A 436,522-nucleotide genomic window follows, 5' to 3' on the forward strand; every position below is an offset into this window, starting at 1 on the left:
CACCAAGGGTACCTAGTCTCGAGGCATCAAAATTCATCTTATACACTGTACTCATTATGAAAAGGAGGTTTACGCCTTGAAGTTGGTTATAATTATTGTCATGCTTCATAACAATTGGTTTGAGAGCTATAATACTAGGTTTTTGCTGCTCCAAACAAGTCATCATGGAATTTTGAATATAATTTATTTCTAGTAAGATTCATGCCATGAAATTTTGCGTTGATTAAAAAGAGATATAAACATACATCTAATAAAAATTTCATATTATAGTTCACGATGTTTTTAGAGATATACCATATGGAAGTTAGGGTCTATGAAAGATCTTGAAATTAGTTTTAAATAAGGGATTTCGACATTCATGTAGTACCCATAATTTCATTAATTACAAATTGAAAAAACTTCTCAATTTCTATATATATCCAACACTAGAATTTGAAGTAATGATTGTAGATGGATATACCATAAATTATTCAAGGAAGTTCCACAATATTAATCTAAATATGGGGGAGTATTTATTGGATAGCTTGATGATTGCAATCCAAATGTGTGGTGTTCATGTTGTATTATGGGTCCAATGGTTACAATCATTGTGAAATTTAGCTCTTGATTTTCAGAATATTTTTACAAGATTTTCCTTAGAAGGCATGGAAATTGAGCTTAGAGGTATGCACGGGAAACCATTTAAAACGATAAGCTTTAATAATATGACAAAATTACTAAAAAGGGGACACCATGTTATAATTGCACAATTGTGTTGATTAAATGTTCAAACATCTACTCTCTACTCCATTGGATCTCCAAACAGTTATCAACATTCATTCCAAGGTATTTGGAGAGATGCTCAAGCGTCTTCCATCTGCACAAGATCATGATCATGCTATTCATATGCAACCTGGAAGTGTGTCACTTAACATTAGGCCTTATAGGCACCCATATGTACATAAGAGTGAGATTAAACATATGATTCTATAAATTTTAGAGGCTAGCATCATTCAGCCTAGCTAGAGTGTTTTCTCTTCACCAATGGTGATGGTTGTGAAAAAGGATGGTTCATGGCTTATGTGTCCATATTACAAACAACTCAACAAAATGATAGTCAAAGACAAGTTTCCTATTCATGTCATTAATGAATTATTGGATGAATTGCATGGAGCTATTTTATTAACTAAGTTGGATATTTGTTCTACATGTCATGAAATAAGAATGAGGCAAGAAAACATTACCAAAATGGCCTCTACAACACATGAAGGTCATTATGAGTTTTTGGTTATTCCATTTGGACTTACTAATGCACTGTCAACATTTGAAAGCTTAATGAATTCCATTTTCAAATTCCTTAGAAAATTTGTGTTGGTGTTTTTTGATGACCTACTAATCTACAACAAAGCTTGGAAAGAGTATGTACAACATGTTCACAATGTCTTAACACTATTGGAAGAGCAACAACTATATGCAAAGTCTTCCAAGTGTGCCTTTCAGGTTCAAGAAGTGGAATATTTAGGCCATATTGTATCTCATGAAGGTGTTAAAGTCGACCCTAACAAAATTAAAGTTATGGTGGAACGACCAGTTCCTAAAATCTTGAAGAAACTCAAAGGATTGTTAGGATTGACAAGATATTACCACAAGTTTTTCAAGAATTATGGATCAATAGTAGCACCTCTGAAAACATTATTGAATAAGGAAGCATTTTCTTGGACTCAAGAAGCAACTAAAACTTTTTAAAAAAAATCAAAGAGTCTATGTGTAGAGCTCCCATATTGACCACACCCAACTTCACAAAAACCTTTATTGTGTAGTGTGATGCTTCTAGCCATGGAATTGGTGCAGTGTTGATGTAAGCAAGAAGTCCCCTTACCTTTGATAGTAGCCAACTTAAAGGAAAGGGCTTACTCAAACCGAGACATGAAAAAAAAGAGTTAACCATACTACATGTATTTAAGAAATAATGTCCATACCTAATAGCGAGGCACATCAAAGTAAAAGTAGATCATGATACTCTAAAGTACTTCTTGGAATAAAATATTATCCCCATATGAGAAACAATATGGGTTAGAAAGATGCTAGGTTATCACTTTGAAATTATCTACAAAAATGGGAAACAAAATATTGTCGCAAGTGCACTCTCAAGGAAAGAGGAAGACACAAAGGGTTTACTATCTGTTATTTCCATTCCACAATCTAATTGTGTGGAATAACGAAGGATAGAATGGAAGCAAGAAGAAAATATGCATTCAATAACTACACAAGGACCTCGATGCAATAGGAAAATTTACATGGAAGAATGATTTTTCGTGGCATCAAGATTGTTTATGCTTATGTAAAAATTATCAACTCAAATAGAAGGTCCTTACGGAATTACACGCTTCTCCTTTAGGCGGACATTTATTGTTCTTAAAAACATACAAAAAAAATAAAAAAAATTGGGAAGGTCTTAAAGAAAATGTGCAAAGATTTGTGGTTGAATGTGTGGCATGCCAATAGAATAAGGGAGAGACAATTAAGACCCTAGGGCTCTTACAACCACTTCCCATACCAAGCCAACATTGGGAAGAAGTTTCAATGGATGTTATTACAATTCTACCCAAATTGGAAGAAAATAATGTCATTGTGGCAGTGTTATATCGACTAACAAAGCACACCCACTTTTTCTCTCTTTCTTGTCCTTTTAAACTAAGTACAATGGTAGAAAAATTCATGGAAACAATCCAAAAGCTACATGGAATCCCAGAGATTATTGTAAGCAATAGAGATCAAATTTTCATTGGATATTTTTGGACTGAATTGTTTTCTTGTTTGGGCACTTAATTGGCTCACATCTCATCTTATCATCCTCAATCCAACAGAGAAATTTACTTTGAGAATAAATGTTTAGAATGATATTATGTTTCTTTACATGTGATAAACAAACATAATGGCTCAACTGGTTTCCCTTATTAGAATAGTGGTACAACACTCTTCTATACTTCACAAAAATGTCCCCATTTATGGAACTTTATGGATATCATCCTCCATCCATGACATCACCCTTGAAAGGGACTGTAGAGTCTTAAGTACTAGAGGACCACATAGGGAACCAACAAGGAGCTCTCAAAATATTGAAGGACAACTTGGTTGTAGCACAAAATATGATGAGACAACAAGGAGATCAACATTGTGGTGAAAGGGAATTTGAAGTGGAGGATTGGGTATTTGTGAAACTAAAACCATTTAAACATATGGCCCTAAAGAAATAAAAGAAGGAAAATAAATTAATATCATCGTGTTATCACCCCTATAATGTATTATGGAGGATGGAAGTATGCCTTAAAAATTGGAGTTGCCTTCATCTTCACATGTAGACCTAGTCTTCCATGTTTCTTGCTTAAAGAAGGTAATTGATGACAATATCTCACTCCAAAATATTTTACTAGAGATTAATGAAGAAGGGAAAATCGCACTTGAACCAAAACTTGTCTTGGAAACAAGGATTAATTAGTTGAGAAATAGAACAATTACTAAGTACCTCATCAAGTGGAAGACCCTACCAATGGAAGAGGAATACATGGGAGGATGAGTTGCTCATGTATAAATCATTGAAATTAGTCAAGTATCGAGGACAACACTTGTTTAAAGGGGAAGGGCATGTTTAGCCATAGACAAACCCCATGTTAATCCAAAAGCCCCTTATTAAGCCCAATATTTCTACTTATTACATTTCTATTGTTATATTGGTATTGTCAATTATAACCTTTCACTGTAGCCTTTCATTATAATTGTAACCCTTTTCTCCTCTATATACACCAAATAAAACTAGTCTTAGGACATCACGTGTTGTCATATACACTGTGTTCATCGCAAAAGGAGGTTCCTCACTTGAAGTGGAATGTAATTATGGGCATGGTTCATAATAGTCTGTAAGGCTTGGGATTATATATGCCTTTCCCTATGTTTCTCTATATCAATAACGTCATTAGTTATTTTCTTGATCATCCATTAGAGATCTCCCAATTTGAGGATCTCCATATTTGCTTCTTTAGCTTTAGGTGGGACACTATTCATGCCAACTCACTTCTTGAAGGGGTCTCTTTTTAAGTGAATTTCCTTTCAACACATCATCTCTAACTCGATCTTGCTTGCTTCGATAATCATTTCTCACAGGGTTTCCTTGACATATCTCCTTAGCCACATGGATATGGGGGCAAGTAATGTGTTAGTAAATATTTATTTATGTAGGCCGGCTAAGGGTTGTTTACCTTATTTGAATCTATTCAACATGGACATGAATCTTTGAACAAAGCCTTTAACCTTTTTGGTAGGCTCCATGGCCAAGGAAAAAAAATACATATACATGAACCAAAAGCATAAATTATATGTTATATATTCGCTTGAAGTGTAATCAAGTAATTATCAAAAGAGTGTGTACACATATTTCAATTATTGGTGATGTAATTCAAAAAATGGTTGTAATTTGAATTCAAATTGGACACATGATCAAAGATTCCATTAATAATTAGTATACCAACAATTTTGCAACAGAGATGAGAAGTCTACTTATATGTAATAGAAAATTTAAATTCTTAAATATCATAGAGAGTAGAGAGTCAACTTCTCAAAGCCATTTGATTAGTTGTAAAAACAAGCCATCTTATCAACCCACACCAAGCTCCATTCCTTCGAGGGTATTGATAATTGTTGAAGGGTCCATTGTTTAAATTGGTGTTGAAATTAAATCGCTTTTGAAGTCACCTAAACATGTCTCATTCTTTATTCTTGAAGAGACAAAGAACAAATTAGATGATCCTTTAGTCAAATAGTCCTTTTGTATTGAAATAAAGTGAGCCCTTATGTACCAACAGTGCATAGAATAGTTGGTGAATGGGTATGCTATTAAGACACTCGCGTGAAGGTCAACAGTTCAAAACCCTTTGAGTAGTCCCATCACCTAGCCTTAAAAATAAAAGTAGGTGGGCCCTTATGTAAGTGAAAGCCTTTTTAGATGATAAAAGTTTATTGAAACGATTTAATGGAGAGTTGGACATTCATACTAATTTAAATAACAATGAGATATTGAAATGTAAAGCCCATCAATTTGTTTTCATGTCATAGATAAACAAATTCTACAATTAAAGTTTAGGGTGATTAATTAATTGAATTCAAGGCATTCCTTACCCATGTGGCCGATACATACTTTTGTTCATAACTTGCAATCATACTCCTATTTCCTTCTTTGAAATCCACATTGAAGAAAAGAATGAGCAACTGTGCAATATTTTTGGAGAACATGTAAATTAAAGCATGCTTAATAACAATGGCCTTTTGGAATGATGATAAAAGCTTCATAGGCTACGCGCTGATACAAAGAAGATCAAAGATTTGAATTTCTAAATACTAATTGGAACCGTAATAAGTTTGAAGTTTTAAGAATGAAATTTGAGGTAGATGTGGTGGATGAATTGTGGATAGATTGGGATTGACACCAATTAATGAATAGCAAGCCCGTATTTATATGGGTTTGAGTAAATATTTGATTTCTAACACTCATTTCTAGTCATGTTTTAAGAAATACAAGTTAAAATGAGAGAAAATTATTGATGTACATTAACAATATTTGATAGATTTATAGATTGTATTTTCTATCCATTCTCATAATTAATGGTGATGATTATGGTTAAGAACGCTCTACCTTTTAACTTGTAGTTATGACTAAGTTTCTCCTAATATGTCATCTACATCCAATTGGTGAAATTGACCACCTACTTCCACATAATCCACCTTTTGATATCCATTGTGTATAAGTGGAGGTATACCTACATGGGTTGAATGTGGAGGATTTGAAGTGGGAGAAATTGTGAGGTGTCATATTGTCTAAATTGCCTCGTGAAATGAAAGATTATTTATAAATAATAGAATAATTTGATAAAGAATCACATTTCTAAGTTTTTGAAGACATTGCATGCTTATTTGCTTGCCTAGTTATTATTTTATTATCATTAACCTAGAGCAATAGTAGTGCCTTATTTTTGTTTTTGGCCCAAGGAAAACCTTGTAGGGAAATCTAAAGGATGTTTTCCACATTTATGGATGGAATTCATAGTAACGTCATCATCTTAGACTAATGTGCCTAACCTAGCAGGATTCAAATTGGCCACCTATTGGCACAAAACTAGCCAAACACCTAAAAACATTAGTGACCATTAGTTGAGCTAACTCTTTGGACTATTGTACCCTTGATATATTAAGCATTGAGAGGAAGAAAAAAGTTGTAAACTTCTTTTTGCATAAAAAAACACATGATTAAGATAACCTTATGTTAGTCCATGTGAGTTGGGTCTAGCTTGGGTGGTTGTGAGCAAAATGTTATCCTTCCCACCCATGTTTGATACTCACAACTGACATCTTGAGCTCTTCTAGAGTATTTATTGTAACGACCTTGAGTCATATGTTGAAAAAGACTTAAGCTTGTATAAAATCCAATTTAACCTGGATACCATCCTCAAAATGAGGGGAAGTGATCAGTAACTTTGCCCGAGATGTGTATTTCACAGGCAAAAAATTATACTAGCTTAATTTTTTAATTATATTTTTTACATGATGCTAATTAAAATTTGTATTTTTATTCTTCATTTTGACATTTGTTTTTGTTTCATTATAGTTTTTTAATTCCACCCACCCAAAAGTATGACATATCTCTTCCATGTGAAATATAAAGTGCACCTCACTTCTCTGAATGCAATTGTAGCACCTCAGTTCCATCCAACCTATAACTATAATCATGACTCGATGTTGTTGTAAATCACAACATAGATATTTTTATGATCTTTTAATTATGACGGATAAACTATAAGTAATGTAAAAATATTTTGTTAATTAATGAAAAAGTGTAGGGGTGGCAGGTTTGTGGGAGGTCGAGGCAGGGTAAGGGGGTTGATTGATCTATATTTATGAAGGAACGAAATGAAATACAGATATAAACAAGAAAACAGAGATACAACGAAAACAAAACTTCAATTTATTAATAACAAAGTATTGAAAACTGTTTAGATGCAGAATGGAAATAAACTAGCTTAGGCGATGGTAGCTTATCTATGAGAAAAGATGTGGCGACTACATGTCTTTTGAATTGTGTTATAATGAGGCTCGAAGACCTATTTATTATTTAAAAACAATGGAAAACCCTAAACATCTAAAAACCTAACCCTAGGAGATGAAGCGCCAAAATTCTATGGGCCAAAAACTTCTCGTGTCTAGATAAACTAAAGAGGTCGGTGATCTGTGCCAATGATCGTCTCCTTCCCCAAAATGTAATGTTTCTATTGTCGGCACACATGTACGATGGAATACATCTATTTATCATAGGTGGGGTATTTCTGAATTGTATCGGAAAGTGTCTCATTGTGATAGGCCACCAGATGCCCTTGTTGGGTGAGAATTGCACCAATAACATAGTTGGAAGCGTTTATCTCCATTTCAAATGGTTGTTGTGGATCAAACAATGTGAGTACAAGTGCAGAGCAGAGGCAGTGCTTCAACTCAAAAACACACATTCTATTGTGACTCGATCCATAAAGAATTTTATTTTGCTCTGCCCTTGGTAACCTAACTCAGAGGACAAGTGATAGGAGAGAATCCCAACATGAACATCCAATAAAAATTGGGAAGGCCCAAAAAGATGTGAAGCTTTGTTAGAGTGGTAAGGGCTGGGAAATCCCGAGTCACTTGGATCTTAGCCGGATCCACAAGAATGCCTTACTCATCAATGACGTAGCCTAGATATTGGACTTGGCTAATGCCAAATGTGCGTTTCTCCAAGTTGGCACATAGTTTGTGTTGTCGCAGGGTTTGGAGATCTCCCAAATGTGTTGTAGGTGCTCTTCCCAACTCTTGTTAAAGATGAGGGTGTCATCCAGATATTCAACCAGGAACGAGTTGGTGAAGGGTCGTAAGATGTCATCTATCAGCCTCATAAAAGTTTTAGGGGCATTTGCCAACCTGAAAGGCATGACCAACCACTTGAAAAGGCCCTCCTTGGATTTGAAGGCATTCTTCCATACATCTGTAGGTTCTATTGACACCTGTTGATATCCAGAATTCAAATCAATCTTGCTAAAATACTTGACCCCTTTGAGTTGGTCAAGAAGGTCATTAATTTTTGGGATTGGATACCTATTCTTGAAAACGGTTTTGTTTAGTGCTCAATAATCAATGCAAAGTATCCAAGTTCCATTTTTCTTCTGTAGAAGTACAATTCGGCTCCCACAAGGTGAGGAACTAGGTTGGATGTGCCCTTTTTGTAGCAACTCCTAGATATGCTGCTTGATTTCTTCATTTTCCATAATGGTGCGATGATATATCAGTCCATTAGATAGAGGTGCTCTAGGAGTCAGATCAATCGAATGCTTAACCTTACATTGTAAAGGTACCCCAATGGGTGAGGAGAATATGTCCCTATATTCTTCCACGACCTTATCCACCTACTTCTGTTGCGCGGGGGAACCCCTCTTGGTGGCCATGGATGTGTCCACTATCTTCCCCTTGCTTTCAGAGCAAATCAGAAAGAAAAGAAAAGAAAAAACTTGGTCTAACAGATGATCTTACTGCATTGCTTAGCATAGAGCAAAGAGATAATGGTAGGTCGAGCTACCTCTGGTATCCTATATAAATTATTGCTCAAAGTAATAATAAAAATGTGAGGCCTAGACCCATACACTACATGATGATTACACAAGTATGGTTGTCCCAATAACACATCACAAACTTCAAGAGGAGCAATGTCACACAATACCTCATTCATGAAGGGTTTGATGTTGTAGGCATGGTGACACTGTTGGCTGATGCGGAGATCTCGTCCTTGGTGAAGACCCTGATGGTGTACCATTGCGAGTGTGTTGTGGTCGGTAAGCCCAATTTCTTCACAACCTCTGCTGAAATGAGGTTCTTTTGGCTCTCGATGTTGACAATGAACAACAACAGAGAACCTTTCACCCACATTTGTGAGTGGAAGAGATGCTCCCCCTCTTATAGATCTTCGGGCTCAATCTTTTGGACCTTTGTGCTGGAAATGGTGGCATTGGGTTCTATGTCAATAATATGCTCCCCCTTGTCACTCCGCTTGTCAGGTTCTAGCTCATAATCAAAATATGCATGAGATTCAAAAGCCTTCAAGTTGACCAGCAATGACTGCTTGTCGTGACACTCATTTGTGTTGTGAGTGGGGCTCTTGTGGAAATCACACCACTTTCATGTGTCATTCGTCTTTGTGATGTCATTCTTTTCTTATGGCTTTGATGGGTTATCCTAGGTCGCTTCACATTGGCTCTATCCTTTGACCAATAGTTTGGGGGTGCTCTTTCCCTACTTTTGATTTGTAGATCCAAAGTCACACTTATTTTATTTAATTTTTTTGTTCAATTCTGGCAGCATATCGGTATGTTGCACCAAGCGAGGAGATGTCAAGGGACTCCATCTCTTCCTAAATTTATTTCTATAGACAACCACGGTACTTGAGCACCAGATGTCACTTAGAGTCATTGATACCCAACTTTATGCGTAGGATATGAAAAATATTTGTGACCATTAAGTCCCACCATGGAAGGGACATATTGAACAATGCTCTAAATTTTGAGAAGCTGAGAATTTCCAGAGCTAGAAGTCGACAATAAAAGAAGACATCAAATCAATTAACTATTAATAGCTCCATGACCATTAAGTCCCACCATGGAAGGGACATAATGAACAGCGCTCTAAATTTTGAGAAGCTGAGAATTTCCAGAGCTAGAAGTCGACAATAAAAGAAGACATCAATTCAATTACCTATTAATAGCTCCATGACCATTAAGTCCCACCATGGAAGGGACATAATGAACAATGCTCTAAATTTTGAGAAGCTGAGAATTTCCAGAGCTAGAAGTCGACAATAAAAGAAGACATCAAATCAATTAAATATTAATAGCTCCATGACCATTAAGTCCCACCATGGAAGGGACATAATGAACAATGCTCTAAATTTTGAGAAGCTGAAAATTTCCAGAGCTAGAAGTCGACAATAAAAGAAGACATCAAATCAATTAACTATTAATAGCTCCATGATTTCAGGCTCTCTCTTCTCAAAATACAAATCACATTGCCCTGATGATGAACTCACTAAGTTAGTCTGAAATGTTGGTTTCAAAAACTGTTCACAGGTTTTTCCACAAATATAAAAATTCTACCAACCTGTATGGACTCTTTCTTTAACACCATTAAGTCCCACCATGGAAGGGACATAATGAACAATGCTCTAACTTTTGAGAAGCTGAGAATTTCCAAAGCTAGAAGTCGACAATAAAAGAAGACATCAAATCAATTAACTATTAATAGCTCCATGATTTCACTCTCTCTCTTCTCAAAATACAAATCACATTGCCCTGATGATGGAATCACTAAGTTAGTCCGAAACGTTGGTTTCAAAAACTATTCACAGGTTTTTCCACAAATATAAAAATCCTACCAACCTGTATGGACTCTCTCTTTAACACCATTAAGTCCCACCATGGAAGGGACATAATGAACAATGCTCTAACTTTTGAGAAGCTAAGAATTTCCAAAGCTAGAAGTCGACAATAAAAGAAGACATCAAATCAATTAACTATTAATAGCTCCATGATTTCATGCTCTCTCTTCTCAAAATAAAAATCACATTGCCCTGATGATGGAATCACTAAGTTAGTCCGAAACGTTGGTTTCAAAAACTGTTCACAGGTTTTTCCACAAATATAAAAATTGTATGTACTTGTCCTCATAGCTCCCCACAAGGTAATATTGTTCCTTTACAACATCTCGGAAAGAGTTCCAAGAGGGGGTGGCTGTAAACAGAGAGGGTTCCTCGACCCTTTTCTCATAGTAGGTTTCCTATTAGTCCTTGACCATGGCGGAAACCTTAAGCAATGTGTTGACGGTGCTGGAAATCCATCAACCAAGGGGATCTCCCTGATATGAAGTCACAATTAGACCTCACGCCATTTGGTGTAGGAGTCCCATCTGGTACAAAGGCTCGGTTGCCAAATCCTTAAATATTTGCCTTGTTTCTAGCTTCCAACACAGGACAGTGATGCAATGGTGTCTTCGAAAAACAAGGGAGGTGTGCCTGGTGAGTATGCAGTGTAACTGTGTTGAGGTTCCTCTATTGCAAAGGGGGGAGAGAAAAGTAAGCCTCTAAGTGAGAGGTAATAGTACCACCTAGGAAGAGACACACATGAACTAGAAGGACCTGTCTAACATCCAGCGGAATAGTCCGCAGCGGATGCGACAGTCGTTACAACCAACAAACAAGGAAAGATTCATCTAACATCCAACGGAATAATCACAACGATTGCGACGACCGTTATAACCAATAAACATGGAAATATCTATCTAGTATCATGCGAAATAGTCCACAAGGATGAGACAATGATAACAACCATTACAAGACATTCTCAATAAGATATGCACTAAAATAACTGAAATAATTCAATTATCTTAGTACATGTGAAAGCAAACATGAAATACAAACATCCACATAATAGTCTTAAAAACATTCATACTTCATGCATGAAGAACGTGCTAGCCTTAAAAGGCTTCTGTTATTAAGCAAAAGTTCCAAGATACATATTTACATTGTACATCGCTAGCCCCTATAATGGGACATTGGAGCCACTCCTTGCTCCTCAAAGAACTAGATGATCTCTCTAATGCCTTGCGGGAGGAGCCAAGGTGAAAAGTCCCTTGCTCATACAATGAGGGGGTATATATAACAAAGGGGTGATGCTTTCCCTTTATGACTCTTTGACTACCCTCATGACTGTTCAACTTCCTATGACTTTTCAACTTACATGACTCTCCATATTCATGTGTGTCCTTTGGACTTCCACTTTACATTTGAGTATAATATACATGGTCCACAATGATGATGTGACATTTGACAGCTCATGATAATACATGACATGGCATTGTTGATATGAACTACTTGGATGTTGTGGCAGTCTCAGGCCACTGTTACATCTGTTAGTGATGTCTTATTGAGAATGATTTTGTCTTCCACCTCTTCATGGCTTGATGACTGAAATCTTCAATGATCTCATGTCTTGAGTGGTGATCACGAGTTGGTGCCCCTTTGTCTTGCCTTGGAATATCGGCTTGCTTGCTCAGCTACAAGAGTGTCTTTTGCATGTATTCCTCCGTCATCTCCTTCTTCATCATCTTGCCATAGAAAAGTACATGTATATACAATTCACTCATGACAAGAAGACATCAACTTGAAAACCTCCTAGCCTAAGATGGTGCATTCAGCTTCAAAGACTGAGTTGGGTTTTAGTTGTAGGTCGAAGAGGGAGGCTTCATGACTGTGCATTGTGCAGTCCTAGTAGCCAGGGCTAAGGCGTGGGGCCTGGAACTGCACAATGCGCAATTCAGGCTGGGCTGAGGGATAGTCTCTGTGCATTTTTGAGAGACAGTGAGTTCGGTTGAAGGAGGGGCCAATGTTGAAGATTTTTGTATAGTTATGGAGAGGAGGACTAACTGAATTTTGCACAGTTCTGGGAGACAGTGGTTCAGGATGAGGGGAGGACCACTGAAGGCAACTTCTGCACAGTTTTGGAAGGGGAGGTTGACTAATTAGATTGCACAATTATGGAAGGGAAGGTTTAAGCTTAGGAATTATGCTATTCAGCAGTCCTGGGGGATAAGAATTGTGCAGATCTAGGGGTGAAGGTCACAGCCTGCTGACTAGAACTACACAATGCACAATCCAGGTAGGCTGGGTGAAGCCAAGTTGAGGGGCCAGGGAGCTTCTTCAGAAAAGGCTAAGTGTTGGACCAGTGAGAAGGACAAGTGAAGTGATGAAGCTTTGACTGTGTCCTAACACTTAGAATACCTGATGAATTAACCACATTGATCACCCATGACACATGAGCAACACTTCTGTTTGTGTGTGACCGCTTCATGAACAACTACGACAAGTGCGACAACCGAGATATACTTTATGACAACTGTGACGACACTTGTACGAAAATGCTCAAAACTTTGTGAATGAGTGTGCCAGATGTTCATATGGTTAAGAAAACTTGTAAACATAAATATGAGCCCTTGAAACCACCAAAATGAGCTTATGCATAAAGTATGACAACCAACATGCAAAAAGATGACATCTTGCCTATCTTGCGAAAGGGAGCGAAACACTTAGCAAAAACACATGGAATGACTTTCATTGTTGCAACCATACATGTCATTGAAGACATAATGATATAACAATGATAAAATTTCCTTCACACTACACTAAGAGGTGCATTTAAACTTCATGAAAGATGTGCTTTGTTTTTTGTACCTACCCTCCAAAGGGTTGTGGATCAGATGGAATTTTTCATGCAGTCCTGATCTCTGATCTTCTATCATACCTTAGGGTTCCTTGGTCTTCTTGTCCGATGATTGTCTTTTCTCCTCAACTCCTTAAGTGTCATCTAGCATGTGATCCTTCTTCATCATCTCGCCATAGTGTAACAAAGTACCTGCATCTTCAACTCACTCATGACGAGATAACATCAGTCTGAAAACCCCTAGCTTAAGATAAGCACTTGGATTCATGAAATAGGTTGGTACTGAGTGACGGGTTAGGGGAGAAGACCTAGTGGCTGCGCAATTGTGCAGTTCAAGCAACCAAGGGTCAAGCTTGATCACTGAGTCTATGCAGTGTGTAGCTTAAGCCAGACTGAGGGAAATTTCTGGACAATCCTCACTGAGGGGAAGATTTGCGCAGTGCCCACTGAGGGACAAAATTGTGTAGTTCAAGCAGGAAGTGGCCACTGTGGGATGGGGCCCTGGGAGGAAAAACTGTGCAATTTCAAGAGGCAAGGGGGACTGGTCAGCTGAGAGGCTTGAGGGACATAATTGTGCAGTTTCTGGAGGTAGTGAGCTTCGACTGAGGGAAGGACACTGGTGGAAGCATCTGCACAATTTCAAAGGCCAAAGAAGGCTGGTTTTTCTATGAATTATGCAGTTCCAACAGGAAAGGGGAAAGCTTGAAGGCTGAAGATGCAAAGTGTGTAGTTTAGGAAGGCTGGATGAGGCTAGGTCACTAAGAATCCTCCATAGTTTGGCTAAGTGTGGGATTAGTGGAACTAATCTGAACAATGATAGAAATTAATTGTGACCACGCACTTGGACACTTGGTGACACAACGTAGATCATCCAGAACATATGAAAACATACTTCGCTTAATGCAACAACCTTTGTGGAAAATTACAACAAGTGTGGCTTCGACGATAGACTTTGTGAGGATAATGATGACACTTGTGTAATAGTGCATGAAACTTTGGAAATGAGTGTGGAACATGTCGATATGACAAGAAAAACTCACTTTCACAAATATTTCCCCTCGAAGCCAACCAAAACTCCCCTTTGCATGATATGTGATAATTCCCATGCCCGAGGACGACACTTGCTATATAAAGATAAAAGTGTAAACAACTCTTGAGATCCAAGAAGGGAGCTTGAAATCATCAGTTGACCAATGAGTGACTAAGGAATGACCAATCAAAGTATCCACAATAAGATCCAAAATTTGAGTGTAGGCCAAAATTTTGGAGGGTGTTACAGCCGCTACAACACAGTGCAAAAGTAACCTTATCCCTATCGGATAAACTATGGACCGAAAAATAACCTTCCAACAAATTCAACAATTTATATACAACATATGCATCTATTTGACCTTCAAATATAGGTATATTTAATTTCACTTGTACCTTGAAGGGCACGACACCTTCAAAGTGACTGTTGGATGAAGATGCATCATCGGTGGGAATCCACCGAAGGATCTGGGCAAAGTTGTCCATCATCTTGTTCCTTTGTCGCTTGAGGGCTTCTTCGAGAAAAAGTTTGATAGGATCTCCTGTTCCCTCGAATTTCTTTTCTTCCACCATTGGAGGTCTTCGGTGTCAGTGCGGATAGTTTTGCAAAGGCTCAACTAGTTCAAGTCTCAACTCCTTATACCTCGACCTCGTTGGGGACATGCACAAAAAAATAGTTAAAGAGAAAACCACTTTGATACCATTGATCTAGATTTATGAAGGAATAAAATGAAATACATATATAAATGGACACACATAGATACAATGAAAACAAAACTTCAATCTATTAATAACAAAGTACTGAAAATTGTTTACATGCATAATGGAAATAAACTAGCTCAGGCGATGGTAGCTTATCTCTAGGAACAGATGCGGGGGATACATGCCTTCTAAACTGTGTTACAATGAGACTCAAACACCTCTTTATTATTGAGAAACAATGGAAAACCATAAACATCCAAAAACATAACCCTAGGAGTTGAAGAACCGAAATTTTATGGGCCTCGTTGGGGTAAATTGGTACATCAACATCCCGAGTCGTAACTTTGGCATATGATCTCCATTTGACACGTACAATACCTCATTAGAAATATATATCCGAGGACTACAACTTCGACTGCAAACCCATATCACGAGCTATTGGTTTTCCTGTTTTCCATAAGAAGAAAAAATGTCGTTTAGGGCCTCAAAACTACTTCAGAAGTTCATGACCTGTTAACGATGCTCGAAATCCATCAACCAAGTGAGTCTTCGCGATGTGAAGTCCCAATTAGGCCTCACACCATTTGGAATAGTAGCCCCATGCAGAGTATCGTCCCGGTTTCCATATATTCTTATAGATTTGCCTTGGCTTTAGCTGTCAGCAAAAGAGAGAAGCATGTATGTGCCTTTGTGAAAAGCGAGTGTGCCTGGTGAATGTTCAGTTGCAGGTGTATCAAGGTTCTTCTACTACATAGGGAGGAAAGGTGAGCCTCTAAGAGAGAGGTAATTGTACCACACTAATAGAGGCACACACAAGCAAAAGAGAATTGCCTAACATCAAGCAAAATTGTCCACATAGATGCGATGATTGTTACAACCATTACAACACATTTTCAATAGGATGAGCACTAAAATAACTGAAATAGTTCAACTAATCTAGTACAGGTGAAAGAAAACATGAATCATAAACATTCATAAAACAATCATACAAAGATTCACAATCCATGCATGAAAACAAGTTGGCCATCAGGCTTCAAGTATTAAGTAAAAATCCCAAGATACATGAATACAACGAACATCACTAGCTCCAATAGTGGAGCATTAGAGCCATGACTTGCTCCACAAAAGTACTAACTTTGTATCTTTGATGCCTTATGGGAGAAGTCAAGGTGAAAAGTCCTTTCACATGAGCTATGAGGGTGTATATATAAAAAATGGGCTGACCATTCATCTCCCCTATGACTCTTGGACGATCCTCATGATTGTTAGAATTCTCTATGACTTTTCAACTCTTACATGACTCTTCATATTTTGTACATGACTCTTGGACTTCCACTTTACAATACATTCTCCAATATAAATTTACATAATCCAAATAATGATGTGACACATAATGACTCATGACATGACACTGATGATGTGGATTGCATGATGACATGGAAATGTCAAGCCACTCTTTGTTGCTACTTTCTTTGATAAAATATGTATCCAATACTTCTTCTTCATAAGAGATATGTTTTGTTCTTCGTATCTACCCTCCAAAGGGTTGTGAATCATTATGGAGTCTTCATGTGTTCTTGATCTTTAGTCTTCTATTTTCATATGGTATTCCTTCGCCTTCTCGCTTGATGATCATCTTATCTCTTCAACTCCATAGGCATCTTCTAGCATGGTCTCCTCCTTTCCCTCCAGCTCCATCTTGTCATGATAAGATAGAGTACCTGCAACTAAAATCCATTCATGAAAAGACAATATCAGTGCAAAAATCATTAATCTAACATGTTTCATGAAATCACTTGTTAGAGCTGGAACTAGTGTCTAGTTGAGTGATTGATCAGGGATTGCACAGTTCCAGAGGCCAGGGTCCGAGACCAAGGCTAGAGACTGTGCAATGCGCAGCTCAGGATGGTTTGGGTTAAGTGATTGTGCAATTGAGGGGTTCAAGAGCTCAAGGTTGGGGCTTGAGAGTTGAGGCTTCCCAATGCGTAGTTTTGAGGGACAAATGCTAAGGGACTGTGTAATTGCATAGTTCAAGAGCTCAAGGTTGAGGCTTGGGACTGTATAATGCTCTGTTTAGGAAGGCCACAACTAAGTGAATGTGCAGTTAAGGGATTCAAGGAGCTAGGATGAGGGTATGAGCACTGAGTTTTCCCATTGCGTAGTGTTAGAAGGACATGGAGGCTAGGTGATTGTGCAATTACTCAGTTCAGAAGATCAAGGCTGAGGCTTGAGGATTGAGATTGCGTAATGTGCAGTTTAGGTCTGGATGGAGCGAAAGATTGCATAGTTTTGGAGCTCAAGGGCTAGGCTTAAGCACTGAGATTGTGTAGTGTGCAGGTTTTGGAGGCAAAAATTGCACATTACATAGTGCCAAGAGACAAGGCTGCTGCTTGAGGGCCGAGACTGCGCAATGTGCAGTTCAGGGCAGCTGAAAGAGGCTAAGTGGCTTGGTTAGAGAGTTTTCCCAATTTGAATAAGTGTTGGATCAATGAGAGGAAGATAAAAAAAAGCATGACTCTGAACATGCTCACTTGACGACACAGGGTGGAAAACTCATAACACATGAACAACATCCTTTCCTCAATGCAACAACTTTGCAATGACCTACACCAAGTGCGACACCAAAGATACACTTTGCAATGACTGTGACGAAACTTGTGCGACAGTGCTTGAAACTTTGAAAATGAGTGTGATACATGTTTACATGTTAAGTACAACTCATTAATACAAATATTATCCCTTGAAACATGCAAGAACCCCACTTTACATGATAAGTGACACTTCCCATGCCTAAAGATAACACTTGCTATATGAGAAGAGAAGTGTGAGCGAGATTCGCAATATGTGAACGACAATGAAATTAACACATACTAGAGTGAAGATAACATGAAAAAGGCACTAACTAAAGTGAAAGCAAGCGAAAGTGACAGTCTAAAACATGAAAGCAACACTCATGAAAGTGAAGGCACGTAAAAACGACAGTTTGAAAGGCTCACAGAAATAGAAGTACAACGACAACCAAAAGTGAGAGACCATCAATGAAAGCACACACTGACTGCCGACATAAGTTGATTATTGCATAGGCTATGTCTTGATGAATCGTGCTATGCTTATTCAAGCTTGCATAAAAGAATGTGCTCATGAACTTATTGCAGACTGAGCATGTTTGAGAAGGTGACTTCGACACTTATAATTCAAAAGGGAGATTAAGGACTTAACAAAACATTTACCGACCAAGAAGTGACCATGGAACAAATGTTCGTGAGATCCATAGTAGGATCCAAAATTTAAGTGTAGGAAAAATTTTGGAGGGTGTTTGTCGTAGTGACAACAAGACCCGAAAATTTGCCAAAAATAGTAAATTGTGCTACAATTAAGGAAAATGAAAAAACAATGATAGGGGTCTAAGTGGAATAGGCAGGTGGCCACTAATATCCACCTAGATCACTGATTTATCACCCTAGAGGAATAATAAACACAAACTTATCTTATAGTCTCAAACACACCTCCAACAATTAAGTGGAGGTCTAGGCCTTCCTCAAAGAATCTTTATAGTTATCTTACTTCACATGGGAAATCTAATTATAATAAGGGAATCCAAACACACCAAAAGGAATCTGCATTATGGAACTTCCCCCTTTGACCCTCAACTATGATCAATATTTCAACGTATACGATAAGGATTGGGATTCCTCCACAAGGTAAGTTAGTTTCTTGTTCTCCACTACAACAAATCCACAACATATGAATTAGATAGTAAGTAGTGGGGCACCCCACTAGAACCTTGTGAATCAACTCAAGAGTGTCATTTTGATTAGTTCCTTGGTGATCGATTAATAGACAAATTAGTAGCCACATTGGAAATTTTGATTGATCATAGACTTCAACTTTGATGCACTGAGGACAAATTGGGTTTCCTTTAGTTTTGTTAAATCTTATGCAAGTCCTATTTTGTTTCATTTTAGGGGTATTTTACAAGGTGTTTGCAATATCATTTCACTGATATGATATAGTTAAGCAAAGATATAAAATAAATGGTCTAAAATTAAAACATGATAACGTTTTGCCTAAAATTGAGGTAAAAGCACCAAGTTGATCTTTGTGTAGCTTTGTTGTGCCTTCATGCACATATTTTGAATATAATTTTCCAGTTAGATCAAAAAATTAATTAACAAATAATTTAAAAAAAATTGACTGAAGGGTAGAGCACTGATATTGGCCATGATAACACAACCAAGAACCAACGAGGGGGTTGGAAAAATCACATTTCCTACCAAGTAAACAATGATAGCCTTTTTTTTTTGCCAAAGTACCCAAAAAACAAATTTAAAATTATTTTCCCTCTTCCCCATTTTCCCAAAAATCACTTATTGAGAGAGCTAGGTAGTTGGGAAACTAATTACCCACATTTATGAAGGTATGGAGACACTGATTCGATAGCTGGAAATTGTCAAAGGAGGGCAGATCAAGTACCCATCTTGATTTCCTAACTTTGACCCACAAATTCTCTTGACATAGGCTAGAAAACTATGAATTCTCTTTGGCTAGAGAGAAGGAATGCACATGGGTGTCGAAGTAGCCATTCATTTAAGTGTGGGGAGAGTGTTGAATACCCCACTGAGTATAGAGAAAAAAATTTGAGAGAGAAAAGAGTAACCATGAGTAAAAAATGAGTTGATTTGTGAGTGGGTTTTCTATTGATATTTACAAAGAGATAAAACTTACTAGGACAACAAAAAATTGTGTCCAGTGTTGGAGAATCAAAATGGGGTCGAACAGAAAATTGTGAGTTCTCTTTGGCTAGAGAGAGGAATGCACGTAGGCGTTGAAGTAGCCATTCTTTTAAGTGTGGGGAGAGTGTTGAATACCCCACTAAGTATAGAAGAAGAGTTCTGAGAGAGAAAAGAGTAACCATGAGTAAAAAATGAGTTGATTTGTGAGTGGGTTTTCTATTGATATTTATAGACAGATAAAACTTACTAGGACGATAAAAAATTGTGCCCAATTTTGGAGAATCCAAATGGGGTCCATTATTGATTCTTTGGGCATGATAATTTTCAGATTTTTTTACAAATTTGAGACAAGAAAACCCAAGCCCAAATTAGGGATAAAGGGATGGTGAATCTGATGCTGATTGGGTTGGATAACATGCATTGAGAGGGGAGAGAGTTGAGGGATATGATGGACAATGAAGGGAATCCCTTGTGTAGCTACAATTAGCTAGGAAAGCATCTAGACAATTCATGGAAGTATTAGCTCTGTGGGTAGAGGTTTGTCGCCATAATATGCCCGTGAAAGATGGTGGCTTCATCTGTTCATTTGGTGATTTTCTTGAGAATCTAAGTTTTTCCTATGGTGGTAGCATAGCTTGGCCAGGGGGTGGCCAGTTGTAAAAAAAGATAGGAATAATTTAGCTTATGGCTGGGTGGAAAAGAGCATACCATTACTGAGTTGTAGACAATTCATTTTAGACAAGTCTCTACATTTGTTCTTAATTTGATGTTCTTTGGATTTAAATGTATATGATATATTCATTTATTTTGATGTTACTTGTTATGTTACATCTTGAGTATGAGTATGTATTAACTATTTTGCTCCTAACTAAGTGATCTAGAAAATAATTAATGGTGCTAATGATGTTACTCAAAGCCTAAAATCTAGCTTTGATGATAGACCTCACACGTGACATACTAAGATTTTATAACAAGGCTAAGTAGGTTATAGTCTCCATAAGATTTATGATATTCAAATTTAAACTAACCACTTAAAAACATGAGAACTTTGTGAAATTATGGTCGAGGGACGTTTTGGTCCTTGAGCATTGTTGAACTGTTACCTTAACCCTCAGGTTCAGGTTCACCCAAATATTCTTATAGGTTTTTCTCAAATACTACCTCGAGGTAGAACTTAGATTTTTGTGTTGCAAGGTTATGGCATTGCACCGTAGAGTGGCCAAGATATCAAAAGTATTGAACTCTATCTTATGGGGTCCCCATACCATGTCTTATTTGAATAATGAAGATTTATGTTCCTACTAGAGCGTAGAATCTAGATCCAGTCATCTAGCTACTTATGCTCAATTGGATAATACAAATCTATCTTATGTAAAGAAGGATTCAACATCCTCAAACACTCTTATTACTAACTATTATTTTAATGTTAATTATTTATATATGCAATATCACCAATTTAAAATAGTTTTACTGGATTTTAAATAAAAAATGTTGATTTCCCTTATTATTTTAAGTGGTTGGAAAAAAAATCAAATTCATATACATTCACATTATGGCATAATATAAATAAAATAGTTAATGGTGACTTTCAAGGTCGATAAAAGTGGGTAGCTATTACAGACCCCGCTAATGACATGCTCACATTATACAACCACACACAACAAGGATGGGAGCCTGTGTAAGTCCTAGACAATTGGTGGAATATATACATTGTACATAGATTTTAAGTTATATGTAATCACATTAAAAGGGCGCTAATGGTTTTGCAAATGCTAAAACTCAACATGTTAATCTCATCTCAATAATAGAAAACTAACTTCATACATATACATAAAACAACTAATATATATAATAAATACCATGGATTCGAGTGCCCTCTCGAATTACGATTCTTGTCAAATTTCCCCTACTAGTGCATTAATGGATGGGGTTGGGTGGTGATTCTCCTTGGTCAGCCTTATAAATCACATTTAATGATGAGGAGAAGGTGGAAGGACGAAACTGACTTGGAATTCATACCATGCTCGAGACATGGATTAAGAACTTATTCCTCCGAAGGGCATTCATTCCCACATTCAAACTGCTCTGTGGGTGGCTAGCCTCTGTTGCATTTGTAGAGCAACGAAGGTTGAGGAGCCTAGCACTGTTTTTCATACTTGACAGTTGTGGTCTGTGAATGAGGACAAACTAGGAGATAAGGGTGAGGAAGAGGCTACTAGCCTCCCCCTCCATGGTATGGACAAGGGCTGGAAAATTTTTATGAAGATTTTCCACGTCATATAAGACACTTGGTTAGAGACATGAAACTCCAAGAACTTAGGAACATTGGAAATGGTCATTGGGTAGTCAGGTACATGGTTGGTCGTCATATGAGGGATCAGGAAGAGGTCCTGCAGGTCTTGGAAAGTAGAATTAAGGACATAGATCTCCATCTTGTCTAGGATCGGTTGGATTTGGGGGTCTTGTTAGGCACACTGGTAATTCAATTCCCTCCTCCACCCCATCCTCCGACTTCCTTCAACTCACCAAACAATTCAAACAATGTAGATTCAATCCATCAAGGTACCGAGCCTCCCATCCCTGAACATCCAGGGTCTTAGAAAAAGAAGGAAAAGCAACCAACCAATCCTAACTCTTCGAGACATGAGGAGAAGTAGCAAACTTTTTCCAACAAGCCAGTTGTTGCAGACAATCCGAAAAGAGAAACCTCGCAATATGATGCAAACAACAACACAAGGGCACATGTTTGTTGAGTGGGAACGACCTCCATGGTTACCAAAAGGATACACTGATCCCTTCCAATATCTTACTCAATGTGACCAGGATCACTAATAATCTCCATAAATGGCTTTCTCAACCTTTGTTGCTTTATTGTTTTGCTTGTGGTCTATTGTTTTCACTGCTACTCTTGTTTTTGTTATCGTTATATGATTTCAAAAATTGGTCTCAAGACTCTCGGGGAGACAATATTGTTTCCCACTCAAGGGAAAATGGTCTCTCCCAACCATGCTTTAGGCTAGGAAGGTTTCTGTATCTAGAACGAACCCATTTCAGACACATTCCACTCATGTTTATTCATGCATGTACTTTGTGTATACTTTTGAAAATATAATGGAAATTTGCTTTATATATAATAAATTAAAACTTCTTTAAATTTTCTGAAAGCTTATTTTCCTCATACGTAAAGATACATGTTAACAACTTGAGATCAAAGGCATTTGGCAGAAGTGAAGTATGCCTCCTTATGAAGCACTAATGGGCTACTTTAGATGGATCAATTTTGTTTGCATGCGACAAGGCAATTGCACATAAAGGTATTAAGATTCTATCAATGAATATAATTCGATAATATTGAATATTGTAAAAGTTTCGTGTTTGGAAAAACAACCAATATATATATATATATATATATATATATATATATATATATATATATATAATGACGTTTTTGGATAATAACTGCATTAAATATTTTGGATATTAAAACGATGGTTTTTTTTCCAAGGTGTTGATCCACAAAACAAAACAAAAATGTGATAATAATTATAAAAAACTAATTGTTATTTTATGTAGATATAATCTATTATATCAGCTTGAGTGGATCTAGTGGTTAGGAACATGTGCTATCTCATAGGAGATTACAACTTGAAGTTCAAAGGAGGGCGCAAAGTATGTACACCTCCATAGACCTTAGTAGCTAAATCACTACATGGAGATGGGTCCCTTATCACACAAACAAGGGGGTCCCATACACCAATTTGGTTAAAATTAGGCTATTATTATTATTTATAGCTACATTGATAATAATGTATATTTTGGAATGAGGCTTCTAGAATTTTAGTTTAATTATCAAGAATTAATAGGTGGATGGTAGGGATTTAACCTTCATGGAATATTCTTAGTCACGGATAGAGGGTTGATATTTATCTCAAGCCCTAATATTTGTATTTATGCCATTTTTGCCTTTCAATTTAATTAAAAAGAATGTCATGTCCATAGGTGTTTGAGTCAGTTTCAATTTTAATGGGAGAATTCTTTCAAGAATATAGGTAAGGCACTCTTCCCATCCTCATAAAAAACAACGATATTGGAGAAAGTAAAATATGCAACCCATGCTTACGATGAAGTTGCAATACTAATGCGTGGGCCTCCTCATGCAAAGACTAATTTCACATACGATCCTAATGCCCCACCATCTAACAAGTCTTCTTTTCTTTTTGTATCACTCATTGCCAAGCTTCCTAAATGTTATTTATCTTCTCTTGATATTGAAAAGCAGCAGGGGTCTACCAACACACATTTCTTATTATGACATAAATATTTACATGTCTGAGATTCGACATAGAGAAGTTCAATCTCAGAATCTAGTGGAAGAGAGCAAGAAAATCGTTAGAATCCAAGTGAGTTATAGTTGTTAAACTTGGCAGTGGTAGTGATGGGGATCAATGACCTCCCCTAAAGCAGGAGGAATTGAGGCTGCCATTGCCATGAAGATGATAGAGAAGCTTCTTCATCCTACTTTTGTTGAATTTTATACTTAATTCATATAATTCGTAATATTACTAAAGAATGTTTCTTATTTATTATGTGACTATTTTTGTAGAAAACGATTTTGTTATTTGAAATCCTTTAGAATTCCAAATCACGACCAAAACATTTAAACATTTTATTTTTTCTTAGTAAATTCATTCACTCTACCTTCTAGTATTCACTTTTTTTTTTCTTTTTTCTTTTCACACAAGAAATTTACATTTGGATATATTTTCTCTCTTTCATCTTTATATGTGTTTGCATTTCTTTATGGATCTACTCTAGTTTATAACATTTATTTATTTTGATTTATAAATGTCATACATATACATTACACATCTCATCCATACCGGACTTTATAATCAACCTTGGAACCAAACTCACTGCTATAAAAACCCTCACCAAGAGTTGTCTTTACAGATTAATGTTTATCAATGCTTACTAGCTATTTATTTTATATGGATGTGTTGATTAATTGTTTATTGGAAATAAGTAGAATTATTAGTGGTTACTATTTGGAAATGTCGGTTGTTTGATCATCATTACTTATGGAAAACTACACCACTTAAAATTATCCATTGATAATATAAGCCCATACTTTTAGATAATATCTAATTTTAATATGGGGTGTTTTCTGAGGAAAAGGGGTGGGGATGGGGTTATCATTATCCTACTTGTCTAGGAGACTGAGTGATGTGCCAACACACCCTTGTCGAGAATGTTTAAGGCTTGAAAAATCACAATATGTCGACACATGTAGCTTGCAATCATGGCTCTTAACTCCCTACATACTACACACTCCTGGTTTGATTTCCATCCACACTTGTAGACTGTTTTCCAAGAACTCTCCTATGCGAAGTACCAACTAGAGTTAACATTGTTTATGGATGTCCATATTATAGTCCAAAATGCACATAGTTTCATCGATGTTAGTTCCTAAAGTCATAGGCATGCCTCATAGGCCTCGTCTCTCGTTAATTCCAATTTGGGTCCTTTGTCAGCCCACCCTATTGAGACATAGCCTCGTAATGACTTGCAATCTTCATCATGTTTCCACAATTAGAGAAAAGAAAGTCTTCCATGTTTTGATTGAAACTATAATGTCGACAACAATTATCACTTGGCTCAGAGGCTTGGGCTTGCCTTGTTGTCACCTTTTCGTTACAGGTTTGGCGAGTGTGTTGTAACATTTTCATTCAATTTTTTCTGCATGCAAAATAGCCAAACTTTTTGCCATTAGAAAATGCCTTTGGTAGTGGTGAATGTAGATTATTCTCATACGAACAACTTATCTCGGCTTCAAGTCTCTTCTTCTATTTCATGGTTCTCTTCTGGCCCTTCTCTGCTTTTCATTCTGCTTTAGTTCAATTGTCTTTGCAATTGGCTTGGTTCAGTGCCTAAGAGGCCTCTCAGTGGTCCAATTTTTTGGGCTGTTCTCCTCCCTCTGTCGCTCTCCCTTGTTAGCCACATATCACCCCCCTTACTATATACTTGGTTGGCTTCCCTTCCTTGTTCTCTGATAGTGTTTGTCTCTTTCTCTGGTCTTTTCCATCCTTAATGCTTTGTCACTCTTTCTAAATTTTCTTATGCGCGACCCACTTCCCGGCTTCTGAAGTTTGTGCCTCTCCTCACTTGCTCCTCTGCCCCCCTTTCCTTTTTGGCCTCTCCTCCATACCTCGTTGGCAAGGCCGTGTTCGCAAGGGAGCGACCTACTACCAGGAACAAGCCAATCGGGGAAATACACATACACACAACCGTTTGGAGGAAATCGTTGCCCAATTTCGTGAGCTTACCCTGAACCCCATCCAGGATGAACTTATCTGTGCTGAGAGAGAAGGAACCTCTCACACACATCAACTCTTAGACATGAAGGTTCTTATTGAGATGACAGATTCGGTGCCAGATATTGGGCATACACGTGGATGCTTCAATCAATACATATAAACAATGGATTTATATTGGGACATGAAATTCCTACTTGGATGAATCCTATTGGACAATTTCAAGCACTAGAGAGATCTCCTCCACTCTATGTAGCACTTATATCGTCACATGAAAGACATAAATCAAAGGTTGGAATGCATAGAGCAACACCCTGGCATCCCACCCGTAGTTCAAGGCATCATAGGAGACAACAAGGAACTCATCCAAGTTGTAGTTACAAATTCTAATCTCTCCTGATATGTCTTTGGTTTACTTGTTTCCTGTTTCTACTATATATTTTCAAGGCTAAATAGGTCCGCTTTTCAGTCCTTGTATAGTTAATTTTGGTTTCCCAAACACTTTAATATCCCTTGCCTCTTTATGGAAAGTAAACTTTTGGTTATGATTTAATCTTCCCAATGAATAATCAACTTAAAATTTCCATAATCTTCATGTACATTACTGTTTATAAAACAATACAACATTTACCCAACCAAAAAAATAAATAAAATAATCTTATATACATAACTAAAAACCATTCCTAAATACAATTTAAACTCTTATTCAAAAACAATATTATTGAATCATTACACCATATACTTAAATATAAGTTAAATAATATATGTAAAACAAATAACAACAAATCATTACATTAGGTAATTTTTATTATTATTTAAAAACATATGTAAAACCAGAATTGCATAACATACATTTTATAATATTAGTGGTTGCTTAAAGTATTCTCAAAGTAATTGTCAGAATAACATACGTACCTACATAAAACCAAAAGCATACATTATAGACTACATGGTTGTTGCTTGAAGTGTAATAAAGTAATTATTAAAAGAATATGCATGCATACTTTAACTTATTCATAGATGTAACCCACAAAGAGGTTATAATTTGATTTCAAACCTGACACACAGCAAAGATTCCTCTAATATCGGTTAGGCCAACACTTTTTGGAAGAGCAAGTGACAAGACTTTTCATATAAAATTAAATATTTAAATTCTTAGTTGTCATGGTGGTTGAGGAGTCAACTTCTTAAAACCATGAAAACTAACCATCATTAAGTTACAAATATAAACCAAGTCCCAAAACTTTGAGGGTCTCTTAGCCCCATTCCCTTGTTAATGTATTCTTGATTTTTAGTCTTCCCAATGAACATAAACCAAGTTTCATTCCTCCAAAATGTCTTTTAATGGTGATAGTTGTTATTGTATTTTTGTTCCTCTATTTTTTCATTGATTTAATTGAAATTAAATCAGTGTTTAAATCACTTGTTTATATGAAAATTTAATCATTGTTAAAGTTATTTGGATAGATTTCATTTTCCATGTGTGTGAGCTCTATTTCTTTGAGGATATTTGTAAAGGTAATATTGTTAACTTTATCTTATTTGTCAATGGTGATATTGTTAATTAATTTTTATTTTTTATTTTTTCAATGGTTTGTTATATTGAAAAAAATGAATTATTGTTAAAAATATTCCAATAGATTTTCATATTTTTAAAAATATATAGAAAAATAGTTAAAGATTTAAAATTATTTGTCAATAGTGATATTGTTAATTAATTTTTATTTTTTATTTTTTCAATGGTTTGTTATATTGGAAAAAATGAATTATTGTTAAAAATATTCCAATAGATTTTCATATTTTTAAAAATATATAGAAAAATAGTCAAAAGATTTAAAATAAAGTGAATCATCTTATAAGTAAGAGTTTTTTTAAATAATTCATTTACTAGAAAGTTATAAATTAATATAAATAGTTGTTAATAACAATGTGATAATTAAATGTAAGATTCATTAATTTGAATTCATTTTATTAATAATTTTTTTTTATAATTGAAAATAATTTTGGGTTAAATTTACAATATTTCTTAATTATATGGTAGATATATAATTTTTTTCATATATTGAAGTCTTACTCTTGTTATTTCACTTGAAATTTATGCTAAAGAAGATAATGAGTAATTATGCACTATTATTGGAGAACATATAATCTTGAACATGCTCAACGATAATGGGCTTTGGAATGATGAGAAAAGCTCCACATATTATACATTGACATAAAGAAGACCAAAGATTTAGACTTACGAGAATATCACAAATTTAAGTTTTTATTGGAAAATTTAAAGTAAAAGTGGTGGATAGATCGATTGATATCTATTAATGAATATCAACTTCACATTTATGTGGTATTTGATTTATAATGTTGATTGTTAGACATCATTTTCATAATACAAGATGGAAGGAGAGAAAATTATGAATGTGCATTGATGATATTTGTTAGATATATGGAGTATATTATTTATCTATTCGTCTAATTAATGGCAACAATCATGGCTAACTACACACTTCTCTTTTCCTTTTGATAGCTATTAATTAAGTTTCTCCAAGAACATAAACTTTAGAGTCAATTAGTGTATTGGACTTTATGCTTCTGCACGATCCACCTTTTGATGATTGTTGTGTGCAAGTGGTAGTCCACCTAGAAGGGTTGGATGTGAAGGATGTGTGGTGGGAGTAGTTAAAAATGCCACATTTCCTTAATTGTCTCATAAAATGAAAGTTTATTTATGAATGATGGAATCATTTGATAAATAACCACACATATAATTTTTTGGAGAAATTGCATGTTAATATGGTTGTTTTATTATTATCTTATTATTATCAACATAGAGTCATCTTAACCCCTTGTCTTCTTTGCCTAAGGAAAATCTTGTGGGGAAATCCAAGGGATGCTTCCCCAGATTTGTTGATGTCATTCGTAGTTACACCACTAGCTTAGACTAGTATCCCTAAACTAGGGAGTTAGAAGTAGGCACCTATTGGCACGAAACTAGCCAAATACTCAAGAACATTGATGACAACTAGTTGAGCTACATCTTTGGGCTAATATAACCCCCAATATTGTAAATATCAAGATGAATAAAAAAGTTGTAAACCTCTTGTTATATGAAATGTCTATGGTTATATAACATTATTTAGTCCATGTCAATTGGTCTAGCTTAGATGGTTATGACAATGAGCTATCCTCCCCACTTATATTCAATTCCCACAAATGACATCTTTAGGTCTTAAGGATTATATTGTTGCAACAACCTTGAGCCCTATGTTTACAGAGCCTCGTTCTTTTATAAAATTATATTATGATTTAGATATCCCTCCACTCGGTTTCAAATCCCACTGAGGGGTATCTTTTGCTCGATGTGACAAGGCTCAAGAAGTAGGCCCCCCCATTCTCATATAGTCTCAATTCTTGCTAAGTCATAAATTACTACTTTACCTGGCTTACGAGCTGTTAGATATACTATTGGTGTTATACCGACAACCACTAGATTTTATCTTAGGCCTCACCAAAATGCTCCAACAAGTTACTAATTCTCCATAAAATAAAATAAAATAAAATAAAAAAAAAATAAAAAAAATAAAAAAATAAAAAATAAAAAAATACAATCCTGAAATTGAAAAAAGTTTCACACACACGACTTTATACTAATTAGTTTTTTAACTATATGTATTCTAGTCTCAACCTTCTTTTAATCATTTATCTATTAATATCACCTACTCATAATGACCAAATATCTCTTTCATATAAATTATAAAATGTACTAGTTTAATGTGTGTTTTTATTTTACCATTAAATATTGAGAATAGGCATATTTTAATTTTTTTATTAAATATAAGAATATAGAAAATACTTTTAGTCTAATTAATAGATTTTATAGTATTTAGCCTCAAGTATGCCTTAAAATTGCTTTTGCTTGGTTAAGAGCTTGTGTTCATCAGACGTAAGGAAACAACTTAACGACCCAAGACCCAAAGGCATCTTAATAGGAGCGAAAGCCTACCCCCTTATGGACAACCAATAGGATATTCTAGGTGGCGCAATTTTCCTTAAATAAGGGTGATGAGTTGACCTACATTAGCCGATAACACCAAGTTATGGCTGTCCTCATTGTTGGTTTGACAACTAAGTTATGATTGATTTTCCCACTATGTAAAAAATAGATTTTAGGGCACTTATTTTGATCAACTTTGATTAAGATTTAGTAGAAATTTTAAAGAATTATAAGTTTAAATTGTTTAATCTACAAAATTCAATTGTCTAATAATTTCTTTTAGAGTACCAAACCTATTTATACATTTGATAATATATTTTAAATAATAAAAATTTACATTATATTACCGAATTCCAAAATACCATTTCACTGACATTAAACTAATCATTTTATTTATTAATTAAACTACTCCCATACACGTACAGAACATTTTAAAAAATTATAAAATAAATACCAAAAAGACCAACTCTACCATAGATACCTTCAATCGTACTACTATCGCTTTCAAAAAAAATTAAATTACAAAACATAAATATGATACGAAAAAACATACTAACTAACATCTTGACTTTAAAATAGTAATTCATACTAATTCAACAATGAAATTAAAAACTTACATTAAATAATAAAAAATACTAAATTATTTGTTAGAAAAAATTACTTACACAATTTGAAATACACTTTATAATAAAAATTTACGGTTAAAATTATTGATTTAAATAAAATTACATTTTATAACAAAATTTGGAATATTTTCATTATAAATAAAATGATATTTTAATGTTTATGAAATTAAAAATAGTTTATAAGATTATTAGTTTTTTGTTTTTGGCTTTTTGCAATTTTTTTTTTCAAATTGATGATGAATTGGTTCAATCTTCCAATATTTTTTTGCTGAAAAATAATATCAATAAACTGATGTTAACATATTCTCGTAACTTTCTCTGGTGTTTTGAATGTATCACATTCCAAAATGAAATAATTTAGGATTCCATTGCTTGAGACTTGCAAAATGTACACACCCGTTCTTCTCATGCTTCTTTAGGCTTTTTCCACCATCCCATTTCACACTACACACCCATTTTTCTCAAACTTCTTTAGGCTTTTTCCACCATCCCATGTCACACCGAAGTTGATGCGAGTTGGTTCTTAATTGAACAATAAGAACTTGCCCTCCACGAAATGCTAGCTCCAATGAACTCTTTTTGTTGTACATCACACTTAGGGTTCAATTAGTCAATGTAATACTTTTTCTTTCTACCCAACCCTTCTCGCGTTTACAAAACTTCTCCATAAAAAATTCTTTCTCTTTAGTATTTGTGGGACAAACATTGATGTAGATATTCCATTTTTGCACCCATGTGTAATTTTATTTCATATATATTTTCTTTCTTTCACTCATACTTTCATTGAAGATAACGTTGGACCGTCTACCTACTTCCATTATATTTATTTTATTTTTTATAAAAAATTTAAAACATAATTTTATTTTTACCACAAAATCTCATTATATTTATTTTATTTTTCATTAAAAAATTTAAAACTAGATTTTTTTTATTTTATTTTTCATTAAAAAAAATTAAAACCTTTTTTTTTTTACCACAAATTATAGATTCGGTGGAAAACAGGTGACTGGGAATATTCCTAAATAAAATTAATGTAGAATTAAAACTTGAACTGAAAAACTACATACATTTATTTCTTCAAACTACAACCCAACGGAGAAATTAATATGGTTGGAATGCGTCCTTCCCAAGACAGATTAAAATATTAATTGAATTGTAAGAGACAAATTAAAAAAAAAACAGAAAGATTAATTGAAACCCTGAATCCGTGACCACGAGTTCGAATAGGGCACCATTTTTTTTTGTTTGAAGGAATGATAAAAGTAAAATGGATGAAATGAAGCGAAATTAAGTGGAAACAAAATTCAAATGAAACGAAATGCAGATTAAATTTCTCAAAATGGAACGAAATTACATGTTTCAGAGGGAGAGCCAAAAGAAAACAAGTACAGTAAGAGCGAGCTCCGAGGGCAACGAAGTGGGGGAAGGGAAGGGAAAGGAAATGAAGCACTGAAGCACTGAGAGCTGTGAGAACAGAGAGATGAGGCAACACTCAATAGACAATGGGACCTACAGCTTTGCAGTCTTACCGACACTAGCGCAAAAATAATGGCGGAAAACCGTCGGCAAGTTGATGGGGATTTGTTTATTTTCTGAATACTGCAAGCAAAACCCTTTAAGTTTTTACTACGCTTCATGTTTGCCCCTTTTTCCTGCTTTTTAGCTGTCTGGCCCTCCGATTTGCGGTTACCTGAAGCAAAGAAATGGAAAAATGATGGTTCTATTCATGGTCACGACGTTTGAGGGTTTATTGTCATGGTACATGTGAAGAACAAGGGATTGGTGATATCTTCCCTCAATTTTCGTCACGAAAGATTTTTGCCTGGTTTTGTTAAAATGGGGAATGGCGTATTTAGGGCAAATGTAGGTGTTCTGGGCATGTTGTTCATGTCGATCGGAGGAAATTAAGAGCCGGTTTATAGTCATTGACGGGGTTGTTTGAACTGATTAGAACTGCGGGGCTGCTGGGGTTTGGATCCTGAGCAGATAATGTAGTTCTGTCACGTGGGGTGACTTTCAGTCTTTTTTCTCGGAAGCAACAGGTATGTATGTTGACTCTGCTTTTTTAGCTTCGTCCGTGTTAAAGCATCAAGTATGAGAATGAATTAATTACATTAACCACAATGCGAGCTGTCCTTGATAATTTCAGCAATGTGCACATGAAGTTGAGCAAAATGCATAGGTTGATTGATTATTTTGTTAGTTAATCAAGCATTGAGTTACATTTCAGCCACGAGCTTCTCCAGGTCAAAATCAAGTTTTTTTGTTCAAACCAAGTCGTTTTTTCTTTTGCTTCTTAGGTTGCCATGAAAAAAGCCATGGTGGAAAAAATCACAGCAGGTCTTAAAAGTGCCCAAGATGTCTTAGCTCTTGAAGTCCCATCAAAACCAGAGGCAATCGAAGTCCAAATTAAAGGTTTAAACGGCCAGTGCTCATGGTAACTGAAATACTAACAAAGAAATCCAGAGAAAAGACTATGCTGTAGCAGGTATCAGACCCGAGACGGGTGGATTATCCTTCTGACTGTTGCGCTGGCTTGCCCTTCGTTGTGCGGCTTTAGCTTCGGCACGGTAATCGCCCAGCCATCATTCTCTTATTATACCTCGTTCTCTGAAATTGCCATTGCAGCTGTAGTGAACTTATCATTCAGAAGCCTAGCTGCAGGACTATTAGGCCAGCTATGGCAGACCAGGTAATCTTAAGGGACGTGGGAAGAAAAGAAGGCAAAATTAGTTATAGCTGTAAAACAAGGCTTAATCCTATCAAAAACTCATTTAAGAGAAAGTGTTAGTGAAACGAGGCTATGAGCGGAAATGGTTAAGTGAAATGGCATTTAGGATAAAGCAAAAGAAGATAAAAAGAGAACTTTAAAAGCTGTGTTCGGCAAATTGTGTTGAACACCGTGCTGCAATAAGCTGTTTTAAGGGAAATACGTCTTGTTCCTAGAACGACTGGAGAAGGCAGAGTACTATTATTGACTTAACATGGATTCAATTGGGTATGGGGAATCCTCAATCTAGAAGCAAATCAATATGTGTTGGTATGATGTTGGATGTTGAATGTGTACCCCTGTATCGAAGTTGTCAGAATTGGAACCAGAACGTAACCAGAATATCATAAAATTGCAAACCAGAGCGGAACTGAAATACCACAAAATTAGCAATTTGATTGGGACTGAAATACCACAAAATTACAAATTGGACCGGAAGTGAATGCCCCTAAAATTATTAATAAACAGATTGCAGGTCAGAACCAGACCAAAACCAGATGAAAACAGGTATAAAAATCAGTCGAATAAACATTACTTAAAACATTGAAATTTAGTAAAAAAGTATATTCGTGTACATTAATATTAATCCTTACCATTAGATAGTAGAGACCAAATTTACAAACTTTTGTCACGCATATAACACGTAATGTTATTCTACTCTGTTAGCTCTATCAGTGTCAGAATGCATATAACATGTCTTGCATCATGTTCCTAGAACAATTGGAGATGGCAGGGTTCTGTTATTGACTCAACAGAGGTTCAATTGGGTATGGGGAATCTTCAATCTAGAAGCAAATCAATATGTGTTGGTATGATGTTGGATTTTGAATGTGTACCCCTGTATCGAAGTTATCAGAATTGGAACCAGAACGTAACCGCAATATCATAAAATTGCAAACCTAGCAACAGACAGTCTATTGACCTAGCATATTACAAACCTATTGAATGATTGCACAGGTAGGTTATTAACATTAATTAGCAGAAGCAAAAACATAACCAATCTCCCAAAAAATGACACAACAGATTTTACCCAATCAAATCAATTCATCATTATAGTTTTTCAGAACCTACTCGGGTTCTTGTCCTAGGATAATGGCCCAGCTGAGGAAATTACATGTACAACACTGGATCTGATCCAGCTGATCAAGTCCTCCTTGGCTGATCTGGATCTCCTTGCTGCCCCCTTCCTCGAATCCAACACACTGGAGTATCATGCTTCTCATTGAGATGCCTCTCTCAATCTTGTTATGCTGTATGATGTGTCTTCTCCTTCTCATTAACCTTGTTTTTGTAACATTTTCTTGAGCTAAATTCCTAACCCTAATCTTCAGATTATTGATGGTCGAGATTAGACCTCTCCTCACTTGAGATCAAGGGCTAAGATTAAAACATAATCATTAAAGTAAACACTTTACTTATTCCCAATGTTTCTATAACTTAATTAGCCAACATAATAATTATATGCTTTTCCTAAGTTAGACTTAGGCTAATTTACGAATGCAACTTGCTCACAATAGAGCAAGTGTTTAAGGAGATCTTGGGTGACGTTTGCACATCTAGACACTTAGGCTTGTGCAGAAGTACCTGCTCGAGCTAGAAAGATTAACACTCTCTCTTAGCGAGGGAGGTACTTTTGCCCATTGGAACTAACTTCGATCCTGGAAGTGCATCCGTTGCCATGTTGCTTCCTTTGAACTGGAAGCTTTCCCTGCCTAGAAACATTCTCGAAGTGCTGCTCCACTTGGGCTGGTTCCTAGAAGTCTGCTGCTCTTGAACATTCCGTAAGGTCATCTCATACCAAGAGACCTTCTTGAAATATTTGGAGGAATCTGTTCACTGCTCCTCCCCTCCTGAACCTAAAGGCTAACTCCCTTTGATCTACTCAACCTTCAAAACTATTTTCTCCTTATTCTCTATCATTTCTTTGCTTCTTGCTGTCACTGCTCCTCCCCTCCTGAACCTAAAGGCTAACTCCCTTTGATTTACTCAACCTTCAAAACAATTTTCTCCTTATTCTCTATCATTTCTTTGCTTCTTGCTGTTGCTCGAATAAGTTGGCCGTTTAGCCTGTACATGTTACTCTCTCTAACTCCAATGACGTGGCCTGAATAAGTTGGCCCTTTAGCCTGTATAGGGTTCCCTCTCTAACTCCAATGACGTCGCCTGTGTCAGAGCTAGATTCCTTGGGTCTGATCCATGCTTGCCCATTCTGGAAGGCTACGCAAAATCCCTTCTTCTCGATCATTAAGATGGAGGGAAAACTCCACCTGAGTTCTGGCACCCATATCATGTTCTTCACTTTCATCATGCCCCTGGCTCAAGTTGAAATGCCACTGTTCCAACCCCCTTTATTGCATGTTTGGCATCATCACCAAACTCCACATCTAGTTCCAAGTCCTAGTTGGTTAGGCTATTGAATTGTTCCCAAGCTTTTGTCATATTTTTTGTGGCTCCATTATCTAGTAGCCACACACCAACTGGTAAGGTGCTCTAAGAAAAATAGGAAACAAGTGACACCTTCGTTTCAAATTTTCTTGCAAACTCCTCCTGAGCTTCTGCTGACAAACTACATTGGCTGGCAACCGTTTCCTTTTTTCTTCCTCTCTAGATGTTATAAAGCATAATGTCCTATCTTATGTCAAGTCCTTCTTCTTTTTCAGTTGTGAGGCTGACTCGTGATCCCTCTTCGAACTCTTTCCTTTGCCTTTTTCTATTAGAGCCACGTTCTTGTAATGTCCCCAGTGGATTAACTGCCCCAAGGGACAAAGTGGCCTATCAATCCTCTTAGGCTATAGCCTTTGATAAAGGGGAAAATCCTATTTAGCCAGTTTTTGGGGAAACATGGGGTAAGTTTTGGGGCAGTTGGGGCAAAAAGTTCAAAGTTGAGGGTTGCCATGAACCCCTGTCAATTTATTAAGGATGAGAAACCCCCACAAGGAAATCTATAAATACAAAAGAGTAGAATCATTTTGATCATCATGAATTAGATTGATTTATCTTTATTTTTCTTTGAATTTGAGGCTCTGAGGGTTTGAGATACCTTCTCTTTGATTAGCTTCGGTGGAGGTGATCCCACCCTAATAATCATCTGTCTAGTTTCGATGGAGCTGATCCCACCCTATATAATCATCTGTCTAGTTTCAGTGGAGCTGATCCCACCCTACCTAGACACCTATTTTCTTGTTTTGGCACAACATAATTCTTAGAGCAGTTCTGGGATGATTTTGACACATTGTGACATCCTCTATTCAATTGGAAGACTCGGCCTGTTCTTGTTTTGAACATAAGAATTTGATTTGCGGTTTGGTTGAGGACAGTTTGAGGTTAGCGAAGGCATTTATGTGGAATATCGGGCCACTACAAATTTTCTAGTTAGCAAGATTTGCAGGGCCACAATCTTACGCTATAGGGCGCAGGGTTTACGGTCTCAGACCTTGATTCTGGCAGCGAATTTGGAACAACAGGTTGGGTACGCCGAAAAGGTTAAGTAGAAAGGCTCCCTATCTAAGGTTCACTTGAGGGTTTGATTCACACTACTATTGCAATAAGCTTAGGAGCACAAAAAAGTAACATAACATGCTTGGGTTGGTTAGTATATCATAATTACAGTTGAATGCTAGTTTATTTTGCCGATGTTGCAAATTAGGTGGATTAGTGCATCTATTCAATGTTCATTGGGTAGTTAGCCCTAACTTGTTGTGTGATTGAAGAATCATATTGTTGTGGAAGATATTTATTGCTGGTGGATTATTGAAATCATATTGTTATAATGCCTATTGTTAAATGAATGAGTGCAAAATGTTGTCTTATAATCCTTTGTGTTTTACTGCAAACCCTAGATAACCGTAAAAACCCTAAGGACAAAGTTACACTAGGTCAGTACAGTGGTATCAGAGCTGGAATCTTACCAGCTTGTGAGTGTATGAGCCTTGTATGCTTCCAAGGGATACAAGTAACATTACAATAAAAAAGAAAAGAAATAACCACAATATAGCCATGGGGGATAAGGAAGAACGAGGAGGACCATATCTCAGTGATCTCTTACGCATGTTAATTTATGGGCAGACAAAAATAACTAATTTATTAATACAAGGGCAGGAGTAGGGACAACAACAAATGACACAGTCACACAACTTCTATAGGCCATATGTTGAATTTTGTAGCTATGGTTGTTCTTCATAATTAATATTTTAGGCCTTGTAATATGTAATGAAAAATGTAAGACATGTTCTTCATGTCATTGTCAAAAGAAAAATATAAGACATGTTCTTCATGTCAATTTCAAAAGAGAAAGTTTTGAATTTTGAATTTTGAATTTTTGGCTCCAAGTTGGCCTTCCTTCAAGTCAAGTTGGCCCTAGTCAAAGAGACATCCATTGAGGCCAGCTAGAACACTATTTATACTCCACTGCTCCTCCTCCACAAGACACCATTCGATCACACACACACAAGAAGGTATATTTTGGGCATCCAAGTGAAGGAAGATGAAAGATAAGAAGGACGAAATCATTTCAAGCATATCTCTCTCTCTTTGGTTTCGCACATGCAAGTTTCTGGGCATATTCTTGATAGTAGGTCCGAAATTTTGGGCAACATATTCTGGGCAGCAGGTTCGAAATTCTAGGCAACATATTTTGGGCAGCATGGCCGAATTTGTGGGCATTTTTTGGGAGGCTGAATTTCAACCTAGACAAATCAGGCTGGGCCGAGTTTATTGGGTAGATTGGAGACTTGACAAGAGGGCAATTATACCAGGTTTGGCCTCTGTATTATTGTTTAGTTTGACCATCATATTTGTCTAGAAGAATTAGGTGTATCTCTTGTTGAATTGAATAATTTCTCTAAGGAAATTTTTGTTGGGTCTTTCCCCCAAGTGGGTTTTTCAGGGTAAATCTTGTGTCATCTTTGTGCATTGTGATCTCTATTGTCCTACTGCTTTTATGGTTGAATTTCTCAAGTGTAATTGCTTAATGATAAATTGGAAGTGCTAAAATAATATCTACATCATTGTAAGTAATTATCAACTTTAAAAAATTAGTGCTTGTATCTATTGCACTTGAAAAATCAACACCATAAACAATCTTGGTAAATATATGACTAATGGTTTGAATGTTGGTAACAGTACTAGTACTAAAGGGAGCAACAACCATAATCTTGCCCCCATCAATACTTTTGCACAGTCTAATGTCGGGGCAACCAATGGAAGTAACCATAGAACCTTCGTTAGTTTTTGGACAACCAACTAGTCGCCACCCAAGGAGCAACAAAACAGGGTGGACTCTTTAATGAGTGCTTTCGAGAGTATGCAACACTAGAAGAAAATATATGAGTAGCCATATCTTTTCGAGAATACAACATCAAACACCAAAATAGACCCAAGGAACAACGAAATTAGGACTTGATGTGCAAGGTAGGAAAGCTTCCCATCCCCTCTTTTGATGGGTCGTCAAAATGCTTAGCAAGGGCTTGGGTACAAAAGTTGGACACCTATTTCTAACTTAATCCCATGTAGGAAGCACATCAATGATGGTACCATGGACTATGTTGAAAAGTGTAACTAGGTTTGGTCTTCATAATGACATGTGTAATTGTGATTTTATGTAATTCATGAAAATAAGAAAAATAAAATTCTTATTGTAATGCTTGTCTCATGGGATTCATGAGCAAGGAATTTATTTTTTGGTGATGGCTCCCATTGAGAGCCTTTAGGATTTATCATCTAGTCATAAAAGTTAATTTTAGTCTATGTCATGTATGAAGGACCCTTCTTGGGCATATTACATTTTGTATGAGTCATTAGATAAGTATAAATAGCCCTCCAAGACCAAGCAAAGTCTCCTCCTCAAGTCGGCTTCAAGAAGGATAATTATATCTCCATCAAATGACATGTCAACCCAGCTTGCAGTCATGTCGGCTCATTATGAGGCTACAACAACTATATATAGGGCAGTTCGTCTCCATTTCAGGATAGAATTTCGGTGAAGGTCTGAAACAGGAAAAAGTGTGAAGTTTGTAAGGGAAGCCTATTATCAATCAAAGAAAAGAAGAATATAAACTGAGCTCCTTTTTCAAGTATGTAAGAGTTCGATTGCAACAAAAGGAACTGAGAAGAATTACAGTCCCCTTGAGTAGCCGAGTTGGTAGTAGGGCAAGGTTAAGGAAGCCGAGGGAAGCTAGAAGGAATCACCATGCAAAGAAGGCCTAATTCAAGGAGGTTGAAACTAGTAAAGGTCTGAAGCAGCCGAAGTTGAAGAGAAGCCGAGAAGAAGGAAAAAGTAGAAGGTTGACTATTGTTGACTCAAGGAAGAAGGACTTCATCAAGGGAGCTTTGTGTCTTGGTCTTGGAGTGGCAAATAGGTCAAGGGTCTTGGTCTTGGTATTCATCAATTGGAATCTCTATAAGAAGAAGAATTTGTTTGGGTTTTCCTCTCAAAGAGTGAGAGGTTTTGGCCCTGGTTGATAGCCTATATTCTGTGTCTCTTGTCTCTTTATGGTTTATGCATTGGTAGTTGTTTGATGAAGAAAAACACTAATAACCTAAGTAAAAGAAGATCATAATCTAAAGAAGTGAAAAGCACTCACAAGCAATTACTAATAGAAGAGAAATCACATAATTGCTATGCCCTAGATTTCTCAACGGACTGGTCACCTTGGGGCACTCCAACATAACATCTGATGTGGACTTCACCCGAAGGGTGATAGAGCGTTCTGATCGGAAGGATCCTGATAGGCATTTTAGAGAATTAGCGCAAATTAAACAAACAAGGACGCCAAACGAGTACATTGCAGATATCAAACAGACAACAATCATGGTAATAAACCTCTTGGAGCAGAGGTGGGTCATGCTCTTTGTAGAAGGTCTAGTTGAACCATTACACAGACGGGTCAAGTCCTTCAAACGTGCCACACTATAGGAGGCCATCACCAAGACTTGAGATATGGGTGGTGCAACACAAAAGTGAAGATTCCACCCATACCACAAATCCCTCCAAAAGATAAGGGCAAGAAAACATCTCTGAAAGACGAAACTAAGAAGGATTGATTGGATGAAGAAACACGAAACGAGCTTAGAAGAAAGAAGCTCTGTTTCACTTGTAAAGAGTCATGGGAATCTGGTCACTAATGTTTGGGAAAGGGAAAGGTTCACTATATTGAATTACTGCCCGATAGCGATAATGAGAGTGATACAACATAGACACCATGCAAGGCACCTAACATTTATGAAGAAGTACCATCCTTGAAAGAGGCTAAGAAGCCACGTTCGAGAATTGAAGGAGGTACTATCGTCACTCTCTCTGGAGTGCCTAAATATCACAACTTCAAAATCAAGGCTGTTATATGAGGGCAACGAATCATAGCATTGATTAATGGTGGAGCAACGTACAACTTCGTTGATGCAGTCGCAGTGACAAGGAGAGGTATCCTTGCCTAAGAGTTTGAAGGGTTCAAAGTGAGGGGAACTGATGGGTATCATATGACATGCACATAGGTATTTCCATAGTTGAGCCTCACACTAGGTAAGTATACACTTACTGATGATTTTAATGTGATAGAATTAGCAGATACTAGTGTGGTGCTGGGAGTACAATTGTTGTACTCTTTAGGAAGATTCTTAATGAACTACCAAGCGATGGAAATAGAATTTTGGGACCCAAATGGTAGGAATGTAGTACTAATAGGCATGACCAATGGAATCCTTGAGTTGTAACAACCAATCAAATGGAGGTTACACCCAAATAAGACGAAGTAATTTGCATGGCAACTTGTATAAGCACAATTAACAACTTATAATCTAATGAGTCCGGATATAAGGAGAATGCTGAGCATGACATATTCTTGAGAGATTGGAGAGCCCACCTCCCAGTAGAGTACTCCAAGAATAAGTTTGCTTGCGATTTATTAGATTTACTCATTCGTGATGACAGGTACAAGGTGGAAGACAAGATCATATTTTATGAAGATGGGATATATTTTTTCCTGAATCTACACTCAGGGGAAGCTCGTTAGAACTACACATGACAAACTTGTTGAAGTCACTCTGGAAACTCACCCTCAGTTCAAGGATTGCATGCCAGTTTATATGGAACAAATTGTTGGTGAAAACAGGGTCCACCGGGGAGAGCAGATTGTAGCAGCAGGTTCCTCCAAAAATGTAAAGGGAAGAAGCACCGTTTGTATTGATTATATAGAGTGCTTCAAGGGACGTGAAAAAAGATACGTAACATAAAAAATGGTATGCAATAGTGTTATAAAAAATGCAAAGTTTGTTGTTTTATGTAAAAGCCACTATTTGTCAGCAAAATCTACTGATTTTTTGGGAAGGCCTCGTGCCCTTGAACTATGTGCCAAGTTATGTTACAAAGCTTTTACCAAACCCAATTGCTCACGATGCTTTTGTAAAGCTTCTTTGGGTGACCAAAATTACAGAAAGGGAAGATTTGATATGTAGGAATCAGGCGATTTTTAATCAACCTCGAAGTTAGGAAGTTACTATGAAGGATGCCAAATCATTCTTATCAAGGACAAACAACTCCAAGATTGCAGGGGAATATATTTCCATTAAACTCTCACAGTTTGATGAGCCTTTCACCTACAAAGAGTTGAAGTTTTTCAATGGCTAGCCATTCTTAGGAGACAATACTCTAAAAGATGGAAATAGGTCACCATTAATGGAAGAGGAGACAACAACAAAGAATGGACAACTTGTGGACATTATTGTAAGGGTTTTACTACCAAAGTAGGGATCAACTATCTACAATTTTTTTCTAAAGATCGTTCCTATGCTAAGAAAGGAGCATCATCCGAAATGGGACTTAATTCAAGAACAACACATAGTTGTATCTTTTGCCTATAATTCACCTATGATGTTTCAAGTGGAAACAATAGCTGTGGCATGATGATGTTCCCTGCTAGTTTGTTAATTATCGGGTTGCAATATTCAAGGGAGGATGCTGTAAAAATTGAAGAGGAGTTTTTGGAACGACAGATTTTGCAACACCTAGATCTGTCATTGCTTGGGGACAAACAATGTGAGGAAGGGGGGATTATAATGCCCCCAATGGATTAATTGGCCCAAAGGACGAAGTAGTCTATCAATCCTCGTAGGCTATAGTCTTTGATAAAGGGGAAAACCCCAATTACCCAATGTTTAGGGCAACATGAGGTAAGTTTTGGGGCAGTTGGGGCAAAAAGCCCAAAGTTGGAGGTTGCCATGAACCCCTCAATTAACTAAGGAGGAGATACCCCCACAAGGAAATCTATAAATACAAAAGAGTATAATCATTTTGATCATCATGAATTGGATTGATTTGTCTTTGTTTTTCTTTGAGCCTAAGGCTCGAGGGTTTGAGACCCCTTCTCTTTGATTAGCTTCGGTGGAGGTGATCCCACCTTATCTAATCATTTGTCTAGTTTCGGTGAAGTTGATACCACCCTACCTAGACACCTATTTCCTTGTTTTGGCATAGCATAATTCTTGGAGCAGTTCTGGTATGATTTTGGCACATTGTGATGTCCTTTGTTCATTTGGAAGATTTGGCCTATACTTGTTTTGAACAATAGAATTTGATCTGTGGTTTGGTTGAGGACAATCTGAGGTTAGCAAAGGCATTTCTGTGAAATGTTGGAACACTACAAATTTTCTAGGCAACAGGATTTGCAGGGCCACAAACCCTGATTCTGGTAGCGAATTTGGATCAATAGGTTGGTTAAGCAGAAAGGTTCCTTGTTATGAAACCATCTCACAAAAAGATAGAAAAGATAGATCAACACCTTAGAAATAAGCCTCTTCGAGGGGGCAACCTCCTTTACATTACACAAATGAACAATTCTTAGATGATACAAATGACAAGACCTCCTTTCTATATATAGGAGTCTAAGGGGTCATAATATAATCAAAGCCGACATAACAATAATAATGTAAGGGCACAATAATAACAATAGTGTGTTCTATGGGGCACAATAATAACAATATGGGGACTACATGGGCACAACAATATAATAAGGGGATTGTACTAATAACAATAAGGGGTTACACTAGTAGTATAGGGACCTAACATGCCCCTCTCCTTCAAACAGTGTTGTCCTCAACGCTTGAGTAGTTCTTGACGCTTCTGTACAAAATTCTTGTCCTCCCATGTGGAATCTTCAGCAGGTAAGTTCTTCCACTTGATGAGATACTCTGAAATTGATCAATTTCGTAGCTATCAGGTTCTTGTTTTTGTGAATGCTCCATGTTCCAATATGATTTTTCCTTCCTCGTAAAGTTCTGGCAATATTGTTTGAACTGGTACCTTTTGCAACTTTTGAAGGGGTGGCCAGACTTCTTCATCCTTTTTCCATTCATCCCTTGCTTCGTGTATCCAATCTGGTTGGATAATAGAAATAACACAAAACAATGCTTCCACATCCTCATCCTTTTTTGAGAGTGCATTTGCAACAAAATATTGCTTCCCTTTTTTGTAGATGATTTCAGAGTCATAACCCAACATATTTGTGACCCATTTTTCTGTTCTTCTGAAGATAATCTTTGTTCTAAAAAGTATTTAAGACTATCATGATCCATTTTTACCTTGAAGTGTCTTCCCATTAGGTAAGGTCGCCATTTCTTAAGTGCATGTAATATTTCCAACATTTCCTTCTCATAAATTGCTTGCTTGAGATGTAGCTGTAAAAATACCCAATTGCCTACATCAAAACTTCTTTCACTTTGATGTTGATCTACCTGTTGTTTCATTCGATTCTGCACCGAAGTGGCATTATCCTTTAAAAGTTGGAGAACTTGTTGTTGATGCTCGATGTGATCTTTCACTACTTGAATATTTTTCTTCTTGATATGTCCTTCTATCTTGAGACTTTGAGGAGTGGTAATTTCTTCGAATGCATTACAAGATATGGTCAAATTCATTTCTTAATGCTTGATGTGATCTTTCACTTCTTGAACATTTTTCTTCTTGATATGTCTTCTATTTTGATAGTTTGAGGAGTGGTAATTCTGGCCAATGCATTACAAGATATGGTCAGATTCATTTCTTCTTTCTCGATGTGATCTTTCACTTCTTGAACCTTTTTCTTCTTGATGTGTTCTTCTATCTTGAGAGTCTGAGGAGTGGTAATTCTTGCCAATGCTTTACAAGATATGGTCGGATTCATTTCTTCTTTCTCCGGGGTGGGTTCCTGGTGTACATCCTCTTCTTTTGATGTTTCTTGATCCTTTTCTTCCTCCTCTTCATAATCTATGTAAAATAATTTCTTCTTAGCACACTTATGACCTTTAGTGTATTTTTTATCACAATTGTAACAAAGCCCTTTTGCTCTTTTTTCTTCCAATTGTTGTGGTGTCAACCTTGTAGGTTGTGGAAGGATAGGAGAAATAATACTTCCATCTTTATAGTTGTGAGGGGTAGACTTGCTTGTTGCCATAATTTTGCTTTTCACTTTTCTTTCCCTCTCTAATGAATCAGGTTTCCAATGACGAACCTCATGTTGAATGTTATCCTTTAAAGTCCCTATGGAGACTTCAATCCTCTGCTTCTCTGGAATATCATTTTCCCTTATATTCAATTTTTGAAGTCCTCAATGTTCTCTTCCATTGAACACTTTTGTTTGAGATTTATCAATAGGCTAAAGAAGGTGTTGCTCTTTGTATCCTCATAATGTGCTATCATTTCCTCTGTGAAAATTGACCATGTAACAAGTGGTTTACGAGAACAAAGCCCTTTATACCATAAAATTTGATTTGGTTCTAAATAATTAGATGCAATACGTACCTTTTGTAACAGTGGTACGCCATGTAGATCAAAATATTTCTCCATTTGTAGTATCCAATTTATCGGATCCTTGCCATCAAACTTCTTCATCTCGCTTTCTCTTGATTTTAGGAGCTTGAGCTTGAAACGATTGTAACTCTGTAATTTTAGATCTCCAAGTTTTGAAATTTCGTCCTGTAGTAGCCTTCTGAGTCCTCTTTCTAACCCCAAAATTCTGATCAAGATTGGATTCTGTAAGGAAGCGTTATGTCAAATCTCCCACGATGACACGATTATAGACTGGTTCAGTAGAGTGAACTTGTACGACGTTCCACGTGTCACTGTTTCAACCTTAGAACCTGAAACCGATACACAGAAAACTACAGTGCGTCCTCTTCCTGAAAATTCTTACAAAATTTCAATTTGATGCTCAGAGAGAAAGTTATGATGCTTTTCCCAAGGTCACTTGTTTAGGATGTAATTTGGGAGGCCTACAGAAACCCTAAATGTCTTAGATTATATCTCCTAAAATATAGCGAGACAAGGTCTGAAATTCAGATCCAAGCTTCACCAAGATTTCGATTCAAATGGGTTTTAATTTCAAAGTCTGAAGCTTTGTAGAACAAATATTATAGCGAAAATTCCACGATGACCTGTTTGAGATGAAATCCTGGAGCTTGCAAAAACCCTAACTTCCTCATATCATGTCTCTGAAAAGATAGCGATACAAGATCTCAAATTCCAAACGCGAGGTTCAGATTGATTTTTTCTCAAATGGGTTTTTTTTAGCTTCTGAAACTTCGTAGGAAAAAAGTTATAGCGAAAATGCCACGATGACCTGTTTGGAGCAGTGAAACCCTAGAATTCACAGCTCTGATACCAAATGTTATGAAACCAACTCACAAAAAGATAGAAAAGATAGATCAACGCTTTAGAAATAAGCCTCTTCAAGGGGGGCAACCTCCTTTACATTACACAAATGAACAATTCTTAGATGATACAAATGACACGACCTCCTTTCTATATATAGGAGTCTAAGAGGTCATAATATAATCAGAGCCGACATAACAATAATAATGTAAGGGCACAATAATAACAATAGTGGGCTTCTATGGGGCACAACAATAACAATATGGGGACTATATGGGCACAACAATATAATAAGGGGGTTGTACTAATAACAATAAGGGGTTACACTAGTAGTATAGGGACCTAACATTCCTTGTCTAAGGTTGACATGAGGGTTTGATTCAAACTCCTATTGTAGTAAGCCTAGAAACATGAAAAATTAATATAGCATGCTTGGGTTGGTTAGTATATCATAATTACAGTTGAATGTTGGTTTATTTTGCCGATATTGCAAATTAGGTGGATTATAGGATACATTCAATGCTTATTGGGCAGATAGACATAACTTGTTGTGTGACTGAAGAATCATATTGCTATGAAATATATTTATTGTTGTTGGATTATTGAAAATGATATTGTTATAATGCCTACTGTTGAATGAATGAATAAAAATTGCTGTGTTGTAATCATTTATGTTTTATTGCAAACCCTAGATAAATGTAAAATCCCTAAGGGCAGAATTACCTTAGTTCACTAAAGTTCTTGTCATCTTCCTACTTGCTGATCTTGACCTTTGACTGTAACCTAATTTCCTCTTCTGCTATGTAGTCATACCTTAGCATATGAAATGGGTTAGTTTATCTCGGTCACATACCCCTCTCATGAACGGATCCCATGCTTCTGAGAATCTATTCAATGTCATTTTTACTAGTTTTAATTCCTCCACCTTCTCTCATACTGTTGCAAACTGATCACGAATTTGCACAATTCTCATTAGATAACTCATCGCTGAGTCTGACTTGGTCATCTGCGTAGTCCGTAGCATATCTTTCAATATCATCTTCCTGTTTATGGTCTTGCTCTGGTATAATCCTACCAAGGCTTCGAACATTTCCATGGTTGTATGCGTTTCGGTAAGTGAGGGGTCAAATTATCCTTCACGACATCCAAGAGTACTCTTTGTGTATTTATCTCCTTTGCTAGGATGGCCTTATCTTGAGGATCTGATGCCTCTGGGATCTTGGTCTCAAGAATTTCCTAGAGATCGTTTTCTGAGAACCAAGGTGGCACTAACCTTCTAAGGTTGGAATTGAAGCTTTGTCTAGCCTATCTTCAAACTGAATACCTACTACAGTAATCTTGCCAGATCTCGCCAAAGAATTTATGAAATTTTTTCCGGTAGGTCCTTTAGGCACCCATGAATTAATTTACCGCAAACTTATGATTGGAACGATCTCACTCTCTCTCTCTAAGAGTTGACCTTTGCCAACCATGTTGGATGCACTAGCAAACTGTTATTTATGCACCTGTTTTCTTGATCTCATTGCACTGTACTCTTTGTTGTGTTGCGTTTCTCTAGCCCCTTCTGCTATGCCCAATTTAAGTTGACAAATTCTTCGCAAGCTTGTCCACACCTTTGTTGTTGTTTCTTCTCTTTGGCCAACTTGCTTGAGCTTCCACGATGAATGGAGGCCCTCATGCTCAACCATTGCCCAATTCACTACGTGGAGGCTAGCCTCCTTTATTATGACACCCCATGCTTACCTTCCTTTAATGGCCCGTCAGCCTTGTCGTGCTGCACCTGTCATTGGCCACAGGTTTTGTTGTGTTTTCTTGTGCTCGACCATTGATTGGATCCACTGCCACTCCATCGGCCTCTTGAGTTGTCTTTGCCTTCACTCGCAGATCTTCTTGGTGGCTGCCCACACAAAGCGGTTTGCCCACATGCTAATAGTTTGCTAGGTTACTTCGTGGTTAGTCGGACGACTTGAACTCCAATAGCTACATGTATTGGTTGCGACTGTGTCACGACCATACCTTAACATTATTTACCCAGTGCATTATTTACACCCTACCACAACCTTCTGCATTATTTGCTTTGTCGGCTTGGTGGTGCTACAGTGGCTGGGCATGAACTTTCACTTGTGTAGGGGGCTGGGTCTGATAGCCTTGTCATTGTTGCCACCATAGCCGTCAATGTGACCGTTACCACACTCCAAGCACAATTTTTATATTTACTTGCACAAAAAATTGAATTTGGGGCCCCTCCGCCAATAAATTATTTTGTTTATACCATTGTACAAATTTTGTACAATCAATTTTGACCTTTTTTTTGCTTTTACGATAGTAGTCAAACTTGGCGCTGGCTATCCTATATGAACTTGGCACTTTGAGATTAGTTCTCAAAGTTTATCGCTTTGATACCATGTTAATTCTCTTGCAAACCTAGCACCCGACAATCCATTGACTTATCAAATTATAGACCCACTGAATGAATGCATGACTAGGTTATTAACATTTATTAGTAGAAGCAAAAACATAACCAATCTCACAAAAAATGGCACAACAAATTCTGCCCAATCAAATCAATTCATCATTAAAATTATTTAGAACCTACTCGGGCTCTCGTCTTTTGATAATGGCCCAATTGAAGAAATTACATGTATTGGATCTGATCCAACTAATCGAGCCCTCCTTGGTTGATTTGGATATCCTTGTTGCCCCCTTCCTCGACGACAACACACTAGAGTATCACACTCCTCATTGAGATGCCTCTATCAAGTTTGTGATGTTGTATGGTGTATCTTCTCCTTCTCCTTAGCCTTGATTTGATAATTTTTTGTTGAGCTAAATCCCTAACTATATTCTCCAAAGTGTTTGATAGCTGAAATTAGATCTCGCCTCATTTGATATCAAGGGCTGAGATTAAAACATAATCATTAGATTAAATACTTTACTCTCTTTCCTAATGTTTCTCTAACTCAATTACCCAACATAATAATTATGTGCTTTTCCTAAGTTAGATTTAGGTTAAGTTACAAATGTAACTTGCTCACATTAGAGCAAAGTGTCTATGGAGATCTTGGGCGACTTCTGCATGCCTAGACACTTAGGCATGTGCAGAAGTGCTTGCTCAGGCTACAAACATCAACATTTGTTTGCCCAGTCACTATAGAATTAACATCATAATGTGGAAAGGAAATAACCACTAAAGCATGTTGTTCTACAAAGATGGTAAAATATTTTCTTAAGAATGGAGCTATTGAATCGAGTGCATCTAGAATCGACCAACTTCATAAAGAGGAAGATAGTCGAAAACCCTCTTAGAATCATCTATTACCCGAATCATTTGTAAGAGGTAGGTGGATAGACCTTGGTGGATTGTGAATAGGAACTTCATCAAGGATAACATCTTGTGCATCAATCACCTTGTGAGTGGATATGGATCATATAGACAATATGTTGGAAAATGGGTCCATGTACTTGGTTTAGAAATGTTGAAATACAACATTAATGGAGGCATAACTTGAACATTAGAGAGGAAGGGGTTTCTCCAGAGACATCCGCCAACCCTTTCTCCAAAGAATGGTAATTATTTAGTCTACCAAGCTACCATAATCAACACCTTTAAAATAGGGAAACATTCATAGTGAGTTCATAGGTTCAACAACCACAAAAAGAAGCCTTTGTAAAATCCTTAGAAATTTCACCTTTACAGACCCAAGCGATGGACAGTTACTGATTTCTTTTGAAAATCCTATGGCTTGCTTGGCTTGAAAAGGGTTTTAGACCTTGGGAAATCATAGGAAAGAGCTGTTGGGTTGGAATGTGGGTTTAACTTAAGAAATCCTAGAAATGAAGTGGTGGTCTTGAAGGAGGGTTTAAACTATTGGACATCCTACATAAAGATATGATCCAAACACCCTAGTTTCATAGTCACAAAGAAACCCTAAGAGATTGTACTAGCCAAAAATATTTGGATCAACTTATGAATTGAGCAAGGGAGGCCACTTGCTTAGATACTATGTTGAAATGTGTGTGTGTGAGAGAGAGAAGGGGGGGATCGAATGGAAACAACTAGCAAAACCATAATCATTCATTAAAGAGAATAAATCAAGAATTAGGGAAAAATACCTTTGGAAAGAGAAAATAAACCTAAGCATAAGTGTGCTAAAAAGAGAAATAACCCAAACATAAGTATGCTAGAGACAGAAATAAACCAAGCGTAAGAGAGTGCAAAACTTCGATGGTGCCCTTAAGCATAATAGTTTATTAATGGTGGAAAATAATCCACTTGAATGACTTTTATTATATATTATGTGTGTGTGTGTGTTTACCATGGTGAATCAGTACTTGAATGATATTACAAATGAGAGTTGGTGTTTTTTAAAGGGTAGGGTGCTTTCCCTAAGAGGTGCTATGAGCCTATGTTGACTAGGTCGATCTTAACCAATTCAAAATATAATAAATAGGGCTGGTTGTCATTGGAAGTGAAGCTTAAATCATTTTCAACATATAAACATCTTTTAACTTTTTACATGAATTTGAGTCAAATGGACGCTTTTGTGCGGCTTAAATCATTTTCAACATATAAACATCTTTAAACTTTTTACATAAATTTGAGTCAAATGGACTCCATGTTTTGAACAATAGTTCATGTACATAATATCCAACATACAGACAAAGAGTTGAAATCCATATAGAATAAATAATATATAGTTGTTAATTGAATGAATGAGATATACAACGAGCTTTGTGATGATATATGCATTTACTCTTGCTTTTTCCAAGTGCAATAGATACTAGCACAATATTTTTGAAAACTGATAATTACTTCTAATGATGTTGGTCTTCTTTTAATTTTTCCAATATATCATTAAGCAATTATACTTCAGAAATTCAACCATATAAAAGTAGTGGAACAATAGAGATCACAATGCACAAAGAGAGCACAAGGTTTACCTTGGGAAAATCCACAAAGGGGAAAGCCTAGCAACCTTTTCAATAGAGAAATTCTTTTGTTCAACAAGCGACACACCTAGACTTTTAGTCAACAACTAGGTCAAACTGACCTTCATCAAAACTATGGTCAAACTTGGTCAAACCCTCCAAGTCAAGCCTTCCATTTAAATTTAGCACTTCTCTCTACTAATCTGCCCTAGGCCGAATTTTGGCCTCCTAGAAACTACTAGAGTACCAGAATTTCGCCCCTTTGTAATAGAAATCGCCCAAAAAATATGCGAACTGGAGAGAGAACAAGTCCTTCCACACATGCGAGCCAGGAGAGAGAGAAAGAGACGATTTCGTTATTCTTCTTCGTCCTTCTTGTCCTTCGCTTGAATGCCAAGAAGATACTTGCTTGAGAGAAGTCAAATTGGTGCCTTGAGGAGGAGGTCGAGCTGCCTTTATATAGTGATCTGCTTGGGTCAAATGGGTGTGACTCTGCCTTGGGCTGACTTGACTAACTTTGGAACCAAAATTTCAAATTTCAAATTTTATTTTTTTTTCTTTTTAGAAGTCTGAAAGGACATGACTCAAAAAATATAATTTTATTTTGACTCTAGCACGAAGAACATGCTTTACAATAATCAATATAAATATAACAAGGCCAAAATTTACATTATGAAGACTGACCTTAGTTACAAAATTCAACATTTAGTAGTCACAAATTTGAAGGGTTGTGTCCCTTACATATTATTCATTAAATTATCTCTATTTTCAATGATGCCTTGTTGTTAACGGATAATCTAGAAAAAACTATGCCATTGTTCTTGCATTTAATTGTTTCGCTTGTTGCTTGGTTCGTAATGTTATCGTGATTGGACTATTGAAACAACATGATTTTCAAAGTGCTAAATAGAGCTTTTGTATTGTATATGGATCCCCATTGGGACTTTTTGTTGGTCAACTGTTTGGACGAAACTTCTCTTTATATGCTTCCAAGTAAGGTTTTGATTTTTGTCGTTGGCCACAATGGCTCTTGTGATTTGGATTTCGATAAGCCATCCTTTTATTTTTCCTTGATTTAAATGACAAAACATTCATCATTTGTCACTTTTGGTGATCTATTAGTTGTTTTCATTCCAACACTAGTGTCAGTGTGTTTTATTATACTGATTGGATTTCTATTGGTCCCTTTCTCCATGGTTTGGATTTTTACATCCAACAACTTTTTTTCAACTAGGTTGGTCCTTGTCTATTTGTTGATCAGTGATTCCTTGTTGGTAAGTTGTTCCAACTATTTTGTGGCTTCTTCTCATTCTTCAGTGTCTTGATTTGTGCAACGAAGCATTGATTATGGTTTTTTAAAGGAGAATTTATTTCATATTTCTTTGATAATTCCTTGTCAAATTTCTTATTGAGACCTTTAATTTTTTGTTGGGATACTTTATGATTTTGTTGATGTTTGGATACTTGACGATTTTTGTCGATCATCGCGAGGATGTCGAAGAGTTGGTCTTCCCACAGCTGTCCGAGTCTAAGTGATGTCTTGCATGGCTTACTCAAGCTTATTTTTATCTCACATGGGTACATGTGTGTTGAATTTTCTAAGTCTATCCGTTAGAAAATTAATCTATATTCTACTGGTTTATTTCTTCTACTTGTTTAGATTCGAACAAGTTATTTAATACATTTAAATACCAAAATAAACACAATACAGACACAACATCTACAGATCATCAACTGAAAGAAAACAAGCACATAAGTGACACCGTTATTTTGGACCAATGTCCCCGGAAAACCCAATGCAAGACAACCGGTGTAGCTATTCAGAGGGTTATATTATTATGCAGTCTATCTGAGTACAACTGGGTGCCTAACCACCTCACCCGACAGAGAAAAATATATGGCAGTAATACCTTTATATCCGGAAACAGGTATTCAGAAAACCTGTCCCACGAAACCCTCTCTGTCACAACTGAAGCTCAGCGCTGGCCCTTCTGGCCTCTGTGTTAGCCCTCTGAGGCACTGTGCAGCCTCTTGGAGCCTACACCTCACTCCCTCTGCCCTTTGCGTGGATGACGCAGTCTCTCTGGGCTCTGCGTAGCCTACATTGACTGCTGCTCTTGCTCTCTTTGCTTCTGTGCTGGTCTCCCAGTATTGTCCCTGCCTCTCTGCCTCTCACTCACTGCCCCTCGCTGCTGATCACTGATTCAACTTTGCTTAGCAACCCCGCTCTAGCAAAATGAATGACTGATCACTCTGGTGTATCTTCCAACTGACCCTCAAGCTTCCTCTTATACTTTTCCTGTTGGTCCTTCAATGGCTGAGATTAAATCTCTAGTCAACGACTAAAATTAGATTGGGCTTGATCCATGACTTTTGGAACCTTCTAACTCAATTTTATATTAATACCCATTAATATTATTTTTCCTAAGTTTAGACTTAGGAGCTCCATTAAAAATATTAATTATTTTAATATCTCCCAAACTGGGTACAATTTGTCCAAACATTTCCGAACCTTGGAGATCTCATGTGCTTTAGCCTCTCCACCAATTTTCATGGCTAGGGCACATCTGATGCTACCCCAAATCAACAATGTGGAGATTGTAATGTAACATGTTGTAAAAGTGAAAGACCAAGTGTCAATAGTAGAATGTAACAATCATGTAGGAGTTGAAGAGTCATGAGGGTAGGTGAAGAGTCACAAAGGATAATGTCAAGGGCCACCCCACCGTTTGCTAATTATAGAACCTCATAACTCATTGTAGAGGCTTTTGGGAGCCAAGCTTCCTATAGGTATAGCTTAGAGAAAGCTTGGAGTGTATTGTAACGAGCCTTGGCTTCTCCATAGTGCAGAGCTAGTACATCTCTTTGGAGGAGCAAGCGGCAGTGACTGTAACGTTCCGCTATAGGGACTAGTGGTTGGTCATGGCTATATGTATGATTGGATCTTTCACTTTCTTAATAAAACAAAGCCAACACGTTTCATGCATATGTTGTTATTGTAGTACGATTATTTTGGTTACTCTAATGATGTATGTAGCTGTTATTTACGCATGTATGTATGGACTATTCTGTATATGTTTGTATGAATCTTATCGAAATGTGCTGTTGATATAACCATCACTTTGGATCGTCGGCTATCCTACTTTCCAGCTTCTGATGTCTTTCTGCTCGTGTGTTCCCTTTCAAGTTGTGTGCTATCACAAGTTTCTAAGGGGCACACTCATCCCCCGTTCTGTGTGTTAGAGCCTTTCATGCACCTTCCTTGACTTGCTGCAAAGGTCACACCCTTGCTACCAACAAGGACATCTTACTTACCTCTGCGCGCAACTGCAGTCAAGGCGATACCGTACTACCCACTGCTGGGACTCCTACACCAAACGGTCTGAGATCTAGTTGGGACTTCTTACCGGGGAGATCCCTTGACATGTTGGCGGGTCCAACACCGTCAATAGAGATGCACCCTCAAAGTTTTTGTAAAGGATTTTACGAAAAATGTTTTACATATCATGGAGGAGCAAGGTTTCAAGATAAATTCAGGAATTTATGTCATGGCACATGTAGAAACCCTACTACATAAATACAACATGCAAAATTTAGAAAATATATGGTAAACTTATAAAATTTTCCTCAAGAATCACTTCAATCAATCCCAGGAAACCATCCTCAAGCAAAATACCATCTCCAAGACCAATTTGCATCGCAAAAGATCACATGTCAGTGAAATATACACAAGAGGACTAATGCATAGTCCTAAAGAGAGGAGAGTGTGATGAATGAATGATGATGGTAAAATGGTCTAACATGTCTTATTTCAACAATTATATGAACAAATCCCTAAAATAAGTTTGCTTAAGCGTTCAACAAGACTAAGGTCAAAAGTCAACCTCAATATAGCTCAAAAACAGAACATAAATGCCAAAAATAACCCACGTGTGGGAAGTAATGATCTCCACCATGACATCATCCTCCCTTAATGCTCAAGGTGCCTCAAGCAAGTGAGAAAATGGATCATGAGTGCTCCTTACTCTAAATAAATCTCAAAGTGCATGGATATGTCTCCATAAAGTGCTTCCTCAACCATGATGTCATCCAGATTATGCCCCGCGTGACCCTTTTAGGGTTGAGAGGAGTGATGTGGCATCATCATATGTAATGGTTGGGGTCAAAGGTGATATGCAAGTCCTACCAAGTCATCTTAGTGATAACCAACCATCATTTGGGTTCCAACAGAAACAACATCACTCAAATAGTGTCAAGGCCAGTTTGGGGGCATCCTGTGTCCATTTGGGCGCATTGTGAAGTAGTCCAATGTCCAATGTCTTTGGCTCAACGTTTCTGCATCTGAGGGTACATATGGGGATCAAGTACCATGTGAAACCATGTCATGGCCCAACACTTATTTTGCAAGGGCAACGCTGCATCATGAAGGTTAGAATGGCTCTCTGAATGGTGTACAACAATCTCTAGAGTGCTATTGAAAGGGATCAAGCCCATCTGTCAAGGAGTCTTTGTTGCTGTGATATCACCACCTGACAAAATATCTCAAGATCGAGTGAGATCAATAATCATTAAGGAAAATAACCATTAAAGCATCATAGTGGACCATATCTAATGCTAAAGGCACAAGGATACTACACACAAAACTCACCTTCAAATGCCTAAGTAGATAAAGACTTGTGAATAAGTTACCTCACTTATATTAGGGATGATCAGGTCAACAACATGATTAAGTGTTTCCAGCCCCCAAGGGGAGTGACATGTCCTAGGTTAGCCCATCAATCCATAGGTGTTTTTGATAATGATGGTTATGGAGTGGGAAAGACTTCAAGGCAAGTGACATAGCCATGTGACTAGCTAATGGGGGTCCAACATCCTGAGTGTATAGATGTAAGGAGGGAGCAATCGTGGAGGCATGAGTTAACTCTTAACTCGGCTTGCTTTTTCCACCCCCTCTAGTGTGCCTTTAAAGAGTTGTTTTTATTTGGTGCATAGCTTAGGAGCCCAAGCTTGTTTTTGCATTTTCCTATACCCCTTTAAGATGTAGTAGTTTCTCGCTTATTAGGGTTGGGGCGTTCAAGCATTCCTTTCTTTAGATGGAGCATCAAATTCTTGAGGAACTTGGTGATGGCTAATGAGTGGGGTAGAGCTCATGCTAGGCTTTTGTCCATGCGCTAAATAATGTCCCAACCATCTTTTGCATTTATCATTTCCTTTCGTTGTGGCTTTATATGCTTTTAATTTTCTTTTAGCTGCATCAACCTAGGAGACCAGGTTTTCGGACCTTGACTCAAGAATGTCGATGAAGGGTGCCAATTCCAATGGCCAATGACTACCAACTTGAAGAAAGGAGATGGATAATAGTTAGAGATGGAGAGTGATAAGTATGGATTATCTTGGGTATGCTATATCAATCAATGCTTCCCTAGTAGTGGCCTTCCTAAACCCTTAGGCATTAGAGGAGGTCCCACTGGACTAGAGTCAAAGACTGACCTCCTAGGTGAAATGTGGGAAAAGAGTACAATCGAGATCGGTTAATCATCCGTTTTGTCTTGTGATACATATGAGTATGCCCATAAGATTAAATGAAAGCGCATGATTGCAAAAATGTTTGGATTACCCGCTGATAGACGACCCGCCTTCCTTTAAGAGATTTGATTGGAGTAGTAGGTGGAGAATCCCTGCATAATGTTATGTGCCTGTCATCATAGGGCTGGTGGCTGGCTGGTTGTCCAAAGAGGAGGAAAATTTTCTTCTAGGGGGGTTACCCACTTTTTGGTGTTTAACAGTCCCAACTATGAGACATATCTCAAACTAGATCTTCTTGTTCTTCTAGATCAGGGGTTTCTTTTGTATGATCTAGGATGATAGAAGAGATAATATCAATGGATGTTGATTGCTCCCTGGATGAAATATCTCTTCCTGAGAGGTTTTTATGTTTTTGGTGTTTGACTTTCTGCAGTACTTGTATGTATCCACACTATTGCTTTGTTTCCTTGCTCTATGATTTTATGTTTTAGACATCGTTGATAACATAAGATAGTTTTGATTATATCATGATTTTCTAGGAGCGGTCTTTGTGCTTCCTCTTTGTATCTCATACTATGCTACTTAGTAGTGCCATTGACCTATTTGTGGCCTTTTGTTGTACTTTAATAAAATTATCTTGTCTTATCTCTCTAGGACACTAGTGTTATCTTATCTCTAGTGTATTTGAGGTTGGGTGGTTGTAGAATTTGGGTTTGTTTTTGTTTCATCGATTCCTTGGTTTGCCTTGTGAATCTGAACATGATGTCAGAGCGGATGTGAACATTACTCTTAATATTATAGTTGATTTTATAACTACTAACTAGTGGCATCATTCAAGTTCTCTTGTCACTGAAACTTGGGTTTTCTTAGATCATATCCTTTTTTGTTTTTTCTAGGATTTCTAGAAGTTTAAACCCTCTTTAAGACTAGCTCCAAGATATGTCATCTCGCTATGTCCAGGAGATTGAGACAGAGGAACACTTCATCTTCTGTTGCCCCATTTTTAACGGAGTAGATGACTGTTTTACTGCCCTTTTAAGAGGTCCCAAAACTCTCTAGAAATGATTCAAGTTGAGAGGCTTCATGTTCAATATCTAGTCAAATTTGTGTTTTGTGTCCTTGGTGAAACTAGAAGCAGTGTCTGTAGATAGTTATTTCTTGTACTCTTATGGTGGGGTAGGGGGAGGTGGTCCAGTGATGTTCCCCTTCAGATCACACGATAGTTTTGGTCGTTAGAGAAAGAGTAGCCAAATTATTAACATAAAATTGGGGAATAACTTACTAAGTATTTGTATTGGAGAATTTCTTGTGTGGAGCATTGGGTTATCATCTAATTCTTTTATTATAATATTTACCTGCTTGTACTGGAAATAAACTATTGCCATCTACAAACAAATATTTATGTCGTTACTTGGATATGGTCAGAGATACATATAGGGGGATAGACACTCATCTGTTGATTTTCAAGAAAATTTTGTATATGATATTGTTTTTTTGATGGATTTCTTCAAACATGAGGCTGTTCGTTTACATACATGTACTAGTATAAGCTAAGAAGTTGTAACATGAAAGGAGCTCTAGTTATAATGGGTGGATGTATGGCGTAGATCAAATATACTGTGACATTTATTCAGTTGTCTAGTTGTTGAAATTAATGAATGTTGATTTATATAATGTTTTTGTGTTATTATTTCTATGTAGTTTAAATTGAAGTTTCAGTTTTTTATTTACTTGCTACACAATTTTCAGGGATTTTGTTTTAACTTCAGTTTTAATAACGGATGGTTTTCTTTTCCTGATATTTAAATAGGCGATGGCAGATTTGTTATCCAGTGGCCAGCGCTTCAGGAGACTTTCCAGATCATCATTCACTGTTGACTCAGAACTTGATCCGTTGGTTTGTCTCCTTTGCTTTGTGTTGCACATCTTCCTTGCTTGTATGCACTTCAAATGTGCACATGCACACATTCCATAAAAAGACCATTTGCATAGATATGGATAGGTGTGTTTTGGAGGACCAGTAGTTGCTTTGGTGGTCTTTGTGTGGACAGTATCTAAAGTCAAGGCTATTGAGTCATTGAGCAACTTGGTTCTATGTATGCATATTCTAGTGTAGATGCTAGGTTTGTGAATAATTCATAATAGGTTAGTGTTGATGACCAGATATTGCTGTGTAGTAAGTGCAGCGGGAAGCACATAACAAGTATACAAGTGCTTAGTCGTATGCTACAAATCCTCACAAATTTAACCTCTATGTAGAAGCGAACTTATGGATGATGGTGTTTCCAAAATGCGAAGCTCTTATAAATATTTTGGAATCCCCATGAATTTTCGTAAATTGCATAGTTTTTTGAAGTATTTGAGGGAATGCAGATTTGACAAGTTTGTTTTAGTCCTTTAAAATCAAAAGGCATTATGACCTATATAAAGCTCAGATTGAATAGTTGATCTGTTGGCCACATTTTCTGTTGTGCATTCCAGTTGTACTGATGCTTGACAGTTCATTTTTTTGAAGAGCCTTTCCTGGCAGTAATTATCTGGTTATATATGTATTGCTATTAATTTTTTATTTTATTTTATATGTTATATGCTTTTAATGCACCCGTCTCTTCAAAATATGTATATTTCTGAATTTCTGAGCATCTGTGCTGCTTCCACCTTAATGAAATTTTCTACAATGATTGCTTTTGTTTTGTCCGATACATCATGTTATGCTGTCACTTTTTGTTTGTTCTGGTTGTTTACAAGGCATTGAAAACAACCAATTGGTGTTTATCTGCAAGTGCCAAATAAAAATGTGTTGTTCTGTTGCATGGTGCTATTTCGAACACCATCTTTTTCAAGTTGGATGAAACCAGCAATGCTTTTGTTGGACTATCAAGTTTCTGTTTATGTGTGGTAATGGTCAAAGCTAGTGGCTCACCAATGTCTTTCCATTAGTATTTGATACTGAAGTGAGGTGGAGCTTATTGAAAATATCTTTCACCTAATGAAGATATTAATCATTTTATTCTCTGTATCTCATTTTTGGCTGACTTGGCTGACAGCTAAGAGAAAATCTAGAGCAGTGGCCTCATTTGAATGAGTTGGTGCAATGCTACAAGGCTGACTGGGTGAAAGATGAAATCAAATATGGCCATTATGAGAGTATACCATCCATATCATTCCAAAGCCAAATTTTTGAAGGGCCAGATACTGATATAGAAACTGGTAAAAGAGCCAAGACTCAACATTACTTTACCAGAGGGATCTTTTTATCTTGTCCTTTTGTTATAATTTTATTTGAAAATTTTAATTTGTTACACCTTTGCCTGGGTTTGAAGTTCTGTTTTCAATTTTCTGTTAGAGCTACGTCTGGCTAATAACAGGCAGGGAAGGAATGGAGATGCTACTGATGATGATGATCCGAGTACATCAGGAAGGCATTCGTCTGACACCAGCTCATCAGATGGTACCTTTCAAAAGGTAGCTTTTTTATCGTTATGCTTTACTATCTTCCAGAGATTTTCTTGCAGGTAATTTGTTGTAGAGTTCATGCATAATCTAAATAAGTGTTTTCACTTGTAATTACTGTGCTTTCACATCTGGTATTATCCGTTGTAGTGTGCTTGCACGTTATATCACATTGTTATATGCATAGTTGACAGACATGGCATGGCAAAAGACTTGGTAAGGTGAAAGAGTCAAGTGTTTGACTTAGCTAGTATAAAATGTTCAGTTGTTCTATGCTTTTATAAATTGTCCATGTGTGTTTCCAGAATCCACAGGTGAATGAGTCAAAGTTATTGACCTGTCAATGTACAACATGACAGGGCCATGTTTGACTCACGAGTACTTGTGGGTCAAATGTGCCCAGGCTTCACCCATGAGGTTGGGTGAAACCTAGCGAGTCTGGTAACTATGATTATATGCTTCTCCATGATTATGCAGCCGACAAATCCAATTTTAGAGAACATTGTAATGTGATAGATTATAGACTAAATGGGATTTGGCAGGAATGCTTAAAACCCCTTGCCTCAAATGAGATCCAGACAGAAGAAATAGGAGAAACATCCTATTTCTTTTTTTAAACACAGGATAGGGCATTACATCTAGCAAAATCAAAATATCAGCAGTATCCTGCAACGAGTTGGGTTATAAAGCTCCATAGGCAGTATGTTTTTTCTCTTCAACAGTTTTGTTGGGTTTAGTTGTGGTTTAACACCGAGGACAGTGTTCCCCTAAGGGGGAGGGGTCTGTGACAGCCCTGGGTTAAAAGTTCATGTAATAAAAGTTAATAAAGGTTGGAAATAAATGAATTTGTTCTATGTAAACAAACTTAAATAAACAAAATGATATATATATATATATATATATATAGATATATATATATATACTTCCTAGGAGTGAATTTATATTTAAATTGGCGTTTATTTTTGTTCATATTTAAATCACCAAACATGCATTTATGTTCTTTATGGTTTTGTTTTCTATATCGTCATTCCTGTTGTTATTTAAGCAATATCTGTTTGTTTTCTGAAGTAGGCAGATTTACTATTTACTATTGATTGAGAGAGATATTTGCAATAGAATATGTATATTGAATAACTGAATAACGAATTGATGATTAAATTGCTCTCATGACATCATGCCTTTACAGGCATTGATTGGTCATGAGAGTGAATAGGTGTGTCATATGACTTTTCATTTAATGTTGATCAATTAATTATTGATTATATTTATTATGTTTGTAACATTGCCATGCCGTTAAAAATTGTTTTTTCCTCAAAACAATGTTAATGAGGGGTATTGTCAGTAAAAATTTCTGTTTCCCATGATGAATATTTTTTTGAAGGTTTTTCCATTTGATAAGATATTCTATAATGGTTCTGGAACGTGATGCCTTTTCTTTAGTGGCAAGAATACCTTCTGGCTTTAAAATAATTCTTCTTTTGTCATCGAATTCGGGAATTTGTGTTTGAACTGGTTGGGCTGTTAATTTGGCAGCTCAGGGATAAATTCAATGCTCCATGGGGACGCGTCCCCAAGGGTCGGGTGCACACACCTTTCGTACCCCACGCACCTAGGACGGGGGGACGTCTGGGGCTAAGTTGCACGATACGGGGAAACGAGTATGAGTTTCTGAAACGGGAACGGGTACGAAACGTCTTCCCCCCTTCCATGGGGAAACACAATATATAGGGACATTTAAGAAATATGTGCAATCATAAAGCATACATGATACATTCTAATTTATTACATTATGATTAAATTGTCAATTGTCAATGCATAAACTATAAGTCTCTAAATTGACATCACATTTGCTCATGAATGATCACATAATGAAAATAGCAATATCCAAAATCAGCGACGAGAAATATCTAATTTTTTGTCTCGTGCTTGATTGGGAGTCTCTTCCTACATAGTCGAACGACCTTAGTGCTCTTGATTAAATACAAGTTGCATACCCTAGTACCATAGGTGCTCTTGATTATTGGGAGTCTACCCTGCATAGAGGGCTTGGTTCTCTTGATTAAATACATGTTCCATACCCTAGTACATGACAAAATCCAATGGAAACATTGCAATCCCCCCAATCACGAAATCCTGAAAAACAAGTAAGTCTGCTAGATTTTGAGTGAGATCTAAAATTCTACTTTCTCCAAATGAAATCCAATGAGGGCGAAACCACTCTCAAACATCCAGAGTCATTTCGTGGTAATGTTAAAAATTTAAGTAGTGACCTTCTCCTTTATCTCTCATTTTCATCCTTTTACTTTAAGAATTTAACATTACCATGAACTACATATCAACATTAGGGCCATAGGCATGAACATTACGCTGCCCCACTAAAAAAATCCTCTTTTTTTATAACTTGAGAGAGGCATCTAGAAGCATCCAGAAGATATTTTAGTTGTCCAATAAAAATTAGAAGCGAAAAAATTAAAAAGAAGAAGAAGAAAACGTCAACTGTTAACTGGAAACTCCGCCGTACGGCCTGGAAACACGTTTCCAGCTGTACTGGCCACGTTTCCCCAGCGTGAAACGGGCTAGTACGACCGGAAATGAGTCTCCAGGTTGTACGGTACAAGTTTCCACGTTTCCGTTTCGTTTCCGTTTCGTTTCCAGCCGGAAATGAACCCCTGGGCAACATTTCCTGCAACTTAGGTTTGGGGAAACGTTTCCCCATGTCCCCCTTTTGCGGCGACGTGGGGAGACTCAGGGGGGACGTTTCCCTAGTGTGGGGGATTGCGACTCCTCAAAAGGGGGACGCTTGGGTGTCCCCCCACAAAAAAGCTAGGTTTCCCCCCTTAATTTTGCTTGTAACCAATGATTTATAACAAGGGAAGCCTAGTATTTGACCATATTGCCCTATTATTGCTATGTAATTCATGGGAATGTTAAATTCTTAAAGTAAAAGTGACATTCTCCTTTTACTTATATTTTTAACATTACCATGAAATGACTCAGGATGTTTGAGAGTGGTTCCAACCTCATTCGATTTCATATGGAGAAAGTAAAATTTTAGATCTTACTCAAAATCTAGCAGGCTTAACAGTTTTTCAGGAATTCAAGATTTGGGCGATTGTTATGTTTCCATTGGATTTTGTCATGTACAAGGGTATGGAATTAGTATTTAATCAAGAGCACCAAGTCCTCTGTGTACTTTAGAGTGACTCTTTGACTCGTCACTCTACTATTTTTGAGTTTTAGTTATATCAATTTACTATTCCAATGTTCAGATTTCAATATATACTATAGTCTATTTTGCTCAGTACTAATTAGATTCTAGAATGATGAATTGTAATTTTAAATCAATTTAGAATCTAGAATAATGAATAATGAATTTAATTTTTAAATCAATGTAGATTCTAGAATGGTGAATAATGAATGATGAATATAGATCAATGTATTTCATTATTTAATTCAATTATGTATGGATCAACGTATTTATGTTTTTATTATTGAACGTGAATTTGATATATATATATATATATATCTATATTCACTAAAAAAAATTATATACCCCAACGTCCCCTTGTCCCCATTAAATTTCCCTAAAATTTGAGGGTACTCCTTGTTGAAGAATTTCGATCTTCATAATTGTACTTGAGTCAAAATGAAATGTATTTGTCAAAAGAAAAGCAAAAATAATTTTTATTATTATTGAATTGACTTGTTAAAGCATGGGTTTCATGCTTGGGTCAATTGTCATAGGTCAAGCCTCCATTAAAGGCTTTAGGATTGTTAGCTTGAGTCAAAATCTATATTGTCATGTTAAAACTCCCCCTCCATCAAAGTCTCCTTGATGCCGGTCTGAAAGAGAATCCTCATCAAGTCGACTTCCCTCAGAAGAAGACATGTCGGCCCACACAGAGATACATCTCTTCATAATGATCATGTCGGCTCATTTATGATGGACAAACCACTATATATACAAACATAAAAACTTCTCTCTATGTACTAGACAAGAAGTTCAGATAAGAATTTCAAAGACAAGTTTCGGTATTACAGTGAAGAAGGTCAGATTAGTTTGGATCTCTGAAGTAAGTTTGGTACAATCACTGTAAGGCAATGCAGATTACAGTGGAAACCAAAAAGATAGTAATTCGGTGCTATCACAGTGAGAATATTTCGGTGCTATCACAATAAAATTCGGTGCTATCACAGTATGGATCTTTTGATGCTACTACAATGAATTCGGTGCTATCTCAATATGAATGTTTCGGTGCTATCACAGGAAATTCAGTGCTATCCAAGTGAAGTCCAATGCTCAGTGCTATTACAGAAATGCAAGTTTGGTGAAGCCACAAGGACCAAGGACTGAAGTGTGAAGAGGCCTAATTGCTACAGGAGCATGATCAGACTACCATAGAATTAAAAGTATGACATGACAAGGTTGACTTGATGGATGGAGGTAGTTTTGGGTCTAAGTTGTGAAGGGTCTTGGTCGTCTCATTTTGAATCTACTGAAGGAAGAATTTTGACTGGGTTCCCCCTAGACTGGGGTTTTGCCCTGGCAGTGTACCTACATCTTGTGTTCTCTTTTTATTTGTTGCTTGGCATTAGTCTTGTGATAAGAAAAGATAATCCGAAAGAACAAATAATAATAATGAAAAACATCACAAGTTAATGTCAATATAAGAGAAGTCGTTTAACTACCTCACTTTGGATTTCTCAACACTCCCACACGTCCCCCTTGTGCATCTTCCTGTCCCAAAGTATTGGTGGAACATTTGATAAGTTATCTCCATTGGTGAGTCTTCCTCATCTAGAGAAGCCCCTACTAGCCTTTGGAAGAATTTAATTCGGTCAAAGAAAAATATTATTTTTGATGCAAAACCCACGTGCACAAAAATATAAGTTGGCCTGGGCAAGCTAATTCAACCCCTTGAGACACATATAAATAGACCTCATTTCACTTAATTTTGGAGCATCATCATCCCACAACACATCTCTCTCGTCTTGATTGGTTCGCACAGGTTTGAAATAGGAGGTCCAAGCTCACATGTGCAAAGGGAAGAAGGAGGTTTTTGTTTTCTGCGTCGACTTTTTGATTTGGATAGTTTGACCAGTCTTTGACTTGGGTTGACTTGGATCATTTTGACTTGAAATTTCAGAATTTGTCTTTGTTTTGGAAGGCCAAATTCATTGGGCAGGAGGACAAATTTTTCCAAGTAGTTTGACCATCTTTGACCACAGTCCTGCACATAGGGTTTCTGTTAAATTATGGTATGTTCTATGCTTAGAGCAGTTTACTTGTTTTTCTTAATTATCCACAGATTAGCAATCACATGTACATTAAGTAAAGTGCAGATAGAACATTTAAACGATCAACAGAAAATAAGCCAAGACAAGAGACACAAGATGTGGCGACTAGCCAGGGACAAACCCCAATATGGGGAAACCCTTTGATCAAATCTTCTTTTATCTTCAATAATTCAGCGGAGAGAAATAGTACAAAAATTTGATTTATGTCAGCAGCAACAAACCCTAGATCAGCCCTAAACTAGGGCAGTCAATATTTGTCAAACCGGAGGTCAGATCACCTTGATTCCTGTGCCAAAAATTGCGGCCTTCCAAGGAGGATCAACCACACCAAACTCGCAGTCAAAGATGAGTCCACGTTGGTCAAATTTCCTTCCTGCAGCTTCAACCCTAGAAATCTGCGTCCTTTTCCCACACATGTGAGAGAGAGCCTTTGTGCGCATGAGAGAGAAGAGACTCTTTTCTGCGCAGGATAGAGAGAGATATATGATGAGAAGTGAGTGTCCAAATGAGGAGGAGGCTACTGTATTTATATCCAAATGTTGAAGATGAATAGATGTGTCTGTTGGGCATCTGAGCCTACATAAGTTGCTGGCCGACTTTGACAATTTGTCCATAATCAAAATAATTCATATCTCCATAAATATTTATTGGAATTGGATGATCTTTAGATCAATCCTACACCTCTCGACGAGAGGAATCTAGGAAAAATATTATCAGCCATGAATAAGGTGACCCACATGGAGTTTGGCCCTAGTTGCCAATTTTCACACTCCCTCTCAACTAGGGATAACTCCATCTGCAATTCGTCTGACCGTCGCTACTATTCATCCGTCAAATGCACTGCCTTGTACAACTTGACCCCTGCTCTGCTTTTCTCAGTTCTGCTTTGCTCGAACTATGAAGAAGAAGAAGTGATCGAGGATGTATCATACCATCCTCGACTGACCCGAAGTCAGTTTGGAGTGTGTACCACTTTCATTGGTCCCAGACCAGTCCTCTACTGACCCGAAGTCAGTTTCAGAGGGTGTACCACTCTCACTAGTCCTAGACCAGTATCATTGATCCCAGATCAATGGAGGTCATCCTAGCATAGGGAGTACGGTAGATACAATGATGCGTCCATAGATAGAACTACTATGCTCCCTATCCTCATTTCCCTGCTCATTGATTAGAGGAGAGGTAGTTCCCATGAGTCCTAGATTGCATGGGTAGGATGCCTCGACAGGAGAACTAATCATTCCTGTCCACAAGACAACGAATCATCCTGTCCAGTGGATGCCACAGAGAACTAATCATCCTGGCCTACAGGAGAATGAATCGTCTTGTTCCACAATCGCCATGGAGAAAGAATCATCCTGTTCCACAATCGCCATGGAGAAAGAATCATCCTGTTCCACAATCGCCATGGAGAACGAATCATCCTGTTCCACAATCGCCATGGAGAACGAATCATCCTGTTCCACAATTGCCATGGAGAACGAATCATCCTGGCCCACAGGAGAACTAATCATCCTGTTCCATAGTCGCCATGGGGTGTCAGGGGAAGGTTGAACCTTTTACCCTGTACAAAGTGCACCAAGAGGGGATGGTGAGTTACCCTGTGGTCATATGTTGTTCCAAGAAGTCCTCGTGCCCCTTAGGAGCTCCCAGAGCTTAGTACATCATACTTGACCCTCAAAAGAGGGTCTCTGAATGACTCCAAGTCGTTCTTAAAAAGTCAGGAATTTGACCTTTCCTAGGGGCTTTGTTAAAATGTCGGCGACCTGTTCATCTATACCGATATGTTGGAGCCTTATAGCTCCCCTCTATACCATATCTCGAATATAGTGGTACTTGATATCGATATGCTTGGAGCGATCATGGAATACAAGATTCTCTGATAAACGAATCCTGCTTTGGTTGTCACACAGGATCACGGTGGTATCCAATGTAAATCCAAACAGCTCACTGAAGAGCTTTCGTAACCACACTGCCTCACAGGAGGCCATGCTAACAGTAATGTTCTCTGCCTCGGCGGTGCTCAGAGCCACCGACTTCTACTTCCTGCTTATCCAGGATATCGAAGTAGATCCCAAGGAGAAATAGCACCCGGAAGTGCTCTTACAGTCCACCACACTGCCTGCCCAATCAACATCAGTATATCCAAGTAGTCGCACATTTCTGGCAGCGTATCTTAGCCCATAAGTAATTCTGCCACGAAGATATCTCAACAGATTCTTGGCACCAATCCAATGTATGTGGTGAGGTTCAACCATGTGTTGACTCAACGTGTTGACTGCAAACCATATATTTGGACAGGAGTTCACTAGGAACATCAATGCTCCGACGAGTTGACGATACTCGATGGTATTTCGTAAAACAGGTCTAGCAACACTACCGCTTAACTTCTTGAAGTCAAGCTCCATCGGGGTGGTTACGGGCTTGCAGTCCACCATGCCGAATCTCTCCAATATCTTCACCACATATTTTCCTTGAGATAGGAAAATCTCCCCTGGTTTCTGCCAGACTTCCAGTCCTAGGAAATAGTGCATAAGTCCTAGGTCTTTCATCTCGAACTCAGAAGCCAGCTCCCTCTTACATTCGTGAATGAGAGGGTCTGCACCTGTTAGAAAGAGGTCGTCAACATATAGCACCAGTATGAGAGGCTTGTCATCTATAACCTTAAAGTAAAGGTTAGGGTCGGTTTCACTTCTAGTGAATCCCAGCTTCATCATGTAGCTATCGATCCTCTCATACCATCCTCGAGGTGCTTGGTTTAGCCCATAGAGGGCCTTCTTCAACCTGCACACATGAGATTCTCGATCATAAATCTCAAATCCTTCGGGTTGCTCGACATAGACCTCTTCTTTGATCGAACCATGTAAGAACGCAGTCTTGACATCCATCTGATGTAGGTTCCATTTTTGTGAAGCAGCAAGGGCTATGATCGAGCGGATGGTGGTATATCGGGCAACAGGTGCAAATATCTCGTCATAGTCTATACCTTCCTTCTGGGAGAAGCCACGAGCGATAAAACGAGCCTTATACTTTTCTGCACTTCCATCAACTACATTCTTTATCTTGTAAAGCCATTTTGAAGTGACAACTGCCTTGTCTTGGGGTCTGGGGACTATATCCCAGACATCGTTCTTCATAATAGATTCATATTCTTCGGTCATAGCATCCTTCCATACTTGATGCTTGACGACATCTGTCAATGATGAAGGCTCATTTTGGATGATCGTGCTCATGATGGTCAGGTATCCTTGATACTTATTCGGTTTCTTACTTTCACGGAAGGTTCCTCGGGGTGTTGTGTGTCCTTCAGCATCGTCAAGTGTCCCCCTAAGCCATGAAGGCCTCTTCCTTGAAGAGGAAGGCTCAAGTGGAGGAGGATCAATAGGATCCAGGGGTTCTTCCACATCGGGCATTGTCTCATCTTCTTTTTCTTTCGGTTCCCTGGTGTTAGCTTCTTGAGAGCTCCTCAAAGTAGGAAGATTGTCCACCTTGCTAAGGGCCATATCTTTGTCAAAGGTGACATCATGACTAATCTCGACTTCCCTTTCACTAGTGACATAGATTCTATAGCCCTTAGTATTTTCACTATAACCCACAAAGATTCCTTTCTTTCCAAATGCACCTAATTTATTCCATTCCTCTTCCGGCACATGAAGATATACAGGGCTTCTGAAAATTCTAAAATGAGATACGTTAGGTTTCTTACCGGTGAACATTTCTTCAGGAGTTTTGGAACCCAATGCTTGATGAGGGCATCGGTTTTGTACATATATGGCGGTGCTTGCAGCTTCGGCCCATAGAAACTTCAGAAGTCTTTGATCATGGAGCATAGCACAGACAACTTCCACAATCGTACGGTTCTTCCTTTCCGCCACACCATTTTGCTCAGGAGTATATGGTGTAGTGGTCTCCCTCTTAATACCAGCCTCTTTGCAAAAGTCATGAAACTCATTGGATTCATATTCAGTCCCATTATCAGTGCTTAGGATCTTGATCTTCTTTTCGGTGATCTGGAGAGGGTTCTAGGGCAGATCAATTTATCCAGAGGCAACAGTGCGTACTTCCAGTCTGGCTGAGCAAATTTGCTAGGGAGTGCGAGTCGCCTAGTGAGGGCCAAATTGAGTTGGGGAGAGGGAAAACTAATTTTCCCAGCTGAGATATAATTGTTGGAGCAGAGCCAGGGAGGCTAGTAGTTGTAATTCTCAGATTTGCTGCATAATAAAATAAACCCTCATCTGCTGCACCGATTTTCCCTTAGATATTTTTCTGAGGACATTAGTCCAAAATAATTGTGTTAATTGTGTGCGTGAATTTCACAGTTCCAGTTTAATTTTTTGCGATGTATTTATTTTCATGTGAAAAATTGCATTGTGATTTATTTGATATTAATCAAAAAATTAATAATCTGCTAATCAGTTAGGAGAATAAATTCCGGTAGCCGCAATTCAAGGAATTTTCACATGCTTCAACATCTAGGAGTTCTACTAGAAGATCGGGGAGGGACAAGGATCTGTCGAAAGTTGAATGTTATAATTGTCACAAGTATGGTAACTATGCTCAAGACTGTCTGGAGAGGAGTAGAGCTCCAAGGTCCAACTACAATAACAACTGTGGCTACTACAACAACAGGTCCAATCAAGATTACTTGGGAGCAGGAGCAAGAGCGACATTTTCAGAAGCTTCCAGTTTGGGAGCGATTCCAGGGGCGCTTTATATATATATATATATATTTTTATATTTTGATGCATATATGTCAAAAATAGCATGTAGAATGATGAATTCGATATAAAAAACATAGATTGAACCATATAACTGTTGAAGAATCTAGGGCAAATAGAATTAAGATGATTCTTCTTATCATGATAACAATTTGTGAGGTATTTAAGCAATTTATATTAGCGTGATCTTTCATTCATTATTAGTGTGTGTTTTCACTTCATTAAACTGCTACAAAAAAAAGAAACAAGAACACAAATATTTGGCTTTCTGCCAGGGCCAAAACCTCTCCCTCTTGGAGAGGAAAACCCACGCAAAGTTGTTCTTATAGAGATTCCATTGACGAATACCAAGACCATGACTCTTGACACATTTTGCCTCTCCAAGACCAAGAAATCAATCCTCTTCCTTTAACATTGCTGAGATCATCATGATTGCTGCACCATTGAATTTGTCACTGAGATTTTTTAATATCTGCTCCATGACTGATCTTTGATATTGCCACCGAGGTGATCTCTGCACCATTCATCAAGATTATGATCTTTCATAACAAGATCATGACAACATCTAGAGTTGATGTGTCACATCATGAGATCATGAGACTGTTTATCCTTGTCATCATTGTCACAACTCCCTTCTTTATGACAAGGCTGTAACTATCATGGTTGCTTACTACTCCCTTTGAGTATATCGAGACTGCAGCGCTTGACTTGATTGTCACTGCTTAGATTGCAGTAGACACAGTCATCAATGAAATTCTCTTCAGCGTGATTATATGCCGAGACTGAGATAATACCTTCATGATCACTGTGATTTCTATTAGACCGTGACAGTAAGGACAACAAGGATTCTGAAGTTTACATTGATCGCTCATGAAGTAGATCCACCGAGATTTGCTTTCCATCTAGGCTGAGAATGCATGACGAGGCAGATTCATTCACATCATTGTTGTAGTCATCGCTATCATCTAATGCAAATCCCCATTGGCTATTAAGGCAAGTGCCACTGATATCAAGCTTGCTATCATATAGAAATTCACTGTAGGATGTAGAGTTAGCCAACAATCAAACTGTCACTGTTTTGCTGCCAAATCTATGTCAAGTCAAGACATACATGGAGGACTGTTTGTTGTTACGAATATAATTTATATAAAATAAAATAAATACAAAATAATAAATAATCAAAATAATGATTATTTTAATAGTTGTTAGTTTAATGGAAAGCCATGTCTAAAAGACATGCCTAGTGATGAAGGGACACCTGCCTAGGTAGATAAGCATGCCCTCATTGTAACATTCATCATCTTTGTAAATTTCATCTTATTAATAAAATATTATTTACAATACCTTTGTGTATTTTATATTTTAAAGCACAAACAACTCTAAATATTGTCGCTTCAGTGGTATCAGAGCCATTTGACCTCTTGGATGTTATTCGATGCACATTTTGCCATTAAAAGCTTAGGCCCTGAAATCATGGAATTAAGTGAGTATCTTAAATCTAAACTATTAAATGAAATTGGAGAAGCATTACCACAAATACAACAAATAAAAAATCATTTTCACAATCATTAAAACCTTTCAAAATACCATATTCAACACCTACAACGGAAGAGGACATTGACATGAAAGGGACTAACAATAATGACTAACAATAATGAATGGTCTAATAAGGAAATTGGTGTTGAACATGTTGAATTAGGATCTCTTCAGGGTGACTTAAATGAAACTGATAATCAAAGTGGATATATGACAACCAAAGATGAAGAAGCTAAAAATGAGGTTGGCAAGAATATTGTTGAAAAATATTATATTTCGAGCTTGCAAGTTTATAATGTGAAATAACGAAAATCTAAACCTATAGAAAAAGAGGATGTAGAACAAAATGATGAAAAGGAAGTTGATTCAACAACCTCTCTTGCTAATTCAAGCAGAACTCGCAAAAAAAAGGAAGCGACGTCCATAGATGTACCTAGGTCCTATATTGACTAGAAGTTTAACAAATTCAAGAGGCAAACAAGATAAAAAGACAACGAGAGCAACTAAAATAAAAAAGGACTTCAAAATTTCTATTTGGGAAGAAGAAGACAAGTTGAGGCTGTGAGGCATTGAGGCTGTGATTACTCCACCAAGTAAGCATCTGTTGGAAAATGGTAGAATATTTCATGTAGATGGCCATGAAAATATTGAAGAGCCAACCACAAAAGATAAGGGCAAAGTATTTGTTATCTCTGCTATGCAGCGCTGACTTTCTAATGTCAGAGAAAAGCTTGGTCCGTTTGGTAGTGTCTTCAAAAGGTTTCACATTGGTCACTTTCTCCTTTCTTCCTCCACTCTGCTTATTCTCCTCCATCTCTGTTTCCCTATTTGCCTCCTAAACCCGGCAAAGTAACCCCTTTGACTTTAAGCCCCGAGCGGAAAACCCTAAACCGACCATAAGACCCTACCATACATCTTCGCGCGTTCATAACTCATCGTGCCTCATCCCCACCGTTGATCACCCCGCCGATCCAACGGCTCCTGTCGCACTCGATAAAGGCAACCCACTCTACCACTCTCCAACGTCAGATCATCTCGGCCACGATCTGACGGCCTTCGCTCTCATCGCGCCAACAACTTAATCGAATGATAGCATGCGATGAGAGCGGTTTTTCTCTCTCATCTGCTGCTACGTGTCGATCGCTGAATGGAATCGCTTGGCCCCGGGCTTTTACCGCTTAACGCCCGAAAGTGGTGCAATAAAAAACCATTACCCTCCGACCAATCCATCCCGATTGTCCGTTTGCCCATGCATCCCACATCCTTGACCATTCTGTTTGTCCGAAGAAGGAAATGACTAGCTATGCCGATATCAGTCACTGTCACACCCCCAACAACCATATTTAACAGAAAGCATGGCCAAGGGAGAAAAGGACAAGCACGATCCTGTAACTAAATTTATCAGTCATGGACTCCACTGGTACGAGCACTCCAACTGCCTAAAAGGACAACACATCCCCTAAACAGATCAGATTCACTCACTGAAGCAAGCAAGCACGTTCAGAGACTCCATCAGGTGGTTAAACGCAGTTGGTGGTCAATTATGACCCCTCCATACCTAAACGGCCAAGTGCCCTTGTAATGTGAATCTATAAATATCCAGAAGCAAGATGTAATTAGGGTTGGCATTTGATGTGAGGTTCAACTTCTGGAGACTGTAGATATTTTGTCACTTGCAGTGTCTTGTCTTCATTTTTAGCTAATACAAGCTTCTTTTGCTGCTAACTGCTCACTTTTCATTTTCTTCTGTTTTAAGCTTGTGCCTGATATGTTGTGTTCTTGATCTTTTGAGGTTTAGCACTAGATAACTGTCATCTTATCTCTGTGTTAGATTATTGAATGTATCACTGAATAGGTTACTCAGGTTTCTTTCTATCTGATGCAAGAGAGCTGTCATCCTATCCTTGCATTAGTAGATTATATTTACAGGTTTCTTTACTAGTTGCAGCCGGCCATCACATGGTCTTGTGCATCCGCTGGTGTCGTTAGTATTCTCCATATTCACCCAATATCTAAAACTGTGAGCATTGGTGGTCTAAAGCCTTGTAGTCTGAGGGTGTTCACGCATGTCTGGAGTGAAACAAAGTAGAAGTGGTTATCTGGCTTGAACCAACTCATCATTCCTTCCATTAAACCTGCAACAATAGTTGAATTTATATGTTACCAGGCATCTCCGAGCTACAACCTAGGAGAGTTTCTTGGAATCCTAACATAATTGGCGTTGTTGCCGGGGAGAGGAGATTGAAGCTCAGCTTCCTTGGGAGAACGACATCTATCCAACTTTGATGATAGACAAAGTTTGGACACATTTTTGGTTGTAATCATCTATCTGACGACTCTATTGGAGGACCAACCTTTTGGCGACTCCACATCACAGTTCTGGTTCAGTTTGTGAGGCACACTCGGAGAAATCCTCAGAAATCACTAGTTGACCCAATACCTGACCCTGAGAAGATTGTCAAGCAAAGCAAGATATCACGAAAAGGAGCATCAGGATCAGGTAAGCCTAAACAATCTTATGTATCTCTGCAAGAAAGGCTTGTAGTTGGGCATGCACATGTTGAAAATATAGAGCCTAGTACTATTAGTGAAGAAATACTCTCAGAGATTCATAAAGCTCCTTTTTCAATAAGTTCCCCTTTGGATCTCAGTCCAAAGGAAACCTCGCTTCCAGTCCATCATATTCCTTTAGCCCTGTCAGTGATTTCTCAACTCCCTACGTCGTAGACTGCCAGTACTCTTCCATCTACTCTAGTCATGGCAGGTCCACAGGCACCCACCAAAATGGAAAGAATCATAGCCGCTAGGTATGGACCCGTGGTCCTGCCTATTCCTTTGAATGCCATGCCTGCAGGAGAATATCAAAAATACATGCATAAGTTCACTGGTACAGAGGGAGTGACAGCGGAAGAACACCTTTAGTCATTCTACAACTATTCGGATAACCTAGATATTAGTGAGGATGATGTGTGGATGAGGGTTTTTGTCCAAAGCCTATATGGAGAGGCAAGAAAATGGTTCAGAGAACTGACTCCTAGGTCTATAACAGACATTGAAGCTTTAGATGATGTGTTTTTAAAGCATTGGGGGGATAAGAAAGATCTGCTCTACTATCATACTGAGTTTGGGAACTTACAGAGAAAAAATGGTGAGCTGCTATCTGATTTCAATAAGAGATTTAACCGCATGTACAACAAGATACTAGCTGAAGTGAAACCCACCCCTACCACTGCTAAGCTCACCTATGCCAATGCCTTCAATTCTTATTTTTGTTTACTATTGGGGGAGAGAAGATGTGCTTATTTCGCTGATATGCAAGATGCAACCCTGGAAGTAGAATCAAACATCATGGTTGCAGAAAAGCTCAAAGGTAATGCTGATAGAAGAAGACAAAGGGGTGAGCCCTCATCATCTTCAGATCCCATGATCGATAAAATGGCCAAGATGATAGAGTCATTAGCCTCTGAAGTTTCCAAATTAAAGGTTGAGCAGCATTCTGGCAAAGCAAGGGTTCCTAATACCTTTGCTCTTCGAAATCCAAATCCATATAGAAGAGCAAATGAGTAGTTGCAGATTTTGCAAAGAAACAAAGTTGCCAATGAAGACAAAAGGGTGAAGACCCCGTTTCAAAATACAGTCATGGAAGAAGAGCTGTTTGAAGAAGAGGATGAGATTCACAGTATGAAAGATAAGGTTAGTGCCCCTTTTTTAACCAAAGCTGCCTATGATAAGTCATTATTCAAAGGCTAGATCAACCAAGAGTGGGACAGAGGAGTTGTTCTGCAAACTGAAGATCAGCAGAGATATAATTCGAGGTCTTTGATGGATAATGTCCAAGTAGCTCCTGCTCATAAATTTGTTGTCCCTGTAGAGCAACAAGCTAATAAGCAGAAGCAACCAGCAGCAGATCCCATCATCCTCAAAGCTCCAACCATAGAGGTAAGAGGCCTTGACAGGTCCCCTTCTTCTTTCAATTTTCAATCAGAAAGTCAGAAGCCAAGAATACCCATGCCTCTGATTGGACCAGTGAAGAATGAGTCCCTCAAGAAATCTATCCTTGAAGATCTTGAGCCTAAAGCCAACCAAGCTTCCAATGAACTGCAAATATGAAAATTGACCAACCAATTGTTATTCTCAGCCTAGTGATCAAAAAATGTGAAGTCAACTCCCCATCATCTTATGTTCCTTTGTCTGTTCAAGATAAAATCCCTCATAATTGCCCCCTAGGCACTGGAGCTAGCCATAATTCAATGCCCAAGGCTGACATGGTTAAGCTCAGTCTTGATATTAAGAAGCCTGCCCAGTTGGCGTCCATACAGCCTGAAAAGGTAGCTTGCCAGATCACAGAGGAAGAAGGCCCACAGATTTGGGACACCTTCTTTGATGGGGCTTGTTCTAAGAAAGCTACAGGAGCAGGTGAAGTCTTTGTGTCCCCCACACAAGAATACATTGATTCACCATTTATATTAATTGTTCAGGCCACAAATGACACAGCCGAGTACACAGCAGCCCTTATTATTCAGCAGGTGTACAAAAGCTTCCACGAAAAACATCCAAGGATGAGAGCATACAGAGAGGGGGTGAAATATAAACCATCTCTACTTGATAAGGTCAAATGCCCCAAACTTTTTGAGGTAGGTGATCAAATCAATAGGCTTTTGCAAGTCTTTGATGAATTCGCTGATGTGCACATTGAACAAGAGAAAAAAAACCTTTCATAGAAAGGTAAAAAGGGTCAATTCTCAGTACGGTGACTGTTTTCTCAAATGGGATGCACTAAAGGAAAGGAAAGGTAGGGAGATCTGGTAGATTCGATGCTCTATGGACAGGATCATTCGTCATCACTTAGGTCCAGGGGAACAATCCTTTCATGCTGCAGAGTTTGGAAGGAGAAACAATTTTTGATGGCCTAGTCAATGGGCGGTTTTTGAAAGTTTAGGTTCATTAAGGTCTTTAGGCCTCAACATTGTAAAATATGTTCTTTTTACAAGTTTTAGTATAGGCTTAATTAGACTCCATGCCCAATGGAACACTAGGAAATATTGCTGATCTTGTTTTTGTATGAAAGGCAGTGGTCTACGGTTCTTGAAACCTCACAAGGAGGCTTTCATCCCCAGAAGGAGCCAGTGTTAGCTCTGCTATGCAACGCTGACTTTCTAATGTCAGAGAAAAGCTTGGTCCGTCTAGTGGTGTCTTCAAAAGGTTTCACATTGGTCACTTTCTCCTTTCTTCCTCCACTCCGCTTATTCTCCTCCATCTCCGTTTCCCTATTTGCTTCCTAAACCCGGCAAAGTAACCCCTTTGACTTTAAGCCTCGAGCGCAAAACCCCAAACCTACAATAAGACCCTACCATATGTCTTCGCGCGTTCATAACTCATCGCGCCTCATCCCCACCGTTGATCACCCCGCCGATCCAATGTCAAGTCGACTCACATATGGAGACACATCCTTTCGATGGACATGTCGTCTCAAATATAGGGACAAACACCTATATAAAGGAGCCTATACCCTCACATTTACACAGTGAGATTTTCGTATACATCTCTGAAATTTCGGATGGCAAAATAGTGAGACACTTTGGATGGGTACAACAGAGAAAGTCTGGGGATGGGTGATAGAGATCAGGATTAAGATCTCTCTAAGGCTTTTGATGGTTGAGACAGTAAGGATCTCCGTTACCACAGTGATCACTATGCAGATTAGTTTGGATGACATTGCAGTGATTGACACGTACTCATTATAATACAGATGGACATATCACTATAGTATAGTTTGAATAAAGGTTTCGGTGATGTAAGATCTCAATAATATGAAGGTGCTGTGCTAGTTGAAGAGACAATTTGAATGAAGTCTTGGTGCTGTAAGATCTTAATGATTTCAAGGTGCTATGATTAGTGTTATAATGATCAGTGATGGGAGGTGCTATATGATGCAGCTAGGAGCTACGTGATGCATCTCGGATCCAGCGACAGTATGAAATCGAAGAATCAAGGAAGAAGGATGACTGTATCTTGGTTTGGAATGACATCATAGTTCAAGGGTCATGGTCTTGGCATTTGTCACTTGGAATCTCTATAAGAGGAAATTTGTGCTGGTTTTCCTCTCAAAGAGTGAGAAGTTTTGGCCCTGGCAGAAAGCCAACATCTTGTGTTCTTGTCTCTTTATTTTGGTAGCTATTTGATGAACTAAGAAGACACTCTAATAATATCAAGCAAAGATTGTGCTAATAAGGAAAAATTAAAAACTCCTCAGAAATAGTTATCACGGTGAGAATAATCTGATTAACCTTGATTGCCCTCAATTCTTCAACATGGTATCAGAGCTAAGGTGCTGAAGTCGAAGGAAAGGCAGCAAAAAGAGACATTCAAGGATCAATTTTCAAGAAGGGTATTAAAGCAAGTTGTAGGGCGTTGTGTTTCAAAACCTACATCAAGGATTGAAGGATCAGTCTACAACAACAATATACAATGGCAAGGGCTTTTGTCTATATAATCAAGGAGACAATCTACAACAACAAGACAATTTAGTCCCACAACAAGACTGATTTGGATCCTTATTTGAAATTCCAGGATCAAGAAATCTCAGTCAAAAGATGAAGCGTTCAGAACTTGGGTACATGGCAACAGTTTTGGTGTCTCCCACAGTTTCGGTCTATGTCATATAGTGATCTCAATAATAACATGATCTCATCATACCAGTGATAGTCACTACCTCAGATTAAATCATTTCTATAAAAATTACAGTCTTGACAACTCGGATTCCCTTAACCTGATGGCAGCGACATAGTACTCAAAAATAAGTCTCACTATACTACAGTCATAGATTGTATGGACAGTGCTTGATGTGGAATGAAGGGGTCCGTTGATGCAGTCACAGTAATATAAGTGATAGGTCTCTGTACTATAAGAAGATGATCATAGCAAGTGACCTCGATGCTCTATGGTTCTACATGATGTTGCAACTTCAATAGAATGTTACAAAGGTTCATAAGGATAGCAATATCAGTTTCATCTCAAGTTTATCAACAATTTGTTAATCATAAGGATCAGATGTATAAGTCAAGGTAACATGAAGGCAAGAAGGCAAGCTTCATATCATTACATCAAGAATCTCATCCGGAAGAAGCATCAATGCATCTGCTTCAACTACTTTCAACGTGATCAAGGTGGAAATTTCATCTTCACATGTCAAGTAAGTATTCTTAATTCTTTAATCAATTTGGAAAAATGACTTCATAATTGCAAGGAGATCTCTAGGTTGGATGGGTCATCAAAGGTCCTTGCACGGAATAAGGAGGATTGCCATAATCCTCATAGATAAGAGAAGTCAGTGAACATATCAAGGAAAAAGGTCTCCTTTGAATTCATCGGAGGGAACTCTTAAGGTCCTCTCATCCCTATGTAGCAAGAAAGGAGACATAAAAGAGATATATGAAATACTAGAAGATATACTCTTTGAAATGCAGTGAAGAAGGTCATATCACTTAGACTTGATTGAAGGTATCAAAGAATGAAGGAATATCTTCATGAGATCTCAATTGGCAGATCTCAGAGAGATGATAAGAAGATGATTATTATTGTTCTGAAATACACTAACTGATAAGCAAGGTAACAAATGACAAGAAAGTTACCTCATTCAACAACTTGTGGTCTCTATGTTAGATAGAAAAAGACAAGTTGAGGGCACAAGTGTCGAAGGTTAAAGGACTTAGACATGTGCAAAAAGGAAAGGGAAGTTTGGTCCTCAAACAAGACAAAATATTATAGCTAATATTCAATGCTATGGAAAGATTATGGAAAGAAGCTCATATCACCAAAAAGATGACGCTGAAGAAAAGGGCCAAGGAAAGAGGGAGTAACAGACCTCTACTATGATTGAGATGGCACCCCCTCACAAAAGGGTCCTGTCATAAGTTCCTAAATATTTTGTTATAGATATGACCATGATAATAAGATGCATCGTGGCATCATGGAAGCATTAGAAACAAGAGCTCGTAATGTCACCATGGGAATTATGAAGGACAAAATCCATGGCAGTCAAACATGAAGGATATAGCTCTTGGGAACCTCATTGGACATTGCAGGATAGGAAGAAGTGATCTAGGAAAAGGCTCATCATACATCAAGTTAAAAAGGAAACATTGGCTAGATGGGGATATGCAAGATCCTCAAGATTCTCTGAAGGAATCCTCATCAGAGGGTTCACTAATCTAGAGAGGAAGCAAGTGTTTCATCAGGAAATCCAACTTATGGAATTCATGAGATGATGGTATGATGACATGAGAAATGAAGCAGATCAAGGGATTGAAGATATTTTCAATCAAGGAAGCTGTTGAAAGAAGCCTAGATGACCTAAAGGTAAAATGAGGTATGTATGCTTGTATTTAATATTATAATGTCATGTCATATGGTTGCAAGTAACATGGATCATTATTTCTATCTTGAGAAGCATGATCAAGAGAAAAATGATCTCCTCCTCTGAAAGGATGCAGGAAGGCATAAGTCACACTAGATGAAATCAACATAATATGTCCTCATATGAAGTATGAGGTGGTTGACTACAATTAAGAAACTCTGATTGAAAGCTCTTGGGAATGGAATGTGTGAGGAACTAAGAGATCGTGAGATATGCAACCATGATAAAGGCAATCAACATCCGAAAGACCAAGAAGACTTGACTAGGAAATCTCCCAGCAAGATATGAGGACTGTGATGGAAAAGATGAAGACCCTTGGCAATGGATACCTTTGGGAGATGTGCCAATGTGCATGCAGGATGCTAATAACTAATTGAAGATGTCATGATGAATAACCTTCTCGAAAGCTACAATTTGACTTAATGTTATGTTTTGATTTCTTGAATAATATCTGGATGAGTTCATGTAGGGCTACTGGCACAAGAGTTGTAAGTACAAGTATAAATAGCTTTCATGTAGTGGATGGAAATCCTCGAAAGAAACATGATGAAGAAGTAGCCATATGACAAAGGTTCCAAATATGTATCAAGACGACCACTTTCCATGAAAGGAATGACATGACGAACCAAGAAGGAAAGTGATGGATGGTTGATGCCTTACAAGAAAGAAGCTCCACTAAATTTCATGACATTAAGGAAAGAAATTGATCAAGCAGTTGAAGGACCCACGAAGAAGAAGATGCTGATGAAAAAGAGTGTCCCTAGTAAAGAGTGAGCTTTGACAAGTCCGTTATTGAGAGGGGGCTTGGGGAAGTTCCTGGTAAGAGAGAATTTGAGTACATTCCTTTACAGGAATGGGCATATCTTCCTTAGTTGAGAGGGAGAGATAGACACAACATTCTTGTCTTCACCTGGGAAGAAAGAATGGAAGGATTGGGTAATCATCTGGCATTCAACGCTCTTTGAGGATGTGTAGGGCATCCAAGATAAGAGTTGGCAAGAGGACCGATATTCTTTGAGGGCTGGGAAGTCAAGATAAGAATAGTCCTAGAAGGTCATACTCAGTGAACACTCGGGTGGGTATGTACCTTGAGAGACATTGATGAAGGTGTCTATACTCATTGGTCTCGCCAACATTGTGCTCTGATTTGATGAGAGATAGAGCTGTCAGTCAATGTCTTGCTGTGGAAACAATGTTGGTTACTATGATGCTATATAGATGGGTTACCAATCTGATTCTTCTTATGAGAAATTCTTCAGATTGAGAATGACCAAGTACTATTATGAATACCTCCCTAGTTAAGAGGGAGTGTTGAAGAAAGTGTAACTAGGTTTGGTCTTCATAATGGCATGATCTTTGTAAATTATGATCTTTGCTGCATGGGTTTCATGAGCAAGAGGTTTATTTGTTAGTGGCTCCCATTGAGAACCTTAGGATTTATTAAATCAAAGAGTCAATGTCATATATGAAGGAGCTCTTCTTGAGCCTATGTGTAATGTATACAAGTGTATAGAAAAGTCTAGAAGCCCTCCAATAAACAAGAACAATCATCCTCTTCCTGATGTCGGCCTCAAAATGTATATAAATGTCAAGTCGGCTCACATATGGAGACACATCCTTTCGATGGACATGTCGGCTCAAATATAGGGACAAACAACTATATAAAGGAGCTTGTACCCTCACATTTACACAGTGAGATCTTTGCATACATCTTTGAAATTTCGGATGGCAAAACAGTGAGACACTTCGGATGGGTACAACAAAGAAAGTCTGAGATTTCAGATGGGTGACAGAGATCAGGATTCGGATCTCTCTAAGGCTTTTGGATGGTTGAGACAGTAAGGATCTCGGTTACCACAGTGATCACTATGCAGATTAGTTTGGATGACATTGCAGTGATATCTTCCTCATAGTCTTGGCACATACTCACTATAATACGGATGGACATATCACTATAGTATAGTTTGAATAAAGGTTCCAGTGTTGTAAGATCTCAATAATATGAAGGTGCTGTGCTAGTTGAACAGACAATTTGAATGAAGTTTCGGTGCTGTAAGATCTAAATGATTTCAAGGTGCTGTGATTAGTGCTATAATGATCAGTGATGGGAGGTGCTATATGATGCAACTGGAAGCTACATGATGCATCTCGGATCCAGTGATAGTATGAAATCGAAGAATCAAGACAGAAGGATGACTGTATCTTGGTTTGGGAATGGCATCATAGGTCAAGGGTCGTGGTCTTGGCATTTGTCAATTGGAATCTCTATAAGAAGAATTTTGTGCGGGTTTTCCTCTCAAAGAGTGAGAGGTTTTGGCCCTGGCAAAAAGCCAACATCTTGTGTTCTTGTCTCTTTATTTCGGTAGCTATTCGATGAACTAAGAAGACACACTCTAATAATAACAAGAAAATATTGTGCTAATAGGGAAAAAAATAAAACACCTCACAAATAGTGATCATGGCGAGAAGAATCTTATTAACCTTGATTGCCCTAGATTCTTCAATAGGTGGTCATCCTTAAACCATCACCTTATACCAACATTTTAGAGAGCACATTCAGCCGAGTGTTGCCATGCACTTTTGCACATTTTGTATTACAACTCTCTTCTTGGACTCGTACATACCCCTTCAGATTAAGGGCGGCAATGTTGGACACCTAATCCTCTAAGGGTTGGTGTGGAATGTGAGCAGTCAAAGGGAGTCCAAGAGACCTTGGAATATGGAATCCAATGGTCATGTAAAATGTATTATAAATGTACATCATGTGAATAATAATGGAACACACGATTATCTTTCACATCTGCTGTTCACATTCTATGTGTGTTCAACAAGCACATGATTGCAAGATGGTTAAAATACTTGCCAAACAATGATCCAACTTCCTTTAAGAAGAATGCTAGATTTCGAGAGGACTGATGCAAATGGTGGAGGATCTTGGCATAATGTCATGTATTGAGAAAGTTAGGTTTGCTTGCTGACTTGCTAACTAGAGAAGGCGAATCTCCTATGAGGCTACCGATATTTTGGTGGGTAACATTGATTTTTGACCACCAGTATTCAATGCATTGGGATTTGTGAACCGCCTTGGGAAATGTGAAATGTTGGAAAATGCTAGATTGCCAAGTTGAGAACTAAAAATGAATGGTATACCAAGGCAGGATAACACATACAGACTCTATAGCACATGGCTATGTGCGTTGAAGAGATGGGATGGGTTGGCTCTACAGATAGCAATCAGCCCTATAATACCTATGGCTCTTCTAAACCATGTGTCCAGGTAGGTCCATTTAAAGACCTCCAATCCTATACAGGACGAAAGGACCTAAGCTTGGAGCCTAGAGGATCTTGAATGACCAACCATAACAGGTCTAGGATACATTATAGTATTATACATAACAACACATTGCCTACAATGGTTTACCATGGTGTTGTCTATTACCCACCAAAATATTTTGCGGTAGGACTACCCAAAATGAAAAATGGCTATAGAAACCCCAGTTGAAATGAGGGGTAACATGTATCCAATGTTGTAGCCATTGAACTCCCAAGACAATGTCTACTCCTCCCAAGGGCATTGTGTAGAAACTAGATTCTGATTCATTGTGTTCTATTTAGTAATTTACATCTTGACTTTGTGACTTTTGGAATCCATCAATTATTTTTCTATCTACCACCATCACTCTTACATCTGCGGTTGGATATACTAATATATTTAAAATCTCTTTGCAACACACACACACATATATCTATGAATTGATGGGTTCTCCTTGTATATGTTAAGTATGGTAACATTGTATTTTTTTAATGTGCCCCCTTTGTTTCAATGTTTGCGTTTGTGCTATTATCTTGGGCATGACCTCGTCAAGAATTGTACTTGTAACATCATTTGTTTCCTTGCATTCTTCAACTGAGTTACTGTTGGATGTGCTTGATTCCTTCTACACATTGCAAGTATATAGTTTTTTTTTGTTGCATCTGTGCCCTGGTTATCATTTGTCTTCTTAATATGTATATTTGTTTCCCCATTTCATATTTGGGTTGTGGTACCTTTTTTCATCTTCCCTTAAAAGGGGTGGTACATATTTTTTAGGCATTTCAATAGAGTATGTAGTTGATCTTTCATTTGAATATTTGTTTGATCTCTCTTGACTTGTGAATGATGCCCTTTTGAACAATTTTTTTGTTCAATTAGTTTTGCCACATGTATTGCATCGTCAACAATTTTAGGGTTCCATATTTTATTTTACCATGGATGTTATGGATCGACAGATACACATTTTTAGCAATTGCTCATTTGTGAATCTGGTATGCCTTGTTGACATAATTTCCTATTATTACATTTATTTTCTGTTTAAGATGAACGGATTTGTTACATAGGTCATCATGTTCTTATTCATGGAACATTTTTAAGGAAATTGTGAAACTCTGGCAATGAAAGGAATGAGTATCACATTTTTTGGACCACCATAGAAACCAATCATAAGCATCTCCTTCTAAGTTGTTCGGGGCTCTCAGTATTTTTCCCATTCACCGAGCGGGGGATTTGATTGAAGGATACCGTCTATTTATGTTGACTCAGATAATGGCTCTTATGTTGTCCTTACCGTCATATTATGGTAACTCTTTTTAAATTTTTTGATAATCTTTATCTTGAAATGTTTAGTTATGCATACTTCCTGAAAAAATTGTTTCTGGTGCTTCTTGGTGTCTCTTATCACTTGTAGTTCGTGGTTTTTGACTTTCTGGTGGTCTTTGGTAGGCTAAGGGGTCTGCAAATAATATGTCTACCCAATCGGTCAATTAATCAATTCTTTCACTATGATCATTAAGTATTTTGGTTGTTTCATCCTTATCATCAGCCCCTCAGTTGTGCTTCCCATTTATTATTGGAGAATTTCATTAATCTATCAATTTTTTTCCCATGTTCTATCAGCGTGTCGATTTTGTTCTCCCTTTCCAATGATCTATCGGTTTTGTTATTCAACTATTTTTTCCCTTTTTGCATGTTGCCAGTCCGATGCGTTATGCTGTTGACTTCATCTTTACATCGGGTAACATGTGTGGAACTCATCGTTTCTATCCCTTTGGGCTTGGCCTTTTTCTTCACAGATCCCACTTGTAATTCACTTTATAACAGAGTTTAAACAGTTTATTGTATTTTCAAGGGAGATCATCCTCTCTCTCAGCCTGAGGGCGAGAGTGAGAGGCAATACAACAATATTCATAGGTACATAGTCATTACAACAATATTCATAGGCACATAGCCATTACAACAATATTTCTCATCATCATATCACTGGCAGGCAATTGAACCTGGGTGGGATAGATAACAACCATTCTGCCCAACCACCTGTGACCACCCCAATTGACAACTTAAAGTTTAATTTAGATTGCCTTTATGTATATTTTTTTTCCCCTTAAAGTAATATATATGACTTTTGAAAACGTTAAATTAAGGGTTGCGACCTTTAATATATCCCTTGAAAAAATTCACAGTTTATTTAAGCTTGAGCAGCAGCACCAAATTCGAATTAGTAGGGTCTTTATGATTGTATGGAATTCAAAGTGTTGACTGTTGAGTGCATGTGTGTACGAATGGTGTTTAGAAATGACAAGTGTATGGAACAGAATATGGAATATGATAAAGAGTTGCGGTGGTTCTGCAGCGACTGACAATGGGTACGGGCAGTAGAATATGGATGCAAGGGTACGGAATTGCAAGATGGCAACAACAAACATAATTGGGTATGGAACGTACAAACTGTGTGGAGATTGGCTGGCAGTGATTGTATGGAAGAGTGATTGCTTTAGCGAATATCATTCTTGGCCAGCTATGAAGCTCTGATTTGCAGGTTTTAATGCACATTGGCCAAGAGTTGGCTTTGATACCAATGAAGCAGTTTTGAAAACATTGGCATCGGCAAAAAATCATTGAGGGTCCAGAAAACAGCTTCTTGGGAACATTGGCGAAAAATCAGAAAACCGTGACAAACATTAAAAAAATACAAAATATATTCATCTTTTTCAAAATCTGAAAAAATCGGCAAAATCGGGAAGAAATCAGTTAAGGAAAAAAATCGTGACTTTTTCCTGCTGAAAAATTGGTTGGCCAGAAAAACTGCGATTTTTTGGTGCATCGCTGAAAACTATGTTATCAAAACTGCAATGAAGTAGGCAGATTTACTGTCTACTCTTCGTTGACAGATATTTGCAATAGAATATGTATATTGAATAATTGAAGAATGAATTGATGATTACATTGCTCTGATGATGGTATACCTTTATATGTATTGACTGGTCATGAGAGTGAACAGGTGTGATCTACGACTCTTTATTGAATGTTGATTAATTATTAATTATTAGCTATTAATTATGAATTACATTTATTATGTTTGTAACATTTTCATAGTATTGAAAGTTCAGAGATGTTTGTGATCATTCATCACTGTTTGATTTCTTTGAGATAAGGAACTATACCGTCGGTTATAATACTTCATGTTTATTCCTTGCAGCATTTTGGTGCCTCCCCCCTGCCTGCTTATGAACCAGTTTTTGATTGGGAGAATGAGAGGTCCTTCATCTTTGGACAAAGAACACCAGAAGTTCCACCAACTTTATGTGGCAGGTTTTATGTTTACTTGATGTAGTGGCATTCTTTTTGTGGACTTGGTTACTCTGGAATATGAACTTGTCTTCACTTTCATGTGAGGGCATTCTTATTTTTATATTTTAAACGGAACCACATGTCTTCTTGATGTTCATAACTAATATGTTTCATTTGCTATGCTGTTGCTGTTTCTCCCTGTATTTTTCATATAATGTATCTGGATGGTTCTCAGTGGACTCAAGATATACATCAAGGCTTTATCTCTGGCCTTTCAAGCAGGATTTGTTGGTGAGTTCGTTGAGTAAATTAGCCATCTGTCTCTTAGAAATTCATGAACTATGTAATGAAGCATGAAACGAAGAGATTGATTAGATTATATCATTCATTTGCAGCATACATGTTTTTCTATTTCAAGGCGAGATAATATCTTGAAAAATGGCATGCATGATAATGAAACTCTCATACTAGTACACACAGAATGTCTATATGTAATCATTTTGTTCAATTATTTGAGGGTATTTATAAGTTGAGGAATGAGTCTCTTTGTCACTTGAAATAAAGGTCATACTTCTGATATTTGGTTGTGCTATGGGAGATTTATTTTCTCAGATGATAAGGACTTTTATATTTGAAAACTGAATGAAGGTTTCTGCTTGTTTCCAGAGCCTTTTTATGGTACAATATGTTTATATCATAGAGAAAGAAGAGAAAAACTGTCAGAAGACTTCTATTTCCAGTTCTTACCCAATGAAATGCAAGATGTAAGTACCAGACAATTTTTCTTCTTATAGGAATGATTGAATTGATTACTTTTTATTTATTTAGATGCCTCATTTTGTTTCCTGTTCTCCTGGCATTATGCTTGAAAGTTCTTTTTAACCTGCATATCAGCTATGTTGACATTTTTGAAATAATATATCAATGTCACACAGAAAACTTTTTAGCAAGGTTTTATTTTAGAAGATTGACTAGTGAGAGGATGTTTATCATAATATGCCAGGGTATGGTGCCCTTGCAACGCCGTGCTATATTTTCCTTAGATTCCCCATCTTCATCTGTCTGCCTACTTATTCAGTTGGAAAAACCAGCGACTGAAGAAGGAGGAGTGACACCATCAGTATACTCCCGCAAAGAACCTGTAAGTACGTTTCAATCAAATGTTATCTTTTGAGTCGTTTCTCTGTTTAATGAATTTTACTATGATTACTGTGCTCAGTATTCAAATCTTCATTGTGGTTATTGGTAACACTGATTGTTGATCTTGAATTTTTTCGGATTTGCTTTTATTTGTGCCAGTATACTTTTGGATGTTTTGTTTAAATTGGAGCATGCCCTAAGTAAATGAAAGTTGTCTCTCTTTGAAATATCATATAGAGCTTATAATATGCCTGATGGATTATTTCACTGGTGTTCTAATGCGATTCCATTCGAGTGCCTCTTGCTTTAGAAACTGGTTGAGCAAACTTTATTTTTGTAGTTTTTAATATTGTGGTCTTGTTGAATTTTAAAATTCTCCAGTATGCAGTTTTTTGATCCCCATGAAAGGCCCTGGTTATAGTGAAAATTTCAGCTTCTTAGAGGAAAATGCTTATAAGGTCAATTTTTCTGATAATGATAAGAAACTGAATGAAGTAAATATTGCAGGTTCATTTGACAGAGCGGGAGAAGCAGAAACTGCAAGTATGGGCTAGAATAATGCCATACAGAGAGTCTTTTGCTTGGGCTGTTGTTCCTTTGTTTGAGAGCAACATTGGTGGAGCTGTTGGTGGGATTGCCTCTCCAAGTAGCCCACTTGCCCCTAGTATATCAGGGTCAAGTTCACAGGAAAGTAACATTGATCTCATTGGGAGAACAACATCAGATGGAAGGATGACCCATTACTCAAGCGGTTCTGCTGTAATTGTTGAGATACCCAACTTGAATAGAGTGAAAGAAAGCTATGTTGAGGAGTTGCTTTAGGTTTGATACAACTGTCGTTAAAACTGTTTATTTTGTTAGCCTTAGAGGTTTTTTAGGGTAATAAGATTACAGATCATTAAAGAAAAAGTTTGTTGCTGTTCTCAATGAGAACACAGCTACATAGATGAAACTGAAATATGTTTTGCTATTATAATTTTTGGAATATGCATGTATGCTTTTCATACAATTGGAAACTGGTAATAATAATGTTCTTTATTGTGAACAAGGCATTCATGTTGTTGAGCAGATTTTGTGATCTTGTTGACTAATAAATACACTTCAAACCTATGGGTCTTATGCATCTGTCACATAATCTGCATTAAAACCACAGAATGACCCATTACTATAATGAGCCTCCCAGTTGTATGTGATGAACACCATGCTCTTTTAGGTTCAAATTTTCATATTTGGTGAAAAGTCTATTGTGGTCGCTGTCCAGTCAAAATTTTAGCAACTTTATGGGATTGTTTGTTTAAGGATATTTATGGTACTATATACTTGATGAATAACTGCAAAGTTTTCATAGATTGTCGACATGCATCCTTTAACTGCTATTTTTTGAACAGACATTGTCAACATATATCTTTCCCCTGGAGGGTTACTTGTTAGATAGATAGTCAGATTCAACTGTTTTATCTTTTTGCTGACAACACAGTGGGTTATGTTATTCCTGAGAATGTAAGGATGCATGCATAATGATTGAAATTTACTCATAACATAGTTGATGCTTAACTTTTGAGTACTTGAGGTTCACTGTGTGATTAGAGATTCATTTCACCTTTTTTTGTTTTTGTGCTGCATCAATCGTTGGTGTTGGATAAACATTTCGAATACTTAAGACTGTAATCGAAATTGTGTGTTCTGGCTTGTTAATTCCTTTCTTTTAACAATTAGGCAGAATCTACTTATTATGTATAATTGTACCTACAGCTGTTATCTGTCTAGTAACTGCTTTATTCATTGTAGTGAGTAATGAAGTATTAGATTGTTCTCTGAAATATAATTCTGTTGTTTTTTGGATGTAGGATCCCAAAAGAAAGGTTCATAAACCAGTTAAAGGCAGTCTTAGGTTGGAAGTTGAAAAATTGCAGGGCATTCATCTTGACATAGACACTCTTTCTGAAACTGGTAGCCTCAACAATGATTCAAATGATGTTGCTGAAAGACTTGGAGAAACAGGGATGTTAAAAAGCACTGGAAATAGTACTTGCAGAACATCCAATGGTGGTTCAAAATGGAATATCCATGAAGCAAGGGAAGTTGGTGGTAGCCTTTCAAATATGATTCAAGGAGCAGTGCTGGAAAATGGCAATGACGACGTGAGTATCTCCTACCTTCCATTTCTTGGGAGCATGGAAGAGTGATTTACTTGATTCAGTGTTTACATTAATGTTTGATTGACATCAAAATGTGATTTTGAACTTGGTAAAACTAAAAAGCTAGTTGTTAGACATGGCTTCGAGGGTTGGTATCGATATTTGCTAGATTTACTGTGATTTATTGATTGGTATCTGAAAAATAATGTGTAAATTGCAAAAGAGCATTCTGTGTCTCAGGACTTGAGAAAATAAGTTATGTGATGTTCCACTTTTATAATTAGAGGAACTCTTAAAATTGTACATGCTCAAATATTTTGTAATTGTTGTCTGCCATCTGCAGTTTCGGGCTTTGGATTTTCGAGCATTGACAAAGAACGAGCCTTTTTCTCAGCTGCTTCACTGTCTATTTGTGTATCCTTTAACAGTTAACCTGAGTAGAAAGCGCAATCTGTTTATGAGGGTTGAGTTGCGGAAGGACGATGCGGATATCCGTAAACATGCACTAGAGGTTGGGAAACTGACTTCTGTTGTACTTTACCATATGCTTTAGTATCTTTCAATAGTATTTTTTTTCCTAATATCTCCTTTTCTGTATGGGTATATAATGAGCAGGTTATATATCCAAAAGATAGAGGTGTGTCATTTCAAAAGTGGGCTCACACACAGGTTGCTGTTTCTGCTCGAACAGCATGCTACCATGATGAGATTAAGCTTTCCCTTCCAGCTATTCTTACTGCCCAACATCATCTGCTCTTTACATTTTATCATATTGATCTTCAAACAAAGCTTGAAGCTCCAAAGCCGGTGAGTTTTTTGTGTGCTTGCCTCATATGGTAGTGTTATAATGGTGATGCTGAATGGATGCATGGGATATTCAAATGATTTAAGACAAGTATGCCTTGATAAAATAAATGTATGCCATAGTCTCTACAACTTGGCTTTTGGGTAAACTTGATATTGAGTGCTTTTCAAACTAGCTTTGAGGAAGTATTTGTTGATGTGAGTAGCATTGGAAGGTCTTCTACAATTGCTTGGTGTCTTATGATGCAGGAGCATTCAACCCAAGAGAAAATCATTGTAATTAAGTAGACATGGGGGGTCATGTATTTTTAGGAAGTTGGATTCCTAAGTGATGAATTAATTTAATATTAGGCTTTTGAGTGCATAGAATTGGAATTAAATTAGATAATGTGAGGATGTTATAAATGCTCTCAAATAAATGAGAACATGAGTGGATAATAAAGACCAAACAGTTAAAAGTCAATTAGGACTCTTAAAGTAGTTTCATGATTCGAGGAACGAGAGAGAGCTCTTAGGAATTAAATGGAGATTAGAAGTGGACATAGAGGACAGGGAGGATTTAGGAGTCGGTTCAATAGATTTAGGAATGGAACCAGAATTAGTTAAACCGAGCTTTCTGGTATAAATGTAAGCCTACGGGCAGAGTAGAGGAAGAGGCCACGATATTGAAGAACAAGCCTGTGCGAGACAGAGAAGTCTCGATTGTAATCAGTTGTTCATATTTATATATATAGAGGTTAATTCGAGAACTGTGTAAATGTGTGAAATAAGTATGTAATGATTGATTGATGCGTGAATTCGTAGGTTCTGTGACAGGGTTGCAGGCAGAGTTCTGAAGAACTACGTAGAGGAGAAGAGCGATTCAAAGGAGTCGTAATGGATCATTGAATCCACTTGAGGGATTAGGAAATGCTCTGAAGTGACATTGATCAAAGGAGCATGCGGAGTTAAGCTCAAGCGGGAATGAATTGAGCAGCAGAAGAGCGTAAGGCGGAACCTTTGGAAAACTCGGAAACCATAGAAACCTGAAGAAATGGCGTAAAACTTAAGTGAAGCAGAAGAGCGGAGAAGTGAAGTATGGTTGCACAACAGCCGTTGGATCTTTAAGATCAACGGCCAGGATTAACATCCCATTGACGAAACCATTGGAACGATATTGGAGGAGTAAGTGCCGAATGGGAAGCGAAAGAAATGGACCCGACGGAGTTATAGTGGCGGGTGTATAATATTTGAGATCCGGCCAAGGGTTCGTAGTGGGGTTTTCCCGTGTATCTTCCGTGTATTCCTTGTAATGTGGTAAAGTGTAAGGCTTAAGCGTTATTCAAATGCTTCCGATAGTCGCATATTGGAGGGGAACGGGTGATGAGGCATATATGTAGTGTTCCGCGGAGGAGTGATACCCCGATTGTGATAAAGGTGACTTTGGGAAGTGTGCTAAGGCCGTATAAACGCAAAAAGGTATGTTTGCGGGGTTTTTCTTTCGTAAATGGGTTTTTCCTTTGTAAATGGTTTGTAAAGGAAAAGAGTGCCGATAGAAGCTTTTATATGATAATTATATGTTAACCAAGGTTAGTAAAGGGAAAGGTTATATATATATATATATATATATATATGTGTGTGTGGGCTTAAAGGGTTGTATAAAGGTTACGAAGGGTTTTAACAGTCTCGATAAGGAAGATTGAGGAAGGCTTTAATAAAAGGGATAATGAAGGTTATGAGGAGGTAAATAGTCCCGATAGGAGGTTTAAGCGGGGTGATTGAGTTCTGATATAAAGGAACTGATAAAAGAGGGCCTTAACCATTTGTGGTTGATGATTTGACTCCTTAGAGAGTTAAAATTCCTGGGACAAGTGTGCTTATGCATTTTACATGCATACTGTGGGTGTAAGCGGGGGTAACCCTGCCATCATTAGTGGTATCAGAGCAGAATTGTAATCAGAGCGGGGAAAGATTTCCTATGAAAAGGAGTTTGCACACAGAAGAAGGTAATGTGCATAAGTTAATTGATGAATGATAGAGGCTACAACAGAAGATTGTAGGGGAACTTTTGGAGTTCTTGGGAGATTGTAGCAGTTCCAGTAGAGGCTTGGAGTAGACAGGAATAGAGGATTCCTTGAAGAAAAGTGAGAGCAAGATTGCTTAGTACAAGTTCTGAAGGAAAGAGGACTTGGAGACCAAACAGAGGACAATCCATTCAAGGTGCAGAAGAATGGGAGAAAAAGATCATACATAGATCTTGGAGGTAAGATAGTGTGTTTTGTTTCAAATTGAAATCGAAGATTGTGATTGCAGATGAAGCATCTCCGCAAAGGACACCAAGAGATGCTGTGAGAGGAGAACCAGATGTGTTCTTGAAGGCAGAGTAAGGAAAACACTCTGAAGAAGAAGTGGCAGTGAACCTGAAGAATCCAACAAGAGATTGGATAGAGAGGACAACTAATGTGTTCTCAAGAGAGAGTGAGAGATTGCAGAAGCCTAGGAGCAAAGGTGTTGCTCAAGAGGAGGTTCCAGACAGAGGACCCGTGCTTACCAAAAAATTGAGTGAGGAGAGCTTAGTGGGGTAAGATTGCAGCCAGGAGGACTCGCTGTTACAGAGGTTTGTTGCAGATGAGTGAGGAGCTCATGAAGAAAGAGGAGAAGAAGATGATTACTGATAGTCATAGCAGAGGTTCAGAGAGAAGCCACAACAGAGGATATGAGAAGAAGAATGCCAAAGCAGATGGTAAGAGACTGAGTCAAGAGGAAATTGATAAAGAGATTGCAGAGTTAAAATAACAACTCGATGCATTAAGGAGAATACTTGAGGAAAGCTAGAGACTAGGTTGGGTTTTGAGGAAGAAGCTAGTGGAATGGCATGAGATGCAAAGAAGGCTACAACAAAAGCAAGGTGGCTAATGGAAAAACTCAAAGAAGTTGAGTTGGAAATGGAAGAGTCCATTTGTGAACCAGAACAGGGAGAAATTCTGGGAGAAAGTGAAAACTACACTGAAGCTAAGGAATGGAGATCAAGTGAAGATCTCATGGACTATTGGGATAGTTCAAAACAACATGAGGAGATGCTGATTGAAGATGAAGAGCTGATGTATAAGGCCATCAAGCCTTGTGTTGTTGAACCTAATAGTTTTGGTGTGCTTGCAGGATGCATGCATAGGAGAGGATAGATAGTCTTGTGAAGCTGTGGAAAGCATGGAGGATAGAACTCTTAAACTGAAGTATGAGGAGCAATGTGTTTTAGGGGATAAAAGGTACTCTAGAGTAGCAGAGTATGATGAAGAAGACCTCTTAAAGGAGGAAAATATTGAGTTGTTACAACAGAAAGAACCCATTGACAATTTTATAATTGGAGCTCTTACAAGACAAGAACCATTCCTTTTGAAGGAAGGAGATGAAGTTGAGTCCGAGGCGCTGAATCACGTAGAAGACTCAGAGCAGCAAGGAAATGTGATGACTGAAGAGTCGAGTAAGACCACCAGGTCTTATGATTTTAAAATTAATAATTTGTGGATGATTGTAGGTACATCACAGGAGAATGAACAAACTTTAGAGTTTGTCAGAGAGAAGGAGCAGAATCTGAAATCTGTTTAGATCAAGACTGAGATGGCAAGATCTCAGAACCAGAAGGAGACAGAAGAATCACTTGGGAGTAGGCAGCAGAATGTTAGAGCTGTCATAGAGGAGAAAGATGGCAATCTTATTCCAATGAAGGCTGAAGAAATGTTGTCTCAAAGAAATGATCCAATGTATGTCATTGGGGAAGGACAAACATTGTTTGAAGATGATATGGAGGTTCTTAAAGAACAAGAGGGTAAGGATGAAAGGGAGGCAGTAAGAATCAAACAATTTCAAAGAAGAGTTAACCAGTAGTAGGCTAAGGAAGAAGAAGTTCACTACCATGAACAAAAGCAGAGAGATATCATTGAAACAGATGATGTGGAGGACAGGCTAATTGACAGTTTCTTGAATTCTTTTGAGAATTCGAAACAACATACTGATGTGCTGACAGAGGAGAAAGAAACAGAGCAACAAATTGAATTGTTGTCAAAGGAAAATAAGGCACTAAAGCCTTATGCTTTTGATTTTAACAAGTGTTTTGTGAGTGGAGGTTTTGTTGTAGATGTTGGAGCAAATTTGGCACAAGTGAGCAGACAAAGAAAAATGAAAGAAGAAGATTCTGTGGAAGTATTTAATCCATGGAACCGAAATGTTCAATCGTTGGAGAGAATGTTGGAAAGTCAGAATTCAATGCGGAAATTAGATGTTGCAGAGGGAGATATCCTTAAGGATATCCAGGAAGTTTGGGTGGAGGCAATGTCTGCAATGATAGCTAGAGCAAGAGTAATGTCTACAATGGTAGCAAGAGCAAAAGTAGAAGAAAATAAACAACAATTTGAAGAGTTAATGGGCAACAACAACAATCTAAAGCAGAGAGAAAGGGACAGAAGTAAGTGGCAAAGTATGGACCAGTCCAAGGATGTTCTGGAGATAGAGATTGAAGAAATGTGGCAGTTAATGAGGAAGCAGTCCATATGGAGGAAAATGATAGTAGCAGGAAGGATGATCAATCAAGACTTGAACCTGATTAACAAGGAAAGGAAGATGAAACAGAAGACAGCAGACATGCAGCAACAACAAAGGAGCAAAGCATTTGAGCAATTACAAAACAAAGTATGGGATCCAGGAAGGCAAAGATCAGAAGACGCATGATCAGGAGATCATGAATATTTTCTCCTTTGGGAGTCTGATGCAGGAGCATTCAACCCAAGAGAAAATCATTGTAATTAAGTGGACATAGGGGGTCATGTATTTTTAGGAAGTTGGATTCCTAAGTGATGAATTAATGTAATATTAGGCTTTTGAGTGCATAGAATAGGAATTAAATTAGATAATGTAAGGATGTTGTAAATGCTCTCAAATAAATGAGAACATGAGTGGATAATAAAGACAAAAGAGTTAAAAGTCAATTAGGACTCTTAAAGCAGTTTCATGATTCGAGGAACGAGAGAGAGCTCTTAGGAATTAAATGGAGATTAGAAGTGGACATAGAGGACAGAGAGGATTTAGGAGTCAGTTCAATAGATTTAGGAATGGAACCATAATTAGTTAAATCGATCTTTCTGGTATAAATGTAAGTCTACGGGCAGAGTAGAAGAAGAGGCCACGATATTGAAGAACATGCTTGTGAGAGACAGAGAAGTCTCGATTGTAATAAGTGGTTCATATTTATATATATAGAGGTTTATTCGGGAACTGTGTAAATGTGTGAAATAAGTATGTAATGATTGATTGATGCGCGAATTCGTAGGTTCTGTGACAGGGTTGCAGGCAGAGTCCTGAAGAACTACGTAGAGGAGAAGAGCGATTCGAAGGAGTCGTAATGGATCATTGAATCCACTTGAAGGATTAGGAAATGCTCTGAAGTGACATTGATCAAAGGAGCATGCGGAGTTAAGCTCAAGCGGGAATGAATTGAGCAGCAGAAGAGCGTAAGGCAGAACCTTTGGAAAACTCAGAAACCATAGAAACCTGAAGAAATGGAGTAAAACTTAAGTGAAGCAGAAGAGCGGAGAAGTGAATTATGGCTGCACAATAGCCGTTGAATCTTTAAGATCAACGACCAGGATTAACATCGCATCGACGAAACCATCGGAACGATATCAGAGGAGTAAGTGCCGAATGGGAAGCGAAAGAAACGGACCCGACGGAGTTATAGCGACGGGTGTATAATATTTGAGATCCGGCCAAGGGTTCGTAGTGGGGTTTTCCCGTGTATCTCCCGTGTATTCCTTGTAATGTGGTAAAGTGTTGTGCCGAGTCTTTTAAGGTTTAAGCGTTATTCAAACGCTTCTGATAGTCGCATATCAGAGGGGAAGGGGTGATGAGGCATATATGTAGTGTTCTGCGGAGGAGTGATACCCCGATTGCGATAAAGGTGACCTCAGGAAGTGTACTGAGGCCGTATAAAGGCAAAAAGGTATAATTGCGGGGTTTCTCCTTTGTAAATGGGTTTTTCCTTTGTAAATGGTTTGTAAAGGAAAAGAGCCCCAATAGAAGTGTTTTTACGATAATTATATATTAACCAAGGTTAGTAAAGGGAAAGGTTATATATATATGCGGACTTAAAGGGTTGTATAAAGGTTACAAAGGGTTTTAATAGTCCTGATAAGAAAGATTGAGGAAGGCTTTAATAAAAGGGATAATGAAGGTTATGAGGAGGTAAATAGTCCCGATAGGAGGTTTAAGCGGGGTGATTGAGTTCCGATATAAAGGAACTGATAAAAGAGGGACTTAACCATTTTTGGTTGATGATTTGACTCCTTAGAGAGTTAAAATTCTTGGGACAAGTGTGCTTATGCATTTTACATGCATACGGTGGGTGTAAGCGGGGGTAACCCTGGCATCATCGTAGCATGTGGAAGACATTATTTTCCTCTGCTAGTGATTTATGTCTTCTTTCCCAAGTTTAACTTGGGAAAAGTACAATAATAAAAGTGAATTAATTATTGTGGACTATTGGGTTATTTTCTAGGATAAATAATTTAATTATTTAGGTGACTTAGAAATAATCTGAACCATTGATTTTCAAGATGTTTATACGAGGAAGATTCAAGATGTGTCTAGAGGGGAGATTGGGCTTAGATATTTGGACTCAATGAAGATTCTAAATAGAGGCTAGCGATGGTGGTAAAGACACAACGAAGAGCACAAGTGTGCGATGAGTCATCACGACAAAGAGTGATTCTCCCTATAATGCTAGTGGCTCAGTGACTAGTGCGTAGAAGAGAACTGTGAGTGAGTTTTAGCGAATCTACGAGGGCTGAGCTGGAGGTGATTTCAAGGTCGAGTTACTAGAAGGAGATAAAGTTTTTCTGGAGGAGGTTGAGTTGCTGTAGTGGTATGTTTTTTGAGTGGGCATTAGTGGTAGGGTGTAGATCAAGTTGCTGGAGGGCACATATTTGATTGCTGGGGGCTGTTTTCTTCAGAGTGATTTCATTTGCAGGCAAATTTCCTTGAGGCCGATTTACCTGGGCCAAATTCATTTTGAGGGAGTTGAGTTGTAGGTTTGAGATTGTATTTTTCCTTTTGTATCTTTTTGGGTCGAAAAACTTTGATTTTCTAGATATTGAAATGACAAAGAATTGTTTGTGGTTAAGTAAATTTTACAATGTGTGATTGAACTCCTTGACTTATTTCCGCTACATATATTAATTCTAGAAGTTAAAGATACCATTGATTTTATTTTTCAGTGATTTAGTTATTATTTGGATAAATTAAATTGCCTTGAGAAAATAAGTCTGTCTGGTATTAGAAATTTAACAGTATTGGCCACATTGTTATTTTCATTTGTTTATCGATTCACTTTGATCACATTGTAAACTTCTTCGTGGACCTACCATCATGAGAGTATGGGTAATTTTCACTTAAAGCCACGTGCAAGTCCACTACTTTTTATATCAAGGGTTTTAATGACCCTACAAATGGGTGGGTTACCCATTTTATAATTTATGACCAGCTGAACCTAGTCATCTTCTTGGGGCTAGCGCCCCAACCCTAGGAGGATGTTTATAAATATACACACACTCCTCATTTGTAAGTGTGATAATGCCTAAGGGCACTTCTCTCTCTCTTCTCTCTCATATAATTTTGCTACTTTTGGAGTATTTTGTTTCTTGTTAAGTAATTGGCTCTTTTGCTCATGGTAACATATCTTCATAAATGCTGTGATAATTTGAATGTTTACTACTTGATTGAATTGAGTGTTTCCCAGCAGTGACAACAAGTCCAATGTGTGAAATTGCCACGAATGCAGTGATCGGAAATTTATCTCTTAATTTATGTAGTTTATTTGTCTTATGTAAATTAACTTGCAACAAATAACAATAAATTCACTACTGCAATTATTCACAAATAAAAACGTTGCGGAAAATAAAATGCAAGAACTGAGAAATAATCCACGCACATACAATAATTTTTACACTATTATTTTTGCACAATCGTCCTTGGAAAAACCCCGAAGGGAAAACCCATGCAGCAGATGAGGTTATTATTATTATTAATATTTCAGCAAAATAGAGAATACAACTACTTACCTATTCACCGGAAAAGCTTTCGACAAATTATCGCCACTGGTAAATTTATTGGAATCACAAAGATTTCTCCTTAGAATCAACTCGACCTCCTCCTAGCCACTCGCATTCTTGCCTGCAACTCTGCTGGAAATCTCGACCTCCCTTCCTCACACTGGAATGTTGGAAACCTCCTGAGAATTTCTTTGGAAATTCTCCCTGCTGAAAACCCATTGTTGGTGTCTCCCTTTGCTTCTATTGCGCCCTTGCTGAATCGCTGCAATCGGGTAAGTCAAATTGCTTGAACTTTATGTATCGCTTCTCTAAACCCCATCGATTTGCACTTATAATCTTCTGTTGGACTCTCAACAACCATGATCACATCTCAATCGATGGCTAAGATCAACTAGACTCCATCATTTCACTTTTGCGGAAGGCTCTAGAGCAAAGTCAATTTCGCTCAATTAATTAGATTTAATTAACCATTTTTCCTAAGTTAGACTCGGGAAATATTTAATTATTGGTCAGTTAATCTAATTGAGGTGTTTTTAAGACTTTTCTTGCGAAAACTTTTCTGGGTTTTGGAGATCTTGTGTTCCTAAGTCTCTTGGACACCATAGAGACTAGAACACTTGCCACCAAAAACTAACACCCACTCCCTCTTAGTGAGGAAAGTTCTCCACTAATTCCAACTTATCCCTGAAAAAGACAAACGTTGCCTTGCCTAAGGCCTTTGTGAGAATATCCACAACCTGCTAATTTGTGGGAACATGTTCTAGCTGAATTGATCTACACTGCTGGTGTCCACATCTATGATTGGAAAATATAACAACTGGTTATCGTAAATTAGCAAACGTCCAATAAATTTATTTCGTCACTTTTGCTAGATGATTTGACCTCCTAGAAGCTACTCAACCCCTCCAAATCAATTTGGCCCCCCTCTGAGACCTTGAATCGACCTCTGTCGTTCCGTACCGACAACTTACTGCGTCCTTTTTGGCAAACTTGCAATGTTGGAAATAACTCCGCCTCCACTGGAAATCAAACCATCAAACTGGGAACTGCTTCTCCTTTGCAAATTGATTTGACTAGTAAAGTACCTCGTTGCCCTGACAACTCGCTCTGCCTTAGTCAACTCGCACTGTTGGAGAGATTGCATCCTCCTTGGAGTAACTCACACCCCTATTCTGTAAATAAAATTGATCTCCCTCTGCCTTTGAGAAGCTAAAAATCTATGTGAAGAAAATCCTTCGGCAGTCACTGTCCACGATGCTATCATTGCAGTACTCTGATTCTCCCAATGCATGTTGTAGTTAAACCAATCTGTGCTACTTTGATCTCACACAGTTGATGCGCCTGCATTGCCTCTATGCTATTGCTATCACTGCAATAGTGAGTCTCAATTTCACTGCTTGTTTAAAACTGGGCTCCCATAGCATAGATGATAATCCAACTAAGGAATCACATACTCAACAAGTGGATTTGATCTACTAAGCAAGCCCTCCTTGTTTATGATCTATATCTCCTTGCTGCTCCTTCCTCAGACCCTACCCAATCTGTCATACTAGAGTGTCATGCTCCTCCTCCTCTTGATGATAATGCTATTACCAGTGCGAATTCATCCTCCAACTTGGAAGATAAATCCTTGATCTCTCTGATCTGTACCAACCTCGCTTTAATACCATGTGAAATTTCCAGGAATGCAGTAACCAAAAATTTATATTCTAACTTATGGAGTTTGTTTGTCTTCTATAAATTAACTTACGACAAATAATGATAAATTCACTACTGTAATTCTTCACAAATAAAAAACGCTAGAGAAAATAAAATGCAGGAATTGAGAAATAATCCATGCACACAATAATTTTGACACTGTTATATTTGGACAATTATACCTGGTAAAACCCCGGAGGAAAAACCAGTGCAACAGATGAGGGTTTTGTTATTATTAATTTTTCAGCAAAATAGAGAATACAATTGCTTGCCTATTCACTGGCAAAGCTTCCAACAAATTATCTCCATTGGTAAATTTACTGGAATCATAGATTCCTCCTCAGAATCAACTTGGCCTCCTCCTAGCCACTCGCACTCATGCCTGCAACTTGCACTGGCTAACTAGACTGTGCAGGTCTGCTGCTAGGGAACTTGCGCTGCCTTCGAAAACCCACTCTGGAATTCACACTGCCTATTGTTGCTCATTGAGACATCTTGCACTTCCTCCGGATCACCTCCCTGGACTTGAAATCGAACTGTTGCGTTTCAAACAATAGAAAATTAATGATCTGTACCCTTAACCCAATTTACAAGTTTGCATGTGTTTGTTTAAGCGCATCCGGTATGTTTTGTCACACTGATATAAATTTCATTATGCATTTATTGTTGAAATGTGTAACTAGGTTCAGTGTTCATAATGACATTTGTAATTGTGATTTTATGTAATTGATGAAAAGAAGACAAATAAAATTATTATTGTAATGCTTGTCTCATGGGTTTTATGAGCAAGGAATTTTATTTTTAGTGATGGCTCCCATTGTGAGCCTTTAGGATTTGTCATCTAGTCATAAAAGTCAATTTTAGTCTATATCATGTATGAAGGACGATTTGTGGGCACGTTTCTTTTTTGAATGAGTCATAAAAAGTATAAGAAGGCCCTCCAAAACCAAGACAAAGTCACCTCCTTCAAGTTGGCTTCAAAAGAATAATATAATCTCTCAAATGGACATGTCGGTTCATCCTTTGTCAAGTTGATTATTTAGCATGGGCAATAACTATAAATAGGGCGGTGCAGATTCCATTTCAGAACTGAATTTCAGAGAAGTATTTTCAGTGGTTTGCAATTCGGTCAATGTCTGAGGTAGAGAAAGGAGTGCGAAGATCTCATAAGAAGTGTCTCTATCTAAGCGAAGGAGGAAAACTAAAGGAAGATCTGTTTGGGACTGTTTTAAGGGCTGATCTCCACTCACACGTGCAAGGAAAGAAGAGGGTTACTGTTGCAGAAAAGGGCCGAAGATCTTCTTGCTGTGCTAAAGGCCTAATCAAGAAGTATTCAAGAAGTCGAGTTGAAGAAGAAAGCCTTCCAGTCCAAGCGAAGGAGATGAAGAGGTTAGATCACCATATGTGCTGCAACTAGGGCTGAAATAAAGTGCAGGTCTGAAGTAGGAGGAAGCCGAAGTTGAAGAATAGCCGAGAAGAAGGAAGAAGCAAGAGGGTTGACTATCGTTGACTCAGGGAAGAAGGACTTCATCAAAGAAGGTTTGTGTCTTGCTTTTGGAGCGGAAAATAGGTCAAGGGTCTTGGTCTTGGTCTTGGTATTTGTGAATTGGAATTTCTATAAGAAGAAGATTTTGTTCGGGTTTTCCTCTTAAGTGGGAGAGGTTTTGGCCCAGGCTGATAGCGTACACTCTGTGTGTCTTGTCTCTTTATGATTTATGCATTGGTAACTGTTTGATGAAGAATAACACTAATAATCTAAGTAAAAAAAGATCCTAATCTAAGATGTAAAAAGCACTCACAAGTAGTTACTAATAGAAGAGAAATCGCTCAATCCCGACGCCCAAGATTTCTCAACATTTATTGTAAACATTCAAAGAGTACTTCTACTATTTTTCACTTTCCTATCAGTTGAAAATTAACACATAATTTTGGCAAGCATTCACACATGTGAGACACTTATTTTTGGTCAAGGTGACACCAAGAAAACCCCACAACCTCTTGGGGAAAACCGGTCTTCAAAGGAGGATTTTATTGCTTGAGAAGCTTAGTCTAAGTACATAAAATAAATACAATACCCACTGTAATTTTCAGATTTCACAAATTCTCATGCCTATATTTTCAACATTTTTTTCACAACCCAACCCCTTGAAAAATGTGCCCAAAATTCTGCATTGAAATCCATGTTGAAGTTGCCGCAATTTTTACGTTGAAGGTGATTGCTGTGCCTTGAAGATTATGCCAGACAAACGCTGAACAATGCCTCGAGTTTTGCGCTGCCTCTAACAATTGCCTGAAAGGCGTGCCTCGAATTTTAGGCCTGATATATATTGTAATCTTCTCTAATTTTGTGCCTAGAAACCTTTGAAATTTGCGCTGCTGTCTCCTCAAAAATCATGTAGCCTGCTCAAAATTTGTGCCTCTGCCTCCAATTTTTTGCCTAATGTCGCTGCCTTCCTCTATTTTTTGGGCTGCTGTGGCTGCCTCCTCCTCCATGGAATTCGAGCCCTCCTCTGGCTCCAATCTTTCTCCTCCATGCAGTTTTCCTCTCCTCTCTTCTCCTCATCTCTTTCTTGCAAGTGTGAAGTGAAGAATAAGATCCCTTTTTCCTCTTTTGTCTCCTTGGAAAATATTGAATTCCTAAACCTAGGATTCAATGGTTGAGATTTAATCTCCAAATCTCAAGATGTGTGGTTGAGATTAACTCTCTCAATTGACCCCCTTCACACATTGGCCCCATTACTTCAAAGTCTCCTAGTATCTTTTTCAAATTTTGTACCTTTCTTTTATTTTTCTCATAAAGCGATTTTTCAACTCACTTTAATATTAGAAAAGTGCACTTAGTACTTTACACATAGTCACTTTATAAAGTACATGTGACTTTAATATTAGAAAAATTTCATGGTACGACATTTCTAAGTACCTTTTCCAACCATGACATTAATTTAACTTATAAATGTCATTGAGACAAAAGTAATTAATGTGTTCACTAGGCCAAAAGGGATAAATGTTAGTTTCTATGGCATCAAATTTGTTCTAGCCACAAGATTTGGTGGAGAGGCTAGAATACATGAGATCTCCAAATCCCAGAAATCGTTTCTAGAAATTCCATCTAGAAATGACTTAATTAGATTAACAACTAATTTTTTTAATGTTTCCTAAGTCCAAACTTAGGAAAACTCCTAAATTAATCAAAATTAATTAAGTCAAGGTGAGAATTCTCTAGAAACTCACATGGATCGATCCAGAAATGATCTGAGCCATCGATTAAGATTTAATGTTGGCCGTTGGAGTCCCAGCAGGAAGATATAAGAAGGGATCGATGTGGTGATGAAGAAGACACCAGAGTCACTTGGAGACTTCGATTTTCCAGAGTAGCAACAGTTAGCTGTCGGAGAGTTCCAGCTTTAGTGAGGAAGCAGAGATAGTGAGGGTCAAAGACAGTGATACAGAGGAAGTTTTCCAGTTCTAGAGATGCAGCAACAAGGAGGCCGAGTTATTCCTTGTGAGGAAGTGCAGAGGATTGCACAGTCGCTTTAGAAAGAGCAAATCGATTTGGCTGGAGGAAAAATCGATTCAGCTTCCAGAGGTCGGGAAAGTCTTCTAGAGGGTCGGAGAATCAATTTCCTCAGCAGAGGCAGGCAAAACAACTTCCTTCAAAGTCAGTTTTGGCCTTGACATCTAAGGGTCTGCGCATGCACTGCGCAGTGACTGGCGCAGAGTGTCTAGGAGGATGAATTTTCTGAAGGGAAGCTGTGTCGAGGTTGCTTGTGGAATAAGGGAAATCCCCCTAAATAATTTTGGCCAGATTTTCTTACTATTTGGATTTCCAGTTAGGCATCCATAGATTGTACTTAGAATTCACTGCCGCATAATAATAAAACCCTCATTTGCTGCACCAATTTTCCCAAGTTGGGTTTTTCCGGGTGCAATTGTCCAAAAATGATGGTGTCATTTTTATTGTGTGCGCTAGAATTTTCTGAGTTTCTAGCGCTATTATTTCTGCAATATTTTATTTGTGAAGGTTGCAGTGTGATTTATTCAGTATTTGTTGTAGCAAATAAATTGTTAAAATTAATTAACAATTAGAAGAATAATTTCTAGTTGTTGCAATAGGATTTCAATTTTGGAATTTTCTAAATAAATGCCTAGTAGCACCTCTTCTTGGTACTATTTCCAACACTCCCTCTTATCGAAGAAGATGTTTCTCACCACTCTCAACGACCATGATCACATCTCAATTGATGGCTAAGATCATATTGACTCCATCAATTCACTTTTCCGGAAGTCCCTTGAGAAAAATCGATTCCTTTAATTAATATGATTTAATTAACCAGTTTAGCTAAGTGAGACTTAGGAAATTTTTAATTATTCTAACTGAGGTGTTACGAGGCTTTTTTTGCCAAACCTTTTCTCGGTTTTAGAGATCTTGTGTTCCTTAGCATCTTAGATACCATAGACACTGGAACACTTGTCTGCTGCTACCAAAAGCTAACCGAAGGGGATCTTGGACTTGCTCCATTCAAATTTATGTGGGACCATGTCATTCGTGTCTCTTGGATGGTTCAACTATCACGTGACCTTCATAGATGACCATTCCAGGAAAACCTTGATCTGTTTTATGAAGACCAAGGACGAGGTATTTAGTCAATTCCAAGAGTTTAAAGCTCCGGTGGAGAACCAGATGGGTAGAAAGATCAAGGTTCTTAGATCCGACCATGGAGGCGGGTACAACTCGAATGCCACCAAGGAGTTTTGTGCAGATTTTGGAAATAAGGAGGAGTTGATAGTTCCATATAATCCACAACAAATGGAGTATCGAAGAGGAAGAATAGGGCCACTATTGGGGCAACCAAAATAATGTGGCATGATCAGGATCTACCTATGTTCTTATGGGAAAAAGCATGTAACATGACAATTTATTTGCAACGTAGGAGGCCACACAAGATGTTGGGGAGGATGACCCTAAAGAAGGCATTCACGGGGAAGAAACCAAAGGTTGGACATCTTCATATTTTTGGTTTCGTGGTTTCTTGTTGCTCTCCATCAAAGAAGACGACGAAGCTTGATCCTACTGCAGAGTAGGGTATCTTGATTGGATACAACGAGACCTCAAAGGTTTACAAAGTCTACATTCTTGCACTCAGGAAGACAATGGTCTGGAGGGATGTGAAATTTGAGGAGGCCAAGCCTTTTAGAAAGTCTTGTGGCTTAGTGCCAGCTGTAGCAGAGGTTCAGTAGCAGAAGCACGAAAGAAGGGAGATACCCAAACTTGTATGTAGGATGAACAACGTTAGCATGAGGAGGAGCAAGATTCTCCATTTACCCTGGTTGAGACTTCTAGGAAGAAGAGGCCGAAATGGGCAGAGCGTACCTTAAGAGAAGCTCAGGATTATGTGGATGTGCCTTGACTTCAGTTAGGGAGAGAAGACCACCACAAAGATTTTTGAGTTACACGACGCTTATTGTTTTTGTAGCATCAAACAGGTGTTCTAGTCTCGATTTGTGTCTAAGAGGCTAAGGAACATGAGATCTCCAAAACCCATAAAATGTTTCGCGAGATAAGCTTGCAAAACGCCTCAATTGAATTAATTGATCAATAATTAAAATTGTCGAAGTCTAACCTAGGAAAATTGATTAATTAATGGGAATTAATTGCGGATGATTGAGAATGCGCTAGTGTTAAAATTGGAAACTAGGGCCAAACTCCATGTGGGTCACCTCATTTATGGCAGCTGATATTTTTCCTAGATTCCTCTTATCGAGATGTGTAGGATTGATCTAAAGATCATCCGATTCCGACAAGTATTTACGGAGATATGATTTTATTTGTATTTACTTGACAAATTGTCAAGGTCAGCCAACAGTTAAATGTGTGGCACACATGCCCAGTGAATCATATAAATACAAGAGAGGTTGATTCATTTTCTCATCATCTCATCTCACTCATTCTTCTCTCTCTCTCCTTAGCTCTGGGTTATACGAGGAGCAACTCACACGTGGGGAGGAGGACACATTAAGGTAAGGAGGACGCAGAAGCTGTTGAAGGTCTCTTTGACCTGCGTTGACCAAGCATTGACTCATCAAGGGTGCGGTTTTGGTGTGGCTGCCTCTCCTAAGCATGCTACAGATTTTCGCACAAAAATCGAGGCAATCCGTCCATAGGTTTGACCACCGTTGACTGCCCTACTTTTGGGCAGCAGGTTAACTTCAGTCAACAACTGTTTGACTGTGTTTTTGGGTCAGTTCAAGGGCTGTTTCATCAGGCTGTGCGAGGGCTAGTTGATTGGAAATTGACCAAGCATATTGGAGGTCAATTTCAACTCGTTTGACCAAGTTTGACTTTGCTGATCTAGTGTTTGCTGCTGCTGATATAAAATTACAGAATTCTGATTTTGTACTATTTTCTCTCTACTAAACTATTGAAGATAAAAGAAGATTTGATCAAAGGGTTTCCCTGCATTGGGGTTTATCCCTGGCTAGCCGCCACATCTGTGTCTCTTGTCTTGGCTTGTTTGCTGTTGATCGTTTAGTGTTCTATCTGCACTTTACCTAATGTGTATGTGATTGCTAATATGTGGCTAATAAGAAGAAAAGAAGTAAACTACTCTAAGCATAGAACATACCATAACTTAACATGGTATCAAAGCTGAGGTGAAGACAAAGCCCAAGCAAGAGCAAGAGCAATCACTGAAGAGAAGGTTGGCAAGGCTATCCTAAAACTTCATGGGGTGCTAAACACTCTTCCCCGTTGAAGACAAGCTTCGTGAGAAGTCTGACTATCACGGATGGAAGATGTCTCTCGATTTGATTTTAGAAGATTAGGAAGTGTTGGACCATGTGAGAGGCAATGTTGTTGTGCCTCCATTAAATGCATCCGCTGTCGCCAAAAGCAAGTGGTCCAAGGGAGAAGTCAAAGCAAGGAAGATCATCCGGGACTCTATCGACAAGCGCCTGGTGGCCTATGTTTCCGAGCTGACAACCTCCAAGGAAATCTACGATAGACTAGTGAGTTTGTTTAAAGTTAATGATGCAAATCAAGTTTTGTTCCTTAGAAATAAGCTGAAGGAAATTAAGAAGGACAAAGATGAGAGTATGCAAGCATATTCCTTAAGGATCACTAAGATCAAGAATGATCTCCTATCTATTGGGGAAGTAGTTCCTGACAGGGAAATGACTATCACAACTCTTGGAGGATTGCCACCTGAATGGTATATATTTAGGACTACTCTTCTCAACAATAATGTCATCCCAGGATTTGAGGAATTGATGGCTAGATGTATTCAAGAAGAGACAAAGATGTAAGAGCAAGAAATGCCTGCACTTAAAGGCCATTCCTCTGCCTTTTCTTCTCATGCTAAAAGAAGAAACAATTCTGGGCTAATCCAAAGGAAAGGCTGGATCGAAGGGTGGAAGAAAAGGACGATGTTACAATTGCAATAAAATGGGCCACTATGCGAGGGAGTGCCTTGATGAAAGGGACTCACACGATGACGATGACCAAAATCACTCTCAAGGCAATCAAAGGAATGGCAGGTCCAATGGAAGACGTAAGAGAAATGTCGGAAATCAAGGAAGAGGACAACCCTTCAAGAAGGCAAGAAACTCCAGGTATGAATCTAACATTGTTAACAATAAGCAAGATGAATACTGTCTACCAGTGGCCCTCTCTACTATTTCTCCCCCAGACACACTGGGATTGGCTTATTGATAGTGGTGCCTCAAGGCACTTCACTGGTTTCAAAGAAGCTCTCTCTAATCTGATAGAGAAGGAGAGCAACTTGGAAATTATTCTTGGGGACAACGCAAAATATCCCGTGAAGGGTGTAGGGAATGTCACTCTTCAATTGAATCAGGGTAATACAATCCATTTGCAAGAAGTCCTATATGTATCTGATCTCAAAAAGAACTCGGTGTTCGTTTCGGCAATGGAAGACAAAGGCTACAAGGTAACCTTCATCGATGGCAAGGTACGTGTATGGAAAAAGAATTTTAAAGAAGCTTTCACTCTTAGGTTTCGAGTCGATTCATTATATCAAGTTGGAGGAAGTCCGCTGGGTGTCATGTCTTGTGACACATCACTTCAGTCCGAACTATGGCATCAGAGGTTTGCTCACCTTCATTATAAAGCTCTACCCAATGCAAGACAAATGGTGACATGGATGCTCGAGTACCGAGTACAGCAAGAAGGGGTATGTTGGGGATGTGTCGAAGGGAAGCTCAAAAGGGGACCATTCCCCTCAAGCCTAAGCAAGACCTCTGATATATTGCAGTTGGTTCATTCAAACATATCTGGTATGATGCCTGTGAACTCCTTGGGAGGATATTTATATTACCTCACTTTTACAGATGACTATTCTCGCAAGACCTGGATATACTGCTTGAAAAAGAAGGATGAAGTGTTCACTTGGTTTCGTCACTTCAAAGCCTTGATCGAGAATCAAATCGAAAAGAAAATCAAGATTTTAAGGACTAATAATGGGACTGAATATGAATCCAATGAGTTCCATGACTTTTGCAAAGAAGCTGGCATTAAGAGGGAGACTACAACACCATATACTCCTGAGCGTAATGGTGTGGCGCAAAGGAAGAATCGTATGATTGTGGAAGTTTTCTCTGCTATGCTTCACGATCAAAGACTTCCGAAGTTTCTATGGGCCTGCTATGCTTCACGATCAAAGACTTCCGAAGTTTCTATGGGCCGAAGCTACGAATACAACCTTATATGTGCAAAATCGATGCCCTCATCATGCATTGGGTTCCAAGACTCCCGAAGAGATGTTGACTGGTAAGAAACCTGAAGTATCTCATTTTAGAATTTTTGGAAGTCCGATATATATTCATGTGCCGAAGGAGAAGAGGAATAAATTGGGTGCATCTGGAAAGAAAGGAATCTTCGTGGGCTATAGCAAAAACACTAAGGGCTATAGAATCTATGTGGTTGGTCAAAGGGAAATCGAGATTAGCCATGATATCACCTTTGACGAAGATATGGATCTTTGCAAAGTTGACAATCTTCCTACTTAAAGGGGATCTAAAGAAGCTGACACCAGGGAACCAAAGGAAAAGGAAGATGGGACAATGTCCGATGTGGAAGAACCTATGGATCCTATTGATCCCCCTTCGCAAGAGCCTTCCTCTTCTAGGAAGAGGCCTTCATGGCTAAGGGGGACACTTGATGATGTTGAAGGGCACGTTGCACCCAGGGGAACCTTCCAGGAAAGTAAGAAGTCGACCAGGCATTAGGGATACTTGACCATCATGAGCACGATCATCCAAAATGAGCCTTCGTCATTCACAGAAGCTGTCAAGCATTAAGTATGGAAGGATGCTATGACTGAGGAATATGAGTCCATCATGAAAAACGATGTCTGGGATGTGGTCCCCAGACCCTAGGACAAAGCAATTGTCACTTCGAAATGGATATACAAGATAAAGCATGCAGTTGATGGAAGTGCGGAAAAGTATAAGGCTCGTTTTGTCGCTCGTGGCTTCTCTTAGAAGGAAGGTATAGACTATGACGAGATATTTTCACCTGTTGCCCGATATACCACCATCTGCTGGATCATAGCCCTTCCTACTTCGCAAGGATGGAACCTACATGAGATGGATGTCAAGACCGCGTTCTTGCGTGGTTCGATCAAAGAGGAGGTGTATGTTGAGCAACCTGAAGGATTTGAGATTCATGATCGAGAATCTCACGTGTGCAGATTGAAGAAAGCCCTCTATGGGCTAAAGCAGGCACCCTGAGCGTGGTATGAGAGGATCGATAGCTACCTGATAAAGCTGGGATTCACTAGGAGTGAATCGGACCCTAACCTTTACTTTAAGGTTGAAGATGACAAACCTCTCATACTGGTGCTGTACGTTTGACGACCTTTTTCTAACAGGTGCAGATCCTCTCATTCTCAAATGTAAGAGGGAGTTGGCTTCCGAGTTCGAGATGAAAGACCTAGGACCGATGCAGTATTTCCTAGGGCTGGAAGTCTGGCAGAAACCAGGGGAGATTTTCCTATCTCAGGGAAAATACGTGGTGAAAATATTGGAGAGATTTGGTATGGTGGACTGCAAGCCCGTGACTACCCCGATGGAGCTTGACTTTAAGAAGTTAAGTGGTAGTGTCGTCAGACCTGTTTTACGAAATGCTACTGAGTATCGCCAACTCGTCGGAGCATTGATGTTCTTGGTGATCTCCCGTCCGAATATATGCTTTGCAGTCAACACGTTGAGTCAACATATGGTTGAGCCTCACCACACACATTGGATTGCTGCCAAGAATCTGTTGAGATATCTTCGTGGTACAATCACTCATGGGTTGAGATACACTGCCGGAGATATGAGACTACTTGGATATACCAATGCTGATTGGGCAGGTAGTGTGGTGGACCGAAAGAACACTTCCGGGTGCTGTTTCTCTTTGGGATCTGCCTCGATATCCTGGATGAGCAGGAAGCAGAAGTCGGTGGCTTTGAGCACTACTGAGGCAGAGTACATTGCTGCTATTATGGTCTCCTGTGAGGCGGTCTGGTTGCGAAAGCTCTTCAGTGAGCTGTTTGGATTTACATTGGATACCACTGTGATCCTGTGTGACAACCAGAGCGAGATTCATTTATCAGAGGATCCTGTATTTCATGATTGCTCCAAGCATATCGATATCAGGTACCACTATATTTGGGATATGGTGCAGCGGGGAGCAATAAGGCTCCAACATATCGGTATAGATGAACAGGTCGCTGGCATTTTGATGAAGCCCTTGGGAAAGGTCAAATTCTTGACTTGCCGAGAACAACTTGGTGTCGTTTAGAGACCCTCTTATGAGGGTCAAGTATGATGTATTGAGGTCTGGGAGCTCCAGGGGGGTGCGAGATACTTCTTGGGGCGACATACAACCACAGGACGACTCACCATCCCTAGGTGGTGCACTATGTACAAGGTGAAAGGTTCAACCTTCCCTTGTGACACCCCGTGGCGACTGTAGGACAGGATGATTAGTTCTCCGTGGCGACTGTGGAACATGATGATTAGTTCTCTTGTGGGCCAGGATGATTAGTTCTCCTGTGGCGACTGTTGGATAGGATGACTCGATCTCTTATGGACATGATGATTAGTTCTCCTGTCGAGGCATCCTACCCATGTAGTGTGGGACTCTTGGAAAGTACCTCTCATCGGATCAATGAGTAGGGAAATGGGGTTAGGGACCATTAGTAGTACTATCGATGGACACATCGTTGTATCTACCGTACTCCCTATTCTAGTATGACCTCCACTGATCTGGGATCAGTGACAGTGGTATGACATACTCTGAGACTGACTTCGGGTCAGTGGAGGATGGTATGATACATCCTCGATCATTTCTTCTTCTTCATAGTTCGAGCAGAGTAGAGTTGAGCAAAGCAGGGCCAAGCAGTGCGGGGCAGTGCATTTGATCGCTGGGATAGTAGCGACGGTCAGACAGATTGCAGATGGAGTTCTCCCTAGTCGAGAGGGAGTGTTAAAATTGGCAACTAGGGGCAAACTCCATGTGGGTCACCTCATTTATGGCAGCTGATATTTTTCCTGGATTCCTCTTGTCGAGAGGTGTAGGATTGATCTAAAGATCATCAGATTCCGACAAGTATTTATGGAGATATGAATTTATTTGTATTTACTTGACAAATTGTTAAGGTCAGACAGCAATTAAATATGTGGCACACATGCCCAGTGAATGATATAAATACAAGAGAGGTTGATTCATTTTCTCATCATCTCATGTCACTCATTCTTCTCTCTCTCTCCTTAGCTTTGGGTTATACAAGGAGTAGCTCACATGTGGGAAGGAGGACACATTAGCACAAGGAGGATGCTGAAAGGAGGACACAGAAGCTGCTGAAGGTCTCTTTGACCTGCGTTGACCAAGCATTGATTCATCAAGGGTGCGGTTTTGGTGTGGCTACCTCTCCTAAGCAGGCCACATATTTTGACACAAAAATCGAGGCAATCTGTCCACAAGTTTGACCAATGTTGACTGCCCTACTTTTGGGCAGCAGGTTGACTTCAGTCAACAATAGTTTGACTGTGTTTTTTGGGCTGTTCAAGGGCTGTTTCTTCAGGCTGTTTGAGGGCTAGTTGATCGGAAATTGACGAAGCATATTGGAGGTCAATTTCAACTCATTTGACCAAGTCTGACTTTGCTGATCTAGGGTTTGTTGCTGCGGATATAAAATTACAGAATTCTGATTTTGTACTATTTTCTCTCTGCTGAACTATTGAAGGGAAAAGAAGATTTGATCAAAGGGTTTCCCCGCACTGGGGTTTGTCCCTAGCTAGCCGCCACATCTTGTGTCTCTTGTCTTGGCTTGTTTTTTGTTGATCGTTTAATGTTCTATCTGCACTTTACTTAATGTATATGTGATTGCTAATCTGTGGCTACCTCTCCTAGGCAGGGCACATATTTTGGCACAAAAATCAAGGCAATCCATCCACAGGTTTGACCAATGTTGACTGCCCTACTTTTGGGCAGCAGGTCGACTTCAATCAACAATAGTTTGACTGTGTTTTTGGGGCTGTTCAAGGGCTGTTTCTTCAGGTCGTTTGAGGGCTAGTTGACTGGAAATTGACCAAGCATATTGGAGCTCAATTTCAACTCGTTTGACTAATTTTGACTTTGCTGATCTAGGGTTTGCTGCTGCTGAAATAAAATTACAGAATTTTGAGTTTGTACTATTTTCTCTCTACTAAACTATTTAAGATAAAAGAAGATTTGATCAAAGGGTTTCCTCGCATTGGGGTTTGTCCCTAGCTAGCCGCCACATCTTGTGTCTCTTGTCTTGGCTTGTTTTTTGTTGATCGTTTAATGTTCTATCTGCACTTTACTTAATGTATATGTGATTGCTAATCTGTGGCTAATAAGAAGAAAAGATGTAAACTGCTCTAACTATAGAACATACCATAACTTAACATCTAGAAACTCACATGGATCGAGTCTAAGATGATCTTAGCAATTGATGAGGATCTAATCATGGCCGTTGAAGCTCCAATAATAAATTATAGGAGTAGATCGATGGGATGAGGGGAGACACAAGCAAGGGAGTGAATTATTCAGGCAATGCGAATTTCCCAGTGCGTAGTGATTCAGTGAGGGCAGTATTCAAGCTAGTGGAGGAGCATCAATGATTAAGGGAGCAATAGAGAGAGTTTCTAGAAGAATTCTCAAGAGGTTTTCCAGTTTCCACTGATGGGAAAGGAAGGTCGAATTTCCCTGCAGAGAGGTCGAGTTCTATAGTGAGAGTTTGTTAAAATTGGCAACTAGGGCTAAATTCCACTTTGGATAGCTCATTTGATGGAGATGATTATTGCATTGAATTCCTCTTTTCGAGAGGACCAAAATCGACCTAAAGATCATTAAATTTGGATAAGTAAAAATGTGTTTTTGAATTTTTGACTACACATTTGCAAATTATCATGGTCGGTCACATCATCGTGTAGGCTCATGAAGCCCAAGGGACATGTCATTTCACCCTCAAGAACTTGTATAAATATAAGTGACCTCCAACGTCAACTGACATCTCACTCACTCAAGTTTTCTTCTCTCTCCTGATCTAGTTGGTTCGTATAGCTATTGGGCAACAGGTCATCTCACACGTGTGGTTGGAAATGAGGATGAATTTTTGGGCATATTACAGGGCCGAAATTTCAGAGTTGTTGCAGGGTTTGACTAGCATTGACTAGGCACTTTGACTCATCCTTTGACTGTGATTCTTTTGGGAAAATTTCATTTTCGGCAGGACATACTCTTTGGCACAGAAATTGAGAATTTCTGGGCACTTTGACCTGTGTTGATTGTAGAGTTGATTTCAGGTTGACCAAGTTTGATTGTTGTTTGGATGATTGTTTTGGGTTGAATTTGGCGAGCTAAGGAGGCAGAGTTTGACTGCCTTTGACCGAGCTTCAAAGGGGATGTTTTGCTGCTGTAATGGTTGGAATGATGACATAAGCCCTTCCTTTGCCGCAGGGGACAATCCTTTGGATCCTAGAACATTTGCCAAGTGTATGGTACATTTGTGGAGCCGACTGGGCATAGTGAACTAGATGCATCGTCCTCATCCAAAAGGTGGAATAAGAGCAATCAACGAGGATTGCTGGGTATCCATGAAGTTATCTCGGCTATGGTGGAGGTCCATGGCTCTCAATGCTCACCCTACAATTGCCAATGTGGCCCTCTGGATGGCTAGGACCTTGTATAGGGAGACCAAGCCCCAAATGGGGATCCACCTGCAATCTTGCATAAGATCCAATGTGTCCCGTTGCCTTCCAATACAACAAATCATTAGAATAATCAAGTAAAAGAGCTTACAAGTCTTGAAACCAATGGGGCACTTCATGGTGGCATGCCCTTCCGTAGTGGGCTTTGGTATGCACAAGTGTCTCCAAGCTCAATAAGGCGTTAGCCAAGGACCCTATTAGGTGGTTACAACCTCTAGAGAGGGTGACATGTCCGTGATACATCCCTCAAATGGTAGGTGTAAAATGATATAATAATGGAGCAGAGTGGTGATCAAGGAAAATCATTTAGACCACATGCCATGGTTCATGGGTAGCTATAATAAGGGAAGCCCACACCTCGGTATATGAGTGTAGGAGGGAGCAAATCGTGGTACATGAGTTACCTCAACCTTTTTTTTCCACCCTTTTTCATATGCCTTTTGCCTTTTATTGATTTTTCTTCATAATTGCTCGGGGCTCCAGTGGATGGAGAACATGATGTGTGAGATGTAGCAGTAGTGAATAGCCCCTTAAGGTGGGGTGGTTCATCGCTCGCCAGGGGTTGGGACAATCATGGGTTCATTAATGATAGAGGGGCTCATCTAGGGCCCATAGGAACCAGGGTGATGGCCATGGGTAAGGGGTAGAGCTCATGTTTGGGTTTTGCCCATGTGTTAAATTTTATGTCTTGACCATCTTTTGCATTTTGTGGTACATTTCCTGTGGTACATTTTCCTTGCTGATCAACCTCCGGGGCATCGTTCCAGGCCCGACCCAAGGTGTACGCAAGGGTAGGGGGAGGCTAACCCTATGTAGACCCAGATTAGAAAAAAGATGAATGGGGCTAAAATGAGTGGATGGGGAGTGATGTAGGTGGTATGGGAAGCAGAACAACGTGACCAAAATCGAGATTTCGCATGTAATGCCAACCCAAAAGCCAAATGGTCATTAAAGGAGATCCCACGACACTAGGATACAAGGGTAACCACGAAATCGAGCAATGGAGACAAGAATACAAGCCTAACCCACTCTTTCTGTTGAATCCTCCCACCAATCCATATCCAAAAGTGCCCATGACAAGTGAGGAAAGTTACTCAACTATACTAATGAAAAGCCATACCTTTGGGGTCGGGAGGCCCACTTTCAAAACATACATTCATGACAAGTGGTCGAGGGACCACATGGCCAGCTCAGGTGTCAGAGATAATGGCACATTGAGCTATCTAGCGGTTTCAAGGGGTTGCTGGCTGCCAACTGAGGACCATCTAGGAGAAAAATGTTCTCCTATATACACTACCTACAAGTGGTGGGTAACAAAGCCAACAATTGTAATTCTCAGATTTTTGCATAATAAAATAAACCCTCATCTGCTACATCGGTTTTCCCTTTGTGGATTTTCCAGGGACATTAGTCCAAAATAACTGTATTAATTGTGTGCATGAATTGCTTAGTTCCAGTTTAATTTTCCGCAACGTATTTATTTTGCTGTGAAGGATTGCAGTGTGATTTATTCGATATTAATCAGGAAATTAATGAACAGCTAATCAGTTAGGAGAATAAATTCTAACAGTTGCAGTTCAAGGAATTTTCACACTTATGAGCAAGTTTATTGAGGCTGAGCCTTCCAGTTTTCAGGAGGAATCTGAGGAGCAGATGTGGAGGAATGCCATGGTGGAAGAGTACTCTTCCATCATGAAGAATGATTTATGGGATGTTGTGCCACGACTGGAAAGGAAATCAGTGGTGGGAACTAAGTGGATCTATAAGATCAAACACGCTGTAGATGGCAACGTTGAAAAGTTCAAATCCTGGTTTGTGGCTAGGGGGTTCTCGCAGAGAGAGGGAGTTGATTATGATGAGACATTCACCCCTGTGGCCAATTATTCCTCCATCATGGCCGTGGTTTCCTTTGCTGCAGAGATGGGTTGGAAGATCCATGAGATGAACGTTAGGACGACATTTCTCAATGGTGCAAATGAGGAAGAGGTCTATAGAGAGAAACCGTGGGGATTTGAAGTTGTTGGTTGAAGAAAGCTCTGTATGGATTGAAGTGAGCAACATGTGCATGGTATTCCAGGATATATAGCTATCTACTTGGAATGGGCTTGACCAAGAGTGATGCTGACTCAAACCTGCAGTAGAGCCACTCATTCTTGTGTTACATGCAGATGACTTGTTTCTTATAGGTTCAGGGAAGCTGATTGCAGATTGGGAGAGGGAGCTTGCTTTTGAGTTCAAGATGAAGTATATGGGGTTGATGCACTACTTCTTGGGGCTAGAGGCATGACAGAGAGATGGGCAAACATTCCTTGGACTAGGGAAGCACATTGTGAAAATCTTGAAGCGATTCAGGATGTAGGACTGCAAGCCTATGGCTATACCAATGGTGCCTAATTGGAAGAAAATTCATGTTTCCAAGTTAGAGGCAGTGAACTTGACTTTATACAGGTAATTGATTGACTCTCTTTTGTATTTGGTCAACACCAGACGAGATATATGTTTTTCTGTCAGTACACTCAGTGAATTTATGGTTGAGCGAAGTGTGCTGGGTGGTAGCGAAGCACATAAGTATTTGTGTGGTAAGGTGGAGTATGGGTTGAGTTATGTCTCAGGAGATGGAGTGAAGCTAGTGGTTTATTTAGATGATGATTGGGTAGGCAGTGCAGTTGATAGGAAAAGTACTTCAGGTTGCTGTTTCAACTTGGGGTCTGGAGCTGTTTCTTGGTTCAACAGGAAACAAAATTCAGTTGCACTGAGTTCTGCTAACGCTGATTACATGGCAACAAGTTTGGCATCATGTGAGGCCATTTGGCTTCAGAAGTTATTCATGGGGCTGTTTGATCAGGGGTTGGAGCCGATTGTGACACATTGTGACAATCAGAGCTACATCAAGCTGTCAGATAATCCAGTGTTTCATGACAGATCGAAACACGTAGAGATCAGGTAGCACTTCATCTAGAACTGTGTAGAAAGGTAAATTGAAGCTGCAATATGTACCTACAAATGAACAAGTTGTAGACATCCTCACAAAGGCCTTGATGAAAGGCAAGTTTGTATTCTTTTGGGACAAGTTGGGAGTGGCGTAGAACACCTTCTTTGCTAAGAGAGAGTGTTAAAATTATAGTTTGGATAGGTGTCTCTGGATAGGCCTGGTGTCAAAGCATGCAGAAGATATGTTGAAAATTTTACTTATTTCGCTGTTTTAATTCTTCCCAAGTCCAAACTTAGGAAAAACATGATAATTAATTTAATTAGTTATTATTGGCTTTGTAACTTAGATTTCTAAAGTTTCTAACTTTGGAAATTAATATTTCCATTTGACAAAATCAAAGAAAGTGATAAGATCAAATTTTGGCCTTTGATCTTTTCTTTGAAGATCTCAAGGAGGAAATAGGGTTATGAGAGAAATTATAAATTGCTGGAATGAGTGGGTGAAGCACACGTTAGAGATCGCACCAGGTGAGAGAGAAGGGGACCGATATGGGTGAGAAGTAGGAAGGTCGAGCAGAAGAGAGAAGGGGCCATCTTGTTCAGAGAAAGATGGGCCATAGCCTGGTCATATTGAGCAATGAGAGAGCGGCCGAACCTTAGGCCCGGTTGGCAGGAGAGAAAGGCGGAGTATCTGGGTTGAGTTTACTGCTGGAGGAGAGGCCGAACCTTGGGCTGAGATCTGCTGAGAAAAGGGGCTATACTCTACTGGAGAGAGGCTGTACTTCAGGCTGTACCATTGCAGGAGAGAGAGGGCTGATTTCTGTGGCCGTTCTTAGCTGTACATTCTCTGGATTTGCTGCTGTAATTATTTCCTGATTATTTTCTCTGAAGCTTAATAAAATCCATCTTTGCTTGTTTTTCCCCACACTGGGGCTTTTTAGGATAAAAGCTGTGTAAAAATTTATGTGCTCTGATTTCTTGTTTCTGCTGTGCATAATTTGTTAGAAGTTTAGCTGTGGTAAAACTTGATTGTGCGTAGATTTCATATTTGAGTTTTTTGGGTTTTCAGTAAAAATAAATTTTTGGGTATAAGAATTTACAGGCACTTTAATTGTTTGGCTGTGCTGAGAAAATCTAACAGACGAGAAGATCTTTGAAGGTTTAAACAAAATTGTCACATGTTGAAAGGGTCAATCTATCCTAAGTTGTTTTTTTCTTGTATTGTCTAATGATACATCTTCCAAATTGAACTTCTCTGGTTACTATTCTAAGTGGGTATTTGATAATAACTCCCAAGTTAAATTGGAATTCTGATTCTTTAGAATATGAGGAGAGTGACATATTTGTTCATAGTAATGTTGAGTTTGGTAGTTTGAGTGGTTCCTGTGATTGGGATGGGATTAAGGTAGCTTTGTAATTTGCTTCTTGATCTTGATTTTGGATACTCGATTCGCTATAATTTGTGTAGTCAAACCTTCATCATATACTTTGTTGTTTTATTGATCGATGGTATTTTGTGAATAGTGGCACTTGACTTTTAATTTTCATTGATTTCTTTAGTCTTTTCATCAATAGTTTTTACACATTTGACTTTTGAAAAATGGTTGATTCAATTCGGTTAGTGGACGCGCGTTTGTCGACTTTTTTAATTGATATTTCCTTGCACTCAAATTTTTTAACCTTAGTCAGCAGGGTTTGCCTATGACTTTTAGGACAAGCTATTTCCTTATCTGGTTTTGGTAAATCTTGGTCAAACTTTTGCATTTTTCTTCTTGAACTAGTTTTTTGCTTTTCCCATTGAGGCAATTACTCATCACATCAGATTGCAACATTTTGTAAAATTGGTGCTTGATCCATGGCTTGCAGGGTATTAACCGTTTTCTCGAGATTGTTAATCTCTTTCACTCGATCTTTGTTTATCTTCCAGCGATTACAGTTTCCTATCAGATGACCTCTTTGCTGAGAAATTGGTTGTCATCTTGTAGATAATGTATTTCCAGAGTTTACAAATTATGTTTGAAGTTCTTCCAATTCTTTCTGGAATGGCACACACTTATTTTTAAATAAGTGTTCCATGATTACTTTCTTCAAGTTCTGGTGTTCTTTGCAACTTGAAACAGACCCCTTCAAAACCAGGTTGGTACTGAGCTCAACCTCTTGAATTAAAAAATGTACTTTGTACCTTAAAAAGAGTTTTCTTCTATTTATCTTTTCTAATCTAACTATGATTTATAGACCTTTGTAATTGATATACCTATCTATTTATGTCATTGAAATAATAAACCCTTATGGATGCGGCTGATCTTCGAAGGATTTTCTTCTATTTATTTTTTCTATGATACATATAACCTAGCCATTATTTTATAGACCTTTGTAATTGATATATCTATCTCTTTATATCATTGAGTTAATAAACCCTTATGGATGCGGCTGATCTTCAAATGGTTTTCTTCTATTCATTTTTTCAATGATACATATAACCTAACCATTTTTTTATAGACCTTTGTAAGTGATATACGTATCTATTTATATCATTGAATTAATAAACCCTTGTGGATGTGTCTGATCTTCGCTTTTTAACTTCAAGAATTTTTTGAATGTTTAACCTTTCATGTTAGCTTTTACCTTAAGCACCGTTAAGATGTTAGGATGTGATATGCCGGTCAGAGCTTTACATGATTTGGGTGACAGATGGTGAGTTGTATCCAATGTTTTACAACTCGGACTCGGACTCCGACTCGGCCGAGGATCGACTCTGACTCCGACTCCGACTCGGTAATGACTCGGCCGGCTCGATTTCAATGACTCGGTCGTTGTAAAAAATACATTAAATATTTATTTTTTTTATAAAAAAACATAATTTTAAATATTTTAAACATAATTTTAAAGATTTTCATTCAAGTTTCCAAACACACAACATTATAATATACATGGAAGACAACATATGATCAAAGTAGGCTCATGAACCAATCCATTATATCAAAATGGTACCCAATGGCAATAGTAAATACATAGTCAACTGTAGTCTGTCATACATGATCAAAGACTCAAGAGTCAAAACAAAATACAAATAACCAAGGAGGCTAGTAGCTACTGCCAGAGGAGCCAAGATCATCTCGACCAATCTCTGGATCATCATCATCAGAGTCAGACAAGGGGCCCCATGGCTCCTCCTCATCATCATCGTCTCCAACTGCAACTGTAGAAGTGGTGCCAGTACCACTAGGCTGTGCAACAGATGCAAGCTGAGATAGAGTACAAATGCGGCTGCGCTTCTGTCGTGGCTGAGTAGAGGAAGGCGAAGCACCTACAACTGGAGTCCTATTAGCTGGCTGTGAGACTGAGGCTGGTGGATCGGGATCTGCATTCAACTGAACACGCTGCAGTGGATGTTCAACATCAAGTTGATCAATCTCAAGATCCTCATCAGGATCAAACTCTGGTAGACGACTCTCCACTACCCAATCTGATGTTGGATCAATGTCTTCCAACACAATGGGATCTGAATCAGGTCTTTTGTTCAGCAATTGGTTCCGTCTGAGCCGAAGGTTGTATTGGACAAAAACTAGATCATTCAACCGTTTTTGCTCCAAACGGTTTCTCTTCTTTGTGTGAATCCTCTCAAAGACAGACCAATTGCGCTCACACCCAGATGCACTGCAAGTTTGACTCAAAATACGAATTGCAAACCTTTGCAATTCAGGGCACTGGCCACCAAAGGCCTCCCACCATTGTGCTGCAAAAAACATAGGAGTGTAATGAATTATGAGTTAGATGAAGGCTGAAGCTCAACAAAATTACAAATTATATCTAACTTTCAAATTATAAATGATTTAACAAACTTTAATAAAAAAAGTAAAACCATTAAGAAATTGAAAATTGAAATTTTTGTTTACCTGGCTCATCTGCTTAACTTGCAATCTTTGCTAGGTTCTTCCCAAAGGTACCTGTTGCATTGCTGAAGGATGTGACCTGCTGATGTATCAGCAGCTGATCAGACTCCGATGGGACCATGCGCTCAATGCAATCAACCAGTCCATCTCTGACCTCCCCCCTCAAAGCTCCTGACTCCTTAGCTTTATAATGATACCGTGGGTTCAAAAAATACCCAGCTGCATGTATAGGGCGATGGAGTTGATTGTTCCATCTTTCATCAATGATTGCCCAAATGGGCCCATACTTTGCCACTCTATCCTTGTATGCTGTCTTTATTTGCTCCTTTGCTTGATCCATAGCCTCATAAATGAAGCCCATAGCCAACCTTTCCCCATCCACCAACCGCAACACCTTAACTAGTGGCTCAGCAAGCTTCACAATCTCTGCTGCCTTTCTCCAAAAAGTTTCATCATGGACTTTCCTTTTCAATTCTCTGCCTTCTGGTTTGTTAGACCAACTGCTTTGATTCCATTCATCACTGGAAAACATCTTTTGCAAGTTTCTATGTTGGGAAAGCATAGATTGCAATGTCAAAAAATGTGTAGCAAATCTAGTGATGGCAGGCCTAATAATATCCTTGCCTCCAGTGTGTTTCCTCATGAGACTCAAAACCAGTGTATGATTGTAGATAAATTTTGTTATGCTTTTGGCATTATCTACAGTGTTTCTGACCCAATCTAATTTTCCAATATCCTCAAGCATGAGGTCTATGCAATGTGCAACGCATGGGGTCCAAAAGATGGTCTTGTGTTTTTCCTCTAACAGTCTACCAGCAAGAACATAGTTAGAGGCATTGTCTGTGATGATTTGAACAACATTAGCCACCCCCACATCCTCAATAACCTCATCCAATAGCTGAAACAACAAGTGGCCATCTTTTACCTTATCAGATGCATCAACTGATTTTAAAAACATGGTTCCCTGTGGGCAGAAGACAAGAAAGTTTATGATGGTACGGTTTCTTTGATCAGTCCATCCATCTGACATGATGGTACACCCTGTTCTTGCCCATGATTCCTTGAAATCTTGCAAATACTCATTAATTGATTTAATTTCTTTCTGCAAACGAAACCCCCTTAGCTCTTGCATAGTAGGGCCTTTGAAGCCTTTGCCAGCAGCATGTATGGCCTCAAACATAGGCTCATAATATGGTGAACGAGCAGCATTAAAGGGGATATCAGCATCATACCACCATCTAGCTATGTAGTCACAAGCAGTCTCCCTCAATTCTTTCTTCCAATGGTCATCTAAAGTGGGCTGAGCAAGACCTTTACTAATACTAACTTCAGGACCATGTGCATCTGATGGAGAGGAGCCTGAGTGAGTGAAAAAACTTTTGATAGTCCCATCACCCTTCATTCTACCCTTTCCCTTATCTTGAACAGAAGCAAAAGAGGGAGGAACATAACGGAAAGGGTTTGATGCATCAGTTTGAGGGATAGAGGAAGAACCCTCAAACTCATAGTGGGGGTTGGCAGCCATCATTCTTTGTATCTCCCTCTTCCTCCCAATTTCAGCCTGTATCTCTTTTTGCCTAGTCTTTTCTTCTTTAAATTTTTCAAAGCTTTCCAACAAATTCTTTCTAATCTCCCCAATTTGATCAGAGGGACATGGAGTAATATTGCCTTTAATCCCTGCCAAGTGTTGTTTCAGCCTATGAATCCCCCCAGGACCTGACTTAATTTTCCTATGGCAAAACTTGCAACACATCTCACTATCAACCATTTCAACATATGCCCAAGCAGGATCTTTTGCTCTAGGTGCCATTTTTTGACTAGGAAAACAATCTGAAAATGAAAAAAAAAAAAAAAAATTGATTCAATGTTCATTTATTTGACTAAAAACACTCTCTAAGCTATCTTGATATGCACCTAAAATTTACTAAGTAAAAACAGATTTATAGAGGTGGAAAAAAATACCTCCAGGCACAAACTGCCTCCTCAAGCTTGCTCCAAGAATCAGCTCCTCAATGCTGCTCCAAATGGCTGCCCAAGAAGCTCCTCACTCCAGCTACAATGCTCCTCCAAGACTCCTCACTGCTGCTCCAAAACAAGCTCAAGAACTGCTCACTAACTCTCAAAGAAGACTCTCACTCAAATGCATAAGACTGCTGTGAGTGAAATGAGAGCATTTGGCTGTCTTAAATAGAGTTTGGGAGGGGGAAATGGACCCCAAAAGCATTTAACAATCTACCATTACCCTTTGGAATCCACAAACCCTACTTAACTTAAACAAAAAACAGCAAAAAAGTGAATTTAATTCATAAAATACGCTGCCCAGCCGTGCTTTTAATGACTCGGCCGAGTCAATACGGACCCGGCCGGGTTGACCGAGTCAGCTATGACTCGGTCGAGTCATTGGATGACTCGGCCGAGTCATAGCTGACTCGGTCAGCCGAGCCGGGTTGCTGGCCGGGTCATTGTGTTGGGGTTTGACTCGGTCCGAAACGGCCGTTTCGGTTTCAACTCGGCCGAGTTGTAAAACAGAGGTTGTATCATAAGTCTCCTGAAACATAAGCTCCACATGGCTATGATTTTCTCAATTAACTGTTTTGAATCTTGACGAGGTATGCCCCAGTTTGCTCAATGAATAGTTCTGGTTTGCCCAATGAATACACCTTATCTGCACTTAGAATTTTATATATCCCTATATTATTTAATGCACTTCTGTAATTTAATGCAGGCTCCCATTGTTTGACAGTTACGTGTTATCATAATTGGATCACAGTAGTGAATCATAGTTGGATGGTGGTAGTGATTTCAATTTGATCTATCTATCTATGTGTGTGTATGTGTGAGAGAGAATATGGTGATATTCCAATGTACCTTGCAAGCTGCATGTGTTAATTGATGCATTCTTCACAATAAAAACGTTGTGGAAATATAAAATATGGAATTGAGAAATAGATGCACACACACAAAGTTCACACCATTGTTTTTGACCAATTGTCTCTAGAAAAACCCCAAAGGGAAACCAATGCAGCAGATGAGGGTTTTATTATTATGCAACAATTTGAAAGAAATATTACAACTGGTTGCTTAACTTGGCAAACCTCCGGAAATCTATTGGCAAAATATCTGGAAGACACCCTTGTCTCCCTTTGCAATCAACTTGGCCTCTCTTCGCCTGCTCGCACCTCCTCCTGGCCACTCACATTACAACCCATAAATGCGCACTGCCTGGTTGGAGAGAATTGTGCAGCCTCGGAAATGCCTCCAGGTGAGACGTCTAGCCTCCCTCTTTCTCTGGAACCAACTCGCTCTCCCTCCAAGACTCTGATCCAGCGACTGACAACTGAAACAAGTCTCTTCCAACAACTCGCACTGGGGTTTCTGGCTAGTACGACCTCCTCTGCAGATAATTTGGCCTCACTCTTTCTTGTCTCCTGGACATTGTAAATACTGAGGATATCTTCCTCCAGAATCTCTGCTCCCAAATCTCTGCTGCAACCGTTGCTCTGATGCTTTCCCTAGCTTCAACTGCGCCCTTGCTGAATGCTACAAACTGGGTAAGTCGAATTGCTCAAACTCACTCAATCCCCCTTCTTCAAGTCCTTGACTTGCTCTTATAATCTTCTGTTGGGCAACCAATGGCCAATATCTAATCCCAATCAATGGCTTAGATCACTTTAACTACATCAATAGAATTCTGTAGAACAAAATCAAATTACCTTCATTAATTAACTTTAATTAACCAACTTTCCTAAGCTAGACTTAGGAAATAATTAAATTATTGGCTAATTAATTTAATTAAGGCGTTTCTGAGTCTTATCTCGCAAAACCTTTTCTGGGTTTTGGATATCTCGTGTTCCTTAGCCTCTTAGACATCATAGAGTCTAGAACACCTGTCCACTGCTACCATAAACTAACACTCCTCTTGTTCATGTGTGGATGCTTTCTGTAAGGGCTTCTTTCTTGGTTCGTACATATTACTGCATTTCCCTAACTGTGCACATATCAATCAGAAAATTATCTTTTCGGAAGCTCTGGTAATTTTATGCAGCATCAGGAAATGCTGAAAATTTACTTATAGCAGCTAGAATTCTAAGAATTGTAAGAGAAATTCATTTGAGAAAGTGTTAGGAAATCAAGAGATTGCATGTTTTACATTTCCATGAAACAGCTGTAAGAATGGTAGCTGACTCCATGAGAAAGATTTCTGCACTTCAAGTTCTGAAACCCTAAATAGCAGTTATTAATGAATTATTGGCTGGCCTAACGACTAAAAGTGGATTCCAAAGAACTCCTATCTCTGCTAAAGAGAAAATAAACATGGCACAGATCTTTGTTATCCCCAAGCATGTTGCTGATTGTAGTTTGTCATGAAGTTTATCTTGTCTGTTAGTGACTTATTTATGTTGTCTTCAAGATTATTATTTATTAAGTATATGATTACTTTATGAGTGGTGAGTTAAGTTGGAGGTCATTATTAAGAAGTTCTGATTGTGAAGTTTCCCTAGAACAGATGTTAATTATGACATTGCATTTTTTCAGTTGTGTACCGTAGTACTCAAATTAATTCAATACCGGCTTTTCATGTTTTGTGCTTCAGGTTATTGTTGGATATGCTGCCCTTCCACTGACTACTCATGTCCAGTAAGTTTTCTATTTTTTTTACTTCATTCCTTGTGGTGCTTTCTATTGTGACTTGCATTAATTAGAAAAAAAGGTGGAGAATGCATGTTACAAATATTTCTGAGAAGAGTTTTATTATGCATCATTATATGTTCTTCACACAAAGTATCTTAAATTTTTATGTTACGTTTCTCTGTAATAGTGGATGACCAGAATTTTATGGAACATACGAATTTTGCTTTATTGATTATGCTTTATGTTAAAGATGTAGCTTCCTGTCTTCTGTCGCTCATCTTTCTTGGGAATAATAAGAAATTTAAGGTTTGGTCAAATTGATGTTAATCTTTTCAGTAGTCAAGGTTTAAACTTTGAAGTTTGAACACCTATGTATTTCTCAGCTATCTGGTTAAACTCAGAAGTAGTTTTGTACAATTTCTGGGAAGTTGGTCTATTTTACTGAGCCATCTTATATTTTTAATGAAGTTCTGATTCATGGCGTCTTAGCACAGTGTTGCTGTTATGCATTCCAGCATTTTTTGAATCACTGTGACTTCTCTTATGAAAACCCTTGAACCAGAAATTTGCCAGGTCATAATTCCAGCAAAATGATTGAAACTGTTACGTTTTCGTATCAGTTAAACATGGTATCCAAAGTAAATCGGTCAAATCAGCATTTTATTAGAATGCAAAATGGAAGAAAATGTACAAAAAGGAGGAGACAAATCATGTTGATGACCTTTAATGACCAATATATGTCAATGGGCTTGAAAATACAGCAATAATAGTAGCAAAATAAAGAATGTCTACAACATCTTGAACATGTAAATAAGGAATTTGGATGGGAAATCATTTTCGAAGTGAAGATTATAACATCAGTTTTGCATGTCTATGTGGGAAGTATATGTTAGATGTATTTTGTTGCAGATATGCTTATTACTAACTTTGTCAATTGAGAGCTAACATCAATACCTGCTAGGTATAGAATGTGATCAAGCACATTGTATACATATGATTGATTCCTTTGCTTTTGGAAGGATTTGGAATTTTCACACTTGTTATAGATAGAAGACCACTGTAAAGACAATTTCCAATAGTGCGAAGTGGCACACACACACACGGAGGGTAGAAATGCTTGTAAGGGCTCATATTGCAATAATATTCCATTGAATATTAGTTGTAATTGAGCCAGTAAGCTTAGGCAGAACCCACATTCTTGCATAGAGAATTGCTTTATGTCAACAGAATTACAAGCAACAGTTTTGCAGGCCTGGTATGTACATTAAGATCCCATGCCAATTTCCATCTTTTAAATACTAATCTGGGACCAAACTGTTTATGACTTATAGCATGCCCTTTGGGATGTAAGCTATTTAAAGTTCTGCCTTTGGTTTTCATGGGAGTGACATTTGTGCTCTGAGTGTATTGATACTATAGTACTTAGCAGTCCCATTGACCTACTTGTGATTTGTTGGATGTTAATAATTGTATCTTATTTTACATATATTGCTCATTATTTTGATGCTAATTGTACACATCCATTTACGTTGGGGTCCCCTGTTCCTTTAGCTTACTGTGTGAAAACCCGAGAACTTATGGACATGAGATATTATATTTAATTTACTTGTGGAGCTTTGCTTGACATTAGCCATACAGAAATTAAAGAAAGATCACTTTTGAATGGGACTGGAGGATCTCTTTTAAGATAAATGAATGACTTTCTGTATGCAGAAAAGTTCTGCTAGAGAAATGGATGGTTTTTCAGGTACTGAATATTCCTAATTATATAAGTGGATATCTTCTAATGGAATGTGGCAATAATGATGTGCGATTTGTTGATGTTTTTGCAGCATCAGGCAGACATTCCCCCATGTGGTCATGCTGATTTGACTAGTGGGGCAATGGTACATTCACCTATGGGGCTATGCTGATTTGGCTAGGGGTGAATGGCCCAGGGGTAAAATTTCTCCCATGGGGTCATGCTGATTTAACTAGGGGAGATTGATACATTCACCCATGGGCCCATGCTGATTTAGCTAGGGGTGAATGGCCCACGATGCTCACTTTGTGCTTCAGGATGGAGTGATCTATTCTTTTATATAGCGGGTTTGATTTGTTTATTGATTGGGCTTCTTCACCCAACAGTAGGGTAAATGATTCTATTCTAATGTTGAGTTGTGATGTAGGCTTCATTAGTGAAGGGATTTCTGGTGTTGAGAAGCCACCTTGATAGGTCTTTACTGAACTTTAGAGCTCTATTTAAATAGACAACATGTGAGAGGCAAATAAAACATAGCAAGCTCATTGATCTTTTCAAGTGGAGGAGAAATTCAACAAAAGGAGAAATCTGTGGTCTTGGTTTATCTTCATTATTTTTCTATCTCTCTTGGAGGCGGCATGTGTGAGACAAGATTGACTTTTGAGCAGTCGAGTTTGACCAGCCATACAGCTGAGTTTGGCTAGCCATACAACTGAGTTTGATTAGGTCACACATGCGAGTTGACCTGGCTGATTGCAGGCTGCATGTGCAGATTCGGCTGCAAGACTGTCGATCATTGTCCATAGGGCTAAAGTTGACCAAGCCGAGTTGATTGCAGAGTTTGACTATAGTTGATGGAGCTGATTTGATTGGTTTGACCAGCGTTGACTTGTAGCTGTTTGACCAGGTTTGACTGGTATTTGGACTTGTATATTGGCATAGATTTCTAGACGATTTTTCTGATTTGTAAACCTTGCTGAAAGATAATTTCTTCTCAAGAAAAGATTGTTGGGTCTTCTCACAAGGTTTGGTTTCTTCGGGTAAAATTTTTGTGTCTATTGTGCATGGCTGCCTTTCTATGATTTTTGCTGTTTCCGTTGCATTTACTGTTGAGATTTTCTGTGTATAATCATTCAATGATATCAGTGGTTTGAAAAATGCTGGTTGAAAATCATTAGGAAGTGATTGTTAGAGCAGAAAATTGTATTCTACTGCACTTGCCATAGAATTTGAACATGGGATCAGAGCTTTGTTGAAAGATCAGCCATTGATTAGCCTCAAATCTCAATATTCAGGCAACTTGTACATGTTTCAGTTCTCTTTTCAAGATTGTGGTCTTCTCACAAGGTTCGGTTTCTTAGGGTAAAATTTTTGTGTCTATTGTGCATGGCTGCCTTTCTATGACTTTTACTGTTTCCGTTGCATTTACTGTTGAGATTTTCTGTGTATATAATCATTCAATGATATCAGTGGTTTGAAAAATGCTGGTTGAAAATCATTAGGAAGTGATTGTTAGAGCAGAAAATTGTATTCTACTGCACTTGCCATAGAATTTGAACATGGGATCAGAGCTTTGTTGAAAGATCAGTGATTGATTAGCCTCAAATCTCAATATTCAGGCAACTTGTACATGTTTCAGTTCTCTTTCCAAGATGGTGCCTAGCCTAAGAGTAGAAGACAGGTTGCATGGTGCTACAAATTTCAGATCTTGGAAGACTAGCATACTCCTTGCCTTGGAAGAAAATGATATTCAAAACTATGTGAAGGAAATTATCTCAGAACTAGCAGATTTTGAGGAGAAATCCAAGATAAAGAAGAATGAAGCAAAGGTTAAGGGGATCTTGATAGGTACCATCAAGGACCAGTTGGTTCCCCATGTTGCTGAGTTGAGGACTGCCAAAGAAATGTTTGATGCCTTGGTGGGATTATTCGAGAGTAAGAATACTAGCAGGAAGTTAGCCTTGAGGCATCAACTTTGTTGTATCATGATGTCCAGTTCAGATTTGGTTGCCCCTTATCTCATGAGAGGCTCCTAGTTGGAGGTACCATTGATGATGCAAAGCTTGTTATAGTGACTCTTAATATATTTTCCTTCTCAAGACGAATATAGTTGGAAGATCAACTCCAGTTCAAGAACAAAAGAAGGATTTTTCAAAGATCAAGGTCTTCAAATGTCATACCTTTGGTCACTATGCCTCCTAGTGTTGTCAGACGAAAAGGAAGGGAAAGCAACATGCATCAACAATTGATGTTGATGATGATCATGAGCATCTACCATAGAGGAAGACAAAATAATCTAAACTTGATGTGATTGCAGATGAACTTGAAAATGAATATTTTATCGTCTCCGCTGTTAAATGGACTATTACTGACAATAGTGATATTTGAATGGTGGACAATGTGTTAGAAAATCAGAAAGGCAGATTTTTTTTCTTTATATAGATAATTACTTGTGATATTCTTATGTTCCTCTTAATCTTTTAGTTCATCAAGTAATTACCAAAACAATAGCACAAGGATCACATACACCGGATGTAGGCAGATAGCTAGGACAAAACACCTGTATAGGGGAAAACCCAATCAACAACTCTTCCTTAATAATTTCATGAGTTGATCCAAGACTCTGACATAGACACAAACTTTCTCCACACCAAGTCATCCCTTTCTTCCTTCTGTAGATGATAACCCTTTCAACAATAAGTTCGACCTAGCAGCAACAACCTGTGGCAACAACAAAATTTCGATCTAGTGGAACTTTGACCCAACAATAGCCCAACAACAACTTTGACCCAGTAGTTAGCCCAACAACAACTTTGACCCAACAGTTAGCCCAACAACAACTTCGACCCAACCGTTAGCCCTGTTACCCACCATTTTGTGGGTGATATCCTTAGGATAATTTTTTTCTCCAAGATGGTCCTCAGCTGGTAGGCAACAACCCCTTGTAGCCACCAACTAGCTTATTGTGCCATTTCTCTGCCACCTGAGCCAGTGATGTGCTCCCTCTCCCATTTGTCATGATCGTATGTTTGAAGGTGGTCCTCTCGAACCTAAAGGTATGCCTTGTCATTTGGTAATTGAGTATTGTAGTTTGCTTATCATGGACACTTCTGGGCATGTATTAATGGGGGGATTCAATGGAAAGAATGGGCTAGGTCTGTGCTCTTGTCCGCTAGACCCCTTTTGGATGTTAACCTTGGATTCTAGTCCTATGGGAGCTCTTTTATTGACCATTTGGCTTTAGGGATGGTACTTCATGGGAAACCCTGATTTTGGCTGTGTGGCACTGCTCCCTCATCCACATATATTGCCCCCTTTCCACTCCTTATAACCCCATTCTTCATTTCTCCCACCTGCGTCCACATTCCTCCACTGGGTCGACATAGGGTTAGCCTTCCCCATCCCCTTGCCAACACCTTGGGTCGGGCCTGGAACGATACCCCAGAGGTTGATGTAGTTGAAAAGAAAAGTAAAAGCATAATTGGCTACATTCAACAGGAAAATGTACCACAAAATGCAAACGATGGCCGGGACAAACACATTTAGCACATGGATAAAAGCGAATACATGAGCTCTACCCCATCATTATGGCCATCACCCTGGTTCCTACAGGCCCCAAATGAACCTCCTTTATCATATAGGAACCCTTGATTGTCCCAACCCTTGATGGGAAATGAACCACCCTACTTTAAAAGGGGTATCCACTGCCATATCTCACACATCATACTCTTACCCCTTGAGCCCCGAGCAGTTAATTAAAGTAAAATTATAAGAAGGCATATAAAGAAGGGTGGAAAAATCAAGGCCAGGGCAGCTCATGTACCATGATTGCTCTGTCCTATACATTATATACCCAAGTGTGGGCTCCCCTTTTATTAGCTACCCTTGTACCCCAGTATGTGACCCAGGGCTGCCCCACCATCCCCTATTCCATTCATCTTTTTGTTACATGCCACCACCCTTTAAAGGATGTACCTTGGGCATATTATCCCCTTTAGAAGTAGAAACCACCTAATAGGATGCTTGGTTAACCCCATTTGGAGCTTGGAGACATTAGCACATGCCAAAGCCCACTACGGAAGGGCATGCCATTATGAAGTCCGCACTTGTTGTCCATGTGTAAGTTTTTTTACTCGATTTCTTTGATGACTTGTTGTATTGGAAGGCTAGGTGTAACGCCCTGCGGTCGTGCCCGGGCGCGCGCTCCCTCTCCTCGCAAAAATGACTAAGTGTTGGTCACCATCGCATAAGAGGCGCGCGAAGTAATATGAGTTATGGGCTTGCGATCATGTTAATATGCGATGGATGGGTGAGCGATGAGCGTAACCAAACTTAGAGCGAGCCGACGGTGGAGAAACTAAGTAAGGGGCGTTCATCGTTATGTTTGTAGCGTCGGCCAGGAGATAACGCACAAGGCAGTGTGCGTATATATTGGTGCGACCTGCGGTTCATTTGCATCAACTCACATCGCTCTTGCTTCGTCGCACAAGTGGAGTGCGCAGAAAAGGAGTGCGAGGGGGGGTAAAGTGACGAGCTGGTGGATGAGCCCGCCGAGTCGGGCAGCGTTCCGGGTGCGTAGAGTCGGGCAGCGTTCCGGGTGCGAGTCGGTTGTGTGTGTGTGCGGTCGGTCGCCACCACACGGTAATATAACTTGGTGTGTGTTGCGGTTCGGCGGTGGGTTCGTGCACGGGTGCGCCCGCCCGCCCAACGACACAAGGGTTGTATGTTGTATGTAGAGTTGTATTTTGGTGGAGTCTTGGCAGACCGCCGTGCCCTCTTGCACGGGCGGGCGCCCTCCCGTTTATGGAACGCCGGTTGAGCGCGGCTCCCGGTCATGTAAACTTTGCATATATAATAAAAGATTGATTATTATTATATTGTCGATTTGATTTTATCATTGTATATTGTTAATGGTTTCCGTACATTAATAATATGAATTCATGTTGATTATGAATTGTTAAGGCGTAGTTCGTAAAGTTTATTAATGATGCAACATCTTAATAACTTAGGCGGTGCCGCACCCGCTCAATTAAACGAAAAAAGAATTGGGGGCGTGACAGGTGGTATCAGAGCTGATTCAGGGTTGAAGAAGCTTGATGAAGATGAAATGGTGAAGCCTGATAGAGCAGGGTTGCTCATGACAGGTGAAGCTGATAAGGTTATGGAGAAATCGTGGATGAACAGTCAGGGTTTCGTGGACTTGATGGTTCATGGCAAGACCATTCAAGCTCTGGTGGACACGGGTGCCACACATAACTTTATGATGACACGGTTGGCAAAAGAGGCTGGGCTAACGATCACCCCATCGAATATGGAGGTCAAGGCAGTGAACTCTAGAGCTAAGGTGGCAGGTCTGGTACACGATGTACCTGTGCAGATAAAAGACTGGAAAGGTCAGTTGGACTTCACGGTGATGGAGATGAACGACTTTGATATGATACTCGGACAGGATTTCTTGAAGGGCAACAAGGCTATTGTTGTCCCCTTCTGTGATGAGGTGGTGCTGGTTGGACAGTCACAAACTTGGACTTTGCCCACTCATAGGCAAAGGAGGGAAGTCAAGGTGCAGCATGTTTCGACACTGAGTTTGGAGAAGGCTATGAAGGATTCAAATATGGAGACATATGCGGTGATGTTCAAGGATGTTGAAGGTGATGGAGTGGGGACGCCTGTTCCAGCTGAGATATCTGATGTGCTGACCAAGTATGCGGATTTGATGCCTGATGAGCTTCCGAAGAAACTTCCACCAAGGCGTGCAGTGGACCATAGCATTGAGCTTGAGCCAGGAAGGCAATCCCCGGCTAAAGCACCTTATCGATTGTCAGGGCCTGAGGTGGAGGAATTGAAACGCCAGTTAAAGGAGTTAACTGAGGCAGGTTTCATTAGACCTTCAAGCTCCCCTTATGGAGCTTCGGTATTGTTCCAGCGGAAGAAGGATTCGAATGAGCTACGGATGTGCTGTGATTACCGTGCATTGAACAAGCAGACGGTAAGGAACATGTATCCCTTGCCATTGGCTGCTGATTGCTTTGACAAGCTTGCGAAAGCCCGAGTGTTTTCCAAGCTGGACTTGAGGCATGGGTATTATCAGGTGCGGATAGCTGAAGGAGACGAGAAGAAGACCGCGATAGTAACAAGGTATGGTAGCTTTGAGTTCCTTGTTATGCCATTCGGTTTGTGCAATGCTCCTGCTACGTTTTGCACTTTGATGAACGATGTTCTACGACCATACTTGGATTCGTTCGTAGTAGTATACTTGGACGATATAGTGGTGTTCAGTGACAACATGGAGGATCATAAGAAACACTTGGCGATGGTATTCGAGGCACTGAGGGCAAATCAGTTGTTCTTGAAGAAGTCTAAGTGTGTGTTCGCTCAGACCGAGATTCCGTTCCTTGGGCATATTGTTGGTCAAGGGTACATACGGATGGAGCCGAGCAGAGTGAAGGCGATCGAGGACTGGGTTGAACTGAAGAATGTCCATGAGATGAGGGTGTTTTTGGGCATGACCAACTACCAACGAAAGTTTGTAGAGGGGTACTCCAAGGTGACATCGGCACTGACCGACTTATTGAAGAAAGACAAGAGGTGGAGTTGGACGAGCAAATGTCAAGAGGCATTTGATGACTTGAAGAAGAGGATGGTTACAACACCGATACTGAAGTTGCCTGACTTCGAGAGACCGTTTGAGGTACACACTGATGCTTCAGATTTTGCCATAGGAGGAGTTCTTATGCAGGATGGGCATCCGGTGGCGTATGAGAGTCAGAAGTTGCAGGATAGAGAACGAAGGTATCCGGTTCATGAGAAGGAGATGACTGCCATCATCCATTGTCTTCATGTGTGGAGGCATTACCTGATTGGGAAGCCGTTTGTTATCAAGACTGACAACGTTGCAGCAAGTTATTTTGCATCACAACCAAAGCTTTCTGCGAAGCAAGCTCGTTGGCAGTCCTTCTTGGCAGAATTCGGCATGACTATCGAGTATAGACCGGGTAGACACAATGCGGTAGCAGATGCCCTTAGCAGGAAGGGACAACTTGCAGCATTGGAGGAGGAAGAAGACCGGGCAGCAAGGAGTAGGAGTCGAGTTCAAATGTCAGAAGAGATGCAGAATAAGATCAAGGGAAGTGTTGAAACCGATACTTTGGCGCAGAATATAGTGAAGCAAATAAAGGAGGGGAAGACACGAAAGTTATTTCTACGGGACGGGTTCTTGTTCTTTGGAAACCGACTCTATGTTCCAAAGTCATCCGGACTCAGGAGGCACCTTTTGAAGGAATGCCACGATTCTCCGTGGGCTGGCCACCCAGGGCAGCGTCGTTCTTTGGCATTGTTGGAGAGAGGATTCTTTTGGGAGAAGATGAGAGAGGATGTGGAGGAGTATGTACACACGTGCATCATTTGTCAGCAGGACAAATCGGATACTCAGAGACAAGGAGGACTGTTGCAGCCTTTACCGATTCCAGCGAGGCCATGGATGAGTGTCTCGATGGACTTCATCACTCAGTTACCACAGGTTCAGGAGTATAATGGGATTATGGTCGTGGTTGATCGTTTTTCCAAGTATGCTGTCTTTGTTCCTACAAAGATACCTTGTGGAGCCGAGCGGACTGCGGAGTTGTTCTTTAAGAACATAGTGAAGTATTGGGGGATGCCGTTGAGTATTGTGTCAGATAGAGATCCGCGTTTTACAGGAGATTTTGGACCACATTGTTCAAGTTGGTCGGGACAGAGTTGTTGATGAGTTCGAGTTACCATCCCCAGACAGATGGGCAGACCGAGAGGATCAACGCATTGCTGGAGGACTACTTGCGACATTATGTGACGGCTGATCAGAAGAATTGGCCTGAACTCTTGGATATTGCTCAGTTTAGCTACAATATTCAAAAGAGTTCTGCGACAGGGTATAGTCCATTTGAGTTGGTAAATGGGCAGATGCCGGTTGCACCGCATACCGTAGTGACGGGATGCTTCTTGAGGAGTCCTCATGCGAGGAAGTTCATGAAGGCTTGGGAGGAGACCTTGGAGTTAGCACGGTTACGCTTGCACGATGCTGCAAGGAGGATGAAAAAGTATACTGATCGTGGAAGACGGGAGGCACACTTCGGTGTGGGAGATATGGTGTTTCTCAGGATTACCGGGGAGCAGTTTCAGCCAGCCAAGGGGACGACGAGCAAACTGACACGGAAGTATGAGGGACCATTCCGAGTAAAGAAGAGAGTGGGGGAAGTTGCTTACGAGCTGGAGCTTCCACGCCATATGAACATGAAACACCCATTTTTTTCATGTGAGTCAGTTGAAGAGATGTAGACTTGATTCAGACCATCCAGAGAGGGTTGAACCGACGAGAGGACCAGCTGGGATTGTGGACAGACCAGGACTAGAGTTGGAGAAGATTTTGAGTCTCAGAACTACAGGAGTTGGTTGCCACATGCGACGGGAATTTCTTTGCAGATGGAAGGATGCATCGGAGGAGGACAGCTGGGAGACGAAGGATTCACTTTGGAAATGGAAGGACAAGATCGCGAAGTACGACAGGAAGTTGAGAAGAAGAGCAGGAATTGTCGGGACGACAATGACTTCTGGTGGGGGAGGATGTAACGCCCTGCGGTCGTGCCCGGGCGCGCGCTCCCTCTCCTCGCAAAAATGACTAAGTGTTGGTCACCATCGCATAAGAGGCGCGCGGAGTAATATGAGTTATGGGCGTGCGATCATGTTTATATGCGATGGATGGGTGAGCGATGAGCGTAACCAAACTTAGAGCGAGCCGACGGTGGAGAAAGTAAGTAAGGGGAGTTCATCGTTATGTTTGTAGCGTCGGCCAGGAGATAACGCACAAGGCAGTGTGCGTATATATTGGTGCGACCTGCGGTTCATTTGCATCAACTCACATCGCTCTTGCTTCGTCGCACAAGTGGAGTGCGCAGAAAAGGAGTGCGAGGGGGGGTAAAGTGACGAGCTGGTGGATGAGCCCGCCGAGTCGGGCAACGTTTCGGGTGCGAGTCGATTGTGTGTGTGTGCGGTCGGTCGCCACCACACGGTAATATAACTTGGTGTGTGTTGCGGTTCGGCGGTGGGTTCGTGCACGGGTGCGCCCGCCCGCCCAACGACACAAGGGTTGTATGTTGTATGTAGAGTTGTATTTTGGTGGAGTCTTGGCAGACCGCCGTGCGTTCTTGCACGGGCGGGCGCCCTCCCGTTTATGGAACGCCGGTTGAGCGCGGCTCCCGGTCATGTAAACTTTGCATATATAATAAAAGATTGATTATTATTATATTGTCGAGTTGATTTTATCATTGTATATTGTTAATGGTTTCCGCACATTAATAATATGAATTCATGTTGATTATGAATTGTTAAGGCATAGTTCGTAAAGTTTATTAATGATGGAACATCTTAATAACTTGGGCGGTGCCGCACCCGCTCAATTAAACGAAAAAAGAATTGGGGGCGTGACACTAGGGGACGCATTGGATCTTATGCAGGATTGTAGGTGGTTTGGAGCTTGGGTTTGGTCTGCCTATGCGGGGTTCTAACCTTCCAGAGGGCTACATTGGGACATGTAGGGTGTGTGTTGAGAGCCATGGGCCTCCACAACAGTAGACAACACTCCATGGATCCCGAAAGATGTTCAAAAATTGCTCGAGATTCACCTATTGGACGAGGAAGATGCACCTGGTTCACCTTTGCCCAACCAGCCCCACAGTTGCACCATACACTTGGCAAATGACCCAGGACTTGTATGCTAATGTGGCATCACTTACACCATCATTCGAGCCCTTGCAGATGGTCTACAGGCTTCTTCGACTGACTTGGAGACCCGTGAGGTCACTTGTGTGCCCTCACAACCATTGGGAGCACCACAAGTTTATTATGTGGAAAACAAGGGGTCAACCCCTTGTCCATTACTTTTGGAAGTCCAAAGTCATCATTTTGGCACTTATGGACTTCATCAGGCCTCTTAGAGAGCCCATCGACATGCATTATTGACTATTCGACCTCTTGGGAGGCTTGTTATTTTGCACATTATTTTTGGTTGATGGGCTAATGTAGGCTCAAATTAGGGAATTCAAACTCCTAATGAGTGTATAAATAGGAGAGACATGAATTCACTTTGTATCGTCACTTGGATTGGATCATTCTCTCTCTTGAGAATTTCACATTTCTCTCTTGGAGGACGAATTGGAGCATGTACGAATTTTGATGTTTGGAGTGGATGTTCTTTTCCTGGAGCTTCTTTATTGGAAAATGTATTGATGGTTGGATATATTCTCTTACATGTAAGTATGATATTGTCGCTATTTTCTTTTGCTTTGTCACATACATCGATCATAGTGTTAGTGTCAGTCTTTACAGCCTTCCTCCAGTGATCAAATGTGCTCTTACATAGTGATTTTGAAGTGTCAAGGTCAAATTTTGTCATTTCAGTGAGTCTTCAAGCAAAATTTGGTCACTAGGCATTAGGTCTAGGGTTTGCCTAAATGTCAGTCCATGTCACTATTTAGCTGAGTCTATCATCATTCATATGGTTGTCATTATCATATCAGTGTCTAATGAGTCATTTTACACCTGGTCCATGCTTCAGTTGCCACCCAGGCAAGGTCATTTCCCACTCCTAGGGTTTTGAAGCCAATTTCTCTTGGATGGTCAAATCACCGGCAAAACTTGTTTCCTGATGTTCATACACCTTCCCCTATCCTTAAAGTACCTTATCAAACACTTCCCATCCCTTAGATCCGCCAAATTCCTCATTTTTGCACAAACCCTAGTTTCTAGCTACAATCTGGCAATTTTCTAGGTTTGGCCTGTGTTTTGCCCTTTTTGACCCCTTCCCCTCACTCAATCACTGAGATTCCACTTTCCCCTGTTTCCTAACATCCTTCCCCACTCCCAAAAATTTCCCCAAGAATTTAGATGCCCCCTATCCCCTTCATCTCGCTCCATTTTGACAAAATTCCTTGCTTCACACATCGGGACAAGTCGCACTCAAATGATGTTCCAGAGCAATCAAAGATGAATTTTGCAAAACTGAGAGAGGTTTTTGTCCACAACATGCCAAGGAAGAAAAGCCTCTTTCACTTTTTACACAGGTGTCATGGTTTGAGAGAAATGTCAAAAATACCGGCGAGAACAAAGGTGCTCCAAGGACGGTTGGCCAAAGCACAAAAACGAAGGAAAACGCCCGATCCACTCCAAACTTTGGCCAAAGCCTCTTTGAATCAGCATGGTACTTGATTGGGGACTCCCAGCCCAAATTTCAAGAAATTTGGAGAAAATTTTGTCATTTGTGAATTTTTTGTGCCAATTACAGGTTTTTCCCAAGAACTGGTCTCACCCCGGGTGAGACCAGTTTGAAGGGCTGCTCGGAATTTTGCAAACTTGGCATTTTTGGAAAGGGCATTCAAAAATAAAAATTACCAATACTTGGGAGAAGCCTGATTTTGAGTTTTGAGCCTCCAAAAGCTCAAAATACACCTAAAAAATGACTTTCTGCCCACTTTTTGAGTTGCAGAAAGTGACCTTGGGAGAAATGGTTTTTGAGGGGTCAAATCAACACCAAATTCAGAAATTCCACTTGGGATGGAAAGTAGACAGGCCAAGCTTTCCAATGAGCCATCTTGCACCTGATTTGGACCAGTGGAACCCACTCAAAAACAGCTATGAAGGGGCGCGACCAAAACTTCCAGGGGCGCGACCAGAACTTCCAGATTTGCCAGAATTCACATTTTTGGTCAAAAAACACTGTTTTGACTATGGTTGACTATTATTACTTGTAGATGATGGATAAATGTAATATTTTCATGGCACTTTGGTAGATTTTATCTTTCTTTACCCTTCTAGAAGCTTCCATGATGTAAAAAGTGAAAAATTAATGCATGGATGAGTTAGCTAAGTAATAGAGGCAAGTTGTTTGGCTGCCTATTTTCTAGTTCTTAGTTTAGAATTTGTTCAAACTGCTCCTAGAAAGCTGAGCTCGACCCCTAGAGGTGGGGAAAGGAGTTAGATGGTCTAGATGGTCTATATTATGCTCTCTCCTTCTCATTTTCATGGTTGGACTCTTGTGTAAGGAAGCTTTATTGTATATTGTGCATCTATTTCTGCAATTGAAGGCAAGGAAAGCCAGGGTTTTACAGACATCTTTGAGGATTCTTGTGGATCTGATTGTTGATGGTGTGTTATCTACATGTTCTTGTAAGTTTGTTTATGTGTTTCACATCTCTCTTATGCTTCTAAATTGGACAGATGAAGTGGTAAAGTTTGAATTCATGTTTTGACATGCTCAGCTTTTTAGTTTGTTCAATTTTAATGTTTTCTACTGTCTAGAGAGGATTCGAATTGTGTGTTTGCCCTCTTTAGCTTCTCCTCTATCATCTCTGATCATCCATCTCAGATTAAGGCATCAGCACTCATTCCTACCTTGCCCCTTAGATCCCCCTGTGAAAACTGTGCTCAATCCCCGCACCTTGAATTGCACTTCCACCAATTGCCACCAAAAACCCCAAAAATCATTAAATCAACCCCCTTATCAATTTACTAGCCTAAAATCTTTATTATTAATTGGTCAGCCTAATCATATTGAAAGATCTATCGAATCTGACCCGAGAGAGCCTTCTCATACCTCGTAGGGCTAGCTACGAGGTGAAATGGTTTGATGTAGCCTTGAAGATTTACTTTTCTCAGCCTAGGGTGAAATCTCAAGCGCTAACACATAGGATTTTCGCTATTTTAGGGTTAATTGCTAGATGCATTTACTATTGATTGTGGAATTATGTTTCTATATAGCATCTCTATGTATGGGCCATGTTTGTTAAACGAATTATCCTAGAGATCGAAGTTATCTTGATAAGCCATCTTCATTTGCAAGTGATGTATAAACGCTTTAAGGTCACTTTCTTTTTTGCGTTAACATTGGACGAAGTTGCCCTTAGAGACTTCTTGACCTAGAAACGAGATCCTTCTTCATAATTCTTCCTGACTCCATATCCCCAAAGGAATTAGGCATTGATCCACCATAAGGTGATCACCTTAAAACCTTTTTCTTCACCTTTTTCCCCTCTTTTCTAGGTCTAACCACGCTGGACCATCTAGGGCATCACTTTCCCGACAAAGTAGCCATAGAAAAAGTTCAATCTCCTAACCTCTATTGCATTGGTGAGTTCTCAAGGTCTCCTTCAAATTTGAAGAAATACCAACGATGGGATTGTGAGACACCCCATGCCCTAGCTCTGAGATCGAACTTTGCCCTGGTGTTCCCTAGGCTAGTACTTCATAGGATCAATTTGACACCTCTAAGTGAACGCTCTTGTTTTGATCCATTCCCCTGCTTTGTTTGGGTTAGGATCATCATTGGTTGCTAAACTCTCTCCCCTTGACCTAGGCCAGGTACACTTGGTCTTGTGTGGTCCCATTCCTTTCAAAGGTTAATTCTTTAAGAGCTAGTTGGGAAACCAAGTTCAATAAGGATTTTAGGGATTGGGAAACTCCTTTACAAGGCATATTCCTCAAACCTAAGCCTTGAATCTTCACCTCCTTCTCCTAGAAAGCTTAGTACCTTGCTTGAAGAGCAAGCAAGCTCCATTCTTAACCTCCTTCTAGGAAAAGGATCATTAAGATCACTTCACATCCATTTGTTGATTCATCCTTCACAAGTGACTTTCCCTATACCGAGTCTCTTCCCATTGGCGAAAGTCCGTAAAGAGTAGGGAGTCTTAGCTGAGGTGACAGTGGAGTAAGTCTCCATTGTTGCCCTTGATCTAACAATTGTCCCTTTAGGAGTCCCTTTTAGGCTCCTTGCTAGTTTGAGTGGTAACAAGCCCAACAACAATTTTGACCGAACAGTTAGCCCAACAACAACTTCGATCCAACAGTTAGTAGATTAGAAAATCTACACGTGTGAGAGAGAGATGACCCTAAAACTTCAATCTTGTCCTTTCTAGCAATTCTCCTCCTGGAATTTCACACTTTTTTTGCTCTTCTTCTTGGATATCGAACTTGTGTAAGTGAGTGTTGCAAATGAATTCAAATTGCTTTTATATATACCCTTTTGGTGAGGTTGAATTGCCCTGTTTGAGGCCGACTTGGTGTGGAGGTGACAAATGACTTATTTGACTCAATAATAAATCTTTTTACATGATTCAAAGGCCCAAGGAGGGTCTCTTTTAATGGATAATGACTCTAAAGTCTCTGAATAAATCCTAGAAGTCCTCAATGGGGCCTTTGACCTAAAACATCATACCCAAGCATGAAACCCATGCTTTAATAAATCATAATAATTAATAATAAAAATTTCTTTTTCATTATTTTGATAGATACATTTCATTGTAACTCAAGTACAATTTATGAAGACTGAACCTAGTTAGATTCTTCAACACAATGGTGCTTCTAGGCATATGACAGGCTCATGAGATTCTCTCACGGATTTGACAGATTGAGTTTCATCATTGCAGGTGGAACTTGGAGATAATGCCAACTATGCAGTGAAAGGAGTTGTGACAACTCAATTTCAGCTGGAATCCAGAGATTCCCTACACATGAGAGATGTATTTTTGTACCTGGATTGAAGAAGAACCTGCTCTCTATCTTAGCAATGGAGGATAAAGGTTACAAAATGGCATTTGTGGATGTTTAGGTTCTTGTATGGCCTAATAGCTTGAGCATAGACTTAGCAGGAGTGGTTGGTGTTTGAGAGGGATGACTTTACAGATTGTTAGGACATCCAACCTAGGCTTGGGTAGATGAGAAGACCAATTTATGTGAGTTATGGAATGGGAGATTTACTCACCTGCGTTATAGGGCTTTGCCAACATTGACGAAGCATGGTTACTGTTGATTTTTCCCTATCACTTCAGATTTAGATCTGTGTAAAACACATCACAAACACACTGAATACCACAACTCCAAGCACTTTGCACAACGAAAAATGTACAATAGTGAGTCAATAAAGTACACAAAAATTTGCAGACCCAAAAATTGTTTATATTACAACTCTAATACAACAAACATAGGGTTCCCGTACTAGGGATCGTGGCCCTTACAATTAGCCCCCGATACATGTAGAGCTAGGGCTTGAGGTCAGCGACTTTTGACTCTCAATCTTCCCAAGAACAAGAACAAACTTGATTTAGTTGTTGAAGAAGCTCTTTACCACAATTGTTTCAGTCCACTTCTCTTGAACACTTGGCAGGTGCTTTGCCACCTATAATCAATAGAGAATATGCTCCTTCAATACCTCTACACATCAATTGCTCACAAGGTGTTATGCTGCTTCAAAAGCCTTGCTCAGTTAGCTTCAACACATCTGCCTTCTTACGATAATGTTGCTCCAAAGGTCACTGAACATAGTCTCAAATGTTTGCCTTCTCACAGAGGTGTTTGCCTCTTCAAATCACTGTACATGGGTTTAAAAGAAAAGGTCTGCAACACATTGATTTATCCTCCACAAAATCACTATACATTAGGCCTCGACCAATCAAACAACTCACAATGGGTAGGCTGCTTCCAAACCATAGTATGACTGCCTTCTCCTTTGTGAACAATCTTAAGAATACCTTTTGTAATTAACCAACACATAACATGAGCTTCTTATACCTTGATTACACTTCATTCCATTCACTCCAAGACATTTTAAGGGTCTCGACCCTCCTTAAATGATTCTGCCTAGTGCTGAAGCCTTACTATGCACAACCAAGGCCCTTTCGACCCTCTCCTAGACTAGATTGAGGCCTATTTCGGCTTGTTGTTGAAAGCACATGGGTCTCGACCTCTTTTATAGGAGTTCAACCCTCCTGTCCTAAGCAAAACAGAGTCTTGACTGCCCTTTTTCACACTTGGTTACATAGAACCCAAAACAGAGATAACACGACAATCCTTCTTAGTTCGAATTACTGAGACATTAGAGAAGCTCGTCCTCCTTCCAACTCGACCTTCTTTAAGGGTCTGCGACTAGCTCTTGTTGACATAACGATGATTGCAATGTGTGTATGTCAATGAATGAGCTCAACTTTATTTCTATATATAGTGTTCATGGTGTGAAATTTCCATGATTGCAGCTACTGGGTATTATTCTTGTAACTTAGGAAGTTTATTTGTCTTTTGAAAATTTATTTATTGCAAATAACGAACAATCCACTATTGCAATCCTCACAAATAAAAATGCCAAGGAAAATAAATATTGGAGTTGAGAAAATAATGCACACACACAAAGTAAATCTGACACCAATATTTTTGGACAATCGTCCCTATAAAAACCACGGAGGGAAAACCAATGCAACAGATGAGGGTTTTATTATTATAAATCTTTAGCAAGTTAGGAGTACAATAATTTGCTTGCCTGACACTGGCAAAAGCTCTGGCTAATAATAATCTCCACTAGCTAAATAATCTAGAGACTCACAATCTCCCTCTGCAACTCGATCTAGCCTCTCCTAAACCACTCGCACTTCTCCTTGGCGTTCGTACATACTACAACCTGTTTGAAATTAAGACTGCAACTCTGGATAAATTCGCACAACGTTTGGGAACCCTTCCCTGCAAGTCGTTTTTCTTCCAACACTGCCCTTGGCCCACTCGCTCTGCCACCGTGTGATAAATCCAACTCTGGCTGACTAAATGAGCTCCTTTGCTACACACATTGTCGTACTGGCTACTCACACTAGATGTTTTCGGCCTCCTCTGTAGATGAATTCAATCTCCTGTTCGTATCACTGGAATTGAGGAAATCTTCACTAGAATCATGTTCCCAAATCCTTGCCAAACCCCTCAACTAGTGTCTCCCTCTGCTTCAACTGTGCCCTTGTTGAATCACTGCAACTGGGTAAGTCTAATTGCTCTTCTGTCTTCGATTTTCTCTCCAAACCTCATCGACTTTCTCTTATAACACATGTCTGTTGCTACCAAAAATTAACAGTCCCTCTTAGCGACAAAGGTGTTGTCCACTACTCCCATCTTATCCCTGAAGTAGAGAAACTTTGCCTTACCCAAGGCCTTCGTGCCTATTATTACTTGGAGAAAACCCTGGCTGTGGGGAAAAACTCTAAGGTAACCTCTAATTGCTTTTGAATTGAAAGCTAGTCTTTTCAATTCGAAGGGGGATCCCTTCTATAACTCAGTAAAATGGGACTGGTTATGTACCTAAAACAATGGCTAGGTATGCTGTACAAGGTTTCAAAAATGTGGTAGGGTTTGATAGAATTCCATTAGGCATGGAGTCAAATATTTAGCTTAACAAGGAGAGAAGACAAAACTCTTACAGAGGCAGGTTAATTAGGATACTTTGAGATCTTAAATTGATGAGATGGAAATGCAGAATATGAAGGCAATAGTATATTTATAGAAGCATTTCAAGATGAATTCTACAAAAGATAAGTCAGAAAGACATAGATGACTGAAAATATAAACAAAGCATAGTACTTATGAATTCTGTTTATTCACTCTTATCAGTGATAGAAGAGCATACATATGACAACGTTGAAAGGAAAACAAAAACAAGAGAACACATATCCAAAGTTTCCCAACACAAGAATCCCTGTTACAGAATCAAACTTTCTTCATTAAACTTTCAGAAATATACAGTGCACAATAAGTCTTCTAATAAAAAACCAACCCCTGTTCATTACAAAATGATAGTCTTTATAGACTATTTACAAACTGTTCAAGATCCAAAAGTAATGGATTTCAAACCTCTTCATCTATCTATAGCTTACTAAATCAAATAATGAGGGAGATAAGATCTGACCCCAAGTTGAATTGATGAGGTGGCTGGCCCACTGATTGAGCATTTTTTCTAAAAATAGAAAAAGTTCTGGTGAATTCCTGAAAAATAGGCTTCAAAGATCCATTCAAAACTCTTAAACTGTGATAGCTTTGTAAAAACTGAAAGAGGTTTTTGTTAATTGGTCCGTTCCCTCCAAAAATCTCTTTGGGTTTTCAAAAATTCATCCCCAGTTGTTCGGATATTGATTTTTAAAACAATGACTAAAACAGGAAAAAAACTGAATTGCAAAATCTGGAAAAATAAGCCTCAAAGATTCCTTCGAATCTCTCAAACTATGACACCTGTTTAAAAACCGAGAGAGATTTTTGTTAATGGGTCGAGTTTTTTGTTAATGGGTCCGTTGTCGACAAAAGCCTCTTTCAGATTTGAAAAATTCATTTCCAGATGTTCGGAAGTTGTGCCCAAAGTTACTGCCTTTTACAGGAAACAACAGAGTAAAACAAAGGTTTTTGCTGACATCTGCTTAGTGAATGCTCGTTTGATAGGTTATCGCTCCTTCGCTAATGTGTGCTCAATCAACGCTTTGCTTTGGAGAAAAAAATTTGAATTTTTGCATTTGGCGCTAATGCTCCTGCTGTCAGTGTTTAATTGATCATTTTTACAAATTTGCGCTGATAATTTGGTTGTTAGCACATTTTTATTTTCAAATCTTATAATAGCAATGGTATTCTATCTGTCAGCGCTTTTGCACTGTTTTTTACAAATCGACACTAGCGCTGAAACTATTAGCTCTTTAAAACTGTTTTTTACAAATCGTCGCTGACACTGAAACTGTCACCACTTTAAAACTTATTGACTAAAATTGTGATAACAGTGCCTTCGTGAGTATATTTGCAACTTGCTGATCTGTGGGAACATGCTGTAGCAGAACTGATCTTCACTGTCAGTGTCGAATACTGTGACTACAATTGGTTACCATGAATTAGCAAACCTCCGGTAAATTTATTCCTTCACTCCAGCTAGCAGATCTAACCTTTTGGAAGCTACTCGACCCCTCCAAATTGATTTAGCCTCTCTCTGAGATCTTGAATCGACCACTACAACTGCGCACCGATGATTTACTGCTTCCTCTTTGACAAACTCGCACTGCTGGGAAAATAACTTACCCTCTACTGGAAAATTGAACCAACAAACTGGGAATTGCTTCTCTTCTGCAAATCGATCTGACCAGCAAAGTATCTCGTTGGTTCGGCAACTTCCTTTGGCTTAGTCAACTCACATTCCTGGAGATATTGCATCCTCCTTGGAGTAACTCGCACTCCTCTTCTACAAATAATATCGATCTCCCTCTGCCAATGAGAAACTAGAAATCTGTGTGCAGAAAATCCTCCGACAATCACTGTCCACCATGTAGAAAATTTGCTTAAGCTGTAGCCCACCGAGTTTCAAGTTTTTGCATGGTTTAATGTCCAAAACCCATCATAAACATGTGATTGATATAACATGTAAATTTTGCATTTGACTTGAAACGAAAGTTACCCTACTCTTTTAACTTTTCAATAACTGGTACAAGAATTTTTGCAAGCACACACACTCAAAAAATAAAGACAATATTTTGGTCTAATGACGATGGAAAAACCCGCAAGTGGAAAACTAGTCTTCAAGGAAGATATTATTTGCTTGTTTAGAAATTTCTTACAACATTAAATATAACAAGAAATTCAACTTATCTCTTCCCTTGTAGAAGTATCTCTGAGGTACGTTTTCAATTGATTTCATGACCGATAATTTGGGCCTGTTATAACTCTTCCTGCTCTGTAAATCGAATCTTTGATCAGTCAACGGTTTTTTCTGAAGCATGAGTTTGCACAACAGCACATACTCACACCTGTAACTCGAATCTCCTCCTTGAACAATAAGCTGACATATCCTTAATGCCTACTTGTTGAATACAACCAAAACAGTGGCCTGAAAAACTCACTATACAGGCCTGCAAATATCGGGTTTCATGTGGCTGTCTAAAGTAGAGTTTCTTTGTTGTCCGAACGCTGAGTCTGACAAAGTTCAGACATGCAACAAGTTATTTAAACTGTGAACAAATGATATAAGACTGTCACCTTGAGATTCAAGCCCTTGGCCTCTAAGAGATCCAACTGTTGTGGTCTTATTTCTTGTTCTCTGTTGTAGAATTTCACACACAAATTCTCTTCCTGCTCTTGCTCTCCTCTCCTCAATAACTTGCCATGAGAATAATGAGAGGTTTTCTCCTTTTCCCTCTTTTGTCTCTCTAAAGTGTAGAGAACCCTAACCCTTAGATCTAATCGCTGTGATTAAGTCTCAACTCATTATATCAAGGGTGGAGATCACTCCCTCTCTTGACCCCCTCCCTCATGTGCTCCCCCTCATTTAATGAGCCTTCCTAGTACTTTTTAATATTTTAGTACCATGGTCACTTTTTCCCTCATAAAGTGACTTTTAAAATATAAAAGTCACTTTAATAACTTAAAGTACATAGTACAAGTCTCATAAAAAGTACTTTAGCTGCTTGATATTAATGAACTCATAATATCACTTAGACAAAAGATAATTAATGTGTCTCCCTAGGCCAAAATGATAAATGCTGAGGAAACACGTCCTTGTTACCCTTATTTTCAATACTCCCTCTTACCGAGGAAGGTGTTTCTCACCATTCCCATCTCGTCTCTTAAGAATACATGCTTACCTCTTGGCAATGACTTGGTGAGAATGTCTGCTACGTGTTCATCAATGGATATATACTCATGCTTCACAACTCCCCTCTGAACCCAATCTCTTATGAAGTGGTATCTAATCTTAATTTGCTTTGACCGGTCATGAAATACTGGATCCTCAGAGAGTTTAATACAACTATGATTATCACAATATATCGTATTTGGTCTCAGCGTCTAACTAAATAAACCAAATAGCCTCTTGCGAAGCCAAAGTTCCTCGCAACTTACTTGACTAGTTGCCATACACTCTGCCTTTGTGCTGCTCAATGCCACTGACCTCTATTTCCTGTTGAACCATGACACAATTGTTCAACCGAACGAGAAACAACATGCAAAAGTACTCTTCCTGTCACTAGCACTACTAGCCCAATCTAAGTTCGTGCAACGAATCAATCCGAGTCCATCTCCTCTAACATAGTCCAGACCATAGTCCAATGTGCCCTGTAGGTACATCAATACATGTTTCGCAGCCACCTAGTGCACTCTTCTTGGCTCCTTCAGAAAATGACTCAATATGTTTACTGTGAAACAAATATCTGGTCTATTGTTGACCAAATACGTCAAAGAACCAATCAACTAACGATACAAGGTGGGGTTCACCAAGTCAAAATCTGAAGCGTGCGACTTCTTCCAATTGGTGATCATAGGAGTAGCCATAGGCCTGCAACCCTCCATATGTAATCTCCTCAAGATATCACTTGCAGACTTGCCCTGGGCAATGAGGATATGCCCATCCTCCTGCCAAACCTCCAACCTCAAAAAGTAATTCATCAGTCCCATATCAGTCATATCATACTTTGAAGCGAGATCTCTCGTGTAGTTCTAGATGATTCTGTCCTCTCCTATAATAAACAAGTCATCCACATACAGAACCAGAATGAGTGGATTGTCACCAACCATCATGAAATAGAGGTTCAGATTTGCATCACTCTTCTGGAAACCTGTCTGCTAAGTAGGCATCTATCCTCTGGTACCATGCACTTAGCGCTTGCTTCAGTTCATATAAGGATTTATTGAGCCTACACACATGAGTCTCCGTCGCATTCACCTCAAAGTCCTGTGGATGCTCAATGTATACCTCCTCCTGAATAACTCCATTGAGAAAGGCAGTCTTCATGTCCATTTGGTGAATCCTCCAACTCGGCTCAGCTGCTATATAAATGACTGCTCTAATGGAACTTGGAAGTGTAATGAGCAACTGGTGCAAAGGTCTCCTCGTAGTCAACTCCCTCTACTCGTGAGAACCCTCGCGCCACAAACCGAGCTTTGAATTTCTCCACACTGCCATCCATAAGATGTTTGATCTTGTAGAGCCACTTGGAAATCACAATGAGCTTCCCCTTAGGTCTCGACACTACCTCCCAAACATCGTTCTTTATGATGAAGGCATACTCATCCACCATGGCATCCCTTCAGATTTGCTGACTGATTACCTGCTCATAACTAACTGGCTGTGTCTCCACATCTGCCACAAAGGTACCCAACCTCTTTGGTGGTCTGCTCTCCCTCACTAACCATTTGGGTTTCCCCATTGCGTCCAGGGCTTCCTTCAGGTTGTCATGAAACCATCTTGGCTTCCTCTTCCTTGTAGTAGCCTCCTATGTTGGTATGGAAAAATCCTCAACTGGAGCCTCTCCTCTTGATGAAGAAGACTCTACTATGGTCAATGGTCATCCTCGACTTTGAGATCCAACACTTGATGATCTAGCGCCATGTGATCTTGCGCTCGGTGATACTGGAGTCTTTGAACCTGTCACCCCTGAAGAAGGTGATACTCTTGATCCTGGTGTACCACCTGAAGATCTTGAAGCCTGTGGTGAGGCCCCGTGTTGAGGAGCTTGCCGCTCTACTTGATCAACCTCCCTAGACCTCCTTGAGGCCTTCTCCATCTCAGATCTCACATCCCGCTGGACAACTTTCCTCGGTGCAAGAATATATATGAGACAGGCCCTACTGGTCTCACTGTAACCGACAAGAATACGCTTCTTTGTAGTGGGTTCCAACTTCGTCCTCTTCTTCTTAGGGACATGTGAGTATGTAAGGCACCCAAAGATTCTGATGTACCAAACCTCCGACTTCTTGCTGGTAACACCTCCATAGGAGTCTTGCTCCCCAAGACTCTGTGTGGGTTCCTCTTCTGCAGATATACTGCAATGTTACACGCCTTTTCCCACAAGAGGAAAGGTAATCTCTGATCATGCAACATCGCTCTAGCTGCATGCACTCCAACCCTATTCTTCCTTGTTGCCACCCGATTATGTTGGGCATTATAAGGAGCTATGTACTCCCTCTTGATGCCCACACTCCTACAAAACTCCTTCATCTCTGTGGAGGTATACTCACCCCCATTATCTTATCTCAACACCTTGATCTTCTTCCTCGACTGGTTCTCCACAAGAGCCTTCAACTATTGGAACCTCTTGAAGACCTTATCCTTGGTCTTTAGAAAGAAAATCTAGGTCTTGCTGGAGTGGTCATAAATGAAGGTCACATAGTACTCACATCCACTCAATGGTACATGAGACTTAGGACCACAAACATCAGAGTGTACCAAGTCAAGGATACCTGCAACCTTGCTATCACTACTTGGGAAAGGTGTCTTGGCGTACTTTCCCAAGGCACACCGCTTGCATACATCATGATGCTCTTTGCTAAACTCAGGTAAACCTGTAACCATGTCCCTCAACATCCTGAAAGCTCGATTGTGCAAGTGGCCCATCCTCTTGTGCCAAATCTTGCATAATTAACTGCTGCTAGTCAGTGCCATCAAGTCTCCAATAGGCTGAAACATAAACCTGTATAGCCTCCCACTCTAGACTCCAATAGGTCTAGCATGCACAATACTAGATCCCTTGGGATCTAATAACACCTATCCTCTACGGAACACCACCTCATACTCGTTGTCCTCCAAGATGGAAATTGATATCAAGTTCTTATTTGACCCTGGAACATAAAGAACATCGGTCACTTGTAAAGGAGGTAATAATTCCCTTTGAAATGATATTGACCCCACTCCTACTACTCTGACCTTGTCGTTATCTCCAAACACAACCTCCAAGCCAATATGATCCTTTGAGCAAATCGTGAAGTGCTTTCTCACTCTAGTCATATGGTAGGATGCTCCACTGGCAAGAAACCATGCATGGGAAGATGTAACATGAGTGGCTAAACTCACCACCAAGGCCAACTCATCCACCTCTGTTGATAAGGAAAACTCAGTTGCAAATCTGGAAGTGAACTCGTCCACCTCTCCTGAAGCTGCAACTCCCTTCTTCTTCTTGTTCTTCTTGTTGGGACACTGAACAACATAGTGACACATCTTCCCACAAGCAAAGTATTTCACTTTGCTGATGTCCTTCTCCTTCGTCTTATGTTTCCTCTTCTCCTACTTTGCTCCACCAGAAAACCCCTTTTTGGCCTTCGTTGCAAGGGTGACATTCTCCTCCTCAGCTCCCCCACCACTCTGACTGCTAACCTTAGCACTGCTACTGATCTCCTCTAGGATGAAATCATCCCCCATCGTCCTGCAATCTGGAATGTGCTCTCTGGCCACAATGCCATGTATGAATCCATCCCATTTTTGGGCGAACCCATCTAATGCAATTTTGACCAATTGGTTCTCTTGGATAACCTCTCCCACGGTAGCCAACTCATGCTTCACTTGTGAGATCCTTGTGAGGTATGAGGTCACACTGTCGGTCTTGGTCATCTTGTTGTTTCTTAGCTTTTGCCTCAAGGCCATCTTCCTGTTCTCATTGGAACTCTGGTGTAGTGTGACTAGAGACTCCCACATCTCGTAGGCAAACCTCTTCCCGATCACATGAGGGAATAAAGGGTCTTTAATGGCATCTAGAAGGATCCTCTTAGACTTCATATTCTTCTTGTTGAAGTCCACTAACTGAGTTGGATCAGTAGGTGGTTTCACAAGAGCCTCAACTATGCCCCACACTGCAACTTCCTCTAGTAAAAGCATCATATTCTCCTTCCAGGGGCTAAAATTATCATCCCTACTCAATCTCTCCTCCACTCTCAAACCAATAACCATGACCCTCACAATCATCAAATAGGAGAAAAAATTGTTACTAGGCAATCTCCTCCCTCTCAACCAACACTTCCTTGGGTTTCTGGCTGTTGTTCACTGAGATGGTAGAAATTTTGCTTGCTGGTCTTTGTATCAGCTGATGAAGAAGAAGTTCAAGTATGACTGCTCTCAGGCACTGATATCATGTAGAAAATTTTCTCAAGTTATAGCCCACCCAGTTTCAAGTTTTTGCATGATTTAATGTCCAAAACCCATGACAAACATGTGACTGATATAACATGTAAATTTTGCATTTGACTTGAAACAAAGCTACTCTACTCTTTTAACTTTTCAATAACTGGTACAAGAATTTTTGCAAGCACACACACTCATAAAATAGAGACAATATTTTGTTCTAACGACCCTGGAAAAACCCACAAGGAGAAAACTAGTCTTCAAGGACGATTTTATTTGCTTGTTTAGAAATTTCTTACAACATTACAACAAGAAATTCAACTTATCTCTTCCCTCGAAGAAGTATCTCTGAGGTACTTTTTCAATTGATTTCATGACTGATAATTTTGGCTCACAGTCTACTCACTTCCAACGAAAAATTTGCAGCTCTTATAACTCCTACTGTTGGAATTAAATCTCTGATTAGTCAAGGGTCTGCTTTGAAACATGGGTTTGCATAGCAGAGAATATTCACACTTGTTACTCGAATCTCCTCCCTGAAAAATAAGCTGAAATATGCTTAGAGCCTGGCCTGAGATACTTGTTGAATACACTTAGAAAACTGGCCCGAAGAACTCGCTCTATAGGCTCGAAAATATCGGGTTTCGTGTGGCTGTCTGAAGGAGAGTGTCTTTACTGTCTGAATGTTGAATTTGACAAGGTTATTTAAACTATGAACAAATGATATTAGACTGCCAGCTTGATATTCAAGCTTCGTCCTTAGCTTGAACTAAGCCTCCAACAAATCCAACTGTTGTGGTCTTATTTCTTGTTCTTTGCTGTAGAATTTCACACACAAATTCTCTTCCTCCTCTTGCTCTCCTCTCCTCAATAGCTTCTCATGAGAAATTGTAGAGAACCCTAACCCTTAGATCTAATGGCTGAGATTAAATCTCAACTCATTAGATCAAGGGTGGAGATCATTCCTTATCTTGACCCCCTCCCTTCTGTGGTCCCCCTCATGTAATGACCCTTCCTAGTAGGTTTTAATGTTTTAGTACCATGGTCACTTTTTCTCTCATAAAGTGGCTTTTAAAAATATAAAAGTCACTTTAATAATATAAAGTGTGCTTAGTACTTTACACATAAAGTCACTTTTAGAAACACATGTGACTTTATTAGCTTAAAGTACATGGTACTGGTCTCATAAAGAGTACTTTAACTCTTTGATATTAATAAACTCATAATATTACTTAGACAAAAGATAATTAATGTGTCTTCCTAGGCCAAAAGGATAAATGCCTAGGAAACATCTCCTTGGTACTTGTTGTAGCAGCTACAACCACCCTCCAAAATTTTGCTTATGCTTCGTTTTGGAGCCTCCCTTCTAAAATTACAACATCTTATCTTGCATTGACCCAGGTACTTCTGATTTGATTGAGCTTATCTTTTGCTTACGACTTGTGTTTTCTAACTTGCTTTACTATCTAGCCCAGAAGTCGATCTCTTGACTTGGTTTCAACCCAGTTCTAGGCTTGCCTTAGTGAACTGTGCAATCCTTGAGGGCAACCATCCTTCAGTCCAGGAGTTGCGCAGCCTTCAACTCCAAAAATGCGCAAAGCTAGCTGACAGCTTGCCTTCAGCTGGGAAACTGCGCAAAGCATGAGGTAGCCGAGAGCCACTCAACCCAGAAATTGAATTGAACCTACTGTGCTCAGAAACTGCTGGAATTGCGTCTTGCTCTCTGCTACATTAATACTTGGGCTCTCATAGCATAGTTAATGGTCCAACCGAGGAATCACATACTTCAATAACTGGATCTGATCTAGTAATCAAGCCCTCCTTGGCTAGGATCCAGATTTCCTTGCTGCCCCTTCTTCGAACCTTGCCTGATCTGAGATACTGGAGTGTCATACTCCTCCTCCTAAGTCTAGTGTGACTATAAGAGCGAATTCATCCTCCAACCTGGAAGATATATCCTCGATATTTGCCGAAAGCTGCTGTATGTTTCCCCTTCTTGTCCTTCTTCCTCTTAGGACATTGGCTGACATGGTGATCAATTTCACTACAACCAAAACACTGGACCTTCGTCACGTCCTTATTATTCTCTGCTTTTGAGTCTTGTCCCTCTCTAGAGCCCTTCTTCGCTTTACCTTTCTTTGCAAGAGCGACATTCTTTTGTTCCTCCTTAATGTTTTGTGCCTTGCCACTGCAACTGGTAGTGCCTTCGCCCAAGATGAGCCTCAACTCCTACTGAGTGAAATCATTCCATATTTGCTCCCATCCTGGAAGTGTGTCTCACCCATAAATCGCCTGGAGGAATGTATGACATTCGTTGGTAAACCCATTGAGAGCTATACACCCTAGCTTGTCATTAGTTGACTTCTCTCCAACTATTGCAAGTTCATCTATGACAAACTGAATCTTGGTGAGATAGGTGGTTACATCTTTGGCCTTGTTCATCTTGACAATCCTCAATTTCTCCTTGAGGATCATTTTCTTGTTCTTTGATGGATCCTGGTACAACTTGACGATTGCGTCCCACATCTCCTTCACTGATCCCTTTTCTGTGATATGTGGAACGATGTGATCCCTGAGATCGTGAAGAATTATCCTCTTGGCTTTGGCGTTATCCCTTCCGTACTCATGAAACTAGATGGGATCTTTTGGTACAACTATAATTGCTGTAGCAAGCTCCTTCAGACCATGTTTGTCCAATAGAAACAACATCATGGCCTTCTAGATACCAAAGTTGGAGGCACCATCCAACCTGTGCTGATCTCTCAATCCTATTGCGACCAGTTCTGGAAAATTTGTGAACTCAATAAACTGGAGAAATTAATAAATTGGGTTATAAAACTCTCGTGCTTTCTCTTCTAGGCCCTGCAAAACCTTTTGTTGAAAATCCTCTGTTGTGCTAGATCTGCTCTATGCTAATCTAGCCCGAAAACTCTTTCTGGCAAACCCTCTGTGTTAGATCTATTCTTCAGTACACTGATCTATTTGATCTGCAATAACCTCTCGAACTTGGCTTGGATACCATGTGAATTTTCCATGATTGCAGCTACTGGGCATTATTTGCCTAACTTATGCAATGTAGTTTTGTTTAGTAAATTTATTTACGCCAAATAGTGGACAATCCAGTACTACAATCTTCACAAATAAAAACACTATGGAAAATAAAATATTGGAAGTGAGAGAATAATACACACAAACAATGAATCTGACACCAATATTTGGGTAGTCGTGCTTGGAAAAACCCTAAAGGGAAAACCAATGCAACTGATCAAGGTTTTATTATTATAAATTTTAACAATTTAGGAGTACAATAATCTACTTGCCTGATATTGGCAAAGCTTCGACTAATAATAATCTCCATTGGCCAAATAATCTCGAGACTCACAATCTCCGTCTGCAACTCGATCTCGCCTCTTGTAAGCCACTTGCATTTCTCCCTGGCACACACAGTCTGCCAGAAATGTGCACTGCAGCTTTAGATAAATTCACACAGTGTCTGGGAACCCTTCCCTGCAAGTTGTTCGACATCCAACATTGCCCTTGGCCCAATCTCTTTGCCTCCGGGTGATAGATCCGACTCAGGGTCACTAAAACGAGCTCCTATGCCACTTGCATTGTCAAACTAGCTACTCACACTAGTTGTTTTCGTCCTCCTTTGTAGATGAATTTGGCCTCCTCTTCCTATGACTGGAATTGAGAGCTCCTATGCCACTTGCACTGTCAAACTAGCTACTCGCACTAGCTGTTTTCGTCCTCCTTTGTAGATGAATTTGGCGTCCTCTTCCTATGACTGGAATTGAGGGAATCTTCACTGGAATCCTGTTCCAAAATCTCTGCTGAACCCCTTTGTCGGTGTCTCCCTCTGTTTCAACTATGCCCTTGCTGAATCACTGCAGTTGTGTAAGTTGAACTGCTCTTATGTCTTCAATTTCCTCTCTAAACCTCGTCGACTTGCTCTTATAATCTTCTGTTGGGCAATTAATGACTGTGATCACATTTCAATCGATGGCTAAGATCATCTTGACTCCATCAACTCACTTTTTTGGAAGTCTCTAGTGAAAAATCGATTTTGCTCAATTAATCTGATTTAATTATCAATTTTCCTAAGTTAGAGTTAGGAAATATTTAATTATTGGTTAATTAATCTAGTTGAGGTGTTTCTAAGGCTTTTCTTGTGAAACCTTTTCTGTGTTTTGGAGTCTCATGTTCCTTAGCCTCTTAGACACAATAGAGACTAGAACACCGATCTGCTGCTACCCAAAACTAACACTTGTTGAAGTCAATTTGACACCAAGGGTCATGTCCTTAGCCCAAGCTGACATGAGCCTACATGCTCAAACACAATTAACATAAGAAATAAAATTCTTTCCATTGACATAAGCCCTCACCATTGTAGCCTTACGCACCCTTTAGCCCATCTTAGGTGCCCCTCATTCAACTATTAGAATAAACAATGATTTATCCTTGGGTCTTTAGCCCACCAACATGTGTCCAAAGCTATCACTTGGGTACATTGCCCACAAAACCACTTATTTGTGGGTCAACTCCTCACAAACCCAACACCCCAGTGGTTGTGGGAGTAGCTCCCGAGTTACACATCTCAACAGTTACAGGCCTTCCAGAGCTCTGTGCAGAGCACGAGGGTGTTTGCAGTGCTTGTGCATTTGGAAAGAATGCCAAGGTATCTTTTCTAAGTAGTGATAGTAGGTCCAAGGGGTTCTTGGATCTAGTAGATTTAGATGTATGCGGATCGATGACAGTACCATCTTTGGGTGGTTTCTTGTAATATGTGACATTCATCGATGATTTCTCCCAGAAGACATGGATCTACTTCATGAAGACTAAGGATGAGGTCTTCAACAGGTTCCTAGAGTTTAGGGCTCAGGTGGAGAACTTGATAGGAAATAAGATCAGGGTTTTGAGGTCAAATAATAGAGGCGAGTATACTTCTGAGGACTTCAATGATTTTTGCAAGGAGGTAGGGATCAAGAGGGAGTGGAGAGTTCGTTACAACCCTCAACAAAACAATGTTGCAGAAAGGAAGAACATGTTCATTGTGGAGGCTGTCAAAGTGATGATTCATGATCATAATTTACCTGTGTTCTTATGGGTAGAAGCATGCAACATAATAGTTTACGTTCAGAACAAGAGTCCTCATCGGATATTGGAGGACAAGACTCACGGGGAAGCATTCACATGAATGAAGCCAAAGGTCAGTCATTTGAGGATCTTTGTTTTCCAGTATACATCCATGTGCCCAAGGAGAAGAGGAAGATGTTAGAACCTTTTGGGAAGAAGACTACTTTTGTGGGACACAACAAGACTTTGAAAGACTACAAGATATTAGTCAAGATGTTATTTTTGATGAGGAGGTAGCCTTCAGGAGGTCTAGAGAGTCGCATATGGAGATTGATAGTGAGGAGCAGGAGGCTCCGAAGGATGTAGGTAAAGATCCCTCTAGTCCATTTGTTCATTCTTAAGACTATCAAAAGGATTCAGTTGAGGTAACAGAGCTAGTGGACTAGTCTAGAGATGTTCCAGTGACCAGGAAGAGACTGACATGGCTTCGTGACACTTTGTAGGATGTGGAGAGGCATTCAACTCCTTGTAGTAGTTTAGGGAGAGTAGACGATCACAAAGGTTCTCGAGGTATATGACATTGATGAGCCATGTCATTGATTCCAAGTCTTCTAGTTATGAGGAGGCAGTAGGCCAGTAGGTTGGGTGATGCCATGGAGTATGAGTCCATCATGAAGGATGTTGTGATGGAGACGGTTTTGAGACTAGAGGGGAAGTCACTAGTGACTTACAAATGTCTCTATAAGATCAAGCATGCAACAAATGGCAGTATCGAGAAGTACACAATGTGGTTTGTGGCAAGAGGGTTCTTCGAGAAAGAGGGAAAAGACTATGAGGATATTTCTGCTCCAATCAACAGGTACACTTCTATCAAGACTATTGTTTCTCTTGCTTCAGTTATGGGTTGGAGGTTACATCAGATGGATGTAAAGACCGTGTTCTTCAATAGTGTGATTGAGGAGGATGTGTACATAGAGCACTCTCAAGGATTTGTGATACATGGGAAGGAGTCCCATGTTTGCAGGTTGAAGAAGGCTTTGTACAGGGTCAAACAAGAACTTAGTGTTGAGAAATCAATAGGGTTGATTCCTCTTAATTGATAATTACTTTTCAGTGTTTGTTGACTTTTATTACTTTATTATGTCTTTTTCATCAAGCAATTACCAAAAACATAAAGTGCATGAAGATCACAAGAGACAAATAACACAAGATGTAGGCTCCAAGCCAGGGCAAAACCCCAAAAGGGGGAAAACTCAAACAACTTCTCTTCTTATAGAATTAGATCAAAGCGAGACATCCAAGACCCAAGACCAAAACGAAGACCTCCACAAGTAACCATGTCAGCACTCCTTCAAATCTCCACCAACGCAACCAACCAAGCAAGTCAACAAGTATCAAAATTGGTCAAACCTCTTCAAGACAAAATCATGGACTTGCAACTTCGCAGAGTTGCCTCAACACCATCGAAGAGTTACCCCAGCACCTTCGCAAAAACAAAGTTGCCCCAACAAGTTCGCAGAAACACAATTTCGGTCTTGTAATTTGCAAAGTAACACCAACAACTTCGCACATCTGAACCAAGACGAGCAAAATTTCAATTTTCCTTCTTTCCTTCGATTCTTCTTCTCTCTCATTGTCCTTTGCTCTTCTTCTTCTAGTTTCTTGCGCAAAAATCAAATTGTGAGTGGGTCAACAATTGAGGTCAAAGTCTCTTCCTTTTATAGCCATCCAGGAGGTTGATTAGGGCCTCTTCAAGGCTGACTTGACAATGCAGTGCTGACTTGGTCTTGTGGGACAAAATGACTCTTTTTGAGTGGAAAAATAATTGTTACAGAATAGTGAAAATGGGACTTTGACACATGATAAATTTTCTTTTTGACTCAATAAACCCTAGAAGCATGGAGAACTGCTTTGACTAGAAAATAATAATAATACTGAAATTTCTTCTTATTTTTCCTTCTTTTTGATTTTTACATGAAATACATATTGATACAAGTACAAAGATAATTATGAAGACCGAACCTATGTACATTTTTCAACACCTAGGGCATGATATTACAAAATTAATGGATACCTGATGAGTTTGGGCTTCACCAAGAGTGATGCGAATGCTGACCTTTACTTTATGGTTGTTGTTGGTGATCCTTTGATCTTGGTGCTGTATGTTGATTATCTGTTCCTTACTGCGGCATAGAGCCTTATTGTCGAGTGAAAGAGGGAGTTGGCTTAAGAGTTCTAGATGAAGGATTTTGGCTTGATACATTATTTCTTGGGATTGGAGTTGTGGCAAAGACTTTGTGAGATCTTCCTAGGACAAGGGAAGTACATGTTGGAGAATGTAAATAGTTTCGGTCTTCATAATTTGTACCATTATGTATTTTTATGTAAAAGGCAAAAGAAAAGAAAAATAAAATCATTATTATTTTTCTAGATAAGCATGCTCTTCTTACTTCTAGGTTTTTGAGTCAAAGAGTCAAAGTCCTATTTTGGAGCTGTGGTCCTATTGTAAAAGGAAAGGAAAAAGAAAAATTTAAATCTAAATTTTGGGACAGAAACCCCTCTGGATGGTAAGTCGGCCTACATGTCAAGTAGGCTCCACCCCAATAGACGTGTCTATTCGCAGCCATTCTAAACTATATAAATAACGGGTAGATGGAGCTCATTTGGACACACACACTTGGATGTTTTTGGTCTGAATTATCATAGAGAAGATATAGAAGAGGAAGGTCGAAATTTGAAAGCAAGTGTTACTTCTTGGAGCTAGGGCTTGTGGTGGTTCTTCCTTTAATATATCTCTGGTTGCTAGTCTCTTGCTGATGAATCTGCTGGAAGGAATGAAGTTTTGGCTTGGCATCTAAGGGCATAATTTCTATGGTTATGTGTCTTGGATATCTCATTTGATCTGATCCTATAAGAAGAGATTTTCTGGGTTTTCCCCTTGGAGGGGTTTTGCCTCGGCTTGGAGCAAATATCTTGTGTTCTATTGCCTTTTGTGATCTTCATGTTTTTATGGTAATTGCTTGATAAAGAAATAAAACATAATAATAATAATGCTATCAAATTCACAAGTAATTATCTTGTAATGGAAATTTGATAATAAGTTAAAATGCTCCTTATTTCCAACATGGTATTAGAGCAAAGGTAGTTTGAAGGCGGATGTTGAAGATCACTATCTGTTGGCATAATTAATGAAGATTCGGTGGAAACCCTACTAAAAAGGATTTAATCTTGTGATTCATCTGATTCGTAATAAATCACTTATAATTGAAGGATTCCTGATATAATTTTGTAACCCTCACATTCTCAGTGGTTTACAAAACAATTTGTATGGCTCGTTAAACATATCTGTGAGTCTTTCTTTAAAATGGCTCATGGTTTAGATCTTATGACACCCATGGATTTGCTTCAGTAAATCACAGTCGCTGATATTAGTAGCTCAGATCAGTGACTTTGTTCATTGTTATGAATAATGCATATATCTGAACGAAAGCCCTGCTATTCTTTTCACTTGGCTCGAAGTATATACGATATGGTTCACTCTTTATAAACACTCTCTTTTGTACAATGACATCGCGTTGTTATATCAATGATTTGCGAACAATTTTGTGTATAATTGAATCATTGATACACATAACTATGGCTGTGATTCACACTCATCCTTGGATGACTTGCATCACTGTGTTATATGGTTTACACTATTCTATGTCACATACTGTGGCTACGTATTAAATGTCTAGAGGCATCACAACATCGTGATACAAAAGTTAGCATATTTTTCGTGTATATGGCTCGCTCAGGTGTATAACAATGTTATTGGTTCATTGACTGGGCCCACATTTTGTTCATTTTGGGTAGCATCGGATGTGCTCTAGCTTCGAAACCTTATGGAGGGGCTAGAATACATGAGATCTCCAAGACTCAAAAATCGTTTCGAGAAATTCCACCCGGACTGAGAGTTATTAAAATAATTAATATTTTTAATGGGTTCCTAAGTCCAAACTTAGGAAAATAAAAATATTAATGGGTATTAATAAGCATATGGGTGAGAAGCTTCTAAGAAACGAAGATCAAGTCTATTTTAATCTTAGCCGTTGATTAGAGACTTAATCTTGTTCGTTGATTTATCAACAAGAAAAGTATAAGAGAAGACTTGAGAGTCATTTGGAGATACACTGGGCAAATACTCAGTGTCCTGAGGGAAATCGATTCTCAAGGAGAAATATTTTGATTTCAGAGGGAGAGTTGCAGGGTGAAGGAAGAGGAGGGTTTCAGCATTAGTCGGGCACTGAGGAGGAGGTGACGCAGTGCCTCAGAGAGACAGTGCAGAGGGAGAGTTCTAACGCAGTGACATAGTAACGCAGTGGAGGCTAAGAGCTCTCAGTGACACAGTGATGTAGTGTCGCAGTGATGCTGTAACACAGTGGAGGCTAAGGGGTCTTAGTGATGTAGTGTCGCAATGATGCAGTAACGCAGTGACGCAGTGGAGGCTTAGGGGTCTTAGGGGTGTCAGAATCTCTCCTAGCTGAGGAGGAAAAATATCTCAGGTGTTTTCTTGAAGGTTTCTCTATGTAGTGCAGAATTATTCCTTGTAAAGAGATTGTTTCTGAAGAATAATAATAAACCCTCATCTGCTGCATCGATTTTCCCGCATTGGCTTTTTCCGGGGACAATTGTCCAAAAATAACTGTGTTGATGTGATTCATTCTTGTGCTTGTATGTCATTGTTATTTTTCTCTATGCTATTAAATTTGACTGCAACCCTAGAAGGACAACTTACCTATAATTGAGCAATCCTCTCGAGAATGACAAAGTCAAGTAACATCATTCTGTGAACAAAAGGACAAAGCACCTTTGTTGAAGAATGAGTGGCCCTTAACAATTAAAGTTAAATTGAATCCGTGCAAAGAAGTGAAGGACAAAGTGCTTTAAAGACAAAGGTACGTGGTATTTGATGTATATATACTTCGTTGACAATCGTTAGGGTTTTTGCAAGCATATGATAGAAATCTTGGGTTCATAAGTTTTTGGTATCTAAGGTTTGTAAACCCTAGATGGATTTTGGATTACGAAACTACAAAGAAGATGAAAACCCTAACCCTATTTTTGGTTATTTTCTCTATAAAAACCCTAGCCATTGAACTAAAACATCTAGGGTTTGCAGATAATCTAGGGTATATGGTAAACCATAGCAAGGGTTGAATTGGATAAATCCTAGGATGTGACATCAAAACCCTAGGGTTGATATTTCCGCTGAAAGTAAAAGTCTTATCAAGGATAAGATCAAGGAATTTAGGGTTTGTATTTAAAAACCCTAGGAGTTCACCCTTTGAGATACCATGGAAACCTTAGATTGACAAAATTGATATCATGCTCTCATATCTGTATATTGTGCTTGGTTTTAGTTGTCAGTGAACATTGCAAGTACATAATAATGGAAGCAAGACAAGAAGGATGGAAATGCAAAGCAATTTTTGTGCTTGTTATTGACTTCTTGAAAATGATGAGCATGATGGAGGGAGGGGATTATAAGGACCTTGATTGACATCATGAGTTCATTGGAACGCATTGATGATGGTAAATTAAAGAGTCTTTGTTGTTATGAAGCATGGCATCATAGAAAAAAAAGCACATGATAGTAGAATAATTAGAATCTACTTATTTGATTTACTTTGGGAAAGGTCATCTAGTTTACAGAGAACGAGAAAATTGGAACCATATTGCATATTATTGTTCATCCAACCATTTTCTAACATCATGTTAGAGAGTCATTTTGCAAGAAGGGATCATAAATATCCTATAAGAATCATCATCTTTGCAAGATTCTTGGTCGTAGCATTATGACTCGCATATATATTCCATTTAGTATGGAAACAATACTCTTGAAGGATGAGGGAATGTAGATGGTTAGAGTTCCAGGTATAAGAAACAAGCTCATTTAGAAGAGATGGCTAGATGATTGTATGAAAAGAAAAGGTATGCATATTGTAAGTAACTCTTCAAGAAAAGGTTCATATCTATAAGAATCTTGCAGAAAGAGTTGAATATAAAATGTGCTCGGTAAGCTTTCCCTATGGATGCATGATGTTCGAAAGAAGAAATGTGACATGCTTTGGTATGGAAAGAGATCAAGACTCTCTCACAAGATTGCATGGCATAAATATAACAATGTTGATCAACATCAAGTATAGTCTCCGAAAGAAAAAAAAGGAGTTAATAATGACAACTCCAAGGAAGATATTACAACTTGATAATCAAGCTTGATCCATGGGCACTCTGATTAAAATGAAAGATTCATGTGGAGATGGATCATGCGAAAGGATGTTGATCTCGAAGAACTCAAGAAAATTGATGCTTTGACGAGAAGGCCATCATGATAAGGTAAGTCTGATGTTAATATTTTTGTTACTGGTTATCTGGTTAACATATTGTTTTGCTACCTGGATGGATATTGACATTTGAGGCAAGTTCAACAAGATATGGTTTTGGCAATCATGTAGTCAAGATGTTTGCATCATCATCTTGGAATTGATGGGTAGCAATGTGAAGAGATAACCTAAAGTTCAAGTTCGTACACCAAAGATCACTTTCAGAGGGAGCTATGATTGGCTTGAAGTTTGATAAGGCTCAATATAATGCCTTCATTGATGATAAAGAAAGGAAAGTGATATGCAAGGTTGATGGCCCGAACCTTGTCACTAGATTGAAGGAAGAGATACCAAGGAAAGAAGGAACCATGCAACTATCTCCATGAAGAACTGGTAGTTGATACTCTTATGGGAACAAGCTAGAGAGCTTGTGGTTATGACTTCCCAATTGAAAGGAAGAAAGGATCTCCTCTTTGGTTGAGAGGGAGTGATGATAAACATCACATGTGCATTCTCTTCTTCATGTGTCATGCACTTGACCAGGACTAACAATCGTAAGTCTAAGTGAAGGCCATGAAGGGAGAATGGTGGAGGATTGGATAAAGCATCTGTGGTTTCCTTGAGTATAGAAAATCCAAGAAAGAAAAGGTACCGACACTCTTTGACGATAGGGCAGGTATCCAAGATAAGAGTGGTCGAAGAGGACCAATATTCTTTGGGGATTGAGGGTTAAAAATCCATGATGAGAATAGTCCTGCAAGGACATGCCCAGTCAACATCCGGATGGGGTATGTGCCTGAGAGCTAGTGTGGTATCTCACCTAAAGCCTCCCAACATAATGCTCTCGAATAGATTTGAGCTTGTCAAGTTATGCCTCAATGACAATGCTGGTCAAAATGTTGATGCTTACAGATGACTTATCAATTTGACTCTTCTTATAAGAATTTTTCGGTTTGAGAATATCCTTGTACCAGGTGTACAATTATGAATACCTCCCTAGTTTGTTGAATTTTATTTTAGATGGCTCCCATTGTGAGCCTTAGGATTTGTCATTAAGGTCAAAGAATTAATGTCATGTATGAAGAGCTCTACCTGAGCATGTGTAAAACGTATATGAGTCAATTAAGTGTCTAGAAAGCCGTCAAAAGAGAAGCACAATCCTCTTCACTTCATGTCGGCTTCATGTCACAACAACTAACTAGTGTCAGCTTCTTATTATGGAGAAACACCGTTCACTATCTCATGCCGGCTTATATATGACAGACATACCACTATAACTAGAAACCTCAGTCCAGTTCAAAAGACAGAATTTCGAAGATGCTTCTCTGAGTTTTTCGGATGTCTATGGTGGACGAAAAGATCTTTACATATCCTTGAATTTTCGAGAGAAGAAAAGGAGACACGGTTGACATCTATTTCAGTGAAGGCTACAAGGACGCACGCTATAGTTTTGTAAGGGAATTCAGATCCTTATTATCTAGAGATCGCAATAACAACGAATAGGAAGATTCAGTTTGTCTAAGGAGAAACTACAATTAGAATTTCGGTGGTTTCTCACTGTGATTTCGGAAGGAAAAGACAGTGAATAATTTGGATACTTCCAGGTGGCCTAGTGCAGAAGACAAGTTCATATTTCTGTTTAGGTAAAAAAGCCTCGGTGCTGCCACAAGGAGAAGGATCCAGTAGTTTGTAATGATTACAGTGCAATGATGAGGTTTTTAATTACAGTGATGGATTTCAGAGCTCTTTCATTGATATCACAGTGAAGGTCTCTAGTGATGTAGTCTCAATAGTGGAAGGGGAATCTAGAAGACAGAAGCAAAAGAGGACTCGTGTCTTGATCGTGGAGTGGCTAATAGGTCAGGGATCTTGGTCTTGGTATTTGTCAATTGGAATCTCTATAAGAAGAATTTGTGCGGGTTTTCCTCTCAAAGAGTGAAAGGCTTTTGCCTTGGCTCATAGCCTAAATGCTGTGTTTCGTCTGTTTATGTTCATGCGTTGGTCACTATTTGGTGAAGAAGAACACTAAGAATCTAACGTAAACAAGATCCTAATCTAGTTAAGTAAAAAGCAATCACAAGCAGTCACCAAAGAAGAGAAATCAACTAATTCTAATGCCCTAGATTTCTAAACATGGTATTAGAGCTAAGGTGCTGAAGTCAAAGGAAGGGCATCTAGTCAAAGAGACTTTCAAGGATCGAGTTTCAAGAAATACATCAAAGCAAGTTGAAGGTTATCAAAGCAAAAGATCAAGATCTACATTGAAGAATCAAACCCTAGATTGAAGAAGCTGTCTACAACAACAAGAGGTTTTGTTTCTATACTCATCATCAAAAGACTAGAAAGACCCTCATCAAGTTATCTACAATGCAAGGTAGCTCAAAGTACTTTAAATTTGATGAACATATCATCTGAGAGAAAGTCGAAACCCTAGTGGCAATGTTGATCTTGAAGTATCTTGAAAGCAAGAAGGCGTTATCATCATCTTCAAAGCTACGAGGCAAGTTCCCTCTCATTCAAGCAAGGTTCCTCTCCTTGCCCTTGAAGAAGATCATCCAAGGAAGCAACAAATACATCTTCTTCAACCATCATCAAAGTGATCAAGTAAGAAGATTTCATCTTCACTTGTATCAAAGTGATCAAGTAAGAAGATTTCATCTTCACTTGTCAAGTATCTTTCATTCTTTAATCAACTTGGTAGAATGACTTTATCTTTGCAAGGAGATCTATAAGTTGGATGGGTCATCGAAATTCCTTGCATAGAAAAGGATGATAGATATAGTCCTCGAAGAAAATGAAGTCATTGAACATATCAATGAAACGGTCTCCTTTGAATTCATGGAAAGGGATTCTTAGGAAAGGTCCCCTCATATAGCAATATTGAAGACGTCAAAGAGACGTATATGATAAACTCGTAAGAATATTATCTGAAGATGCCGTAATGAAGGTCACATGAATTAGACTTGATCTACACAAAAATTAAAGGTATCAAAGGATGAAGGGATATCTTCATAAGATCTCATCTACGAGATCTGGGAGAGATGATAGGAAGATAATCACCATTGATCTAAAATGCACTAATTGATGATCAAGGTAACAAATATCCATGGGGATAAGAAAGTTACCTCATTCGACAACTTGTGGTTTCTATGTAAGATAGAAGAAGACAAGTTGAGGGCAAAAGTGTTGAAGGTTAAAGGACTCAAACATTTACTGGAAGGAAAGGAAGCTTGGAAAATTCTGGTCCTCAAAAAAGATAGATTCAATGCTATGGAAGTAAAGACTATAATCTTGACAGGATAGATGGTCCTAAAGGGACAATATCAAAAGAAAGAAAAGAGGCCCGTATCACTATAGAAGTGGAGGAAGCTAAAGAAAGGAAGTCCAAGAAAAGAGGAAGTAAGGGATCTCGACTGAGATAGTCTTCCTCACAAAATTTCTTGTCACAAATCCTAAACCTTATAAGATATGGCTATAATAAATAATAAGATGCATCACATCATCATGGAAGCATTAGAAACAAGAGCTCGTGTTATCACCATAGGAAACATGAAGTATGTGTGGTAGTCAACTTTGAAAGATATAGCTCTTGGTGACCTCATTTAAAAATCAAAGGAAGAAGTCATCCAGGACAAGTCTTATCATACATTTGTTTAAAAGGGAGACATCTGTTGAATAAGGATATGCGAGATGGAATCCTCATTGGAGGATTCACTGATCTAGAGAGAAAGAAAGTGTTTCATCAGAAACTCCAATTTGTGGAGTTCATGGGATGATGGTATGATGACATGAGAGATGAAGCAAATCAAGGGTTGAAGATCTTATCAACCAAGGAAGTTGCTGAAAGAAACCTAGATGACCTAAAGGTAAATGAGGTATGTATGCTTGTATTTAATTTTATAATGTCATGTCGTATGGTTGCAGGTAACATGGATCATTACTTTTACCTTGAGAAGCATGATCAAGGTAAAAGGATCTCTTCCTTTGAAAAGATGCAGGAAGGCATAAATCACACTAAATGAAATCAACACAATATGTCCCAAATGAAGTATAAGGAGGTTGTATAAGGAAGGAAGAGATCGTGAGATGTGTAACCATGGTAAAGACAATCAACATCTGGAAGACCAAGAAGATCTGACTAGGTAATCTCTCGGAAAGATGTGAAGACTTTGATGGAAGTCGGAAAAAGATAGAGACCCTTGACAATGGATATCTGTGGGAGATGTGTCAATCTGCATGCAGGATGTTGATAACTACAAAAGCTGTCATGGTGAAAGATCATCAAAAAGATAATTTTGATTTAATGTGTTCATTAATTATTTTTGAACTAATATCTGGATGGGCTTATGCAGGACTACCAAAGGGAAATCTATGATGACTTCCAAATAGACCATAGAGAAGGCTGTAATGCCCCTCCGAAAAATATTGTACGAGAGCAGAATAACATGAAGCTACACCAGATGGAAAATCTGATGGATAACTTTTTGATGAGTTGAGGACATGACTAACTCATGGATAAAAGTGATGGATGATCTTTGCCCTATGTAGAAGTTCCCAAAAGATGAAGACTCCTTGACAAAGAAGAAATTCATGACATCGAAGGAAGGAGCTCTTCAGGCAACTGAGTGTTCGAGGATCTCCACATGAGGAGCTGCGATAGGTCCTTGGTTAAGAGGGAGCCTGAAAAGAAATTTCTTACTTGGAAGAAACTTGGAAATTCCTAAGCAGGGAGATTAGGTACATTCCGTTATGATAGGAATGAGTACATTCCCTTATTGGAATATGTCCTCTTGGTTTGAAAATGGAGAGATAGAGATGTTGCTATGGTCTTCACTTAGGAAGACAGAATGGAGTATTGTGTAATCATTTGTCATTTGATACTCCTTGAAGATGAGATAGGGCATCCAACAGTAAGAGTAGTTGTGGACGACTGATATTCTTTGTGGGATTGGTGAATCCAAAGAAGAATAGTCCTCATGGAGCATATCCTGAGAGAACCCGGGTGGGGTATGTTTCGAGAGAGACAATGATAAGTGTGTCTATAAATCATTGGTCTCGCCAACATTGAGCTCAGATCTTGTGCAGAGATGGAGTTGTTAGTCAAGGCCTTGCTATATAACAACGTTGGTTGATATGATGCTATAAAAATGAGTTACAAATCCATTTCTTCTTATGAGAAATGCTTCAGATTGAGAATGACCAAGTACCATTATGAATACCTCTCTAGTTAAGAGGGAGTGTTGAAAAGTATAACTAGGTTTGGTCTTCATAATGACATGTAATTGTGACTTTTGTAAATGATGTAATGAAGAAAATAAAATTATTTTTGTAAGCCTTGCTTCATGGGTTTCATGAGCAAGTGAATTTTATTTTAGATGGCTCCCACTGTGAGCCTTAGGATTTGTCATTAAGGTCAAGGAATTAATGTCATGTATGATGAACTCTACTTGAGCATGTGTAGAATGTATATGACTCAATTAAGTGTCTAGAAAGCCCTCAAAAGACAAGCACAGTCCTCTTCACTTCATGTCGGCTTCAAGTCACAACAACTAACTCGTGTCGGCTTCTTATTATGGAGACACACTGGTTCACTATCTCATTTCGGCTTATATACGACGAACAAACCACTATAAATAGATACCTCTACCCAGCTCAAAAGACATAATTTCGGAGATCCTTCTCTGAGTTTTTTATATGTCTATGGTGGAAGAAAAGATCTTCGCATATCTCTGACTTTTCAGGAGAAGAAAAGGAGACTCGGTTTACCTCTGTTTCAGCGAAGGCTACAAGGATGCATGCTACAATTCTGTAAGGGAATTCAGATCGCTCTTATCTAGAGATCACAGTAACAATGAAGAAGAACTTTCGATTTGTCTAAGGAGAAACTACAGTAATAATTTCGGTGGTCTCTCATTGTTATTTTGGAAGACAGATATAGTGAATAATTCAGATACTTCTAGGTGACCTAGTGTAGAAGACAAGATCATATTTCTATTTAGATAAAGAAGCCTCAGTGCTGCCACATAGAGAAGGATCTAATAGTTTGGAAATGATTATAGTACAATGATGAAGTCTTTAATTACAATGATGGATTTTAGAGCTCCTTCATTGATATCACAGTGAAGGTCTATAGTGATGTAGTTTCAACAGTGGAAGAGGAATCTAGAAGACAAAAGTAGAAGAGGACTCGTGTCTTGATCATGGAGTGGCTAATAGGTTAGGGGTCTTGGTCTTGGTGTTCGTCAATTGGAATCTCTATAAGAAGAATTTGTGTGGGTTTTCCTCTCAAAGAGAGAGATTTTGGCCCTGGCTCATAGCCTACATGATGTGTCTCTTGTCTATTTATGTTAATGCGTTGGTCACTGTTTGATGAAGAAGAACACCAAGAATCTAACGTAAAGAAGATCCTAATCTAATCAAGTAAAAAGCATTCACAAGCAGTCACCAAAGAAGAGAAATCATCTAATTCTAATGCCCTAGATTTCTCAAGCTCATTTGGACACACACACTTTGATGTTTTTGGTATGAAACATTGTAGATGAAGCTCGTTTGGACACACACACTTTGATGTTTTTGGTATGAAACATTGCAGAACAAGGTTCGTATACGCACCAGAGTAGGCTTCAAAATACTTGAAAGATATAAACATCCATAAAGTCTTCTAATGAGGACACTATCGATTTTGACTTCATTGTCATGTATCGAAATATGATTGTCTTTCCCTTATAATAAAACATCAATTTTTTTTTCTCTACGTTTAACATGAACACACCCAATTCCCTAAACCAAGGTTGACCAAGAATTATGTCAAGTTCTATCTCATACATTTTTACAACACGAAATTGGGATTTTTGAGACCAAAATATTTATTAGTAAGCTTCGGGACAAAGCATTTTGAAGAGGAACACAATGTTATGAATACAAATATATATAAAATAATACAAATAATGTAAAACAATAATAATAATAAATAATGATTAATTAGTAACTAGTTAATGAAATGGCATGCCCCTAAGTACATAACTGTTGGTGAAGAGGTACCTGCCTAGGGTATATAAGAAAGCCCTCACCCTCATTGTAATCATCTCATCAATTCTTTTATATAATCAATATACAATTACTTGTATTACAATGGATGTCGTTGTCTTCGAAGCATTCTGAAGATTACTTTGCTGCATATACGAACTTTGTTCGTTACATTGGTATCCGAACATTCCTTTGAGTATACGAACTTTGTTTTTTACACTACACCTATTCTGACCAATATGAACAAGGTGAGTGATTCCGCTTCAGATTTAGTTTTGGTGGAGACATGACAGTGTTGTGAAAAGCGCGATTAAATCGCGCTTTTTTAAAAAAATCGCGCTTTTTTCCCTAAGACGATTTAATCGCGCGTTTTATGCAAAAAAAGCGGCTAATTTTTTTTGCTGATTTTTTTCCGAAAAAAGCGCACTTTTTTCGAAAAAATCGCTCTTTTTTGGGAAAAACGCGCAGGGTGTCGGGGCAGCGGGTTTTATAATGCGATTTTTTGATTTTTTTTTGCTCATTTGGACTGTGGGCGCGCGTAGGAGGAGGAGGACGTCTTGGAGAGAGCAGCTGGAGGGTTTGTGAGCAAATCTAAGTGCTTGTAGGACAAATTCAAGAGGAGACCACCAATTTCTCCATAAAAACGGTATGTGGATTAATTTTTTTTTGTTTTCCTTGTTTAAAAACATTGTTTTTCATTGTTTTTGGTTGGGAAACTTCATATGGGCAGCGTTTTCCTTTTGTTTTCATTCTTTTTAAAGATTTTTTTGTATTTTTTCATTGATTTGGGATGGGTAAATTGGTATGACTATGGGAACCAATTTTTTTTTTTTTTAATTTTTTTTAAACATTGTTTATGTTTTTTCATTGTTTTTGGCATTTGCCATTTGGTTGGGTAACTTGGGTTTGGAACTTTGGATTCTGGAAATTTGTAACTTGTAATTTTGTAAATGCTGAATTGTAATCCTAAATTCCTATTTCCTAATCCTTATTTTCCCATAGGTTTGCAAATTTAAAATTCAAAAACAAACATGCCAAGGAAATTGGATCATTTCTAGGAATATGGTGAACTTAAAGCTCCGAATGATAGACAAAACTTGAATTGCAAGTTGTGTGGAAAGGAGATACGCGGGGGGGTGTACAGGTTGAAGTTTCACCTTGCACAAATCCCTGGACATGATGTGGGTCCTTGTATAAATACAAATCTTGAACTTATCCAAAGAGCCATGAGAGCATTGGGAGAATTAGAGCACACTAGAGAGGCCAAAGAAGAACTCAAAAGGCAAGTAAAAAGGTCAGCTGAAGGAAGTGGGCCAAGTGGCACTGGTTCTACTACAGCACCAGTCAATCCGGTAGTTGCATCATCATTTTTTGTTCCTCGAACCACACTTGGTTCACAACCATCTATCGGTTCAATGCTAAAAAGAACTGGAAAAGAACAAGCTGATAGGTTGATGGCAAAATTTCTCCTCTGGAGTGATATTCCTTTCAGCATTGTAAGGAATAATCCATTTTTCCAAGCCACTGTTGATGCTATTGCCAGTGTTGGCCCGGGGTACAAAATCCCTTCTTATCATGATTTCAGAGGCCGGATTCTTCAAGATGAAAAGCGTGACTGCACCCAAAGATTGGAGGATTTTAGGGCATCATGGGCACAAACAGGATGCACTGTTATGTCATATGGTTGGACTGACCAAAAGGGAGAACCCTTATAAACTTCTTGGTTAGTTGTCCCAAGGGGACTATGTTTATCAAATCTGTTGATGCATCTCATCAAATCAAAGATGCAAGAACTTTATGTGATTTGCTGGATGTGTTTATTTTGGAGGTGGGTGAACAACATGTTGTCCAAGTCATAACGGACAATGTTGCAAATTATGTTGCTGTTGGTAGAATGCTTATGGACAGGCATCTTACTTTATTTTGGACACCTTGTGCTGCCCATTGTATTGATTTGATGTTAGAGGACATAGGGAAAATTCCGTTTGTCAAAGATATTGTTGACTAATCAAAAAGCATCACAAAATTTATATATAATCATACATCTGTGCTTAGCTTGATGAGAAGATTCACCAACAACAAAGAGTTGGTGCGCCCCGCCATTACACGGTTTGCCACGAGTTTCATATCTCTTCAATTCCTTTTGAATTCTATGTGGGATGTGAAGAGAATGTTTCTTTCAGAGGAGTGGTGTGCTATGTCAATGAGCTGCAAACCAGAAGGAGAGGCCGTATGCAGACTAGTTTCATACCAGGAAGACTTCTGGGCGGGAGTGCAGGATGTGTGCGCCATTACTGAACCTTTGGTAAAGGTTCTTCGGTTGGTTGATGGTGAGAACCCAGAATGGGCTATTTGTATGAAGCCATGGACAGGGCCAAAGAAGCCATTCAGGCCTACTATGATGATAAGGGAGATGATGGGTTTCAGAAACAACTCCTTCTATGGGGAGTGATTGATGAGTGATGGAACAACACACTCCATCGTCCCATTCATGCTGCTGGGCTTTTCCTGAACCCTGCATTTTCTTATGCATGTGGGTTTGATTTTGATGCTGAGATCATGGATGGATTCTTATCCTGTGTCCAGAAGATGGTGCGATCTCCAGAACAACATATAGATATCTCTAAACAAATTGAGACATAAGATGGCAGGTGGCACATTTGGCTTTGAGATGGCTGTCACTGATAGGACGATTAAAATGCCAGGTATTTTTTAGTTTGTAACTTTGTTTCAAATTTCATTGTCTCTTCAGATTCCATTTTTTTCTTATGTTTATTTAAAATTTTATTTGTAATTTTGTTGTAGATGCATGGTGGAAGATGTATGGTGGCAAAGTACCCCTTTTGCAAAAGCTTGCCGTACGCATCCTCAGCCAAACATGCAGCTCCTCAGGATGTGAACGCAACTGGAGTGTATTTGAAAAAATACACAACAAGAAGCGCAACATGTTAACACTTAAATATTTAAAATATTGCAAATTTCCAAATAAATTTTTGAATTCATTAAACAATATTTTTTTTATAATATTAATTATTAATTATTATCTCATGATCTTTGTACAGGTCGGAGTCCCAACGACTTAATGACATGGTCTACGTCTACTACAATCTTCGATTGTGGGTGAGGCAACTTGAGAGGACACCTGATGTGGATGCCATCTCATTGGATGTGATCGACACCACTGCTGCATGGATGGTTGAGGCCGAGAGGCCTCTCATGGATTCCACTGATGATTGGTTAGTGCAGGATGTAGTGGAGGGGGAGGAGGAGCAGGAGGAGGAGAAGGTGGAGGAGGAGGAGGAGGAGGAGCAGGAGGAACAGGAGGAGGAGGTGACACTGCCTACCCGGGCTACCACTACCACCAGTAGAGGATGTGGTCTACCTCCTGTAGCTCCTACTTCTAGTTCTTCAGCTTCTAGAGCACATCAGACTCCACTGCCATTTCCACCAGCACATGCACCAACATCTACATCTAGAGGGAAAGGGAAAGTTGTGACATTTTCTCGCAAGAGGGGCGGAGGAAATCAATAGGATTAGACTTTCATTTTATTGTATACGAGTCTATGACATTATGACATGATGAGATACATTATCATATTTTTTGTTGATATTTTGAGGCTGAGCTGGGACTCAGGAGTCAGGACTTACTATTCAGGACATGATTCAATGTTATGTGTTATTTTAGCGCTAGAAATGATATTAAACATCTTATATATTAGTTTTTTTTATCATATTTATGTGTCAATGTATTTATTTTATGTTGTAGATGGTTTATATATTAAAAAAATTGAAAAAAATGAAAAAAAATGAATATTTTTGTACCAAACGCTTTTTCCCGCTAATTTCCGTTTTTTTCCCGATTTTTCCGATTTTTTCCGCTTCATTCCCGGCGCCGATTTAATCCTGAGCGCGCTTTTCACAACATTGAGCCATGATGTATAGATAGTTGATTGGATCCTTGATGTACTCGGTTAACGCTAGGCCTCATATTTGCTTTGCAGTGAATACCATGAGCTAGTTTATGGTCGAGCCGAGGCATGTAGATTGGGTTGCAGCAAAGCATGTGTTGAGGTACCTTCATGGTATAGTTGGATCAATGTTTTAAAACTCAGACTCAAACTCAAATCCGATCGAGGGTCAACTCTGATTCGGGCTCCGACACGGAATCGACTCAAAGGAGTTGATTCCAATGACTCGGTCTTTGTAAAAATTACATTAAATATTTAATTTCTAATGAAAAAAGATATTTTTAAGATTTTCATTCATGTTTCCAAACTCAAACCATTAGAGTAATAGAGAGAAGACAACATATGATCAAAGTATGCTCATGAATATATCTATTATATCAAAATGGCTCCAATTGCACTGTCCAATACATGAAATATATGGAGCTCAGAACAAAAACACATAACCAAGGAGGCTCTAAATTGACTCTACAACAAAACAATACAATTGCCAGACTACAAGTCACTAATACAAAATACTATCTCATTGATCAACATGATCAATGATCAATCATCAGTGATCACTATTGCTAGAAATGGCAACATCATCTGGTTTAGACTTTGAACCAGAGTCATACTGGGAAATCGATGGCTCCTCCTTCTCTTCATTAAGATCTCCAACTGCAACTGTAACATTTAGGAGTTTTCCTCAATGGCAAATGCTACTCCAAAATCTAACTCCTCAATGGAAAATGCTGCTTCAAAAACCAACTCCTCAATGTTGTTCCAAAGATCACCCAAGAACCTCCTCAAGGCTACTTCAAAAACCAACTCCAGCTGCTCACAAACTTCTCACAAATGCTCACACAAATGCAATGAGATAGCTGTGAGGAAATATGATAGGGTTGGGTTACCTTTATAGGCATGGGAGAGGGGTAGATGGGCCAGGGTTTTAGAAAAACAAAAGAAAGTCATTTTTGGGGTCCGTAGGCCCGTATTTTTTTCTACGGCCCGGTTGGTCCATTGCAATTTGATCTCGATCGGTCACACTGTTTCGATACCGAACTGACCGAGTTGGGGGTCCAACTCAGCCAGTTCTATACTAGATCGGTCCCTAGTCTGAGTTAAGGGTCAAGTCGACCCGAAAGGAGGTTCCAATTGTACCGTATCGGTCCCTGGTATGAGTCGGATTGGTAGGGTGTTTCCACTGGTTGAATTGGTCAACTCTATGTTGGACCAACCGATTTTAAAAACCTGGAGTTGGATGTGGTTTGAAATATGTCTTAGGTGGTGAAGTGGGGCTGTAAGGATATGCTGATTCTGATTGAGAGGAGAGCGTAGTGGACATAAAGAGCACCTTGGGGTGCTGCTTCAACTTGGGATAAGCTATAATATCTTGGTTTAGTAGGAAGTAGACTTCTGTCGCACTTGGCACAACCGAGACCATGTATATCACAACCAATGCTGCAAGTCAAGAAGCATTGTGGCTTTTGAAGCTTGCAGGGCTATTTGATCAGGGGGTAGAGACGACCTTGATATATTGTGCTAATCAAGGTTATGTCGCTTTTAGGGAATCTGGTATTTCATGATAGTTCAAAGCACATTGAGATCAAATATCACTTCTTCTGAGGCATGGTGTAGAAGGCAACAATGAGGCTTTAATACATATCCACAAATGAACAAATTGTGGACATTCTCGCCAAGCCTCTGTCTAGGGGGATGTTTGTATACTTTCTAGACAAGCTTGGTGTGATGATGAATGTCTCCCTTGCAAGGAGGGAGTGTTGATGTTTTTTGCAGCATCGAGCAAACATTCTCCCATGGGGTCATGTTGATTTGACTAGTGGCCATGCTGATTTGGTTAGGGGTGAATGGCGCAAGGGTAGACTTTCTCCCATGAGGTCATGCTGATTTGACTAGGGGAGATTGATACATTCACCCATGGGGCCATGCTGATTTGGCTAGGGCTGAATGGACCACGATGCTCACATTGTGTTGCTGGATGGAATGATCTATTTTGTTATAGGGTCGGTTTGAATTGTTTATTGATTGTGTTTTTCACCCAACAATGGGGTAAACAATCCTAGTCCAATTTTGAGTTGTGACGTAGGCTCTATTAGTGAAGGAGTTGCTTGTGATGAGAAGCCACCTTGATATTAACCAGTGTTGTTAAAAGCGCGATTTTATCCCTAAGCCGATTTAATCGCGCTTTTTATGGGAAAAAAGCACCTAAAAATTTTTTTGCCGCTTTTTTCGAAAAAAGCACGCTTTTTGAAAAAAGCGAGTTTTTTTCGTAAAAAGCGTGCTTTTTTGTAAAAAAGCTCGGGGGTCCCTGGCAGCGCGATTTATAATGAAAATTGAAAAAAAATGAAAAAAAATGAATATTTTTGTACCAAACGTTTTTTTCCCGCTTTTTTCCGCTTTTTTCCCGCTTTTTCCGATTTTTTCCGCTTCATTCCCGGCGCCGATTTAATCCCACTCGCGCTTTTAACAACATTGATATTAACGGCCAAAATTAGCTCGTGAAGTTAACTGAAGATAAGTGACTTTACTTTAGTTAACTTCCCTATCTGAAGCTTTCTTTACTTTAACTAAAATACAAGTCATAAATTTAGCTTGCTTTACATGCACATCTCATGCATGTCACATGCAACACATCCGCATGTGTGGAACTCACTTGTACACTTTGCATGTCGAAGGCAAGCTCCTAAATAGGCAAATCAAGGTCCTTCTAGTCAAGGCACAAGGCTAGAATTACCTTCTGAGTTACAAAACTCAACACTTCAAGCATTCACTGTTTCTTTTCGACCTGAACTGGCTGGTTGGATTCGTTTTGACCTGAACTGGCGAGTTTGTGCCTCAACTGTTTAAGTGCTAAACTGGTTCAAAAATGGTTGAGACAATTGGTTCAGACTGTTTTAGGCAAATAACGGGTTAGAACATTCTGGTTCAGACAAGACTGAGTGCTACAAGATTTTTAATCGAACTGTAGTAAAATCCATGCTACATTCAGCATATGGCTCAACAAAATTGATGGGTTTTCTTTGGATAATTAGTCTAATCATCAAACTTTGCTAATGGGCTTTCAACTAAGTGAAATATGAGTGCATCCCAGATCACCAGTATGTCAATTGTTTCAAAGATGGCCGGAACAGATCGCCTGTGCTATGGAGAGGATGTAGGAACCCGATAAGTGGAGAGTTATGTTTGAGCACTGAGTCACACCAGCTCAAAATAAAACAATGAAATGTTTGTGTTGTATAATGCTTTTTGCAAGTTCGAACATGCAACTGCTTTTGTGGTTTCTCTTAAATATTCAGCAAGTGACTGAAGTTTGTTCTTACACATTTGACAGGTTGCGATCAGATATAATGTTGCCGATAATGCGAGAGTTGGTACCTCATTATCTCCAAGAAAATGTCAAGGTATTGTCAAATATGTTATCTTCAATTCCTGAGATTTATGTTCTTGAAGGAAGTACACCATAAAAGAATTGTGATGAGCTATATATATTATATCAAAGCTATTTTTAATACTCTTATGTGATTAAATGTGCTTTTACAAATATGTTCTCCTTCAGCCACACTTTGATTTTTTGAAATATGCAAGGACAAGCGTAACTGTGTAGGATACAAGTTCCTTAATGCTAATGTCTAATATAGAATAATACTGTTGATGTGACATGGACTTTCTTGTTGCTGCTATCTGTGTAATTGTGAGATTGATCCTTCCAATTTTCTCAATTTCCCAATTTGTAGGAGAGGCTGGAGTATTTAGAAGATGGGAGACTTGTTTTCAAGCTGCGATTGAGGTTATCCTCATCCTTATATCCAATGAATGAGCGGATTAGAGATTTTTTCCTGGAATATGATAGACATATTCTTCGAACAAGTCCTCCTTGGGGTTCTGAGCTTCTGGAGGTAATTTTTTGACTAACTTTGGTCTAGGTTGACAATGATAAGAGCCAGGGGACTAATCTGGTCTTTCTGCTTACAATGGTGTACCGTGTGTTGCCTGATTGCAATATCTTTGTTGGGTTTATTATGTGCAACTCTACTGCTTAAATTGTGGTGGTGCTATTTTCATATTTGTGGGAAATTTTAATTTTAATTGTTTGGAAATATTAAATTGTACGACTGTTTCTTGTCAACTTTATCAAAAGTTGAATGTGAAAGTGATAAAGTAAATTGATAATTTTGGAATCTTCCATGAGATGTCTTAATCTGTTGGAACTTGGCAAACGGGCGGGTCTAAACTTTTAAAGTTTGTACATGGCAGATATCACTGATTGCCAGGAGGAAAGGGACATTTTCTTTGTTATGTTAGTAAAGACTTGAGATGTTGCTATATCTGTACGGCCTTCAACTTCAATATTATTCTTCTACAATGATACAAAAATTCATTGACAAATTTTTTTAATCTATAGCGTATTAAAGTTGCAAGTTATAATCTATGTTCATAAAGAAGCAAATGTTCAAATAAATGTGCTTTACTTTAGGTTTGACAGATGTGACTGAATCCTCATTAGAGGCATTGCTATTTTCTAGTGTGCTATGTTAGTTATTGAATGTTTCATGCCCCTATTTCTAGATGTGTGGTTTCATTCTGCAATGCCACTTGAAGATTCTGCTTCATTTTAATCCCTCATTCACCTTGAATATTATGGCCATTTTTTGGGTGGAAAATGCTTCATATATGACATTAAAACTCAAATGCATAAACATCAAGTGCAACATATCCAGGTACCATAGAGTGTTACACAGGGTCCCACATGCCTATATAGCTGAGGGGAGCTACCATATGAAACTAATTTTGATTATATGTAGCTTTGCAAGAAGTGTATTGCATTTCAAGAGTAAGTATGATGATTCTTAGCTGGGTTTGTTTTGGGCTTTGTGGATCTCTTGGGCTAGATATTAAATCTTGGATTCCTTTTCGTAAATAAAACTGATCCTTGAGAACGGGGCCATGATTATTAGGTATTTCCCTTATATATATTGTTTTTAGCCTTCATTTTTTCTCACCTGATTATTTTATGAAATTTATTATTCTGTTGCTTCAGTGTGTATCGGTAATTTGTATGTAGCTATGTTTTTGTATGGTTGCCATCTTTAAATTTAATAATTAGAAATAATAAAAAATTTGTTCTTTTGACACTTTGTTGATGTATGTGTAGAAGTGAGGACCAATTCTTGTAACTGATTAATTGTTTCATTATATGTCTTGTGAAAATGCATGACATATTGTGTTAAAATCAAATGCATATACATCAGGTGTAATGTGTACAGGCACCATAGAGCAGTTGCACTAGAGTCCCCTTGCCTTGCATACACAAGCAAGGATAGCTAGCATATGGAACTAATGTTGATTATATTTTGCTGGCATGAAGTGAATTGAATGCCATGAGTAAATATAATCATTCTCACCAGGATTTGCTTTCGAACATTGTAAATCTCTTTTTCTAGATATTAAATTTTAAATTCTTTGTGGCAATCGAGACTAATCCTTGAGAAAATGGTCATGGTTATTGGGTATCATCCTTTTGTCTATATTGTGTCTTCTCTTTTTATTTTTATTTTTATTTTATGAAATTGATTAGTCTACCATTTCCATGACTGTCAGTAACTTGCGATAGCTCTGTTTTTGTATGGTTGTTATTTTTATTTTTTATTTTATAGTATAAAAATAATACAAAATTCCTTGAGAAAATGGTCATGGTTATTGGGTATCATCCTTTAGTCTATATTGTGTCTTCTCTTTTTATTTTTATTTTATGAAATTGATTAGTCTACCATTTCCATGACTGTCAGTAACTTGCGATAGCTCTGTTTTTGTATGGTTGTTATTTTTATTTTTTATTTTATAGTATAAAAATAATACAAAATTCATTTTTCTGCCACTTTAATGATGTATGAAGTCAAAAACCTTGGAAGTGGTTGGATTTAAACTACATAAATAGTTGATGTCACTGAATTCCAGGAAGAAACATGCTCCTTGTTACTTTTGTTGAGATTCACGTGAGAGAGAGAGAGACAGAGAGTGAGATGAATGTAACCAAACCAGCAAAACCCCAAGTCTGCAATAAATAGAATAGACCATTACTAGGAAAAAGTAATGCTGGAAAGCGAAAATAGACCTAAACATAAATGTTCTATATAGACAAATAAGTCAAGCATATGTGTGTAGAGGAAAATAACCCAACACAACAGAGTGCAACACTTTAATGGTTCTCTCAGCAGAACACTTGTTGATGATGGAAAAAAGTCGGTTGAATGAATATAACAAATGGGAGAGATATATATACACAACTCAAAGGGTAAAGCGCCTACTCAAGGGGGGTTATGAGCCTACATTTACTAGTGTTGATGTTTGTAGCTCGGGTAAGTACTTTTGCACAGACTTAAGTGACTAGGTGTGTAGAAGTTGTTGATTGTTTGGTAGTATCAAATGTGCCCTAGCCATGAAAATTGGTGGAGAGGCCAAGGCACATGAGATCTCCAAGACCCAGAAATCGTTTGGAGAAATTCCACCCGGATGAAGAGATATTAAAATAATTAATATTTTTAATGGTGTTCCTAAGTCTAAACTTAGTCTAATTAAAATATTATTGTGTATTAATATAAAATGGGTGAGAAAGTTCTAAGAGACGAGGATCAAACCAGATCTAATCTTAGCCGTTGATTAGGGACTTAATCTTGGCCGTTGAATCGTCAACAGGAAACGTATAAGAGGGGGCTTGAGGCTCAGTTGGAGACACACCAAGAGAGATCAGTCAGTTCGATTTTCTGCGGCGAGGTTCGCTGAGGAAATCAAGCAAGTGATCAGTGGCAGTGATGGGCAGTTCGGCAGGAGGCCGAAGGATACATAGCAGAGAGGCAGCGCAGTGTCGACGAGACAACGCAGGCCCTCGGAGGGCTGACACAGAGGACACAGAAAGCTGCAGAGGCTGATGCAGAAGCCGTAAAGGCTACTGCATGCAGCGCAAAGGGCTGTAGACGCTGATGCTAGGCTGAAGAGGCTGTGGTGAGGAGGTTTTGTGGGGCAGACTGAGAGCAGATCAGCCGGGAGAGGGTGACGCAGTTCCTGAGTATTGCTTGGAGCAGCTTTTGTTGTCTAGCACAAGGAACAATCAGAGTCACAGTGGGATTGTTCATCCGGTTGTTGATTTGCCGTAATATCTGTCTCCATATAGAGGTACTACTGCCGAGGGTATTCTCTGAAGGGTGAGCCATTTTTGGCAGCCTAGTTGTATTTAGAAATCTACTTAATAATAAAACCCTCATATATGCTGCACCGGTTTTCCCGAATTGGGTATTTCCGAGGACGATTGTCCAAAAATAACGATGTCCCTTGTGTTGTCTCAGTTTATTTCAGTTGTTGATCTCTATATTTGTGAAGGGTGCAATTGTGTTTACTTTGATGTTTATGTTATTAAATAACTTGTTAATGTAAAGAACAAGTAGGAGATAGTAAACGAGATATTGCAGTAGGGGTTCCTTGGACTAGGAACTTCACATGTTCAGATCGATTGCAGATAAGAGGTGAGTAAAGTCACTAGCTGAGAAAACCTGAGAATTTGCAGCAGAGAAGCAACTATCCCGAGAGACCGTGTTGTTCTAGAGCCAGAGGCGCAGAAGGAGTGATGCAGTGCAGAGAAGGTGACGCAGAGGTTGACGCAGTGCTTGTGTCAACACTCTGAGCCAGGTAAAGGTGACGCAGTAACTAGGAGGAGCCCACGCAGTAGCTGCGTCAGCTATCCAGGCCAGTGCAGAGGTAGAGGGAGGGAAGATCAGGCCTACGCAGTGCCAAGTCATCTTTCTCAGCCAAGAAGGATTGATGCTGTGGCCAGGAAGGGTTGATCCAGTTCTGACTGTGACTATGATAATAATTTTTGACAATAATACTTAGCTACTTGTGTATTTACTGAATGTTCTTGCTTTTTTTTGCATGGAAAATCAGTGTAGGTCCAATTGAAGGGACCACACCCCCCAACCAAAATTATCTGAGCCTAACCCCAAGGGTGTCAAGGAGAATTGAACCCGTAACCTCGCAATGGCAAGGTACTTTAGCAACATGACCTCGACCAACTGAGCTAACCCTCAAGGCTTCTCAACATTCTTGTTACAAGAAAAATCTTATATTATCATACTAGTTGTCTTTTCCAAATAGAAGCTCTTTTAGAATAATGGTTTTACATATTTAGAAAGCATTGGGACATTTCTTGTTCTTTACTTCTTTGTCACCAATGTGAAGCGAACAAAGTTCCTTCTATAGATTAATTACTCCAGAAGACTCGGAATATAAAGTTATCCATGAGGATACAAATGTTATATATTAAATGTATGAATAAGAATGATTAATACAATGAGAACGAGAGGCTTGCTTATATTATCATACTAGTTGTCTTTGCCTAATAGAAACTCTTTTAGAATAATGTTTTTACGTATTCAGAAAGCATTGGGACATTTTTTGTTCTTTACTTGTTCTATGTCACCAATGTGAAGCGAACAAAGTTCCTTCTATAGATTAATTACTCTAGAAGAGTTGGAATATAAAGCTATCCATGAGGATACAAATGTTATATATTAAATGTATGAATAAGAATGATTAATACAATGAGAACGAGAGGCTTGCTTATATACCAAGCAGGTGTCTCTTCATGGGGAGTCATATCTCATTTAGACATGACTCTTCAACCTAATTACTAATTAACTAATAATTATTTATGGTTATTATCATTTACATTATTTCCTATATATTTATTCATAACATTGTCTTCCTCCTCAAAAAGCTTTGTCCTCCAAGCTTGTTAATGAAAAAGGCTTGATCTATTTTTCAGCTTCGAACGTCTTTCTGTCTTGGAACTGTCATCTTTGTCGATACATGTTGATATGATCTTCTACGTGACAAACGAAATTGTGGCATTGAAAAGGGATCAGACCATCCTAGATTAATCTTCTCTGTAATATTTTGATCACTGGAATTTTGTAACGACTTGTCATCATAGGTCTGGATTGAGGTTACATCACTCTTCTCTGGAATTTGTTGTTTTTATTCTGAATGGTCTCGATATGTAGCATGGTTGAATTGTCTACTCTTATCATTCGGATTTCGATCGGGAACTTTTTTGGTTTGACTTTCCCTTATTGGTCGTGTGGCAATTTTTTGATTTTCTTCTGGCAAAGATGTTGTTGAGTTGGTTAGAGAACATTCACTTGGGATGTTCATTGTCTGAACTGCAACATCTAAGTTTGTATTTTCTTCAACTTGCTTGTGTTCTTCATGAGTTGTGACATTCACTAGATCGGTATCTGTTGTTTTTTTGTCAACTTGAATTCCTACATTTGATGTTTCCTTCTCGATAAGTTGTTTTATTTTTTTTTCTAATGACTCCTTATCCTTCTTCAGTTTCTTAATTTGCGTCAATAATTTTTCACTATGGTTTTTAAGCCGAGAAACTTCTTCATTTTTGTTAGTAGTGATCTTGTCAACTTTTCCTTGCATATTTTGTAGAATTTTTTTACCACCTTGAAAAATTACTTTTGAAATATCTTGTATGTCATCTGGAGTTAGTGAATTTGGCTTCAATGTAACATCTTGAAATGCTATTTTTTTCTTTTTGTATGAAAACGTCAGAAAGTTCTTTTTCATATTCAGGATGAAGGAACCTAGGGTTTCCATCCATGGGGATCCTAGAATAATGTCACTTGGGTCAGTCAATAGGGATTGAACCGAGAATTGCGATATACATGTATAATCGCCAATGTTTAATTGTAAATCAGTTATTTCGCATTGTTTTTTTTAAATAGTCTAATTTTTCGATTATATTCGACTCCGGAACTACTAATTGGTTTGTGATTTTAGGCGTTATATAATTTTTATCTTCGGCGGCATAGATAGCAATAGTGACATTTTTTCCTGCTATAGTTCCTTTAATTTTAAATAGCATTTTAGCATAACCGATCGAGGTTTCTGAAAATCTTCCTTCTTTTATCTCAGACTTAAAATCCATTTTTCCTTTCGTCGACAAGTTTATTGAATGATACGAGGTAACTTTGAATAACCCTTGGATGCTTCCAAACCTCCTTATAATTTTATAACTAGGCACTTGGATGTATATATCGACTACTTAATAAAAGTTTTTAGTATATATTACCACCTTCCTTTTTTTTTAAATCAAAATATTTTTTTAAATTCTTGTCTTTATAAAGACCTTCAAAAACTTTTTTATTTTTACTTTACTCCTTGTAATTGAAATCTTTATTTTTTATGAACATTAATTTTTTAATGAATAATTTATTTTTCTAATAATATACCATGGATTTGTATATTCCCCTTTTAATGAACATTAATGAAATTTTAATGTTCACTATATATATATATATATATATATATTTATTTATTTATTTTTTGGTTTTGTTGATAAACACAACATACAAATTTGTGGTATCGTATGATTTAAAAATTAAAACGGTGCTATGGCTTTTCCTTGACAATCATGACCATTCAATTCCCACGGCACGAACAGACACATTAATTAATGTAGATCAGAGTGAATTATAGCAGCGACAAGAATGATATCAACGACAATGGAAAAATGACAAAAAACCCTTGCGGATGCAAGGCAAAAATGTCTGCGGATTCGACGACCACAAATTAGGGGTCAAGGTTGATAGGGATATGAACAGCGGATGACGGGAATAGGGTGAACGCCTGGGCAGAGGCAGCATGCTGGATGTTCGAAGAGAAGGCAGTGACGGTTTTGGCGTGGGAGCAAGCGGTGTGGTGAAGGCGGCTTGCTGCGACTTGTTTCATTGTGTCTCGCGGCTGAAAGGTAGATGATGAGGCATCCAGTAGTGGCAGACTGGTAAGGCAACTAAAACAATGTCGAGTGTAAGATGCGCAGCGGCCCAACAATGGTCGTATGTTGGGGTCAGTTGAATGTTCGCTCAGTCACGGTGCGCACATTAGAAATACCAGGTCTCTTGGCGTTCGTTTTGTGCAGTCGGGCGCTACTGCATATGACAGTTGCATGTAAAAAATATTATTTTCTTTCTTTTTGTTTTCTCTTTTTTTTTTTTTATATATATATTACTATGTTTTTTTTTCCTTGTTTTTCAATATATATATATATATATATTTTTTTTTAAGAAATGGCCAAGGGCCTTGACAAATCAATGACGGAGAAACTCCAAACGTGTAGCGAATGCTTCAGTCATGACGACAACAAGGTTGATGATTTTCGATGGTCAAAGACCTAGATAGGATAACGAGTTCTGTGCATCGGTGAAGCAATGAGAGGATCGACTGCTCTAATACCAAATGAAGCGAACAAAGTTCTTTCTACAGATTAATTACTTCAGAAGACTTGGAATATAAAGTTATCCATGAGGATACAAATATTACATATTAAATGTATGAATAAGAATGATTAATACAATGAGAACGAGAGGCTGGCTTATATACCAAGCAGGTGTCTCTTCATGGGGAGTCATGTCTCATTTAGACATGACTCTTCAACCTAATTATTAATTAACTAATAAATGAGACATGACTCTTGAACCTAATTACTAATTAACTAATAATTATTTATGGTTCTTATCATTTACATTATTTTACATTGTTTCCTATATATTTATTCATAATACAATGCTTGATCAATGTGCCCATCTAAATTCGCTTTCATTTAAATTTTTTGTGAAGGTGATATTGTTGGAAATATTTTGCTTATAAAATTAGGTGTCATATCTTTCAAATTGAGCAACATGTTAGTTTTTGGTAGCATCGGAAGTGCTCTAGCCTTGAAAATTGGTGGAGAGGCTAAGGCACATGAGTTTTAAAGAACCCAAAAACCGTTTGGTGAAATTCCACCCGAATTATATTTTATTAAAATAATTAATATTTTTAATGGGGTTCCTAAGTCTAAACTTAGGAAAATTAAAATATTAATGGGTATTAATCAAATATGGGTGAAAATGATCTAGAAGGCAGATCATGTCATGTTTTAATCTTAGTTGTTGATTAGAGACTTAATCTCGGTCGTTGAAGAGTTAACAGGAAAATTATAAAATGGAAGCTTGGGGTTCATTTGGAAACACCTATGGAGAGAACGAATTGATCAAGAATTTGATTCCTAGGGCAGGGTTTGGTAAGGATTTCGAATTAAGTGATCATTCTGCAGCAGAGGGGCAATGAGAATCCGGGAGAAGGACTTTTCGGAGAATACAGATAGAGAGGCGGAGAGAGCCAACAGAGCAGAAAAACTTCCTGTCACGCAAAAGATGGAACAGTTGGGAAAGCTGATGCAGAGGGCAGAAGCCGGAACTGTAGGAACAACCGGGAAGGATGACACAGAGGGTAGATGTTGGAACTGCTGGGAACAACCGAAACTGCCAAGAACTGCCGGAATAGGCAGGAGAGCTGACACAGAGGGCAAATAAGGTGACGTCCAACACAGAGATAGCCGGGGTTAGCCAGTCTTGTACCGGATCAGCGAGAATTTTGCCGAGTGAAGTGAGGTAAAACTCACTCAGATTTTCCGCCATTATTTTCTTTGTAAAGGATTGCTAAATGAACATCCTAAATCAACACTGTTGCACCGGTTTTCCTGCATTGGGTTTTTCTGGGGACTATCGTGTCCAAAATAAAGTGTCCTATGTATCTTGTTCTTTGCTCTATTTTCTGTTTCATTAGATCAAATATTTAATTAGTGTAGGTTGCATAAGTAATTTGCTTCAACATTCAGAAGAATAACTTGGTTAATGTATATTAAAAATCAAGTAGGTGAAGTAGATTCAGATTTGCTGCAGTAGGGGTTCCTTCAGATTGTGGGAATTTTCACACAACATTCCAAGTGGTAATTCTGCTGGATCCTCTTGATTGTAGGAGATATTAATGAACCAAAAGGTTCATTACTAGAATCAATGCAAAAAGTGGGACAAGAGCACATATAATGTACAAAAATTTAATTATATCTAAATTGACACGAAGAATGATGATTACAATCAAACAATATGATCTCTTTATTGAATGATGAAGATATGGTTCACAAGTCATAATACATGGTTGCAAGCTCAAGGGTCCTAATTAATGTACTTAATAATTATATATTATGTAACTAGGTTCTATTTTATTTTCTATTCTATAGTGTATTTTATTAGTAATATACTTTCGTATGGTACATACTCTTTGCCCTAAGAGATCCCTCAAAGCATGGGAAGAGGAAGCTTCTTGTCGATGGGAATCTTTGTCTTGTGCTAGTGGCTCTTCCACGTGATGATATATTCTTGATATAGTCTTGGATTGAGAAAAGAAGACAAAGAGATATTTGAAGCTTCAAACAATATTGTTGCATTTTAATGGGGTCAACCCATCCTGGATAGAATTTTTTTTTGTAACTGTATTGTAAGACACTTGACTGGGACTTATTTGATTGTGATTCCCAGTGTGTTTTTGAAAGTAAATTATGTTGAAGTTATGATATTTTAGAATGTGAATCAAATTTTGTTGAGTGTAATGTTGACATTGTAGGTTGATTGGTCCATACAATGTCTCTTGTGATTGGGATGACGATATGGTACTGTTGTAGCTTGCTTCTTCTTGATCACAATTTTGGATTGTTGATTCAGTTTGAGTATTGAAGTCATTGTCATATACATGTGTTGTTTTTCAGTTTATAAAATATGTTAGTAGCAGCACAGATTTTTAGGTTCCATTGAGCTTGTTATGGTCCCTTTATCTTTAGTTTGAACATTGGACTTCTGAATCTGAACGCATCCTTAACTCAATAGGGTCAGTAGTTGTTTGTTTATGAGCTTTTGGAATTGATATTTCCTTTCGTTGTAATCGTTTGATTTTAGTAACTGAAGTTTGATTTTGATTTGGTAGATGAGGAATGTCCTTATCTTTTTTTCGATAAACATTTGTCTCTGTCTTTAATTTTGGATTGTTCTTTTTAATTTAGTTTGTTGCATATTTTGATAGTTTGCTACTTTGTGTTTTAAATGATCAGCTTTCCTAGCAAGGGACCTACTTTCATTCTATAAATTGCATTTTTCTAGGTATTGCTTCAGATTTTTCGTTGTGAGTTCTCTCAGTCTTCTCTCAATCCTTTTATATTGATGATTGTTTCCTAAATTTTTTTGTCATCCATGGCATGGCTACTATTTTGACCATTGTTGGAACTTTTGCCTTTTATTGAAAATTACATTATTCTCTTAAATAAGCCTCTACCTTCCCATAAATACATTTTTTGTTTATTTGATAATATGAAATACCCTCTTCTCAATATTTTTTTCCCTAAAATTTTATTTTATTTTTAATTATACTTTCTAAGTAATTTCTATAACAGTTTTATTTGGTTGGAAAGGTTAATTCCTCTTTTAAAATTATTTCCCTTTTTATCAAGATTAATAGGGAACCGATACAAGTGACTGGCAACAATTAATCAAAAAATAGGAGAATGGATAAGGGAATGATGACAAGTGTTGGCATGAGTAACATGGGATGCTACCGCAATTAGGGCCTCGTATAGAAAGTGAAAGAAAAAGCTGAAGTATGGTCACACTGGACTAGAAGCAAATGATGACCACCAAGGTCAAATAAGGGAATAAGTATGCATCCCAAGCATCATGATCTATCATTCAATTTGAATCCATGATCCATACTAGAATGCCCAAAGACATTAAATGAAAGCACTTGCATGTAAAAATGGTTAATGTACCTCACAAATGATGATCCCACCTTCATCAAGTGAATAGGCTAGTCAAGTGGACAAGCTGATAACAATAGTGGGCATGAGGCATCTGAGGCTGATATCTGTGGATCATGGCAGTGCTGCTGGTTGGACAAATGCATCATAGGAGAAAAATTATCTCCTAGGTTTACCCATACATGTGGATTGGTAATAAGTTTGAGCCCTGTTATGGAGTAGGTAGTTCAAGTTGGTTAGATGGGGTCTGTGACCTCGATCTGGGCACAACTATTGCTTCTCCTACCTTCATACACACTGCAAGCAAACATCATAAGAAAAGAGACCCTTGTTGTGACACTCAAGTTTGGTCATCCTTTTTTTGTTTCCCTTAGGGCGACTCTTGTGTTGTGTTTGATCTGTCCAATCATTAAAAGGTGTCCAAAAGTAGACTAAAGTCCCTAAAAATATCCTCAAAAAAAGGTGTCCAATCATCAAGCAAAGGCTCACTGAATAAGACGTTATCATCAAATAAGCACAAGTTATCAATACAAGCCACATGAACGGGATGTCATGGAGTTAGGACATGGTGTCATTATGCAAAACAGTGTACCATCCTCTCTTGAGGAGTTTCAAGTCACCATCATCATCATCAAACTGTGCCAGAAATAGGGCAACACCCATAAAAAAAGGTGTAATGCCAGTGTAGGGGCGTCCTTCCATCAATGGGGAATATCAACTCTTTAAGTAATGCCATGGCTTAAATGTGCAAAATTTGAGGTTTTGGAGGGAGAGGAGAGTGTCATCAATAGTGTTGAATGTATCCCATGGTCAACACTCTTTAAATGGTGGTCAACTGGTTCTAGTGCCCAGTGGAGTCATCAAGTGTAGTTGGACATCCTCTTTGAAGTTCTGGGGAAGCATTATACATCCCATTCAAGGGATGGCAATTGTACTTGGGAGGAAACATCTAATGCAACTTACAAAATCAAGTGAGATCAACATCATGGGTGCACATACCAGAAGAGTATCAGAATGGGCCATATGAAATGTAAAATGCATCAAAGTACTTTACATGAGCATTGTCTTCAAATGTCTTCCTATATTATGATTTGCAGACAAGTTACAATGCTTAAATATCAGAGGGTTATCAAAAGGCCTTATTAGGTGCTTCCAACTCTAAGGGGAGCAACAACTCCTTGGTCGACCCATGAATCAATAGATGCAAGTGATAAATAACATGACATGGGGTTTACTTGATGGAGGATGCCACTATATCTTGCTAGCTATGAAATTTCGACATGCTTGAGCATTATGATATGAATAGGGAGCAATTGTGGGACTGAGTTACCCCTTTCCTTGGCCTATTTTTACCACCGCTCTTGTGCGCCTTTTTCTTCACTGATTTCATTTTTCTTTTTACAGGCATAGCCTGTGTTACAAGCTTTCATTGATCCTTAAAGATGAAGCGTTTCCTTGCTTACGGGGTTTGGGATATTCAAAATTCCTTTTATTTAGATAGCTTATGGATTAGCTAGGAACTGGGTGAGTGTTAATGACTGGGGCAGGGCTCTGTCTAGGATTTTGTCCGCACACTTTCATTTATTCTTGTCAATCTTTTGCATTTTAATATTATGGCTCATGCTTTTTCCTTTTATTCTACTGCATTAACCTCTTAGGGCAATGTTTCTAGGCCTCTACATGAGGATGAGGAAAATAGCGAACCAATACTAGTGACAGATAGCATTCAGCTTGAGGATGTGATGTGGAGACAAAGGAGAGATGGAAGGTGTTAACTATGGATTACCATGGATGCGCCCTATTAGTGCCCCTGCTTGCAAGTGAAAAAAAGTCCTCGTGGAAGGTCACACTACACTATGGGTAAATGATAGTCACCAAGGATGGGAACAAGTGTAGAACCAAATATGGTCTATCATCCAATTCAACATGTGATGCATGCTAGAATGCCCTTGAACATTAAATGAAAGCACTTGAGTACAAAAATGATTAATGTACCTCATATTTGATGACCCTCCTTCATTGGATGAGCAGGCTAGATGTAAGTAAAGCGCTGACTGAATCATCAATAAGAGGCATCTGAGGTCAGCTATCTGTGGGTCATGATAGGGCTGTTTGCTGGCAAGCTGAACACTAGGATAAAATATTTTTCCCTAGGGGTCACCCACATGGTTGGGTTACAAGACTTATGCTTGTGAGTTTTCTCTGTCAAAGTTTGTGACTGAGGACATGCTTGTTTGGTCTTGGGACTTATTTTTGGTGAGTATGATCCATGCTTGGTATAAAACACATCAAAAGTGCTCAGAAATTCACAGAGAATATTCATATATCTGTTGCTAGTGAATAAATGTTGTTGAGTGTGTCTGGAATGCTCCTGAAAATGTAGGATACTAAATCTTGATTAGTTTGCCCCTAACATGTTAAAATCGACTACATTACAGGGAATAAGCATTAATATTTTCTATTATTAGCATTCCAGGAGATATATTAAGAATGAAACAATAACTCAATCAAGGTAATAACAGTAGCAACCATGGAACACAACTGTCCATTGCTACTTAGTATTAAGTTGTTAACATGTCACATTCGAGAAACATAATAGAGAAGAAGAGATGATCACATCAGAAACACTCCAGTTTATTGTGGGAGACCTCAGTACCAGGTAGAAACCCCACTGTTAACGTCTTCAGTTTTCAAAGATACGGTACACTGGGACAGGTCGATGTTGCAACCACTTGGGTGGTGTCCATGTTGTTGACCGACGACCATAAATAGTATAACATAACATAAGTCTAATTATTGTCATCCTTTTATGGATGTCCATCTAATGTCTGGACGAACCCTATCCATTACCTAATCTTAGTCTAGACTCTAATCCCAATACTGTTACATCAAAACTAGGTTAAAATTGATCACTAGGCCAAAATCCCATTCAACACATGAGAATGTTCACTTCTGGGTCAACCAACAAATGTGCAATGGAAAGTATGCCGGCATTTAAGGTATCTGTTTTTCTAAGTACTTTGAATTTTTTTATTTGACTTTGGCTCTTGTTGGCTGTATATGTGGGGGTGTTGACTGTGCATGCACTTCTGTTGTTCAGCAAAAGGATTAGTCTGGCAGAGTTTATCTCAGTTATACTGCTACAGTGACTGGTTCAGATCATACAGTTTGTTTTAGTCACGAACTGCTAATTAAATGTACACTAGCAAAACCTTGTTAATTAATTGTAGGTTGCCTTTGAAAGCCTTCAGATACCTACAAGCAGCAGGATGAAACACCGAGTTAATATTTCTTCCTACCATTTCATGCATGTTCTGAACAATGGCAACCAGCTAAGGGAAAATAGCCACTGGCCAAGGAAGGTTTCTTATCACTAGCAACAGGAAATTTGGCTAGAAGGCCAGATAGTTTACTGCTACTGGCAGAGAGGGAAGTTTAGTGACAAGCCAGCAAGTCATGAGCTTGCTTAGATACACCCAAAGTGAATCAAACTGCTCACTATTAGAGTGATCACTGCACAATGAGACAAGAACCCACATAATCTGCAAGGATATAGTTATTATATATTATGAAGGGATGGGTCACGTTGAATGGTAGTGACCGGAAGAGACCTAACTAATAATATTTAATTTGGTTTATCATGATATTGATATATTATATTGATTTATAATTATTAATATACTTTGTATATTACATAAAGTGTAACCTGTTACTTAGAGGTACTATCCTTGGATACTGATTAATGACATTTGACATCTGTTATTGTTGAAGAAGGTAACTAGGCTTGGTCTTGATAAATTGTATTTGAGTCATAATTAAATGTATTTATCAAAAGAAAGAAAAAGGAAATTATTATTATTATTATTATGACTTATTAAAGCATGAGTTTCATGCTTGGGTCATCATGTTATAGGTCAAAGTCCCCATTGAGGACTTTTAGGTTTTGTCTTGAGTCATTAGAGACATTGTCCATTTTATGAGTCTCTTCTTGGGCTTTTGAATCATGTAAAAATATTTATTATTGAGTAAAATAAGTCATTTGTCACCTCAAAACCAAGTCGGCCCTCACCTAATCAAGTCGGCCTACATCAAGGTAAGTCGATGCACAAAAGAGGCTATAAATAAGCGTAGTTCGATACATTTGAAGGATCACTCACACAAGTTCGATATCCACGAGAAGGAAGTAGAAGAATACGAAATTGCAGAAGAATTAGAAGGAGATTTGCTGGAGAAGTAAATTGAAGTTTTTGGGTTGTCTCTCTCTCTCACGTATGAATTCACTAGGCTATTTGTTGGAAGGTTGAAGTGCTACATCAAGATTGAGTTTCTGTTGCTGCATCTAGATCTAAATTCTGTTGCTGCTTCTAGGTCGAAGTGCTACTGCTACTAGGACGAAGTTTTCGCTGCTGCTTCAAGATCGAAGTTCTTGGTCAAAGTCGTTGTTGAAGGGAAGACCTGACTTGATCATTGGAGGAAGTCTGTGTCTAGGTCAAGGATTCTTGGATCATCTCGTGAAACTATTAAAGGAAGAGTGGCTGACTGGGTTTTTCCCGTAGATAGGGGTTTTTCCCTGGCTGTGTGCCTACATCTGGTGTCTTTGATCTTCGTGTTATGATTTTGGTAATTACTTGATGAACTAAGATAAAGGAAGAACAGAAGAAAGCTAATAAGAACATAAGAATATCACAAGTAATTATCAACATAAAGAAAATCTTTCTGCCTCTTTGATTTTCCAGCATGGTATCAGAGCTAAGGTGAAGAAGAAGGAAAAAGGCAGCCTGAAGATCTATGAAAAGGAGTTTTAAGAAGTTTGAATAAGGGTCATCAAGGAAAAATATCATATAGTGAGTCAAGCCTACTATCTTCAAGAACCATGTCTAACTCATTGAAGGGAGAAATGCGATTAGAAGGAGCATCCAATTATAGGGCATGAAACAAGAGGATAGATCTCATCCTCAAGAATAATAAAGTCTTATATCTAGTCAAAGGAAAAGTAAAGAAGCCCACAAATGAATCAAGTGATGTAGAAAAGGAAAAGTATAGAGAATCAGAGATATTGGCCATGACCCTAATGGTGGATAGAATAAAGGATAACCCCATCCCATATATATCCAACATAGATTCTGCTCAAGGGATGTATGAGGCCTTATCCAAATTGTTCATAATGAAGAATCTTAGCCAAATGGCAAGTCTTAAGAATGAACTAAGGGCAATGAAGATGACAAAAGATGACATTGTGGCGTTCTTCTTTGTTAGAATAGCTAGAATTAGAGATTAACTCCAGGCAATAGATGAGATAGTACCTGAAAAGGAGCTTGTAATCACTATACTTCTAGGATTACCAACATCTTGTAGTGCCTTTTCATCAGGTATCAACAATTGGAAGGAAACTCCTACATTCGAACAATTATGGAATGCATGTAGTCAAGAAGAAGTCAAAATTTCATTAGTAAGCAACAAAGAGAATGAAGAGGATAAAATTTCAAATGCCTATTCCACACATCACAAGAATAAAGGAACCTTCAAGAAGTCTAAAGGACTAGGAAGCAAGGTAATACAATTGTCAGAAGATGGGTCACTAGAAAAATGATTGTCCTGACAAACCAAGGAACAAAAAGAGAAACATCGATCAAGCAAATGTTGCCGAAGAAGGATCTCCAAAGATGAACAAGTCCGAAGAATCGGAAATAAGGGACTTACAATACAAAGTCATTTATTCTAAAGTTTTGAATTATTTTCCTTGATGCTTTCATTTCTAGTACTTGTAGGTTTAACATGCTTTGGAAAAATATTTTTGAATTGTTTTGATAAAGTTATAGGCATCCCTCGAGATTGGATTGAGAGGGAGCCCTCACCATTTTTCAAAGATAAGTATCTTATTCCTAGTATCTTCGTTTTTATGTTTGGTTTCCTTCTCTTATCTAGATGAGTTTGTATTAGATGCTAATAACATTTCTTTTCATATTTTCCTTGTTTAGGAAAGGCTTGCTAAATGCTCAAGGGCTATGGAGAAAACCTCACAAGACTAAGCATGATAGAAGTTCAATTGGAATTGATGTACTATAAGGTTTGTCTAACTCAAAGGTATGTCTTAGACTACAAGCTTTGTTCTCTTCATGATAAAGGTATATTCATTCATTCTAATAAATTTGCTTTAGATTATTGACAAGTGTTATGTCTAGGACCTTTGAATCATAGAGATTCTTATTTGGGTGATTAATCATTAGATTGAATCTACTCTCATTAAAATGATCATGCTTTTGGAATCCTAATAGGTTCTCTGTGAAACCCTAATCTAAGGGTATGTCAATACTAATGTGAAAAACATTAGTCTACTTAGGGTTACTGATGAAATCTAGAAAAATTCTATTCTTTTAATGTTTGAGGTTTTGATGATAATGTCATGTTTAGTATTGTTATGGAAACCCTAGCCCTTTAGGGTTAGATGGTAATAGATTCCTATACCTTGACGCATTGGTAAATTAGGGTTTATGAAGAAAGCCCTTATAATATCTAGAGTAAGCGCTTAGGAATGAAACCCTAGGTGTATGTTTGTCTGATCAAAACCCTAGCCTAATCAAGATTGTTATATGTCTAACGTCAATATATTGATATTTGTGTCTTGGGTTTATCTAATATATGTTGTTATGATATGCTTGTGCATGATTATGAAATCCTAGATATGTATATGTGCTAACCTAATTGTTGATGTTCATAAGTTTTAGGGTTTGTAACTACGCCGTAGTCGAAGTTTGACATTCTAGGATATCATGTGATGATAAAATATAGGGTGTACAAAAAGGTTGGGTTGGTCATATTGTAGAAACCTTAGATTGTGCTGTGATTGGTTTTGATTGTTGACGCTTAGTGTCTCATGTATGGGATCTAGGGTTTGCATTAAATCCTAGTAGAAGTCTAACATATGAATTGTAAAGTTGTTGGATGCATTGTAGAACTATACTTGTTTGAATTGCTTCTAGGGTTTGTAGTATATTATAGTAGAGCCTGTCATATCTTTGAGAGAAATATTTAGGCCCTAGATATATTGAAACTGATATCTTGATAGTCACTGATGTGATCCAGGGCTTGTAACAAAACCCGAGCAAGAAGTTGAGTTTTAAAAGTATGTGTCTCTTGTTGATTATGAACCTAACTAAATTTAGGTATTTGATATATAAAGTCTAATACTTCCAATCATGCTTCTATATATGTATTTGGTTGTACTTGTTGTTTAAGTCGTGCGGGCACATAATCTTCAAGATGTTGAAGATATTCGTAAGTAAAGTTGATTTGGTTGATAAGCATGATAAAGGAAGTTATATGAATCAAGATGACTCTGATAAGAAGGAATGAAGCCATGAAGGATTCTTTGATGCTATGGGAAAGAAGTTGATCTCCCTAAGTTAAGAGGGAGCCTGGATAAAAGAAATATTGCAAGTTCAGACGGAGGGCATATTATGGTCATGATGGATACGTTGAAGAAGAAATTGGAGAATGTATATTGGGATGTTGCTGAAAGAAGGAGAGCAAGATCCGATTGTAGACTATGTTGCTCCATGTAAGGTAGGAAAGGAAGCTGTATGGTTGAGGAAACTTTTGTCAAATTCGTCTGGGAAGCCTTGTAGTCCTACTGTGATAAATTTTGAAGCAACATCAAGATGTTGGAAGACCCCGAAGGTTTGTGTTTACTAATGTATTTGAAAGTTTGTTACTGATTGAGGTTTTGTTTGTTCAGGCAAATCTCTCGAAGTTTTGGAAGCATGCTTGATGTTACCGATCTATTTGATTGGGAGATATTTGATATGTTGAGGCATTGTGTGTGATACATAATGCCTGGGAGGACATCTGGTCGGCCCATGAGTTGATGTCTAGTTCTCGAAGTAGGGAGGGTGGCATTGGTCATAGAGCTCTGACCTTGCATTACGCACCTAGTTCCCTGGGTTGATGGTTAGCAAGTAAGCCTGATAGTACATAGAGTGGCTGAAAGCTTTAGTCCATCTTAGTCCCACCTAGATATATTTCCTTGGTAAGGAATCTAGTCCATAGCACTGTGTGGGCTGAAACTCTTCATGGTTGATGTGTTTTGAGATCTTCCATGTACTTGTATATATATATGTGTAATTATTAATACCTGCTTAGTTAAGAGGGAGTGTTGAAGAATAAAGAATGTAACTAGGTTCGGTCTTCATAAATTGTATTTGAGTCATAATGAAATGTATTTATCAAAACAAAGAAAAATGAAATTTTATTATTATTATTATTATGACTTATTAAAGCATGGGTTTCATGCTTGGGTCATCATGTTATAGGTCAAAGTCCCCATTGAGTACTTCTAGGTTTTGTCTTGAGTCTGTAGAATCATTCTCGATTTTATGAGACCCTTCCTGAACTTTTGAATCATGTAAAAATAATTAATATTGAATAAAATAAGTCATTAGTCACCAAGTTTATGCTGCTGCTTCTAGGTCGAAGTGCTGCTGTTACTAGGTCGAAGTTTCTGCTGCTGCTTCAAGATTGAAGTTCTGTTGCTGCAAGATTGAAGTTCTGTTGCTGCAAGATTGAAGTTCTTGGTCGAGGTTGCTGCTGAAGGGAAGGGCTGACTTGGTGATTGGAGGATGTTTGTGTCTAGGTGAACGAGTCTTGGATCATCTCGTGAAACTATTAAAGGAAGAGTTGTTGACTGGGTTTTCCCCTAGATAGGGGTTTTTCTTTGGCTGTCCACCTACTTCTGGTGTCTTTGATCTTTGTGTTATGATTTTGGTAATTGCTTGATGAACTAAGATAAAAGAAGAACATGAGAAAGTTAACAAGGACATAAGAATATCACAAGTAATTATCAACATAAAGAAAATCTTTCTGCCTTTCTGATTTTCCAACAGTTATATTGTCTCTATAGTTAGGAAAATATACTTACTATGCTCTTACAAATAGGGTTGTTTCTTTATATATCTTATAGTTGATATTTTTTTTTAACAGGCCATTAACAGCTTGAAAAATGTGGATTCAACTGCATTACTGCAATTTTTACAACCAATCTTGAACATGCTTCTGCACCTGATTGGAGATGGTGGTGAAACCCTTCAGGTTTGTCAAGTTCTAGGTTGGCTATACAAATTTGTTTATTTTCCGCATAGTTCTGGTTCTGTATTCGTGCTATTTCTTCCTGAATGAAAAAAGTTGATGTATTGATTATCAAATCCCCCTGTGGTTTTATTTGATGAATGATGGGAGCAACCATTCTGAGGATTTATCTTGATGCATTTGGAGGTAGAAACATGTTATTAAGTTGTAACACGAACTTCTAATCTTTTTCACTGGATGAAGAGAGCCTTGCATTCATATCTCACTGCCACTCAAATGACACATCTCCTGAATTGAGATCAATGGAGGAAGACTGACACATGTTTTGCTTATAAATGAGGCTTGATTCATATCATTTTATAGGCAATACAGAAGATATTTGTGCAGTTTAGTTGTTCTCTAGGCTTCCTGGTTTTGTGTGATCACTGGCATGATGTTCACATATTTCTTGCTATATTGCATTCTTATGAAAGGCTTGCTGATCTCAGCAAGGTGGGATATTTCAAGAACACAACTTTTTATTATTATATAAAACTATTGATTCGAACAATAGATGATGACTATACTGAAGCACCCACAAGTAGAAGTCAACTATTCCTTAATACATTGGATGTTACTGACTCAGAATAATGGTAGCCTTCATAATATATATTTAGCATTTCTGTATTTTATTGTCTTTCTAAATGATTTTGTACTTCACAGGTAGCTGCCTTCCGTGCTATGGTTAACATTTTGACAAGGTATCATTCACTTTATTCTAAACTTTCACTCTTTAGTGTGAAGACATTTTCCAGTCTTTATGTCTCTGCTTTTAAATGTGCAAAATTCTCAAGGAAAGTGAAGTAGTTTCATTGCAGATACTGAAAGAAAATCATATGATTTTTGTTTAATTATAAAATATACTATCAATTTCTTTTGCATGCAGCAAATGTCAACAAGAAATGAAAGCTCAATTTCTGCTCTTAGAAAAGTAACCAAAGCTCATTTGACTTAATGTGAATGAGATCATGACTCTACTTTTTCATTTCGACTAGAATCTGATATTAGTGGTTGCATGGCACCAGCATTTTACTTGTACTTTTAGTATCAATGTTAGGCATTTCTGGATTGTCGTCAGTCTACTGCTCATGAAATCTTATCTATGAAGCTTTCCAGAAAGTGAAATGTGCACTGACATGTTTAGTTTTGCTGGTTGTTTAGTTTGTACTCTCTCCACTAAATGATGCTGACTTTAAATATAAGCTCTCAGTCTGCTATATGAGATATTCAGGCTTTGAGTTATGATTCCTACATATATTGTCAATTATTGCCAACTTTACATGATTAAATTATATAACATTGATGACTTAAATTGTAGAATGTGACTAGGTGGGATTTTGGTCTGACTGAAAAGTTTTCATTAGACATTAACATAATACAGGCTAAAAGAATGAAAGAAAGTTGTCATAATAGTTTGTGTAGTTTCCCAAAAGCGTTAGTGGTAGTGGTATCTGTAGACATGTCCAAGACATCAATGGGGAATTTGCAAGGCATCTATGGCCCTAATGTAACTTGTAGATAATGTAGATCATATTTGATGTCTGAAGGTGACAGATGAGTAGGTCAATGGGACTAGGGAATACAAGTTACATGGAAAATGTTGGAGTACCAAGGCTACTTGTGAAAGCTAAGGGATAAATAGATACAAGCAAAAGTAAGATGAGATAATATAAGATCATTTCACAAATGTCCAACAACTGACCACAAATGTAGGTCAATGGCACTGTTGCTGCACAAACTAGGAGGCCTATAGATAGGCTAAATCTAGAGGGCACAAAAACACACTGGGACAAAGGCCCACTGTCACCACAACCTGTGTCCCCTTCTCTTCTCGGATTTTCATTGACGGAAGGAGTCCCAATATCCGTCACTTCTGATTGGTGTTCTTAGGATACATTTTAAGTGAGGCAATGAGGCTCATTCAATAGAAAGGTTCAATGCAAATACGAGCTTTGGGAGAAGCTAGGAGGACCTTCCAAGAAAAACCCCTTGAAAGGAAGACCCCCCGAGGCCTAGGGTTGAGATATTTGACGAGATAGAAATTCATCCATGCTCCAAGTAGACAAGAGAAAAGGTTGTGAATGATATACTTCAATAAGTACTAAAGTATGAACCTTCAAGAAATCCCCAAGTTGAAGGGACACATCAAGGGTTCCCACTTAGTGTGATAGCTAGGGAATCAATTTTCTTGATATTCCACCGTCGAAATTTGTTCAAAACTTGCAGATGCCTAGAGGAGGCAATATGGGAAAGGCCTATCCATTAATAATTCAAAGCACACTCCTCTAGAGAATTTCGCACCAAGCCCTGGAGAGGCTTTCTTAGCCTTAAAGGGACGAAGAAAAGGAGCGATAAGGGGGAGATTAAAGAATGATTTCTCAAGTATGTGTGATCCCCAAGGATCTAAGAGCAGTGCCTAGCAATTGGGACGATTAGAGTAAAAAGTGATCTTGATTTGAGAACTTCACTCTTCAAGGAGAGCTAAAGGCAACTTCACTAGTCCTAATGGAGGCAACTTCATAGCTACTCTAGGAATTTATACTTTGTTGGCAAGAATAAATGGAGTTTCAAGGATGCAATATACAAAACAACCTCTAGAAACATTCATTCATTCATTATCCATGAGTAACACATGCAAAATTTCCAATAGCTTCAATGTTCTAACAAAATTAGGGCACATTAAAAACCATAGACAATATTCCATGCATTAGACATTTATTAGATCAAAATTATAGCATTAAACAACACTTACAAGATAATGAAGAATATATCCATCCATCAAATTGCCAAAGAGAAGCTCCAAGAGAGAACGAATTTTTCCAAATGTCAAAATGCATTAGATTCATCCAAATCACTCCACAAAGTTGCAGGCCAAAAATATCTAATGAGGCTAGCTGAAAATCCAAAGTGTGATGATCTCAAATGAGAGTGAGCCTCTCATATTTATACAAGACTCATAAGTTCGAATTTCTAATGAGGAAGCCCCTAAAGTGTTAAAACAAGGTAACAAACCCTTGGTTACAAGCCAACCAAGATAGCTTTAACATTAATTATTATTTTATTTCTCTTTTAGTCCATGTAATTAATGCAAAGTGCTGTAAAATGCTAGCGTTGAGGCCTCATATGCTGGGGATGAGAGTGACGACTTGAAAAATAATGGATGAGGGATGCCCTCTAAATGCTGTAAAATATCTCCAAACACCAATTTGGGCTCCGTGTCCTCCAAATGGGTCTCAAGATCAAATGGTCCAAGATCATGTCGATGCTCCATCAATGAGGGCTAGAAGATGACACATGCCTTCCCATGTCTCCCCGAGAGAGACAAAACCTCCTACAGGCCCTGGATCAACTGCCAAGAGTCAGGTGCATTGTGTGGCAGACAGAGGAACACGGTCCAAGTGCATCGTCATCTCTGTATAACTGAGGCATGAACAAGTAATGGGGTTGTGTTGAAGAAGCCCATGGTGAATCAATGCTCTGCATCGCTGGAGGCACATGGCTCTCAACGCTCACCATACAAGTGACATTATGACCCTGTAAAGGGCTTGGATCCCATATAGGGAGGCCAAGTACAAGATGAAGACCCACTTGCAATCCTTATAAGATCCAACGTGTCGCCTCACCTTCCAGTACAATATTTCATTAGTGCCATTGAGTAAATACACTTGCTAAACGAAGGGATAAGTGGACACTTCATGGTGGCATTCTCTTCCAAATGGGCTTTGAATATGTACTAATGTTACCTTCCTTGACAAGAGAGGTTAATAAATGACCGTATTAGGTGGTTTGAACCTCTAAGGGAATTATAGGTCCATGGTACATCCATCAAGTGATCACTGTGATGTGAAATAATGATGGAACAGAGTGGGAGTGCAATAGGGAAGGCTCCAAGCCACATGCCATGGTACAAGGGTAGCTATGATGAGGGAGGCCCACACCTTGGGTGTATGAATGTAGGAGGGAGAAATCGTGGTACATGAGTTACCCTGGCCTTTGTTTTTCCACCCTTCTTCATATGCCTTTTGCTTTTTATTGATTTTTCTTCATTTTACTACTCGGGGCTCAAGTAGATGAGAGCATGATGCGTAGTATATAGCAGTGAATACGCCTTCAAGGTGGGGAAGTTCATTGTCCACTAGGGGTTGGGACAATCATGGGTTCCTTAATAATGAAAGGGGCAGTCATAAGACCCCTAGGAACCAGGGTGATGGCCATAACGATAGGGGGTGGAGCTCATGTTGGATTTTTCCCACTCGCTAAATTTTATTGTCTTTGCCATATTTTGCATTTTATGGTACATTTTCTGTTTTATGTGGCCTTATTATGCTTTTATCTTTCTTTTTAGCTGCGTCAACCTTTAGGGCATCGTTCCAGGCCCGACCCAATGTGTGGACAAGTGGGAAGGGGAGGCTAACACCTTGTGAATCTAATGGACAAATGTGGACCCAGATGGGAAAATGTGTAAAGATCTTCTATTGAGCGGAGGGGAGTGAGATATATGGTATTAGGAAGTAGGACCGCACAACCAAAATTAGGGTTTCCCCTGTATTTCCACTCTTAAAACTAGTAGACAATAAAAGATATTCCACGAGTGTAGGATACAAGATTAACCACCAAGTTGAGGTAAGGGAACAAGAGTACGACCAAATCCCTTTCTTTCCGTCGAATCTCCCCAGTAATCCATGTCCAAAGGTGCCCAAGAAAAGCAACTGTAAACACTGAATTACATAATGAAAAGTCATACCTTCGGCTTGGATGGTCCACCTTCAAACATATGATCATGACAAATGAGTGAGGGCATATAATGGTTGGGTCAGGTGGTGGAGAATAGTAGCATATCAAGCTATCAGGTGGTTGCAAGGGGCTGTTGGCTGTCGGCTGAAGAAAAATCTAGTAGAAAATTCTCCTATAGTAGTCACCCAATGGTGGTGGGTAACAAAGCATCTCTAAAGGGGGTGGCAATGTTATGAATAAAATATTCATAAACATCAATTAGTAAATAAAAATTAAATAACCAATATATATACTAATGATTAATTAATTAAATTAATTAATGTCCCATTAATTATGAAGGGACATTGGTTCTTCTCAACATTTTGGTCATCTATTCATAATATCCATTATGAATGGACATTGGTTCTTCTAAACATGTCCCAGTCAACAATTCTTCCTTCAATAATTTCACAAGATGATCGACGACTCCTTGACCTAGACACAGACTTCCTCCAATCACCAAGTCAACCCTTCCCTTCTTCTGTAGATGATAGCATTCCAGCAACAACTTAGACCTAGATGTAGCCGCAAAACTTCGACCCAGAAACTTCGACCTAGTAACTTTGACCTAGAAACTTCGACCTAGTAGCAGCAACAAAGCTTCGACCCTAGTAGTAACCCAATAACTTCGTAGGAATGAGAGAGAGAGAGAGATCAATGTGGAAAAAGTCAAAGTCAGGATTAAATCAACAAGGTTCCAGAAATTGAAAAAGTCGTTAAAATCAGGAGGTTTTTGAAAAAGTCGGCAAGATTAAAAAAATACAAAAATATTCATTGTTTCTAACTTTTTTTAGCATCTATATTATCCACAACATCAAATAAATGCATTTCCACATAAACATGAAAAGAAAGCTAATATATAATATGTATATGAATTCTAGTGCTACATCACATATCAAAACAATGAATCAAGTGCTGAATCTTGAGTCTTGTGTTAGTGTCAACTCTCAAGTGTCAAAATATCAACAAAAAATATAATAAATGTATATCATGAGTCATTTACCTGTCATAAAGTAATCCGTCACTGAGCTCCTCTGCCCCTTTTATGGGAATAGGGAATGGCTTTACCTTTTCCTCTAAAGGAAGAAGGCCTTGCCCCTGGGGCTACAAATATACTCTGTCGTTCTCTAGAAGCCAATAAAAGAGGTGGCCTCTGTACTCTGCTGCTGCCCATCCTAGATGGTGTCACCTCCTCCTCCTCATCCTCGTCGTGCTCTGTCTCCTGACCCTGCTCCTACTCCGCCTCCTCTATTTCTGGCTCACCCTCCCCAACAACTGCTACCTACCCTGCCGCTAGTGCCTCTAGATCCACATCTAGCCAATCAGGGATTAAGTCCATGCCCGACCTCTTAGTCTTGACCCTCTAGGCAGTGGTATCAATATTGTCCAATGAGATGGCTTCCACATCAGGAGTTTTCTGAAGTTGTCTCACCCACAATCGAAGATTGTAGTAGATGTAGACCATGTCATTGAGGTGTTGGGACTCCAATCTGTATTAGGGTCATATATTGTAAATGAATACTTAGAAAATTTAAATATTAAAAAGTTAAAAGAAAAATGAGAAACATTAAAAAAGTTAAAACATTGAAACTCTAAACTTGAAGCAAATTATGAAATCTGAAAGTTGAAAGTTGAAACAAACTAAAGCTTACTTGGCATTTTGGTCATCCTATTCATAATTTCATAGTAGCCATGGTAAAGCCAAATGTGCCATCTGCCATTCTATATATCTCACAGTTTTAAAACTAGGTCGGTTCGACTCAAAATCAACCTGGTTGATTGAGCCATACCCCTTCCCGGACCAACTAGGTCAATTGTATGGTTTGGCGCCTAGTTTGTTACTGAACCGTTCGAGTTGGTCACCGATTCGTCGGGTTCGATAATCTACCGATCGAACTAACTAGACTGACCGAGACCGATTCAAATCGGTCGGTCTCGACGGCAGGAAAAAAGGCAGGTTGGGTAGACTTGAAATCATTTTTTTTTGTTTAAACAATTTCCTAGCCCCTCTACCCTTTCTACGATGCCTCTAAAGGTGACCCAACCCCCTCATATTGTTCGAAAATGTAACTAGGTTCGGTCTTCATTTAATGTATTTGAGTCTTCATGAAATGTACTTATCAAAAGAATAAAGAATAGAATTACTATTATTATTATTATTATTCTGACTTATTAAAGCATAGGTTTTATGGTTGGGTCACCATGTTTTAGGTAAAAGTCCCGATTGAGGACTTGTAGGATTTATTCTGAGTCAATAGAGTCGTTGTACTTTTAAAGAGACCCTTCTTGGGCTTTTGAATCATGTAAAAAGGTTAAGTATCAAGTAAAATATAATTTATGTATCCTCCACATCAAGTTGGCCTAGAAGAGATCAAGTCGGCCTAAGGACACTAATTCGATCTCACATGGAGTCTATAAATACAAGCAAATTGAATTCATTTGGAACATACTCTCTCACAAGAAGTTCGATATCTCTTGTAGCTGGGTGCGAAGTGTGAAGTCGGGAAGCCAGAAGAAGTGCGAGCTGGGTGGAGTCCAAGGAGAGGAGCAAAATCGAAATTTTGGTGCCTCTCTCTCTCTCTCTGTTTCATGCCCTAGATTGGGAGATCGAAGTCTTCGAAGTTTCACTATTGTCGGAAGCTAACTGATGTCGAAAGCTGCTGCCTAGTCGAAGTTGCTAGAAAGGGGTCAAAGATCTGGGAGGCTGACTTTGTGTGGAGGGAAGTTCTAGTCTTTGTCTAGGATGAAGAATCTCAAAGAATACTATTGAAAGGAAGAATTTCTTGACTGGGTTTTCATCTGGAGGGGGTTTTTCCCTAGCATAGTGTCTACATCTGGTGTCTATTATTTTATGTGCTACTCCTTTGTTAATTGCTTGATGAACTAAAATAAAGAAGATATAAAGAATCATAATAACAAGAAACATCACAAGTAATTATGAAGAATAAGAAAATCTTTTTGCCTTTTTGATTTTCTAACACATATTTCCTCAAAACTGTTTCACTACATTTATGTGAGCATTTGTGAGGAGTTTGTGAGCAGTTGGTGTTGGTTTCTGGAGCAACATTGAGGAGGTTATTTGGCAATCTTGGAGCAACATTGGGGAGTTGCTTTTTGGAGCAGCGTTGGTTATGTGTTTTTGTTCTGATCTCTATATGTTACATGTCTTGGACAGTGCACTTGGTGCCATTTTGATATAATAAATATATTCATGAGCATGCTTTGATCAAGTTTTGTCTTCTCTCTATTATTCTAATGCTTTGAGTTTGGGAACATGAATGAAAATCTTAAAAAATATGATTTTTCATTAAAATTAACTATTTAATGTACTTTTTATAAATACCGAGTCAGTGAAATCAACTAGTCCGAGTTGAGACTGTTTCAGAGTCCAAGTTGGAGTTGACCATTGACTGGTTTCGAGTCCAAGTTGGAGTTGACCATTGACTAGTTTTGAGTCCGAGTTCGAGTTTTAAAACTATGATATATCTCCATTTCTTTAGAAATATCTTCATGTTCTTGCTCAGATCCCACCATCCTCTCAACACAAGTGAGGAATCCATCCATCACCTCGGCATCAAATCTGAAACCACAGGAGTAAGAAAATGCGGGGTTGAGGTAGATATCTGCAGCATGAATGGGGCGATGGAGGGTATTGTTCCATCGCTCGTCAATCTCTCTCCATATGACTTGTTGTTTCTCTAAGCCCTCACCTCCCTTTCTTCATAATAAGCACGAATGGCTTCTTTGGCCTTATCCATGGCCTCATACAAGTAGACCATTGCGGGCTTGTCTCCATCAACGAACCGAAAAACCCTTACAAAAGGTTCTGAATCGACACACACCTCCTCTACTCCTACCCAAAAGCTCTGATCATATGAAACTAGTCTGCATATGCCCTCTCCCTCTCGTTTGCGGCTTATAGAATAAACAAGCCAATCTTGTGAAAGAAACATGTTCTTCACATCCCATATAGAATTCAACAGAGATTGAAGAGATATGGAAGTAGTGGCAAATCGTGTAATGGCGGGACGCACCAACTCTCTGTTGTTGGTGAATCTTTTCATCAAGCTAAGCACAAAGGCATGACTATATATAAATTTTGTTATGCTCCTGGATGATTCAACAATATCCCTCACAAGAGGAATCTTACCTATATCCTCCAACATCAAGTCAATAGAATGAGCAGCACAAGGTGTCCAAAACAAGTTAGGATACCTCTCGATAAGCAACCTGCCAGCAACAACCTAATTTGCAAAGTTGTCTGTTATGACTTGGACAACATTTTTTGGACCTACTTCCTTAATGAAGATGTCCAACAATTCACATAATAAACATGCATCTTCAATTTGTGCAGGTGCATCAACAAATTTCATAAACATTGTCCCCTTGGGACAACTAGCCAATAAGTTAAGAAGGGTGCTACCCTTCAGGTTAGTGCAACCATCTGACATGATTGTGCATCCAGTGTGTTCCCATGATGCCCTAAACTCCTCCAATATAGCAGTGCAATCAACCTTTTTAGCTTGAAGAAGAGGTCCTCTCAACTTTGCAAAGGTAGGGGCTTTGTACCCTAGGCAACGACAACAACAACATCGAGCATAGGTTGGTCGAATGGGTTTGTCTTGGCAATGTTGAAAGGAACATCACTCCATAGAAGACACTTACTGACCAACCTGTCAGCGTCCACCTTTTCCTGTTTTTTAAGTGCTGATTTGATGCTAGGTTGTGCACCGGGTGTGGTTCTAGGAACAAAAAAAGATGTGAAAGCTGAGGGGTTGGGACATGTGGGTGTGGAAGGTGATGCTGAAGAATCACTCTCAGTTACCCCCACTCTTGAGGCCCATACAAGTTGGTTTTTTATTGTTGCCTTGGTGTCTTTGCCCTCCTCTTTATCCATCAACGATTTAATGTCCTGCCAGATGATTTCTGGAGATGGATTTGGGAAAAGTTCTATATTTTGCCCCAAATAGAATTTTAATCTGTTGACATGACATATACTTGCCACACAACTTGCAAGTGAAATACATGTTATTGAGCCCCCTAGATTCAGGTATAGTATTATCAGGTTCACCATATTCCCACATATGGTCCAAAAGTCCTTGCATTTTGTTTGAAACTTTGGACTTGAATTTGGACTTGGGCACAAAAAAAAATTGAAAAAAAAAAAAATTCCCATCACATAAGAAACAAACATAAATGTAATTGTTGATTTTAAATTCTAAATGCCTCTTCTCACTCACTTGAACACACTCAAATTCACTAAACAAGGGTTTAAATTTTTGTCATTTGATTCTTGAAAGTTAAAAGTTGAAGTTTTGATTCAAATTTCTAAGCAAAAATAAGCTAAAAACAAACTAATAGAAAGATTTAAGAAGCCATTTGTGTAACAAAGACTAAGAGAGAAATTAAAATTCATACCTGGCAGCAGCAGATTGGCACCTTGAATCTCTGATGTTGAGCAGTGGACAAATCTCCAAATCCACACCAGAGAACTAGCAAATCTCCTCCTCTTGGGCAATGTCAAACACCTCCTCTCTCCACAGGGACGAATGGCAGCAAGCAGAGTGAAAAATGAGTGTTTTTTTGCCCTTTCCCTCACTTATCCGTGGCCTGGGCGGGCTCCATGACTTTTTGGATCGAATCTCGATTTAATCCTGACTTTTTCGATTTAATCTCGACATTTTCAACTAGGAAAAAATTTCCAAAAAGTCGGTTGATTAAATTGGCTAGTCCAAAAAATCAGACTTTGCCGATTTAATCACGACTTTTTGGCGACTTTTTCCACACTGGCATAGATAGCCCAAAACTTCGACTTTTATCCTTCTCCAACACTTCTCCTTCTTCCCTTGGAATTTTACAATTTTTATGCTTCTTCTGCTTGTATATCGAACTTGTGAGTGGAAACTCCAAATGAATCGAACTGCACTGTATATATACCCTTTTTTGTGGGTCGAATTGCCCTTATGTAGGCCAACTTGATCTGGTAAGGGCCAACTTGGTTTGGAGGTGACAAGTGACGTATTTTACTCAATAATAATTCTTTTTACATGATTCAAAAGCCCAAGATGGGCCTCATTAAATGTCTCTAAAGACTCAAGACAATACCTAGAAGTCCTCAATGGGGACTTTGACCAAAAACATGATGACCCAAGCCTGAAACCCATGCTTTAATAAGTCATAATAATAATAATAATAATAATAAAAATTTCTTTTTCTTTCTTTCGATTAACACATTTCATTATGACTCAAATACAATTATGAAGACCGAACCTAGTTACATTCTTCAACAAGAAATAGTGATGGACTTCATTGATGGGCTACCCAAGTCAAATGGGAAGAATAAAATCCTTGTGGTTGTAGACCAGCTCACTAAATAGGCACACTTCATGGGCATAAAAGGTCGAGATTCAACAAAACAAATTGCCAGAATATTTTGCAAAAATATGTACAAATTGGATGGTTTTCCAAAGATCATTGTTAGTGATCGAGATTCCAAATATAAGGGAAACTTTTGGAAAGAGTTCTTTAAACAAATTGGGAGATCCCACAACATAGTTCTCAGCCTACCACCCCCAGATAGATGGGCAAACTGAAATTGTCAATAAATGTTTGGAAGCATATCTTCGTTGTTTTATAACTGGCAAATAAAACAAATTGTCTGAATGGTTACATCTGGTGTAATGGTGGGGCAACTCCTCTTATCACACCTCAGCAAAAATGACACCATATCAGGCTCCCTACAGTTATGAATCTCCTAAATGGAAGGAGTTAACCATAAATGATATAAAAATTCCAGCAGTAAAAGATCAACTAGAGGAGAACCAAAATGTCCTTCAAATGCTAAAGGAGAATCTAAATATTGCAAGGAACCATATGAAGCAGCAAGTTGACCAACAGAGATCAGAAAGAGAATTTAGCGAAGGAGATTGGGTATCTGTCAAGCTCCAATCTTACAAACAGCTATCATTAAACCAAGAAGGAAAAAACGAGCGAGCTCCTAAGTACTATGGACCATATTAAATCATAAAGAAAATCAGTCAAGTAGCTTAAAGTTTGAAATTACTGGAAGCAAGCTGCTTCCATAATTTTTTCCATGTCTCATGTTTGAAAAAGATGTTGGGAAAACATCAGACAACAGAAACGAAACTTCCTACACTCAATAATGAAGGAGATGCTATAGTAGAACCAAAATCTATCATTGCCACAAGAGAGAAGTGATTACGTTCTCGAGTAATTAAAGAATATCTCATCAAGTGGAAGAGCCTACCGAAAGAAGATGCTTCTTGGGAAACAGAAGATTTTTGTCAACAACATCCCTCATTACCTATGCTTTGAGGAGAAAGCATTTTGTGAGGGGAAGACAATGTTATGTATAAAAATTAAATAAATATTAATTATGATTAAGTTAGGAGAAAATGGGCACGATCAAAAGATCATGACCCCTCATGTAAAGGAACTGAGGCTATTTATAAGCCAAGAGCCTCCATTGTAAAAAACATAATTTAATTCATCATATTATATAATAAAACATTTTATTTTACATTGTCAATTTCTCTGTAACATACTCAGTAACATTTAATGAATATAGTGGAAGCTTCTCAGCAGCTGTATATGTCACTGGTTGAAAGAATGACAAGATGCATTGTTCCCTGTTTACCCAGTGTCCCCTTTTAAAACATATACAAGCAGTTACGCTGAACTGTAACTTCATAAGAATTTACTGTTATTTCATTTCCATTGTACGGCCTGGAAGTTCTTTCAGAAAGGCAAAATTTACCTGGTGTATTCCAAGGATCTTGAGATTTTGTAAAGCTTCCCTGTTGGAATTTGTTTTTGCTCAGGAGTCTATGCTAATGTGACTGTTGGTACCACACTGTTTTGTGCTAGATTTGAAAAATTTGATGTTTCTCGGAGGATACCCTTTATGAGGCATTGCATTAAAAGAATGGGTGTCTGTGCAGTAGGGCCTTTGAGTGAAATTTGATGGAATTCTAAGAGTTCTTGTTATTTTCCTTCCCTGAATAGACTAGACATTGCTAGATTTGTATGAAATACATTAATATGTGTAAAATGGCATGAACTTATTTTTAGCACTTACGCGGGTATGAGTGATCAACTGATAGATTTATTCATTTCATAGTTCATATGTATTCTATCCACAGTGGACTGAAGTAGTTTGACATATTAACTCTACACAGTATGGTTCTTGCTTCTAGATGCATATGTTTGGGTAGGATTGTTTTTACATGCCTTACATATTGTAAAATTATAGAAATTTGGAAACGGTTGAGTGCAGGGTGCAGCACGAGTCGTCTGATGGAGCTGAACGAAATCGATTTCTTGTCCATTATGTGGACTATGCTTTTGATGACTTTGGTGGACGACAACCTCCAGTTTATCCGGGTCTATCGACTGTTTGGGGAAGCCTAGCTCGGAGCAAGGTAATTCTGTAGATCTAAGGAATTTCACATGAGTGTATACAAATTGGAAACCATTTATCGTACATATTTGATAGTTTAGGTTACAGATTTAGTTTAGCTGTAGGTGGATCTGGATTTATGGTCCCTTTGGAGTACTGTTTGAATATAGACGACTCTTGGAAACAGTCTCGTGGACAGGTATCATCATTGAGTCTTAAGATGCATTCTTAAAGATTTGAAGGGGAATCATCACAATCAGGGTTTTCTGCAGTGTTGCAAAAATCCCAATTTTATCATGAAGAAAATGCAAAAGCACGATTTTTAGGCCTTAGTCAATGTTGGCTGATTTTTACCTATGTTTTGGTGGTATCTTAGTTTTGCTGACGTTTTCTGATTTTTACCAATATTTTCTCGATAATTATGATTTTTTGGTTTTCGAGACCCTTGCTGATTTTATGCTGTTGGCGATGTTCGCGACATTGGTTTTTTGAGGTTAACTTTATCATGAACAAGGTTCACATAGGATATTTGTTTGTATTGTCTGAGAAAAGGAAAAGAAAAAGTCTATTAATATTTGAGAAGAGGAAAAGTAACTCGGCTGATGTTTATTGTTTGCCGTTGTTTATATAGTTCCCTCAACCATTTGATGGTACCTTTAGTTTTGTTGATACATGTGGATGCTGTGGGCCCTTGATGGCTTGATCTGCATACTTCCTCAAGTCTAATTGTTTAATGATCTTATTGCATCAATGGAATTTAAGTGTGTTTTGTGTTGAATTGTACATGCTCTTTTTATTTGGGAATGGTTCTTACGTAACCTGCTTAGATCCCATACAAAAGGAAGCAGCCTTTGCATGTTTTATTGGATATCAACTTTTTTCTGCAGAGAAATAAATTCAGATTGGAATTCACTGCATGCTATTGTAGCCATCAAATTGATATTTGTAACTTTGATGGTAAAGGCATGCAATGACTGAATATGAAACATTTCGGGCTGCCCAAAAATATTTTTAGTTCCATCTTCTTCATCAAGTGAGAGCTAGTGGAGGACGTAGGGTAGATGACAACTTGATATAGATTGTCTATGCTTGGAAAAACTTGTATCAGTCACCGGGAAAAAAAATCAGCATCTTCAGAGCTGATTTGTACTACCCAAGTTATAATGTCTTATTCGAGCAAGAAGAAAGATTATAAAAAAAGGTGATGCTCACGAATAATGACTTCTGTTTATTGGAAATCTTTGTTGTCATCTGTAAAATAGGCAATGATGCTGTATTATTTACTCTTGCAAAACCTTCATTTCTGCTCTATGTGAAATTTTGGGAAACATAAGGTTTGAGAGAGGAAATGGCGTATACCTGTGATAGCCATGAAAGAAGCAAATTTTGGTCACCAGCAAACGTACACTCCCTATTTAATCTAGATGAGAGTTTATGAGTCTCTGAGATTCTAAGAGAGGAAATTGGCCACCTATGTAACGTAGTCATGCGGTAAATAAATGTCATTTGAAAATGAGAAAACCTGGTTTCCAAAGAACAATCTTGGATACACAATAAGAATCCAGTTCCCTGTAGATGCTGATATGGAATTTTACAGGGAATGATTATTCAATGCAAATGAGAGGAATGGTGTGGTTATGGTCTCAACTCTCTTATTTGGTGAAATGGAGGATTATGACTATCAGTAAGATAAGATAAGATAATTTCATGTTTATTATCTGTTATATTGTAATAGAAGTTAAATGATCAGTGTAAAGCAAAAAATGATGTGATTAGTCAAGAGAGAGTCAGGATACCCAAGCAATATGATGATCATGGTAAGATTGTGTAATGGATGGAGACAGAAGTATTGTTTTTAAGCATGTATATTTCCACAGTCTATAAATTGTTGTTGATGAATGCTTCTGGAGAACTGTGTGTTGCTATGAAGGATTTGCTGTCAAGTATTGTTTCTATGATTTGACCCTGCATCAGTGGAAGTGATGGAGCAGAATGCAAGTGGTACAGCAAAGGGACCCAATATAGGAAGAGGTTGACTTTTGTGATAATTGCCGGGATAGACACGTTTTCTTTATTCTGATAATTCTTGCAACACGTGGATGTGTGGCAGGCATGGTTGTTATTTTCTCTCCCCTTCTCTCTTTTCAAAATTAGGATAAAAGAATCAATATACGCTTTCTGTTTTTGTATTCTGCAAGAGCTGTTCTCTGTGCTTCTATATGTAGCTGGTCTGTTCTGAATGTGGTTATATTTGAGTAATTGTAACCTAGTATAGTTGAGGCTGTAAGAAGGCTAAAGGGAAAAATACATGACCTCCTCAACAAGATGAGTCATCACTGTTTAGGGCAGTTTCGGTCTTTAGCTGCTGGCTGAAGATGAATGGCTAAAGTCTTCTACATTCTTTCCTGGTAGCTATAATTTTTAGTTTGCATTTGCAGATTCAAAAATTTCAAAGAGCGTAAATAATTTTTAAATCACGGCAGCAAAAATATTTAATTGGTGAGTACAATTCATATAACACTGTCGCCAAGCGCAATCTAGAAGATTCCCTCTGAGAATTTATTTTTAAATCACGGGAGCATAAAACTTTTTTTACTGGTGAGTACAATTCATATAACACTGGCGCCAAGACCAATCCAGAAGATCCTCGCCATGAGAATTTAATATGCTTATCATGCTATTTACTATCAATTCTAGTGGAGATGACTTTGTTATTCTTAACTACTGTGACTTATTTATAAAAATGTTTTTGCATCAGTTCTTTGTATTGCATATTCCATTGCAATTGTACATTATCAATGTAATAAACATAATGTGTTGTATAAAATCAGAATACAGACTAATTACGTTTTTTTCCGTCTTATTTCTTGGCTTCTTCACTTTTATGACACAACCTTGTATAATTTGAATCATCCGTGCTTTTTAGTATCCAAACATTCTAAAAAAACAAATACATGTCCCTGACCTCAGCTTTTTACTGGGTGATAAACCAAGATACGTTATTAAATATTTGAAGGGTTATCTCTGCAACTTTGCACTACATTTGGTTTGGAAATTCTGGTAAGGGCAGTGGAATTAAATTTGAAAATATTTTACTGTTTTTGCCTCATTCCTAAATGTTACCTGCTTTGAAGTATTTATTTGAACCTATTTGAAAGTAACGTATACAAGAATCTTTTTATCCTAATTAATCTGTCTTATTAGTAAGTGCAAGGTTCACTTAGTCAAGCACCATGAGGTTTTCAATACAGGCGGGTACATGAAAACATGCTGAGTGATAGTGAATTTGACCAAAGTTTTGACCAAGGAGTCAGCTCAGCTCTTTTTTGGATGGAGTTGAATTAACTTAGCCAGTGATAATGTTAAGTGCCAGTGATAATCTTAAGTGTTGTAACTCTGATATTGTCTACCTGACTGTTTAATGCTTTCTGTGTTTGTGACAATCCATTTAAAGTCATACCTGTGCTAAATTTTTTGTCATACTCCTTGAAAACAAGAGACTATTGGGTAGAGGTGATCTGCTGTGTTTCCATGATGTGCTAATTTGTATGTTTTGAAGATTATTTGTTCCTTATCTGTTAACAACTCCAGTGCATCTTTCCTGCAGGCAAAAGGTTATCGTGTTGGCCCTGTTTATGATGATGTGCTATCCATGGCATGGGTATTTTTAGAGCTTATTGTAAAATCTATGGCATTGGAGCAAGCACGGCTCTTCTATAACAGCCTTCCTGCAGGTAATTTTTGAATAATCTTGAAGTCCATCCAGCATTTTGCATCCAATCTTTATGTTATATGCGAGAGACAATTTCGAGACATGTCCCACATTTTGTGTGGAATAGCTCTGCCAATGGTTTCATATAGCCTCCTTGAAATGGACTTCCAATGCAGCATGATTAGAGTTACAGTTGGAATTAGTTTGTTCGCATCTATATGAATTTTATCTTTAAAGTATATTTTCTATCTATATTGTTTAATGCTAGTAATTGTGTAGTCACATAGTTGTTAATATATGTTGTTAGATTCCTTCTCAATTTCTGTGCTGGAAATATTTCAGCAACAAAAACTCCCAAGAAACATTCAAGGAGCTGCCTAAAACATTTCAACAGATAATTCTAGATTTGAAAACTTTTGCAGATGTTTCCATGCCATTTTGTAGTATTTCCTGGGAATCTGAGGATTCCAAGTCTGTATCTATATGGTTAACTAAACTGGTTGTCACCAATGTTGTTGGGAATCTGGCTAGTTTTGTGGCAGGTGATGTGCCTTCTTTGAATTTTCCCAGGTTAGCGTGTTAGCTTGTGCCCCAGGTTTACTGGGATTTCCAGTTTTGATGTGGGGAAGCATCCCTTGGGTTTCTTTGTATGGTTTCTCTAAGTGAGAGAAAGAGTGATGTAGGAGCATCAAAAGCATGGTAACGAGTAAGCCAAAAACTCAGGATAATGATGGTGCAGGGGATAACAGGTACATGTATGGAGACATGTGATAAGAAATGGTTGATGAGCTATGTACTAGATAAGGTTTCCTAGAGAATAACAGATGCGATGGCTGGAAACCCATGTACTGTTAGAAAATGTAACTAGGTTAGGTCTTCATAATTATCTTTGTACTTATGTCATTGTATATTTTTTGTAAAAGGCAAAAAGAGGAAAAAGAAAAAATTATTTTTCGGGCATGGGTTTCATGCTCAAGAAATTATTATTTCGTTAGTTAAGCATGTTCTTCATGCTTCTAGGATTTGATGAGTCAAAGTCAGTCCTATTTCGACCTATTTTAGAAAAAAAGGAAAAACAATTTTTATATATGCATTTTGGGTCAAAAACCCCTCTAGATTCCAAGTCGGCGCTACCTGTCAAGTTGGCCCTTCCCCAAAAAATGTGTATATTCGCACCCATGTGGACAGTATAAATAAAGCATGATTTGAGCTCATTTGGAGAGACACAATTCGCTTGATTGGTTCTGAAATTTCACTAAAGGAGGGCCGAAGTCTAAGATTGAAGATGGATTTTCTTGAAGTCTGATTTGTGAAAATTCTACCTTATTACATCTATTGTTGAAAATTTGTTTCTAGTCTCTTGCTGATGATTTTGGTGTATAGAAAGGAGGGTTTGACTTGGCATCTAAAGGGTCAATGTCTATTTATGGTCATGGGTCTTGGTTATCTTACTGTGAATTGATTCTATAAGGAGAGAATTTTTTCTGGGTTTTCCCCTTGGATGGGTTTTTCCCCCGCTTGGAGCCTATATCTTGTGTTCACTGTTTTTCTTGTGATCTTCATGTTTTGTACGTTTGATAATTGTTTGATGAAGAAGAACATAATTAAATTAATAAGAAGCCAACAGATTTCACAAGCAGTTATCAATGAAAGAGAAATCTAGTCTAAATCATAATCCTCTCGATTTTCTCAAAATGGTATCAGAGCTAAGGTTTGGCAAAGGAGGCATGGAGATCACATACTGTTGGCATTTGGGCTGATACATTCCTGAAGGGGTTCAAATCTCCCTCAATGAGGTCCAATGTATATATATTCTGTGGCTCGCTGTAGTCAAAAGAAGAAGAAGAAAAAGAAGAAGAAGAAGAAGAGAAGTAAAAAAGAAGAGGCCCGCTAAGCTATGCACCAATCTTTCTTATGATTCTAATGGATTCTTAGCAAAACGGTTTGTACAGTATTCTTCGTGGAGAATGTGTATGAAGGTTCGCAAGACATTCCTTATAGCTGTCGCAAATTTCAGTGGCTCCATATTTAAGTTCTGGGTTCGATCCATGAACAGTTTAATCACACTACAGTAACTTGTATATTGTATCTTTGAGTAGTTCGCATCATCCTTTGATTCGTAATGTTCGGATTTGCAAATTCACGATGGTCACATGTTAAAGTGGTTCATTTTGTCTCGCATACCTACACAATAGTTTGCCTACATAACAAAGGCTTTGGCTCCTTGGATCAAAGTTCGGTGGATCTTGGCTAGTGTTGACGAACTTTTGTATTGGCAAATTGTTGTGGAGCGAATGAGACTCTAGGCATTGTTACCCGCCACCAGTGGGTGACCCCTATAGGAGAAATTTTCTCTTAGATTTGTCTTCAACCGGCAGCCAATGACCCCTTGGAGCCAACTGATAGCTCGTTGTGCCACCATTCTCTGCCACCTAAGCTAGCCATTGTGCGCCCTCGCTCATCTGTTATGATCGTATGTTTGAAGCTGGGCCTTCCAACCCCGAAGTTATGACTTTTCATTAGGTAATTGGGTATTTATGCATGCTTTTCTTGGGTATATTGGGAAATGGACTAGTGGGGGGATTCGACGGAAAGAATGCGCTTAGACTGTACTCTTGTTCCCTTCTCTCAACTTGGGGGTTAATCTTGTATCCTAGTCTCGTAGGATCTCCTCTATTGGCGACTAGCTTTAGGAGTGGCACTACAGCGGAATCCTGATTTTGGTTGCGTGGTCTAGCTTCCTAATAGCATATATCTCACTCCCCTCCGCTCATTAGGAACACTTTCACATTGTTCCCTATCTTGGTCCATATTTGTCCATTGGGTACACAAGGTGTTAGCCTCCCCCTCCTCTTGCCCGCACTTTGGGTCGAGCTTGGAATGATGTCTCAAAGGTTGATGCAACTAAAAAGAAAGTTAAAAGCATAATTTGGCTGCCTACAACAAGAAATGTACCACAAAATGCAAAAGATAGTCCAAACATAAAAAAATTTAGCATGTGAGAAAAATCCAAACATGAGCTCTACCGCCTATCATTATGGCTATCACCCTGGTTCCTAGGGACCCTATGAGTGCTCCTTGCATCATTAAGGAACCCATGATTGTCCCAATCTGCGGTGGGCGATGAACTGCCCAACCTAAGGGGGTAATCATTGCTGCATCATATGCACCATGCTCTCATCCCCTAGGGCCCCAAGCAGTAAAAGGAAGAAAAATCAATAAGAGGCAAAAAGCATATGAAGAAATGTGGAAAAACAAAGGTCTGGGTAACTTATGTACCACGATTGCTCCCTCCTACATCGATACAACCAAGGTGTGGGCTTCCCTTATCATAGCTACTCTTGTACCATGACATGTGGCTTGGAGCCTTCCCTCTTGCCCCACTCCATTCCACCATTATTTCACATGGCACCTGTCATTTGATGGATATACCTTGGACCTGTCACTGCCTTGGAGGTTGAATCCACCTAATAGGGTCCTTCATTAACCCCTCTTGTCGAGCAAGGTAACACTTTTACATTTTTAAACCCATTTGGAAGGTCATGCCACTATGAAATGTCCACTTATGTGCTTGATTAGCAAGTTCATTTGCTCAATTGACCTAATGATTAATTGTTTTGGAAGGTGAGACGATGCAATTGATCTTATATATGATTGCAATGTTGGAAAATGGATAGTGGCAACTATTAATCTTATTTTCCTTAGCCATAATATGTGTTTGCTAACTTATTAGCCTTCTTGTGTTCTTTCAATTAGAAATATCAAGAATATAAACCGCAATAAAAGGAGGACACAGATATAAGCTCTCAGCCAGGGCGAAACCCCTCAAAGGGGAAAACCCATAAAACTCTTCTCTGCTTAGAATCTGCTTTAGATGAGATATAAAGACCCAAACCCTAGACCAGTACTTTTCCTAGTACCAAGTTAGGCCTTGCTCAAGTCCTTCCTTGATTCTACACCAAACTGCTACACACTGCAACTTCATTTTGCTAGCTACACTACCACAACTCGTCCTGCAACTTTGACCTTGCAATTTCGACCTTGCAGCTCTTTTGGAAACCCTATGACCTCCTCTTGAGACCCTCTTAGAGCAAGACAACTCTCCTAAGGCCAACAAGGTCAATATATGGGTTTTCTCCCTTATAGCTACAAGATTCTACACTTAGTCTTCCTGCAACTCAGATCTACAACTTCGACTTCTGCCTCCTGCCTGCAACTCAGATCTACAACTTCGACTTCTGTCTGTTGTCCTCCTGCTTGCACCTGAACCTGTAGAAGTTGATGTACCGTGTGAACTGTCCATCAATGGACTCCCTAGTGAACTGCTCTGTGGACTGTTCTGCATGCTTCCTGGAGCACCACCCCTATGGCTCGGCGAGCCACTACTCACTGACGGACTCACTGACGGACTTGACATCGTCATAGATGTACCTCCAGATCCTCCTGATCCCTGCCCATTGGATCCCTGCGACTGACTCAACTGCTGCTGAGGGTCTGGCTGATCCAGATACTCTAATTGCCGTGACCTCCTAAAGGCCCTGTCCTCCTCGAACTTCACATCCCGCCTGATAACAACTTTCCTCTGTGTAGGAATGTAAATCCGAAAGGCCTTTGAGGTCTCACTGTAGCCCACAAAGATACCCTTCTCTGCGGTGGGCTCTAGTTTGGTCCTCTTCTCCTTGGGTATGTAGGAGCATGTAATGCACCCAAAGATACGAAGATGACCAATATCAGGCTTCTTCCCAGAAAAAGCCTCCTCCGGAGTCATGTGCCCCAAGGCACGATGCAGACTTCTGTTCTACAAATAAACAGCTGTGTTGCAGGCCTCTGCCCATAAGAACAATGGCAATCCATGATCATGTAACATGGCTTTGGCAGCCCCTCCGATGGATCTGTTCTTCCTCTCCGCAACCTCGTTCTGCTGGGGGTTGTAAGGAATAGTGAACTCCCTCCTAATGCATGCCTCCGCACAATAGTCAACAAACTTTCCAAGGGTGTACTCTCCCCCATTGTCCGACCTCAGGGACTTGATCTTCCGACTTGTCTGTGTCTCCACAAGAGCTCTAAAGTCTTGAAACCGCTTGAAGACCTCACTCTTGGTCTTCAAGAAATAAATCCAGGTCCTCCTGGAGTGATCATCAATGAATAAAACATAGTACTCATATCCACTCAAGGAAACATGAGACATCCGACCGCTCACATCGGAATGAATCAAATCAAGTATCCTAGTCGCTCTGCCGTCACTGCTGGGAAAAGGGGATTTGGCAAACTTTCCCATCGCACATCCTCTGCAAGTATCAAAGTGATCAGTACTGAAATCTGGCACACCTGTAGTGATCTCCCGCAAGGTCCTCAAGGCTCCATGATACGTATGCCCCATCCTGCGGTGTCAAATCTCACACAGCTCAGAACTGCTAGCTCTGCTGTCGGTACTATTGCTCAATGCCAAAAGGGGCTGGAATGCAAACTTGTACACCTTTGCATGGCGTGCACCTATCACTCTAGCTGAATCAGCTGGAGTGCCCCTGGGATACATCAACACCTGTCCTCCCCTGAACAGTATCTCATATCCTCTGTCCTCCAAAGCTGAGACGGATATGAGGTTCTTCCTCATCCCTGGCACATAAAAAACATCTGACACCTTCAAGGGAGGTTTGGACTCCCTCTGAAATGTCAGTGTCCCCACACCGACTGCTCTAACAACTCTGTCATCACTGAGTACTACCTCTATATTAGTGCCACTCTCTGAAAGCTCTGAGAAGTACTCATGGACTCCTGTCATGTGACGTGAAGCCCCACTGTCCACATACCAGATACCCGAAGATGCTCCGCTAATCGAGGGAAAAGCATGCTCCCTCTGAACCTATGTGGCAGGTGATCTTGCACTAGAGGACTCACGCAGTGAACCCAAACTCCTGGTCAAAACAATCTGCAAAGTCCTCAACCTCTGCTGAAGCTGCCAAGTTCTGGTTCTTCCCATTCTTCTTCTTCTTCTCCGGACACACAACTGCATAGTGTCCCATCTTTTGACAATTCCAACACTTCACCTTGGAATAGTCCTTCTGTGTGTGCCTTTGTCCCCACCATTGCTTGTGGAAGCCTGCTTCTTCCCTTTGCCTTTCTTGCCTCCTGCCAACAGTGCTACATCCTCATCTTGCTCAACTGGCTTGGCTGCCCCAAGCTGACCTTTCCTGATCTCTTTCTGAATGCAATCATCCCAAAACCTCTCCCATGTGGGAAGGGTCTCACGTGCACAAACCTCATTAGCAAAGTTCATCCATGACCAGGGGAGGCCATTTACTGCAATCCGCACTAACTCAGTGGGTGGAATGACCTCTCCAACTGCTGCCAACTCATCTCTCACATTAGTAATCTTTGTGAGATATCCAGTTGCACTATCATTACCCATCTTAATGGTCTTCAGCTTCTCCTTCAGGACCATTTTCCGGTTCTCATTGGTATTCTGGTAGAGATTGGACAATGCTGTCCACATCTCATGGGCATTTCTCTTTCCTCTCACATGAGGAATGCAATGGTCTTTGACTCCGTCTAGAATCAGTCTCTTACCCTTGTTGTTCTTGTTATTATAAGCAGCCAACTGAGTAGCATCAGTAGGCACAACAACAGGGTTCTGTGTGGTATGCACCATAATGTCCCAGACTTCTGCCTCCTCAAAGATACTGTGCATTCTCTCCTTCGAAACATTGTAATTAGTATGCCCATCCAACCTATACTGCACCCTCAATCCCAATGACATCCTGCTGTCCTAAAACTGAAAAATAACACTGCTGTAGGAAAGATAAAACTGCTGTTTGTGAAAAATCAGCTCGCTGGAATTTTCTGAGTGAAAAATCAGCACGCTGTAATTTTCCTCCTTGCTGTCCGAAACTGCACTTCAACACTCAAGCTATGATACCATGTAGAAATTTCTCATTTCCCACCCCGGTTTTCAGTTTCACCTTATTTCTCCAAAATAGTTAAATGCCCTTTCCCATATCCATACATTCAAGAACTGGAAAATAAATTTTGCTGAAAACACAAATTCTGGAAATATTACAGAATGTTGGAAATGCAGAAATAAATATCAACACATACAAACAGCCATTCAACACATTTAAATACAGTGATTTTTGGTCAAGGTGACCCTGGAAAAACCCCCTACAACTCTTGGGGAAAACCAGTGCCAAAGCTCCTTATTTCTGGAAAATGCTTTTTACAGTGAGAGAAATATTCAACAAAAAATCAGCAAGCAAAATTTTACAACTTATCTCGTTTTCCGTGCCTCACAGCCAACTGGAAAAAACTTGCAAACAGCAAAACAGAACAGCAATAAATGCTGTACGGCCTCTTCGATTTTTGTGCCCAAATTTCAGCCTTAAATGTTGTTGTGCGGACTGCCTAGAAAAGCGTGCAAAGGTACAACCACTTGCTGTACGGTCTCCCTTGAAAAACGTGCTAGCAAACTTCAGATTTTCTCCTCCTCGATTTCTGTGCTAACTTGTTGTACGGCCTCCTTGGAATCTGAACCAAAACTGCTGTACGACCTTTCTAGAAAATCGTGCCCAAAATCTGCCTTTCACAGTGTGCTAACTCAGTGGTACGGACTTGCTGAAACGCTGCCTTGGAATGTGTGTCAAGTTACTGCCTCCTCCTCCTCACTGTCCAGAAATCTCCCTTGCTCTCTTGCTCTCCTTCTCTCAATCTGTTCATGAAAGAATTAATGACCTTTTCCTCCTTTCCCTCCTTAAATCTAACCCTAAGTGACTTTTGGGGAATCCCTAAATCCAGTGGCTGAAATAGATTGAGATGTAGGGCTGAGATTAAATGCTCATTTAAATATCACTTTCTATTTTTTAATTCACCCCACTTTAATAAAGACCCACTTAGTCATTTATGTCCAAAGTCACTTTTCCTTTCTAATTTTACATTGACTTTATTAAAGTCACTTTAAAATTAGACTTTTGTAACTTTATCACTTAAAGTCACTTTTAAATTAGATTTGACTTTATAAAAATTATAAAGTCACTTTAGGAGAAAAATTAAATTCTTTTGGACACTTTTCCCTAGGCCAAAGATCAAAGCCTTAGGGAACCACTTGTCCTCTGGTACCAAATTTCAACATTGCATTTTTGTATCCTTTGCTCCACACCTATAATGAATAGATCATCCACATATAGTAGAATAATGACTAGCTCATTATCCACATCCTTGATTTAGAGATTTTGATCAACAAAACTCTTCACGAACCCAATTCTTAGAAGGTATGTATCCATTCTTGAATACCATGCCCTAGGAGCTTGCTTCAAACCATATAGGGCCTTCTTGAGTCTATGGACATGAGTATCTTTGCTATTTAATTCAAATCCTTTAGGGTATTTAATGTATGATTTCTCATCGATGCTCGCATTTAGAAATGCTGTTTTCAGATCCATTTGATGGATATTCCATTCTAGTGCAACAACCAATGAAACTAAAGATCTAATGGTAGTATACCTTACAGTGGGTGCAAAGGTTTTTTCATAATCTATGCCTTCCTTTTGAGAGAAACCCCTTGCAACAAATCTAGCTTGGTATTTGTCTATACTTCCATCAACAACGTGCTTGATCTTGTACATCCATTTGGAGTTGACAACTGATTTTTAACTAGGTCTAGGAATGATTTCCTAAACCCCATTTTTCATGATGGATTGTATTCTTCCTGCATTGCCTTCTTCCATATTTCTTGATGAGAAACTTCTTCAAATTTAGTTTGTTCAACTTCAATTAGTTTTGTCATATATGCAACATATCCAGAATATCTTTTCGGCCTTTTACTTTCTCTAAAGTTTCCTTTCGTAGCTCCATGTCGTTCAACATCTTCAAGAGTAGCTTTTAACCAATTTGGCATCTTCCTCATTTTCGATATGATCACAGGTTGAATAGGCTCACTTGGTCCTTCTTCTTCTTCTTCTTGAATTCTAGATGGATTGTCGTGTTGTACTTCTTCTTCTTCGAATATAGGTTTATCTTCGTCATCAGAATCAATAGGAATGTCGTTGGATCTTTTGTAGGCATGATTTGTATCGAGTATAACGTCCCTTCTTACTTCGATATGTTTTCCTTCTTTGATGTAGATTCTATATGCCTTTGAGGAGAGATTATAGCCAACGAAGATCCCTTTGATGCTTGTAGAATCTAACTTATTTCGTTTGTCCTTTGGAATGTGGATATAGGTAGGACTCCCAAAGATTCGGAGATGGTCCACAGTGGGTTTTTCCCCTGTGAATGCTTGCTTAGGTGTCATATTCTCAAGAATTCTATGAGGACTTCTATTTTGAATATAGACTGTTGTCATTGTTGCTTCTCTCCATAGAAATTTGGGTAAGTCTTGATCAAGGAGCATTGTTTGTATACCTTCTTCAATTGTCCTTTTTGCTTCTTTTGGCGACATCATTTTGTTCGGGATAGTAGGGAATAATAAGCTCCCTCTTAATTCTTGCATTCTTTACAATATGGAATCAATTCTTTAGAAGTGTGTTCCCCACCATTGTCGGATTTCAAGGTCTTTGTTTTTCTTTTGGTTAGGGTTTACACTTCAGATCTAAGCTCCTTGAATTTTTCAATACTTCATCCTTTTTCTTGAGAAGGTAGAGCCATGTCTTTCTAGAGTGATCATCAATGAATGTTACGTAGTGAAGATGACCTCCAAGTGATTTGTCAGACATAGGCCTACACACATCAAAATGAATGAGGTCTAATATTTCTTTAGACTTTGTTTCACTATTTGAAAATGGTTTTCTTGTATGTTTACCCAAAGAACATCCCTTGCAAACTCCTTCACAATCTTATTTGATGTTGAGGATGCCATGAACTAGTTGATTAAGAGTGGGAATAACCTTGTTGTGAAAATGACCATATCTTCTATGCCATAGCTCAATGGGATTGATTTCCATATGAACTTGGGCTTGAGGAGGCGATGTAATGACTCTATGTAAGCTTCCTTCATGAACTCCAATAACTCTAGCTTTATTAATACTTGAATCTTTTCCCCAAATCAAGACCTTTCCATCAACAAAAGCAAGTCTATCCCCTTTAGCTTCTAAGCAAGAAATTGAAAGAAAATTCTTTTTCAAACCTGGAGCATATAGTATATTGTTGAGATGTAGTTTAGATCCATTCTCCAGCTTCAAAGATGTTGATCCCAGGCCTCTAACAACATAGCTTTTCTTGTCTCCCAATCCGCTGGATGAGAAGATGGTTGCTTTGATAGAGTTTGAAGTTGTTTACTTTCCCCTATCATATGCCTTGATGCTCCACTGTCAATGAGCAATGCATTATCATCATTAAGTTAACTTGCAAGTGCAGCTAAGAACCCTTGACTTTTGACCTTGTTGAATAAGTAGTAGAAGATCTTCTTGATCCAACTTTCTGCAATATTGAATCCCATTCTTATCACAGAGGGAGCAATCATTTCCTTCAAGCCAAAGAAGTGATCTTCTATCTTCTTTGACCTTAGCTCTGATACCATGTTGAAAAATCAATGCTACTAGAGTTAGGGTTAGATATATCTTTCTTGATAATTACTTGTGAATTTGTTATATTATCTTTCATCAAGCAATTACGAAATTATGTGTGAATGAAGATCACAAAAACAGAAGACACAAGATGTAGGCACTCTGCCAGGGCAAAACCTCTATCTTGGGGAACACCTAGTCAAAATCTTTTCCTTCAATAGCTTTCTCGAGACTCTTCAACCTAGACACAAACCTCCTCTAATCACCAAGTCAACCTCCTCTTCCACCAACTTCGACCTTGAAGAAGCAACACTTCGACCCAACAAATGGCAGCGACAGAAACAACAATAACTTCGACTAGACAAGAAAGACTTCGATGTCCCAGAGGAACCCACACGAGAGAGATATATATCCCAAAATTTCGATCTTGCTTTTTTCTCCTTCCTTCTTCAACTTCACACTTCTTTTAGCCTCCTTTCCTACTTCAAACTTTTCTAGCTCTTTCTTCTGGATATCGAACTTCTGTGAGAGTGAGTGAGAGCTCCAAATGAATTCGATTTGCTTGTTTGTGTAGGCTTGAGGTGAGGCAACGCCATGCGATCACTTCTTAAGGAAGGAGAACACTCCACAAGCCATATGCTTGCCAATACAATAATCCTTGACCTCTATCAATGGGGAGTCTCTAGCCTCTATATAGGATTCATACATACAATACCATGGGTCATTACCATGGTTCTCTCAATACCATATATCTAATACCATGGGCTTATCATATTATTGCTAACTACTTGTGGTCCTTTACATGGTGTGGGTTAACCACTTTATTTATTAACTATGGCCCGTCCCATTATTACATTATTCCCTTGGGTACCTCTCTCTGTACCCCATAATATCCCCCCTTGGTATACTACATCAGATATATTACAAGTGGTATCAAACCCTTGAGGTAGGTTAACACCATACAATCACTCTTTAAGGAAGGAGAACACTCCAATACAATACTCTTTGATCTCTATCAACGAGGAGTCTCTGGCCTCTAAATAGGATTGATATATACAATACCATGGGTCATTACCATGGTTCTCTCAATACCATATATCTAATACCATGGGCTTATCACATTATTGCTAACTACTTGTGGTCCCTTACATGATGCGGGTTAACCACTTTATTTATTAACTATGGCCAAGGGCAACAAATGGAGACTTAGCCCACTGTCACCTCACCTAAAGCTCCCTTCTATTTATGGACTTTCACCGATGGGAGGAGACTCGGTATATTAGTGGAGTCACCGATGAAGGACAAGTCAATGAAATGGTGTGGAGTGACCTTAATGATCCCTTTCTTGGAAGAGTTAGAAAGATAAGACTTGTTTTGTTTCTAAGCAAGGTACATTGTCTTCTAGGGAAAGGAAGGGAGGATTTAAGGGTTAGGTTTATGGGATATGACTTATGAAGGAACTTCCCAACCTCTAAAATCCTTATTGTGGGTAGTATCTCGGATGGTTCTTGAAGAATTGTCTTTTCAAAGGAACGAGACCACACAGGTCCAAGTGGACCTAGTATAGGATAGGAGGAATAAGTATGGCAACCAATGATGTTCTTACCTCAGATAAGGTGGGATAGGATCAAAGAAGGAATTTTCACTTGTAGACGTTGATTTGATGTTATGGGGCACTAACCTTGCGGATGCTATGGCAAAGTTTGATCCCGAAGCTAGGGCTTGACTTTACTCCCAACTCCACCATCGGAATGGCTTCAAAATTGGAGGATACGTTGAGGAAACACCAACACAGGAGACCCTAAGAGATCGAACTTTTTGGAGGGCTAGCTTCTCGAGACATTGATACCCTAGGTGCCCCAAGTTGGCTAGACTTGAATGAAAGTGAAAGGATGTGATTTTTGGTGACCACCTCTTGGTAGATCAGTGCCTTAGTCTTGGGAGAATGGAGTCTATGATGAAATATGAGTAGCATTCTTGATTCTTAGTCAAGGAGGCCTCAAAACCACTTTGCTAGCCTTCTAGGTCAAGGAGAAGAATCTTGCAACTTTTATACTTCGATGTGCATAGGAGATGGCTTATCAAGGTCAAATTCTTTGATAGAATTACCCCTAGGAGATTTTGTTCACATTACATGGCCCATACATTGAGAGATGCTATAATAGAGACAAAATTCCACAATTTCAAGCAGTAAATACATGCAACGATTAGCCCTAGAAATAACAAATATCTCGGTCCTATGTATATGACGAAGTAAAACAAGAGTAACATTAAAATCATGTACTTACATGTCCCAACCATCCACAATTGACAAAAGAGAAGCTTCAAGATTACATAGACCAATATCCACACATCAAAATTCATCCATAAAGCTCCAATTCATCCCCTAGAAAAAGTGTGAAATTCTCAAGAGGGAAGAGATCCAATCCCAAGTGATGATGAGTAAATGAGCTCATCTCACTTGTATCTATACAAAAATTAGGAGTTCGAATTAGCCTCCTAGGCCTACATAAGCCCCAAAAATAAAATTTTGTTCTAATAATTCAACTTTTGTTGACAAGGCCACCAAACTAGTTCATAAATGAAATAATAAGCCTCTCAAGAGGTCCAATAATAATCTATGCATGTTGTAGGGCCCTCTAAGAGGCCTATTGAGGTCGATGGTTGCCACAATGAAGAGTAGGACCCTCAAAAGCAGTGGACAAGGGGTTGGCCCCTTGTAATAACCTGTAGTGCTCGAAATGACATGTGGGGTACACAAGTGTCCTCATGGGTCTCCAAACAAATCGAAGATGCCTGTAGATCGCCTGCAAGGGCTAGGATGATGGTGTAGGTGATGCCACATCATCGTGCAAGTCCCAGATCATCTGCCAAGTTTGTGGTGCAAATATGGGGCCAACTGGGCATGATGTATCAGGTGCATCTTCCTCATCCAATAAGTGAACCACAAGCAATCTTTGAATGGCTGTGGGGATCCATGGAGTGCTGTCTACTGCTGTGGAGGCCCATGGCTCTCAACGCATACCCTACATGTGCCAATGTAGCCCTTTGGAGGATTAGGATCCCATATAAGCAGAGCAAACCCAAAATGGAGACCATCTACAATCCTGTATAAGATCCATTGCATCTGGGACTGGTACTCCTTTAGGATTGAGAATCCAAGATAGGAAGTAGTCGCATGGACTGACACTCTTTGCGGATCTGACAGAGTATCCAAGACAAGAGTGGTCAAAGAGGACCATTATTCTTTGAGGATTGGGAATCTGAGATAAGACTAGTATTGAAAAGAAATTGCTTGTGAACATACAAATGGGGTATGTGCCTTGAGAGGCTATGGTGGTGCCCATGTGTATGCTTCCGAACATTGTGCTCTAATCATGTGGAGAGTTAGAGCTTGTCATGTCAAGTCCTCGCTATGTTGTAATTCGACAATGTTGGTTATGATGTTGATGCTTAAAGATGACTTATCAATCCGACTTTTCTTATGAGAATATTTCAATTTGAGAAGTATCCTTGTACTGATTGCAGAATTATGAATACTTCCTTAGTTAAGAGGGAGTGTTAGAAAATGTATCTAGGTTCGGTCTTCATAATTATCTTTGTACTTATGTGATTGTTTATTTTATGTAAATAACAAAAAGAAGAAAAAGAAAAAAAATATTTTTCAAGCATGGGTTTCATGCTCAAGAAATCATTATTTCATTAGTTAAGCATGTTTCTCATACTTCTACGATTTGACGAGTCAAAAGGTCAAAGTCCTATTTGGACCTATTGTAAAGAAAAACGACAAATAATTTTTAAATATGTATTTTGGGTCAAAACCCCTCTAGATTCCAAGTCGGCCTTACCCAAGAAGACATGTCTATTCGCATCCCTTTGGACAATATAAATAGAGGATGATTTGAGTTCATTTGGTGACACACAATTCACTTGATTGGCCTTGAGATTTCCTAGAATGAGGAGTGCCAAAGTCTGAGATTGAAGAAGGGTTTTCTTGAAGTCTGATTTGTGGAAATTCATCCCTATTACATCTCTTGCTGAAAATTTGTTGCTGGTCTCTTGCTGATGATTTTCTGGTACAAAAAGGCGGGTGGTTTGACGTGGCATCTAGAGGGTAGATGTCTGTTTATGGTCATGGGTCTTGGTTATCTCACTTTGAACTGATTGTATATGAAGAGAATTTTTCCTGGGTTTTTCCCATGGAGGGGTTTCGCCCTAGCTTGGAGCGTATATCTTGTGTTCACTATTTTTGTTGTGATCTTCATGTTTTGTATGTTTGATAATTGTTTGATGAAGAAGATCATAATTAAATTAATAAGAAGCGAACAAATTTTACAAGCGGCTATCAATGAAAGTGAAGTCTAATCTAAATTGTAAGCCTCTCGATTTCTCAACATGTACTACGGTGGACGATAATCTTTTTTTTTGGATTTCCACAATGTTTATGTTTGTAGACACAAGTTGAATAAGATCAAAGAAGAAGAAGGATGAAGACTAAAGATTTTGGAAGACAAATGTAGTGAAGATGAAGAAAAATAAGATAAAAGACCTAGTTCAAAAAACGAGTGAGAAAGAGGATCACAAGTATTTTTCAAAAGGGGGTTGATGAGATAATTCCTACTTGTGATCATTTGATAAGTTATATGATGTTTTGTAATGAGGTAGACTAATTCTGAAAGTCTACGTGAAGGCAAGAGATGATGAGAAATGAGAGGAGTTAGCGATGGAGATATATTGAGAGATTCATGGAGATAGTGTGGAGAAAGTTGTGGAGATGGTTTGAACTAACCATTTAATTATGTAATAGTTATTATGGAGACCTAGCATTATATAAGGAACGCTTTGTACACTAAAATGGAGACAAGGTTGTTGATTTAATAGTAATTTCCCCTTCGGGGTTGGATCTATGAAATTTCCACGAATGTAGTAAATGGGTATTATTTTCCTAACTTATGTAGTTTATTTAGGGGTTTTTGAGGGCCCTATTTTTTCAACTTGCTGTTCATCTCTTATCTCTTCTTGGTTGGTGGTTGTTTCCTTATTCAATTGTGCTTGCTCTGAGACTTCTTCTTTGCCTTTTTGGTTCTGACTTGTGTATCTCTGATTTTCTTGTAGAGGAGCTTTCCTCATTAACCTTTGAGCCATAGTCTTCATTAAATGTTACATTGATGCTTTCAACTATTTGTTTAAGTCTTTGTTTGTAACATTTATAAGCTTCTCTTTTTTGTGAATAAGCAAGAAAGATACATTTGTCTACTCGAGAATGAAACTTTCTTGTATTATGATCTTCTCTTTTAATGTAGCATTTCCTTCCAAATACCCTAAAATATTTGACATTTGTTGCTCTTCCTTTCCAAAGTTTGTATGGAGTCATATCACAATTGTTTCTAAGCAAACTTCTTTCAAAATAAATACAGTTGTCTTAAATGCGTGAACCCAAAATTTTTCTTTTAATTTTGAATCATTTAGCATTGTTCAGGCCATTTCTTGTATAGTTCTATTCTTCCTTTCAACAACTCCATTTTATTGCGGAGTTCTGGCTGTTTAGATCTCAAACATTTAATCTTTAAATTAGTTTCATTCTCAACCATTTCCTTGTAGATCTTGAAACATTCGAATGCTCAGATATTTTCTTCAAGAAACTAACAACTGTCATGTTGGTATAATCATCTATCATTAGCATAAAATATAATTCACCATTCAATCCTTTAGTCGTCATTGGTCCACATAGATTAGTATGTATTAATTCCAATGGTTAAGATGTGAATTGTTCTTTTGTCTACTTGCCATGCCAACAATGTTAACATACAACGTTGGTTGGTTTTGAAATTAATGGCATCTCTCTCACAACTTCTTTTTTGCTAATTCTTATAAGGTTGTCAAAGTTTAGATGTCCCATTCGTCTACACCATAGCTAACTCCCATCTTCTTTTGCCAAGAAACATCCTTTAACGACCTCATCCAAGGTGTATATGTCATTTGGAGCTCTACTTGCAGTAGCCACAAATTGACTCGATATTTTGTTTCTTATTTCACATTTCTTTGAGTCGAATAATATTGTATGTCCTTGATCACACATTTGACCTACACTTAACAAATTGTGATTCATATTTTCAACAAGAAGCACATCTTTTGCTATAGCATCCTTGCTTCCAAGTTTGACAGTGCATGTTCCTATAACATTAAAGATCCATCATTTCCAAAAGATATTGTTTCATCTTTTCCTCCTTTTAAAGATATAAATTTATTCTTGTCTCTAGTCATATGTGTTGAACAACCGCTATCAACGTACCAAACATTTCTTTTACTTTGAGCTTTTAGGGCAAAAGCGCACCTTTCATCTTTCTTCTTCCAAACTTTTTCATTTCGATTATATTGTAAGTATTTAGGGGGAGCCACAAATTTGCAATCTTTAGTCAAATGTCCAAAAGTGTTGCAATTATGGCATTCTACTTCATTTCTTAGATAGTCAACTCTGTTGTAACTTTGCTTGCGAATTTCTGGAATAACCATTCCTAAAGGGTCTTCCAATGTTGCTTTTGGTCCAACCATAAGTACAATAATCTATGGCTTTATGTCCAAACTTTCTACGTCAGTAACAAAATCCATGAAAGACGGATTGACACTAGGAGAAAACCTTCTTTGTGGAATTGTTTTCCAAGGACTTTCTTGCACATCTTGACTTTTTGGTTCGACTAGGAAACTTCCTTGCTTGATAGATCCTTTAACAATTTCTGTATAGGTTTTCTACCAATTTACCTTTTCTGTCATAGAGGAGCTGGAACCCTTTTAAAATGTTTCTTTGTAGCCTAGACTAGTGTTATCACTATATGTCCTTTGGTTTGATGATGAGCTCATCCAAGGTCTTAGAGCTATTTGCAAATTTTTGCAAAACATTTCCACTTTTTGCTTCCTTTTGTAGAGAGACTATTTGGCCTTCTAGTTCTTCGCTTGCCTCGTGGCTTTCTTTTAACTCATTACTGAGTGATTCTTCAATTCTTTTGTCTTCTTCTAACTTTACTCTGAGGTTGATGATTTCTTCTTCATTCCTTTTGTTGAGATTCTTGGCATGTTCTTTTATCTCCTTCAATTTGGCTTCCAGAGAATTAACATTTTATCATTGCTTTGAGTTCTTTTATAACTCTGACAACTTCATTTTGAAATTCAATTTTAGTCATTTCTTCCTCTTCATTTTCTTCTTCGTCAGGTGCTTCCTTATTGTTATGCTTAGCCATAAATAATACTCTTTCCTTGTTTTTCCTTGTTTTCTTCATCATTGCCTCTTTCTTCTTCAGATGAGGACCTATCTTCCTTTGAGAGGAAGTTTTTCTTAACCATTTCATCGTACATTGCTTGTTGAAATTTATTTGACCCTTGTTTCCTTTCGTAAATGCTTCATTCTTATGAGGGCACCTAGCAGCAAAATGACTAATCTCACCACAGACAAAACATACTAATGGAAGTTTGCCTTTGTACTTGTTCCTCTTTTCATCTTCCTTGTAATGTACGGAAATTCTTCATCTGAAAGTTCTCCTTCTTCTACTTCTTCCTCTTTACAACAAATAGATCTAGGTTTGAATACTTGTTGGCCATTCTCGATCTTCTTGGATGCCATAAATGTTGTTTCTATATTAAATGAACCATTTTCCTCTTCAATCCTCAGTTCATATGTTGTAAGTATCCCATGTAGTTTGTCCAGACTCCATACTCAAGTTGCTTAAATCTGGTCTATCTTCTAAGACAAAAACCTTATGATTAAATCTCACTGGAAGAGTTCTGAGGACTTTTCGAACAATGACCTTTTTGTCAACCGGTTCTCCTAAACCTTCCAAGGCACTTTTTATTTCACTACACGTTGAAAGTAAGTTGCAATGTTCTCATCTTCTTTCATCCTTAGTTGTTGAAATTGAGCTCTGTAAATTTGAAATTTTGCTTCCTTGACCTTCAAGTCGCTTGCATATATGTTTTGAAGCTTGCCCCGTAGTTCTTTAACTATTTTACAACACAATACCATAACATAGACAGTTTGAGTAAGCCCACTTATAATAAGATCCTTTGCTTCGGCATTAATTTCGATATTTTTCTTACCTTGTTCATCATCGGTTGTTGCTTTGTAGCCCTGCTTGACAATTTCCCAAACTTCATATCCTTGTGCAGGTAAATGAACGTGCATCATACTGCTCCAAAGTGCGTAGTTATCTCCATTAAATTGAGGAACTCTATTCTTGATGTACTCGATGAGCTCCCTCCAGTTGTTAAACTGCTAGTGAAGGAACCAATCTCTGATACCAATTGTTGGAAATATTGAGAGGGGTGGTGAATCAATATTTCTTAGCAATTAGCATGTTATTAATATTTTTGAGAGCATTAGTTAACCTTCAGGTATTATTATTATTGTTCAGTAAGAGTAGTAAACAATAATGCAAAATTAGAGACAGTAGGCACAAGATTTTTAGGTGGAAAACCCTCTTTGGGTCAAAAACTGTTGAAGAATGTAACTAGGTTCGGTCTTCATACTTATATTTGAGTGAAAGAATGAAAAATAAATTATTATTGTTATTATTATTGACTTATTAAAGCATGGTTTTCATGCTTGGGTCATCATGTTTTAGGTCAAAGTCCCCATTGAGGACTTCTAGGATTTATTCTGAGTCATTAGAGTCATTGTCCATTTAAAGAGACCCTTCTTGGGCTTTTGAATCATGTAAAAAGGTTTATTATTGAGTCAAATAAGGTATTTGTCACCTCCACACCAAGTCGGCCTCAAGGAGATCAAGTTGGCCTCAAACTGGGTAATTCGACCTCACCTAAAGCCTATATATACAAGCAGTTCGAATTCATTTGGAGACATCAACTCAAGAAGTTCGATCTACATCAAGGAAGTGCAGAAAAGTGCGAAGTTCAAGGTGAAGAAGGACAAAATACAAGTCGAAGATTTTGGGCTATCTCTTTCTCTCTCTTATGCGAAGTTATTGGGCTAGTTTCTAGATCGAAGTTATACTGCTAGGAGGGTTGAAGTTATGAAAGTGTTGGGTCGAAGATTCTGTCGCTGGAAGGTTGAAATTCTGGATTTGTTGGGTCGAAGTGTTGCTGCTACAAGGTTGAAGATCTAGGTCAAAGTTGCTGGAAGGAGAGGTTGACTTGGTGGTTGGAGGAGGTTTGTGTCTAGGTTGAAGAGTCTTGGATTATCTCATCTTAACTACTGAAGGAAGAAGTTTGACTAGGTTTTCCCCTAGATAGGGGTTTTCCCCTTGCAGAGTGTCTACATCTTGTGCCTCTTGTTCTTGTGATCTTCATACACATATAACTTGGTAATTGCTTGATGAAAGATAAAAAAAGATATAAAAGAAGCCACTAGAATTCACAAGTAATTATCAAGAAAGATAAATCTAACCATAACTCTACTAGCATTAATTTCTCAACATGGTATCAGAGCTAAGGTCAGGGAAGATTGGAGATCACTCTATTGGCTTGAAAGAAAGGACTAGTCCTTCTATGATAAAATACTTGAAAATGGGATTCAACATTGTAGGATGTTGGATCAAATGGGTCATCTACAACTTATTCAACAATGTCAAAGACAAAGGGTTTTTCGCTGTACTCACAGGTTCACTCAATGATGACAATGCATGGATTATTGATAGTGGAGCATCAAGAGACATGACAGGAGATGCCAAACAACTTCATACTCTATCAAAGGAGCAATCTTCTCATGCAGTGGAATTGGGAGACAACAAAAGCTATGCTGTTAAAGGCCTGAGATCAACTTCTTTAAAGTTGGACAATGGAGCAAAGATACATCTCAAAAATATACTATATGTTCCAGGTTTGAAAAAGTATTTACTTTCAGTTTGTTGCTTAGAAGATAAAGGTGATAGAGTTGCCTTTGTAGATGGAACGGTTTTGGCTTGGCATAAAGCTAGAATCATTTGAATTCGTGAAGTTTACATAGAGTATTAACAACATCTCCTCAAGCCCTAGTTCACATGGAAATTAATCCCATTGAACTATGGCATAGAAGATAAGGTCATTTACATTACAAGGTTATTCCCTCTCTCAAGAAATTGGTAAATGGCATTCCCAATATTAAAGAAGATCGTGAAGGAATATGCAAGGGATGCGCCTTAGGAAAGAATACAAGAAAACCATTTACAAGTGGTGAAACAAGGTCTAAATACTGAAAATAAATACAAATGCAGCCTTAACTCATATACAAATCAACAACTAAAATACTAGACAAACACACAAGGGACACTGTTATTTTTGGACAATCGTCCTCGGCAAAACCCAATGCGGGAAAACCGGTGCAACAGTTCTAAGGGTTTTATTATAATGCAGATTTCTTGAGTACAACTAGGGTGCCAGAAATGGCTCACCCAACAGAGATTGTTACACAACAGTAATACCTCTTCTCGGAGACAGATATTCAGCCTCTCAGCTCTAGTCTGTCCACGAAAATCCTTCCGGTGCTTCCGCTTGGCCTTGCGTCAGCGCTGCTAGCTTTAGCTTAGCTCCTGAAGCCTCTGTGTCAACCTTGTGGCTCTTTGCGTAGACGCAGTGACATATCACTTGTCACTTCTAAATGGATCTACAAGATCAAACAGACTGTCGATGGAAGCATTGATTAAGTACAAAGCTAGATTTGTTGCTAGGGGTTTCTCTCAAAAGGAAGGCATAGGCTATGAAGAAACATTTGCACCTATCTCAAGATATACAATATAAGATCTTTTGTTTCGTTGGCTGCAACAATGAGATGGAATATGCATCAAATGGATGTAAAAACAACATTTCTGAATGGGAGCATAGATGAAGAAGTATATATTGAACAACGTGAAGGATTTGAAATAAATCGCAAAGGCTGTCATGTGTGTAGACTCAAGAAGGCCTTGATTGGTTTGAAGCAAGCTCCTAGGGCGTGATATGCAAGAATGGATGCATACCTTCTAAGAATCGGGTTTGTTAAAAGTTCTGCTGAACCAAATCTTTATATCAAGGTTATGGATAATGAGCCAATCATTATTTTACTATATGTGGATCATCTATTTATTATAGGTCTAGAACGAAGGATACAAGAATGCAAGAAAATGCTGGCAACCGAATTTGAGATGAAGGATCTGGGTATAATGCATTATTACCTAGGACTGGAAGTATGGTAGAAACCCGAGGATATTTATTTGGGGCAAGTAAAGTATATAATCAAGTTGTTGCAAAAATTTAGTATGATGGATTCCAAGCCCATGACTACTCCCATTATCACCAATCTCAGGAAGTTAAGAAGCTCTGACTCAAGTCTCGTAGATCCTATCTCCCATCTAAAGTTGGTGGGTTCTCTGATTTATCTTGTAAACACTAGATCGGATATATGTTTTGCTGTGAACATCCTTAGTCAATTTCAGTTGGAGCCTCATCATGATCATTAGATAGCTTCCAAACATATATTGAGATATCTACGAGGTACTATTCATCATTGCCTAAAGTATGATAGCAAGGAAATCAAGCTGATAGGTTTTATAGATTCTGATTGGGGTGGTAGTGAGATCGATGGAAGAAGCACTACTGGTGGATGTTTTAGTTTGGGGTTTGCAATTATTTTATGGATGAGTAGAAAACAAGATCCTGTTGTTTTAAGTGGTGCTAAAGTTGAGTATGTGGCTGCGTGTGAAGTGGGAAAGGAGGCTGTATGGTTAAGGAAGCTTTTGTCAGATTTGTTTGAAAATCCTCCAAGTCCTATGGTGATAAATGTGAAAATTTCTAAACAAAAATTCTATTGCCGCAGCAACTGATTTATTTTTCCTACTTATTTGTCAATAAGTTATTTATGAAATTCCTTTAGTAAATATAAAAATAAATTCTATTGCAGATATCACAACATTATACTGAAACAAATATATGCACAAGAATCAAACACATCAACACAGTTAGTTTTGGACAATTGTACCCGGAAAAACCCAATGTGGGAAAACCGGTGCAACAGAGGAGGGTTTTATTAATCTTCAACAACAATCTCTTTTATAGAAAATTTTTGCATAGACACTGGGAGAAAACACAAGAGACTTTTTTTCGAGACTTTCTGACACCCTGCAGGACTTCCTTTCCCTATTGTGTCAGCCCTGCGTCATTCTGCGTGGCTTTCCGCTGCTATGCCCTTCTCTGCGTCATCCACTGAGTCTCTATGAATTGCGTCTCCCTTTGCGCTGTCTCTCAGAGTCCTTGCGTCACCTCTTTTGAGCTCCTTGACTGCTGCTAATACCCCCTCTTCCTCCACCCTGGAACTCTCCCTTTGAAATCGATTTTACCTTCTATGAAAATCGATTTTCCTTGGGATACTGAGTATCTGTTGGTGTATCTCCAAATGACCCTCAATTCTTCTCTTATACTTTTCCTGTTGACGAAGCAATGACTGAGATTAAGTCTTTAATGAAAGGCTAAGATTAAAACATAATTGATCCTCGTCTCTTAGAAGCTTCTCATCCTTATCTCTATTAATACCCATTAATATTTTTATTTTCCTAAGTTTAGACTTAGGAACCCATTAAAAATATTAATTATTTTAATAACTCCTTATTCAGATGGAATTTCTCAAAACGATTTTTTGGTCTTGGAGATCTTATGTGCTTTAGCCTCTCCACCAATTTTCATGGCTAAAGGACATCCGATGCTACTCGAAATCAACAATAAATTGTGATAATAAAAACAACATTAAGATGTTTGAAGATCCCGGGTTCCATGCAAGGACGAAGCAAATCAACACTAAGTACCACTATATTAGAAGTTTGGTACAAGATGGGATCATGACACTATAGTATGTTTCGACTGACGAGCAGGTAGCTGATGTGTTGATAAAGTATCTTCCTAATAAGAAGTTTGAGTACTTGAGAAGCATGCTTGGTTTGGTTGATATTACTGATTTTGTTAACGAAAGATGTGTGGAAGAGACTTGAGGAGGCATCTTGTGTGATACAAAGTTCTTGGGAGGACTTCTGGCCGACATATGTATTGATGTCTAGATCCAAAAGAGGGAGGGTGGCGTTGATCATGGTGCTCTGACCTTAGATACACACCTAGATCCTTGGGTTGTGTTGAAATTTCTAAGTCCAACACGTCATAAATTATTCTTGCATTATCTGGGTTATTTCACCTACTTGTTTATTCCTTAACAAGTTATTTAACCATATAAATACTGAAAATAAACACAAATGCAGTCTCAACTCATCTATAGATCATCAATTAAAATAACAGACAAAAACACAAGGGACGCCGTTATTTTTGGACATTCGTCATTGGAAAAACCCAACTTGGGAAAACCAGTGCAGTAGTTTTGAGGGTTTTATTATTAAGCAGCGTTCTTGAGTACAAGTAGGGTGCCAAACTGGCTCACCCAACAGAGATATCTGTCTGGTAGTAATACCTCTCTTCGGAAGAAGATATTTAGGAAGTCTGGCCCATGAAAATCCTTAGAACGCTTCTCTGAGGCTCTGCGTTAGCCCTCCTAGCCTCGACGTAGCTCTGGAACAACTTGCGTCAGCGATCTGCTGCTCTGCACTGGCTCTTTGGCCTTCTGCATCACCCACGCAGGCACTGCTAGCCTCTGCGCAGTCTCTCTGGCCCTCTGCGTGGCTCCTGTTGGCTTTGCGTAGCCTCCTCAATGATTGTGTTGGCCTTCCGGCTCTATGTCTGCCTCTCTACTATGCATCCACTACCTCTCGCTACAACTCAGATCACTTGTTCAAATTTTCTCACCAAACCGCGCTCCAGAAAATCGAACTGAATGATCAATCTTGGTGTATCTCCAACTGACCCTCAAGCCTTCTCTTATACTTTTTCTGTTGAGTCTTCAACTGCCGGGATTGAATCTCTAATTAACGATAAGATTAGATTTGGCTTGATCCATGTCATTTAGAACATTCTCACCCAGTTTTATATTAATACCCATTAATATTTTAATTTCCTAAGTTTAGACTTAGGAACTCCATTAAAAATATCAATTATTTTAATATCTCTCTAACCAAGTGGAATTTCCCCAAACCATTTATGGGTCTTGGAGATCTCATGTGCTTTAGCCTCTCCACCAATTTTCATGGCTAGAGCACATTCGATGCTACCCCAAATCAAGAGGTTGATGGTTAGCAAGTAAGCCTGATGGTACCTAGACTTGCTGAAAGCTTTAGTCCATCTTAGTCCCACTCGGATAGATTGCCCTATTCAGGCATCTAGTCCGTGGCATCTTCTTTGCCGAAGTTCTTCGTGGTTCTTGTGTATTGAGATCTTCGTTGTACTTGTATATAGATGCGTAATTTATGGATACCTTCCTAGTTAAGAGGGAGTGTTGAAGAATGTAACTATGTTCGGTCTTCATATTTATATTTGAGTCGAAGAATGAAAAAGAAAATTTTATTATTATTATTATGACTTATTAAAGCACAAGTTTCATGCCTGGGTCATCCTATTTTAGGTCAAAGTCCTCATTGAGGACTTCTAAGATTTATTCTGATTCATTAGAGTCATTGCCCATTTAAAGAGACCCTTCTTGGGATTTTGAATCATGTAGAAAGGTTTATTATTGAGTCAAATAATGTGTTTGTCACCTCCACACGAAGTCGGTCTCGAGGAGATCAAGTCGGCCTCAAACTAGGTAATTCGATCTCACTTAAAGCTTATATATATAAGCAGTTCGAATTCATTTGGAGACATCAACTCAAGAAGTTCGATCTTCATCAAGGAAGTGCAGAAAAGTGTGAAGTTCAAGGTGAAGGACGAAATACAAGTTGAAGATTTTGGGTTATCTTTTTCTCTCTCTTATGCGAAGTTACTGGGCTAGTTTCCGGATCGAAGTTATACTGCTAGGAGGGTCGAAGTTCTGAAAGTGCTGGGTCGAAGATTCTGTCGCTGGAAGGTCGAAATTCTGGATTTGTTGGGTCGTAGTGTTCCTGTTGGGTCCCTATAATACTAGTGATTACCCCATTACTATTGTAGTTATACCCCTTATTTATATTGTTGTGCCCCTATTACCCCCATATTGTTATTTCTGTGCCCCTTAGAATCCCTCTATTGTTATTTTTGTGGCTTTATATTATTATTGTTAGGTCGGCTGGATTATATTGTGACTCCTTAGACTCCTATATATAGAAAGGAGGTTTTGTCATTTGTATCATCCAAGAATTGTTCATTTATGTAATGTAAAGGAGGTTGCCCCCTCGAAGAGGCTGAATTCTAAGGCGTTGATATTTCTTTTCTATCTTTTCTTGAGCTGGTTTCATAACATTTGGTATCAGAGCTTTGGATTCTAGGGTTTTGCTGCTCCAAACAGGTCATCGTGGCATTTTCGCTATAACTTTTTTCTGTGACGTTTCAGAAGTCGCAAAAAAACCCATTTGAGAAGACATCACGCTGAACCTTGGGTCCGAATTTCAGAGCATTTCGCGCGATATTTTCGGAGATATGATCTGAGGAAGTTGGTCTTTTTGCAGACTCCTGAATTACATTCAAAACAGGTGACCTGGGGAAAATCGTCATATCTTTCTTTTTGAGCATCGGATTGAAATTTCGTAAGAAGGTACAGAAAGAGGACGGACTGTAGTTTTCTTTTATATATTTTTCAGAGTCAAAGGTTGGAACAGTGACACGTGGCACTTCATACAAGTTCGTTCTACTGAACTAGTCTATAATCAGGTCACTGCGGGAGATTGTGCATAACTCTTTCTTGGAGGATCCAATTTGGATCAGACTAGTGGCATTGGAAAGAGGACATAGAAGGCTACTACAGGTCATAGTTTCAGAATTGGATGATTCGAAATTACACCCATTTGAGAAGACATCACGCTGAACCTTGGGTCCGAATTTCAGAGCATTTCGCGCGATATTTTCGGAGATATGATCTGAGGAAGTTGGTCTTTTTGCAGACTCCTGAATTACATTCAAAACAGGTGACCTGGGGAAAATCGTCATATCTTTCTTTTTGAGCATCGGATTGAAATTTCGTAAGAAGGTACAGAAAGAGGACGGACTGTAGTTTTCTTTTATATATTTTTCAGAGTCAAAGGTTGGAACAGTGACACGTGGCACTTCATACAAGTTCGTTCTACTGAACTAGTCTATAATCAGGTCACTGCGGGAGATTGTGCATAACTCTTTCTTGGAGGATCCAATTTGGATCAGACTAGTGGCATTGGAAAGAGGACATAGAAGGCTACTACAGGTCATAGTTTCAGAATTGGATGATTCGAAATTACAGAGATACATCAGATTCAATATCAGGCTTCTACAAAGTAAAAAAAAGGTGTGTAGTTTTTTTTTAATTTTTGCATAAGCTTGGTTTGAAGGAATTCAAAGGGCGTAGTAAAGCATTATTATCGGTAACTGATGCCCCGAGGAAAGAAAATGCAAACACCTAGTAAGGAACTTGAAAGCTCTAGCATGACTCATGAAGAAGAGGAAGAAATGCTACATGATATATCAAAATTGCAAGAACAAGTGCAACAAATGTCACGCTCACAAAAGCTAACAGATGCTAAGATAAATGGCGTGGAATCTAAGATAAATGGCGTGGAATCTAAGATAAAGGGCATGGAAGCTAAGATGGATGATCTGAAGACAAATTTGAGGACAGATTTGAAGACAGACATAGCAGATTTGAAGACAGATTTGACAAATTTTCTACAAGAAATACTTACTAATGGTGAAAAGGTTGTGTTAACGCTTGAAATTTCACCTCAGGCTGAGAAAGGTAAACCTCAAGGCAACATCAAACCATTTAGCCTCGTAGCTAGCCCTACGGGGCAGGAGAAGGCTCTCTCCGGTCTATCTCGGTAAAATCTTCAATAGATGAGATGACCAATAAGGTAACACTGATATTAGGCTAGTAAACTGATCAAAAGGGTTGATTTGGGGTTTTTTGGTGGCAGATTGAGGGGATGGCAATTTTGGGTGCGGGGATTGGACACAGTTTCTGCAGGGGGTTCTTTGGGGCGAGGTAGGAGACAGTATTGATGCTTTTGATTGAGGTGGATGGTCAGGAATGAAAGGTGAGGAGCTAAAGAGAGCAAACAATCACTTTGAATTCTCTTTAGACAGTAGAAAACATTGAAATTAAACAAACTTAAAAGCAGAGCATGGCAGGCATGAATTCTTACTTTAACACTTCATTTGTTTAATGTGCAGAAGTAAAAGAAAGGAAATGAGTCACATAACAAGCTTACAAGTACATTGAGAAACACACCATCGACACATGAGTCCATAAGAATCCCAAAGAGGACTGCAAAACCCTGGTCTTCCTTAAGCAAAAATTGCAGAGATACAGTGAATAATACAATGATAGCTTCTCCCTCCAGAGTCCAACCATGAAAATGAGCAAGAAAGTACATAATATAGATGATCTAACCTCTTTCCCTGCCTCCATGGGTCGAGCTCACTATCCTAGGAGTTGTTTCAACCACTTCTAAACCAAGCACTACAAACTAGGCAGTCAAAACAACTTTCCTCTATAAGCTAGGAAACCAATTCATTCATTTAATATTTACCCTTTTCGTGAATGAATCTTCTAGAAATGTTACATAAGAGTAAAAGTGTCTAAAAAGTACAATAATTACATCAAAGAGGATCATAATTCACCCCAAAAAGTCAAACTGGGTCAAACTGCGCTTTTCTGAGCTGTACAGTGCATTTTTGGAAAAATCTGCCTGACGGGTCGCGCGCCTTTGGAGCCACTTTTGGGGCACTTGCAGGTGGCCAAATTGAGCAAAAGTAGGCTTGTTGGAAAGGTCTGTGAGTCTACTTTCCAACCCAACTGGAGTTTTTGAATTTGGAGTTCATTTGCCCTGTCAAAAATCAAATCTCTCAAGACTGCTTTCTGCAGTTCAAAAAAGTGGCAGAAAGTCATTTTTTGCTTATTTTTTGACTTTCTGGAGGCCCAAAACTTCACCAAATCTCAAGTCCATCCATGAGCATGTGTAACTTTGCATGACAAATCTGGAAATGCTGAGTTTTTGTCAAATGGAGTTGCCATGATGAAGGGTCGTGCGGGGGGTGAGACCCGTTAATGGGAAAAACCTGCAAATTGCCTGAAAATGCCAAAATTCACCCAAAATTCTCAAAATTTCTTGGGATTTGTGCTGTGGCTAAGCTATTTAGTGCCTTGATCCTTGAGTGAAGCCTCAACCAAGATACGGAGGGGATTGGGCCTCTTTCTCCGTTTTAGTGCCTCGGTCAACCGCCTTTGAAACATTTTCATCTTTGCTTTACACACATGCATCCTTGCCCAGTAATGGTTCTTCATGTTCCTCAACAATTTCTTCTCTTGGTTGGCCTTAGCCAACAACCTCTGCAAGTGTGCATTTACCTGGATGAGCATGGACTCTCGGTCAGCGGGCAATGGATCACCGAGTCTTCTTCGGTTCAAGATTCGGTCACTAGGAATCGTCCACAGCTCATCAAGTGCTTTCTCATCCTCCAACTGTTTGTTGCGCTGCTCCAGGTATGAGATTGTCCATTGTGCACCTTCTAGTTTCTTTTGCAATACCTCATTTTCAGCTCTAAGGTGCTGAATGACCTCCTTTGCCTCTTGGCTCGGAGAAATGGCCTCAAGATCAACAAGCTCAATATCTGGAACTCCTGATGGCTCCTCATCAATCATGGGTTGTTTGCCTCTCCCTGGTACTTGTGCTGCTGAAGAGAGCGAGGCCCCTTCCACCTGATGTGGAGATAACACTCGCTGAGCTGATGATGAAGGCGAGACCCCTTCCACCTGCTGTGGAGATAGTACTCGCCGAGCTGCTGCAAATAAGGCCCTCGGGCCTTTCTGATAGGTAACCAAAGGTGAGGATCTGATATGTCTAGTGACAGAGATGTCATGCTGCTGGGATGGTCCTCCCTCCTCGTGAACAACCTCAGGATGTGGCGAGGGTGGTGCTATGAAAAACTCACGAGAGATGAACTCCTCCCATGAGATGCCCTGCTGAGCCAACTGATGCAATACTACTAGCTGAATCAAACCATAATGGTACAGGCTCCTGATGGCTCCTCATCAATCATGGGCTGTTTGCCTCTCCCAGGTACTTGTGCTGCTGAAGAGAGCGAGGCCCCTTCCACCTGATGTGGAGATAACACTCGCTGAGCTGATGATGAAGGCGAGACCCCTTCCACCTGATGTGGAGATGGAACTCCTGATGGCTCCTCATTAATCATGGGTTGTTTGCCTCTCCCTGGTACTTGTGCTGCTGAAGAGAGCGAGGCCCCTTCCACCTGATGTGGAGATAACACTCGCTGAGCTGATGATGAAGGCGAGACCCCTTCCACCTGCTGTGGAGATAGTACTCGCTGAGCTGCTGCAAATAAGGCCCTCGGGCCTTTCTGATAGGTAACCAAAGGTGAGGATCTGATATGTCTAGTGACAGAGATGTCATGCTGCTGGGATGGTCCTCCCTCCTCGTGAACAACCTCAGGATGTGGCGAGGGTGGTGCTGTGAAAAACTCACGAGAGATAAACTCCTCCCATGCGATGCCCTGCTGAGCCAACTGATGCAATACTACTAGCTGAATCAAACCATAATGGTACAGGCTCCTATACTGCTGTGCCGTGCTCTTCCTCTGCAACATGGGCACCATCCTCTGAATGTTCTGATAGAAGAAAACAGGGATGTTCATCATCCTCACTCGGGTGAAGTGCATTAAGAGGCGAATATGGTATGAATATACCTGTGAAAATCTGCCCTCACAGGTAAAATAGTGCATGATGAGCCTCATCATGGGAGCATACTCGCTCCTGAGAAACCTGAATGGAAACACACCTGCCAAATGTCTCATGAATGGTGGCCGGACAAAAGGCTCAAAGTGAACATTATCCAACACCTTGCGCTTATTCCATACCTCCCCTACATTAGGTATCCCTGTGGCATGTGAGATCACCTCGGGTGTCAAAGTGAAGTCCACCCCGGCAAGGTTGACATGTCCATCATGCAAGTGTAAAACAAAAAGGCGAGCCAACTCTCGGTGGTGCTGAATCTGAGAGATCCTCTCACAAAACTCATAGCAAGACATATACTGGAAACATGTGACTGCCATAGGACAAGCCTGTAACTCTGCTAAAGAGGTGGGCTCCTCTCGCTTATGATGTCCACCCTTACCACCCTTATGAGGCCTCCTCTGTACCTCAATCTCTGAAGCTGATGATTGGTCATCACTTTGCTCATAGGTTTCGGTTTCTGACATTGTTTAAAGAGCAAAGTGGACAAACTGTGCTGCTGTTTCTGCCTGTAAAAAGCTGATTTATATGCTGTTTCAAGGGGACAAGGAACATGAGGGAAATGTTAGGGGAGGGACATTTTTACAAGGAAAATGGGAATACATGTATACAACAGGGAATTTAGGGAAAAACACTGCAAATATCACTGCATATGCATCATTTAAATACATGTGTTTACATGGGTATTATGAGGGGTAGGGTTAGGGCTTGATTTTTTATTTTTTTTTAGGGAAAAGGGGTAGGGTTTATTTTCTTTACAAATTTAAGGGGAGATTTATATGGACATACAGGGAAAATGAAATGGGAATGAGGAAAAATGAGTACAAGGGAAAAAACCATTGAAACAGCAACAAACCCTAGCAATTTTTTACAAATTTAATATACAGCCATATGGAGCGTTTTCTCTTGCACAATTTGATCATTAAAAACACAATCATGATGTCCTTCAAGCATAACCAGCAATCATTTCCAAGTTTAGAGAACCTACCTCAAGCAATTTGATGATTTGGAGGGTGCTTGAACAAATTTGCAAAGGGTTTGGAAGGGAGGTCGCTGACGGGTCGCGCGCCTCACCCAACGGGTCGCGCGCGCCTGACGGGTCGCGCCCGTTATGAAATTACACTGCAGGAACCCCTCTGACGGGTCGCGCGCCTGTCTTGCTCCCCAATTTCGACCAGTTTCACTCAAAACCGCTTGGATGCTCGCCCAATCTCTCTTGCAAGTGTCTTTGGATGCACAATGAGAGTAAAAGGAGGGAGTTTGGGTCTTTATAGGTTTCATTTGAATAAATTTCATGCTCAAACCCACTTTTTAATGTTTCTCTTTGACACTTTATAAAACTGACTTTTTGGTTTCCTTTGTCTTGAAATTGACTCATTTAGTGCTTTGGCTTGATTCTTTTTGCAGGGAGATCATCTGAAGGATCTTGGCAAGGGAGCCAGGGTTACATGCTGTCCTTTGAAAACTTTTGAATTTTTACATTTTTTTTGCAAAATCATTTAAAAAATGACCTTGGCTTTAAAAACAGAGTTTTTAAATCCAAGGTGAAGATTAACTGTACAAAAGAGAAATTTGCGAAGAAACACCATTAAAACCATCCCTTTGGCTTGCTGAGCACTTACTGACCTTCAGAGACATGACCTTGTAAACAAATTTTGACCAAAACCCTAGACCTAGGAATTTGACCTCAAGACAAGACAAGATAAGCTTGAAAGTGACTAAGGACTGAAATGACCTGATCCAGCAATGCCAAGAGGGGGACAAAGACACCAGCTCCTCCATCAGGGTTATGGCATGCCTAATGGTATGCAAAAATTGACACTGATGGGACACCTACTTATGCAAATGCAAAGAGCTTTGATCGCTGATGGAGGGCTACAAGACCGACTCTAAAGGTTGTAAAGGAAACTCATGATGTGAACAAAATAAATGTTAATCATGATTCCATAGACTCTAATGTTGGATCGAAGACCCACCATATTCCAAAAATCGATATGAGGAAGTTTGATGGCAAGGATCCCGCCACATGGATATTACAGATGGAGCAGTTCTTCGATCTCAATAATGTGCAAAACACACAAAAGGTACGTATGACAACTTTATATTTGGAACCAAATCAGTTTGTATGGTATCAATGGCTTTGCTCTCGTAAACAATTTATCACTTGGGCAATTTTTACGGAAGAATTGATAGCACATTATGAGGATACAAAAAGCAACACTTTTTTTAGCCAATTGATAAGTCTCAAACAAAAGGGTTCAATAATGGAGCACATTGAGGAGTTCCAAAAATTGAACATAAGGGTAAAAGATATTCCAGAGGAGCATAGGATTGATGTGTTCATAGGGTCTTTAAAGGATAATATCCAACATGATGTGCGCCTTTGGGAACCTGATTCATTAGAGAAGGCATTCAGGTTAGCAAGAAAAATGGAAAGCAAAATTATGGCAACTAGGAAGCATACCATTCACAACTATAAAGACGGAAGTGTTGTTGCCCATAGTCTTCCACAACCTACAAGGTTGACACCACAACAATTGGAAGAAAAAAGAGCAAAAGGGCTTTGTTACAATTGTGATAGCAAATACACAAAAGGTCATAAGTGTGCTGAGAAGAAATTATTCTACATAGATTGTGAAGAGGAAGAAGAAAAGGAGCAAGAAAGTTCAAAAGAAGAGGATATATTCCAGGAACAAAGCCTAGATGAAGAACAAATAAATCCGACCATATCTTGTAATGCATTGGCGGGAATTACCACTCCTCAAACTATCAAGATAGAAGGACAAATCAAGAAGAAAAAGGTAATAGTGTTGATTGATTCAGGAAGCACCCACAATTTTATTCATTGTAGGGTAGCAAAAGAATTGAATTGCTTCCTATATCCAGCACCAGAGTGTCAAGTGATGATTGCAAATGGAGGAACAATAAATTGTTCTGGAAAGTGCCATAATATCAAGCTATCCATGGGAGAATATGTATTGACTAGCCCAATGCTTTCCATTCCAATGGGAGGTGCTGATGTTGTACTAGGAGTCCAATGGCTACAATCCTTGGGTACAATAGCTTTTAATTTTCAAGAACTTTTCATGAAATTTTCTGTGGAAGGAAAGGAAGTTGAATTAAGGGGTATTGCAGGGAAACCAGGAAAGATAATCAGCTCTAATGGCATGACAAAGCTTCTAAAAAAGGAGCAAAGAGGTGTAATTGCACAATTATGTTCGCTAGATGTTTCCACATTGGAATCATCTATTTCTCCAGATCTCCAAAAAGTCCTGGACAATCATTCCAAGGTATTTGAGACTCCCAAAGGTCTCCCACCTATGCGTGATCATGATCATGCTATTCATCTGATTCCAGGAAGTGTTCCTCCAAACATCAGGCCGTACAGATATCCATATGTCCAAAAAAGTGAAATTGAACGTATGGTTGCAGAAATGCTAGAGGCTGGTATAATTCAACCGAGTCAAAGTTCTTTCTCAGCTCCAGTAGTATTGGTGCACAAGAAGGATGGATCATGGCGAATGTGTCCAGATTATAGGGAGCTCAACAAGCTCACTATTAAAGATAAGTTCCCCATTCCTGTCATTGATGAATTACTGGATGAATTGCATGGATCAATTTACTTCACCAAGTTGGATCTTCGTTCGGGATATCATCAAATCAGAATGAAGATTGAAGACATTCCGAAAACGACATTTAGAACTCATGAGGGTCATTATGAATTTTTGGTCATGCCTTTTGGCCTTACCAATGCACCTTCAACATTTCAAGGTTTGATGAATTCAATTTTCAAACCATTCCTTAGAAAATTTGTGTTGGTATTTTTTGATGATATACTAATCTACAGCAAGTCTTGGAAGGATCATGTTGAACATGTTGACAAGGTGCTACAACTATTGGAGGAGAAACAATTATATGCAAAAAGATCCAAATGTTTCTTTGGAGTCCAGGAGGTGGAATATTTGGGTCATATTGTATCTCATGAAGGAGTTAAGGTAGACCCTAGCAAAATTAAAGCCATTAAGGAATGGAAAATCCCCACATCCATAAAGCATCTGCGAGGATTTCTTGGGTTGACAGGGTATTATCGCAAGTTTGTTAAGAATTATGGGAGAATAGCAGCACCTCTAACAACATTATTGAAGAAAGATTCATTTTCATGGACTCTGGAAGCAACAAAGGCCTTTAAACATCTTAAAGAGGCAATGTGCCAAGCACCGGTCTTAGCTACACCGGACTTCACAAAAACCTTTATTGTGGAATGTGATGCTTCAGGAAATGGAATTGGTGCTGTTCTAATGCAAGATGAAAGACCCATTGCTTTTGAAAGTCGTCCAATCAAGGGAAAGTTTTTAAGCAAAGCTATTTATGAGAAGGAAATGTTGGCAATACTCCATGCACTTAAGAAATGGCGACCCTACCTAATGGGAAGACACTTCAAGGTAAAAACGGATCATGATAGCCTTAAATACTTTTTAGAACAAAGATTATCCTCTGAAGAGCAACAAAAGTGGGTCACAAAGATGTTGGGTTATGACTTTGAAATCATCTACAAAAAAGGGAAGCAAAATGTGGTGGCAGATGCACTCTCAAGAAAGGATGAGGATATGGAAGCATTGTTGTGTGCCATTTCTATTATCCAACCAGATTGGATAAACGAAGCAAAGGAGGAATGGAAGAATGACGAAGAAGTGTGGGCACTTATTCGAAAGCTACAACAAGATTCCAGTACTTCTGATACATTTAGCTGGCAAAATGATTCGTTATGGTACAAAGATCGCTTATACCTCTGTAAGAATTCCCAGCTAAAACAAAAGATTCTTATGGAATTGCACACTTCTCCCTTAGGAGGGCACTCAGGATTTTTAAAAACTTACCACAGGGTTAAGAAGGAATTTTTTTGGGATGGCCTTAAATCAGATATTCAAAAGTTTGTGGCGGAATGTTTGGTTTGCCAACAAAATAAAGTTGAAACAATTAAGACACCGGGTCTATTACAACCTTTATCCATTCCAAGCCAACGTTGGGAGGAGGTTTCAATGGATTTTATCACAGGTTTACCCAAGTCTGAGGGAAAGAGTGTCATCATGGTGGTAGTTGACAGACTTACCAAGTATGCACACTTTTGTGCATTATCACATCCATTTAAAGCCAGTACAGTTTCTACTGCATTTATGGAAACAGTTCAAAAGCTACATGGAAACCCAAAGATTATTGTAAGTGACAGAGATCCCATTTTCACTGGAAATTTTTGGACAGAATTATTTTCTTGTCTTGGTACTCAGTTAGCTCATAGCTCATCTTATCATCCTCAATCTGATGGGCAAACTGAGATAGTAAACAAATGTTTGGAAGGATATCTTCGTTGCTTTGTATCTGATAAACAGACACAATGGGTCAAATGGTTGCCTCTGGCTGAATGGTGGTATAACACTTCCTTCCATACAACAACAAAAATGACCCCATTTATGGCACTTTATGGGTACCAACCACCATCAATCACATCATATTTAAGAGAAAATTCTAAGGTTCAGGCAGTGGAACATCACATCGAACATCAACAACAAGTCCTCCAACTCTTAAAGGATAACCTCGTGTTGGCACAAAATAGAATGAAACAACAGGCAGATCAACATCGCAGTGAAAGAAGTTTTGATGTAGGTGATTGGGTATTCCTACGGCTACAACCATATAAGCAAATGTCCCTAAAGCAAGCTAAGAAGGATAATAAATTATCACCAAAGTATTATGGTCCGTACAAGGTGTTGGAAAATATTGGTACTATGGCATACAAATTGGAGCTTCCTGCAGCTTCTCGATTGCACCCAGTTTTCCATGTTTCATGTTTAAAGAAGGTTATAGGCGACAAGCTCCCAGTTCAAACAATATTGCCAGAACTTGACGAGGAAGGAAAAATTATATTGGAACCGGAAGCAGTTAAGGAAACAAGAACTCGACAGCTACGAAATCGATCAATTTCAGAGTATCTTATCAAGTGGAAGAACTTATCCGTTGAAGATTCCACATGGGAGGATGAGAATTTTATGCAGAAGTATCCAGAACTACTCAAGCGTTGAGGACAACACTTTTTTGAAGGAGAGGGGCATGTTGGGTCCCTATAATACTAGTGATTACCCCATTACTATTGTAGTTATATCCCTTATTTATATTGTTGTGCCCCTATTACCCCCTTATTGTTATTTCTGTGCCCCTTAGAATCCCTCTATTGTTATTTTTGTGGCTTTATATTATTATTGTTAGGTCTGCTGGATTATATTGTGACTCCTTAGACTCCTATATATAGAAAGGAGGTTTTGTCATTTGTATTATCCAAGAATTGTTCATTTATGTAATGTAAAGGAGGTTGCCCCCTCGAAGAGGCTGAATTCTAAGGCGTTGATCTTTCTTTTCTATCTTTTCTTGAGCTGGTTTCATAACAGTTCCTGCTACAAGTTCGAAGATCTAGGTCGAAGTTGTTGGAAGGAGAGGCTGACTTGGTGGTTGGAAGAGGTATATTTCTTGGTTGAAGAGTCTTGGATTCTCATCTTAACCACTGAAGGAAGAAGTTTGACGGGGTTTTCCCGTAGATAGGGGTTTTGCCCTAGCAGAGTACCTACATCTTGTGTCTCTTGTTCTTGTGATCTTCAAACACATATAATTTGGTAATTGCTTGATGAAAGATAATATAACAAAGATTTAAAAGAAGCCAATACAACTCACAAGTAATTATCAAGAAAGAGAAATCTAACACTAACTCTACTAGCATTGATTTCTCAACAAGGATGACATCAAGGGTTTGAGAGCTTTGCATACCTCTATTGACCTGGCTCCATTCGTTCTTTAGAGAGACAACTTCGACTTGTAATTTTTTACAGATTTTGTCTTTTTTCTTTTGCTGTTCAAGGTTTCTTCTATCCTATTTGCTTCTTCTTTTTCTGTTTTGAGGGATATTGTCTTCTTTGTTAGATTTTCATTTTCCTCAATAGCATTATTCAACAAATCATCCACACTCCTTATTCAGGTTCATTATCGTTTGTGGATGCCATGAACAATACTTCACTACTTCTAGCATAGTCATCTTCTTCATCAGAATTATCACTATCTTGCTTGGAGAATAAATATTTTTATGTAGATATTTTCTTCTTGAATGACCTTTTCTTAGGTTTCTCTTCATTAGAATCATCACTTTCTTGTTTGGAGAAAAAGTCACTGTTGTTTGGTCCTTTCTTCTTGAATTTTCTTTTTGTAGCTTCACTTTCATTATCACTGTCATCTTTGAAGGGGCATTTTGCAACATAATGTTGTATTTTACCACATTTAAAACAAATGAGAGGGTACCTACCGTTGAGTTTTGATCTTTTCTTTAGCTTCTTCACAAATTGTACCAATTCTGTTTGAACATCAGAGCCATCACTGCTATAGCTACAATTCTTCCCTCTTCTTGATGCTTTTGATGCCTTAAATGTAGCTGCTTTGTGATTTGAGTTTCATGTTCTCATTTCACATGCAATGAGAATTCCATGAAAGTCATCCATTGATAAGGTGTCCAAGTCTTTCAACTTTTCTATGGCACTGACATGGCATCAAAATAGTGTGGGAGAGATCTTAGAACCATTTGCACAATGGTCCTCTCCTTAATGTATTCACCAAGCTCTCTGAGGGAGTTGACAACTTCATCTACTTGGTGAGAGTAAGTAGCAATGTCCTCTTCTTCATCCATTTTGAGTCCTGTAAACTCTTTTCTAAAGGTTTGGAGATTAGCTGCCTTAACTTCTTCATCTCCTTCATATATGTTAATGAGCTTGTCCCACATCCCATTCGCTGTTTTAATGCTTATGACCTTAGAGAAATTTGAATCTTATAGACCACTTGCAATAGCGTTTAGAGCCTTTGCATTTTCCATATATGCCTTTCTTCGATTTTGATTTGTTGGAGGAGGAGAGGGGATTGTGTATCTATCTATGATAGATTTCCAAACTTTTGCTCGAAGATGTGAAAATTACGAAAACTGAAATCCTATTGCAGCAACTGGAAATTATTCTCCTTATTGTTAATTTAATTTAACAATTTATTTACTGTTTGCTACAACAAATGTTGAATAAGTCACACTGCAACCTACACAAATAAAACTGCGAAAGAATAAACGTTGGAAGAAATGCTAGCACACACAGACAAAAATTACACAGTTATTTTTGGGCAAAAGTCCCCGGAAAAACCCAACCTGAGAAAACCGGTGTAGCATTTGAGGGTTTTGTTATTATGCAATAGCGAAATAATCTGAGTAGAACTTCGAAACTGGCAATGCTACAGAGAAATACTGACAAAAACCTAGAAAGGAATTTTCCTCACCCCACAGGCAATCTCTTGGCACATCTTGCCTTTAGAGTTTTGGCCCTCTTATCCTCTGCGCCAGCGTCTGCGCTACATTGCTTTGCGTAGCTGGCTGGAATATTGCCCCAGACTGGACTCTGATGAAGTCGTTCTATGTTCTACTTCTCTGACAGTCTGGGACCCTTCTTGACCTCTGGAACTGAAAACATCAATCTCTCCCAGCAAATTGACTTTGCTTCTAGAGGCTACTTCACTTCCCCAACATCAGCCTCTCTGTGGATCTCTTGCCTTTCTGCAAATGCACTCATCGAATCTGGAAACCTTTGTCCGACTTCACTGTCTCTGCCCCTCTCTCACTGCTTCGATCTTAGTATCTCTCTCTCCGGTAACTGACTGCTGCTACACTGGAAGTCGATCTGCTCATGAAATCGAACCTCACAAGTGTCTTCTCCATCACCACATTGATCTTCTCTTCTAATCCATTGTTGGAGCTCCAATGAACAAGATTAAAAGATAATAGATGGTTAGGATAATCTTGGAGTCGATCTGTGTGAGTTTCTAGATCATTCACGCCTTACTTAATTAATACTGATTAATTAACCATATTCCCTAAGTTTAGACTTAGGAAATATATTAAAACTGGTTAATAATCTAATTAAGTAATTTCTAGGCAGAATTTCCAGAAACGATTTTTGGTTTTTTGAAATCTCAGGTATTCTAGCCTCTCCACAAAAGGCTAGAACACATCCGATGCTACAAAAACTAACATTCCCTCTTAGCGAGGGATGTGTTTTAGACTCTAGTGCTACTGCACACCTTGTAGTAGCACCCTGTCTCTGCATCATCTCTTGTCATGTCGCTAATGTCTGGGCATGTGGTCCAACAACCACTACGCAACTCTAACATATGCTACATCTGTGCTGTTGCTGACTCTGCTGAACTGCTAGCAACACTGCAACTCCCTCTCCTCTGTTGTTGCTGCAACATCTACAACTGGAAAGCATCCAAAATACTGAATCAACTGTGATCAATATAAGGGACTTGTCACCCGAGTCTCTGACTGCTGCTACTATCAGCACTGTCACTGAAGAATCAACGCTACTACTCACTTTGCACTGTGACAACTGAATTGCTGCAGAGTTTTGCACTGCGCTCCCCAGCGTCTGACTGCTACTAGTCTCTGCAACTGTCTCTCTGGCATCTGACTGCATCAAATTTTCCTGATCCACCCTGTTACTGAAAATTGTGGGCCCCCGTAGCAAGTATTGATCCATGAGGTGGACTCCTCAAGGATCCTGCCCAATCTCTATAGCTCTTTGGGGCTACAAAATCAAATCTCCCGACCTCACTCCTGGAGGTATATCAACAAACATGGCGAAGTCTTCGTCCAGCTTGGAGGATAACTTATTGATCTCTGCTGAAGCTCCCTGTTGGTCCTGCTTCCGTATTTCTGAAAGGACTTTGGATACTGTAGTTACTGACCTCACCACACCTGAAGCACTTGACTTTCGACATGTCCTTCTTATTCTTCCTCTGCTCCCCGTGTCCCTGACTGGGACTGTTTGATGCGAGGGCCACATTCTCCTCCTCCTTCACTTGCTTCTGTCTGTTGCTGATGTCACTGATGGAACTCTTTAGAAGAGCTCACCTCAATTCCTCTTGCTGCAAGTCCGCCCACATCCTGTCCCAATCTGGTAGCTTGTCTCTGCCCAATATGCTTTGGACAAAGACTCGTCATTCCTCGGAGACACTGTTGAGTGCCAACTTGACAAGCTCCGTAGGTTGAGGGGTTGCCCGAACAACTGACAATTGGTCTCAACCCTCCTGAATCTTGGTGAGGAAGGGGTCTATGCCTTCCCCCTTCCGTATCTTGATGCATCTCAACTTCTCTTCTAAATACATCTGCCGCTGCTCGGAATTGCCCTGATATAGCATGGCGAGAGCATCCCACATCTCCTTGGCAGTATCCTTGCCAACTATTGTGAGACTATATGGTCCCGGACTCCATCTAGGATCAACCGCTTCCCCCGTGCCATCTCCTTTCTTTACTCCTTTAGCTGATCTGCATCCTGGGGAACTGCCACAACGCTGTCTATATAGAGTTTCAGGCCATATTTTGTTAGAAAATCAGAAAGGCAAATATATTTTCTTATACTTGATAATTACTTGTGATGTTCTTGACTTCTTATTAAGTTTGCTTTATATCTTCTTTTAGTTCATCAAGCAATTACCAAAGCGAAAATACATAAAGCAAAGGACACCAGATATAGGCACTATGCCAGGGAAAAGCCCCCCTCGAGGGGAAAACCTAGTCAAAATTCTCTTCCTTTCAATAATGTTCTTTGAGAGTCTTCACCCTAGAGAAAGACCCAAAACCTTCCCACCACATCAAGTCAGCCTCCTAATCTTCGACCTCTCTTCCAACAACTTCGACTATGTAGCAACTTCTGGCATCAACAAAACTTGGAAGACTTAGATCTCCCAAACTAGGGCACGAAACAAAGAGAGAGAGATACCAAAATTTCGTTTTTATTTCTTTTCCTTGGACTCCACCCAATTCACACTTCCTTCCCCTTCTTCTCCTACTTCGTAGTTCTTCCGGCTTCAAGAGATATCGGACTTTCTTGTGAGAGAGTGTGTTCCGAATGAATTCGAGTTGCTTCTATTTATAGGCTTCAAGGGAGGTCAACACAATACTTAAACTTTTTACATGATTCAAAAGCCCAAGAAGGGTCTCTTTAAAGTACAATGACTCTATTGACTAAGAATAAATCCTAGAAGTGCTCAATGGGGACTTTGACCTAAAACGTGGTGACCCAAGCATGAAACCCATGCTTTAATAAGTCACAATAATAATAATAATAATTCTTTTCTTTATTCTTTTGACAAGTACATTACAAGATGACTCAAATACATTTAATGAAGACCGAACCTGGTTACATTTTCCAACATATTCATCCAACAGGAAGGATATCCTGGCCTTCCATATGACATAGTTGGAGGAGCCATCCAACCTATCCTAATCTCTCAGCGCAACTATGGCCATCTCAACAAAATGTCAAAAATCTCTTCTTTCTTTTTGCTCAATTGCTGCTTAGCTATTCACAGTCCCTTCGGGAATGAGAAATTCTGCTCACAACGATTGCTGATCTGCAAAGAAAATCGAACTTCTTGAGACTAGAAGTTCCCTGAGGAAAATTTTCCCTCAGTGTGTACTCTTCTTCTTTCCACCCGACGTTGGCTCTGCTCTAGCAAACTGCTGCAAAAACCACTGCGTCGAGCTAGAGATCTACTTAACGAAAAATATGGGCTGCTCCCTCTGCCTCTGGAATTACTCGATCTGTTAGGATCGAAATTTTTTGCCCCACTCAAAAAATTCAAACCTCCACATGTAACTTATCCTCCTTGTAGAATGAATCCGCTGCCCTTGGGAATTTTGACCTGCTATGTTGAAATTTCTAAGTCTGACACATTAGAAATCCCTACGACATTATCTGGTTTATTTCAGCTACTTGTTCATTCCATTAACAAGTTATTTATACATATAAATATTGAAAATAAACACAAATGCAACCTTAACTCATATACAGATCAACAATTGAAATACTAGACAAACACACAAGGGACACCGTTATTTTTGCACAATCGTCTCCAGAAAAACCCAATGCAAGAAAACCGGTGCAACAGTTCTAAGGGTTTTATTATTATGCAGATTTCTTGAGTACAGCTAGGGTGCCAAACTCGCTCACACAACAAAGATTTTTGCACGGCAGTAATACCTCTTCTTGGAGACAGATATTCAACGTCTTAGCACTAGTCTGCCCCACGAAAATCCTTCTGGCGGTTCTCCAAGGCTCCGCGTCAGCCCTACTAGCCCCTGTGTAGCTCCTGAACCCTACGTCAACCTTCTGCCTCTTTGCATCAACTCTCTAGCCTTCTGCATCACCCACGCAGGCCCCTCAGCCTCTGCGCAACCTCTATCTGCTTCTGCGTGGCTCCTGCTGCCTCTACGTAGCTATCGCTGCCTCTGTGTCAGCCTCTTTAGTGACTACGCTGACCCTTAGGCACTATCTCTGCTGTGTACTCACTGCCCCTTGCTGCAATAGATCGCTTGTTCGAATTTTCTCAGCCAACCGCGGTCCAGAAAATCGAACTGATTGATTAATCTTGTTGTTTCTCCAATTGACCCTCAAGCCTCCTCTTATACTTTTCCTATTGAGACTTCAACGGCCGAGATTAAGTCTCTAATCAACGGCTAAGATTAGATTTGGCTTGATCCATGTCATTTAGAACGTTCTCACCCAGTTTTATATTAATACCCATTAATATTTTATTTTTCCTAAGTTTAGACTGAGGAACCCATTAAAAATATTAATTATTCTAATATCTCTCTACCTGCATGGAATTTCCCCAGACCGTTTCCGGGTCTTGGAGATCTCATGTGCTTTAGCCTCTCCACCAATTTTCATGGCTAGAGCACATCCGATGCTACCACAAATCAACACTACCTCTTAGCGAGTAATGTGCTCTAGTAATGCTCCACCACTGAACATCACACTGATCGTTCCGCACTGGTACCTGTGCTGATGCTTGCTTGCTGCCCAACATCCACTGCACTGTTGCTTCTTGTACTGCGGCCCATGGCTCTGCCACTGCCACTGCTACATCTGTAGTGCAACTCCCTCTCCATATGCTGCGCATGTTGCCCATAGCATTGCCATTGCTAACAGTTGCACTGGAATTCAGTTACCAAGAAGTAAGTAACTGATATACCCAATTGTGAAATCCTCGTCAATTCGGAAGCCTCCTGATGCTGAAGCTACCTTTATTGTTATCCTGTGCTCCCTCTGCTGTCTCTGCGCTACTGCAAACACCTCTGTGCCTCTCACACTGTTGCAACCTCCACTGTGCCTCTCGTACTTCTGCAAAAACCTATGTGCCTCTCGCACTGTTTCAACCCCCACTGCGCTGCTACAGACCTTTGCACTCTAGCACTTCCTTGTCGCTCCATCACATCTTGCTTCTTCTTGACGTCCGACATCCTGCCATTGTCATTTGGGGCTCCTGTAGCCGGATATCATCTTAGAGTTTGGGTACCTCAAGGATCTCGCTCGTCATCTTCTATAGTCCTCCTGACTATAGCTTGATTTCACCCCACCTATCCTCTGTAGGTGCATGAGCACTCATGGCACAATTGTCATCATTCTCGACTTCTTTCTCTGCCTAAGCTGGAGCTGCCTTGGAGTCAGAATCCTCTCCCTTATTCTTCTTCCTGGGACACTGGGTTGCGTAATGACCTTGCTCCCCACAAGGTGAAGCAGTTCACCTTGGAGATATCCTTCTTCCTCTTCCCCTGCTGTCCCGCAGATGCCAGAGCCGCATTCTCCTCCTCCTCTTTCTTGATTCGACCTCCCTTGTTGCTTCTTCCCGCCTTGGTCAGCCGTTTGATCTCTTCTTGCAGAAGAGTTGCTCACATCTCTTCCCATCATTGAAGAGTAGCTCTGCCCAAAATGCCTTGGACAAATGTCTCCCACTCCTCGGAGATTGCATTCAGTGCGGTCCTCACCATGAACTCCTGATTTGGCGTGGCCCCTATGGAAGTAAGTTGGTCCTCAATCTCCTGCGATTTGAGGAGGTATAGATCTATCTGCTCCTCCTTTTGCATGTGATACAACCACAATTGATTCTTCGATATCATCTTCCACTGCACGGAAGTGCCCCGATACGATGTCGTCAAACTATCCCACATCTCCTTTGCCGTGTTCTTTTCGACAATATGTGGTACGACATGATCCTTGACCCCATCAAGGATTATGCACTTTTCCCTGGCCATTGCATCCTCATACTTCTCATTATCAGCTTGGTCGACTGGGATAGTCACGGTTCTTAAGTCGAAGCCGTTGATGCGATGTTTATCCAACACTGACATGACCCTGGCCTTCTAGATGACAAGGTTGGAAGCCCTATCCAACCTGTGCTAATCCCTCAGCTGGTTCACTTCCATCTCCGTTCTACTTCTGGACTCCCTCTGAGATTCGACTTCCCTCCTGGAAATCTCCCTCTAAGTTCTGATTTCCCCGCTAGAAATCATCCTGCCAACTGTCGAACCGCTCCTCTCCAATCCTCTTTGCAACTGCAACTCAGATCTAGATTTCTTGGCTAGAAATCCGTCAAGGCAGTGATTCCCTATACCTTAGTTTTGTCCTATTAGGTACTGTTATGCTTTGAAAAAAACAACACCCCATGAGCTTCCCAATCCAGAATCTGCCCGCAACTCCCTAGGCCTTTGCAACTGAAGAAACTGAGCCCTCTTGCTCTGCGCAATCCCGACAAAGGTTGAATCACTCCTTTGACCAACTGCATCAAGCCTACCTGACTGAGTAGGATGACGTGGCTCTTCATGAGCCTCTTCTGCCTGTCTCTGCCTCTGCGCTAGCCCTCTCTCTAGCTCTAAATGATGACGCAAACCCTTTGTGTGACTCCTCCTCTGCGACCTGTTGCTTAGGAGTAGCTCTGTCTCCTGGGACGACTGCTACTGCTGCAAATTTTCGATATTGCTAGTGCCTTCAGTTTTCTTGTGATCTGCAATGCTTTGATACCATGTTGAAATTTCTAAGTCTGACACGTTAGAAATCCCTACTGCATTATTTAGTTTATTTCACCTACTTGTTCATTCCATTAACAAGTTATTTATAGATATAAATACTGAAAATAAACACAAATGCATCCTTAACTCATATACAGATCAACAATTGAAATACTAGACAAACACACAAGGGACATCGTTATTTTTGGACAATTGTCCTCGGAAAAACCTAATGTGTAAAAACTGTTGTAGAAGTTCTGAGGGTTTTATTATTATGCAGATTTCTTGAGTACTAGGGTGCCAAACTGGCACACCCAAAAAAGATTTTTACATGGCAGGAATAACTCTTCTCGAAGATAGATATTCAGCGTCTCAACACTAGTCTACCCCACGAAAATCCTTCCAGCGCTTCTCCAAGGCTTTGCGTCAGTGCTACTATCCTTTGTGTAGCTCCTGAACCCTCTACGTCAGCCTTTTGCTTCTCTGCGTCAGCTCTCTAGCCTTCTGCGTCACCGACGCAGTCCGCTCAGCCTCTGCGCAGTCTCTAGCTACCTCTGCGTGGCTCCTGCTGCCTCCGCGTAGCTATGGCTGCCTCTGCATCAACCTCTTCAGTCACCATGCTGACCCTTAGGCACTATCTCTGCTTCTCTGCTATGTACTTGCTGCCCATCGCTGCAATAGATCACTTGTTCGAATTTTCGTAGCAAACCCCGCTCCAGAAAATCGAATTGACTGATCAATCTTGGTGTTTCTCCAACTGACCCGCAAGCCTCTCTTTTCCTATTGAGTCTTCAACAGCTGAGATTATGTCTCTAATCAACGACTAAGATTAGATTTGGCTTGATCAATGTCATTTAGAACCTTCTCACCCAGTTTTATATTAATACCCTTTAATATTTTGATTTTCCTAATTTTAGACTTAAGAACTCCATTAAAAATATTAATTATTTTAATATCTCTGTAACTGGGTGGAATTTCCCCAAACCATTTTTGGGTCATGGAGATCTCATCTGCTTTAGCCTCTCCACCAATTTTCATGGCTAGATTACATCCGATGCTACCGCAGATCAACATGCTACCCACAATGAGCAGCGAAATTCCTTCTCACTTTGCCTCTGAGCTCTTCCACTGATTAACTGTGCTTTGATACCATGTGAAAATTCCGAGACCCTGAATCCTATTGCAGAATCTGAAATTTTTTCTCCGAATTGTTAATTTAATTTAATAGTTTACTTACTGTTTGCTACAGCAAATACTGAATATGAATGAATCACACTACAACCTACACAAATAAAACTGCGGAAGAATAAACGTTGGCAGAAATCCTAGAACAGACACATAAAAATTACACAGTTATTTTTGGACGAAAGTTCCTGGAAAAACCCAACTTGGGAACACTGGTGCAGCGACTGAGGGTTTTGTTATTATGCAGCAGTGAAATAATCTTAGTAGAATTGGATGTCGAAACTGACAATCGTACTGAGAAATACTGGCAAAAATCTGGAGAGGGATTTTCCTCATGCCACAAGCAATCTTTCAGCACAACTTGCCTTTAGAATTTCGGCCGTCTGGGCCTCTGCGTCAGCCTCTGTTCTGCTTTGTGTAGCTGTCTGGACGTCTAGCCTCGGATTGGACTTTGATGAAGTTGTTCTACCTTCTGTTGACCAGAAAGACGCTTCTTCGGCACTCTGGGACTCCTTCCTGGCCTCTGGAATTGAAAACATCAATTTCTCTCAGCAAATCGACTTTGCCTCTAGAGGCTATTGTGCTGCCCCAACGTCAACCTCTCTGCGGCTCTTTTGCCTCTCCAAATTCATTCACTGTATCTGGAAGCCTTCCTCCGACTTCACTACCTATTCCCCTTTCTCACTGCTTCGATCTTAGTGGCCCTCTCTTCGGCAATTGACTGCTGCTACTCTTGAAATCAATCTGCTCATGAAATCAAACCTCACAAGTGTCTTTTCCATCACCACATCGATCTCCTCTTATAATCGACCGTGGGAGCACCAACGACCAATATTAAAACATAATCAATGGCTAGGATCATCTTGGAGTCGATCCGTGTGAGTTTCTAGATCAGTCACGCCTTGACTTAATTAACCATATTCCCTAAGTTTAGACTTAGGAAATATTTGAAAACTGGTTAACAATCTAATTAATTCATTTCTAGGCAGAATTTCCAGAAATGATTTCGGAGTTTTCGAGATTGCATGTATTCTAGCCTCTCTACAAAATTTCAAGGCTAGAACACATCCGATGGTACGAAAACTAACACAAGAGACATTAAGTAAATTATATCCTAACTTTCCAGAAATCAAAATTTGTTTCATCAAATTGGGGGACCCTTCCTGCATCCTTATTGGCCATTGTGACTCAAAATTTTTCTTGCAGCTGTTAGGTTGATTACGAAAAATTTGGCTCTGATACCAATTGTTGGAAATACTGAGAGGGGGAGTGAATCAATATTTCTTTCAATTGTTATTAACTTATTTATGCAGTCAACATTTTTAACAAAATGAACCAGAAGTTAGGATAAAATAATTTTATTAACAAGAAATTGAGGACACAAATCCTCTTATATACAAAATAGTTTCAAGACTACAACCTTGAGGACTCCAATCCCTTAAATCAGTTCCAACTTATACAAAATAATTTCAAGGCTCCAACCTTGACCAAATTTCCCAAGACCCCAATCTTGGGTGAGGACACCTATCCTCTCAGTCAAGCACCAACTTGACAATAACTAGGACACCAATCTCATCAAGCTTCGATAATTATTCCAAATTCAAAGAGAGTTTCCTAACCAATATTGTCTACAAGATGTGACTGTGTGTGCTCTGCTCCAAAACTCTGCAATCTTCAGGGCTGGAATTTACTCTTCACAAGGCAACTATCACAAGTAGCAGAATCAGTTATACACTTCCGCAGATCGAAATATGTCTGTGCCACATATGCAAATTACAGGTCTGAAGAACCTCTGCTATGGGTGCCACAAATGCAAGTTACAGGTCTGAGGAAGTCTACAAAAAGGCTCACCAAGAAAATCCTTAACGAGCCACCTCAGGTCTGTGATAAAGACTCTATAGATCCAGAAGGGAAGAGCAACTGTTTGTCTGTGACAAGGTCTCTTTAGATCTGCAAGGTGTCCACCTCAGTTTTGTAATGAAATATCTCCATAGGTCTGCAAATAGGATCTTTAAAGGATCACAAATAAACAGATCTTCATTGGTCCACAAGCTTCATATGAATAAGTCTTTTGACCTCCTTCCTTGGTTCACGAGATGTGAACTGGTACCTGCTTCCTCACTGAATGCTCTGGACTTTGCTTGATGGTCAAATGGAGAGGCATTATTGCCAATATATAGTGATTTCCTTATATACGAATAGACATGTCTTTTGGAGAGTTATGTGAGCCGACTTATGTAAGCTCACCAATTTATTATTTTTGATGTATTTGACTTCAAAAAATTAATTCCTCTTAACGACAAGGATTTTCGGAGATAGTAAGTACTTGTTAGAAAGGTTTTGAGGTCCTCCATCTGCTGGTGTAAGAGGCATATCAGAATTTAATTTTTAATGTCACAAGTAAATTATATTTAATGATAATCCTTAGAATTCGTGACAGCCCATTGGAATTTATAATATGATAGAATTAGGGCATTAGATGATTATGGCATTAGATGATTAGAGCATTGGGATTAGAGCATCATTCAAGTATAGGCTTAGGTTATGCAAGCACTTCTAAATTAGGGCTAGGGATTTATCAAGAGCAAGGGCTAGGGATTTATTGACAAGAGCAAGATTAAGGGTTCTTAGGGTTGTCTTAAGAGGAGCTAGGGTTTCATCATCTCAAACAAAGGCTATTCTTGATATCATATTGTTGATTTGGGGTAGCATCGGATGTGCTCTAGCCACGAAATTTGGTGGAGAGGTTGGGGCACATGAGATCTCCAATACCCGGAAAGGGTTTGGGTAGATTCTAAACAGTTCAGGAGATATTAAAATAATTAATATTTTTAACGGAGTCCTTAAGTCTAAACTTAGGGAAAATAAAATATTAATGTGTATTAATATGAAACTGTGTTAGAGTGGTCCAAAGGACATGGATCAAGCCAGATCTAATCTTAGCCATTGATTAGGGACTTAATCTCGGCCGTTGATATGTCAACAGGAAAAGTATAAGTGGAGGCTTGAGGGTCACTTGGAGAATACACCAGAGTGATCAGTGATTCTATTCTCTAGAGCGGGGTTTGCTAAGAGAGATAGAATTAGTGATCGAGAGTTGCAATTGAGGGGCATTGAGTACAGAGAGACAGAGAGGCAGAGATAGTGTCGGGAGAGCAGCGCAGTAGCCGGGGAGAGTGACGTAGAGCCAGCCAGGGCTCATGCAGGGCCACGCAGAGGCAACCGAGAGTTGCGTAGAGCCTCAGAGAGGCCAGCATTGTTGACGCAGAGGGCCAGAGGGCTGACGCCGGGCCTCCCAAGGCTGACGCAGACCCATCCGGGGTGACGCAGGGCCAACGCTGGGAAGAGAGGGGCTGACGCAGTCCAGAAAAGGCTGATGCTGGGGTTTTTGGGGTAGATTGGTGGTGAGGAGCTGCCGAAAGGATTATCTGGGGTTTCAGCCAGGATATTTGTCTCAAACTGAGAGGTATTACTGCCAAGGAAATTCTCTGTTGAGTAGGCCTGTTTCGGCACCCAGATTGTACTCTGATATTGCTTAATAAGAAAACCCTCAGATAGCTGCACCAATTTTCCCACTTTGGGTTTTTTTGGGGATATTGGTCGAAAAATAACGATGTCATTTGGTGTGATTGTTACTGTTTCCTTCAGTCGCACTGGGAAACTGGCTACTCACACTAGTTGAATCGACCTCCTTTGCTGGAAATATCAGCCTCCTTTCCTGAGTCTGGAACACTGGAAACATTCTGAGAATTTCTCCAGAAGTTCTCACTGTTGAATACCTTGTTGTTGTTGTCTCCTTAGCTTCAGCTGTGCCCTTGCTAAATCACTGCAACTGGATAGTCAAATTGCACAACTCTGTTGTGTGTTTTCTCCAAACTCCATCGATTTTCCCTTATAATCTTCTGTTGGGCAAGCAACGACCATGATCACATCTCAATCGATGGCTAAGATCATCTTGACTTCATCAATTGACTTTTCTGGAAGTGTTTAGAGAAAAATCAATTTCCCTCAATTAATTTTATTTAATTAACCACTTTTCCTAAGTTAGACTTAGGAAATATTTAATTCTAGGCTAATTAATCTATTTGAGGTGTCTCTAAGGCTTTTCTTGCGAATCCTTTTTTGGGGTTTGGAGATCCTGTGTTTCTTAGCCTCTTAGACACCATAGAGACTAGAACACCTGTCCACTGCTACTAAAAACTAACAGGTTCTTGGTGTCCTTTGCTTTTCTATTTGTTTGGATGGGCAGTGTGTTTATGGTTTAGAGTTTGGTGGTTGCGTTAGACAGAGAGATTGAAATTGGAGATACTTGCAACACCTCTCTCTCTCTCTCTCTCGCTCTCTCTCTCTCTCTCGATCTCGCTCGCTCTCTCTCTCTCTCTCTCTCTTTCTCTCTCTCGCTCGCTCTCTCTCTCTCTCTCTCTCTCTCTCTCGTTTGTGTGTACAGGTTCCTAGTTTGAATTCCCTTGGGTTAGACACGAGCCTATGCTGATAGGATTAGTAGGGATGCCACTCATGAACGCGGGGATGTAGCGTTTGGGTTTCCCCAAGAAGTTTTCCTTGTATCGAGAGAGAGAGGTGCCACAAATATCTCTCTCTCTCTCTCTCTCTCGAGAGTTGTTAGGATATTCCGACACATAGGAAATAGTTAAGTACAACTTGGTCTAGTATAGAGTTAGGTAAAGTGTGTTTCTTTACTATTTACATTTTGTAACTTACAATCCGACGGTCACGATATGTAGTGATTCGATGGTTCATTCTCTCCTCGGTATTACCGACACTTGATCCGTGGCTTAACACCCGATTGGTCCATGATCTCTATTTAAAGAGCATGGAGGGTCATTTGTAGGTTAACTGTTCATGAGAGAAGCTTATGTAAATTTTCATTCTTTTATTAATAAATTGCCTGGAGTGGTCGCGTTGGCTCAGGCCGTGGACTGTTTCCCTCTTTGAGGGTTTTAACCAAGTCAAAAATACTGGTGTATTGATCTGCGATCTATTTGTGAGTGGTGTCCGTTGGTGTTCTGTCTGAGGAACTTACCCTGTAAATTCCTACATGGTATCAGAGCTATTTGAGGGCTGCGTTTGTTGGTGATCCAAATCTAAAGCTGGTAGAACTGCATCCGACAACTGTTTCCTAGATCTACTGTTTCTGACTGCTTTCGGGCCGAGAGGACTGCTCTGTTGTGTTGGGAGCATTTGTTCTAGTGAGGAACCCCTTTCGTTTCACGCGAAAAGGTTTCCGGTAGCCCTAGCTGCGTCATTTTTAAGATCTGAAGGTATACAGTGTTTATTTGCAGTTTACAGTCATTTTCTCTCTGTTTATTTCGGTTTCGGTTTATTTAGCTTTTTTTATTACCGGATCTATACTTTTCATTTCTGCGTATGCTCTTTGCCCTGCGACTCTGTGCGATCTGGGCAAATCAGAAACAGAAAGGAAGGATTTTTCTCATGCATATGCTCTTTTCCGCTGCGCCTTAGTGTGATCTCGGAAAATCAGAAACATTGAGGAAAATATTTAGTTTCCAGCTAAAGCTAACTTCGAGTCGCAAGGTTTGTTTTTTTTGTATGTCCATGTTGGGTTTTGTGTTTTTGTTTTGTAGGGAAAATGAGCTTTCTCAAAGCAAGCACGCAACCCAAAGCATCAACCCCCCTCTCTCTCTCTCTCAAACTTTTTGTATAGCTCACTTGGTGCAAAGCTAATTTATGAGAGTAGAGGTCTTGGGCTCAAGTCTCCATTTTGTGGGGGCGGATTTTTTCATTTCCGCACATTCCCGCACTTCGTCGGCGACTTGATCAATTTTTTTTTCAAAAAGCCGTAACTTCTTCATCAAGAAGCCATTTTCAGAACCGCTTTTTTGAAACGGCCTAATTTTTCGAGATCTTTCCATTGGTACACTTAGTTTCAACATCTACAGCTTCAGTTTCTGTTAAAAATGGAAAGTCCATGCCAAGTCATTCTTGAGAGCACTAACTACTTCCAATGGTGGTCCTACATTGTGGATTTACTTAGAAGTAAAGGTCTTTACAGAATAGCCACAGGCCAAGAGACCAATCCGAAAGATGTAGATAAGGCAGCTAAATGGGAAAATAGGCAAGACCAAGCACGTGGGTTGATAGGAATGTCTATTTCTCCAGATCTTAGATTCCATATTGCAAAACTTGATACTCCTGATGAAGTAATGAAACACATTACTAAAGTCTTTGGAATTAAAAATGAACTTAAAGCCCATCAACTTGAAAATGAATTGCTTACATTGGACCCCAATAATTTTTCTTGCATTGAAGATTTTTTGTCCAAGTTCAAGAGCCTTAGACTTCTCTTGGAAGGTGTTAAGGTTAAGAAAGAAGATAGTAGCCTTATCTACTCCATTCTTACTAAGTTGGGACCAGCCTATTCTGTGTTTGTTTCCACCTTCCATTCTATAAGAGAAGCCTTCATTTCTCAAGGACAAACCTACAAGTCCCCTTCCTTTGATTCCTTTTGTGATTCTTTAATAAGAGAACAAGAAAAACTCTTACACCGTGGTCTTCTTCATCTTGGAAACTCTTCTAAGAAGGCGTTAGCCGCCCAACAGCAACCAAATCCAAAGAATCCTAAGAAGTTGTATCCTAAAAAGAATGGTCCTAAACCATACAAGGGTCCTAAGGAATTTCAGCCTCAAAATGAAAAATCATTTCAACAAAATGATAAGACAAATAAAAACAAAGGGAAGAAGACTGATAGACATTGCAACTTTTGTAATTGAGATGGCCACTTAGAATCCAAATGATTTAATAAGATGGAAGCCTTGGAAGCAGCAATGAAGAAGCATAACATCCATTTGGAGCAATCTTCAACTTCAACTTCATCTTCAGGAATGGCACTTTCTGCATGTGGTTGTCAAGCATCTCGATCTCGCTATGCACTAAATGTATCTTCTTCTTCTCATTCTCATGAGTGGCTCATTGATTTTGGAGCTTCTTATCACATGGCCAAAAACAAAGCCATGTTTTATTCTTTAAATGATTGTAACACCAAAAATATATATGTTGGTGACGATAAATCTCTTAGTGTTGTAGGGACTGGAACTGTTCATCTAGACAATGGTCAGTTTAATGATGTATTATGTGTTCCAACCTTATCCTGCAACCTTCTCTCTGTATATCAGATAACCCATTCAGGTGAAGGTAAATCGTTGAATTTTCACCTCACGATGTTGTAATTAAGGACCTAAGAGATCCTAGACAGATTTTAGCTACTGGCATTGCTGATGATTCTACAAGGTTGTATAAGTTTCACAACTTTGGGTCATCAAATCTTCCCTCAGTGTTTGTTGCTCATAATGATGAAGTGAGCAAACTTTGGCATGAGCGACAGGTCTTCCCATGGTATCTTGCAGAGATGGTGTTTATTCCAGATGTGTACTCAGAAAACATCATCGGGACAATTTTGAAAAACGTGCCTCTTGGCACGCCTCAACCCCTTTACAGCTCGTGCATAGTGATTTATGTGGTCCACTTCCAGTTGCTTCATTCTTTGGCTACAAGTATTTCTTAACTTTCATTGATGATTTCTCCAGACGCACTTGGGTATACTTCTTAAAACTCAAGAGTGAAGTATTTAACATGTTCTTGGCCTTTAAGGCCTTTGTTGAAAAACAATCTGGACATCAAATTCTTAAGCTAAGATCTGATAATGGCGGAGAATATGTTAAAAACACATTCATCAACTTTTGCACTGAGAATGGAATTCAAATGCAACATACTGTTCCATATACTCCAAAACAAAATGGTGTAGCTGAAAGGAAGAATCGCACCTTAAAGGAAATGCCTAATTGTGTGCTTCAATCTAAAGGACAGTCTTAATTATTGGGCAGAAGCAATTAACTGTGCAAATTACGTAATAAATCGCACTCCTACTAAGGTTTTAAAGAATATCACTCCAAAAGAAGCATGGAGCTCAATCAAACCAGATGTAAGTCACTTTCGTGTTTTTGGAAGTGAAGCATGGGCCCATATTTCAGATGAGAAACATAAAGCTTTAGAACCTAAGAGTGAAAAATGTATTTTTGTTGGATATTCTGAAGATGTTAAAGGATATAGACTTATTCCACTTAAGTCCAAAAATGTTATCATTAGAAGAGATGTAAAGTTTGCTGAAAATATATCGGCCTGCGAGCCTAGTTCGGCGGATGTGCCACCTCTCCCTATCTCTTCTACTTTTGAAAATATTTCTTCTTTAGATGATGAAAGCGAGGATGAAAATCCTCCCCCGCCTTCTCAGGATCCTCCTTCAGCTCCCCAGCTTCCAAAATGGGTCCGTGCTACTCGGGATGCAGCAGGTGATCTTGCCGGGGATCCTACAGATTAGCGACGTACACGTTCTCAGTTCGAGAGAGCCTCTTCTTTATTGGCTCAAGCTTCAGTGAATTATGATCCTGACACCTTTGCAGAAGCTTCAGGCCATCCAGATTGGGAAGCAGCTATGAATGAAGAATATCATTCATTATTGGCAAATGATACATGGGATCTTGTTCCTCTACCAAAGGGACGAAAACTTGTTAGATGCAAATGGGTTTACAGAACCAAGTATGGACCAGATGGGAAAGTTGACAAACATAAAGCTCGTCTTGTTGCTAAGGGTTTTTCACAAGTTGAAGGCATTGACTATACTGAAACCTTCTCCCCTGTTGCCAAAATGAACTCTATCCGCCTTGTTCTTCCCCTTGCTGCCTCTTTTGAATGGGAAGTCCATCAGATGGATGTTAAATCTGCCTTCTTGCATGGGGACTTGCATGAAGTAATCTATATGGAACAACCTATTGGCTTTATACAAACAGACTCCAGCCTTGTATGTCGGCTTAAGAAATCCCTTTATGGTCTTAAGCAAGCTCCTCGAGCTTGGTATGCCAAAATGGATAACTTTCTTTTAGAAAATGGCTTTTTTAGGTGTCATTCTGACAATACTGTCCACACCAAGAAAGTGGGCAAGTCTCTTATCATTCTTGTTCTTTATGTTGATGATCTTATCTTGACTGGTAGTGATCCCAACCTTATAAACCATGTGAAGTCTAGCCTTAAAAGGAAGTTTGAAATGACAGACTTAGGACACTTACATTATTTTCTCGGTCTTCAAGTCTTGCAATCCAAGGAAGGTATTTCGCTTTCTCAGTCCAAGTATGCCTGTGATATTCTACGCCATTTTCACATGGAACACTGTAAGCCAGCCCCTTCCCTTTCAGTCTGGAGTCAAACTTTCAGTCACTTGTACTTCTCCTGAAGTTGATGCTACCTTATACCGTCAACTTGCACGAAAACTTTTGTATCTAACCCATACTCGTCCTGACCTTTCCTTTGCTGTTGGCGTTGTTGCTCGGTTTATGCAAAACCCACGTGAAAGTCATTGGAAAGCAGCTAAAAGAATACTTCGTTATGTTTGAGGTACAGTTCAGTTTGGGATTCATTACAGTGCCGAAGCATCTCCTCTATTGGTTGGTTTCACTGATTCCGATTGGGCTGGTGACCCTGATGATCAGAAGTCTACTGCAGGTTATGTGTTCACTCTTGGTTCAGGACCTATTACATGGGCTTGCAAGAGACAAGGTGCCATTTCACTTTCTTCAGCAGAAGCAGAGTATCGTGGTGCCGTAGAAGCTAGTAAGGAAGCCTTGTGGCTTCGTCAGATCCTGTCAGAGTTTGGCTTTCAGCAACAACATTCGACTACACTTTGGTGTGATAATCAAAGTGCCATTCAGCTATGCAAAGATCCAGTCCAACATCAGCGCAGCAAACACATTGAACTGCACATGCACTTCATCAGAAAGCTCATTCACGACCATGTTCTTGAAGTGCAATATTGTTCAACAGATGATCAAGTTGCAGACATCTTTACAAAGGCTCTCACAGAGGCGAAGTTCACTAAACTTCGATTTATGGTTGGAGTTCAGGAAGTTGTCACTAAGGGGGGATAGGCTCTAGTGCCTCCTTCCTTTTCCTATTGTGTCATATTTGTAAATCCTTCAATCCTATCCCAAGTTGTTCTTAAGGGGGGATGTTAGGATATTCTGATACATAGGAAATAGTTAAGTACAACTTGGTCTAGTATAGAGTTAGGTAAAGTGTGTTTCTTTACTATGTACATATTGTAACTTACAATCCGACCGTCACGATATGTAGTGATCTGACGATTCATTCTCTCCTCGGTATTACCGACACTTGATCCGTGGCTTAACACCCGATTGGTCCACGATCTCTATTTAAAGAGCATGGAGGGTCATTTGTAGGTTAACCGTTCATGAGAGAAGCTTATGTAAATTTTCATTCTTTTATTAATAAATTGCCTGAAGTGGCCGCGTTGGCTCAGGCCGTGGACTGTTTCCCTCTTTGAGGGTTTTAACCACGTCAAAAATACTGGTGTATTGATCTGCGATCTGTTTGTGAGCGGTGTCCTTTGGTGTTCTGTCTGAGGAACTTACCCTGTAAATTCATACAAGAGTTGCCGCAAATATCTCAAGAGAAAGATGTTGAAAATATCTCCATTTGAGCTTGATTTTTCTCGATTTTGACTTCTCTCTCGCTCTCTTGATGTGTTGCAGATATATATTGATGCAGGAGCATTGAGCTCAAGGAAAATCATTGTATTTTAGTAGACATAGGGGGTCTTGTGTTTTAAGGAAGTTGGTTTCCTAAGATTTGAATTAATGTAATTATTATGGGTTTTGAGTTATTTTAATGAGAATAGGATTTAATTGAATATTGTGAGGCATAATTGTAAATGTTCTCGAATGTAGGAGAGCATGAGAGATATAGGATAGTTGAGTGATGACAAGATTGAGAATTAATTGTAAATTTGAGATTAGGAGTTAGTTCATGAATTTATGGATTAGAGAAGAGTTTTAGGAATGAGGAAGAGATTTAGGAATTTTGTTAAGGAATTTATGGATCTAAAATAGAAATTGGTTTTAGAATCCCTTTGTACAAATGTAAGCCAAAAAGGCATGATCCGAGGTTAGAAAGTTAGATAGGTTAGAGAAAGTTAGACATTTTGGAGTGTGTCTATAAGCCTATGGGCAGATCAAGAAACAAAGGCCATTGTAAAGAAGAATCAGGCCAAAGAGATAGAGATTTCATTTTGTAATCGTTGTTTATGTTTATAGATATAGAGATTGATTCGAATTTGTATAAATGTGTATTTCGTGTGTTAGATGATGAATTATGTGTTATCAGAGATTTGCATAATACGAATATATGTAGGCAGAGTCGAGGCGAATACACAGAGGAGGAGAAGAGACAAAGGATCGTAAAGGGCGTAGAACCCAATTGGAGAACCCAAGTGATGCTATGGAATGATTGGGAGTAAGAATTCACAGAGTTAAGTTCAAGCGGAAGTGAATTGAGTAGTGGAAGAGCGAAAGGCCGAAACCTTTGAAGAAACCCGAGAACCACAACAAACACTGAAAACAACGTAAAATCTAAGTGAAGCGGAAGAGCGGAGAAGTGAAGAATCAGCGCACAGTAGTCGTTGGATCTTTATGATCAACAACTAGGATTAAATCGCATCGGCAGGATCCTTATGGAGATATCGGACTCGGGCCTTGGGTAGTTGCGATGAGTGATTGCCGATTGATCGAGGACCGTTGGATCGAAACCAGATCAACGGTCGCGATCTAATCGCAAATCGGAATTCGGCAAAGGGCGGGCGACAACAGACAAAAGAAATGCGATGTTGCAATGGCCGACACGTCGATCGTCGATGAAGTACTGATCGAGATTGGGGAAGGAGTGCGACATGCGATGAAGGCGGACCCGATAAGGGTATCAACACAGTTATATAGTATTTGAAATCCGATATTGCATTATCGCATATCCGATGCGATAGAACCTGTGTTAATGAAACCCGTGGAGGAGCAATTAGCGATAGCGATAAAGGGAGCCTCGGTATCTGTGTAGAGGCCGTATTAAAGCGGAAAGGTATGTTTTGTGGGAATTTCCTTTGTGAATGGTTTATAAAGAAAAATAGCGCCGATGGAAGGTTTTTTGTGTTAAATTATGTGTAAGTCCAACATTATCAAAGGATATAAGGGTTTCATGCAATAAGTGCTATGTAACTATTAAACACACACATGGCAGCAACAGAATATGAAAGATAAATAGGAGAGTACATTTATTATTAACAAATGATATACATTTATAGTACATGGTGTGACCCTTGGATTCATATTCCAAGTGGTCTCTTGGACTCCTTTTGGCTGTTCAGCTTCCACACCAACCCTTAGAGGATTAGGTGTCCAACATCCCCCCCCTTAATCCGAAGGGTTATGTATGAGTCCAAGAAGAGAGCTGTAATACAAAATGTGCAAAAAATGCATGGCAGCACTAGGCTGAATGTGCTCTCTGAAATGTTGGTATAAGGGCGGTGGTTTAAGGATGACCACCAACATTGGATCGCTTAGTGCAGTTCCCATAACTCTTCCAAGTCTGGCATGAAGCTCAGGTCTTCTGCTAGAGAAAGTGCTCCTGATGTTTTGAAGAGGGAAACCTTCAACCATGAAAGGGAGGTCTCACCCTGCATAAAAGGGAGAATCTCAACCTGAAAAGGGAGGTCTCAACCTGTGATGGTTTAAGGATTACCACTAACTCTGGAATGCTTAATGCAATTCCTAGAACTCTTCCAAAACTGGCAAGAAGCTGAAGCCTTCAGCTAGAGGAAGTGTCCCCAATTCTTTGAAGAGGTATCACTAGCTGAAGGCATGCTCAGGGGCATCTTTGTCTCTGGCTACAACTCTAAATCTGGTATGGTAGGTTGTGTCTCAGGCTCGCTTGATGTGGCTTTGAAGCTTGTAGATGACCATCACTTTCCCCCCTGTCAGATACAAGGTGAGATGATCGAGTGTTAAAATTGGCAACTAGGGCCAAACTCCACGTGGGTCAGCGTATTTATGGCAGCTGATATTTTTATTGGATCCCTCTCATCGAGAGGGATGAGAGGGGTAGGATTGATCTAAAGATCATCCAATTCCAATAATTATTTATGGAGATATGAATTTATTTTGATTATGGAATTATTATCAAGTCGACCTGAAAATTGAGTAGGCTCAGAAGCCCAATAGATGTGTCTATTCATCATCCACGTTTTAGTATAAATAAGTGTGGACATGAAGTCATTTATACACACATTCTCGAGGTGATCTCCTCCTCTCCACATCTTGGGTTTTTGGAGTAGGAGAGAGACACCATGAGAATATACGCTAGCCTATGATGCCCTAGTTCTTACGCACAACAATGAACGTTGGCAATGGAGCAACTACGCACAGCAATGAACTCGATACGCTGTCATCTATACACACAAAGTTTCATGCGCTGTAATGGGAAAGCAATACATATGCATCATACACTATAATGACAACAATATATGCACACAACATGGAGAATACGTTGTCATCATGAAGACAGTCAACGTGATGCCATCCGTTGTCATATGGAATCATGACATGCAGTTCATAAATAGTCAACGTGATGCCATAACCCTGGATCCGTTGTCATATGAGATCACTACATGCAGTTCATATATACATATACACACTGTTCAACGCTGTTCATCATATATATATATATATATATATATATATATATATATATATATATATATATATATATATACACGCTGTTCATGTTATGCACAGAGATATTCATACATAGTCATAACCGCTGTCAAGGTATGGAGCCGTTGTCAATTCCTGGAGCCGCAGTCAGGTTGTCAAAGCCGCAGTAATGAAGCCGCAGTAAGGATAACAATGTCATAACGCAGTCATGGAAAATTATGCATAACATATACGCTGTCTAACATATACACTGTCATATGCCATTCTCTATACATGATGTATGTGTAACGTACTGATATACGCATCAGTAGCATGGATACTATACATGATATATGCAGATATAAAGACCGTTGTCAAAGGTGAATAAGATGATGGACATGAACAACATGAAGTTGGATAAGATCATGGACATCAGCAGCATGATGATGATGCACATCTGTAAGGGCAACATAATGATGATGCACATCTGTAAGGGCAGCATAATGATGATGCACATTAGCAAGGGCAGCAGCATGATGATGATGCAGATGCATTTTAGCAAGGGCAGCAACATGATGATGATGCAGATGCATATTAGCAAGGGCAGCAACATAATGATGATGCACATCTGTAAGGGCAGCGTGATGATGGATAAGATCATGGACATGGGTAGTATGATGATAATCATGATTAGTGCAGCATGGTGCATTATGCAGTGGTGCAGCTAGAGGACCAGATTCAACACTCTGATAGGTGAAGGAGTCACCTTAGAGAATCAGTTGAAGCAATATGTCTTCAACTGATCTCATGCAGATATCAAAAGTCAAAGTGTTGACTTCTATTGTAAATGTACTCTCTCTCTCTCTCTCTTTCTCTGCTGAACTTTGAAGAACATAAAAGAAGAATTGATCAAGGGTTCCCCACATTGTGGGGTTTGTCCCTGGCTAGCGCCACATGTTGTGTCCTCTTGTCTTGGCTTGTCTTCTGCAATTTATATTTATGTTCTATCTATAGTTTACTTTATGCTGATGTGAATGCTAATCTGGAAAAGAAATTTAATTAAATTGCTCTACCATAGAACATACCTAAAATTAACATGGAGAAAACTCAACTGCAAGACTGTTCAATACTCTAGAACAAGTTCTGACATGTGACTGGAATATCTTCTTGGCTGTTGATGCCCATTGCCAAGAAGCGATCCATCCAAGATGAATCTTTGTTCTTGCAGGAGGTTTGTTTCTGAAGCATCTGTTTGAAGAATGACTGGTTTTATGACAATGCTTACATGGATGAAGATCAAAACAGTGATCTTTTAGATGGCTAACTCGGTCATAGTGTTGGCATTTCACAATCTGTTGTGGCTTCTGTGGAAGAGAACCAGGATCTGAAACAACTGAAGGTGAACTGTCATGAGGAGCAGGTGAAGATGAACCGTCCTGAAGAAATCCAGCAGCTTGAAATTGGATTGGTTTGGAGTAGTCTGGAATATGAAATGACAAGTCCTTGTCATATCCAAGACCAGTTTTGTGCTTGTTGTGGGAAAGCTCTTCCCAAGGTCTGGTGATGGGCTTGGGAAGTGCAAACTGAACTTCTGCATCTACATGTAACTCTGCGACTTTATTGGGTACTGGACCTGAATCAACTGTAACATTTTTGTCTTGCTGTTTATGGGAGTCTGTTTCAATCTTCTGAACAGAAATAGGTTCAGAATGTTGACTCCACTGTTGTAATTCTTCCTGTTGTAGTTGAGATTCAAGCTGTAAAAAATCAATTTGTTCTTGTGCATATTGTAGACAAGTCTGAATTTATGAGAGAGAGCCTTTGCTGATTTGGAATGTGTCATTTGAAGTAGATTGTATCAGAGTTTTCAAGAACTCTAATACTTCACCAATTTGGGTCATTTTCTCCAATGTCAAATTTACACTTTAAAATTTGTTTACAACTATGAACCAATGTCACTGCAAAATATTCTCTACAAATGTGCAACAAACAACCAGTGTGCAATATCCCTTTAAGGCAGACAATACTATTGATTTCTCAAGTCTATTTTATCCATAAAGACAACAACATTGGTGCAACCATATAGCTCAAAGTTTACCCATATAATTCAGCTCATCTTCAATGCAAAAATATAGACCAAGACACATGGTGAGCTCGATCAACATACAATATATTCGATGCTGAAATTAGGCACAAGCTTCAACGCAGAGAGTAATAATGCAGATATCATATATACTCACATTTGAACCAGCAATAGAGGCATATGAATGGACCAACACACATATGATAAGGTTTTAATCAACGCACAAAGAAGGAGATGAACCAAGCACTGTAATCAATATATTTTTAACGCACCTCCAGGAGTTCGACCCCAACACATTTATAACTTCAATGTTGCTCTAAAATCCATACTTCAGCGTTGTGTGCTGATTAAAATCCATACAAATCATTTGCAGCAAAAAGGAATGATGAAAACACAAATAGTGAATTGGATACCAATAAACATGTTCCTAAGGTTTCAAAGCACAAGTCACCATATGGGTCACGAGTTGGACATACCAGTCCCCAAGAGATTCTTTGAAATCATGGTTTTGTTTTTTGGAGTGAGGTTTCGGGACAAAAGTTTTGATCATCCCATGAAACTGGAAATCCTCACACAGTAGACTCTTAGACATGAATACATGTTGGGTAAACCAAATGCCTAATAATGTCTTGGGGAGTGAGAAACATCGTATGGATTGGGCCACTGAAGATTACAGGCTGGTTTGGCGTTGGCAGAGAGACCCTTACGCCTGACAGGAGATCATCAATGACAAGGCCCTCGAGATACTTTACAGTGTCTGGGGCATCCAAGCAAAGCACTCTGCGGATCTTGAGGCGGGAATGAAGAGCCCCTACTTACTCAAAGGAGTCGAGCCCACTGAAGAATCGTGGTTCTCTAAGCCTGGGGACGAATGGAAATTGCAGGCTGCAGTCTTCAATAAACCGATAACTTCACCAAATAGTTTTTCTAACCAACTTCCAAGTGAACGTTCATCAAACTGAATCCTCTTCCGGTGAAACACCTAATCCTTTTGCAGCCATATAAATATGGAACAGAGACAACATCAACAACTTATACTTGTAGAAGAAACGGGGAACCAATTTATGTTTCTTCAAAGCGAGGAAGAAATAGTCCAACGCTCATGTTAAGAATAGCTTTTGCTTTTATGTATAACTGGGAGTAATTGGAAAACTTGTCATACTCATGATCTGAACATTGCAAGTTCGAACCTTGCCCCTGCGAGATCCAAATTTCATGTCCTACTAGGTGTGGGGAAGGAACAAATTCTTCCTCTGTTCTTCGATAAATCACGTGGATTCATTTCGGTGTAGATTGTATCGCTCATCATATAAAGCTCATCATATAAATAGGGTCGGAAGAGGTCTGCAGCATAAAGTATGTCTCGTCAAATTTAGTATGCATTCAATTCCTTGGCGTGATGGTATTCCTTAATTCGGTCTTAGAAGGCAGAGAATCTATAATAAGGAAACCCTTAATCGAGATTGGGGACAGGAGATATGAGAAACGTAGGTTTACACATCCCACCAAAATAAGTAGCTCACACAAGATTGAGCGAAATAACAAGGTTTTGAATGCAGAGATTAGGCGTTATAATGCAAATAATGAGTTATCGTATTCCATGGCTGGAAAGAATGGAGCAATGGTGGGTGTTGGTTGACCAATGTATGGATAGAGGCCAACGTATGTAGGCATGGGTATGGAAATGATATGGGTAGGTATGGTGGAACAAAGAAATATGTGCCCGTTACGAGATTCTAGAGAGGGTCGGCAGCGAAACTTATTCGGATGTGTACAGAGGGCGGAGAAAGAAGGAGCACGTTTATGTAAATACTGTTATATACTCGAACTTTGTTGGTAATGAATTTAAAAGTGGTGATGGATCTGAATACGTAACATTGAGGGTGTTAGATCCTCTGATACTGGCAGCGCAAAGGTTGGCACGCAAAGAGGATTCTTTTTAACGACAATTTCAAGGAGTTCTGAGGAAGATAGATAAGGCAGGTGAGCGTTGCTAGCAAAAAGGTACACAGAGGAGAGGCAACGGATTTCTGACAGACAATAAATTAATGGAGCGTTACAGATAGTGGGCAGAAATGGGATGTAACGCACAGGTTGACGAGAGGGCAGATGGGTCAGGTTTCAAACCAGAGGAGTGCCCAAGTGGAGCATATTAACATCATTTCTATAGCTGGATGACTGACCAAATAGAGAAATGACAGACAAATTCTGGAAAATCTGAAAATGCCTAGGCCTAAACTTGGCTCACAGTAATTATGCAGGGCAGGAATACGCCTGCTGCTTTGATACCATGTTAAACACACACATGGCAGCAACAAAATATGAAAGATAAACAGGAGAGTACATTTATTATTAACAAATGATATACATTTATAGTACATGGTGTGACCCTTGGATTCATATTCCAAGTGGTCTCTTGGACTCCTTTTGGCTGTTCACCTTCCACACCAACCCTTAGAGGATTAGGTGTCCAACAATAACCAATGTTAAAGAGGGGAAAGTTATATATATGCAGTTAAAGGGATGATGAAGGTTTAGAAGTGTGAATAAGTCCCGATATTAACATTAATGAAGGTTATGAGGAGTTTTAAAGTCCCGATAGGAAGGATTTAATGAAAGGTTTTAATAAAGTCATAAATGAAGAATTGAGGGTTGTTTAAAGTCCCGATAATGGAATATTGTATAAGGGTTAGACTATGGTTGAGTGTTGATAAATCATTCGACATGAGATGTATAAAATGGGCCTTAAAGCTTAGATATGTGAAGATTTAACTCCGTAGAGAGTTAAAATTCCTGGGACAGACAGGCTATGTGCATAATCCATGCAAACTGTGGGTGTAAGCGGGGGTAACCCTGCGTCATATATATATATATATATATAGAGAGAGAGAGAGAGAGAGGTGCTGCAAATATTTCTGTTTTTATTGAGAACTTTGAGAGAGAGAGAGGGGTGCTGCAAATATTTCTGTTTTTATTAAGAACTTTGTGAGAGAGAGAGAGAGAGATGTTGCAAATATCTCCAATTTATCTTTTTTTTTTTCCTATTTTTTCAAGTTCTCTCTCTCTATCTCTCACACACACAGTTTCTCACTCTCATATAGTATCCATCTCTCTCTTTCTCTCTCAATGTTATGAATAATTTTGGGAATATATTGCCAAGGGTTCAGAAACTTATTGGAAATATGATAGGAGATATCAGAAACTATCAGAAGGCATATATACGTGGAGATGAAAACAATTGTGAACCTTTAAAGCTTGAAAAAAATTGTAGTATCTGGAGAAATTGGAGATTTTTGCAACACCTCTCTCTTTCTCTAAATTGGAGATAAAAGTGTTTTTTAAACATTCACCATGACACCGATGCTAATTTGGTAGATGTATATATATGCATGCAACTTCCTTCCCAATCAATCCCTGCTTTCCATGAGTCATGCTTGTCCTTTCTTGTTAGCATGGCAATGATATGGTTGGTGGGTCCTGTTGGCAATGATATGGCATTTTTTTTTTTGCATCCATTTAGCTCCTATATATATTTGCAATTAGCCGCTACAGGCATCAACGTGCATTTGTACAAAGCTGCCCCTGTTTTGTAACATCTTAAAAGCTTAAACCTTGAAATGTTTATGGAATTTCAGATGTTTGAGTTTCAAGTAAAGTTTCTATATATATGGGATACTTCTACATCCCGTAATTGACCATTTGAAATTACATGTTTTATTATTCTTGGTCATTTACAATGACAAAAGTCTTGCTTAAGTTATTTTTCCTGTTCCTGACAGTACACTGTTTTTATTGCAGGAGAAGATATTCCACCATTGCAATTGAAAGAAGGTGTTTTCAGATGTATAGGACAGCTTTATGACTGCTTACTTACAGAAGTACATGAGCGCTGCAAGAAAGGACTGAGCTTGGCCAAGCGACTAAATAGCAGTCTAGCTTTCTTTTGTTATGATCTGTTGTCAATCATAGAACCACGGCAAGTTTTTGAGTTGGTATGGATATTTTCTTTTGTTCTCTTTTTTACAAAAGGTATTTTGTACACGTTATGGAAACATTGTGTTGTTTTTTAAGATTCTAGTACATTATGTTACCTGCATTGTTAAAACGTAGCATACCAAAATATATATTAATAGATAATAGTATCTAGTTAGTAGGATATATATTAATTATTAAACCTAAATTAAGAAATTTGTTGTCAGGTATCTTTCCCTTGGGTCACAACTATGTTAACTTTTAATATCAGGTCTGATTTATTTTTGTGTCAATAATTGTTTTATACCCAGAAAAATATTTGCTCAACGAAATTCTGAACACTTTTGAAAACAAATTGTGGTATTTTTAATTTTCAGAAAATTGTGGCTGAAATAAAACAGGAAAATCAAACACCAGCAGAAAATTCTGTCCAAACAAATCTTCCTTCAGTTTATAAAATATGGAAAATTAGGGCCTTCATCCACAGAGAATACACAGAAAATAGAGCACAATTGTAACTTGTATTTTGGTCTGCTGATTTTCGGCCTATAGAGAAATTTGACATCTGGAAATTCAATCCTCTTGGAAAATGTTTGCCCCTGGAAAATCTTGGCTTCCACTTGTAAAACTCGGGCTCCACCTGTTCGGCCCCTGTGCATTGGTAAAAACTCGGCTGCCCTTCCTCCACACAGACCTGGCTGTAAACTCGGCCTCTCCTCACAGTTTTGGCCGGCATAGAAAACTCAGCCTCTCTCTCCCAAGTCTCGGCTTCTCTTTTCAAAAACTCGGCCTCGACATTTTTTTTTTTCCGGAAAAACTCTTGCTGCACAGCTTTCCCTTCTTCTCTTCAGTCGTTGAGCATTTCACTCCTTGAGATACCATCTCTATCACATTATGTCTTTCACCTCTCCGTTAGGTTTATTTTATAATTCCATGAAGCCAATCCCTAACTCTTATCTCCTAAGTGATCGATGGCTAGGATTAGATCCTAAGTGTCACTTGAGATCAATTGTAGAGATTATATCTAAGTTACTTGAATAATTTAATTATTTATATGTAGAAACTTGGTTTAATAGTCAACATTAATTAATTAAATTATTAATGTAGTTTTCCTAAGTTAATGTTAGGAAATAAATCATAATAATCACTTCTCTCAAGCAAGCACCTAATGAGGGAATCTGAAATCTTCCGCATGCTAGACATCGAGCCTATGCAGAAGCACCTGTTTGAGCTAATAATATCAGCACTCCCTCCTAGTGAGGAAGGTGATCTGCACCACCCCCAGCTTGCATGCTGGGCACCGAGCCTATTCGGAAGTACTTGTCCAAGCTAATAACATCAACAAACTATTCATTGTGACCGGGATGTTCGATGTTGTATCAAGAGATGCCATTCACTCATTGTAATCGTCACTTTCATATCAATTATAATATTTTGATACTCATGGATCATTTCTGGTTATCACTTTTATTATACTTGTAACTTTAGTGATGATTGGTCATGAGTACCACCAGGTATGCCATAAATGTTATCATAGCATTTCTTTCCAGTGGTCAGGTGCCACAATCTCTACCTGGAGGAAATAAAACTTTAGGGTGGGAGGCTATCCACTTCTACTTCAGTTTTGTTTCCACTTTTTTGCTGCCATCTATGCATGCTTTATCCCATTAATCCATTACCATTTTGATCTCGTCTATTCTACCCACTATGCAATAATTCTTCTGCTATACAATGTACTGAAATAAAAAATAAAAAAAGTCACCAGTGGTGTCACATTCAGAAATTCAGTAGGAGGAAAGATTTTGACTGTCACAGAAAGAGAGTCACCATGTAACCTTAATATCACTAGTAATATTTTATCCATCATGGATTACTGGGGCTTGCCCCTTTTATTATAATTTAAGGATGGTTTCTTGTGAGCACTGCTAGGTGGATTGGAAGTAGTAGCAAAGTAATGACACTAATTATTGTGTGGAGATTTAGGTCACTTATGCTGTGATGAAAAATTGCAGATAATCAAAGGTCATGATTGCCTTGTTGACATAGTAATTAGAGCTGCCTTTTCATTGCTACTGGTTAGGAAGTGTGAAGGTATTCAAAGATTCTGTCTTAATTGTTGATGTTAGTTTCAGGCAGTCACAACTATATATTATTGTGCTATATATAACATACGCTTATTATGTTGCTTGCTTACTATGTTTAACACATCAAATTCTAAAAGGTTCCACCTTTGTGATTTTTATTTACATTGATGGAGGCATGCTTTTTGTTCCTTGGAGCTGCTAGATTAGCTTGGGGAAATTCATCTTTATGGTGTCCCCTCACTTCCTGACATCATATCTTTTAATGGAGATCTTTGGTTGGGGGAGTCTCACATCTCCCTTGTTGGATGGTGATTGTGCTTGCTTCTTGGTGACCTTCTCATGTGTGTTTGCCTTGTTGATCATCCCATGGTAGCACTTTTGATGGATGTGGTCTTAGTATATATGCTGATCTTGGACATGGATAGTATTTCTAGCCACCCATTGTAATGTCCCAGGGTAATTTTTCTCTTAGGGTTCCACTGTGACTAGTTTTTTTTTTATTATTAATTAAATCAGAAAGACAGTAATGCACATACAAACAGCAGTGGACATTCTTTTATGTGTTCATGAATATAAAGATTTCCAGAGTAACATGATTCTTCAATCGGACCACAATAATTTTGGGATGACTGCCTAATGAAAAAATATTTGCATCCAATCAGTAATCCATATTTTTGCAATGTCACAACTCAGAAATTCAAGTCAGCTGTAACTACGCTATATGATCCAATCCAACTCATTGCTTTACTAATGCACTAACTCTTGTATGATTGAGAGCTCACTGCATCAAGTGGGGAGGGGGGTGGACGGAGGGAAGGGGTCATGTTGACACCTAATCATAGGGATTGGGTGAACAATTGTAATTAGTGTAAATAAATAATAGAGAAGATGAAGAGCCATCGGGAGATGAACTGAATAGTCTCTCCCTCTTGTATATAGTAATGAACAACCTGAATGAATAATATGATTTGATTTGAGGAGTTACCTCCTAGTCTGACATGGTATCAGAGCCAGCGCCATTTTTGGCTTCCCTCTTTGCCTTGTAACTCCCTTCTGCCATTTTTTTGCAGTCTCTCATTTCTACAGTCTTCCCCATTTATGCATTCTTCCTCCCAACTCAAAACACTATTGTTGCAGTTTGGCCAGTCCATATACCACGCCAGTGTTGAATGGTCCTCATACTCTCCTGTCATAATATATAACGCTTCCTACGCTGCTCCTGCTGCAAAGAACGCTTCCTACGCTGCTCCGTGGTATCGCTGCTCCTGCTGCAAAGAAAGCAAAGCCCGCGGTGAAGGCTCCTGCTGCAAGCAAGACCGCTGCTGCCAAGCCAGCCAAGGCTGCTAAACCAGCTGCCCCAGCAAGAAGCCAGCTGCAAAGAACGCTGTCCAGGTTATATACATTAACGCTGGTCCACGGTGAATGCTTCCAGGTTATATACATTAACGCTGGTCTGCTGCTCCCATACCACTCCACGGCCCTGCTCCAAACGCTGAATGATATTGCGGTGTATGGTATTACATTGTGTACAGTTATATGTATAACACCTTTGTTATATAACTCCGCCATATATCATATATTTCCCTCCTCCATACGCTGCGCCTGTCACCATTACAATACCACTCTCCCATCACGATATTGCTCTCCCATTACGTTGGCCCATTAATATCGCATCAATACCATTATCCCATTACTCCCCATTGCTATCTGGTAAATCTACTTCAGTTTTTGCGTTGTTGAATATAACCAAATATACCTTTGATATATACATATCAGAACTATATTTTACTACAGCGCAATTTTTTTCTTTTACACAGCAAGTGCAAATTGTTTTACCAGTAGAAGAGCGATTTTTTTCCACAGTACACAGATTTTACAATGCATTCAATCATATCTATTGTGGGAGTAGTTCTCACTGGCAAGGAGAACTATCCTGAGTGGTCCTGAAAGATAAAACACACCCTCATTTTCAATGAGTTGTGGAAAGGAGTGTGTGTTGGAGATGGAGACAAAGAGCCAGAACAACCTACCTCAGACAAGGAGTTCGCCATTTGGGAAAATAAGAACAACAAGGCCTATGCATTAATTGTAGCATCAGTAAATGAAGAGGTGAGTCGCCATATTTCGCCATTTTCAAATGCTTTCGAAGCCTTACAGAAATTGAAGGAACTCTATGACTCACACTCTGCACTTGAAGTTGTTCAATTCATGATTAAACTCTTCACCCTTGAATTACAAAATAATGATCCTCTTGCTCTTGCATCAGAAGTAAAATCTATAATGATCCTCTTCCTTTGATAGCTTTTCTCAAGGCACTTTATTCCACTTACTCAAATTATCTTGAGTCATTGCAAGCAAATGGAAACCTCAAAGATATTACCTTTGACTCATGAAAAAATTTGCTGAAAGAGAGAAAGCTTCTGGGAAGAAGACAACGCCTGAATCTTCTGAAGAGGCTATGTGACTTGCTCATAGAGAAAATAATCTTGCTCAAGATTCTTCCAGAGGAAGAGGTGGTTGAAGAGGAAGAGGAAGAAATTTCAGAGGCAGGGGGGTAGACACTCTCAAGGAGAAAAGTCAGATTTACATTGCATACGCTGCAAAAGAGATAGATCACATGATGCATTCACATGCAAGTTACCTTGGGACAGAATTGAGCAGGAAAGAAACCAACCCAAAGGTAAAACTAATGACAAAGACAAAGGTAAAGCACCTGAATCCGCTCACTATGTTGTGGCACATTGTATTATTGGAGTAAATGAAGACTTATTTAATGCTTCACTTGCTTCTTGGAAAAATGATTGGTTGCTTGATTCAGGAGCAACTTGCCACATGACTTTTAGAAGAGATTTTTTTGAAGAATTTACTGACAATGTTGATGGAGCAATATACTTTGTAAACAAATCAAAACTCAAGCCATCAAGGCTTGGCACAATCAAGTTTAAATTGCCTGGTCTTTCAGACTTTCTTCTACATCATGTTCTATATCTCCCACAGTTGAGGAGAAACTCGCAACTCGTTGTCCTCGGTCCACATCCGCCAGTAAGGACACTCCATTCATATGTTTGATGGCAAGCTTGATGTGAGAAAAGCTTCAGACCACTCACTTGTCATGATGGGGATAGAAGAAGAAAGGCTTCTCAAGCTGCAGGGTACCTCTACTCGTGCACAAAAATTCTCATACAATTCTCATTATGAAGAAGGTACATTTCCATCAAGTTTATTATGGCATGCTAGATTTGGACACTTGAACTATGACAACTTCCACTTGTTGAAGAAAAATGGTGTTACTGGTTTGCCTACAACTCCTAGGAAACTTAAGCAATGTGATGCTTGCATTCTAGGAAAGCATAGCAAACAGTCTTTTTATGATTCACATTCAAGAGCACATAGAAACCTTGAACTCATTCATTCAGATTTATGTGGTCCAATCCCTGTTCCTTCTGCAAATGGAAATAAATATATGATGACATTTATTGATGACTACACCAGAATGTGTTGGGTTTATTTATTGAAGAACAAATCTGATGCTTTTCAAACATTCAAGAACTTTCGTACATGGATTGAAAATGATGCACAATCTCATATTGGCTCTATTCGCACTGATAATGGAAAAGAATACACTTCAAATAAATTTGAAAACTATCTTCGCCAACATGGGATCAAACATCAAAGAATTGTGCCTTATAATCCCCAACAAAACGAAGTAGTTGAAAGAATGAATAGGACAAATCTTAAATATGGTGCGCTCCATGATGTTTTCAAAAATGTAAAATTGATGTTTTGGGCTGATGCAGTTCTATGTGTTGTATATGTAAAGAATAGATGTCCATCTAATGCTATTAGAAACAAGACTCCTTATGAAATGTGGTATGGGCACATTCCTTCGGTAAAGCATCTCAGGGTCTTTGGTTCCACATGTTATGCCTTGATACCATAGGTACATAGAAACAAACTTGGTGCAAGAAGTTGTAAGGGTATCTTCCTGGGGTATTCAAACACCTCCAAAGCATACCGTCTCTATGATGAAGTCAATAAAAAGTTTGTTGTATTTAGAGATGTAATCTTTCTTGAATCATCCAAAACTGACAATGTTGTTGAGCGGCAAGTTGATCGCTTGGATACATTCGCAAATGCAAAATCATTTCAAGAATTTGATAATCAGATTCCACATCTTGAAGGGGGGATTCCTATACTAGATCAACATGTGGAATCTTCTGCTGAAGCACTCTCTCCTCCTCATGAAACTCCAACAATAGATGATACTTTGAGTGATGTGATTGACAGAATTGGGAGACTCAATCTTGATTCAGTGCCAACTCAGTCAATGGAGCAACCTGGACCATCTGAGAAAGGTCTCCCAAAGTGGTTGACAAAGACACTTGAAAGTGTTCATCCTGATGACGTTGGAAAGATAGGAACTAGAAATTCAAACCGGCAAAATGGAGGTGATGTAGATGACTCTGATTCACCTACTGATATGGATGTTTCTTATGATTGTGAATTGAATTTGTCTACAGATTTTGAACCAACTTCCTTCAAAGAAGCTACTTCTCATGATGAATGGAAAGAAGCGAGATGCAAAAGGAGTATGATGCCCTGATAAAGAATGGCATTTGGAAGCTGGTTGATCCTCCATTGGGAACCAAACCAATTGGCTGCAAGTGGGTCTACAAGAACAAGTATAAAGTTGATGGCTCACTTGACAAGCACAAAGCCAGGTTTGTGGCAAAAGGTTTTGCACAAAAGGAAGGGGTTGATTATGAGGAGACTTTTGCCCCCACAGCAAAATGGGCTACCATCCGGACACTCTTTGCCCTAGCAGCCCAGAATGGTTGGAATGTCCATCAAATAGATGTAAAAACTGCTTTCTTGAATGAGATCTAAAAGAGAATGTTTTTATGTCCCAACTTGAAGGATTTGCTGTAAAAGGACATGAACATAAAGTATGCAAACTCGTGAAATCCTTGGATGGCCTCAAACAAGCACTGTGAGCCTGTTATGAAAAACTAACTGAGCATCTTCTGAAATTCAATTTCAAACATTATGATCTTGATGATGCAACTTTGTTTATCAAGAAGGTTGGTAAAACAGTTGTATATCTTGTTGTATATGTAGATGCTCTTTTGATGACAGGGAACAATGAGAGCTACATTGCATCCATAAGGAAGGAATTGAGGAAAGGTTTTGAAATGACTGATTTGGGCTATGTTCATTACTATCTTGGTATTGAAGTAACTCAACATCTGAAGTCCATATTCCTTTCTCAAAAGAAGTACATTGGAGATCTGTTGAACAGGTTTGGCATGACAGAATGCACTTATCTGACTACTCCAATGGAACAAAACTTAAAGCTCACATCCATTGAAGGAAAAGAATTTGAGGATGCAACAAAGTATAGACAGCTTGTAGGAAGTCTCAACTACCTAACTACTACCAGACCAAACATTTCGTTTGCTGTTGGAATCCTCTCCAGGTTTATGCAAAAGCCTTGTGAGGGACATTGGTCTGCTGCAAAAAGAGTTCTAAAGTACTTGAAGGGAACTCAAGACTTTGGAATCAAGTATACACTGGTGGGCGACTTCAGCTTGATTGGATATTCTGATTCAGACTTCGATGGAGACAAAGAAACTGGGGTATCTACTTCAGGTTATGCTATGAGTTTCGGATTAGGAGCTGTCTCTTGGAGATCACACAAATAATCAGTTCCAGTAGATTCCACAACAGAGGCAGAATATGTGGCAGCAGCTGAGGCAACACAAGAAATTGTGTGGCTTAGGAAAATTCTTGAAGATTTGCAGGAAAAACAAGTACAATCGACTCCACTCATGATTGACAATACCTCGGCAATAAAGTTGGCCAAGAACCCAAAGTTCCATGATCGAACGAAGCACATCAATACTAAATATGATTCGACATCATGTTGAGGCCAAAACAATCCATCTCCGCCATTGTTCCACTAATGAGCAAATTGCAGAAATCTTCACCAAAGCACTTGGAAGAGAAAAGCTTGAAAGATTCAAAACGATGCTTGGACTCAACAACATCCCTTCAGATTAAAGGGGAGAATGTTGACACCTAATCATAGGGATTGGGTGAACAACTGTACTTAGTGTAAATAAATAATAGAGAAGATGAAGAGTAATCAGGAGATGAACGGAACAGTCTCTCCCTCTTGTATATAATAATGAACAGCCTGAATGAATAATATGATTTGGTTTGAGGAGTTACCTCCTGGTCTGACAGGGCATGAGGTTGAGTCTTTCCCATGTGAGTAACCATAGAGAAGATTTTCACCCAGCCGCAGAGGCAACCTTTGACTTATGCAGGGAATGCTTGTGGAGGCCTCAACAGATAACTGAAGTAATAGATAGTTTCCAAATGATGAGCGGCTGGTTGTAGTGCAGGTGCTGCTTTGGAATTCTGAATGTCCTTGACTAGGGTTCGTGTTAAAATTGGCAGCTAGGGCCAAACTCCATGTGGGTCATCTTACTTATGGCAGCTGATATTTTTCTTGGATCCCTGTCATCGAGATGTGTAGGATTGATCTAAAGATCATCTGATTCCGATAAGTATTCATGGAGTTATGAATTTATTTGTGTTATAAGCCAATTCGTCAAGGTCGGCCAACAGCCAAATAAACCCACACACACTTCTATCTTGATTTCTCTCCACTTGTCTTGGGTTTTAGTGGAAGAGAAATCTAGGAGTGGAGGCCCTAGATGCTGGAAGAAAAGAGAATGCCCTAGTCGTAGTCAGGAAGAAGGAATACACTGCCCTAACCTAGAGGATGCAGTCATGAAAGAGAAGCCATAACGCTATCTAGAAGGAAGCGTCCAACCCTATATGCTGCTCCCTACCAAAACACAGTCAAGGAGGACATTACGATGCCCTCGCCACAACATTAGGAGGCTGCCCTAGATAGCGTGGAAGGGTTGTGTGGATAGTGTATTGAGCAGGAGTCTTAGCCACTGTTTGGAGGGGTCTGTATTTATTCATAACAGGGTTCGAAGTGTTGGAGAAGGGGCCGAGTTTCCTTGTTATCATGCCGCAACAATAAAGGACCATTGGAAGGGTAGCCGCATTGATAGGACTAATTTATGGGTAGTTTTAGTGACACATTTATAGGGCCGCAGTGAGGGACTGCTAACAACAATTGGGAGATGAAGTTTGGATGGCCGAGAGACCTAGAACAGACCTCCTAACCAGGCCGTAGTCACCTCTAAGGACAACAAGGCAAACAGGGATATTTTCCCTATACGTTAGGCTAGTTGGTGTGCCCTAACCAGACTAGTACATGCACAAAACCCTAGGCAGAAATCAACAGTAGCATGCAACAGAATTAAGGGTTGTTTGTGGATTGATGGATAGATGCTTGGGACAACAAAGGCAACTAGTACAACAATGCTAATCTATATGGGACAACTGGGCTACATGGTGCTGCCCAGAATGTTGGGACAATACAATGATGGGACAACAACTATGTTGGGACAACGCTATGACATAGGACAACAATGACATTGTGCAGTAGCTGCAAAGTGGGACAACAGCTTTGACATGACAACAGCAAGCATGGTGCAGTATGGCAAGCATGGACAACATGGCAGCATGGCAAGCATGACCAGCATGGCAAGCATGGTGCAGCATGGCAAGTGTGGACAACATAGATAGCTGTGTCAAGCATGGTGCAACATGGCAAGTGTGGACAATATGGATAGCTGTGTCAAGCATGGTGCTGTAAGCACATAAGACATGCTGTATGACAACATGGTTCAACAATGGCACATGGGACAACAGTGCAGCATAAGGTGTGGCAGTCATGAGGTCCAACAGTGTGATGATGGGTTCAACATGGTGCAGCACGGTGAGGTGCAGCATGATGACGAGATGCAACACGATGATAGGTGAAGGAGTCACCTTGGAGAATCAGTTGAAGCAGTATGTCTTCAACTGATCTCATGTATCATCTTCTTAGAGATGATCTATGGTCTTGTCTAGATAAGTCAATGTGTTGACTTCTGTTGTAAATGTATTATCTCTCTCTCTCTCTCTGCTGAACTATTGAAGAAATATAAGAAGAATTGATCAAGGGTTTCCCCACATTGGGATTTGTCCCTGGCTAGTGCCACATCTTGTGTCTTCTTGTCTTGGCTTGTCTTCTTCGATTTATGTTTATGTTCTATCTGTAGTTTACTTTAATGCTGATGTGATTGCTAATCTGGAAAAGATATTGAGCTAATTGTGAAAATTGAAATATATTGCTCTAAGCATAGAACATACCTAAACTTAACAGTTCGATTTTTCTGTGAGTTCGTTGCAACCCTATAAGGGATGAATACCAATCTGTTATCTTAAAATCAGCCACAGATAAATTCGTTATTATAAATATAATGTGGTGCAGCCTGAAACATTACATTATTCCAGCCAGAGCCTTTACTCGATCACTGGGAATTTCTTCTTATAGACATTCCAGTTAACGAATACTAAGACCAAGACCCTTGACCTAGATGCCACTCCAAGACCAAGAGACTTCTCTTGACTGTCCTCTGCTCCTTTCCTCTTCTCGACTCATCTTCCCTTTCAATCTTCTTAACAATAGCACCGAAGTTCGAACTGTGGTATCATTATACCCTTGTCCGATCTGTGTTCTTCTACTGTGACCCCAAGACTTTCCCTTTGAAATCTGAACTGCTGTTCATGTGGTTAGCCCTTAAACTTCTTCACTATTCCTTCATCACCTATCTGAACTTATCTCTGCACTTTGTCACCGAATTCAGAGAGATCCGAACTCCTCTTGACTGTGATCCTATTCGCACTTCAGAGAGATCCAGACTGCAGCCTTCACCAAATTGTGTGAGACCGAAATTTTCTCTTGAATTGGTCATTTGAATCTCAGAAGTAATCCGAACTGCTTCACTGTGATTGTCACCCGAAATCTCAGAGATATGTTTGAACTTCTGACTGTCATTGCCCACCCGAGATCTCAGAGACACCCGAACTTGTATTCCTGTGGAGATTCGAACTTGTTGACTGCCATTGTTCATTGAAACTTTAGAGAGATATCTGAAAATATGTCTTCTTGGAATAGGCCAAGGTGCCTATTTGTTGTAGTCTCCCACGAATATAAGCCGACCTGTACTTATGAAGGGTGGTGTCTCCAAAAATAAGGTCAGGCGACATGAGATCTATACTTCATCTTGAAGTTGACTTGAATAAGAGAATTTGTGCTTGTCTTTGGAGGGCTACTAGACTATTCTAGTGACTCATATATAATCCATACATGACATTAACTCTTTGACAATTCCTAAAGGCTTACAATGGGAGCCATCTAAAATAAATCCCTTGCTCATGAAACCCATGAAGCAAGTCTTCCAATAATAATTTTATTTTCCTTCTTTACATCATTTACAAAAGTTACAGTTACATGTCATTATGAAGACCGAACCTAGTTACACTTTTCAACAGAGGCGGGCGGGTGGGGGGGCGGGAAGAGCTGCTGCCCCGCAACCCTGGGAGAGACTATCATTGGATTGATGAAGTGATTCTCAATTGAATGGTGTATGTTTATTGCTATTTTTATTCTATTTTGCATGTAACTATAAATTAGGGTTTGTATCGTGACATATTCAAATGCGTATAATATGTCATAAAATCTTGTTTGTATATGATATGCAAAATTCGTCATTCAAGAATCGATCAAAGGAACTTGATGCATACATCCTTTGATCTTCAATCTCTTGCTAAAAAAAAGTCTGTAAGGTTTCTATGAAAAGCTATCTAGGCTTTGGCCCTCTATATTCGAGTCATCTTATCATTGACCCTGTCCTCTTTGATTCCATTGGCCAATTGAATGGAAGCAATAGTCTAGTTGAGGGATAATCTTTGAAATGTCTGTCTTTTCCCTATTTCTTGGCATCTAGGGTTAAGATTTGGTTTAACTTTGCATTTAATGGTATTCTTGTTGCTATATGTTATTGTCCTTTAGGTGCAAAGTGCATTTATTAATATTTGAAGAGCAAAAGATAACATTTATTGTATGTTTTCACCCGAAATTTAGGGCTGACGTTTAGGGTTTGTGTTGCTGTTCCATGCATTTTTAACCATTAAAAATCTAAAGTCGACGTATACCTTGCTTACCTCTTTGATAGCTTTCAATCCTTTGTTGATATCATCACTTATAGGCTATTTGTTTGCTGTATGTTTTTGCATGCTGTAAATTTACATAGTTTAAAAACTCTAGTTTATAACAACATTTCTGTAGTTTATTGGGGCTGTTGGAAAGTGTACTTGAACACTTGTAACTCTTATTTTGGCCTTCAAGGTTTTTGCGATACCTTCTCCTTTAACCATTAAACTCCCGTCATGTTTGCACCCTCCTTTATTGAAGATCTTTTATAGGTGATTTATCTGCAAGTTCTTTAGAGAGACATTTGGCTTTGAACCCTAGTCATCTAACCTATAGGCCTTGCCAGGGAAGCCTCCCTTGTGGGGATAACATCACACTGCAGAACAACAGGTGAGAGACAGCTGAAGTGACAGAGGTGGTTGATATCTTTGTTTCCATAAGACCTAGATTGCCTAGTGCGGCTTTGCACTAGGCCCACTAGATTTTGTGGTAACAAGTACTATCTATGATTTGACTTTTGGAAAGCTCCTGTGCATTATCCTTGTTCGTTTTAACGTTGTGTTATCCAATTTATGCGAGGCTATGCCTCTTCTAGAGACCTTTATTGTTTTACTCTGCAGTTGGACATTCCATCAATTCATTATTCATCTTGAAAAAAGGTTCATAGAATTGATAGCTTTTTGTTCCCTTCCAATTAGTTCACAAAACATAGACAAATGATCAAACAAATAGCTTTATGAACTTTCAGTCACATGCACCTCCACTGATTTCTGCGCCACAAAAATAGATGTTATCCTAGCTATCCAGACAGAGTTCTTTTGTTTCCATTTTGAAATCTGTTCAAAAAAACCACAAAAACTCTTTGTTTAGTGTTCCATAAATTATTTGACAATTCGAATGTTTACTTCAGTCCAGATCTTTCTTCCTTTTTATTTCTCCTCCAGTCTGGCTAAATATGAAGGGCATCCCATATTTGCAAAACAAGCATGAAAACTTCAAGTTCTTCATTTCATCACTATTTCTGTGCGATGCATGGAATGATTGCATTTATTATGCATTAGTGAAACGTTTTAGCATTAAGGATGGTTGTTTGGAGGAAGAAATTATTATATTATGTCATCTTCATAAGGTATCATTCTTGTCATTTTTAGTCATTTCCTTTCAGAAGTTATGCATATGAAGGAAACCTTACCCTGTTTTTGCTTGAAGTTAGAATGACTTATTACAGGAATTTTGACTGTGCTGATGTGCATGTTTTAGGCATTTGCCTGGCTTTGATAGCCAACTATCATTATTTAAGGGTGAGTTTGGAAAAGTGACCTTCAAGGTTCAGTTTCAGTCGAATTCTAGCTTTTCTGGTGATTTCCTACTGCCTATATGCAGCTCTAGGAGCTTTGGAATTCTCACTTGATTTTGGGACTTATACAACCATACAGACTAAATTTGGAACTTGAATAGGTAAGCTGCATATTTTTTGTTTCATAGTTAGCAAGACAGTAGCTCAAGAAACTATTCTCCATGAGTGGATAGGTACTCTGCAATCCACTTCATTATGCCTTAGGAACCGGCGACTCATTGAAATCTACTACACATCCTTTTGGTTGATTGTAATACCCCACAAATCTATGCCTACCCATTAACTCCAACTGCTAGCTCCCCTTGAATCAGGTTATGCCATGAGATTGTAAGGCAGCTTGTGACTTTTGGCATGACATGACTTGCTATTTTTCACCACAGGCTGGCTTACTCTGCCCCGTAATGAGTTGACTTAGCTATTCTCACCAGTCCTAGATACCGTGGGACATGAGATGAATACAGCCTGTGACCCTAGTTGCAGACTCATGACTGAATGTGCACATCCTCTTGCAGCTCGATCTGTTTTCCTTCCTACATGCCTGCATATCCCAGCAAGACTTGCTTCATTTAGACAATGTCTGTTTGTGGGATTAACATATGTTTTCTACAATTTTTTTCATTGATTTTTTTTGTATTGGTTTTGCTAATATCAGATTTTTTTCATCTATTGCTATTTTGCTTCTAATTTAAACTTTTGTTTAGACATGACAACAGTCATGGAATGCCTTTTTGGCTATTATAGTGTCATGCGTTGGGTTTTTTATAATGTAATATGCACTTTTCCTGTGCTTGTTTTCATTTGTTTTAAACTGGAATTATTTTATGCAGGTGGCCCTATACATGGACAAATTCACTGGGGTTTGCCAGGCAGTTTTGCATGACTGCAAACTAACTTTTCTACAAATTGTTTGTGATCATGATCTTTTTGTAGAGATGCCTGGACGGGATCCTTCTGAGAGGTCTGTATACTGGGTTGTGTTTGGGAGCTTAGCATGTTATGTTATTCATTGTTATCATGGTGTGCGTTTGCTTAATTAGAAAAATACTTGCCCAAGTGGTGTCAGCTCATCTGGTTGTCACCAATGTTGGGCCTTTGGCTATTTTCATGCTAGCAGGTGTCTGGTTTGAATACCCTGCTGTACTACAATAAAGTAGATGCCCTCATTTGCTAAATTTTAGTAGCCACAAACAGGCAATGGACACATAGGTTGCTAGTGGCATGTATATGTGCACACCAACCTTGAAATATGGCTAAACTGTCATCTGGACAAAATAAATTATTGCATATCTAAAGACAATCTTTCTTGTGTTTTGAAATAGTATGAATTTTCTGAATTCTTCTTTTTATGAAAACAATCAATCTCATTTTTTTTTTATATATTTGCAGGAATTATCTGTCGTCAGTTTTAATACAAGAGCTGTTCCTTACATGGGATCATGATGATGTAACACAACGTTCTAAAGTGAGAGCTAATTTTTACACATTAAAGGAAGTTATCGCTCTTTGTTTTTTTGGCTTGGTTTAGTTCAAGAATGGTCATGTGTAGATTATTGTATCCAAGTGAATTATCTTGCTGTCAACAGTTATTTTTTTCCGGATGGTGTGATCTGAGCTGCATAGATTAATAACTTGCTTAATTTTTTTTTTATTACAGAAGTAGTTTCATTCTAAAATGAACTCTCAATTGTGATTAGGTTATTAGATGACTTGAGATTCAATAGCTGTGCTAGATAAACTTATTTTTACTCTCTCTTGGTGATAATGAAAGGCGGCTCGAATCTTGGTGGTTCTCATGTGCAAGCATGAATTTGATGTGCGGTATCAGAAGCTTGAGGACAAACTATATATTGCACAGCTTTATTTCCCCCTGATTGGACTGGTATGAATTTTATTCTGGTTCTTTTCTCAGTTTGAGATATATTCACCTATGCAAATATGTCTGATTGGCTGGTTATGGAATTAGGATGACACATAGTGAAGCATATTTATTGCTGTTGTGACCTGTTTAGATTGTATTACATGAAATTTATAATGTGATAAATGTGGTCGGGAAAATCGTAAAATCGTTGTTCAGCCTTGGTTCTTTGTTCTAAAAGAGGGCATTAAAGGATGCTGATTGTTTCCTTCATTTAAACCTTTTCTATTGAATGGGATTGAATCAGTAAAATCTGAGGCTCAAAGATGGATTTATATGTTCTCGTTAGAAAAGCCAAGTGGCCTTATGTAATTCAAGTAAACTACATTGCAATAATAAAAAATATTATTATTATTATTATTATTAGTAGTAGTACTAGTAGTAGTAGTAGTAGTAAACACACTATGATACATAAATAACCGAAGATGAGGTCTATTCATGCTCACAACCAATCAATGTATATACATCCTAAAAGCAATTCGAATTTCATCATTCATAATATAATAATATATTTTTTTATTCTAAGTGGATTTTAACCCTATATCGTGTCTACATTGGATAATTTATTACAGTGTTCCACCAAGTTTTCAGGATAGGGGATGTGAGAATGGGGAGATGCACAAGGGGGACGTGTGGGAGCACCCCCAAATTTTAGGGAAATCCAGGGGGTATCGGGGGGACCATTCAAATTCAATAATGTAATACATTGGTTCATACACCATGATTGGTTCAGTGAAATAGAAATAGTAAAATAGTGTATACACTGATTTGTATTCATCATTCATTATTTTGGAATCTGATTAGTACTGAGAAAATAGTAGATATTAAAGTTTCAAGACTGGAATAGTGAGTTGAATTTACTAAAACTCAAAAATAGTGAAAAATGACAAGTCAAAGACTTGGTCTAAGGTCATCAGTATTTAGAGTCAAGACTCAAAAGTTAAAACTAGAAGTGAACAATGGATAATGAACCAATGTTATCAGAATCAAATTAGTGATCAAACTGATTGACCCCAAAATTGGGAACTGGAAAAAAACTGGACCAAAAAGCTGTTCGACCAAAGAATAGATATATATTCAAATTTTGGAAAAGAATATGTAAATATTCATGTGCATCCATATGAACCCAAAGCACTATACACATGAAACTTTCCTCATATATATAGCAAGGGTGTTAAAGAGTGCAACTAGGGACTATTTCCTCTTCCTAGAAGCGTTTTATGAATAATATATATATATATATATATATATATATATATATATATATATATATAATGAATAATTAACTAATAATTAGTGTTGAAGAGTCATGTCTCTAAGGACATGTCCATTCGTTGAAATTAGCTCATACTCACGTAAATAACATATTTACCATAAGTTACTACCCACCATAATTTAAGCAATTATTTGTGTAAAAGACGTGATAAGGAAAAATATGTAAATAAATATACCTACTAGGAGTTATTGCCTGCCATTATTTAGGGGTTCTTCAACACAACAAATATGGGTAAAAATGAAAATGTTCAAACTTATTGGAATTTAATTTAGAAAGATACATGATCCAATTTACAAAGAGACATGTCCCTTGGGTATCTTGAGTATAAAATTCACTTATCATTTCATTTCTTCTTGTTCTTATTGTTGATGTTCTATTTACAATTACTGTCATTGATGATCTAAAGTGAATGCTACTGAAGTTTTAATGTGATTTCTATTGGAATCTGAAGTAAAGTTATTGGGCTAGTAAGAGATTGAATTAATTGTTGCAAGAATAAAACATACCATAAAATTTAACATGTTATCAGAGCCTAGGTGAAGACAAGCCCAAAGAACAAGAGAAGCAATCACTGTTGAATAATTATTGTTTTTGAACAACGTCTATTGGAACAAGTCTCCATGGCTACTCACTCTTATTTCAAGATAGAGGATAAGCTCAATGAAAAATCAGATTATCATGCCTGGAAGATGACTCTTGATTTGACCTTGGAGGAACATGAAGTGTTGGATTATGTGCAAGGGAAAGTGGTGGAGCCTCCTTCAAATGCACCTGCTGCTGCTAGAACGAAATATAGAAAAGGTGAAGTTGAAGCCAAGAAAATCTTAGTTGACTCCATTCAAAAGCATTTAATCTCTTATATTTTTTATCTGGGAACTTCCAAGGAAATGTATGATAAGTTGATAGGGATGTTCAAAGTCAACAATGCAAATCAAATTCTCTTTCTCAAGAACAAGTTAAAGGATATCAAAATGGACAAAGGGGAGTCTATACAAGCATATTTCATGAGAATAACTCAAGTAAAGAATGATTTGCTATCCATTGGAGAAGTTATTGCTGACAGGGAACTCACCCTTATTGCACTTGGAGGTCTTACAAGGCCATGGGAAACATTTGTCACCACCATTCTCAACAATGACAGGATACTTGGTTTTGATGAGCTATTGGCTAGATGCACTCAAGAGGAAATAAGGATGATGGAGAGACATACGTCAGTTAATGGAAGTGAACCTATTGCTTTCTATTAACATACTCAAAGGAGAAATGATGCTGGTCCATCAAATTGAAGAAGCCAGGGTTTTGGGTCTAAGAAGGGATTCAAAGGAAAAGGCAAAGGAAGATGCCTCAATTGCAATAAGTTTGGCCACTATGCTAGAGAATGTCCTCACAAGAAGAATCCTCGAAGGGACACCAACAACGATCAAAGAAACAACAGGTCTAACTACAAAGGAAAATGGAATGCTCCTGTTGCTCGAGAAGAAAATAATCGACTTCCCAAGAGGTCAAGAAATACCAGGTATGATGAAAATAATGTTGTTGAAAAACAATATGAGTATTATCTCATTTCTGATTTATCTATTGCCTCTCCTTCGAACACCTTGGATCAATGGTGAATTGATAGTGGAGCCTCAAGGCCATTCCACTGGATATAAGGAGGTTCTCTCAAATTTAACTGAGAGGAAGACTGATCTAAATATTATTCTTGGAGATAATACCACCTACCTTGTGAAAGGAATAGGAACTATTACTCTTCACTTGAACTATGGTCAAACCATACATCTTCAAGATGTTTTGTATGTGCTCGATTTGACCAAGACATTGGTAACTATTTTTGCAATGGAGGACGAAAGCTTCAAGGTAGTTTTCACTGATGGAAAGGTACGTGCATGGAATAAGAACTTTAGAGATGCTTTTACTCTTGGATTTAGGGTTGATGGTCTTTATCACATTGGTGGATGTCCTTTGCAATCTTTGGCAAATGACACCTCTATTCAATGTGAGCTATGAAATCGGGGATTTGCTCATTTACATTACAAAACCTTACCGAGTGTGAGGAAGATGGTCATAGGGATGCCCAAATTTCATATGAATCATGATGGAGTTTGTCAAAGGTTGTGGACCAAGAAAATGTACAAAGGGACAATTCTCTTCTAGTGAGAGCAAGGCAACTAATATTCTTCAGTTGATCCATTCTGACGTGGCTGGTCCTTTGCTTGTGACTTTAGTGGGAGGATACTTATACTATGTGATATTTATAGATGACTTCTCTCATAAAACTTGGATTTATTTTTTGAAGAAGGATAAAGTATTTAGATGGTTTCGCTCTTTCAAAGCATTGGTGGAGAATCGTATAGGAAAGAAGTTTAAGACATTGAGAATTGATAATGGAACTGAATATGAATCTAATGAATTCATTGACTTTTGCAAAGAGGCGGGTATTAAAAGGGAGCTCACCATTCCATACAATCTACAACAAAAATGAACACAATGTTATGAATATAATTCATATAAAAATAATAAAATTAATGTAAACAATAATAATCATAATTAATGATTAGTTAACTAGTAATTAGTTCATGAAGAGGCATGTCCTAAGGACATGACCATTCAATGAAAGGGCACTTGCATATGTATATAAGCGGGCCCTCATTTGTAACAATCATATCTCATATCAACTATTTTGTATACCATCAATACATATATTTCTTATCCACAATGGATGTCTTCGTATACCAAGTGTTCTGAAGATTATTATAGAGTACGAACTTTGTTTGTAACACTAAGAGGGAAACCATAGGTGTTTATTGCCTCAACTTCGGGACTTCTTTGAGGGTGTATGAGCCTAGTACTTGGTGAAGTAAATAAGAAACCCTTTCTTCTACTTGCGTTGACCTTGGAAGTGCCCCTATCCACGATTATCTATAAAACCCTAGGTCTTGCGCAAGTCTTTTCTAGGTCTCTTAGAGGGAGCGAAGAACCTTTAAAAGTGTCATATCATCGCATAAAGCATCCCTTGAGAGGTCTTACCTTATCACCTAGCAACATAAAACCCTAGGTTTTGCGCAAGTCTTTTCTAGGTCTCTTAGAGGGAGTGAAGAACCTTTAAAAGTGTCATATCATCGTATAAAGCATCCCTTGAGAGGTCTTACCTTATCACCTAGCACTATAAAACCCTAGGTCTTGCGCAAGTCTTTTCTAGGTCTCTTAGAGGGAGCGAAGAACCTTTAAAAGTGTCATATCATCACATAAAACACCCCTTGAGAGGTCTTACCTTTTCACCTAGCACCATAAAACCTAGAATATCTATCAAAGGTGATTATCCATATTACAGGGATTCCTCCCATTGGTGAAAGTCTGTAAAGAGCAGGGGGCATTGGCTGTGGTGACAGTGGGCCATTGGCTCATTGTTATAACTTAGTGTAGTTCTTAGCCTTTTAGGGTTTCACTCCTCAAGGCCTGCTAGATTTTGTGGTAACAGATCTCATTGGTTCTGTTGTATATATGAAATGGGGAAAAGATGTATGAAATATTGAAAAGAAAAGAATGCAAGCACTATTTCCTGCAAGAATAAACAGTGGCACAACAGCTGTTAACAAACATGTGGTCTTATTCTATTGTAATTGGTCATGAGATTTGCATTTTGATTTTAGAAAATGCTGATAGTTAGACGGTCCATTCTCTTATTCTTATTGCTGAACGTGATGTGTGTGGTGATATGTTGATTGGTTTCCTAGTTGTGTCTAATGAGTGTGCCTTCTTAATTTGAGCAGATATTGGATGAGATGCCGGTTTTTTACAACCTCAGCACAGTGGAGAAGCGTGAAGTTCTAATCTGTATCATGCAGATAATCCGCAATTTGGATGACCCATCTCTTATTAAGGCATGGCAACAAAGTATTGCTAGAACAAGGCTCTTTTTCAAGCTTCTGGAAGAATGTCTTGTCCTTTTTGAGGTTTGTTTGTATTTGATACGACATACTCTACTACATTAAGTGAGGATAGAATCATAGATGTACTTAAATAAATTTACTTTAAGAGGAAGCTTCGTCTTATTATTTTGATAACAATTGTCTAAGTGATGGTTTGCTGTTTCTGTTGTTGATTCTGAATAAAGTCAAGAGTTGGAATGATCATGAACATGCCCGAGTCTTTTTTCTCTCTAGTTTTATATACTATTAAAACAAATTTTCAGGAAGGAACAGAAGGGAAAAAACTGATTTTGAATCTTGAATCTTGATCTTTCTATGGAATGTTGAGAAAACATTCTCTGTTTGCTAGCATATTATTGACATGTTTTTTCCATGTAGTGGATAAAATGAGATAGATATTTAAAAGATCATAGTTAAGCTACTGAAACTGGTTGGCGCAAGTGATAATTTATAAGAAAAAATGTCTCTGAGCCATTTTGAATTCTTTTCGTGTTGCAGCATAGAAAGTCAGCTGACTCTATGATCATTGGTAACTCTCGGAGTCCAGATGTGGAAGGGCCAGTTTCACCCAAGTACTCGGACAGACTCTCTCCAGCGATTAATAGTTATTTGACTGAAGCATCTCGACAAGAAACCCGAGTATGTTCCCTTTTCTATATCGCGTTATGATAGCATGTCAAGTTCATTGCCTTTGTTTTTCCTTTGGTGAAACAGTGGTTATTACATTGAATTATACGGCCGAAACTGGTTAATTTTCTAAAATACGGGTAATTTGCCATTATTCCATAACCTGTGTACACGTTCATTTGTTGCCTTTCTGTGAATTAGTTGGTTCTTGGTCTTCTGGTGTGCTGGTTGAAGTATTTGGTGTTTTCTATGATCTTCGGCATTTTCAGCTCGTGAAATTGGTTGGATATGCTTTATGTGCGGTCATGGGTTTTTCGTCTTTATTCAATATTCTGAGAATACTTTTTGTGTTTCAACATCTTTTGAATGTTGTCACTGCATGTGCTATGGAATGTAAACTGATGCTCAGCCATATCTGCTGTAGGGGCAATCAAGTTCATTTTACTGGTATTAATTTTGATTGCGTGGAAATATGAAATAAGGTTAAGTTTTGTCCCCTTTCTATACAGATTGCAACTCTGTTGCACGAACGCCCTAAACTGCCCATGTACCAGTATCGGAAACTCGTGGAAATACCGAAGTGTCCATGAGGGGTGTGAGGCCCATAGGAAGTTAAAAAAGCCTGGACACATATTTTAAGCCTGACCTGCTGGCCTGGTTGAGCTGATATGAAGTGCCCATCAGTATTTGTAGGTCAAACACAGACCTAAGTAGCACTTGTGGGCCATTGATGGGTCACTAGTTGACCATGCAGTAAACTCACCCAGGCATTCTATAAATGTCCAGAAATGAGTTCATTTTTCTCATTTTTAGCTCAGATATTTTCTGTGTGCTTGGTTGAGCTGTTATGAAGTGCCCATCAGTATTTGCAGGTCAAACGCAGACCTAAGTAGCACTTGTGGGCTATTGATGGGTCACTAGTTGACCATGCAGTAAACTCACCCAGGCATTCTATAAATACGGAGAAATGAGTTAATTTTCTCATTTTTAGCTCAGATTTTTTGCCTGTCTTACTCAGTTTTTAAACTAGGCAAGTGGTTCGTCAGATCTTTCCCAGTGGAGTTGAATTTTTGACTCTTTGCCTTGCCAAGTTGTTACCTGAGAAGAGTCAGGTAACTATGTTGATAATGTAATATACATGGCATTGAAATGGTTTGTCAGATTTTCCCCCAGCGAAGTTGAATTTTCGACTCTTTTCCTTGCCAAGTTTTTCTCTGAGAAGAGTCGTGTGACTATGTTGATTATGTAATATACATGGCATTTCGAGAAAAAATATGCAGCTTGTTGTTTCCTTTTCAAGATGAATGGATATATCATAAAATGATAAAAATAGAGTTTATTGTTTTGAATGCTTATCCATTCCAAAAGACTACATATACTCTCATAGTTTGAGATGACCTTTCAGTTCAGCTGCTTCACCTTTCACATTGTAACTTAACTTTTCAACTTTGTAGCTTGACACCTCATATGCATATACTTGTCAAGCACTACTACATTACATTTATTTATCTACAAAAACCCAAGATGGAAAAACCCCAAATGGGAGATGCATTACTGTGATAGCTCAGCTATTCTTTAACCAGATGGAAACTATGGTGACTAAAATCTAGAATTCATTGGATATAAGAAAATCACTTTTTATTTATTTTTATTGAAGATGACATTGATGATGTGGACACAATCAAGATTAACCTATAAAGTTGAATTCTGGACTCCCAACAATTACAATAGAAGAGACGTGAAACATTGCCACACACAATGATGAAACTTTAGTACCAAGTTCACAAATGCATGATGGTTACTGAAGGTTAAAAGCAATTAATTGAAGATCTTATATTATGATGAACATCATGATGAAAATAACCATTATGTTCCAGACAAATTATATGGTCTGTTGTCGACTTGTGGGTGAAGTTGATCTTTGACATCAGTGTGACATTTGTCCTTGTTACCCGCTAAAAGGCAGGTAACCCTTAGGAGAAAATTTTTCTCCTCCTTGCATGGTCAGCCAGCCAGCAGCCCTATATGATCAGCACATAACATGATGCCAGGTTCCTCCACTTCTTGCTACGATCAGATTTTTCTTTCCCATCTGACATTCCTTCTAGATGGAAGGTGGGTCATCCATGTTAGTTTTTGGTAGCATTGGAAGTGCTCTACCCTTTAAAATTGGTGGAGAGGCTAAGGCACATGAGTTCTAAAGAACCCAGAAACCGTTTGGTGAAATTTCACCTGGATTGTATTTTATTAAAATAATTAATATTTTTAATGGAGTTCCTAAGTCAAAACTTAGGGAAATTAAAATATTAATGGGTATCAATCAAAATATGGGTAAGAATGATCTAGAAGGCAGATCAAGTCATGTTTTAATCTTTAGCCATTAGGACTTAATCTCAGCCATCGAAGACTCAACAAGAAAATTATAAAATGGAGGCTTGGGGTTCATTTGGCAACACACAGAGAGATTGAGGAAATCGATTTTCTAAGGTGAGAAGTTCTCAGGAGGAAAATCGATTGGGGAGATCTTGCAGCTGAGGCGCAGAGAGAAGCCGAGAGGACTTTCTGGAAAATACAGAACAGAGAGGTAGAGAGAGTTTCAGAGAGGCAGCGCAGTAGTCGAGAGAGCTAACATAGAAAAACTCTCTATCACGCAGAATCCATAACTGCCAGAACAACCGAAATTGCAGGGAACTGCTGGAATTGCCGGGAGGGCTGATGCAGAGGCAGCGCAATAGTCGGGAGAGCTGACTCAGAAAAGCTACCTGTCTTCCAGAACTGTCGGAATAGCCGAAACTGCTAGGAACTGTCGGAACTGCTGGGAGAGCTGACATAGAGGACAGAGAAGGTGACGCAGGGTTGACGGAGAGCCTGAAAGGCTGACGCAGGGCCTACGTAGGGCCAACGCAGAAATAGCCGGGTTAGCTAGTCTTGTGCCGAATCAGCCGGAATTCTGTCGGGTGAAGTGAGGTAAAACTCACTTAGATTTTCCGCCAGTATTTTCTCTGTAAAGGATTGCTAGATGAGCATCCTCGATTTTATTCAGAGATTTACTTCCAATAATAAGAATCCTTAGATCTGCTGCGCCGATTTTCCCACATTGGGTTTTTCCACGGACAATTGTCCAAAAACAAGTGTGTCAATGTGATTGTTCATATGTTGATGTTTCTCTTGCTGTTTAATTTTCAGTTCTAGTTTGTCAAGTCTGCGATTGAATTTATTTAGGTATTTATGGAAGTATTGGTGAATAACTTATAATAAATAAGGAGGAGAAATAAATCAATTATTGTAGCAAATTTTCACAATCCATCCCTCAAATATTTTGGCAAGTGTATCTCACATAGAAATTCCAGTTCAGAATCATTTTATTGTACTCAAAATTTCTGCTACATAATAATAATAAAACCCTGATTCGCTTCACCGGTTTTCCCAAGTAGGGTTTTTTCGGGGACAATTGTCCAAAATTAAAGGTGTCAAAGATTTGTGTGTGTGCTAAAATTTCTCAGTTTCCCGCTTTCTATTTCGTCGTAGTATTTGTATGGTGAAAATTGTAGTTGTGATAATATTCATTGTTTGCAGTAGCAAATAAACTACACAATTAAATTTACAGTTAGAAGAATAATTTTGAGTTGCTGTAATAGATGAACTTTTCACATGGTATCAGAGCTTAAGTGATCAGCTGGGAAGCTTAGAAGCAAAGAAGGGGATTTTGCTATTCAAAGGGAGCAGGAGGGTGAAAATCTCAGACACTGCGTAGTACCCAAATTGGCAGTTCGAATCGCTGGGGCAGGAGTTTAATTTTTCAGTTGAAGGTTGGCAGAAAAGTGGATTTGCCCAGAATAGTGGTTCTAGCAATTAGAGGGAGCAGTAGTAGCTCATATTCTTGCTGACCAGATTCCTTGGTTGGACGAAGAGGGTTTTACAACAACAAAATCAATGTCGGGTGAAAGAGGAATAACACACAAAATTGTCTTTTCTATGACCATGGACAAAATTGACATTCAGAAGGCTTCAAATTTGTCTTCTAGGTTGGACAATGAATTTGCTTGCTTGTTAGGATCAACTTCACAAGGTGTTTGGTATATGGATGGTGGAGCGTCAGCTCACATGATAGGGGTTAGTGAATATTTGTCTAACTACAAGGAAGAGCAGATGGACTTCTAGATTATGATGGGAAACGGAACGAAGTGGATTCTAGTAGGAAGAGGTACCATCGATTTTCAAAGGGAGTCAGGAGCAAGCACCAACGCTATAGATGTATTGCATGTGCTAGGATTGGGTATGAACTTGATTTCAGTATCCTAGTTACAGGATAAGGGATATGATATCCACTTCATAGGGAAGAAAGTGTTTGTGAAACACTCAAGTTGGAAGAGGATAAGATTGGAGTTTGAAGCAAAAAATTGTATAGGTTGTAGCTCGACTCTCCAATGGCACTAATAGGCAGTGATAGTAGCACTGGAAAAGGAACAAAATGAGTTATGGCATAGGAGAATGGGACATCTACACCATGGAGCACTCAAGATGCTCAGGGAAACAATAACAGGGTTCCAGAACTTGGCACAGAACACGATGATGTGTGCAGAGGATGCGTACTTGGGAAGTATGCTAAGGCATCATTCCCAAGAAGTGACAACATAATAGATGGCATGTTAGGACTTATACACTCATATATATTTGGCTCGATGTCCACTAGAGATCTCAGTGGTGCAGAATACTTCAACAACTTTATTGATGACTCTTCTAGGAAAACGTGGATCTACTTCTTGAAGACCAAGGATGAGGTCTTCAATCGTTTAAGGGAGTTTGAGGCTCTCGTGGAGAATGTGACAGGAAAGAAGATTAGGGTGCTTCGCTCAGATAATGGTGGAGAGTATATTGATAAAGACTTAATAGATTTTTGTGCGAAGGAAGGCATTAGAAGAGAGGGGACAACTTTATATAATCCACAACAAATTGGGGTAGCAGGGCGGGAAAACAGAACCATAGTTGGGGCTGCAAAAGCAATGTTATATGACCAAGATTTGCTCAGGTTTCTATGGGTAGAAGAATGTAACACGACAATGTATATTCAAAACAAGACTCCTCATAAAGCATTGGGGAAGAAAACACCAGAAGGGGTCTTCATGGGGAAGAAGCCATAAGTTAGTCACTTCAGGATCTTTGGTAGTGTTGCTTATTGCCATGTCCCAGATGAGAAGCGCATCAAATTGGATTAGTCTGCAGCAGTGTTTTTAAAACCGTTTTTAAAAACAGGTTACCGGTTTAACCGGCCGGTTAGCAAGGCTGCCGGTCTAAATCGGCCAAAAAACCCGGTTTGAAAGGCAATTTCTCCAATTTTTTGCCCTAACCGGTGAAAACCAGCCGGTTTAGGATGGAACCGGCCGGTTCCATCCTAAACCGGCCGGTTTTAGGCATGCCCACCATAACTTGCAAAAAGCGGATTTCTAACTGTGGTTTTGGGGTTTTGGGGGGGAACTAAGGGTGTTTTCCCTCCAAGAACACCCTCTCCAAGCTATAAGAGGCCCCTCTCACTCTCATTTGTCTCACACAACTGATTTGGAGTGTTTGTGAGTGTTTGTGAGTTTGTTTGTGAGCTTGGAGAGTGTTGAGTTTTTGCTGAAGTAGTCATCTTGGAGTTGGAGTTGGAGCTATTTTGGAGATAGTGTGTAGCTGTCAGTGGAGTTGCCATTTTCAAGAGGAGGCTAAGGAAGCTAGTTTGCATTTCCAGGTAAGGATTTGCACTTGAAAATTCCTTATTTGACTGTTGTCCATGAATTAATTTTTTTATGTGTTATAAACTTCTCACTTCTATGATCTACCATCCAGGGAGTCATCATGCCTCCAAAAGTCAGAGATACTGCATGGGCTAATTGTGATATGATTGATGGCAAAATGATTTGCAAATATTGCGAAAAATCCATTCAAGGAGGGGGTATTAACAGGTTCAAGCAACACTTGGCTGGGATAGGAGGCCATGTAAAGCCATGTGGAGCACCAAATGAAATAATAGGGCATATTAGGGCAGAATACCTTCAGAAGTTTGAGACTCAAGTCACTGAACCAATAGAGAAGTTTGTGACTGCAAAGTTAGGGAGTCGAGACTCAACCAACTGAGTTTGATCATGATGACTGAGACTCATGAGAAGTTTCAACTTCAAGTGATAATGTTGATCACTATTATAGTATTTACTATTATCATATATGTAGAGTCTAGACTGAAGTCTTGTAGTAGGCCACTGGCCCCATAGTTTGTAGGCTTTGTTTTTGCACTCTAGAGGCCATTTAGAGCCTCATTGCTTATGTATTTTGTCGATGATATGTATTGCACTCGGTGCCATTTTGATATATTCACCTTTACATGGTATATAAATGAGCAATCTTTACATATTTTGTCTCTATTAGCTTGGAATCATGGTTTTAAATCTTAAAAATAGTTTTTTTCATTAAAAAATAATTATTTAACGTATTTTTCTAAAACTGGTTTGTTTAGACCAAACCAGTCCTGGTTAGACCGGTTTCGGTCGGTAAACCGGTTCATTAGGTGGACCGGTCCGGTCACCGGTTTCGGTTTTAAAAACATTGGTCTGCAGAGAAGGGGTTTCTCGTTGGGTATAGTGAGACCTCCAAGGCATACATGATCTACATTCCTAGCAATAGGAAGATTGTAGTGAGACAGGACGTAAAGTTCATGGAAGATCGAGCTTTCAAGAGATCTCGTGAGATGCCTACAGGTGATCAGAATCAGCGAGCTGAAGCTCCATAGGTCCAGTAGCAGGGCCAGCCAGCCAGTGGGACCACCAGTGGGATAGTCACAGGGATCCAATACAGTAACCAATACTAGTATTTCCTCAGGAGCAGGGAATCCAGTGAGATCTTAGGAGACGAAGCAGTAGAGGCAGGATGAGGAGGAGCTGGTTGAACCTCCCACTACTAGTGGTCGAGCCAGCAGAGAGGTTCGTGAGACATTGAGAGATGCAGAGGAGTTGATCGGAGCTCCTAGGACAAACAAGAGAGAGCGCAGACACCCTGACAGATATCAAGCATTGGTAGCTCAAGTTTTTTTAGGAAGCTGCAAAACATTAGGTGTGGGTAGATGCCATGGTAGAAGAATACAACTCTTATCATGACGAACGATGTTTGGGAGGTGGTGCCAAGGCCCGAGGACAAGTCAGTTGTTGGTTCTCAATGGATCAACAAGATCAAGTATGTTGTAGATGGCAACGTGGAGAAGTACAAGGCTAGGTTCGTGGCAAAGGGGTATGCATAAAAAGAATGGATAGATTATGAGGAGACCTTCGCCCCAGTTGCCAGATACACTTCTAGTCGGTCGGTTATATCCCTAGCAGCTCAGATGGGATGGCAGATTCACCAGATGGACCTCAAGTCAACATTCTTGAATGGGGTGATAGAGGAAGAGGTGTACATAGAACAGTCAAAGGGCTTCGAGACTCATGAGAGGCGCACTCATGTGTGCAAATTGAAGAAAGCTCTATACAGGCTTAAGCAGGCTCCTAGGGCATGGTATGGTTGGATTGACAACTACTTGCAGCAGATGGAATTCGTCATGAGTGACATAGATCCCAACCTTTACTATATGATGGTAGAGGATGAGCCACTCATTCTAATATTGTATGTGGATGATCTCTTTTTGACAGGATCATCAGGGCTCATAAAGGACTACAAGAGGAATCTGGCAGCAAAGTTTGATATGGAGGATTTGGTGTTGATGCACTATTTCCTAGGATTGGAAGTGTGGCAGAAGGACAGGGAGATCTTCCTTGGGCAGGGAAGATACGCTACAGATATTCTGAAGAGGTTCAAAATGCTGAATTGTAGACCCATGTCTATGCCCCATAATCATCAATTGGAAGAAGATAGGTGCATCAGAGGACAAGGATGTTGACCCCACCTTGTATAGACAGCTTATCGGTTCTCTCATGTATTTGGTCAACACTAGGAGAGGTATTTGCTTCACAGTCAACACCCTCAGTCAGTTTATGGTAGAACTGAAGAGGGTACGTTGGGCAGCAACGAGGCATATTTTGAGGTATAGGCGCGACACAGTTGAGTATGGGTTGAGATATACCCGAGGGGATGATGTCAAACTATGTGGGTTCACAAATGTAGATTGAGCAGGGAGTTTAATGGACAGGAAAAGTACGTTTGGGTACTACTTCAATGTTGGATTAGGGATGGTTTCTTGGTGTGGCAAGAAGCAGAAGTCAGTAGCACTGAGCTCTGTAGAAGCAGAGTATATGGTAGCAAGCATGACTAAGTGTGAAGCTATATGGCTTCAGAAGCTGCTAGTTGTTAATTTTTGAGTAGTTTAGGAGGTACTCCAAGCCCTAAGGTTTGGGTTTTGGAGGGTGAAGTGCCACAAAAGTCATTTGTGTGCTTGGAACCCAAGGTTGGGGTTTTGCACCCATCAATGTTTGGGCCAAACCATGGAACATTTTGGACATGTGATGGATGTAGATAATAGAGGATGGCGAGGGGAATCCAATGCTTCGAGAATCATCAAATCCGAAGTGTCTTTGATGGGATATGAATTTTTGAAGTTGACAATGAATTTTTGGGCATTCAAGTGATGTAGGCTTGAAGTGAAATGAGCCCAAAGTCATGTCCCTTGGGTAATTCGTTCAACCATCTTGTTTAGTATAAATAAGAGGTGATGAAATTCATTTTAACACATCCAAATGTGCATCTTTCTCATAGAAACACATCTGATGCAACCGAGCTCAAGGAGGAGGCTAGACAAATTGGTTTGGGATTGTTTTGTATAATTTATGTGTCTCTTACAGGGCTGAGGAGCTATAAAAGGTTGTTGTTGTTGTTAAGGGTGGGTTAGATGGTGTTTTGGGGCAGTATTGCATGGGTTTTCTCTCCTCAAGGAAGGTCACAACCCTTGTTGTGAGTTTCAGATAGGCCGCAGGCCTAATATAGCATGTACATGTGGGTTGTAAGGCTGTTGTTGATTGCACAGGAGGGTCGAGGCATAAATCCTACTACAAGTGTGGCAGGAGGCTTGTTTGAGTGCTATTGATATCCCAAATTTGCAGCAGAGAGTGGTTTGATTTATTTGGAGGGAAGGCACAACCTTGAAGGAGGCTTGAAAGTGAAGGAAAGGAGCTATAACAACTTGCCAACAACCCTAACCAGGTGCACTAGGTCTACAGTGAATACAGGTATGTATGTTAATGATGTGTTTTTGTTGAGTTCGATGCTAGTTGGGTGGTGCCCAAGTGTGGACAAGTTGCAACTTGTGGGAGCCATGTGTTAGGGTTGTCTTGGGTGATTAGAAACCCTAACTAAGAGCAAATTCTACAGTGATTGGATTGGGTGACAGTGGACTGGTGGAGGGTAGTGTGTTCGTAGCCCAAAGTAGCCCTTGACAAGCAGTCATAAAGTGAGCTTGATAGCCAAAGGTTGGGTGAAGATTGAAACCTAATGTGTAATACATTGATGGATTTGCAGATTGGAGCTCAGGTATTGGCCACCATAGAAGAGCAAATTGGATCAACTTGTGTTCATTGAAGCAAAAGTGACTTGCAACAATGATAGGTGGCAGCCTTCCTGGAGTCTCTATGTGTTGTCTCTTGATAGATTAAGGGGTAGCTAGAGAGCATATCAGAAACGAAGGACCGACAGGACGAGATACAACATAGAGGTTGTGATTGTGCACTAGAGCATCGAGATTATCATTGTATCTTGTATTCTTGTACTTGTGGATAATTAAGGGCCATTATCCCTTGTATGGGAGTCTTAGCCTGTTGTATTATATGTTGATAATATAACGAAGTTGGGTTACATATACTGTTGTTATTATTCTTATTGTGCACGTGATTGATTTACTGTGTTATATTGTTCCGTTGTGTAGCTTTGTTGAGATTCTTGGTTTGGTAGCGTCAGAGATTTTAAGATTCTATCCTAGATCGCAAGATCGTGGAAATTCAACATTAGTAAGTTTGTTCAAGCAGAAGATGGAGGCGACTTGTGTCTACTATGATAATCATAGTTGCATTAAGCTCTCTGAGAATCCAGTGTTTCATGACAGATCAAAACTCTTGTATTGTCCCAACCCTAATGAGTGATACATTGACTCATCTTAAAGCGATAATGGGAAATTTTAAAAGCAAGCTTGGGCTCTTGAGCTATGCACCCAAATCAAAGTAAATGATATAGAATTAAAAGGTGCACCAGTTCGGTGGAAAAAGCAAGTTGAGAAAGGGGTAACTCATCATAGTGGAGGAGGCCTTTCTCCCACACGTGGGCATTTTTGGTATTATTTGTTATGTTTTTGAGCTATGAGGTTGGCTTGTAACCTCACACTTATTGAACACTCAAAGTGAACTTGTAATTAGGAATTTTACTTGTATTATTGTAGAAAATGAGGGTGCTAAACCTCATATAAATAGAGACTCCCTCTCATTTAGTTTTCATCATCACACATTCTTCTCTCTACTCCCTAAAGATGGTGTGAATTAATCTTTTTGTGACATTGGGAAAGATGAAATATTTTATGGTGCAAATTTTTTGTGGAGATGATCTTTTGCATGGAGATGTTTTTCTGGGATTCAAAGAAGTGCTTCTTTGCAGAACTTTGTAAGTTTAATGCTTTATCTTTAATATTTTTCATATTGTATGTATGAAGTAGGGTTTCTATTATGCCATGATTAAATGTTGAATTTATGTTGCAATCTTGCTCCATTATTGCATGCAAAATTGTTGTCTTTGAATTCTATAAGGAAGCTATGAATGTGCATTCCTTATATTTAATTTCTCCGCTCATTAGAAAATCAGTTATGGTTTTAAAAGTGGATGCATTAGTCATGCCCCCTTCATCAAAGTTTTTTCCATGAAATTAAGCTGTGGAAGACTTCATTAAATCCTTGTAGGACAAGGCACTAATCTTTGTTGTGTTGATCTTTTTTTTTTTTCCGAAGAAATATCCAGGATGATCCATCCGAAGGGATCACGTCACACTGGCTTATTAGCAGAGCCTAACCCCGAGAGTGTCAAGGAGAAGTGACCCCGTGATGTCCCATTAGCGAGGCACTTTAGTGATGGGAACTCAACCAATTGAGCTAATCCTCATGGCTGATTTGTTGTGTTGATCATGCATAAAACCCTTTTATTTTCTTCCTCTTTTCCCTATTCCTAGATGTCTAGGTTTAGCCACTAGTGTTCTCAGGGAAATTATCTGCATAAAAGTGGATTTGTATTGGTTGTTTGTGGCGCATAATTTAGTAATTGCATCTATAAAACATATAAAACCAAAATCTAGCATTAAGCTTGGTTAATCCTTCCTTATCGGGGCTGATGTCACACGCGTTTCTTGTTTATGCATACATTTTAACCATAAATATCAACTTGCTAGCCATAATCCTAATGACTATTGTAAGGTCCTGTCTCTCTTTGTTGATTATCATTTGAAGGTCTGTTTTTTGGGCTGCTATATGACATTGTGCATATTATTATTGCATATCAATAAAATCCTAAGTTATAGTAGCCTTTTCTTTTGTCTAGGCATAGAGTATTTGAATCTTGGTATTGAACATCTATGCTTTTCTAGGCTTTGCTCAGTACTCTGAGCCATATTATAGACCTCTTACACATCACCTTAAGCCATAGCATTAGAATATCCTTTAGGTGATTTAGGGAAGCCTCCCTTGTGGTCAAATACCACTAAAGAGCAGGAGAAAGGTTGTTGAGGTGACAATGGAAACCCTTTCTCTTGTTGCCATAAGGTCTGGCCCTAACCAATGAGGCTTTGCACTAGGCCTGCTAGATTTTGCAGCAACAGTGCCCATTTATAATTGATTCGGATCTAGACTTTGACTCCAACAAATCTGATAGATCATTAAAAAAATTCTTTTACTAATTTTAAATCACAAAGTAAATGTTGATTTTATATAGGTCTTCTATACAAGTAATTACTTCTAATGAATTAATTGTTTACACATTTTATTAGTGTTCCACGAGAGCAACCCCCCTAGGGTGGGGGACGCGCTTCCTCGCTCCCCCACGCTCCTGAGACGGGGAAACTCGTGGGGAAACGTTTCTCGATGCCCCCTTTTTTGGGGAAACTCGGGGAAACTCTGGGGGGACTTTTTCCTGGTGACGAAAAGCGTCCCCTGCACCCCCGCAATTTTTTTTGGTAATAACAATTAAAACTAAAGGATAAATTAAAACTTTAAAACATAATCATTCACATTTCTCATTCATTTCTCATTAACCCTACAATTTTACCTTGCCACTCGACATTTTCCTTCTACTGTCACTCAACATTTTACCCTACTGCCCGAGATTTTCCTATCGCCACTACTCGACATTTTCCATCTGCAATTTGTTGTGATTCAGATTTACCATTAGTCGGGGGTTTGAGACATTTGGAGTTGTCGGATTGGAGTTGCAATTTTCATTTTGTGACTTGGAGCCACTAGATTGGAGTTGTGATTTATTATTTAGTACTTTTTGAGAAATTTACTAGTATTTCACTGCTTTCTATGTTTACTTTTAGTTTAGTATTCTATGGCTATTTTAGACTTCAGCATAATGTCATTGTCATATGATGAATTTACTTTCGATGTGCATTGTGTAATTTCAATTGTCAAATGATTAATTTAATTTAGATGTACCTTGCATAATATTAATGCCCATTGCCAAATGATGAATTTAGATGGAACATTGCATAATGTCAAATGATGGATTCAATTTAGTAATTTACTTTTAGATTTACAATTTTACATTGATGATTGCAGAAATGTCAAATGATAATTATGATTCATAATAGTCTAATATGAAATGATGATCATATTTAGATGTACATTTCATAATTATTAAGAATTATTATTTACTAACTTAGTTATTGACATATTGCTGGGATTTTTATTTTTTATTTTTATATATTGATTTTTTTATGATTTTATAATTTTTATGACTCTGACGTTCCCCTGTTTCCCTGAAATTTCCCTAAATTTTGGGGTTGCTTATATACGGCCCCCCTTGTGCGTATCCCCACTCTCGCATTTCCCCATCCTGGAAATTTGGTGGAACATTGCATTTTATCCATGATTTCATCATTAAGTAAATACACAAAAGACATCAACAATATAACATTTATAACATTAGGATCATGGAATGACAGCCAAAACAAAGAACACCAGATTTTACCTTGGGAAAACCCACATGGGGAAAAACCCAGCAACATTTTCAATAGAGAAATTCTACAAATCAACTGAGATACATCTTAGTCAATCACTAGGTCAAACCTGGTCCATCCTCCTAGTCAAGTCATCTTCCCACAGAAAAGGTTACGGCTTCTGCCTTCATCATAATTCAGTCTCGTTCAGCAGAGATTTTCTGCCTCAGGAAATTGGTCTTTTCCACAAAGAATTTGCGTCAGAACTAAGATCTTTCAACAGGAGTACTAATACAGAAGTTTGATCCGTCAATTTTTCCCTTCAACCCTCAGATTCGAATTTGCTTCTTGCATCAGATTATGCGAACTGCCTTCAACAGAGAGAGATCCGAATTTAGTGCCAAAAGTGGGAGGACGAGTGTCCTTATATAGCTTTTTTGTCTGGCCGAATGGGTGCCTTTATGGCTGGGCCGGCTTGAGCACTTGAAGGGGCCGACTTGACTTGGAGGAGGCCGAATTTACTAATTTGGAGCCACAAATATTCCAATTTAAATTTTGAAATTTCCTCTTTTGAAAAGAGCACGAAGAACATGCTTTACAAACACATTAAGGGCTCAAATATACATTATGAAGACCGGCCATAGTTACAGAAATTCAACTATAAATACCTTCTTTAAGTTCCTTTGCTTAACGAAGAATGATTCTTGTAGATTGTCTCACTGCTTCTCTTTTGCTGCATGCTCAGCTTAGCATCATTGGCTGCACCTCATTTTCTATGGAAAACTACCATGGCTTTCTTTAGGCTGCTAAGAACCATAGGAGCTCTAGTATCATCAGTATCTCTTTACCATAGCTATGATATTTTCACAATTTCTTAACCAAGTCTCTGATACCATGTTAAGAATTGGAGCACAAGGCGAGGAAAGAAAATTCTGGCAGAAAAGGCTTTATGCCATCTTCAACGTATTGTGTTAATCCTATGAATTTATATTACATGAGTTTCACCATTCTAAATCTAGATCTCACTGATAACTCATCAGTGGATCATGACAACACCTCGTCAAAGATATGATTTACAAATCATATCAATGTGGTCTTGAACTCTGTGATTGTTTAGGAACTCAGTCTAACAATAAAACAAAATATGTTGACCTTTACTTATAATGTTTCTTCTTCTCTTGCCCTTTCCCATAGAACATTGTTGCTGCAAGCTGGTCTCATTTTTCGTTAATTCCATTCAAGGTTTATTTTAGAATGATTCACTGACCTGGAAGCTGTCTCTTTCAAAAACTCTGCCTCTCATGCCATTTATTTTCTTTATTTTAATAGATGCTACTACTGTTACCTCAATTAGGACCTTGTATCCAGTATCGATATCAAGATTTTATCCTACATTTTCTAGCAGTTGGTTGATGCAACTTTTCTACTCCTATCTCATTTTCATATTTTGTTTGAACCTTTTGTACCCCTTGTGAAGAATTTTCCTCCATGTTGTTTAACCCAGCTTCCACAGTTTTTGCCCAATTTCACTTGCTTTGACTTGTAAAATTACTATCTACGAGATGTCACTCATTGGAGTCTGTCATCGGGAATGTTGTGCTCCTTGCAGGCTTTGTTTATATGTTTCTCTCCTGATTTCCTGTGTAGTCTTTTATAGTTGATGCCCTGTCCTTGTGTTCGTTTAAGATTTGCTTCTTGTGGTTCCATGTAAGTTAGTGTTTAGACCTAAAATTAAAACTCAAAGCTAGTAAGCATTCGACCTAGTGATATTCCGATGCCATTTCTACATCTCTCCTGTTCTTTATTTGTGATAACATCTTCCAATACTAACATATTTGAATATATGTATCATAAGTTCCTCTCACTGTACTTTGTAGGTTTTCCCTTCTGTTATTCGAGGTGATGCACTTTTAATATTCTGCTGGATAATTAGGGGCATTCCATTGATGTTGCACATTTAACATTTACAAGGAAACTCGACTTAAATATATTATATGAATACAGTAAAGTTAAACTTTTAAATATATATATGCAAACACAGAGACACATGTATATATGTATATGTATTGCATATCAGCTATGTTGCACGGGTGTCACTCCCATGGAGAGCTTGTATCCACTGCTTCCTTCCTCTTGGAAACTTTGGACTGAGTATGAAATGCTCCTAAATCGTATGGAGCCATACTGGGAGCATAAGGAGCTTTCTTGGAGTGATTGCATTGTTTGGCAGCCATTCCAAACCCCATGCCTGGGAGCTTCTACACATCTTTGGCTAAAAAATATTAAGATAATTGACAAATATTTTGGCTTGTTGCTGTGATGTGAGGCATGGTGGGTGTTGGAAAACTGGTTAGGGCAGCATTTCAAATTCGTCATTTACTTGTGACATTATATTCGTCTTCTTATATTTATGCTTATATTCTTATCAGCAAATAAATTCCAAACCATAAAGATCACAACCATAAAGAGAGACACCAGAAATAGACTCCAAGCCAGGGCAAAACCCCTCCAAGGGGACAACCCAAAAGAACTTTCTCTTCTTATAGAATCAATTCAAAGGAGACTTCCAAGACCAAACCCTAGACCAGGACTCCCACCAAGATCAAGTCAGCCAGCTTGCTTTTCCACACAAGGTCTTCAAAATAGTGAAGTAGAATCTCTCCAAAGCCTGTCCTTTCTTCCTGCAACTCGGATCTGAGGAAACCCTAGCAGAACCTAGGGACCTCGCATTAGTGAACAACAAATTGTCTAGATCAGACCTTTTTGGGCTCTTCTAGCCTCTTCGCATCCTTCATAAGCCACAAACCATATCAAGAGACATGTGTTTGTTATATGTGTTAGGAGGTCGAAGTACCTCCTTTATATATAGCCTTCCCAAAGGCTCTTTAAACCCTCTCTAAGTCGACATATGCTAGGCTAGCCGACTTATCTTTTGGAGTCCTCTAGACTCTTATAATTTACAAAATAACATTTCTTTCTTTGATACAGGTGCCCAATAGGTTCTTTTACAATGTAACAATGAACATGACTTGTGACAAAACCCTAGAAGCATACAATGGATGCTTTGACCTACTGACCAATGACCCAAGCATGAAACCCATGATTTATAAATAATTTTCTTTTACATTTTCCTTCTTCTTTTGATCAATACATAAGGATTACATCATGGCATGAGACAAATGACAATTATGAAGACCAAAACATAGTTACTTTCTCCAACACTCCCTCCTAACTAGGGAGGTATTAATAATTGTCAAGCTAGTACATGGACAATACTCCCTTTGAAAAGTTCTCATAAGAAGAGTCGAATTGATAAGCCAACTTTAAGCATCAACATTATGAGCAACCAACACTGTCTTTGAGGCCTAACTAGAGAAGCTCTACTTCATTCAAGAGCATTATGCTGGGAGGATTTACATGTGATACCGCACTACCTCTACAAGGCACATACCCCATCTAGATGTCCACAAAGTATGTCCTTTTAGGACTATTCTTATCTTGGATTCTTGGCCTTGAATCCTCAAAGAATATCGGTCCTCTTCGCCCACTCTTATCTTGGATACCTATCACATCCTCAAAGAGTGTCAATCCCTTTCCTTTCTTGGATGTTCTATCCTCAAGGAAACCACAAATGCTTATCCAATCCTCTACCATTCTCTCTCCAAGGCCTTCACTTAGACTTACGATTGTTAGTCCTGGTCAAGTGCTTGACACATGAAGCAAAGAATGTACATGTGATGTCCAACATCATTCCCTCTCAACCAGAGAGGATATCCCTATTCTCCTTATATCTTGAGAATAGATCCTGGGTCCTATTCAAGGAGACTGTTTCACTCTCTCTCAAATCTAGAGGAGATTCCTAACTTACTTTCTAATTGGGAAGTCATATCCACAAGCTTTCTAGCTTGTCTTTATAAGAGTATCAACTGTCAATTCTTCATAGCTGCCTGGCTCCCTCTTTTCTCTGCATCTCATCATATCGAGCCTGCTTTCTTTCGAGGTATCATGGATCCATCTTCTTCAATCTTGTGACAGGTTCTAGGTCATCCATCTTGCACATCACTTTTGTCTTGTCTTTATCAATGAAGGCATTCTATTGAGCCTTCCCAAAACTTCAAGTTGATCATAGCTTCCTTATGAAAGTGATCTTCCTTCTTGTAGTATGAATTTTGACCTTCAGGTTATCTTCTTGCACTACTACCTTCCAATCCCAATATGAGTACATCTTGTCTTTGTAGTTGCTAGGTACCACATGTTGAGCTTGCCCTCAACATTTTTCATATAGTTGGATTTGCCTCAACTGTCATTATGTACATCTGCAACATCCTTCCAGGTAGAAAAACAATATGTTATCCAGATAACCAACAATAACATTAGACTTACCTCATCGTGACTGGTTTCTTCTTATCAACATTTTCAAGGTCCATCTCCACATGAATTTTCCTTCATGCTTCAGAGTGCCCAAGGATCGAACTTGATTACCAAGTTACCATTTGCTTCCGGAGATTGTACTTGATGTTGATCATTAGTAAATATATTCTAGCGAGAAAGTCTTAGCATTCTATCCATTCTAGAGTAAGTCAAATTCATCTACTTAGATATAATCAAATGAAAGATTCATTGTGCATGTGACCAACCTTTCTTCTAGGATTTTATGAATCATGCCAAAAGGTTCCTTTTAAACATGCATTCCTAATCTTTCACACAATCATCTAGCTATATGTATTTCACAATGAGCCTTCAACTTGACCAATTGCATTCCTTCATCCTTTTTAGAGTATTGTTTCCATACAATATGGAATATATACTAGTCTTGTCATAATGCTTCTTTCAAGAGCCTTCCAAGATGATGACTCTTACAGGATCATGATGATACACCTTAGCAAATTGATTTCCTCTAACATAATATTAGAGAGTGTATGGATGAACACTTATGCAGAATGGTCCCAAAGCTTTTCATTCTTTAAAGGACTAGATGATTCCAAGCAATTCAAACAAGTAGACTTTAAATATGCTACTATCACATGCTTCTACCTATGATGCCATACTAGATCAAGATGCATGCTTACTCCTTTAGTCATTAGTTCCTCTAGGATCCTTTCAGTTCCCTCCCTCCATCATGCTTATCATTAACAAGCACAAGGACTGCTTTGCTAGTCCATCCTTCTCATTTTTCTTCCTTCATTATGTACCTGCAACATTCACCGACAAGTACGACCAAGAAAAATACAAGTACAAGAGCATGATAACGACCTAGGGTTTCATGGTTTTCATAGAGGGTATTCTCCTAGGATTCTTAGACACAAACCCTAAATTCCTTTGATATTTCTCATAGAAACATCATCCCTAGGGTTTTGATGTCATATCCTAGATTTCAATTCCACCCTCGCTCAAGATTACCATATACCCTAGATTATCTACAAACCCTAAAAGTCAAGAGTTAGGGTTTCTATGAGGGAACAATTAGATTAGGGTTAGGGTTTCCACATAATTAGGGTTTTTCTAATCCAAGCACCATCTAGGGTTTGCAATCCCTAGATACTAAAAACCTTCAACAAGATGAAGTCTACAAACTCTATAATCAAGACATACATCGAAAACCCTAATACATTTAATGCAAACTCTTTATTCTTCTATGCATAAAACAAATGCATGCACCTCATGACTACATACCTTGGTCAACCATGATCATTGGAAGCTCCTACACAGCCCTCTCCTTGATTTCATTGTCCAAGGTATTTTCACTTTCACTGCTGCAATGATCTTCCTACAGTTTTCAAGAGTGAAAACTCCAAAGATGCCAAAGCCAAATTTTGCCTTCCAATGATCTTGAGAGTGCCAAACAAGAATATTCTTTCTATGAGACAAATTGCTTCTTCTCACGATGACTAACATATGTTTCTCTTGACTTCGAATAAACGACTTCTATTGTCCTTTTAAAAATAGGTCTGGTACCTATCTCAAACTTTTGAAGGCTATACAGGAAATCACGAGAAACTTCTTGTTTTCTAGAACCCTCCAAACTTCTTTCAAAAAATTTACACTCTTACAATCTTGGTTTTGAACATAAGTACAAAGATAATTTGCTCTTTGGTTAGGACTTCAGGACTAATATTCCCTTTCAAAACAGTCCTAAACTTCCTCTAAACTACTGTGTAGGCCCTTAATCTAATGCGGCCTACACTCAATTACTTATTTGAGCCTCTGGCCTTCCAATAAAGGGAACTCAACCCTTCATTAAATGCCACATGACTACGACGATAAGGCTGCCTCAGGAGTGCTTTTTGGCCTTTCCAACACCTCTGCCTTCTAACACAGGTTTGCAGCCTAGATCCATTTACTAGGCATTCTTTTCACTTTCTGGGAAATTCCACTAGGCCACAGAAATTTCGTTCTTCATTGAGTATATGCACAAGACCCTTAGAATGCAGATCTGGTTTTATTTGACATTTGGCCTAATTCTTAGGGCTAGACTGTATCATATGCCTCCTTCAGACCTTTTCTCCATCACAGGGATATATTTTTTTTCAAACCACACTGTAGCCTTGACACAGAGCTTTGGTTCTGAGGCTCACGATGCCAAATTCAGACCTGATCCTGAGGAGAAGAAGGTGATGAAAAACAAGCCTGAACTAAGCCTTAACCAATCCAAAAATTTTGATGACCTTACCTCAGAGACTTTCGGCCCTCAAGGAGATTACAGGCCTTCAACTGACAGTGATCTTCTCGCTGCCAATGACACTGACCTAAGCTCTGATACCATGTTGGAAAACTGATTAGGGCAACATTTTAAGTTCTCTTTTCCATTACATGACATTTACTTGTGACATTATATTCTTCATCTTATATTTATGCTTATATTCTTATCCTCAAATAAATGCCAAATCATAAATATTAAAGATCACAACCATAAAGAGAGACACCAGAAATACGCTCCAAGCCAAGGCAAAACCCCTCCAAGGGGAAAACCCATAAGAACTTTCTCTCTTTTTATAGAATCAATTCAAAGGAGACTTTCAAGACCAAACCCTAGACCAGGACTCCCACCGAGATCAAGTCAGCCAACCTGCTTTTCCACACAAGGTATGGTAATTTTTGGGGTTTGTGGCTTGTATGGTTTTCGCTGGGATCAGTACCTACGGATTTTGACTCTGTTCTGCATACCTGAAGAATCATTCTGTGCCTAATACATATTCCGCTTGATTGAATATTTGTTGGGGATTCATTGGAGTTTTCTATTGCAGGTTCTAAAGGTCCTAGGAACAGCGAATTAGGGCATAAGAGTCTCCTATGACCTGCGTTTGGATATTAAGAAGAGGTTCAGAGCAATACAACCTATTTCTTGAACTCTCTGCAGCATGATTTGGGAAACCACAAATTTGTTCACTCAATTATTCTGAACATAAAGCTGTGGTACATCATCAAAAATATCAGCCCTATACCCTGCGGCATTGAAGATCAGTCGAAGGCTGATTTGGATTTATGATTTGGCTGTTGGGATTGGGTTTCGTGGGTCCTTGTATGTGCTTTTAGAGGCTATTATGAAGAAATTCATATATTGTGAACAAAAACCCTAGATCACTAACCTGGAATAGTACTTAATGGTAGCCTTTCTTATAACAGACCATGTTGCACCTGAAACAAAATTCTGACTTTGGTATTTCCCTTGCAGCAAACCAAGATTGTTTTGAGACCAACCGTGTTATCACTGAGATTTCGCTGATTAAAAAAGTTGTGAACTATTTTGGGCAGGGCTTATCTGGACAAAAATACTTCAGACCAAAATTGTATCGTTATTGGTGGCTTACTGGTTGCTTATCTCTGCTCACTAATTACTGAAGACCTGTGCTAAAGGTAGCATACCTACTCTGAAGTAATGAAGCTTACTACAGTCACATGAACTTGTCTTTGGTTGAGGCAATCCACATACCATTATTGCATGTCTCTGAGGCACTCTCCAAAGAAGTTGTGGTTTTATTTTTGAGTTTTGTTGAGCATGACTGGTGCAGCCTATTTTGTCATAATCTCAACCATCAGCTAAATTCCACTTAGCCTTTGAACAAACACCAATTCAAGATCGTTTGACAGAGGTTCAAAAGCCACTCTCTAACACTACAGTGTATCTCAAGGATCATAAAACTTCGGCTCAGATTCATAACCTATTCCTAGACTCTCTACAACATATATACCTGATCTCTTGATGATCTTTGAACAATATACAACTTGCATCTAGTTCTTGTTTAAAACGTGAATAATTTCTGAGGTTGGTATGACTAGAGATATGACTGTATGTTTTGATGATTATATCAGAATTCAATTTTATGTTTGAACAAAGGAAGACTGACAATCTCGACACCTGGTCTAAAGGAAAAGACAAAAACCCTAAATCTGTGATCTAATTATCACTTGGCACTTCTCAATTCGATCTTGACTTGAATCATCAATTGAAACAACAATAGACACATTCTAGATACATCAGTTTTTATTGAAGATTTCATGGTTAATTCTGTCATTGTCACCTGATTTCCAGTATCTGAAGTTACCTGACGTAAGCACATTGCAACAGTAAGGAACTTGGGTTGGCAGTATTATCTTCATTCAGTAGGAGTAAAGTTTTTGGTCTTCATCTGCAGAAGAAGATACTGGCGGAAGTATCAACATTCTCTTGACAGTGAAAAGTAGTTGAATATATTGCTACAGCTAGGGCCTTATTTTGAATCTTGTAGAAGTCTCGGTTGTATAACAGAATTTGATGTAGATGATTGACGAGCAGCTCTGTGGATATTGTATGTTGACATTGTAACAGGCCCATGAACACAACCCTGATGTATATTGTAACAGTGTTCTTGCATGGCAGTAACAGTGGCTCTCACCTGATTTGACAGTGCCACTTTGACAGTGATCCGATCTATATGGCAGTACATTGACACATAATCATGACTCTACATATGAGTGATCATGACAAGCGATATATATATGTGGCAGTGGGTGTTTGACAGTAATGCAACGTGACCTTTGACAATGATTTAGATAGATAGAAGTTGTATAAAGAGTAACTTGAATGGCATCAAAGAATCCTGTATATTGGTGTTTGAACCCAAAGGACAAAATGTGTAATGATGACCATTCCAGGGATGAGAAATAAACCAGGTGTTGATGTATTATTCAGGCATATCCAACAACAGTGAATTTGTTAAGGGACTGGTTCGCTAGTGGACAGTGAACTCCAGTGTAGTGACTGAGTTTGTTTGCAGAGACATTCATGATTGGGCTTTGTATGATGATGCTTTAGTAGCAGTTAAGGATAGTAGTGGCAGAGGACAGAAGTGGACAGAGGTCAGTAGTTGGAGTAGTTACAACAATGGACATCTGTAGTGGAGACAATGGTATCAACAACATTAGTAGCAGTTGAGAGGTGGATAGACGACAACAGTGAACATTGGCAACAATGGCAGTAGTAGCAGTGGCAGCAGTAGCAACAGGGGCAACAATAGATAGAAGCAGTGGACAATTGTATTGCAGCAGCAGCAGTGGCAGTTGAAGTAAACAGTGTCAGCAACAGCAGCAGGTGTTGGTTGGTTGTTTGTAAAGGAGGCTGAAGACTCCTGTAGACCTTGTCTGCAAACATCTTCAGGCCTTGGGGAGTCCTGTACTTCCTTCCAGCTTGGCTGGTAAATTGTTGTATGTAAACCATACATAGTGCAAAGCTTGTTGGATGACATAGTCCAAGCATTGTTCAATTGATGTGATGTTTATAATTTTTCCTTGATCAATGCTCTGAAGGTTTAAAGATTAACTAACCAATTGTGAAAAAGAAGGAAAACACTGATTCACCCCCCTCTCAGTGTTTCCAACAAAGAGGCCAAGTGACTCCTTTCTTCCCCATGTTTTGGAGTTGTTTTGTGAAGTTAAGTTAGCTTAGTAACATTGTCTTTTTCCTCATATATAATAAAAAAATTACTTTTTTAATCTATAACCTTTATGTATATATAATAAATACTTATGTTTTGTTGTGTAACATTTATAATTAAAATATGTTCCATCAAGACTCTAGTACAGGGAGACGGGTGGGAGTACCCTCAAATTTTAGGGAAATTTAAGGGGGGTGGAGGGGACGTTGGGGTGGGTGTGTGTGTGTGTGTGACTCTCTCTCTCTCTCTCTCTCTCTCTATATATATATATATATATCTATATATATATATATATATTCAATAATAAAAGCATAAATACATTAATCCATGCTCATCATTCATCCATACACCACGAGATTCAATAATGAAATACATTGATCCATATTCATCATTGTACAATCTACATTGATTTGAAAGTTAAATTCATTATTCATCATTCTAGATTCTTAATTGATTTAAAATTTAAATTCATCATTCATCATTTTATAATCTTATTAGTACTAAGCAAAATAGACTATTGAAATCTGAAGACTGGCATAGTAAATTGATATAACTCAAACTCAAAAATAGTAAAGAGTGATGAGTCAGAGAATCAGTCTAAGATCATCGATATTTAGAGTCAAGACTCGCAAGTTAAAATTGAAAATTAAAAATGGACATTGAGCATTGAAGGAGCTTTGTAGAGGAAGTGTATGACAATCAAAAAGGCATAAAGATTTTCTTTATCTTGATAATTACATGTGATATTTGTGTATTATTATTAACTTTCTTATGTTCTCTTTTATCTTTGGTCATCAAGCAATTACCAAAACCAAAACACAAAGATCAAGGGCACTAGATGTAGGCAATCAACCAGGGCTAAAACCCCTAAATAGGGGAAAATCTTGTCGAAGAACCCTTCCTTCAGTAATTCAAAATGAGATGGACCAAGACCTTGGACCAATAAACCTTCCTCCTCCACCAAGTCAGCCTTACAAAATGATTCAACAACCTTTAATAGTCTCTTCTTGTCCAACAACTTTAACCCAACAACAATCTAGAAATTCGATTCTCCAGCTTTAGAAATTCGACCCTCAGCAACAAAATTTCGGCCCAACAACAAAACAAAAGTTCGACCCTTCCAACAACTTAGCAACTTCACACGTGTGTGTGTGTGAGAGAGAGAATTTCGACTTCTTATGCTTGAGATGAACCTCCTCCTTAGCCTATTTCACCTTCTTCCTTGAATTTCACACTTTTTATTGCCCCAACAGTTGCATATCAAACTTGGTGAGTGAGTGCTCCAAATACGGTCAAGTTGCTACCATTATATAGTAGTTTCTGCCCCTCAGTTTAGCCTGACTTGGTGGAGGAGGCCTAAAAGACCTAATTTACATGGAAATAAATTTCTTTCTTGACAAATAAATCCCAAGAAGGGTTCTTTACATTATGACATGGACAAGGACACTTGACATGTACCCTAGAAGCCTGCAATGGAGGCTTTGACCTATAACCAATTGACCCAAGCATGAAACCCATGCTTTAATAAGTCAATTTCTCTTTCTTTCTTTTGATAAATGCATTACATCATGACTCAAGTACAATTATGAAGATTGAGGTCCGACACTAGTTACATTCCTCAACACTCTCGATTAACTAGGGAGGTATTCATAATTACAAATATATAGAGGTACATGGAAGATCTCCAAAATGAACTATGAAGAGTTCTAGCACACTCAATGTTGCAGACTAGAACCATGACCATGATATTCTATCCTGGTGGGACTGAGATGGACTCAAGCTTTTAACCAGTCTAGGTACCATCATGCTTACTTGTTAACCATCAACCCAAGGGTCTAGGTGTGTATCCAAGGTCGGAGCTCCATGACCAATGCCACCCTCCCTCTTCGGGATCTAGACATCAACACATAGGTCGTCGAGATATCCTCCCAAGCATCTGCCATTACATGCTTCAACTCTCCCTATCAAACTAGATATATCCATTTGTCCAAGCATGTTTCTAGAGTGTTCAATCTTCTTGTGGAGAGATTTACCTGTACAAACACAAACCCCAATCAATAATAAACTTTCAAATGTACAAGTAAACACAAACCTTCGGGGTCTTCAATCATCTTGATGCCACTTAGTTATTTATATTCAAATATTTAGAAGCTTTTCTTCTTTCATTTCTTCAGCATCACCAAGACATCTTGAATACATTGCAGATCTATTCATTCTCCGATTTTTACAAGCTATCCATCATGACTATCATAATAGGGAGATCAACAATTTTCTTCTTCTATACATTGGAGAAGCTTCAACTTTTCATGACTTCATCAAGGTCATCTTGATTATCATCATCCTTATAGTTTACTTCATCATGCTCATCATTATTTTTCAATTATGAATATCTCCAACATCTTGAAGATTATGTACCTACAAAACTTTAATAGCAAGTACAACCAAATACATATAGAAGCATGAGGTTATGTCAAATTCTTATAATGGAAGCATTGGAGCATTCAGACTTTAGACATCAAATAACTAAATCTAGTTAGGTTCATAAACAACAAGAGACACATACTAGACTTCAACCTCTTGCTAGGGTTTAGTCATGAACCCTAGACTCTATCTTTGAGACACAAAGCCTTAGATATCATCAATTCAATAGCAATCCAATCATAATACTATACATCTAGGACTTTTAATATTACTTTTAGAATTGTTTGATAGATTCTACTATCGTTTGTTACCAACCCTAGTTTTGATTATCAAAACTAAATCATATCGGAAAACAATATCATTATACCCTATAATATCAATCTCTACCAGGGCTTTGGTACAAACACTATAAAATATCAACAATTAGGTTAACGTACTAGCATTTACAAATCTAGGATTAACATCTCATATCAATATCCATTGGGTAAACCTAATAAACAAACATTAATACATCAAAGTTAGATATATAATAATTTCATTCAGGCTAGGGTTTTGATCAAACATACGAACGTACACATAGGGCTTCATTCCTAGGATCTTACTATAGTCATTACAGTGGTTTTACCAAACCCTAAAGTTCTAGGGTTTCAATACATAGTTTAGACATTAACAGCAAACCCTAAAGGGCTATGGTTTCTATAAAACCCTAAATATCAAAAGAATAATAGTTCTAGATTTCATTAACAACCCTATTTAGACTAGGGTTTCATAATCAATATTGATACACCCTTAGCAACAAGAGGCTAGTGTTTTATAATGAACCTTAAGAGTTAGGGTTATACAAGAATGATCAAATAATATCATAAGAGTAGATTCAATCTAATGATTAATCACCCTTAACAAGAATCTTTAAGATTCAAAACCTTAGGCATAACGATGTCAGTAATGTAAAACAAGTTTTAAAAGAAGAATGATCGTACCTTTTACATGAAGAGAACTTTATAACAAAGTTTATAGTCTAAGACATACCTTGAGTTGTTTCTTAACAAACATTGTAGGACATCAATTCTTTGAAGGGCTTCCTTTGCAACATAACTTTTTTCATGCTTTATGTCTATCCCTTGAGGTCTCCTCCATAACCTTGAGCATTTAGTAAGCTTTCCTAACCAAGGAAAATATAAATAAAAGGTTATTAGCATATAATATAAACAAATGTTAATATGAAAGGGAAACCAAACATAAGGGGGAGACAAAGAAGAAGATACTTATCTTTTGGCGAAATGGTGAGGGCTCCCTCTTAATCCAATCTTGAAGGATACCTATAACTCATCAAAATAATTCAAAAATGTTTTGACGAGACATGTTAGACTTGCAAAACTCTAGGAATCAAGACATAAAGGAAAACAATGCAAAACTTAAAATAGAAGGATATGTGAGGGATAGTATTGCCTGTTGAAAAGTGTAACTAGGTTCGGTCTTCATAATGACATGTAAGTATGATTTTATGTAATGAGATGTAATGAAGAAAAATAAAATTATTATATTTCTTGCTTCATGGGTTTCATGAGCAAGAGATTTTATTTTTGAGTCAAGACTCCCATTGAGAGTCTTTAGGAATTATTTGTTATCTAGTCATAAAATATTAGAGTCATTGTCATGTAATGAAGTCATGTTACACTTTGTAATGTAAAGTATCCTCCAAGACCTTGTCACTTATCCTCTTCAAGTCGGCCTACAATGATGGAAGAACTTGCTAGAAGAAGTCTGCCTAACCACTAGTGATCATGTCGGCCTAAAGGAAATGCGTTAAGGTGTATATATAGCCACACTCAGTCTCACTTAGAGGCAAGCAACTTGACAAGCATTCGGTCAAGCAAAAGTACGAAGAAGAGCTCAAGTAAAAGTGCGAAGAAGAGGTTCCAAGCAGAAGTGCGAAAAAAGGATAACAAAGGAAGGATTCTTCTTGGCATAATGGAGGAGAGATTCTTCTGGGTGAGCAAAGGAGAGATTCTTCTGGGTTAGCGAAGGAAAGTTTCTTATGGAGTCAGTGAAGGAGAAGTTTATTTTGGAGATAGCGAGAGAAGGGTTCTTCTAGGGTAGTTGTTCTGGGTGACCGAGCTAGAGACTAGAGATCAAGATTCTCTAGGGGAAGCCGAGAAGAAGTAGTGTGAAGGATAGAGACCAAGTTTCTCTAGAGGAAGCCAAGGAGAGTAGTTTAAGATCAAGAAGAAAATCGAGGAAGGGAAGAGGCAAAGCATAAAGGTTAGTGACAAGGTTCTTGGGAGGATACTAGAGTCAAGGGTCTTTGTAATGGTCTTGGTACTCATCAATTGAAGATTTAGAAGAACAATTTTGATCGGGTTTTCCTCTCAAGAGGTGAGAGGTTTTGGCCCTGGCTAACAAGCCTCCATACTGTGTCACCTGTCTTTTATTTTGCATATCAGTAATTGTCTTGATGAAAAGAACACGATAATAATATAACGATCAAAAGACTATAAGCTAAGAAGTAAAAGTATATCACAAGCAATTATCAAACAGAGAAATCTTTTAACTATTCATACCCTAGATTTCTCAACATTCCCAAACTCTCCTTGACAAATAAATCTTTGATCTCAGATTCTTCAGTCTTGTTTCTCTTAGGTGGAGCTTCATCAACAACATGCGCATGTTCCCTTCCTCACGTCTTATTACTTGGATTCTCAAGACAATGACTTTTATAATGAGCATTCAATCTTTGATAGGTCAACTTTCTTCTTTGGTCCCTTGAAGTTCTTGAAGGTTCCCTTCTCCTTTTGATGAGCAGAATAGGCATTAGAGATGTTTTCTTCTTCATCCTCCTCCTTGTTGTTTACTAACGATACTCGAGCTTCTTCTTGACTGCATGCATTCCACATTTGTTCAAATGTTGGTGTATCCTTCCAACTGTTAAGTCTTGATGCCAAGGCACTCCAAGATTTTGGTAGTCTTAGAAGAGCACTAATTACGAGCTCCTTTTCTCGGACAACTTCATCTATTGCTTAGAGTTCATTTCTGATTCTAGATAGCCTTATAAAGTAGGATGATAGAGTGTCGTATTATGTCATATTAATAGTCCTTAATTCATTCTTGAGACTTGCTATTTGACCAATGTTCTTTTTGGTGAATAGTTTGGAGTGAGCCTCGTTCATTTCTTGAGTGGAATCTATGTTGGATATGTATGGGATGAGGTTGTCCTTTACTCCATCCACTATTAGGTTCATGGCCAAGATTTTAGTTTCTCTGAACTTTGCTTTTTTTTTGCTTCACTTGATTCATCTGTGGGCTTCTTGATTTTTCCTTGAACAAGAATCAAAACTTTACTCTTTTTGAAAATGAGAGCTATCCTCTTTTTCTAGCGCTTGTAGTTGGAGGCTCCTTCTAGTTTGTTTTCTCCCTTCATTTACTTTGACATAGTTCCTGTAGATAGTAGACTTATCTCCATATATGATCCTTTTTCCTTAATGACTTTCCTTTGATATCCTTTTCCTCAATAGATTTTCAGCGCGCCTTTTTATTTTTTCTTCACCTTAGCTCTGATATCATGTTAGAAAATCGGAAAGGTAGAAAGATTTTCTTTATGTTGATAATTACTTGTGATGTTTGTATATTCTTATTAACTTTCTTATGTTCTCCTTTATCTTTATTCATCAAGGAATTACCAAAACGAAAACACAAAGATCAAGGACATCCAATGTAAGCAATCATCTAGGGCTAAAACCCCTATATAGGGGAAAATCTAGTCAAAGAACTCTTCCTCTAGTAGTTCAAAATGAGATGGAACAAGACCTTAGATCAATAAACCTTCCTCCTCCACCAAGTCAACCTTCCAAAATGATTCAACAACCCTCAATATGTTGATTTGGGGTAGCATCGGATGTGCTTTAGCCATGAAAATGGGTGGAGAGGCTAAAGCACATGAGATCTCCAAGACCCAGAAATGGTTTGGGCAGATTCTACCTGGTTTAGGAGATTTTAAAATAATTAATATTTTTAATGGAGTTCCTAAGTCTGAGTTAGAAGGTACTAAATGACATGGATCAAGTCAAATCTAATCTTAGCCGTTGATTAGAGATGTAATCTCAGCCGTTGAAGGACCAACAGGAAAAGTATAAGAGGAGGCTTGAGGGTCAGTTGGAGAATACACCAGAGTGATTAGTGCTAAGAAAAGTCGAATCATTGATCAGTTTGCAGCAAGGGGCAGTGAGTACTAGACAAAGAGGTAGAGATAGTGCCGAGAAACGAGCACAAAGGTAGAGAGGCAGACGCAGAAGCTAGAGCAGGCCACGTAGAGGCTAGCTGAGACAACATAGAGGCCAAAAGGGCCTGCGTCATCCACGCAGAGGGCAGCAGGAGTGACGCAGAAGGCTGTAGAGTCTACGCAATGCCTCAGAGGGCTGACGCATATGATTTTGTGGCTAACGCAGTGCTTCAGTTGTGCTGGAGAGGGTTTCGTGGGGCAGATTTTCTGAATATCTGCGTCCAAATAGAGAGGTATTACTGTCGATTATTTTTGTTTGTCGGGTGAGCCAGTTTGGCACCCAGTTATACTCAAGGATACACTGCATAATAAATAACCCTCAGAATTGTTGCACCATTTTTCCCAAGTTGGGTTTTTCCGGGGATGAGTTGTCCAAAAATAATGGTGTCACTTGTGTGTTTGCTATTTCTTTCAGTTGTTGATCTGTAGATGGTTGAGACTGTATTGTGTTTATTTCGAATGTTTATATGTTTAAATAACTTGTTTGTAATTAACAAGTAGGAGAAATAAACCAGAAGAATACAGATAAAATTTCTAACGGTTAGACTTAGAAATTTCAACATTGTATTAGAGCGTGGTTGTAGATCATAGGAAAGCTGAAGGCATCAGCTGAAGCAGAGCATTTGTAGCAGAAACAACTGTCTTGAGTGACAGAGGATGTTCCTTGCAGAAAGCGATAGAAGAAAGGTTGACGCAGAGGGACTGCATCATCAGTCTGGGCCAGAGAGAGGTTAGCACAGAGGCAGAGGAGGGCAGAAAAGGCTCACGCAAAGCCACGTAGAAACCAGGAGGGTTGACACAGTTGGCTAGGGGAGCATTTCGGCTAGTGCTGGGATTGCGCAGAGCCTAGAGGCTCAGTCCTTCAGTTACTGGGGCATAGTGAGCTGTGGGCAGATTAAGAGGAGTGAGGCTGGTGGGGGGGTGTTGCTGCCGAGACAGAACAATACCTAACAGGGAAAAACCAAGGTAGAGGGAGTCGCTACCGAGGCAGATTTCTAGCCAAGGAATCCAGACCAGTGTTGCAGGTGCACAGTAGATCGGAGAGGTGCAACTCGACGGTTGGCAGGCGGATTTCTAGGAGGGAAATCGAGACTCAGAGGGAGTCTAGCAGAGAATTTCTAGACGGGAAGTAGAGACTTAGGGGGAGTCAAAGAGAGAACTTCTAGAGGGAAGTAGAGACTCGGAGGAGTCGAAGAGAGGAGCGAGATGGCCGTGAGTGACGATTGTGCCATGAGTGCTCATCTACCTCTAGAGAAGAGGTGTGGAGATATCGAGTTGTAGTCAGGAAGACTACAGGCGATGAGGGGTAGGATCCTTGAGTTACCCAACCTCTTGAATTATACCTTGCTACGGGAGCCCCGAAGAAAGAGTAGTAGGACTGGCGGATGTCGATAGAAACTGATGCAAATGAAGCGGCAGAGAGTGCTACAGTGTAGTAGTCTCAGGCAGCGCAGAGCTAGTAGGCTACAACAGTGCGAGAGGCACAAAGGAGGTTGCAACAGTGCATGATGCCACAGAGAGGTTTGCAACGGTGTGAGAGGCATTGAGTTGTTGCAACAACGCAAAGGCAGTAGAGGGAGCACTTGATAGCGACAGAGAGAGCTTCAGCATTGGGAGTGTTTCTAGCCTGACAGGGATGTCAGTAGTTGGGTGGATTAGTTACTTACTTCTCAATAACTGAGTTGCAGTGCAGTAGCAGTTAGCAGTACCACGATGCAGCGTGATGAGAGGGGGTTGCAGTGCAGATGTAGTGTTGGGGGAAAGGACCAGCAGTAGCATGGATGCAGACGGAGCTGTCGTACGAATGTAGCAGTGGCAGTGGCAGTGGCAGAGCCATGAACAACAGTACAGGAAACAGCAGTATAGGATGCAGCAGTGCAAAGGATGTTGGGCGGGGGGGCCTAGCATCATCACAGCTACCAGTGCCATATAATCAGAGTGATGCTCAGTTGGAGTATTACTAGAGCACAATCCTCGCTAAAAGGGAGTGTTGATTTCGGGTAGCATCAGATGTGCTCTAGCCATGAAAATTGGCGAAAAGGCTAAAGCACATGAGATATCCAAGACCCAAAAATGGTTTGGGCAGATTCTACCCGGTGTAGGAGATATTAAAATAATTAATATTTTTAATGGAGTTCCTAAGTCCAAACTTAGGAAGAATAAAATATTAATGGGTATTAATATAAAACTAGGTTAGGAGGTTTTAAATGACACAGATCAAGCCAAATCTAATCTTAACCGTTGATTAGAGATGTAATCTCGGCCGTTGAAGGACCAACAAGAAAAGTATAAGAGGAGGCTTGAGGGCGAGTTGGAGAATACACTAGAGTGACTAGTCATTCGATTTTCTATAGCAGGCTTTGCTAAGAAAAGTCGAATCAGTGATCAATTTGCAGCGAGGAGTAGTGAGTACTGGACAGAGAGGCAAAGATAGTGTCGAGATACCAACACAGAAGCAGAGAGGCAGACGCATAAGCCAAAGCAGGCCACGTAGAGGCTAGCTGAGACAACGCAAAGGCCAGAAGGGCCTGCGTCATCCACGCAGAGGGCAACAGGAGTGACGCAAAAGGCCATAGAGGCTGTGTAGTGCCTCAGAGGGTTGACGCAGAGGGTTTTGAGGCTGACGCAGTGCTTCAGTTGTGTTGGAGAGGGTTTTGTGGGGCAGATTTTCTGAATATCTACTTCCAAATTAGTGTTACTTGGGAGCGGGAGCGAAAGCGGGGAGCAGGAGTGAAAACGGTAGCGGGAGTGACATTTTCAAAAGCTCCCAGTTTGGGAGCGAATCCCCAAGCAATTTCTATATAATATATATATTTTTCATATTTTGATACATATATGTCAACAAAAACTTGTAGAATGATGAATTAGATATAAAATGCATTAAAAAAACATAGATTGATCATTGAACCATCAACCATATAACATCAATCATCTAGAAGTTATAATCTTCATCAACCACGATCACAAGTTAGTAACATACAACATATTGAGTCTCGTGAATCATGATTCATCAATCTTAAAGTTTCAACTTAAAGCTTTCAAAATTGAAAACTCAATATATAACATTTATCATCATTGATCACCAAAGTTGTACTTGTAAGCTAAGTTTAAACTTTGAACTTTAACCATTACAAGAAATAATATCTAACATGAAATGAAATGTTATAAAATGAATTATGAAATGAAATGAAACAACTTTCACGAAGCATCATATTCATAATTCAGAATCATTACCAATGAGTTATAATTGCCAACTTCAAACTGCAAACTTAAATTGTCACAGTCATATATTGTTTACAAAAAATATCATTATGATATGAAAGAGTCAAGACTCAACAATTATGAAAACTAATAGAAACTAGAAAAGACAAGTAAACTGTAAATCTATTATGTACTACTACATGTGGCCCTTGCCACGAGAAGTGTCTAATGTATGAGCAGGTCGTGGTGGTCTTCTAGGAGTCTCTCGCACAGACCGACGACCAGAAACAGAGGGCACATGCCCTCCACGTGAGGGTGTAGATGGAGGCGGCGACAGCAAAGGAATAAGACTCGGAACTCGAGCACTACTACTGGATGGTGGAGGTGGCATGGTTGTTGCTTCATCTTCCTCTCTTATAAGTCCGCTTCTAGTTCTTCAAGATGAATAGTTCCATCCTCCAAATTATCATCCTTTGGGTGGTTGTCCCAAATTTTATATGTTAAATCCTCATAAGCCCGATCACAGTAATGACTCAACAACCTCAAGTTGTAGTGCACATAAACCAAGCTTTCTGCCCGGTTTTCATTGAGTCTGTTTCTTTTCACATTATGTATGAAGCTATAGGTGCTCCAACACCTCTCTGCAGAAGAAGTATTTACAACCTGTGAGAGAACTTTTTTTGCCAATTTTGGCAAAAGTCCATGGCCGCCATATGATTCCCACCATGTGAGAGCTTTAAATCTGTCTCTATCTTCCATTGCATGAAAGGTACCAAACAAACCAGTGCAACTGATGTATCTTCCTATTTCAAGACGCACACTAGCTCATTCCTCCCTGTTGAGTATCAACTTTTCTAATTCTTGCAAATATCCTATAGATACCTCTTCATCTATATGGGGTTTGGCCCTAACCCCACCCCCTGGTGCAAGTTGGCCCAACCAAGATGTAGAGTAGTATTTTGGCGTAAGGATATACGCCAAGCAATGCAGTGGAACATTAAGTTTATCCCATCGTATACACACAATCATGAATCAATTTGTACAAGTTGGGATCATTGTTATGAACAATATCTTTTATTTGCCCCAACATGGTATCCATCTGCTCATACACCTCGCCAATCACTGGTTTATCTGTATCTGCAAACCGAATCATGTGATAAATGGGCTTGGTGAAATCCAATACTTGCCTCACACGTGCCCAAAACATACCATCAAGAGCAGCATCCTCCACCTGTTCAAAACCTTGCCTGTCAGCTGCATTTGTAGCCCTTTCCTTTAATACCTGCCAGTGTGGACTTGATACCATGCTAGCCAATGACTCTCTTACCTTCAAAAGGTGCCTGAAGGTGAGGTAATAGCTACCAAATCTAGTCCTCGCAATCTTCAACAACTCCAATCTTGAGTGGCTGTGGAAAAGGCCATGGGTATTGCTATGATTTGTAATAAATTTTATTATTTGTTTGTCTTTCTTGTACAAATCACCAATCCATTTGTATTGTTAGTTTTTGTTCTTAACAATATCATGCATCAAAAGGTTCATTGTGTGAACCAAACACCCAGACCAAAATATGTTGGGGTCTTTATGCTCTATAATTGCTCCCGCTGCCTTACAATTAGGAGCATTATCAGTGATGACTTGGATGACATTGTATGGCCCAATACGGTCAATTGTTTCAAGTAATGGTTCTGCGATGTTGATGGCGGTCTTGAACTTGTCTAACTAATCATATGCTGAAAGAAAGATGGCACCACTAACAGACACAACAAGAACATTTATCAATGGCCTGCCTTTTACTTTTGTCCATCCATCAGATACAATGGACACCCCATGGTCAGTCCAAGAACTTGTCATTCTATTTAAAGAATATGATATTTTTGCTTTTTCATGATCAAGTCCAACGGTTCTTGCCTTGTCATACCCAAGGCTCTTGTATCCTTTAGGGGCATCATTAATGGCAGAAACCATTTTGTGCCAATAAGGTGAGCAAAGAACATTGAATGGTATCCCACATGCATAGAGAAACCTGTAAACTTTTGAATCCACATCATTCCTACACCCTTCATCAAGGAAATCTGATATGGTTCTATGCCTTAAACCTGGTGACCCTGTGCCTCCATATCCACTGCCTTGGGAGGATGCTGAAGGAGTTCTTTGTTCATGTGATTGTGAGCTTGGTTCAAAGAAACCCTTTGATTTTTTAGATTTGTATTGGGTTTCCTCCTCTTCCCTTATGTATTTGGCTCTATCTGCTGCTGACACACCTGTACAAGTTTTGATTCCTATTTGTTTATCTCCATCCCATGGCATTTTCCCGCAGAGGTGTTTTCTAGCACGGGTGTATGAACCTGTGTAATTATTGTTGCAATGGGGGCAATGAAATTTAGTGGTTCCACCCCCTTTCCCTGCTTCATGCCTATTAACATATTTCCACAATGGAGTTTAGTCTTGTTTAGTTTTTTGAGCCCACTCATGTTCACTCTCCTCCAGCTCCTCACCAGGGTTTTCATCAAATCCACTATGTCCCCCTTCTTCATTTTCAATTTCAACCCTCCTTTTTCTACTCTCTAGCACCATAATAACCAAAAAAGGAACCAAGAAGAAGAAAATGCCAAGAAATAAAACCATGATGTTTGAAATTTGAAGTTTTGAATCTGCAAAATTAAAAAAAATGGAATGGAAATGGGAATGGGAAATAGAGAAAAATTTATTTATTTATTTACGAATAAACATTAAAAAAAATTGCTACACTCTATTCAATATTGTAGAGCCTACCTCTTTGGCGTCCAATCTCCCCTTGCAAGCTTTTCAATCTCCCCTTGCTCCTTGCTCTCTCACTCTCTTGCTCCTTGCTCTCTCACTCTCTTGCTCCTTGCTCCTCCTTTCTCTCTCCTTGCTCCTCACTCTGTCCTTGCTCTCTCTTTCTCTCTCTCACTCTCTTCTTGCTCCTCACTCTCACCCTCTCTCAATCTCAATCTCACTCTCACTCTCACGATGATGAAATGAAATGAGGGAGGGCATTTTTAACCCTCCCTCCCTCCCTCCCTCACAAATTTTCCACAATTTTTTTTTTTTTTACCGCCAATTTTATTTATTTATTTATTTATTATTATTATTATTATTATTTATTCGTTATATATTTATTGGTTGTTTTTCCTTGTAATTTTTGTTCTTTTATTTGTTCGCGCGTTTCACTCCCGTCGATCGCTCACGTTGCTGCGGGAGCGGTCAGGAATGATCACTCCCTGAGCACTCCCGGAGCGACGGGAGCAACGCTCCCTACTTCACTCCAGAAATAGGCAGGGAGCGTGAATTTTTTTACGGGAGGTTGTTTTTCCTTGTAATTTTTGTTCTTTTATTTGTTTGTGCGTTTCACTCCCGTCGATCGCTCATGTTGCTCTGGGAGCGGTCAGGAATGATCGCTCCCTGACCGCTCCCGGAGTGACGGGAGCAACGCTCCCTACTTTGCTCCAGAAATAGGCAGGGAGCGTGAATTTTTTTACGGGAGCGCGCTCTTAACCCGCTCCCGAGTCGCTCCCGCCCAGAGCACAGATTGGGAGCAAGATCGGGGGGGGGGCGCTCCCCCGCAACACTGTTCCGAATAGAGAGGTATTACTGCCGGTTATTTTTCTTTGTCGGGTGAGCCAGTTTGGCACCCAGTTGTACTCGAGGATATATTGCATAATAAATAACTCTCATAATTGCAGCATGGTTTTCCCAAGTTGGGTTTTTTCGGGTACGAGTTGTTCAAAAATAACGATGTCACTTGCGTGTTTGCTATTTCTTTTAGCTATTGATCTGTAGATGGTTGAGACTGTATTGTGTTTATTTCGATGTTTATATGTTTAAATAACTTGTTTCTAATTAACAAGTAGGAGAAATAAACCAGAAGAATACAGATAAAATTTCTAACGGTTAGACTTAGAAATTTCAACACAATAGTCTCTTCTTGTCCAACAACTTCAACCCATCAAAAATCCAAAAATTTGACTTCCTAACGTCAAAACTTTGACCCCGAGCAACAAAATTTTTGCCTAGCAACAAAACAAAAGTTTTGACCCCTCCAGTAGCTTAGCAGCTTCACACATGTGTGTGTGTGTGTGTGAGAGAGAGAGAGAGGGAGAGAGAGTTTCGACTTCGTATGATTGAGATGAAGACTCGTCTCCTTTCGCTAGCCTATTTCACTTGTTTCCTTGAATTTCACACCTTTTACTGCCCCAACAATTGCAAATCGAACTTGGTGAGTGAGTGTTTCAAATGAGGTCGAGTTGTTGCCTTTATATAGTATTTTCTGCCCCTCAGTTTAGGCCGACTTGTCCAATTTGAGGCCGACTTGGTGGAGGAGGCTTAGAAGACCTAATTTACATGAAAATAATTTTTTTTTCTTGACAAATAAATCATAAGGGTTCTTTACATTATGACATGGACAATGACACTTGACATCTATCCTAGAAGCCTGCAATGGAGGCTTTGACCTATAAACAATTGACCCAATCATGAAACCCATGCTTTAATAAGTCAATTTCTTTTAATAATAAAATTTATTTTCCTTTCTTTTGATAAATACATTACATCATGACTCAAGTACAATTATGAACACTGACACTAGTTACATTCTTCAAAAGGAGGAGAGGCAACAATTAACTGGTAAGTTAGATAGCGTTGCGGGGTAAGTGTAGATGTGTCAAATGAGCGAGTTAAGGATTGCATATTAGTCTATGTTTTAATATTGGTGATGTATTTTTCATTTTAGTTAATTTTTTTTTAATATATATTTGTTTAAATTTTATTTGTTATTAGACAAAATTTAGGGGGACATCTAGGTATCCCCCTTTTTAGGGGGGCGCCCAAAAGCACCCCTTTTTGGGAAATACATCCCCCACACTGGGAAAACGCTACCCCATACGTCTGCCAACATCTCCCCAAAAGGGGGACGTGGGGAAACATTTTGCCAGACATCCCCCTGTCCCAGGTGTGTGCATGCACCCCACCCTGGGGGATGCATCCCCGGAACACTGTAATTAAATAAGACATTTTGATATATTTAATATATACATTACATTATATATCAGTAGAGCGTTATCATTAAAATAGAAATTATATTTATATTACAGTTTAAATCTTATGCTATAGATTTATAACTTGTATATTATATATGTTTTATTTTTATTTTTATTTTTTAAATATTTTTTAATATATATTATTGCCATTTCCTAATTCACATTTCCTGTAAATTTGGGCAAAACTTAACTATACCAGTTACTCGTATCCCCTTCTCCCTATCCTCCCATGTTCAAGAAACTTGTGCAACTTCGCATGTCACTATATAACTTATATATTAGCTATAAAATTTTGTGAATGTAGTCAGTTCAGGCCTTAATGAATTTAATTTCTCGGAAAATGGTAAAACTAGACCCATTTGGAAACATACAGTGTACAGTTTTTGGTCAGGGTTGTTTGTTTAAGTTGTTCATAGGCTTACAAGTGGGCAGTTTTCAAAGTACAGTTCTATGCGATAAATCAAGCAGGGGTATTCTTTAAGTAGGTCATGCTTCATGGTTTAAAGTTGATGGTTTTTAAGGTCAAGGCTCATTTGAGAATGACAACAAAATGGATAGAAATATATGATCCTAATATTTCATTTAAAGATTATTGGTGGTTGACTTAATGGGCTGGACAATGTCTCTTACATTTTGAGACTGAAGTAATGAAGTTGTTATGATGATGCTAAAAAGGCACTTATTTCTGGTATTATTATTATTTTGGTATTATTATTCTAAAAAGGCACTTATTATTCTGGTATTTCCGTACAGGTTCTGTTACAATGTAACGTATTGCTAATGCTTGCTTGATCACAAATATTTATGCAGCCACAGGTAACACCGGAGAGTGGGTACTTCTGGCAAAGGTTGAGCCCTCAGTTGAGTTCACCAAGTCAACCATACTCCTTACGTGAGGCATTAGCTCAGGCACAATCATCCCGTATAGGAGCTTCCAGCAGAGCATTAAGGGAGAGTCTACACCCAATATTTAGGCAGAAGTTAGTAAGTATTTTTGTATCCTTTAAATGAAGCATTAACAGCAAGCTGCTTGTGAATTAACCTGCTTGGATGTCATTGAAGGTAATGCAGAGAATAAATATCATTACTGTACTTTTCAGGAACTTTGGGAGGAGAACATAAGTGCATCTGTAAGTCTCCAGATATTGGAGATCACTGAGAAGTTTTCGCGAGCAGCTGCAGATCATAGCATTGGGACTGACTATGGAAAGCTTGACTGTATTACAGCTATATTCATGGCTTTTCTTTCCCGCAGCCAACCACTGGTCTTTTGGAAAGCTTTTTTCCCTGTATTTAACAGTCTTTTTAATCTTCATGGTGCAACACTGATGGCAAGAGAGAATGATCGCTTCTTGAAGCAAGTGGCATTTCATCTACTTTGTCTTGCAGTTTTTCGTAATGATTCCATCAGAAAGAGGGTTGTTGTTGGCCTTCAAATTCTTGTGCGGGTAAGTTTCCTTAAGGAGATATGTGGTCTTGCTGAGTGGGATAAAGAATTTAGAAAATAAATGTTTGTTTGAAGAAACAATTTCTTATTTCATTTCTGCTCTTTATTTAGTTGTTGATGATTGTGTATTCTCTATTTGCAGAATTCCTTCTACTATTTCCAGAATACTGCACGGTTGCGTGTTATGTTGACAATCACTTTGTCAGAATTGATGTCTGACATACAAGTTACTCAGATGAAATCTGATGGCTCCTTGGAGGAAAGTGGGGAAGCCCATCGTCTCAGGAAGTCACTGGATGAAATGGAAATGGAAGAGAGGAGTGGTGATCTTTTGAAAGGCTGTGGTCTTTCTGAGAATGCATTGGATGCTATCTCTGAGGGTTCTACACAGAATCATTGGTCATGGTCAGAAGTCAAGCAATTGCCTGTAACTCTTCTTCGTGCCCTAGATGCGGGAATTGAACACGCTCTCCTTGTAGGAAATCCATTTCTTTCACTCCTTTGATCAAGGTTATCTTGAATGCGTCCATTTACTGAAATTAGAAAATAAAGGATTTTGTCATTTTTGATTTCAGGGTTCTATGATGTCAATAGACAGATATGCAGCAGCAGAGAGCTTTCATAGACTTGCTTGGGCTTATGCACACGTACCAGATCTGCATATCATGTGGCTTCTTCATTTATGTGATGCTCATCAAGAGATGCAGTCTTGGGCAGAAGCTGCACAATGCGCAGTGGCTGTTGCTGGGGTCATAATGCAGGTTAGACTCAACTTATTTTGATGTCCTTCATGTTTTTATTTAAAGGAGTAAAGAAACTCTGTAATACATGCAATATCCAGCATTTTTACAACAGTCAAATCCAGGAGTGCCTACCAACAGCATACACCGCTTTATCAGAACAGTTTTACATCTGGTGGTGGGTTAGATCTTAGAAGAAAACCGTGCTACCGAAGTGAAAACTTCTACAATTTTATATGCAATTGAACGTTTTTTTGCAGGCATTGGTAGGAAGAAATGATGCTGTCTGGGGAAAGGAACATGTAACAGCCTTGCGAAAGATTTGTCCAATGGTCAGTAGTGCAGTTATTGGGGAAGCATCAGCTGCAGAAGTTGAAGGTTATGGAGCATCAAAATTGACAGTTGACTCTGCTGTGAAATACTTACAGCTTGCAAATAAACTATTTTCTCAGGCTGAACTTCATCACTTTTGTGCGAGCATTCTTGAATTAATTATTCCAGTTTACAAAAACAGAAGAGCATTTGGGCAGTTGGCTAAGTGCCATACTTCTCTTACAAACATTTATGAATCCATCCTTGAGCAGGAATCAAGTCCCATACCCTTTACAAATGCTACCTACTATAGAGTTGGGTTTTATGGTGATAACTTTGGTAAGTTGGACAGGAAAGAATATATATACAGGGAGGCTCGGGATGTACGATTAGGTGATATAATGGAGAAGCTTAGTCATATTTATGAGTCAAGGTTGGATAGTGGCCAAACATTGCATGTAATTCCAGATTCTAGACAGGTAAATGCAGACGAGCTGCAGCCTGGAGTCAGCTACCTGCAGATAACTTCGGTTGACCCAGTTATGGAAGATGAAGACCTAGACAGTCGAAAGGAAAGGATCATTTCTCTTTCATCTGGAAGCTGTCGTGCTCGAGTTTTTGATCGCTTCCTGTTTGATACTCCATTTACTAAAAATGGGAAAACTCAAGGAGGGCTGGAAGACCAGTGGAAAAGACGTACTGTTTTGCAAACTGAGGGCTCCTTTCCAGCCCTTGTAAATCGACTTTTGGTTGTAAAGTCAGACTCCCGTGAGTTTTCTCCTATTGAAAACGCAATTGGAATGATAGAAACGAGGACTGCTGCACTAAGAAATGAACTAGAAGAACCTCGCAGCTCAGAGGGTGATCAGCTTCCACGCCTGCAAAGTCTACAAAGAATTCTTCAAGGCAGTGTTGCTGTGCAGGTAGCACACGCTTTTATATATAAGATATTTCTTATCTTTTGAAATAGCTGAACTGTTTTCTACGGTCCATATAATTGTCGGCTAATTCAATTTTTTTGGTTGATAGGTAAATAGTGGTGTTCTCGGTGTGTGTACGGCATTCTTATCTGGGGAACCTGCTACACGACTAAGGTCACAAGAGTTACAACAACTTATTGCTGCCCTGCTAGAATTCATGGCTGTCTGTAAACGAGCAATTCGGGTTCACTCTAGGCTGATTGGAGAGGAGGACCAGGATTTCCACACACAGCTTGTGAATGGGTTTCAGTCACTTACTGCTGAACTATCTCATTATATTCCGGCGATTCTTTCTGAGCTGTGATATTTGACCTGTATTTTTCTTGTATTGCATCTGATAAATTTTGTTTGCTTGTATTCTTTACCCGCTCTTTTTTATAGGATGGCTTTAGTGTTGCATTTGTGCAATGCTTCCATCTTTAAAGCGGTTGTAAAATGGTGTATTATTTACCATTTTCTTGGTGTGTGCTTCACCAGAAAATACTTGTTTCTCACAGCTTGTCGTCGTATATACATTTTTTCCTGGGTTTCATTGTCCCTGCTCTTTGTAAAGTTTATTTACAGGAATAATGGAAAGGTTTTATATTTGGTTTTCTGATTTTATTGTGGAGCAGTGACTTTTGGCCAGGATGTTGGATGTACCTGGATTTCGCAGAATCTGTCTGACACTTTTGGTTATACCTATGAAGTTGTTGAGACTGTAGAAGTGGGGATACCACAAGCCAATTAATTGTATGCTTAAATGCAGCTACAGTTGATATAAGATATTTTTCGTGCATGGTCAGTTCATGTAATCATGATCCAAGAAAAGTAAGTTTGCAGTGACTTTCTTGATTACAGTCAACACATAATAGTTAACAAGGACTATTAAATATCAAAGGCTAATATTCAGCTTACACATATTTGAGTGAATGCGTGGTTGATGATTCATCCAGCCTGACTTTTCTTCCCTGATTGCTTGGGAGTATTTTTTTCAGCAATGTTATTGGTTCTACTCGGAAATAGGCAATTGTAATAACCGGGTAGCGTATTTTTAAGCTTTATTTTGCATCGATTTTGGTTTCAAAATCAATGTAGTTAACCATACTACAAAATTTCAGTGTATCAGCTGAAGCTTGCGGAATGCCAAAATGCTCCATGTCTACAAGTATTAATGTGCAAAGCTTACTAAGGGATATCATATTCTTGGCAAATTATTTCAAATTTAAAAAGAGAACAAGTTTTAAATGACCACATGTTTATTTCACAGCCTTCAACTGAGTAGCAGATGTGACTTCACAGACACGTAAGTTCACATCCTTGTTTTGTGCATCTCCCAATCTGATGAGGGAGTCTGAAATGATACACTAGGAATGATGCCAAACTGAAGTAATGTGGAGATGGGGCTAGAATACTTGAGACAGTTTTAATTGCAAAATTGTGGTCCAATATAATTTTAATTTATGAACTCTTTCAAAAAGTCGCTAGATGGTAAATCCGAAGTTAATATTGCAAGCCTGTAATAAGTCATTGCAAGTATCCCTAGGTGGTGATTTTGCTATTTTGAAACTAAGCAGGTATTTGACAAGTAGTACCTCCGTGATTTGTCTTGGCACTAACATTTTGCCAAACATTTCAAAGATTTCCGAAGATGCTCAATATGCATAAAGAATACTCGTTAACTGATTCATTTTGTAGGTGGGTACAAGGATATTTCATTTATATTTGTTCAGTTACACAAATCTGAATCTCCTAGGAGATGAATTTACTCGTTACTTTGTATAGAAAAGCATTTCAAATAATTTTTAAGGCCGTCTCTTGAAGTATGTTTAATGTGTATTATTTCCCGTAAGTACTTAGAGTTGCAGTTTGCAGTATTTTACTCGGATAATGGCTAAAATTAACTTACCCACTTCTTCTTCCTACCAGCTAATGGTTTGTTTGTTGAAATAGTTTTTTAAAATTTAAATAGATCACCTTCGTCAGGGAAAATATTTATTTTCTATTCTCATCGGAAGCACAATTTAGAGGGTTCCAGTAATACAAATAAAATCGAAAGCACCAAAGAGAAAACTGGATACAATATACGATGGATAGATCAAATGAAGAAACGGAAAGTGTTTTTTCCTTCAATTTAAATGCACAAATGGAAATGACAATACCTTTTTGTGTAAAAAGAGGTGGTGTATAAATAAATGAAGTTCTTTGGAAACCACATTTTCCTCTAAATTGTGTTGAGGTCCATATCAGTGTCGGTGTTCATTCAGTTTTTAGATATAAATTCAGGGGATTTAAAAGATCCATTTTAATTTCAGATCTACCAAGCATCTAGAAGGATCAAATCTCTTTTCACTCTAAAAGAGATTTGCACCTCAAGAGATGATCCAGAGTTAAAATGGATCTAGGCTGGTCTTATTTTTAAAAAGAAAATATTTATTAGTATAAACATATTTATTAGTGGAACTCAACTTGAAGAGAAAGGGAGGGAGAGCGAAACTACAGATGGATGGGGCCATTATCTATCACCAATCACGAGAAATCGGTTGGATTTAATAACAATCAAATGTGGATTTCTCGTCGGTCGAGTTGGGTGATCGATCCCAGGCGGGAGTTTCCCACCCTCTTGTTGGTTGGCTAACTAGAGCCTGAAGACTTAGGTTGGCTCACACTAGAATATAATGTTTCCACCCTAGTTGAGGAGTATTAGATTGATTTTAGAACAGAGAGTTAGACTGACCTTGATCCTTCTTAGTGTAAATCCATACTCAATAATTTAGATTCATCCCCAAATGTTGGAGTTTCTTCTTGAAAGCCGGTGATCTTATGTGGCCTTCAGAATGCCAATATATTTATAAATTTAAATAAAAAATTATTTGGAAAATATATACAAGAATTTAATTTAATCTAACATCTATTGCCATTTTAATTTCATAAATTTTTAATTTCAAAATTTTATAAAAATCCCATGTTACAAATAAATTAAACAATTGAAAGTCATAAAAAATAAATTCAGTTCAAGAAAATGAAAATGTTGCTGGAGATGATTTTGGATAAATAGTTAGAATCATTCTGATTTTTATTGATCATTCTTATTCATTGGATAATATTAAATAAATTTATTTAGTATTTTATTAATAATCAAATCATTTTAAATTAAAATAGAAATTAATTTGAAAAAATATAAAAGAATTTACCATTTTTTAAAATTATTATCTTCTTAATGTAATGCTCCAGTGTAAATGGAGAGAACATCTAGTTGCAAAGGACAATTTTTGAATGTTGCAATCACATCCAATCTATCAAATCTATTGCCATTTTAATTTCATAAAATTTAAATTTCAAAATTTTATAAAACTCTCGTATTACAAATAAATTTAAACAATTGAAAGTTATTAAAAATAAATTCAGTTGAAGAAAATGAAAATGTTGTTGGAGATGATTTTGGATAGATAATTGTCATCATTCTAATTTTCATTGATCATTATATTTCATTGGATAATACTATATAAATTTATTTATTATTTTATTAATTTTAATCAAATCATTTAAAATTAAAATGTATGAATAAATTAAAATAAAATTTTATTTGAAAAATATGAAAGAATTTACCAACTTTTTTTTTTAATTATTCTCTCCTCAATGATATGCTCTAGTGTAAATGGAGAGCACATTTGGCTGCAAAGGGAAATTATTGAATATTGCAATCACATCTAATCTATCAAATCTATCCTTTTAATTAGATGGTTAGTTGGATAGTTCAATAGCTATAAAACTTTCATATACCATTTGTGAATTTAGATTGTCTATGGGTATATAATTTGGATAGTTCCATTATTATGTTGGAATCTTTATAGATATAAATTTAGAGGATTTATGTCAATTGTGAAATTTCTTATACAAATTTAATGTGAAAATTTATGAATCTATACTCCATAATTCTTACTGCAACCACTGGTTTATCATGTCCTTGTTATTACATTCAACAATTTATTTAATTTATAAACAATGATGAAAAACACTACTTCCGACTACACTGACATACAGATCATAAACTGAAATAGATATGAGACAAATACATAAGGGACACCGTTATTTTTGGACAAACGACCCCGGAAAAACCCAATGTGGGAAAATCGGTGCAGCAGTTCTGAGGGTTTTCTATCATTAAGCAGTAGCTCTGAATACAACCCTGGATGCCCTCTCAGCTATCCAGTTACATAGATAAAATATCTTGGCAAAAACCTAAGTGAGATTACTTCACTTCACTCGACAAAATCCCTCTGATTCGGTAATTGGTGTTAAATTGGCAACTAGGGCCAAACTCCATGTGGGTTAGCTTATTTTTGGCAGCTGATATTTTTATTGGATCCCTCTCGTCGAGAGGTGTAGGATTGATCCAAAGATCATCCGATTCTGATAAGTATTTATGGAGATATGAATTTATTTTGTTTATGTAATTATTATCAAGCCGACCAGCGCTTATGTAGGCTCTAGAAGCCCAAACGAAGTGTCTATTCATCATCCTCACTTTAGTATAAATATAAGATGATTTGATGTCATTTAAACACACTCAAGAATATAAGATGATTTGATGTCATTTAAACACACTCATTCTTGAGGTGATCTCCTCCTCTCCACGTCTTGGTTTTTGGAACAGGAGAGAGACACCATGAGAATGAATGTTGGCTTATGATGCCCTAGTTCTAACGCATAGCAATACAACATAAACATGATGCCATATACACAACCTGTCTCTGTTCTTGATTTGACAGGCTTCTCAAAAACTCCTCCACGCAATACATGTTTGATTTTGTCAGAGCGTGCACAGAGTGATCTCGTCATTATACTCTCTGCAGTATTTCGGTTTGGATTCATTCGTACCAAGCGGGTTTTGGCCATCATGCTCTTTCTGTGTTTCAATTTCAATTTCTATCGATTTATTTACATTCCTACCTGATCTTAGTAGCACCCGCATAAAATCCCGATTTACTATTTGCTGATTAATTCAAGTCACAGTTTTTCGATTTTATTTGGACAAGGAACTCAATAGCAGGCAATGTCGCGAGTGTATGTGGGGAACTTGGATCCCCGGGTAACCGAGCGGGAACTGGAGGACGAGTTCAGAGTCTGGCGTTCTGCGTAGTATATGGGTAGCTCGTAAACCACTTGGCTTTGCATTCATTGAATTTGAGGACCGCAGGGAGTCAACTGATGCTGTACGTGCTTTGAATGGAAATGATACATGGTGAAACCCCAAGACAGTGTGGGCATCAACGCAGTCAGAGAGCGTGGGCATCAACGCAGTCTGGCAGCGTGATTTAAAAGATACGTGGAACGCATCAACAGATAGTGTGATTTAAAGAAATACGTGGAACGCATCAACGTTGGCCATACGCATAGCTGTTACAAGAGACTCTCAAACGCAGCAAGAGCAAGACCCAGTTCCGCACCACAGGTTAGTCTCATGGCAGAAGGACGCAAGGAGGTATGTGCTTGTATCATTCTCGGCACACCTGTAAATTAAAGACGTAGTCAAGATAGTCTTCAAATGGACGGAGCAGAAAAGAGGCAGTGTACTAATATGAATGACATAGTCACAATTTCTGTGATATCAATTATCTTACAGTATATGGATCTGCCCCCCTGCTATATTAATATGTATATCAGTGATATCACAACAGGTCTTAGTATATATACATATGTGTATCTGTGCTCCTTCATGGTTTGCGTGCAATAAGAGGAAATAGTATCACATGCATTGCTGATGTTTTGAAGTCACTCTCTTCAGCGTTGCTATGTGCTAGGCCACAGACCATAGCACCACAGCTAAGATTACCTTGGAGCTACTATCTTAGGATTATTTGGAGTTTGTTTAGATCAGCCATTCAGCACAGTGTTGGGTGCAGCTTGGTGTTGGGTGCAGCATGGTTAATGCAGCACACTGTTGGATGCAGCATGATGGACAACATCATGATGAATGTAATAATAAGCAAGGGCAACATGAGATCATGGACATATAGGACAGCATGATGATGATGAATAGGCAGCATTATAAGATCATGGACATGGGCAGCATGAAGATAATCACAACTATTGCAACATGACATCATATGCAGTGATGCAGCGAGTGGACTTCTGTTGTAGATCTAGATAAGTCAAAGTATTGACCTCTGTTGTACATGTACTCTCTCTCTTTCTCTGCGGAACTTTGAAGATAAAAGAAGAATTGATCAAGGGTTTCCCCACACATTGTGGGGTTTGTCCCTGGCTCGCGCCATATCTTGTGTCCTCTTGCCTTGGCTCGTCTTCTGCGTTTTATATTTATGTTCTATCTGCAGTTTATCATAACGCTGATATGATTGCTAACTGTGAAAATTTAAATAAACTGCTCTAGCATAGAACATACCTAATCTTAACATGGTATCGGAGCTGAGGTGAAGACAATGCCCAAGCAGGAGTGAAAGAGCAATCACCGAAGACAGTTGGGACAAGACAGAAGGATCAATGGGTTCCTCATAATTCACCTAGTGTGAAGTCAAAGAAGAGAATGTTATCAGAATGGCGCAGCGGAAGATTCTGATGGTCCATCTTAGAATCACTTCATTGGGAAGTTCGGATCTAAGGGTGGAAGGAAAGGCGGATGACTTGTTGAAATAAGTTCGGTCGTTATGCAAAGGAGTGTCCGAATGGCAGAGACACATCTCTTGATGAAGATAACAATCATTCCTGGGACATCTTCAATGATCAAAAGAATGTCTGGTAATGTAGGTCATCAAGGAAATGGTTGACTCTTCCACGAAAGCAAGGAACCCCAATCTCTTTTATGTACCTGATCGAACTTGATGTCCATCTCGGAAATGGGAGTCAAAGGTTACAGGGTGGCACTTATCGATGGAAAGGTACGTGTTTGAACATAGATCTTTTAAAGATGTTTTTGAGTTCAAGGTTGTATCAAGGTGCAGGAAGTCCACTGGGAACCATGTCCATTGACTCAGCACCGGAGGTCTATGAGTCAGATGGTGACTTGGATGCCTGAATTCAAAAAGAAGCATGAAGGTACATATCTGAAAAGTACCGAAGGAAAATATTATAAGGGGACCATTCTCCTCATGCAGTAGGTTCACAGGTTTGGAACAACCCGAGGAGTTTGAGAATCATGATCAAGGAATCTCATGTATACAGGTGGAAGAAAGCCCTCTATGGCTTGAAGGAAAACACCTCGGGCATAGTATGAGAGAATTGATAGCTGTCTAATGCAGCTGAAATTCACTAGGAGTGAAACCGATCCAAACCATTACTCGAAGGTTGGGGATGATAAACCTCTCATACCGGCACCTATGTCTGACAGGTGCAGACCGTCTCATTTATAGAAGACAGAGGGAGTTGGATTCTGAATGTGAGAAGATAAGCTGAAAGCTTGTGACTGCCTCGAGGATCTTAACTTTCAGAAGTTATATGGTAATGATGTCGGACCAGATTTGGGAAATGCCTCTGAGTTTCATAAACTCATTCGCGTTGATGTTCTTGGAGAACCCCCATCCGGACATCTGTGTTGCAGTTAGCATGGTGAGCTCATATTTGGTTGAGCCTCACTGGATTGGTGCCAAGAATCTTCTAAGATATCTTTAGGGCACAATCTCTCATGAATTGAGATACACTGCCGGAAATATGAAACCACATGATTATTCGAATGATGAGTGGGCAGGAAGTATGAAGGATCACTAGAGCACTTCTCAGTGCTATTTGGAATTTGCCTTGATATCCTGGATGAGTAGGAAGCAGAAGTCGGTGACTCTGAGCATCACCAAGGCATAATACATTTCTGATAGTATGGCCTTCGGTGAGGCAGTCTGGTTGCTGAAGCTCTTCAGTGAGCTGTTTCTACACATGATGAATGTCACTATGAATATCTGTGACAACTAGAGATGGGATTCGATTATTGAGGAATCCCGTATTTGAAAATTGCTCCCGCAGATAGAGCCCTGAGGAAAGATCAAATTTGTGATTTTCCCGAACAACTTGGAGTCGTCGAGAGACCTTTGTAAAAGGGTCCTGCATGCTGCATACATTGAGCTCTAGGAGCTTTGGGGGGCTTGCAGTTCTATTGGAGCAACATACGACCACAGGGTGACTCACCCTCCCTTGGTGGTGCGCACTGAAACAAGATGATTCGCTCTCTTGTGGGACAAGATGATTCGCTCTCTTGTGTAGCAGGATGATTAGTTCTCTTGTGAGGCCTGGATTGATGTGTTCTCCATGGCGATTGTAGCAGGATTGATGTGTTCTCCTATGAGGCCTGGATTGATGTGTTCTCCATGGCAGCCTGGATTGATGTGTTCTCCATGGCGATTGTAGCAGGATTGATGTGTTCTCCTGCGAGGACAGGATTGATTAAGTTCTCCTGTCGAGGCATCCTACCCATGCAGTCTGGGACTCATGGGAAGTACCTCTCATCTGATCAATGAGCAGGGAAATGAAGTTAGGGACCATAGTAGTACTGATGGACGCATCGTTGTATCTACCGTACTCCCTACGCTAGGATGTCCTCCATTGATCTGGGATCAATGATACTGGTCTGGGACCAGTGGTAGGAGTTGTACATGCTATGACGCTGACTTCGGGTCGGCTGAGACTGGTCTGGGACCAGTGGTACATACTCCGAGACTGACTTCGTGTCAGTGTAGTACTGGTCTGGGACCAGTGAGAGTGGTACATACTATGACGTTGACTTCGAGTTGGTTGAGACTGGTCTGGGACCAGTGGTACACTCTCTAAGACTGCGATACTGGTCTGGGACCAGTGGTAGGAGTGGTACTTACTATGAAGCTGACTTCGGGTCAGTTGAGACTGGTCTGGGACTAGTGGTATGCACTCTGAGACTGACTTCAGGTCAATGGAGAATGATATGACTCATTCTCGATCAATTCTTCTTCTTCATAGTTCAGCGGAGATGAGCAGAGCAGAGCAGAGCCAGTAGAGCTGAGCAGAGCAGAGCTAGCAGAGCCAGCAGCGCCGAGCAGAGCAGAGCCGAGCTAGCAGAGCTGAGCAGAGCCAACAGAGCTAGGCAGAGTAGTGCAAGGCACTAATAGTACAGTTGTACATATGGATCAGCGGATGGAGTTCTCCCTAGTTGAGAGGGAGTGTTAAATTGGAAACTAGGGCCAAACTCCATGTGGGTTAGCTTATTTCTAGCAGCTGATATTTTTATTTGATCCCTCTCGTCGAGAGGTGTAGGATTGATCCAAAGATCATCCGATTCCGATAAGTATTTATGGAGATATGAATTTATTTTGTTTATGTAATTATTATCAAGCCGACCAGCGCTTATGTAGGCTCTAGAAGCCCAACCGACGTATCTATTCATCATCCTCACTTTAGTATAAATATAAGAGGATTTGATGTCATTTAAACACACTCATTCTTGAGGTGATCTCCTCCTCTCCACGTCTTGGTTTTTGGAACAAGAGAGAGACACCATGAGAATGAACGTTGGCTTATGATGCCCTAGTTCTAACGCATAACAATACACCATAAACATGATGCCATATACGCAGCCTGACTCTGTTCTTGATTTGACAGGCTTCTCAAGAACTCCTCCACGCAATACATGTCTAATTTTGTCAGAGCGTGCATAGAGTGATCTCGTCATTAGACTCTCTGCAGTATTTCGGTTTGGATTCATTCGTACCAAGCGGGTTTTGGCCATCACGCTCTTTCTGTGTTTCAATTTCAATTTCTATTGATTTATTTACATTCCTACCTGATCTTAGTAGCACCCGCATAAAATCCCGATTTACTATTTGCTGATTAATTCAAGTCACAGTTTTTCGATTTTATTTTGACAAGGAACTCAATAGCAGGCAATGTCGCGGGTGTACGTGGGGAACTTGGATCCCCGGGTAACCGAGCGGGAACTGGAGGACGAGTTCAGAGTCTATGGCGTTCTGCGCAGTATATGGGTAGCTCGTAAACCACCTGGCTTTGCATTCATTGAACTTGAGGACCGTAGGGATGCACCTGATGCTGTATGTGCTTTGAATGGAAATGATACATGGTGAAACCCCAAGACAGTGTGGGCATCAACGCAGTCAGATAGCGTGGGCATCAACGCAGTCTGGCAGCGTGATTTAAAAGATACGTGGAACGCATCAACAGATAGCGTGATTTAAAGAAATACGTGGAACGCATCAACGTTGGCCATATGCATAGCTGTTACAAGAGACTCTCAAACGCAGCAAGAGGAAGACCCAGATCCGCACAAGTTAGTCTCATGACAGAAGGACGCAAGGAGGTATGTGCTTGTATCATTCTCGGCACAACCGTAAATTAAAGACGTAGTCAAGATAGTCTTCAAATGGACGGAGCAGAAAAGAGGCACTGTACTAATATGAATGACGTAGTCACAATTTCTGTGATATCAATTATCTTACAGTATATGGATCTGCCCCCCTGCTATATTAATATGTATATCAGTGATATCACAACGGGTCTCAGTATATATACATATGTGTATCTGTGCTCCTTCATGGTTTGCATGCAATAAGAGGAAATAGTATCACATGCATTGGTGATGTTTTGAAGTCACTCTCTTCAGCGTTGCTATGTGCTAGGCCACAGACCATAGCACCACATCTAAGACTACCTTGGAGCTGCTGTCTTAGGATTATTTGGAGTTTGTTTAGATCAGCCATTCAGCACAGTGTTGGGTGCAGCATGGTTAATGCAGCACACTATTGGATGCAGCATGATGGACAACATCATGATGAATGTAATAATAAGCAAGGGCAGAATGAGATCATGGACATAAAGGGCAGCATGAGATCATGGACATATAAGACAGCATGATGATGATGAATAGGCATCATTATAAGATCATGGACATGGGCAGCATGAAGATAATCACAACTATTGCAACATGACATCATATGCAGTGATGCAGCAAGTGGACTTCTGTTGTAGATCTAGACAAGTCAAAGTATTGACTTCTGTTGTACATGTACTCTCTCTCTTTCTCTGCTGAACTTTGAAGATAAAAGAAGAATTGATCAAGGGTTTCCCCACACATTGTGGGGTTTGTCCCTGGCTCGCGCCATATCTTGTGTCCTCTTGCCTTGGCTTGTCTTCTGCGTTTTATATTTATGTTCTATCTGCAGTTTATCATAACGCTGATGTGATTGCTAACTGTGAAAATTTAAATAAACTGCTCTAGCATAGAACATACCTAATCTTAACAATTGGACTGACCATCCTTGGCTACAACTGTGCTGCCCCTTCACAGTAGCCGCGTGAAGAACTTTGAGACTCTGTGTCAGCTCTGCGCTGCCTCCTCTGCCTCTTGGAGCTCTGACATCAACCTTCTAGGCTAACCTCGCTGCTACCCGACTGAATTCACAGTTTGCAGGAGGGCAACTCTTCCCCTACGCTGGCACTACGTCAAGCAATGCGTGGGCCCTCTTGGCAAAACATCAACCTCCCTTGGTCTGTGTTGCCTCCTTTGGTGTATCTCTGCCTCTCTTTGCTAAGTATTCGGGGTCCTGGAGAAGATCCTCTAACCCTAACTATCCTTGCCCCTCTACTACAACTCAGATACCCGGTTTGACTTCCTCAGCAAACCTCACCCCAAAATAAATCAAACTGACTAATCAATATGGTGTATCTCCAACTTACCCTCAAGCCTCCTCTTTTACTTTCCCTGTTGATGAATCAATGGTCGAGATTAAGTCCCTAATCAACGTTTAAGATTAAAATTGACTTGATCCTCGTCACTTAGAAGTTTCTCACCCATATTCTTATTAATACCCATTAATATTTTTATTTTCCTAAGTTTAGATGTAGGAACCCCTTTAAAAATATTAATTATTTTAATAACTCCTCATACAGATGGAATTTCTCCAAACGATTTTTGGGTCTTGGAGATCTCATGTGTTCTAGCTCCTCCACAAAATTTCGAAGCTAGAACACATCTGATGCTACCCAAAATCAACTCCCTTTTAGCGAGAAATGTCCTCTAGCAACACTTTTCAATAGAAGTATTACATTGATCCACTGCATCGGTCCTCTATGCTACTGATGCTTGGCCTGATGTCCTTCATCCACTGCACTGTTGCATCCTGCACTGCTGCCCATGACTCTGCCACTGTCATTGCTACATCTGTACTGCAGCTCCCTCTCAAAAATATGCATCATGTTGCCCATAGTGTTGAAATATGGCAACAAGAATATTTCAATTTAATTTGTCCTTGAATTAAATTGTGAATTAAAATCGAATTTAATCTTAACAACTACTTGGAAATAATTAATTAATTAATTTTAAATTAATTAGTTGGATAAATTCAAGTTAGAAGTCATGCAAGAGTTATCCTTTAAATTAAGGAGATAAGATTGAGTTATATTTGAGTTGTAATTAGTTAACTCGGTTCACTGAGTTAAGTCCAGTTAAATTAGTTCCAAACTGTTTGAGGAACTAATAGTGAGTTAACAGACAGTTGATGCATTAATGCACTCAACTAGTGCTACTCCAGTTAACTGAAGATTCCCTCATCAGAAACTCATGCATGTTTATTCTGAGAAAGACCCAGTTGAGATTAAAGTCAAGGACAATATACTATCAGTTGCATGTGTTTTCTCATGAAGAAAACTCATGCATGCAGTCAAGGATTTATCGTCGAGGATTGTGCAGTTTTGAAAGAGGTTTTCACTTGGTTGAAGGGGAATCATCCACAATGAACGATACAAGGAAACAAGAGCTTGGAAGGAAGAGAGGAAGGTTGGAGAGAAGCCAAGATTTCCTGTGAGCATATGTGAGGATTGTACTAAGAGCTGGCTAGCTGTGAGAGCTAAGGCTTTGTATAATTCTTATGTATTTCCACCCTATATGATAATACAATAGTGTGGGGTTTTTAGCTGAGGTTTTCCCCAAAGTATTTTCATGTGTATTGTGCGATTGATTCTTCTTCTTTTGGTTATATTGTTCAGCGCGATCTTTAAGGGTTCGCAAATTGATAGTAGAAGTAGGTTATAGTATTCTGTTTTGATTTATATTGCATTATCGGGTTAACCTACTATCATATTTTCTACATGGTATCAAAGCGAGATTTGTAGAAATTTTCTACATGGTATCGAAGTTGTGAATAGTATACTGAGAAGAGAATTTGAAGTTTGAAGTTCGGGGTTGCAGGTGCAATTCGAATTCATATCATACTTCAAGGTTGGCCAATGGCGTTCTATGGCTTGAGACTCGAGTATCCCTTGGAAGGTAGCTCAAATTACATAGCATGGAAAGATAGAATGGAGGCTGTATTAGAAAACAATGGCTTGAAGGAATTCATTGATCAAGAAATCCCAAAGTCGGCTTCAACTAATGCACAGGAGTTCACTGAGTGGAAAAAGTGTGTGGTGAAGGCAAGACGGATCATCTTTGAGGGAGTTCGAGACCATATTGTCTCGAGTCTCCATGGGAAAGATACTCCATTTTCAATGTAGAAGACATTGAAGGACCTCTACCAGAACAGTAGTGACCAGAGGAAATTGGCGCTCAAGGATAAGCTTCGAAGAATCAAGATGGAGAAAGGCAATACTATTTCCACATATCTGAACAAGCTCACCACCTATAGAGATGAGCTTGGCAGTGTGGGAATAACTACTGCCGATGATGATATGGTGAGCCTTGCTCTCCTTGGCCTTCCAAAGAGTTAGAATAGCTACTAGGACTCTGTGAATGGAAGGGAGAAACTGCTGGATTGGGAACGACTGTGGTAGGATCTTATGCAGGAGGAGATTAGGAGGAGCACATGAGATGGTTCTTCATCCAAGAATGATGATGAAGAAAATATGGGCTTAGCAAGTAAGGCAAGGAAAGGGAAGGGGAAGGCTTCCCATTTCAAATCGAATTCTTCTCATGGAGGGAAGAAGGGTGACATGTCTAAAGTAAGATGCTTTAATTGTCACGAGATGGGACATTATGCGACTAATTGCCCATTGAAGAAGTCCAAGAAGGGATTCTCGAAAGGATTAGAAGGTCAGGCATTAGCCTCTCAGTTCGAAATTGACTTTACCCTCATCGCATGCATGGTGTCATCGATGACGGGTTGTGTCTGGTATCTTGATAGTGGAGCCTCATTCCACATGACCGGTGATAAAAATTTATTCAGTGCCTTGGAGAAGAAAGATCTCAAGATGTGCATAGAGATGGGTGACAATGGAAGGTATAATGTTTTAGGAGTGGGCACGATTGCTTTTCAGAGGGAGCATGGAGCTCCTCTCACCTTGACAGATGTGATGTATGTGCCTGGACTGAAAAAGAACTTGGTATCGGTCACGATGTTGGAAGACAAAGGCTATGATGTTGTCTTCAGTAAAGGAAAGGCGTTCCTAAGACACATAGCCACGGGTCAGACCAAGAGGATAAGGATTCAAGTGAAAAATATTTATAAACTAGAGGTAGATGATTATGCATCATTGAGTATGAAAGCAGAATTGGTGCAAAGCCAAGACATTGGTGAGTTGTGGCACAGGCGGTTGGGCTATTTGCATCATGGGGCTTTGAAGATAATGCAACAGATATCTACATGACTTCCCAAAGGTAAACTTGAGCAAGTTGACACATGCAAATGTTGTACCTTGGGAGTACAACAAGTCTTCCTTTCATGATCGAGACAGTCGAGCAGAGGCTATCTTAGAGCGAGTTCATACTAATTTATGTGGACCATTCTCTACGACATCCATAGTGAAGCAAAGGTATTATGTGATTTTCATCGATGACTATTCTAATAAATGCTAGATTTATTTCATGTAGAAGAAGGACCAAACTTTCACAAAGTTTTGTGAGTTCAAAGCTTTGGTTGAAAGAGAGTCAAGGAAGAAGATCAAGGCCTTGAGAAGCGACAACGGTGGAGAATATGTCTCTCAAGAGTTTAAGGACTTCTGTGCAGCAGAAGGAATTAAACAAGGGTTGACGGCACCTCATAACCCACATCAAAATGGGGTGGTTGAGAGGAAGAACATAACTATTGTAGGGGCAACATGGGCAATGTTGCATGACCAAGGCCTACCGCTTCACTTGTGTGTTGAGGCATCCAACACAACGGTCTATTTGCAAAATAGAAGCCCGCATCGCATACTTGGGATGAAGACACCAGAGGAAGCTTTCTCTGGTAAGAGACTAGATGTGGGTCACTTCAGGATCTTTGGCTCATCGGTATATTGCCATGTGACAAAGGATGCACGGAAGAAGCTTGAGCCGACAACATAGTTGGGGATACTTGTGGGGTACACTGATACACCTCACAACTATCGGGTGTACTTGCCTACCAGTCGGAGGACAGTGGTTTGTAGAGATCTCAAGTTTGATGAGAAGAAGGCCATGCGAGTTTCCCTTGAGGAGTTCCAACTACAAGTTGTGGAGGAACTGTTGGTTCCTAAGGAGGAGGAGCCTCAGACTGATGCGGAGCAGCCGCATGCAGAGGTTCCAGGAGTGGAGACATCCACTCAAGCAGAGTCTTCCAGAGATGGACGAAAGCGCACAAGAGAAGCTGACAGATTGTTAGAGGATGATGCGAGAGAGAATGTGGGAGCACCATCTTCTCAACACAGACAGAGGAGGTCACCTGAGAGGTACACTGGATACATGGCCCTTGCTGGGGAATGCGTTGAGATCGAGCCATCTTCCTTTGAGGATGCAGTGCAACAGCCGATTTGGGTTGATGCTATGGTGGAGGAGTATGACTCCATAGTTCGTAACAGTGTTTGGGACGTGGTTCTGAGACCAGAGAACAAGTCAGTTGTGAGTTCCCATTGGCTTTACAAGGTAAAGCAAGTTGTTGATGGTAGTGCGGAGAACCATAAGGCAAGATTTGTTGCCCGTGGCTTTTCACAGGTTAAGATGATCTGTTGCTGTAGTATATTTCGACAGAAGAGCAAGATGTTGACATTTTGACAAAGGCATTGTCAAAGTGTAAATTCGAGTTCCATAGAGATAGGATTGGGATGGCAGATAATCCCTTTCTTGTTGAGAGGGAGTGTTGAAATATGGAAACAAGAATATTCCAATTTAATTTGTCCTTGAATTAAATTTTGAATTAAAATCGAATTTAGTATTAACATCTATTTGGAAATAATTAATTAATTTATTTTAAATTAATTAGTTGGAGAAATTCAAGTTAGAAGTCTTGCTGAAGTCATGCAAGAGTTATCCTTTAAATTAAGGAGATAAGATTGAGTTATATTTGAGTTGTAAGTAGTTAACTCGGTTTACTGAGTTAAGTCCAGTTAAATTAGTTCCAAACTGTTTGAGGAACTAATAGTGAGTTAACGGTTCGTTGATGCATTAATGCACTCAACTAGTGCTACTCCAGTTAACTGAAGATTCCCTCATCAAAAACTCATGCATGTCTATTCTGAGAAAGATCCAGTTGAGATTAAAGTCAAGGACAATGTACTATTAGTTGCATGTGTTTTCTCATGGAGAAAACTCATGCATGCAGTCAAGGATTTATCCTTGAGGATTGTGCAGTTTTGAAGGAGGTTTTCCACTTGGTTGAAGGTGAATCATCCACAAGGAACAACACAAGGAAATAGGAGCTTGGAGGGCAAAGAGGAAGGTTAGAGAGAAGCCAAGATTTCCTGTGAGCATATGTGAGGATTGTACTGAGAACTGGCTAGCTGTGAGAGCTAAGGCTTTGTATAATTCCTATGTATTTCCACCCTATATGATAATACAATAGTGTGGGGTTTTTAGCTGAGGATTTCCCCAAAGTATTTTTATGTGTATTATTAATTGATTCTTCTTCTTTTGGTTATATTGTTTAACTCAATCTTTAAGCTCTCGCAAATTGATAGTAGAAGTAGGTTATAGTATTCTGCTTTGATTTATATTGCATTATCGGGTTAACCTACCATCGGATTTTCTATACATAGCAGTGCCATTGCTAACTGCTGCATTTCAACTCAGTTACTGAGAAGTAAGTAATTGAAACTTCACCAAAAAACTGACTTGCTGGTCAATATGGATGCCTCGTGATGTTGAAGCTACCTCTACTGCTAATATGTGCTGACACTTTGCTGCTACTGCACTACTGCAATATGCTTTGTGCCTCTCGCGCTGCTACAACATCCATTGTGCTGCTTCATACTTTGGCACTCTAGCTCTGCCATTGTTGCTCCATCACACCTTGCACCAATTGACACCCATCATTTTGCTATTTTCGTTAAGGGCTCCCGTAGTCGTATGTGATCTAAAAGTTTGGGTACTTCAAGGATCCCGCCCTTGTGTAGTCCTCCCGACTACAACTCGATGTCGCTCCACCTTTTCTCCAAAGGTGCATGAGCACTCAAGGTGCAATCGTCATCCTCACCTTCCCTGTCAGCTTTCCCTAGAGCAGCCTTTGAGTCAGAAGTCTCCTCCTTACCCTTCTTATGGGGGCACTGAGTGGCGAAATGCCCAAGTTCCTCACATTTGAAGCATCTGACCTTGGATATATCCTTTTTCTTTCTTTTCTGTTGTCTCGATGATGTGAGAGTTGCATCCTCCCCCTCCTTCTTGACTTGGGCTCCTTTGTCACTACTCCCTGCCTTGGTCAGCCTCCTTTATATCTTCTTTTCAAATAGCTACCCACATCTCCTCCCAATTGGGGAGAGAAGCTCTGCTCAAGATACTCTGGAAAAATGTCTCCTACTCTTCGGTGACTACATTCAGGGCAATCCTGACCATGAATTCAGGATCTGGTGTAGACCCCACGGGAATTCAGTTGGTCTCGAATCGCTTGCAACATGAGGAGGAAGGGGCCGATCTCTTCTCCCTTATGCATTTGGTACTGTCTCAATTAATTCTATAATAGCATCTTCCGTTGAACGGAAGTCCCTTGGTACAAGGTGTTTAACGCATCCCACATCTCCCTTGTTGTTTCCTTCTCAGCAATGTGTGGGACTACATGATCTTTGACTCCGTCTAGAATCATGCACTTGGCATTCGCTTGAGCCTCCCCGTACTTCTTTAGTGGATCAGTGTCAACACCTGCATCCGCACTGCAACTCCCCTGACGTGGATGCCTCTGCATCATGGTCTCAGCCCATAACTGATTTTCCCTTTCTGTCTTTGATTACTCGCTCTAATACCATGTGAAAATTCTAACACTGCAACGACTGATTTATTTTTCCTACTTATTCCACAATAAGCTATTTATGAAATTACTTCAATAAACATTAAAATAAATATTGTTGCAGATATCACACGTAATACAGAGACAAACATATACACAAGCATTAACACATTGACACAGATATTTGGGACAACAATCCTTGGAAAAACCCAATGTGGAAAAACCAGTTCAACGAGGGAGGATTTTATTAATCAACAATTCTTCAGTACAACAAGGTGCCAAACTGGCTTACCCACAGAGAAATAATTCTCCAACACTTCTCCCAATCCTAGTGTCAGCGTGGCTAACCTCTACGTGGCTCTCAAACCCTCTGCGTCAACCCCTACTTGACTGTGTCAACCTTGGGCCTCTCTGCGTCACCCACGCAGGCCCAACTAGTGACTGCACAGTCTTCTACTGCCTCTGCATTTGCCTGAAAAGCCCTGCATCTGTCGCTCCTGCCTCAGCGCTGATCTCCAATGGTTGATCCCGCCTCTTTGCTCCATACTTGCTGCCTCCTGATTTCTCACCAGAACATTGGCTCAATTTCTCAGCTAACCCCGCTCCAGAAATTCAACTCACTGGGCTCCCTCAGTGTGTACTCCAAGTGACCCTCAAGCCTCCTCTTATATTTTTCTCATTGACAAATCAACGACAGAGATTAAGTCCCTAATTAATGACTAAGATTAGATCTGGATTGATCCTTGACTTTTGGACCATTCTAACACAATTTTATATTAATTCACATTAATATTTTATTTTCCCTAAGTTTAGACTTAGGAACTCCATTAAAAATATTAATTATTTTAATATCTTCCAAACCGTTTAGAATCTGCCCAAACCCTTTCTGGGTATTGGAGATCTCATGTGCCTTAGCCTCTCCACCAATTTTTGTGGCTAGAACACATCCGATGCTACCCGAAATCAACAGGATCTGGATTTATTTGGCATTAGAAATCCTCTAAGGGAAAAGCTCCTCTAGACTCCCTCTGAGTCTTGATTTCCTTCACGGAAATCCTCCTGCCAAATGTGAAATCACTCATCTCCAATCCTCCTTTGCTTTTGCAACCCAGATTAGATTTCTTTGGTTAGAAATTTGTTAAGGAAGTGACTCCCTTTACCTCGGCTTTGTCTCCATAGACACTATTATGCAGCAATAGCAACAATGTCCCACTAGCTCCTCAGATCGAATCTGCACTACTCCTCTAGCCCTAACAACTGACTGATTTAAGCCTCTCAGGCTCTGCGCTGGCCCAGAGAGCTGACACAGTCACTACATGAGCTCCAATCGGGTACTGTGTCACCCTCTATAGGCTCAAAATGTTGACGCAGGCACTGTGTGAGCCTCTGCGTCACTCCTTCAGCTACTTCTCCACCTTTGAAACAAAATTGTCACTCGTGTTAGCCTCCTGTTGCAACAGGGTATCATCTTTCATGATTGACATTTTTTACATGCCAAATATGTCATACTTTGCAAGCTGCAGTGTTCCATATTTCCAGAAGAGACCAAAGAAGAAGCCATGAAGTGTGCTGATCCAAATGCCACTACTGCATTCCATTTTGATGAGTTGTTCCAATTTTGAAGAATTTCTTAAAGGGAGGTCCAAACAGTCTAATCCTGGTCTCCCTAGGTTTCAATTTCCTGTTATAGAATATAGAGAATGATATCTGTCCAAACAGTCTAAGCTTGGCAGATTTGTAGATAGGTAGAGAAACTAAGGGACCCAACTGTTTAATCTGGGCCCTGGCAGAAATAAGTGTAGATTTAGATAGGAAACAAAAAAAAAAGAGAGAGAGAGAAATTGCAAACATGGGTCTGCAAGTCTAAGTGCACCCAAAACAAAAAGAAGAAAAAATGTTAGGACAGTAGGCTGGGTAGGTAGTTGTTTGGTGGCAGAATGATAATTGATGATCAATTTTGTATCTCACAATGTCTTATCCTTTCAGATCATAGTTATCAGGCAGTTTTGCATTCAAAGGAGGTACTCAAGCTAGAACTCACTAACCTCCCCTTCTTCTCATTTCCCCCAAGTCACTTACTAACATCCCCCAAGGGGTCAAGGTCTGCTTGAGCCTCTCAGTTTCATCATTTCCATGACATTCGCCTTGGTGAGGATCTGCTTCACTCAAGGACTGCTCACTCATCATCTGTGAGCCTTCTTTTCCCCAACAAAGCCTAAGGTCTCATACCTTAGCGCCCTCTTTTCATCTCCATATTAACTATTAACTTTATTATATAACTCCCTAACAATTTTCCCCTTCCCCTATTAAAATCATGTATATAAAACTCCCCTATGTAAATACCCCTCCCTGGCAATATAGCCATATTTCCTATAAGTCCGGGAAATCACAGTCCATCTGGGGCTGTCTTTAGCCCATCCGAGTCATTAAGGAGCTAGTCTGACATCAGGTCAGCTAGTAACCGCTTCCCTAGCCCTAAAACCCCTCTAAAACCCTCAAAACTCCCTATTTCGTCCCCAAACCAAAGTTTTGTGCATAAAATCCTAAACCCGCGCACTTTTAACCCATATTTTACCCCTTACCCTAAGTCCCAACTGTAAATATTGATCGCGCCCGTTTTAAAAAACCCCAAACCCGCTTTCCCTAAGTCATAACCCACCGCGCGCATTATTAAAAAAGGAATATTCTTGGAATATTCCCCCACCGTATCTCCCCGCCGTGTTTCCTTTACCGCCAGCCGTCCGATCCACAGCCCCGCAGATCTACGACTGGCGGGCCGTCCCATCTCCAAAGCGCCCGAGCTTTAGCGTCCGGGAGATGGCCGGTATTCCCGCTATACTCCCGCCACGCGTCAAGCGTTGGGCTGTGGCGGAGCCCCCTCCCCCGAGACCGCCTTTGCCCATAAGCGGTGCGCCACAAAACCGCTTACCACCTGTGACGTCACATCCCACGTCACCCTCTGCACAGTCCCTGCTTACGACACCCCTTTGTCCAGTCACCCGATGAGTCACTTGCCTGGGTGGCCTCCTGCCACGTCACTGCCACGTGTCCCTGCCACTGTACCTGCCACGTCATCGTTCGTACGTGATGACGTCATCCCGCCATGTCGCCCTGCTGACGTCATGCTGACGTTACCCGCCGTACAATGTCACATCATGCTAACGTCATGCTGACATCATCAGCACTTTTTGGGCACAAAGGCACGAAAATCGCACTTCGGAACCCCGGAATCCAATTCTCAGGCAGTTTTTGATGAGCGATTTGCGCAAATCGCTCATCGCAGGATTTTTTAGGCCGAAATGGAGAATCTTCAGGGAATCTTTAGGGAATCTTCTCATCATGCGGCCCCAGGAAGCCCGAAAAGGCGCAAAAATGATCCGTTTTCTTCACAGAGCATACCAAAAGGAGCAGAAGACAATTCCAGATGATACAGAGGCCGAACAGCGGCCATTTACTGGTGATTAGACCCGCAGCGCATCAGATCAACAGTCCAGATTTTTTCAAAGAGTATGAGTGGAATAAAAGACGCAAAAAAGTATCAGCAAAGATTTGTTTAGGGGCTCGAAGCACCTGAGCATTGATGAAGCCCCCAGAAAGTCAAATCAATAAGCATCAGCCCATCCTTGCATTCAAATCACCATTAAGGCATTCAAAGCACCAGGACAGCAAGGAAGCAGAAACCCATGCATATTTATTTCAGAAGACATTGCACCAAGGCACCCAGGACTACATCATTTATTCACGGCCGCCCCCAGCGCAGCCTGAGGATTTTCATGCATTTATTTCAGATAGGAGTAGGTCAATAAATTATTTTTTATGACCTGATTAGGTCAAGATGTAATAAAAGCATTAGATAGAAAGTTTTGCCCTATATATACCACCCTATGTATAGTTTTAAGGGTTGGTAAATTGAGAATTCTTCACTAGAGACTCGCTGTGTATACCTGAATTTTTCTGTAATCAAAGATTGCCGAAAGCTTGGAGAGCGAACTGTCTATTGTTGATAAATGCTTTGGAGACTGAAGATGGAATTCTTGTGCTGCGGCCTGAAGCAATAAGTGCCTCTTATCTTTGTTTATGTGTTTGCCATTATCTAAATAGCAGGAAAAAAGAATAGCCTAGAATTAGTTTAAATACTCTCTATGCTCAATTTCTGTTGCTCTTGATGTTTTTCCTTTGAATGAATTGGTTATGAATATTGAATTCCTTCTGGCTCATGTTTACCCAATTCACCTGTGTTGGCCAATTATCTAGGGATTCTTAACTGCCCCTAGGTAGCGCCCTGTTACTTTCTCTGCTAATCTGTTGGAAAGATTCTTAACTGCCTCTCTTTCTTTAGCATTCATTTCATCCTTTAAATCTGAAAATTGCTTCAAGCTCAACTATCTTGCTCCATGTTCCCTCACTGTTATTAAGGAAACACACCAGCAGTTCCCCTCCTCGACTCCACGCCCAATGGTTTGAAACATTCAGACTATACTCTGCCTCTCTACCTGAAAGTGTCAATTTTCCCACCAAAACAAAACAAAAAACCCTCTAGACCCAAGACCTAGCCTAAAATCCTTTCAAACAAAGCTAAATCTAAAAGAGAGAGCCCTCTCTGATTACAGGTTGGCTAGAACCTGCAGTCCAAAGTTGGTTTGTGGTTACCTCGGCCGTATCCCTTTCTTAACCTTCAGGGACAACCTGAGTGATAACATAATGGCGACTCCACTGGGGACTTTCCTCAGTTAATTTTACAAAGTTTCACGAAGAAGGTTAAAAATCCCCTGTAGAAATCGATTTTCTAATTGCTGTATATTTCCTAAAACTACAGATGAAGCCTGAATGTCAGCCAGGAAGCCTTTGAAACTGTTTTTGTTTTTGCATTAATAGGTTTAGATAAAAGCTGCTTCAGTCAATCTTCATGCTAGTTTTAAGATATACACAGCCATTCCAAAATCTTATCTGGCCCTTGTGAATACAAAAAATATTCCAAAAAAAAAAAAAAAACAAGTGCGGAAGCTGGCTCCCAGGAAAAGTTCACGATATACAAGGTCAAACCCAGACCCAGATCCTCCAGCTGTTTTTGAAAACCCTAACATAAGAAAGCCAGCGAGCCAGCATGTAAGAAAGTCCAAATTGAGGAATTTGCGCTGAAACTATCTGCGCTGCAATTTTCTTGAACCACTGGTATTCTATCGTAGAGCCTTTAATTGTGGTCTATCACCCAATTGTTTGGTGAGAAAGGGGTTCAATCCAGAGTCTTGCTTTAGAAAAGGAATGAGTACGTGCTACAGTGACTTCATGAAACTTTAAAGAAAGTGATGATAATTAAATATTTTCAAGGTGTGGTTTTTTTGGGGGTAATTTTTTATATAGTGGAGTAATAAGGTGATTTTTTAATGTCCGTAATTTTTTTGGGGTGTATTAAGGTGATTTTTTAAAATATTTGTAATTTGTTAATTTTTGGAATAATAAGGTGTATTTTCTTTTTGTAATTTTGGGAGTGATAAGCGGAGTAATTTTTTCTAGAATAATTTTATTTTTAATGGTGTAATTTTGGACTAATAAGGTGTAAATTTTTACTTAATTATTTTGAGGAAAACAAAATTGTAATTCGAATAAGTTCTACTTTGAGGGGGGTTTAGAGTAATTTTCAGTTTGTGGCAATAACAAGAACATTGTAAAAGTCAAATTTTGAAAGTTTCATCTTAAAATTTTAGAAAAATTAACTAGAGCCAAGTGTCGCAAGCTCACTAATTTTTCTCCTTCGACGAATATACGAGAGTCAAGACCAAGCCCCGATAGATCGTTTTTTTGTGTGGTGTTGTGCATGGTGTGTTTCTCATCTTTTTGTGGTGCATGATCCAACTTGGTGCTTACACTTACTTTTACAATGTCCAAGCTAGTAAACTTATTTTTTTATTCTAACAAACTTAAAGGCGTAAAGACATACAGGACATGGAAAAGGCTCATAGAAAACACTTTGATTTATAATGAAATTTGGCGAGATGTATGTGATGGTGATGTTAAACCAAATTGTGAGATCAAAAATGCCAAAGCATTAACATTAATCAAATCTTCAGTTAATGAAAAAATGTATGTTCACACTGAAAATGTTTATGATGCATGGTCTTCTTTGAGAACATTTAAAGATTTGTTTGGTACACAACCTGAACCTAAGAAAGTTGATCTTCAATTGAAGTTGCTCCAACTTAAATTGACTGTAAGGGGGAGATGTACTTGAATATATTTCCAGACTTGAGAACATTAAGCCGGAAATAGTAAACACTGGATTTCAAGCAGTGGCTGATAGTTTCCTGAACACAATTATGATCACTGAAAATGTTTATGATGCATGGTCTTCTTTGAGAACATTTAAAGATTTGTTTGGTACACAACCTGAACCTAAGAAAGTTGATCTTCAATTGAAGTTGCTCCAACTTAAATTGACTGTAAGGGGGAGATGTACTTGAATATATTTCTAGACTTGAGAACATTAAGACGGAAATAGTAAACACTGGATTTCAAGCAGTGGATGATAGTTTCCTGAACACAATTATGATCACTGGTTTTCCTTCTTCGTATACAATTTTTTTGGAAACTTTACAAGTCAATGGAAAGTTAGAGAAGTTAAACTTTGATGAATTAAGTGAAATGCTAGCTCAACATGACAAAAATTTTGGGAAGAAAAAATAGATTGGGGAAGATGTCTTCTTCACAAAATCCAACACTAGTAAATCTTCAACTAATAGTTTTAGAGGTAGAAGAAAATGGCAAATCAATCAAAATCCAGGAGGACATACTGGACAAGGTTGTGGTAGAAGTCAAGGCAAAGGGAACAACTTCAGTAGAGGCAACAGGTTTGGCAGAGGGAACTTTCAAGGTAGAGGAAATAGTCAAGGCAGAGGTAACAATCAAGGAAGAAGACAAAGGAAAAAATCAAAGCAGGGGACAAAGCAGAGGCAGAGGACAGAGTCAAGGCAGAGGTTGAGATTTCGGTCAAATTTTTTGTAGAGGATGTAACAAAGTTGGTCATTATGTTGAAGATTTTTGAACCTCTATTGACAAAATTCCAAACTTTCATCAACACATGACACAGTTTGTTAATGATCAAGAAGATGATGGCTCAAAATATGTCTTCACTACACTTCAAAGTTCAGAATTAACAACATTACAGGTCTCCACATATCTTAAAAGTGATTATGAAGATGCTTGGATTTTATATACAGAAGCAACACAACACATGCCTTTTCGACTTGACTTCTTTTGGAATTTTCAACAATACCATTTCAATTCAATTTTTCTTGTAGATGATACAAGACACACTCCTTGTGGAAAAGGTGCAGTAAAAGTTTATCTTCCTGGCATTGGAGAAAAAATGATTTCAAATGTTTGGTATGTACCAACTTTCAAAAAGAATTTGTTGTCTTTAGTCACGATTCGACAAGCATGACATCAAGTTATTATGGAGAATGGTTCAGTCAAAATAAACTCAATCAAATAGAATATGAAAACAATCATGACATGATATGAAGATGGAAAATTGTTAAGGATGAAAGGAACAATTATTCTACGAAATTCTGACTTTGCAGGTGCAACAAGTACAAATATTTCACCAATAAGGATGTGGCATGTTAGATATGGCCATTTAAATTTTGAAAGTCCCTCTCAACTTCAAAAACAAGGAATGATTAAAGGAATTCCAACTGTTAGGTCTCTATACTACTAGTGTAACCCCTTATTGTTATTAGTGCAACCCCTTATTGTTATTAGTGCAACCCCCTTATTGTATTATTGTGCCCATATAGTCCCTATGTTGTTATTATTATGCCCTATATAAGCCCACTATTGTTATTTTTGTTACTCTAGAATATTATTGTTATGTAGGCTCTGATGGTATTGGGACCCCTTAGACTCCTATATATAGAAATGAGGTCTTGTCATTTGTATCATCCAAAAATTGTTCATTTTTGTAATGTAAAGAAGGTTGCCCCCTCGAAGAGGCTGATTTTTAAGTCGTTGATTTATCTTTTCTATCTCTTTTGTGAGCTAGTTCCATAATATTTGGTATCAAAGCTTACTATTAAAGATAAATTTCCCATTCCTGTCATTGATGAATTATTGGATGAATTAAATGGAGCACTTCACCAAGTTGGATCTTCATTCATGAGATCATCAAATCTGAATGAAGACTGAAGACATTCCAAAAACAACATTTAGAACTCATGAGGGTCATTATGAATTTTTGGTCATGCCTTTTGGCCTTACCAATGCACCTTCTACATTTCAAGGTTTGATGAATTCCATTTTCAAACCCTACCTTAGAAAATTTGTGTTAGTATATTTGATGATATACTAATCTACATCCAGTCTTGGAAGGATCGTGTTCAACATATTGATAGGGTGCTCAAACTATTGGAGGAGAAAAAATTATATGCAAAAAGCTCCAAATGTTTCTTTGGAGTACAAGAGGTGGAATATTTGGGTACTTAGTTAGCTCATAGCTCATCTTATCATCCTCAATCTAATGGGAAAACTGAGATAGTGAACAAATGTTTGGAAGGATATCTTTGTTGCTTTGTATTTGATAAACAAACACAATGGGTCAAGTGGTTGCCTCTGGCTGAATAATGGTATAATACTTCCTTCCATACTGCAACAAAAATGACCCCATTTATGGCACTTTATGGATACCATCCACCATCCATCACATCATCTTTAAAAGAAAATTCTAAGGTTCAAGTAGTGGAAGATCACATCGAGCATCGACAACAAGTTCTCAAACTCTTAAAGGATAACCTCAATTTGACGCATAATAGAATGAAACAATAGGCAGATCAACATTGCAGCGAAATAAGTTTTGATGTAGGTGATTGAGAATTTCTACGACTACAACCATACAAACAAATTTCCCTCAAGCAAGCTAAGAAGGATAATAAATTATCACCAAAGTATTATGGTCCGTACAAGGTGTTACAAAATATTGGTACTATAACATACAAATTGGAGCTTCCTTCATCTTCTCGAGTGCACCTAGTTTTCCATGTTTCATGCTTAAGGAAGGTTATAAGTGAGAAGATCCCAATTCAAACAATATTTCCAGAACTTGACGAGGAAGGAAAAATCATATTGGAACTGGAAGTAATCACAAAAACAAGAAATCGATAGCTACGAAATCGATCAATTTTAGAATATTTCATCAAGTGGAAGAACTTACCCGCTAAAGATTCCACATGGGAGGATGAGAATTTTATACAGAAGCATCCAAGACTACTCAAGTGTTGAAGACAAAAGTTTTTGAAGGAGATGGACATGTTAGGTCCCTATACTACTAGTTTAACCCCTTATTATTATTAGTGCAGCCCCCTTATTGTATTATTGTGCCCATATAGTCCCCATGTTGTTATTATTATGCCCCATAGAAGCCCACTATTGTTATTTTTTGTTAGAAAATTATATATTACAGAGCAATGGAACACATTAAATATTGCAAAAATATAAACACAGAAAATGCATAAAACAAGAGAGACACAGATATATGTGGTTCACCCAGTTTGGGCTACGTCCACAAAGAAATAGCTAGTCCTTCCTTTTATATTATCTAGCAAAATGAAGAGATACAACCTACAACAGATCCGTTGTAATTCCCTCTTCGCTCTCAATCTCCTCTCTCTTCCTCACTCAAAATACAGATATACATAGACGTAATACAATTCCCTCATATATAGCGAGGGGTTGCCTTCTAGGGGAAAAAACCCTAAATTAAACATAACTTCTATCGTCAGATCTCTGCCTAATGAACGCCCAGATTGACTATGAAATTACAACATTTTACAAGGCAATTTTACATCTATTCTTAGCTTCGGGGGCGCTGCCCCCGATCCCCCTGCCGGGGGGGGGGGGGGGGAGGGGAGCTCCCAAAGGTCACAGCCACCCCCCCTGGACCCCCCGTGCAGCGAATATTTTATAGGCGGCGTCGCTGCTTCATTACAAACTAGGGTCCAATGTGGTGATACCTTTGAATACAGAAGATAATCAGGCTCCACACCCAACATTTTTTTGCCCCTATAATATTATTGTTATGTAGACTCTCATTATATTGGGACCCCTTGGACTCCTATATATAGAAAGGAGGTCTTGTCATTTGTATCATCCAAGAATTGTTCATTTGTGTAATGTAAAGGAGGTTGCCCCCTCGAAGAGGCTGATTTTTAAGTCATTGATCTATCTTTTCTATATTTTTGTGAGCTAGTTTCATAACACCAACTTTCAAAAAAGAAAATGCAAAATGTGAAGCTTGCATTTATGGTAAACAAAATCGAGAGACTTTCCCAACAAGTTCATTGCATGCAAACATGTGCCTGCAATTGGTTCACAGTGACATTTGTGGACCTCTACAAACTTCTCTAGGAGGTTGTAGATACTTTTTACTCTTGATTGATGATTTTAGTATAATGACTTGGGTTTACTTTTTGAAACAAAAGTCAGAAGCATTGGAAATTTTTAAAATGTTTCGCCAGCTTGTTGAGAATGAAGTCAAAGAAAAGATTGGCACTCTTAGGACATACAATGGAGGAGAATTCACTTCCAATGAATTCTGAACTTATTGCAGGGATAATGGTATCAAAATACAACTTACAATGTTTACACTCCACAACAAAATGGAGTAGAAAAGAGAATTAATTGTACTTTGTTAGCAATGGCAAGATCCATTCTAACTTTAAAAAATTTAAGTCCTTTATATTAGGCAAAAGAAATATATACAATAGTCTACTTAAGGAACAAGTCACCCACTACTTCTCTGGAGGGAATTACACAATATGAAGCATGGTTTGGTTTCAAACCTCGAGTGAAACACCTTAGATTTTTTGGTTTAGTGTGTTATGTCTTAGTTCCAAAAGAAAATCGAACTAAGCTTGATTCATGAAGTTTGAAGTATACAATGATCGGGTGTTCCAATGAGAAGAAAGGATATCGACTTCTATCCAATGGAAAATTTATTGTCAGCGGGGATGTGATTTTTGATGAAACAAAATGCAAGAGTGCCACAGAGATAGAAAATCTTCTTCAAAACTTGGAAACTAAGGGAAATAAAAAGAAAGGAAGAAAGAAAAGTCAACCAAGTTCACAACATTGCTAAGAAATTGATTTTCCTTCATCTGAAAATGGTTCATTTGGCCCATCTACTTCAACTACACCATCTAGATCTTATGGCAGTTCCTTTGAATCTCCTAGCAAGAACTATTCATCTGATAGTGACTCTCCACCCCTGAATCTTCAGTTGATTGACGAACATCTGTTTACATCAATCCACTTTACAATGATGGTGATTATTTAGATCCACAAACAAGTGAACATCAACTGCCAAAATGGGTCGTTCAACTTTTGAAAGATGTCAAGCTATATGAACAAAACAAAATAGAAACACGGAGTTCACATAGAAATGAAGAAAAATCTGCCTTAATAACAAATTATTTTACTGAGCCCTCCACATACAAAGAGGCAATAAAACATAAAGAATGGAAAAAGGCTATGATTGAAGAATACTAAGCAGAAATGGAGAACAACACTTGGAAACTTGTTGATTGTCCTCAAAATGTGAAACCCATCAGATGTAAATGGGTTTACATAATTAAGTATAAGAAAAATGGAGACATTGACAAGTATAATGAAAGACTTGTTGCTAAGGGTTTTGCACAACAAGAAATCATTGACTATGAGGAAACATTTTCCCCTACAACAAAATGGAACACCATCCGATTAAGACTTGCATTAGCAGCTCAAAAAGGATGGAAAGTTCTTCAAATGGATGTCAAAAGTGCTTTCCTAAATGGAGATTTACAGGAAGAAGTGTATATGACACAACCTCCAGGTTTTGAGATTGAAGGGTAGGAATATAAAGTCTGCAAACTGATCAAGGCTTTATATGAATTAAAACAAGCTCCACGAGCTTGGTATGCCAGAATGGGCGTGTAACTTCGCAAAATTTTCTTTAAGCGAAGTGAATCTGATGATACTATATATGCACGCCAACAGGGTAAAAATATGGTGATTCTTGTTATGTATGTGGATGATTTGATCATTACTAGAAACAATGATGATCATATTTTACACGTAAAGAAGGAGTTGCAGGCTGGTTTTAAGATGGTTGCCTTAGGATTACTTCATTACTATCTTGGAGTTGAAGTATTTCAACATCCAAATCATATTTTCATTTGTCAAAGAAAGTATGCATATGAACTTCTTCTAAGGTTTGGAATGCAAGATTGCAAGCCCTTTCTCACCCCCGTGGAACAAAGTTTGAAACTTTCAAAAGTTTAAGGGGGAGAGAATCATGGTGAACAATACTACTTATAGACAGTTGATTGGTAGCCTGATCTATCTGACAACCACTCGTCTAGATTTATCTTATGTAGTTAGTATTCTTTCACGCTTTATGCAGTTGGTCTCAAAGACATAAATTTTATTAATAAGGAAAATAAAATTACATAGAATATTTGCAAGAGTTTACACAAAGATCCTCAACTCTCTTGCAAGTAGAGAAATTAGCTTTAAATAAGCTAAATTTCCTAACCTAAATTAGTTATTGATCACTTATTTTATTAACAAGTGTCCATTTACGTTAAATTCTCTCCTAAAAACACTAACTATTTTCCTAAATTGGTTCCTAAGAAATGATATCTTTCTATATGTCATATATTTTGCAACAACTAGCTATTCTAAAAAGTCTCCAATATCTAATTAAATATTCTAAATAATTGAATATTATATCCTAACTAATTAAACTAAGGTTTATATATTTTTGGATCATCTAACACATCCTAATTTCAAATGGCGATGATTTACAATAATTATTGAGGGGGGTGTTTGAATTCTTGTTTAGGGAGAGGGTTGTAAGGTGAAAATGGAAGAAATAGAAGGGATGTTTGTGTTATGTTTTTATTGGTAATATTTTATTCATATGTTGAGAATGTGAAACTTAATTGAAGCTACTTGTGGGATTTGAAGTGATGGTAACTATTTGGAAGATATCACATTCATTGCAATAGGGAGAAGGCTCTAAGGCCATAAATGAATAAATAATGGGGTTTGTATGATGTGATGATTGGTACCATTTTATCCTTTGGTTACTAGTAAGAATTGGTCAACTAAGATACTCTTCTGGTAAGATTTTTTAAATTGAAGCTAACGACTAGGAAAATATCATGTTCCTTAGATGTGGCCTATTCCTAGTGGTACTTTTAAACATTAGGGAATTTTGAAGTAAATAATGGGCCTCAAAACAAAAAATGTACTAAAAAAATTACCTTTAAAAGAAACAATTGGATTCAAAAGGATGATGCCATCAAAAGAAGACTACTTTTTTAATTGTATTTTTGGCTTGTCTCCTTATAGGTTTACTCAAATACCAAGTGTAGACATTGATTGGATGTGGATTCCACATCCAAAGAGTGCCAAATTTACATATTTTTAAGTAGTCTCACTTCGAAAAAATTGAAAATAAGTGAGAAAATCCAAGATTTACAAGGAAAAATCATAGAAATTTCATATTACTATGTGATTTCAGTCCTAAAACTTGATGAGAAAATAAGAGGAAGCACATCTCTATCTACAGAGGAGGTATTCAACTTCTCTCATTGTAAAATAAGAATTTCCTTAGTATCCCTCGAGATAGCTTAACTAGGGGTCGAAAGTAATCTCTATGAATTAACTATCTAAAATATTACAAATTGGGGATTCTAAAGCCACATGTCCAAAAATTAGGGGCTTAAGCTTTCAAAATATGATCATTTTCCCTAAATTAAGGGGAATATAGGGGTGTCAGTGCAACATCCAACCTCCAAAGGCCCTTCAACCTCATAATTTCTCTAATAAGTTATTATATCTGCTACCCAAAGCCCTCTAAGTTGGCACTCAACCCCAAAATCATTTTCCAAGGTGGATACACATGCTCCAAGAAGTATGTCTAGTTTGCAAAACCTTCAAATAATGGTTCCCTGTTCAAAAAACGATGCAAGTAATATTTTGAAAGAGTGCTCCAAAGTGGGTGCAAAAGCCACTAAGGGCATGGCCTCTTTATTGGAAAATATGCGGTGGCAGCTTATTAATTCTTGTTTTCCTCAACCTTAGTATTTGATTGTGAATTTTGTTAATATTATTTGTGTTATTTACTTATATTTTTTTATCAAACAAATATCAAGAACTAAACATAAAAAATAGAGGACACATAAATTAGGCTCTCAGTCGGGACAAAACCCCTCCAAGGGGAAAACTCAAAAACTATTCTCTTCTTATAGAATTTGCTTGAGATGAGACACAAAGACCCAAACGAATTCAATGCATGATCGGTCTAAACAAAATAAAAAAGCAAGAAGATGGAACTATCGAAGCCTGTAGCGGCTTCTTTTTATGGATGGGGATGTTTTTTTAATAAATGACCCAATGAAAACAGAGAAAATGGAGGCAGGAGCATGAAGCAAGATATAATAAGGCAGGCAGACAGGAGCATGAAAGCAAGGAAAATGGAAAGGTTGGAAACGAATTCAATGCATGATCAGTGTAAACAAAATCAAAAAGCAAGAAGATGGAACTATCGAAGACTGTAGCGGCTTCCTTTTATGGATGGGGCTGTTTTTTTAATAAATGACCCAATGAAAACTGAAAAAATGGAGGCAGGAGCATGAAGCCAGATATAATAAGGCAGGCAGACAGGAGCATGAAAGCAAGGAAAATGGAAAGTTTGGAATCGAATTCAATACATGATCAGTCTAAACAAAATAAAAAAGCAAGAAGATGGAACTATCGAAGCCTGTAGCGGCTTCCTTTTATGGATGGGGCTATTTTTTATAATAAATGACCCAATGAAAACAGAGAAAATGGAGGCAGGAGCATGAAGCCAGATATAATAAGGCAGGCAGACAGGAGCATGAAAGCAAGGAAAATGGCAAGGTTGGAAACGAATTCAATGCATGATCTGTCTAAACAAAATAAAAAAGCAAGAAGATGGAACTATCGAAGCCTGTAGCGGCTTCCTTTTATGGATGGGGCTGTTTTTTTAATAAATGACCCAAGGCATCTAGAAGTGAGGGAATCCGTGTCGTTTTAAATAAATTGAAATGTATCTACCTACTTCGGAAGGATCTTTTTGGATACTTCGGAAGGATTGAACGTTGCTTAGCTTTTTGTTTCTTTTAATTTAAATTTTTGTTTTATGGGAAGGACAACTCTCTTTGGTCCTCGTCATCCCATCCCATCATTATAGTGTTGCCTTGCTTTTTGTTATATTTAAGTGAGGGATCACTCCTTTTTATCTCATATTGACAATGACAGTCAGTCATTGGCCATTGCTATGACAATGACAGTTTTTTACCAATTTTCCCTCATCATTATCTTGAAAATGACAATTCATTACCCACTTGAAATTTATGTTATGGTTGGAAACATTGAGAAAGACAAAGAGGAAATACTTCATTATAAATAACCAAACAAAAAGAAACATTTCAGAGAAACCTAGATTGAAAGTGTTGAAAGAGATGTCGACGAAAGATTAGAGGTTAATGCGAATAGCAATATCAATTAAATTGAATAATGTAATATGTATTGAATAAGATTTTAATTGAATAAAGCAATATATATTGAATACGATTATTTATTAAAGAAACATTTTATTATATAAAAATAAATCTTATAATTTTAATAAATAATTTATATGTTTGTTTATCAATTTTGATTTTAAATAAATCATTTAATTTAATTTAATGTATTTTCAAATATTTATTTATATTTAATTTTTTTATTTGAATAAATAAATAAATTTATTTTATTATTTATTATATTTTGAAGAAATAATATTTATGAAAAATAAATCATCATAAAAGGGAATAAGAATAAATGGATGAAAGTTAATATATCCACAATTTATCGTGTTTTCCTAATAAAACATATATTTTTAGTTCAATCTTATCACATGTTTATAAAGAATGTATTTGTAAGTTTTTTCCTAATAAAACATATATTTTTAGTTCAATCTTATCACATGTTTATAAAGAATGTATTTGTAAGTTTATAAGTTATCTTGTCAAAAAATATACTTTAAATTGAATTTAGTAAAGAAAATATTAACACTTTAGAAAAAAATAAAAAGTAAAAAATAAAAAATCATTTATTATTTTTTATTCAGAAAGAGAGGGATGGAGTATAGTGGATCAAGGTCTATACTGATTACAACCCTTAAACAAATAAATTGTCTGCTCAATACTACAATTGTGGCTCTCGTACTGTATTGCTTGCAGATGGCAAGGAAGCTATGAAGGAACTTGCGACATTGAGAACCAGCTAGGAGCAATAATAGTGCTGGTGCGCTGTCACATATGACGAATGGATAACAAGGGTGATGATTCCTCTCACCCCTGCTGTTGTTGACGAGAAAATAAAACGAAGAACAACGACCTGGCGTGAGGTCCACCCAAACCGAGATGAAATGGACTGCAAATTAATTCTGTGCTCACATAAATACCCTGCTCGCTTTCTAGCCCATAATCCACAAAGGAATTAGACGTTCCACCTCTTCGGATATGCCGCTCAATCTCAGGCACAGTCTATTATGAACTTGTTATTTCAGTGCGCCATTTTTCCTTGAGTCGAGCTGTAAGATCATGGAAAGAGGCCTTCGAGCCAATCCTGCTAATCCATTTACATGTGTATGATCCTGTGTACCAATTTCCAACTCAAAGATAAAGCCAACATTGAAAGTCAGCCACGTGGAGGAAGAAAGCCAGCGAGCCAGCATGTAAGAAAGTCCAAATTGAGGAATTTGCGCTGAAACCATCTGCGCTGCAATTTTCTTGAACCACTGGTATTCTATCGTAGAGCCTTTAATTGTGGTCTATCACCCAAATGTTTGGTAAGAAAGAGGTTCGATCCAGAGTCTTGCTTTAGAAAAGGAATGAATACGTGCTACAGTGACTTCATGAAACTTTAAAGAAAGTGATGATAATTAAATATTTTCAAGGTGTGGTTTTTTTTGGGGGTAATTTTTTATATAGTGGAGTAATAAGGTGATTTTTTAATGTCCGTAATTTTTTTGGGTGTATTAAGGTGATTTTTTTAAATATTTGTAGTTTGTTAATTTTTGGAGTAATAAGGTGTATTTTTTTTTTGTAATTTTGGGAGTGATATACGGAGTAATTTTTTCTAGAATAATTTTATTTTTAATGGTGGTATTTTGGAGTAATAAGGTGTAAATTTTTACTTAATTGTTTTGAGGAAAACAAAATTGTAATTCGAATAAGTTCTACTTTGAGGGGGGTTTAGAGTAATTTTCAGTTTGTGGCAATAACAAGAACATTGTAAAAGTCAAATTTTGAAAGTTTCATCTTAAAATTTTAGAAAAATTAACTAGAGCCAAGTGTCGCAAGCTCAGTAATTTTTCTCCTTCGATGAATATACGAGAGTCAAGACCAAGCCCCGATAGATCGTTTTTTTGTGTGGTGTTGTGCATGGTGTGTTTCTCATCTTTTTGTGGTGCATGATCCAACTTGGTGCTTACACTTACTTTTACAATGTCCAAGCCAGTAAACTTATTTTTTGATTCTAACAAACTTAAAGGCGTAAAGACATACAGGACATGGAAAAAGATCATAGAAAACACTTTGATTTATAATGAACTTTGGCGAGATGTATGTGATGGTGATGTTAAACCAAATGAACCTACAGATGAGGCTTTATTAGCTAAATATGAGATCAAAAATGCCAAAGTATTAACATTAATCAAATCTTCAGTTAATGAAAAAATGTATGTTCACACTGAAAATGTTTATGATGCATGGTCTTCTTTGAGAACCTTTAAAGATTTGTTTGGTACACAACCTGAACCTAAGAAAGTTGATCTTCAATTGAAGTTGCTCCAACTTAAATTGACTGAAGGGGGAGATGTACTTGAATATATTTCCAGACTTGAGAACATTAAGCTATAAATAGTAAACACTGGATTTCAAGCAGTGGATGATAGTTTCATGAACACAATTATGATCACTGGTTTTCCTTCTTCGTATACAATTTTTTTGGAAACTTTACAAGTCAATGGAAAGTTACAGAAGTTAAAGTTTGATGAATTAAGTGAAATGCTAGCTCAACATGACAAAAATTTTAGGAAGAAAAAATAGATTGGGGAAGATGTCTTCTTCACAAAAGCCAACACTAGTAAATCTTCAACTAATAGTTTTAGAGGTAGAGCAAAATGGCAAATCAATCAAAATCCAGGAGGACATACTGGACAAGGTTGTGGTAGAAGTCAAGGCAAAGGGAACAACTTCAGTAGAGGCAACATGTTTGGCAGAGGGAACTTTCAAGGCAGAGGAAATAGTCAAGGCAGAGGTAACAATCAAGGAAGAAGACAAAGGAAAAAATCAAAGCAGGGGACAAAGCAGAGGTAGAGGACAGAGTCAAGGCAGAGGCTAAGATTTCGGTCAAATTGTTTGTAGAGGATGTAACAAAGTTGGTCATTATGTTGAAGATTGTTGAACCTCTATTGACAAAATTCCAAACTTTCATCAACACATGACACAGTTTGTTAATGATCAAGAAGATGATGGCTCATAATATGTCTTCACTACACTTCAAAGTTCAGAATAACAACATTACAGGTCTCCACATATCTTAAAAGTGATTATGAAGATGCTTGGATTTTATATACAGAAGCAACACAACACATGCCTTTTCGACTTGACTTCTTTTAGAATTTTCACCAATACCATTTCAATTCAATTTTTCTTGTAGATGATACAAGACACACTCCTTGTGGAAAAGGTGCAGTGAAAGTTTATCTTCCTGGCATTGGAGAAAAAATGATTTCAAATGTTTGGTATGTACCAAATTTCAAAAAGAATTTGTTGTCTTTAGTCACGATTCGACAAGCATGACATCAAGTTATTATGGAGAATGGTTCAATCAAAATAAACTCAATCAAATAGAATATGAAAACAATCATGACATGATATGAAGATGGAAAATTGTTAAGGATGAAAGGAACAATTATTCCACGAAATTCTGACTTTGCAGGTGCAACAAGTACAAATATTTCACCAATAAGGATGTGGCATGTTAGATATGGCCATTTAAATTTTGAAAGTCCCTCTCAACTTCAAAAACAAGGAATGGTTAAAGGAATTCCAACTATTAGGTCTCTATACTACTAGTGTAACCCCTTATTGTTATTAGTGCAACCCCCTTATTGTATTATTGTGCCCATATAGTCCCTATGTTGTTATTATTATGCCCTATATAAGCCCACTATTGTTATTTTTGTGTCCCTAGAATATTATTGTTATGTAGGCGCTAATGGTCTTGGGAACCCTTAGACTCCTATATATAGAAATGAGGTCTTGTCATTTGTATCATCCAAAAATTGTTCATTTTTGTAATGTAAAGGAGGTTGCCCCCTCGAAGAGGCTGATTTTTAAGTCGTTGATTTATCTTTTCTATCTCTTTTGTGAGCTAGTTCCATAACATTTGGTATCAAAGCTTACTATTAAAGATAAATTTCCCATTCATGTCATTGATGAATTATTAGATGAATTAAATGGAGAAATTTACTTCACCAAGTTGGATCTTCGTTCATGAGATCATTAAATCTGAATGAAGACTGAAGACATTCCGAAAACAACATTTAGAACTCATGAGGGTCATTATGAATATTTGGTCATGCCTTTTGGCCTTACCAATGCACCTTCTACATTTCAAGGTTTGATGAATTTCATTTTCAAACCCTACCTTAGAAAATTTGTGTTAGTATATTTTGATGATGTACTAATCTACATCAAGTCTTGGAAGGATCGTGTTCAACATGTTGATACGGTGCTAAAACTATTGGAGGAGAAAAAATTATATGCAAAAAGCTCCAAATGTTTCTTTGGAGTACAAGAGGTGGAATATTTGGGTACTCAGTTAGCTCATAGCTCATCTTATCATCCTCAATCTAATGGGAAAACTGAGATAGTGAACAAATGTATGGAAGGATATCTTTGTTGCTTTGTATTTGATAAACAAACACAATGGGTCAAGTGGTTGCCTCTGGCTGAATAATGGTATAATACTTCCTTCCATACTGCAACAAAAATGACCCCATTTATGGCACTTTATGGATACCATCCACCATCCATCACATCATCTTTAAAAGAAAATTCTAAGGTTCAAGTAGTGGAAGATCACATCGAGCATCGAATACAAGTTCTCAAACTCTTGAAGGATAACCTCAGTTTGACGCATAATAGAATGAAACAATAGGTAGATCAACATCGCAGCGAAATAAGTTTTGATGTAGGTGATTGAGCATTTCTACGACTACAACCATACAAATAAATTTACCTCAAGCAAGCTAAGAAGGATAATAAATTATCACCAAAGTATTATGGTCCGTACAAGGTGTTACAAAATATTGGTACTATAACATACAAATTGGAGCTTCCTTCATCTTCCCGAGTGCACCTAGTTTTCCATGTTTCATGCTTAAGGAAGGTTATAAGTGAGAAGATCCCAATTCAAACAATATTTCCAGAACTTGACGAGGAAGGAAAAATCATATTGGAACTGGAAGTAATCACAAAAATAAGAAATCGATAGCTACAAAATCGATCAATTTTAGAGTATTTCATCAAGTGGAAGAACTTACTCGCTAAAGATTCCACATGGGAGGATGAGAATTTTATACAGAAGCATCCAAGACTACTCAAGTGTTGAGGACAAAAGTTTTTGAAGGAGATGGACATGTTAGTTCCCTATACTACTAGTGTAACCCCTTATTGTTATTAGTGCAGCCCCTTATTGTATTATTGTGCCCATATAGTCCCCATGTTGTTATTATTATGCCCCATAGAAGCCCACTATTGTTATTTTTTGTTAGAAAATTATATATTACAGCGCAATGGAACACATGAAATATTGCAAAAATATAAACACAGAAAATGCATAAAACAAGAGAGACACAGATATACGTGGTTCACCCAGTTTGGGCTACGTCCACAAAGAAATAGCTAGTCCTTCTTTTTATATTATCTAGCAAACTGAAGAGATACAACCTACAACAGATCCATTGTAATTCCCTCTTCCCTCTCAATCTCCTCTCTCTTCCTCACTCAGAATACAGATATACATAGATGTAATACAATTCCCTCATATATAGTGAGGGGTTGCCTTCTAGGGCAAAAAACCCTAAATTAAACATAACTTCTACTGTCAGATCTCCGCCTAATGAACGCCCAGATTGACTATGAAATTACAACATTTTACAAGGTAATTTTACATCTATTCTTAGCTTCGAGGGCACTGCCCCCGATCCCCCTGCCGGGGGGGGGGGGGGGCTCCCAAAGGTCACAACCACCCCCCCTGGACCCCTCGTGCAACGAATATTTTACAGGCGGCGTTGCTGCTTCATTACGAACTAGGGTCCAATGTGATGATACCTTTGAATACAGAAGATAATCAGGCTCCACACCCAACATTTTTCTGCCCCTATAATATTATTGTTATGTAGGCTCTCATTATATTGGGACCCCTTGGACTCCTATATATAGAAAGGAAGTCTTGTCATTTGTATCATCCAAGAATTGTTCATTTGTGTAATGTAAGGTTGCCCCCTCGAAGAGGCTGATTTTTAAGTCATTGATCTATCCTTTCTATATTTTTGTGAGCTAGTTTCATAACACCAACTTTCAAAAAAGAAAATGCAAATTGTGAAGCTTGCATTTATGGTAAACAAAATCGAGAGACTTTTTCAACAACTTCATTGCATGCAAACATGCGCCTGCAATTGGTTCATAGTGACATTTGTGGACCTCTACAAACTTCTCTAGGAGGTTGTAGATACTTTTTGCTCTTGATTGATGATTTTAGTATAATGACTTGGGTTTACTTTTTGAAGCAAAAGTCAGAAGCATTCGAAAATTTTAAAATGTTTCGCCAGCTTGTTGAGAATGAAGTCAAAGAAAAGATTGGCACTCCTAGGACATACAATGGAGGAGAATTCACTTCCAATGAATTCTTAACTTATTGCAGGGATAATGGTATCAAAATACAACTTACAAATGTTTACACTCCACAACAAAATGGAGTAGAAAAGAGAATTAATTGTACTTTGTTAGGAATGGCAAGATCCATTCTAACTTAAAAAAATTTAAGCCCTTTATATTAGGCAAAAGAAATATATACAATAATCTACTTAAGGAACAAGTCACCCACTACTTCTCTGGAGGGAATTACACAATATGAAGCATGGTTTGGTTTCAAACCTCGAGTGAAACACCTTAGATAATTTTGTTTAGTGTGTTATTTCTTAGTTCCAAAAGCAAATCGAACTAAGCTTGATTCACGAAGTTTGAAGTGTATAATGATTGGGTGTTCCAATGAGAAGAAAAGATATCGACTTCTATCCAATGGAAAATTTATTGTCAGCAGGGATGTGATTTTTGATGAAACAAAAAGCAAGAGTGCCACAGAGATAGAAAATCTTCTTCAAAACTTGGAAACTAAGGGAAATAAAAGGAAAGGAAGAATGAAAAGTCAACCAAGTTCACAACATTGGTAAGAAATTGATTTTCCTTCATCTGAAAATGGTTCATCTGGCCCATCTACTTCAACTACACCATCTAGATCTTATGGCAGTGCCTTTGAATCTCCTTGCAAGAACTATTCATCTGATAGTGACTCTCCACCCCCTGAATCTTCAGTCGATCAACGAACATCTGTTTACATCAATCCACTTTACAATGATGGTGATTATTTAGATCCACAAACAAGTGAACATCAACTGCCAAAATGGGTCGTTCAGCTTTTGAAAGATGTCAAGCTATATGAACAAAACAAAATAGGAACACGGAGTTCACATAGAAATGAAGAAAAATTTGCCTTAATAACAAATGATTTTACTGAGCCCTCCACATACAAAGAGGCAATAAAAGATAAAGAATGGAAAAAGGCTATGATTGAAGAATACTAAGCAGTAATGGAGAACAACACTTGGAAACTTGTTGATTGTCCTCAAAATGTGAAACCCATCAAATGTAAATGGGTTTACAGAATTAAGTATAAGAAAAATGGAGACATTGACATGTATAATGAAAGACTTGTTGCTAAGGGTTTTGCACAACAAGAAAGCATTGACTATGAGGAAACATTTTCGCCTACAACAAAATGGAACACCATCCGATTAAGACTTGCATTAGCAGCTCAAAAAGGATGGAAAGTTCTTCAAATGAATGTCAAAAGTGCTTTCCTAAATGGAGATTTACAGGAAGTAGTGTATATGACACAACCTCTAGGTTTTGAGATTGAAGGGTAGGAACATAAAGTCGGCAAACTGATCAAGGCTTTATATGAAATAAAACAAGCTCCACGAGCTTGGTATGCCAGAATGGGCGTGTAACTTCGCAAAATTTGCTTTAAGCAAAGTGAATCTGATGATACTATATATGCACACCAACAGGGTAAAAATATGGTGATTCTTGTTATGTATGTGGATGATTTGATCATTACTAGAAACAACGATGATCATATTTTACACGTAAAGAAGGAGTTGTAGGCTAGTTTTAAGATGGTTGCCTTAGGATTACTTCATTACTATCTTGGAGTTGAAGTATTTCAACATCCAAATCATATTTTCATTTGTCAAAGAAAGTATGCATATGAACTTCTTCTAAGGTTTGGAATGCAATATTGCAAGCTCTTTCTCACCCCCGTGGAACAAAATTTGAAACTTTCAAAAGTTTAAGGGGGAGAGAATCATGGTGAAAAATACTACTTATAGACAGTTGATTGGCAGCCTGATCTATTTGACAACCACTCGTCTAGATTTATCTTATGCAGTCAGTATTATTTCACGCTTTATGCAGGTGGTCTCAAAGACATAAATTTTATTAATAAGGAAAATAAAATTACACATAATATTTGCAAGAGTTTACACACAAAACCTCAACTCTCTTGCAAGTAGAGAAATTAGCTTTAAATAAGCTAGATTTCCTAACCTAAATTAGTTATTGTTCACTTATTTTATTAACAAGTGTCCATTTACATTAAGTTCTCTCTTAAAAACACTAACTATTTTCCTAAATTGGTTCCTAAGAAATGATATCTTTCTATATGTCATATATTTGCAACAACTAGCTATTCTAAAAAGTCTCCAATACCTAATTAAATATTCTAAATAATTGAATATTATATCATAACTAATTAAACTAAGGTTTATATATTTTTGGATCATCTAAAACATCCTAATTTCAAATGGTGATGATTTACAATAATTATTGAGGGGGGTGTTTGAATTCTTGGTTAGGGAGAGGGTTGTAAGGTGAAAATGGAAGAAATAGAAGGGATGTTTGTGTGATGTTTTTATTGGTAATATTTTATTCATATGTTGAGAATGTGAAACTTAATTGAAGCCACTTGTGGGATTTGAAGTGATGGTAACTATTTGGAAGATATCACATTCACTGCAATAGGGAGAAGGCTCTAAGGCCATAAATTAATAAATAATGGGGTTTGTATGATGTGATGATTGGTACCATTTTATCCTTTGGTTACTAGTAAGAATTGGTCAACTAAGATACTCTTCTGGTAAGATTTTTTAAATTGAAGCTAACGACTAGGAAAATATCATGTTCCTTAGATGTGGCCTATTCCTAGTGGTACTTTTAAACATTACGGAATTTTGAAGTAAATAATGGGCCTCAAAACAAAAAATGTACTAAAAAAATTACCTTTAAAAGAAACAATTGGATTCAAAAGGATGATGCCATCAAAAGAAGACTACTTTTTTAATTGTATTTTTGGCTTATCTCCTTATAGGTTTACTCAAATACCAAGTGTAGACATCGGTTGGATGTGGATTCCACATGCAAAGAGTGCCAAATTTACATATTTTTAAGTAGTCTCACTTCGAAAAAATTGAAAATAAGTGAAAAAATCCAATATTTACAAGGAAAAATCATAGAAATTTCATATTACTATGTGATTTCAGCCCTAAAACTTGATGAGAAAATAAGAGGAAGCACACCTCTATCTATAGAGGAGGTATTCAACTTCTCTCATTGTAAAATAAGAATTTCCTTAGTATCCCTTGAGATAGCTTAACTAGGGGTCGAAAGTAATCTCTATGAATTAACTATTTAAAATATTACAAATTGGGGATTCTAAATCCACATGTCAAGGGGCTTAAGCTTTCAAAATATGATCATTTTCCCTAAATTAAGGGGAATATAGGGGTGTCAGTGCAACATCCAACCTCCAAAGGCCCTTCAACCTCATAATTTCTCTAATAAGTAATTATATCTGCTACCCAAAGCCCTCTAAGTTGGCACTCAACCCCAAAATCATTTTCCAAGGTGGATACACATGCTCCAAGAAGTATGTCTAGTTTGCAAAACCTTCAAATAATGGTTCCCTGTTCAAAAAACGATGCAAGTAATATTTTCAAAGAGTGCTCCAAAGTGGGTGAAAAAGCCACTAAGGGCGTGGCCTCTTTATTGGAAAATATGCGGTGGCAGCTTATTAATTCTTGTTTTCCTCAACCTTAGTATTTGATTGTGAATTTTGTTAATATTATTTGTGTTATTTAGTTATATTTTTTTATCAAAAAAATATCAAGAACTAAACATCAAAAATAGAGGACACATAAATTAGGCTCTCAGTCGGGACAAAACCCCTCCAAGGGGAAAACTCAAAAAACTATTCTCTTCTTATAGAATTTGCTTCAGATGAGACACAAAGACCCAAACGAATTCAATGCATGATCAGTCTAAAAAAAATAAAAAAGCAAGATGATGGAACTATCGAAGCCTGTAGCGGCTTCCTTTTATGGATGGGGCTGTTTTTTCTAATAAATGACCCAATGAAAACAGAGAAAATGGAGGCAGGAGCATGAAGCCAGATATAATAAGGCAGGCAGACAGGAGCATGAAAGCAAGGAAAATGGAAAGGTTGGAAACGAATTCAATGCATGATCAGTCTAAACAAAATAAAAAAGCAAGAAGATGGAACTATCGAAGCCTGTAGCGGCTTCCTTTTATGGATGGGGTAGTTTTTTTTAATAAATGACCCAATGAAAACAGAGAAAATGGAGTAGGGAGCATGAAGCCAGATATAATAAGGCAGGGAGACAGGAGCATTAAAGCAAGGAAGATGCCAAGGTTGGAAATGAATTCAATGCATGATCAGTCTAAACAAAATAAAAAAGCAAGAAGATGGAACTATCGAAGCCTGTAGCGGCTTCCTTTTGTGGATGGGGCTATTTTTTTAATAAATGACCCAATGACAATAGAGAAAATGGAGGCAGGAAAATGAAGCCAGATATAATAAGGCAGGCAGACAGGAGCATGAAAGCAAGGAAAATGGCAAGATTGGAAACGAATTCAATGCATGATCAGTCTAAAAAAAATATCAAAGCATGAAGATGAAACTATCAAAGCCTGTAGCGGCTTTCTTTTGTGGATGGGGCTGTTTTTTTTAATAAATGACCCAATGAAAACAGAGAAAATGGAGGCAGGAGAATGAAGCCAGATATAATAAGGCAGGCAGACAGGAGCATGAAAGCAAGGAAAATGGCAAGGTTGCAAACGAATTCAATGCATGATCAATCTAAACAAAATAAAAAAGCAAGAAGATGGACCTGTCAAACCCTGTAGCGGCTTCCTCTTATGGATGGGGTTGTTTTTTTTAATAAATGACCCAATGAAAACAGAGAAAATGGAAGCAGAAGCATGAAGCCAAATATAATAAGGCAGGCAGACAGGAACATGAAAGCAAAGGAAAATGGAAAGGTTGGAAACGAATTCAATGCATGATCAGTCTAAAAAAAATAAAAAAGCAAGAAGATGGAACTATCGAAGCCTGTAGCGGCTTCCTTTTATGGATGGGGCAGTTTTTTTTAATAAATGACCCAATGAAAACAGAGAAAATGGAGGCAGGAGCATGAAGCAAGATATAATAAGGCAGGTAGACAGGAGCATGAAAGCAAGGAAAATGGCAAGGTTGGAAACGAATTCAATGCATGATCAGTCTAAACAAATTAAAAAAGCAAGAAGATGGAACTATCAAAGCCTGTAGCGGCTTCCTTTTGTGGATGGGGCTGCTTTTATTAATAAATGACCCAATGAAAACAGAGAAAATGGAGGCAGGAGCATGAAGCCAGATATAATAAGGCAGGCAGACAGGAGAATGAAAGCAAGGAAAATGGCAAGGTTGGAAACGAATTCAATGCATGATCAGTCTAAACAAAGTAAAAAAGCAAGAAGATGGAACTATCGAAGCCTGTAGCGGATTCCTTTTATGGATGGGGCTGTTTTTTTTAATAAATGACCCAATGAAAACAGAGAAAATGCAGGTAGGAGCATGAAGCCAGGTATAATAAGGCAGACAGATAGGAGCATGAAAGCAAGGAAAATGGCAGGGTTGGAAACGAATTCAATGCATGATCAGTCTAAACAAAATAAAAAAAGAAAGAAGATGGAACTATCGAATCCTGTAGCGGCTTCCTTTTATGGATGGGGCTGTTTTTTTTAATAAATGACCCAATGAAAATAGAGAAAATGGAGGCAGGAGCATGAAGCCAGATATGATAAGGCTGGCAGACAGGAGCATGAAAGCAAGGAAAATGGCAAGGTTGGAAATGAATTCAATGCATGATCAGTCTAAACAAAATAAAAAAGCAAGAAGGTGGAACTATCGAAGCCTGTAGCGTCTTCCTTTTATAGATGGGGCTGTTTTTTTAATAAATGACCCAATGAAAACAGAGAAAATGGAGGCAGGAGCATGAAGCCAGATATAATAAGGCAGGCAGACAGGAGCATGAAAACAAGGAAAATGGCAAGGTTGGAAACGAATTCAATGCATGATCAGTCTAAACAAAATAAAAAAGCAAGAAGATGGAACTATCGAAGCCTGTAGCGGCTTCCTTTTATGGATGGGGTTGTTTTTTTTAATAAATGACCCAATGACAACAGAGAAAATGGAGGCAGGAGCATGAAGCCAGATATAATAAGGCAGGCAAACAGGAGCATGAAAGCAAGGAAAATGGCAAGGTTGGAAACGAATTCAATGCATGATCAGTATAAACAAATTAAAAAAGCAAGAAGATGGAACTATCGAAGCCTGTAGCGGATTCCTTTTATGGATGGGGCTGTTTCTTTTAATAAATGACCCAGTGACAAAAGAGAAATTGGAGAAAGGAGCATGAAGCCAGATATAATAAGGCAGGCAAACAGGAGCACGAAAGCAAGGAAAATGGCAAGGTTGGAAATGAATTCAATGCATGATCAGTCTAAACAAAATAAAAAAGCAAGAAGATGGAACTATCGAAGCCTGTAGTGGCTTCCTTTTATGGATGGGGTTGTTTTTTTAGTAAATGACCCAATGAAAACAGAGAAAATGGAGGCAGGAGCATGAAGCCAGATATCATAAGGCAGGCAGACAGGAGCATGAAAGCAAGGAAAATGGCAAGGTTGGAAATGAATTCAATGCATGATCAGTCTAAACAAAATAAAAAAGAAAGTAGATGGAACTATCAAAGCCTGTAGCGGCTTCCTTTTATGGATGGGGCAGTTTTTTTTAATAAATGACCCAATGAAAACAGATAAAATGGAGGCAGGATCATGAAGCCAGATATAATAAGGCAGGCAGACAGGAGCATGAAAGCAAGGAAAATGGCAAGGTTGGAAATGAATTCAATGCATGATCAGTCTAAACAAAATAAAAAAGCAAGAAGATGGACTATCGAAGCCTGTAGCGGTTTCCTTTTATGGATGGGGCAATTTTTTTTAATAAATAACCCAATGAAAATAGAGAAAATGGAGTTAGGAGCATGAAGCCAGATATAATAAGGCAGGCAGACATGAGCATGAAAGTAAGGAAAATGGCAAGGTTGGAAACGAATTCAATGCATGATTAGTCTAAACAAAATAAAAAAGCAAGAAGATGGAACTATCGAAGCCTGTAGCAGCTTCCTTTTATGGATGTGGATATTTTTTTTAATAAATGACCCAATGACAACAGAGAAAATGGAGGCAGGAGCATGAAGCCAGATATAATAAGGCAGGCAGACATGAGCATGAAAGCAAGGAAAATGGCAAGGTTGGAAACGAATTCAATGCATGATCAGTCTAAACAAAATAAAAAAGCAAGAAGATGGAACTATCTAAGCCTGTAGCGGCGTCCTTTTATGGATGGGGCTGCTTTTTTTTAGTAAATGACCCAATGAAATCAGAGAAAATGGAGGCAGGAGCATGAAGCAAGATATAATAAGGCAGGCAGATAGGAGCATGAAAGCAAGGAAAATGGCAAGGTTGGAAACGAATTCAATGCATGATCAATCTAAACAAAATAAAAAAAGCAAGAAGATGGAACTATCGAAGCCTGTAGCGACTTCCTTTTACGGATGGGCCAGTTTTTTTAAATAAATTACCCAATGAAATCATAGAAAATGCAAGCAGGAGGATGGAGCCATATATAATAAGGAAGGCAGACAGGACCATGAAAGCAAGGAAAATGGCAAGGTTGAAAATGAATTCAATGCATGATCAGTCTAAACAAAATAAAAAAGCAAGAAGATGGAACTATCGAAGCCTGTAGCGACTTCCTTTTATGGATGGGGCTGTTTTTTTAATAAATGACCCAATGAAAACATAGAAAATGGAGGCAGGAGCATGAAGCCAGATATGATAAGGCAGACAGACAAGAACATGAAACCAAGGAAAATGGCAAGGTTGGAAACGAATTCAATGCATGATCAGTCTAAACAAAATAAAAAAGCAAGAATATGGAACTATCGAAGCCTGTAGCGGCTTCCTTTTGTGGATGGGGCTGTTTTTTTAATAAATGATCCAATGAAAACAGAGAAAATGGAGGCAGGAGCATGAAGCCAGATATAATAAGGCAGGCAGACAGGAGCATGAAAGCAAGGAAAATGGCAAGGTTGGAAACGAATTCAATGCATGATCAGTCTAAACAAAATAAAAAAGAAAGAAGATGGAACTATCGAAGGCTGTAACGGCTTCCTTTTGTGGATGGGGCTGTTTTTTTTAATAAATGACCCAATGAAAACAGAGAAAATGGAGGCAGGAGCATGAAGCCAGATATAATAAGGAAGGCAGACAAGAGCATCAAAGCAAGGAAAATGGCAAGGTTGGAAACGAATTCAATGCATGATCATTCTAAACGAAATAAAAAAAGCAAGAAGATGGAACTATCGAAGCCTGTAGCGGCTTCCTTTTGTGGATGGGGCTGTTTTTTTAATAAATGACTCAATAAAAATAGAGGAAATGGAGGCAGGATCATGAAGCTAGGTATAATAAGGCAGGAAAACAGGAGCATGAAAGCAAGGAAAATGGCAAGGTTGGAAACGAATTCAATGCATGATCAGTCTAAACAAAATAAAAAAGCAAGAAGATGGAACTATCGAACCCTGTAGCAGCTTCCTTTTGTGGATGGGGCTGTTTTTCTTAATAAATGACCCAATGAAAATAGAGAAAATGGAGGCAGGAGCATGAATCCAGATATAATAAGGCAGGCAGACACGAGCAAGAAAGCAAGGAAAATGGCAAGGTTGGAAACAAATTCAATGCATGATCAGTCTAAACAAAAGAAAAAAGCAAGAAGATGGAACTATCAAAGCCTGTAGCGGCTTCTCTTCATGTATGGGGCTATTTTTTAATAAATGACCCAATGAAAACAGAGAAAATGGAGGCAGGAGCATGAAGCCAGATATAATAAGGCAGGCAGACAGGAGCATGAACGCAAGGAAAATGGCAAGGTTGGAAACGAATTCAATGCATGATCAGTCTAAACAAAATTAAAAAGCAAGAAGATGGAACTATCGAAGCTCGTAGCGGCTTCATTTGATGGATGGGGCTGTTTTTTTTAATAAAGGACCCAATGAAAACAGAGAAAATGGAGGCAGGAGCATGAAGCCAGATATAATAAGGCAGGCAGACAGGAGCATGAAAGCAAGGAAAATGGCAAGGTTGGAAACGAATTCAATGCATGATCAGTCTAAACAAAATAAAAAAGCAAGAAGATGGAACTATCGAAGCCTGTAGCAGCTTCCTTTTATGGATGGGACAGTTTTTTTTAATAAATGACCCAATGAAAACAGAGAAAATGGAGTTAGGAGCATGAAGCCAGATATAATAAGGCAGGGAGACAGGAGCATTAAAGCAAGGAAAATGGCAAGGTTGGAAACAAATTCAATGCATGATCAGTCTAAACAAAATAAAAAATCAAGAAGATGGAACTATCGAAGCCTGTAGCGGCTTCCTTTTGTGGATGGGGCTATTTTTTTAATAAATTACCCAGTGACAACAGAGAAAATGGAGGCAGGAAAATGAAGCCAGATATAATAAGGCAGGCAGACAGGAGCATGAAAGCAAGGAAAATGGCAAGATTGGAAACGAATTCAATGCATGATCAGTCTAAAAAAAATAACAAAGCATGAAGATGGAATTATCGAAGCCTGTAGCGGCTTCCTTTTGTGGATGGGGCTGTTTTTTTTAATAAATGACCCAATGAAAACAGAGAAAATGGAGGCAGGAGCATGACGCCAGATATAATAAGGCAGGCAGACAGGAGCATGAAAGCAAGGAAAATGGCAAGGTTGGAAACGAATTCAATGCATGATCAATGTAAACAAAATAAAAAAGCAAGAAGGTGGACCTGTAGAAGCCTGTAGTGGCTTCCTTTTATGGATGGGGCTGTTTTTTTTAATAAATGACCCAATGAAAACAGAGAAAATGAAGGCAGAAGCATGAAGCCAGATATAATAAGGCAGGCAGACAGGAACATGAAAGCAAGGGAAAATGGAAAGGTTGGAAACGAATTCAATGCATGATCAGTCTAAAAAAAATAAAAAAGCAAGAATATGGAACTATCGAAGCCTGTAGCGGCTTCCTTTTATGGATGGGGAAGTTTTTTTTAATAAATGACCCAATGAAAACAGAGAAAATGGAGGCAGGAGCATGAAGCAAGATATAATAAGGCAGGCAGACTGGAGCATGAAAGCAAGGAAAATGGCAAGGTTGGAAACGAATTCAATGCATGATCAGTCTAAACAAAATAAAAAAGCAAGAATATGGAACTATCAAAGCCTGTAGCGGCTTCCTTTTATGGATGGGGCTGTTTTTATTAATAAATGACCCAATGAAAATAGAGAAAATGGAGGCAGGAGCATGAAGCCAGATATAATAAGGCAGGCAGACAGGAGAATGAAAGCAAGGAAAATGGCAAGGTTGGAAACAAATTCAATGCATGATTAGTCTAAACAAAATAAAAAAGCAAGAAGATGGAACTATCGAAGCCTGTAGCGGATTCCTTTTATGGATGGGGCTGTTTTTTTAATAAATGACCCAATGAAAACAGAGAAAATGCAGGCAGGAGCATGAAACTAGATATAATAAGGCAGACAGAAAGGAGCATGAAACCAAGGAAAATGGCAGGGTTGGAAACGAATTCAATGCATGATCAGTCTAAACAAAATAAAAAAAAGAAAGAAGATGGAACTATCGAAGCCTGTAGCGGCTTCCTTTTATGGATGGGGCTGTTTTTTTTAATAAATGACCCAATGAAAATAGAGAAAATGGAGGTAGGAGCATGAAGCCAGATATGATAAGGCTGGCAGACAGGAGCATGAAAGCAAGGAAAATGGCAAGGTTGGAAACGAATTCAATGCATGATCAGTCTAAACAAAATAAAAAATCAAGAAGATGGAAATATCGAAGCCTGTAGCGTCTTCCTTTTATAGATGGGGCTGTTTTTTTAATAAATGACCCAATGAAAACAGAGAAAATGGAGGCAGGAGCATGAAAGCAAGGAAAATGGCAAGGTTGGAAACGAATTCAATGCATGATCAGTCTAAAGAAAATAAAAAAGCAAGAAGATGGAACTATCGAAGCCTGTAGCGGCTTCCTATTATGGATGGGGTTGTTTTTTTTAATAAATGACCCAATGACAACAGCGAAAATGGAGGCAGGAGCATGAAGCCAGATATAATAAGGCAGGCAGACAGGAGCATGAAAGCAAGGAAAATGGCATGGTTGGAAACGAATTCAATGCATGATCAATCTAAACAAATTAAAAAAGCAAGAAGATGGAACTATCGAAGCCTGTAGCGGATTCCTTTTATGGATGGGGGTGTTTTTTCTAATAAATGACCCAATGACAACAGAGAAATTGGAGAAAGGAGCATGAAGCCAGACATAATAAGGCAGGCAGACAGGAGCACGAAAGCAAGGAAAATGGCAAGGTTGGAAATTAATTCAATGCATGATTAGTCTAAACAAAATAAAAAAGCAAGAATATGGAACTATCGAAGCCTGTAGTGGCTTCCTTTTATGGATGGGGTTGTTTTTTTTAGTAAATGACCCAATGAAAACAGAGAAAATGGAGGCATGAGCATGAAGCCAGATATCATAAGGCAGGCAAACAGGAGCATGAAAGCAAGGAAAATGGCAAGGTTGGAAATGAATTCAATGCATGATCAGTCTAAACAAAATAAAAAAGAAAGTAGATGGAACTATCGAAGCCTGTAGTGGCTTCCTTTTATGGATGGGGCAGTTTTTTTTAATAAATGACCCAATGAAAACAGATAAAATGTAGGCAGGATAATGAAGCCAGATATAATAAGGTAGGCAGACAGGAGCATGAAAGCAAGGAAAATGGCAAGGTTGGAAACGAATTCAATGCATGATCAGTCTAAACAAAATAAAAAAGCAAGAAGATGGACTATCGAAGCCTGTAGCGGCTTCCTTTTATGGATGGGGCAGTTTTTTTTAATAAATAACCCAATGAAAACAGAGAAAATGGAGTTAGGAGCATGAAGCCAGATATAATAAGGCAGGCAGACATGAGCATGAAAGTAAGGAAAATGGCAAGGTTGGAAACGAATTCAATGCATGATCAGTCTAAACAAAATAAAAAAGCAAGAAGATGGAACTATCGAAGCCTGTAGCAGCTTCCTTTTATGGATGGGGATGTTTTTTTTAATAAATGACCCAATGACAACAGAGAAAATGGAGGCAGGAGCATGAAGCCAGATATAATAAGGCAGGCAGACAGGAGCATGAAAGCAAGGAAAATGGAAAGGTTGGAAACGAATTCAAAGCATGATCAGTCTAAACAAAATAAAAAACCAAGAAGATGGAACTATCTAAACCTGTAGCGGCGTCCTTTTATGGATGGGGCTGTTTTTTTTTAATAAATGACCCAATGAAATCAGAGAAAATGGAGGCAGGAGCATGAAGCCAGATATAATAAGGCAGGCAGATAGGAGCATGAAAGCAAGGAAAATGGCAAGGTTGGAAACGAATTCAATGCATGATCAATCTAAACAAAATAAAAAAGCAAGAAGATGGAACTATCGAAGCCTGTAGCGACTTCCTTTTATGGATGGGGCAGTTTTTTTTAAATAAATTACCCAATGAAATCAGAGAAAATGCATGCAGGAGCATGGATCCATATATAGTAAGGCAGGCAGATAGGACCATGAAAGCAAGGAAAATGGAAAGGTTGAAAACGAATTCAATGCATGATTAGTCTAAACAAAATAAAAAAGCAAGAAGATGGAACTATCGAAACCTGTAGCGACTTCCTTTTATGGATGGGGCTGTTTTTTTTAATAAATGACCCAATGAAAACATAGAAAATGGAGGCAGGAGCATGAAGCCAGATATGATAAGGCAGACAGACAAGAGCATGAAACCAAGGAAAATGGCAAGGTTGGAAACGAATTCAATGCTTGATCAGTCTAAACAAAATAAAAAAGCAAGAAGATGGAACTATCGAAGCCTGTAGCGGCTTCGTTTTGTGGATGGGGCTATTTTTTTAATAAATGACCCAATGAAAACAGAGAAAATGGAGGCAGGAGCATGAAGCCAGATATAATAAGGCAGGCAGACAAGAGCATGAAAGCAAGGAAAATGGCAAGGTTGGAAACGAATTCAATGCATGATCAGTCTAAACAAAATAAAAAAGCAAGAAGATGGAACTATCGAAGGCTGTAGCGGCTTCCTTTTGTGGATGGGGCTGTTTTTTTTAATAAATGACCCAATGAAAACAGAGAAAATGGAGGCAGGAGCATGAAGCCAGATATAATAAGGAAGGCAGACAAGAGCATGAAAGCAAGGAAAATGGCAAGGTTGGAAACGAATTCAATGCATGATCATTCTAAACGAAATAAAAAAGCAAGAAGATGGAACTATCGAAGCCTGTAACGGCTTCCTTTTGTGGATGGGGCTGTTTTTTTAATAAATGACTCAATGAAAATAGAGGAAATGGAGGAAGGATCATGAAGCCAGGTATAATAAGGCAGGCAGACAGTAGCATGAAAGCAAGGAAAATGGCAAGGTTGGAAACGAATTCAATGCATGATCAGTCTAAACAAAATAAAAAAGCAAGAAGATGGAACTATTGAATCCTGTAGCAGCTTGCTTTTGTGGATGGGACTGTTTTCTTTAATAAATGACCCAATGAAAATAGAGAAAATGGAGGCAGGAGCATGAATCCATATATAATAAGGCAGGCATACAGGAGCATGAAAGCATGGAAAATGGCAAGGTTGGAAACAAATTCAATGCATGATCAGTCTAAACAAAATAAAAAAGCAAGAAGATGGAACTATCGAAGCCTGTAGCGGCTTCTTTTCATGTATGGGGCTATTTTTTTAATAAATGGCCCAATGAAAACAGAGAAAATGGAGGCAGGAGCATGAAGCCAGATATAATAAGGCAGGCAAACAGGAGCATGAAAGCAAGGAAAATGGCAAGGTTGGAAACGAATTCAATGCATGATCAGTCTAAACAAAATTAAAAAGCAAGAAGATGGAACTATCGAAGCTTGTAGCGGCTTCATTTGATGGATGGGGCTGTTTTTTTTAATAAAGGACCCAATGAAAACAGAGAAAATGGAGGCAGGAGCATGAAGCCAGATATAATAAGGCAGGCAGACAGGAGCATGAAAGCAAGGAAAATGGCAAGGTTGGAAACGAATTCAATGCATGATCGGTCTAAACAAAATAAAAAAGCAAGAAGATGGAACTATCGAAGCCTATAGCGGCTTCCGTTTATGGATGGGGCAGTTTTTTTAATAAATGACCCAATGAAAACAGAGAAAATGGAGTTAGGAGCATGAAGCCAGATATAATAAGGCAGGGAGACAGGAACATTAAAGCAAGAAAAATGGCAAGGTTGGAAACGAATTCAATGCATGATCAGTCTAAACAAAATAAAAAAGCAAGAAGATGGAACTATCGAAGCCTGTAGCGGCTTCTTTTTGTGGATGGGGCAATTTTTTTAATAAATTACCCAATGACAACAGAGCAAATGGAGGCAGGAAAATGAAGCCAGATATAATAAGGCAGGCAAACAAGAGCATGGAAGCAAGGAAAATGGCAAGATTGGAAACGAATTCAATGCATGATCAGTCTAAAAAAAATAACAAAGCATGAAGATGGAACTATCGAAGCCTGTAGCGGCTTCCTTTTGTGGATGGGGCTGTTTTTTTTAATAAATGACCCAATGAAAACAGAGAAAATGGAGGCAGGAGCATGAAGCCAGATATAATAAGGCAGGCAGACAGAAGCATGAAAGCAAGGAAAATGGCAAGGTTGGAAACGAATTCAATGCATGATCAATGTAAACAAAACAAAAAAGCAAGAAGATGGACCCGTCGAAGCCTGTAGCGGCTTCCTTTTATAGATGGGGCTGTTTTTTTTAATAAATGACCCAATGAAAACAGAGAAAATGGAGGTAGAAGCATGAAGCCAGATATAATAAGGCAGGCAGATAGGAACATGAAAGCAAAGGAAAATGGAAAGGTTGGAAACGAATTAAATGCATGATCAGTCTAAAAAAAATAAAAAAGCAAGAAGATGGAACTATCGAAGCCTGTAGCGGCTTCCTTTTATGGATGGGGCAGTTTTTTTTAATAAATGACCCAATGAAAACATAGAAAATGGAGGCAGGAGCATGAAGGAGATAAAATAAGGCAGACAGGAGCATGAAAGCAAAGAGAATGACAATGCTGGAAACGAACTCAATGCATGATCAGTCTCAACAAAATAAAAAAGCAAGAAGATGGAACTATCAAACGCTGCAGCGGCTTCCTTTTGTGGATGGGGCTGTTTTTATTAATAAATGACCCAATGAAAACAGAGAAAATGGAGGCAGGAGCATGAAGCCAGATATAATAAGGCAGGCAGATAGGAGAATGAAAGCAAGGAAAATGGCAAGGTTGGAAACGAATTCAATGCATGATCAGTCTAAACAAAATAAAAAAGCAAGAAGATGGAACTATCAAAGCCTGTAGCGGATTCCTTTTATGGATGGGGCTGTTTTTTTAATAAATGACCCAATGAAAACAAAGAAAATGCAGGAAGGAGCATGAAGCTAGATATAATAAGGCAGACAGATAGAAGCATGAAAGCAAGGAAAATGGCAGGGTTGGAAACGAACTCAATCCATGATCAGTCTCAACAAAATAAAATAAAAAAGAAAAAGATGGAACTATCGAAGCCTGTAGCGGCTTCCTTTTATGGATGGGGCTGTTTTTTTTAATAAATGACCCAATGAAAATAGAGAAAATGGAGGCAGGATCATGAAGCCAGATATGATAAGGCTGGCAGACAGGAGCATGAAAGCAAGGAAAATGGCAAGGTTGGAAACGAATTCAATGCATGATCAGTCTAAACAAAATAAAAAAGCAAGAAGATGGAACTATCGAAGCCTGTACCGTCTACCTTTTATAGATGGGGCTGTTTTTTTAATAAATGACCCAATGAAAACAGAGAAAATGGAGGCAGGAGCATGAAACCAGATATAATAAGGCAGGCAGACAGGAGCATGAAAGCAAGGAAAATGGCAAGGTTGGAAACGAATTCAATGCATGATCAGTCTAAACAAAATAAAAAAGCAAGAAGATGGAACTATCGAAGCCTGTAGCAGCTTCCTTTTATGGATTGGGTTGTTTTTTTTAATAAATGACCCAATGACAACAGAGAAAATGGAGGCAGGAGCATGAAGCTAGATATAATAAGGCAGGCAGACAGGAGCATGAAAGCAAGGAAAATGGCAAGGTTGGAAACGAATTCAATGCATGATCAGTCTAAACAAATAAAAAAGCAAGAAGATGGAACTATCGAAGCCTATAGCGGATTCCTTTTATGGATGGGGCTGTTTTTTTAATAAATGACCCAATGAAAACAAAGAAAATGCAGGAAGGAGCATGAAGCTAGATATAATAAGGCAGACAGATAGAAGCATGAAAGCAAGGAAAATGGCAGGGTTGGAAACGAATTCAATGCATGATCAGTCTAAACAAAATAAAAAAAGAAAGAAGATGGAACTATCGAAGCCTGTAGCGGCTTCCTTTTATGGATGGGGCTGTTTTTTTTAATAAATGACCCAATGAAAATAGAGAAAATGGAGGCAGGAGCATGAAGCCAGATATGATAAGGCTGGCAGACAGGAGCATGAAAGCAAGGAAAATGGCAAGGTTGGAAACGAATTCAATGCATGATCAGTCTAAACAAAATAAAAAAGCAAGAAGATGGAACTATCGAAGCCTGTACCGTTACCTTTTATAGATGGGGCTGTTTTTTTAATAAATGACCCAATGAAAACAGAGAAAATGGAGGCAGGAGCATGAAACCAGATATAATAAGGCAGGCAGACAGGAGCATGAAAGCAAGGAAAATGGCAAGGTTGGAAACGAATTCAATGCATGATCAGTCTAAACAAAATAAAAAAGCAAGAAGATGGAACTATCGAAGCCTGTAGCAGCTTCCTTTTATGGATTGGGTTGTTTTTTTTAATAAATGACCCAATGACAACAGAGAAAATGGAGGCAGGAGCATGAAGCTAGATATAATAAGGCAGGCAGACAGGAGCATGAAAGCAAGGAAAATGGCAAGGTTGGAAACGAATTCAATGCATGATCAGTCTAAACAAATTAAAAAATCAAGAAGATGGAACTATCGAAGCCTATAGCGGATTCCTTTTATGGATGGGGTTGTTTTTTTTAATAAATGATCCAATGACAACAGAGAAATTGGAGAAAGGAGCATGAAGCCAGATATAATAAGGCAGGCAGACAGGAGCACGAAAGCAAGGAAAATGGCAAGGTTGGAAATGAATTAAATGCATGATCAGTCTAAACAAAATAAAAAAGCAAGAAGATGGAACTATCGAAGCCTGTAGTGGCTTCCTTTTATGGATGGGGTTGTTTTTTTTAGTAAATGACCCAATGAAAATAGAGAAAATGGAGGCAGGAGCATGAAGCCAGATATCATAAGGCAGGCAGGCAAACAGGAGCATCAAAGTAAGGAAAATGGCAAGGTTGGAAATGAATTCAATGCATGATCAGTCTAAACAAAACAAAAAGCCAAGTAGATGGAACTATCGTAGCCTGTAGCGGCTTCCTTTTATGGATGGGGCAGTTTTTTTTAATAAATGACCCAATGAAAACAGATAAAATGGAGGCAGGATCATGAAGCCAGATATAATAAGGGAGGCAGACAGGAGCATGAAAGCAAGGAAAATGGCAAGGTTGGAAACGAATTCAATGCATGATCAGTCTAAACAAAATAAAAAAGCAAGAAGATGGACTATCGAAGCCTGTAGCGGCTTCCTTTTATGGATGGGGCTGTTTTTTTTAATAAATAACCCAATGAAACAGAGAAAATGGAGTTAGGAGCATGAAGCCAGATATAATAAGGCAGGCAGACATGAGCATGAAAGTAAGGAAAATGGCAAGGTTGGAAACGAATTCAATGCATGATCAGTCTAAACAAAATAAAAAAGCAAGAAGATGGAACTATCTAAGCCTGTAGCGGCGTCCTTTTATGGATGGGGCTGTTTTTTTTTAATAAATGACCCAATGAAATCAGAGAAAATTGAGGGAGGAGCATGAAGCCAGATATAATAAGGCAGGCAGATAGGAGCATGAAAGCAAGGAAAATGGCAAGGTTGGAAACGAATTCAATGCATGATCAATCTAAACAAAATAAAAAAGCAAGAAGATGGAACTATCGAAGCCTGTAGCGACTTCCTTTTATCGATGGGGCAGTTTTTTTTAAATAAATTACCCAACCAAATCAGAGAAAACGCAAGCAGGAGCATGGAGCCATATATAATAAGGCAGGCAGAGAGGACCATGAAAGCAAGGAAAATGGCAAGGTTGGAAACGAATTCAATGCATGATCAGTCTAAACAAAATAAAAAAGCAAGAAGATGGAACTATCGAAGCCTGTAGCGACTTCCTTTTATGGATGGGGCTATTTTTTTTAATAAATGACCCAATGAAAACATCAAAAATGGAGGCAGGAGCATGAAGCGAGATATGATAAGATAGACAGACAAGAGCATGAAACCAAGGAAAATGGCAAGGTTGGAAACGAATTCAATGCATGATCAGTCTAAACAAAATAAAAAAGCAAGAAGATGGAACTATCGAAGCCTGTAGCGTCTTCCTTTTATAGATGGGGCTGTTTTTTTAATAAATGACCCAATGAAAACAGAGAAAATGGAGGCAGGAGCATGAAACCAGATATAATAAGGCAGGCAGATAGGAGCATGAAAGCAAGGAAAATGGCAAGGTTGGAAACGAATTCAATGCATGATCAGTCTAAACAAAATAAAAAAGCAAGAAGAAGGAACTATCGAAGCCTGTAGCGGCTTCCTTTTATGGATGGGGTTGTTTTTTTAAATAAATGACCCAATGACAACAGAGAAAATGGAGGCAGGAGCATGAAGCTAGATATAATAAGGCAGGCAGACAGGAGCATGAAAGCAAGGAAAATGGCAAGGTTGGAAACCAATTCAATGCATGATCAGCGTAAACAAATTAAAAAAGCAAGAAGATGGAACTATCGAAGCCTGTAGCGGATTCCTTTTATGGATGGGGCTGTTTTTTTTAATAAATGACCCAATGACAACAGAGAAATTGGAGAAAGGAGCATAAAGCCAGATATAATAAGGCAGGCAGACAGGAGCACGAAAGCAAGGAAAATGGCAAGGTTGGAAATGAATTAAATGCATGATCAGTCTAAACAAAATAAAAAAGCAAGAAGATGGAACTATCGAAAACAGAGAAAATGGAGGCAGGAGCATGAAGCCAGATATCATAAGGCAGGCAGGCAAACAGGAGCATGAAAGCAAGGAAAATGGCAAGGTTGGAAATGAATTCAATGCATGATCAGTCTAAACAAAACAAAAAAGTAAGTAGATGGAACTATCGAAGCCTGTAGCGGCTTCCTTTTATGGATGGGGCAGTTTTTTTTAATAAATGACCCAATGAAAACAGATAAAATGGAGGCAGGATCATGAAGCCAGATATAATAAGGCAGGCAGACAAGAGCATGAAGGCAAGGAAAATGGCAAGGTTGGAAACGAATTCAATGCATGATCAGTCTAAACAAAATAAAAAAGCAAGAAGATGGTGTATCGAAGCCTGTAGCGGCTTCCTTTTCTGGATGGGGCAGTTTTTTTTAATAAATAACCCAATGAAAACAGAGAAAATGGAGTTAGGAGCATGAAGCCAGATATAATAAGGCAGGCAGACATGAGCATGAAAGTAAGGAAAATGGCAAGGTTGGAATCGAATTCATTGCATGATTAGTCTAAACAAAATAAAAAAGCAAGAAGATGGAACTATCGAAGCCTGTAGAAGCTTCGTTTTATGAATGGGGTTGTTTTTTTAATAAATGACCCAATGACAACAGAGAAAATGGAGGCAGGTGCATGAATCCAAATATAATAAGGCCGGCAGACAGGAGCATGAAAGCAGGGAAAATGGCAAGGTTGGAAACAAATTCAATGCATGATCAGTCTAAACAAAATAAAAAAGCAAGAAGATGGAACTATCGAAGCCTGTAGCGGCTTCTTTCATGTATGGGGCTATTTTTTTAATAAATGACCCAATGAAAACAGAGAAAATGGAGGCAGGAGCATTAAGTCAGATATAATAAGGCAGGCAGACAGGAGCAAGAAAGCAAGGAAAATGGCAAGGTTGGAAACGAATTCAATGCATGATCAGTCTAAACAAAATTAAAAAGCAAGAAGATGGAACTATCGAAGCTTGTAGCAGCTTCATTTGATGGATGGGGCTGTTTTTTTTAATAAAGGACCCAATGAAAACAAAGAAAATGGAGGCAGGAGCATGAATCCAGATATAATAAGGCAGGCAGACAGGAGCATGAAAGCAAGGAAAATGGCAAGGTTGGAAACGAATTCAATGCATGATGAGTCTAAACAAAATAAAAAAGCAAGAAGATGGAACTATCGAAGCATATAGCGGCTTCCTTTTATGGATGGGGATGTTTTTTTTAATAAATGACCCAATGAAAACAGAGAAAATGGAGGCAGGAGCATGAAGCCAGATATAATAAGGCAGGCAGACAGAAGCATGAAACCATAGAAAATGGCAAGGTTGGAAACGAATTCAATGCATGATCAGTCTAAACAAAACAAAAAAGCAAGAAGATCGAACTATCGAAGCCTATAGTGGCTTCCTTTTATGGATGGGGCAGTTTTTTTTAATAAATGACCCAATGAAAACAGATAAAATGGAGGCAGGATCATGAAGCCAGATATAATAAGGTAGGCAGACAGGAGCATGAAAGCAAGGAAAATGGCAAGGTTGGAAACGAATTCAATGCATGATCAGTCTAAACAAAATAAAAAAGCAAGAAGATGGACTATCGAAGCCTGTAGCGGCTTCCTTTTATGGATGGGGCAGTTTTTTTTAATAAATAACCCAATGAAAACAGAGAAAATGGAGTTAGGAGCATGAAGCGAGATATAATAAGGCAGGCAGACATGAGCATGAAAGTAAGGAAAATGGCAAGGTTGGAAACGAATTCAATGCATGATCAGTCTAAACAAAATAAAAAAGCAAGAAGATGGAACTATCGAAGCCTGTAGCAACTTCCTTTTATGGATGGGGATGTTTTTTTTAATAAATGACCCAATGACAACAGAGAAAATGGAGGCAGGAGCATGAAGCCAGATATAATAACGCAGGCAGACAGGAGCATGAAAGCAAGGAAAATGGAAGGGTTGGAAACGAATTCAATGCATGATCAGTCTAAACAAAATAAAAAACCAAGAAGATGGAACTATCTAAACCTGTAGCGGCGTCCTTTTATGGATGGGGCTGTTTTTTTTTAATAAATGACCCAATGAAATCAGAGAAAATGGAGGCAGGAGCATGAAGCCAGATATAATAAGGCAGGCAGATAGGAGCATGAAAGCAAGGAAAATGGCAAGGTTGGAAACGAATTCAATGCATGATCAATCTAAACAAAATAAAAAAGCAAGAAGATGGAACTATCGAAGCCTGTAGCGACTTCCTTTTATGGATGGGGCAGTTTTTTTAAATAAATTACCCAATGAAATCAGATAAAATGCATGCAGGAGCATGGATCCATATATAGTAAGGCAGGCAGATAGGACCATGAAAGCAAGGAAAATGGAAAGGTTGAAAACGAATTCAATGCATGATTAGTCTAAACAAAATAAAAAAGCAAGAAGATGGAACTATCGAAACCTGTAGCGACTTCCTTTTATGGATGGGGCTGTTTTTTTTAATAAATGACCCAATGAAAACATAGAAAATGGAGGCAGGAGCATGAAGCCAGATATGATAAGGCAGACAGACAAGAGCATGAAACCAAGGAAAATGGCAAGGTTGGAAATGAATTCAATGCTTGATCAGTCTAAACAAAATAAAAAAGCAAGAAGATGGAACTATCGAAGCCTGTAGCGGCTTCGTTTTGTAGATGGGGCTGTTTTTTTAATAAATGACCCAATGAAAACAGAGAAAATGGAGGCAGGAGCATGAAGCCAGATATAATAAGGCAGGCAGACAAGAGCATGAAAGCAAGGAAAATGGCAAGGTTGGAAACGAATTCAATGCATGATCAGTCTAAACAAAATAAAAAAGCAAGAAGATGGAACTATCGAAGGCTGTAGCGGCTTCCTTTTGTGGATGGGGCTGTTTTTTTTAATAAATGACCCAATGAAAACAGAGAAAATGGACGCAGGAGCATGAAGCCAGATATAATAAGGAAGGCAGACAAGAGCATGAAAGCAAGGAAAATGGCAAGGTTGGAAACGAATTCAATGCATGATCATTCTAAACGAAATAAAAAAGCAAGAAGATGGAACTATCGAAGCCTGTAACGGGTTCTTTTTGTGGATGGGGCTGTTTTTTTAATAAATGACTCAATGAAAATAGAGGAAATGGAGGCAGGATCATGAAGCCAGGTATAATAAGGCAGGCAGACAGTAGCATGAAAGCAAGGAAAATGGCAAGGTTGGAAACGAATTCAATGCATGATCAGTCTAAACAAAATAAAAAAGCAAGAAGATGGAACTACTGAATCCTGTAGCAGCTTGCTTTTGTGGATGGGGCTGTTTTCTTTAATAAATGACCCAATGAAAATAGAGAAAATGGAGGCAGGAGCATGAATCCAGATATAATACGGCAGGCATACAGGAGCATGAAAGCATGGAAAATGGCAAGGTTGGAAACAAATTCAATGCATGATCAGTCTAAACAAAATAAAAAAGCAAGAAGATGGAACTATCGAAGCCTGTAGCGGCTTCTTTTCATGTATGGGGCTATTTTTTTAATAAATGGCCCAATGAAAACAGAGAAAATGGAGGCAGGAGCATGAAGCCAGATATGATAAGATAGACAGACAAGAGCATGAAACCAAGGAAAATGGCAAGGTTGGAAACGAATTCAATGCATGATCAGTCTAAAGAAAATAAAAAAGCAAGAAGATGGAACTATCGAAGCCTGTAGCGTCTTCCTTTTATAGATGGGGCTGTTTTTTTAATAAATGACCCAATGAAAACAGAGAAAATGGAGGCAGGAGCATGAAACCAGATATAATAAGGCAGGCAGATAGGAGCATGAAAGCAAGGAAAATGGCAAGGTTGGAAACGAATTCAATGCATGATCAGTCTAAACAAAATAAAAAAGCAAGAAGAAGGAACTATCGAAGCTTGTAGCGGCTTCCTTTTATGGATGGGGTTGTTCTTTTTAATAAATGACCCAATGACAACAGAGAAAATGGAGGCAGGAGCATGAAGCTAGATATAATAAGGCAGGCAGACAGGAGCATGAAAGCAAGGAAAATGGCAAGGTTGGAAACCAATTCAATGCATGATCAGCCTAAACAAATTAAAAAAGCAAGAAGATGGAACTATCGAAGCCTGTAGCGGATTCCTTTTATGGATGGGGCTGTTTTTTTTAATAAATGACCCAATGACAACAGAGAAATTGGAGAAAGGAGCATAAAGCCAGATATAATAAGGCAGGCAGACAGGAGCACGAAAGCAAGGAAAATGGCAAGGTTGGAAATGAATTAAATGCATGATCAGTCTAAACAAAATAAAAAAGCAAGAAGATGGAACTATCGAAAACAGAGAAAATGGAGGCAGGAGCATGAAGCCAGATATCATAAGGCAGGCAGGCAAACAGGAGCATGAAAGCAAGGAAAATGGAAAGGTTGGAAATGAATTCAATGCATGATCAGTCTAAACAAAACAAAAAAGTAAGTAGATGGAACTATCGAAGCTTGTAGCGGCTTCTTTTATGGATGGGGCAGTTTTTTTTAATAAATGACCCAATGAAAACAGAGAAAATGGAGGCAGGAGCATGAAGCCAGATATAATAAGGCAGGCAGACAAGAGCATGAAAGCAAGGAAAATGGCAAGGTTGGAAACGAATTCAATGCATGATCAGTCTAAACAAAATAAAAAAGCAAGAAGATGGTGTATCGAAGCCTGTAGCGGCTTCCTTTTCTGGATGGGGCAGTTTTTTTTAATAAATAACCCAATGAAAATAGAGAAAATGGAGTTAGGAGCATGAAGCCAGATATAATAAGGCAGGCAGACAGGAGCATGAAAGTAAGGAAAATGGCAAGGTTGGAATCGAATTCATTGCATGATTAGTCTAAACAAAATAAAAAAGAAAGAAGATGGAACTATCGAAGCCTGTAGAAGCTTCGTTTTATGAATGGGGTTGTTTTTTTAATAAATGACCCAATGACAACAGAGAAAATGGAGGCAGGTGCATGAATCCAAATATAATAAGGCCGGCAGACAGGAGCATGAAAGCAAGGAAAATGGCAAGGTTGGAAACAAATTCAATGCATGATCAGTCTAAACAAAATAAAAAAGCAAGAAGATGGAACTATCGAAGCCTGTAGCGGCTTCTTTTCATGTATGGGGCTATTTTTTTAATAAATGACCCAATGAAAACAGAGAAAATGGAGGCAGGAGCATTAAGCCAGATATAATAAGGCACGCAGACAGGAGCAAGAAAGCAAGGAAAATGGCAAGGTTGGAAACGAATTCAATGCATGATCAGTCTAAACAAAATTAAAAAGCAAGAAGATGGAACTATCGAAGCTTGTAGCGGCTTCATTTGATGGATGGGGCTGTTTTTTTTAATAAAGTACCCAATGAAAACAAAGAAAATGGAGGCAGGAGCATGAAGCCAGATATAATAAGGCAGGCAGACAGGAGCATGAAAGCAAGGAAAATGGCAAGGTTGGAAACGAATTCAATGCATGATGAGTCTAAACAAAATAAAAAAGCAAGAAGATGGAACTATCGAAGCATATAGCGGCTTCCTTTTATGTATGGGGATATTTTTTTTAATAAATGACCCAATGAAAACAGAGAAAATGGAGGCAGGAGCATGAAGCCAGATATAATAAGGCAGGTAGACAGGAGCATGAAACCATAGAAAATGGCAAGGTTGGAAACGAATTCAATGCATGATCAGTATAAACAAAACAAAAAAGCAAGAAGATGGAATTATCGAAGCCTGTAGCGGCTTCCTTTTATGGATGGGGCTGTTTTTTTTAATAAATGACCCAATGAAAACAGAGAAAATGGAGGCAGGAGCATGAAGCCAGCTATAATAAGGCAAGCAGACAGGAGCATGAAAGTAAGGAAAATGGCAAGGTTGGAAACGAATTCAATGCATGATCAGTCCAAACAAAATAAAAAAGCAAGAAGATGTAACTATCGAAGCCTGTAGCGACTTCCTTTTAAGGATGGGGTTGTTTTTTTTAATAAATGACCCAATGAAAACAGAGAATGGAGGCAGGAGCATGAAGCCAGATATAATAAGGCAGGAAGACAAGAGCTTGAAAGCAAGGAAAATGACAAGGTTGGAAACGAATTCAATGCATGATCATACTAAACGAAATAAAAAAGCAAGAAGATGGAACTATCGAAGCCTGTGGCGGCTTCCTTTTGTGGATGAAGCTGTTTTTTTAATAAATGACTCAATGAAAATAGAGAATATTGAGGCAGGATCATGAAGCCAGGTATAATAAGGGAGGCAGACAGGAGCATGAAAGCAATGAAAATGGCAAGGTTGGAAACGAATTCAATGCATGATCAGTCTAAACAAAATAAAAAAGCAAGAAGATGGAACTATCGAAGCCTGTAGCAGCTTCCTTTTGTGGATGGGGCTGTTTTTTTTAATAAATGACCCAATGAAAATAGAGAAAATGGAGGCAGGAGCATGAATCCAGATATTATAAGGCAGGCAGACAGGAGCATGAAAGCAAGGAAAATGGCAAGGTTGGAAACAAATTCAATGCATGATCAGTCTAAACAAAATAAAAAAGCAAGAAGATGGAAGTATCGAAGCCTGTAGCGGCTTCTTTCATGTATGGGGCTGTTTTTTTAGTAAATGACCCAATGAAAATAGAGAAAATGGAGGCAGGAGCATGAAGCCAGATATAATAAGGCAGGCAGACAGGAGCATGAAAGCAAGGAAAATGGCAAGGTAGGAAACAAATTCAATGCATGATCAGTCTAAACAAAATTAAAAAGCAAGAAGATGGAACTATCGAAGCTTGTAGCGGCTTCATTTGATGGATGGGGCTGTTTTTTTTAATAAATGACCCAATGAAAACAGAGAAAATGGAGGCAGGAGCATGAAGCCAGATATAATAAGGCAGGCAGACAGGAGCATGAAAACAAGGAAAATGGCAAGGTTGGAAACGAATTCAATGCATGATCGCTCTAAACAAAATAAAAAAGCAAGAAGATGGAACTATCGAAGCCTGTAGCGGCTTCCTTTTATGGATGGGGTTGTTTTTTTCAATAAATGACCCAATGAAAACAGAGCAAATGGAGGCAGGAGCATGAAGCCAGATGTAATAAGGCAGGCAGACAGGAGCATGAAAGCACGGAAAATGGAAAGGTTGGAAACGAATCCAATGCATGATCATTCTAAAAAAAATAAAAAAGCAAGAAGATGGAACTATCGAAGCCTGTAGCGGCTTCCTTTTATGGATGGGGCTGTTTTTTTAATAAATGACCCAATGAAAACAGAGAAAATGGAGGCAGGATCATGAAGCAAGATATAATAAGGTAGGCAGACAGGAGCATGAAAGCAAGGAAAATGGCAAGGTTGGAAACGAATTCAATGCATGATAAGTCTAAACAAAATAAAAAAGCAAGAAGATGGAACTATCGAAGCCTGTAGTGGCTCCTTTTATGGATGGGGCTGTTTTTTTAATAAATGACCCAATGAAAACAGAGAAAATGGAGGCAGGAGCATGAAGCCAGATATAGTAAGGCAGGCAGACAGGAGCATGCAAGCAAGGAAAATGGCAAGGTTGGAAACGAATTCAATGCATGATCATTCTAAACAAAATAAAAAAGCAAGAAGATGGAACTACCGAAGCCTGTAGCGTATTCCTTTTATGGATTGGGTTGTTTTTTTAATAAATGACCCAATGAAAACAAAGAAAATGGAGGCAGGAGCATGAAAGCAAGGAAAATGGCAAGGTTGGAAACGAATTCAATGCATGATCAGTCTAAACAAAATAAAAAAGCAAGAAGATGGAAATATCGAAGCTTGTAGTGACTTCCTTTTATGGATGGGGCTGTTTTTTTTAATGAATGACCCAATGAAAACAGAGAAAATGGAGGCAGGAGCATGAAGCCAGATATAATAAGGCATGCAGACAGGAGCATGAAAGAAAGGAAAATGGCAAGGTTGGAAACTAATTCAATGCATGATCAGTGTAAACAAAATAAAAAAGCAAGAAGATGGAACTATCGAAGCCTGTAGCGGCTTCCTTTTATGGATGGGGCTGTTTTTTTTAATAAATGACCCAATGAAAATAGAGAAAATGGAGGCAGGAGCATGAACACAGATATAATAAGGCAGGCAAACAGGAGCATGAAAGCAAGGAAAATGGCAAGGTTGGAAACGAATTCAATGCATGATCGCTCTAAACAAAATATAGAAGCAAGAAGATAGAACTATCGAAGCATGTAGCGGCTTCCTTTTGTGGATGGGGCTGTTTTTTTTAATAAATGATCCAATGTAAACAGAGAAAATGGAGGCAGGAGCATGAAGCCAGATATAATAAGGCAGGCAGACAGGATCGTGAAAGCAAGGAAAATGGCAAGGTTGGAAACGAATTCAATGTATGATAAGTCTAAACAAAATAAAAAAGCAAGAAGATGGAACTATCGAAGCCTGTAGCGGCTTCCTTTTGTGGATGGGGCTGTTTTTTTTAATAAATGACCCAATGAAAACAGAGAAAATGGAGATAGGAGCATGAAGCCAGATATAATAAGGCAGGCAAAAGGAGCATGAAAGCAAGGAAAATGGAAAGGTTGGAAATGAATTCAATGCATGATCAGTCTAAACAAAATAAAAAAGCAAGAAAATGGAACTATCGAAGGCTGTAGCGGCTTCCTTTTGTGGATGGGGCTGTTTTTTTTAATAAATGACCCAATGAAAACAGAGAAAATGGAGGCAGGAAAATGTAGCCAGATATAATAAGGCAGGCAGACAGGAGCATGAAAGCAAGGAAAATGGCAAGGTTGGAAACGAATTCAATGCATGATCATTCTAAACGAAATAAAAAAGCAAGAAGATGGAACTATCGAAGCCTGTAGCGGCTTCCTTTTGTGGATGGGGCTATTTTTTTAATAAATGACCCAATGAAAACAGAGAAAATGGAGGAAAGAGCATGAAGCCAGATATAATAAGGCAGGTAGACAGGAGCATGAAAGCATGGAAAATGGCGAGGTTGGAAATAAATTCAATGCATGATCAGTCTAAACAAAATAAAAAAGCAAGAAGATGGAACTATCGAAGCCTATAGCGGCTTCCTTTTGTGGATGGGGCTGGTTTTTTTAATAAATGACCCAATGAAAATAGAGAAAATGGAGGCACGAGCATGAATCTAGATATAATAAGGCAGGCAGACAGGAGCATGAAAGCAAGGAAAATGGCAAGGTTGGAAAGAAATTCATTGCATGATCAGTCTAAACAAAATAAAAAAGCAAGAAGATGGAACTATCGAAGCCTGTAGCGGCTTCTTTTCATGGATGGGGCTGTTTTTTTTAATAAATGACCCAATGAAAACAGAGAAAATGGAGGCATGAGCATGAAGCCAGATATAATAAGGCAAGCAGACAGGAGCATGAAAGCAAGGAAAATGGCAAGGATGGAAACGAATTCAATGCATGATCAGTCTAAACAAAATTAAAAAGCAAGAAGATGGAACTATCGAAGATTGTAGCAGCTTCATTTGATGGATGGGGCTGTTTTTTTTAATACATGACCCAATGAAAACAGAGAAAATGGAGGTAGGAGCATGAAGCCAGATATAATAAGGCAAGCAGACAGGAGCATGAAAGCAAGGAAAATGGCAAGGTTGGAAACGAATTCAATGCATGAGCAGTCTAAACAAAATAAAAAAGCAAGAAGATGGAACTATCGAAGCCTGTAGCGGCTTCCTTTTGTGGATGGGGCTGTTTTTTTTAATAAATGACCCAATGAAAACAGAGAAAATGGAGGCAGGAGCATGAAGGCAAATATAATACAGGTTCTTCAGATCCTCCCACATCTCAACTGTCGTTTCCTTCTCGGCTATATGTGGTACCACATGATCCTTAACCCCATCAAGGATAATGCACTTGGCCCTTGCCATCGCCTCTTCATACTTGTCGTTATCATTGGGGTCGACTAGGATAGCTAACCTTCAAGGCAAAGTTCTTGACACGATTCTTTTCAAGCACTGATAAGATTCTGGCATTCCAAACTGCGAAGTTCGATGCTCTGTCCAGTCTATCCTGGTCTCTTACCCCGTGTAGTCCCATGATGCTCCTCTACTTCCCTCCTGTAAGTTCTCAGTTCAACTCCTATGAGTCTCTACTTCCCGTCTGGAAGTTCTCTTCTAGACTCCCTCTAAGTCGTGATTTCGGTTTTGGAAATCCTTTTGTTTCTTGTTGAGATACCCCCCATTCTCATCATCTTGTGCAATTGCACTGTTGATCTAGGTTCCTCAGCTAGAAACCCTCGATAACAACTCCTTTGGCCATTCTCTGTCAAGAATTGTTATGACTACAGTACCTCACCAGCTCCACTTTGCAATATTTCTGCAGCCTTCTAGACTCCAGCAACTACCTCTCTATGAACTGTGTCAGCCCCTCTCTACCTCACGTTGGCTCTGCGTCACCCTAGATGGGTCTGCGTCAGCCCTGGGATGCCCTGCGTCAGCCCTGGGATGCCCTGCATCAGCCCTCTGACCCTCTGTGTCAGCAACTCTGGCCTCTCTGAGGCTCTGCGCAACTCCCGGCTTCTTCTGCATGGCTCTGGCTGGCACTGCGTCACACTTCTTTGCTTCTACGATGCTATAAACAACTACTATCACCTCGGGACAGTTATTTTCTGCTGCTATTGCTCCACTCAGCTGATGTCTTTTAGTCCTACTGTGATCTGAAATCACTCTTTGATACCATGTTGAAGTTTTTAAGTTTACTTAGTTTAGAAACCCTTCATTAACTTTTTCTTATTTATTCCTACCTACTTGTTATTTTTCTTTAACAAGTTATTTACAAAGTAAATACTGAAAATAAACACAATTGCATGGTCAACATGTTACAGATCAACAACTAAAAGAAACAAGAACAAACACACCACATGACACCATTATTTTTGGACCAATGTCCCTAGAAAAACCCAATGCAGGAAAATTGGTGCAGCTATCTAAGGGTTTTCTTATTAAGCAATATCATAGTACAATCTGGGTGTTGAAACTGGCCTACCCAGCAGAAAATTTCCTTAGCATCTATTCCTCACAGTTTGAGAGAAATCTCCTGGCTGAAACCCCGGAAAATCCTTTCGGCAGTTCCTCAACACAAAACTGCTCTGCAACCCCAGCATCTGCCCAATCTGGATTGTGTCAGCCTCTCTCTGTCTCACGTTGACCCTACGTCAGCCTTTCTTGGCCTGCGTCAGCCCCAAGAGGCCCTGCGTCAGCTTTCTGGGCCTCTATGTCAGATACGCTGGCCTCTCTGGTGCTCTGTGCAGCACTTGACTGCCTCTGCATGGCCCTGCGTGAGCCCTTGCTAGCTCTGCGTCACTCTCCTTGGTTGTTGCGCTGCTCTCCTAGCACAATCTCTGCCTTCTTTGTTTCTCTGTACTCAATGCCCCTCAGCTGCTCTCCTAATCAATGATTCTATCTCTCTTAGCAAACCCCGCTCTAGAGAATAGAATGACTGATCACTCTGGTGTATTCTCCAAGTGACCCTCGAGCCTTCTCTTATACTTTTTCTGTTGACATCTCAATGGCCGAGATTAAGTCCCTAATCAATGGCTAAGATTAGATCTGGCTTGATCCATGTCTTTTGGACCACTCTAACACAGATTCATATTAATACACATTAATATTTTATTTTCCCTAAGTTTAGACTTAGGGACTCCATTAAAAATTTTCATTATTTTAATATCTTCTGATCTCTTTAGAATATTCCCAAACCCTTTCTGAGTATTGGAGATCTCATGTGCCCCAACCTCTCCACCGAATTTTGTGGCTAGAGCACATCTGATGCTACCCCAAATCAGCAATAACAATCGACATGGTGGTTGTTTACGTTATGAGACTGAGCTTAAAGATGGTTTGATTAAAGAAATGAAACTATTACAGTTCGATGTAAAACCAAACATCTTATTCATAAGCAGGCATTACAACATGAATTACAGTTTGTTCCTAAAGCTCCTCTTCCTAATGTCAAAATGAATCAATTCAGTTCAACTTTGGAAATTAACAGTTACAGGGATACAGGTCAGTATTGGGGAAATTCAATGTTCAATTTCTCTTGTATTGTGTCGCCATTTCATGTTTCAAACAGTTTGGAAACCTCTTTTCAAGTGGAGAGGAAACCTATTTGTTTTCATATCAAAGCCTTTTCTAAAGCAGTGTCAAAGTGTCTAAGGGGAACTTATGCATCAGAGGAAAGTGCTAATCAATGGAAACATCATTTAATAAATGAAGGAAAAGTGATTCAAACAAATCAATAACTAATTCAATACTTTCAAAGACAAACTAAGTTGTAGCAGATTTCACCTTACAGTTTGATAGGTTCATTGCAGCAAGTTCACTTAGTAATCAGGAAGCAGGAAAGTATGTTTAATCAAGTAGAAAATTTGATGTCAAGAATATCTTTGATTGTCTCTATCATTCCGCAAAACAGATTGTTATACATGTTGATGGTATTGAACAATATCCTATAGAGATTGTTTTCAAAGATGATTATGAATCACTAACTCATGGTATTTCATGGAAAGAAATCAATTGCCATGTTCATAACATGTTGTTTGCCAATCATCGCAAGTTGTTCATACTGCAGATGGATAAAACAAGTCACCGACTCAAAATGTGCCATGGTCAGCATCATCAGGGTCATCACTTGCAAGTGATTAATCAAATGTATTGGTACATCATCGGGTCAAAGTAGAAAGAGAGGGAGTTCTACCCTCATCGACTATTTGTTTAGTCAAACATTTTGTGGTCCAAAAGCTTTCAAGTGGAGAGGATTGATCGAGGAGGATCTCGTCAGATCAATTGCATAGATTTTCAAGTGTCATCGAAAGTGTTCAGTATCGTCGTCAATTCAGTTCGGTGTCGTCAGCTTCAACAATGTTGGTTATGGATCAGGTTGTTCAGGTAATGTTTATGGTTTTCATGGGGTTCAGTTGATATGGGTTTGTACTTGGCTGTTGATTTTTGTTCATCGACAGTTCCGCCAGGCTTTGGTTGACAACATGTGTCGTGTCGTTGCCTCGCAGGATTTGGTGTCGACATGGGCTTTGCCATCCATTCGCAAGATGATCATCAACATGGGTGTCATCTGTGGTAGAGGTTCGATATGTCATCAAGGTTTTCCTCGCAAATGCCACTTGTGTCGACGATGTGCATCTAGTTTTATGTCACATGTTTCTAATGTCGCTTTGTGACATTTGGGGGCAAATGGGTTTTTCACTATGTTATGTAAAGTCCTAAACCCTACCCTAATACATTACAAATGTATTAAAACCAAAATGCATTTAAAAACCTAATGCTAAAACCTAACCTAAGCCTAAACCTAAATCTATGCAACATATATTGAAAACAAATCAAATTCAAACTAAATATGAAAACCTAGCTCTAAACCCTAAGCTAAAAGACTCTCAGGCTATATGTAAACACATTATAAAGCATTATAATTACAATAAACAGGCCTAACCGCAGCGGAACTGTGAAGGGAATAGGTCATGTGAACGTGTTGTAATGAATGATTGTCGAAGTATTAAACCATCGGGGTTAGCATAGACCATCAACTCTTAATCGTAGCAGAATCACATGTGATCAGAGCGTGTAAAGACCGTCAGAATCTTAGCCAGAACCACAACTATGTCAGAAGAAAGCCGCCAAGGAAGCCGCGATGGTCAGGATAAATTTGGGCACATGCACACTGTTTAGCGCGAAGAACGTCGGAACTGTCGGGGAAGATCGCGGAGGTGGCAGCGTGCGGTTAGACCACGACTGGTCACACGCAACCACCAAACCTCCTCCGCCCGATTAGCTGACCATTAGCGGTTATGTGGTTATCATATGGTATTTTTGGGTTTTTCTAATGTAGTTTGTTAATAAAACTAATGCGACCACCATGCAACCAGCCTAGGTGTCAATTGCCAATAAGACCGAGCTCTAAAACTCATCCTGAGGCAACCAATTCATCTGCAATTCAGCCAAAGAGGTTTTTATGTACCTGCAGGCCTATAAGAGGTAGTTTTTCTTCATTGAACAAGGAGGAGAGTGGTTTTGTTTGCAGATTCTGGAGGTCATAGGCAGTTTTGTTTTCAGTGTAACAGGAGCATCCGGAGTCGGAATTGGGAACTGTGACAGACCTTGGAAAGATGGTTTAGAGGGCTATCTGATGACAGTGATCAGAAATGTCTGCATGCACATTCAGATTTATCAGATCTCTATGTAATCGACCTCATCTGTTTCAATCCTAATAAAGCGGTTTCCCATGTTGAAAGTGGACCCAGAGACGTAGTCCATTAGAGACGAACTCCGTAATCAACTTTGATGTTTGGTATCGCTATGTTTTTACTATTTTCACTTCTGTTATGCATCTATCTTGTGTTTAATAATTTGTCGTAAAGTCTTCTTCTCAAGCAGGTTTCCTCGATTTCCCTGCTTTGAGATAACATTCAAATCATTAATGGTTAATGAATTCTACATCAGTTTAAGTCTATGATCATTTTTAGATCAATATCAGCAGTCAAGAAGTGAAGCAATATGTCAAAGATAAGCTAGAAAATCAATGCATTTAACTTCCAATGATATTCACTTGATTATAGGACTACTTAGACACTGTAGATCAAACTTATTATGCTCAGATCAAACCTCAAAACGATGCATAACAAGTCTTTAATAATTGAGAAAATGGGTGATTCAGTCCTTAATAAACCAACAAGGTGCCTAAATATTAATGCCAAATAAGCTCCAATGATTAGCTAATCAATTTGAGTGATTTTTAGATGATCTTTTGTCAATTTTGATTATTCTTATTTAGTTTATATGACTGCATAAATGGTTGTAGCAAACATGTCAGTTCTGGAAATTTCCCAACAATCCTCAAAAATAACTTATATGCTAACCACGAGATTAATGTTCAATGCCTTAAGTGACTCGTTAATGAATTTAGGCTTATTTTATTTATACTTATGCTATGAATACACTGATATAACAATTATATCAAACCTGAAACTTTCAGATTAGACCTCTGCAGTTTTAAATCAGACCTTGAAAATTAAATGACATCTAACATAAAACAATAAAATTGATAGATCAAACCCATGTAATTTATTTTGATGTCTTGTATGAGATATTAGCTTAATGTGCAAGTTCTTTAGGCTTGTATTATGATGATTATGTCATTGTTATATCAATATATCAAATCTGATATAAATTACGCAATCAATTAAAATGAGATATGAAGGAAATATACGCAAATCTCAAGGCCTAATGGCTTATGCCAAGTTTGGAGATGTGAGAGATATCACTCCTCAACAACTGCACTCATAAAATATTAGCACAAAATCCAAATATCGAACTTTTATCACCGTTGCAATCACAAATTATTAGAGATAAAATGTTAATCCCTTGAAGAAACCCTTGTTTGCAATGAGATCTAACCCTTGTAGGGATTTCGGTCATCTTAATGTTCGTAAAATAGGTCCCAAACACTAGCCTTCTAGGTTGGCTAAGGGCTAGGACTTTCAAAAGATGGATTTATTCCCCAATTTGAAAATAAACAACCAGCAGAAATGGGCTCAAAAACCCTGGACGTCTAGGGTTTTTAAGGGTTGGAAACTTCAATAGTTTACTCCTTTCTTTGATCCCTTGAAGGATTTCACCTGCACAAATAAAAATAAATTTTCCCAAAAAAAAAACCAATATATACAAAAATAAAATAAAAACCCCATGAAATTGTATACAAGAAAAAGTTAAAATGCAAACGGTTAATGAAATTATTTGCATAATAGAAAATACAAGGTGAAAGGTTAATGTATATAGACATAAATTAGAGAAACTATTTTCAAATTTTGAATGTACGATAAAAAAGTTTACAAGTAAAATTTGAATTTCAAATTAAAAGTTAAATCTAATTAAAAAAAATAAACTAAAAAATTAAAACTTAAATCAAATGCGTATTTACAAATTTGAAATCTAAAAATTATTTACAAAATAAAATTAATTTAAAAAATATTTAGAAGTACGCTAAAAACCCCAAAACATAAATAAAATCTCAATTCAAAATCACTACAAAACAAGGGTTAGAAAAATTATTTACAAAAAATTATGTAACAAAAATAATTTACAACTTATATACAGATATACAATGTTTGAATTTTTTTTTGAAAAATAGAATTCTTGTATATCTTGACAATGACTAGATGTATTTTGAAATATAAATGTCAAACCACAGTCTTAGCGAAGTTAGAAAATCACATAAAATATTCAGAATCCAAACATACTTAGTATGTGCCCATAGTTTGTGAACTTAGATTCCAAGGACTGGGGAACCTACAAACTCTATATATTTTATCCAAAAAAACCCATTAGAACATACAATGAATCAGATGACCTAAGATACCCAAAACTTATCAATAGAATCTTCCTATCATCTACAAATGAAATAATGATTCAATTAATATTTGAACCACAATATAAGAATGTTCATACCAACACTTACCACAAATCAGCGAGACAAAGACACCATGAACTTCACCCCAAAGTCTTTTATTATCATGATCAAAACGTTCCCAGTAGGATAGTAGTTTTACACCAGTTTTTACAAAGTTACATCCGAGCAGAATTCAAGATCAAAATGATAATGTTGAAAATAGCAACAAGAAATGCTAAAAATAGAATTCAGTATATTTCAATTTTAGTTTGTCCTTGAATTAGAATTGTGAATTAAAATTCGAATTTAGTCTCAATAGTTTCTTGAAAAATAATTAATTAATTCATTATGGATTAATTAGTTGGAGAAATTCAAGCTGGAAGTCTTTGTGAAGTCATACAACTGTTATCCCTTAAATTAAGGAAGTTATCCCTTAATTAAGGAGATAAGGATGAGTTGTATTTGAGTTGTAATTAGTTAGCTCAGTTAACTGAGTTAAGTCTAGTTAGATTAGTTCCAAATAGTTTGTGGAACTGATTGTGAGTTCAGTCAGTTAATGCATGCATGCATGAAACTAGTGTACTCCAGATAACTGAATATTCTCTCATGAATAACTCATGCATGTCAGTTTAGACAAAGACCCAGTTGAGATTAAAGATAGGGAAATTGTACTATCAGTTGGAGAAATTTTCCTATCAAGGAAGCTCATCCATGCAGAAGAAACAAGGTTCCTTGAGGACTGCACAATTTTACAGTGTGTAAGAGCAATGTTCCACTTGGTTGAAGGGGAATCATCCCACAAGAACAGTGCAAGGAAATAGGAGGCTTGGAGGACAAAGGAGAAGGCATATGTGTTGTTTATTCTGTCTATGAGCAACAGTGAGGGATTGTACTGAGAGCTGGATAGTTGTGAGAGCTAAAGATTTATGTAATCCTGAGATATTTCCACGTATGATAATACAGATAGCAGGGTTTTTGGCTGAGGCTTTCCCCAGAGTATTCTTCTGTGTTTCATATGTATGATTTCTTCTTTTTTGTTATATGTATTATGTTTGATCTTGCTCAAATTGATTAAGCTTTTGCAAGTTTGATTGCAGAAGTAGATTAAGTATTTTGCCTTAGTACATTGCATAATCAGATTAATCTACAGTGAAAATTTCTACATGGTATCAGAGCAAAGGTGATCGAAAATGTGAACAGTATACTGAGAAGGGAAATTCGAAGTTTGAAGTTCAGGATTGAAGGTACAAATCGAATTCATATCATACTTCAGGTTGGTCAATGGTGTTCTATGGCTTGAGACTTAAGTATGCCTTGGATGGTAGCTTGAATTACATAGCATGGAAAAATCGCATGGAAATTGTATTAGAAGATAACGGCTTGAAGGATTTCATTGATCAAGAAATCCCAAAGCCAGGTTCAACTAATGCACAAGAGTTGGCTGAATGGAAAAAGTGTGTGGCGAGGGCAAGACGGATCATCCTTGAGGGAGTTCGAGACCATATTGTCTCGAGTCTCCATGGGAAGGAGACTCCGTTTTCAATGTGGAAGACATTGAAGGACCTTTATCCGAACAGTAGTGACCAGAGGAAATTGGCACTCAAGGATAAGCTTCGGAGAATCAAGATGGAGAACAATGATATTATTTCCACATATCTGAACAAGCTCACCTCCTGTAGAGATAAGCTTGGAAGTGTGGGAATAACTACCGCTGATGATGATATGGTGAGCCTTGCTCTCCTCGGTCTTCCAAAGAGCTGGCATGGCTACTAGGACTCTATGAATGGAAGGGAGAAACTGCCGGATTAGGAACGACTGTGGTCGGATCTTATGCAGGAGGAGATCAAGAGGAGCACACGAGATGGTTCTTCATCCAAGGAGGATGAAGAAAATCTGACTTTAGCGAGTAAGGCAAGGAAATGGAAGCAGAAGGATTCTCATCCCAAATCGAATTCTTCTCATGGAGGGAAGAAGGTTGACAAGTCTAAAGTGAGATGCTTTAATTGTCACGAGATGGGTCATTATGTGACTAATTTCCCATCAAAGAAGTCCAAGAAGGGATCCTCGGATGGATCGGAAGGTGAGGCATTAGCCTCTCAGTTCGAGATGGACGTCACCCTCATCGCATGCATGGTGTCTTCAATGATGGGTTGTGGTTGGTTTCTTAACAGTGGAGCCTCATTCCACATGACCAGTGATAAAAGTCTATTCAGTACCTTGGATGAGAAAGACCTCAAGATACTCATAGAGATGGGTGACGATGAAAGGTATAGTGTTTCAGGAGTGGGCATGGTTGCTTTTCAGAGGGAGCATGGAGCTTTTATCAACTTGACAAATGTGAAGTATGTGTCTGGACTGAAGAAGAACTTGGTATCGATCGCGATGTTGGAGGACAAAAAGGCTACGATGTTGTCTTCAGTAAGGGAAAGGTTTTCCTTAGACACATCACCACGGGACAGGTGAAACAGATCGGTTCACGAATACATAACCTGTATGCTCTTGAGGTTCAAGATGCATGCAAAGCCTTGAGGAGCAAGGCCAATGTTAGAAACTTGGTGGTTGAGAAGGATAGTAAATTACCTCTCAACATGCAACCCCAAAAGAAGTCTCAGACAATTGTGGCTCTTGAGGTTCAAGATGCATGCAAAGCCTTGAGGAGCAAGGCCAATGTTAGAAACTTGGTGGTTGAGAAGGATAGTAAATTACCTCTCAACATGCAACCCCAAAAGAAGTCTCAGACAATTGTGGAGGAGCCACAATTGGAGATGCTGAGAGGAGACCGAGTGGAGGCATCCACTTATGCAGAGACCCCCAATAGGGGGAAATTTTGAGCCAAGTAGGCAGAGGGATCACATGCAGCGATACCTCCAAGTGTGAGGTGGGGTGATGTCAAGTGGGCTGAAATTGGGCAGGGTTCATTGAGAGGTTTTATCTCATGGATCATACCTTGCTACGAAAGCCCAAAGTACATAGTAGCGGAAGGAATCAGTGGGATTGATGCAGTCAGAGATCAAAGTGACAGAGGCTAGATCAGTTAGATACTGAAGAGCGCAGAGAAGGATTGATAACAGTGCAGAAAGGCTGAGTCAGCAGAAGCGCAGAGTGTTCAGTGGACAGAGGCAATAGCAGTCAAAGACTTTGATGACAAAGGCATCATTCTGATTTAGGTTGGACATTTTTTTTGTTTTTGGAGTTGCTGGAGCAACAACACTTGAAAGAAGTGTTGCATGCAAACATTCCAAAGGTTCAGGATCGGGATCGAGTTGAATTCCTTTCTTGTTGAGAGGGAGTGTTGAAAATAGTAACAAGAAATGTTAAAAATAGAATTCAATATATTCCGATTTTAGTTTGTCCTTGAATTAGAACTGTGAATTAAAATTTGAATTTAGTCCCACCAGCTGCTTGAAAAATAATTAATTAATTCATTATGGATTAATTAGTTGGAGAAATTCAAGCTAAAAGTCTTTGTGAAGTCATACAACAATTATCCCTTAAATTAAGTTATCCCTTAATTAAGGAGATAAAGATGAGTTGTATTTGAGTTTTAATTATTTAGCTCAGTTAACTGAGTTAAGTCCAGTTAGATTAGTTCCAAACAGTTTGTGGAACTTGTTAGTGTCAGTCTTTACAGCCTTCCTCCAGTGATCAAATGTGCTCTTACATAGTGATTTTGAAGTGTCAAGGTCAAATTTTGTCATTTCAGTGAGTCTTCAAGCAAAATTTGGTCACTAGCCATTAGGTCTAGGGTTTGCCCAAATGTCAGTCTATGTCACTATCCAGCTGAGTCTATCATCATTCATAGGGTTTTCATTATCATGTCAGTGTCTAATGGGTCATTTGATACCTTGTTCATGCTTCAGTTGCGCCCAGGCAAGGTCATTTCCCTCTCCTAGGGTTTTGAAGGAAATTTCTCTTGGATGGTCAAATCACCGGCAAAACTTGTTTCCTGATGTTCATACACCTTCCCCATCCTTAAAGTACCTTATCAAACACTTCCCATCCCTTAGATCCGCCAAATTCCTCATTTTTACACAAACCCTAGTTTCTAGCTACAACCTGGGAATTTTCTAGGTTTGGCCTGTGTTTTGTCCTTTTCGACCCCTTCCCCTCACTCAATCTCTGAGATTCCACTTTCCCCTATTTCCTAACATCCCTCCCCGCTCCCAAAAATTTCCCCAAGAATTTAGAGGCCCTCTATCCCCTTCATTTCGCTCCATTTCGACAAAATCCCTTGTTTCACACATCGGGACAAGTTTCACTAAAATGATGGTTCTGAGCAATCAAAGATGAATTTTGCAAAATTGAGAGAGGTTTTTGTCCAAAACATGCCAAGGAAGAGAAACCTCCTTCACTTTTTGCACAGGTGTCATGGTTTGAGAGAAATGTCAAGAATACCGTTGCCTCAGGAGAATCAAAGGCACCTCTGAAGTGACCTTGGGAAAATCACGTTTTCTCCTAGCTTTGTTGACCAAATGACTTGCTTGATGGGTAAAATGATAACTAGACACAAATATCTTTCCAATGAGCTATCATGAGCTCAATTTGGGGTTGAGGAAGGTATTCAAAAGTTGACTGCAACAACACTCTTCCTTGAGGCAGCCTCATTGGGCACTTTTTGACCAGTCTTGGGAGATTTGATTTTTGACAGGTCAAATCAACTCCAAATTGAAAAATTCCACTTGGGTTGGAAAGTAGACTCAAAGACCTTTCCAACGAGCTATCCTGCGCCCGATTCTGACACCGGGAAGGCCCCCAAACAGGCCTCTCAATGTGCGCGACCACTCAGGAGGTGCGCGACCACTCAGAGGCTCTCCTGCAGTGTTAAATTACAACGTGCGCGACCACTCAGGAGGTGCGCGACCACTCAGGCTGTAAGTGCCAAAATCACCTCCAACTCACTCAAAATCTCCTTCAAACTTGCAAATTGGGTTGAGGTAGGCTCTCTACAAATTGTTTTGTTGGTTGATGGTGGTTGTGGATCCTCATGCTTGTGATTATACCTCCAAGAATGCAAGGAAAGAAGACATTGGTAGTTGCTTGTTCATGTAGGCATTATGCTAGGGTTGATGTTTTTTCAAGGTTTAAATCCCTATTTATTCCCTCCTTGTTTCCTATTAAATTCACAAATGTCATAATATGTTTATATCTTATCTCATTTGCAATAAATACTAAATCTCCTATCCCAAATTCCTAAACTCTATCCCTTCCCTAAAATCCCTGTTCAATTAAGATCCCTTTTCCCTTATGACAAGATGTAAAAGAAGCCTTGTTCCCCTATAACTAAATGTACATAAAATCCTTTGAAAAAGCAGTGTTTACCTTATGATGTACATTGAAAAACAAAAACTCAAAAGAGCAAGCTATCTATGCTGTCCTATACTCCCGTTGCAAATGCATGTCCTTTCCCTTGATGACTATCATACATGTTTTCCCTAATAAAGTATTTCTTTGCAAATGATTTCCTAATGATGGAAGATGAGATGATATGTGTTACATTTTGTGAATTATCCCTTAAAAATCCCTGTTTTTATATGTTTCCCTTTCCTAATGAAAAATCCCCTCCCCTAACATTTCCTTCGTGATTTTGTTCCCCTTGAAAACAACATACAACTCAGTATTTTTGCAGGCAGAGACAGCGGTTCACTTTGTCCACTTTGCTCCTAAACCATGTCAGACACCGAAACCTGTGAGCAAAGTGATGACCATTCATCTTCTACAGAGGTTGAGGTACAGAGGATGACAAAGAGCTTGATGAGCTATGGAAGATTCGAACCGACCGAGTCATCAACCGTAGGAGGCCCGGAGACTTATTGCCCAAGGAGAGGGAGTCCATGCTCATCCGGGTGAATGCACACTTGCAGAGGCTGTTAGAGAAGGCAAACGAGGACAAGAGGCTGCTACAGAACATGAAAAATCATTATTGGGCAAGAATGCATGATTGCAAGGCAAAGATGAAGATACTCCAAAGGAAGTTGTCCGAGGCCCGCAAGAGGAAGAAGAAGAACAACCCACTCCGTATCTTGGCTGAGGCATCCCTCACTCACCATGGTACTCATTAGCCTTCATCCAGCAGCAAAATCAAAAAAAATTGAGAGTTTTGGAGCATTTTGGAAATTTTTGGAAATTTACAGGTTTTTGCCTATGGAGTGGTCTCACCCCCCGCGCGACCACTCGGGAGGACTGCTCAGAATCTCAAAAAGTTGACATTTTTGGAAAGGGCATGCAAAAACTAGAATTACCTATACTTGGGGTCAACTTGATTTTGAGATTTGGGCCTCCAAAAGCTCAAAATACATCAAAATTTTGACTTTCTGCCCACTTTTTGAGTTGCAGAAAGTGACCTTGGGAGAATTGACTTTTGAGGGGTCAGATCAACTCCAAATCCAGAAATTCCACTTGGGATGGAAAGTAGACACACAGAGCTTTCCAATGAGCCATCTTTCACTTGATTTGGACAACTGGAACCCATTCAAAAAGTGCTGCAAAGGGGCGCGACCACTCGAGCAGGGGGCGCGACCACTCGAGCTAAAATTGTCAGTTTTGACTTTTCAGGCCTGCAAACTCTGTTTTTACCTTGGTTGATCATTTGTACCTGTAAATGATGGATGTATGGATAATTTTCATGGCACATTGATAGATTTAATCTCTCTTAACCCTTCTAGAAGCTTCCTTGATGTAAATAGTGAATATTTAATGCATGGATGAGTTAGCTAAGTTTTAGAGGCAAGTTGTTTTGACTTCCTATTATCTAGTGCTTAGTTTAGAATTAGTTCAAACTGCTCCTAGGAAGCTGAGCTCGACCCCTAGAGGTGGGGAAAGGAGTTAGATGGTCTATATTATGCCTTCTCTTGCTCATTTTCATGGTTGGACTCTTGAGGGAGAAGCTCAATTGTATATTTTACTTGTATCTCTGCAATTTGAGGAAAAGGAAGGCCAGGGTTTTGCAGACATCATTGTGGATTCTTGTGGATTATTGTGTTGATGGTGTGTTTCCTACTTGTCATTGTAAGTGTGTTTATGTGTTCCATCTCTTATTCTATTGCTGCTAATTAAACAAAAGAAGTGATAAAGTTTGAATTCATGCATGCCATGCTCAGCTTTCAATTTTGTTTAATATTTATGTTTTCCACTGTCTAAAGAGGATTCAAAGTCATTGTTTGCCCTCTTTAGCTCCCTCTCTTTCTTCCTTGATCATCCATCTCAGCTTAAGGCATCAGCACAAACTCCTTCCTTGCCCCAAAGACCCACCTACAAAAACTGAGCTCAATCCCCACACCCTGAATTGCACTCCCTCCAATTGCCACCAAAAACACCAAAAACTTTAAATCAACCCCCCTTATCAGTTTACTAGCCTAATATCAGTGTTCCTAATTGGGTCAGCTCATCCTATTGAAAGATCTACCGAGTTTGACCGGAGAGAGCCTTCTCATACCCCGTAGGGCTAGCTACGAGGTGAAATGGTTTGATGTTGCCTTGAAGGTTTACCTTCCTCAGCCTAGGGTGAAATCTCAAGCGCTAACATAGTGGCGACCATACTGGGGAGAACATCTAATCGTTTGCTCATTGTCGTGTTATTTCATAAGTCTTAGACGGAGCCTGAAGTTACGCCAGAAGCCTTCGAAAACGCTCTTGTTTTACATCAGCGTTAGTAGATAAACGCTGCTTCAGTCAATCTCCGTGAGCTTGTGAACGTAGCGCTTCATTGTCACTTTACCCCAGTACATGTATCAAGTTCAGATCTGATTGTTGATGGTGAACAGCGATTAGACACTTGAAAGGCTGAAATCATTCACTTGGCGACTCTAAATCATTTTCGAGATCAGTTCCAAAGACTCCACTGGAGGATGATCTCGACCAGCAGAAACATGAAAGGAGAATATAGCAAGATCAGGTACTCAAGTTGTAATTTCATCCAAGACATTTTGTTCTTTGTCATAAATTATTTCTTCTCTTTTCCCACGAATGTCAAGAAGGCTTTGCAAAGTATATTGTATTTGAGAAGAGATCCTCGGCGTGCAGTTGATTCTTTCCCTTTGAAGATTGTGAATACCAAAGATTTGCATGCCTTTGAGCTTGATCAAGATCCTTTTTCCGAATTTTGTGATGAACCTCAAGAGACCAAGTCTGATTATATACCTGTTGTACATACCCATACACCTTGTAAAATTCCAGATCGGTATAAACCTCTTGTTTTACCTTCTTTTCTTCATGCTTTCCCCAAAAACTATGATCTATACTTGCCGATGTTTGATGGTGAATGTAAGAATGTCAACGCTGAGCAACATGTCCAGAATTTTGAGAATTTTCTAGATCTTTTTGAAGTTGATGAAGAAGATGTTAGTATAAGGCTTTTTGCTCTTTCTTTGCAAGCCAAAGTGAAGAGTTGGTTCAAAGCCCTGCCTGATGCAAGCATCTCAGATTTCCAGCAGTTTGTCAAAGTTTTTCTCGACAGGTGGATGATTGGGCAGAACCTTTTCTTGATTGTAGAAGAGTATAACCATCTGAAAAGATTGCCAGGGGAGACAGTACAACAGTTTTCGGCGAGATTTAACCAAGTTTATTATTCAATCCCAGTTGATATAAGACCTACTCCTAGATCTGCTCTCTTGCACTATCCGGGTGCCTTTGATCCGAAGATGGAGTTTCAGCTGAGAGAAAGGAATATTGCAACACTTCACGAGATGCAAAACAATGCAGTAAGTGTAGAGGCTCATCTGTTGATCCGAAGGGCAAGGATGAAGGAAGAAGAGATGAAAAACATAGATCCGGCCGAATCTCTAGAGGTGAAGCTTCACGTTTTGGTAAGTGCAGTGGAAGAGATGATGCAAAGGATCACCCCAAGGAATGATTATGATGTTCATGGCGCGCTGATTGAAGAAGAACAAGTTGCTGATCCAAAACATTTTGTTTCCCATCCTAGTTGTCATAGCACTGATAATGATTGTTTTGTAGATCATCTAGGAGAAGAGAGAGCTGTTGATATGATGTATATGTTTGATGATGATTTGCCTCGGTTTGATGAGTATGATGATGATTATGTTCTCCAAACAGAAGCTAATCTTGCAGACAAATCAGCAGCTCGTTTGTGGGAGGAAGAAGTTCATTTTCAGCAGCTTGAATACAATGTTCAGCCATCATATATCAGCTATGACAGTGACGAGGAAAGTGCAGCAAATTTTGAAGTAAGTGAAGGATCTTTGCCTTTTTGTTTTGATTCATGTCAGTTCATCAGAGATAACTACCATGCAATCAGAAATCAAATGTCAACAAGTCTTGATTTAGATCATCTTGAGGGCAATGAAAATTTTGTTCAAGACTTCTCATATTCAGATTTACAACCCTCGAAAGCCATTGATTGTTCAGTTGCAGCTGAAGACTTGGAAGTGGACACACATGATTTAATGATTCAAGGCGACTCCGTACCATTTTGTTTTGAATCAATTCAGTTTTTGAAGGGTAGATTGCATAGTAAATTATTTAATGTTGAGGATGAGACAGATAACAAAATGCTTGAGCAGCCTGTAGCATCAGATTTGCAGCCACCAAATGAAATTGAAGGGCAGATTACAGATGAAGGTATAGTAGCCGAAATACATGATTTGATGATGCAGGAAGATTCTATTCCCTTTTGTTTCGAAACATTTCAGTTTATAAGGCAGAATCTTCGTAAAATCTCTCAAGAAAAAGATGAACAGCTAGAAGGATGTCATACATCTTCAATGGATACATTGCAGCAGTCTTTTCAAGTTTTTCATGATCCCATAGCTGATGTTTTGGATGAGTTTTGCAGTCAAAATCTTTCTCCATTGACTACATGTGAGCTTGAAAAATGTGCTGATATGAATTTGATCTGGCAGCCAGTTTCTTCGTCATTTTCAGCAGGGGTCTCGTCACAAGGCTCAGATCAAAGTTTGCATGCATGGTATGAGGAAAAGAGAAGTACTCCATTGTATGAGCTAAGTTCCAATGTGCTTGAATTTCAAGATCCTTATGCAGTGTTTTTGGAGGCGGATAGAGAGTTCATATCATTCAACGGATCTATTTCTAAGTTGCCATCAGAGTTGCCTTTCAGTAGTTCTCTCTTGTTGTTCATAGGTGAACACTTGTGGAGGATTCAAACAGCAAACGGAATACTTACTTGGTTGCATTGGTTGTTTCATTTCACTTGATCAGGTGATGAATGAAACTGTTAGAGTAGGTTGTGATGAATAAGCTCCACTTTGAGCATCATTTTCAGTTTGTCGGTTGTGTTTAAGTATCGAGTCAGTTTCTAGTTGAGTCATGAGTCCTTTATGAGTCAATTTTTAGTCTTGTTGTTAAGTTAGTTTGTGTCAGTTTCCAGTCATGCATTTCAGCTTGAGTTTATGACTCCATTGCCCAATGAATAAAGCACTGGTCTGCTCTCCCAGAGGTCTAAGGTTCTTGGCACCTCCAAGGAGCTACCATCCCCATTGGAGCCAATGTTAGTGTCAATCTTTACAGCCTTCCTCCAGTGATCAAATGTGCTCTTACATAGTGATTTTGAAGTGTCAAGGTCAAATTTTGTCATTTCAGTGAGTCTTCAAGCAAAATTTGGTCACTAGCCATTAGGTCTAGGGTTTGCCCAAATGTCAGTCTATGTCACTATCCAGCTGAGTCTATCATCATTCATAGGGTTTTCATTATCATGTCAGTGTCTAATGGGTCATTTGATACCTTGTTCATGCTTCAGTTGCGCCCAGGCAAGGTCATTTCCCTCTCCTAGGGTTTTGAAGGAAATTTCTCTTGGATGGTCAAATCACCGGAAAAACTTGTTTCCTGATGTTCATACACCTTCCCCATCCAAAAAGTACCTTATCAAACACTTCACATCCCTTAGATCTGCCAAATTCCTCATTTTTGCACAAACCCTAGTTTCTAGCTACAACCTGGCAATTTTCTAGGTTTGGCCTGTGTTTTGTCCTTTTCGACCCCTTCCCCTCACTCAATCTCTGAGATTCCACTTTCCCCTATTTCCTAACATCCCTCCCCGCTCCCAAAAATTTCCCCAAGAATTTAGAAGCCCTCTATCCCCTTCATTTCGCTCCATTTCGACAAAATCCCTTGTTTCACACATCGGGACAAGTTTCACTAAAATGATGGTTCTGAGCAATCAAAGATGAATTTTGCAAAATTGAGAGAGGTTTTTGTCCAAAACATGCCAAGGAAGAGAAACCTCCTTCACTTTTTGCACAGGTGTCATGGTTTGAGAGAAATGTCAAGAATACCGTTGCCTCAGGAGAATCAAAGGCACCTCTGAAGTGACCTTGGGAAAATCAAGTTTTCTCCTAGCTTGGTTGACCAAATGACTTGCTTGATGGGTAAAATGATAACTAGACACAAATATCTTTCCAATGAGCTATCATGAGCTCAATTTGGGGTTGAGGAAGGTATTCAAAAGTTGACTGCAACAACACTCTTCCTTGAGGCAGCCTCATTGGGCACTTTTTGACCAGTCTTGGGAGATTTGATTTTTGACAGGTCAAATCAACTCCAAATTGAAAAATTCCACTTGGGTTGGAAAATAAACTCAAAGACCTTTCCAACGAGCTATCCTGCGCCCGATTTTGACATCGGGAAGGCCCCCAAACAGGCCTCTCAATGTGCACGACCACTCAGGAGGTGCGCGACCACTTAGAGGCTCTCCTGCAGTGTTAAATTACAACGTGCGCGACCACTCAGGAGGTGCGCGACCACTCAGGCTGTAAGTGCCAAAATCACCTCCAATTCACTCAAAATCTCCTTCAAACTTGCAAATTGGGTTGAGGTAGGCTCTCTACAAATTGTTTTGTTGGTTGATGGTGGTTGTGGATCCTCATGCTTGTGATTATACCTCCAAGAATGCAAGGAAAGAAGACATTGGTAGTTGCTTGTTCATGTAAGCATTATGCTAGGGTTGATGTTTTTTCAAGGTTTAAATCCCTATTTATTCCCTCCTTGTTTCCTATTAAATTCACAAATGTCATAATATGTTTATATCTTATCTCATTTGCAATAAATACTAAATCTCCTATCCCAAATTCCTAAACCCTATCCCTTCCCTAAAATACCTGTTCAATTAAGATCCCTTTTCCCTTATGACAAGATGTAAAAGAAGCCTTGTTCCCCTATAACTAAATGTACATAAAATCCTTTGAAAAAGCAGTGTTTACCTTATGATGTACATTGAAAAACAAAAACTCAAAAGAGCAAGCTATCTATGCTGTCCTATACTCCCGTTGCAAATGCATGTCCTTTCCCTTGATGACTATCATACATGTTTTCCCTAATAAAGTATTTCTTTGCAAATGATTTCCTAATGATGGAAGATGAGATGATATGTGTTACATTTTGTGAATTATCCCTTAAAAATCCCTGTTTTTATATGTTTCCCTTTCCTAATGAAAAATCCCCTCCCCTAACATTTCCTTCATGATTTTGTTCCCCTTGAAAACAACATACAACTCAGTATTTTTGCAGGCAGAGACAGCAGTTCACTTTGTCCACTTTGCTCCTAAACCATGTCAGACACCGAAACCTGTGAGCAAAGTGATGACCATTCATCTTCTACAGAGGTTGAGGTACAGAGGATGACAAAGAGCTTGATGAGCTATGGAAGATTCGAACCGACCGAGTCATCAACCGTAGGAGGCCCGGAGACCTATTGCCCAAGGAGAGGGAGTCCATGCTCATCCGGGTGAATGCACACTTGCAGAGGCTGTTAGAGAAGGCAAACGAGGACAAGAGGCTGCTACAGAACATGAAAAATCATTATTGGGCAAGAATGCATGATTGCAAGGCAAAGATGAAGATACTCCAAAGGAAGTTGTCCAAGGCCCGCAAGAGGAAGAAGAAGAACAACCCACTCCGTATCTTGGCTGAGGCATCCCTCACTCACCATGGTACTCATTAGCCTTCATCCAGCAGCAAAATCAAAAAATTTTGAGAGTTTTGGAGCATTTTGGAAATTTTTGGAAATTTACAGGTTTTTGCCTGTGGAGTGGTCTCACCCCCCGCGCGACCACTCGGGAGGACTGCTCAGAATCACAAAAAGTTGACATTTTTGGAAAGGGCATGCAAAAACTAGAATTACCTATACTTGGGGTCAACTTGATTTTGAGATTTGGGCCTCCAAAAGCTCAAAATACATCAAAATTTTGACTTTCTGCCCACTTTTTGAGTTGCAGAAAGTGACCTTGGGAGAATTGACTTTTGAGGGGTCAGATCAACTCCAAATCCAAAAATTCCACTTGGGATGGAAAGTAGACACACAGAGCTTTCCAATGAGCCATCTTGCACTTGATTTGGACAACTGGAACCCATTCAAAAAGTGCTGCAAAGGGGCGCGACCACTCGAGCTAAAATTGCCAGTTTTGACTTTTCAGGCCTGCAAACTCTGTTTTTACCTTGGTTGATCATTTGTACCTGTAAATGATGGATGTATGGATAATTTTCATGGCACATTGATAGATTTAATCTCTCTTAACCCTTCTAGAAGCTTCCTTGATGTAAATAGTGAATATTTAATGCATGGATGAGTTAGCTAAGTTTTAGAGGCAAGTTGTTTTGACTTCCTATTATCTAGTGCTTAGTTTATAATTAGTTCAAACTGCTCCTAGGAAGCTGAGCTCGACCCCTAGAGGTGGGGAAAGGAGTTAGATGGTCTATATTATGCCTTCTCTTGCTCATTTTCATGGTTGGACTCTTGAGGGAGAAGCTCAATTGTATATTTTACTTGTATCTCTGCAATTTGAGGAAAAGGAAGGCCAGGGTTTTGCAGACATCATTGTGGATTCTTGTGGATTATTGTGTTGATGGTGTGTTTCCTACTTGTCATTGTAAGTGTGTTTATGTGTTCCATCTCTTATTCTATTGTTGCTAATTAAACAAAAGAAGTGATAAAGTTTGAATTCATGCATGCCATGCTCAGCTTTCAATTTTGTTTAATATTTATGTTTTCCACTGTCTAAAGAGGATTCAAAGTCATTGTTTGCCCTCTTTAGCTCCCTCTCTTTCTTCCTTGATCATCCATCTCAGCTTAAGGCATCAGCACAAACTCCTTCCTTGCCCCAAAGACCCACCTGCAAAAACTGAGCTCAATCCCCACACCCTGAATTACACTCCCTCCAATTGCCACCAAAAACACCAAAAACTTTAAATCAACCCCCCTTATCAGTTTACTAGCCTAATATCAGTGTTCCTAATTGGGTCAGCTCATCCTATTGAAAGATCTACCGAGTTTGACCGGAGAGAGCCTTCTCATACCCCGTAGGGCTAGCTACGAGGTGAAATGGTTTGATGTTGCCTTGAAGGTTTACCTTCCTCAGCCTAGGGTGAAATCTCAAGCGCTAACAGAACTGATTGTGAGTTGAGTCAGTTAATGCATGCATGCATGAAACTAGTGTACTCCAGATCACTGAATATTCTCTGATAAATAACTCATGCATGTTAGTTCAAACAAAGACCCAGTTGAGATTAAAGACAGGGACATTGTACTATCAGTTGGAGGAATTTTCCTATAAAGGAAACTCATCCATGCAGAAGGAACCAGGTTCCTTGAGGATTGCGCAGTTTTACAGTATGTAAGAGCAGTGTTCCACTTGGTTGAAGGTGAATCATCCCAGAGGAACAACACAAGGGAATAGGAGGCTTGGAGGACAAAGGAGAAGGCATATGTGTTGTCTATTCTGTCTATGAGCAATAGTGAGGGATTGTACTAAGAGCTGGATAGTTGTGAGAGCTAAAACTTTGTGTAATCCTCAGATATTTCCACTTGTATGATAATACAAATAGCGGGGTTTTTAGCTGAGGCTTTCCCCAGAGTATTCTTCTATGTTTCATGTGTATGATTTCTTCTTTTTCTGTTATATGTGTTCTGTTTGATCTTGCTCAAATCGATTAAGCTTCCGCAAGTTTGATTGCAAAAGTAGACTAAGTATTTTGCTTTAGTACATTGCATAATCAGATTAATCTGCAGTGAGAATTTCTACAGATAATAGAAGCAAAAAGCCTTCTATTTATAGAGAAATTCCTCCAAGTGGAAAATAAAGGCTAGTTGGTTTGATCCCCATCAAAATAAATCGTCGTCAATAAATCTTTGATGAAATTTTAATCTCTATCATTGAAATAATTATTTTTTAAGAATTTTCGAATTTCTCGTTAAAACCATTTTTTATTTTTGACTTTGACTTAACCACCAAAGTCTAAAGGTCCAATTTTTCTTGAAAATTCCAATATTCCCTTGGTGGGGGGCCTCCAAAAATTATTTTCTTTAAGACCCACATATTTTTCCACTTAGAGAATTTAATTTCTGTAACATTTTAATTTTTTACTCCAATTAATTAATTTTCTAGCTTGGTATTTAATTTTATTTTTTCGAGAAAAAATAATTAATTGGCACCTGAAGGGATTAATTTATTTTCCCACCCTCAAATATTTTAGTTATGTTGTCTAAGTATGAGGGACCATGCACTAAAATATTTTTTATGTAAGATTTTACAATAATTCATCCCTCAAAGGGGGAATACCATTTCATTATAGACCCTCATAATTCATACCCAATTTTGTAACATGATATGATCTAGTAGACCAAGTGATTTGTAATAAAATAATTTAACCAATTAGCTTAAATTATTCCCAAATCACTTTTACAAAAGACTCAACTAAAACACTAGGATTCACCTAAGACTTCGATAATAAATTCCACCTTAGCTTTGGGGTGAGGCTGGAAGAAAAATCATTGTCGATCATCCGTGTTTAGAAACACAGATAATCAGTGAGACAAAAAACCTCATGGGATGAAATTTGTCGCAAAAATAATAAGCTTACCTACGTTGTTACATACATACACGGTCGTATTAGCACCATTTACATTACAAATTTGTAGAATGAGTTTTATAATAACAAAATAAGTTGTTGGCTAATGATTCTGAATTTTGAAAAAATGTGGCACAATTGCTTCCTTGAAACTTTGACAAAATGTGTGCAACACGACCAACAAATGAGATATGAATGTTTTGGAGGTGATTCAAGCTATAGGGAAGTGGATTTCCCTTCCATTTTTTTCTATTTTTGCAACAACAATATGCCTATCCATTTTGTTTACATGCACAACCTTACAACAATGCATTTTTTCTTTATTTTTACCACAATCATGGCTCTATCAAGGGTAGCAAGGAAGGGGTAAAAGGGGAAGAATGTTCCCATTGGTAATGCCCCCTCTTTTAATTTCATCAGGGTTTTTCAGTATAGGGCAGAGACAATGGTGTATGTGCTCACTAACCTTCATCTTATTTACAAGCAGAGAGAGAAAAGGTTGAAGGGAAAGACAAAGATGTGGGATGTGTTTCTTGATAATATGGGTTTGGACAACAGTGTTGAGTTGACATTGGCCAACTTGAACATTAATGAGCCAGTGCCAGACCCTGTCACTTTTGATGATAGTGATACTCTTGAGGGATCATCCTCCACACCAACTGATGCAAAGATTAC

At 38.8% G+C, this 436,522-nt stretch overlaps 1 protein-coding gene across 1 annotated transcript; it reads left to right on the forward strand.

Moving 5' to 3' along the window:
* The first annotated feature begins 32,047 nt into the window (after nt 1-32,047).
* On the forward strand, nt 32,048-345,033 carry SPK1 (guanyl-nucleotide exchange factor). The gene is given in 32 exon segments (XM_089431973.1): nt 32,048-32,741; nt 33,000-33,269; nt 58,351-58,437; nt 59,588-59,750; nt 59,887-60,005; nt 86,471-86,583; nt 86,798-86,853; nt 87,229-87,326; nt 87,566-87,703; nt 88,210-88,524; nt 89,550-89,843; nt 90,184-90,351; nt 90,456-90,647; nt 126,077-126,120; nt 178,304-178,373; nt 178,707-178,868; nt 198,635-198,742; nt 199,442-199,479; nt 211,848-211,992; nt 215,578-215,704; nt 281,456-281,649; nt 296,024-296,154; nt 296,583-296,658; nt 296,965-297,075; nt 302,158-302,340; nt 302,815-302,955; nt 341,762-341,935; nt 342,052-342,399; nt 342,541-342,873; nt 342,974-343,159; nt 343,399-344,373; nt 344,480-345,033. Coding segments are annotated over 30 exon segments (5,541 nt in total). The 5' UTR covers nt 32,048-32,741; nt 33,000-33,269; nt 58,351-58,353; the 3' UTR covers nt 344,735-345,033.
* The last annotated feature ends 91,489 nt before the right edge of the window (nt 345,034-436,522 follow it).

The sequence above is a fragment of the Pinus tabuliformis genome, chromosome 5_1, assembly GCF_031772625.1.
Source record: "Pinus tabuliformis cultivar Carrire ecotype Pingquan chromosome 5_1, CPIR1, whole genome shotgun sequence".
NCBI classification, from domain to species: domain Eukaryota; kingdom Viridiplantae; phylum Streptophyta; class Pinopsida; order Pinales; family Pinaceae; genus Pinus; species Pinus tabuliformis.